The sequence below is a fragment of the Strix aluco genome, chromosome 10, assembly GCF_031877795.1.
Source record: "Strix aluco isolate bStrAlu1 chromosome 10, bStrAlu1.hap1, whole genome shotgun sequence".
Classification (NCBI taxonomy): domain Eukaryota; kingdom Metazoa; phylum Chordata; class Aves; order Strigiformes; family Strigidae; genus Strix; species Strix aluco.
In genome coordinates, this window is record NC_133940.1 from 15201438 (window position 1) to 15723580 (window position 522143).

Sequence of the window (522143 nt, forward strand, 5' to 3'; positions counted from 1 at the left end):
AACGTAAGTGCAGATCTTAAGATGTACTTTCAGCTTTGTGAGCAAATTCTCGTTGCTGCTAGAACTACCAGTTAACTGTTCAAACGCAGAGTTTTACCATAGATGTATGTTGTTTTCTCACGAAGGCAAAAAGTAAAGTCTACTCCTGTCTGAGTGACTGCATATCTCCACAAAAATACCGAAATCAACAGGAGGAGATTTGTAACTTGTTCTACAGTGGTTTTATTCTACTTTCCATCAAAGAATTTGCCTGTAACTATGCTTTGTATATGTGTGGAATTACCACCTCAAATCTCTAGTGTCATGGCTTTGTTCTGTTCTCTGTTACAATTGCTAGTTGTCTTGGCTTTGCTCACCCTTCTGAAGTGTGGGGTTAGGAGAGGGGACCGGAGCAGATAAGGGTTAGAGAAGGGTCTTTTTCAATCAGTGTTCTTGGTTGAAAATACTAAGTAGTCAGTGTTTCAGCTTTCAAGTGTTCCAAGTCAAAACACATTTGCTTTCTTCTGTATCCTGAACACCCTCAAGAATGCAGTGACTAGGCATTGGATCCTATGTGCACTGCATTTACTATCAAGCCCCAAGTCCCTCCAGTTCCAAAGCTGCAGGGAGAGACATTCAGACATCCTTCAACCAGAGAATGATGGATGAAAGCCTTAGTAGGTCTTTTCTGTGGGAAATGCATTCCAGTAACACTAAACCAGTATGATAGTCTCACATTAATTACTGAGATCTTCCAGTGGCTTCAAGTAGCATAACCTCATAAACTTCACATTACACTAGTTGAAGACATGGGTTTATGTTGGATGTTGTTTTTGAAGTTACAGAGTGAGACTTGAAATAATTTCTTCTTTTGTTCCAGGTTAGTTGTGTACATAACAGAGTATCAAAACACCTGTAGGGCATGAGGCAGTGGTAGAAATTTCAATAAAGTGTTTTGTTTGTCATCTGTCAGGTCATGAGGCCACAAAACACCTATAATAGAAGCTAATCGTGAAATCTCTGGAGATGGAGATGTCATTGATTCTGGGCCTTGTTTCTGTAGCTGTTACAAATCAGACTACTCAATGTAAGTAAACCTTTGGAGAGAATCTCTCCTGATCTTAAAAGGATAAGATTACAGGCACATTTCTTGCACACTTTCAAGAATATCTTGCAAAAACCACTTGCCTTAATAATTATTGTTTCCATAGTGAGATAATATTATTATTGGTAATTAGCATTTTGCAACAAGTAATGAACAAAGAATAAAATTAATTTGTCTATTTTCTATTCTGATCAATCCAGGTAAGTCTGAGCCTCAGTTTTTCCATCTTTAAGAATAGTGGCTCATATCTATTTCATGGGGAATAAGGAAAGCTAATAAATAATAGATGTGATTCCTTCACTCTTGCCTACACAAAACCTCTGCTGAAATTCCTAAAGGTTTTGCAAAGAGACAGAAGGGTATTACTCAATGTATGCATACAGCTTTAAAGATGTAAAAAGCAATGGATTCCATGTAAGAAAATGCTGAGGATTTTGATCATGACCCAGCAAAACAGCATTGGTACTTGCAGTTAGCCTAGTCACGCATTTGAAGTCACTTGGAACACTTGCATGCTCAGGACCAAACTCACTTAAGTGCTTTGCTAGATCTGACATTGCTGTTAGGGTAAATTTTTAAAAATTATTTTATTTTTGGGAAAACGAGGAAAACCAAAAGTTCCCTTGCTTTTAAACAGAGGAGAAGGAGTGAATGAAGAAAAAGGAACCACTTCCAATGAAACAGATCTATTGGCACTGAATATTCCTGGCCTAGCAAAAAAAAAAATAAGAGAGGAAGAATCAGCAGGGGGATTACTTATCTGGATTTTTCCCTAAAGCACAAGCCAGTACCTATTAGATGAATAGATAGGCTCCCACTAACTTCCAAGGGTCTTACATTGGCCTATGGGCATGTGGGAGGAGATGATCCTATGACATGCTGATTTCTTAAAATCTCCTTGAGATGAAGATGCTTAATGTCTTCTTGGACCATTCCAGAATGGAGAGACTCCCAACACCTCCTGTGAATACTCTGATCCTTGCAGGCTTGAAATTTGGAAAGTTAGAAAGCCCTAAGCATGCTTCTTAAGCAGGCAGTTAGAATGTGGTATTGTCTATTATATCTATCTATCTATCTATCTATCTATCTATCTATCTATCTATCTATCTATCTATCTATCTGTCTCACAGTGTCCCCCCTATAAAAGGGACAGCACAGACAAATCAAATCAGTTATTTCAGTCAGAGAGGCTGCAATTTAAGTCCACAGAAGCAAAAGGCAGGTAGGTAAAGAAGACATGAGTAGTAGTGATTTTTTGAGCAAGTATTCTGCCATCTGTAAATTATATAGTTTGTGAGGAATTTCACTGCCCTCGTAAGGACTACTCAAAAGTAAGCTGTAAGTTTTTTCAAGACTGGCCCTTTTGTTTTTTCTTAGATAGTATACAGTGAAGAATAAATATGATTTTTAAAATACAAACTTTTTTTTTTTGGCCAAAATTCTTATTCACCCAACCTACTCTGATTGTCCTGTTGACTTCTATGGACTCTCTATGAACTAAAGTTGTGTTCAGCAGGAATGAGGATGACTCCATCTGTCTATATTAATTAGATGTATTATTTTAATACAGACAATTTTTCTATGTAGTTGCTTTCATTTTTCTAAATGTTTTAAGTAATTACTTTTCTATCGGAGATTGATTCAGTACTTGCTTTGAAAACTGTTATTTACAGGCATGTGTGGAACAGAGCTGGGATGGGAGGAAGGGCTGAAAGGAAAGGAACCTTCCTGGGATGTAATATTGAAATACTGTGAGCATCTCTTTAGGGGAGGTATTGAGCATCCTTAATTTCTACTGATCTCAGTGCATGTCAAAGCTCCTCAGCACCTCGGAGGATCAGATACTTTTATATAGCAGATTGTGCCTCTCTTCAGGCAGTTTTCCCTCTTTCTTTTCCTTCTTCACTTTCTTGTTTTATAATTTTTTTTTCTATTCATACAAGGTACAGATTTTTGTTTTAAGGATGCTCAATATATTTTTTTTCTATTGTTCCTCATTGCAATCAAACAGAACCTGTTCCTCATGCTTCATGACTTATTTTTACAGGTTAAATATGATTGAAAAATTGTTTTGTACTCCTCAACTATTATGCATCAGAGACTGATCTGTTGCTGTATTAACTGATTTTGTTACCATGGATCTTTGTATTCCTGCATATTCTGAGAGCTACTACTACAAAGTGAAGCAAGCCTTTCCTTATCATTCCTGTTTTTAAAGCATTGACTCATTGTTTGATCTTTCAGATCTTGTTTCATTTCAGTGTTCTGAGGTTTACAGAGGTTGTTTCTAATACAAAACCTTATTTCCAACCCCCTACTATATATATTTTACTTGAACTTTTCATATGTACTCTAAAACATGAGGAAAATAAGCACAGTATAGGTGGTGGTGAAATATGATACTTTCATCACAATCTCTTTCTGTAGACATGCTGCTTCATTCCAATCTATAGGACTCCTATTAAAAGCAATTATTTGATATCACAAATTTTTTTAACATATCTGAAGTGAAAATACTTCACTGTCAAAGGACATTGCTTTTCATTTGGCTCAGCATTAAAGGTCAAGAAGGAAAAATAAGATGTAGTCAGCTGATCAAAACCAGCGTCCAATAATCGAACCAACATTTAACTGCTAGCAAGAGGATCCTTCAGAGCAATTAGGATCTTTCTTTGTTAAACTGTATGCTTCCCTCTAAGCAGGGAACCTGACAAAAAAAAAAAAACCAACAATGCAAAAAAAGTAGAATTTCTTCTCGGCATAAAACCTCAGTGCCCTCATACCTGTAGAAGTAGATTGCACCGTTTTCCTCATCCATTCGTAAGAGCTGTGCCTTTGGCTGTTGGGAGAGATTTGCTGTGTATTAATTGTATCTACAGGAGGTAACCCCCCAGATCCAGCAGGATGGAGGGAGCTGTAATCAGCAGAACTGTAGGAGACCTGTCCAGGAGACGAGCCATTGATCTGTGCAGCAGCAACCGTGCCGGAAGGTCCTGGGCCGTAAGCGTTCCAGTCCTCCCTCTGTGGGCCATAGGGCGATCCCCAGGTTCCTGCAGGCTGTCCATGGGTGTCCAGAGTTGGCACAGGATGATATCCCATGTAATCTGAATAGGGTGGAGTAGACACAAAGTTTTGCACTGGCAGGTTGTTGCTGCTGCACCTTGCAGATCCTGGATACATGCTGGTTTCTTTATCCAAAAGATAACTCACATACATGATGCTCACAGCCTGGCTTTGTCTTGCTGGGACATCCTGCTCCTCACAGTGTTTGTTTGATCTCTCTTCCCCTCCTCTTTCTTTCTCTCTCTTTTCTAGCCCTGACTGGCTCTATAAATGACTCATGCTAGCCCTGATGTCCCTTTACTACACATGATTAACAATGGTTTTACCAGGTGCTGGTGGTAACAGTTTACTAAGGTCCTGCCTGATGTCACAGATAACTGCCTGCCCCAAAATTACATTTGCATTCAAATGAAGGGCTGACCATGCAGGCAACCCCACCTTGCTGCTAGTTCTAGTGCTTCCTTTCTCACAGATCCTTTATGTATTACCATCCCGGTTCTATACTTTTTGAATGTAGTTTGAAATCTTGTAGTCTTCAAGCAGAGTTGCATACATAGTTAACCAATAACTGTTCAGGCAGTAGAAGTAGTATTTTTCTTGAGCAATACATGTCAGAATCTAACTTCAGGCACTAGGTTATAGTTAAAGCCTGATATCTGCTAGTCCAGTACTTCTTTTGTTAGAATGTGCTATATTATTTTTTTAAAACTGAAAACAAAGGACCGGTTCAGTCTTTAACTGCAGCTCTTACATAGTTTCTCACATGAACACTCTTCTTGACTTCAGCTCTTAGTCCATGTGGGAGAGCACTCAGAAACCACAGTAATGCTGCTATTTTAACATTACAAAGGGTATACAAGAAGTCTCATAGTCATTTTGAGCATTTGTTCATACGAATAGTCTTGTTGATGTTAGCAAGCCTATTCATGAGCTGGCTGCTTGCCACTGATTGAAGTTTCTCTGTTCTAACTTACAATGTTAACAGAAAGAGAATCTGTTATTGAGAGAATGCAAAATTTGTCACTTTCCCTATGCTTATGATATTGAAATGAGTGGTAGTTTTCCCTAAAGGTTTTTCTGTTCTCATTGCTGTGCTTGTTCACGATAAGTAACAACTTTTCTTAGAAATATGGGAACAAATTCTAGCTTTTTAACTAAAAAAAGCAATTTCCTAACTTTCAGGAGCAATCCTATGTTTGTAAGTAACCAACTCCTATGAGATTATCTATAACCAGGAGCTAGCAGAGAAAGTGTTGATTTCTTTTTTTTTTTTTTTTTTTAAATGAGATAGATACCTTAGCATTGTCTCTTAATGAGAATTTACTCTTTTCATTCCTGTTCCTTTAATGATGTGATACTTAATTGCACCTTTATTAATGAACCAACTTGTTAAAAGGATTTTTTTTCTTAAACAGGTGCAAAGTATAATGAGCTTTTTCTTTGTTCAGAGGTGTATTTTTTCCATGAGAGTCTTTTGCACTTTAACACCATTTAGACTTACAGGTTCTTCCTTCTGATTCTCAGGTGGAAAGAGTCACTTTGCACACCTGACAACACCGTTGTTCCCTTTTGTGAGAGAATGGTGTCCTTAGTCTGCATTCACAAGATGGGTTGTGACTGTAGTTGTGGAAAAACTTTTTTTGACTGTTCATTTCAGAGTGAGGTGAAAAAACACAGGCTACCTTCTCTGAGGATTTGTTAAGACGTTTCTACTGTGCACTTGGGTAAAACTTGTCCTTATTTACTCCTTGCTTCTTGTGAGCTTTTGGAGGATGATGTTTTGCTGTCATAGTTGTTGAAAGGTATTTTAAAAATCATTAGTGGGGGGGAAGTTGGCAAACTGTTTCTTCTGCTTGCATATGTGAGCTTATTCAGTTGCAATTTGCACATCTGTGACAGCCAGCAATTCAAAATGGCCAAGTGTACCTGCTGGTATAGACTCCTCAAATCTAGGGAAGTTAATAATCATGTATCTGAACAGCTTAATTCTCCTATATCAGCAAAATAAATCATATTTGTCTAATTACAAATTAGGTGTCTCTAGACTTTTTTTTAACTACAGTGTTTGGGTTTTTTTTTTTAACTACAGTGTTTCACTCCCTTTCTCAATCATTTAGAGCAGTGTGATTGCTTGGTAGCTTTCAAGTTCAGACTGTATTGAAATAGTTACAAATATGGCTTTTTGTTCTAACTTGATTTCAGTTTCCTTTCCTCCTCTTCAAAACTGTTGAAGACTCACGCTTTTAAGCATTTCTATACCTCTCCTGAATGCAGGTGTACCAATAAATCAGTGAGAGGAAGAAGCAGCATTTTCTCATTTACAGTAGCATTAGTTGTAGCCCTCCAGCTGTCTGGAAAATGTTCTAATTACGTTCATTTGACAAAACTTTTCCTGCAGGCCTTAGCTACCTAATATACCAATAGCACAAAACACTGTGGAAGGGCTGGGTCTCACTACATAGTTTGGATCTTGATCTGCCCTTCTTCAGTGTTCAGGAATGTTGGATACACCAGACTATAGTCGTGCATTCATTCTCAATCCTACTGCAGCATGGTTACATGAGAAATATTTTGATCACTTTTGTCATAATGGTATGGTTCATGAGGCTACTGAAAATAGTAAAATAGCGTTTATTCATGTTTATGAGAAAATTTTATGATTATGAGTCATTATGATGTAAAAATACCTTTTGATGCTTTCAACTAATATGTGTATGTATCAACATGGAAGGAGACTGTTTTTCTTGTTCCATACTACTTAAAGAAAGTGCTTTACAATATATGATTGTTAAACTGACAATACTTTACTCCTCTGGCCACATGCTGTGACCACTAAGCAGGAAACTGCTTCCTTTGGATTCCCAAGTACCCTAAGTTGGTCTGATTTCAGCAAGCTGTATTCTGTTTCCAGTTAGTCCAAGTTTTTTTCATTTGTATGATTTGAATCTAACCTATTAGTTGAACCACAGTCTTTAGACTTAAGTGTTTTATAACTGCTGGGAGTATGCGAATAATCACATGCTGATATAGTTCATTTAAAAACTAAATGTTTTCATAGGTCCTCAAACACAAAGTATAAAGGAATTTGGATTTGAATTGCTTTTCATACTTTCTAGCAAGAATATGTATTAGCAACAGGTGTCATCTCAGGGAGATCAGTCTATATGTATACCCAATCCTTTATAAATATGCCATTCTTCAGTCAAAGCTTCTTCTGGAAAAAAAATCCGAAGTTTCTCCAGTCAGTTGTTAAAGTGTTTGTACATAGTACTATATGTGTACAGTATTTGGAGCTACTTATTTTGATGAACAAAGCTTAAAGTCTGTTACAATGTACTAATACAGTGCATTCGTATGTAAAAAAGATCACAATTCACACAGGCATTCAGTAGGTAGCTAGTGGCACATCAGATGCCCAAGATTTTTGTGTGTGTTGATACTACATACAGCAAAGTCCACAATTTGCAACTAAATTGTAGATTTCAAACTGAGAGGAGTTTTGGTTCAGGATTTTAGCCCATTTTAAAGAAAAATGCCAATATATTTTGAATTTTGAACTCTTACTCTTCCTCTTGGTGAAATTTAGAACTCACATTTTACTTCTGGTATTATTTTGCTGCTAATCCTGCACTGACAATTCTGAATTTCATTTTGCTGTTCTGACTAAAGCTCTCTGCAAACATTTTGGTTTAGTGCATTATGCTTTCACGTGCTGGAATAATAGTGGCAGAGCAGGAGATGTCTCTCCAGAGCAGAAGCTTGGAGTAACAAAGCAGGAAACTGTCTCTCTTTCCTGATTATGTTTTCCCTATAACTATAATTTGAAGATTATAGTAATCTCAACCTTTACTACACTTCTCATCTTTGCTTGACCGTAATGTAGCAAAGAAAAAGGGTAGATTCTGATCTAAATAGCTGACTTGAGTGACAACTGCCTGTGTATGACATATTAGCAGGTTCACTGGCTAGAGGGGTGTACTGGAGGCCTGGCACATTAGAAATGCCTTGTCTTTGATTTTGATGAGCAAATATTATAGAGAAGATAATGGGTCTGATTTACAAAGATTGAATAAAAAGCAACAAATAGCATCCAAATTCATAACATAAATTTTATTAAGCATATACAGCCTTTCATCGTTCTTTTGTGAGTAGCAACATAAAGGCTAAAAAAGCAATTAAGGTGGAATTAATTGCCTTGTAAAATATTGTTCTGCCTTCTTAATAGCATCTATTATATGATAATAAATCCCAACCTTTATCAATATGAAACAAGATTTCTCCAAGTTGATTTGTGAAGAGACCAAATCCAAAATCTTGTAGATCTAACAAATATGGTGACAATTCTGTGTTCTGGGCTCACGTTGAGAAGCCAAAAGATGAATGGAAATGAGAAATTCTCCTGAATTCTCAAGAGGGGAAAGAATTTTATGGTTCTGAGATGAGCCTAAAACACCTGCACCCTATGGCCTCTCCGAGATACATTTTTCCAGTTCTAAGTTTGAATAGTTTGTATATTCTGAGGTTAGGAATTAGCATCCACCATAGATACTGATTGGGAAAGCACCTCTTAAGGTGTTTTTATCAGATAGTGCAGAGGATGATGATGATGGCTGTGGTCAGAGACTAGGCAGGGACACAGGAATGTTCCAGTCCACTTTGATTATTCCTATTCTGCTACATGGATGGGTCTCCAGGCCTTTCCTTTGTCATGTAATAAAGCCATAGATCTGCTAAGATTGTATCCTAAGATTTCTATGCTAATCTGATTCAGATTGTAAGCACATCACTGCCCCGGGATGTACGCCTTCTCCTGCACATCCATTTTCTTATCTACAGGCTTACAGAACTGTAGTAGCTCGTTTTAATTTTTCTGAGCTTTCATTCTTTCTTTCCCGTAAGAGCAGCAGCACTCGTTGTTGGAGGCAGGTTTCGTTCCGGTTCCCACGCTGATCCTTTACTCCTGTGAAGCAATGGGGACAGCTAGTGGTCAGATGGCTGAATGGCAAGGAGATGTTTTGGTGAATTTTTCAGTGACCTATGACCTTAGATTTATTCGGTCTGTTCTGTTCTATATGGAAAAGGAGTGTCTTAAGTGACCTGAACGGTATCTGTCACAAGCCCAGATTCAGGAAGCAGTAAAGGTAGTGAGGGAGTCCTGTCTTAGAGTTTTGGTTATGTGGCAGGGATTGTTGCTATGCTGTTTAATTAACTGTAACATCTCTCTTTTGAAACCTGAAGTAATACTATTATGGAATATGCCAGGCTTCTTAACTTTTACAAGTAATTTTCTGCTTAAGAGAGTGCTCAAAGATCTAAAATGTGCTGCAGTATAGAGTTGGGAGTATTGAGCTGCCACATACATCTCGGTGTGAGTGTATACAGGGCTGGTCTCTGTTACACTGGTCTCTGTTACACTGATACGTTGCCTCTCATGTAATTGAATATGGCATCTAGTCAGAACGCTGGTATTTCACACCCGCTTCACACTAGTAGAAATGTCTTATGAGGTGATGACAGTGAAGAACAAAGAGCAGGACTGTGGTATTCTAATCTTGTATTCTTTAAGGAGTAACTGTGTGTCTAATGTATTTTCTTTGTTAATCAGTATATATGCTCTTAAAAGAATGCTACCAACTTCCAGGATGGCACTGCTTAGTGCTTGGTTGTGTAAAGAGCGAACTGGCATATCTGAGTAGATAGCAAGATGTAGAACTGAGGTAGAATGAACACCAAGATAGATGATTCTCAGTGCCACTAGTTTGTACAGTTACCTTGGGCTAACCAGACAATGTGTGTTCTATATTAACCTGTAAAATAGAAGTAACACTCATGACCTCATGTGATATGACAGAATTTAATAAATGCCACAAAAGAGATCCTGTACGAGGAGTGCAAAGCCTGAATTCTTTCTTTCATCACTTGTGAAATGAATTGGCTAACCTATGTTGATATATGTTTAGCCTTTAGGGTGGCTAAAGTAAATGGCTGGTTCCTAAGAAAACTGATAATGTTGCTAGTTCTGAAAAAGAGTATCTCTTTTCCTAACTGTTATTTTCAGGATGCTCTGTGCTTTGAATTTTTGACACCTTGCAATGTGCTGTATCTCCTCGGGCTGTGTGAGTCATGCCATTTACATAATGTGATTGAAAGTGGTGAAATTCTTGCAACCTAACCTGATAATTCACTACCAAACATAGGAAGAAACCAAAGGGGTCTGCTCAATAAGCTTTGCAGAATAAAGTACAAGACAGATCTGAAGTCCCTGTTCGCTGCCTCAGTCTGCTTGCATACTGCCATTGTTTCAGGATCTCAGTTCATCATTTGGCTGCCCACAGGAATAGGAAGGAAAACTTGTTCCATAGACAAGAAGCTCACTTTGGTCAGTGCATATGTGACACAGCAGCAGACCTGATGCATAACAGAAAGTTTTCAGTCCCTGCCAAAACCCCCACAAACTGTGAGATGAATGCTTGGTATGAACTGAGAGGCCAGCTGAGTTAAGTAAAATGTGATCTGGCATTCCAGTACTCTGGTTTTTGTGTGTTTGTGTATATATCTTTAACACTCTTCTGGTGCTGGAAACTCCCATGTCTGCAGCTCTTTGAAATTTAAAAGAAAATTCTGTTATTTTTAAATATATGGCAAAACTAAATTAGGGCTGCTAAATCCTGTCTGGTGAAATTCTTTTATTTCAGATGAGGGCTCTATGAACTCAGGTCTCTAGGAGCACATTCTGTTCTTTGCACCATAGGTACTATTAGGCAGTTAGCTGCTGATCACAGACTGCATGTGGATTATTTTAATATAATGCTTAACTAGCATCAAGGAATTTTAAACTTTTTGGGGGTGTTGCTGCTGAAACTAGTGTGCTTGCTTCCCGCCCCCCCCCCCCCGCCCCCCCCCCCCCATTTTGTAGGGAAAATATCCCTGAGTATGACAGAGTGTCTTGGTATAGATGACTGAGTGATCTACAGCTACATATAGTCACTCATAAATTAAAAATAGTCACAGAAATAGCCTCTCATTAAAATATTTTCCACTAGGTGGCACTTTCAATACATAGCATAGACAAAGTCTACATGGCTGATTAAGTACCCCATTATCTGTTATTCAAGTTTGTAGTTAGTAATTGACTAAGCTAAAAAAGGATCAACATAGTGCTGCCTGCAGCAAGTTTCACAGCTCCTTTTAATACTAACATTGATTAAATTCCCACACCCAACTTGGTGTAAAAGAGAATTAGCTCAGAAATTATGCCCTCTCCAAATCTCTGCATCCAGCCTTCTCCACTGCCCCACCAATTCCCTCCCCACTGCCCCCCACCACCCCTGCAACAAGCCAACTAATCTTTTCTCTCCCTGGAAATTAAATGTAATAGTGTTGTTTAAAAACCCCCAGTTTTATTTTAAGTTGCCAGATACAACCAAAATGAAGTACTGTTGTATTTCCCCACTGCTAATAAACACGAGTAGGCACTACTCACTGTTACCGATCATACTTATTATCTAAATTTTTGCATGTACAGCTGTTTGGTGAGAACAGAAACAATAAAGATATTGAACAACAGCTGAGGAAACAGATTCAGTTTTCAGCTCAGATCACCAAATTCAGTTTTGCTGTTGGCACATTATTTAATCTGTTTAATTTGTGGCAGTACAATGAATCTTGAACTGTTCAGGGGTACAATAATGAAATCCTGTTATTCACCATGAGTTATAAACAGATGAGCTCAAGTCAGAGAACTGAATTGCATCTCTTCCAACAGCTCTTGTTAAGGATGCAAGTACATTCTCAGCTGAGACATGTATGTGTTTTTGAGTATTAAGCTTGCACATGGTCATCTGAGTGGTTTATAGGGTTCAAAATCACTCAGTAAACTCAAAAAGAGGCTTTAAGCTATTTCTGTTGACTGTGCCCTTTTGAGGGAAGCTACTCTAAGTAGTAGGCTTGCAATTAGCGTCATTAAAAACTCGTTATGAATGAGAAGAGATTATTAAAAATAAAGCAAATACTTTTGGTTCACTTATACTGGTTAGCTGAATGTATTCCTGCAAATCCCAGTATAAGCTCATGAGTTGGAAACATCGAGTTTGGTGTTAGAAGCAAAACTTCCAATGTCACCCTGAAAGGAGCTCTGAAGTCTTATGTGGGAGGTTTGTAACTGTACAGCTGTTGCTTAAAGTGTGCAGCATCTGCAACGTTGAAGCAAAAGATGGGTTTAAAAATAGAAATGTGTGGGCACTGAGTCTGTTTATTTGGGAAGCTACCATACCTCTCACTGCCCAGTGAGTGACCTTTTTGATTGTAGCCTTAATGTGCTAAAGGATCCATAGCTGGGAGGCTGTTACTCAGATCCGTACCTCAGAACTTGAGGGGGGTTACGTAAGCAAACATAGTGGCAAATGTTTTCTAAAAGGGAGAATGCATAGATACTCCTCTGTGCATTTCTTCAAAAGATGCTAAGTGGGAGTGGCTCTAGTTTTTATGCAAGGACAAATGGCATGTGCAATTTACTGCTGCAAGATATTTTTCAGAACAAAGACCTTAGAAGGATTTGGATAAAGATGAGATAATTACATGAGTCATAGGAAATATAATGTTTAAAGAATCTCAATCCTTGTGCTTCAAGGTACAAATTGTCAGGGGTAGTTTTCCAGAATTGTGTAGTGTGTGGTTTACTGAAGTTTTCTTTGAAGTATCTGAGTTTAAGTTCTGATTATTTGAAAGACAGTATACTCGAATAAATGCATCATTGCATTTGTTTTGCATAACAATCCTTGTTTCCACTATTACAGCTGTATAATAGCATTTCATACATTTTATAGTGCCTTATTTTCTTGACAAAGTATTTTGCAGATATTTTCTATCTTTATACTTCTAGCAGCCGGATAAGTATTTTTTCTCAAATCTAATCTGTTACACTGTGACTTCTATGGCTGCTAAACTCAGCATGAGATAGTTTGGGCGTAAATGATTATCTGCATAGATACTTCTATGAACTATTTATAAATCACTTGGCATAATTATATGGAGTAAGGACATGTTGAGAATAAAGAGTCATGGCTCATGTCTATTTGCATGTTTGCTGAACTTAATGTGCTACATAGAGTTTTCCTGAATATCTAGTTATTTACATAGTACTACTAGTGGAACATAGAATAATGTCAAAACTGTTAACTAGGTTAACCTCATAATACTACTTGTAGGTACCAAAGTAATATTCACTTTCTATAGATTGAGAAGTGAAGCAGAGAGAATTCATCTGTCAAGAAGCCAACAGTACATCAAGAACTTTAAGTACAACTGGAATATATCTCTTAAAGCACAACCCAATGTCTTATCTACTGTGCCATTCCTTCTTCTCCTTTATACTTATTAAATTATCACTGAACATATGACCTGATGTGTATGATGTGTTGAAGTAGGACAACTCTGATGATGAAGTCAGTGACAATGTCAGAACTGGGAGGAAAAAAAAGGCATGTTGGAACTCTTCTATTGCATCCTGACTTCATTTTGCAAGTAATCCTTTTGAAGACACACACACACAGAGTCCTAATATATGGATTCTGGAAAATAATTAAAGAATACCCTTTAGATAATATTTTTTTTAATTACTCCTTGGATTGCACATTTGGTGAGTCTTCAAGAGATACAGGCAGTAAAATTAGAAGCAAATCTAAAGCAGTATAAATCTTTCTGCAGGCCTGTTCAGGTTTTTCAACACTTAAATGCAGAGCTGTGGAGAGGAAGGCAGTGTTCTATTTGGCTCACTGGACTTGAAAGTTGGTGAGAGAGTCTCAGCTGGCATAATTTACATGTAGAAATGCTAAATGAAGGTGAAAATTACCTCAGTTTATTCTCTTACTTCAATCTCAGTAGCTGTTGACTGACACATGAGTTTAGGTTTTGGAAGATGCTGCATGTGTATTAACAAGATAGCATAAAATAACTTTGTAATAGGTTCTTTCTTTTCTAGTGTGTCTGTCTGAAGTAATTCTTCCCTGCCTCAAAAGGCTTTAAAATGAAATATTACAACTCCAACCAGGCAAGGTCCTGTGCCGAGTAAGGCAGAGATACCTTTCAGTTTTGAAACCAGGACTACAGGGCTGTTGCCAATGTGGCAGGAGATCAAAAGGTACCGTGTGACTAAACACTGCTTGCTGTTGCTATGGCAGACATTTCTCAATAGCCATCAGTCATACAGAGGAAATCTCACAAATACAGAGTAAACAGGATTATTTTACCAGCACCATTAGTTCTACTCAGGCTTTAGGACTGAAAAAGTTATTGGAAGTGCCTGGCTTAGTTCTTTGGTTGTCCGTAACTGAGTCCTCTGAGCAGCGATCCATATATGGGGATCTGTAAAGGGGTGGAATGAAAAATCCTATTGAGGTTGGAGAGGAGGGTTACACTAGGTTTAAAATCGAGGTGATGTTTAAAGGTGATGATCACTACACTAGGAAAGCTTTTCCCAAAACAAGCTTGGAGGCCACAGTGCAGATCTCTGAGTATCCCATTGACTTATTTTCCACTCAGGTGCTTATTGTTCTTGGCTTTTGATGACTGACAGCAAGAGGAAAATGCATGCAGGTAATTGCTGTATGGTTGCTATACAGATACATAGATCCTTTACCATATTTTTGTAGTATAAGGCATCAGTAGTCTGCCTGCCAAAGAATATGTGCTATCTTTGGAGATTAAAGGAACCTTACCGACACAGGTAATAACTATTAACTGATTTAGAGAACTGCTCAGGTAGTGCTGTAAATCCAAGTATCGCTGACCCCTTCATGGATATGTAAAGAGTGATATTTGTCTCCAAAGTGTTAAATACACACTGCTTTGGATCCAAGAGCTTCCAAAGAGCTTTTGAATAAGCATCATAAGTCTAATATGACATAAGCATTTTTCATATGGGAAAATGGGGCATTCAGATTTGCCTGTGGTCACACCATGACTCTGGAACAGAACTGAGAATTTTCCCAGGAGTTTTGACTCTGCTCTGTAGACTGACTATATTTTTTCCTGTATCATTTGCTCTCTGAAATTTTTCAGATTTACGCAATTCTTGAACATTCACCCAACTCCGAGTCATGTCCTAGTTATTCTTCTCTAGAATTTCTGAGGACTCAGCTGTGAATATCACCCAGTAGCCTTGTTTTCTGAAAAATGCAAAACTAGTGTATTGTAGCAAGAATAGTTTTAGTTGAATACAATGTGTCAAAATATCATTCTCATTCCTATAACAGCACTCTGAATCTTCACAGGTAGTCAGACTGGACTAGAGAGCTACTTAGTGCATGTTTGTGACTTAAATAGCCTGGGTAGATTGACCCTGCGACACGGGTCACGCCTACAAAATTCTTTTTCCTTTCAAATGATAAGTAACCATGGAGTTTTTGATCTTTATATCTCATGGTACAGGTAATAAAGAATAGCAGTGTTAGTGTTCTCATGTTCTCATCCTTTCTAAGCAATCTATGTGTTTTCAGTTACTGTAAAGATTTTGAGGGGATGATGCTGATTGTTGAAAAAAAAAATTGTGATTTTTAAACTTTTTTCCTATGGGGACGGGAATTTCTTCTAGTCCCACATAAGCCCTTGCAACATAATGATTGCTCAGAAGAACGTTAGGACAAATGGATAATGGTTGTCCTGGCTTTGTGCTAAAATTCAGCTGGTCTCTTGATTTAAATGTCTTTTTTAATTGGCTAAATTAAAAAAGCTCTTTTATTAACATCAAGGGTTCTGTCTTACAGTCTTAATTCCTATATTCTGATATACTGTGCATTCTTGATTTTTTAAGCTGCAAACCTAATATGACTCCAGCAACTTTTAAACAGTGAGATATTAAGATGCAGTCTGAGCAATTATAAGGCACTGATTTAATTAAATATAATATTGAAGCTCCAATTCATAGAATTCTGTAATAATGTTGACTGTTTCAGTGACAATAATTCTTCTGTCTCTATCTTAGCTATGTGAATATCCCTTCCTAATGTCATGTCATGTCCCCTTTTTGACTTCAAGCTTTGGGACTAGATTGCCCCCTATTTTATATGGGTTCACTCAGCACTTAGCATTTGTGGACTCCTAAGTCTGACCAGGAACTTGGGAAACTATGTAATGTAACTTCCATTCTGAGAAATGGAGATAAATTCTGATAGTTAAGTTCTGCTGAGCCCAGCTGTGGCAGGTAAAATGTAGCCGTAGCTGCCTTCTTCAGCGGCATAGAGGAGGTAGTTAGGAAATTTCTGCCTTAGCTGAATGGAAATGTGGGTGTACTGAAAAGGGACCAAACCAACCCATCCCTCTCAAATGGTATTAGGGAGCAGCAAGTTTATTTTCTTGCCTTTTCAGTTCAAAGTGCCTGAAACAATGGACGGAGTGTGTTGTGGTTGGCCAGAGTGAGATTTTATGACCTAAAGCTGAGAGTGTGTGCTTCATGCTCTGCATGTGTCATGAGTGCATATGGAATGATCTGAAGGTGCAACACCTGCTGGGGTAGTCATGGCAGACTTGTGCAGGGTGGAGGCAGCTAGACTCAACCTCATCTCATCCCTACTGCCCACAGAAAGAAGATATGAGAGTAAAGTGTCCTTAGAGCTGCATTAGGATGCATTTCAGGGTGACCAGATTGGTTCACTCCAAAGGAGCTTGGGTTGAGCTAACATCCATAGAAGGTGGTGTATAATCAGGGTACAAAAACACAGGGTGAAGTAGGAAACTAAAGTAAATATCTGATGCTGTAGATGTACCCTTAAGGCTATCCAAAAGGTCTCTACAGGGCTGGCAGATATGACACACAATCTGCAAAAGACCTACATTCCTCTAGAATGGTAGCTGGAGGCTGAAGAGGGTGCCTCACAGTGTCTGAGATGGTAGCAGAGGCCCATGTTCAGGCAGCTGGGTCTCACTCAGAAAGATGTGAGCAAAACCTCATGATTTCATTTTACTGTCATTATTTTGTCCACTGTCTTGCTGTATAAGGCTAATGTGGAAGTTGATTTGACTATTAAAAGCATGAAAAAATACTACTGAAATAAAAATTAAGGACCCTGTGTGGGAGATTACTGTATAGATGGCTATCTGGAGCAAGTCCACTTATATTTAACAAAGATTCAAAAATTTTTGAACTGATTTAGCGAAAGGACCCTCTGTTCTCTTGCTAAAGACCAACACAATAGAGTCTAGTCTGTGAATGGGGCTCATACATGTTCCTGTCAAAGTGTTTTACTCCAAGTTTACAATATTGAAAGGGGGCTTTATACACAGTAGGTAGGAACTTCCATGAAGAAATACTCATTTATATAATTACAATTATTTCTGTACTATTTATTCCTCAAGTATTCCTCTGACTGTAGCTTCCAAGTGTTTTTTCCTGCCATATTTCCTTTTCTGACTAGAACTATTTCTTTATTTCTCTTCAGGTACAGGAAGGAGTACTTGAGGTCCCAGGCTCAATATGTTCTTTCTTTTTTTCTCAAAGCCTTCCAACAGGATATCCCATTTTCAAAATAAATACAACATTTTGTTTTTGGAAAACAGGAAGGGCAGGCCATGAAATAGATGGCAATAAAGATTGTTGCTGAGATTTCCAAACTTGGATGTCAAATTTTAGCAGAAGGTGTACTGAGCAAAAACATGAACCTTCCCTTTTGAAGGTTTTTAAGGAAAAGAAATCCTAGCAGGAAATGTTAGATGGAATCTGTTTCAGTCTTTTGTCTAAAGATATATCTTATCTGCAAACAATGCCACTTTAAAAAGAGACTAGCTTGTAAACATGAGGAGAATTCTATTGTAAACTAGGTTTAGGTATTAAGTCTGCTGATCAGTGCATGAATAAAAACTAAAAAAAGTTTTTATTATGCAGCAAGCAGCCAATGCATCTTATTCCTATGTTTGCCATGTGGGGTTTTTTGTTTTTTGAGTTTTTTTTCTTATCCAACTACAGTCATGGTGCAAAAATTTAATGAGCCATCTGCTGAAATACAGTTTTGCTCAGTAAATCAACAGGCAAAAATAGAAGCCTCTTCCTCAGAAGAGCTATTCCTTAAACATGTTCAAAGTGATATCTTCTCATTTTAGTGACAACCCTTTTATTTTTCTAATTCCTTTTAGCTTGATAGAACCTGAGAAACAGCTCTTGAACAATCTGTAGGCTTTACAAATGAAACTGTTAAGTATCCTGTTACACAGACAAATTTTGTATTCAGTCATACCTGTGAGAAACTCTGTCAAGATTACGTATCTGGCCAGCTCCCATGCAAAAACAGCCTGTTGCTCTGTAGATTTCTCAGAGGAAGTTTGTGGTAGTGATGGTGCTCAAATGTTAATACTGATTCCGTTTAATGACATTTTAATAAAATCACTTTTCATAATACAGCAACAATTTTAACATTTAAAGCAATTGAAAATATCAGCCTTAGGTTGAGCCCTTGTTTGATTATACGTAATCGGTAGGAGTTTTTCTATGACGGAATACTAGATGTGGCATTACAGGGATATATTTTCAAAGTCTTTTATCAGATTTTAGAAATCCCTCCATTGTCAAATGTTACCAGTCTCATCAAAACAAGTCAGAGGCAAAGGATGACATTTAATAACTGTTAGTTACTTTTTCATTAGCACAGATATATTATGCTTGTGCCATACCTGCAGACTGAGTTGGAAACATGTTTCTCTCATAGTCTGCACAGAAATATATCTCAGTACAGTTACATGGATCTTGATATTTCATCAGTTGCATACATTTAGGTGTTTTCTTGCCTTGCAGTAATGATAGTCTTTATCAGCAGCCTTGTTTCTCAGGAATTTATGATAAGAATATTGCTACTTATCAGAGTGCCTCCATTTGGGTTATCATTTGTAATCCCAAACCTCATCTTGTGAACAAGTCTTGCATGTAAAATTTTTTAAAACTTTATTACAACTAGGATTTTCTCCTATCTCATCCAAAAAGTTTCATTTTATAAAAGCTGGGCATAGATCCTGCTGCTGTTGACTGATCCACTAATAAAAAAACCCAACCAACCAACCCACAAAACCAAACAAACAGGGTCTGGTATAGAAATATCTCTGCAAGCCTGACTGTGCTTGTAATTACCCTTTTTGTCTGGTTGGTTGGTTTTTTTGTTACTTTCAGATATATGTAGTTCTTAAAGTAGGTTTCAGGAAAAACTTGCCAGTTGCTGGACAGAATACAACACAAGTCCAGTATGGTGAGGTCTTCCTTGCTCCAGAAATTGTTGCAAAGGAAACAGTAAAGATGCTTTGATAGGTTTAGGTAGTCCTGAGAAAGACAAATGAAGAACTGAAGCTTCTACTTCTGGATCAGTGTAATGAATATTGCTAATTTTGTTACTAATATTACTATCTGTAAACAGGAAAAGAGTTGCATCTTTCTTCTGTTTGTAACTGCGAACTGATTTATGAACGCATTAACTATAGGACATGTACTTTGGTTTCAGGGCATGTCAAAGTGGTATTCCAGATCCACTGAATGCATCTGATTTTGCCTAATGAACAAGCAACAACAAAAAATGCTCCAGCTGGTGATCAATGCTGCTTCTCCAGCAAATGATCCTGTTGCTATGAGACAACAGGGAATCTCAGCTAGCTGCAGTGGCGTGGTTTGATCCAAACCCAATATAGAAGTTTTGTTCTTGCCAGATGATGCAGTCTAACTGAGTTTCAGTATTTACAGGACCTGCTGAAGACTTGTTAATATAATATTTCTTCTATTGGGATGTCATCAGAAATAGAAAGAACCAGACTTATTTGTGATGTAGATTTACAAAGAATAATGGCAAATTAAGGATTGCCTTTAAAATGAGAAGATTACTGATGGGGGAGGGTCCCTGAGGTTTTGCATATCCTGCATGCCTCATGGATCAAGGAAGAGAAACTTACGCACAAAGACCTGGTGAAACATCAAAGGGAGAGGCTTTTATTTATAAATTATTCTGTAAAACGTCAATATGCAATAGCAAGAGATGAAGGAGATGCTTTCTTTGCCTCCATTCATAGGCATTATACCAGAGAATACTATAAGAGGTCTAGGAGTCTTTGAGTCCAGTGTACTGTTTGAATCTCTGGTTAACACTAAATGCTTCGAAGATAATTATAAAACCAGAATATATATCAAGCCATGATGTCTTTAAATGAGGAAGTCAAGAATGTATTGTAGTTTTGTTAGTGTCAACAGAACTAAAGTATTTCTTCCTGCTATTTCCAGTTCCATCAATTGAAGGTCTAATCAAACACTGTTTTGTGATAGGGTTTCTGAGCTTGTAATATAGAATTGTAGAACTGTTGCATCTTCATTCTAGAATAATCAGCATGAGCTTCTTCATATGCTTCTTTGGCCATGACTTTGTATGATGAAATCATAAAATAATGGTGTATATAAATGTGATGAGGTAGGTCTTCTGCACAAACAGTTACTGGGTAGTATTCATGTCAAATGAAGATGTTTTCTAGCTTTGAAACACAACTTGAACACACAACTCAGAAAATGGCTCCCTTGTGTTTCTCTGTAGTCAAATTAAAATTCAAATATAGAAAATTTAATATAATAATTTTATTATTTTCAGCCTATACATCTATAGATTTTACAATATCAACAGAAATCCTACCATAAATAAGTAAATCTGTGACAAGGAGAGCTTTTTTAAAAGGTGCGAATGTTGTCCTCTCCATAGTATCTCTAGCCAAAACTCAGCTGCACAGTGCGACTGCTCAGAAACAGACTGGAGGGGGAAAAAACTGTTTCAAGATGTTCCTTTGTTATTTCAGCTAATACAAATGCTGCTTAGGGTATATGAGAGAGAAAATGAAACCTTTGCATACTGCTTGTTTCTTCCTTTTTTTTTTTTCCTTTTTTTCTTTCTACTCTGTCTTTTTTTTTTTTTTTTTCTTTTCTTTCAGGGATAGTGTAAACATTAGCAAAGAAAATAAAAGACACAATATTTTGAACTGATCTTCATTTGACATTAATAGAAACATCTTAAGCAAACTCTAATGACCTTTTGGAAAAAAACCCTTCCATTCTGTGTGATTGGAGCTCAACAGTAGGATGAAAAGAGAAGAGAATTGCTTTCCTTGCACATTTGCTATATCATAGAGAAGATGGGAGCTATTTTTGCTTCCTTCTGGTGAGACCATAAAGAAACTAACAGTAGCAGAGTGGCTCTTGCAGGTCCCATATTGCAACACAGTATATAGAAAATACTGCTTCTAGCTCAGAGTTTAGTAATACTTAGAAGGTTTGTCAAGATAACTGTTGTCTACACCAAGCTACCAGTAGCCTACTGGAAATACAGCTTATAAAATAGTTATTTTTTTGGTATATTTTAAACCAGTGCTCAAATAGTTCTGTTGTACTGGCAAAAAAATTATTTGCTATTATATTTCAAGTCATGCTATGTTTGTGTAGGTTATTTTGGAGCATCCTGACAATTAGGTAGTTCAGAAAAATTTAAAGTGTAAATCTAAGTCTCAGAGATTCTTGTTGCAATTTCATTAGACTGCTCTTGAGGTGTGGTCCTGATGGATGTGATGGGAGGGAGGGAGCAAGCTACTTTCACATTCTTGCTTTGCAGTAACAGGGTGGGCAGCAAGAAATATGTACAAGGAGATCTGGTACCTTTCCAGGTCAGAGGAAGGCTTGTTATCTGGTTTCAGTCATGACATCTTCCAAGTCAGCAATGAGGGCTAGAGTTCAGGGCAGAGTCTGGGAAAGCTTGATTTAAAGGAGTAGCCAGCAAAGCCCAAGAAATGGGGTTGAGGGCTGGTATTATCGATAACAAATACTTGCCAAAGCAAGTTTCACTTGAAAATTTTCACATCATGGGAATGGTCCTTTAAAAAACATAATCTGACTGTTCTAAACTCAGCAGGATTTCAACTTCAGCTGAGCTACTTGCTTTTCTCAGCTGAGTCACCTCCACATCCACCCCCTCCTTTTACTGCAACTAGAGGGCAGATGGTTGTTGCTGGAATTAGCCAGGCACTATACCACCTGCTGCAAGTTTCTTTAGGTTCGTTATCTTTGCAGCCATCTTTTCACAAATGAGGGGGAGGAAGGGCTAGAGACTTCTTTCATGCTGTATTGCACTACGTAGTATATCTGAGGAATGGGGTTCCCTCCCCTGAGCTCAGCGGGTACCATGCTTCACCCACTGAAGAGTGCACCTGAAAGCAAGTCACAGTGCAAGAATAGAGGGTCCCGTGCTGGAACGTGTTGGAACAGAATTCCACAATAGCATCAGTTTAGTGAAAAATAAAAGTGCTCCAGACCACCAGGCATTGCTGTGACATGAGATCCCTTTGCAGTGTCCCTTCTGGTACTACCCAGGAGGAACGGACAGTCAAGGTCAGTTTTATGGGACTCATTGCTCCCCTTGTGTGGGAGCATGGTCTCCCATTCTTGTCATTAAGTGTCAAGAGCAGCCAGCAGGAATCCTGCTGATCATCAGAGAGACAGAAGTGATAGTGATGCTTATCTAATATCTGGAAGTTTTATGCTCGGATAACACCATGTCATTTTAATCCTCATCCTATTAGATCCTCCTTTGCTAGGAAATAAGGATACCTGAAGTTGTCCTGATGGGTAAATGAATGCAGCAGTTTCTCCTGGTAGATTTGGGACTATCGCTCTGTTTTGTTCATGTTTACCAACTGTGCCTCCATAACTGAGTAGACTGGGTGGGAGTATGTTCATTTTTAAAGAACTTGTGGCTGTGATGTGATCATTTGACTTGCAGGAGTAGTTTCTGAACACTTGTTTTATAAAGCAAATATGGCCTAATTTTTATGTACTGAGAAGTTATTTGCCACTCCTTACAGCAAGTCAATTTTTCTGATCTTACATGTTCCTTATCAATTAGGTTTTATCCTGTTTTTCAAGTAGTAGAAATTCAGGCACATAAAAGCTAATTGCCTCTTTCAGAATTCAGGAACCTACAATCTTGCAGGCCTGCTCTGAGTCCACAAGATTTCATTGCCTGGTTACACAGCTAGATGGGAACAGTGCTAATTCTAGCTGAGGTTTCTTTGAAAGGAAAGTATTAAAATGTTGCTGTTCCTTGCCTCTCTCATTTCACCTATATGGATGGTATGTGTCTTAGCTGAAGGGGATTGCTATTTTATTAAAACGTAGGGGTCTATATTTGAGCAATTGCCATCATTATTCCAAAAACATATTTGACTTTCAAATTGCAGATTGTTAAGGAATAATGTACAAATCAGGTTGTGACCAGTATCCCCTGCTCCCAATCTCTGGACTGAGCTCAGAAAAATAATAGTTAATGTGTATTATTATCATCATCTTCTGTTCCAATGACTTGTTAGTTTGGGACATGCAAAAAAGAATAAAACTGCCTACCATCTGAATCTCTACCGCAATTTCTTGGTGATAAAATGTCTTACTCTGTACTAATGGTGTGCAGAAAGGCTTAGTAACACCCTTACACTGGCAGACAGCAGGAGACATAGTTTGTATTATATATTATAGCTTTTAATATTTTATCTAGTGCTCTTGTGTAACTGGAACTTTTGCATTTGTGGTTTGTGGCTTTGGAGTTACAAATTATATGGCTTAAACTTGCTGTAGATTGCTGAGAAGCATTTGTAGCTTTTGTTGTATGGAGTAGAAGTTCTGCTAAACATTTATTATGTAATTATGGGGGGAGTTCACTACAGTGATTCAAGTGATGTTTCTCAATTGTACCGTTGTGTTTGTCTCCCTCATCCTTTCCACAGAGGAACCAGCTTCTCTCACTGTGCTTAGCCATTATAGTGAGAGGTTAACAAATTGCACTTACAGCTGAAACAATTGGCAGTTTCAGGTAGGGTCCCCAGTAATTCAGAGGGGTTTTTATAGTATTTGTTTGGTAAAAGTGGAATTCAAAGCTGGGATGAGTTTGGGAATCCCTGCCTTAACATTAATTAATCTTTTACCTTTGATATAGCTATCATAAGCATTTCTTTTTTTTATCTTGGAGTGCTGCTCACTGCACAGGCAGATGGTAACTTTCATTCCTTTTGCTGAAGAGCTTACAGGCTTACAGTCTAATAGATAATACAGCCAAAAAGTGGGAGTAAAAAAAAAAAAAAAAGGAGAGAACATTATTTACTGAGTATCACTTATAAGGATAGCAGTAGATCTGGAACAGAAGCATCAGCTAAGAGTTGGGTGGGAAGGACATCACTAGCTTGAGGGTATACAGAGAATGTGCCAGCCCAGGGCAGAAGTCAGGCCTTCAGAGCTTTCACATTAAATCCTCTTATATCTCCAAAGAAAATCAAAGGAAAAACAATCATTTGTTTAACGTTAAGGATACTCAGTGTTTTCAATAGAAAATCAAATATAACCAGCCTCCCTTTGGAATAAGATGGACTGCTGAGTTTCTGACCTCTTGTGGTCAGTTATGACACTGTGGTATTTTTTCCTATGAGCGGAGCTTGTTATCTTACTTAAATTTGAAGTCCTGGCATAAATTCAACAGTAGATAACATGGGCTTTTATTTACCTATATTCAATCTCAAGAGGTAAAGTTATTCCTAAATGGCTATCCGGTGCTGTGAGCTGTTTTATGTGGCCTCCTTCCTCTGTTGCCTACCTGTGCCGTAAACCTTGTAAAATACTGGTACCACTCCTATAAATGCTTATACCTAACCTGTCTTCAGATTAAAAGGGTTTGTTTTTTTTTACCATGAGATAACAGCTCCACTGAGTTCTATAATTTTCTATGTGGTGAAATGGATCTTCATCAACATGAGGAATACTATGTTTTATTCCCAGATAGTATGGCAGTCATCTTATTTCTAGCAGAATAGATGTGGTCATGAAATATTTTCAGTTTCTAGAAAAACAAATTCTGGTCTTAATATAAGAAATCTTCTGTTTTGCACAATCTTCTGTGCAGTCTGATATGTTCTTCATGTGGTCTGAACTTGGTGAATGTAAGTAAGCACTGATCCCAAAGTGTAATCAGGAGGAATCACTGAATCTGAAAACAGTCTTTAGACTGAGGCTTGCCTACATCAGGCTGTCTTGGAATTCAGGTGAAGAGAAATCAAACTGTAGAAAGGACTGTACCTGAACATTGATTTCAAGTACAAAGTAAGTTTATTTGGAGAGTTTATAAAGATGCAACTAAAACTGAAGATCTGGGTAGGTATTTTTTAATTTTACTTTTTTTTGGATAACATTATAGTTGAGATGATATGTAACAAAGAAACAATGATTAAGCAAAGTCCACTACTTATTCTGAGAAATATCTTCTTTTTCTCTCTGGAGCAAGATGGTTTCTTCTTGCATACTGAAAGAGCTTCCCACTTTGCATCTGTTATTCTTAACACCAGTACTGTTGATATAAAAAATAATGCAAAAATAATCATAACATTAAAAAACATCGCAATTTTCAGACTTGAAATAATTAAAAATTCATGTTTTAAAAAATTTAAATAAGTATTTGATTAAATTGATATAAAGTAATAAATTTTTCATGCAAAACCATTCTGATCAATTCTGAGTGTCAAGACAAAAAGAAAGTTGTGAAGTAGATGCTTCATGTTTGTCACCTTTTGGCACCATTACCCACCAAAGATCCAATGTCATTCCCCAGAATCATCTTCTGTAATACATCTCTTAGAAAGCCTGCAAGGCTCTGCAGAAAGAACAGCAAGAAGTGGTGTAGTATAGCTGTGTGATATCTACTCAGCGTACAGATAGGCTTTGGCTATTCAGTGTAGAGATCTGTTCAGCTGAAATGATGGAGACAAAGAGGATCAGGAAGCATGATTTGCAGGTTGTTTTTTTTTTTTTCCATTTAGGCAAGTGTTTTCTTTGGAGGCAATACCATTTCCCTGCATTGCTCACAGGACTTGTCTCCTATGCAGAACAGCCTCAGTATTCATCTGTTCACAGAGGTGGACAAGGAGTTACATCTTGTGTTGAACTCAGGAATGGGGCTCCAGAACAGGCATTCAGCAGGAGCAGCAGAGGCAAACACTATACCTAGTCTTAAATTAAAGCTTGATTAACTTTATATACAGGATTATATACAGGGGACTGCACTCAGTGAACCAATGATGTCCTTTTCAATCCTGTGTCCCCAAATCATGGAGCATGTGTCACCAGTAATTGCTAAGAGCTTACAGAGGGCACAAAGATGCTTGTAAAAATAAACTTGTGATGGCACACAGATTACATAATGACAATGTCCATGTCAGGGGCTGTAAAGACCTATGTCACTCATGACTCTGCTGCTTCAAAGTCAGATGTCATGTCAGTATAACAGCACTTAAAGAGTCTCTTTAAGAGGGGAGAGAGGAAATGGGAATTGTCAAGAGCATTGTGCCTGAAGAATTCACAGTTTCTATCTTTACACAGTCTGACAAGGCCCAAACTCCCTTTTTGGGGGGTACCCCCAGTGAGTTGCCTTTCTTTTCTGTTGTGTAGTATTGAAAGTGAGGACTCTACTTCCCACAGCCACTTGCCACATTCACAAAGCATTACACTACAAGTCTAGGAAGATGTTTTGAGAGGAGTGAATGGGGAAATTCTGGCTGTGCTGCAGCTACTTGCTGGCAGTGGAGCTGACCTAATGTGGCAGCAAAGCTGCTGAAAGGCTCCCAAGAGGAATACTGTGACTTGAGGAACATCACAGTGGGTGTATGTCAGACTGATATCTTCAGACTGCAGGAGACATGCTGATGGCACATCACACACAGAACAACACATTAGAAATTTTCATACCTGATTTGTTCTCCAGCACTACAGTGGTACGTAGGATCACTGCAATTGGGAACAATCTTGGTGCATCTGTGTTTTACAGTAGATGTCATCTCCCAAGTGCCAGTATACCTCCAAGATATATAAGCCACAAATTCAGTCCCAATAGACTGCTTGATGGAAAAGTTTGGTTCAGACAGTGATGTTTAGTTGATTTTGATACCTGTGAAAGGAAATGGAAGGCACTTAGGAAACAAAGGCAAAGTCCTCCAACAAGGACTGGCCCTTATTGAGTACATATACTGGCCCTTATTGAGTACATATACTTCACAGTGCTAGAGAAGTGCCTTTCCAGGATTGGCATGCTGTATTGCCTCATACTTTCAAAGCAATATGCAAATGCTAAAACTGTTAAAAAACCACTTGACTCACAGCTCCTCCTCCACTTGACATTTAAATTAAAGATCAAGATTAGGAGAAGCAAACAGAATACCTGTATTTAAAATCAGGTGATACTCTACTGATACCACTTACAGATGGGTGCATAACTATCAACTGAATAGAGGAGAAGTCTGACCATCAAAATCTGTTTTCAGCAGAAGTATGCAGAGGGACCTTCATTAAGCATTTACTTACAGTGGTATGCAGAGTGGATCTGTGTGACATTACTATGGGTTATGAATGTTGACTGAGTTCTGTGACAGGATAAAGGCTTTATGTTTGTGAGGAATTCCAATAGCTCTGTGGAAGAAACTTCTTTATTCCTTCCTTGGTAAAAACCCCAACCAACAAAAAAAAAATCAACACAAAAACCACACACACACTACCCACTAACTGCTGGGAACATGAAAGTACATCAGAGTATTTGTAGAGTAAATTTTCTCTATTTTAGCTAGATATTAAGAAACAGGGAGAAAATAAGTTACAGATTTTCAAAATTACATTATTTTGCATTATTCAGCATATGTCTTGCTTCATTTCATCGACATGTATTTGTGGAGGGAGGCGGCAAATTAAAATTTGCAGTTATGTTAGATTCTGTCCTCTGAAGTACATGGACAGCCTGAGACAAGCATACAGGAAGTATCATTGACTTTCTAGTGTTTTGGTTTGAATGCCTGTCAGTGAACAGTGCAGTATTTAAATTACAGTGGAGACTTCTGATATTTTTACTAGTTTTTGGGCTCATTGTTTATCCTTCATAAGATGCATGTCATCTGACAGTTACAGTGTAGACTCCTGCTGTGTTCCCCTCTACCCTGATCATTCAATCCATCTTTCCCACATAGTTTTGTTTCACATAATCTTCCTTTCATGCTTTTCTCTGCAGAACTCCTGAGTCATATTCCTTCTGAAGACTTCTACTTCCATGTAGTGTGCCAAATCTAAGCCATCTTGGCTAACAAGCCTTTGTACTTCTTCCAATCTGTAGCTATGCTGCTGCAGAGACAAGACAGCATACTAGACTTGAGACGTGTTCCTCTCAGGGAAGCTTCTTCATATTCCTTGTTTCAGTGTTTTTCTTGACCATTCAAAAGATAGAGCTGCTCTTCGTGCACAGCCCAGAAAACATTGACCTGCTTGCTTCTGTTCTGTGTTTGGCTTTAGTACATGAGAAGCCCCAGTGATTGATAGTGCAGAAGTCCATGCAGTCCAGTCCTTTGGTAAAACCGTTTATTTCCCTTCTGCTCTTCAAAGTCTTAGTGTGGTAATTCCAGTTACTAAATTGTTTGGGCGTTACAGAGTTCAGACCTCCTTCACAGCCTGAACCATCCTTAAACACACAATTCTAAGGAGGTCCCACTAAAAACAGCCACAACTCTAAAAGTCACAACTAACATCTGAGACAAAAAGAAAGGTGTTTTATTTCAGCATGTTCAATACAGTTTTAAAGCAAACCCAAAACTTCATCTCTATTTTTAGCTGAAAAGCATCAGCACTGCAAAATTTATGCCGTATGTAACACCAGGTACATCTTCATTACAAGACTAAAACAGACAACTTAGATCCGGAGAAGTTTTTCTTATGGTGGCTGACAGGTAGTATTCTTCAGTGAAGTCTGTATCTGCTTGCTTCCCTGAGCTGACTACATCTGGCAGATGGACATAATAATTGTATGAGAAACAGCAGATTTATTGTGGGAAGTACAGGGCAAAAACATTGCTAGATCTATCTGTGCAACACAGCAAAATCATGGAGCTAGTTTATTTTACAGTGTTTACTTATTCCTAGTAAAATGAGTTGCTTAAGTTTATTTTGAACTAGGCCTAGTCAAATGCTGACCCTGCCTGCAAGAAATATTTTTCTCTGTCAGCTACTTGAGCATTTTGAAGCTAATTTTGGTCACCAATTTATGCATTTCAATGCATGATGATATATATATAATGTCTTTTGGAGAAACATTTGTTAAGGCTGACAATAGTAATTGCCAGATATGTTGTAGGTGGAGTTATTTGGAATGTTTGCCATCCTTTCTAGGGAAAATAATTTAGGTACTTCTCCAGACTAAGAGCTTCAGTAATGACCTTCGTTTAGGAACTACATAGCAAGAACAGGAATACAATAGAGAACAGAATTCCCAAAGCACAAATCCTATCCATTGGCCCAGCCAGCAAATCGCCTTAGCAGGATGGGGTTTGCAGAGGTCCAGAACAGTGCTTACTCCTCCCAGTAGATGAGTAAACAAACCCACTAGGCAGTACACTGGATCATTTTGGAGGTGAGAGGACTGAATATTTGCATGACTTTTTTTTTAAATCTTCTTCCTGAGGGTATCTGAGTAAATTCTGTTAAATTCTGACTTCTCCCTCTCTTCCATTCTCAATTCTTACATTTCATTTAACAATGTTGCCACAGTCAAATTTGTGTCCATTGATCTAACGCTCTCCCTTGTCTGCCCCCTATAGAATGCCAACATTTTTTCCATATTAAGAAAATAAACCTTTCCTTTAGAGCAATTTAGAACCTGGTACCTGGATAGTGCTTGTCCATTTATTTGATAACTACTTTTTGTTTGCTTTGCTAGAATGTACAATCCTGGGTAAGTTTTATAAGGTGTCCTGTTTCAGCAGGCACAGGCTCTGCCTTGCCTCTTTTATCAGCTGGCTCCTGGGTGAGGCTAATCAGGCAATACAAGAGCCACCAGGCTGCTCTGATTGAGAGACATGCCAGGAAAACTCTGAATCAAAGATTCCAGGAAACAAGTGATTACCCACAGTTGGCACTGCTGCAAGGCACAGACCTTACAAGACAGTTCAAGAGAAAAGGCTGTTTGTAATGAGGATCACTTGTTTACCTTTTTCTGTGTTTAAGTAAGAAATGAAGCACTAAGGTTAAAGGACTTAAAGTCAGCCTTTCCTGGGACAGAGGTCCTGGCGGCTGTATTCCTATGATGTGAAGACCTGGCCTCAAAACCACTAGCTTATTTTATACAGGCTAAACACCCATCCATACTTTTGATTTAGTCACTACTGGGCTGAGACGGCACTGCTCCAGTGAAACAAGTTGCTGGCCAAACAGCTGCCAAAGACAGTTAGGACTCCTGGATGAGGAAGGAAGAAATAAGGGACTGCAGGCACTTTTAAAACTCCTGTTTCACTCTTCAGCTTGAAATCCTCTATCATTCCTCTGTAGCTGAATGAGGAATGACACTGAACCAGGACAACTGTTTACAAATACAAAATGAAAGATGTGGAGGCAAAGCTTATCTGACTCTCAAACATACCATGTAGGTAAAATGCATCCACATGTGTGACCAAATGACGTTAACTTGAACTAAATAGAGTGCTTCAGGAGCTGACCTGCTGTACTAGTGATGCTGAGCGAACAAAGGAAAAGGTTGTAATATCTGCCAGGGTTATCTAAACTGCTGTGTCTAATTTTGGCCTCCCGAGGTTTCTGGAGGTTGCTGTTAGCAAAAGGCAACAATGCAGTGGTGGGTGGAGCAGTTCCCTTCTTGACAGGTCAGGCAGAGAAGCCTCCTGCAGAGCCCATCATCTCCCACCTCTAGTGCTGCCGTGCAGGCAAGCCAGCCGGGTGCCATGCAGGAGGAAATTCCTGCAACCTTTGCAAGAGAGAATCTTTAAATAACTTTCCCTTTTCCTGTTACGCCTTCAGTGTTGGGATGCAAGGACAAATCCTACTAATCCTGGGGGGTCTTCAGGTGCCATTTGGAAATATCTCAGCAGTCTTAGCCCCAGATGACCTTTAACTTGTACAGTGCTGTGTAGTTGCTGAGTGGTAGGAGAGAAGTGAAGCTTCAACTATTCCAAATCTGGCCCTGCGAGGGAAATGTGAAACACTGAGTCTGCTTAGCCCTAAGAAGTTCATCTCTCTGTTACCTCATTTTCCTCCCTCCTAGTTTGTGGAGGCAGGGAAAATAGGTGGGTGGGAAACAGCAGAATTGTTAGAGTCGAAGAGAGAAGGAGGACATGCCTAAGTAGGTACATACAGGTCTGCATTGACACACTTTGAAGGCTTTATTGTATCCATTGAACTAGTTTGATAGTAAATGTGATTTCAGTCTGTCAACTTCATAACTTTTTAAAATTGTTTCTTACTTCCTAAAGTTTCATCATCCAGATGAACAGATTCTCCCCTATTGTTTTAAAGGGGAAGGCAAGGATGGCTTAGAATTGTCAAATAAGTGGTGATTTATGGTAATTTAAGATCCAAAATAGTTTTAGAAGTTTATAAAACAATTTACTTTTTTTAATGTTAAAACTTTAAAGAACTGTTGCCAATCTTGCCACTTATTACTAAGACTGTCAGAAAGTGAAAGACTACAAAAATAGGAATGACATAAAATAGTCTCCTTTAAAATCGGTTTAGTTTTTATATCATACATTGTGGTCAAAGACACAGGATTTAATATTAAAGTTGTGTTGTTAATAAACAAGATTGTAATGAGTTAGCAGATGTCTTGAGTTTAAACTGATGCAGTTCATTCCATGCATAAATATTTAAAAATACATTTTCTCTTACTTGAGGGAGAGTTGTCTCTTTTAGGAGACTGGAGTTGGAGCAGTAGGAAGGTAAGCACAGAGTTTCTTTGTGTCCCAATAACGAACAAAAATGTATTTCCAAACCTCAGAAGGCATTTGTGAATCAAGTTAACGTTCAAGCAGCTCTAACACATTCCTTTGGTCAGTATTATTTATAAAGTCTCTTATTTTCATGAGGCATCCCTTCATTCCGTTTCAGAATAAACCTTGTACTGGAGTAATCAGTGGGGCCAAACTAGAGTGATTTAAGTCTCTGTTTTGGTAGAAATTACCCCTGTATCCTCTGCTTTAGTATCTCCTAGATCCTTTCTGGGTGTCTGCACTTGAGAAGATTTCTTTTGTCCTTCCATCTCTCTTTATGAGACTTTAATCCAAAACTCATAGAGCACAATTCAGAGACTTGATAAACAATCATCCTTGCTTATCAGCTTAGCAACATGAGGCACAAAGAAAGCACCCCAAAGATGTTTTCATAGCCCAGCATGACTCAGTGCATTGCTAAAGTCTCTACTACGTCAGAGCCTCAAGCTAAGCCATGGAAAACAAACTATATCTTAGAAGGAGGATCATTTCAGAAGCTGATAGAGTCTGGGAGCATTCCAGAGTTGGTTTAGTTTGCCTCTGGGAAGGCTTGAGTACCAGTAGCTAGGGAACAATTCAGTGACAGCAACAGCTTGTTTCTCAAAGATTTAACTCTGTATTTGTGGTGCTTGCAGGGACAAGGAAGTAGCCTCTCCTGATCACTTTGAATAAATGTTTCATGAACACGTTAATAGCTAATGTAAAAGGAATTTACATTTGTTATCCAGAAACAATTCACTCTTACTGAGTCTGAAATAGTAAGCAAAAAGGCAACAAAGCCACTCTGTAGTTACAAATACTGCAAGCAATGATGTGCCTCTGCACAGAAGATACTACATGTCATTGTATTGGCCGAGCACAAACATATATTAACTTTTTGTGCCATGAGCTGGCATTGGCAAATCAAAGTTAAGTTACCTTTTAAAATTACACCATTAACATTAGACTTCTGATTTATTCTCTCCTATTCACATTCTTCAGCCTCAGATAAATGAGCCTCTCATGAATCAGGCCTCTTTCTCTCCAGGATTCAAAGTACCACACCTGCTTAGGCCAGTAACACAGAGGGAACAAACCTAGGATACCCCACTGATAGTCTGTCAGTATATGAAGGCTGAGACCTTCTGAGTAGGCATTTAGGACTTAAACTTAGTAATTGTATAAGCAAGTGAAATAACCCCTGTTGCTTGCTATCTCCAGGAAGGAATTTGATCTGTTATCTGGTACTGCATCTTCTAATGGGGACCTTAAGCATATTCAGTGGAGAAGAGGACCTTTTTTGATTCTTATTAAATTTTACTTTATATGGCAGCATTTGTTTAATTTTGAACTATATGGTAGAGTCAGGACAGGACCCCTTTGCACTTACAAAGGGCAGTCACTACTCTGAAGTGCTGATAAATGAAAGCGTATGTGGACAGAAGGGGACACAAAATCAACAGTACAGCTAAGTGATGCTAGTCGAGTCAATTAAGTATTCTGGGATCATAGGTAGAAATTCATACCCCAAATTTAAGTTTTTCTCCCTATTATGAGACCATTCTTTCTTTGTGGACATAACCAAGAAGAGAACAGTACCTGTACCCAGTATATAATAACTGCTTTTGCACCTTGCTGAATCTGAAGTAAAAACGATCCAAAGAAAGAACTGGTAGGATGTTAAATCTGCTAGTTCATGTAAAATGTACATCTTTTTAACTGGGGAAGTAATTCAGATCATTAATGGGAGTAATAGTAAAAAACCTCCAGATAAATGTTTTACTGAGAAAAGTTGCTTTATCTTGAAGTAGGGAAGCTGTTTGAATTGGATGGATTATATAATTCACAAAGACCTTGTTGAACTCAGTGCCTGGAAACACTGGGGAATTACCCGAGTGACTTATTTTGACTTCACCAGAGGATGCCTAGACAGTCACTTTTGTACAGAAGTTGTCCTGATTAGCAGGCATCACAACAGGAGCAGCTAGAACTACTGCTAAACTTATTGCATACCACTGGAACTTCTTTTTCAATAGCAGCATTTGCATTTAAATTAAGAAGTCAGACACGTTGAAGTACAGCAGCGTTCCAAAGTACAAAGAGAGCATTAATCACTGAAAAGAGAAAACAGCAATCCCTCCCCGATTCTACAGCCACCTCTGGAATATTCACCTGTAAGAGGTATGCCATCTCGTTACTTGAACTGTAATCCACAGGTCCCCAAAATACAACTCAATTTCTATAGAAGAGACCTTGCCTTCCTACTCAAGCAATAAAATTTTAAGATACCCTTCTTAATTTTGTTAATTGTTAAATGACAGGAGGACAGTATCAGACAGAAAAATCTTCAACATCTCAAAACTTACACGAAACTCATTTGGTCAGAGCCACAGAGAGTTTAAGCACAGGCAATCATCCTCCACTTTCAGCAAAAGGCATTGATATAGTCTGAGGTATTTTGATGAAAGAAGTGATTTCTTTTTATTTTCATCACTGCTTTGTTGAAAGAATGTAATTATTCTAATACCAGTTACAAATTTTAGAGAAAAACCAAACCAACAAAAACCATTCAAAATATTTTTGAAGTTACTCAGTACTGAAAGATACAGTGGATGATTTTTTTTTTTTTTTTTTTTTTGCGCTGGCCAATTAGTATAATTGTCACAGCTATGTTGCAATGTTTCATGAACTACCAATGTACCAAAAAATGCTTTGTGGACTGGTTTGTATGCATTTGTAAATACATTCTTCTTTTTACCAAAAGAGATCAGAATCAGTGTTTTCAGATTCCATATAGTAAAGTTCACAAAAATTCTTATTTATCTTAACTATTTGGAGCAAGTCCTAGGAGGGCACAGCATGAAGCAGTGACAAACATGACATCCCAATTAGGGAATGGGTTCAAACACGGCTAGAAAGCAAAATTTTCCCAGTAAAGCAACTTAAAAAAATGATCCAGATTATTTAAAAAAATAAATAAGCCAGTACTAATAAGTGATCAAGTAATCAAACAGTGACCATTTAAACTGCATATACCAGAGCATTTCCAAGTTAAGCATCTGACACATAAGGTCTGCAGAAGCACTAGTGTCTTTCGGTCTGTTTATTCATGTGCCTTAACCACGTGGAGATCACTAGACTTGAAACTGTCAGAAGAGTGTCAGCATCAAAGTACTAAAGCACTGGTGCCACACATGCTATAGTGCCTTTGCGCATACTTAAACCCTTTGACTTCTCCCTTAGGGACAGATGATGTGTAATATAATTGCATACTTAGAGATGAAAGGCTAACCAGTGATTTATTTAACAGTTTAGATAGTACAATGAACCCAACTGTTCTTCTACCTCTGAGAACTTGGCTCAGATGCAACTCCACATCACACTAATATAAAAGTTACTCTAAGGGAATCATGGCAGCTTTTCGAAGTAGATTAAGTATAACTTGACAAGCATTCTCTAGTTTGTGCTCAAGAAAGCTAAATGACAAAGCCAGTGATATTTCCATCTAAAAAGACTGAAGTATTTTTGAGCTCTTGGGGGGGCGGGGGTGGGGTGGGGTGTAGGGGGGCAAAGGGAAGAGGGCTGAGGTGGCACCTGCCCATTTCCCATGACTTAAGATATATGTCTTTAACATGAAGTCCATGTTCTCCAACAGTTTTAAAAACTCTTTTTCTAATGGCTTGTGTTATTTCATATAAATCTTATCTTTGAAGAGCATCAAATCTGGGATCTACTATGGAAGTAGAAGTAGTACACTCAATACTAAAATAGCACCTGCCATCTGGATGCTGCAGGTGTATGCAATGTAAGGTTTGGATGGAAATTACAGTGTTCAGTTCTACACCAAAGTAAAAACTGCTCAACCAGCAGGCAGGCATGTCTGAAGGAGCACAGGCTAAAAACTGTAGAGTTCAAATCTAAACCCAGAGGAAATCAGATAGCATCAGCTTTTGTATATTCAATGGGGCTTCATGCAATTAACTGTTCCAGAAAAGAATGGAAAAAACAGATTGTTTGCAGAAGTAATTTAACACATCTCACACTGCACTGACTTCTCCCAGAGATGAAAAAAATTTCTGCAACTTCAGTAATGAGTCAGTCCAGCAGATAGCTTTAACACTCTGAATGAATGAGGCTACAACACACATTGTCCTCTCTAGAGGGAGGAAGTTAATTTCCAGCCTCTGAGGCCCATTATAGCTCAAAATTCCAGATGGCCTGTATTTATCTCGGTCAACTTCAGTTTCTCTGCTTTGCTCAAAGTCTATTTTAAGTCATTTGATCTTTGAGGAAAAATTTTCTCTGGAGTTTCACAGAGATTAGACCCAATGAACTTCCATTAGAACAAATTCAGAGTCCTAGACAGAGTAGTTTAGAAACTTGAATAAAGCAGCTGATTGTAAACTGTAGAAAGCTGCAGTTTGCACCTGAACTTCAGCCAGTTTAGCAGGTTTTAGGATGTAATTTTCATTATTTTGACTACACTTGTATTAAACTGTATTAGTTTAAGTTTAGAGTGCACTTTTAAATCCTATCCCAGAACATGAAAATAAAATGTTATACATCAGTTTTCTGCAATTCAGAAGGCAATTTTGAAAAAAAAACCCACACACAACCAAACACCAAAACCTAACAAACCCATCAAATTTAAGTCCCCTGTGAATTCAGGACCTCAAAAATTATTTGTCATTTCAGGTAATTTTTGCATTCAGGCCATTTTGGACCTCACAGATTACAATGGTGATGCAGCTCCAACAGCTACGTCATCAACCTGTCATTTCTCTTTGAAGCTGCAGATTTCTTTTAGTTTGACCTAATGTTTTAAAATTAACTAGTAAAATTTATTTCCTCAAGTATTAGATATTGAGGTAGGTCCCAGATTACACTGAACTGGTTTTCATAAAATATAATCACTGTTTCAAGAGTTAGGCATTTTATAATACTTTATTACAAAAAACAAACTTTGAAACATAAAGACCTTCTGAATTAAAAAATTATTTTCCTACAAGCTCAAAACTTTCCTTCCTCTCTACCCTTCTGTAGGAAAGCCCTAGAGGTTAGTTCAGGGATGAGGTTACCTTTTAAAATTTTTTGTCCATAGTAACATATGCACCTGCAATCTCAAAGAAGGACATTTAGCCATAGATAGAATTATTAAAGTTACTCACCTGGGTAGCGCAAGATTTTGTTATACTCGGAACACTACACTCACAGGCTAATTCTGTAAAAGAAAGGCAAACCAACACCCCTGATGCTGGGGAAACCACATTATTGTTTTTTTCTCCTCTTAAAGCCATCTTACTGGAGCATGCTCATGAAGGAAGGGAACTGGACTTTCTAACTGATTCAGCAAAAAATGCCAAAGAAGGTATTTTTAAACCTATAATTTCATTCCTACTTGTTTTCACAAAAGTTTTAAAAGAGACAGGCACAAAGCTTCTTCAACAATTAAATCTCCAGTGTCAATTTGCCTGTACTGTGCAGAACTGTGGGAGGAGCAGGCTATAAAGCCTCTGTACCAGGTGGGTGAAATTTGTGTGAATGAGGGCTAAGGAACAGAAAGGACAGGGCTCCACCCTGGGCTGCTTCAATACAGGCTAAAATTCTTAATTCTACCCTTCTTTCTTTTTTTTTTTTTTTTTAATTTTGTTTTTACTTTTTTCATTCAGAAATAGGTATCTTGAGTAGATCAATACTAGTAAGGGAAGTAGAAATGGATATCCTGTTAGGCTTCTTATCTTTCTCTGATTTCTCAACTTCTTTTTTTTTATTATTTAAAATATTTCTGTCTATCAAGAAGGGCTATCATCTGTCAGCTCTTTCTTTTGAACTGCCAGACACTAATCTCAAGTCTGGATCACACTGACTCATGAAGAGAGATAAAATTATCACCTTTAAATCAGTTGACTGAGCAGTGACCTGGTGGAATAGGAATACAACTTTGAAAGGGTGCTGAAGTACCAGTTGTTAAGAAGACTATATGGGGTGATGCAAACAGCATAAATCAAATCAAACATGCAAAACTAGCCCCAGCATTTGGACAGTAGTCATTCTGATGGGTACGGGACATTTCTGGGTGTTTGTTCAGGCTGAGCAAAGCACCTGGAAGCCTATTATAAAAAATGTTTCTGTGCTTTTCATTTTGCTCTTTTTGGCCCATGTGATGCTCCCATTAACTGTACCAGTTTGCAGTACTCTGCCATCTCAGAATAGCAGAGCGATTCCTGTATCTAAAGATCCATGCTCTGAAGCTCTCCTCCTTTTGTCTTCAAGCCAGAGCTCTGCCAGGGCTGCAGAAATACTTTCACTTCACTAATTTCACCATTAGATGTCTCTGACCGATCATCATTACTCCAGCCAGTCCTGCCTTTGTAATGCAGGCAGCACTGCGCCATACCTGCACCCAGTGCCACGGTGGCAGCTCTGGAGAGCTTCTGGGAGGTTAGATGGGGCTTTGGAGAGGTGACCAGCACAAAGAGGATTGCTGATTTCCTTCCCTGCTGTGCAGGTGGGAAGCAAAGGGAGAGTTCAGGAAAGCAGCAAACTTATTTGCCAGTCCCAAATGTTACCTAAATATTATCTTAGGTGTATAACATTTGGACCTCTGTTTAATAAATGCTTCTTTGCTTAATGCTAATACGTGTTTGTCTATTTAATGCCCTGAACCTAAGAAGTACTAAGTGTGATTATTTTTAAAATAGTACCCAACCACCTTTTGAGTATGCCCGGATTAAATTTACTGCATATAGTGATTGCCCCAAGTGCAGGAAGAAGCAGAACTTGGTCATCAGGGAGAAAAAAAAAAGGCGGGTTCTGGGCAGGATTGCAGATTGCAATTTGCAGAGATTTGCTTTCTTATCTAGAGATGGAAGCTAATGCAGGGCTACTTCTTCCATGCCTCATGCCCCTGGGGGAGACATCACTGTGGTGTTGGGGGACGAGCCCTCTGGTTGTTCTTGCTGTTTGCTAGTTGAAGGCTGCTGGATGCCATTCGGGGTGTCTATACATGCAAAGGACTTTTGAAAAAATGAGATATTCCCTTTAAGCATGTAATCACATGAACATTTACTTCTCACTGTTGAGACTGTGGCTTGTCCAAATTACTTAAGCCCTAACAGAGTACTGTTATTCCAGTGGCATTTTGGAATACAGCTTCATATCCCTGAATTGTGTTCTTACTGAAATAAGTCTGGTTTGTTACTTTATATGGATACTTTATATGTATGTTTTTAATCTGTCTGCTTTTGTTTCTGTAATGATCTATTAGCTGTGTAGTGGTATACATATTAATAACGAGCCATTGGTTACAGGTCAGCATTCATTTCAATAATGATGTCAGTTATTTTCTCGAGTACTAACAGAGCGAGTGACAATTTTAACAAATTTTTATTCTATGAGCAAACATGAGAACAAATTCAAATTCAACTTTCTAAATGAAAGAAAATAGGAGGAAATATCTATTAACATGAGTTAACATAAATGTACGTTCTGAGTGAATGTTGCCCTTATGGTAATGTTGCTGTTTGCCTTTGTAATCAGGACTATTTTTATATAACCCACTTCATTTTTTTTTTCTCTTTGGTTTTTCAAATATTGTTTTCACTGTTTAAATTTATATGTATGAGACCATGTGTATGGCTATATACAGAATAATGTAGACTAAAGTGTAGAAAGATTTACTGTGCAGAAGATAAGAGATTTGCTATTATTCATCTGTTAAAATGAGATGATAAAATAGTCCGAAAGAAGGCAAATTCATTTTATTCCATATGCCTTTGTGCCATTCACCTTGGGGAAAATGAAATAGAATGCTCTTGTGATTGTAAAAATAGCAGAGAAGTGGGATTACTGTGGTAGAACTTAAACTTATGCCACTGTAATTTGAACCTATTATTTTCCTTTTTCATCTAATATTTCTAATTTACCATCCAAGTAGGCTATAAATACTTGGAATTGTTTATCAGTGAAGTCATCACCAGAATAGCCACCTCATGGAATTAGTTCTTAATGAGATTATTAGGCCTGTGTTTATTTTGTGGGCTCTGAATAGCAGACATAAACTTAGGCATTATTATTTTGCTGTCAAGATTGTGTCTGAAGCTCATTTTCTTTTCCAGGACTTTAAATCTAATATAACAGAACTCCCAGAAAGTAACAGGATTTTTTGTGTTGTAGAAATCTTCATTATGCACTGGGGAAAAATGATCTTGACCAAGTTGCCAGCCAACTGCATGCTTTATACTAATCAGACAAATAAAATACAACACAAAAATCAAGAAGAGAAGTGAGTGGGTTTTCTCTTTTTGATGCATTTTCATAGGGCCTTGTTCTAAATGTGCTGATTATACCTAGAAGAATAACTTACTTCACCAGTGAGGTGAAGTCTTCTATGGATGAACAGGGTTATGCAAGAATTGTGCATTATGATGATGAAGTGAAGCACGGTAGTGTTTGAAAAACACTCACAATGACACTATTCAGCAGTTTAGATGAGGAAGTGATGAAAGATTCTGTCTCCATGTAAAATCACAAGGGAGATTCTGCAAAAGCAGTGTATAATTATGCAAGTAGCAATTTTCAGTGCCATTTCTCTTTAATACATTTGACTTGTCTATGGAATTTTTTTAAATGCCATTGATCAGAATGCTATTTAGACCTAATCTGAAAGATTATATACACTCAGCACTCTGTTATATGATGTTGGGACATTACAGGCTAGGTGGAACATAGGAATTGCCATGCTGTATGAGACCTCTGGGTCTCACTTCCATTAAAGTGTCTCTGAGAGATCAAAACTAGATACCTCAGAAAACCACACAAGAAATCCTTTGAACCACAAAACTGTAATTGAATGGAGAGGTTGTTTTATCAAATCAACCACCAACTGTCTGTGATTATGTTCTAGAGATTGAATATTTAGTTATCTTTTATCTTTACCTTTACTGATACAATAGTTCTTGATTCCTAAGAAAGTTTGGCCCTCGATATTGTTGAGAGAGATTGAGTTCTGCGGGCTTCTGTATGAAGCTATTACCTTTTCTCAGAGCTAAATTTACTTTGTGTTGCGCCGCTGAATTGTAGAAGAGCAAGTAAATAATGATACTAGTTTGTTTACATACTTCCTACCCTGTTCCTATCTCATACACCTCCTTAAACCATGCAGTGTACTTTAATAAAATATGCTGGTAAAGAACCATCCTTCAGAATTTGCTGTGTTAATTTTTGAAGCCTGCTGTTTCAGAAGTATTTCAGTTCCTATGAGCACTGTTATGTGCTGGGTCAGAGCAGATGTATGGTATCATCCCTACATCTGGGTTGAGCTTTAACTAGAATTGATTTGGTCCATCAGGTATTAATTTGTAGAGCATTTCCTTAGTCAGATATCTTTGAAGGAGGTTTCACTGTCAGTGCAGGATAAGCAGAGATTTTTTCCTAACCAAAAATTCCCTTGATTATTTTATTCTGTTTTGAGGTGTGAAAGCTCTTTGAACTTGAAATTTTTCTCAGTAGAGCTGAGTTATTGGAGAATCAAATTCATATCAACAAAAAGCCATAGATGACTTTTCTTCCAGTTTTTCCGGGATGTGTTTCACTTACCTAGGCCTTGGGTATACAAAGAGCAAAGTTAAAGGAAGTTCTCAGTATAGTGTGATTGTCGAGTAACTTATTCAAGATGGGATTACATCTCTTTCCAGGTATGGGTTAATGTTCATACTGGTGCAATGCCACATCTTCCAGTGAGGTTTATATTGGTATAAAATGAGCACCTTGTTTTCAAAGGCGTGCTTTTTCTACCACTTGTTGATTGGTTTTGTAACATTTTGTGTTATTGTTTCCTTTAAGAATGAACTTGGGAATAATTATTGCCTTTTAGCATGGAGTTTCCTAGTAGCCTTTATTTTTTTAAAAAGAAGCATTTAGTTTAATTGTTGTGAGACTAATAGGCAAGAAAAGGAGATACAGTAAGAGATAACGTGCTCATATTTGTAAAATCTTTAGATAAGCTTGGGTGACTAATTAACCACAGGAAGACTATATGTGACTGAATAAATTAGCAGAAAAAACCCCAAAATGTAATTGATTAGAATGCCTGAAACCAGGTAATATATTGTTGGCCTTGCAAAAAGTGTTCACATTGGAGAAATGGTCAGGAGAACCCAAAATGATGGTTTGCTTCCTTTTTGCTTGTGTGAGCATACTGTCGAATTACAGTGTGATTTACGGTGATGTAAGAAGAAATCAGGTCTACACTTTTTGCAAACTTAAGGCAGTCCATTAACTCTATTTTAGCTCAGTAAATTTGTTCTATTTAATGGTATTTTAAGTCAGTTTTAGAAATAGAAAAAAACCCAAAACAACAGGGAATCACTTTTTAATGAAGGCAGTATGAGAATTTTTGGAGACCGAATTACCATACTATGTGTGCTATGTTAACAGACCACTATCTGAAAAGCACCCCCATTCCTATTTGTGGTATAGAGATTTGCTGAATGACATTTATTGACCCCTTCCTCAAAATGCTGTGTACAAGACATTATAGATACAGCAATTTCCTTAACAGCTTCTTGTCCCTTGGAAAAAAATTAAAACTTGAAACCCATCAAGAAGATGATTTGTAGTGCAGTTCCTGAGCATCAGTACATTGCAGTTATATCATGCACAATTATGGTAGTTACTGCATCAAGTGTGCCTGGATAGCTGCCAAAATTAATACTCAGCTTCTCAGAAGAACTAACAAAATGGTTACTGTAGTCAAATCTCAAGATACTGCCTTCTTTGCTGGCCTTTGGATGTGGAAAACAACTTTTTCTAGGCAAATCCCTCATGAAGAAGCCCCAGCTTCTTGGAGAGACGTAAATATTGAAAGAGCAGGACTGTCTGTCTGGATTGCCTACTTGTATTTTGAAAGCAAATCTGAATTGTACACTAGAGAAATATTCTTGATTTGGAACCAAGCCCTAGAAATGCCACAGAGTAGATGAGATTGAAATGGCTTTGTGAAGCTGAGTCTTTTACTATCTAGACGAGATTTTCTAATCACAGTGTAGCTCTTCCATTTGTATGCCTGATTTCAACAGAAGGGAAAAAGAAGTGAATCACAGAAACATACTGTCATTGAAGGTGGGATACATATCATCAGGGATGCATATCATCATACCCCGTGCTGTAGTTCTTCCATGATCCAAAAGGTGGCCTCCAGTTTTAAGAACTGTTAGTGAAGTGATTCTGAGGCAGCATGCTTAAGAAATTCTGTATATCTCTGTGGTAACAGGGAAAATGGAGCGCGTAATGCCGGACTTCTGAAAATGCACTTTCAGTGTTACAGATCAGTGGGAATGGGAATGTGTTTGGATTATTATGTTCTTTACAGATACTTCCCAGATACTGTACAGATGGAGCACTCACAGTTGCTTCTGAAAAAGTTATTTCTTTACAATCAGTATCATAGAATAGTTTGGGTTGGAAGGGACCTTAAAGATCATCTAGTTCCCCCCTACCCCTGCCATGGGCAGGGACACCTTCCACCAGACCAGGTTGCTCCAAGCCCCGTCCAACCTGGCCTTGAACACTGCCAGGGAGGGGGCAGCCACAGCTTCTCTGGGCAACCTGTGCCAGTGTCTCACCGCCCTCACAGGAAAGAATTTCTTCCTTACATCTAATCTACATCTGCCCTCTGTCAGTTTAAAACTGTTACCCCTCATCCTATCCCTACACCTCCTGATCAAGAGCCCCTCCCCATCTTTCCTGTAGACCCCTTTAATTATTGGAAGGCTGCTATAAGGTCTCTCCGGAGCCTTCTGTATGTATAGATGAGGAACTCTTAGTTCTCATTTCACAATGTTTTTGGAATCGCTTGTTATATGAGAACACGATGCCATCTCATACCCAGTCACTGCTACATTTAATATCCAGCATTTTGTAGTACCAGAGGTTTCAGAGAAAGGTGCAAAAAGTTGCACCCAGGATGAAAATGTAATAAGCAACTTCTGGGGAAGTTTCCTTCATGTATTCTGACCTTGAATCCCAATGGATTTCTATTTCTTCTCTAACATTGCATTTCTTTGGCCCCTTCTAAATGTGGATGTCTTAATTACCCACACAAATGTTCAGTTCTCTTTTGGCTCATACTGAATTCCTGCAGATCACAGGCTCTGGCTCGTAATTTCATGAGTCATTGCTGAATATGCACAAATGTTGGTAGTTAGGACAGTCTGACCCTTAGCTTCCAGCGCAACAATGTTCCATTCACTCTTTTAAGAGATTACTTCAAAGGAACACTTTCTATTGGATATCCCATGTAGTTTTGTCATTATGTGAAATTATAAATGTATTTACCTTTCAAAAATGGTTTGGTGAGGCAGTGGGTTTACTTTTGGAGCAATGGCAATGCAATCCACAGAACAGACCTCCTCAGTGTCAACAGCAACAAGCAATGCATCTGTATCTCCTGTTGCCCTGCAGGTTTCCTTTCCCCAGAGGACCTCCTATAAAGCTGCAGCTGTAGCTAATGCAGAGTCATTACCTTTCACAGAATCTGTGAACAGGAGGGGTTGTCTTGAAATGACTCTTCAAACATGATCAGACTGTTCTGGAAGACTGTTCTATTCAGGTGCATAATAAAAGTATTAATCTGTATTAGCATTAATGATATTATTAGTGATGGGACAGTAAGAAGCTTATAATGTTATCTGTATCATGCAGGGCTATAGATAGAGGATGTAAACCTTACAGAATGACTAGTTACACTCGTTCATAATTCATAGCTTCCACTAGAAGCTTCTCACTTAATTTCAAAACATTTAAAACAATGATTAAGAGATGATCTTGGTTATTTAGGGACACAGAGTTTTTTTGGACAGGTTTGGATCCTGTGTCCTGGTCAATGGACTGTCTGACCTGTTTAATTTCTCTTTCTTTTGTTTATGACAACCAGTTCCCAAAGGGAAAGCCACTGTTTGTATTATTTTCTGAGTAGTTCTAGGAGAGACATAGCCAAGCTGATATACCAGAAGTAGCTGTATCTGTGTAGTATATTGCTATAAGGTTTCAGTCAAATGGATTCACTTGCTGAGCAGCAATTGAAAGTGTTTCTAACCTGTAATCCTGTAGGTATTAGAAATATGTGGAATAAAGGTGACACTGAATCAGGTGTTGCCCTTCAAGAGTAGTTTCAATTAAGTCTTTGAGAACAATGTATTTTTCCAGTGCTTTTCAGACTGAAGCACTCTTCTCTACAAAATTCCTTATAGAAAAATGGGTAATTTGCCCTGCTCTGGAATGCAGCCTCTTCTAGAGTGCAATGTGTCTTGAATTACTACATGGCAGTTGTTTGAGGAGAGCAGGTGAAGAAAATGGTGTTAGCTAGAAATGCAGGAGGAGGGAAGGCAAAATAACCCCTTGTGATTTAATCCTGCAAGTGTTAAAAGGAAGTTCTTTGAAGTCACTTGAGGCCTAGTTGCTCATTCGTAGATCTACAAGGCCAGGAGGGACCGTTATATCATCTAGACTGACTTGGTGTATTGCAGACCCTAGAAGATGCAGGTGCAGTGATTTGCCTCCTGGAGTTACTTGGACAAGCTGGGCTTCAGACAAGAAATGGCCAGGACCCAAGATTAGTTTGGGTATTTAGGTAAGGAGTGTGCAAAGCAATGGCCCAAGACAGGTCCTGTCACTGTTGTTCCTCAACAGAAGATTTGCTGTGCAAAGCTGAATACCCATCATTTCTTCTTAGTCCCAGTCAGTGACAATGACGTTTGCTGAGAGCACCCTGCAGTCGCTGTGAATCTTGGTAAAAGCAAATGCCACCTGGGTATTGATGGTTTGGTGGGGCTTTTTAATCCCCTCCTGCATTGTGATGGGAATGTAGCTGGGAGTGCTGTTTGAAATTGAGTAGAGAGCTCATTTTACTCTGCATTTTATGAGCTTATAACCTTAACAAATCTGTAGGAGCCATTTACTGTCAGAAAGAGATAAAATTATCATTTGTAGACTTAATATTTCAAAAAAGTGCTTTTTTTTTGGTCCCCGTTGCTACCTTTTTATAGCTCATAAAGAATGATTTGGTTTTCCTCCTTTGTTTCTGTTGTAGTTTATGAACCTGCCAGCTAATAAAATTTTAGGAAAATCTAATTCTATTGAAAAGTTCAATTCAATTTTTTTTTTTAATAGGAATTTTATTTGAACACCCTTGTTTTAACATAGCTGCCAGCAACATGAGCAGTTTTAGGGTTTGCTGGAGAACACATTTCATTTCTCATTCAAAAGATTTGCTGGATTTTAATAATTTCCAAGGGCAGGAGTTGATACTAAAATGGCATACTGCTGTTTCCTGCACAAAAGCCTCTAGGCACCCTAACAAAAGCATTGCCAGCAATAAGATTACAAGCAAGGACATTGCTCTATATGCACACTATACTGTGGAAGAGAAGAAAAATAATGGAATTCCCTTATACCCATTCTTGCACAGTGTACACCAGCCTTCTGAGTTTATGAATAAAAAGTATTTTTCCATTTCACAAAGACCCTTATAAAAACCAGGAATCCCCTGGCACTGTCTCATCTCAACATCTACTGTCATTTTGGGTGTACTGAGAAAGGCCAGAATGCATTGCATGCTTCATGCTAGCCATTCCTGGGGATTATGCTGGCCTCTGTGTTCAGAGTGAAGTTGTAACAGCCCTAAGGCTGCTGGCTCCCAAGTAAATCAGAAGTCGTAGTTTTAGTGAATTGAGGGACAATGCAAAGGTGGATTACAGCTATATTTGCCTTCCCTTTCCCCATTCTAACTGCAATCTTGAACTGATGAGTGCTTTTCGTCAATGTTTGTCAGAGAATACTCAGCTGAACATTTTATAAAAATAGTTTTGGTTTGGTATTTGTGTGCTGTGGGTGGTATCCTAAGACACCTGGCAGAGGACTGCATATTTCAGCAGAAGATCAGAAATGATGACATAATTAACTTAACAAAATACTGCAAGTTTTCACTCAAGTTTATCCTATTTCCAAATGCTTAAAAGAAATTAATAGTTTTAAGATACTTTGCACTTTTAGAATATATATTGTGCCATCTATAGACTCATTAAGGTTTTGTTCGCTCTTTTACCCTAGTACAGTCTACTACCTCTAGTTTCCTCTACACATCCCTCTTGGCTTTCTAGAGTAGACTGACTGGCTAGCCAAGCTGATTGCTATCAAAGCATTAAGCAAAGTTTGCATTTTGCATAACACTTTTTGTTGTTATAGTTGATTGGTAACAGAATTTGTGTTGTCCAGCAGTTGGTGGAAAAATCAACATATACCATGTGCTGATGTCACCAGTGATTTCTACAGCATCAGTGTAAGAAGTTCAGAGAGTACTTTCTTAGTCACTGGGGAGTTGAGATGTGCAGATTCTTTTATGGAAAGGATATGGAAAAGGTTAATCTATTTGGATTAACCTCTGCCTTAGGAATAAAACACAGTCAAATAGTGCTTTTGCTAGTGTCGGGTGAAAAAAGACTCCTTGTCTACAGGCTATCCCCCAGAATCCTGTCTGGTTCTTGTGTCTAGTCTTGTGTGTAAGCTGTGTCTGAGTTGATAGTGAGTGTTGTTTGTCTTCACAGTCACTGTTTATCTGTCTGGTATCATTTGCATTGTTCATTTTGGGGACATGGTACTTCAGACATATATACCCAGCTGGTGTCGTGCGATGTTTTGTACAGTGCCCTATGCACATGAAGTAGGAAATGGAAATTTCTTATTTCTCTTTTTGCATCCTGATCACACTTTTCCACCTCACAGATCGCTGAAACTTTCAACAATCACTTCTGTATTGACTTTTGGCACAATGTCAGTGTGTTCCCACAGTTGGCTGTATTGCTTTTGGGTTTCCTTGGCAGTTGTGCTAGATGCACAGACATCAATTTATGGGGCTTCTTGGAGGGAGAATGAAATGAACCTTAGCATTGACTGGGTTGTATCCTGGAGGATATTGCAGCATCTTAATGCAGAATCAATGATATGTTTCTTCTCAACTGTTTCTGCCAATACTTTCACATATGGGATCAGGGAATTAGCTGTCAGTGAACCACTGAACCTGTGGTATCTGCCAAGGTCCTTGTTCTATGCACTCCCATAATTTGAGGTTGCACTTCCTAGGCTGCAGTGTCCACTCTGCTGTCTTGCAATCTTAAACAGTATTTAATGCCCTTTAAATAAATCACCCCGGAAGCTTTGGATCAGCTCCTTCTTTGTGGTCTGTGTCACTCGTGCGTTGAAGGTTTAAGATCTGAAAGTACATTCTTACTCTTGATATGTCACAGATTACTGGAAGCTCCTTAAATTAAAGCCCTAAACTTTTACAATGCAGTGCATATTTTTGAGCCATATTGCCTGTGTTTGTACAAGAGGGATACAGTGCAACACTGGTGAAACTTCCAGCATCCTGTTTTAATAGTGTGAAAACTAGGAATAATTATTTGTTGGAGGGTAAATTTCTTCTTTGGCTTTTGCACGTTGTAGATAGGGGATAATTTTTGACATGTCCACTTATGGATATTTATGATATTCCATCTCTCCTTATTCTTAAGACAATGACAATGAGAACAATGATATAGTATTTTCTTTTATTCCTCAAATGTGTGTGGGTTTTGTTGTTGTTGTGGGTTTTTTTTCCCCCCAATAATACATTGAGAAACAGCCTGGGCAAATATCCCTGTAGGTGCAGTGGCTTACATAAGTGCACCAAAATAAAACAAGCTGATATAGGATATTTGAATAAAACCCCTTGCCATGGGGTCAGCTGGGAGTAACAGTGCTGTGCCAGTAAACATGCTTCCTCTTCACAGGAGTGTCTCATATTTCTGTTCGATTTTCCATTTGACTAGTGAAGTAGCAGCAATAGATTCAGGCCTTGAAAGGTGTTTAGGTCTGGTTCAATCAAAACAACTGTTGAAATCACGGCTATTTCTCAAAATACCTATTCAGTACACCCTGCTCATGCTATCAGGAAATTCTTGGAGGTGAACAAATTTACACTGAGAACCCAACCTAATGCCAGTTTTCCCTGTTTGTCAACACACCCCGTTGTGGTTCAGCTGCTGAGCCACAGTGTGCTGTAGTCTCATGTTAGTGGTGTTTGTATGTCAGACCTTTATATGTCACACGTAGGGAAGTGACTGAAATCCTGTGCAAAATCTATTGCTCCCTGTGCATAGGAACTAGAAAAATTTATTTGCTTGAGAATAAATTTTTATTGTTTTGCAAAGAAGTTCAGTTTTATTTTGTTTCCTAGTTATGTAAATATTCAACAATCTTTGCCTAAAAGGATAGAAGTAAAAGTTAAAGGGGATGAATGTCCCATGCTACTTCATTATCAGAACAAGTATTACTGGTAAAATGTCTAAAACTGCAGTTACACATAGTTCTTCCCTATAATTAACAGAAAATAATTGTAATCAGGATATTGTGGTGATGATTTAGAGGACTTCTGAAATATTCTTTTACACTATAGTTGGCTCCTGGATTCATCTTTGCCATGGCCTTGTTGCAAAGATCAGTCAGCAATAAGTGTTTATAAATGACCAAAATCTCTTCCAATATTAAAAATTAAGATAATAGATCTGAGGAAAATCTGTTTTAAGGGAGGAACTTCCAGAATGGTGGCATATCCTGGATCAATAACATTATATATAGAGTTGAGTGAGTTTACCCCCATCTGAACTGCCTTCTTTAGTTCCAACTGTAAATCCGGGGAGTAATTGTCAACATATGTAGCAGAAGCTGTGGGGAAGAAGCCTAACACAAGATCACAGGGTTCTTTAATGCCTTAAAATCTTTACATCAACACTCAAATGAGTCTAACAGAAAGGGAATTGTATTTCAGCATTTCTCATAGTTTACATCTCTGTTACTATAATTTCTCAGCTGTTTTAAATGAAGTGGTCCAAGCTATTGTGTGGCAGATTTTTGAGTCTGTCTTGTCAGAAAGCAGATAGTTCAACCGAAGTGTATACAAAGGGACTATCTTTCCCTTTAGATGTGCATTGAAGTGGTTGAGATGAAACCTTACACATATTAAAAAAAAAAAAAAGTCAGTTATTCAATTCTCTTTATGGATTTTCAGTCCTAAAGACTTCAAGATTTTAACGTCTTTTTCTCAGAAAATTCAGCACATATTTATTTGCCTTCTGCAAGTCATTTTTAAAGGACTTTTTCTCTTACAGACATTAACTAACGTGACTAAAAAAATCCTATTCCATCCACAGACTCTTTCATTTAAAAAAAACTACAAAAGTCTTAGCAATTTCATAAATCCATAACCAAAAACTTTTTCAGTAAAGAACTATGGTCATTTTTATATCTTGTGAAGGTGAGTCCCTCATCTTTACAAGTAGTGTCTACTCTAAATTGATCAGACTTGATGTTTTACTAATTTTCATAGTTTCTACACATTTTCTCAGCTCTGTAAGACACACAAACCAGTGATGATAGATTGAAATGATTTTGCAAATGTATACACATTTTTATCTGTGTGGCAAACAAAAACATTGAAGTATGAGGTGTCATTATTACATTTTCAATCTTTCTGTGAGCAAATTATGTTCACCAGTAAATGTAAATATTGAAGCTGTGTTAAAATTTCATTGACTATCTTTGCAATCCCTTTCATCCCCCATTAAAATACAGTCCTAACGAGCATTTCTTTGCAGGCATATGTGACAAACCTCTTTTAGTTGTCTGGGAAATGTTTTTCTTTCAATTTCATACTAGAAATATTTCGTATGATGCTTCATGTCAGTTTTGGGGACTTAAATTTTAAAATAAAAGTACAATACTAAGAAGTTCTTCCTTTTATCAGAGTCATTCTTTATCTGGAATATATCTTATGCTCATTTCCTCATAAGTATATAACCATGCTGGAAAAAGAACACTTTCCTTTATGGCTTTGTCATTCAATGCCAAAAATTCTAGTTTAGAGCTTTTGCTTTCTATATATAAGACTTGGTTTTGCCAACCTGATTTCAATTGTCTTCTTGCAATATCATTTTCATAATTTCATTCTGGTTTGACTTCATAATGACATTTTGATGATGGTGAAAAGAATTAACCAGCTGCAGAAATGCCTAAGACTTTGCTATAAGCTGCTGATAGCCTATTATGGCCTCAAAAAAAAAAAAAAAAAAGGAGGCAGATGGGGACCTGGGTGGGCTCTGCTATGGTTCTTTGTCCTGCTTGTATTGCTTTGGAACAGTAGCACTGCTCAGGTGTGATTTCACCTTCTGTCTCTTCAACTTGGGCTCTTTTAGATTAAAAGTTTTTTTGGTGGTTCATTGCTTTTGTGACAGCCCTCAGGCATTTTAACTTCCTTGCACATCAGAAGTGATAGTATTTTGAAAGCTTGGTTTGCACCTGTTCCAAAAGCCACCTGGGCCATGGATGGACTGTCCTCGGTCTAGGTCTTTCCTAACCTCCCAAACTTTTCTGTGCCTGGTTTTTTTTGGGCATGTGAATACAGATTATGTATTATATATAGTTTACTTGTTTGAAATATCAGCACAGATCAGAAGAGAATGTTTTAACTATTAGTAATAGCCAAAAATATGCCTGATCCCTCCAGAGCAACAGCTGAGACCTAACCCAACCCAAATGGAGTAACTGGGAATCATGAGATGATATCTGAAGTGTGGGAATATAAACACCAGCAAATACACTCATGAAATGCAGCCTATACAGTATTTCTTCCCAGATTTCTGGCTCCCATTGAAGAGTCTTCAAAAACAAAAGGAGGGTCTCGAATCATTCTTGGGATTTATGCTGTTCTTTGCTGGAAATTTTTCACATATTTTGACATAACTTGTATTGTGCTTACAAAATGATTTGCAGCCTTCATCTGCCTTTAAAGCAAATTAAGTATGCTCCCTACATAGTCATTTGGTTTGAATTTCCTAAACCCCCAAATACATGGCAGGGAACTAGAGTAATGAAATGGTCTAATGGTCTGCTTCGTTTTGATGTCTTTAGTCTTCCTCCAGTTGTGATCTTTGCCATATACTTTAGAGAAAGTGCTTACCTCCCCAGACCCAGTAACAACACCAGCAAGAAGATCTAGGAACTGATTTACACACTGGCCTCAGCTTGCATTTTCCATGTTTATGCTGGTGGTTTCAAAGACAAAAATAACTGCAGAGATAGTTTTGTATTCACTTTTTGGAGGTAGAGATCTACTCAATGGGTGCTGATCAGATACTTGCCACCAGGTACTTGGTCTTCCATTGTTTGAATTTACAAAATATAGACAGGCAGAGATGGAGTTTGAGCTGCTTTGTTATAAAGTGCTATGCTACATAACAGGGATACTAGTTACTTTGGGGATAATAGGGTCCATCCTTATTGGAGCTTTATAAATCTCACTTAAACCTTTCTTTGTTGTGTTGTCTTAGTAGTGGCATGCTGTGGTGGTATAATTCAGTTTCTGGGAGAATAATATTCTACAGAACAAACCAAAACTTAGTTATTCATTATCAGGACAAGAATATTTACATGTTATATGTTGGAAAACAGAAAAAATAGTTACTGCCTTGTAAAGGACTGTGTAATCTTCCCCTATATGTCTCTTGTTGCACTCAGTCTGAATTGGCAAATTCCTGAGAACACTGTCAAATGTTTATATGTTGTTTAATAAAATAAACAACAAAATCCTGTGGAAACTTCATACAGTCCATGACAAACTGCAACATATAATGATGCACCAACAAGTGCCCCTTAGTAGGGTTTTTGGCCGACCATCCTTAAGCTTATGGAGATGGGCATGGGAGGACTTGGATTGAGAATGAAACAGGGTCTCTAGAGAAAATTACAAGGCCCTTTATGAACTAATGGGCTTTTTTTCTTGTTTCCTGATGTATGATAAACTAAACAATCTTGTCTTGTTAATGGTGCCTTGATATTGAATACTGTATACTGTTCTGGTTTTGTACAGTGTCCTTAAACCTCTGTTGTGCTATACATTGACATATATGCACAAGTCTACTACAGAATTTTCTGTACATCCCCACAAACTAAAAAGTTTTAGTCACCACTTGCTCATAGTATGTTTGCATGAATGTGTTTTTTGGTTTGGGACTTTTTGTTGTTTATTTGTTTTTGTAGTTTAGTTGCTGGTCTCTTACTTTCCCACAGTCCAACAGGAACATTGCTCTGGTTCTGTTTATGTGTACTCTCTTCTGAACCACTCTTTAAGTACTTTTCACTATCCTTGGCAAGCACTGGGAAACTTCTGCCATCAGTTTAAGTTGAAGGCCCTGCTATTGGAAAAGGAGGACCAAATCAGAAGGGAATACTCAGCTGAGGAAATAGTTGGGGCATGTTTCTGGTTTTCACTTTAGATGACATCCCTTCTTCTGTAGCCTTGTTGCTGAGCACTTTGCATAGAAACAGAAAAGGAGTGAATTTTCTGAAGGACAAATTGGGGACTCTATCTGAGAGAATCAAGTGGTCTGACTATACACTAATCCAGATATCAGTGCAGCTTGGTCTGTTAGGTGTCAGGGGGACTTAACTAAATCCTTGATGCAAACAAAATTTATTAGTGTCACAGTACCAAGATTCTTCTGCCTTTGCATAGATTTTCAAGCTACCATGAGTACTTACTTTCCCTTTGCAGGTCTTTTCCCATTATATCAGATTGGAATGGGGCAGCGTGAACAGGGTTTGCATGCTCTGTTCCATTTCTCTTTTTACTTACAGACTACTCAGTTAGTAGTTAGTATTTAAGCCTATTAAAAATATTGCTCTTTACTGAATGGGGTTAAAACAGAAAAAAAGATGGTCATTAGTCTTGTTTAAATAAAGAACTCCTTGACATCTAAATACTAACTGAAGTCTTAGGAAATAAATTATTGTTAATTGTACCACTTTTGGGATAATGTTAGGAGGGGGAAACTACTTAACATGATTTAGGGCAGTATTACATCAAATTTTTTACTTAAAGAACTGTGATTTGCTCAAGTCTGGGGAAAATTTATTTGAGTAAGTAAAATTTGTTCCTGGATATATCTGGAATCTAGTTTTCTGTCTTCAGCAACTGGGGATATTCTTTCTTTCCTTAACTGAACTGTATGTAGGCTATCAGAGACACAAGAGTAGAGAACTGCAAAATTGGTGCTCCTCTGTGTTTGAGTGGAAGTTAGTTCCCTTAAGGAAGTTTGATGCAGCAGTGCAGGACCTGGCACCAGTAAGAAGTGGGTACTTTACTCACAAAACAGAGAGAAGCAATGCATCATGGCCAGCTCCAAAACTGTCCTTAGCATCATTTGAAAAAGAGCACATATTTTCTTCTCAATTCCTAGCTTTTCCTTTCTGGAAGGAAATAATGGTACAAAAGGAAGGAATAAAGATTAAGACGACTTCAGTTTTTCTTTGCAATCAGTTGGCATGTCCCATTTATTGCAAAATCCTGAAGACATCTGGGATCCCACAGATTCAAAGATTAGCATCAAGGCAAAACAGTGTTTTATCAGCACAGAAAAAATGCCATTCAGCAGTGGAGGGATGCTGAATCAATCGGTGTCAGATCCATTTACGAGTCATCATGAAAATATTAGGAATTAATAATGATTATTAATTATTATCAGGAATATTAGGAATTATTATTATTATGAGGAATTATTGATGTAACCTCGAGTGCAACTCAGAGTTCAGAAACAATCTATCAGATAGAAAATAAGTAATTTCTGATGTTCAGATTTTGATCTAGTTATTTTAGTGCTTGGGGAGATAATACTTTGGCTTATACTTCAGTCCACCATCCTATACTTTCATGAGGTTGTGAAGTCATGTTACACTTCTGTCTTGACATTGTATCATGAGGTGGTTTGTTGCTTGTTTCAGAAGCTTTGGGGAAAGAGAGGAAAGTAATTCTGTACGTCCCAGATGTTATAGTAGACATGATTAAGGAAGCCCATTACCTTGATCCACCACATTCATGATTCTCACCCCCTTCCACCTGCTCTCCTTGCCTTACCCCTGCTTGTCTTTGTAGTTCTGCTCTGTGCTAAGATGGCTTGTGACATTCTAGCTTGAGGCATAAACAGTGGAAGACAGGATTTGAAAAATATACAGGAATAAAAGGTCAAAACTCTCCCAGGAAAGAGTAAATTTATTGTGGTTTTAGGTTTGGGGTTTTTTTAATGCATAGTTATGAAAAGCAAATTAACCTTTGAGTTTTTGAGGAATTTACTGTGACAATGGTCCAGCTTAAAAATAAACAACTGCTACTCCAAGTCCAGAGGTGCCCAGGTTTATTCTGCTGGCCTTGAGGATCACCAAATGTGTAGTCCTGGCTTTAAAAAGTCATGCTAATATTGCTTATCCACAGCAGTCTGGAAGGGCAGAAGGCACAGGCCTACATATGGGAGTTGCTGGGCTATTTTTTTTTAGTTTAGGAAGAGAACAAGGATTTCATTATGCTATTGGTCTCTTTGATCTTACCTGCTGTCAGGTTTTAATTATTCCTTAGCAGTGTTACAGTGGAAGAAAAAAAGATAGAAAAGCTATAAATTACAAAGTTTTCACAGTAACAACTGTGGAAAGAAAAAATTGTGGAAAAAGGAGAAACATCTTATCATACATGACTCAGTTAAAGAACAGTATGTTATTGGCAGATGCATGGTCCTCTTTGCCCCACGCAACCTGGAGGAAATAAAATTCCTGCTTCATTTGTGAAGGAGAAGACAGTCTTCTTAGGTTTTTAAAAACTTTCTATAATGATTTTAGAAATTTGATTTGATTTTGGAGACTTCCCTTCCAGAGGATTATGATAAGAATGTGACCCTGAAAGAAGGTCAGGGAAATAGACAGTTTGCAATTAATATAGTGGACATCATTAGCTAATGACTAGTGTCACTATTTAGGTGTGATAAATGGATAAATTATGGTATGAGAGATCACTGAGTACTATTTGTATCTGACGAGTGGAGTAGCACTAAGAAAAAATAAAATGCAGAAGTGTATATATGAAGCTGTAAGATAAAATTGCCTGTAAGTTTTCTTAGAGTAGCCAACTTATGCTTACATTTACACAAGAAAAATGCCATTTGTTTCACTTCTGTATGTGAGATCAGTGTTGCTACATCTTTTGTTTTGATGCAGAAAAAAGGGTCATTAACTATTGGCAGTTGCCACATTACCTATGATTCCAGAGCTCTGCTGAGGTTCAAGGTGAATCACTAACCTAATCACTAACTAATCAATATTTTGAAAGGCTAGACCTGTGTGGTGTGGAGGTTTTATGCTGGTAATTTGACTGCATAGACAAGCATTACAATGGAACGATGAGTCAGACTTGATTGTAGGATAATTCAGGTTGGAAAGGACCTCTGGAGGTCTGTAGTCAACCGTCCTGCACAGAGCTGAGTCTGGACAACCTGCTTCATTTCTTGATCGTTGTCATGGAGAAAAAAGTTCGTCTGTGTGTCCATATCTGCAGCTCTCTTGTTTCAATTTGTCTCTCATTTCTCTTTCTCCTGCCATGTACCACTGTGAAGATCCTGGCTCCTCTTCTTGACGGCCTCATCATAGGCATGTGGGGGCTGCTTCTAGGTCCCCCTGAAGCTGTCCTTTCTCCAGGTTGGACAAGCCCAGTTCCCTCAGCCTCTACTCACAGAGCAAGTGCTCCAAGTCCTGACCATCTTGGTGACCCTCTGCTGAACTCAGTCCAGTTATCAGTGTCTTGCTTGTGCTGGTGGGGGGTGCAGTATTCTAGATGTGGTCTAATGAGTGCTAAGCGGAGAGATAATCACTTTCCCTGGCCGTGCTCCCATTAATGCAGCCCAGGATGCTGCTGGCCTTCCGTGCTGCCAGGGCACACGGCTGGCTTGTATTCAGTTTATGTCTATGAAGACCCACAGGGGCCTTTCAGCAGAGCTGTTCTCCAGCCAGTCAGTCCCCAGCATGTATTTCTTCAAGGGTTTAGTCCTTCCCAAGTGCAGGTTTTGTCCTTGCTGAATTTCATAGGGTTCCTAATGTCACTCTTAATATTTGAAATAGGGTTTTGTTTGTTTGTTTGGGTCAAAGCCTACTCTGAGTGAAATCACTGAACTGAGTAAACCACTTCTGTAGCTACAGTTTGCCCTAGAACGTATGCAAGTGATAAATTTACTCCTTTAGTATCATTACTATAGATTTAGACAAGGGCACCCAGCAGACATATATTCCTACCCTTTCTAGGACAGGTAGAATCATGCTTTAATCACCTGCCATTAAAGCAAGACAAACAATTGCATTTGCCTACATTGGATTACATGCATTACTTATTTTTCACAATGTATTGTAAGTTCTCATTTCAACTAAAGCTACTTATGTATATGCTCACTGGCCAGTGAAGGGCTGACAGATTAACCACCTCTATCGCCTCTGTGGTCAACCCACACTCTGAAGAAAAATCTCTGGACCTAGAAGGTGCACAGCTTAAACCACAGATGAAATATTTCTTCTTTACTGGGTATTATTTCTTCTCAGTGAAGAACAGGCTAGATTCAGACCTAAGGGATTCTGTGTAGATCATGTATTCAGAGTAAGTACCAGCAGTGACAAATGGATAGGAAGAATATGGGAGGCTCTTCTCATTAATTGCCTTACCTCAACATTTGGCATTTGATATTATGATAGCTTATATTTTGAAACGCCCCTCAGTCCTATTACTTCCTGGGAGCAACAGCCCTATCTTAAAGGTCTTAGAGAACTATGGAATAGGAATATTCAGAAGCCATGTTACTCTGCCCTTGTGGTTTGTGCAGATATGGAGTAAGTATTCACTGACTCTGCAGTGAGGAAAGGAAGAGACAGGTCTCACTTTATGCATCAGTGTGGATGAGGAAAGATGAAGTGAACCACAAGAACTATGATTTCCTAAGTCCCTGTAGAATGAAGTAGTTTAAAGAGACTAGTTTCTCCTCTCTCAATTTTAATGAATACTAACTCATCAGGCTATAATAACAATTGCGACTGATCATAACTGATTTCAGTACTGTTGAAAATAATGGTTATATTTATGGCCCTGGTAGGGCTTCATCTACTCTTTATGCAGAGCAAGTTCATTGCAGTACAGTCAAGTAGGGGATATTCAGTGTGTCACTTCAAACAGGCAATAGCCAGCGATAAAATGTATGCTGAGATCCTATGAAAGTCGTGGGCTACTTCATTGGTTTTGAGACAAAATTATTATCTACTGCTTAAGGGCCTCACTGTGTAGAAAGCATATAAAATTAACAGTATTTTCCACTCTTTCAAAGCCTTTGCACTTTCCAAACCCTTATAAGTTAAGTCTCATTACGGGAGGAAAGAAAAAGGATCTGACTGGAAATCAGTTGTATTTTCTTCTCAGTTTTCTAATGTGACGACCACCAAATCTGTTTATCTCACTCCTAAATCTTTCTCTTGTTAGTCCCTATTTTCTTCTTGTTTTATCACCTCAAACCACCAAGTTACAATACTTTAGACTGAGATTTTTTGGTCTTGCATCTCTATATGCTGCTGCTGTAAAACCAAAAATCTTTTACACCATATATGCCAAACTAAGGGACAGAAAAGTTATGTACCCTGGCTAAGACCTAGGAGAAAAGCTTACATTTCTTGATTCCTAGTGTTATACTTTTTTTCCCAAAATTCTTTCCCAAGGAATGCCATAACAGAGTACCTTCCACAAGTGCAGCTCAAGCTGTATGTGATTAATAATTCACATTTTGTGCTAAAAACAAATCAGAGTTAATTTTGTATATTTTCCTTCCACCATTTAATACATTAGTTTCCCCATAAAGGAGACCCTATATTGCCTAGCATGTAGTGACTCATGTGTTATATAAGTAACTAAAACATTTCATAGTTTGCAGAGAAGAATGTTCTTGCTCATTATGTGGATGAAAGGAGATTGCTACATTTCAAATGACATGTATAATTTAGACATTTATTTCTAGGACTGTTTGGAACAGGGAATGAAGAGAAACTAAAATGTTTGAAGTGACTTGAGTGCTTCATAGTTTTTAATGTGACTAGTGAAATACACAGACCAATAACTTTTAAGACTGTGCTAATGGAAGAATGACTTAAACTCTAACACACTTCTTTTCCAATAGCAGTATTTATTTTAAGACATAAGTAGAAACTAATATTTGTCAGTCTGTAAAAATCTTCAAAGATCTCATATTTTTTCTGCCAGTAGTTACCTGCTGTGCCACCAAAATGGAAAGAGGAATGGGAAATAGTATTTCTGAAAGATTAGCCAGCTGGTAAGGAAAATGGTATGCCTGCTGCACTTGACTATTGTTGGGAGACTTTTTTCCTCAGCCTTCTAAATGTTAGACCTTAACTACAAAATAAGAGCATGGAATATTCTATATTTCAACAGTGCGGAGTTTATTCAAGTGAGAATTCAATAACATCATCGTGGCTGTGTATTGGGAAAGCAGTCTCTCTGTTTCATGGACTGTTCTTGGTGGCAGCTAGATTTGTGTATTTCTTCAGCAAACTGGGCCAACGTTTTCTGAGATCTGTGAATCTTTTAAGCAAATGTAGTGGTTAGATACCTCTAAGCAATGAGAGTGTGGCAGGCTTATGTCCTAAGTTTTGAACACCCTGTAGAAATGAATATGAGATCTATGCCTTGTAAAAATCTCTCAGAACTGTTGCATTATTTATTTATATTCTGCTTCAAGGACAATACTTTTCAAGCCAAGGGATGACACAAAGGAGCCCTGGGCTGTATAAATATAGAATCTTTTTATTTTTTTGGTTAATAGATACAGTACAATTTTCGACTACATAAGAAAGCGTTGTTTTCAGTGCATACATTCTTCAGACAGACAGGAACATGGCAGACAAACATTCCTTAGTGTTTTGAGTATTACATGGCGCTCAGTTTATTTTCTTTAAGTCCCAAGTTACTGGTTTTTCCCAGTTTTCATTAGCTGCTTTGACAACTCAAGGTCTAAAGAAAAATGAATTGAGTAATAAGGATGTGCTGGCTCTTGTGGCACAGGATTATTAGGCAGGACAACAGGACACTGCTCAGTGCATACCACACTAGTCTTCCTGTAACCACAGCCCTTATGGCGTATTTGCCTGAGGTCCCAAATGACCCAGTCCAGCAACTTTTCTATGTTAACGCAATATGAAAACAACATGTGTCAAATAAACAAGTCAGTGCTTGGGCTCAACACTTACATCCTGTACAGTGATTGACTCTTGATAGGGTCAAATCCAGAAGTCCTCCCTGAATTTTACTTGTAAGATGGTGCTGGTGTCATTACTTTGGCAAAATTCTTCCTGTTTTTTTGTGACATAGTATAAAACCAGGAAAATGGATCCCAGGGTTCGGCCAATACTATTTGCAGGGAGGGACAAAAGAATTATTGCTACCTTCTGTATTTTTCTGTTCACTTTATGGTAAGAAAAAAAATATAGACTGATCTCTGAGCATGATACTGATTCTGGCTAACTCCTGTGTTCAGGAAACCCCAGCAATGCTTTATCTTGTTATGTAGCTATTTGCTAGCGATTTTTCCCTGCAAACATTTCCTGATGTTGTCCAGTTGGTGCTGGTGGGAGCTAGAGACCACTGACCCAGGACCACACCCTTACAGCTGGAATAGGGCCAGATCAAATTTTTAAAGCAAGATAGGACATGACAAGGCAGTGCCAACGCTCTGCGTGAAGGATCATTGAGAAGATGTCTTAAATTGTTGACTGGCCAGTTACAAGCTGACATGAGACTAACATTCCTACACTATACAAAGTGTAAATACAAAGAGAGACGTGCCTGGACACTCTAGGTCATCCTAGGAATTTGCCAAGCAGTCTAACTGAAGAGTAGTGTTTGTATTAGTGGGATGTCTTAAGCAGAGCAGTGTATGCCTGCAGGCAGCCCTAAATGTATAGATCTAAATGTATAGCATTCAGTGGGTTCAAATTTCAGTGGTTTTCTTTGAGACTATTACTCAGGCTTTAAGTTTTTATCTGACCTTCCTTGATATCCTGAGTAGATGGTGTGGGCTCAGCATCCTGGTTAGGACCCCCTTCTTGTGAGGATAACTTGAGAGAACCTAAGAGAAACCTCATTGTTTGAGAAAGGACTAGGAGAAGGATAAGATTCATATAGTCACCAACCTTTGTTTTGTTCCAAATACTAATATTGAAAAATCAATAGATTAAAAGGCTTCTCTCATTCAGAGAAGGATTCAGAGAGTCTTCCAGACAAACCAATATAAACTAGTTTCCCATGTCTATATAAAAAAAATTTTAATGTGAGAAAAGCTTGCTTTAGATTATCTAGTTCTGCAAGCGCAGAATATACAGGAAATAGCAGTGAAATGAGTCCTATACCTGATCTCATTCAAAAGGCAGGGAAAAGCAATCCAGAGGGACTATGAAGAACAAATATCAAGAAATAGATGAAAAGTAAAGAGGAGTTAAGAAACCAAACTGTTAAAAACACCAGCCTGAACAATAACATGCAGGTGAAGGCACTTATCCTTGGACACCTATGTGGCAGGTGATTGTTGGAGAGAAGACAACAGATTTCTGTGGTGAGCTCTGAGTTCCTTTGCCCTAATTCTCTGGGCTTACAAGAGGACAAACCCAGTAGGAGTAAGCACCATTAAAGAAAACAAAGGTACATGTTAATACCAGATACCACTGAGCTCAGTCAGATAAAGCAGGTGGCTGACAGGAGTAGAGTAAGAATCCCTGAGAAGTTTAAAAAAATAATAAACATCACATCATTTAAACAATTTGGCCCCTTCTGATCCTCTAGCCAATACACGAGCCTTCAATTAAAACAGAGGCAGTGGAAATTCCTCACCTTTACCATGAGCTGCATGGTGACACTTCCAGGAATGAGATAAACCTGCCAGATTCCTCCAGATTCCTGTTTCCTAACTGAAACTAAATAACGTGGAGAGTAAGTGAGAGCCAGAGATACTCACAGCCAAGAGGAGAACTGCTATGAAATGGCACTAGTAGGGTACTGTAAACTGGAGCCTGGCCTGCAAGCATTAGTGAAATGTTTAGTAACAATACTTAACTCTGTTATGTCTGGGTATCTCTTTCTCTTTTGACTAAAATGTTACAAATTTTACCATATATATGAATCACTATATTTGTGTCTACTGGGTAAACTATATACATCATTGTAAGAAAAGAACAATAATTAAATTAAGGGAGGAGAGAAAAGGACAAACAAAATATTAGTAAATAAAATAGAAGACATGTTCAATAATACTTTTCAGGCAATACTTTTGCTTGTTACATTTACTATAAGCAGAAGAAAATCATCCACTCAGAATAAACATTGGAAACACAGCTGCCCAAGTATCAGTCACTTGCCATTTCCAGAACACTTGAAGGCCATTGTCATGGGTTTGGAGGTTATCTTTGCTCTTTGAAGAAATGGCCATTGATACTGCTGAAGACAGCTGTTGATTTTGCCACTGCAGAGGAGCCCTCAGTTTTCAGGGGGCTGTCAATGCAACCAGTGTTTTAACATGTGTCTTGAGCACTTGAGCCTGCACTCTGTTTTCACATCATCTCATGTGATGCAGAAAGGCTGATAGATGTTACTGGGAGCCAGAGGGGGACCTAGCTACCAGCCCTCCATTCGAGTGTCCGCTTGGGTCCCGCTCAGGAAACATGCTTTATATTCCTCTGGTCTCGGAGAAACCTCTACAGTTCAGCTTTGATAAAGTGGAAAGATGATCTACTTGGCTCAAGCAGACAGTTCACCCAGCAGTGTTTCCCATTCTTTTTCAAAATAGAGAGCATACTTGCAGGTTTTTTTTCCCTATATATACTTACTTTAAAGTTTATAAGCGAAGGTTTTTAAATATCGTTGTTTTCTTACCCTACAGAACAAGGCACAATAACAAACCATCTTACACTGCTGCCATTAACAGTAGAGCCAGACAAACTGTCTGCACCTTTTTTCTCTTTGCAGTGTAAATAAATTATTTGCAAAAGAAGTGATTGATTTTTTTATCAGAGCTCTACATAATTTACTGTTTGATGAAAAACTGATTCCAATGAGCTTTCTGGGGCTCATCAAATGAATTATTTCCCAGTAGTTTCTTCTGTTATATAACCAGCTCTACTTAATACATAGGTACTAAAATACAAAGAAGTGCAAAAATGACCATAAAGCAACTACAGACCACAGCTATCTAGCAGGTCCACTACGAACAAGGGGCTCGTGAGTTACTGCAGGTGATTTCCTTAATACATTGAATCTGAAGTCAAGGAGAGTGAGAAGTGCAGTTCCCAAGAGCCCATACTTCAGATGCTTTAGCATTCACAGTTAACGTGGTGTGGGGTTTGAAGGTTTGTTTCCCCCTTTGATAATACCTGAGGCTTGTTTGTGTTTATGTCAATGTAACCAAATGTAACTGATCATCCAGAAATGTTTCTTTACTGCTGTAAGCGTGTTTAGGCTGTCTTCGCCAAGGTAATATAATTGTTTTGCAAGTATTGGATTTTTTTTTTCCTTTTAGTTAGTAATCATGAAGAAAAATTCTTTTTCTCTGAAGAATTCAAATCAGTGTCAAGTCTAAGAAGAAAAGGAAAGGGTTGTGCAGACCTTGGAAGAAACTGCACAGAGAGTAATTTCCAGATCTAGGTTTATAACTTCGGAGGTTATCGTCTTGACTGTCAATGAGTATCTTTCTCATCCTTACTTTTTCTGCTTGCAACCTAGATACTTTTTCCCTTCCTATATTTCTAAAGTCAACTCTGATTGTTCAATAGCACATTAAATGACAAGCATTATTTGCTTATTTTTGAAGTTGTTGTGAATATGCATGGGATATGCATGGGACCTGGGTATACATATTTGCAGACCAACAGTCCCTGCCACACACAACTTTTGGGTGGAGGGCAATACGCTTGGAATTTCTTAATGTGAGAATTTGTGATCCATTTGGTCCTGCATGATCAGGCTGCAAAAAAACCTTTGAATTACTGTGAACTCATGAACAGTTTAGATGCAGAGGGCATTGCATATCATACCAATATCTACCTTGGCAAGACCGTCAGAGACAAATATGTGCCACATATGCTTACAGTTTAGCATAGCTAGTATACCCAGGATCAAACTGTTGGGCATCTGCCACAGAATCCAAAGGAAATTATTTTTTTCTTTTGTTTTTCTTTGTAGTAAATAGCCTGTGTGCAGAAAGGAAACATAAAAATGCTGCTACCCTGCTGGTGCTTCAAGGATGTATGTGCATTTATGTGTAACTCTTATGTTGTTAATGCATATTTTATGCAGATACACACAAACATGTGCATGTGTGCTGGGAAATTCTGTCTATTTAAGCTTAAGAAGGTTCTTACTTAAGGCAGTGATTTTGCCTTGCAATCACTACAGATGCATCTCCATCAAGGTTCCCTATTGCATGTATTCAGAATAAATGGCTGTTTGAACAAGGAGAAAACACAGGGAAACAGATTTAACCACATCGTATGCCCTGATGTCCCAAAAGACCAGCCTGCCTCTTGATACATGAGTACTATCTGCTTTCTCTGTGCCTTATCATTTTTAGGAGTGTATCATATAGGCAGTGGAAATTATTAAATCACAAATTGTAACCAAAATATTTTGGATTTCAAAATATTTCAGAAATATTTACGGAAGATGAGATCCCAAGTTAAGAATGATGTTTCAGTTTTGGATTTTCTCTAATACCAAAACGTTAGTGTGTATGGCTGTTGTTTTCAACTGATCCCTTACAGCATCATACTAAACAATCCCTGCAGGATGTGTGCAGGACCAGTAGAATGAATCTCATTTTCACAGCTAGCTTGACATGACTCTTGGTGACGTTTATGAAGTAAAATGTGAATGAAGTAATTTGTAAATCTGCAAATGCCAATGAACAGACCCAGCTAGGGGAGGAAAGCATGGAAGTAGTTCTGGGTTATAGCTCCTACCTACAATTCTGATAGAATTTTAATTTACTGCATATGTTGCAATAGGCCTTTCAAGATAGCAAAGAAGATGCTCTTAAAATGTTTCTATTCACATCAAAGATGTGCCAGAAGAAACATATGAACCACTGTCCTGTCAGATTTCCCTTCTATTTTACCCAGCCTCTTTATCCAGACATGAAGGCATGTAAGAATCTAGCATAGTTGAGAGGTGCAAGATGCCCTGTGTCAGGCTAGGCTGATTACACCGGAGGGGCCGAGTAGTGAATGACGGAGTTGTAATCTGGAGGTGGGCTGTGGCATTCCAGGTTTGGATCCATAGGAAGGAGAACAGAGTCTTCCAGTGTAAAGTCCATGGTGTCCTCTTCTACCTGTACTGCTGGCTGGTATTTGACAGACTCACGCTCATGATCAGATAATATGGATTCTTTGCTCTTGCTAACAGCTCTCCGCCTGTTGAGAACAAACAGTATAATGTAGTGACCCTGTCTCCATAAGATTTTGTCTCTATGTGTAATTAATGGTTAAAATTATTAAAAAAAAAATATATATATATATATAAAAAGCATTTCAATTTACCTTTGCAGCATCCTGTAAGACAGTGACATTTTACAGTTTGGATAAGGGAACTGAATTAGGTATTTCAAATAAGTCAGTGTTTTAAAAGTAGATGTAGGGGTAAATCCAGGAGTCCTGCTGCCCTGTCTTTTTAGCTTACCACATTTCAGTGCACTATATATATCTCAGTTATAAATGCACCTATCCTATACATACAATAATATTCCCTCTCATTGTTCTGACACAAGCCAGTAAAAATTTGACTTTTCTGAAAGCAGAATTGAAGGCTATGACTTCTTTAAGTATAATAAAGGATGAAATAATGAATAATCTATGACAGACTAATTTAAAATTATACTTGCAGCATAGGGCAAAATTTCTCTTACATTCTCTGGCCCTTTATAATTACTGAGCGGTATGCTAGTGAAGGGCAGCACTTTTTAATGTTGCAACTGCTGGCCTGTAACTGATGCTATTAAAGAGAGCCAGCTTTCATTTTCTGCTGTCTTTCCTTATTATAGGTGATGAAGGTGGTGAGGGAGAAGCAACTTGCATCACATGGAGCAACCTCAATGTTAAAAGTAGGAGAACCCTGGAGAGGATTTGTACCACAAGGTGACCTTGAGGAACAGCAAGTGGTGTGGAGAAAAAAAAAGGTACTTTCTGTCACAGGCTGCCTTAAAAATAATGTTCTGTTAAGCCTGGTTTCTTCCATCTGAGGAATTCATTGGAAGAGGTCTGGATAATTCAGGGGTGGTTCTCAAAAGGATCCAAATGTGAGAATGGCTTTTGAGCTTCTCCACTTTGCTTAGGGACATTTTAATGTGCATCACTTTGGGATAAGCTTCACTCACTGACTGATTATGGCATTGCTCATGTCTCAATTCAGAATGGCTTATGAATGTGCCTGGGAGAATTTAAAGTCAGGCAGTGCTCAAGCACTTTCTGTGTATATTTCATATGCGTTTAAAGTAGCATAAAGCTATGTTCTAATGACCCTAAACCAAATATGAATAATCAACAGTTCATCAATTAATTGTATAATTCATTACACTTATTGTATTTGTACTGCTGCAGTGCTTACAGTCCCCAGTAGTTGATCATGGATTTAGAGTGGGGTGCTTTCGAAAGAAAGCAAATCCAGTTCCTGCTCCAGGAAACAAAACAATAGCTAAGAGACAGGTACAGTAATTGGAGGAAGAGGAGCAAAAATCATGAAAAGCAGCAGATCCAAGACACCAACTGTGTGCACTGTCATGGTTTTGTGATGCTAACAGCAGAGGGAACCACTGCAGGCTTAAGAGCAGGTTGATGCTTGGCATGACAGAATTGCAATATACAGTAGACCCAGTTTCTTTCAACTATAAAAGGGTAAATATGTCCTGCTAGGTTACACTACTGTGGCTTTAGAAGTTGTGTTATCTTGCCTCTGAATCTGGAACCTGTCAAAAGCTTCAGTTTTCCCACAAGATGCAGATATTCTCAGTCTGGCTGACAGAACTATTGTCAGTATCTTCACTTGAAATTTTTGCTAATTCTGGAAAGGTTATGAGTATGCAGTGCATTGGCTAGAGTGGAACACTGGTTTATGATCTGTGCACAACCACACTGAACAGCCTGTAGGGTCCATCTGTAAATTATCTATCCCTGTACTTCTCTTCTTGGGGGACTGTGTGGAGTAGGTGATACTCTGCATATCATAGTCAGATAAATTCAGACACAACAAACAGCTACAACTCTAATCAGCTGCAGTGGGAGATTGGCTGCTTCTTAACTGGCCTGATTTTAGTGTGCTGTGGTGGCTTTCCACAGCATGTTTGCATCTCCACCTTTGTCTCTAGGAAGTGAACCCAGGACCCCTGACTTGTAAGAGCCAGCGCATCATGTCCTGCATGTCTAGAATAAACCTGGGTTCTATGACTTCTAAAATGCAAAGGCAGAGATTATAGATTAAAGCTAATGTTACTGTGCTTTTAGACCTGCACAAGGCATTGAAACCAAACCTGTTGAGTGACAAAGCAGAAATTCTAAAATAAATAGTAACCCTGAGAACTTCAACAAAAATGTAGCACACTCTGAGTTCACAATCTAAGTTTTTCCTCTTTGTCCAGAGAAAAATGTGAGTGGAAACTTTGTATACTATGCATTTGGCAGCTGTCCCTTTCTATACACACACACTTTCTTTGTAGATAGATTCTTCCCTGGCACGAGCAATGGAGCCACAACTTTGCTTCACTGTTTATTTATGTATTTTTCTTTTTGTTGTTCAGTTCTATTGGCTCGTGTCAGACAATTCCATGGATTCTCTGGCTTCTGATTTGCCAGGTATTAAAGCTCTCAGTGGAGACAAAGGGAAACTTGAAAGTATCTGTTTAACTTGGCCCCCAGCCTGCATACCTCAGAGTGCTGGAGGAAAAGAAATGTTATTAGGGTTTAGTTTGGCCACACAATGGGAAATCTTCAGACCCATGTAGACCCCCAGCAAGTGTTCTTGTTAGGTTTCTGCCCCTGTAGGTCAGGAGCCTGGATATCTGGGAATGACTGCCTATCGTTTAAATCATGCTGGTGTTTGAAGAAGGAGTTTTAAATGCTGACATCTAATACTTGCTCCAAAGACAGAAAGCTGATGAGTTAGGTCAGAAGCAAGTTTTGTCATTAGCTGTCTTACGGCAGACCAAAATGCAATTAAATTTCAGAACTATTCCTTTCATCTAAACGCATTTCCTAAATTAATGCTATCCAAGGCTCTTAGCATTTTTCCCTTTAATGCTCTATATTACTGACATTTCAATCTACTCCATTCATGCTCAGCAACAGGGAACTGTACATGTGCTTGGACTGTATATTGGAAAACAAGACTGCAGCATCCCTTTTCTGTTTGTCCTTGAAATCTCATCTGCTACATAGAAACTGCCACGCTGAATCAGACATCAGTCTTGCCTCCAGCAGTGGACAGTACTTGATGCTTCAGAGGAAAGCAAAAACCCCTTTATGCTCTGAGACAATGGTACTACCCTGTATAAGATAGAAACATTCTCCCTGAGCCCCACCGATAAACATTTCTGACTGAAGCCATTAGATTTGATTGATCACACAATTATGCAGCTACAGAAGTTAATAATGGTTATGTAATTAAATAATTTCATTAAAAGCTAGCCATTACTTGGTTCAGTGTTTCTCCTGGGTTGGCATTACGCTGCCCCAAAAGGTATTTCCTTACTGATTTTGCCTCTGCCTGACTTCTGAGTGCTGCAACTGTAGGAGGCGATAAAAGAGATGTTCAGTTTTGATAAATCTGCTCATAACTGTGAATGTCTCATCCCAGTCCCACTTGACTGTTAGTATTCTCACCACAGCACAATGCTGAAGATTAAGCATGTGAATATCATGACATTCAACTGAAACACATTCGCTCACTGACCCAAGATGGTACATTTTACAGTGACCAACTTAGAAACTTGTTTGTCCTTGAAAGAATGTGTGCCATTTGGGGCAGGATAAGGGGAAAGATGAGAATCTGAACACTGCCACTTCCTGACCTCAAACAGATTTTGTAACGTAAACCTCTTTCATAATGTGCATGTTTCTGTGGAGTGCTGGTTGGGGAAACATGTTTTGCAGAATGTGGTGGGTTGGCATCAGCCTTGTTTCATAGGCTGAGAATAGAGTTGGCCAAGGCATAGCATTGGACTCCTCTCTTTCAGAAAGATACCTACAAGCTAGGGAGGTTTCTGGGGGGGAAGTACGAAAGTGATGAAAGCACTGGAGGAATCAATACTAGAAGATTAGAAGAATGTAAATCTGTAGCCGTAAATCAACTAAGAGTGATATTCATAATTACCAGCAAATCCGGCTACACTTCAGGCTGTATTTCTGTAGTGTCCCTGAGCCTGGTGCCAGTGTTGGGTCTGCTAGATGTGAAACCAAATGAGGTGGAGCAACCTACTTGTGTGGACCCAGTGTTGACAACTGAAAGCCTGCCAGGTCTGTAAATAGGACTGTGTCAGCCAGCCTGATTATCACAGAGCTTGGGCTCTATGCTACTGCATGCAGTGTAGTGTGTCTATGTGTGGCCACAATGCAGTTAGTAGGTCTCATGACCCAGACACAAGCTTGGATGAGTGTTGTACTGTGGGTAGTGAGAGCCATTAACAGTTCCCATTTTTACTGTGTTATGTCAGATTTCCTGGTACAGATGAAGCTGAAAAATCTAGAAATTAAACTAGATGGAGGAAAAGTTAGCCTGGATATTAAGTAATCTTTCACAATCTCTTTTAAGTTTTTTGGAGAGGTGTCAAAGTTGTTTAGAAGATACCACAGAGGATAATCCTGTAATAGCTAGAAGCCCTAAGTGACCTAATGAGACTTTTTCATCCTACTGTATGAACCAGAGATTTTGGTTAGAGGTGGAAAAATACTGAAATCATCAAAGAGCTGGGAAATCATTACTGGAGCTGTTTATTTTATGTGAGAGGGAGCCAGTTTTTATTAGCCTAAATCTCAGGGTCAATGACTTGACGAGGAGCATGGAGAGAGATGACTGTAAGAAAATCACCCTATCCAGTGAGGAACTACAGTATCAAGTACAGCACTTATTCCCAGTGCTGTGAAGCAGCTCTTACTCCTTTGCAATTTGCTGCCCAAGTATCTTGCCCTTAATAGGAAAAACTAATGGACTATTGTGTCCATGTAGAAATCCTGGCCTTGTTCAGAAGCTGTGTTTAGGGAAGGATGAGGAATTGGGCTGAGCGTTGCCAAGTAGAGCTGTTTGTCTAATGACCACATCTCATAATAACATGTAGGAGCTTCAGGGCTTTATAACAGCTTTCATAGGTGTCTAATGAGGCACAGAGTAAGAGTGATTAATTTTTTTTTTAATTTTTCTGCAATGAAAGAAATAAAAGGGTTATTTTTTCTTCTGATAGTTATGATTGATTCACAGTTTGCTTTAATACATCTTAGACAGGGTGCTGTGCAGTAAGAATTTAATCCTGGGTTATTCTCTGGCAGTATCAGTGTGTCAATAGTCTAGGATCAAGAATTCATTGTTTCGAAGCACTTCTAAATACAAAGTACAACTAACATAATGAGTAGCTACTCATTCAAAGTTACCTATATTTTGGAGAGCTCAAGTCAGGTCCTAGAGCAAGGTGCTGCATGACACAACAGTAAGTATATTTGCTAACTCAGTGTGCTCATCATAGAAGAAAAATCTTCTGAAACTAAGTTCTTCTATGGAACAAACATTTCCATGCCTCATTTCTCTGAGATGGTGCAAAATGATTCCAGACCAATCAGCTCGGTTGCATTTTTGTTGGGCACCTTGCATTTGGACATGAGTGCCTGATGCTCATGAGCAAAATCATTTTGTTTCAATATTATTGACTGGCCTTAGGCCCAGTTTGGCTCTGGCAAAGGCAGAGCCCTCAGTGATGTGATTAGGATGCAGCATCTAGAGCCCAGAGCACATCAGCTGAGCCTCAGTCAGCTGATGTCATGGGACTTGGCCAGAACCAGATAAAGTAGTTTCAGAGCAACTGAGGGTAATTGGGGCGCGGAGAGAAGGGAAAAGGATGGAGGGAGGACAACTGAGCAGATGTCAAACTTATTATAATTTTAAACAATGACTTGATTATAGAGTCTCTGAGAAAATTTTAAAGCAGTGCTTGGCAGTAGCCTGTTAATATTATGAGATGAAACTTGACACTAGAGTCATCCCATCATTAAACCCCCTCTATGTTGAATGTGCTTCCTTGAATGGTAACTCCAGTGTCATTATCCCAGTCAATATTTCTGTCTCTTGCTACAGCTACTGTTGTGACTTTGTACTTCAGCAGTATAAGATGCTTAGAGCTCAGAAATGGTTAGTCCAGTCTAACAGTGGTCCCAGGCCCAGAGTATCAGATTCATCTTCAGTAAACTCTTGACACTGACACTCCATGGTGTGTAGTGTTGCCAAATTTTAAGTTTGACAGAGAAATGAATGCAAGATAAATAAACAGCAAGATTTTGGCAAAAAAAATAAATGCAGCCACCCTGGTTTAGAAAACATGCTAAGCCTTTGAACAGTTTTGTTTTAGAAAAGAAAGACTGTTTGAAAAGGATCCAGGGTAAATGTTTTTGATAGAGAGAGATACACAATTAACAAGGGTGACTTTATCTCCCCTATTAAACCAGCACTCTCTTCTGACCTCTCCTAGACTATTCTATATGATTTTGAGGCTTGTTTTTCAAGTTAGCAGTGCAGGAGTGCCAAGGGGTGTCATGTCCTCAAAAGAGAGGGCATTAGGATGCTCTGCAACTATGTTAAAAATGTTATTTGTGCCAATGATAGTCTGCAAGATTAGAAAAAAAAGAAGCTGACAAAACAGCTTTCTCAGCTGGACCTCAAACACTCAATGAAGGATTTGGCCAAGAAAAAACACACCTCTGTCCATTCAATGGTAGCTAGGGTCCTGGGAATAAGGAGACGACAAACACAGCTTGCTGCAGGGTTTGCTTTTATAGCAGACCTCTGTTAAGATGGTCTTTTGCGGTCTGGCTGGCACAGAAAGTATCAGGTATCTTGCGATGAATGGAATCCCTATGGAAGTGTTGACTGTAAATGGGGAGAGCCCCAGATGGTGCGGGTCAGGCAGAGATTCACTGAACCCAGCAGAGCTGTGTTACTTCACATTCACTCCCAGTGGGCCTGATAGCAGTTCAGAAGGTTTTCCTGGAAATCTCGAAAGAACAGGCTGTTATGGATTTTTTGTGTTTCTACATCTGGCTGGATGTTGATTTTTCTGATTTTCAGAAGAAAGCCTGGAAGGGGGAGAGAGAAAACCTTCTGCCAACTGTTTATCCAAACAGGAGAAATGCAGTAGGGGAAACAGCAGTCAGAGGTGATTGACAGAAATCTTTAGAAGGACAAATCCTATCAGGGAGGCTGTTTGTGTGTGGGTATGTGTTAGATTTGTGTCAACACGACATCATGCAGAAAAAAGAGGTAAATCAGTCCAGGTAAAGCATCATAGTAATGCAGTTCCTGACATTTGAGCACCTTTTTTAAGATCTGGTGCCATTTGGTCTTCATAGCAGTGCACTGAGCTGTGCAGAAATCCTCTTAGCATGTGCATAGGATAAAAAACATGGAACCATATCTAGATCTCTCCTAATCCCCCGACAGGTGCAACACCAGGACAGTACTACAGGGGAAATACTGCCCAACAACATTATTCCTGAAGTCACACATCCAGCAGAATCTGTGGCATTTGAATGCTCCCTGTTAGTGCTGCAAGGCTCTCTAGCCTTCCTTTTATAACCTTTTCCCTCTCCCTCTTTCTCCTTCTCTCCTGCCTTCAAACATCTAGGAATTTGTGGTTTTAAGGCCTGAAAAGACAAAGCATCTTGCTTTTGTCTCTGAGTGAGGCAGCTGGCCCCTCTGAAATACTGTTACATTCTGACTATGCACTCTCATGTGAACTCTCCCATATTATGCAGAAATTGCACTGTTTTTTTCTCATCTATCATTTCTCTTTAATGTAGAAAAATGATGACTTGATATAGAACAAGCAATTGCTCTGGTGGAAAAGATCATAGAGTTTAATACAGAGGAAACTAATAGAAATCTCATCAATAGATTTCAGAGAAAACTAGGCAATCCACTAAAAGTCTAATTAGCTTAATTAACTGAATAGACATGGAATTCCTTGCTACAGAATTATTTCTTTTTTGATATTTTGGGTAGCTATTCTTTGAAATTCTATGAGTTGATATTTGAATCAGTAAAATGGGTTACTATTGTTATACTTTTCTAGGAAGGTGGAGAAGACCAATTTCACTACTAGGTCAACTCTGCTTGTGCCTGATTGCTACAGAAATATACAGAACTGTGAGCTAACTGTTAGCTAACGGCTAAATACCTGCTTTTATTCTTCTGTGATTGGATGTACCGTGAATGGGTAAACATACAGCAAACACTGTCGCAGCCTTCATTTGTAAACCAAATATGAACAATATAATTCATAGGATCATGAAGGTGGTAGGATTAAGGGACTTCTCTGTAGGACTGTCTTCATAGCTATGCTCAAGCAAATGTAGAAATCACGGTTCTGGTAGAAGTACGTGCTTTGCAGTGCTTACACTATTCTTTACTATACATGCCTTTTTAACTTTTCTCACATCCCATCAATTGCAAAGGTGCTAGTGCTTCTTTATGTCTGAAGTTAAAGATAGCTTTGTTAGACACTGGTATAATTTTAAGTGTTATTTTCTGGATTAATAAACCAAGTTCTTCAAACTTTGTTCCATCAGTAAATGAGAATACTGGAGAGTCAGTCAAGAAACACCTAACGTAGATATGTATATTCTCAGCTCTTTTGCTCTTGTCATTTCTCATGTACAGAGTATTCTGCCCCAGGAGATAGGATCATGAGCAGGAAACACCAGCTTCACTAGAGAGAACTCTCTTGGTTTTTTTGAATGTGATTCAGAATCACAAGGCAACTTGGCATTTTGGAAGAAGAGTTAAATTGATTGACAAGACATTATGTGCTCAAAGCTGATGAAATGAGTTTTCATTTTTATCACCATTTCAACATTCACCAAATCAACTTTTTTCAGTCATAGGACTGAAATCCGGAGTTGCTTCTCCTTTTAGCTTCTTTAGATAGTCTAACAGTTTTCCTTTTGGAATCAGAAACAAAATTGCAAATTTTGGAAGCATTTTTCTGAATGGGACACTATCTTAAAAAGAAATACCAAAAAGTACTCACGCTAGAGCCATGATCCCATAAGGCCAAGAACGGATTTCCAGCCTCTTCGGGCTTTTTATCTCATCTGAGGTCAACACCATCCCACTGTCCGACTCCTGAGTAGCAAAAGGAATAGAACTATCAGCAAAGTGACAAATGATCATGACAGCACTTTTAACTTAAAATGACTTCCATGGGGAGAGCATGGAGAAGACTCAGACTAAACCACTGTTAAAGTCAGTAGAGAAGGACAGCCAAGGGGCTAGTTAGAATACCAAATTCCGGCTATCTTATTTTGTGATGATATCGCTTTTAGGCATGTTGATAGAATTTCACCTTATAAAACTGTCTCCAGCTACAGAGCAGACAAAGCAAGGGCAGGAGAATGCAACTTCTCCTTCACCGTGGCCTGTAGAGGTTGGGAATCCCTGTCTGTGGTGTTATTAGGGAGAGACTGCCAACAAGGTGGCCATCTATAGGTGTTATATACGGACACGTGTGTACTGGAACTAATGTAGGAGTTACCAGCTATTCTACGTAATCACAAGATTCCAACAAACAACCTGGACGGCAAATGTTTGCATCAAAACTCTCAATTGTGTGCTATTTAGTAAAGTGCTTAACACATAGATATGTCCAGTTGGTGTATGACATTAAGCTAATTCTTCAGAATATTTTGTTATCAGGGCCTATATTATCATTTTTTGTCCAACTGTTCCTGATAATGCTGCTATTTAGCCTGAGAACATTTGCCTTGGTTTTGTGATGATAAAGTTTTTGATATGTATTTTGAAAGAGCACCCTTAAAATGAACATATCAAAAAACAATTTGACATTTTCAAACTTGAAATTGATATTAATCATGACATATGGATACCATCTAGGTAGGATAACTGAGATATAAATAGACAGAAATTCATAAAGAATATATCCAATAATACCGGCTTGGCTCCTCAGAGAAAAAGTACCCTAAATACCTACTGGAAATACACTATTAGAAGCATTGAAATTTTAAGGAAGTGGAAGTTTAGTATCATTTTGGCAAATTCAAGTGCTTTACAAAGATACATAGTCTAAAAGGCTCGTTGTACTTTGTTTATGGATTTTTTAATGAGCTGTCCAACAAAACTGTCTTGATTAGTTTAAAAGTTGAGGTTGTGATTCTGCTGCACTTAAAATTGAGTCTCAAGGTTGCAATTAAGATCAAGCTGTTACTGTGCTAAGTGCTACACAAGTTCACAGACATGCACAGTCCTTGTTTTAAGTAATTTAAAAAATATTTAATGTTTGGGGGGTTCCTTTGCATTTGAAATATTTTGTGATGCTGGAAATTTGCATGTCTGTCTGTCAAAACCAAGAAAGCAAAAGACTTCAACATGAGAAGTGAAACTCTAGTAAGTCTTATTTTACCAGTGAAACTGATTGAAACAGAAAAAATAATCCCAGCAAACAATAAATAAAAAGCAAAAGCCTTTTTATAAATGCTTTGGTAATATCTCAGTTATTAATAAGATCAGTCTAGAAACTGGTTTTCAAAGTATAAAGTAAAATCCTAAATTAATTACGTCTGTCAAAACCTTCGTATAATCCAGCTTTTCTCTGGTTTTTATCTTGACTATTTCCCCTTAAAATGTGTGGTCTAGAAACAATTTATCTGAGTGCTCCTTTGCATTTTGCTTACAGAAGGATTGTTAGAAGAATATCAACAGAGACTACAGATAAGTAGCACAATTGCAGGAAGGTGTGGTAGAGCACTTACAGAATTCCTGGGCAACTATTTGAAATAATGACCTAATCAGTATTAATGTCTTGATATTTAAGATAATTTTAGTAACCCAAGTGCAATTACTTTGTCCAAAAGTAGATCACACCATAATTTTGCTTTAAAAGGTCCTCATTGAAATATCACATTTATTTCTGATCTGTTAATGCATTATTATCCTTTTTTGAAACTTCCCCCTTCATGTAACAACTTACTTCAAAATGCCACAAAGAGGGAGCATTTAGGAAAATAATGCTCATGCTGGCAGCAGTAATCTCTTACTGATAACAGATCTATCTAATAAATGTCTTTGTGTGATTCAGAGGAACAGATTTTTATCCTGCAAGAGGAAAGATGCAGGAGCCAGAGAAAATTCTAAGCCTTCTAATCCCTAAGATGCGCTGATAAAGGCAGAGAAATTACATCTGGCAAAATACTAGGGAATAATGGGCATCAGTTCATACTAGCAAGAGAACAGTTGAGAAATACGCTATATTTGTCAAGGACATGAAATATGTCCAGGACAAGTTGTGGCTAGAGACTTGACCCTTCCCAAGAGAGTTCATCTGAGGAATGGCTCTGTCCAAGAGAGACTCTTAGCTGGAGCATGGGGGACAGTTCCCTGACTAGCAGCGTAGACAGACTGGCTTGTTTCTATAAAAGTGTACACATCTTTCTTTTCTTTTGCTGCTTCTAGCCACCTGATGACTGCCTTGTTCCTCTGTTAGAAGGTTTCCTGAGGTCTTCATGCTTCCTGGCTAAAGTTCGATCTGCCTCAAACATGCACGTGTCACAAAGATCCCTCCTTAGTGGCACAAAATTTGTCATTGAGTCAAGTGGTGTGGACTGCACACGGCACTGCAGCCACTGAGTACCTGAACCACAAAGGAAATTAGTTGGGTTTTTTGTTTTTGTTTTTTAAATAAGGAAGAAAAAATAATAATAAAAAACCCCTCCACCTTTGGAACCTGTAATTTCAGAGTAGGACAACAAGCAGAACCATCATTCTGTTACAAAACAAGCTTTTGTTTTCCACTGGAGTGAAAATGAAACCTTTCAACACTCTCCCTCCCTGCAGTGCCATTTAACTAGCAACAAATATGTTCACTTAGGGTGAGGAAAATCCAGGGTTAAAGCCCTCTGTGTGAATCAAGTAAAGCAGGAACTTGAATCTTGATCTTGTCTATCCAGAACTGAACACCCTCACCACCACCAAGTTACTGGCTGTCTCAGCCAGCCAAAATGTGTTCTGGACACATTTCCTTCAAATGGCTCCATTTCAATGAGCTGCCATTTTCTTATGGTGGAAAAAACATATTGGAATATGTAATATAAAGCCCCTTAGCCTGATCAAAGCCAGGATAATCATGCATGAGCTTCTCTTTAAATTATTTGTTAAGCTAAATGCAGGTCCCTCGTTGTTGTCATACAGACGTATGTGTGAGATGCCAGGGCCAAATCTTCTGCTTGATTTAAAGCTTTTTCTTACCAAACAGATTTCAAAAGCTCTAATAAGTGTTTCTGGTGCTGGTGACAAGTGATCTGTGAACCTGGTGGAGAAGGATTCAATCACCTCACTTACCTCATGCATCACTTTCTCCTTTTCCACTGGCACCTCATCAAATGTCTTCACACTCAGTGGTCGCTTCTTGCTGTTGTTACTGAAAGCAAGAAAGTTGAGGGGTCAGCATAAAACCCAAGCAGATGCTGCACCAGTTGGTAGCTCAATTAACAGCTCAGTTTCCTGGACCAGTTTTCTTTTCTCATCTCTTGTAACTAATAAACAATACCCTGACAAATTTGTCTGTCCAACTCCTTTAAAACAGCCATATTGAGAGAGGACAACAAACAGTGTCCAGCTATATCAAATCTTTCTTCCCCTCCTGCCCCCATAAATATTTTTCTTACCCAGTTTCCACTGCACTCCAGCGATTAACACAGTTGTTCAAGTTTTCTTCCACAGGGCAAGTTTTGGAGTTAGATTCTCCATCAGGACACAAGGTAATGTTCAGTGGAATATAGTCTTTACCATCCTATATAATTAATAACATAAAAGATCATAGAGCAGGTAAAATTCATTAAAGATGTAAAAGGTTATTATATTCTACAGAGTTTTACACTGAGAAAGGACTAGATTTTATTTTATCTTTACTTTATGATGTTTCTTCAGAGTGATTATAATGTTCTTTACAACATGTGGAAGTCAGAATGTATAGCTTTTCCCAACATTTACTGTGTAGGAGGCTTTGTATGTGGAAAATGGTACACTTTGGGCAACCTACAACGTAGAATGGCTGAAAATGGTCTCTAATGTTCCAGACTCATCTGCAGTTAGCATGTTTTCTGTTCCAGGCATCTCAGCCTGAGCTATTGCTTCACTGATCGTTGTAGCAGTTACAAGACTTCTAAACGTCCCTCGCATATGGCACAGCAATGCGACAGTTGTATTGAGGGTGTCAGTATATGTGCATCTGGTTTAAAAGTAGATGGCTTTGCTGACTTTCACAGCAGCATCTTTGATGAGTTTGCAGCAATTTCTTTGTGATCATTACTACTTTCCAGATGAGTGGCTGTTCTGCCTCAGTGAATTTCACTGATCTGCACTTCAGGAAAGCAGTCCTCTATATTGTCATTGCACTGGCCTCTGGGAATTCCAACGGACTAGTCTCAGGGACACCTAAATCCAAGTCTAAGCCATGTGTTTGGGAGAAGGGAGGGAGTAGCTTGAAGTCACAAAGCCCCTGTGGCTGATAAGACTAACAGATTTTTGGAACTGGTAAAGGAATATTGCCTATGTATAGACTTTTTGCTTATGTTCAACATAAGGAGTTGCAGCTTAGGAAGAGTTGGTCCTTAAAATGGTAGCCTTAAAGGATTTTATTTCTTGTCCTTATGAGAAATTGATGCTGCAAGTTTAATGGAATTCAGTACACATCTTAATAAGCTCTGCATTGTCATTACACCCCTGCAGTAATCTTCAGAAATGACTCTTCCTTTAAGTCCTAAAATTATTTGTCCAAATTTCCCTTTGCTTGATTTTTTTTTTTTTTTAATTTTGAGAAGCAGTTAAGTGCCCTATTCCCTTATCATGATTTTTATGTCTCCTTAATTTACTTTGGTTATAGGATAAAACTCACAAGCTCTTCATAATGCAAACTGGGCCCTGTTCAACTTAGCTTCACTAAATTTGTTTACAAACAGGAAGGAGCTGGAAGAGAATGTTTGATTTCTTCTTAAATTAAATTGACAGTTACATAACTGGTCTGGTTGTTTTTACTGACGAAGACAACAATGATTTAACTACTATGAAATTAATAATTATGTAATTGACTTTCTGAGCTTTAAACTGCATCACTAAAGCTCCTAAGAGTACTGATGAACATAAGCTCAGAAAATGAGAAAGTTCAGACCAACTACTGGCAGTTTACTATGTTGGAATCTAATTAAAATTGTTTGTGAGATAAAGCACTATTGTTCCTCTAAGGGACAGCTGAGCATTTTTTTAATTAATGCAAGTTTCTGCTTATTATGGATGGATAAACATCTAGTTTTAAAATATAATCCCCTTTGAATAGTTAACATTTTCTTTTCTCATCCCAGGAGCCATTTTCCTTGTGACCTCTGTTATGAAGTCAAATCTAATATTACTGCTCAACACAGACTTTATCTGTGCACACGCATACACATATCCACATACATAAACACCGATATCTACATTTGTCGAAGAAATGTTTGTATTGCTCTACCTGCTGCACATTGGCTTGAAGAAGATCTCCTAAGCGCTCCACAAGCTCAGTGAAAGTAGGCCTCTCTGTGGGTACTCCATGCCAACAATCCAGCATTGTCTGGTAGCTAGATAAAAACCACAGGTGTTAAGAAAGGAAAAGGATAGGAGCTTTGCTTCCAACTGTTCCATTCAGCTGCTGCTTGTTTTGGTCATTGTTCAGATAGTTTTGGATTAAGACAGATTCAAATCTCCATGTGCTGAAATTCTATTCTAGTTTCCATGTGGGATGCTTTTTCCTTCTATATTCCTGCCTCAACTGAGCTTTTTATTTTCACCTAACTTAACATTTGACTGATAGGCCCCACTGATATTGCTGAAATAAGTCATGGTTATGGATGCCTAGTTTCTAGTCACAGAATTGGAAATCAAGGCAGATGCAGTAGTCTCCTGAACTGAGATTCGTGAACTACAACTGACATGGGGAGATCTGTTAACCTTGTTGGCAAAGGTCAAGCTGACTTGGTCTGTCTTTAGCATTCATCTGTGATATCAGGACACCCAACTACAACATTTACTGAAAACAAAATACAAAATATATAGCTAACATCTGATGAGGTCTCTTTCCTCCTCCACACTTAAATACAAGCTCTTTTGTAATACATAAATGACATGTATCAGCTCTCAGTACAAAACCAGGACCTCTTACACTTCTGGAGTAGAGTACTCTGGAGATCTCATCCGGGTTCCTTCTTTGAGCCGTCGGCAAAAGTCCTCATCTATCTGCACTCCAGGGTATGGTGAGGCACCTGATGGGAGAAATAAGGAGGAGGCTCCAGTATGGCACAATTCATATTTCCCCCACCACCACATATTGGTGATTTCTGCTGAGCATTCAAGATTACCTAGCGTCTGACAGTAAAAGAAGCTAGAGCAAAGAAGGGGTTGCAGTCACTTGCTATCGATGTGGTTTTTTTAGAAAGCTGTTACAGACTCATTCTGTCTCTTTAGAGATTTCAATCATGCTGTCTCCTCCGCATTTGTGATATAACCAGGACCACTCCAAGGTAAAATATGACAGAAGAGAAGTAAATTTTATTAGTTTGAGACTTTAAATGACCTCTTGGTCAGTGGTAGAAAAGTTCCAGCTCATTCAATTTGTTACATACTGTTTTCCAAACTGTCAGTCTGCCAATATCCTGCACTAAGTGAATACCCATGAAATAAATAAGTCCTGCTCATCACTCACTGATTTAGAATCTCTGGCCTCACTGGCCTCAGTAAGTGCAGAGAAATCTGTAGGCATCTGTCTCCTGCAGAAGGCCGTGAGAATCTTGCAGTTCAACCTCAGGTGTGGAATTGTAGTCCTCCTCTCCTGGTTCACCATTTAGTATTGTATATGTATTATGCAGTCCTACAGGTAAAATTTCCTTGAAAAATGACATTCCAAATTTTTAGTCTTGTTTTCTTTTCTGAGCGTCTGTTCAATGCTGCTTATTTTCAGGGCCACTCAATTGTTAGTGTGAAATCTGGGAGGATGGTTCATGGCAACTGTAATTGCTTTTGAGAGGTAGACTTCTGTAAAGGGTCTGGTAGTATTATATTAGCTTGCAAAAAAGTTGGCCTAGCAGTCATCAAAATGGAGGAGTGAGACTTATTTCACTTACCTGTGTAAATGGTTATCTTCAGAGGAATGACTAGAATAAATGTATGTATGCACTGAATGCACTTTTAAACTAACGAGTGAACAGGAGCTTTTCAGAGGTTGTGATCTTTGTTGTATGACAACTGCACTTTATGATGCACCATAAATAAGGGGAACAAATATATAATTTGAGAAAGTGCTCTGGCATCTGAGTTATCCAGACCTCATAGGTAAAATTCAAGAGATGTCTACAGTGAAGTTTGAAAGGTTACTGAACCTACTGTGGATAGACCTAAAAGATCTGTAGGCTTTCGTGCCTTCCTTCTCAGCAAAGGCTTCACATGCAGTGCAACTCTTCTCTTTCACATTTTGGCATCCTAGAGGCTGGATGGTGAATTTGGAAAAAATTTAATCATGTCTTAACATAGTGGATTGAATGGAATCTGGATCTGTATCCAGCCCTTGGGGAATCTGTATGATTTACTGTCTATAACATTCCTGCCTATTTCCTGCATTTTTTTCCTCCATTTTGGAAACACCATCATGTGCTGTGCACTTGGGGGCACAACAAGCACAGTAGAAATCTTTTAGATAAAAGCTGTGAAGAGAGTGCCAAAATTTGGCTGTTTCCAGAATTATTGTACTCTGTGAATCTGACTGCTCAATCTGCAAAACTATGCACTGGGGAGCAAAGATCCTGGCAGCTTCCTAAGAGGGCATCCCAACACAGCAAATAGGCTCCGATGACATTCAAAGCTCAAGGATGCTTAGCCACAGCCCATCTGAATTCCCTTGATGTGCAAGTATCAGATCACAGTGTTAAGAGCGTTTCCTGGAGTTGTGTAGATTGGAAATAGTCAGTAGCATAATTTCTGCTTTATATCTTGATTTTCCTTCCTAATTCTGTCTTTAGCCTGTCATTATGATCATAATAACCTGCTAATTAAATGTTCAGCTCACATGGCATCACCCATTAGCCAAAGATCTCAAAACAGGATTCTATCAACTCACAAGGTCTCTCTGAATAAACTATAGTGTCACTTTCCCACAGTTACACTGTGACTAAACGATAAGGATAGGAACAGGCTCTGGGGGCACTGAGTAGCTTGTCCAAGCTGCTAAAGTGCTGTCCATGTACATCTCCTGAACTCTCTTTAGCTTGTCTTTTCATCTGTACAGGCTTATCTTTACAAACCCTTACAAAGTACTGAGGTTTTGTGAAAACATCTGTGACTTTCCCAGTTGATTCCCTGTCCACTTAACAGTGGCACAGACTCTCAAGAGAAGTGAGCATAAGCCTCGCTTGATCTAGTTAGCCCTAGATTGTCAATGTACTGGGACAACACTGAAAACAACCCCCTCATTAGAGAAGAGAGGGGCTGCATGGTCTTTTTCATTCATTTCTGACTGCATTATGTAATTGTTGTGCCATCATGGCCAACTGATTTCAATTAGGAGGAGCTGAATGGAATGCATTGATGAATGGCCGTTTTACACTGACCATTCTGATGTGCAAAAGAAACCCCTCAGTTTGCTGAGTATCACTGGCTGGATCTGGCTCATGAGCACATCAGAGGTTATAAGAATTAGTCTTTTGGGACTGATTAGTCAATTGGGACTGAGACCTTAAGGGTGACACAGTAGAATTGGGTAAGGAGGGATGGAGAATTCCAATGGATCTCACAATTGGATTTATCTTTCTTTGATTACATCATTGATCATATCAACATCAACTGCAATATGTTAGTGAGAGCAAGTACAGGGAAGGCAAAGAAGAATAATTTTTGATTGCAAGATCTTTTGGTAGTTTATATTTTGACTGGTGCTGGCCTCCTACCAGGTGGAGTCAGCTCAGATCATAAAAGCAAGGAACTCTCCCTTTTCCACCTCCACTTACCCTTGTACCTCATCTGGACTATGTGATAAGCCTAATAACTTGGATTTGGGATGCTGAGACAGCTTGAAAAAATGTAGACTGAAACATATGGTGTAAGGTCTACACATGACATTTTCCTAAGTGGAAATCTCTTCCAAAATGCTCAAAGATGGGGCATGCATTGGATATGGTAGCACTCTTTTGATCTTAGTTTTATTTCAGTAAGATAATAAGATGCTGATGTTATACTACCAAGCACTGCTTGTTTACATAATTATCTTTGATTGCTTTTTGAACAGTGCACATTTAAATTCCAGGACACACCAACATTCTGTAATGTGCCATGTAAGTGATTTCAAGATGTATTAAACACCGCTGGCGCTACCTGACGTGAGGTGTGCTGACCCCATTTAAATAATGCAAAGCTCAATGCAAACTCAGCCCCAAATGAAAATTAACAGCCTCTCAAGTCCTGATTTCCCTGTGGAAAATGAATCCAATCTGCCAGCCTTTCTGGGGGAAGCCTATCGTGCTTCATTCAGCTTCTGACCCTGAAAGGACCCATGTCCAAACTAAACTGTGCATTTTGCTAATCAGTATCTTTTCCTCTTTAGAGGGTGCTAAGTCTGTGGGACCCAGTAAAAAGCAGCAGTTGTAAATGGGAGCCAAAACATACACTGTAGCAACGACAAATAACTTCCATCCCCTGGCTTTCAATGATCTGTAAAACTTTTATATAAGAGAGTTCAATCAGTGACACAAATCCTTAATTAAATATTTATCGTGTGAGCTGCAGATGTGAGTAGTGCCAAACCACAGACATGCCTGGATGATCTGTATGAAAAACCCTCTTAGAGAAAATGACTGCTTTTGAATCTGTGCCATGGATTGAAGAAAGTAGTTTGTGATCGACGTCATAGCGAGGGCAGAGGCTGCTCTATGGATGGCAGCCCTTGGAGTAATTTAGTAGATTCCTCTGAACTCAGAAGAGGACAGTCTATTGTTCCAAGTAAGCACCTTCATTAAGAAAAGAGACTATCTAAAATTAAAAGAAACCAGATAAATTATTTTTAAATAGTTAAAATTAGAATTTCAGTGCCTATATTTTAATTTTTATTAGTCTTCAGTATTAAAAGCCCAATGACGCAAAGTTCACATCTCTTAAACTCTGTCAGGACCTTTGTGAATGATATAAACAGTTTGCCTTCTACAGTGGTCCTTGCCATTCATCAGTATTCAGTTCATTTGGTTCCTTGGAGATACCCAATGGAGAAACTGTCCCCTCTGAGTGTGTCTCTGCATGCTAATGCTAATACATCTTCTTGAATAATCTATTAGAAGTGGGGCATTGCTGGTGCTTCTGGAGCTTTGTCTTTCTGTTGTATTTCAAAACACATGCAGCAGGTGATGCTGTTACAGAGCCGTGGAGGTGTTACACCAAAATAACAAAACTCTAAATAAATGGGACTGAACTCTGGAGAAAGCAGTAACTGCCACTTGTTTTAACCATTTGAGTGTCAACTTTCTGTTTTGCGTGCTGATATGAGCTAGAGAAAAGTCCAAATGAAAGACTCAGACTGAAATCAGGATGTAATCTTTGCAGTCAGCCCTAAATAAAAGATTAGGATAGAAACAGCTCCAGACTTTGCATCCAGATCTTGATTTAGCATCTTGAGCCCAATCATTAATTTCAGCTGATCCATGAACCAAAGGTAGTAGGAGATTACAGAGTTTGCTTTAAAATTCAGCAGTTTAAGTTGACAATGGGTCTTGTTTCCTTTTGTCTGTGAATGCTGATTAAAAACCCAGAGCTCACATTCCTAAATTCCCTCGGGAAAACAAAACTTGCCAGTCTGCAAGGACAATTTGAGAGTGGCAAAGTCCAACTGTCTGTAAGACTGCTTGTCTCAATTTCAGGGCTTTATCTGCTGGACAGTAAGCAGATCTCAGTGAGGCTGAGATTTCTAACAGCATTGTAAGATGAAATCTATAGTACATAAAGAACACCATTACTATTCTTTCAAAAATGTTGTGGCTTACAAATGATATGGCCAGAAGAGTATGCATTCTACCTGTTTGCTGCCAAAATGACTTATGCAGAGTCTAGCACTGGTTCTCGTATCAACCTGATGGCAGCTGCTGCCAATACATTTTTCTTACTTAGAAAATCTTACTTAGATTTTGTGGGGAAGATAATCAAGCTGGGATAAAATGTCATGTGGGCAAACTCCCTTGTGTTCCATGGACTGTCACTAGCAACATGAGACCACTATGTCAACAGCAGTGGAATCCTCTGCAACCTTTGAGCTGTGTGGTTTCCTGAAGCAGGCTGCTTAGCAGAAAATATGGTTTGACAGGAAAACTTCTTCATTGCTCTCAAAGAAGTATTTCACTCCTGAGCAGCAGACGGTTGTATTATCTCTGTGCTCTGTTGGTTACAGTTATTACAAATGTTAGGTCCAGTGTTTTGGGTTTTGGTTTCACTCCCCCCTCCCCAATATTCACTGTTTTCATGTACTTTGCCAGGTGGAGTTCTTACTGACTTCAGTCCAGTGACTTTATTTTACACCTGATCTACACTGTGCACTTGTACTAACTGAAATAGAAACATGACACCATGTTACCACATTTTGTTAAAAGCTTTTCTTAGCAATAGAGCCATAAATTAGGGGGAAAAAGGGTTTTAAACCATTCTTACCTAGAGAAAATATTTCCCATAACAGCACTCCAAAAGACCATACGTCACTCTGCGTTGTGTAAATTTTGTCAAAAATAGCTTCTGGAGCCATCCATTTGAGTGGAAGTCTGGCCTAAGAATGCAGAAGACACAACATGTTGCCAGAACTGGTTTTACTGATCTGCCCAAGCCCTAGTGGAATAAAATCTCAAGATTAGCATTTCAAGTTTCTTTCACTTACATCTCCTTTCCGTACATAGTCAGGATCTTTATAAATATCCCTGGCTAGGCCAAAGTCACAGATCTTAACCACGTTGTTCTCTGAAAGAAGGATGTTCCTTGCTGCCAAATCCCGATGAATGCACTGTGAAGGAATGAGGACAAGCAAGATCAGAGGGTCTGCCTGGACAACGAGCCCCTGCTAGAGTTGAAAGCATGAGACCTTCTTTGGAAATGGAAACATAACTGAACTTTTTATGTGAGCAGGTTAGAGAAGGAAAATATGTGTGGGAATCTGCCACAAATATACTGTCATATGCAAAAGAGAAAACAACTCGGGGAACAAGCCACGTATTGCTGTTAGTTTTCTGATTTTTCTATGTGAAACAACTTTCACAGTTATGACGAGATGAAGGGAGTGCCATTTTCCAGTTAATCGTTCTGCAGGAAATTTGAGAGAGGTCAAAAAGCAGCTGCAGCTTCCCATGAGTGTGTGTGAGACTGGGGTAACTATGCTCCTGATTTCTGTGTGTGCCTCCCTGGTAGCTGTGTGATAAGTGCAAGCTCTCAGTTTTGTGCGTACTTTGGCATGTGTATTACATTCAATTACTTGAAAAGCAAGCGTTCCACAGGCTACAGACATACTTTTTTTGTATCCAAAAGAGTTGCTAGCTCTGCTGATAGTCTCCAACGTTGCTGAGAAGCTAAATAAATAGCTGGATACTCCCTCTTCATTTTTCAGTAGTACTTTTGTTGACCAAACTAGAAGGATCTTTCTCTGTGAGAAGCCTGTTCTGCTTTTATTTATGAGACAGTTCCATGAATTGTCTTACAATCTGTATTCACTCCTTCTATCTAAACTCTCATGTTACAGATGCCAGTCCTTGTAGCCAAGAACATGATGGATATTCCTTTACAACTTCTTCAGTGCTACTTATTGCTTAACCACCAGAGCTAATGTGATCTCCAACACTTTAATATAAGAGCAGATAGCAGATTACTCAGGCTCAAAAGTATATTTAGATTTCAGATACTCATGATTCCGTGAAAAGTTCAGCCCTGACATTTTAATGAGCTCACTTTTCGGGAGGCGAGAAACTCCATGCCTTTTGCCACTTGGAAGCTATAGCAAATCAGATCCTCCAAAGTCAGGGGCCGCTTGTACAGATCCTCAGCATCTAGGAGAGATCACAGACATGGCAAAACACTAGAGCAACAGCTCCGAACTTTTTTGGCAGTGGTGCCCCTTGTATGCTGATGACCCCAGCCCTGTATCTGAGTATTGTTACATGAGTTCTCTAGTAGGATTACAACTCCATCTTAGGAACCACTGGCCTGGCAGGCAGAAGATCAGATGATTAAAAAAGTTCCCTCGAACATTAATCATGTCATTTAGCTATGGGGAAAATAACATCTGGGGATAAAAGCGAGGGAAACTATTTAAGCGAGTGATGAAACAGGGGACAGACTGGCCCCACAAATCTGGTAAAATATTGCTATTACTCCTCTTACACAACAGGAGCAGCTTTTATATGCTTAAATTATTGCAAATCTCTTTTTGTGAGAAAGTTGGGGTAGGGCACAGGCGAGAGAAGGAATTTGCAGCTTCAGGAACAAGTCAAACTGAGTAAGGGCTTGTAAAGTGTGTGATAGTGTGTGTGGCACTAGTAAAGTGACAGAAATCTTTACAATAAAAGATCTGGGATTAGGTAGGTTTCTTTTACCTTCTTCATCATCCTCTGAATCGCTGTAACTCTTATCTTCAATAAATCCTGAGCTGGCAGAGCTTCCTGTGCTGGCTACACTCTCAAGGCGCCTCTTGATCAGTTCGGTCAAATCACTGCTGGACTCATCCAGACTTTTCTCTGCTTGGTCAGAGTTCTCCTGGGACTAGAAATGGTATAAAACTAATTTTTAGCTTTGGATGATGCAATGCCTGGGAATTCAAAATATGTAACAGAATGGCATATGGAGAAAGTGTCCTCTGAAGATGATCTCAAAACATGTTTGAACATGATGTTCCCTGAAGAGCAGAACTAATGAAGCCTGGTTTCCTATTTATTAATATAGTACCTTCCATTTTACTGATAGCAATATTCCACCATAAAAGTTAGCTGGAAGCTGGATGGGTGAGACTGATAGATGAGCAGAGAGATATTGTAATTCTGTACCTCTTGCTTTCTTAGGAAACCATGCTAAAAATCACAGTTCAAGGTATGTGCATGATGTGCATTGCAATGCATCCGTCTCACCCTATACTGGGGAGTGAGACATAACCTGTCCCTGCAATTCATGAAAACAGTGGTCAGAAAAGAAATTCTGAGTGACTATACCAGGAAAATCTCCTTCTCTTACACAAAGTACCTTATGTACTTTTGTGCCTGTACACAATAGCTATAATAATAATAACAACAATAATAATAGAATCACCTGGAAAAATAATCTTGGGGAGGCTCCAGTTTCTGGCAGGGCTTAGATCAGAGAGCCCTTTCAATGCTGTATGTTCAAGTGAGGAGGTAGTCCAATCCTCTCCCCATCACTGACTTCCAGCCTCCTGTGTCTTCCCCCATTTCCTAGCCCAATTTGTGCTAGCACAAATGTTTGTGTGGATCCAGACAACCATTTGGAAACCAAAATAATTTGGTTAGTTTTAACGCAGACCATGTTCATGATTCAGTTTGCTGCATACAGCTCAGACTTTTAGGTTGACACACGGGAAGGGAGAACATAGAAGATGAGAATGAGCAGATGATGGAAGGGTGAGCTGCTTTCAGTAGCTGGGGCGGAGGTGGACCTAGAAACAAAAATCCCCAAACTGGGCTTGTATTTTGGTTGGGTTCACCTTCTAGTTCAGTTAATACCAGTTTTTCACTACTACTTGGTTTCCCCCCTTGTACTGGGTAGTATCTTGCAAGTAATTGCCTCTCTCTCTCAAATGCAGTAGAGTGCTTGGGTATTTGCAACTAATTGTTTAGGTGCTAGAAAAGAAGAGGATGGGAGTGAGATCCTACAGGGGAAAAAGTTTCCTTTTCTTGCTCATACAAATTGAAATGTGGTGAGAAAATAAAATGCCTATATAAATACCAGACTGTCTCAGTGCCAATGCAGAAAAAAATCCAGCTTGTGGTCAGTGGTTGTTAATTCTCTGCCTTGTTGACTATGAGAAGCCTGTCATTTTTTTACCTTGTAGGCAATGAAATCTCCTCGTTTTCCTCTTAGATAGTTGGACAGATTTCCATATTTGCAATATTCTACTATGACCATTAAAGGACCTAAAAAGACAGTGAAAGTCAAATGAGTTTTGAAGCACTACAAAGCACTTAATACTACCTTATCATCACAAATCCTCTTCAGAATAAGTAAATACTGTCATTCCAATTATACAGATGAGGAAATTAGGAAACAGAGAAGTGCCACTCCAGAAGCACACAATCAGTAGTAGATATGGAGAAAAGGTAATACAGTACTGATCTTAGTTTTCCCCGTTAGATGGTAACAGGTGGTATTTATTCCTTATTTATAAACAAAGAAAAATTCAGAATGATAAATAAGAATATACAATCCCACATGCTATTAAGGTAGTTTTATGCTATACATAGATCCATAGCATGGAGCAGTCTTCATTTTCCTCTGCTGCCTTCACAGTTGTTTGTCTTGGGTGGAGCTGATGCCACTAGAGGCAATAAAAGTATGCATGATCATAGACAGATCTAAATTAAAAGTTGCAAAAATATTTAGTCTGAAGTTTTTGAAAGCTTGGGAAGTCCTATCACTTTTTTCCTTTCTTATTTCTGTGCAAACTGCTGTACAGTTCAGTGCAATTGCAGCTTTTATACAATTACGAATATTTTTAAGATCTGCTTGAAAATGCTTTTATGTTTCAGTGTGAGCTATTAGGAAAGGAAAAAGCTACATTCTCTATCTTTAGCATAATCACTGCTTTTTGTGATCATCAAATGTTCATCAAATGTAAGATAAGGTGAAATCATGGGACTAGAATGCATAGAAACTTGTATTATTATCTCTCCTAAGCAACCAGACTTTCATGTCCGGAAACTTTTTTCTTTCTAGGTCTGTAGTTCAGACTTAGGAGTTTGAACTTCAAAGGAAAAGTGCTGAGAGCTGCACTTGGCCATTCAGGAAGGAGGCAGCTTCTCTCTGGCTATATCAGAAATGTGCACACAGACTTGTACTGCAGTCTGTCCCCTTGGTCCAGTCCAACATGTAAAATACTGACTGGAAAGGCTGAGAGCAGGGCTGTCGGGGAGAATGGATGGGTTGAAGACAGAAGAGTGAACCTTAGAGATTCTGATTGCTGCATCCTGTCTGAGACTGGGTGACAAGTACCATTTGGAAGCAGATTGTCTCATTAAAAGGGAGCTGATGAATCCTAGCAATAATAACCAATAGCTTGCTGATAATAACATTGTATATTTCTGCCAGGCTCTTTATTTGTACAAGTCCTGTAGCACTGCTAGATTGAATACACACCTTCAGGCTGTTCAGGTCTTCCAGTTCCTATTGACTACAGCTCCAACATGTTCAGCACCTGAGTACGCTGCACCAGTGATTGCAAAAACACAACTGGACCAAAATCAGAGCCACACAACACTGCTCACTTGGGCTGGAAGGCAGCAGTGGTGGGATCTGGCAGTGCACAAGAGATCTCTGGGGGACGTTGTTCTGAAGAACCTAAAGTTGAATGTCCCTCATGGATGATTTGAGGAAATGCAGATTCCAGTACAGCCTCAAGGCTCCAGTTAGTGACTTATTCATGTTTTTGAAATGCTTCCTAGGCATGGGCTCTCCATATTTTACTTCCTCATTGTAAAGCATATGCTATGTGTTAGTTTGAACTCCTTGATATCAGACACTCAGCCAAGGTGTTAAAACACCGTTAGATGGTGGTATTATTATTATTATTATATGGTTATCAGGAATACCGTTATATGGTTACATAAAAACTAACAAGGAAGGAGAAAGCACTGTATTCTGCAGTGGCATTTTAATAGTAACTCTTATCCCAGTGTCTGTCTTGAGAGCTCAAGGCTATTTTTCTTTAGTCTGCAGCTGCATTGCTCAAAGGTAAACAAACCAGTGCCTCAGTGCCCTGCAAGGCCATGCTGCACCGCTCTGCTCTGTCCATTGCTCCCCAGAGTAGTCAGTGGTTTTCCTAAGCAGCTAGCAGGGAAGAGTGAGGGTTTCTTCTTCACCCAGGATGGAGCAGACTGGAGAATGAGAAACCAACTTTCTGTGCAACTAGAACTTGGGGGCTGAATTAGTGCTTTGGTTAAAAACTATTGACATCTTAGTAATGCTGCCATGTTTTAGGCACCTGTTTGTGTTAAGCCACCTCATTGACTTGACAGGAAAGGAGAATCACCAGCATTCATAATGTTACTTTTCCTGTACTCACAGTTCCAAGCAAAGGCTACTTGCTTATGCATCTGAATCTTAAAATCCTCCAGCTAAAGCTGGCCATCTTCCCATACAAGCTTTTGGGTTCTGTAGTGCTACAATTCCTGCAAGTTCCCTGTTCACAGCTCTCAGATTACAGCAGTATCTGTGATTGCTGATTGCTAACTGCACCTTGAGGAACTGGGAGTATCTTCCTAGAGGGAAGATTTCTTTCCTGGCATCCTACCAAATCTACCTCACCAAAGTTTTCTTTTTTCCCCCATGACTGGACAACTACATGTTCTTTGGGAAAGTGATAGCTTCAGAGTCTCAGATGACAACAAATGTGTGCACCATCTCTCTTGCTCTTTCCCCTTCATTTATTTCACTCAGGTTTTTTTTGTCCTTAGCTCTCCTAAATCCATCCTTTGGGGATTGTTTGAAGGTTCATTGTAAGCAGTAAAGAGGCATCTCTGAGAGTTGTTACCCTGAAGTTAAAGCACAGTATAGTAAACAGACAAGGATGCTTTGTATGGTGGTATGGGAAGGGATGCTTTAGTGACAGAGGTCTAAGATTTATGGGGTCCTTTGTTTAAGTTTGCACTTTGCAACAGATTCTTTGTATGATGTACAGTCAGTTGTGTCAGCTCAGCTCCTTGGAAGTCCATGCTGTCACTCCATTCAGCTTTGGACTGCCTCAGGCTTCCTGTATACTACACAAAACATGCCTGCATTTGCCTGGCAAGAGTGAAGTGCTTGGGAAAGGAGGAGGCCTCAAGTAGCTAAGTGATCAGCCTGGTGCATCCTCCTGATAAGGCAGGGAAGAAGAGGGAGAAGAACCTTTGTGGATCAGTAGTGCCTGTGTGGAGGAGTTTGGCACCTAATTGCAATTAAGGATCCTGCCTCCCTTCCATCCATATTCCCTTTTGTAATCAAGCTTACAAAGGACAGAGAAAAAGAAAATAGGCAAGTGACACCACTGGCTGGGAGAAGATGTTCAGAAACCATTGATGAGATGTGGCCATATTCTGCAGTAGCAGAAGCTCTCCTATGAATAGAGGTAGAAATGTTTTTGCTTGCATTAACTGTGTGTGCATGAGACTTGGACTCCACCACAGATACATTCAAACACCACTGTATCTGAAAAGTGTTTCTTCTTTGCTCCTTATTTACTGAGGAATTCTCACCTCCAGCTTTGGTGCAGGCTCCCAGCAGGTTGACTACATTCAGATGATGTCCTATATGGATGAGGATCTTCAGCTCAGACATTAAAGCCTTACATTCATTAGTAGTTGCACATTCTGCTTAAGATAAACAGGAAAAATATCATCTTTACACAACAGGATATTTTTAACAGGACACAGCAAGATCCTGTTTATACTTGGAAACAAAAACCACCCAGGTTACTTGCAGTATCTTTGCTTTTCAGACTCTTAAACAGATAATAATTCATCCGTTTCATTGTCTGTTGACCTTTATGAAGTGGAATAACACTTTATCTTTTGGGTGACTCTTCCTTTCTCTAGCATGGGTTATGGAAGGTAACTGTCCCGTAGGAGAACCCTCCCCCCAAATCAGATACCAGAGAGCCTTTGCAAGGATTGAATTTTACAAGCTTAGCAAAGGAACAACCAACCACTCCAAGCAATCATAGCACACAGAAGAGCATATTCCTCCATCTATAATGGTGATGTGCACTTTAGGAGTAATTCTTTACAATACCTCAGAATATATTTTTCCACAGTACTGAGTGACTCTCCACTGCAGGTTATGGAGAAATCCAACACATCTTTAAGCTGCGTCCCAAAATGTACTGGAGAATGTACAGCATTACTAAATCTCAGCCCCGTGAGATCTTATCAACCCAAGAAATACATTTTCCAGCAAAGCAGAAGGGGCCATATCTGTGTGTGAACCATGAACTTGACACTTGATAAAGCTCTGGCTAGCCAGTTATACTGTAGTTTCATTCTCTTTTGCTGCCAAAGCTAAGGAAGGCACTCTCAGACCAGAACGTTGTTCAGATGTTGGCTTGTTTCCTCTGCCTTTCCAGAACTTTCGTGATGTATTTTAATAAAAGGGGCCATGCCCTGTTTCCTCTCATTTTGCCTTTGCATCACGTAAGATTTAAATGTGAAGAAACAGTTATATAACAGATCATTTGGTGTGACAAATGTAACCTCTTTATCTGTTCATAGAATTCTCCATAAACAAATCTTTCACCAAATTGTGTCATAAAGGAGGAGCTATTCCAAGCCCAGGATTTCTTCAGTCAACAATGTTTGTAGATGGGTGTGTACATGGGCGATATTACTCCTGATTTACCCTGGCATGAGCTGGAACATGTCTGGCAAAATCTAAACAGAGCAGCCCCAGAAGTGTTTCAGATAATCTTACATATCGAATTTTAGCCTTCAACCCAGAACTGATACCAGCCTGCTTCATGGAAATGACAGATTATGCTAGAATTACAGAAACGCAGACATTTCCAGAGCTTTTTTTTTTTTTTTTTTTTTTTTTTTCCCCCTGAATGGATTGACTCACACTAGAGAATCTGCTTTATTCAGGCAAGTGATGAATTATGGGCTTGTTAGTTGGGGAGGGACAGGTTAGGGCAGGAGGCTGCCACCTCCACTGGGGAAGGAAGGTGTAAAATGATGGAGAAACCATCAAATAGTTTGCTAAATATGTGCAGGCAGGGTAGAGTTGACATGAGGATCAGTTGGGAAGCGCAGTGTGGAAGTGAATGAAAACCCAGAGCTATCCAGGGCAGTAAGTTTTGGATGGAGAAGGGAGTGCGTCTGGATCAGGGGCTTCTAGGATATTTCAGGGATCTGGAGATGGGCATGAAACAGAAGAAAGAGCAGGAGAGAAGATGATCTGAAGATCTACTAATGCAGAGAAGGGAGACCAGATTTGGAGGAGGTCCAGAGAGGTGATAAACTGATGTCTTTGAAACTTCAGAGAGATGAGAAGTAGCAGAGCATCAGGAGAGGCAGCTAGCAACAAAAGCCAAATACCGTGATAGAAGTTCCTGAATCATGGCATTGCAGGGGTTAATACTGTCATGCAGCAGCAATGCAGAGCAATGTGGGCTATGAAAAGCCATCCAGTGAGCATTGATTGTACCTTTGAAAATATCCTAAATGAACAGTTGAAAACCTCCAACCCAATGTACTGGCTGATGCATTTATTCATGAGCTGCCTGCAGAGGCTTTGTATGTAAATATAATATTAAAGAATAGTCTCCAAGTTCCCCCCTTCCCCACCATTGAATGGTAAAAGCTTTCCTTAATTTTAATAATTGCAAGCAAGTTGTCTCTAATTCACTCCCTTGGCATTGCTTTTTTTTCAACCCCTTGAACTGTTCTACATCTGGAAAGGCTGTGATCGAAGGCTTAGATCCAATTTCAGAATATCTAATGTAATTACATTCTGTAATCTGTTTCCCTCCTAACCCCACAGACCTGGAAGCTGCTGTTTCCCTCCTTTAGGAATACAAGACTTAATCAGCAGCACAGCATGGAGCCCGCTTGTCATTTCCTACATGTTAACATCCACTGTATAATGACTAATTGCTCCCACATGACAAACCCACTCCCTTCTGAACACAATGAACTGGGACTGGTTTGGAGCTGAGAACTGGAAACCTCATTGCCCACAGGTTCCCTGAGGAGTCTTGTGAGAATCTCAGAAGGATATGTACCTTTAAGCATTTTTACAGCAACTGTTTTGCAGGTTGAAGATTTATCAATGCCAAAAGCAGACGCCTCCACCACCTTCCCAAAAGCACCATGACCCAGTGTTTTACCTAGAGAAGCAAGAGTCAAGAATGAGCCAAAGGGGACTTACGACAGTCTGCATCAGATAAGAGGGAAACATGCATTCTCAGCTATGCAAGAAATACAAGACTCCAGTGCCCAGGCACAACGTAGATGTAGACCGATAGTCAACAGAAGCCTGTATCACATATTTGCAGTATATGGGTATAAATGGTATGATTTATATCCATATGACTTTAATGCAATACAGTATGTGATAGAACAGAGTAGAATAAATAAATCTGCATTCAGCTGAAGACAAGGCTGAATACATATATATGGCTTAAGGGTAAAAACTTTACATATAGTTGTCCTGAAGCCCAGAAAAGTCAGAGTTTGGGTTAAGCATAGAATTGTGGAACCCTGATGTCTCATGAATCACAGTCATGGAGATAGCCAGCTAAGGCACTCAGGCAGTCAGAACCTTTTAACCCTTCAGTTATTGACATTTATTTAATTTAAAAGCTATACTAAACGGAGTTTAAGATTATAGTCTTTCTTTATTTTCCCTTTCCCTTGAGTTTTCATGCCTCTATTACCTAGTGTGCCCTGAGGGCTCTGACCCACAATGCATCAGAGTGCACTGGGCATTATTGTCTGGCTTTTTTGGTTCTGCTAGTTTGACCCCATGTCCCACCATCATCTCATTTTTTGTTATTTTTGTCTGTCTTCCTCCTTCTTCCATGCCTTCCAGTTAAAGCACCAAGAGCATACACAAATACAGATATATTCCCTACACTCATCATTGCACACAGATGTTACGGTTTCTCTATGCAAACACAACCTGCTTTTAAATTTTCTGACTCCATCATCCAGTGAGCTGAGCTGTTGAATGAAATTTGGTTAATTTTTTCATGATAGCTCTTTACAACTCAATGCTAAGTTCAAATGATTGATAAGGAATTGATTATTTGCTAGTTTTCTTCAAGATAAAATTCAGTGAAAGACTGTCACCTTTCAGATTGACTTCTCTTTCCCTTTTCTATGGGTGTGAAACCATACTTTTGGCAGGGACCATACCTGGAGATACTTTTCTTCCCTGTAAAGAGTTTGGCTTCATTTCTCCAAGAAAGAAAAACAGGTGGTAGCTATTTTGAGAGAGATAACATCTTTGCTTTGCTTACCAAATCCTTTGTTTCACCGCCCATTAAGGATGATCCCGAATTCTGTGACTCGCTGCCAGTTCTCCCCAAGCATGGTAATACACTGGCACTAAATGACAGGCTGCTTCTTAGGTTATACAACACATCCACTGAAACTGAGGAGCATTAGAAATCACCATTCTTTACAGCATTAATACCCAAACCACTCACCCAGCCGCAGTCTGTCTCTTGGGAACTCCCATTTACTGCTGTCATAGGGAAGACGGTCACACTGCTCGTCAAGAGGCATTTCCTCTGGATCCATTATAATTGACAGGTATCCTGTTTTAATATCTGTGGCATCAGGCTGAAAACAGGGTGTGGAGAAATTATTCACAGTATTTACCCTGCAATTCCAATGGGAGAGAGCTGTCGTCTAAAGACTGAGTGCTGGCTGGGGAGTTCCCTGAATTCCAGACTTAGCTCTGAAATTTATTCTGAACCATGAGTACATCACTTCAGCTTCCTGCCTCTCTTTTTTTTATATCTGAGAAATAAATGTTTATGTATGCCTGCCACTCATGGGTGTTGGGAAGAGTCACTGATTAATGTTGGTAAACACTCTGAGGACACAAAATCTATGTGTCTTCTACCTATACCTATTAAAGGAAAACAGTGCTTTTCTATGGGAACTCCACGAGCTGCACTTCCTGGTGCGCTATGGAGCATTTTGGTATTTTCATAGTGTTTTGTTTTGCAGGCTTGATTCTCCAAAGTTATCCACTTCATGGCTATTGCTTATTATAATTTAAAATTAAAGCTGGTGAAAACTGCTACTTCTAATGCTGCTCAGTGAGAAACTGTGATTTGGTGGGTCCTGTGAGCAGACTTGCATGGGTGTAAACTGTAATAGGAAATTCACTGTTGTCCACAACTCTGTTAAACTGAGGTCAAGGAGGAAAACAATAATTACTGTTTTTTCAATAGCAGGGCAAATTTAGGGATCAGCACTGGAACTGTAGTTTGGTGAGCTTCAGAGCAGAGAGCTGTGGTTGCCTTTTTGTTTACTGTTTGCTTTAGGAAAAACAGACCTCAATTCCTTGGAACTTTACTGACACTTTACTTTTTTGAGTCACAAAAAGGAGATGAAAGAATAGCCAGACCTGGAGACAAAATAATCTGTGTGGTTTGAGCTTATTTCTAGAGCAAACATCCTAGGATCTTTCTTAAAACAGGGCCCCCTTTAATACCTGTGTTTCAGAGAAATCGTATTGGACAAGTGCTGAAATCAAGCCGTCATTTTAGGTGATTTAGGATTTTTTTTTTGTTTCCTAATCTTGCAAGCCAGTTTGATTCATAGAGGGAGGCGTTTGATTTTATGGTACCATGGAAGTGGATAGAAAAAGTGCACAAGTGCAAGTGATCTCTTAAGAAGTCAAAGGACTATCAGCAGAAATCTTGGACTGAAATTTTATAGAAATATTTTGCACACTTTTGTACCATCTGTCCCAAACATTCGGGCCCTAAACTCTGATACCACACATAAACTGGGCCCAGACCCTCTGAGCAATATTGAAGCTCTCTTACTTTTCTCAGTTTCCGAATGAATAGGGTCAGAAGAAGCCAGAAGAGGGTAGCGGCTAGACCAGTGCAGACCAAAATGATAACTTCAATGTTGGATTTCTCCTCAAAACCTGTAGATTAAATGTACAACCCAATTTTAAATGTAGCCAAAGTCCGTGACTGAACAATAGTTCTCCTCAGTCCAACACAATATATGCATTTCGCCTTGGCTTGGACCTCACCTTGTATTTTAATGAAGGCTGATGTGCTGTCTTGGCCCATGTCGTTGGATGCTTTGCATTCATAGAGCCCTTCATCATCCTTTTTCACTCGCTCAATGACCAGGGTATTATTCTCCATGGAAATTCCTGTTGTAAGGGATTTTGGTTAATTTTATCACAATAACCTACCTGCCTACAAGTGCTTTTAGGAGACAGAGAACTGAAAGTCAGCTCCCATCCATGCAGGCCTGGTATGCACTGTTGTTAGGAGACAGTTTTTAATACTATGCTCTTCATTGTGGTCTGACAACAACCTTTCCCTGACATTTTTTTCTCCTCAATACTTGTGTAAATTGCTTGGGGATGATTTAACCAACAGCAAATGTGGCTGTTAATTTATTATGAGCAGACAGAGCCTGCGAAAACTTCTATGGAAGTTAGTGAAGTGATGTGAATATATGTTTTCTGATAGCAATAAGATACACTGGGAAAAAAGAGAACTCAGTGAAATTATTGGAGAAAGCTGATGCCTTGGAGGCTGTGGGAAGTGATGGGAGTTCCAACATGTGGAACATGGAAATCAGGTTATGCACATCCCTGGAAAAATCACTGTGTGGAGCAATCCTGGATTCACAGGCAGCTGGGGACTAGAGGTGGAGCAGGAAGGAGGTTGCCTAGATATGATCTATGTGAGGCTTTTCTACATTTAATTTTCCTGATTAATTTTCCAAATTTAATTTTTCCTGATTTGTGGCACAAAACTGAGAGCTCATGTGTTTCACTAAGGATATGTTTGGGGCAGAAATAGGGAAACAGGTCAGGCTTTGAATGCAAAAGGGAAGGACATTCTGAGTTTCTGGGTGTTCTGCCTATGAATCCTGTTGTTAACAAGAGTACTGCACATAACTTGCCATGCACTGTGCTGAAATATTTACCCTGAGGTGTTTTTTCCAAATAGTTTATTTATGTTTCCACTGGTTGGATGATTTACATGCTTGTCCCTCTAGAATTATTTATAAATTTTCAGTAGCTATAAAGAGTTTCTCTCAGAACAGTCTGATCTGAATTATGGATGATCCTAGATTTCCTACCTAGTTCAAGATGCAAAATTAAAGTCACAGGACTAGCTACTGACATGGGATTCTCCGTGATTTATAGGAGATCTCACAACAGAGAGCAGAGAAGGAATTCCAGGCTCAGGTAAGGGAGCTCATGTTCCCTGCCCATGGTAGCACTGTACCTGTACCAGTTGATCTGAGACCACATTCTCATTATTATGTTGTGGGAGATAAAGAAAGAATGTGTAATATGCCATGGCATGCCCTGGACCTGACTGTTAGGTGACTGCCCACAATTTGCTGCAATATATTCTGGTCAGGCCCCAAGGATATCTGACAGTTCAGATGTGTGTTTTCAGACCCACCTGACAAGCAGGTACACTCTCTGTCTCAGTTTTGTACACAAACTCTTGTCTCACACAGATTGAACAGCAGCACTCTGTACTCCTCGATTTACTAATGCTATGCTAATGTATGCAGACTATCTGCTTGACTCTGCAGACACAAACACTGCCACATGTGGAAGGCAAGCTGCATAAGGCATTGCATTGCAACCGGTTGGCAGCTTTGAACTCAGAGTCCAAGCTGGAGACTATTGCAGTGGTGTGATGTATTTGGATTTGTGTGTTTGTTTCCTGCGGTCGTGTATACCATCCTGACTCAGCCATGCTTGCAGTAGCTGTGAAGTTGTATGTCTTACGTTTGTGGTGAACCTGCAAGTCCATTATCCTGTGTTACGTACAATACTGCAGCATGCTCGGGAAGCAAGTACACTCACCTGATGCTGCTGAAATTGGGTAGCCATTCTTCCTCCATGTAATCTGAGGTTCTGGTGTTCCACTGACTTTGCACTCCAGAATGATCTTGCCACTGATGTTAACCTCCAGATCTGTGAGGTTTTGTATCACGTACGGTGCTGCCTTTGCTACAGTCACAAAGGAAAACAGTACACAGTAAGATTTCAGAAGGCACCTCCCTCAGCTCTGCAATCTTCTCTCTTTTGGCCACCTGCATGGCCTCTCTGGGCTGGAAATGGCAAACATTTGGTTGATGAGTGGTAGCAAAAATCCCCCAAAAGATTGTGGGAGGAGCGGGTGAGGTTTTTTGGCTTATTTTCAAACTGACTAAGCTTAGATTCTGCTTCAACTCGAACCTCCCTGAGTTTCTCATCCTCTAAAGAAAACAGAGGACAGTGAGTGGGTAGAGAAAATGCAGAGTGAATACAAAAAAAGAAAGGAGGAAGCAAAGAGGAAACAGTTCTAAGGATTTTGTGTCCTCCATCATGAGTGCAGTTATCTACTTACTACAAAACATGTTAATCTCCACTTTATGTTCATTTATAAAAGGTACAGGAAAGCAACAAATAAAATCACAAGCACAGCATAAAAAATAAATGAAACCCACAATAAGGACTGTAGCTGGTGGGTGTTAGACCTTGTTTGTATAGGGAAAGGAGGGCTGGTTTGGAGGGGCATTGCCATGCATGTTCTCCAGAAGAATTGCCTCTGACCATGCCAGGCCAATAACAGACCCCAGTAATTTTCAGAAGAATGTGATCAAGATTCCTGTTCTCCCATGGATGTATTCCCAGTTTAGCTGTGTTTTTCCCATAGCCATAATGTGTAGGTGTCTGTGTAGGTGGAAATTTGACTAAATGGATAAAAGTATCTGCCAGGGGAGAGAAAAGTGAATTTCCTCAATGTAGAGTGCAGAGAAAGCCCAGTGCCTCCATGTCAGATGATGCTGACAGGTGGCTCTGGTACTGGCTGTGGGGACAAGCCAAACCACTAGCACTCTGTAATACCAGGGTGAGATTCTTTCCCTTCCTCCGCACTTCAGGAAGAGGCAGGTGCTCATGACATTTCTTAAAATAAATCACCTCCCACTCAGGTATCAGAGCTGTGCTAGCCACAGCTGTGGTGTGGGTGAGCATTTTCTTCTTGCGTGTGTGCCTGCATGGAGGGGGAAGGGCCTCTGAGAGTGTGGTTGCCTGCATGGGGTAGGAGACTTAAACAAGGATGAGGCCAGCGCTTCACGGCTTGTTTTTTACCAAAGTGGCAAGTGCTTATGGCAGCATAGCTGTCCCTTCAGTGTCTCATTAGCAATGAATGTAAGTGGAGAAGCCAATCTGAAAATCACTGTCTAATTCGGCTTCTGAAGGACTCTGTCTTCTGCACCCTAACTTGCTGCTGTTTATTGCAATTCTACTCCATTTCTGTGCTTTGGGTTTTTCTTCATGGGCTAATAAATTTGCCCGTTCCAGCAGCACTTTTTCTTCTGAGAAGGCTTAGAGCTGATCACTCACTTTCTTCACTGTGAAGCAGAAGAGACTTCACTAATTTTCAGTGAGTTTCCACTGTCCTGCCCTTTATATTCGCATAGCCAAAGAAACCAGGCTTCTGGATCTGTAGTGTTGCTATTTTTATGAAAATAAAGAGTTGGGGAATTGGGTATAAGTAAGAAAATACTGTTATTACAACAAAGTGCATCCCACTTATCCAGAATAAATGGTACATGTCACTTGATTATACACGTGACCATGTTATGCACTTAATCACTTTTGTGATTACACCTGCTGCGTCCAAATCTATTTAGGTATCTATATCATCCTAGCAGCTGTAAGTGGGCGGAGTTTTCTACCAAAGTCATATAGATCTGGGGTGACAATCCCAAATGATAAGAGTTGTGCTGTTAGTAACATGGTGGGTGGTGCCTTTTCTCCTCAGTCAACACTATATCTGCACCCAGCATGGCGTTAGGAAGATAAAATGCAGCTGAAATCACCTTTATGTGCAAGGCAAATATTTTATACAAAACTAGCAGTGGCTGGATGAGTAATATGTATGGCTAGGTGTCAATCTGCATACAGCAATGCAAAAAAACCCTCAAACCAGAGCACAAAGTCTATATTAGGATGGTCCCTAAGAAATGCTGGGCACCTTCTGCTTTGAAAGACTTCAAAGGGAGCAGCCAGATGCACAGCATTTCTGCTCCAGCAGCAGAACGACAGCATGTCCCACTGCCATTTTCCGTTGGCAGGACCTACCTCTGACAAGGAGCTGAGTGTGCTGTTCTAGTGTGTCGGTGCTGTTGTGCTGGTTCTGGGCTCTGCACTTGTAGAGGCCACTCTGTTCCTTTGTGACATTAGTAATGACCAGTGTCAAAGAAATGGAATAGTTGTCAGTTTTCTTGATCACTGAGTCACTGAGAGCCACCCCTGAGGAGGGGTAATGCCAGGCCAGGTGATTGTAGATGTACTTGGAGGCCCGGCAGGTCAGCTGGACGTCATTCCCCACGATGGTTGTGACTTGTGGCTCTGTTTGCAACCCAAACGGCACATCTAGGAGGAAGAGAAAACATGTCTGCAATTAAGTCACAACTGAGAAGATCTTTGGCTGTCCATCTGCAACTTGATGGTCAAATTTCAAAGACCAGCCATAATGGAATGAGCCAGTTTTAATGAGACCCACATTTGCATGTGTAAACAGGCACTAGTGCTTGTGAATTAAGTAAGTGAATGTACCTCTCATGTCCCAGTACTGGCCTGTGGGAGCCCATCCCTCGGTATTCTAATTCCATTTTCAAGTAATGAACTGAAAGTTTGTTAATAGAAGTAGTTAATGGACTAAGAGTTTAATCAAGAGATATTTCTATTCAGGTAGACAAATGTGTTCGTGAGCACTTATCTTTCTATCTGCAATCAATGGTTGAAAGCATAATTGCATAAGAATAAAGAAACCTATTCCCATTTCTCAGAAGTAACACTGTCTTTCTTCACAACAGAACAATCTTCCTAATTCTCTCTTATTTCAGCTATGCCAATATTTATTTTCATCACATGTGTCTTGGTGGATATTTACTTGATCACTGAATGGATTAACTGATCTAATGATGTGTAAGTCCTTGAGGCCTTTATATTTAGCAGAGAAATACTTTGAGGCGTGAATCCAATCTATCCATAGAAGAGTAAGCTGTTTCTTGCTACATTTCTAGTAACTTTTCACTCCAGAAAAAAAAATCAATTTTCCTGAAGTGGTGAACTGAATCCATTTGAAGACAAGAAAAAATGTTTCTGAGTAGAATACCAGAGTCTGGCCTACAGACACATTCCTATTACTGCATTAGCCGCCAGAGACCTACAATTAAATTGTGTCTGAAAGATATTATTTTCCCTTTTTATTCTGTTAGTTTCAGTGATCTATCCATCCAGCAGACTTGAGTGAAAGTGCACTGATAACCACAGTGACCTGGAATTATTATTCTGTTTGTTAGGTCAGGATTATCAAGCAGCTGAGAGTCACAAGGAACCCCTTATAAATTTTACCAGGTGCAGTATGGGGATGGGACACTTTGGGAGGACTTGCTCTGGATTACCTTCTGAACATGAACAGTGTTTGCAATAAATCTGGTAGATTGTTGCTACAGTACCAAGCTGTTAGTAAGATGCTTTCTCAAGCGAGGATGAAATGGATGGTACTTTGAGAAGGACAGAAGTTAAAGGGGAGCAAGTTTGCATTGCACTTGCAATCTGACAAATTCCACATGGGAGCTGGAATTTGGCCAGGGGCTCATACTGCAAACTCGTGCAAAAAGTTCTGCCGAAGCTATAGTTAGGCATAAATATCGAGGCTATTGAAATAACCAATCTGCCTTATAAGAAACCATATATTATATAAAATAGAGAGCCCTGAAGGAGCTTTCAGATATGATTAAACGTCTCTCTTCTTCACAAGTCATCTGGAATAGAACCAATAAACTTTGTTTCATGGTTTTTAAAGACTGGTATCAATGTTTTACAAAAGAGCCAAAAAGAGAAGAGACCCCTCAGGCCACAACTGTGGAAATTGCTTTTTTTCTTTTCTTTCCTTTTCAAAAAATTTCAGTTTACTTTATGCAGTGTTTTGTTAGGCTCAGTTGTTCTATTTCTTGCTTAGTGCTAGCTGTACACTCAAACTGACTTGTGTAATACATCCATTCTTCACATCTGATGTCCTGTGGTTCCAGCATGTCAGGATGATGTCTATCAAAAAGGGGGGAAAGTCTGAGGCCAGCAGAACTTCTCTAAACAGGAAGAATTAAGGTCCAGTGAAAACACTGGGATGTGGCATAACAACATCTCAGCATCTCTCCTGAAACTGTCAAACCAAAATAGGGAAAAAGTGCCCTCTTAACTTGTGTTTTTCTTAGTTTCTCTTCTAAGCATTTGCTATTTGCTCCAGCAAGAGTTATAGTACTAAGGTAGATGGATCTTCAGTTAGACTCAGTTCTTTAAAATGCTCAAAGGTCTGGGAGACCTCCTGAGATCCCCTCTATCCTGAATTATCCTTTGATCCTAAGTGGTAGGTCTCAGTGAAAGTATAAAGGGATCCCAGGTAAAGTGATGAGCTAGGAGTTTGGTCACATTACCCAGGGTAGAACACAGTGAACCCCTGCAAATCAGCAGGGCAAGCTAAATCTTGGCCTTAAGTGGTTAGGCTGGCAGCCCCATTTACCCTTGCTTCTGCCTCTCAGAAGAATTTCTTCTTACAACTTGCAGCCCCTTTTATTTTGCAGGGTGAGTTTCCCTGAATGGCTGTGGGAGAAAGCCCACCCCAGGGGAAATACTGCATCTCCTGGGATAAGGCACTGGCTTGTGTATGGCAGTGACAGCATGGGCTGGAGCACCCAGAGATCTTAGACATTTTGGTGCAGATTCCCAATGAATTTGATGTGTTAATTTCCAGAGATCTTAGACATTTTGGTGCAGATTCCCAATGAATTTGATGTGTTAATTTCCAAGCCCTTAATTTTGAAGGATGCTTGATAGTTTTGCCTTGCTGCTGGACTTCACCAGTGTTAGGTGAATCTTAATGTTCTGGGAGCTGAGGGCTGGCTTGTTTTTCTTATGGTTTCTTCTACTAACATTTTTTATTTAGCATTTTGAATATTTTTAGCTGGAACCTGTGCTATTCTCTTCTATCTTGTTAGCCTTTCAAGAAGCTCTTTCAGCTCCAATAGAATATTCATTGATTTTCATTACAGTGGAAGGAAAGGGAGAGGGAAAAAAAAAAGTCTTTCTTGCTCTCCTCTCTCTTTTCTCCTCCTACCTGGATTATCTGGGGAGTAACTGCAGCTTTGAGAGCACATTATAAGTCAGTTCATCTCTCAGACTACTTTGCTTACACAATCTTGAACCTGAGCAGTCATTAACTTCCTCTCTCTGAACAGATACACTGTTTTATAAGACTCCTAATAAGTTGGCTAAAAGAATGCACCATGGGGCCTTTTCTCTTTTATCAGCAGTCACCAAACATTTGTCTTTCATATTGTATTACAGTGTAGTAGCCGTGAATTTTACTCTCAACTGTGCAGGATTCCATGGCAAAATAGGGAAATGAGCCATTGGGGGAAGGTAAAAAGTCAGCATAAATCAAAAGAAAGTCTGGCTCCATTTGTATTTACAAGGAATTAATTGGTTTTAATTTCCTGTGCTTTGCACAATAATCTGTGTAATTCAAAACTTCTGCTTTTTCCCAAATTCCATCCCTGTGCCTGTCAGGGTGGGGGGGGATGCCATCAGGCATATGCATGTAGGGAGAGTGAGAGAAAGAAAGGGTGAGCCCTACCATCTGAAACAGCACAGAGCTTTTCATAAATCCTGTAAACATGTCAGGAATAAGCAAATTGAGAGTGGCAAGCAGTTGTAGAAGAGCCCAGTTCATACATTGTTCTAGTATCTGATAGTAGATTTTTATCTCATGTTTGAAATATAATATTTTATTACTGGTAGAAATCTTTAACTTAGTTTTTCTGTGTTTTTGCAATCAGATAAGCCCTTGAAAAAGAGCTTTTGTTATAATTTGTTATTCTTATCATAATTCATTTATATTCCAAGAACATTCAGAGGTTTCATATGGGTGGGATCGCATTTTGTTGTATGTAGTACAATCATACAAAGGCTAGAATTTGATTTACTGTGGACGTACAGTAATATATAGTTGCCCTTTCCAAGGTGCAGAGCAGAGATTAGAAGGTAAATAACACTTGTTCATGGCAGCGAATACCTCCAGGAGACATCAGGTCAGCTTTTCACTGCACTAGGAAGGTTGCAGCCTGCCTTGACCGTCCTTTGGTGCATAACCAGTGGTGGGCAATGACATGAGACAGTTCTGAGCATCTGATGTCCCACCCACATTGCCTCTGTCCATGACAAAATAGTCATCTGACTTAAATGGGAACACAGCTGTCAAAACTGTGGTAGACAAGATAGGCAGGAGACAGATTCTGTTTCTGCAAGAAACAGTAAAAAGGATTTACACCAAATAAAAATACTGGAATAAGAGTTAGGCCAGGGTATGATGGATAACATGGATAACAAATGCTACTGCATTGTTATGGGAGTTTCTGCTGCCATGAACAGATTTAGGAGAGCTTCAGTGGGACATTGACAGTCAGGACATCTGGAGAAAGAGCTCAGAGAGGGCTGTCACTGAATGCTAAGATTTCTCATCACATTGGACCCCTTATATGGTTTGGTTTCAATGTGACCTCCAAACCCTGTTGACCCTTCACTGAAATGAATTCTGCTGGCAAAGAAATGATTTAAAAATAGATACCAGTACTATTTCTAGTGTCTGTGGGAGTTTTTGTGGGGGCTGTGCAGTGGAAGAACAGAATGGCTGTTGACATTATTCCATTGGGATAAATACATTTTTTCTGAAATTAATATGGTGGTGATGAAAACAGCAGACTGAAGTAAGGCATGTCTCCAGAAAGCAGGTGCAGCCCAGACAACACCTGATGAAGTTTCCTGGTAACACTCTGCCATGTTCTGACAAAACATTTCAACCCTAACCTAGTGGAACAGGTTTTTGAGGGAAGAAGAGAGTTTAGCCTCTGTATCATCTTCAGATTTCTTACCAGGGAGAAGTTAATTAAGCTCAATTCAGCCAAAATGTTTGAAAGCAGCTCAGGATCCACCACCTTGTTTGTTGACAGGAGGTAGTGGGAGATCAGGTCTTTAAAATCAACAAATTGCTGAATTGATTGTGGAATCCCACAACTAGCAGCTGTTTTGCAGAGAACAGCGCACTGTGAAGTGCTGTGAATATTTGCTAGATGTCCTAAAGGCCCACATATTGCTTGTGAGCTCTCAGTCTCTAACTCAGCCTTTATCTCAGCTTTTAGTTTCAATCTGCATAAAATTAATCAGTTTAGCAATTGCAAAGTGGCCTGCTTAGAGCCTTATGCTTTTGGACTTCCCCTGTTTGGTACCTCACAAACTGTCCCTGAACGTCCCTCCAACACTGAGACTAGAGGCACCTCCTGGTGACAGTAACCTGGCAGCTGCTTCGCCTCCTCCAAGTGCCCCCAGTAGAAGACAGTGCTTTTTTTTCACCTGTGAAGCAGACCTTCAGCAGCAGCCTGACCACTTGTTGTAGTAATATGCATTACTCAGCAGACGAGTGTCACGTAAAGAAACCCAGCAGCAGGTCACTCTGCTGCTATTTTACCACTGCAACATGACCTACTTTAGGATCAGGATGGCCGCATTTAGAAAGTTTTCGTTTTTTTCTAATCCATAAACACCACTATTTTTAAACAGCACTTATAAAAGTCAGTCATGCTCGTTCAGTATCTGCCTCTTCCCCAGAATGGCACAGACTCACAGTCTTTTCTTCACAGACAAGAATGTAACTGTCTTGCCAAGCCCTATTCACCTCCTGGTCTGTTTTGGTGGAAACATTTCCACCATAACCGCTGTCAGTAATTTTGTCCAGTGATTCATTTCCTTCACAATTGAAATTGCATGATTAAAACATTTGTGTCTCAAAGCATTGCTAGATTGATTGTAAAATTAAAAATCTGAAATATTAGCTCACTGCGGGGGAAAAAACCCAACATAACTTTATTATTAAAATAAAACGTAGTTGTGAAAGGTGCGTGGATTGATTCTAACCCTTTGAGTCTGACCTTCAGCTAGTTGCTTATTTAGTTGCTGCAGTGTTGGTTTTAGTCACCAAGTATTACAAAGTACTGTGAATAGCTTGGGAACATACGGCTTTGAGAAACCCATCCAAACATAATAGCTGGCAGAATTCAGAGCAGAAACAAACCCACATGAAGACTCAACACTTGGAAGTGGTGAAGTGTAAAATCAATAGCTGGTTTTCAGCCTGCCTTGGGCATCTTGAGGACCTCTGATGTCTGAGCTGTATCTCCCAAAAGTGTACCTTGAAGAGCTTTTTCCTAAGTAAATAAAAGGGCTTTGGAAAATATCTTTTGGAGGCTTAAACCCTCTTCTGTCTTGATAAGGCATTGGGGTAGCACAAAGAAGCTGTAAATGGAGGTGGAACCTTTCCCCCCCATACAGCACCAGCTTCATTATCATTGGATGACATTTTTCATATTAGTACTTCTGTGTAAGAAGAATGGTAACAATGTTTAGTGAGCCCTTTCTTGGTTAGCCTGATTTGAAATGTGCTGAATTACTTATGAGCAATAGAGTCAAACAACACAGGATGCAAGAGAAGCAGAGGAGTGCAGAACACTGCCACAAGTGAGCTTTGCCCTCAGAACTTGCTTCATGGGGAAGAAACCAAGTAGTAAGAATCAGACATTTACCTTCCAGGACGCTTCTGAACTCTTTGTTCTAAAAATTGTTATTTTGATGCAAATTCTACCAGCCAACATCCACTCATCCAGAAAGCAAGTACAGAAATGCTTCAGTTTGTTCTAGTTAAGCACTTGAACAAGGCTGTCCCTGGACTCTTCTCTTTTTTCAAACTCCCATCTTTCCTAAAAGCATTATGTAGGTCTTGATCTCACTACTAAAGAATTTCTGTGTTGAAAGGTTAAGCAGATATTTGTTTGGATTTGTGTTCTTTGGAGAAATAGCATGTCCACCTCCTCCCCCGTTAAAGGGCACTGGAAAGGCTAATTGCTCGGGCAGGGATCCAATGTCACAACAACTCCCAGTGATATCAGCCCTGGATTAGGTCTGAATACTGGCCTTGCTCACCTTTGCTATGTCTGCTGACTTAATTGGAGACCAACCATTCTCCTGAGTCAGGGAGAAGCTTCAGACCTTTGGAAGACTACAAAGGACTCAGCTTTTGCTAGAGGTTTCATGAGGACAGCACTCAAATGTCATGAGTGTTACTTTAAGACAGAGGCAGCTAGATTCAGGGCCTGCATCTGCAGCTTGAAGAGGGCAAAAGGGACAGCAGGTCCGGTGCTGGACATGTCAGACTCAGCTGTGCACTGATGCAGGACCCAACTTTGCATGTGGTGAAGAGCCTGGGACTGTGTGATTGGGAGTGCAGGGATTCTCAGAAGTTCTAACAAGCGCTCACCAGCCATATAAAACTTTAAGGTAAATCAGATCATGAGCATCTAGTTTTTGTGTAGTGTCTCTTGTGTTGTTTACCTGAGACGTAGAACTCAATGCTCCTCTCTTCTTTGCTGATCTTGTTTGAAGCCACACAGTAATAGATTCCTGATGCACTGCTGTTTTCCACAGTTAGCGTGCTCACAATCTGCCAAACAAAGAAGTAAAGGCTTTCAGTGTAGTGTAGGCTTAGCAGAGAGGCTTGAGAGTAGTGGGTAAGTATATATTTTATGGTAGAAAAACAGTTGACAAAGGAGCTTCTAGTAAGGAGTGAAGCTCACAAACAGACAAGTGCTTTTGTTAGGGTTTTGGTCTCTTCTCTCCTCATTCCTAAACCTTCCCCTTCCTTTCTTCGTGTCTCCCCCATGAAAAACAGGGTTTCCCTCTGACACACTGCTAAGGTCTTTGTGTGACATCAGCAAAAAGCTAAAGTGAAGGACCTGGAAGATTCATCTAAAACACTGGAAATGAAGCCCCACATCCACCTATTTTCTTTTCTGCTTTTCAGTTATGGTTTCTGTGGGTAACAGGACACCCACATTTGCATGGGAAGCAGGTCATTCATATGGATGTGGTGTAAAGAACATTGCAGGATTTTGCTTTGCTTTGCCTTGCTATAACCCCAGAGAAGGGAGGGAGCGATGTGGCCCCTTTAGGCCCCAGCTCACTCTTACAAATTGTGCTTGGAATCCATAATCCTTCCTCAGAGCCTTACCAGAACTTGTGCAGTGAGTAAGGAAGCTTTGGAGAAGCTGCCTGTTCTAAGAGACTTGGCAAATGCAGAAAGAAAGGGAGGATCATGAAGGAGAAGGAAGAAACAGTTGTCCTGAGCTTCACCACATAGAAAAAGGAAGTGGTTCAGTTACTCATGGGGCTGAACTCAAACACATGCTTAAGAACTTGTGTCCCTAAATCCTAAGCCCCTGCTTCTGTATAGGGCCTTCTTAATGAGGAGCCAGCCATATGGCACTCCCCTGTCCCAGTCAGGATGCAACATCACAGGCTCATGGAGGGCCTTCCACAGGTCATGGCTTTAATTATTTCTAGTGCTTCCTTTGGGTTGCTAGCAAACAGCAGGGTCTAACCCACCAAGACAGAGATGTTCTTGCAAGATTACTTTGCTTCCCCTGCAGCCATTCACCTGAGGAACTCTGAGCCCTCACATTTGGAACAAATATCACTTTCTTTGCCGTCCTCTCTAAGGACTTTGAGAATGAAAACTTGTAACACCCTCTGGCCCTTTGTCCTTATCTCCAGAGAGCACTTTGAAGTGCACAAAAGCATCTCTGGACTTTCTTTTTAATATCCTAAACTAAACTCACACAAGACATTCCTTTACTCCTCATAAAGCTGCACCATGAATGTGTCTGTAGCTGTGCGGGATGTATTGTCAGAGAGTTATTTAAGATTTTCTGAGCTTTGGCACTTTAAATCCTGTAGGGAAATGAGTTTCAAAGGTTTTGATCCCATGTGCATTTTACATTCTGATGGGGAACATTTTCAGCAGGATAAAGGATAAGTGGAAAAGTTTCTACTTTTCATGGGCACCAAACACAGAAATTAACCAAGAGTAAGAACAAACCAAATTTAGGGGTGAAAACAGGAGACCAGTAAAACCCAGCTCCCTCTGGTGTCCACCAAAGAAAGAGCTGTGCAGTTCTGATTTATTTATGATGTGAAAATAGCTCTAACTTGGATTTAAAATCACCCAGAGAAGCAGTCTGCTCCTCCTCCTTTTTCTATTACTGTAGAAGTGGGCCTAATTCCACAGGTTATTAACAAGCACATGTTCAGAGCACTACCCCTGACTTTAAGCAGTAGACACTGCCTTTTGAATTACTGCTGAATCAGGACTAAAATCTTTCTTCTCATGATCTTAGAATTTTATATTTGGGAATAGAAAAAGCCAATACAAATATATGTGCTGAGAACAGAAGGGGATAAATTTGGACAGCTATTTAACAGCTATTAGTCTTGCTAAGTGACAGCTGTAGAAGGGAAGTTGAGGATAACACTGTGCAGCCAGTTAAAATCATAAAGGGGAATGTAATGATCCCTTCTGGAATATGTCCAAAGTGTTAGGGGTGACACTGTAGCTCTTCTAAAAACTGATGCAATGCCTCAAGCTGCATTTGGTGGCCCAGAGGTAAACACACACATATGCTCATGGACACACAGATAATAATGCCTCTAACTTCATAACTCAAGAAAAGTCTGACATGGTAGTGGGGGAAAAAAAAAAGAGCAAATAGCTATACTGAGACCTCATCTTAGCTAATCTCAATTCTGTCTAGATGTGAGGGTGAAAAAGTTGTTAAAATGATGGTGGGATATAATCTGAGGACAAATTCTTGGGAAAAATTTACTGAGGAAAAGAGAGAAAGTAATTTTCTTGTTTGTATGCTCAAAATCACTGTTATGCACTTGGATAACCAGTTTGCTACACACCTGAGCACAAGAGCTAATGCGTTTTACTGTCTTGTCTTAGAACTAGCACCTCCCAGGGTCCTCCAAATTGTGACTTCTAAAGCAACAGCATCCAGCAGAGAAATATATGTGATTTCAAAACTGGAAATGAAGGCTTTTGAGTAATTTTCATGCAATAAAATGAATCCCTTGAAATAATTATGCGTCAGCCTTTCACTCTAGCTGTGTGCTCCCAGGTAAATCCCTGAGACTGGGAGTCCAATTATCTTTCCAGCATCTTAAATAAAGTTCTCAGTTGCCAAACTAACCTAATTCTGGTTTAGTCCTCAACTGAGTGATGCTTTGTAACACTAACATGTTGTACCAAAGGGCATCCAAATCCTCCTTCACTCTATAAGACCACATAGTTTTGTCTTTTACCGAAAAAAACCTGAAAGAAAAATTTAGGTAAGCCAGCAGTGGTATCCACTTTTTGATGTATCTGTAGGCCAAAGATATCCCCTTGAAATCAATCAAGGAACTCCCATTGAAAAGTAAGCCGTATTAACCCAAGTGTTAAACCCCATAGTATTCACAATGCTGATGTGTTGGCAGTTGTTCATCACCTGTCACTGTAGGCAACCCAAGTTGAACAAACTTGAAAATTTGAAAATTTGAAATTTGTCTGTACTAGGTCATAGTGGCAGGTAGGGGTAAAGATTTTGTTCTTCTAAATGCCATTCCTATACTTTCAATGCAGCCATTTCAAGGAAAGTCTGTAAAAAGAAGTTGAATGAGAAAATGGTTTGAACTCAAGTAACCAAACATAGGAATCTTTACCCTTTATTAACAGTGAGAACTGTTAGCAGACTTCTCTCTCTGTCAGTGGAGTGGCACAGTCCCCACATTTGGGGACCTTTGGTATAGAGTGGAAAAATTTCTGAGGGGATAATCTACTTTGTGTGCTTAATCCATGCACCTGACAAAGTATTTTCCATTCCTGGAATCAGAGCCAGGATAGAAAAGTTTGAGATGTTGGCATTTGCTGCATCTAGACTCATGAAATCACAGAAAGACCTGAGGTGCATGGGACCACTGGTGGTCTCCTGTCCAACCTCTTACTCAAAGCAGGGCTCACATCAAAGCTGTTTCTCATGCCTTCTACTCAGAAAACTCTGCTCCCAGACAGAGCACAGCACTTTCTGCGAAGCTGAATGATGCTGATATGAAATCTGCAATTGCCTTGAAACATTGTCTCTCTTCAGTGAAATTACTATTCATGAACTCTTTACAGCCTGGAAATCTGCATCTTTTAGTTTATCCTCCACTCCATATCCTAGTCAAGAGCAGTTCAGACTAAATGACACGTTAACCCTTGCCAAGGTAGTCCAGCCACAAGTGGTAAGCACAAACTATGTGGCTGTTCAGTCCCTAGCTTCTGTGCAGACTATGTTGGAACCAATGGTAATTAATAACAAATTATTGGCATGTAATGTCTAGACATCTTCCTAGTGGGAACTGGACTGAGATCCTGTGAGTTCACTGCATACCAAACACCAAACATCCTTTGGACCGGTTTTGATTGCCTGTGTTAAATTTGGAAGTAAAGGGCTCCATTTCCTATTACTTAACCTAAAGGCCACCCAGTACTGTGAGGCCAAAGAAGGGATTATTAGCTAATAAATAATTACTATAAAAGAATAAACTAAGTTCAAAACTCAATAAGAAAAGAAATAAAATGACTGATCTCTGAAGAACAGCTATGACAAGTAAATAGACATTGCTGCTGGGAAAATTCATAATGGAATAGCTCAATAAAGTCCATATGTCTTGCACTGTAATGTTCCTGAACTGATAAAAACAAGCTATTTTAGAAGCAGCCAAATAACATTCCACAGCCATATACCATGAGTGTTTTGAGACATCTTGTAGTAAGGACAGAGCAGCAAGACCTTTTTTTAAGCTGGAGCCAGCATGAATTAATATATCTTGTTATTCCTTGCTTTCTCTTTTCTTTGTCTAATCCCTCCTTCCAATGGCTTTAGTTAACAATTCTTCTCTCTTTCACTTCGTTAGCTATATGTGGGCGAGGATGAGGAGTAGAAAAAGTGGGTGGAAAACTTCTCAGCTGTCTAACTCTAGCGGAGCCAAGGTGGAGGTGGCTAGAGGGAGATGAAATTATAGGAACTTCACCAGAGACCCCACAAAAAAATTATTCATCTAGCTCCCAATCCATCTACTTGAATGGCACAGAATGACACTTATTTTTATAGCCTGACAATTCTGATCCATGATCTTAGTTCATTCATTCAAAACATGTTAAAGGATGGACTGAGGACAAGTGACAAGAGAAGTCTGTAAGTTGACTGAGAGCTTCTAGGGTTTTCTCTCATCTCTGGCAGTGGGCACTTCTCTCCCTGTAAAATGAGAACAATCATTGCCTTCCTCACAGAGTATGGCAGAGCTGATGGTAGTACCGTGTGATCAGGAAAGGTGCTGGACAGGGCAGGGAACTGGGGAAAACCAGAGGTTTGAGGTGCCTCTGGAGGAACCAGTATACGTTTCTAGTATCTATGGGCTAATCACTCTCTGGCCCTTGGGCAGGTGGGCAGGTGCTTGCTAGTCATAAGCAATTACCACCCTCATGCTTTTTCCTTGCACTCAGTGATTGCAGCTAATGAATTGAAGAGGGCAGGGAAGGCAGAGGGCCATTTCTTATGTCCCTGCTGCTAGCCAGGATCTCTCTCAAAAACCTGTCAAGGACACTGTAGTATTCCATGTGCTTAGGTAGTGCCTGAAACACCTGGGCTAGTCTCCCAGAGAGGGGATATTTTGTTCAGAAACCCAGCTGCCTGACTGTTCATCTTCCCCTGCCAGAGACTGCAGTAACAAAGCTCACTGAAATGGGCACCCACACAGGGTGACAGATGTAAACAGCCCGAGTTGCTCACATACTTTTCATCAGATGCATCCCAGTACTCTAATGTAGTCTTTTTGTTCCTCCAAGAGGTTTAAACCTGGCATTTTGGTGTCAATTTTCTTGAGTGGTTATGAATTTCACTAGTAAAAGAGATGTATGAAACATCTACATGGCCAGGCCACACTCTCACATACACATGAAAGGGAGAAAAGAGATGAAAAGAACCCCCGGTGAGGACTGAATTATGTATGGAACTTGCTGTCCTTTTCTGCTATGTCCTGTTCTCCCAAGCTCAGACCAGTATGTTCAGTTTACTAACAGGAAAGAAAATAAAATAGCAACCTAGCTCCTTGCAACTTGAAGAGGAAATTCAGGCAATTCATGCAATCATGGGTGTTTCACCTGGTGTTAAAAAGCAATCTTGAGATCTACACAGTAGTTTAAATCAGAAAGTGAAAAGTTCAATATTGACTCAAAACCACTGGGAGAATTAAACTAGCACGATGCAATTGCCTCAACCACTGTTTCACCAAAACTTCAGTGAAGTACATCGTAATGTTAATGATAACTACGTGCTTTTTTTAGGAATGAGACTCAGCCTTTAGAAGACAGAAGGGGGTGAAATTCACTTCTCTACCTGTGGAAAAATAATGGAATAATCATTATGATGAAGATGACGAGACCTCAATTTTACATGCCACTTTTGTCAAATAGATGTCTAAAGTTCTTGATGTGATCAAAGATCAAAGATTAAAGATCACATCAAGAATCAGTGGTCTGCTGGAAAAATGCTTGCTTGCTGCCCTGCGAGGTAGCTTTTGAGCAAGATTCTGGACCTGGTAATTTCTGGGAGTTTGTTCTCATATTCTTAGCAGCTCTAAAAAGTTAATGCATTTTTTTCATATGTCACTGAACCAGCATGTATTGTTACAGTTCTTCCAGGGTAAACTCTAGGGATGCTGAGAAATCTTAGAGACTAGGTAAATTCCACCTTCTGCTCTGAGACTCCAGCTATCATTGGACAGGCTCAAATCACACAGGAAAAATAACCAATCTCAGCTAATCCCAGCTTCATAACACAGTCAATAAAAGCTATGCTCAGTCAGACTCCAACATCTTTATTATTTCATCTGGCTAGTCAATGCAGATGAATTACTTGCTAGGACATGGTGGGAATGGATTGGGCTGTTTCCTGTCTATTCCATTTCTGGTGGGAATAACGACTGATAAAAACCAAGGAAAAGTCTGAAGGCTGTGAGTTTTCATCAGTGTCTTTTTTTGAATTATATTCTATTATCTAAAGACTCCACTTAACACAGATAGCCTTGGACTTCAGAAAGGAGGAAGGAGAGGAATTGTCTGCTGATGTAAGAAGGGAGGCAAAGTGCTGAAACCTGAGATTCATAAAATCTAGTTTTATTAATTTGAATAAATCTTAATCAAGACATAAAAATTATTAGGAAACACCTCAGAATGTGTTTTCAACCAGTGGATCAGCAGTAGATGAAAATAATGAATATACTATAAATTGTAAAATTATGTAACGTGTAAAGAAGTACCGTTATGAAACTTTAATAATGAAATATGTAAAAGCTTAAGTTAAAGGGCTGTGGGCTGAGCTTTTGAACACATCTAAAAAATTAACACTTCAGGATGCTTGGGAGTGCAGGGCAGAGTGAGGAGCAGCCTCCGGGCTGTTTGTGGTACTCAAGGTGTGAGCAGCAGCAAAGCTCTTTGGGAAGAAGAGGAGTCCTTCTGAGGACTGCGTGGGGTCCTTGTACTGAGGTTCCCCTATGGTCCTCACTTCCACTAAGCATCTCCCCAGTTATGCCTCCCTTCTCCTAGCACTCTAGTGTCCACTAAGTTCTACAAGCAGGAAACTCAGGCACATGGTGCTGTCAGGACTGACCTCTGGGTAGGTGCTCTGGTGTCCTCTGTGGGCACAGAGCACTATTTCTCCTCTGATTGCTGGACCTGGAGATTGGTGCACCTTTTCTTTCTGGAAAAACTAGGTGATATGGGAAAGCTGAGGTGTCCCTAATCATGCACCAACATAGACTGAGGATGTGTTTGGTGTGCCCCACTGGATCCAGGAGCTCTGTGGCATTTCTAAACCACTTCATTCAGAGACTGCAGCTAAATCCCATCTTAAGTCCACTAGCAGACTTAAATTTCACCCAGATGCATATTTGCCTCAGCAAAGTCGGTAAAAGAAGAAATGGGAGTGATGTACATATGCATAAAACAAAGAAAAATGTTTCTAATTTTGTGTTGTTGAGGTGTCTCACTATCCCAGCATGTGTGACAATTCAGCAACTAAGAGATGTTTTTTGAGTTACAGCAGTTGTGAAAACCTTCACTTTTATATGGGGACTAACATAACTTTAAGACTGATCATCAGATGTAAACTAAGCTCTTGGACAGCAGATCATCTGTTTAGACAGACTGTATATATGGAGAGAACAAATAACCATGAGAGCTGTAAAACTCTTGTCAGTCCATGCAGCAACCAGAAAGTCTTAGAAAAGGAAGAAACTTTGTAGGTACGTGTCACCAACCTCCATTTCTTACAAGTAATTAGCACTTTGTTGGTAGTTGCTTTTACTAAGACCTAAAATTCTTAGAGAATACATTAAAAACAGAGCTTAAGGTGCACTGTATCATCTAAATAAATCCAATTTATAAATATCTTCCAGGAAGGGGAAAACTCAGGAATTAAACGCGAACACTGATTTTCTCCTTCCCAACCTCCATGTTTTCAGAGCTCTGTTTTAGATTATGTTTAGAGCTGGAAAGTCTCCATGAGAAAGAGCAGATGGCTAAGGCACTGATCCTGCCAGATGCTGATTTAGTCTGGACCCAATCCAGAAGAGCACTTTAACTTTGTGCTTAACTTTAAGCATGGGAGTAGCCCAAGAATTACCATATGCTTAAAGGTGTACCAGCATATGAACTACAGCATTCAGCACCTTGCAGGATTAGGCACTAAACTATCTGGAGCATCCACCTTGAAACCTGTAGCTGCAAAACCACTCCTAAAGCCACAAACCTCTACAAGTCCAACAGAGCTAAAACAACTGTCTGAGCCAGACCACAGCATCTTCTCCAAGGCATAGCCAGAAGTCTGTGAAGCTACAGCAGAACAGCTGCAGCAATTTCTCAAGGATTAACATGGATGTGTGTAAACAGTATCACTCAGTATCACCACAGGTACCCGGGAGGCACTGAACAGATAATTCGTGGCTGGGAACTTTGCAGTTCATGCAGGAAGTGTGCTCCCGGTGCTGTTTGGAAGGGAAAGCAGGCAAGGAACTGTAAAAGGAAGGAGGTCTTCCCACCTTCACTGACTTGGTAACATGGTTGGCAACCCAAATGGGTAAAGAAATGTTGATAACTCCAGCCGAAACAGGCAGGTACTTCAGGCTTTTACATACTCTGAAAATCAGGCCAGCTATGTCTGGCCACCATAGGCCTCTTACATTATACAGCTGTTTAACTCCTGCTACTGGGAGAGTATGCAAGGCTGGGCAGTACAAAGTGCTTTCTAAGTGCTAAGCATTTTAATGAACTCAGAGTCCTTATCAGTTGTGTGTGCTTCACAGGACCCCTCTTGCACTGAACCAGTCTTACACTTTCTCAAGACTGAGGGAGATGGACAGGTTTTTGACCCAGAAGTCTTTGGAGAGTTTTAAACAGTGTACGTGACATCATTGCCAGAATCCCGGCATTTATAAACGGCAGAGATCTGAAAATGATCCCAGGGCTGTGGAATTTAAAGCATGCTAACAACCCGTGGCAGCTTGGGAACTGTGGGGAGAGAGCTCCGTGTGAGTGCAGTGTCCCCTCCGTAAAGTCCACTGCTATTCCATGACATCATTGCTCAGATTTTCATCAGACACATACCTTTCTTTTATCCCCATGCTTCATGGTTATGTTTTCAATGCTTCTGATCTTGTTGCCTGTGAACGTATTCTCCTGAACCACAATTTTTTGCCCAGTGGGGTTGCATCTGGAGGTAGAAAAGCAGATAACCCAGGGAGGCATTATTAAAGAGAGATAATGTCACTCTTAGACAATAATCTTAGGTCTTAAAAACTAAAAGCTATTGCTGTTGGAGATTGTTACCTCTTCATGAAACTACTGTATTCCTTCATTGCAACATTTCAAAATTATTTACAAAGCACCTTGACAGAGGTAGACAAAGATCAGTATATGACCAGCAAGGAAACCCCTCAAACTTTCTAAAGATTGAAAATATAAAATACTGGACAACTAATTAAATCGTGTGAGTTTAATCTGGCTAATATGAGTTATACTCCAACTCAATGCAGTTGTGGCTTTTTAAGTGCTCTTTTAGCAATTGCAGTGCATTTCAAAATGCAAAATGCTAGTCATTCAAAACTGTGGAGAGGTGAATGTTGTTGAGCATGTCTGTCTATCTGCTCAGCTCTCCAACCTGAAGTGCAGGCTGACAGAGTAGAGTGGATAAATACTGGGATAACAATAGCAGAAGTCTCCTTTAATATGGCATATTCTCCAGAAGATAACCATATCTCTGTCAGTTATCGACCTTAATTTTTGAATTATGGGCAAAGAGCAGTGTATGTAGCACATAATGCAGAAAGTTATATCTGCACCATCCAAGGTAAAAGACTTTTCTATCTTCTTTAACTACAGTCCTTGGAATAAATGAGCAGGCCTTCTCATTCTTAGGAGAGCAAAGGCTTCAGCAAGGCTGGAGCTCCAGGCATCCTGGCTGTGGGTGCTGCCAGCTGTGCAACTTGAGGAAGTCTTTCATTTTAAAATTGCCAGTTCAGCTCCAGTCCAGCATGGCTGGGTGTTACAAACTGTGAATCTGTGATGGCAAGTTAGTGAAGTCAGTTCAGTTGCACAGCTTGCTGCAATCACACCTTGCACAAGTCATCGCAGCCCATGACAGGAAAGTGTCGGTATTGCCACCTCTACCTCAGCAGAGGCACTGTGCTTCCCATGGCTGGTCCCAGCAGCCTTGGAGCCCACCATAGTAGATTAGGATTATAGGAGGTAAAATGAATATGGACTTCTATAGGTGATGACCAAGGGCTGATGCTGCAGAAAACTAATCCATAAATCAGCCGTACTTTGCCAAATCTGCACAAGATGCATGGGTAACACCCTGGGTCAAGGGAGGGTTTATAGGTCTCAAAAGAGCCTAATTAGAAGATGTCTTGGTGACTTCCTGCAAGGCACAATTCTGACTTGAGGTTGAAGGGAAAAAACTCAAAGGAAGCAAATCACATCACAGCTATAAGGAACAATGATAGTGTTTTGGGATCCAAAGTGCACTAGTGAGGATGGGGGAGAGAAAGAGAGAGAGAGAGGAAGTGAGACAACAGAAGGAAATGGGGTCTGTGTCATTTCCCACAGGAATCCTCCTACAGCTTCTGCTGGAAAAAGATAAGGCTGCCCCGGAGGCCAAAGGAGGTAGACGCCACTCTGCAATTGTATTTAAATTGATAAGATCAGAGAGTCAGAGAGCTGGAACAAGGGTTATATGAGGTCTTTTGCCACCAGGTCACTAGCTCAAATCTGGCTTAATTCGGCATTCATGACCAATTCTCTCTCCCTAGACAGAAAGGTCTGGAAAAGATTTCAGGTCATCTCTGTGGCTTTCCTACAGAATGCATAACCTGTTTCCTTATGGTGTTTCCATTCTGCTCTTGTTGAACAGCAGCTTGTGTGCCTTCTGCTGACCTGCGATGCCAACAGCCCTACCTAAGCCTACAAATCTCTGCCATTTTATTCCTGCAGGAGCAGTGTAACTACCTAAATGAGGTAATGGGCTACTTCCCTTGCGGAGGGACACAAGGTCACTTTTTAGTCCCAACCTGAGACTAGATCTCCCAACAGCACTGCAGCTGCTGCAGCAGAGGACCTGGGAAAGGAGCTTCTCTTTGTGATTTTTCCCTGTCTCATGGCTTGCCATTCACAGCATTTGGAAAAGCATTGGAATGGTGAGAAAATAAGGAACCATCCAGCAACATTATCTCTTGCTTCCTAGACCTGCCTTCATTTTTTTATGGATGGAAAACCTGACTTCAGCCCTCTCATTGCCAGGCAGGGTTGAAGTGCAGGCAGAAATGTTATACGTGGCTCCTGTATGTCCCCCGGGGCTACCAGGGGAAGTATTCAGACCTCAGCCAAGACCTCTATCTATAGACAAGTCTGCTCATATAACAGCAGGAGCAAAGAAAATGTCCACTTCTATAAGGTGAATCTCAAAAGGCATCTTATGTTTTAACTTGCCTCATTCCTCTCTGGCAGTTTTGACTCAGTGACTTGCTTCTGTGTCTTCACACCTCAGGCTGCCTCCTGCAAAGAAGGGCCCTCAGTAAGGCGTGAAGGCTTGGCTACCTTTTCCCGCTTCTGCAACACAGATGCTGCCACAGGAGCCCAGGCTCCATTTGCACTGGTGAAGGCAGCCCCTAGGAAGTGGCATAAATTCCATATGGCAACTAAATGAAGCCAAGCCTTTAGCAGGTTTGTCTGACAACAGCTCTTACAGGGGAAAAAAGCGTGTTACCTCTACACAGAAAGCACCTATCTGTTTTTTCTTTGTCAGGCATTTAGGCTGCATCCAAGAGGTGTAAGAAAAGACTTTGGTAAGTCAGAGGGACATTGCTGGTCAAGTTAAAGAAAATTCAAGCCTGATCTTTAGTCAGTTTAAACTTACTTGACACAACTCTGATAATACAGAAGGTGCTTATAACTCCAAAAAGTCATATACAACTAGATGTCTGCTGAGTTCATAACCCTTGAGATCTTTAAGTGGGGAATCACTGCTTGTGATTTTTTAAACTAAGATAAATAAGATGTACTGGAAGGAAAAACTAACTTGAAACTGCTGAACTATTTTGCAACATGTTCCTCTGTCGGAATGTCCACTTACAGTGTGTCTACGAGGCTGCAGGGCTGCCACTTCCACTCGATCTTTGGGTCAGGATTCCCGCTAGTGGTGCACTGGATTTTGTGTTTGCTTCTTAATTCCACCCGCACAATCTTATCAAAATCAGTTTCCTTTTCATAGATTTTGGGTCTCTCTAAATAAATAAAAAAAAACCAACAACAAAATAAAAGCAAATGAGCAAATTTACATCCATGATCATGGTCCTGTTTTCATCAAAGGTTTTGAAACTTGCAACTCTGATCACTAAGTGATGATTTAGTAAGGCTACTGCAGTTGTAGGGAAATTACTACCAGTACTGAAAGTATACATTCGCAGAAACATGGGTATTAGTTGTGGTGTTTCAGAAAATACCTTGAAATGCTACCACATTCATCCTAATTGCTTTCAAATGTTGTTGTGGACCTGCTATACTTCTGGGAACTTTATGCCATGAAACATCTATTGGTTAGGGACTGCAGGATCAGGCTGTTAGTCTATGTACTATGGGCAAAATAGCATTAGGCTTCTGATGTCACCTCCCGAGAGGAACCTTATCAAACAGCTGCTGCTCCGCAATGTTGTTACCATTGTGCAGGTTCTCCCCAGGGTTTTTGAAAAAAAAAAAGTCTTTTTGATCTGAAAACTTTGCTTTCCGTTTCTGTTTATGTGTAATGTGCACTGGATGAAGGAGCGAAGAAAGCAAGGAAGAAGTGGTAAGGAGAAAACACTTGTAGAGTAATGCCAAGAAATTCTCACCAACAGCAAAACCATTAAAAATGTCACTGCATTATTCACATCTGGTGGGGTTGCAAGATCACACCCTTGGACTGGAAATCTCTCAAGAACAAACTTTTGTGTGACACTTTCAGGGCTGCTTGTTGCCAGCAGGAAAGAAATGCTTTGTCCCATCTACTTCCAGCTCCCACGGGAACATGCGAAAATGAGAAATAATGCTAAAAAATCCCCAAAGTGAACTGAACTTTTCCTAACCTCAGAGAGGGTGGGTTTGAGTTTGGGGTGAAAGCAGAGTCTCTTCCCTTATGCAGACAGCTCTGCCCATCCCTAGCCATATCTCTTTGTCTGCTTCTCATAACAGGAAATCAAACAGATTTATTGGTCGGGGTCCCTCTGTGGAACACCTCTGTGCAGCCAAGTGTGGCTGCTTTACACTGAGAGCTTTTGACAAGTTGGGAAGTTAATGTAGATTAGATTTCTATTTTTCAGGTTAACTTATTTTTTCTGCTGTCAAGGGGGCCCCAGATATGTAAATATGAGCTACTGCCCACCTCATCAATCTTGAGCCCTTTCCCTCTTTTTTTCCCTTCCAGCCCTCTACTTGTATGAGAGGACTGACCAGGCTGATCCCGTGTCTTGGTGGGATCCTCACTTTCCATTTTTCATGGATGCCAGGTCAGACTCTGAAAGGTCTTCTGACCTCATCATTGCCTGAAAATACATCAGCATTTCCTTCTCCACCACATGAAAGGAGTATTGACTGTAGTTGGTTCAGCCATATCCTGACTCCCATGCTATGTAAAAAATTAGCTGCTTTAAAGAACCCTCATTAGGTCCTGATTAACACTTGAAAAAGCCAAATGACAGCTTTTGCTCTTGTGTTCCCTTTTGCTTTTTTGATCCCATTTGCTTGAGTGTTGTTTTCCCATCTGCCTACAGATTAAGTTCTATCAGGCTCAAATAATCCACTCCTTGCTCCTTTGTCCCTTCAGAGAGGGACAGGGATTGTATTTTTGTGGAGGAGAGGATGAAGAAGGGAGCAGATGGGAGAGTACTTCAGACTGTGGTTAGGGTCTCTCAAACTCACATCCTCATCTGTAACATGGACACAGGGTTTCCTGCACCACATCACTCTGGGTTATGCAACGTATCACTGATCAAGTGCTTTGAGATTTGTGAGCAATTCACAGGAGAAATTATTGGGACTTGTGTTGAATTTCCTTGTAACTGGCATCTCATTTCCCATCAGTAAACTATTTCTGATTATAAAAATAATTTTGTAAAACTCCCTGGAGAGAGAAGCACATTTTTCATTATCTTGGACATTTTTCTTTTCAGTCTCAGATCCTGTGTTCAGCATGTCTGGACTGACCTCAAAAGCATGATTTTCACTTGAAGAAAGAGACTCTAAGTTCATTGTGAAAGGTTACTCAAGTGTTGTGTGAAAAGTTACTCAAGTGTTATGTGAAAGGTTACTCAAGTGCTATGTTTTCTGGGATGTAAGAACAAAGCTTTACACACTTGGGGAGGGAGACAGTATGTTTGTGTGGTTTTGTGTGTGTGAAAGAGAATGGGGGGACAAGGTTTGATTAGTGTCTTTTAATAGTAAATTTTTCTATACTCTTGGTGAAATGATGAACATGTTGACTGTCATTTAAATTATCCTTCTAAAAAGAAATAATAATTTTAACTTGATCTAATTCAAATAAGAACATACATGAGTGACGAATGATTTCTTAATTCCACAATTACTTTACTGCATGGCACTATTAAATATTACTTGAAACCTAAAATGAGTCAAAATGATTCATCAATTGAAATAATTATTATTTATGAGTCTTAAGCAATTATTTTCTTAAAACTTGAGGGGCTGGCTAAAAATGCCTCCCCATCATTTCTTTCACAGTGCCTTATAACACAGTTAGTGCGGAGTCGTAGGAAATTATGGGCATGACACTCAGAAATTGAAGCAATTTTATTAAGTTTCTCTCTCTTTTTCCCTGCAAAGGTTGTAATGGTGGTAGGTGTCATTCTGCAAATGACTCTTAACTGCGTTGCTACCACAGCGGGGGCGAGGCCTTTCCACAATTTTGAATGCACCACCTTTGTGCTAGCAAGGGTGTTGGCATTGGCCCCAGTGCACTGCAGGTTTGTAATGTGGAGTGTGGAGTACTCATACAGGGAATATTTCTTGGGCTGAAAACTTTCCAAACCTCTGTATGCTGTCATGGCCATTTTACCTCTTATTGTGCCCCCTGAAGGCAACCGAAGCTTTTCCATTCACTTTGCTGGCTGCTGGGCCAAATCCTATTTACAGAAGTTGCATCTATCAGTGATGGAAACAAGTTATCTGGCTTCTGTGGTGGGAACTGGCCTTTCAGATTTGCTCAGATTATAACTAGATAGTTGGCTCAGTGGGTTGGCATCTGCAGCAGTCTCACCTGCAAAAAAGCTCTCCATATTGGTGTGGTGAGGAGTTTTTAGCCTGAAGCCAGTGATTATCTAAGGTAGACCTAGTAGCATATTTCTCAGATAACTCCCTCTTCCAAACAATGCTTTGCTTTCTCTTTCATGTTTGCTTACTAAGCAGCATGGTGGATTATACACAAACTTATTTACCTTTGCTCATGTTTAGGTGTGAGGTAAGGCTTAGAGTACAAATCCATTTGTAAGCACTGCCAAAATCCAAGAATATTTCTGGTTGCACCTTAAATTATGCATCTAAAGTGTGGATTTCATCAACGCACATACATTTGCATGTGTATTGCTGGTTTTTAAGCATGCAAAAAAACCCCGAACTGTTGGGAATGGAGAGCTTTAGCAGGCATTGGAGTAATGGCAGTACAAAAGTTGAGTAAACAAGCAAGCTGCCTCTGCACAGACCCTGCAGTACACCTTGCCTTCTCCAGCAAGTGCAGTGCAGAGTCCTCCTTCCTCCTTGAAGCTCTTGTGTGGAGAACCTGACCTAGAGCACCCTCTGCTAACCTTGGGCTCACTGAACACCCTCCTGCAGAGCCTTGTCCCCAGCCTGCAGTCCTGCCAGCTACAGTAGTGCTGAACTGCAAGAGATGATCTTTAAATACACTTAATTCCTGACCTGAAGTATCCCTCACTATCCCACTTCTTGCTTCCCACTCCCTCCCACACCAAGATCTGCCTGCTAACTTTCAGCCTCCACCTCCCATTCTTTGGCCATTGCCCTCCCCAGGCTGAGTTTTCTCAAGCAGAAGCCAAACAAACCTTAAAAGCTTTCTCATCTCTGGCTGTGTTTGGAACACGCAATGTTCAGATGGCTTTAAATGTGTCGAAATAAATGGGTTTTCGTCTTCTCTGGCTTAAAGTGTGATTGTATCCCCAACTCGCTTTGCAGAGGTGCAATTGCTGGTGTGAGAGCTGACCTGAATAACTAAAGACTTGGCTGCTGCTGCACTGTGAAATGCAATCAAAAAGCAGTTCTGCTTACTGTAAATTCCAAATTGATCAGAATTATGTAAATCTCACCTTACTTTCTACTGTTGTCCTTAGTCTGTGGCATTAGGAGCAAATAATATGTACAAGAATTAGGACATTAACCCTCTGGCATTACCCTTTCTGCAAGACTCTTCCATCTCTAAATTCATTGCAGATGTTATTATGGGGTTGTACACTTGTCACCCAAAGGAGCATCCAAATATAGAGGACAACACATAGAAAGTTTCCCTGCCTTTTTAAAGAAACTTTACTTTCAGTGACCTCTGACTGAACTGCTGTTTATGTACCTTCCCCACTCCCATTTAAACTGGGTTTCAAAAAATCTTTTCACATTAAGAACATCATCAAACATAGAGTGGTCCAGTGAAGCATTTAGTCTCAACCTTATGTGCTTTGCTGGACATGGGGCTTCATTAAAAATATTGATAGAGTGGCAACTTGTTTTCTATTTATCCTTTCTGTTTCCCAAAAGCAACAATAATTTGCACTTTAGAGTCTTTCATCTGATGTTTGTACAGTACTTAATGGAAATATAAGCTCTGCAAGTTGAGTTAGGTGAATATTCTGTAAAGTATATAGGAAACGCAGTAATGCAAGTTTGCAGTGGTCAAACAGTATGGGAAAAAGAGGATGAAATTTCCCCCAAAGTAAAAACATTTTGTCTGTGTTCGGCTTACAAGTGATCTCTGTGGTTTGGTTGTTCGTTTTTAGGTTTTGTTTGTTTGTTTGTTTTTTTCCTTTTTGTTGAAAGGAAAGAAAGAAAAAATGAGTTAAATGACCTGAAAACAAAACTTTTGTTTCAAGCTGAACAGAACATTGTTTGACCCCAGCTGATTTTGTCTTGTTGGGTTTCTTTGTTTCATTCTGTTTGCTTTTTTGTTTTATTTTGCGCAGCACTACACACAAGGCTGCAGTGAAATGGGTGCATGGCGTTGTCCCCACAGTACTTCTGAGGAAGCAGATGCCAAGACGAAATGAGTGGCCAAAATCTCTCCATGAGTCAATACCATGGCCAGGAATAGAATTAGGGTCACCAATTATAAGTTGCCTGCCTAATCTCTAGCACGCACACCCTGCTGCTCCATTGTAACCTGCTGTTGTGGGCTGGGAATGCCAGCAGGGTGGAAGCAAATGGAAGAGAAACCATGCAGTTGGATACTGTATGAACAGATATTAAGAAAAATGACAGGGCACTTGACCTACCCTACAGGGAATTTTGTTGTTAAATTGGCAGTGCAGCTGGTTTTGTTTTTTCCGACCTTGTACTGTCACTTTTGGATGTATCTATCTTCTCCTTGTAGGAAGAAAGCTGTCTTTTCCAGCCCTGTACCACCTTTCCCAGATCTGTCATTCAACCCCAATGCAGCCAAGCTTTTGGGTAAAAAAAGGGTTTTCTCTTGTCTTTCTCTCTCCATCTTATCTTTTGTGGCTAAACAGAGTTCAAAAGCAAATGAGTAATGATGAGCTTAATTTTTAGCAGAGCAGGCAGTTTTCCAGGGTTTTTGTCTCTGCCCCCTTTGCCTGCTTTTCAAAAGAGACAAACAGTTAATATACCTGCAGGCTTGGCTGAAAGACAGCATGGGAACCACATGCTGCCACTTTCCAACTTCCCCCCACCACTTTGGTTTTTAAGGTCTGTCAGAGAGAGATTGCTGCTGCAAAGACGTGAGTTGAATGCTTCAGATTTTTCTGGCAAACTCCAGCGGGCCCCCACCTTCCTCTTCCTAAAATTGCTTTGGCTACTTCCTACAAAATGAAAATAGCTCATCTGATTTTTTCATTAGGGGCTCTCCTGGGAGCACATAGAGGCTGAGTGGAGACTGGACTGCGGAGCTGCAAGTGAGCAGGGTTTGCATGATGTCAGTGAGAGAATTCTTCATAATTTGCCAATAATTAGTATGCCGGAAAGACCCATTGCAGTCTGTTTGTGTTGCTACATTTTTTCTTTTCTTTCAAATATCTTCCAGAAAAAGTCCGTTGTTTCTCTCTCGCCTGTGTCTGATAAATAAGACTTGAAAGATAGACTGGAGCCCTGTATCTCTTTGCCCTTGCTCTTCTCAGATGAGCATCCCACCCACCCAAAGCATTGGCCACAGCCATTGCTGCTATACCCCAGATAGCAAAGCAATGGGCTTGGGGAGGAACATACTGGATGAGCTGTTGGATGGAGACAGACTGTTTTATTTCGGGGTTTCTAGTTTGCTCGGCTGGCCCAGGAGGTGGAAAATTAGATTTTCTATTTTGAGTTTTCCTGAATGGGTCATCCTTCAAGGAGCTACACAGGAGATGGATATGATACACAAAGGAAAACCAGTCCTGGCAGGATACTGAAGCATGCAGGCAAGGTGAAGGTAGATCAATTTACATAGCCCCACTTCTCATATCTGGCTCAGTCCTTTAGCCTAAACATCAGTTGGGTTGCACTAATAGTCCAAATAAATTAATGTTTCTCACAGTGCAACAGTGTCCAGCTTAGAGATTTCAGTGGCCCTTCCATGCACAACAGACTGTGGGAGTCTCCTCTCTGTCTTCAACTGGCTTTAATTGAGATCCATCACTCTAAGGGCTCTTTTTCTCTGAACTGGCACAGCCCAAATATATCAGCCTCATCCTGAAGGCTCATTTCCCTCTTCAGACTCTTTCTGGGTCTGGTTAAGGTGATGGGGTATTGTTCACATGATCACCACATATTTATTAACTTTTATGGAGATCACTGGGGCCTCCTTCAATGTCAACTCATCCCTTGCAAGCCAAAGTAGGTCAGGCACAGAACTCCCTTTGACTTTGATTTTAAACCAAATATGAAGAGCTGGCCTGACTACAGAGTAGGGCAACATATGCATCGTTAAGTGCTCTGGAGCTAATCCTCCCTAGTAACAAACAGAGGTATAGCCAGTCATCTTGCTGACATAACAAGGAGCACATAGCAATGCACATGTGAATTCTCCATGCACCCCCTTCATTCCAGTCCTTGCCCAGGAGAGAGGGAATTCATAGGGAGCCTGTGAATTACTACTGCTTATGGTAGAGGCTATTTCTAGCACTTAATCCTGCATTTCTAATAGATACAAAACAAGAGCTCGGGGGATCAAGGACTCTATGAGGGAATGTAATTTCAATTGACTAGAGTGGCTGGAACCCAAAGCAATATTTACTGGAAGAGTCTTGAGGGAGCACAGGAGAGAAACTTTGGGACAAATAAGAAAGGCAAAGTGGTGAAGGAGATTATTCATCCCATTTTTGAAGTAATTTATGCTTCAATACAATCTTCACTCACAACGTGGTGGTCAGAGCACGCTGACTGCTCCATAAGGGCTCAGCAAGAACCCTGATACATGATTTGTACAAGGGTGAGAATGAAATGCAGCCTGCTTGCCCATAAATAGATTTGAGGGGTTTTATTTATGTTTTGTTCTGAAACTGCTTTGTACTCCAGCCTGGAATAACTCTTTTCTCCCACATTTCTCCTTCTTGGCTGGCTCAGATGTGCAGCCACCAGCTGTTTGCTAGGATTGTTCCTTCTCCTTGCTCCCTCCCCTCCAAATTCTTCAGGACATTATTTTCTTGAAGCTTTTCTCAATAAGAATTTAATCAAACAAAACAAAAACACAGCAACCCGCCGCTTCTTGGACAGTGTTTGATGTGTAAATATGTAAAGAAGGAGTGTTTTGAAAATGCAATCAGCTACCTCCTGGGGACTTGAGCCCTACCATGAGCCAAGGTGACTCCACAAGGGAGATATGTGCTCCTGCAAGATTAAATTCCAGCTGCAGTGGGAGCACGGGTGACCAGAGGCACAGCTAAGCCACTTCTTAAAGAGATATTTTTTGAATAGCAGCATGATTCTCCTCCAGGCCAGGCAGCATGCTCCTTCCTGCATATTGTCAACCAGGTCCTTGCCTCAGGCCCACATTGCTATCAGTTTCCACCCTGCAGCTCTGGGAGCTATTTGCCCATTTTTCTCCTTCTTGCTTCTGTGGAGCTGAGACAACTGATACCTCTGCACTCTGCAGATACTCATCAGTTTTATGGCCATATCAAGCTTGGGGGGGAAATAGCTAATATTTGACTAACTACCATGGAGTGGAATACCTTGCCCATACAGTGTATATTTTATGTCAGAACTACTGTGATTGCTACCAATTAAGTATACGGGAGGTGACTCTAAGGAAAGCAAGCCTGCAGCAGTGCTGGTCTTCTGGCAGGTCAGGAGATATGCTGCATATAAGCTCCAGTCCTGCAGGGCTCAAGTACGTGAATTCTTATCTTGTTCTCATCCTGCTAAAAGGGTTTTCTTCTTCTGCCATTATTATTGAATAAAATACACTGCAAAAATTAATACAGTGTAATTTGATGAATGAGTCCTGCTGCTATTTATACTTCGTTTGTGAACAACAATTCACAACACTATTAACTTTAAACTTCCTCTACACCTAGTTCAAATTTGCAGTTGATGGGTTTGTCACAGCATGCTGACTGCTAGTTATACTATCTGTGATGCTCAGGAACATTAATGATGTAATATTTTGAAGAGACTCACAGGAGAGGGGGCTGTATGCTTACTTATAATTTTTCAATGCAGTGTCCCCTTGCAGCAAGAGTAAACATATTCAAATGACATTTATCTTCTCATTCAGAAGTCTATTTAAATAATTTTCCATCTTCTGTTTAATAGTGTAGATCAGAACTCACTCACTTTCACAGATGCAGCTCTGAAATTTAAAAGACTGGCCCTGGCTTTTGAGGAGCAATGCTGTTACTCAGAAAGAAATGTTACTGCTCGGTAATAGGGAGCTGGTACATGGTTACATACCCAGCATGAGGCTTATCGGGTACTGAATTGCTGCAGGCTCCACATTTTAGACATGATGCAAAACTGATGCTCCTACCACTGTGTTCACTTGCAAGCCCAAGAGGATTTTTCCATCAAGTCTGCTAATCCCTGTGTTCAAATTCCAGCTTCAGTAATTGCAGACTGCCTATGGTTCTAAGCAAAGACATTAATCACCCCTCCCAGCTCAGAGGTGGTTGTGTTTCAGTGGTGGGCAAGGTAATCCCTGCATAAAATGGCTAGAAAGTGTGTTTTGGTTTCCTTCTCCATGTCTAAGTGTCTGCTGAAACTCCAAGCAATTTAATCTATTCAGGTGCGATACCAGGGTATCAGTCACGATGACTGGAGATAAGGTGTCAGGTTATTTGTTGGGGAGTTAAGGGAAAAATTCACATCTGCATTCAGTTTGGAGCTTCAGAATTTCTTCTGAAAGTAAAGAAAATGATGCCCAGATCTTTAAAAGCAGTCCCTTTACTATAACTAAAAGCACAAGCAAAAAAGGCAGTTTGCTGCTGTTGGATAAGCTTCAAGAGCAAAATTTGCCTTTTTTGGTGTATACCCACATGCATCTCAGCAAAATGACCCTCTCATAGGGCTGAGTGCTTCACTTACAGTATGTCAGGTTAGTCCTGTAGAGAAGAGCCTGGCAAAGGCAAGAGAGATTTCCTAGGTGTTTTGTGTTAGTCCTGTTTACAGTCAAGGCAAACATCCTCATTGTTTGCAGCCTTTAGCTAAAAAACAATGGCAGTCTTTGGCAGATATTTTCTTTTGCTTGCTCTCATTTCTGGGGTGACTTTCTTTTATCAGAAAAGAAACACTTTGCTGTTCATTTTTCCTGTGCTTCACCATGCAACACCTTCTCCAGTCAGTAACATTCCTACAGCTGCTGGACTTTGCAGACTCCTGAGAAATGGTGGTTTTGCAATTAAATAATTATTTCTGATTGAAGTCTTTGTTGGGCTGATCTCTCAGAAAAGCTAACAGTGAGCACCATGCTAGGCATGCACTGTGTGTGAGAGACAGAATACCACATACTTGTATATACAATAAAGATGAAAGGCTTGTACTGTAGTTAAGAGCATGGGATGGTTTAATCCTGAAATAGCATCTTGCTGATACAAACAAGGTCTGTTTGTTTTTTATATGCCTATTTGGGGAATGGCTGCTTTTCAAGTAAACATTCTCTTTTGCATGCGAACACCAATATTTACCTTGACAAGATAGTTTATTATCATTCTTAATTTTCTCTTCCTTTGAATGTTTCTGTTCTTTTAACAAGAGGGCACAGCCATTGTATGGATAAACAATCTCAAGTGAACAAATTACCACAGCTTAACACATTTCTCCTCATCAGCTGAGCTGCAATACCTGACCATAAGCATGTTTTTATCTCTCTCTACTCCTAAATCACACATTAGTTTATGTAATGTTTAAGGTGGTTTAAGCTACCATACCTTATTTAGCCTTTTTAAAAGGCCATATGTGCCTAAGTGACAAGTTGTCCATTTGTTAGGCATTATTCCTTTCTGAAAGGTGAAAGGTGACATGAGAAAAACACAAGTGCTGGATGTTACATGGTGCAACAGTACATAAGTATACAAAACAGGACAACTGAGAATTTTTTTAGGTGTAAAGAGGATAAGGGGAAAAAAATTCACCACAGAAAAGAAAGCAAACCTATTTTAATAATTTTATCTATCTCACTGCCTGAGTGAACCTTGGGAAATACAAAGGGAAGCAGAACTAACTTTTGCTGAACTCCTACTTGGCATCATGATTCAATCTCTGTTGCCAAATTCAATGGATTAAAAGAGGCAATGGATGTGCAAAGAGACAATGTGGCTCTGTCTTCCATTATCCCAGCAAGGGAGATTAATAAATGCGATTCCAATACCTATTTTCCCTCTATATCAAGTGAACCTGCTTCAGTGCACACCACCATTTACTTCCTTTTTCTCCAGATTCCCCTGAAGATGAACCTGTCTCTCAAGTGCTCCCAGCAGATAAATGAGAATACATAAAATACAGACTGATAAAGTACTTTTTAGCAGGATGATGGAGAGACATAAAAGGCAGGGTAGCTTATCTAGTTCCTTCCATCAGCCCTACTGGGACTTTTCCTGTCCCAACAGATGTTCTCCAGTGCTTTGCCCAAGCTAGTTTTTAATCTCAAGGGATAAAACTTCCATCGCTTCTCTTGGGAAACTGTGCCCCTAGCTCTAAGACCTCACTACTAGATACGCTCCCAAACTGCTATTAAAATTTAAGTCCTGTTAAGTTTGTTCACTTTCAAGCCATTTCTGCTTCCCTCTGCGGAGACACTGTCCCGACACAAAGGTGCTGCAGGCTATTTCTGAGGCACAACGTCTCATTGGAAAGTGACTTTAGATGACCTAGTTTCAGACTAACTACTCATACCATCTCTTCATTCTGTTGCTTTGATTTAACATGTGGTGAAATGAGGTGGACCTTCAGTGGTTCCTAAGTAAGGTGGTAGTCTATGTGGAGTGCTGTATCAGCTCTTATCAGCTAAACATGGGGAGATGTCACCCATTCCTGCTGACTAGTAAAGTAGGATCACACAGAGAATGAGAAAGAACCCAGTAGAAGTCATTATAAACATCAAGTCCTTACCTCTCACTACCAGCTGCATGGTGAGGTTCTTATACAGGCCATGTATTTCATTGCTCAAGACGATGGTGTAGTTTCCAGCATGCTTTGGTCTCACATCTCTTATGCCCAGTCTGTACTTCATTGGATCTAGCTCATAGCAAGTGTGGTTATCCTTGATCAGTTTGCCATCTCTGTACCTGTTTTGAAAGTCCCATCAAGGCTCATCATGTGCATGCACGCATGTTAGTCCTCAGAAAACCTAACTGTTACGCAAATTAGGGTGGGTAAAGAGTCACCCTTTGGAAACAGCAAGGGAAACACATTCCTTTTATCCTTCCACACCAAAACTGAGTAGCATCTGCAGTGCTTGGGATGGCTTTATCCAACTAACAAGAAAAAGATATTATAATGGATCTGAATGAACAATGCCTCTCACATGCTCAACTCATGTATATCAGAAATGTACATCTAGATGCCCCCAAAATCATGCTGCATGTGCAATACTAAGTGCAGGAAATCATGGGTTAGCCAAAATGTGTATCAGTTTTAAATTAAGATATTAATTACACAGAATTGTCTTTCAATATGTATATATGACCCTTTACTGTTGCTGAAAAAGTTAAAGTCTGTGACCTGAAGAATTTACAGTCGATAGGAAGGTCAGTGAGGAATTCACAGTCTTGGATCTTCACTAGCTAAAGAGTAGGATTGCAGAGTCTGCATGAGCAGACTCCTCTTCACTGCTAATCTGATATGCAGATTTGGGTTATGATTATGAAATAGGCCAGACTTTGCCACACACAGAGCTTTAGGCTTGGTGGAAGGAGAAGCTGGGTCATGTGTCCTACTGCCTGAGAATGCTGGAAACCTCCTTTACAGTCGTTTAAACAACTGTACTGAGAGACCTCCAACATCAACAGCTGTAGCTTCGAACATGCAGGGAAGGCAGCTCTGGTGGTCCCAGGCAGCTACCAAGCAGCTCCACGCTGAGCCCCGAGAACAAAGCCTTGGCAGAGAAAAGGGGGACGGTCCCCACTTCAATTCACGAAAACATTTCCATCTCCTAAATAGCAGAAACAATTAAAAATACCTCCTGGTAGCACTGATTCCACCAATTTGACTGAATATTACAGAATTTCATGTTATTTCACTGCTAAAAAATGCAGCAAGCCCATTCCTGACCAATACCTTTTGCTGACTGCCAGGCCCCCCTGAGCGGCACTCAGCTGGCCAAGGAGAAGTGCACTGTGCAGGTGCTAATTCACTCAAGCCACCTCCTCTGCCAGGACAGGCAAACCAATGCCAGCTGTTGTACGGGATTTCATACAGTTAAAGATGTATAAGGTGTTGGATGGGGTTGTTAAAGATCCCCTGTAGAATGAAGCATAGAAAAAGTAGCAAGAGAGAGGACAAGAGATGAAAGGGTAAAGAGAGAAATGAACATCTCCAGGAGTTGCTGAATGTTGCCCCTCCTATTAAGCTGATCCATTACAGTTCTGGTGGAGCCTTTAGTTTGCTTGGGAGGATTCACTGCATTGTCTGCAAGGATCTGACATTGCTGGTGGTACAGAATTGGAGAAATTATTTAGAAGTTATGAAGAGAAACAATGTCTCATGTTGAGAATGTGTCCTGCAGCCTTCTATTATGCACTTCCTCTTTGCAGACTGACCACCACTAATGGTCATAAACTGGCAGCCCTTCCCCAATAGCTTTCTACTTGAATCTCCCAAACTGTTCTGTGTCCAGGGTAAGTGAACCCCCCATTTTTTCCTGTAGGGACCTTTTCTGCATGACTAGGAGAGAAAAACAGCATGGAAAAGAGGGATGTTTTGCCCAGCTTTATGGAGCATATGTCAGCAGAGAAAGGAGTCATATCTTCACTGAACTGTGACACCACAGCTATGTGCATTCCCAGATCTCATCTTCTATCTGTGTGGCAAGGAACAGTGAAAAACTATTCTAGGCAGGAGCCCAAAAGAAGGTCGCATATGCCTGATTTTGCTCAAGATGATGGTACTCACCAGGTGACATTTGGATGAGGAAAGGCGTCCACCTTTGCAGCTAGTTTCAGTGACTTGCGTCCTGATGTAACCTCGTAGTAAGGCCCTTTCTTATGTGAAACCTTAATGAAAGGTTTGTCTGGAAAGAGAAATGAACATGAAGACAAGTAATGGCAGATCTGCCACAGTACAGTGCTCACATCTTTGAACTGCGTTGTGTCTACCCTGTTTTTTTTGCAATACAGATCTGCAGAAGCTGCAGACAACCAAATGGAATGACAAGCTGTTACCATAGTTCCCCTGCAAAGCTCAGCCGCAGCCAGGAAGGTCTATCTCCAAATGAAGGACTTTATATTTAAAGCAGAGAATATGCATCTGCATTGCCCCTGGAGCAGTGTGTGAAAATGCCTGGGGTATCGTCCATGTGAATGCCAGCAGGCCAGACTTTCCACGGCATCAGCAACACTTGGCACCAGTATTTCAAAACAGTTCTGCTCCCAGTTAATCCATGTCCTCCAAAATGTCTCAGTCTGGAACTCTCTAAAGTTTCTTTGAAAACATAGTGCTGGGTGCTAACTCTCTCATAGCTGATCAGAGGTCATAGATGATCAATGGTAGTTTTAACTAGTTGGCATTCTTCCTAATGCCATCTGCATATCAACAGATTTAATAATGTGGCATTATCCTTTAGCTTAACAATCTTGTTTCTTGGGTATTCTGGTTTAGCTGCAGAACTTACCATACACTGTAACTGTGACATTGGCCTCCAGCCTTGTTACGTTGAGTGTTTTGCATACATACAGGCCTCCATCCTGCATGGTGACATTTTCAATTCTGAAGCTACTGCCAACTTTATACACCGTATCACTCTGGTCCATTGTTCTTTTAGGATAAGGGTGCTGAAAGTCAGAAAAAAAGGGGTCAAAAAGCAGCATAAACTGGATTATTTTGTTCATCCTTTCAAAGTCTGCCAGTAAACAAAAGCAGTGATTCATATCAAAATTATCATATTTTCCTGTCACTGAAATAAATAATATAAAAGACAAATCAGCAGGAAGAGCTCTTGTGTGAGGTTTCATTATCAAGTCTAATAAGAGAGAGACACAGAGTGGAACTGTGGCACTTCTCTACTGAAATCTGGGCAGCCAGGTAAATAAGGAGATGCATCACAGATCAGCCCTTCTCAGGGACAAAATCCCAGGGATCTCAGGGCAAAACTGCCATTGGCATCTGTAGGATCAGAGTTGTGCTTTGGTTTTTGGTTTGGGTTTTTGTTGTTGTTGTTGGTCACAGTCAGTATTTTTCTGTCTTAAAAAACTCCTACTTTCTAAAAGAAATGTATTATGAAAGAAATACAATATACTATGACAGCCAAGTGCCAATGCAAATTACTGAAGAATTTTAGAAAGCATTATCGCTTCTGATAGGATTTTCGATCCCAGAGATTTGGCCAAGAAATTTTACATTTATAATATTAGAAATCTAAGGAGGGTTCATAGAAAAACAAATATCTTCTGTCATATGGGATTCTAGAAACAAAATTCAGTAACACCATATTGCTTGCACTTCTATAAATTCTATGTTCTATTTTCTGTAGTTTCTTCACTAAAACAAAATTAGACATTCTTTCTTTAAGTAAACAAAATAAGTCAAAAATAATCAATTTTTAGGAATCACATTTTACACTTTTCCAAGAGGCTTAGATGCTTCTTTGAAATGTATATTTTGCTGAACTAAAAAGAAAAAAAAAAGCAATAATTTTAATTCCAAGCGTCAAACAGAACTGTGAGTAGTATCTCAGATAAATGAACTGATTTGGAAAGTACCCCTTCTTCCCTCTGTTTTTCCTTAGGAGAACTGAAAGGTTTTAGTACATCAAAGCAAATGCTCAGTCTCTTACATGTTTCTACTTCAAATTTGGCATTTTTATATTACATTCCACAGAAAGCTCAAGAACCTACACTCAGAATTTAAATTTCATTCTTTGGTGGGGATTTCAACAGATACAATTGGCTTTTGTTTCACTTTTTCCTACTTAACAAATGCCAAGCTGGATGAACAGATTGACAACTTGCAACCTTCATGGCTGCCTTTGAGACTTGCCACTGTGAGCTGGGATCAACAAACAGTCCAGAAGAAATGAGATGGCTATTCTTCCCAACAAGAAACATACACTCCTAACTTTTCTTGCAAACATAGATTTAGCCTGAGATTTCCAGTTTAATTTTCAGGTTCAGTATGGTCAGAGAAGTTTTAGATTCATCCAGACTAAAAATACAGTCAGTTGTAGGCTTACAAATGGTTGGCTATATTTCAGAATAAGTAGCAGCTAGGGTTTACTCAGCCCTGTGAACAGATCTTTCTTTTGGGTAGGAGGAGACTGCATGAAAGCAGAATACTGAATTTTCATCAACTCACTCTCCCATTAGGACATGTCCATATGAGCTCAATGCGCCCGTTGATGAAGGTTTCTGCTGTGCACTTCAAATTGAGAGTTTCTCCAACCAGCAGTTCTTTGGGAGTTGCTGACAGAGACAGGTTCTGTGCTCTGACCTCTGAAATGAAAAAAAGCAAAGGTATAACCACACAGCACTCTCTACATCAATGACATTTAACCACATCCCCATTGCCTCTCCAACATCTGCTCCTTTCACCCTTTCCAAAATAAACAGCTCACCTTCTTCTGTCATTTCTATGTAAATTGTTGGAAATGCCCACACAATGGAAACATTAGGTCAGTTGTATAAACGCCTGAACATCTGATCAAGCTAACTGATCACACGTGGACACAGTAATTTATTAATTGCTTTTCTTGCATTTGCCATGTTTGGCTCCAGCCCCCATTTCTCAACAACACAGCCATTCTCAGAAAAACTTTTCAAAAGTCACTTATCCTTCTGAGTGCCTCAACATTTGCATATCTGCAAGAGGATAATTTCTGTAAAATATGAAACATGTTTCTCCTGCCCTCTGACAACCAGCTACCTTTCCTTTCTGAATGGGATCCCCAAATATTGGTCTTATATATTTGTTGTTGCCCTAAATATATCAACTCTGAAATAAGACTGTATGATGTTTATGGTGTCCCATACCAAACACACATCTGACCACTGTACAGTAACACATTCTAGAGTAAGGTATTGCCTGTGTCCTTTTGGGTTAGAGAGGGATAACCTAATGGATTTTTTACCTTTGCATTCATGATTCTAGTAAAAAATAATTACACCAACAATGAAGAAAGAGAGGGAGAGAGAGAGAGAGATTTACAGGAGTTTTATTTGGCTGCCATACAAATTTACAATCCTGTTGTTTAAAGCTGAGTGCTAATTGTATAGAAGGATGCCATGATCTAATAGGAATGCAGTCACAATAAACTCTCCTCTGTCAAAAATATATAAATAAGGAAAGAAAGAACATACATTGAAAACAAAGGAAAAATAAATTCTAATTGGCTTCATATAAATCCCAGCACTCAAAAATTTAATATTTAGTTGCTTCAAATTCAGATTTTAATTCTGAGCTGAAGCTCAACTGTAAATACAAGGGAAAGGGTATAGTGAATCACCAGGAGAAACTGTATAAAAAAGCAAAGGTTTGAATTAGCAGTTTAATGAGCTTTGTATACCATGATCTTATGTGTTTAATGACCAGAAGCAAAAAGAAAGCTACAGTTTGGTTTATCCTAAACCAGCAGTTGTTTTAATGTAAATATAGCTCAATCTGAGCAAACAAAGCCTTGGGGGGGGTTTGAATAAAATACTCTTATTTTGTACCACCTCAACACTTGGTAATTTTTCAAAACCAGGAGTGGATCAAATCCAGGTTCTATTGAATAGGAAAAAAGGGGAAGAATGAGTTTGCTTTTAGCGTTCCAGCTTGGACTTGCTACAGATACATACCAATTAGATATATCAAATATAATTGAGGCTAACCAAGAAATAATACCCAAGGGCTGAGCTATGAAATAGAAACATTGTGGTCATTCCTTGGCACACAGCAGTCACTCACCCAATCTCTGTGTTAGGTAATAGGAGGTGAACACACTCCCATTGACATTTGCAGTGCATGTGACTACTCCAGAGTAAACAAAAGAATGAGAGGGGATGACAAATCCTCTTCTTGGGTCCCACACCATCCCCTTGTAGTTCACATCTACAGAATGAGGATACTGAAAGAGAACAGACAGATAGGAGGCTTGTGAGACATTCCCTTTCCCCTCAGACCATAGAGGCAACCAGCCAAGGCTGTTCTGCTTTAGAGGCAGGGTAGATATTTGACCTTTCAGAGTGGTTGGTGGTCTCATTCCACACATATCTTAAGCAGCATCAACATAAGCAAATAGAAGAGCCCTCCCTGAGGTATGACTGTCTTTGAAATTCAAAACTTGGACATCATAACTGGAGCTTTTGATTCAGTAGCCCCAGTCCTCTCAGACCTTAGGCAAGATACCATGCTACCCATTGTAGGTCCTATTTCCTCATCTCTTTACTGGAAATAATTATGCCTATCTTATATGAATTTTGTAGGGTAATCTTTTTGAAAGTGTTTAAGAACAAAATTTGCTTCTCCTAATGCTATGTGTAGCTACCACCTGTTTTCCTGAGATCTCACAGTACTTTAAAAATGTGTGAAGTTAGACCCCAAAAAATCAGAATTATTCATGTCAGTAACTCACCTGGTGGCGGTCATCTATAACCTATGGTCTATGGCTGGTCATCAGATTGTCTCTATATCACAGAAAGGGATGAGACACTTTCAAAGCAGCCTATTGATTTCCGCTAAGCACAGAGCAGCCTGGATGACTTAAGATAGTAAATCATAGCATGGCAGAAAAAAGGGGACTTGGTAACACAGACTTGTTTGTCCTAAATTCATAAACACTTGTAATGTTCTGAGATTCTTGAAAAAGCAGTATCTGTAAGTTCTGCTTATGAGGAAGAAGTGAGGATACAAAAGACGAATGTGGAAAATAATCTAGAGCAAAAATTCATTTAATAAGAATGAACCCTCAATATACCCTTGGACAGCACCAATGTCAAGCAGGTTAGCTTTTGGTGGTGGGAATAATTAGTTTATTATTATTATTATTATCACACAGGGAAATCCTCTATTTGCTAGAGACAATACAATTTACTTTCCAATCATTTTGAAAATCCTGGATTATAGTGTAGACAAGAAATACATGAAATTAAATGCAGACAAATAGCTCAGGAGTCTGTAAAAGAGCAGATGACTGAAATTCACCCATTTCAGCCTATTTGCAAGCAGGTGAATGGAGGCACAGGCTGTAGGTCTGACTTTTCCAGCAGGACACGGGAAGGCTCTTTAGGACTGAGGATGTGCTGCAGGAGTGTTGAGATCACTTTTAGCTGAAAAATGAAGGGTTTGGGGAAACCTCACTCTGCCTGCAGTTGCCACATGATAACTAACTTTATTTCCACAGTGCTTCTCCCTCCTTCTTATCAGATACTGGCTTCTCAAACATGAGACAAGTTAATATTTTTCTTTTCAGAGCTACCTTGTTTTAGCTTTTGAAGCTAACCAAGAGAAGAACTGCACTAGGGACTACAAGTGGGAATTTCCCCAGTAGTTTTGCTCTTATTCTTGTTGTTACGCAGCATGCAATTTATTTTTCTGTCTCCAAACAAACTGTACTCTTGTATGGCAGTGTGCTTTAAACAAGATTCAGTTTAAATAATACCCCTGTTCCAAAGAAATATCAGCTTCAGCTGGTGCTCATACCTCTCATATGAATACACAATTGATCAGGTTGGCATTGGTTTAGGTCACTTGTTATTACATTTTCAGCACAGCCCAAAGACAAAGGAATTATGACCATGGAGCAGTGACTGGTGATGTTGCTGTGGGGAAGGAGGCACAGCAAGACAGTTGCTTTCTTTTGGAACAGCAGTTCTCTTCTGACAGTAGTAGGAAACATGGATTTCATGTAAATACTTTCAAAGTAATCAAGCTGTGGCATCTCTGTTCAAAAACATTAGGAAAATTCAGAAAAATTACAGAAAAAGATTTGAGACCTGAGGCTTAATCATGCTTTAACACCCATGAAGGTCAGAGCTGTAAATGGCAAATGCATACTGAACCAGATCAGTGAGTAAACAGATCTGACAAGACTGAAAATGCTTTTTTTGCCCAGAATTAAAATCATGTTAAGCAAAATTAAAAGTTTGAATTGTGTGTCTTAGCATGGGTTTATTAATAACAAAGATGATATGTAGCATTAGCTGGGAGCTGTTTAGTATTAGCAAGAGGTACCTTTCCCCATACATATTTAAAGGCCAGAGAGTGCAATGATTTTAAAGTATAATGGTAACATAAGGAACTTAATTTACAGTGGAAAAAAGTACTTTTTCTACAAGAATAATAAAATGTGATAAAGCTGAACTTCATGGTTTGGCAGCCCTGCTCCCTGATGGCTATGGGAAGGGGAAAGAAAAAATAACCCTACTCAGGAGGCCCTTTTCAACACTGCACACATATTAAACATCTTCATAAAATATTCAAAAATATATGTTTAAACAATCAAACCAAAAGCGTCAATGCTGCTTGAAGGAAATCACAGTGGCTTTCCTCCCTTTGAAGTTCGTTGTCTATTGGAGATTAAATTTGGAAGAAGAGGATGTTCTAAATTTGTCTGATCGCCTTATTCACCTCTCCTCCCCCATCCTTACCTCCACCCCTCTCCCGCCCCGCTTCCTCTTCGCACGGGAAGCCGCCACCTTGGCTCCACAGGGCGCTATGAAATTCCCAGACAGGGCAAAACAAGCGGTGACTTTCCATAGATGGAGCCCAGGGCTGGCAGCTTCCGAAGCCAACACACGCCTCCCAAAGCTACTCCCTTGAGTAGTGATGTCTCTCCAGCTCATGGCCTCAGAAGGGTTCCTTTAGGGAGCCTCATTCAGCATCTACATCCCTGCCCTGCAATCCAGCTGCTCTTTCTTGAAGGGGAAAAATCTTTTTGGGGACAATTTTCTTCATAATTCAAAAGGGAGATTTCAGTGGAGATTTCATTCCACCAGCAGCTTGCAGCAAGGTAAAGGACTTCAGTTTGTGTTTGAAGAAATTACCAGGAGAGAATTTAGCTGGCAAGTAGGGAGAGCAGGGCTGCCTATAAATAAGGGGATAAATGTGGAGGTCTGCTTGGTTGAGGTTCCAAGGCCACATTTAGGCTCATGTGACTGTGCCGAAGTCAGCAGCAGTACTCCAGCAATGAATTTGCTTGAAGTAGGCTAAAATAAGATGGGATGTTTCATTTTTATAGCCAAGGAGGAGAAGGTGATAACACTTATCCAGGCTAAAGTGATTAGCTATGACTGGAGAGGAGCCTTATCCATCCCTCCACCCCCCCCCTTTTTTTTAATCCCTACTGACAAAACTTAAAAATAGAGATCTGCTAAAGCAATAAGGCCAGTGCTGTCCCTCTGCACGTCTACTGGAAATTTGCCATTGGTCTCAGCAGGAGCCGGAGCACTGTCTCAGGCCTCCATGGTTTCAAGTCCTGTCTCCCAGGAGGAAGAGACATCCAACAATTAAGACATCTAACAGCTAAGAGGAGCAGAGGTTCTCAGACCCCTCTACCAGCACAGCATCAGCCTGTCTGCATGTGCTCTGCTATCACACCGTATCCAGCAGAACAATCTCATCTCTCACAGCCTCTCCAGACAGGCTGTGGAAAGGGAGCCGAGTCAGACGATGAGCTCTTGTTCCCATTAGGACAGCTCAAGCAGGCAGCCTAGCAGGGGAATGGAAAGGCACATAACCTATTAGGAAAAAGGCAGGATTGGAGCCAGGAGACCTATGTTCTGTTCCTCACTCCATGATAGGCTTCTTTATAGAGCAATTCTAAAGCCCTTTATAAGAGTGACTAGATCTCCATCAATTGAGGAAGACCCAGACCTTAAATTTCCATTTTTATTATACAAAATGGCCTTGGCCTCCACAGACCGTGCTGTAACCTTGACATTCAGATGTAACTGCTGCCAAAGGGATGCATGCTGTAGCCATTTATTCTCAAGACTGAAACTTGTTTTAAATTTATGAAATCAAGCAAAAGTGGGCAATTGTTTGAAGAGGTTCAAGGTATAAAAGAGAGAAGCTTTCATGAGGATAGCTAATAACCAGGTGTTATACAAAGACTTTTGAAAAAAATACTGCCTTGTCATCTATCTTTGCCAATTTATGGAGGAACATCAAGCCACAAGATGAGAAAAATATGTGATAAACTCAGCCTAATCCCCAAAACACTCTTGTACACAGTTCAGTAGTAATACATGGGAAGAGTAGGACTGTGCTTCTGGATATTCAGTATCTTTGCTTTTTTTTTCTGAAATTTACCTAGCTTCATACATTTTATTTTGTATATTTACTCATTGTGTTGGCAGCCCAGACCTCTGAATTGATTGAGTTTCTCTGAAACAGTCACTTACCTGGGTAAGCTTAGGTTTGATATCTGGCAAGGTAACTCGGCAAGGGATAACAATCGTTCTGTTAGCATCTAAAATGTAGATTATTTCGGGATGTTCCGGGTGAATCTCCACAAATGGATTTCTGTAGTCTGCAGGGAAAATAACATTGATTTGCAAAACTGCTCCTTTACTGATCAATGACCAGAAGGGCACTGTAATCTGAGCAGCTAACTGCCCATAGAAGGCTCACTGTAGCATGTGACAGACATCCAGTCACATCCTGCTTGTTTGCAAATGTCAGTGTCATCTAGGGATTATAACCAATGACCAAGAATCGGAATACCCCATTTCTACCCCTATTTTACCAGTTTGCCGTGTAATCTTATAAAAACTCCTTTTCTTATCCCTTCTCCATCTGTAAAAATGAAGTTAATAAATCAGCTCCACTGGTCTTCATGGCACTGGAGTAAGCTCTTCCCCAGTGCTCTGGATTTCTTTCATAGGTGATATTATACTGCAGCACCCCTGAATTCCACAGCAGTTAAGTGTTACAAAAGGTTTACAGCAGTTAAGGTAAATCTACTGAAAGAAAAAAGCTTCTTTCTGTAAGTGAGGACCTCTAGAACATGCAGAAAGCATGCAAAAAGGGAATGTAGACCCACCATATTCAAATCCAGGCAAGAATAATCTGTTTAACCTAACAGTGAAGTAAGTTGGTCACACTCTTGGGGAACTTTGGGATTTTCTGCAGATCTGCCACAATAAATCAGACAGGATATACATATACAGGAGAAATAAATTTAAAAAATGAGGTAGTTTAAATTAATAAAGCTTCTGAGTCTCACTCACTGATTTTTCATTGTATGAATACAGTGATGGTCATCAGAAAATTAAAATAATGTTTGTGAAGTCCTAAAACCTTCAAGATTTTTCTAAAAAGCATTCTTTGACTTGATATTCTTATGGCATAAAGTTTCAAATACCATTCAGCTGATGCAATACCAACTACACCACACAGTGTAGGCAGTCAGCCACTTCTGGTTTGGATTATACTGTTGACAGGAAAGGATCTGCACCCTGTACAATAGCCTCAACCCACTTATCCTTGGCATGGGATCTGCCTCCACACACTTAATTATATTTTGGAAATGGCTTCACCTAAAGCCTGGGAAATAGCTGACAGGAAAGGTTTGTGAACAATCTAGGTTGCAAAACGGTGCTCTACAGTATTCTGACAGTACTTTAAAAATGGATGTGCTATGAGGAAATTAAAGTCAGTTTTCAATAGAATGCGTAGCTACTCCCGAATGGGTTAAATTGGTAATGAATTCAGTCGGCTGGGGCTGACACATCCATCACTATGGATCTGTAGGAGGCCTTCAACAATGGCCAAACACTTTAGGGCTTTGGAAAAGGGAAACACCTATAGTGTAGGCAACCTGTTCTCCGATGTTGTATAATGAGGAAAAGTGTCCTTCTTGATGAAGAACATTAAAGTACTTCCTGAACTACCCTTGTATCCTCATGCCATGTTTCATCTCTAATTTCTGATGTAATATTAAGGAATTTGTTATAGAGAAAAAAGTAAATTACTTATTGCTGGTGGATCTAACCCCACTGTTCATCCAGAAATTGCCCAGAATGGAACGTCTCTGTGCAAATACATGTAAAACTCCACGCACTACCCAATCAAGACAGCAATGCTACTTCTAGATCTTCGGGAGGCCTCCTGCTCTCCACAGCCGAGGGGCTGGCGGCAGAGCTGGGCGAGGAGAGCAGAGCCGGTGGTGGCCCGCCGAGGAGCTGCCGCTTCAGCCGGGCTGTGCTGGACAGTTCCCCGGCGGGGCCGCGCCCGACCCCCGCCGCTACCGGGCCCGGCGCTGCGCGACGGCTTTGGCGGCGACAGGGCCAGGGGCATCGAGAGCACCCTCAGCAAGTCCGCCGGTGACACCGAGCTGTGTGGTGTGGTCGACACGCTGGAGGGAGGGGATGTGCCATCCAGAGGGACCTGGACAGACCCCCAACATAAGAAGGACATGGACCTGCTCGAGCAGGGCCAGAGGAGGCCACGAAGATGCTCAGGGGGCTGGAGCACCTCCTCTGTGAGGACAGGCTGAGAGAGTTGGGGGTGTTCAGCCTGGAGAAGAGAAGGCTCCGGGGAGACCTTAGAGCGGCCTCCCAGTGCTTAAAGGGGCTACAGGAAAGATGGGGAGGGACTCTTGATCAGGGAGTGTAGGGATAGAATGAGGGGTAACGATTTTACACTGACAGACAGTAGATGTAGATTAGATGTAAGGAAGAAATTCTTTCCTGTGAGGGTGGTGAGACACTGGCACAGGTTGCGCAGAGAAGCTGCGGCTGCCCCCTCCCTGGCAGTGTTCAAGGCCAGGTTGGACGGGGCTTTGAGCAACCTGGTCTAGTGGAAGGTGTCCCTGCCCATGGCAGGGGGGGTGGAACTAGGTGATCTTTAAGGTCCCTTCCAGCCCAAACCATTCTGATTCTATGACCTGTACCTCTGCAGGGGCAAAATACTGTCGCAGCAGTAGCCAGCACTTTTCCTGTCTTACAGCCCCTCTGTTTAGCATGCATTGGTCTGACTGCAGCACAGTGCAAGAGTATCTCCAGTAAAGGCTGCGTATAGCCTCAGCTGTGATCAGGTGCCTCTCAAACACAAAAATCAAAGCCCCAGGCTGTGTTTAAGAGCCTGAATGGTGTGATCATCTTGGTTTAGCACCAGTGTGTCAGGCCAGCTGGCCCCGATCCTTTCACCTAAATGCATGCTCTCATTTTGCATGGGGAGACTGTTGTGGCAGTTGCTCTGTGATTGAAGAAAGCCCCAGCTGAAGTGTGCTGGAGTAACACTATTCATCCCATTAATCCTTGCATTACTGTATCAGACTGCTCTCCCTCCTTCATCTGTTGGCAAAACTGGGAAAGCTCTAAAATCTCCATGAAAAGATGGCAAAACATTTCTCTAACTTCTTTACCTAGTGAGGAAAAGAATCCTGTACATGGAGTTTTAAAATTCCAAGTCTTCCTTTCTGGCTGTTGGCCATTTTGCCTACTCTCAATAAAGAGTCTAAAACTGAAACCCTCCAAAATTTCTTCTTCCCAGTACTCCATTCCTGGCAAACAGTCTTTTGCTTCAAATCAGTGGGGATCCATTTTTCAATTTAAAACAAATGTTCATCCTTTGGACCCTAGCAGGGAGCTGTGTATTCCATGCTGGAGGATCTGTAATTAAACAGTAGGTGAAGTGCTTATTTATGTTGAATTTTTCTGGGTAACAAGTGTATATGTAAGTAAGTGATGTAGCTATGCTTATTGGTGACCTGCAGAATAGTTTGAACATGGAGCGTGAGATTTGGATTTGCTCTTCCACAGCTCCATTGACAAAGGAAAACATGGAGTTGGTTTATCTCACTTGCTTTGTCTTTATTTCCCCATGACTGGTAACTCATATGGGAACAGGTCATTCATCTGGGGATATCAGTGTTCATTTCTTGACTAATGACAATAGTCTTTGCTTCAGGAATGTCATGGAAATACATAAGTGCTGTCACTTGGAATTACTTTTCAAAGAACTAGTGCAGAGCTGGAGTTCCTTTGCTCCACAACCCAAACCAGTTTCACTCACAAAAACATGAAGGGTGAAAGGCAGAGGTTGAGACCATTGCCATTTGTATTTTTGATAGCTTAATTTTAGCTCTGAGAACTGGGAATGGGATTTTTAGCAGAGAAAATGTACCACGTGCTTCATCATGATGAGACCAAATGTTGGTTGGAGCTCCTTGTGTGTATCAGGAAGGTCACATGTGTTATGATGATGTTTTACAAAAGGCACTGGGGTCACTATGCAAGTACAAGAGATGTGTGCTTAATGATCAGTAGCACGGAACATGAGGCAGTAAAACAGAAGATAAAGACCAGAAATCTAGATGGTGTCTATTATTTCTAGTAATGTCTTTTCATGTCAGCTTTTATCCCATGCCACTGATTAATTCTGAGTGGTGTTGTCTACAAAAAAGCATATACTTTGAAGTAAGGGCATTGCAAGAAACATTATGTGAGAGAAAGTAATTGCAATTAAAAAATTAGACCTGTAATCTCCTCACATGTAGGAAGTTTCCATGTACACATCTGAACTTTCTGGTTAGGCAGACACTGGTTCTAATCAAGCCTTGATCTGAGAAACCTGATCTCCGGACCACAACTTTGTAGCTTATTCCAGTCCCTAAAACTAATAGGAAATATTTAGTCAATCCAATGTCCTATGCACTTTCCCAAACAGGTCTTCTAAATTCTTCTATTGAGTCACATTACAAAAATGTGTTAAGTGTTTGTCTCTGAGCATTAGTGCTGCTTAATACCTCTGCTGTCTTGCTCTCCAGCTAAACCAGACTTGGAGGTATCAAATGCGATGACATTTTTATAGCCAATTTTAAAGCTGGTGCAAATGATGAAAGGCCTTTCTACTTAAAAGAAGACCCTGGATTATTAAAAGAAGTTCCTTAGATTAATAAAAGAAGATCCTTGGATTATTTGTTATAGGAAAAAGCAGAGAAAGTAGATTTTTGTGTATTTTCAACAAATACTGGGAGTGCAAAAAAGTGTCAGGGGAAGTGTATTCATATCTATTTCTAGTTCTATGGAGAAAAAGAGAGAACAACTGATGCGCCATGTGACAGGGGGATAGGACAAGAATATAGGGCAAGAGGAAATTTGCTGTGGAAAAAGGAGCTTCTTGATACCAAACTATTCACAAATTTGGATCAAATTTTAACTAATTGTTTTGACTGAAAAGATGGAAGCACTGGATTTAAAAATATTTGTGCCAGTATTTTTAGAGGGAATTTCAGAATAGCACTGTTTGTTTAAAAAGTAACATAAATCAAAAGAAGACAGCTAAGCAAAAGTTAAATAATCCTAAAATGTCAGAAAATATTGAATTATGCAATGATTGAAATATCTTAGTCAAAACAGAATAAAATTTCTCAAAAATATTTCCTGTTCAGGGAGAAAAAACAATTATTTAACCCCATTCTCCTCCATCATCTCTCCCTACCTCTGAGACTGACCTCCTCCAAATTTTCAGATTCACAACAGACCTAAAAATAATCTACTTTTTCAGCTGTAAATAGGACAAATACTCATCATGGTGGTACTAAACTACTGAAGAACACCTAAACGGGAAGCATGAATTTACAGTGTATGTAACAGAAGCTATATTTCATTCCTAATTGATTTTTAATAGCAGCCTGCACCTGAATTGCCATATGTCTAGCCAGTAGCTAGAATTACACTATCCCAGATCATAAACTACAATCTGAACTGGAAGCCAAAATATATAAATCTAGCCTTCTACCATCAGTATCTGAAATCTAGATAGTGTTTTAAAATCGATGTGCAATTAAGAACAGCAAAAGGCAGTTTCTGGGTTATAAAGATTAGGTTGGGAAAGGGGAGGATGGCTTGAGCTGCAATTGATTGTTAATCTCTAGTGGATGTCAGGTCTCATGGGCATTATTCTCACTCTGTTTTGAAAAAAAGAGAAAAAGGGTTTATAATTTATGGGTCCTTCTCTTTCCTACAGTAAGTGAGGTTTCTTAGAGCCCTGTGCAATAAGCAGATGGCTATAATTTGTGTTATCTCAGTGCTTTATCCAGTTTATAGCCTTAGCCTAAAGAGAGTTCTCTGTCTGCCGAAGGCCTCCTTTCCTCCCTATTTCAACCTGCAATACTGGAGCTCCTAAACAGGGTGGGATACCTGTGTGAGTTAGTGGAGCAACTCCTAAAGTGAAGATGCTAATGGGGCAGCTACTTGCAGGGCTAAACTACTACAGTTTTGACATCAGAGCTTAAACATGAGGTGAGGGCTACACTTTGAACATCAAGTGGAGAGTGGCTGGAATGAAAGGAAAAGGCAGTTGCAGGTGAAGGTCAAGCACTTACTAAATAACCCTGGGTATGTCAGTGAGGTCAGGGAGGCTTTTTTGTCTCCCTAACTGTGAAACTCTGTGCAAAAGCAAAAATAGTATCATCAAGCGCTAAAGAGTACCAGGACACAGAGCAATGGAGGAAACCCCTGTGCATCCTGCAGCCTGCTTGTGCCTTAGTCCAGCTGCTCTAAAACCCCATGTAAGCAGGAGCAAGCCCACTTGCACTGGGAAGGAGATGCTCTGAGCAAGAGCACTTTCCAGGCAGCTGGACTGTTCACTTAACAGATAAGCAAATATAAAGTGGCTCAGCTTTGGATCTTAACAAAATGACAAAGAATAAATACTGAATAGGGAACTAATCAACTGCCAGCTGATACCTTTGTTATGGTTTGTGCAGACAAAAAACTGAATCCTTCATGAAACTCCTAAGTAGTTCAGACTGACTGTGGCATGGAAAAATGATCTGCTGGAACATCGGGAGTGTCACTGCCAGCTTTACAAACACGTTCACCACCTTACGTTAATCAGCAATCAGTTAACTCCTTGTAAAAAAGTCTCCCAGAGACATAACTTCTTGAAACAAAAGGGACAGGGTCACTTTTCTTTAAAATTGATAACCTTAGCCTCAAGGAAGATCTCTAATTCCAGATGGTGTAAATCAACTGCACTCAACTGTTGCAATTTGGAGAGCTGAGGCATGGGAAATGCAGGTGCCGTCCTCTCTGCAGTTACCAACACTGAACTCCAAGAGAAAAAATTCTCACAAAGAAACACTTTATGAAAACAGGGTATTTCCCTGTAGCTTGGCACATCTGTTCCTCCTGACTTGGGAAGTTAATATGCCCTATGAATCTTACCCATAAACAGCCATCAATTCCCATAGGATAATTAAAAAGAATAATTTACTGTGGGCTGCAAAGCTCATTATATGTGAAGAAAGACAAGAGCTGTAGCACGTTAGGGACTTATCAGCTGCAGCACCAGCTCCAAGGCGAGGGAAAGGCCCCTTCCCTTCGGTCTCAGACTGGCTGTCTAGCTCTCCAGGTCAGTGGAAGTTTGCAGGAAACTGCAGCCAGGCCAGGGTGTTACTGTTTACCCAGCACGGCTCAAGAGGGAACACAAACAGCAAAGTGAAGGAAGCAGAGGCAGCGGGACAGTGGAGGGGAAGGGGACCGGCTGTCCAGCCACAGGGACAGAGCCAGGCAGAAAAATCAAGTACGCACACAAAAGCAACTCAAAGGTCAAGTGCCTACAAGAACATTGTTTACCTTCAGACAGTGAAGCCCTTCATGTTTAGATTCTCTTTTGTCTAGGTGGAGATTAATTGCTGCTTGAGATGAGTTTAGGGAGGGTCCCTTTTAACTCAGTGGTGTAATAGCAATTGCCTGGGGAATGTGCAGTTCTCTCTTCAAGCCTCCCCAGTGACAGCATGCGAACACAGATATGGGACTCCTTCGCCTCGCGGTGACATCTGTTCTTTTGTTTAGTGTTATCTGTAATGTAGGTGACTATCTACCAGGAAGTGGTGGAGGTCTGTAATTATGTCATGCTCACTTGCCATTTGAATCCCACTCTCCAAAGGCACTCATGGGTCCTGTCTTGCCAGCTGATGAAGCTAAGGGACTTAAAAGCCCTCAGCATTATACCCCAGGAGCTCAGCATGTTGTAGTCTCTGGCTCTCCTACAACTCTTTACTTTTCAGCATTGTATCACCTGCCTGCGTGTTTGAAACATCCTCCTGAGACAGGATTTTGTACAGGATTTTGGGTGCTTTTCATTGCTGCTCATACACTGTGATGGCAATTTGTCTCATGATATTTGTATTATACTAAAGCTGTGGAGATAACATCACCTCTCCCTTCAGATACTATCCATCAGCCCACAGAGATGATAAGCACTAAATGGCCTTTGAGGACAGTCATCCTTGGCTATGTATGTCTGTGAAATTCCTGAACATTCTCATTTTGCTTCTTACTTTGTTCCTTCTAAAGATGATTCTCTCACCCTCACTATTTATTTTCTTCATTCTGTCATACCTTGGCTGGGAAGCCTGAGCAGAGTTTCACGGGTTCTTTAAATTCACATTTTGACATAATCCCCATGAAGTTTGTCTTCATCAAGGTCAAAAACACTGAGAGGAGGTTTATAATCTGTTCTTTATGTTAACAGGATGATTAACAGTTAAGTGACACCTTGGTCAGAGTATTTTGGGAAGCTGTACAAGGCAATTGCCTAGTCTGCTGTATTTCTCCTGGTAACCCATCAAAGTTTCTTCTAGGTACAGGAGTAACTTCTATAAAGTCACTTGTTTAGAAACTGGATCTTTGAAAATAAAGGACTTTTCAGGTTGGCAGGCCAATGAAAAGAACTGGTGGTGGAATGTTTAGATTAAACAGAAAACAGAATATTTTATCTTTAGGCAAAACAAAAGTGACTGCAAAACCCCCAGAAGACATTCTGAGTCAACATGAAGCATTCTGTTTTGGTCAAATGAAATACATTCTTCCCCCAGAGATTACTGTTACAAACACAGGAATATTTGTAGAGAAAATTATTACTTTAAAAAGTGTTACTTCAAAAATTGTGGAACCAGAATGCTTCTCATTGCCAAACAAATAAAAGCCAACATGTAAGGATTTGTTTAAAAAAAAAATGTCTCCATACTTCGGCTGAAATTACGTTTCAAGCATCAGAAGAATTCATAAATTCTGACTCCCACAACACTAGATTTTAGGAAGGCATAGACTTTGTAGAAAATTTTGACCAGCTTTACCTGAAGTCCCATCATTAAGAACAGGTCTCGTACATTAACTGCTGCCAGCCACAGACTTTGAGTGAAGTTCAGCAACTAGCAGTTACTGAATGGATAAGAAATGGGAAGGAAGAAGTGGGGGAAATGTGTGTGTGATTTTGGCTGCCAGACCTTCATTTAGAAGGAAAGGATCATTACCTCTTCCTGCTGGGATGTCAAGTGCTGTCACTGACTTACTGCCAGGAACTTATGCTGCTCGCTCACCATCATATCTTATAAGGCTCCTCCACTTAAAAGTGACGCTTTAGGATATGATTTGAAGATACAGAAGGTCTTGATTCAGAATGGAAAGCATCTTAGTTTTCCTTTGGATCCAGCCCTTAATACTTGAGGAACAAAAGAGAGGGTCCTGCACAGCGACATAGCCTATATTCCCATGTCATGTGGTCCTAAACACTGTTAGCTAGGATATGGTGCCAAACCCTTCCACCAGTCTGTGCGAGACAGCCAGCTTATCTGCATGGCTCCATGCTGAGCAGACAGGACAGCATTTGCCTATCTCAGCTTGCTGAGTGTCTGACAGCAAGTGTAGCTGTCTCGGTGTCTCCAGCATGAAAGAAAGAAGAAATGCAGCTCCAACTCTGTTCTCACTGGTAATATCTTCTGGAAAGCAAGCCAAAGCCCAAGTCAGGGCTGTCACCCTGGCCCTACGTTTCTGCTTCTCACATTTGGATTATCTCTGTGAACTGTCAAGAGAATTTAGGAGGCAGAAATCAGCTTCAAAGAACATCAGAACCAAAATATGATCTCATGTGAGGGGTGCTTTCATGCTCCTTCCATCCTCTTTAGATTTCCCTTGGTGGGGAAGGGATGAAAAAAATGGGGCTTCACATCTCTGGGCTGTACAGTTTGATAAAGAAGAGACAGTGGTTGATGGACACTCTGCCCTGATGCAGTACTTGTACCACCTCTCCTCCTCATTCTTTGCAATAGCAAGGGAGAGCTCATACCTTCCTTGGGGATGCCTTGCTGCTGGAGCTGACAAGCAGTGAGATGCATGCTCTGACAGGGCAAGCTGCTTGGATGCATCCCCCTTTTTCCTTCAGATAAACAGGACTTGTGCTCCCATATAAAAGTCTGTCTTGCTTCAAATTTGATTTCCAGTTCTTGTGCTCTGGAATCCTGGCAGGACTGTACTATGGCTCAAGCCTGCAGTGCTGCCTGAAGTGCTGGTGCTTCATGGTGTCCATATGAACTTTGAAAGGAGCCAGAACTCAAATTCTCTGCAGGGGTATCTTCTGTTACACTGTAAACAAATTACTCCCTCAATCCTGCCATGTTCCTAACACACCGTAACACTGAGATGGTGAAACACCAGCAGCTGAATTGCTCTGTGTGGGAAGACACTTAAAATATCCACCAATCTATGTATTCAGAGAGTGAACCACATGAGGCCCAAACAGGAATTGGTGATTCTACCCCAGTGTACTTGGGCCCTTGTGTGAGAGCCAACACTGATGTATTGGGTTCACATACATCATTTTGTGCCAATTACGGTATTTTGGTCAGAGGAGGTGGGACTCCTGTGTTTCTGAAGTGTTTGAGAACCAGCCCTATTATGGCCATAATTATTTCAAGAAACAGAATAACAGCCCTGCTTTGCATAAAAATTAGTAGAGGATGTCTGTTGCTGGCGTGCTTGCCCCATGTCTGTGATGAGGAGATTGCCTCCTTTAGCTGTACAGTTCTAGCAAAGCAGTACTACTGGTGTGTGTGTACAGGAATCAAAGCACAGCTTGGAAACTTGGATGAACTTTTCTAGACACTGTTTGGCAAGATGTGGCCAGTTCCAGCTACCACAGTAACAATGTCAGACAAGTTGCTGATGGAGGGAAGCAAAACAGAATTGAGCTTATGCTCCTTCCTACTGATGCATTGACTGAGTGGTACAAAAAGGTGTAGCAAATCCCTTACTGCTACATAGAGCTGGGGACTGCAAGGGGAAATCACTGCAAAAGCTGAGGCAGCGTTTTAGCTGATGTAGAGAGCTTTTTCAGCTGATGCCCTGAGGACTATCTTATACTTTGAGACAGTTGCTTTGCTGACAGTAACAGTATTTCAAATAGCTGAGAGCTGCAAGTCCTGACTTCTGTCTAGGCTGGGGCCTGGGATAGCCCTTTGGGAAGGTGGAGCAAATCTTTGCTTGATTTGTCTGTTTTTCCTCCTCCTCTAAGCCGTGTTAAATTTTATATGTGCCCTAGGAAACATTGTAGAGAGGGCTCTCTATATTTTAACACAAAATAGACAGCCTGCCCTTTCCTTTGGCACAGGGATCCCAAAGGTTGAAATAAATGCGTATGTTCCTCACAGGGAAGTACCCATTTGGTTGGGAAGGGTAATTGCAGGAGATAGAAGCAAAAGACACGGGCTAGCTGGCTTTGGCAGCATTTGCAGTGGAAATGCCATCCACATGAGACTTTCTGACCTGGGCCCCTATGTGGGCAGCTAGTTTGCAGTGAAAACTTGTCTTTACTGCTACTGATCGAGAGCTGGCTCAGCAGAGACGGCCTATTCTGACTGAGAGTGGGCTTCCCCCGTTCGCCTTGTTCTCTGACCGCAGCCACGAGAGGCTTGCTTGGCTGCTCTTCCTGTGCAGCACTGCAGCACCGTGTTTGACCAGACGCTGCGTCTCACTGCAGAGATTATCCCTCAGATTTGCAATGATGTTAAACAATGCCATTAAAAAATGTCCAACTATTTTTTGTTGCAGCCCTAAACTACATTGTATTTTCAAGAAGGAGATGGGCAACAGGAGAAGGGGGTTGTCTTGCTTTTTAATTGCAGCTGCAGCGGGAAGTAGAAAAGGCCTCGGGAACAATTATTCAGGATTAAAATCCTGAGTTCTCCCTCCCTCCAGACTGTCAGTGCACAGCTGAGGCATGGTGGCTGACCCTGCTGCCTTCGGGTCCCTTATGATCCGACTGATGTGCAAGGGTCACAGCTCAATTGCACCGGGGCGGGGTGGGGGGGGGAGAGCTGCTGAATGCCAGATTCTGACAGAGCTTAGAAACTCCACCAGGGAGGCTGTAAAAACAGAAGCAAGCACAGGAAATAATAGCCAATAAGCGGGGCTTCCGATACAATCATGTTCTCATTTCGGTGTCAAGCAGCAGGCCAGGAATGAAGGGAAAAAATACCATTCCCCTTCCTTTTTTGGCAATAATGGCTTGTAACCTCAGAGGAATCTCCAGCCTTCAGGGTCTGGCTCAACATTTTCTCACTCCACCTGGCTCAGTCTCATAAACACCCTGCTGAGCACTTGCTCTCTCCACAAAACGTCTAGAGAGATGTCTTTTGGACCTCACCCCTGTCTGGCACTCACAGGGAACTGTGAATTTCTTCACTTGAAGACAACTGATGGGTCTCTCAGTGATGTCCAGACACTGTCAGACCAATTTCCTTAAAAAGACATGTTTAAATATTGAATAAAATTGTAGGTACGTTCTGAATGCCTTACTTAACTCCACAATTTGTAAAGCCCTCACTGAAGAACAGCTTTCTTGTCCCCAAAAGAGCCTGCTGGCTTTCAACAAATATACACAGGAATTGAATGGGAGGAAGAGCATGCCCTGAGGACAGCATCCATGCTGAGGTATAAATAGCTTCATTTCACTGGGGCCAAGCAGCTTCCTCAGACCGGCAGGCCAGATCCCAGCAGGCACTTGCAAGCTTATAGACTGAACTGCTGTGGCAAAGCTCTGCTTTGGGGTGGATGAGCAGCTGGCTCACTAGGACATGGACCGGAGGGATCCCTGCTGACTTGCCTTTCCCACTACTTCACCCACTGAGTGCATAGTACAAGCTGGTTCATTTTCTACCCACTTTTCCTTCAATAACTTTTAAAGCACAGGAGTCTGAGTAAGAGCTTTTAGAGCAGGGAGGGCGTATGACACAATTAAATTGCGTCTGAGAGAGGACAATCTTGTAGGGTGATTTAGATAAAACAGTCATTCGGTGCTGTTTTTCAGGGGAACCTTGGCACAGCAGTCTCAGGCAACCAAAAGGACATCCTGCGATTTTTTTAGATTAGCACTGTTCCAAGTGCATCGCTGGCAAGCATTTAATAACTTGAGATATTTTCTTAAGAAAAATGCTCAGGCAGTCCCAAAAGATCCATAACATTTCCTGCACGTGCTCCCACCATAGAGTAATGAAGGCCTGGGTACCCAGCCAGGGCACTGAATCAGGATAGAGAATTGAGTTTTCAATGCACTATTTCCTGAAGTGTAGGCATTGGGCTGGGTTAACAATATTAGATGAGTGGCATCTGACCAGTGTGTAATGAGAAAAGGAAACAGCTCAGCACAAGAACTAGGGTGGATAAAGCAACCAGGGCTTAGAGTAACAGGGAAAAAATTTTAAAAAAGGAAATAGAAAGGGAGGAAAAAATTACTTCAGGAACTAACAAGTAACACCAGAAAACTACTTTCCAATAAAAGGAAGACTTGCTGGGAAAGCAGGATAAGGATAGAAAGGGACTATTTTCAACAGACATAAAGAGACAGGAAAATGTCATCCACATGAATCAAACAGGTGTGTTCACCTACTAGGGCAAAAGTTGAATTTAGCTGTGTGGGTATATCACAGTGCCCTTTCGGATGGAAGTAACACCTCATGATGGTTTCACCATCATTAGCAATACCATGAGACTATCAGAGCTGTCCAGCAAACACATAGGATTTCTGCAAGTATAAGTTTGCTGAACTATTCAAATAATATCAAACTCATTGCCTCTCTAGCATTTGTTTTAGTAAGAGGATTCAAAGAATCACATTTTAGCATTTATTAGAAAAATTAAATTAATCCATTTTCATGAGTACTTGTGGGGAACTGAATAATAAGACAATTCAGCACCAATGGAGTTCATGTCATCCCCTATTCAAGGCACTAAAAGTCAGCTCTTTTATCTGACTACTCATAATCTCAGCTTGGAAGATCCAAAATGATTCAGTGGTTTAGTAATGCGTTTGTCAAGTAGATTTGAAAAAAATTCAGCATTTTTGGGGAATGTTCTTCTAACAAAAATTGGTTGTTCAGTATGTCATATTCACTTAATCACGGAGGACCATGCTCTTCTGAAGTTTCTGCTTCTATTTATTATTGGATCTGAACTCAATGATTCCGACACATGGGGGAGAAGCAGTTCTAAGAGGACAAAAATGAGCAATGGGCCATTTTTTACAATAAAATCTGTATAATGCAGTCATCCAGCTTTGGATGTCTCACAGATGTGAAGGACAAAGCAGTATACAAATGTGTAGGAGAGAGAGGAATTGCAAAGAATGCTGTCAGGGAGTTTCATGTCTGGGGAGGAAGGGAAAGAGAGAGGACTTGGGTATTCAGGATGAATCTTAGGAAAAACACTGTCATAGCAAAACCCTTTAGGATAAAAGAATTTAGTCTTAAAAGGAAAAGAAAAGAGGTTTAAAGAAATCAGTGTATATGTTATTTGGAACACAAAACTAGATGGGACAATCTAGTTTTCAAGTCCTGGAATTGAACAAGATAGGTAATTTCTGGTTCTCACATCTCTGTCCCTGTGAATTCAGCTGGCATGAAAATCCAAATATATCCAGCTTTTTCAAAATGTCAGAGCTGGTGCTTGCTCCATCGCTTGGGCCAGTGGGGAGGTGGGATGTGTGAAAGCATCTGAATTGGGTTGCTTGTTCTACCTAGGACAGATCCCACAGCTGAAAACAACTTATATTACCAGAAAGCCATAATAACAGAAGTGAAATTCTTACCTTTAACAAACACATAAATCTTGGCCATGAGATCCTCATTAGATGGGGAGTCATCATGAATGCAGGTGAAGTAACCGGTGTCATTAGCTATGACTTTCCTGATGACAAGCATGCTGCAGCTTTGCCTTGTGGTATTGCGACAATTACTTATGAACACCCGGGGATCTTCCTTCTGGTCCGCCCTCAAAAGCCAGCTTACAGAAGTTGCTCCCCTGTCAACACAACACACCAAAAGTAAGATAGAGTCATGACTTCAGACAAAATTTGGGCTTGCCTCTGGCAACTGTTATTGATGTTCCCAGTGTTCCTACTCTATTATTTGGAAATGAAGAATAAAGCTTGCTGGGTGATTATGTTTCCACCCATAAGGAATTAAGGTGGATCACCCCACACGCTTCCCCAGAGCAGGGGAGATTCCTGAAACAGTCTGTGGGAGCTGTAGCAAGCTAGCTTCTGGAGGAAAGTTTAATTTTTATTTTCACAGACTTCCTGAACATGAGTTTGTTTTTATAATACTGTATTTTAGCCACTTCAAACATTAGAAAGTACCAGATAAAATTATATGTTTCTTCCCACCTGAGGACCTTGCATATTTTAACAGCTAAATTAACTTATGTTTTCTTATACTAAGGCTGCATGGAGAGAAGAGAACATTTATGTAACTTCACATCACCTTTCTTGCTTAATCAGCAGTGACTCAATGTTGATTTTTGTGAAGGGTCTGGAACTAATCAGATTAAAAATCTTAGAATATCTGCTCAAGACACATTTTTTTCAATTTGCCTTGTCACGGCAGTCAGAACATAAAGCCAGCAGAGCAGATGATACACCATTTCACCCACCTGGTCCATTCGTTGTCTTATCTATGATCACAGCTAATGTCAAATGCAATTTTACGTAGTTCACCAACAAAAAGCAAGGCCTTTTTATAACCTGTTGCAGGACTCAGAGGGAGCTTTCAACTGATCTAAGTTAGCTCAGTAACAGGCACTGGCTGTGCTAGTCCTATTGTGCTAGAAACATCAGGCCACACCATGGCAGCAGGAGCTCTTGGAGCTCTCTTCTGCTTGGGCTGCACTTTGAGGGCTCTGGTGATGTACTAGTACATACTATACATGCTTGTGAGATGAAGATTATGGTCTTTTTGTAGCAGACTGTTTTTTGATGGTCAGTGTGGAAACTGGTGGGATATGAGGGTAATCGTCTATGGATTTTTCTGGGGAAAAAGTTAGTGTTAGAGAGAGGCAGTTCTGTCTGTGATTGCAGAGAGAAGCCACTCTTCAAAACTCAACCCTTCTCACTCAGTGAATCCCTGTTGACCCAATGACTTTTGCTGAGCTGAGGAAGGAGTAAGAACCTCTGGATTTCCCCAACTGAGTGTCGCCAGGGAGAAATCCGGTCTAGACACATCGACTCAGTATAGAGATGCTAATACTGAATGTATCCAACAGGCAAGCTGTGTGAAGTTTCCAGTTAGCTAATAACTCTAACTACTCTTTCTGTGCCAGTGGCTTTGTAGTGGTGCAGTAGATGCAATAAGGGAATGCGTTTGCCAGCAAATTCAGTGACACTTAAACAAACATCCTCTTGGCCCCCGTTTCTGCCCGTCCTTTTGTTGCCTTCCTGAAGATGATGCGGACATGGGGCTGAACTCTTGAGGTTATTCCCAGCATGTAGCTGAATGAGAGCATTGGGAAAAGTGTGAATATCCTCTCTGCTGAACAGCCTCACCCCCATTTTTGGAAGCACTGGTGACTTAGACCACCCCACCTCATCCGTCATACCAGCTTCCTGTCCTTCAGGGTGCTGACTTATTTTTTGACGCAGAGGTCCCTACCCAGTGCTCTTTCCCTACTTTACTAACGTCATTAAATGACCACTTCTGTCAAGGAATGGGGCTCCTGGCCCAGAATGTGGAACAATGCCACATCAGATTTAGGCACTCAATTCCCAGCATGTCACCATGTCCCTGCCCCTCTACCATCACCTCTGGTGTCCATCAGGGCTGGAAGTCTGCAACAGTGGCTCTGCAGAGCAGGTCAGGGATTTCACACGCTTGCACTTCCTTACATGTGCCCACTTCTTCCTCCTGCATATTTTATCCTGGTGGAAGATGAAGACTTTGGCTATTGTTTTGGGATTTTCACACCTGGCAGAGGGGAGTTGCAGCAGTAGCTTTGGCCAGGCTGCCAAAAATCAGGAAATCCTGGAGAAGAACCTCAAATGAATGGAGTTTAAGGGAGAAGGGATGTTCACACAGTTACCACAGTCTTCAGCAGCTATCTGCTCAGTCTGCTGTCTTGTGCTGTGCTCCACACAGCCCTAATGCCCCCGGAAAGTACGAAGGACTTCAGAGCTCTCTTTGGGCCAGTCTGGAGCTAATCTGTGAGTGTGCAGACACTAGTGTGTCAGAGGAGGCAGGATGGCAGACATCCACAGAGGACCTGATACAGGAATTCTCGCACTCAAAGTGCAGAAATCACACTTCTATCTTCGATTCCCAGCTCCTGTGTGACCTGAGGCAAGAAACTGAAGTGCTCCGGGCCTCTGTTCCCATGCTAGCACAGCAGCATGCTACCATACTTTTCTGTTTCTCAGATCTGTTGTGTGGATTTATTGCTTTGCATCCATAAAGCAATTTGGGACTGAAGTGCTAATAATCCTCTATTTATTCATCTGGTGACAAGAGAAAAATAGGATGTTCCTATAGTTTAAAAAGGCAGTGGATGGAGAACTGCTAAAAAGTATTGATTTAATTGGCCTGGAGCACTACACCGAACTCATGGCCACATAGCGTGTTTTATGAAGCACTACATCTAGATTTTAAAGGACTGTTTAAACTTTATTGCCATCATACTTGCTGCTTGCCAAGCTAAAAATACCACTCTAAGGTTGTTTTGACCTCATAAGCCACATGGCTAGCTGGAGGTATTTGGAAAAAAACTGACTTACACTCCAGAAGACATCACAAATTTACACAGTATGAGTCAATTTACTTTTCACTATAACAATGAATTAAATAGACTAGGGCAAAAATCAGAAGGGACATATGTGTCAGCAGAAGTATGAGTCAATTTACTTTTCACTATAACAATGAATTAAATAGACTAGGGCAAAAATCAGAAGGGACATATGTGTCAGCGTAAACTACAGCTTAGATTCACCTTCCCACTGCTTCTTCTTACTGTTTCTAGTAACTTCTGTTGCCAGAAACCATCCATGTAGTGGCTACAGTCAAGAGGACTTTGCAAGAAGGTGTAAAAATAATGTGTGTGTGTGAGAAACTGTGATAGTCTGTATTACCTTAAGCCTTCTCTCCTACAACGCTCTCAGAAGAAATTAAAAAACAACCTTTCACAGTAGCTTGGCGTATGAATCACACTCAGAACAAGTGACACCTACGTACATCTCAGTCTGAGGCCTTTTGTGTGACAGAGCAAGCTAATATATGTTCTGACACAGCAGAAAGTGCTCTGACTCTTCCTATTTGCTACTTAGTTGTGTGCCAGTCAGCTGTGACCAATGCTATATCCCCCATTTCCAGAGGATCATCTCCCTGTAAACACATTACCAAAATTTTGCTTGTTTCTTGCATGGTGAATTTTTACACATTGTGACAAGAACTGGAGAGCTGCCGTAATTTACAATCGGTAGTCTGGCTTTTTATGAGTCCTGGTTATCTTTGATTTAAAGAATATGATATGTTTAAACAGGTCAGGTCTTGGAAGTTACACATACTAACTTCTGTTTACTAACTGTCACCTTATAGGCTAGATGGTATTTGAGCTTAGGAAGTTTAAGCTCATCCATATATATGTAAAGAGCTAATGACATGCCCTGGTGATCTTGTTTGTCATTTACTTATGGACAGGGAGTGAAAGAGTGATTTTAGCTGCAGAGGAGCTGAATCTGAACCTATTTTCAGATGAGGATTATCCAGTCATGTCCTTAAGCATGGTACATCCCCCTCCCATAAGTTTTCCCATGTGCTGACTCAGGATTTTGCTTGGGCCCCTTTACAACATAAAGAATCTGGCCAAGCTGAATGCTGACCTGAGCCTTTCCTCCCTGCATTATTACAGCCTGTCAAATTCTCCTCCACACAGAAATGCATGTGAGAGTAAACAGCACTGCTTCCCAGCTGGCTGTGCAGCAGTCTTTGCTCTATCCTACCCAGAAGCTGTGCTGTGCCAAGGTAATCAATACAACCAAGGAAATCCAGCATTGCCAGAGCAATCCTTACCTGCATTTTATTTTTAGGGTGTCTCCTGGTAAGATGACAATGTCGTCTTTGGCAATGCTTAGTGTTGGTTTCTCCAGAAATTCTTCCTCAGCAAGACCTGACCCAAATAAAGAAGAAATCATCATTAGGCAGGCTATTCAGTGTGGTTAGAACAGGCACAATACAGTAGAGGCAAGCTTTTTGTTTTGTAAATAGTTCCTAATTTGGGGGCCCACACAGTGCTTGCATTTATACCAATGCAATTCAGTTGAGCGTGGAGTTAGTTGTGAGATCCCCTTAGTTTGTTTTTAGTTTCCTTTATTCATCTCTTCTAACACTGAGCACCTGCATTTCTGCTCATAGTCTTTGTCTCCTTTTATTTAGAGCTAGCTTTATTACTGAATTATTGCAGATTTAGGAGAACTGATTTGTTTAAAAAGGATTTTACACACATAAAAATGGAAGGAGTCAGGTCTTTGTGAAATAATTTGATGTGTGAGCTCATATGTTACATTTTAATCAATGGGAGAAGAGAAACAATAATTCTGGGGAGCAACTCTTTGAATCACAACTGTGAAGCATCTGCTACATTAAAAGCAAATCAAAAACCTGCTGTTTTCCAAAGCACCATTCACAAATACTGCATTTGAAGTAAACAGAGAGCGACTTGCTTTGTGGGCATCATGGCTGTGTACTGGTGTAATGCTTCAAGGCAAATTTGCAGTGGTGTCTGGGACACCATCATCAGTGCTAGTGTGACAAGGTTTGTCAGGTCTCTGATAACAATGATCTTTAATGACAGTAGTGATAAATGTCTCTCTCATCATCATCTCCTGGTTCAGCAAGTATCTTCTAAATGTGAAACTGTCCTCAGTGAGACGCGTATCTGAGTGTACATCTACAACAACAGAGTTTTCAGAAAGTGAAACTGAGAAGAAACAGAAGTGAGGTTGGCCAGGCTGGTTTCCTTGTCCAAATTCAAAGTAACATAATCAAGGAAAGAAGAAAACAGACTTAGATAAGTATCTCAGTTTCCAAAGCTCTGACATTAAAGCCGTATGTTTTCTTTCCCCTCCCACTCTTCAAATCTCTATCTTCTTCTTTGGCTTGAACTTGATAAGCCAGAAATCTTTAGCTGGGCTTATAACAGAGGCATTATTCTTAGCAGAATAGTGGAGATAACATATCTAGCAAAAAGAGAAACATTAGGGTTTAACTTTTCAACTGGATGAAACAGTGATTTTCTTGCCTCCCACCTCCCAACTCTCATCTCTTTTTTGCTGGATTTGCGTAAAATGCTCTTAGCCTGACATATTCTCTCAGTGTGGAGAGTGAATCACTCCTGCTTTGCAGAGCCTGGCTTCTTCCATGAGCCATTCAAACTCCCATCAGTAACTCAGCAGAGACCATCTAATCTCACAGCACCAGAGAATCCTTCCCAAAGGGGATCCTGCCCAGACAGCATGTTTCTGGAGTCCCTTCCAAGGCATACTGACCTTTCTTGTAGACTTTAAACTAGTCCTGGCCATTGCTTCAGCATCAGAGGTATCTCCCCCGCTCCATACCACCCCCGAGTTTTGCATTGCTGATGACACTATAGCTTTATCTCCAAAGTCCGTTGCAGAATAAAAAGTTGGATTCTGGCCAACACAAACTCCCTCCAATGCATCCGTGTGACATTATTTAGCATGGCCCTACCTAAAAACTGCTATTATGTGTAGTGCTGTGGAAGCAAAAGAGCCAGTGGGTTCCAGCACTGCAGTCCCCCTGTTTCTTCTGAGAAGTACCATTATTCCTAAACACATTCAGGATGACATGTGCAGGGTGCAGCATCATGTTTAGCAAAGAATCAAGAGAAAAGGTCCCAAACTCTGCAGGAGGAGACACTATCAGGCTAGCATGCCCTTGCACCTGACTCTGAGTCCCCTCTGGTTTCTAGAAACAACCAGTTCACACTGAGCATGGGCTGAGCTTTGGCATGTGTTATTTCATGCTGCTGAGGTATTTCAGTCTCTTAAGACCATGTGCTGAGCTTTGCAAAAACAATCCAAAAAATGGCCAACAGCTTTGAATATGTTTGTCAAGTGTCATTTAATTTCCTAGCTGGGGATTGTTTGGGTCCTGTGTAGCTCTCCGAGGACACAGCTACTGCCATGATCTGCGCTGGGCTGTGTATGCTGTGACTTCAGCCAGGTGCTGCTTCGACTTTGAAAATCCTGGGGTTTGAAATAATCCTTTATTTCTTTCCTCTTGTGACTTCAAGTTGTTCTTAGGGCTTAGGGGGGTTTAGCTGATGTCTCGAGCTGGCTTTTTAAACAGGCCTGAATTTTACTTCTCATGAGCAAGAGTGACACTGTCAGAGGGGTCTGGAGTGCAGTGCCAGGCAGCTGGTGTTAGAGCTGAGCTGCTATTGTGATCAGACAGCAATGCAGTCCTTGGGCTTTTATGATATTTGAGGCTGTTTTTGCTAAAAGAAAAGAGAAGTGTTTTTCAATTATTCTGTTTATACTTCTGAGCTACTTTTTCCCAAAGTTTATTTTGGCTTTAGTAGCTGAAGAAAAGAATAAGCGAAGTGTAATTTCAGTGCTTTTCCACCCCATGGAGGACAGGAGGAAAAATTCTTCTGCCACACACACATTTGATCGCTGCTGCCAGGTGACAGAGGGTTTATATAAACACAGCGTGTGCCCTTTCTGGCACACCAGAGCCGAAGCTGAGTGGACCTGAAAAAGAAAGTTTGAGGGCAAAACTGAGAGAGTAGTGGGGGAAAAGGTTAGGCTGTGATACATCAGGATGCCTAAATGCCAAAACTGGCAGGATGATGCCTCACAAAATTTTTAACCTCCCATGGTTGCTTTTTTGGAGGCAAAGCTGGGGACAGCCCTGGGGCATGTCAGGTGAGAAGAAAGGGATCTACTCCACTTTCGTATTTTATATATTTGAGGAGACTGATTGCTTTAAGAACGTGTTAGGATGCAGCAGGCAGCTTCCTGCAGAGAGAAGCAGGCACGTAGGCTGCATCATGCTTGGCAGTGCATACCCTTGTTTCCCACAATCTTGCACCCTAGCATTTGTTTAGCTTTGGATTCCCATGTACACTAGTCAGTGGTGCCAGGGAAACTGGGATGGAGGTACAGAGGTAAATACTGTTTAGCTTATACAAAGACTGAGTCTTCTGGAACATGGTGTGCATTACTTGCTGGTAAGCTTTTGACTGCAGGAGTTGTGAAACACAGGCAGGTGTGATCTAGTTCTGGGAAGGGCAAAGTTAACCCAATGTTAGCATCCCACAGAAAAGCATTGTTTAAATATGCCATGTAGCTTAGTTGCTGTACTTTTCCTTCTTCTTAGAATGAATGTGAATGTTCACCATTTTAATGTATTTCGTTTTGGTTTTATGGCTTTAATCAATAAATGTCTCGAACTTATCAAAAAAAGTTTTTCACAGCTACTCTGCACTTTATATAAAAACTCTCAGACTTGAAGAACATCTCTCTGAGGTAGTACTCTGTGGTACGTTATAAAACCAGGACCTACAACCTGCCCAGGGTGGGGTGGGAGACCCATGCTGCTGGACCAAGTCCTGCTGAAGCTAATGTGCTCTGATTGCACAGCTCAAATTACAATGTCCAGGCCTAAAATAACATTCTCCTCTGCTAAATAATTTTGGTCCTGCTCTAGGGCTGCAAGGTTCATAAAATTAAAAACAAGTACTCGCGCCAACCATGTCATTACCATAGCAAAGCTCTGCAGAGGAACAAACAGCTTGGCAGGCTCTGTTCTGCAGAACGATGTATAAAGGCCTAGGGAACAGCATCAGTACCATGGCTGTGCCTGGTGTTTTCTTTGTGAAGCTAACACTGCTGCCTGGTTGGGGTGAGGAACCTGGTGCAGCATCCTTCCTTAGATCCTCTGGCATGGTTTATGATAAGATGCTAGAGTGATAATACCCCAGAATTAGCAGAGAGCCTGTTGCCTTGTGCAGAGCTACAAATAGGTCTTAGCACAACATCCCTCCTGTAAACCAAGGGAGAAAGACGGGCTCCTCCTGGGAAGTGACGCGTTGCATCTGATGTTAGGTTCCTGCCCTCAATTACTTGTTGACAATGCAAGTTGACTACAGCAAGACTCAAGAGCGTAGCATCACCAGGCTAAAGATAGCCCCTAGAAAGAGCTCTGAGTCAGGACAGACCTTCTGTCCAGATCCTCACTGCACCATTTCTAATTCTGAGGGTTCATTCTTACCTTCAGTTTAGACTTTAACATTCTGCTCTTGATGGTGAAAACCCCAAACACAGCACAACAATTTCACACAGAGTGAAATATGAAAGGATGACTGAGACATTATCCAGGGAAGAAAAGTATCTTAAAAACTGTTTTTCCTGGGATAATCTGATTATGCAGTACAGCCAACATTAAACATGGGAGGATCCCCAGGCAGAGGGTAATGTGTGACCTCCCTCACCTCTCTGTCAGATGATTTCTAATTCCATCTCACTTGGCTGAGGGAGTTCCCTCCCATGCTAAGAGAATGCCTGATTGTTTGTGCTAGGACCATCAGTGAGCATGGATAAAAACTATTTTTAATCACTGTTTCTTATTGTAACAGCCTTCCTTCAAGCATTCTCTAGGCACTGTAACTACCCAGTAGCTATCCGCAAAAGAGCACTCACAAATGCTTGTAAGACTGAACGTATCTAAGTATCGTACATAGTGACAGCTACTGTCAATATGATATCCGATTAAGAGATCCACATATCCCTTTTGGGCACTGCAGTGACAGAGGAGGGGAAATCTGAACAAACAGTATCAAAGAGCACCTAACCTCTGCATCAGATGACAAAGAAATAATTGCTAGGCAAACCAGAGAATACTGTGTTGACAGCTAAATGAAGCAGGTTAGACTAAGGCCAGGATTCCACAAGGACCTGGGCACACAAATAGCTTTTTGCACATGGTTGAACTCCAGGGATTATTCATGTGTGTAAAGTCACTCTTGTGCATAGATCTGGGCCCTAGGACACATCAGGTCCCATTAGAAAACTCTGGAAGTCAAGAGTTTTAGGGCTGATTTTAGTGGAGGAAGAGGAGAGGCATATACACAACATTTTAAAACTGTTTTGTTCATTGCTGGCAATAGATTGGGGATACTTTTGTAAGCCATGCTTACCTTAAAGCATTTCTGAGTCAGAGCCTAGATCGGGAGCATAATCTGTGCTCTGGAAACACTCTGGAAACAATGGGGGCTGTACGAGCAGCATGCATGGCCCTGGTCATCAGTAATAAGGTGATCACCAGTAGTATGGATCGTGCAGATGAAGAGCCGTTACCTATGCTGCCTGCCACGGAAAACTGGTGAAGCTGTCTCTCCAAATGACTTTGTGTCTGCAGCAGTAAATGACACGAAGGAGAGAGACAACACACTTTTATCTGAGATGCCAGGGTACCTCATTACAAGCACACAGTGTGAGCATATCTGAAAAATGAACAGGTACCCTTTTTAAAGGGTATTTTCATGACTATATCCCCAAGGAAATCCTATTTTCACAGGAATTAGAAAGCTCAAGGATTCATTGAAAAGCTGTGTGTGTTTAAACCAATGGCTTGTAATCATTTTAGGATTTATTTCAAGGTTACCCCCTATGAAAAGAGAAGACATGACAGTACTGCCAGCATTATTGTATCACAAGCCTTGCAATATTTGATGTGTTTACTGTCTTTAGCTCCTGGAATCAGCTTTCACTTGTTATAATCGAGTAATTTTCTGTTACTTTAAAGGCTTAAAAAGACAGTAGCAAATAACTCAAAAAACCCACCACCCTCCCTTTTTGTTATGAATTTGGGTGGGAGAAGGACATACAATTTTTGATTCTGCTAGCCTCATGCACTGACATAATAAAATGTCTTATGCTCTATTCAAAATCAAAATTTTCTAAATGAAGTATTAATGTTAGCATTGACTTTTCCAGCAAAGAAGAAGGGATGCTCTTGTGGTAAAGATCTTGGCTGTAAGTCAGGAATAAACCTCTCAATTTTCTTCTTTTCTGCTGGCTGGTGAGTTCTGTCAAGCCACCTGACAGGTACCAAGTCAGTACAGAGACCAAAGGCCCCCGTGATGGGCTGCAGATGGGGAATGTGTAGGTCAGAAAAGGTTGTTTGAGAGTAACTTACCCTCTAGACCTAATGGGGTTTGATTGCCACCCTCCCACTTCATTTCTCTTCTGATTTGCTCAAGGAGTTGGTTTTGACCAGGTTATTTGCTCTCTTAAGACTCAATTCTCCATGTGTATATCAAGGATAATAATTTAACTTGTCTGTAAAGATTTAAACCTTTCATCTTTTCCTATGCATCTCTACAGCGCTTAATGTGGGGGGGCTGTGACTTCCTCATCAGGTACTGATGCAGGCCAAACCCCTGTAGGTTACTGGTTTATTCCCAGCTGAACTACTTTTCTTAGAGGAGGAGATGAGTGGGGGTTTAGAGCCTGTCTCAGTCCTAGTCTCACACGAGGTAGGAATGCCACTTTAACAAGTGTTCCATGTGCTGGAGGCTGGTAGCCAGGCTATTCTCCCCATGCCCAGACTGGATATCTCAGTTACATGATACTTCCAAGATAATTGCAAAATCAAGAAAACTTACCCAAAAGCAATGGGCAAACTAAAAATAAGACAGTTCCACCACCTTTGCTGAGGAATACAAACCACAGACCTGTGATAAGTCTTACAATTGGAGGGTGAAACACAAAGAAAGCAGGTGATTAATGGACCCAAGAAGCAGGCTTGACTGTAATGGGAAAATATAATGTCCCTGAAAAGCCTGTCCCTGGAAAGCGCGTGGGAAATGGGCTGCAAATCCACCAGGAAATACAGCTCATGCTCCATATGCAGCTTGCTTCTTCATGTCGCTGCCCAGGGACCAGGATCTCACTGTTACTTGGCCATTGATCAACCCACTCTCTTTCCTGCCAGCTGGGAAACCCACCCATGGGACTGCTGAATAGTGCAAGTGCCCACCCCCCTCGCCCAAGCTCAGAGTCGGGCACGAGCAGAGCACAGGGTTTACCTGGAAACCGCTTCCAGAGTGCTAAAGCACCCAGGAGCTTGCTCGTCTTTGCTGGCTCTTGCAAGCCCAACACATCATCTAGGTGAAAAAATCAAAGAGCAAAGAGCCCACATACAGTGGGCCCCAGGGTCTCTTGAATACCCATCATTATCTTTTGCCAAAATTGTCTCCCTTGCCTACACTGCTGCTGTTCAAGCAGAATTATTTTTAAGGAAACTGGTTCAGCAAATTTCAAAGATTCTCTGTTTTCTTTGTTTGTTTAAGGGGAATGGTTACAAGAAGCATATCTTCCTTTTGTTTTCCACCTAGAAATAACCAGGAATCCCCCAGAGTGGTCCTGCAACAGAAATGCTCTGTGTGGGCACAGAACTAGCAACCTGTAGGCCAGAGCCAGAGCTTCCGTTCCTACAGAAGCTGAAGAAGTTCATCCAAAATTAAATTAGCAGTCACAAACTCATCAGGAGAGATGGCTAAGATTCTTTCAGGATATCTGAATGCTAGTGTTAACCCAAGAGTATCTGCTGGCAAAGCAACAAGCTTCATGTTTTTGTTGATTTTCCAAGCCAGAGAAGCTAGTATTTGTTTAGCTGACTCATGAGAAAGGGGAGTAGTTCACACCCTTTCTCCTTCTCTGCCTGCCACAAATAGAAGTTTTGTGTAGCTCAGCCAGCGACAGGAGTTTGGGTGTAAATGTTCCTGGTGACAACAACGAAAAATTAAATCATTAGTCTCAAGGGGAGGAGACATCAACAACAGCACAGTAAAAACAACTGCTAAGTAGAGCAAGTGTTTAAAGATAAGATAAGACATTGGCCCTGCTCTTGGGATTTGTTCCTACAAGGCTTTTTCTCATCCACAGATGCATCAGCATTTCCTGATGAAGTGGCACAGGGTCACTCTGGCTTCCTTCTGTAATCAGCAGAAACCCTTCAGCAAGGCCACATTATTGCTTTGTATGCTGACTCTTAAAAACCCTGTGTCAATTAACAGGAACCTTTCTCTGGTTTTCTGTAATCAAAACATAACCTTTGGAATCCAACTACACCTGCCCAAAGGCAACTCCCTGAACATACAATGCCATGTGCTTTCTTGGCTGTCCATGATATGGATCGCTGTATCAGTTGCAGATTTATGGAAAGAGGTCACAGGAAGCAACTCTAGGTCAAAATTGTTTGGTCTTTGGTGGCAGCAGCTCATTAATCAGAGCCATTGTTTTCCCTCTGCAGAGTGTAGAGTCCTAAAGAATGACAGAGATATCACCACCCTGTGCTTATGTTGAGTTATGTAGTGAGGGGACATGTCCTTTCTTTGTAACTGGATGACAAGTTGAGAACTTAGATCTACAGTCATAAAATAAACAGAAATCTGGGAAAGGAGGTGGCAACATCTGCAATCATCTGCCATACACTCAAGCACAATTTAAAGTATTTAGGAAATGCAGTAATCTCATGTCGATGGAAAAAAGGCTGGGAATGTTATTTCTCGATCCAAATTATGGCAATTCCTCTGGGAAAGAGAAGACCTGGCACATCTCCATGATTAACAAATATGCAGACCCGGTGGGAACGAGACACACAAAAAAGACACCACGCTATGTGCTAAAGACTTTAGGGGAAAAAAAATTAAAAAATGTGAGGTATGAAATAGTCTTTGCCTCTCCCCCAACGTGGTCTCCTGAGAAAAGCTTTAGGGTTGCAGATGCAAGTGTTTCCAATGATTCCCAGACAGGATTACTTCATAGGCGCTCCAGACATAGCTTTCATTCTTCCTTGACTTGACCATCCTGAGGAGAGGGCACATTCTTCAGACAAGGCTGTGAGTGAGAGGAGGAACAAGGGCACGCAATGGTCTCTAGGATGAACCACCATGGTGACCCGTCCCTGCCAGAGCCTGACATACCTTTCGGCTGGTGGCTTTGGCCCCAAGGTCCACCCTCCACTCTCATTGCTGTCCACCACAGCACATGTTCTGCCTGCCCTTCACCTCCTCCCAGAGGACTCAGCAGATGAGGACTTACTGCTACTCAGTCATCAGACTTTATGTAGCATTTATCTGGAAGTGAATCTAGCCAAGATTTCTCCCCTTTCTCCAGAGTACTGGGTAGGAAAATGGGAAAGTAGAAGGCCATCTAGATCTTCCTCCACTGGGTCCTTTCCAGGCTTCCCTGTGTCCCTGTGTCAACTCAGAATTGTCACCACAGGTGAATTCCTGGGAATGCGTTTGTGTATTTTTGGGTATTTTTACTGCATGTCAGCCCAACAGTTCCTCATAGCTACAGACAGTAAACCACAGATCAAGTTATGATTCCAGCTTGTCAAAACCCTATGTTCAGTTCCTTTTAATCTAATCAGAATTGCTCAATGCAGGATCATTTGTATGCAGTGAGTAGTTACTTAGAAACTTTCAGATGCTAAGGAAGGAATGTTTTAAAACTCTGTTAACTAGATTACTTTATTATTTTGAGTAGCTATCAACAGATTAGCTCATTTATCAAAGGTGACGTGTAAGGCTGAAAAGTCAACAGCAGTAATTCACAGACTTCATGTGTGTCACAGCACAGCACTAAACACTGTGTTCACTCACACATCAATGCGATTGAATTTGGCACCTCTCTAGATTTCTCTCAAACTTATTTGTTTTGTACAGCTGCAAATAATGAAAGCAGTTGTTGTGCTGACTCTATTCCAAGAACTATTCCCCAACCTGCTCATGTGCACAGAAAGAATCGGTCACTATTGAAATCTATCTTGATATAAGCCAGGATCTCTCATGAAAACACAAGTAGTAAATCTCTATTGATGCAAGCAGGGATTTCTCTCTTGTTCCTACCCAGTTTTAACAATTATACTGGACTTTTAACCTGGTATAAAGGGGCTGCCCATACTCACGATAAGAGTAAAGCTCTCAGGCTGGATATTTCATTACAGAGAATGGAGGTTTTTTAAGTTAGAGCAGCAGTAGAAAGTTTTCAATAGGTCTTCTCATCTTTTTCTATTGAAGTGACAATAGCCATCAGATTAAAAAAACCGAAACCAACAATTTTCTTTTCTGTGTGGATATGATATGTTTTGGGTTTTTTTTTTCACTTGTTAATCACAGCATTACTGCATACTTCTTGGCAGACTGAAAATACATACAGTGATTCCTATACTATGGTGGCACTTCCTGTAGAGGGAACACGGTGCACCAAGGCAATATTAAAGCTTCACGCAGGTCAGTCCATTCACAAGTCAGGAGACAGGGAGAATGCAGTGGGGTTTATTTTTCTGAAGGCAAGACACTGCCTTTAGTTCAGTGTTTAGGAGGTAATGCAATTACCCATACATGCATCAGTTTATAATTCATCCCGACTGCCAGTAGAGGTCAGACTTTAAGCTGGGAACATAAAATATTAAAGAGGGATTTCCCTTAGGTTTCCATAAGTTGCTATCAGGAGCGACCATGAGTGGTGAAATGAAAGTTTTGCCAGAATTCAATAAAACAATGCTGGTTTCACACGTGTTGAAAATCTGTTCTGGTATCTGGTTGTACAGGCACCCAGAGTGTACTGCTAGAGCCATAGACCTAATTAGTCCCCATCATCTTTAAAGAAACAACTTTCAGTAATAATTTAGAGCTGTCAGACTTGTTTCTGAAAGACAGCTTCGGTACCATGGGGGCTTGGAAAATAGTACTCACGTAAATTAAAAGGAAACAGATGAAAATGAAAGTTCTTCAAGTTAAAGAGGTTGGTAAATTAAGTTTCACTTGGCCATACCACACAAATTAAAGCACTGGCCAGTATTAACCCAAAATACAATCCCACTTGCCATATATACATATATTTACGTAGCTGTTGAGGGAGGATAACTCTGAAATTCTCCTAGCCTGGCTATTTAAGTTCTTAGCCAGGACATGCATTAATGGAGATTTTTTTCCTGTAACATAAGGTAATATTAACAAGCGACACAGTATTTCAATCTACTGAGTCAATTAAATTATTGTACGGTATGTCAGCTTATTCCTTTGACAATAAACTATGATGATAATTCATCCTAAGTAAAAGACTTTGGAAAAGTACAAGATAGATACCCTAGAGAGACATTAAAATGACCAGAGAAGAATAGAGAGAAGTTACGAAATTCTTGAAACTCTGCTTTAGCAAAAAGTATGTTTCTTTGAAAGCATTGTACGGTCTCTGCCAGCATTCAGCCTCTGCCTGTATGTATCAAATGAGAGGAAGATGCTCACTCACATCCCGCCTCTACCATCTGCAGACAACTACATTGGTGACTGCCAAGTCTTTGTTCTTGTCTCATCAGCCACTTGCACATGAGACTGTTGGGAAAACCCCCAAACTAGCTGTATCATATCCTTAACCACAGTATAGGGTGACCTTTATAAGATCTGAAAAAAAGATGTTTTAAGCCCAACTGATGGGAATTATGAGGATATGCCATGTGGATCCACTCTTGGTCCTGTCATTCCTTCCGGAAATCTTTGTACACGGAAATTATTTGTTTGCAGTGATTTGAGTCATTAGAGACAGATGATGCTTAAGAGGAAGACTAACACAGCCCTTCACTTGTTTTGGTTTGGTGAAAACTGTCTAGATGAGACCAGCACATTCCTAAACACACTATCATGAGCCTTCAATGCACACAAAGTTCAGTAAGGAAACCTGTTTTGTGGCTTGCAAACCAAACAATCATAGCATCATAGAATGGTTTGGGTTGGAAGCGACCTTAAAGATCATCCAGTTCCACCCCCACTGCCACGGGCAGGGACACCTTCCACCAGACCAGGTTGCTCAAAGCCCCGTCCAACCTGGCCTTGAACACTGCCAGGGAGGGGGCAGCCACAGCTTCTCTGGGCAACCTGTGCCAGTGTCTCACCACCCTCACAGGAAAGAATTTCTTCTTTATATCTAATCTAAATCTGCCCTCTGTCAGTTTAAAACCGTTACCCCTCATTCTATCCCTACGCCCCCTGATCAAGAGTCCCTCCCCATCTTTCCTGTAGCCCCTTTAAGCACTGGGAGGCCGCTCTAAGGTCTCTCCGGAGCCTTCTCTTCTCCAGGCTGAACAACCCCAACTCTCTCAGCCTGTCCTCAAAAGGACAGAATATTCTTCCTCATAAGGAAGAATAAGGAAACTTGTCCCTACATTTAAGCTGGTGTCTGAACTCCACTGAAGGCAAAAGTATTTCAGTGCCACAGAGCTGTTTCCTTTTAAGAAAGCGTGAGTTTACTTGCATGTTGCAAGTTATTATTTTAGACTATCATTTCCCCTGTGTTATTTGATATTCAGTCAATAATCAGTAGCCCAAATCTAAGAAAGGGAACAGTTAAGATACTAAATACATGCAACCAGATCTCGAGTTTTGTAGCTTGACTCTGACATCTCAGGTGTCAAAGATGCTTTTATAGACAATTTTGCCTTAATATTGTATGAGTGTTCTGCCAGTTTTCCATCTCTCAAGCAAAGTGTCACTATGGTTTAAACCCACATCTCTTTTGCTGCTAATCTGGTTATTTGCCACATTATTTAACCTTTTGATAGATTTGATACTTGCACAGCACACTGTAATGGGGTCTTTAGATACTATAATAACAAATTTTTTGTAAACTGGAGTGCTTAACAGGAGGGATTGGAATCATGGGAGATCTGATACCAAGGGCAGCTATTTATCTGCTTTTTCTGTTGCAACTGGTAAGAGGCTAGGGAGAGAAAAGAAAATCTTCCCAAGGTTGAGTTGTATCAGCCTGTGTAATTCATCTCCCAGAGGAACCAATGATGCCAGCCCTATCTTTAGGAATATTTAAAATTAGATGAGAGAAAGTGCTAGGAGATGTCCTTCAGAAAACTTTTGCTGGTGACCTACATGAAGTAATCTCTAAGAGCTTCAGCTGCCACATTTAGCAGTATCAGGGCCATGACGTTCTGCTGAGATGGCCTACCAGGGCCTCACCTCGGGTACAGGTCTCTTCCCTTTCCAAACTTTTTTGGTGCTACCTCAGCACTGCTGAGATTCAAAGGCAGAGTTGGCATTCCTCAGCTTTGGACTCAAAAGTGTCCACAAACTAGACCTCAGAAGAGCACTATGGCTGTTTTCTAAGAAATGCAAGAGCTGACAGAGGAATTTGGATGATGTTCTACTGAATGATGAGGGTGGCTTGCAAAACAACCTCTAACCGTGCTCCATAGCTAAATCCTAGTATAGCCATCAAGCAAGATGACTGACCACTGACCACCAAATACTTATGGATTAGCTGCTCAGAGAGACCGCCTCTTTTCTCAGGCCACATGCCCCAAGGTTTCCTACTTAGAGCCTTGCTGGTGTGAATCTAGCAGTCAGCCCTGCTCCCTGGGGGTGCTGGTGTGTCATATAGGCATCATAAAAACTTTGGTAGAAACTGGGAAATACACAGTAGTGAATTCCTACTCCCCATCATATTCCTCATCCCCAGCCCTCTTTTCTAGGAAAAATATCAGCTTGCATGGAAACACTTCTTTGTAAAGAACATCTGTGTCCTCCTGTGTGATGAATCTCTGACCTGCAAAAGGAGCAGGCCAAGGGAAGGCCACAAGGGGGATGGAGTTGAAATCAGAACAGGGAAGGTGTATGGTCAGAGTGAAGCAGAACAAAAGCCCACCCCAGTTAGCATTGTTTTATCATTTTTCCTTGAGCTATAAATCCAGAAGCAAATGAACCACAGCCTCCCAAGATCAACTCAACTGATGCGCCACGCTAAACCGAGACGGATTTAATCAAATTGCAAGGATCGTATGTGTCAGAAATGTGTAACTGCTTAGTGTCAGTAAAATCTCCTTGATGGGTAATTACTTTGTTTTCTCAGTTTCTTAACCCATTAAGAAGAAATGGGCTGAAACTGACTTTGGACTTGATGTTGGAATCTGTTTTCGATCAGCTCTGTGCTCCACTTCTGTCAGCTTTGTCTATGTGCCTGTCTCAAGAGGTTTTCCTTTTTTTTTTATTTGTTTTGAAGGATGGGAGGTTGCTATTTTGGGAGACAAGATAAAAGCTGTTTGCTCGAGATGGGGAGAGAGAATCTAACCATCTCCTTAAAAACCAATCCCAGTTTCAGTTACATTTCCGCAGCCCTAGGCGATGTTATGTTATCTCTTGCCTGCAACCTCCCTGGGTAGTTTGGCCTGACTAGGTCTGGAAGCTGGTTTCCTCACTGGTTTGCATTAAGCTGGAAAGTACCAATCGGACCTAGGGAATTGGCTGCAAATCATTTGTGAAATCCTTCTTAATGACAAACTCCATCAGGCTGTGGAACAGGGCTTCAATCACTTCCTTACAGCCTCCACCGCACTGTTACCCTGACATGACCCCAACTTCTCCCCCGTTTGTTAGGCTTCTCTGCAGCTGTGACATAATGTTTTTGATGACAGGGTTTGGAGGAATTCTGCTTGTGGCAAAGCAGGAATCTGCTTCAAATTAGCACTGCACATATTTATCAAGTCTGCATTGTATGGCTGCCTGTTGACAAAAGTCTCTTCTATCCCCTGCAGGTTTCCAGATTAGCTCACTTGACCTCTGAAGGTTCGGAGGAAGAGCAGTTGCTGGTGTCTGGGCACAGGCTCCCGCAAGCCCAGAGGAGGAGCAGCAGGTGGGTGATATATCAGGTGTGATGCCCAGAGCTAAGCTTACTTCTTTAGTGCCAGATCCAGACTTTTGGGTTGACTTTGAGAGTCGTTGTGGGGGAGTCAGACACTTAAAGGACTCCTCTGCCTTGCTGCCCCAGTGCTGGCTATATCCTCCTTCCTGCTGCAGCCCCTTAGCTAGAGCAATTCCTTGTCTAACAGGTTGGTTAGGTTGCAGTAGATCAGTTCATCATCTGGAAAAACTATGGCATGGGGGAGATGATTGCACAGTGACCTTGGAAACAGCAGATTTGGTTTGTGGAATCTTGCTTTTAAAGGTGTTGCAGTCACTTCCAAGAAAAGAAAACATTGCCAGGTACCCAGGAGCAGACCCGGTTTGCATTAAAGCCACCTACACCGCTTAGCAAAAGCTGGGCAGGAAATTCTTCTCTTCATGTCTAAATATTTAAGATCTATTTATTTATTTTAATTCCTGTTGCGCATAGGGATAAAACACAAATCCTTCAAAGGTTTTTCTTATTATGAAAAGCAGCAACAGAAAAAGACTCATCTAAAAATAGCCAGATATTTAGGGCAGCCCCCGGTAGCAGGAGACACAGATTCAGAGCCTTAATTCCACCAAGGAACGTGGTGTCTCCAGCATCCTACACTGGAGGTCCTACCAAGGTCATGGCATTGTTGAGTTGTGACCGGAAACACCATCCTGGCTGGAGAACCTTTCCTGGAAAACTGCATCTAACCCAGCCACTTTCTACACGGAATTTTGCCACAGTGTAATTTTCTATGAAAAGCCGTTTCGTTATAAAACCCCTAACTGGTTCTGTTTTTACTACTGATTTCAAACAGAGCAGAAACAAATACACCGTGGTGTACTTTTCCTAAAAATCTCACCTCTTCAGCCCAAAAGTTTATTGCAGTTCCTATAGATGGACAAAATGTGCAGTTGCCCTTTGAACAATAAAATCAGTTCTTGTGCTGGATAGTTTACAAAATCAACAAATATGACTCTGAAAGTAATTAAATGAGGAAAGCAGCTCCTGTTTTTGGAGCTCGCTCCTGACTACCTCTTCCTCTTGCAGAGTCTCAGAAGCCCTGGCTAAGAAATACAGAGCTATATGAAAATGAGTAAAAGAAAAGAGAATCATAAAAGTTAAGCGAGCACTGAATGAAAGCAAAGTGAAAACTTGATGTCACCAAGAAAGAAAAATGTCACCATTTGGATTCAGGAGGAGAAAAGTACCAAGGTGGGAGATGAAAGAATAACATAAATGCATGCAGACAATTAATAAGGTTCCTTCCCATCCTAAATCCACACATACAGCCTTGATTTGCTGCACTAAGATTTCAGAGAACTAATCTCAATAATGAAATCCACATCTGAGACACTGCAAAATAAGCAAACAGCTTATCAAGGTAGAGCAAGTATTTGCTGAGGTCCTTACTTGCTTCTTTCAGAGGTCTGGTCCCTCTTGTCTTAATTAGTCAGTACAATTTTAGCACGGCATATGAATTTGGTCTGGCAGATGTGAACTATGTTACTGAGGGATTTCTCCACATGCTGAAGAAAATCAACAGGTTCCTAGCATTTCTTGCTGAGTATGGTGGTATTTGTGCATGATATATATCAGGGGAAGAGGGGGAAGCAACTCCCACTACAGACAAACAGATATGTTGAAAAAGCAAGTATTACACAGTCAAGTAAAGGTGGTTTGTTTTGTTTTTTTTTTTTCCTGGATGTGCCATAAGGTTACGCAGATGCCTGGATCTGCATGACCAAGCCAAGATGAGACCAACCACTAGTCTAGCCAACAACATGCAATACTTTGACCCAAAGAAATTCACTTGTTTTCCAGCTGGAAAGGGAGGCTGACCATTCTGTTGCACTCTTAAGCTATCGAAATGTTTATATCATTTTAAAACAGACTCTTGGGGAGAGTACAAAAACAAAGATGAATTTTCAAGCTGAGACCTCAGATGCCAAACTATAAACCCTTGGCTAAAAGGTCTTAGGGTAGAAACAACTGCACAGCATTAACTGCATAGCAGTGGTTCATACAGGAGCCATAAGAATAAAGACAGTATTTAGGAAAATTGTGAGGCATTTCATTTGGGCTTTAGTGCAAGGTCATGGGATGTAAGCAGCTTTGGGAGAAAAAAAAATATTGTTTGAAAGTAAAAAGAGCTGTATGTCAAGCAGCAATCCTGCAAACTTTATTCACAAGAGCTGTTGTGTTGATATGAACATCTGTCTAGTGGGAATAGTCCTCTGGAGCCCAGGCTGACTCCACCTTGCAGTCCAAAATAAAGAGATCATGACATGGGGTAATGGCACCATAATTAAGGGTTTGTTTCCACTGTGAGGAAACAGAAAATCTCATGTGCTCACATCACCGCTGGGAAGAAGGACAGCAGATCAATTTTGGTATTCTTAATTTATTAGAGCTATTTGATTTTAAAATTACAAGTCCCTAAATCAAGTATTAGATCTGTTTAACTTTTAAAATATCCTTCTAAAGAGTTCCCTCTGTTTATTTTTCAGAGAGTTTTGTTTGTTTGACTTTTTGCCATGAAAATATAGTTCATCTTAAGAGATTTAATGCGATTGTACCAGGATATCAAAAAAGCATGATTCAATAGGCTGTTATGGCCTTTTGATAAAACATGATCCAATTCATACAAATGTAACGGTACTCTCCTGATGTGTGACTGTCATACAGCCCCATATACCCACACAGTAGAAGTGCTGATGTTTAAGTGCAATCCCAGGGCCTTGTTCAGATCAGTTTTACTGCTGCGCACCAACTGATTTTCTCCTGATCTCCTCAAATACACACGAGCAGCAGTGTGGACTGTACAGCTTGGCGTGCTTGTGAGTTAACAATGCAAAGCATGACCTGTTTACTGTTTGAAAATGCGGATGTATGAGTGATTCTCTCTGTATGATTCATTTAGATGTCTTTGTTTTTCCTTAGCCCAGCCATACAGTTATTTCAGAAGATGTGTTATTTTATTGCTGCAATGAACAAGGGAACTTTCTCTTTTCCCCGGTTTTCAGAAAAATGTGGGATGTTAGGAAGGGGTCAAAGAGAAAGAAGGAGAATTTCTCATTTTTCCTTTGAAGTCTCCAGTTCTGAACTTGGTTAGAATCTTCCATGTGTTCTGTATGGACTTAGACCCCCTTGACACAATCTCTTAAGCCGATGAGCTGCAGTAGGGCCTGAATGCAGCTATGACTTCAATCTCTCTAGCCCTTCCTGAGGGTCACTAGTGGAACAAGATCCTTTGCAGCAGATCCAAACTGACTTTTGCACTGGAAGCAGCAGTTCAACCTCTTAGACATTCCCACTTTGCATGAAGTTTACAAGCTGGATTTTACAATTTTAGCATGTGCCTCCTTATACTGACATGAGATCTCATTGTAGTTTAAAGGGAAAATAAATCTGCAGGTGTGTTGTTACATGGTAGAAGGATTACAGAGTTGTAATTCAGATATATGGCAATAAAATAGAAGGCAATAAGAAGGCTCATGTAGGAACCTTCCGTTTGCAAATCTCTCTAATATGCTAATTTATCTGTTCCACTGATGATTCATTAAATGAACATTTATTACTGAAGACCTGAATCCTGAGGATTTGGACAATAGTAACACGCAAATTTTCCCCTTCTCATTAAGCCTTGCTTTAACTGTGAGGTTTAGGATCTGCAGTCTTTGCTGACCCTCCAGGACAGCCACAGGAAGAAGAAGGAAATTAAATAGTTTTGTATTCAGATCCAAATATAAAATCAACTTGATGTTCTTTTCTCCCTCATCAAGTAATTCACATTCCTCCCACCTTCCGACTTCCCCCGACACGGCAAAAACAGTGCACTTTGGTGAGTCCTCACTGCAAAGTCCAATAGAAAAAGTAATCCAAGTACAAAGTTGAATATTTTTCTATTTAAATGCAAACAATAAGATCTGCAGCTTTAGCTCTTCTGTTTTCTTAAAAGAGAAGACTGCTCACCTGAATCCTGTGCGGGATTCAGCAAAAGAGAAAAAGGTGCTGTTGGTTATGAAAGACCTCGACTGTCTGATTCGTGTTCCAAAACATGATGAGGCTCCTCCTGAAGCTCACAGCTATGGTATCCCACCCTTGCCACCTTCTCTGTTCCCATACCAGGCCAGGACGGGCAGTCAGTGTCCCACAGTGTGCAGTGAGAGGCTGTCTGGCTTTGAGAGAAGGCAAGAAACATCAAGAGTCACCCCAAGATAAACCAGTTTCTGCACAAGTTCCATCTATCTCCCTCAGATCTAGGAGGAACACGTAGGGTGCTGACAAGCCCCAAGATTTTGGCTCCCTCTTAAGAGTCAAATCTATTTCACTGTGACATGAGCTATTCTTCCCAAAGCAGAGATCAGCTGGTAGCACCTCTAACCATGGGAAGCTTATGAGGGCAAAGCACTGAGCTGGTGCTTTGGGTGGGGGTGAATTTGCACCCCTCGCCGTCATTCACAGGGGTTCATTGTGCACATGTATCCAGCCTGTCTTTCTTCTCATAATGTGCTTTCATCTCTCTCCATTTTAAAGAAACCAGTGATCACCCCACCCTGTTGTACAACTGTAGGGCTATTTACCACTTTGAAAGGAAATCCCATGTCACAACCCCTAGGAGCACAAGGAATAATGTCCGGAATTCCTTTATCTGTGACTAGGCCTGGCGCACAGTCTCTTTCCCGTCTCTTAAGTATACACAAATATATTCTTTTCTTCTGTCAAGGCAATGGGCCCAGATTTTAATGATAGTTTATTAAAAAAAAAAAAAAAAAAGGCTTTGGCAAGACTCAAGAACAAACGTTCTCTGACTTTAGACCTTTTTGTTCTTCAAGGTGAAAAGTGACTATAAAGAATAAGGAAAAATGAATCACTGGTCTTTGCCCTCCATAGTAAATTTGACCTCCACTGTTTTTACAGTAACTAAAATTGGTGTCCTGGGCTAATCAGGGAAGTAATGTGATAAGTCTCTCTCCATGGCTGCGCTGCATGATGATTTTGTTTAAAGCGATCAAAATGACTCTTTGGGCAATTTTTTTAACCCTCAGCTTCAAGGCTTCTGTTCATGTCTCTGTGCCAAATTTTGCCCAACTAAAGGTCGTACTTACAGCTTGCAGAGCAATGGAGTAAAAGGCAGTAGTGAACACTATCAATTCTGAGGGCAGTGCTCCCCTTGGATGAGAGGATGAGTGAGACACAGCATGTACTTAAGTGCCCCTCATGCATGTGGGTCCAGAGCTCTGGCATTCCCTGCACCTGCCAGGCCTTGCAGCACTGGAATGTGTTCTGCTCCCACTATAAAGAAGATCAAGGCCTCACGTGGCTGTCTGAGACATCTTCCCAGGGCTGGCTGATACAGGGCATCTCTGTGATGCTTGTGCCCTTCCACAGTATGAGCTAGAAGCCTGCAGGGTTATCCGCCAGCATCCCGAGCAGCACTGGGTCCCTCTGCAGAGGCAGCTGAATCGAGCGCTGACATTTGCCTCCTTCCAGGCCAGCAGAACAATGCAGGGTGCAACCTGGACCATCAGCTCCAGGAGAGAGGGGAGCGAAATCTATAGTAGGAAACGGCTGGGAGCAAGGAAGTTGCAACAGAAATATTGGCACCAGCAGTCTGAGGGAGGCGGGGGAGGCAGGCAGGAGAGGGAATCTTTCCAGGAAAAGAACATTTGTATCAGATACTTCCAAAAATAAAATATCATCGTGTTCTAAATATTGGCAGCACTGCTGGCTTGGCCCGCCACTCTTTTCGGCACTCTTGCAAACCATTTTGAAAAAAGTGTTTATGATCCTTCACTTTTGAGTCCTCTCATGCAAAAAGAAGACATGTGCCAACGGGGGACCACAGAGCAGCCCTAAGTGATTCATGGCACCCTCTTCTCACTGGGTGGTGGTATTAGAAAGCTGACAGCCTTGTTGCACTACAAATAACTCACCAGCTGGAGTTTACTGGCTCTTTTATTTATATTTCTACAGCACACAGGCAATGCCAGATGTGCTGTCCCTGATTCACGTATATTGTGTTTGATGTCTCTCATCAGAATCAACCCTGGGCTAAATCCAGAAACTAAACTGTTTTTAGCAGAGATAAATATTTAGGAAAGTCTGTGAGTGACAAGAACCTGTCCCTCCCTTTGCATCCCCTTTAAAACTGAAGTAAAGGTAGCAGCTCAGTGTGTGAGAGCATCAAAGATATTGTCTGCACAGGAAGAACATGGTGTGCTCTCACTGACGGCTGAGCAGCTGCCATTTAAAAAGTCTCCAAAGGAGGGGAGAATTTGGCAAGAGAGGACCTTCCAGGGGCTGAAACCAGAGCATTTACACAGCATGTGTCTATGTGCTGGACCACAGCATCAAATTAGCACCTGCTCTTATCTGTGTACTGTCAGGCTTGCTCCTGTCTCTAGGGCATGACAGACAGTTGTTGATAGTAGATGCTATCATGAACTCTGACAACAGGTGGGGAATAAATTACAGTGCTTGCCCTGCCTTTTGTCGGGTGTGGATGTGTGTGTAATAAGCTGACTTTGGATGCCTGTTAGCTGTAAATCTTGATTTCCTTTTGCCCTCTGTGTTCTGGTCCACAAAGTGTGCATATAACACAAAGGTTTCAGTTGTAGGACAGTGTGTGGACAGGCTGTATACATGGGTTTTTCCTTGCTTGTTGACAAGCTCACTTATTTCTCCACTTACTTACTGAGTTGCCTACACTACATGAATAAATCCAGCAAACCTCTCTGTGCTTCGTTGCAAGGTCTCCCGAGAATGGCCTCTCTTTCCTATGTTGGGATTTTCCACCATTCCCACAGCTCTGGCTTGCCTGTCCTGCCCACATCATGGGGACTGCCTTGACAAGAAGCCTTTTCAGAGCAGGAAGGATGGTCTGGCTGTGCAAGGCTCAAGTGAAGGGACTGAAGGAGAAATTCAGGGTGGCTCTTCTCTTGTTCAAGTCAGCAATTTCATTGTGTCACAGCCCATATGCCAGTTAACCTCTGGTAGCATCCTGCTTACAACAACAGTACATGATACTCTGAACTCCTAAGGGAAACGACTAGCTGTGTGAATTCAATTCATGCAAATCAAAGTAAACTAGTCCCTTCCATTTCCCTGCACTGCCACTTTGCAGTCAGTGACAACGATTTAAGGCCACCTTACTCATGACTGGGCTTTTATTTCACAGCTTTATTTGCTTGACCTTAGTTTTCCAGACTGTCCAATGCAATGAGGAGATGAGCCCATATATTATAAATCATCTAGGCTAATGTTGACTGTAATGGATCACAGATATTCCTACCCCCCATATCAGAAAGACTCCTGACTTCACCAGCATTGTCCCAGAAGGCAAAACCCACTCCTATACAGACATGTTCTCATTATAAAGTTGCTACATCACTCTGTTTCAAAGAGATGAGACTGTTGTGCAACAAAACTAGAAGGCAGTTCTTAGTTTCACCAACCCAGTGTTTCTGACTGCATGCATGTCTGTTCTGAGAAATGCTGGTTTGGGATGCAGGTACTATGAGGAGTACTCAACCTGACAGTCTTGATATCACTTATAAAGGCAGGCAAGCAATCACAAACTTAGCACAAAGTACTCAAAGTCCTGGGTAGGGGGATTCAGGAATACCTCCCTGTTTTGTATCCTACCCGATATCTGCTTTTGATCGAGGTCAGAAGAGATTGTTATTCCCATCAGAGTGTTGCTGTGTTGAAATGTGGAATTTTTCAGGAATTTTTCATTAACGTTGGCTCTGGCAGATAAAATATTGGCCATGCCAAAGACAACATGCTTGGGAATATGTTGCTCTTGAGCACAAAGATACCGTACCCTTAGCACTGCAGTTCACACAGCAAATGGATTGCCCCAGCTGACAAATAGAATAATAGCCATGAAAACTGATAATGCCCAGGTATTTTGTTTTACCTATATATTTTCAACTTAATTAAAATGCCAGGATAGCATATTCCAGTGAAAACTCATTTATGCTGTTCCCTTTTAAGTGAGAGAAACCACTCGGTAAAAGATTAAGCAATTGTAATTCTAGCTTAGCCTGGCAGTAAAGATCAACTTTCTACCTCTTCAATAATTTGATCTGTTTTAGATGGCTTAACTACACGTGAAAAAGAGCCAGATTATTGGTCACTATAACCAAAGCAGTGGCTGAATGAGTGCTAAGTGTTTAGTAGCCTTTCTGGGCAGGCTTCACAAACATACTTTGTTTCAGAGTAAGTGAGGAATTCATGACAACCATCATCCATAAACCTATCCAGTCCTCAGTCTTTAGCCACTGAGAGGTGTCTGTGACAGTCATTCTGTGAGGCAGAGTTCTCCCTCACCAGCTAGGCATGGCCAGCACATCTTGATACCTCCCTCACCCTCCAGAAACCACCACACAGAGCTTCAATGAGACATTTTGGTTCCTGGGGCATCTTTCTGCATTATAGCCAGTCTCTGCTGCCTCCTGCTCATTTCATTGCCAGAGACTTCACAACCCCACTCAGGCAGTGTGCTTCTCTCTCCTAACCTCAATCCTAACTCCAACCCTGACTCTAATCCTAACCCTACACAGTGCCCAGGTCCAACACTGACCCCACCTGGGCTCCTTTTGTCCCGTTGGCTTCTGTCCTACCAAGATGCCCCAGCAGAGATGCCTTTGTACCAGCTGGAGACAGAAATGTGCACTTAAAATAAATACTTGAAGGCCTGCCTGGTCAGCTGCTTGGGAAAAACAAAATGCTTTCCAAAGTTAAATAATGTCTCTTTTTGTCCTTCTTCCCATCCTTCCTCAAGACAAAATCTTAACAAATATTAAAATAAGCCTTAGAGGTTTGGTATCCAGGCATGAGAAGAGAAGATGCACAAAGTAAGTTGTCTTGTCTGTATGTGTGTCCCCCATTCATCTTTTGTTTTCTGCATGGCTATGCCCACCCTCTAAGGGCCTTTGGGGATGAAGATCCTATATATTGCGCCCAAAAATGAGAAAATCTTTTGTGGAAACTGATACTTAAACCTTAGCTGTAGGTTTGGGTAGGTGCAGATGTCATAGCAAAACATCCATGGCTGAGAAAGGACAGTGCCAAAATGGTAGTAATAATAATAATCATAACAGTCTGCATTTCTAAGATCAGTTGTGAGATGGCTTACAAAGGGATTTAACCTTGCAACACATTTGTGAGGTTGGTAAGTAATTGCTATCATAATACTGCTGGAAACTGAAGACAGCTACCTGTCTTACCTAAGGTCATACAGGAAGACTGCAGCAGGCAGGAATTAGAGCTCGAGTAAATTGGGTCCCAGTTCTGTGCTGAGCTGCAGGATCATCCAGGGGAAGGTTCTCTTTGGTTTCCACAGGAGCTGGAAGGAGCTGGCAGTAGTGCATACCTGGCGTGGATGACAGTGCCCTCTCTTCTGAGGGTGCAGTGAGGCAAGCACAAAGGGCAAGGAGGAAATAGGGTGCAACGGTGTATTTGGAATCCTTGCTGCACACTGCTCAACTGCAGCTCTTTCCTCCTCCCCAAAAGTGTGCAAGTTCCAAAACAAGTGAGCTCCTAGCAAGGGGGATTTCTCCTTTTGCTTCTCAACTTTGATAAATCAAATAAACCCTTGCACAGGCTGATACTTATAATAATCACCTTATTTCCACTGGGGTAAAAACAGTAAGAAAACAAATGGGCTATTAGGGTGTGAGGGCTACCTTCCTCCAAGGAGGGGGAGAAACCCCTCCTGAACGTCAGCACCAACACTCAGTCGCACTCCAGACTCATTAACCAGCTCTCCAAGAAGTACCTCCAACACAGATGGGCACAGGGGAGACTAAAACAAACTCTCAATCTGGAATCCTTTAACTGTAACAGACACTCAGCAGGGAAATCCATTAGATGGGAGGTGAAAATTAACTTTGCAAATTTCTCTGTGCCAGAAGACAGAATGAAAACAAAGAGGCTTTTTGGAATATAGTTGCACTTAAAGAGTGACACTTCAGCCATTTGCACCTATGCATGTGTGTGCGTGTGCACCTACATGCACTTCATTATTCCTCCGAGGAAACTAGCAACCTACTGCATATGTGTGGGCCAAGAGGCTGAGGGGAGTCCTGTGTTAAAAAAAAAAAATTAAGAAACTGTAGCCTTGCAAGCCCTGTGCACTGCTGCCATGCACCTGGCGGTACCCAGGATGTGTGAACAGGCTCTGCAAGCCAGCATTAGGAGGGAGTGGGATGTTAGACACACCTTTTGGGTGGGACAGGTGGCATTTCAGAAGCAGACTTCACACTCTTCAGCCTGTGCAAAGGTGTTTACAGAAGGCAGAGTACAAACAACTTAATCTTTTTCATCTGCTTGGCTCTGTTCCCATGCAAAGTGAGTGAGAGCACGACATGTCAGTGCAAAAGAGCAACAGCCAGACCCAAGTTCTATAGGAGTCTGTCTGGAGGACAGGAGAGAGATTCATTTCTGACAGTTCAGGCCAAGACTATCATGGTATCCCAGTCCTAATCCTTACAACCTTAAATGCCTCAATATCTTTGTAGCTTCAAATGGCTTTTTCTCTGGTGATGGAAGTGAAAGATGAAGTAAATCTACTGCAGTTCCTGAGCTGCTTTTTCTCTTCAAAACATGTACCGCCCCATCCCTCCAGGGAGGAAGGGAAGTGCTAATCTTCCTGATTTACAGAAGAGCAGAGGCACAAAAGCAGAGAACATCCCTGTGCTGCAGAGGGGACTGCAATGCCAACATACCTAAAGCACTAGAGGTCTGAGTGGGTACCTACAAACTGAAGAGTGCATGCAGTTCATGCAGCAACTGAGCTGTGGTCCTGAACAAAGTGTCCACGCTAATTAGTGCAGTGAACACAGCTTCAATTGCATGAGCCATTTCCCATAAAGAGGTTCTGGGTGTTCCTGTATCATACCCTGTTGCAGCCACTGTTCTGGAGTTAGTGCTGCCAAAGCCATTGCAGATATGCCCCAAGGGAGCTCCCCTAAGGTGTTTGTCAAAGGACAGGGGAGTGAAGTCGAGTTACTTAAACATCATGGCTTATGTCCAACCCACCTGACATCCTTGTTGGTTTGGAGTGTGGCATCTGGCCAGCATCCCCCACCCAGTCAAGCCGAAAGCCCGCAGACCTCGCCTGGTCTCCTCTGCTCGTGGCCCTCCCACTCACTCCAAAAGCGTCCCTCCACACACCACCATGTCTGCTTGAAGCACTTCCACTTCAGGCCTTTGCTGCAGAGAGGCTGGTTGATGTGTAGTATGTCTAACAAGAGAGCAGTTCAAGGCAGAGGAAGACATCAAACCAAATTATGCCTGAATTCATGTTCCTAAGAATGTAAAGGAAATGCAGCCAAATGAACTATACAACCACAGAAAGTTAATGTATGCTCGTTTGTATATCAGACCATTGTCCAGGGGAACTCTCAGTTTCCTCTCGGGATCTATAATGAATAGACCTATAAGAGAATGTTATGGTGGCAGAGATTTCTCTTTTCCTACTATTTAACTTAGAACAATATAGAATCAAAACAAAAAGGCAGCCTTTCAAAGGCTAGCAGTACAATGCACACTAAAGGACATCACTTTGACCGTTAAATGAAAGAGCACGAGAGAGACACCTTTGCTCTATGTATGCTGAGAATTCCTCTCAATTCCTTTATTGTATACACTGCAAGAAGATCAGTGTATGAGATACCCTCCTTATCCCCACCACGCCCAACTGTCACTACTTTGCTTTCACTACTAGCAGATGTCAAGACCAGAACCAAGATAAGCAGAAAGATTTTAAAACAGGAAAGATGACTAAAGGAATTAGGCTGTTCTGGGCTCTCCTAATGATGCTCTTTAACCCCTTTTACTGTCTCTTTTTAAGTCTGGTTAGCCTAGCTCTGAATTTAAGGAGACTGTGCATGATGACACCAGACAAGACCAAATATATTGTTCAGTCTGGGAATTAAAGAATCAGCAGCCCAAAACAATGGCTCTGCAAAGGATTAGCTACCTGATTCACCAAGGTGAAGTGTTTATCCTGAACCATAATGGTGATGGCTTTAATGATGTCAATATTAACTATCATTGCTGCTCCAAGGATGCAAAAGAAATGCACAGAAAGAGTTTAACCGCTGTATCAGAAATGTCCAGAACCTGGACAACCTGAATCCCAGAGTTGTAGAATAAAGCCTTCAGTATTTCCCTCATACCGATTGTCAAGCACTGGAGTCTGGATTAAAGATTACACTTGGCCTTGTGTTCAGGAAAAGGGCTAGTTCATCGATAAGGTGATTTCCACCTTATCAGTTACAACATGTGGTTGCACTAGGTGCGACCCAGGAAAGAAGCAGCAGGCACCTGAGGAGAAGGTGTAGCAACAGCACTGTTGCCATTTGAATGCATATCCCTCTGCCCCCTCTCTGCACAGGGAGAAAATCTTTAGTGGCTTTTTTTATGCAACAAACCTGTCCCTAAAGACATTCTGCAGTACTGCACAGGCAGTGCGAGCTACCCAGGACACTTGCAGGCCCTGGACCAACTAGTTGTGTTTACAAGTGCTGGTAAGAGATTCATGCTGTCAGCTTTGTGTCTCATATTTCTGGCCAAACTGATTCTACCCAGTCATTTATCTTACAGTGATTATTCCTGCTTTCCCAAGCAATAGCTGCCTGTTTCTGAAAGACGTTTATCTTTTTAATGTAAACTATATTGAAAACAAGATTTTTATATAAAAATTTCAGTTAAATCAGGAAGATGTTGAGACCAAAATTTTTAGGTGAAGTGGTCAGACTGAGGGACATCCCAGGCATAGCTAGACAGAAAGGTAAAATGTCAAAGTTGCATCGCTCAGTGCTAGAAACCAATCCATGTAGTATCTAAAAGTCTACATTAATGTTTTAAAGTACAGTGATACTGTGATATTGCACACTGGAAGAGCAAATGGCCTTGAACGGCAGCTATGCAAACTCTACTCCATGGAAACCAAAACTAGCTCAGATTCAGCTTTTCCACTAATCCCACTTTGAGCCCAGAATTTTCAGCTTTACTGCCCCGATTTTCTCAAAAGTGCAGGACAGGTTTGGTAAATGAGAACTGACATTTATACCCAGACAAAACTGTCTCCTTTTCTCTTCTTTTGTCCTGCCAGAAACTCTCCAAAAAGCTGAAGATACTGTCATGAAGAATGTTAAAACAAATTGTGCACATATTCTTGGGATGGGAAAAGGAGAGCTTTTCTCTTGGGAGCATTAGTCTGCGCTTGTAGACTTGTGGGATGTCATAGTGCCTGTTTGTGGCTGTCTGCCCTAGATGTTATTGTACACCAGCTCTGACATGCTGGATAGTACATTAGGAAAAGAAGGGTAGTAATTTATTTTTAATAACAATATAACAACCATAGTTATGCACAAAATTCAATAGAGATCAACTTCAGTAACCAGAAGGCACACTACTTTTATTAAATTAAATTAATAATGGCATTTCACCCTGTAGGTTTGAACATTACATTTCAAATGCAAAGTAGACAACAATAAAAAAGGCAAAGTACATGGCTAATTTATAACAAATATTTTTATCCTTGATATAAAGATCACAGTCCAATTACTATATTGTGAAACCCCAAATTTCTTTTAGGGGTCTTTCTAGCTCCTCTTTCTAGTCTAACAATGCTCTTCTGATATAAGCCATAGCGTATAAACAACCAACTCTACTGGTCTTTCTTTTTGAAAAGTCTATAGATCAGAATAATCCCATGTCTCCATAATACTAAGAAGAAGAAATCAGCCTTCTATACATCCTTCTTCAAATGTAATGAATTTTCAAATGAAAAATTTTCTGCTGGGGATTACAGTGTACAATACTGTCTGGAGCTGGGTGGGGGGAACCTTTGACATACCCTGCTCAGTAGCCTGCTGTCTTCCTGAATTCACCTTGCCCAGACTGTTCCTTCAACCCAGGAGTTGTGCCATACTGGCTCTTTTGTTTTGACCTGCACTTCTTTTTCATTAGGGCAAGGTGATATTGCCCAAATTGACCCCGAAACTGAAGCTACCCATGTTTATTTGACTTGGTGAGAAAGCTATGAGGAAACAGTCCAAATACAAGCACAGCCTAGAAACCCCGGAGCAATTCCAAACCTATAAATACATCACACTTGGTTTATCTCCTTTCTGGACAAAGTCAGAACCTGATATATTAGTGGATTAAGTAATAAAACTGTTAACGGGATCATTAGCGGCTTCATGGTAACATCTGGGCCTTACTTTCCCAGAGACCCACAGTATCATTATATTTGGAAAAGTCATCACTGAGTGGGATGACGAGCTGTGAGAAACACACAGCTCTTTCAAAGTGAGATGGGCCAACTGCATTGAGATCAGGGCCACAGGAAGCTCTGCCCCAGGGAATCCCTCCCCATTGCATGCTCTGCTTGGTTCATGCTGACATAGGATTCTGGGGATTAATTACTCTCTCTGGTAATTCCTGTTGGGCCAAACCCTGTTCTCTTGCCTTAGCTGTTACTCTGTCCTTACTCAACAGAAAATTTGCCAAGACTGAAGGAAAGTTGTTTTAAGCATGAGAGCCTCCAGGAGGCTTAGCAGAATGGGATCTTTAAAGCCAAAATAAATGTGAAGTGAGAGCATGCGCTGGAGTGTTCAGGAATAGCAGTAGGGGTTGTTGTGCTGCCTCACGCAACTGGATGTTGCAGTGTCTGTGCAGGGGCCACACACTGGCTTTCCTTCATCATAGGAAGGTAAGCAGGTTATTTAGCTTTCTAACAGTGAATTTTCACTTCCAGAACAAATCAGGATTTTCCAGCAAGATCAATAAAATCTCTACCTTTATAAAGCATGCAGTGAGAGAGCAGCTTTCAGTCAGTTCTTTTCTCACTCAGATTCTACCACAAAATGGATAAACAACCGTAATAAAATAAATGTTCTCAGTCACACAAAGGAAAATTCAAAGACAGGCTATTGTCTTCAGCCAAGCTACAGCTTTAAACCTGTGTAACTGAGAGCAAAGCTTGTCCCAAGTGCATGAACATGAAATGAGAATAATCCAGACATCATCCATTTGTAGAGAAAAAAATGTGGCAGGCCAAAAGGTTAGCCGATTCTCTCTGCTTCACACCATGTAATAGCTTAAATTGTGTTTAAAAGGTTCTCAGGGTGACATCATTGTTTAGATTGACTTGAATCATCCTTTAATTGTAACAGTACAAACCCTTTTAACTAGCCAAATTTGCTGTTTATCTCTGTCCTGCTGTGTCATGCAGCAAGAGCTGATACAACTTCTTTGCTTCATATACATCCAGAAAGAGATCTGGGAAAAGCATTTTCCCCACACCTGGGTGTTGCATTATCATTTCTTCTGATATTCCTCATGGGTTAAGGAGCAAAGTAGTGCCTGTGCTTTTAACTAGTGGATGCTCATGAAGTCCCTTCCCTTATCTTTGCAAATTAGCAATGATAGTATTAATTCAGCAGTGAAGCGGCAGTGAATGGAGTGGGTACCCTTCCCTAAGGGGAGGTGGGGGATGTACTTAGCGACCCAGTGCTGGACAACATGGCACCTGGGGGATTTATTTTTCTTCAAGGAAAGACAGAGACCTTGAGGTTTGCAACTGATAATCCACAGTGCTTTACTTCCCTCCTTTCAAACACAGCGTCTTCCTGTTAAGGTTTCTGGGCAATCTCTTCCAACAGCCATTTCCTGTATGAAGGCGTATTGTAATTAGGATTGCCCGCAAGAAGGGTTTTCAGATGCTACTGTGTGGGCATGTGTTACGGTCCCTCGGGGAGCTGACTTCAGGCAGCTGGAAGAACAAGTGAAGAAGCAGAGAGGAAAAAACCATTTTATAACTCCCGGAGGACACACTGTAGTAGGCATCTGCACATTAAAGCTCTGAAACACTGACCCCCTGCACAACCCAACCCAAAAGTTGGGGAAGTCCAGGCTCAGTGTCAGTTTTCAGGGATGATCCCTATGGCTACAAAGGGCCAAAGTGAGCCCTTCTCAGTAGCTGCGAGGGAATCGAGGATTACGACTGGGCTTCTGGGAGGCCCCACCGCACATTGCCCGCTGTAGGTTTCTGGAGACAGGGAGAAAATTGCTCTAACTCCTAAATTATTGTATTCAGCACTGATTTCAGTTAATAAGATATGAGTTAACAGTAAACAGGATGAATGCCTTACAGAATAGCTGCTTCTGTGTATTTGTGTGGAGTATCCCTACAAGGAGTCCCATTTTACTCACTGCTATAGAGGAATAGGCAAAGTAGCCCCATGGTGGTTGATGCTTTTCCTGCAAACTGACCTTAGTGTATCTGTAAGGAAGAATTTAAGGTGTGCAACTTCTGAGCTGCGGGCTCTAAGGAAGCTAACATTTTGGCTGAGGTGTTTTAGATTCATGGCAATTTTGTAAAAAATGGAACAGGTAATGACTAGGTCAAGCTTCCTTGACCCTCAAATCAAGAACAATCCCAACAGGGCTGAAAACTCCCCTCTCTACTTCCTTGGCAATCATGTTCCCACAGTTCAGAAAAACACAGGAAGATCTAAGGAAACCTATGTGGAAATGCAGAAGACAAAGGCAAGTGATCTGAAAATAGAAGGCTGGTCCCTATATTTCCTTTACATTCTGGGCCTCAGTTTAGTTTTTGGCTGAATTTTGAAATCTTGGGGACCATATGCTTTTGCCATTCCCTTCAGGGCACAAAGGAAAACTGGCTTGTTCAGCCTTTCATCATTCAGAGGGTTAGACGAGGTTTGTTTCTTCTTGCTCAGTAATGTCAAGGACTCCTCAGTGCTAAAAGCTTTACTGCTCAGAGCTGCAACAAAAGCCCTGAACGCTGGTTACACACACACCACGAACTAGCTGTGACTCCTGCATTTCTAGATATTGGGTGGGAAGTCTTGCAAAAATTGCTTCTTGTAAAATTCACTACAGCAGGAAGACTTAGTGCATCTGCTTGCAGAAAGCAAGAAATTCAGCTGCAGGTCTCAGGTAATCCCACTTTGTCTTGCCAAAATCTCTGCACCAGGCACAATTTTAAAGACAAAATTTGTTTTGGTACAGGCAGGAGAGACTATGCAGACTCCTGTTATGGAAAGGCTGAGAAATTCCTCTTGGCTTTTTCTAATGTAAAAATTCAAGGAATCCTGAGCCCTGAGGGCAGTTTAGGAGACATCCAGGAAAGAGGGGGGGAGCAGGAGAGGGATGTAGGATGTACTGAGGACAAAAAGTATGTGCTGTAAAGACAGACTAATCCAAGGACTTGGAGATGAGGGAATTGGACTGCCTCAGAAGCAGTCCACAGACTTACTCACTATCCCTCAGAGCGCAAAGCTGTATTACACTGTTAGTTAAAGCCTAATACAAAAGTTAACAACATTTGCACAGGGCAGTAGCTCAGCTGACCTTAGTATGTGAATTCACTGCTTACATTTCCAAAGCCTTTGAAAGCACAGAGCTGAGATAGTCACTTGGGTTTATACAGCATAATGCCAGTGATGGCTGCATGTGCTGCAAGCCCTGTCTCAGCTATGGCAAAGAAAAGCACCATCACACCAGCTTCAGCTCTGTGAAGTGGGGACTGGACTTGATCCAAGAGATTCTTTCCTGTTTTGTATTCTAGTTATTGGCAAATGCAGGAGATATGATCAGCTTGTAAAAGCAGTCACAAGATTTGCCTAGTTCAGTTCTGAATTTATGTTAATACCTGGTTTCAGGTGAGCTGAGGTTCCCCATGCAAGCATGTTCAGCACTTGGGCAGCAAGCAATTTGCACAAAATGGGCAGCCATCAGTTTTGCTCATCACAGCCTCATGAGAGCAGACTCCTTACCTTGTCTGAACCTTCCTCCTTCCCCACTTGAGGAAGCAGCTCATGGACAAGTCTCTAAGGTCACACCTCTCATACAGAAAACCTTGCTTCACATGGTTTGTTCTAATCTTGCCTTGCTTCTGATGATTGCAAGCTCTCTGTTGCTAAAGTTCTGCTCCCTGGGGCAAACTTCAAACATGCACTTATATTAAATGCCATTTCCAGATAATAACCTTGGCTGGTTGATTTTGGCAGCTTCTACTACTTTCTCTGTGGCCTTAAAAAGAAAAATTAAAGAAGTGCCTAACTTGATGAGGAGATTAGTTCTCTATTACACACATTCTATGCCAGTTTATTTAGGTACTCAATTTTTTTTGGTGACTGAGTACAGTTAGATGCTCTGCCCAAAGGTGAGGACTGGAGAAACAGAAATGTCTTGATCAGCACTTAGATGCCTTCATGTCCTGTTGGTCATCTGAGCTGGTTTCTGAAGGAAAACACTAGAGACAGATCTATGTTGTTCCTAGCTGTTGTTTAGATATTCCAAACATATTTTAATTACTTCCACTTGTAATTCCCATTCCAATGACATCAAGCTGGTTTAGAGAAAAAAGGAAAGGTGGAGCCAGGCTGATCAGAGGAAATATCAAACTAAGCATGTGAACTTCGGTAGGGCTAAGCTTCAGTGTCCTTCTCATACTCACTCTGAAAGTCAAACGCTGTCTCCTGGAAATTTCCTGTGTAGTTTTAAAAAATGCAGGTTGCTGTTGCTGCCCCAAAAACTGTTTTGCAATGTAAACTGAAAGCAGCTTCTTTGTTCATCGTGTCCTTTGCTGATGATCAAGTGACTCTTGCTGCATATACTTTGCAAATGTCTTTGGAAGCAAAAGATGTGTTTCATCTCTGAATGTATATGGCATAGGGCAGATTTCCACCCTCCTTCAAACTGCGCTGACAATTTGGAAGACAAAGTTATGAAAAACAGAGATCACCTACCACTGACTGTACGTAAGAAATCTCCTGTTGTAGTTGGAAACCTTTTGTCCTTGTGCATAAACCTACTAGCAACATAAATATTATATATTCAGCCCAACTTGATATAATACTTCAAACTGAAGTAGATTGAGCTATTGCTTTGTACAAATACTTCATCATAAAATGAACAATTCAGAGAATGTATGAAAGGACAGAGATAACTCAAATGTACCTCATTGCTCTTATTTAGATTGATATGTATTAGCAGACCAATGGGGAAATGTGTGCAGATAAATATTTTTTTAAATTTTCAAAGAAAATATTGTAAGTTCTTGTAACAGAAACCTTCAACAAACAATCTGATTTGTATTCTCAGTATTCTTTTGGGTACGATGCTGTTTTTTAGAAGTTCAGGGAGTATTCAGAAATACTTCACATTTTTTTCCTTGCCTTAAATGGATGAATTAGTGTAAAGAGATTTCCAGTTGGTTTTGAATGTGGCAGCTTCAGGCAGGAGGCTCATATATCACAATCTTAAAAAAAGTCTTCTCTGCTTTTTATAACATTTTCCCACAGTAAAGCATGTTTAGGAATAACACCAATTAAAAGACACATTTTTGGTTTACTGGAACTGATCAACAGCCCATATTGCCACCTATCCAATCCTCAACTTTCCAGCACCGACTGCCTCAGAGAAAGGCAAAAGCATACCCTTAATGCTGCTGACTTTGAAACAGTGCACCACTGAGCCTGCAGTCTTCCCAGCTCTACGCTGTGAGCATCCTAGTCGGCAAACCAGGAGGAGTCTGAGCTCCTGAAGCTTTTGACTTAGCTACTGTTACGTGATATAACTGAAATGTATATGTTGGCAAGCTAAATTGCTCATCCTAGTATATTCTATTTTTGGAAGAGGTTGCAAAATGAAACAAAGAAATTTTCAATTTCAAACCTGCTTTAATTTCAAAGGGATCAGGCAGGCCTAATTTTTATTCTTGAATCTTGTTAGTTTTCCAGTATTAAATCACTGAAATTACTGAGTTTGTTCCAATACCTGAAAAGTTATTTGGATTGCTCATATATTAAAAACTTTTTGATGATACTGTCAGGGGTAAAAGATACTAAATTTTTCATGCAAGATATAAGGTGTTGCTAGTGTAAAAAATTCTTTGCAGATTGTTTTTTAGAAGGTTGTTTTTTAACCAACTCACTCCATACCCAAAACGTGCCAGCTTTTGGCATCTGCACAATAATTACTACATCAAAAGTTTTGAGCAGGAAGACCCTAACCAGTACTCTTAAGGAATTGAACATAAGCTGTGTAATAAGCAAAAAGAAATTATACTTATAGAACTGTCTTAGGAAATTTAAAGACGTGTAAAATATTTTGAAGCTGTGTTTTATAATATGGCAGGAAATTACTGGGATGATGTTTGCACGGTCTCTTCCCCCTGCTAAACACCGACAGACTGAAAGCACCAAATAAATTAGGAGTTCTCTAAAGGAGACCATCCTTTGATCTGGATGAATTGAATGGTTAACTTCTGCCCTCTGGCACCCACGGCACACCTAGGCAGCCTTGGCCAGCTGCTGAGGAGCATCAAGAGGTAATGACACAGCAGTTGCAATCAACTACTAGTAGAGAAGGAGAGGGCATTCAGAGTCCTTTGATAAGGTTTGGTATGAGCTGAGAGAGCTTCCTTTCACTTGGGCACCTGGGAAGTCCTGACCTGGGAGGTATCCCCTGGCTGGGAAGCTGCACTGCCCGAACTCAGCACCTCAGGTACTGAATGTCTTCATCTGCATTGCAGAGGAAATTGTTTGGATTTGAATCAGAGTCAGCCTCTTCAGGGCAACTCTGCCTAATTTTGACCATAAAGATCTCAGAGAAGGTTTAACCTACAGCCTACAAAATAGATCTGCACCTCTTGTGCCTTGGAAGGTCAAACAAAGTTCCATTGAATTCAGTGCTGGAGGTGAACTTTGAGGGAAAGGTGGCCGAGGAGTTAATACCTCAATAACATCAGCGCTATCCAGAATCCCCCAACTTCCTGGCCCTGTTTCAGTTTGGCTTCCAGCCTAATTAGGGCACACAGAGACTGTGCTAACACATTATCTTTTCCTAATGATGGACAAAGGTCTGACATCCATAATGCTGCTCCATCATCAGCCTTTGCCTACAGGGACCGTTAGTGACGTGCCTGCCTCCCTTTCTTTGTCACAGGATGCGGACATTGCCTTTTCTCTGCCTTCTTTGTGCCTGGCACTGATGGAAAAGTGAATCTGGACCAAATTCCAAAGTTATTAGGAAAGTAACCTGATAAGTAGGTATCCAAGTCAGCCCTGAAATGTGGCTAGTATCTCTAGCCAGGCCGTTCACCCACCTCCTCAGTAACAATTGTGCTATGCTCTCTGCTTCACCCTGGAGCCCCAGGAACACTTATGGCAAGACATGTTTTCTCCCTCCTACCAAATACTTGTTACTATCTCTCTCTGATCCATGAAAGTCTGTGGTGATTTATGCATTTGTGAAATTCATACTGGATTGCTGTTCACATGCCTTCTATGGGCAACTTTTCCGGACTATTCAGACGTTAAAACTAACGTAGCGTGCAGCTGGCTGCTCGCGCACGTGTCGGCCAGATGCAGCACATTACAGGAATTCTCTGAGGGATGTGTGAGCTTCCCCTGCTGCTCCAGGTGCAGCTCAAGGTGTGGGTGCTTGTGTTCATGTGCTGCGGGACTGCCTTCTCCGGGGTTACCTTGGGCACTGCTACTGCCCATCGCTAGGGTTTCTGTAGCAGAGGGGCTCCTTTTTACCCTTAAGGTTTGCTGCTTCATTTTTTTGGGGAAAAGCTGGACAAGCCCTTTGGAGCAGAGTCTCAGGTTTAGCTATTTATTCTGTAGGTAACTGTGGAGAAGGTGCTGTAGGGGATATGTGAAATTCACTGGGGCTAGTGCTTGCCAGTCAGTTCCTTTCTGCAGAAGGAATACATTAAATCCCTGAATGAATCCAAGAAAATCAAGGACAGCGATGCTTCACAGTGTTTCCAGAAGCTATCCTCTTGATACTAAACTACAAAAAGATTATAATACGATAAAGAAGCCACAGTCTTGTGCTGTGAAATACATTCACCATCACACAAAAAAAATCTTCATTACTGTCAGAAGGAATTCCCCAGTAAATAACAGACCATCTCCCTTACACAATTTGCAGCGTCATGAATAGCATGGTAATCCAGCAAAATCCTTATGCTTAATGAGATAATGAAAAGTCATACGGCAGATGGAAAAGCTCTTCTAAATCTCATTAACCTGCCTCTTGGCTTTTCTGATATCAATGAAAATTTGGAGTAACTCCAGTGGGGAGAGTGCATTTGCAGCAGGGTAAAATGAGTGCTGGAGAACAGGGAACAGAACCTAGCATCTGGGCTGAGGGGGAATGCAGTGGAGAACCACCACGTGAATTAGAACTGAAATATCCAAAAGGAGGTAAGCATTTGCCCACAATGTCTGTACCTACACAGCTCTGACATGAACAATGATCCCTCCCGAAGAAAGCAAGATAGTGCCCTATGCTCCCTGACATGCCACAGCTCCTGCTTTTAAAGCCTTTTTTTCCTCAGGTCTGCTTCAGATGATCAAATGAGGGTTGAAGCACTCCCATGTTGGGGAGAGAGAGGCCCAAAGATGCGAGGGCCCGCTATTTTTAACCAAATGCTGAAGCCTCAAGGGGCTAAAAAAAGAGTCATCATAGACTCATAGAATGGTTTGGGTTGGAAGGTACCTTAAAGACCACCTAGTTCCACCTCCCTGCCATGGGCAGGGACACCTTCCACTAGACCAGGTTGCTCCAAGCTCCATCCAACCTGGCCTTGAACACTGCCAGGGAGGGGGCAGCCACAGCTTCTCTGGGCAACCCGTGCCAGTGTCTCACCACCCTCACAGGGAAGAATTTCTTCCTTGTATCTAATCTAAATCTACCCTCTGTCAGTGTAAAATCGTACCCCTCATTCTATCCCTGCACCCCGTGATCAAGAGTCCCTCCTCACCTTTCCTGTAGCCCCTTTAAGCACTGGGAGGCCGCTCTAAGGTCTCCCCGGAGCCTTCTCTTCTCCAGGCTGAACAACCCCAACTCTCTCAGCCTGTCCTCACAGGGGAGGTGCTCCATGTCCTTTAAATACACCACCACTTCAAGGAGATTCCCCCCCGCCCTTTAATTCCCAATCTCTTTTAATGAAGCCCTGACCCCTCGGAGGTGTAAAACCTGACCTGTCCCGCACTATCGGCGGGTTTGCGGCCAGAGAGGCGGCACCTGCCCGCCGGGCACCCGCGCCAGCGGCGGCCTGAACCCCCCCGGGGACGCCGGGTGCACCCCGGGGGTGCGGGGGGGCCCGGCCGCTGGCCGCGCGCCGCGCTCCCCGCGCCACCTAGCGCCCGCCGCGCGCCCTCGCCTGAGGTACCGCGGGGAGACCCGCCTCGGGAGCCGCCGCGGCGGGACCGGCCCCGGGCCTGAGGCACCGCGGGGAGACCGGCCCCAGGAGCCGCGGGGGGCAGCGCGGCCCGCGGGGGTGGCGCAGGTGGGAGGCCGGCAGGTCCCGCCGCGCTCCCGTTACTCAGCCGCGCGGAGGGAGAAGGAGCAAACCCAGGTGTGAGCGGGTCTTACCGTGTATCAGGAACAGCCCCTGAAGGGCGTAGACGGCCAGAGCGGCGCTCGGCCTGGGGCCCATCGCCGGAGCGGGTGACCGCTATATCCCTTGCGAGGCGCAGGAGGAGAGGTCCGCAAACGGGGACAAGTTTTCTTGCCAGCGATAAGTTTCTGACAGCCCTCGGGCTGGAGCGGGAGGGGAGGGGACGAGCACGGCGTGCAGAAATTCCCACTTGTTGATCCCAGTTAAATTGTTCTTTCCATTCACTGCTTTATCCTTGGGCTGCAGTTTTTGTTTTCCTTTCTTCTCGAGGTGCAAGTTTTTAGGCTTTTTGGGTGTTTTTCCCCCTCTTCACGATAAATTTATTCCTTGTTTCCTCCTACTCTTCTAGTTCATGAGGTGCCTGGGGGGGAGCATTACTCTGCCTGAGCAGAGAAGGCTCCCCAGCCCGTCTGGGTGGTGCAAAGTAACTCAAGGGGTTAAAAAAGCAGAGCAAAGCACCAGAAAAGTTTGGCAAAAAGTTTCGTCCAGTCAGTGAGTTGCTGCTCCGAGTAGTCCTTTGCCTGGAGTTTGGGATAAGGTGGCTGAACTGAAAAGCCTCCTCTTAGATGTATTTATCCAGGGAGGTGCAGGTGCTGCAGAGATCAGGAGGAAGAACAAATCTCTCAACTTCAGTGAGTTTGTGAGGCAGGACGAGAGGGAGCTTCCAGGTACCCCCGCCTGGCTACCTGCTGGGGGGCACCCCGCAGCGCCTGGAGCAGGCAGCTGGCAGGCAGCGGGGCTTGGGCATGGCCAGATCCCGCCTTAGGTGTTTCTCTCCCCCTTTTCCCCCACCCCTCTGGGTTTGGTTTGCTTTCGCTGGGAAGTTTGATGCGAGCCCGAGATTCTTTATAGGGACAGGAAAAAAAAAAAAAAAGGAGGAAGGAGAGACGTCACCAGCCAAGGCAAGGGACTTCACTCTCTCTCTCTCCCTCCCTGTCATTTCACAGAGCTCCTGGATTTCCTGTTGCTGCTGCTGCTGCCTGAGATGGGGCAAAGAAATGAACCGGATTGTCCCCCGCTGCCTCCCAGCATCGGCTGTCCCTGCAAAGCCAAAGCTACATGAGCATCATCAGGTGGCAACATCTTCCCCCAGTCCTGTCCCTGCTTCCCCCAAAGGCAGAGGGTGGCCAGGGTGTCAGCATCTCCCTCCCAGCTCCGGGGCGCTCAGGGTGCCAGGGCACGGGGAGGGGGAGCGCAGAGGGACACCACCTGAGAAACAGACTCTTGTAGCAGCGCTGTCTTTCCCCTCCTTCCCCTGGTTATTTAGCAGTTTGGGTTTTTCTTTATGCCGTTCAGTGTATACTGCTGGAATGCCACCTCCATCCTCCCTGCCCTGCTGCCTCCCTTCTCGCAGCAGCCACCGCTATGTATTCCTTGCTCTTGGGGCACAGAAAAAGTTTCTTGTTTGAATAGGGTATTTCAGGCAACCTAAATGGTGTTATTATTTATATAGCACAGCTGCCTCTCTGATCTCTTGTGGGTTTCTCATAGCAGCTGCTTCTGTGTCACCTGAGCATTATCTCCAGGCTCTTGGGAGTAGACAGATCCACCCACACATCGAGGCTTCCAGCCTGTCTGCATGCCCTTGCTCTTGACATGTCAGGCAGGATTTCAGCAGGGGCAAGCACTCCTAAGATGGTGGGGCACAGCGTGGTTTTGGCAGGGGACACACAGGTAGCTTCCCCTTTCACCTCGGCCCTGGGAGAGCACAGTCTTTTCCTGGTTCAGGGCTGCTCCTTCAGCCACAGGTGCCTCCTGGGCCAGTGCAGCCTCAGCTGCAAGGGTTAGAAACTGTGCTTAGCTAGTGCCAGGCGTCCTGGGAGATGTCCTGGTACACGTAAGGGGCCCTTCTGGAAATGCAGCTGGCACTCAGGTGACGGGGAGGGAGCTATTCTGTGCTATTGCAATGCACATACCAGTTATACGGCTTTTAACATACACAAACCACTACACTATACTGATAATGAGAGAGCGGTGGAAGCTCTACAGCTGCCCACACAGACTGTCATTCCCAATAATGCCACAAATGAGACACTGGGGTTAAATGACCTCTTACAGCCTTACAGTAAAGCGCTGTCAGTCCCCATGGCTGAACGACAGGGTTTGTTTGCATTTTTTTGTTATTCTTGCTCAGTTCGTTTTCAAAAGGAGCAGGTGCATTAGACCTTATATTGTACATATGTCAAGGGTTTTAGTGAAACTGAACTGTGATCAGGGTATTAAGAAGTTTTTCATGACTCTTTTTAGTATGTTTCTAAATTCTTAATGCATGTAACAAGTATGTATGCTACATTAAAGTGCACTAGAGCAAAGTGAGACATAGGTATGGTTCTGTGAGTTACAAATCCATGCAAGGAAAATGGGCACATCAGAAGATCAGAATTGATACCTGGTGTAGAAATGTCCCAAAATTCAAACAATAAATTGAACACAGAATAGCCTCAGATATTTCCAGTTTTATGAACAAGAAGCATCATTTCTCATGCACAATGTTAAATCAGGAACACTTTTCTCAACATCACATGATGTCACCAGGTAATGCTTTTTTTATATTCATATCAATGCCCAGATCATTCTTCAGATGACAAATGCATTTTCTGTGCCTAAAATTAATTTTTAGAACATACAACTTCCCCCAGATCTGTGTTGCAGTAACAGACTTCTGAATAGTTATGAGTAATAGTAAAGACCAATCTTATAGGAAGCTTAACTGAAGAATGAAAATTCTAGTTTAATTGTAGAACTGCAGTTTATTTTTGACTTACAGGCAGGTGTTTTAAGAATTCATTGGAGGTTACTGACCAGCTGCTAGCAAATCATGTTGTGTTTGTGTAATGCCCCAGATAATCTTTTATCTGTTGATAAACTTCATTGATCTTTTAATGGAGATTAAATGCCTATTTTGTGTAGTTTTGCAAGGAATTTAGTGTGAGAACTTGGCCAAATGGTCCTGGGAACTATTTTTAATTCTTTATTTTCTCCCTCAAAATATTCAAAATCAAAAATGTGTTTGTAAGAATGGCACATTTTGTTCCTGAGCATCTTCATATGCCTGTAGCAACCTGTTAGAGCTTTTCCAAAGCATAGCAGACTTCCCTAAGACAACAGCATGTTCTGTTTGGACAGATGGGAAAAGTGGTTTGCTAACTGGACTAGAACCTCTTCATAATTGTACAACTTGTTTTGCCGTGACAGTTCTGAGGAACTCAAAGCACCTTACTAATATTAACAAGTGTCTTAGCCTTACAATACTCCTAGGAATTGAAGTAGGGCTAGAAAAGGTAATTTCACTTTCTAATGAAGTGCAAGGGCACCTGGCAGTTGTATCAGTATGACCATAACTAAATAAAATAATAATAAGGAAGTGAAGATTGCTGTGTCTGGTGGAAATACTAGACAACTGGGATGGAAAACAATAACCTGTAAGAATTTGGCTGGATTATCAGGGCTATGGCCTCGTGCACCATGAAGCGCTGTGTGTTCTGTAGGACCAAGGCAGTGTAGTCTATAAGACCTACGCTAACTAGAGACTGACCCAGGGACTTGTCTGGCCAGCCCTTGTAGTATCTTCCATCCTTTATGACATCAGCCTGACATAGAGGATTACATGAATTTTTCCCTTTTATCCCCTTGGCAGGGGTCAATACCAGAGCTGGGAACTCCTTCGCTTTGTCTTGCTCCTCTCAATGCTTGTCATAAGCAAGCATGTATCTAGGAAGCACAGCAGAGGGAATGGCTGTTGATCAGAGCATGGCCTGGAATTACATCCTCCACTGCATGCTGTGTTTAGCCTTAGTCAAATGTGTCTAACCGAAACACAGCTGTCCGAATGTTAAGTGTCTAATCTGGGCTAGTTATCTAGGCTGCCCTGCTTAGTGACTGCAGAGGTAGACTCTTCTGACTCACCCCATCTCTGCGAACCTCAACAATAGCAGAGGGAAGAGAGAAGTTTAGCTTATAAGCCTAAATCTTAGATGGCTAATTCTGCCCTGTGTCTTCAGGTAGAGGCACTTTGACGCAAAGACAGCCTTTCCTATCAGCTTGAGGGAGACAGTCCTGACCAGAAGCATGTTCTGCAAAATGGATATATTCTCCAAAGCAGCTCTTGCCCTTTCAGTTGGAGAGAGCTGGTATTCACAACTGCTATGCTAGTGAACGCTGGCTTGGGCTTCCAGCACTGAGCTCTGCCTGCAGAAAGAGAAGTAAGCAGAACATGATAATGGATTGAAAGACATTTTTTTGTGTTAGTGATCTTTGGTAGGTGAGGAGAAGGGTATTTTAAGGACAGTGAGTTGTCAGGCCAGTAGATTGTCATTGCAGTGTGCTGTATCAAGTTCTTTATCATTTTCTTAAGAGGACCTAGAGCACTCTTTGGATGGACAGCATTCCATGTCCTGTAAATTCAAGCCCCCAGAAGAGGTGATGGAACAGGCAGGACATTGCAAATGTGCCTTCCAGTTGACTGCATTGTTCTGGGATAAAACAGTGCATGTCCCATGAATTCAGCTGTTATTTATTTGAATGTATAGGGTGCCTTAGAGGCATATGCTGACCTCCAAGACAGGCAAGGTGCTGGCTATATATGGGTCCCAAGCCAGTAAACAAAAGTAAATCCATCACTTCGTAGGATACATAGTCCATCCCCAGTCCCACATCCCCTCGCGCAGATGGTAGCATTGCCAGTGGTAGCTGCCTTAGTCCTGAGCAGAGCTACAAAGCCATAGCTGGGTGTGCCTCTCTCCACAATCTGGTCAGGCTGTCTTTTATGGACACACATCCTCTAGTCTCTTAGGGATCAGAAGACAAGTTAACATTGGCAATCTGTGAGAAAAGAGGGTGGGGAACTTTTTGATGAAAATATTTTTCATTGGAAAATGGCATGTTATCAAAACAGAAAGCTTCTGTGGGAAGTCTCAGTTTGGAATAACTTCTGGTAGGGATGCAGTTTCTAGGGAAAGAAAGCACCATCCCAGCCTTGCCTGCAACTTGGTGATCTGTGTGTACAAGGACTGGTTTCAAGACATTAGCCTGAATTAGGTCCGAAAGCTGTACTTTCACATCTTTCAGGAGTCCTCTGTGCAACAAGTCCATTGGCTGTCCTTTGACTGTTTCATTCAGCTTCTTGCAGATATGTTTGCTTATTTATTCCTTTGTCTTGAAAAAAACAGAAAATAAGGCCTCAAGAAAACGCCATTTGGCTCACACACAGAATGAGAACAAAATGTTACTCTAGCTGGGAAAAACATTTCCTGCACATCTTTGTTCAAATACACAGTAGTACACAGGCGATTAGAAGCCTAACAGCAAGAGATGTGGGGCCAGCAGAGTCATGGGCATGTTTCTGTTGACGTGCTGCTCCTCTGTGGGATGGCAGCTTCGGAGGGAAGGACAGGAAGCACACAGAGTCATTAACAGAGTTTCTGTGCAACTTTCTTCTTTATACAAGAAGGGAAAACAAGACAAAGAAGGGTTTAATGAATCATCCAAAGCCACAGAGCAAAGCTGGAAGAGGCCTGTCAGTCACTTTCAACAACAACAACAAAGCAAAAGTAAAGTAATATACTGCAAGCAATTTTATTTTTGTTTAAAAACTGTCAAAATGAGGAGTTTTTCTCTAGTGTGACCTTCTATCCATCCCTGCTTAGCACCCTGGCAGGCTTTTCCTTCGCCATCCAGTCAAGGCTTGTCGCTGCTTGCATCTGCTGCTGTCTAAGCCCCAGTCCCAACCTGCCCTGCTGCTCTTCCCTCATGCAATCTTTCTTGCACTAGCACTGGTGCAAAGATGTGGGGACCTGCCCAAAAAACTTCTTAAACACATGTGTTCAGACACCAGCGGAAAGTAGAATATTCCATCCTTTTGCTGGAAACATGGAAGATTAAAGGATTGAGATTACTTACCTCCCATTATATGGCACTTTGAACTGTACTCTCTTTTTTTAAACTTTAACATGGGGGAAATATGTGATGTTCCATCTCTCTGTGTTTTCTCTCTGAGGTTGTCTTTGAGCATCTCCTTGTAGCTGTTTGACTCAAATCCTTTATAACTGAGTCTGCCTGGGGAGATCCTTACAGCTTATAAATATAATCTAGGCCTTGGGCCCATATGGCTCTTAGGAAGAATTAACTGGTTTGGAGCAGTAGACAGAATTCTGAGCCAAGAGTACAAAACAAGAGAAATGTTAAGGAAAATAAATAGCCATCAACAAAAGGAGACAGGCACAGGGTTTGATCACTGTTTTTGTTCTGCTAAAGTCTGTGGCAGAAAGACAAAGATATCCACCTAATGAGGAAGAAATTCATGAGCCAGGTTTCATCCATACACAGCATTTGAGTAAGAAAAATATTTTATCCCTTTGAGGTACCTTCATCCAGATCTTCTCTCTGCAGTGACCTTCCTCAGACAGAGGCCAGATTTCATGTGAAAGGTTTTCCTTCGCCAGAATATGAACTTCAAAGTGTGAGAAAAATGGGTTTCATCCAGCTGTACTTCTCAGAGTGAGCGACTAAGAATTCTCATTTTATTTATTTTTCTTTGGATTCTAATTCCCTCTTACTCTTTCTCTCTCTTTGGGGATAAAGCAGGATTTTCTTACCACGAAGACTGAGAATGAGAAACATGGTTCATCTCCATGGTACTCTGCAGACATTCCCTTTACACTGAAGGTTTCTGCTCACATCTCCAAAGCTCCAAAGATTACCAATTAGACCTGTCTGATTCAAATAACTGGAGTGGAGGGAGAGAAGCCTTAGAGGAAGAAAAGGCACAGAGAGGCCTTGACAGTGACAAGACAGAAAAACACTAGTGATTCTAGAGCACTCACATTAATCAAGACACTAGCCACATTGATCACGAAAGTGTTAGGGTTAATTCAACCAATAGTACAAGGCTGGATTCCTATACTGTGAGGTTTTTAACTTGGTACCAGAGGGGCACTGTGCCCCAGTTTATCGTTTAAGACCTACCATGTACTGATGCTTAGTCCAAAGATTTTTAAAAGCTATGTTATAAATGGTACACCCCACTCCAGCCTTCCCTTCCTCATGCTGCCTAGTGCAAACTTCAGTGGGAGTTTTGGATCAGCCTGTACTGGACTATTTTCTCACCCTGTTTGCTACCTCTAGTGATAGCAGTAACCATACAGTAGCATCTGGAGCAAGGTGAGATGTTCCCTTCAGCACTGACCTGGAAGGCCAGTTGGGAGAGGCCAGGACAGCCCTAGATGTCCCACTCTCCAGCAAGCCACCAACAAAGCTACACAATCCAGCCTTCAGAGAGCGTGTGATAATCTTGCAGTGATGTGAGGGTCATTAATTATGACTATTTTTTCTTTTTGTTGAATATGCTACAAGACTATGCTCAGCACTCCTTTCATTGAGCTGCCACCTTTGTGTCAGATTTCACAAGTAAATGCTTCTTGACTCCATAGGATGAGCATTGAGATTATCACTAGCACTCCACTATTACACTTATTACACTAACTCCAAAGTAAACCAGAGCGAGCTACATGACTCAGTGCAGCCAAGCCTCAGAGGCAAAAATAGCAGGCTGGTGTGCTGAGTTGATGGAGAGAATCAAAGAGACACTGTCTACCAAAATTAAAATGTCTGCAAATGAGCTTTCAGCCAATGCAGAGCCAAAAGAAATGTTTCTTCCATGGACTTATTTATTTTTGAAATCTGAAAGGAAGCAGTTGCTGAAGACAAATGGACATTGTGCTGAAGGTTTTAGAAATGAGACATGGTGGCACAAAGGCACTGATAGTGAAACTGCCATCACTGATCTTCATTGTCCAAGCCAAGAAGGACTGAATAAAAGCTTGAGCTAAAGCCAACAGAAGTGAATAGAAGTGAATGGGAAGATTCCCACTGCCTTTAATGAGTTTTGGCTCTGAACCTAGATGAAGAAGCATAACTAGCAATGAATAAACTAGATTTTAAAAATCACCTTTAACAGAACAGAGTGGTATTAGTAAAATAACAAAGAGAATCTGTTTACAGTGCATTTTTTTTCGAAAGGTAGCTATGTCCCACATTAAATAAAAAATCTTAAGCTTCACGTGTTGTCCTTGCATAGGTCAGCAGCATCAGCTGCCAGGCTGGAATCTCAGAGCAGAAAATCCAAACCTGTCCTGGCTCCTCTAGCAGAAAGCCTCTCTTTGCCCAGCCACATGCTAGCAGCTTTGGTGTCCTCTCACCAAGGCCAGCCACTACTACCTGGAAAGGATGAGGTCTCACACTGAAGAGAACAGAGGGCAACTATGAACGCCGTCAATATAAACAGAAAGCGCTTCAGGAGAGTAAGCACCTGCCTCAAGGCTGCAGACAGAAGGACTTGGTGCAGCCATAGGGCACTGCTAAAACAAGACTCATTGGCACAGTTAATTGCGAAATTAAGGAAGGAGGTGCAGAGGGAGCTTATAGGAGGACAGCAGGACAGTTTCATCTATCTGTACAGTTCCTGCTCACCCCAGGGGTGGGTGTTGAAAGGAAAGCAGAAGAAATATTTCATATTTGTTCATCCTCTATGCTTCAACTAGAATCCAATCTTAGGAGACCGTGATGGCTTTTTACAGGCAGGCAGACTTGAATCTAAGAGTCTTTCTCAGCAAGGTCACTGAGTGAGTCAGTGCAAGGCCAGGAATAGCGTTCAGGACCGGCACGTCTGAGCGGCTGTGTGGAGCTGGAGACAACAGGCTTTCCTTTGTCTCTTGGGAGTCACCGCCCCGGCCAGGGAGCCCAGATCAGGCCCTTGTTTCAGCACAGTCCATGCTGTGAATTTCCGAGATAAAGTATACACTTCTTGGATGCTGTTTCCTCTAAAAAAAAAGCTAGCAAGACCTTGCCATTCTCAGCAACTGCACTCTGCAATTTTCCCTGTAAATGAAGTCAGATATGTGCTTCCCATTTGGTGCTCTGCCTTCTCCAAGTTTCTCCATTAGCGGTCTCTTAAGCTCAGTGGGATGTCAGACGTTACATGGGAGGAATGATCTAGTTGTCAGGGCATTAGCCTCTGGTTCAATAGCATCATTCAAACTGCTCCTCCACCAAAGCCCACCTGTATGTTTCTAGAAAAGTCACTAATCTCTCTGTCCTTCCATTCCTTGTCTGTAAAGCTGGGTGAATTATATATCCAAAGACCTGGGGGTCTCATGAATGCTGTGCTCCAGACTCTGCAGTAACACCAGCTATCGAGTACTGTAGTTATCCTGAACAAGGAGTCTCAGCCTGGCAAGATACTAGATTTACTAGCAAGGTGAGAATGTGCTTCAGGGTTAAATGGGAGAAGGATGTCACTACAGCCTCCCATGGTAGCATGGCATGGGGATGAGACTGACTGGACCTGGCAAGCTGAATTGAAACTGCAGCACAGTAAAGCCTGTATCCCATGGCAGGTGAGTTCTGCTTGTTTCTGCCCATAATGTTCAGTAACAAGTGAAGTTCACAAGCGAAAAAGAATTGCTGCTTCTCCTTTTTAAAAAAACTAAAACTTTGTGTTTTCTGGAGGCCATGCACCTGCCATCTCACAGCCTGTTTACTAAAATTTAAAGAACAAAGCAGTTATTTTTTAAAAGCCTTAATATCTCTAACAATGCCACAAGGCTCTTTTATACAGAGGTTCTTCTGGGCATCAGGAAGAATGAAAAATACTGCATGGATTTCATACACTAAATGACAGAGGTGGGAATAGCAAGGGCTTTCAATAGGAAAAAAAAGGATTTAAAAATCAGCAAAGTGGGCTCTGAAGACTGACTTGTGCAGTTCTCATCTCTGCTTCTCTTATCATTTCTTTGTACAAGTATTTGTCTTTTAGTCTCTTGGCTGATGTGTTTAGCAATTAGGATCGAGATCTCTAATCACAGCAACCTTTTTAGTTGTGTGTAAGGTAGTACTTTCTTCAGATGAGGGTTAAACTCACAGTCTGTTTTAAAAATGCAACAAAAGCATGAAACTGCTGCTTAATCTTTTTTCTTTTAGCTTTAAGCTCCTTGAGCCAGACTTGCTCCATTTCTCCGCACAGCGCGGAGTCCACACTGACTGCTGGAGAAATTGTCATCTGCAGCTAACTGCGCATTTGCTCTGAAGCTATGTGTCTCTCATTACCATAGATTTGTGGCAGCAGTTAGTAGGTCGCAGAAAACTTCATCATCTTCTCCGGAGTCCAGGGACATCATCAGATTTATTGCCTGTTGCTAGTGGCTTAATCCAAGATGGGAGTGCTTGGCGTGAAGGCAGGTTGTGCTGCTACGGCAGCAGCAATGCTGCGTGGAGGAGCTCACCTAGGAGGCTTCGGCCATTTTGCAGGAAGGAACCAAAGGAGAGCTCCACTGGGACTGCTTTGGGTTTGCCTCAGTTCAGACTCAGATTTCAAAAAAAGGACCAAATCTCTCAAAATAAGTTGGGAAGGAAGGGAGGAATTGCACTTCTCTCTGTCCACACAGTGTGTCACCCTTACTCCATGCCGTTGTGCACTCATATAACATTCCTACGGGATCATAAATGACTTTTAAAGGAGCAAACTTCACTGACTTATTTGCAGTCCATAAACTGACACTGTGCAGGTGATATGGGGATTTTACTGGTGACATCTTTAGCCTGCAGAAGGATTAAACTAGCAGCTTTTTTTGAAGGAAGAGGCAGCCTTGGGAGATGAGCCATTGAGGTATCCTGACAGCACCAGTGGGTTTGTGGGGGTGTTGCAAGGCCGAGAGCTGCCTCTTCCTTCCCAGCATTATCCCAGAGCACTAAGGAAAGCAGTTGTCCTTTCAGTCTTTCCTTCAGGATTCATAACCAAGCTTCCTATTTCCCCTTGACGAATGCTGCTTGCTGGAGCCAACTGGCATGAACACCAACACTGACAGCGGAGCCTCTTCAGAAAGATTTGACTGTTGCCTTCACATCAGGCAAAAAGACTTTCTAACTCTCATTTCTCCCACAGCTCCCCATGGCCTCATCACATGTTTTCAGATCTTCCCCTCAGTTCTCTTATATCATTCTCCATCCACTTTTGCATGATGAAACCCTTCATGTGCTCCCAGCTCTTTTTGAGTCATACTGCCTCTCACAGTGACCCTTATGCTCCCCTTTTGTCACCAACCTGCGCACCCCCCACCCCACCAGCTCTTCTGCTGCTTTCCTGCTTCAGCATGGTCCTGATCTGTCCTCACAGCCTGTCCTACCCTGTCAGCCTTTCTTGTGGTGTTACCAGTGGTGCTGTACTTTCACCCTCCTTGCTTGTTTGAACAGTTATGCTGCATGTCCATGCCTAGCTACTGTGCTGTCCCTGACACTGCATCCCTGCAGTGCAACTATTGCCCTGTGCTCCTTGGGTTTCATCACAAGCAAGCTACAGCCATTGTATTATTCTGTGTTTGACATGTACTGCAGTACCCTGCTCTAGGGAGTAGCAGGCTTGACCCAGGGCAAACTGGAGGGAACATACTTCTTAATAATACCACTCCCACTTTCCTTGATGATAGTTTGTGTGGAAAGAGGCAAGGTGCAGGATTTGGAAATTGCAACATGTCTCCTTTCCAAGGAGACATGTAATTGTATTGGAGGTGTATCTGTGGGGGTAGGATTCAGCACATCTTTTTATTCCCTAGCTATGTTGGCTTTATTACTCCATTTCAGTGGTTTTTGTTACTCCATTAGAGGTACATTGCAGTGGTCTCAGAAAACCCATCATTTTCAGTGAGACTGTTTCAGGAGTAAGGGACTATTCAAAATGCATAAAGGTAGCAGAATCTGGCAAATGGAAACTGATAAAGAGATGTAACAAAGACTGTTTCATAAGGTATTTTCTGCCAATTTTATGCACTGTATTAAAATTTAATAGGCATGAAACCACCAAGGTTCTGTAGAAATCTAACACTGTTTTATAGAAATTGTTTAAAAATATATAAGCTGCATCTTCTGTTGGTGTATATTGGCAAAATCAATAGAGCTATGCTGCTATACACTGTCTGTCTTTCTGTGACATATAATTGAGTAACAAATGAGTTGTCTGCCATAGATTGTTGGAGTATGGTCACGAATTGTAGACTGAAATTATTAGCCTGTGTTAAAGCGTATGGCATTCTTCTAGAAGAGTTTTTCTTTTAGTCCCATGAACATCAAAATAATGCTACAGCTTGATGGCTGAATAATAGCATCCTTCAAATCCCTTTTCATAGCCCCGGAAACCCAAGCTGAAGTAATGTCATGACATTTTTACAGCTCTGATATTAACTCAATTCTGTGTGATTTGACTGTTCTTTGTCCTCTTCCTTGAGTCAAGAAAGCAATGCCCCTGAATGACAAGGAAAATATTCCAGGGTCAGCTGCTAATACTTGCTTTTTTGCCATCCTGTTTGGCAGTAGCTTATTACATGTGTTGGCCTGGACAGCAGTAGAGATTTTGCAATGGTTTGCAATGTTATGATGATAAAGAGTTATTTACTGCTTCAGTCTCATAGCAATGTTGATCTCACTCCTCCACCACCTCCAAACAAAAAGCAAGATAGGGAAAATGGTTTAGAAGAGGATAAAAAGCATGGATCTCATTTTAATATTGAGTGTCCACTGAAGACTTCCCTTCCCCTGGGTGAGTATCTTGGCTTCCTTCTTTCCATGGGCCACATCCCTCTGGCAACTATGGTAGTTGCTTACACTGAAAATTCATGTTATTCAGTTACAGTCCTACCTTCTTTTAATGCAATTTAGCAGCTGGAAATCAGGAGGAGAGCCAACAGCATGGGAGCAGCCAGCTCCCTGTGTGCCTCCAGCAGCCAGCCCGCACACCATAGTGTGGGGCTGCTGCCATGGCTGCAAAGACTATGCTGCTCTGAGTGCAAAGGCAGCAAATCTTTTCTTTGGCGACTAACATTCCTTCTGTTCTTTGCACAGGAGGGGGAAGAGAGGCAGGTTTAAGACCTGCAGAATGCCTGCCTGCAGATGGTTGCAGAGAGGCAGTGTATATCTAAGGATGTTAGTAAGAAATAAGACTCAGTTGGGAACAGCACAAAGGAATAGGTGAGGGAGAAGCAACTTCCTGTAATGTTCTCCATTTAGGACAAAAACATTTAAGAACATAAGACCATCCATAGTATATCATACCAAAGATTCATCTACTCCATCATCCTGTCTGACAGTGGCTCAAATTGGAGGCATTTAAAAGGCAGCAAGGAAATAGTCTTTTACAGGATTAGTTTCCCAGCCTGCAACCATCTGGGCACATGCTGACTGAGAGGTGGTATCTTTTTGCTTAATAGCTCCTGGTGTCTTTGTCCGCTATGACCTTAACCACTCTCTTCTTGAGGGCATGTGTGCTTTTAGTATCCACAGCAAGGTTTTCCATAGCCTGTCTGCAAGATGCACGCAGAAACATCTTCTTTGGCTTATTTTCAGCATGTCACCTGCTAGTTTCATTTAGTGCTCCCCAAGTTTCTCAGTGCAGCTCTTGTTGCTTCTTCACACTCCTCATGCCACTCCCATGATTTTCTAGACCCACATCATTCCCTCCCTCCCTCCCTCCCCTATTTTCCAGACTGGAAACTCCCAGTTTGCTTAGCCAGTCCTGGCATTGAGGCTGTTCCATATCACCTTAATTTTTTTAACCTTTTCCAATGGAGATCAGTTTCTAACTTGATGCTAATAAAAGAACCAATAACTTCCTCTGCACCTATGGAACAAAAAGCCTCAAGGAGTGCTGGAGCAGGCCAAGCCTGCAGAAGTGGTAGTCAGCTGAGGTGGGGAAGATTTTGTCCCCCTTAAACCCATAATATATTCTAGGACAACTATAGACAGTTTCCCATCAGCCAAGAAAAAAGAGAAGCAAAGCAGAAAGCACTCTTGAAACTATTTAGGAAATGTAGGGAGCCTTTCTGAGACAAATTTCCCGAGTGCGTGAGTGTTTATTTCTGTGCTTAGTTCAGATTTTGTTTTCACCCACGCTCACACTTTGTGCTTGGTTCTCACCAGAATGCTTTAAGAAGCCACCTGTGCATGACACCCCCAAACAAAGACCATTCAGAAACACCGTCTTTGCTAGCCACAGCCCTGCAGAATTTCATTCTCTCTTTCCTTTTCCTTCTTACAACTGACCTGTGTAGCTTTCCCCCATATGGCAGTGATTTTAGGTCCCTCCATGCTCAGAAACTCAACCTGAGGTGCCTTAGACAGGAGTGAATCATAAAGAAGATGTTTATCTCTTTCTCATTCTTTTAAAAGGTCTCAAGATGAGCATGTAAATTCACATGGATTAACTCCCATCACAGACTGGGATGAGCCCACAATCTTGATACAGAAATCACGATGGGCATCTGGTAGTGCATTCGTCTATGCATTCACTCTGATTTATCCTGGACAGGCCACCATTACCAAGGGCTATGTTGTCCTCTATTCTTGTATGATATGATAGTTAAAAGCAATGCTACAGATGATTTGATCATTTCTCTTTTCAGCTGCCTGTGGTCTGTTGCCACGTGTTCTTTCTGATGTGACAGAGGCCCAGAGAGCCATTATATAGGAAACTCCAGGGAAAATGGGAAAGATGCTTATTTTTCTTGGCGTACGAATGATTGTTCTGGCCAAACTGAGTCCAACTTTGTGTGTGTTTATGTCACACTTTATCATTTGCATGGCTAGTCCTGGTATGGGTTTCAGGGACTGGTGGTTTTGTAATTTGTACAACCCTTGGTCTGTCTGCCTTTGCTGTCCTCCACTGTAGTTGTGGCAGTTTCCTTTTTTATTACCACTTCCTCCTGAGGGAGCAGTAATTTATGGTCAGAGGTTAACCTCATTCGCTGAAGCATCCAACTTCTATGCCAGTAGATCTATAAAAATGGAGAATGGGGATGAGAAGATGGGAAATAAATAAAATAGATATTCTTCAAATGACATACACAGCTATTCTTGTTGAGACACAGAAACAAAGGAATTTCTGTAATGGCTGAGATCAATATCAAATCCAGTGTTCTGCCTTTGTTGGTGTATTGTAGCAATACTTTGGAGGAAAAGGACAACTCCATTAAGTAAAAATTGTGAAGTCATCTGCCTGTAATGGGCTTTGCTCTCTAAGCCAATTAGCTTCTGAGCCAAATGCTAATTGGTGGACACCTTACAGCATAACGTTCCCTTATTGCTGTAGGTTTTTACACAGTTCTGTGCAACCATGGGTCCTCCCCTTGTGCATACAGCACTGCTAAGCCCTTGACTTGGATGTCATTTTGTGGTAATGAGTTCTGCAGATTAGCCGGGCATAAAGACAGTTCTTTCCTTTGCATAGCAATGGCAAGTGGCCGCAACTCAAACTTTCACATTGTGCTCTCTAGCTACAGCTTTAGAAGGAGCTGGAAAAAATGCACTTTGTGACAGAAGCTGCTGTGAGGCTTCACACCAGCATGAGAGAAAGGACAGGGTTGGATGTATTTGTCTTATGAGACCTCGAGTATCCTAGATTTGTCTGGGCAACTCACACATGTGTGAGATCTGAAGTTCAGGGGTTAGTGACTCTGGCAACTATAGTGCGTTTCCCTTAAATCCAAGCTCTTGGAATTAAGTGGATGTGCCAGATGCTGATGCCAGGCTTTTGGGTTTTATTCAAGGTAGATTCTAGCCTTTGTATTTATGTGTGTACCTGTATGTCTGTATGGGACTACAGAGTGCAAAACCAGAAGGCAGTCAAGGAGATATGGGCAATGGGATTCCTTTTCCTTCAAAAACATACTAGAACTTTATCACTGACATGGAAAAAGGAAATGGAATAAACACTTAATTCTTCAAGTTGTGATAGCAGCCACAGACTTTCCGACCTTCCTTACAATGAGATTTTGGTCTGTTGTACCAGTACAATACCCCATCTCCTAGTTTCAAGAGAGACCACTTCAAAGTATGGCCTCAGTGCAGCATCTTTATAACTAAAGGTGGACAAAGAGACCCGTTAGTACTGCACCAGCCACAGGATTGGTCCTGCAAAACTACAGCACATCTCTTGAGACCATAGGGTGGTACTTGATCTATTTAGTATTTAGTGTTTATTATTTAGTATTTTTATATATTTCTATATTACGTTTCTATTATATTTCTATAGTACTTCTTTTTTTTCTGTTTGTATGTAGATATGGAACATGTCTGTAATGCTCACTCACACATGATTTCCAAGGCCTATATTGAGCAAAAAATAAGACAGGATTTATTTCCACTTACATGTTCCATCCTCCCCTTCCTGCCCCACAGTTTTTTTTCATGATGTTCCACATTAGTCATAAGCATGCAGTGTTGGTGATCAAGCAATTATCCATTTAATCATCAAGCTCAGTTGCTGGTTCTAGGGCAGGCTCTGTGGTTTGATTGACAGCTGTCAGGAATGATCTGTTCTTAGACATCACTCACATCTCACCCACCAACCCGCTCTGCTGTTTGACCACACGTTAAGATCTGTTTTCTACTGTCCATCCAGCATTGTCCTTTCAGCTGATGTCTTCTGGTCTTTTTCTCCAGTAGCCACCAAGAGCAAATGATCACCATCTCTGTTGTTGGCTATTGCTTATTGATTAGTAGGTCAGTTCCTGGATTAATGGTGACTCAGATGCATTAAACTATTAGAAGGCTGTTCAGACAGTGTAAGCAGAGCAGTAATAATCCAGCTCCTTCACAGAACTGTGGGACTTGTATTTCTCACTGAACCTCCTTCCATTTTCCCATGGGGTGGGGGTTAATAGGACAGACTTTCTGGTTCATAGCCATGGGTGGGCGTCCTGTGTGTCTCAGCCAGCCTCAGGCTTCAGCTCCCCTGGGTGTAATGAAGCTACTTCTGTTTCCTTGGTAGAGCTCTGTCCTAATTTTGGCTTCAGCATAGATGACTCTGTTAGCACTTGCTGGATGGAGCAGCTTATCAACTTTGGCTGATAACTGGCTGGCTCTGCAATATATAAATCAGTTGATATGTTCCTAATTTGGTCCCCCAGAAATGGGCTGAATGTGACAAGGCAATAATTTTAGGTTGCAGGAGTCATGTTTGGCTAAGATGAGTTGGCAGCTTCCCTGAGACTGATAGAAAATATTCTAAATACAATAAAGAGCACTGCAAAGCCTAGCTTTAAATAAATATTAGGCTTTGACACTAACTGGAAGAAGCCAAATTTCCAGCTGCCAATAGGATGCCCAGCTCCCAGGAATGTAATCTGAGATTCTTCGCTCACTTTGTCTCAACAATTTAATAATCATTTGGGCTGAAAAAGTCCATCAAAGTGGTTTTGAACATAAGTTAAAATTGTCCAGGGAATTCCTCTACTCAGCTGCAGTCTGACACAGGGTCTATTACTTGCTGCAGACTCTGCAAATACCCTCATCCAAGCACTGTGGCTATTCTCCATCCTGCTCCAAACATGGCCCTGCCCTGTCTCAAATAGGCTAACCAGAACTTGTAATAGAGAGGTAACACAAGACCATGAACCCCAGCACTGTGCAAATTTCTCATGAAAAACCTATTTTGAGGTTACTCATCCCTGTGGTTATTTTTTGGCAGGTCCTGTTTGGTAAACTGCCCTCTGTTTTGTGTTTACTGATGGGAACAGGGTGGGGATTGCTGTTGCACTGAGTGATTATAAATATACGTTGCATCCTTTCAGCAACGGATAAAGCAACTCCCCTGGTTTGAACCAAATGACTCCAGCTCAACTTTCAGAGCACCTAAACTGCGTGATCCGCAGTCTGCAAGATTCCCTGGTGGCAGACAGAACATCCTGGAAAAAAAAAAAAAGCCAAAGCCTAAACAAAACAGCCTCCTATGAGCTAAATACAGGGATACACAGGAAAAGCTTTTAATCTTGTATAGACAGTCAAAATTGTCCTGTCTTCCTCTCCCCTAAAGAAAAAAGAGAATCCTATAAAACATGTTTTACTACGCAAGACATTGACTGATAAATGAGAATGAGAGAGGGGAAGTGGGAGACGAGGGACCATCTTGTGAAAGAATGGCTTGGATCTAGGACATTAATACAAAACACGCCTCATTCTCACAGAATAAATGGGCACAATTTCTCCAGGAGAGAGGTACATGAGCAGTATCAATGTTGCATTTAATTTTCTTCCCTCTGTTCTGGACAGTTGTTTTCCTGGGGATCAGTGGACACTTTAACTGCTAGAAATCCCACCTCTGGCAGGAGAACAATGAACAGTATTAAAAATGTAAATCCCACTGGACTAAATGCACCTAGAAACATCAGTTTGGCTCTATAGAGGCCAGAGGGTGAAGATTTGGGGCCTGTGTCCATGTGGAAGTTGTACTAAGACTACAGGTTATCTCTGGGACATTCAGAAGAGGAGGTTTGGTCCTTTTGCTTCTCCGTTCAGACCCCATGTTGAGCAGAGTTTGACCAACTCTGAGCCCTGAAGAGAGGTGTCCCGGATCCCACTGCATTCAGTCATACGTCCCCAAATTTGTGTGTCATCCTCATGCACTCAGGCTTGTCTTGAGTCTCTGAGTGTCTCTGGCCACTTGGTTCAAGTTCTTACAAAAATAAGTAAAAATCTCTTTCTCCTGAATCTATCCTTGCTTAAGAAACAAACAGAAGATTTAGTGGGGAGTTTGGAGAGGCTGTGCGGAGAGGGGAGCAGTGAGAAGACAGACCCCAAATAAAACCCTGTTATCATATTACTCTGCTCTGTTACAAAAGAGCGTGAGTGTACTAATGACAGGAGCCCCACACCACATACAGGAAAAGTCAGGGCTGTTGTAGGAACATGTGCAAGGACACATCCTGAGCCTGCTGTGAGGGAGCCTTCTTGGCAGCTGACCCGACCCACTGTGCTGTGTCTGGGGAACTGAAACAACGGGTCAGTGGTTGAGTTTGCCAAGCGGGTTGGTTCGTGCCATATGCAAGGTGTGGTACCAGGGCAGTCAGGTTGAATATTAGGTGTATTCAAAGAGTCAACAAAAAAAGTCCTGTAAACTTTCCTCTGGTTGGCATTCCCCTCCGTGCTGATGGTATGTGTTGGACTCTGAGCTACAAGTCTGACCCGTGTGTCAGAACTGTAGTTGCTATGGGCAATAACTGCACATAGGAACAGCAGATCCCCGCTGATTCTACAGGAACAAACTCCATATCTTAGGACTGGCTTTTTCCCCCTGTGAAATTCTTGCAGAGAAGCTTCACCAAGTCTCTGCGCATTACCTTTCTTTTCAGGGCTTGCAGTAAATATCTGTGTGGCCTCTGATCCTGAATTTCAGGAACTTTATTTGAACACACATGATTTAATTTCATTCTCAGGTTAGAATCTGGCTCTTGGGGTTGCTCCTCTCAGCTTCCTCCAGTTACAAATTCCTACCAATTCTTCCAAGGGCACTCTTTCCTGCACAAAAGGCAATGATCTGGTGTCATACCCAGACCCTGATCTTAGTAGCACTCATGCATCCCTGAGTTAATTTCTAGCGGCAACAGCAATGCCTCATTCTAAGATAAATGGAGGCAGATGTGGCTGAACCTGAAGGAGAACATTAGGTGCCCCTTTTCTCATCATGGCTGTGGTGCCTGCATGACGGATCAGCCGATCCACCCTGTAAAGAAAATGCATGTGAACTCTGCTCTGATGTCCAAAAGCTGACTTACATCCTCTGTGCCTCGAGACTGCTTTTTCGTCACCACTCTTCCCTCTTGAAGTATTAATAGCTTTATGGTGAAATAGTTTCAGTTTTAACAGGAGAAGGAAAAAGAAAAAGTAGAACAAGGACTCGAGCCAGATCCTCACCTGACATAGCCTTGATAAAAGGCACCAAACCTACATGTATCCCGGTGTGCGTGTGTCTGTTTATCACTAAGGCAAAAGCTCTTATCACAATGTTAAAACTTCTATAAGCAAAGAGACAGGCAACTGCTTTTTTGTCAGCTCGATTCCTTCTTCATCCTAAATATGTGTAGCATGTTCAGGACAGTTCTTGCATCCGAATCTGAAGGCAGAGCATTAACCTTTATAAGCTTCAGGAGGGATTTAAGCTTCCCTTGATTTCATATTTTACCTCTCGTTACGTGTTACATAGCAGTGTGACAGGAACAATGCATTGTCCTTTTGAAATGCCTTTTATTTAGTGACTTCAAAATGCTTTGAAACTATTTGCCATTTGAAATAAGAACTGGGTCAGTTCTGCCTTCCTCGTTTTAGAGATGAGGACAAACAGGTAGAGAGGTTAAATGATTTGCCCTGCAAAAAGGAAATGTATGTATAGTGCAGTTCGGAAGAGAACCTAAAACTTTTGGCTCTGTTACCTCTGTACTTACCACAGGAATGAATTTCTTCCTTCTGTGAAAATTACTTCCTCAGTTATCATTGACAGTGAGGCTGCCAGCCAGAAAATTATAATTAAAGAGAATCCAAAGATCAGTGGCCCAAAGCTGAGCTTTCTCTACAACAAACTGGACAGACGATTTAGAGGGTGCCTTTAGAAAAGAATGGGGCTGACTCCTGTGTGTTCAGCTGATGGGTGAAGTAACTGTAAAAAGTCTCAGGGTCTCCCAGACCAGCCTTGTACCTGCTGCTAATAGCCCAGCCCAGCACCCTGTGAATGTGGGGCCGAACTGGAGCAAGGAATCAAATTGCAGGGTATTTGCCCAATCACATACTTCTAGGAAACTGCAGAGCACCAGTGAGTAAACCTGGCTAGCCAACAGATGTAATAAGGATTTCTTCTTTACATTTCTGTTTGCTTTCATTGGTAATCAAACCCTGAATGTGGAATTCACTGGGAAGTACATTGCTCTTGATGATCTCTTTTATTGAAGGGCCTTGTGATAATTTGTGTTTTTCTGGTAGTGAGAGTTTCTGGAGAGATGAGGTTGCATGAGAGTCTCAGTTTTCATTTAACAGTAAAATGAAGTTTCTAGCCATCATAGTTGCAGAGAAAAGCCTAGGTGACAGCTCAAACAATACACAAGCTTGAAATGTTGCATGCCAGGCCATCTACATGAAATCACCCTGAAACAAAATTAACATGGATTTCAGTGTGTTGTTTTATCACCTTGCAGAGGAATTGCAGGCTTAGAAAGCAGAAGCTGTTCTGAAGCATTTTAAATATGTCAGATTTATTCCCAATTTATGTGACAGTACAGTGACAGCAGGTCAAATGAAACTCAATAACATTTCAATAATGTCTCAACAAAGCATCTCAGGAAGCTTAAAAAGAGAAAACCAAATGCATGATTGTGCTACACCATCTTAGAATTACAAAAAGAATAATCTGCATTTGTACCTGCCTCCTATTCAAGGATGATGCAGTCCCACACAAACTGCAATGCACTTTGCTACTCCTATTTTTAGTCACAAAGTACCTGAGGATTTCCTGAGTGGAAAAGTTGCTTACTAAAAACAACTCTACAGGAGTTCCTTCATTCACCTTTGGCTTGAAATCTGCCCGTATTTACTTCCAGTTGTGTCTGTATCACATTTTCTTTTAATAATCAGGTTTTGACTTATGAAGGGAGGTTTCTCCATCTTGTGATTCATGTGGGACCATTTCAGTGCTACGGCAATCAGCATGAAGTGCTTTTGACTGCAATATAAAACGTGCCATATAGGCCTTTGAGGAGAGTCCTCTGACAGCTAAAGTGCTCTTAGACTGAAGATGAGCAAATCCACTTCCCAAATATACTGATTCTCTTTCTGCAGTTTTCCTTCTTGCATATATAAACACTGCCACAGTACCTAGTGTGATGACATGATCTTGTCAAGTGAGTTGTGTAAAGCGAGGGATACAGGAGCAGGAGAAGTTGTTTTAGTCAGCACTGCTGGTCCTGGGGACCCCAAAGTTTCCGTAAATGGTAGCCAAGTTTCATCTTGTTACCAGATGTGACCTACAGCAAGTGGATGTCCCCTGCTCCTATTGTGTCTGTGCATCTTGATGCAGCCCAGCTGGGTTATGTTCACCTGGAGCTCCTCAGAGTGGTACCACTATTTGTTTTGGTAGGAAACATCCGTGTCATTATCTTTGTTCTGTAGCATGGCACAAAAACCTCAACAGATCTGGCTCAAGGGTGTTGTATGAATTTTAAAGTATAGCCCCTACATGAACAAAAACCTGATATCATTATCCTAACAACTTTTCCTTCATTCTTGGTGCATCCTTGGAGAGGAAGGAAGAAGACGAGGTCTCCAAAGACATGACAGGATTTCCAGCAGGAAGGGCAGCATGTTCTTATCTGAGAAACTTACTGGAAGGGGAAGGATGGGAAATGTTGATTCATCAGTAACTGTTGTGGAGCAAATATTTAAAAAATGGCTACATTTTCATGTTGTTTATAAATAATCGTATTTTTAAATGCCATGTCGAGTAAGATTATGCTGGGAATCACTGATGTGATTCTGGACAGTCTGGCAACTTTGTGTGAAAAACCAGCACCTTTTTTTAGTTATCTACAGAAATAAAGAGGGTGTGGGAGTCCCTGGAGCCAAACAGATGAGGGACCAAGGAGTTATTTAGAGAAACAGACTGGAACATTCATGCTTGAACAGGGACCATGAAGTGTACAGGGACTGGAAGAGCCAGCATGACCAGTGGAAAGCAACAACAGCCCCTTCTCATTCACATGAAATATGGCAGGAGCTGATAGCAACTGCAGAAATTATCTTTTTAGACAGAAATTGATTTTCACAAGATTGCCAGTAGAGAAAAAGAGTGCACTGGCATTAGCAGAGCACATACAAATTCCAATGTTTGCTTCCACCCCTCCAAATGAACAAAACATCAAGAATTTTGACAGCGAAGGACCTGACCCTCTGAAAAGTAATTTTCAGTGGACCTGCAGATTCTCCTCCTGCAGGCTGAAGGACAAAAATAAGTATTCTTTCCCACGTGACAGTTTACTGCAGTCTACCTGCCGTTTTGGCCCGTGAGCACAGCATGTCTGAGCTGGCCAGCTTGGACAGCAGATAGATAAGTGCCTGAACAGCAGCTAGGGATGAATACATTTCTCTCTGTGTTCAATCTCTAAATGTCTCCTGCACTGTTCTGTAGCTTAATTTTGTGCCAGACATAAAAAAGGAGATAATGATTATTTAAGGGCAATAACAATGTTTATTTAAAACTATTGCATCTAAAACAGCAGCAAAAAATAGATTATACCTTTATATTCCAATATGCACAATAAAATTGTTGAATTAGCTCAGTATGTGCCAACAGGACATAGCTTGTTGCATCTTCTTCTTCTTTTCCTGTTATCAGCCACACCAATGATGGCAGAGAACATTTTGTCTTTGCTCCTTGAGGCAAGTCCTTACGCAGCATTACTTTTAAGCTGTTGATGATTTTCATGTCAAAAGCAACCAGATTTCAGGAGTCAAGCAGGGCTTGTCAGATGGTTTAGGATACTGGTATTGAGAGACTGAATGCAAAATAATCACTTACTTTGGGGAAGTGGAAGGCAATGGGGAATAAGACAGAGCCCGAAATGATGTATTTCCCTGTTGACATGTGCATCTGAGAGAGCCCTGAAATGTCAAAATCATAAAAAATTGTCCCAAAAGGTTTTAAATGATGGCAAGTATTACAGCCAAGCACCCAGTGATGCTTGAGCACCGCATAAGCCATGAGTGGAGCCAAGCAGGATGCAGCCAGCACCATGGGTCTGTCCTGGAGACAGAGGGGCTTTACAGGGTGGGGCTGATCATTGAATCACGCGCAATTCAGGCTGGAAGGGAGCTCAGGTCTGGAGGTTCAGCCACCACTCAGGGCCAGGCCAGCTCCTTCTGAAATGTAATTTCTCTTCTAGGGAATTTGACGAGTCCTCTTCGAGCAACTAGCTGAAATCTGTTCCACTGCACATCACCTGAGCACTGCCTGGTTGAGGTTTGTTTGTTTGTTTGAAAAATATTTTCTCCCTCCTTCTTGTAAACAAACAAGAAATATTTCCTGCTTCAAAACATGGAGGTGGGTGAGGGGAGAGGAGCATGGAGAGGGGGAGGAAACCAGGAGCACAGAGAGCAGGAAATATTCTCCCCATCTGTGGAGACAGGAGAGAGAAGGTGGGGAAGCCACCAACATACAAGTTATTAACAGGGTTGAGGATGTGTTATTTTACTTGCGATAACCGATGAAACCAGATAATAAAGGAAACCCATAATTTTTAAGGCAGATGAAAGGTAGTCAAGGAAACCCAATATCTTCCTTTCTTTACTGTCTAGCCTCAAGACAAACACATTCTCTGATACCGATGCCATCATGATAAAATCACATTTTAAAAATATCTATACCTGTGCTGCTAGTAGTGCTAGATTATTAAAATGATGAGAACTGTTCCCATTTGTCTGGCAATTCCATCACTGTGCCACTATTAACTAGTGCATCCCCGTTCGCCACCGGGAAGAAATATCTAGGGACAGCCTTCTCTGAGTGAATCACATGCTTAAGGACCATGGACTTCATTTAACAGATGAGGAAATGATTTGAAGTGCCATCAGACATGGGAATAAATGGCAATGTCTGTGCTGCTTTCAGAGGGGGTACCTCAATGTGTGTTGAGGTTCAGCTCCTGTTGTGAGAGAGGAAAGGTAGGGGTAGAAGCAGGAGCCTGGCGTGGGCCTCCTCCAGCTTTGGTGTCCCTCGCTGCTCCTCTCCACAGCAGCGATATGGGCTCCGTCCCGGGTGGACCTGGCATTACACAGTGGGGGATGTGATGGTAGCTAAGCTACAGCCAGCAAAAAACTTCCCATCCCCTCACGCACAGGCTCTGGTTATGAATTTAGGATCTAGCTCATCTTTGTTTCACCAACCAACGTTTTCCCTGCTTCTTCATGGCTGGATAAAGTAACTAGGCAGACGTGCTTTGTTAGTCATGTGCCTTACACTTAATTTTAGCATGTTAGGGAGAGTGCCCCTTTGGGTGGCTGACCAACCCAAAATTGCCTCTGGATTGACTTAGAAAAGGAGAGTGAGGCAGTGCAGTCCCAAGTGGCATGGTGTGGGAACTGACGTCAGGTCACATTTTATAAGAAATATTTACATGTCCGGGTCTGATAAAGCTTCATTGTGAAGCTGCCAGTTTCCTTCCAAGGGCTGCGAGGATGGCTCCATTGTGGCTCTGAAGGAAACAAGGATGGGGTGGAGACTCATCCAAAAAAATGCATGAAATATTTTACAGATGAACTATGGAGAATCAGAGGGAAGCAAGGGCAGGGCAGGGCAGGGTGGGAAGGGGAGTCTGCTGCACGCAGACAGCAGGCTACAGTCTTGGCTGACACTACGGGGCATTTGGCACTCCTAGGGCAGGGTAAATGCAGAGATAACTGGACAGGGATGTGGGTGTATAGCGCTTAGCTCTAAAAGGCTGAGTTTCCTGTGGCCTTTAGCACTTCTGCTATGCAGTTCTTGAGGTCTTAAACAGGAACAGAAAGGTCATCACCGCCTTCCCCCTGACTTGGGACTGCTCTAGATGCTTTGCTGCCTAGGGCTGCCCTAATTCACCCCATGCCTGTGGTGAGCTGCTGTGGTCTGGCAGCATCATCTTCCGAAAGAGCCTCCTCCCACAGCGAGAGCAGTCAAAAGCAGCTAAAGGGCAGAGTGTAAACCCTTATCCCGTGGAAATCCTGAGGGTTACAGGAGTTGCAACGTGGTCATGTTTCCACTGATAATGCACTTAGGTAGAACCAGAGGCTTCAATGCAGTTTTGTGCTTTTTCATCACATTTATTTGATTTTTCTGTGAATTTCTACCCAGATGATGATGATGACAATAATGTGGGAACTTGGAGTAAGATAGCAATAATAAGTAATTATAAGTAATAATCAGTTAGTCACGCTGAGCTCTCTAGACAGAGTGCTTTTCATTCCAAGTGATTCCCATGCACTTGCATGCGCTGGCTGAGATTGTCCCCATTAATTTCCTGCAGAAGCTGGGGCTGTAGCACTGCCAGGCAGTACCAGAATTGATCACGTCACTGTACTTGCATCTTGGTCTTACACAGATATTCTGTGCTATGGAGGACACAGATCATTAGGAAACTGCTTTTAGCTCATCTTTTACTCCTCAGCATCTGCCCTGCTTTCTCCTAACTGATGTTGATAATTGATAGTCCATCATGTTGCCTCAAAAGAGATCCAAACAGTAGGACGTGGTGCATGGATAGCACCGCCTGAGCAGCTGTGAGAACCTGCATGATTAAAGCCTTTTGTGCCTCAGTTTTCTCACCCATGGGGGTGGAACACCATGAAGTACCCTGGCACAGGCAGTGCTGGAGGGAAGCTAAGGTTTGCTGAGCACCAACTAAAAATGCGTTCGCCCATCAGCGGGACACAGCACTCTGGGGCGGAGTTGAGCAGCTGGTGAATAAATCCCAGCACCTTCCTGTGCCGTGTGGTTCCTTCAACCATCTGGTCCCACCTGCGAACCAAGCCTGGCTTGCAAGGTGCAAATCAGACTAGAAATAATTGCTCTCTCTGAGTGAGTAATGTGGAATTGCTGGCCTGTCCCCTAGCATTTCATATTAATGATCTCTCCTGAGGAGCAGAGAGGAGAGGGGGAAGAAAAATTGCAGCACAAAAATGAGTTGCCAGAGGCAGGTCCCTGGCATTCTTCTTTGGTTAATTTTTCCAACTTAAATAAACAGATGTAAAAAATGAGGTAGAGAAAATGGGGTTTCTCCTTTTTTTTTTTTTTAAATTTCAAATACTTATAGCATTAACCAAATCAGGCTTGATCATAAGCCATGTAGCACTGAATGAATGACACAGAAATTATATTCTAGTAATTCCAGGTGGGCAATTTACAGTGAGCATTTTAAATTTAATAGGGATTTTACTGGGGAATGCATGTATATAGACAGATCAACCACAGGACCAGTAGTCCCACCAGTGGCACAAGCAGACACTGTGTTTTTCCAGGGTTTGTGGAAATGCAAACCTGTCTTGGGGGCTTTGAAGCCAGGTTGATATCAATTAATGTAGGAGCAACAGTTTTCCATCCTTCAGTGAATTGGGGTGTTGTTCGTAAGTGTGACACCCCATACAGATGCCCAGAGTGCATCTGATTTGGGTACCAGTCCTTTAGCACATACACCCTGAAGATAAATACATTTTGACAGTATCCATGGACACTGGCAAAAAAGATAAACCATGTTTTTTCTCTGCACTCAATGATTTTTGCAGAGGAGAAATATTTCAGATGCTGTTGCTTGATTGAAAAAAAATAAAGTAAACCAGAAGCTGAGAAACTTTAGGACTGATTTCTGACAACAGTTACAAGAGGCTTAGTGGCTGAACTTTCAGTGTTCCAATAAGATAAAGTGGAATAGAAAATTGACATGATAAAAGAAGAGATTGGTGAAATAGACATTTTTGATGTGCCACCCTGAAATATACTGTATTTCATTAAATAATTCCTTCAGCTGAAGGAATAACATTTAAGTGCAATAAGATTAGGAATTTAAAGGACTTCAAGAGAGCTTCATTTCTCAGAGTGCACATTCAGGGACATTCTGACATTTAATTTCTTAGCAAAATGTAAAGTGAAGCTAGAAAATAGGACACAATTAACATTTACTTAAAACTTGGATACAGTTTTGCATCAGTTCAAACAATGTAATCAGAATGAATGAATAATTTGCTCAGTGACTTTGCCTCTATTTCTGCTTACAAATGTTTTGTGAACAGCTTGCAGTTTTCTCAAATATACCCATTCTTTTCTGGGAGGTACCAGTTATTTGTCAGATAAATTTTATGAGTAATTCCAGTCTTTTCTTGCTCAGTTCTATATTTAGATTTTCTGCTGCGGTGTCTAATATTGAGTGGGGGCTTAGGTCACCCATTACTATTTCTGTTCTCTGACTGAGTGCAAATGCATATGGTTCTGAGCACCATACTTAACTTCAAATGTCCTCTAATTTCTGTTAATATACTTGTCCTCTCCAACACTGGTCAGAAATGAATTTAAAAGGAAAGTGTACAAATATTAATTGACCTCAGCACCATTTTGAGCTGCTGTGGCAGATATTTGATGTACTACTTTCTCAGTTCTAATTTTTAAAACACTGAATACAAAAATCTGCAGCAACATTTAGTAGAGGTGGTTGGAAGTTGCCTCTCAACCTAGGACTTTTCTTTGCCATTGCCCTCTCTAGAGAGCAAGCTTAGATGACCAACCTAGATTGAAAACCTCATTGTTAGATATCCAAATCTACATGAAAATCCTGTTTGAAGTAAATAAATATCCCAAAAATCTCAGAAGCATTTTGTTGAAGTAACAGCTTCCTAGCAGAAAAAAAAAAGTTTTAGCAGACATTTCAGTCACTGTTGTCTATTTTTGTATAATTGCAAATGCATGCTGACCCTCAATATTATATCTGGGCTTAAATCTACAATTTTGCTTAGAATATTTGCTACGATTCCTCCTCTTTAAGCATGGGTCAGACTGATAGGCACAAATATCTGTTTATATCCTGATGAACGCAAATTAGACCCTCAGTGCATCATTGACTTTTTGTGGGCTACTGAAGAGCAACGCTGCTGTATCTCCATGCTGCTACCCCCTACTATTTAAAGCCATTTTTTGCTATAAACTACTAGGGAAGGAACGATCATAATTTGAAATGGAGACATTAGTGCTCAGGAGGTTTCCTCGTATTATTCAGGGCTCCATGTGGAATTTCAGATCCATTCACATCGCCAACTGCTGCAATGGAAATTTCAGGTGCTGTGCACACTTGCTCTATGTCTCCACAGGTGTTTCTCTGAATATAGGCTTTCTGTTACCCAGTTTGGATGCTGAACATTGAAGTCTTAAGTGTTTGATTCAAAATTCAACAAATAATGAACACCAAGGGTACAATTCTACATTCCATTAACAAAGAAAATCTCCTTTGGGAGTGAAAAACAAAGTATTCTACAATTTTACCTTGAATTCTCCACCTGAAGGAGGTTTTCAGAAAAGGAGCTGGCTGGTGTGGTGCTATGGCATGTGCCTAAGTGACAAGAAGGGCTGAGGTCCACTCCTGCTTCTGCTCCATTGTAGGCTGCCCCATGTCACTTTACTGGGGGTGGGTTCAGAAACCCAGACATCACAGACACCATGAAGGAGGTGCATGGGCCAGTGGACGTTGGCTTGAGGCTTGGAGGTCCATGAGAGGAATCATGGCTGTCTTATATGACCTGAGGGTTGTCCTGCTGAGCTGTGTTTCCTCACTTCTAAACCAGAGCTACGTGCCTGACCCTACTTTAGGAGGGTGTAGTGAGGTGGTGTACACTGAAGCAGTGAGGCATTTTGGTACGTGGTGATGTGTGTGAGCAGTGGAGCGAAGACAAACCTACACTGGTTTAATCTAACTAGCTTCAGGGTTGGTAGTTGTTCCTCTGCTGCAACAGGCCGGATTGGTATAGTAATGGTGTAATTCCAGCGGGAATGACTTTCATGACCTGTGGCTATTTTTTCTGCAAGATGGTTGTGAGCAGACATCTTTTTTTAACTGTCCTTGGCAGATGGTTGTTTTACTAAGGTCCAGGTTCCTCTTACCTAAGTTTAGATACTTAACTGAGGCTCTCGAGAGAGATGGGCACCTGCAAAGGGGATTCAGATATTTGATGGATTAAACTTCTGTTTGCTGATGTCCCTCTCTTCACTGACAGTATGGGGGTGTTGACAGTGTGGGGGTGAAGGGCTCCTACATTCATAATTTAGGTGACTGTTTTAGTAGCTTGCAGCATGTATTTTCATGTGGCTTCTGCCAGATTTTTCTACACAACTTAAGAGTTGAGACTCATGGCTATCTGTGTGCTAAGTCAGTGTGCTCAAAATCCCAGCAGAGGTTGTTTCCAGCTCACTGGAGAGCTATTCATCTACACTGTGCTCACTGGCAAGCTGTTAGTCTTTCCTTGTATTTTTTTCCTTTTTCATGGAGTTTCTTCTAGTAGACCAAATCAGAGATTTATGCAAAAACTGTTTAAAAATGACTGCACTGTTCAGTGGCTGTGTTAGAAAAACCTGTGCAGGTGTTCCTGCAAACCAACATTTTTAGCTTGGTGGACTGCCTGACTGCTATGTTCGTCATTGGGTTTTAAGTTGTTCACTGTTTTCAAGGAAGTTTCTTGTTTCCCTACTAGAAAAAGACGTGGAAGTGGAAACAAATATCAGAGCATATCACAAAATCTTTTAGTAATCAGTAGGTTGAACTGGTCTTGACCATCTACTTATAGCATAGTTATATGCTGGAAACTTGCAGAACAGACCATGGTTATATGTTTAAGAATTTTTCTAAGTAATTTCCTTTAGTAAAGACAAGGTGAGGTGAGTTCAAAAAAGAGCTAACAGCTCTGAGATTAATGGGTGGATTTAAAGGATGAGTAGGAGAATTAGTAGTCATGACTCACTGGCCAGGCCTACTGTTCAAGAGTACTTCTAAATCGAAGATGTGCAAGCTCAAGAAACCTGATAACCAGATCTGACCTCTGAACCACGCTGTTAGATATAGAAATGTTAGAATCCCCATGGTGATCGCACGAATGCTCTTGGTCTCAACAGGAGCACTGAACGTTGCTGCTGTTTTCAGGTGCTTCTGCTCAATTCAGATTCAAATCCAGAGCTTGATCCATCTTTGTTTTCCAAGCTTTTTAGAAAAGAACAGTCGATGGTGAAAAAAATGTAGTGGCACAGAACGCAATGCCATTTCAGTGGTGGATCAGAGCAAAGGCCAAAGAGAAGAAAGCGGTTTTCCTTGCTGTGTCTTTCATTAAACAGCAAAGTCAAGAGAGGCTCTGTTGAAATGAGAAAACTGTGATGTTTTGGAGGAAGGGGAATTGCAGCTAGCAATCATAACCTGAAATGACCATTACCATACAACTGTAACCATAGCTACTCCTCTTTGAAAAGAAGTGCAGTGAGATGTATAAAACCATCTTTATTAATGACAAACTGAATGACTGTCATACCCGCTTGGAGCAAAACAAACCATCCTTTAATACAGCTTTTGGTAAAGCTTTATTCCTAGTGTGTTTTGCTGAGAAAATGGAAGAGGGAAGGTGAGGGCATGATAAAAATGAAAAGACCTGCCATGATTCTAAGTTATATTTTAACTTAATCCACGTAAGAGGAACATATTCCAAGAAAATGTGGCCAATACTTAAAAAAAAATTCAATCTGTTGCTACACTAGATAAACTGCAGTGGACTGTGTATAAACACACGTAGGCAGCATGTAACCAAAAAAAAGTCTCTATTAGTAGACGAGATTGCATGACAGGCCACTTAGGTGTTTCTAGAAGAATGCAGCATTACCATTTTAAATCAACCAGTTTCTGCTCATAATTAAAACACCGTGAATCAGAAACAACCTTGCTGACCGCAGCATGGTGATTTCTCTTCACAGGTTTAGCTCAGCACAGAATATCATGCAGGAGTACGAGGGAGCTCAGCTTTTATTCCTGAATAATGTCCAACAGAAATAAAAATTCTGAGAATTTCTTTCAGACAGCAGTGGTTTAAGATTTTCAGATCAGATTTAAGAAATTCTTCCAAATCCAGCCAAAAGACAGCAGACCAGGTGTTTACCAGTCACTTTTGGAAATAAAAGAAAGAAAAATTCATCTGTTTACCAGTCTATGAGTGAGTCTGAAAAAATCCTCATGTCCTGTACTGGAAAACAAAGTGTGCTGAGAGCTCGAGAATTCCCAAGGCAATAGGAGATATATGCTTATAGAAAGGCAGGTATTGCAATAAGATAAGTAAACAATTGTAAATTGCAGATAGATGTGGAAAGAACAAAAAGGATTAGGTAGAAGGAAGGGCTTTTGTTGGGAGTGCAATTAAATATTTGTCTTTTGTGCTATGTCCTTAAGAAACTGTAGGGCAAACTGAACATTTTTCAGAGGATGTGTGTAAAGAGATTTCTTTTCCCCCCTTTTTCTTTTGAGTCCTATATATATTTGCTACAGGAGATTCATTGTTTCAGTGACTGATTTCTATAATCTAGCTGTTATGGTAAGCATCCAAGGATGAAGGAAATAGTTAAGAGTGCTTGCAATTTTCATAGACAGTGGCAGAATTGTGGTGCACATAAGGGCACTGAGGTTTTTAGCAGCATTTGTTTTTTAATACAGTATTGCCCACCACCAGCATTTCCAGACCAGCTGTTTCACTGCTTGCTCCTCTCCAAAAATTATTATATTGGCTTAAAAAGAAAGAGAATGAGATCTCCTCTAACAGGGCAATGAGCTGAAGGGCTCCATGTAGTTGATGGTCAAAGGGAAACTGCCTCAAATGTGTGTAAAGGGCTGGAGACCAAAACCTGGCTCTACATCTATCTCCCTACGAAATGTGTCCCTTGCAGGGACAGCAGAGGATGGCCCCTTGGCTTTTGGGGCTACCGTTCTCTGCTGCAAACAACAGGTAGATGCCCAGGGAGGGCCCAAGAAGACTGTGCTGCATGTTAAGGGACCTACCAGGGATTGCCCTTTGCAGGCTTTGCCATCTGTTTTTATACAACTTCATGCTTCATTTCTTCATGCTTTGGCCCTCAAATTCAGTTGTCCCCAGATCCAGCTTGCTGTGATAAACCCTACTAGCTATTAGATGACCACTGAGGCAGCTTGTGTACCTCTCAGTCCTTCTTTTCATTTTTCGGAAGTCAGTATATCTTTCCTCAGAAACAGTCCAGGGCCAGGCTTCAGGCAATGTTCAGCCTTTCAGTATAGGTCAGAACACCACCTTTTTTCTTTTTGTTTGTTTTCTTTTTCTCCCTGTGGAAGTGATTGAATCTGGGTTAAGGCAGGTAGTTGAGAACCAATCTACACCACCAAATTGAATCTCTTTTCAGTTTTTCTCCTTTGCCGTGTGCACTTTTCAGTACTTACACAAGTGATAAAAACTTTTCACCTGTTGCTCTGAGTTGCTTCCTTGTGTGTGATTTGTCTTGCAATCTATGTGTTCTTCTGTATTAAATTTTAATAAGTTGCTTTAAATTGTAATAAGTTGTAGCAGCCAAAAATAATTCACACATCACAGTGGTGTTCTTTCTTTCTGCAGGGCAGAGGCTGTTTATTTTCTTTAAGTCTCTCTTTTTCTCTTCTTCCATTAATACATACTCATACAATAATACATACTTTTGCTCTCATCCAAGCTCTTACTTCATAATAAACAAATCAGCAGCTAGACAGTCATCAATACTCTTATCCCACAAACAGTTCCATACCACACAGGCAGTCTCAGTGCTGCCATTTTCTTCACCACACTAGCACAGCCTGGTATCTCTCTTCAAAGGCCTGTTTCTCCTCCAAACCTTGCTGCTTCTCCAAGCCAGCGCAGGACAGAGCTCCTGAGCAGAGCTCTCCACCTTCACTGAGCTCCCCAAAGCAGACCAGCTGATGTCAATTTGGCTCTTAAGTATTGAATCTCCCACAGCTGTGCAGGGCTGACAGGCCAATGCCACCTGCCTCTTAATTATTTACCAGTAACACATGATTTGACTCTTAACATATTGAATCCCCCACAGCTGCACAGAGCTGACACTCCCACATTCTTCTATACTTTGGCAGAAACAGTACGGTACAGCTCTCCCTTCAAGGTTCAGAAGGTTTTCTGGATAGCTAGGAAGGATTTGGGCTCCCTACCTTTTCCCCTTCTGTCATCCTTGCTGCAATTAGACATTGCAGCTGGGAATAGTCATCCCCTCTGTGGTGGTCTTCAGGGATCTGGGAAACCTCTTGTGAGTCTTTCAACACAAGGGCACAGAGATGGCTGTCAGGTGGGACCATGCCATCTGGTTTCCCCCAAACCAAAGGTTGACCAGAAGCTGCTGGTGAGGATGTCCTGTGTAAACCCAACCCCCATGCATGGGCTTCATTTGCAGCTTGGCAGATCCCTGCAGTTCCACATGCTCAGAAGCCTCATGGGAGACAACGCATCTGTCCACTTTCAGCTGTGCAGTACCAACACACTTTGCTATTTCCATGGTTCGAGGCATTGGTGACCACAGAGAAAAATATGTCTTTTCAACCACATCCGTAATTCTTTACTTGTGCTGAAAGAAAAGTAAGTAAATTCTTTGTAATGCCTTAACCTTTGTCCTAGTAATATGTATCACTTTCATTGTCACTGATTCTTGAAAAACAGTACTATTAGATTACAAAATTGAGATTCTTTTATTTTCACAATCAAGTGTCTTTTGCTTGTATCATGTTCCACTTATTTTCTCTAGTAGATGCACTGTTATTTTTTATATTTTCTCAGTACTTAAGAGAAGTTATGCTAGAAATACTTTTGTGATCCATGCTGTTTGCTGACTTATGACTGACATGCACTATGAGTAATTGTGGAAATTATTCTGCATCAATGACAGTAAATATTGGTGTCCGTTTTCTTCCACAGAAAATTATTTCTGTGCTTGTTCCAGAAACTGAAATGACTCTTGTTTCTTTGAAAGGAATTATCTTAAATTGCTGATATATTTCCACCACTGTTATTGTCAGGATCCCATTCAAGGACAGGATGTGATTTTTTTTTTTTTTTTTTAAGAATTTAAAAATACTGAATTGCTTGGATTCAACCTGCCATAAAGATTGTGTGAACTGTTCTGCAGTGCACTTGACTACAAATAAGATGACTAGGAGAAGCTAAACAGTCTTCAGCAAGTTTAGTTCACTTTCAGCCACTCATAATCCTTCTCCCAGTCATTCCCAGTTCACTGCTTTACTTTGACTCACAAGTACTGCAGCAGTGAATACTGCAGGTGCTGCTGCACTGTTGGCTGAATGGGGCAGGTTGCTTCAGCTGCTCTGTCAGGAGCCTGGCTATGGGGGCTGCATTGTTCATTTTCCATGTGTCTTGGGACACTCAGTTAAAACATCTCTGAAGGACAGTGATGCAGTGCTCCCATCTCTCTCTGATGGCTGCGATGCTTCCTCCCACACATGGGAGAATAAGCAGGTAAACTACTTGGAAACAACACTCCATACTCCTTGATATTATCATTAGGGCAGACACAGAAGAAACAGAAAAACATGGGGCAAACACAACATTTTGAAGTAGCAAAAGACCAAGTTTCTAGTAGCCTCACCAGATAACTGAGTGTTGCCAGGTTGGAAGGGACCTCTGAAGCTTGTCTCATCTATCCTGCTGTTCAAAACAGGACCAACTTTAGCCATAGATTAGTTTGCTCTGGGACATAAAGCCTCTATGTGTCTTAGTCTCCCCTGCTGACTACTGTTCTGAGTAGATGCAAGCTGGTTGGAAATTTGGCTGTAGGTGGACATGTTGAAGTTGACTTGCATTTTCTGCTTTCATAAAAGCTGCTCTGGCTTGGATTCTTTGAGGAAATGCTTCTTACGGACAGATGTTTTAAAATGACAAAATTAAGGCATCTGCTACTGTTGTGGCTGGTGTTAGTCTGCAGTTTCTATTCTGTGCCTCTGTATTTTGCATTTCACTTACTGTGGTCAATGAAAATAGAGGATTGTTATGTTTTGGTTCAACTTCCTGTTCATATCTGTGTTCTCCATCTGACTCTCTCAATGGCTCCCTGTGAAGTCTGAGACCACAAGCTTTTCCTGCCTGCCTCCATGGGATAGTTCATCTGGTTTTAGTGCTGCCACTAAAAGTGTGTACATTGTTAGTGAAATCTGATGTGCTGCAATGCTCTTTTAAAAGAAAGTTTAGCATCAGTCTTTGGCCAAACTTTAGATATTAACAGCCCATTAATATTAACAGCTCATCTCGTGAAGATCAGATTAAATGAAAGGCCCAAAAATTCCCATTAGGGAGGTCTTTGGTTTGCTGAGGGATGGGCGGACAGGGTGAACCCTACAGTGAGGAGGGAGGGATGTCTATAGGTCTTTAGGTGCCTGTCCTGTGTGTAGCCATACACTACCCACCTCTGCTGAGTACAAAGTGTGGAAAGAAACACATTTCTTCAGTAGTGTGAGCTTCAGCTTATCCCTAAGGGAGCTACAAGGACGCATAGGAACTCTGCACTGCAGGAGAAGATGGAAAGCCAAGTCTCTAAGAAGAAAGTAGTGGGAGCAAAACTCAGCTTCTGGTGTGGAGAGCAGCACAGGTCCTGTACCCAGACCTGCGTGTGCTGGAAATGCTGGAGGAGCGTTTCCCCGCTGCCTGCATGGCTTAATCTTGCCAAAGTCTATACAAACTGCTTGGTGCTCCACAGCAGGGCTGGTCCTAAAGAAAATACCACAAACCATCAGAGTCTGGAGAGCAGAGTGTCTTTGGAGTTGAGAGCCGCATCTTCTAAATGTTAAGGGGCATGTCACAGGAGATGCTTAACAGATGCAAAAGGTCACCACTGCTCAAGCTTTCAGTAAAACAAAGGCCAACTATTTTTAACTTAATTTCAAGTGGGAAGCCTAAAGCTATAAGCTGGCCTGATTGCAGAAGGCCTAGACTTCTGTGATAATCAGAGCTGTATGCATAATGTGAGCCCATGACTGCATATGCTGCAAGCTGTGTCCAAAATCTGTTCTGACCTCTGCTAATGACGTGACGCCCACAGTTGCAGACAGGGCCTGACCTTGTGAAGTCCTGCAAATACTGCACTAAAAATCCATTCCTGTCTTGGAGAGTTACTGTAAGAGACAGCGAGTTCATGGACTAAAGGTGGGGGTTAACAGAGACACACATAAATAATTTGCATTACTTAGTAGTGCCCCCATCTTCAGCTGTCCACTACAAATAAGTGAAAAAGCAAGAGAGTGATTGCCAGGCAAATGGGACAGACACCGTAAGATCCATAGCAAAGGGATCCTGTGTTCTGCTTGGAGAATCCAGGGCTACTTAGATGTGTTCTCTACAGGACACAGAGATTTGACTCCAAGGCTATTTTCAAAAATGAGTATACATGTTTTCTTTTTAAGACAGATCTGCAGAGATCATGTTAATGGCAGGAGTATAAGCATTGACAGGAGAAAGTCTGCATCTCTGTTTTGTATGGCTTTCTTCACCCTGGTGTTAGAGCCAAGAGAAGCCAAGTTCTCGTCCCGGATCATTTCCTGACATTTCTCAGTGCTGCTGTAGAAAGTGGGATTGTGGATGTAGGTCTTTGTTCATATTTGTTTCTGGTATTGAGTAAAAGGTACTTTGACTTCTTGGTGAACTTTATAAATCCAGCAGGATCTGAACATCATCTCAGATGGGTAAGCAGTGCCAGAGTTGCACCACACTTCCTGAAAACTTGTCGTCTTTCTGGTGTGGCAGAGATGTGTCAAGAAGAAAAAAAAAAATGCAAGTTTGGGCCAGCCTTATTCCTCCTGAAATAGTATTTGCAGTAGGCCTTTTCTCAAATTGACAGAGGGCATATGGAATATTTTTCTGATTTCTTAACAGTCTGTCAGTGCAGGCCTAATGCTTAGCAAGGCACACTTTTTCCATTGCAGTGATAGGCATGAGTGCTCAGCTGGTTTTCTGTGCAGTTATGAAACCAGATCACTTTCTGATTATGGCACTCAAGGGGACCTGGGGAATGGGAAGTCTTTTTTCTAAGAATAAGCTTGGAAGGCTTTTAAGTAGAGGAGCCGTTTGTTTCATTGATGGTTGCTAAGAGCTTGGGACAGAGCATAGCTCTGATCCTGGAGTGCCCGAGCACATCGGTTCACTTGGATTGACAGTTTGCAAATGTGTCGTTGGGTGGCTGCCAGGTACGCCATGAGGTCACTGCCTGCAGCAGTGATTTAGGCAAAACTGGAAAGATTTTGTATCCAAATTAATAAATGGAACTCAGCCTGGGCCTGTTCTTTTCACCAGCTCTGGTAGGAAGCAGTCATCAGGCTGACAGCCCCGTCTGCAGCTGACAGACCACTGCAGCTTGTTGTCGTCAGAGCAAATGGTGCCTGTTACCCAAATAGATGACCCCACAGTTAGAAGCACTGTTTGATCCTATGGCTCCCACTCCTCAGCTGCTGATCAGACCGATGTCTTCCTTTGTGCTAGGGCAGGTGATCCTACAGCTCAGCTCCTGAGTCAAACTTTGTATTTCAAAAGGAAATACTGCTATTGCCGTGATGGCTATTTTCAACGAGCAGGTTTTTTCTCCCCTGAGCACAGGCAGGGAGCATGCATGGCTGCTGCTGTTTCTAGATGTTATGATACTGTCAGCCTGTTCCATTTTTTGAAGCGGCACAAAATGGTACTGTGAGAGCCTTGGAGCTGTGCTCAGTATAAAGCCCAGCTACCTCTCTGGTGTTTGTCATCCTGTTGGATCTGATAAGTGACCCAGACCTCCTGAACACCTCCAGCATAGTTCTCTCCTTAGCACTCTGCATTAGTGCCACATGCTTTTGAGGAAACCAGCATGTCTCCAGGTTGTCAAAGTGTATGAGATCACAGATACACATTTTCATCTTATTTGTAGGACTCCTCTGTCCCCCAGCTATCCTAGGTGCTGTGGAGGTCAGTGAGCAGGTATTGCTTACACTTGCCTATAAATTTCCATTGAAAAACAGTGATTCTTTGGGAATCTCAGTACAGGACCAGCTGTTTGGGGATGCCAAACTGGATCATAGTTGAGCTATTGACCTCACTTTTCTATCATGGCACAGAGATGTTACGTGGTTTTTTTAGAAGTCATTATAGATCTCTTAGCATGGGAGGCTCCTGGTCTTACTCTTTCAGTGAGAGGGTTAGATCTGCAGTGAGGTATTTCTGGTAAGACCCTCTCTCAAACTGACGAGAACAAGATCCAGTCAATGATCAGTTTTAATAGTTTCCTAGGCTGAATTACATACTTGTTTTATGTGCGTGCACACACACACACACAAACCCTGATATATTTGATGTTGTACTTGTGGTTGCCTTGGAGGGAAGCCTCAACATTTTCCATATTCAACACAGATTAAATCTTTTTTCATTTTTCTTCAAAATTTTGCAGTGAGAGTGAAATTAATACTTCTTACCTCAACTTCAAAGCAAGCAACCAAACCTCTCAGGGTCCATATCCCAGTGCGTGCAGATCAGCTTAACTGCAGCAATGGCAGTGGAGTTGCAAGAGTGATAGGGCCCTTACTTTTTCCATGAATTCCACAAGAAATGACAGATCAAATACTTCCTCCTCCAGGTTTGCAAGGACTGAGTCCTATAGCCTTGTGTGGAGCCTTTCCCATATTTCACCCTGTCCATCATAAAGCACCACACTAGGAGTTTGTACCTAACAACCTCCCTCTGCTCTTTGGGACAACAGCCTCACAAACCAAAACCGAGTTGCATTTCCATAGCGTCCTGCAGTGCACCCTCACTGGGCACTTTCCAGGGTTGGCCATTACAATTAATTAAGAGCAGTGCAGTGGAGCAAGGGGTTAAATGCCTATCTCAGTTAGTTTCAAAGCTGTTGCAGATTGCACGCTCCAAATCACAGAAGGGAGCTGATGCCACGGGTGAGGAGCAATGGTTAAAAGAGCCCTGGCTGCTTCCCAGAGAGCTGAAGTACTAATTAGGGCCATGGACAGTCAGCTAATTCAGACCTTAATGAGCCCTAAGGGACTGTGAGATAACAAAAGCTCAGATGGGTACACCACTGTGCAGCCTTGAAGCAGTGCTGCTTTATTAATAAGAGCCTTGACAATAGGTGTGGCATCGTACATGCAACTGGGAGGAAACTGTGGAAAAGGAGCCTGTGAAATTTGTACAGTGGAGGCAAGTTCAGCCTTCTCTAATGGCAGCTTTCACCCATTAAAAAGCCTGATGCGCATCAGTAAGATTTGAGGTCTCTGTAGTGAAAGCCCAGAGAGCTGCAAAATGGGTTGTTAGTCCATGGGTTGCAACGAGAAATTAAACCTGTCCAAAGGTGAGACCAAAGCTTCCTCTTGTTTTGAGGACTTTGGGGTGGATCTTTAAATTTCTTCTCTGGTTGCTTTTTGGTTTTATTTTGAAAAAAGCCACGATACCTTTCCTATCCTTCATTTTCTTGGAAGGCATCATTTGTACAGGCATAGCAAGGATCTATCTTTGTGTGTGCACAAGCAGGTCTGTGATCTGCCCTTGTCCCCCATGTGGAAACATTAACATCTAACACAGGACGCTTCCATGCCTCTAGGATATAAACCAGATGTAAGGCAAAAAAGAAAAACAAAAAATCTCACAGCTGTCCTTGCAACCTGCTCCCAGAGAGTCCTGTGTACCTTTTTATCATCTTCAGTTGGCTTTCTCTAATGCACTATGGACCCTTTGTGGTCATGTATGTTGCCCTTTCCAGCAGAGCCTTCCACTCTTGGATATTTGCTCTTTTGAAGCATAACTAAATTATTTTGAACACAAACAAGGAGATTTCCTTTTTGGGGGGTATGCTGGCAAACACGGGGCCACCCATGCACTCCAGCCTGCTCAGCCAAAGCCAATATTCCCATTTGCTCCTCTCTGGCTGCCAAGACTGTGGGGCCCCGAACCCTGCCAGAGGTGTTTGCTCCGAAGCAGAGGCAGTAAGCATTGCTGCTGTCCTGCTCCCGCTGTGCCTGCGTGTGTGCAAAGGCATTTTTACTGGGCAGTGACAGACAGGATCTGGCCTTTAATCACAGGTTTCCACAAGGGCTTCTGCCGGTCTGGCTGTAGCACCAATTATCTCTGCATTTAGCTTATTGAGAAGTTAGGGGTAATTGACACAATTTTGCTTCAGAGCTCATTTTTAATGAATTAAATTTAAATTTAATTAACTATTTCTCACATTTTTATACTTTTTGTCTCCTCAGTAAACTAAAATGCTAATTGTGGAGCAGATAAGCATAATGTTAAGCTAGTTTTCAGAGGGTAATGGAGAGAAGGAAATCTCTGCACATGCGATGGATCCTCCTCACCAAAGGAGCATCTATGTTCCTTTTCCTCCCCATTGGCCCTATTTTCATATACATGTATTACATTATATGTATATGGGAATCCTTTAGGGGATGCAGTTCTTTCTGAAAAAAAAGATGGCCTTTTTTGCAGACTGCTCCAAACTTGATCTTTCTGGGAGCCCAGGAACCCCTTCCCTGACGTGTAACTGTTGCTCCCTCGTCGCTGCAGTGCTGAGTCCATCCCATTAATCACTAATCCTTTCAAAACACTGTATACAACTTTATTTTTATTTTGTATTATGTTTATCAAAGTAGGCCTGTGCTAAACCTTTGAATATCAGGCCCCTGCGAGAGAGAGAGAGAGAAGTTAGGTGTTAGTTCACCTGGAAAGGTCAATATGGCCAATGGTAAGAAAGATTAATTTTGTTTCCCTGCTAAAATAAAGGACGGGGTCTTGCTCTTTACCCTTGTTTACACAGCTCAGGAACAGCTCCTTGCTTTATAAGTCAGGATCACACCCTTCCTCACATTGCCGAAGTGCGTTTCCTGAGAAAGTACAACCTGTCTCCTCCATCTGCCACTGCGATCAAAATAGCTGGGGGGGAGCTCTCCTCCCCCTTCGCCATGCGGGAAGCGTTACTCAAAAAAACAAGCTGCGTGCAGCACCTGCAAACTGGCCCCCGTGCACAGGGCTCGGCACTTCCCAAAGCCGGTCAGGCAGTGCTGCTGGTGGGAATACTTACCTGCTGGGGCATGCAGTTGTAAAGAGCTGGGAGTCTGTGCTACTTGTGTTGTGTTAGATGCTGTGTGGAGGTACCCAGGCAGGAGTCCAAGGCACTCGGCACCGTCCTGCTGTGACCGCAGGTGGTAGTCAACAGGTTCCCCCCGTCTGTACGACAGCCTTCCTATCTTTTGCAACCTGTGTGATAGCTTTGTTTTATTATATCTAGATTTTGCTGTTAATAGCTATCTTTGTAGCTATGTTTGGTCTTTTGCATCATCTCAGTATTAACAGCGTGCGCCCCTTAAATATCCCAGCCAGGCAAATGTGTTGCTTGCTACTACCTTCTCCTCTGCTTCTGTCCTCCTCCTGTGCTGCAAAGGACAATGTGTCTCTCCCACCCACATGTAACCTCTAGTGTTTGTCACATGGGCAGTTTCTTTCTGATGCTCTGGCTTTTCATACTACTGCAAGTAGAAATGTTTGCAGCATGGAGAGGAGAAAAAGTGCTTATTTTTGGCCTACTGAACTTAGTACCACAAAATAATGGGATATGTGGCAAATTGTGACCTTTTCATCATTATTGCTAGCATGAAATCCTGAAGTTCTTTTTCCTAATATTCTAGAGATATGAACATTTGAAATTTCATTCTGCAATCTAAGATCTTAAGAAGAACATAAAATAGTACAAGGTTGTTAAGAGTTGGGGGACCTGCAAGAGAAATGCAGGTGTTTTCCTTGTCATGTAGCGAGTCTATCTCATTTGCAGAGTTTTTGCTTTAAGAAGCATTTTTAGACCAGATATGTGCTTGCTCACTAACTTGTTTGCTACAATAATGTAAGGCTATTTGGTTCTCTTCTTGTAATTTTGAGTGAAACCTGCTATGCCATGCAGATTTTTCAATCAAAATTCCCCAGTGACAGTTCTTCTGAGTCATCATCTTTTAGAAAATAGCTATTGGAAGTCTCTTCTCCCCCGTTCCCAGCTTCCAAACCATTTAAAAGAACTGTAATAGAAACTAGAAGAGTCTTAATCAGAGATGAAGAAATTAAACACCGTTGAACACCACTCTCGCCCCCTTTTTCCGTCCCCACAGCCACCCACACATCTTTCTGCTATACCTCCTACCTCTCCCACATCAGCTCCTGGCTCCTTCTGAGTTTGGCACTCAGCAAAAATGGGAACCTAAAGGTAATGCCTGGATGGAAAAGGGAATTAATACACTTTTATGCCTGTGTATACTCTGATCCTTGACTCTGGGATGGACAAAGGTATTGTGTTACTGGTGTAAGAGTATTATGTGCTTATTCTGGAGGTCTCTGCAGCTGCTTGGCCATTGACTCTTGCAAGTATCTTACTCAATGCCATAGGGAGAATCTATCTGTATGATAGATATGATGTATGTGTCCACTGAAATGGAAATAATATTATGATGTGGTGAAATCCCTCTGGATTCTCTGCATCTTACTTCCAGCTGAAATACAACATTTGTGGATGCTCCACTGAATGAGTTTGATCAGGGTATCTAGGTGGAAAAAACTCTCTTCTAAGCATTGAAATAATTTTTATTTATTTATTTAAAATCATAAATATGGGAAGACAAAAAAAGAAAAACCCAAACTCCAAACCCACATGTCTGTAAGAGTCATGAAGCAATAACCTTCTGTTTAAGTCTGGTTTCCTGGCACCACTGCTCACCCCTAGCAGTGAAATACATGGAGGGAGGCTGTAGAGTCAAATGGAAAGTGAAGGGAAATATGATTCTTCAGATATTTTGCAGCCTTGTCATTAGAAAACCGAGTAGGTGGAAGAGCTGGGTTTGGATTAGGAATTCCTCATCCCTCCCTGTGCTTAGCTCCCTTCTCCCTTTTCATCTCTGACTTACTCAATGTAGAATTCATTAATATGACAATGATATATTAGACAAACACTGGTCAGTTATTTTGCCTCTCTTCCCAAGTCAGTCCTCCTTCCCTCCCTCCTGCTCCTCAGCTGCTTTCTTCAGCACCATCCTTGTTCCTACGCTTTGGGCAATGACAGGGCCCAGAAGGACTTTAGTGTATTGGTTCCCATCTGGAACTTCTTTTCCCTGGGTTTTGCCAAGTGTCTCATACATGTGGTGAATAAGCCCTACTTTGTGTTTTCCCTCCTCACCACTGTTTGATGGCCATTTCCTGGGACAACAGCATAAGAAAAATAATTAGCAAAGCTCACAGCAATAACAAACCATGAAAATCTTTGCTCTCCAATTCAACTGTTTGACATTATCAAGGAGAAGAAATGTGAAATGGTAACACTCTTTAATTCATTAATGTGTTAATTGATTTAATGAAATTTGTTTGCAGCCACTTAAAACAGTCTCTCTTCTCTGCTTTACATTAACTGCAAGTACAAAGCGTGAGTATGGAAGACAAGGCTGCTGCTTGCGCAAATAAATGAAAATACTGTGATATAGCATAAGTTGCCTGAAAGCAAAAATCAAATTCTTTCCTGTTTTGCTGAATTTGGTATGCATCAAAAATACAAACTTTTTGCATTTCCAGTGCTCTGTGAAGAAGAAAAAGGCAATCTTTTTTCTCCATTAATAACAAGCACCTAAGGGGCAATCAGAACAGAATAACAGGGAACAGCCCAATTCAGTGAATTTATTTTTTTTGTCAAAAAAAACCCCTCATCAATCTACTGTCATAGATGAATGCTAGTGAGAGAATTGGGACTTAGAAATGAAATGGAGTTGTTGTCATATAAAGTGTGTCTCCTTTCAAAAACGCTTCCAATGGTATTTATTTTTTGTATTGATTTCAAGAAGCTCTGGCTGCAATACAGATCCTCTTTTGGCATGAATGCTTCTCTTGAGAATATTTTCCAGGTGTTTTTTTGAACACAGATATATAGTTGAGAAATCAAATCAGCAACGCAGCAATGCAGACAAAGGGAATGGCTTCAAAGGTTAACCTATTGTAATGGTTTGGCATTACTTTCTCAGCATCTTTGCCTGGACATCTTAAGCCAAAGATGCTATTGCTTTCAGGAGAGAAGAGCCCTTCTTCCCCCCCTTTCTCTCTAAAAGTCTAACACACATCCAGAATGACACTCCTAGAGAGAGGAAAAAAACAAGGGCGGATTGCTTAATTTGAAAGAAAACAATTTTTTTCTCCCATTTTGTTTTAAGTGGAGATGGACTTTGATAAAAAAGGACTGGGTGGGAAGGGATGTGTCCTCCCTTACTTCTGATGGAAACACGCTGGATGCGCAGGCAGAGCACTGACAAGCAATGGGTGTTTCCCTCACTGAAATAAAATATAAATTGAACTTTCATGGGTGTTCTCCCCGCCGCTTCCCCCCAGGTATTTTTTTGCTGGACAGCTGGGTCAACTAGCTGGCCAGTTTGGGTTATCTCCATGGGAAGCTTTGATTTTGAAAAGCAGTTTGAGGCTGAAATGGGGCTGCATTCAGGGCGTTAAGGCTCTTTCTAACTGAGCACAATGGAAATGGCAACCATGAACCATGGACCAAGGTTGTTTCTTCTGTTGCTTTTCAACATGTGTTTGTCTGAGTGGTGTCAGAGAACAACCTGCATTGATGAAGATGGAAGGACTATGAAGTACTGACACTTGTGATTATTGCTACTGTGAAGCTTCCAACTATTTGGGGTTTAAGAAGAGTTCAGGCATCTGAAAAAGCATTATCTTAACATTTGGCAAGATGAAAATCTGGAGGAGAGAGTATTAAAAATTTGCTTTTCATTAACACAAGCTAATTAAATAATTTAGCTAGCACTTTCAGTACTGAGAGATGCAGCCACATACTATTTTGAGTTTTCTCTTGTTTTTCTGCCAAGTTCTAGTCTCCAGACCAGCTTTATTTTTGAGTGGGAACTAAGGACTTTTGGACAATGTCAAGCAGCATCCACTGGATCTGCTAATTTGTGGCTAGATTGTGCAACTCTTACCCAACTAATTTTAGATGTGCCTCGCAGGGAAAGTGTGGGACAGCTTTGCTTAAGTACAGGCTAGAGGAACAGCCCTGAGCACAAGGATTAATTGTGTAAGAATATAGTACAATCATGAGTAGGGCTCATATGATGTAACCCTTTCCTTTAATTCTTTGTTGGTAATGTGAACTTTGCTGTAGTCTAGAGTTTCCTGAGAATATTAATTTATAATACACTTAGTTCATAAAAACATTTTATTTCTCAGTAGCAGCACCTCACCCCTTCTGTGGTTTCAGCATACAATCTGGGGAAAGGGGCTTTCTCTGTTTTGTTGTGGATTCATCTCTTTGCCATTATCCTTCTCATGTCTTTGTTGGATGTAGACTTTGTTTTCCTTTAATAAAGTTATTTTGAGCTCAATAAAGTACACTTGAGATACCATCCTTCCCAGGCTGCCATGCTGCTGCCTAAGCAACCGTATTCTTTCTGGAGCATTTCATGTAGGGTGTTTTTTCTTCCACCAGTAAGTAGTAAAGCTGCCCTAAAATACATGTGGTGCTTGGACTGGAGTATTCTTTCCCAAGAAAGACTGAAATCCTGCAAGTCAATGGTAAAACCTTGACTGACTCTAGTGAAGTGAGGATGAAGGGAGATTAGTCAGTATATAATCTCAATAAAACTGGGAATATCTGGGTGCATCACATCCAGAAAGAACAAAACCCAGACGCAGCTTCTCACTCAGCAGAGTGCAGAAGCCGATGCACTCACTCCCTGCTCGTCCTCCAGTGAGTGAAGGCTGGGCTGCCTGGAGGTGAGGGTGGATTCAGGCCTCTGTGTCCCCAGAGTGGTTTACCAGGGCTTGCAAGAGGCTTGTGCCTGGGAGAGATTTGGCTAGCAAGACTGAAGAGAGCCTGGTGAAAGGAAAGAGGGAAATCTGCAATGAAATCTGAGAGGAGAGTTCATACTGAGATGATTTGTGCAGAAGAGTCAAAAAATCAAAAGCAGAGTTTATAATGTGGACAAAAGTGCCAAGACTAGATCCCAATGTTTGCTTAATTAATTCAGAGAATTCCCCATAGACTTCACTACGCTTTGAAGGAGGCTCTTCCTGTGCTGATGCTGCTGCTGCCAGATTTGGTTCAGTTCATCTTCAGCAGGGCTTTGCCTGGTGAGACTAAAGCTCCAGCACCTTTCCTGAGGGCAGCGCGAGTGCCCTCAGTTACGGCCAGCAATGCGTACTGTTTCATAGGTGGTATTTCTCTCTGCCTGTAGGACCCTACAGCTGGCTATGAAGTATTGCTAACAAAAACATTTGCATGGAGGAAATGTGGGGGGAATCCATTGCTGCAGCCCAAGGAATGGGGAGAGATGGGCTAGGGACACAGATTTGGTCTTAAAGGTCTTTTCCAACCTAAATGATTCTGTGATTCTATGATTTGTGTCTGGCTTGTTCTCAGCACCCCTTAAGAGGAGGTTTGCTCAGTCTCATCCCTTCCATTAAAACAGTTATCCTAAGGGAGTTCCTACTTGCTATCTAGTTTGAGATACATTTTTTTCCTTCACCACTGTCATTTTGTTGTCATAGCTTCTAACTGATTGCTCAGTGCTGTTCATTTATAGCACCAGAGCTCAGGTTTTATTCCTATGATCAGGAGCTTACAAATACCTTTCGCAAAGTGCCACGTGCATCAGCAGCCATGTCCATCGCTCCTATAAATGGTGCCTTTTCCCACCATCGGCATTAGCAGTTTTAACCTCTATGCCTGGCTCACTGCTAATTTACAGCACTTGTAACACATCTATGCCTGCCTGCGACTGCTTAATGGAAACTCGGCTACAGTGAGAGGCAAAGAAAGAGTGAGAGAAAATGCTCAGGAAGAAAAGCAGGAGAGAGAGCAGCCTCTGTACCATAGCAAGAGCCAGTTTTTCAGGAGGGAGCTTTGCAGATGTTTATGGAAACCTGCCCCAGGTCTGGAAGGACATGCACAGACCAATGCTTGAGAACTGGCTGTGGGCAGGCACCATGGTTCAGTTGGAAATGGAGAACGACAATTACTAATGCAGGATATGAGCTGATAGCTAGCAGGGGGTGGGCTGGAGAGGAGTTTGCAAGTGAAAGCCAAGACCCCTGCAAGCCAAAGGGCCCCTTATCTCGTTGCTTTCTCCAGCGAGAGAAGGTGAAATGAGGAGGCTGTGAAGCAGGGCTGGCACTGCCTGGCCAGGGCAATACGGTGCTCTCTGCACCTGCACTGGCTGCTGGCACAAAAATGAAAAAAATGGAAAGCACAAAGAGAAATTATTAAAACCAACAGAAGTTGAGAAAGGGCTGCTGTGCTCCCACCTTGGCCATTGCTCCCAAGATATTTCAGAGATGTCCCATCTAGCTGGGATCTAGGCTCCATCAGACTAATTTTGAATTTAAAAGAGCTCTAATTATGCCATTTACTGCCCTCTCAATTGCATTTGAATCAATCCATGGGACCCAAGCAACTAAAGTTAGGGGTGTCCTTAACCTGGGCTTCAGGTGCAACCTTAACAGCTTGTACCCTAGCACCTGGGCAGTGGGGTAAGGTGACGAGAGGTATGGGGGGAGATAAGAGGTGACATAAGAAGTTGCAGTGTGCCCCTATGCCGGGCAGTGTCAGGACACCCCTCACGTCTCGTGTGCTGATTTTTCTCATTACTAAAATGAATGGGAAGGGGGTCTGTGTGTGCGCACAGCACCCAAGCACAGTGCTTTCCCTAGCTGTGCTGGGCTTCTAGGCACCATTACACAAAAACCAAGAAATAATGTCACTAGAAGAAATGCTGCTTTTTAAATGACTCGTTCATGGCTTTGTTTCAGCTGTTACAACATTGTAGAACTAATGGCCAATCACTAACATTACAGCAATGTCCTTGTCACAAGTGAATGCACACACTGAGCTTTATTTGTGTAATATCATTGGGCTGGCAGATAATGAGAAAGAAGAATTTTTGCCCATAAACTGCAGCACATGTTAAAAATCACAAGTAGAAAGCAGAGGAGCTTGTGAATCACCTCACTGATCAAGGATTTACAACTCTCAGTGCTGGTCAGAGCAGGGGGAACATAGGGTGATGACAGAAGTCTGCACTTTTGAACAAGCTGTACTAGCAAGATGTGTCTAGGAAGCAAGAAGGCAATTAATTAAATACAAAAAGAAATACAAAATGCGAAGTGGAGAGGAAAGGAAGGAGAGGAAGGAAAACGAGAGAGGGAGGGAGGAAAAGAAAAAAAAAAGAAGGGAAGAAATACATCAATTTGTAAGTCTAAAGCTATGCAGAAGAGTGGGAGCAGGACCCCTCAGAGCCCTGCTGAAGGCTCTGCAGAAACACTGCGGTTGGCAGTAGCTGCAACCAGGGCTCGGTTCAGCTCGGATGGACGTGTGCCAGGTTGGCCAGTCCAGTGCTCCCTTATGGCCTGCCGTGGGAAAAGGGATACAACGTGGGCCTTGGCTGGAACTAGTTAGCCACACTGCTCAGGGTGACCAGCAAGAGGGGAGCAGGTGGATGGGCTACAGAGTGAGGAAGTAAGACAGGAAAGCAGGTGGAGAACATGGCTTCTGGCATCTCCCCAGGCTGCAGGGCCAGGAGGCAAGTGAGCTGGCTGGCCAAGGGATGGGCTGGCCATGGGGGCACCAAGGATGGGCTGGGGACACACGGTGCTGGGCAGCTGCCCCGGGCCTGGGCTGCTCTTTGGGGCCAGCTGCGTGTCAACCTCTCCAGCACCATCTGGCTGGAAACGCTTACTGCTTCTTCAGAGAGGGGCGGCGGAGGTGGTGGTACAAATGTCCAGTGTGGCACTGCAGAGTGGCCCTTAGGAGCGTCCAGCGAGGCGGTAAGAGGCAGGCGTTAACCAGGCATGAAGAGGCTTTCGCCTGTGTGTGCGGGGTCCCCAGGCGGCTGCGATTGCTACAGCAGACACCATGATCTCTGCACCGGATTCCCTTTGATCTGTACTGGCTTTGTTCACTTTGTAAGCCCTCAACCTTTCTGTTCCTTTCAAATACTGCTGAAATTTCTTGCACTGGCATGCTTGAACCAATGTCCCCTAATATACCACCCTCTTCCCACCACCCTACTCTTCCAGTCTAATCATTCACTAGCTTTAGCGCTGAACTCTATTATCAGGAGCCAAATAATAGCCACGCTTCTTCAAGAGCAGCTTTAAGTTGATACGAGCCATAAGTCAAGAGGAACAATTTAAAAAAAAAACCCAATATATTTTGCTTAGACAAGCATTACTGTGTCATTCATTTGCTAAGTCTTTTTACAGTCCACTTAGCCTGCACTCTGCCTGCTGTTTGCTCTGAGCACTCTGCTAGACCGGACAGGGACAGTAACTGTGATCAGCTTTGCTAGCTGGTTTTTTTTATGCTTAGTTTCACTTGAAGGGTCTCCGCCACAATGTTTGGATAGAAACACTGCAGAGACATGATTATTTATTTAAACCATCTGTTTCCATTGGCACAAAGATAGCCCATCACAATATTTCTGTTGGTCTTCAAACTCTTTGCACACCTGACAGTGGCCGTACATCTTAGCAGATCCAAGTGAACAGAGCCTGCTGTTAGGAGCAGTTCATGCTAGTTTGTGCAGGTATAAATAACGTCTGTCACTGAAGGCAATGCCCTTTTCTCTGCTGCCCTCTCTGAATTTCTCATCCTCCAGCCTGGGAATAGCACAGGAATTATAACTAGGTGGGAGTGGAATTCAAACTGGCATTTCTACAGCAGTTTCTATCAGCCTTTCTCTTCCAGCAAAAGCTTTTTGTTTGTGTTTGGTGCAGGATAAGTATGGCCTTTAACCCTCTATATGACTGGGTATTACTAACATGCCTTTCCATGAAAAGCCAAAAGAATTACAGAGACAGGGCAAAAACCAGTGCTGAGCAATCTCCACATCGCTCTCCCCCAGGGTTGTTATCTCTGGCTTTTTAGGGACCTGTTATTCCTTAACCGTAAAAATCCCCATTAGCTCCTGACCCTGCTTCTAGTCTCTAATGCAAAGAGTCTGTCTGGGGAGCATGAACACTTTAACAGTGAATGTGGGCTTTTGTGGGTGCTGCCTGTTGGGTCCATGCTCTGATTTCTTTTTCACCTCCCCAGGAAACAACATGGACACAGTCCCTGCTACCTCAAATTACACCATCCGGTTTCCCATGTATTCGTAAATCAGCGGGGTCAGCATGCCCAAGGTGCAAGAAGTAGATGGGAAAACCCAACCGCCTGTTTCCTTTTGCCAGGTGAGTGTTGTTACCACCCGCTCCACCATAAAACCACATTGTATCTGCACACAACAAACATCTTGCTTCTCCCTGTCCAGAGATGTCCTTAATGGAGTCCCTGGGTAGTGCTAAATTGTATGAAAGGCTGAAACCACTCATCTGTAATCAGGCAACAAAATCAAACTTGTTTAATGGTACATCCAGACAGTAAAAATAAGGCCAATGTAACTGCACTAGCAACACCGATAACAACAGCACGACACATCCTGGAGCAATTTGGCTGCGGCTCACCTCCCCAGCCGGCCGGCAGCATGCGCAGCCGGCACTGCCTGCAGCGGGCAGGCCACATGCTGTCAGTCAGCCCCTTCCCTGCAGCAGACTAAAATTTTGTGGTTTTCTCCATCCGTTTCCTTTTGCCCCCGGCGATCCTGCCCGCACCTGACAACCAGGCTGCCAGTACTGCAGCCGGAATCCAGGCTGGGGCAGGTGCTGCAGGCAGGATACGTACCTTGCATGTCAAAGCCCCTTTAGCATCACCTTTGCAGTCACCTTTACCGTCACCAGCAAACAGCAGATGCCTTCAGGCAGCGATTCGGCAGGACCAAACACGGTGGCTTTGTGGGGAGCCTGCACACTTGCAGTCCTTAGAGAATGGGCACAAACTGTCCTGGGAGCAGAACCAGAGACCACGTCACCCATCTCGGCTCTCACCACAGCTACGAGTATTTATTGTATTTGCTCCTATTTTCTTTTCCTGGTCCAAAGACTCTGGATTTCCTTTGTATAGCGTGAAACCACCGCAGCAGCAGGGCTGGCCAGGGACTCCTCTCTTGCTGCCCTGTATCTGTGGGGGAGTGAAACTTTGAGGAAATCGGTGCGTTGGTCACATATTCCCTCAAAAAACAGCCTGTAGAATAAGGGCTCTGTTAAGGCAGGTGGCAATATGGTTACAGCTCCCATCGACAGGACTAGAGAATAACCCTCCCTGTTCCTGACCCACCTCGTGTGTACGCACAGCACCCACCATGTAATGGGCACCAGTGCTTTTACCTGTTGGAGTAGGGCTCTTGGTGACTGCCACAGGCTTTTGTGTCACTTGGGGGTCCCCTAGGAGTGCAAGGGCCCTCTGCAGCTGGCCATGGACACCAACGCAACAAAGCTTGGCTCCAGCCAAACCGAAAAATAAATTGCGAAATACAGGTGATGTGTTTTAGGTCAGATAAGGCAGCGAGTGACAGAATTTTTTACAATTGCACCATTAGTGCAATTTGCCTGTCTCGTCGTTTGCTGGATTTGGGCCTGTGAGGCTCTGTAAAAAGGGCACACTTTCACGTCAGCTGAGAACTGGATGGGAAGCAGAGTGTGCTGTAAGGTTGCTCATTTCTGGCACAGGAAAAGCACTGGTCTGGCTGCTGGAGAGTTAAAATACATCAAATGGCACTTCTTTGCATTTATCCAGCTTCCAAACAGAAAACAAAGAACAAATGTGATAGCACAAATATGTGGAAAGCAAGTCCACTTTAAGACATGTTAAAATACCTTCAACTCGAAAAAACCCTGTGGCCTGGGCAGCACGGGAGTGACTGATGGTGGAGAAGTTATCAAATGTCCAGGTCAGCCAGCATCGAATTGATATTAAAACAACCTGGGCAACAGTTCAACAAAGCTCTGCTCAGACCATCACCTAGACAGGCCAGCTCTCACCTGGAATGATGACATAGCCTGTGACAAAGGGCTTCCTGGGACAAAGACAATAGTGACTTCCAGTTCTGTAAATGACTTAATTGTTCAAACCCGCTGCTCTCTTCACACTTCTGCAGTGAATGTGATACAGTATCAATCCAGCCTATATAAAACCTGCCTTAAAAATCACTGTCTTTAGGAGGAAGAGGTACTTCCTCTTAAGTGGCTGAGCTAAACTATTTCCAAGCATTTCCAGTCTGGATCAGCCCAGTCACTAACCCCTTGGATCAAGTACTGCTTTCAGTTACACCTGTATTAAGCCTGTGGTAGGTCACTGGGCCAATTTTGTTGTTGTTCGGTTGTTCTGACTGTTCAGAAAACAGTCATGAGTCGGATTTCTTTTTTTTTATAACCTCAGTTACACAATTCTAGGGAAAAATCCCACTGATTCAGAGGAGCCTCTGGATGGCTGTTGTACAGATAAGAGGAGCCCTGGCCCTGCTGGCATGGATGATGGCTGTTACTTGTTTGGCATCACCAGCCAGGGCAAACCGTGCTGTGGGCAAGAGCCACCTATTTTCTGATTTCCTATGAACCTGCAAAGGCTTTAATGCACACATCCACAGCCTCTGAGTATTTGCTTCATGAATAAAAGCTTCACAGCTTTTCTAAGTGAGCTAAAAAGAGAAGCAAATATACCAATATAGTCTTTTACTGCTTCTCCATGTATTAAAAAGAGAATAAAACTTCTCTTCTGAAGTTAACTTCCACTGACTTCCAGGACCAGCCAGGAAGATGCCACGGAGTCTCTTGGAGCCTGAATTCTCAGAGGTTATTTATAAGCCAGTTGAGTACCATGATTTATTCTGAAAAACCTAGATCCTAGCATAAATGTGTGTCTGCTCCCCTCCAGCTATACAGTGGGTATAAAAGCCAGACAGGCTCTAGCTGCGTACGTTATGGCTCTCTGCTATGATAGCAACAGGGCAAGAAAGTGCGTGTGTATGAAGATCTGTGTGTGTACTCATCTCCGTTCAAAATGCGATTACCAACTCTTCTCCCCAGCTGTGAGCCGCAGAGGTAGCCAGTGGTGACACTCACTTGACAAGATGCCCCAGAGCAGAGCACTTTTTCAAGGACTGATGTTTTCTTTATGAGGCAAGTGTTTCTGCAAGGGTTTAACTTTTCTATATATTCTCCTAAATGAAAAATAAAAAACCCGCAGTGCTCCTGTCTTGGAGATTATTTTGTTGCTGCTGTAACCTGTACTGAAAGAAGAGGAAAGTACTCTGTGTCCCTCAGACAATGTGCACGCCACCAGACTGGCTTTGGCTGCTGTGTCAACAGCGAGGTGCTGGAGGGAGGTTTGGAAATGGGCTCTGGGGGGCTCTTGGAACAGGGAAACACTTTTGAGCCATTGCTGCTGCCCAGCCCGGCCTGTAGAAAGGGCTGAGCCCAGAGACCCTGTCAAAACTGCAAGAGGCAACAAATTACTGTGGCTCTGAAATGAGGAGATGCAAATCTTCACCAGGATGCATTTTGCCTGGAAAGAGCTGGAAAAAAAAGGATGTGAACATTAAAAGCATTTAAGAAATACCATGTATCTCTCTTCCATAGCAAAGGTAAGAGATTCAGACAAATAAACACAGTTTTACATTTTGTACCTGCAGTTTTGGGGAGATTATATTTGCAGTTAAACAATTAGTGTCCTTCCTTAGCAGCAAAGGATTGCAAAACCCTCAAGTGGACAGTGCTTAGAAACTCTTGAAAATGCCAGTCATTCCTGCTGCATCCCCAGCAACATGCAATTCCAGTTTGTTCTTTAATAACCCAGCACAGATGGTTCATTACATGCTTTGGAGCGTGCTGACCTGCTATTGTACTTAGTGCAAAACCTGGTGCTGCTTCTTAGCTACAGAATAACAAGAAAATTCATTGTAATCCCAGCACCATCAGTCAGATTGAAAGTCTGATTCCTTAAAAAGCAAAAGGTCAGCTGTAATACCATGGATATATACACACGGATAAAACAGAGATGGCTTTGATGTACAGAGTCATTCATACAACATTCCTGTCATGTCACAAACATATGAGCCTAAAAGCTTTACTCATTCTACTACGGTTCCCAAGCAGAGCCAGGGCCTGACTCTACCCATGGAAGCTGCCAGCTATACACGGTGTCGCCATATTCTGCACAACAACGTGCCCTCAGCCACACAGCTTGGTAACTGTGCAGGGAGGAGAGGGAGCATGACAGACCATCAAAACAGGCAGAATCAATGTAGATGTTAATTTTAAGTCATTTCCCTACTGATTATCATTCATTCTGAGGACTGAATTCTGTACTTTGACGTAGGTAATAAAAACTTTGTTGCAAAATGGCGGACTTAGGCATGCATTTCAGTGAGCTTCTGAATCAAGGTCTCAGAGATCAGCTGGCCGCGTTTGTCCTGGAGTGCCCCTACTGCTACGTCAGAGGGTCAGTTTGGTCTGTTACCCAGAAATACTGCCTAATGAACCTAGCACCCTGCAAGAGAAATTAATTTTAAACTGGGTTTCTTTGGTTTTTGGTTTTATGCAACCAAAGTTCGTAGTAGCTGGCTGAATGCTGGGTAGCTGGAGAATGCTAAAAACAAACTAATACTGTTGCTAGATGAAATATATGACTCTCAACGACAGGCTGCAGTGGCAATCCCAGCCACGGAGTGCTCTTCTCTCTGACCACGCCACGAAAGCAAGCCAGGCCTGGGAGCGTGTTGCAGGGGCATGGAGGTCGTTACTGCTTCTGAGTAAGCTTTGGCAGTGCTCTTGCTCCCAGCACACATGCTGGGTGATTTGGTTTCTTCCCCATTCTCTCTTTGCCAGAGCTTTTTGTGGTACATTACACAGCTTGGGCAATGCACATGGCTCGTGCTCGCCCTGAGAACCCCCCTCTCCTTTCCCACAGCTCACATTTGCAAACTCAGAGGGGAGTGCAAATATTTGTGCAAATTTTGGCCTGCAAAGACCACAGTGTGGGTAGGAGCGGTGTTCTTCAAGGGGAGGTTTTATACCCAACTGCATTTTGGGCCAGTTCTCCCCAGCAGCATACTTGGGAAACTGCACTGTGCCAATGCTGAGTGACTTCAGTTACGCACCACAAGAGGAACAGGATCACTTGGGTCAGGTGAACCCCAGCACGGCACCAACGGCCTCTTCATTGCGAGCAACAATGTAAGCAAGAGATAAAAGCTTGGCTTGGGGTATTGCTGAAGCAGTAGGCAAATGTGAAGCTATGCTTGAGGCCTGGGTGAGCCTGCTCCTGAACCCACTCAAACTCTGGCCCTGCAGCTCACAGCTTTGCCTCTATCCCATCTCTCTCTTTCTCCCAGAGCAGAGCTGCTTGGCTTTTGCATTTTCTCATTCCCTTTGACTGGTTTCCTAATATGTGTGGGCTGAAGATGCAGTCAGTCTGTGTGCCAGCAAAGTGGCCATCACTCACTCAGACAGGCACCCACAGGACAGACAGGAAAGAGCAGAAAGTCAGTGTCATTACTGAAAACGTAGCTCTTCGGCTGCAGTTATTTATAGCAACCTGGTACATGTGCCTGTGTGTTTCTCCATGTGACAACAGGCATTGCTCCCAACCACTACCAGGTCTGGATGCCATGGTGCAATAACCCCAGTTTTCTTGGTTGTAACTGTATTTTTGGGCTATCTAGAAATACACAACTCAACTGTCTTACCTGTGAAATGCCACTGGGTTCCTGGAGAGACCACTTTGCCTTTCAGGGGTAAAGCACCCGGTTCCTTCTCCCTGTGGGCACTTGCTCCCTCCATGCCAAGGGAAAAACCAGGGCAGGAGCCTGCTGATCTCCTCAGGTTCAGCCTTCTGCAGCGGAGCAGCGCGTGGCCAGGCTCCCTCCCCTCGAAAACCCACCCCCTGCTCTACTTCCACATGCTCTGAAATGCTGCTTATGTTGCTCACAAGGTATTTGTGATTAGAGGCTGTTTGGAGAATTCGTCTGTCTTGAAGTTGGGGTTGGAGCTGAGCAAAGGTCAGTAACAGAAAGCATTTTAAAACCATGTTTAGCAGAAGACTTGATCCAAGCTCCACTTAGAGCAACCCCTGCCAGCACTTGCAAGGCGGTATTTTGTCAGCATTAAACCTCCAGCTACTCATTAATCATTTCACTCAGTTCAGATGGAGGACACAAAGCAAGGGGGAAGTGGGATATTTCCAGAACAAACCTATTTTTTGGTTACACACGAATGTCTCAGTGTCTGCTTTGCTGACAAGCTGGAGCCCCACCCCAGCGATTCGTACTCAGCCTTCGGGAAAAGAGTGAGACCGCTCTGAGGAAAATGATTTAAAATGCCTTCAGATGCCTTTTCACTTCTTTTTATTTAATTCCATAAATATTTTCATAAGGCTCAGTGTCTTTACAACACTTTTTTAAACACTTTTTTTGTTTTATACACACAACTTTGACACTTGTTTGACAGGGTCAAACAGTCCAATATAAACAAAATAATAAAACTGGCAAGTGCGGATCAGCTGGGTTACCAAAATCCTTTTTTTTTTTTCTTTTTTTTTTTTTTTTTTTTTTTTGCTCTTACTGTTAAAACCCCAAAAGCACTAAAATATCAGTATTTGGCTTCAAACTAGAATTTTAAAAACCTTTTTTTTTTTTTTTTTTAAATTCTCTGCTACAAGTCCCTGTCGTCATAGTGCCTTTAAACTCCTACAGACTCTTCTTTTCTTCTTAAGGAAAAATAAGCTTGGTGATGCCATGCAGAACTTACAATAGCTACTAAATATACATGTTCCCTGAAATGTAGCTGCAATGAAAAGATGACAGAGCATAAAGAGAACAAAACCAGAAACCCAAAGCACCACAGTGTACTATCAATAACATTGCAATGGACGGCCAGTGACCATCCAGAAACTGAAACAAATTTCAAATATATTTCTCTATGTATTATTTTCTATTTACAACTGTTAGATGCACCTAGGTTGGTTCTTGTTTGATCTTTTTGGAGAGGGTGGGGAGGCGAAAGTCTTGAATTTAGATCCTCTGTTCTAGTGTCTAGGTCAAGGGGTAATGCATGTCATTTACCTAGGGAAGAGGGTATTTTTATTTTTTATATATATATATAGATTCAGCCAGAGATAATACCGTAAACATGTAAGTTTGTTACAACTCTCTTGTTTCTGCATATGGAATGGTAAGTGGGTTCCTCCTGTCTGGCATTGAAATGAAAGTCTGTATCAGTTGCTCAGTCAAAATCACCCCAATCTGATTGCATCTGCGCTGCTTCCAGCGCTTCGGACACGAGGCAGCCCAACCCTGCTCCCTATTGGGAAAGCCACAGTAGGTAGTAAAAGTGGGACCCAGTGCAGGTTCTTCTTTGTGACAATGCTCCATCTCTTGCAGCACCTTGGCAATTTATGGAGGGGAAGAGCTTTCTTGAATGCCATTGCCTGAGAGCCAAGCCCCTCTTCCCTCTGGAACAAACGCCTGCATCTGCTTTGCCTGCCGCCTGGCTTCGGCAAGCACGAGCAATGCTAGTTTGTTTTGGCCTTCCACTTAAGAAAGAAGCTGCGAGTCCAACAAGAGGCCTTGTCAGATCAAGCGAGTCTTGATTTATGATGCAAATAATGGTGTGGCGGTGGTGTTTCTTTTTTCCTAGTGCTGAATATTTAGGAAGCATCTTCTCATAAAAATTATGGATGTCTCATTCTCACTCTCTGAGGCACAAAACAGTAAATGAAGAGGCTTAACTAATGTGCTTGTTACTTTTTTTCCCTAAGCAATTAAAAAGGCAAAGGAATAGTGAAATTTTCATCATGTTGACAACAGTTTGTAATCTCTCTCTTTCTCTCTCTCTCTCTGCATCTCTCCAGCCATTCAGAAACAGTAAAACATTTCAGTTAACTTCTGAGAACCCATTTCATTCACTTCTTTAAATACCCATTCTGTTAAAGAAACAAAATAATATTTGCTACATATTCAATATTAAAATCTGACCATAAAAATGCAAAGATACAAAAGAGCATAAAAATAATTTCTGATATAAAATTGGGTTGCTTCCTATTTGGGATTCCCGGTGTTTCGCTGCTGCCTGTCACAGAGGGGCCACTCTTCCTCTCCAAAACACTAGTCTGGCTTTGCTGTTTACTGATAGTTTCTAGATTACCGAAAAGTGCTGAGATTATTTTTGTACTTAAATAAAAAATATAGCCACTGCCTTGTAATATGCCCTGAAATAAAACAGGCTCCATGGAAATACTGAAATCACACTCTCTGCTCTTCCCATTCATTTGTATTTCTTAGGGGAGAAAAAAAAAATGTATCTCCACATTAGTTGGCCTGGAGTGCTTATGTGGTGTATCAGATTCAAAAGAAAAGGATAAATACCGTGATCAATCACTTCATCCCACATATTCAAAGGAGCTTGCAGAATAACTCTGCAAGTTTTTAAGTTCTAAATCTGGTTTAACAGTCTCATTTGCCCTAGGAAAAAAAAAAAAATCATCCTAGTGCACAATGGTCTGTTTTACAAGCTTAAACATAAGCTTTTCACTTGCAAACAAATGTACTTAAGGCTGAAATTGTACGTTTGAAAATAGGGCTATGAATCTCCAGAGGGAGAAAAAGAGAGAGAAAAGAGACCTGGAGAGTTTAGCTAATCACTCCAGAGCCCACTGACACTGATACACCTCTGCTGAACCATTGATGTTGTTTAGGCTAAACTGATCACTTTTTTAGATTAGGTCACGTAATCATGGTCATATGGCTAAACTTCTCAGGTCACATCCCTATCTTTCCTGAAAGGCAGTGCTCAACTCCTCTGCAGCTTGGGTCCATTAAATATCAGGTAAATACTTCCAATTACTTAGGCAGTGATCCTTCTGCTAATGGGTCGCTACCAGCAGATCGTGTTTCGCTTGGGAGGTCAGTGCCCAAGTGAAGCAGGGATCTTTTATGGAATAGAGTAGAGCAGGCAGTGCGTGCAGTCATGGTCCTCACTTTTGGGATCATTGCTCCTGTAATGGCAATTAGTGGTTCATTAACGCAGGCGTGTGTGTGGCCAACAGGATGGGACCTTAGTTCCTGAAGAAAGAAAACTGGCCATTTGTTGGAGCCTAATAGCCAATTTTCCTCTAGCTGGAATGGAGGGCATGAAGCCATCAGTTTTTAAGCTTTTATCTTTGCATGGAAAACAAAGATAGGAGTGGGCTTTTCAGAGTCGTGTCTCAGCTTAAAAAGAAAACAAATCAAAGATAACCCCACAGAAATAAAACTAAATGCAAAAGAAATAAAAGCCCCTGATATTCTTTTCTCAGTCTTACTCCAAGTGTGAACAAATCACACTGAACTGAGAAAAAGACAGTGCTTAAAAAAAATGCAAAAAATTAACCAAGGAAAACCCATCTCTCGCTTCCTAAATAGCTGATACCCCTTCTGCTTCTTTTCACCTGCCCACAACAAAACAGTTAAAGCCAGAGAAATACTGCACAGCAGAGCATGGTGCACAAGGGAGCACATCCAGACAGGCACGAGTCAGACCAGAGAATGCAGGATGGGGACGGGGAAAGGGTCGATGTTCTTCATTGAAATGGTAACTCCGGGGACAGCCAAGGAAGGGACGGAGAGGGAGGGAGAGGGAGCAGAGACCTCCCGGCACTCCAAAAAACAAACAACCCCCCCCATAAATAAAATCAAATAAAATATACACCAATGTAGTCCATGAGGAACTTCAATGACGAATTCACACAAGCGAGAAAGCATTCTGGGATGCCAGTGACGACTTGAATGAAAATGAAGAAGAAAAGAAATTAAAAAAAAAAGATGTCCAACCAATGGAATAAAATAAAATAGGTCACATGGTTAGAAATCATTGGTGCTTCCTAGTATCTAGTAGCAGATTGCTTCCCAAAAACAACAAAAAAAGTTTTTGGTCCTTCTATATATATACATATATGTATATATATTATTATTTTTAAAATGTGTGTGTGTATATATATATATGTATATATACTTAGTTGCAACAGTGCTTCTCCGAAAAAAGGTCCATCTATAAATATAATTTTATTTATTTTTATTTTTAAATTTTAGTTCTTTTAAGTTAAAATTCTCCATCTCTCTAGGTATTATTTTTTGAATGGTGTTAACCTGCTGAAGTTTTGCCAGAATGGTGCCTGGCTGCGTCTGGGTTCGGTGAACTCGAAGACCTGGGACTGGGATATGCCATCTGTCACCATGTATTGTCCCTGATTTAATGGATCCTGGGGTGGTGGGTAGGCTGGAGGAACCGACTTGGAGTAGCTCACACCTGCATCGATGATTGGGGGGAAAAAGAAACAGATCAGTCAAAGTGCAATTGGGTCAGTAGTCTTTCTTCGTCATGCTATCGCTTCTTATCACTTAATAACCAGGGTCCCAAATAACAGGGAGATGTGCTAGAGACGGCAAATCTATGGAGGAATGCAGCAGCTGCCTAAACTCTCATCTCAGAGGCTACCTATACTAGACCACGAGTTGAAGATTTGGAAAATATTCATTACTTTTTGTACTGGCCAAGTTTTGCCTGCCCTCATGGAAAAGTCCTGCGTGACCTAACGAGGCACAAACGTGGCCAGGCCATAGGAGTTATCAGTCTGGTCAGACGAAGGCAGACAACCACATCATTCACCTGCTCACAAATTTAACACTTGCTGTTTCCAAGCTTGTTTTAACCCTCCCTCCCAGCTACGCCCGGAAAGCGGTTTAGCCCCAATATGCCCCGGTGACCAGCCCCGAGCAGCGTGACCCCGAGGACCACTTGGCACCGGTTCCTGCACCACAACGGAGCAGCGCTGCTTTGGAGGACGCACTACGCTGCAGGGACCCGCACCGCTTCAGCACTGTTCTGCCTATACAAAGGGCAACTCATTATTTTCTTTTGGAAAGTTTGTAGGACTTTTCCATAGGGTTCGTTTTAAATTTACCAGTCTGGTTTCAGCCAAAAATGGCTGCACGCAATGCAGAAAAGGCTGATTCTGCTCAATCCAAACTGGTACCAATGGATGGCCTGGCAAGGCTACACTTTCAGGTTCTAGAGGCGTAATTTCCACATTCATGAACCACAGCTCCTGCGCAGGAACGGGGTGAGGGGATGCTGCCCTTACAGCTTTCCCACGGAAAGGGGGAGGTTCATCAAGCTGGGACCTATGCAACCTGTTGTAAAGGATGGTGTAGAAAGGGCGGCTCTGGGTGAACGAAAGTGGAACAGGAGGGAGGCACGTTGCCACCAAAGTGCAGACTACAGGGAACAGTACTATAGCTACTTCTGTATTTCCTTCCCCACAACACCACTGGTGAGGGATAACCCCTCCTTCAGCCTCAGGGTAGCGTGATCAGCTGGAAACCACAACTCCAGAGAAGGGCAGGAAGGAGAGAGGAGCAGGGCTCTGAAGCAGGTTGCTGTAAGCTCTGGCCATCTCTGGATCCCCTCTGCTGCATGCAGAACTGCTCTTCCTTCTGCGGGGAGGGCAGCCCCGGCCGCGTGACGGGTGGCAGGCTTCGCAAGGGCCATCTCGAGGCCATCGCCTCCCCTGGTTTTAACCGCAGGAGCGAGGCGACTCTACCCAAGCAGATCAGTGTCCTCATCTGGAAAGCGGGATAGCATCACCCACCTACCTCACACGAGGGTTGTGAAGCTAAATTAATTAATGTTTGTAAAACACTTTGAGATCCTCGGCTGGGAAGGTGCTAGAGAAGGCAAAATACGGTGATTAGCACCCAGGTACCACAGCAACGTGTGTCAAAGAAATGCGACTCTTTCCATTCAGTTAGCGGTTCCTACCCACACACAAACACATGCTTTGCGGGACCAGCGCTGGCCGGCCTGGGCACAGGAAGGCTGCACACAGTCGGGTACTTACAGACAAAGGAAAAAGCCTCACAAAATGCACTCACAGAGCTCATCAGACAACTTTTGTACGTTGCCGCATTATTAATTCAGACCTCTTTTAAATACAAAGCTAAAGCTTTAGTATGGCTTTAGGAAAGAGAATTAATTCGCTTCCCCTTGCTATAGAATTTACCAATCAAGGGTTGTTAAAATCCTCAAAAGGTTCAGACCAAATGGAGATGTCATCTGGACTATCTCTACTGATTGCTCCTTCTTTACAGCAAATACCATTAAATCATGCACGGTCCACTGTAGGGAGTAACCAAGACCCTTCCTTACGGTGGACAAAAACCACTCCGTGATTCATACCTTTAACAAATTCATCACAGTTAATATTTCAAACTTATTTGAAAAGAACAACCCGGAGATGTTCTGCATTTCTGTCTGCATGCTAGAATAGAGTACTCATCAACAAGTTTTCTACTCTTTCCCAAGCTCCTCTCTCCTACAGAAAGCCTGCAGAGCCCTTGCTGTCCTGGGGTCAAACCTGGACAGGGTCAGTTCTATGATACCTGAGACAACTTCTGTACCGTCCTTGTTGTCAGGCCCCAACCTGCAAAATTCAACCTGAATTTACTACACTATGTGATTTAAGTCAATGATGCCCCATAAGGACGGAGTATGGGCTTGAGCTCATCTCTGCCCTACCTCTTCCATCCCTTCTTGTGCCACCGTCCTGCTCCGAGCTGCCTTGGTGAAAGGCAGTCAGCATGTGGGCAGTGCAGCCAACTGCAGCATTTGCTCTGGAGGGCAAACTCTAGCCTTGAACCCATATAAGAGCGTAGACGTTCTCCCGGAGGCCACCACCCTTTAGTGCCTTGGCCACTTTTCCCAGCAGAGACTGGCGAGGAATTTTAGGATCTGTGGGAAGGTTAGGACCTGGTACAGGTCCTTTACATGGCTAGAGTTGCGGAATATATCTTCTTCTGTCTGGTAAGTGGTTTGGATCTTTGACTGACCCAATTGACCAGGAATTACTTCAAAGGCAAATAGTCCTCATGCCACCAAGATTATTAACTAATGTTCTACAACACAACAGAGCTGTGAATCTAAAGCTGCTACTAAGGGACACCGGGCAGTTGTTTGTAGCTGTGGAAGACCTTAAAACCACACTGCTTTAATGACGTGGCCCAATGGCTTTTGCACCCTGTGGCTGCAGAGTAGCAGTCAGCCTTGTGATGAGCTGGGCTGAGCTCTTAATATTGTCTCTAAACCAGTTTGTGGAGGGTGAACTAATGTATTTCAATCATGATACAGAAATGCTAAGAAAACTCCTGGATCAGCAGAATGTTATGCACTTGGAAGGCTGAAGAAGTAGAGAAAGGACAGTCTGGCTGAAGTCCACTGACATTGATGGAGATACACTGCAAGGAATGTAATACATAGTCTGTCTTCTCCAAAAGAGAAAAAGGCAGACTCCCCTGGCCAGATCACTTGCAAACCCCATTCAGTTCTTTCTCAAAATAGCCTTTTTGGTCCAAACTCCTGAAAAATATCTATCCTTGCTTGAAACATACCCATGCACACACTGCCACTTGCCTCAATAAAGCAGCTCAGACCCAATATTCTCAAAGTTGTATGCGTGGCCCTGCTTGAGGATCTAGGCTATTGGCATTAACATCTAAGCTGGATGAACGTCAAAAGCTCCTGGCTGGTTCTACTTGTACAAGCAGCTGAAGGTTTGCATATTTATCATATTTATCAAATAGCTTCCATGGCCTAAACGATCAAAACTGCAGATCTCAATGGCATGCATAATTACCATGTGTTTGTGGACATGCAAATAAAAACATTTGTGCTCCGGCAAGTCAGGCTGATAATTCCATAAGAATACCTTTTCTTGTGAAATTGTGATATGGCACTTTGCAATAGCTTGAGGTGCCCCAAGAATGGCTTTTTTTTTTGGACATACCCACATTCTTGACAAGGTGGAACACAGAAATTGTGGGGGTTAGGGAGATTCACCTAATCTGCACATCTTCAAATCCTGGTAAAGAGCAATTCAGGAAAAAGTATGACAGGTTGGTATTTTTCTATTCTGCTCTGAAGTGATTTGCTCCCTCATCAAAACTCAGGGCCATTGTGCGAAATTGTCTCTTGAGGGATTTTTTTTTTTTTATATGCAAAGCCATAACTCCACTGCAATTCAACAGAAAGAAATGAGCAAAGCTCTTTTCCAATGCAATTTTGGGCTGCTTGGTGAACAGAATTCAAAGCGCAAAGGGAAAGAATCGATAGGTAAGTAATGATTTCTAGACACAGCTGCTGCTCTGCCTTTCCAAGGCGTAAGAAATCAGCTATACACCAATGACCAGACTTGGAGCTCCTTCTGCTGGTTCATGCATAATTCTGCACTGTAGCAGAATATAAAGGCTGCAGCTGCATAGCAAGATCGTTCGGCAGGGTGGGGGTTGTGGAAATCTGTTCAGAATGAGAAAAAGAAAACTCCAGGGTTTACAATTTGGCTAGACAAAACTGGTAAAGAGAGATGCTGCGCTGTCAGCTGAAATAATGTCTTTTTTTAGTACTAGGCAACGTCACTTGAATCTTTCGGATTTCTCAGTTCAGAAGAAAACAATTAAAAAGATTTAAAACACTCTTTTTCCTCCTAGTCCTTGTTTTCAAAGTGTCTCTTCTATTTGAGGTTACAACACGACTTCAGTAGCACGTGAAGATTTCAAAGCATGCTATTAACTCACAGGCAATCCACATGGACACGTGCAGACAGACCCAGTTATAATATAGCAGGACAGCTACATTAGCACTGCACCTTTCCAGAGTTAATACAAAACGTACACAGGATACACTCAGATTCGCCTGTACATAACCATGACACTTGCCTTACGAGCTGTTTATTCCATCCTCAACCTTTAAGATGTTAGCTTATACTTTGATCAGGAGCTGTGTCATAGGCTTTTCTTCTACCTAGCTGTTTAGATATCACACTGTTCATTAGCCAGAGTTGAGTGGGAGACAATAAAATATCAACACCTGCTTTCTCTACTGGCCGAGCGGCAGCTGCTGGCAGGACAGGAAGCAGTGCTGCGCTGAGGAACCTTTCATCTACCTGTGATCTCCACAGCAACAGAGTTAACTTGCATCCTTCAGGAGCCATGCTCAAAAATCCCATAAATTCAGTTTCCTTCTGAATGTTGTAACCCAACGTGGGGTAGCCAGGAACATACCTCAAGAACACTAATTGTTGTACAGTTAATTACACCTGCAATAGCGACAAGTTTAATTTAAAGAAATAAGAAGCAGTAATGGCTGAATGGGTACGGCCCTTTGCCTTTCTTCAGCACATTTCAACAGAGGATCTCAAAGCACTTCATCACTATTCACTTGGTTGCTGTTAGGTTTAGAGTTGGCAAACTATGCTGTGTCTGACATTATTTCTGCTCCCTGACTGCATACCTTATTTTTACAGCAAGGGTGCAAACAGCAGCTGCAAACAGGAAACTTCTGCCTCCAAAGGCAGTCCTGAGCGGCTGTGCACTTCATTGGCTTACACTTCCATGCTAAACTACCCGACTGAAATTCTGTCATACTCGCCCAACGCCAGAGGAATTTAAGCAGTGCGTTAGCCATGGCTCTTTACACAGCCGGGGATTTTACTCAATGGCCTGGCAGAGGTAGATACTACCAGGGATGGTACCGGTGAGGAGAATATGCCTTGGCTCCCTTTTCTAATCACTAGCCTAACTTCTCTGTTTTGGAGGAAGAGGGGGAGAAAAGGGCTAACCGCAGCTTGAGAAACACAACAGAGGAAAACAGTAATCTTGTGTCCTGGCCATTCCACAGCCAACCACAGTAGATACCAATACTGAAGGAACTTGACCTTCCTGAGTCTATTTAGCAAGTTTCTGCAACCTGATGTCATTAGGCTAGACATTAAGGTAATGATCCCTCATGTGATATGCAAAAGCTAAGCGAGGCAAGATGGAATAAATGATACTAGGGGTTTATCAATCAAATCCAGGTGAAAACCAAATTATCCCATCTTGTATTTATACAGTCTCCCTCTCCTCCAGCATTCTGTACACTGATAGCAAAGATCACTCTGTCGGTTTCATTGATAAGAAGAGATCAGTTCGTCCATCACTGCTCTGAAATGCAGCCTCTTCTGGGTAGCAACGCTGTCCCTTACCTAAAATACCTCACCAAACTGAAAGTGCAGGAGTACCTGGGCTGACAAACTCATTTCACTTGGAATCTCAACACGACACTGATGCCAACATCTTGGCTCTTCAAACGAGGGCCAAGGGAAAACCCAAGAGGCCTGTTTCACATTTCACAAAAAAACTCCCCTGGAGAATTTGCTCAGAAGCACGTGCCCACTGCCGAGTCACCGGTACCATCCTTAGAGGTCTCCCAGCCACGAATTTGTTCATGATTTGCCTTAACTTGTATATCTGACTGGATCTCTGATGACCCTACTGACTCCAGCTGGGTTACTAATGCCTTGAGTGAGGAGCCGTCTGTCCACGCTGTCATCAGTGAGACTAATGCTTGTGGACCCAAAGCACGGAGTGCTGGGGCGAGCCGCAGATGGGCACTGCGTAACGCCTGCGTCTCAGAGGGTGAGGGTAGGGTCTGTATTTTACAAGCAATGGGATAAGTTCTGTGATTTCCCTGAATCTGTGAGGAAGTACCACCAAGAACATGATTAGCTCCATTCTTTCACCTTCGCTGTAGGAAGCCCTGTGAAAAAAGGCAAGTGACCCTGATTATCTGAAAATGCAAATGCCCCTCTGCTTTAAAGTGGCTGGTCTATGTGTTGCTGAGTCTCTTTCAATCCCCTTGAGGCTATGCCTACATGTGTGAATAGGATGAGGAAACATGTCGGGGCCACGTCAATCTTGTTAGCAACGAAGCAATAAAATAGGCTTAAAAGCTCGGGAGAACCGCAGGAGGTACCTACAGACTCTGTTGCCTGGTAAGACCTGGCTCGCCAGCTGGATGAAGCCAGCACAAGTATGCTATCATGAAGTCATCTCGTTTTGCTATACAGACTTGCTGGGGAAGAGCTTGAAGTGCGGAAATGTGAGAAGTCAGAGCAAAGCTGTTGGGTGTTTGGGTCAGGGTTTTCATGACGCAGTTCACTGTAAGCTCAAGTGATCAGAAAGGAAGAAATTAGCAGGACAATTCAGTGATTGAGAGGGTGTTTTACTGCAGACCAAAGCAGTTCACATGCTGGCTGATGATTTAACCCCTGCTGGGTTTGCATAGCTGAGTATTTATGGGCAGATTTAATGACAGCATCCTTCTAAGCTCAGGGCTAAGGGTGATGGCGATTAAATATATGTTTCCCTCCTTCTTCAAGTCCCAGACTACCAGAATAAAGACTTGTCTAGGCTGAGGGCATCTGCTTTGGTGAAGTTGTGGCACAGTGCAGAGGAGAACACACAGGACAGAGAAGGAGCTGGCTTGCAGCACGGGTCTGAAGAGCTTTCCTGGGGTGGGAAACCCTCCCACTGAGCACTAAGGTCACTTCTTTAAATTTGAACAAATACTTCATTTTCCAAAATGGAAACATTGGTGGGAAACAGTGCTTTAAGAATGGGGTCTCCTTCCGGGGTACTGGAACTTCTAATCCCCCTGACACCCCTGGCTGACAGCTTCTAGGAACAAAAATCCTTTATGTGTACAGACTGTCCTGCATGAGGACAGACGTGGACAAAGCTGGGGATCAAAAAAGTAACTGAACGTTTCTGAAAGCTGCAAACACTAATCATTGGAGGGGAGATTAGAAGTGGCCAGCAGAACAGAAGCTCTCGATGGATAAAGACACTAAAGGAGCCTTCTGTTTTCAAACGTTTAGAAATGGAAAGAGTACCCTGGGTAATCCTGTGTCTATGTTAAGGATGGACTGGAGATCCACAAGGGATCCATTTTCAAGGGACTTTTAGTCTTACTGCTTTAGTCAGTAACGAGCACAGTTCTGGAAGCACAACTCGATGTATCTTAATGCTGCAGTGTCGGTGCAGGCTGTGAAACTCCTCAGTGGTACCTGGACTTATCTGCAGAAAAGTTGCACACTCGACTGGCTGTAGCTTAAAAAGGGCTGTGGGGTTTTTTGTTGTTTTTGTGAGTCAAGACAAATAAATTTCTCTGTTGCTTTACTATTTCTAGGAGACACCACACTGAATTCTATTCCCAGTTACCACACTGACATCGAAACAAGCTAAAGGGCAGTAACTGAGAGGCAAAAATCTTGAACAATCAATGCAAAAAGAAAAAAAAAACAACAAACAGCCCTTTTCTCTATCTCTTGGTAAGGTGCAGAGCCAACACTACCCATTTACTTTACGTCTAATGGACTTAAAGAAGGCCAAAAATTGGTTTAATGCTGTCTTAAGGCATCTGGTCTAATATCATTATGTTTTGCCAATCCAATAAGTAGTGCAAATCCTAGTATATTGCTGAAATCTGGCCTTGCGCATCATTAAATCAATTTGGAAAGAAGCCTGGCACTGCATGTGTGCACCCATTTCTGCGCAGACGTGAGTGTTAGGAGGGCGTTCCTTCCAGAGGGGTCTGACTTGTGCCCCACAGAGGGCCCTCATTTTGGGATGAAAAATCTTCTCAAAACACTGAGAGTTGTGTTCTCTCCTAATCGCCTGGATCAAGTTTCCATTAGTTTAAAAAGCACAGTTTTAAGGTTTCTTCTCCCGCTATCAGCTGATGTCTCAGCACCTCTCCCTCACCTGCTACAGCTGAGTAGTAGTTTAAATGCTGCCTTTCCAAACGCACTCCAGCCAGCTCCAGAGTAATACTTCTAGGAGGTGTGGTACAACAGTGCATGAAATAAGCAGCAGTTTATACTATTTGAAAAATGTTTTTCTGCTTCACCTCTAACAAAGTTGATTGCATTTTCCATTTCACCTCCTTCACAGCTTTTCTCTCTTCCTTAAGTATTCTGTGACAGGGAAATTACTATGGTTTCCCATTTAAGAGGTGGAGGGAACAACTGAGATAATCTAGAAGCAAGTCTGTAATAGGCATCCACTGACATGGAAGCAGAGCTCTCAACACGTCAGGTTGGGCTATGGAGTCATCAAGCCCCGCTGTAGCCACTGAGACCTGTCCTGCAAAGTCCGTAAATTTGAATGAGTAAACAGTTCAGTTGAATGCAGTGGAAGTATTCCTACTCCTAAAGGGCTTCCCTGCCTTCCAGGTATAACTGATGCTCCAAAATCAACTTGAAGCCCTGGGGGAAGCTGCACCAGGAGGGCAGAGGCAGCACACGATGCCTGCAGGCAGCAGCCTTCTGGCATAGGCACACCTGTCTGCCCACTCCCAGCCCGGAGAGCTGCCTCAGCAACACAGTCCCAGGTGCCTGCCAAGGTCTTTGGCCAAAAAACTGTTGGCCATATATGTAAAACGCATATGGCAAGATTCAAAAAATCAGTCACTAAAAGCCAACTCTCAGGAATTTCCTCCTACCTCCCTCTTCTGAGCAATGCCACCAGCTCCCTGCTCTGGCAGCCTCGTGCCTCTCTTTGGGTCATGGGCACAAGACAAACCACAGAGTAAGAAAACTAAGAGTTTTCAGCAAAACGTTCAGTGCCGGTACTTAATTTAATTAATCTGAGACTGGGCTATGATTACCACAGTGTAGGACAAAAGAAACAGAGCTACTAATTTAATGACCCTATTTGTTGTTTTCAGATTTCATGTCTTAAGTAAAACAACCAGGCTTCGCTTAGTTTGATGCTTGGGGTCTGACTGCATTTCTGTCTGACTCGAGGATGTCATCTCATAAAAAGAACTGCCAGTGTTATGGCATAAGCTTGTTCTTCATAAAAGAAATGCTGACTAGTGTTTTAGGAGCTAATTAATTTTACAGTCAGAGAAGTCTAAGATAATAGCCCCTCCTTTTTCATCTCAGAGAGAAAGAGAGAGAAAGAGAAAGAGAGAAAACAAGAGAGCAATTGCTGTACAAGAAATAAGTATGGTTAGGCATATTATATTTGTCAGGATGTGAGTCCAGTGATTTAAGTGGGAATACTGGTAGGCATGCTCAGGCACCTTTGAACTGTGTCACTTAATGACTGAACAGTACAATTATTAATTAATACCTTAATTAATAATATAATTAACTGAACACCAAATTCATAATTTAAAGTGGTTTTGTCATGGCCATCATGCAAGTCAGTTTCTCCAGTTTTCCAGCTGCCATAATCTCCATGGTTGCTTGTGTGCTGAGGGACAAGCATGCAAGTGGTGAGGGGGGAATCTGCAAAACCGAGCTCATGACAGCATCCGCTGCTGCCTCAACTACACATACACTGTGTAAGATACACGTCCCTGGGCCCGTTTTTGGGTGTGCACATACTTTGAGCTTAGAATATCTGGCCAGGAGAGTTTTTAGAGAACATCTCAGAAGACAACAAAGGAAGTTTGTAGAGAGAAGACTAATGACAATGGAGAGACACAGCAAACCAAGGTGTTTACAGTTGGCCTAGCGAACCACTACTGGACCAGCAAAGCCAGTAGACAACAAACAGGTGAGGCAGAAAGCAAAGAGCTCCTTCAACTTTTGCAGAAAACAACCCAATGCCTGTGCAAAGCAGGGATGAATCTGCCTGGAACTGACTATAGCCAAGAAGTGATGAGTTCTCTCAAACCCCATTTTTATAGGTCTAGTCGTGCCACGGTACTTTGGTAACGAATCAGTATGTCTACAACTTTGTGAAGCTTTGGGAAACTTGAAAAATGACCTCTCTGACCTTCTCTCCATATTTACTATTTCAAAACCTGTAGCTGCAAGAGTTACTGCGAGAGATAATTAACACTGGCTGTTTTGCCAGTTGAGACTCTGTTTAATATCTAGCATGGCATTTACTAGTTGGCTGTAGCCTGCCTGGGTGGGGAAATGAATGTGACATCAGAGAGATATAATGTCTTTACTAAGATACTTTATTTCCTAGAGCTGATGCTACTGTGTTGTCCTTAAAAAGTTACAGGCAGCCCCAGGAAACATGAGTTTCCCCTTTCCAAAAGGAGGAAAGGAGTAGATCCCTCACCATCTCCAGTATTTTAGCCATCTTTTTCTTTCTTTCTTTGCTAATGGGAGACTTTGGGAATTAGCAAATCCCTACGTATCTCCGCACTCACTCCCGTTTCAGCCTGAGATAAACAACTGAGAGAGATTTCTGCCCCCAGGGACAGCTTCTGGACATCAGACTGGAGACACGAGACCAAATTAATCTCTGGTGAAATTCCACTGGCTTCAACCACATTAGACCAGAGATTAATTTGGCCCACAGATACATTAAGAAAGGATACAAAGCACAAACGGTATTTTATAAAAAAAAGAGAAAGGGGAGGGGAAAATTCAAGGGGGATGCTGGATCCTAACCCAGCAGGATTCAGCCCAGCCCACTCCACCCTCACATCACCAGGCACAGTGCATGTTGCCGGTTACCTTTTTGCTTACTGACTTTCTTTACTGTCATTGCCGCTTGTCGCTTTTGATTTTCAGAAATTTCAAAGCCTGAAAAAGGGAACACGGCAAACACAATTCAGAAGATTGCTTACAAAGCCTCTTTTTCTTTTGGGGAGGGGGGAATGTTCTGCACTGTTTGGCAAACACGAAACATCCTAGGTGGCAAAGCATCACTCAGTGAGCTGTGTGTATGGGCAAGTATTTTACTGAAAAGCAAATCTTCCTTGAAAGGACAGGCCTTTTTATAATCTCACTTGTGCAGGGGCTGTATGAAAAGTAAGATTAGACCCATTATTATTTATACAGTATCATAAATATGCCCAGTGCTTTACAGCTGAGCAACACAAACTGAGCCTGAACTGACATTGGTTACAGTCAATTTATGGGCTGATGCTGAGGGAAGGGCACGGCTGGTAAGTCACTGACTTTGCCACCCTCCTACCCTGCATGAGACATGCTTAAGCAGAGCAGAACTGATGCAGCCAGGAGACTCTGAAGTCAGATGGCCAAAGACTTCCTTCTCCCACAACACCCACGGAGGTCCAGGCTTGAAGCTATGGGCAGAATTTGTTTATTGAGGGCCAAAAATAACAGTAATTGAATTGGAAAGACCTATTTATGACTATGAAAGCAACCAAGGACAGCTGAACAAGGTTGAACTGTAATTCTACTACAAAAAAAATGTGGGCTTCTCCAACAGTTGGGGCTAAATTAGGCATTACCAAAAATCTCCTTTCAGATTCATTTCATATTCCTCACCTATCTTTTCATCTTCTTTTACCATCTTCCTTTCTTCTCTGAAAGCTCTAAGCCATCGTAACTTCTCCTCCAGTTTCTTGGCAAAGAATAAGTGCATTTCCTCAGTCTCCTTGTTATGAAGTTTGAAGGCATTCTTCATGCTGACATTGAAGTCATCATCTCTCCCGTCTTCTATATCCACCACTTCATATTTATCCATGTCTATGCGACCTTTGTAATACAGAATATCTCTTCGTATCAGATCCTACAGAGAGAAAGGGAGAGGTGGATTTATCATAAGATACTTACAGAGCCTGAACTCAGGAGGGAATTCATGGGAGGGCTGAAGAGAAGAAAGAAGCAATGGTGAAACCTGGTTGGATTCTTTAAGCCTCATCTGCAGTGGATACAATTGTTGCTAGCAAAATAAATAGGGTAGATCACAGGCATAAAAGAACAAAATGCAAATCCTCATGCTGCAAGATTTTGCTTGTAGGCATGAAGAAATGCCTTTGAGTAGGTAACATACATCCATCATTTTCCATGATGGGAAGTTCTGTTCCACAGCACGAGAAACTGAAAATACAGGCCACAGGCCTGACGGGATTCCTGTGCTGCAAAGAAGGCCCCGTAGTAGCATAAATCTTGTGAAATCAGCTCGGGCATGTTTGACAGTGCAGATCTTGGTTTTCCAAACATGTTCTGAGAGTCAAGGGAGATGGGTCTCTGCCCCTTCTCCACTTCCCATTCGTACACAACTCATTGGTGAGAAAATCACCCTGATTCTCAGTTCAAAGAACTCCTAACCTATCTCTGTCCCGTTACGCTCTGGTTTTAACCTCTTGATCCAGCTTAATTTTTTTCTTTTTCCCTCCTTGATATTATAACCTTTACAACCAAACCTGTTCATCCTCATCTCCTTTCTAAGTTGATTATTCCCACCCCTTGTTTTATAGCAACAGCTCATTTCTCTGCGTTGGGAAGGGAAAAGTAAAATAGCTTCATTTTGAATTTTTCAGAACTCATAAGAGAACACACACAGCTCTGTGGCTGTTTGATATGCCCAGTGCAACCTCCGCTCCACGCCAGCGGCAGCCGTGCCGCAGTGCTGTGTATCAGCTACCATGATTCTCCTGCCAAAGAGCGGAGGGCGTGTGTTCACGGCAGCTGGGCGGCAATGGTAGATGGAGGTGGCACTAAAAACAAGTGTTTTAATATCTGTTGTGTCAACTGCTCAATCACAGATGTGAAATTGTGGATGCTGATAAACCATAGTAAAATATAGATAATTTCCTGTTTTCCTCCTTACCCTCGTCATACGTATTTTGGCTTTGCCCACCAAATTTGTACTGCCTTTACTAGAACTCTTCCTGATTTATACTGGTGTAAGAGGAGCTTTGGCCCCACAATCTCGATGTCTTTACAGGAATAGATAACAAAAAAGATCATCAGAAAACAGAATGTTAATTATATAGTCATGACTATGTAAGGTGATTCAAGTTACAAGTCATACATATTTAAAAAGCCAAAATTAGCAACACACAATCAAGATTTCCTTCCTCTACCCACTCACAAAAGCCAATATTTAGGTGTATGAAGTTAATTTAACTTAAATACTTTTTGATTTTTGAGAGTGCCCCAAAGACAAATGTTACATCAAAGGATTCATTTAAGAGGAAAAATAAAATCAATGTACAGCATTTATTTACTCAAATAAGATTTAGTAGTGAGATTTTTTTAAAGATAAGCAGTAGGTATTATTTTAAACAAATCATTAATCTTGAAAAATAAATTGTACGCTCTAATTTTTTTAGCAAACTTGCTCATAGATCTTCAGACAGTATTAACTATGATGAGACAGGGCACTGTCCAGAAGCTCAGAGCCTTTAAAACCTGGCTTCTTCCTCTGGAATGCTCAGGGGGGCAGGAAATTCCATTGACAAATGCATTATACAAGTATCTTCCTCTAGTATGCAGGCTTTGAGTAGTGATGCTGTCCCAAAACATAAGAAAAGGATATTTCAGGCTGAATATGCAATAGCAAATCTTTTCTGTTTTGTCCTAACTTGGACAATTGCTTCTTTCCTCTCCCTCTGTGCCAAGTGAAGTGCTGAGAAAAGGCTGTAAACATCACACTAAACTTGCTCAATTAAATCAATACTGTGCACTGTGTTTAAATTTGAGTCTTGGACTAGTTCTTAGAAATAGAATTTATCTTTACCACATTCTCAAAAAAACTTGATAACAAATCTCATTGGAAAAAAGATGTGCTCCTTAAATTAGCTATACTAGCAACCATTCTTCTTCTCACTGCTGATGAAAACTTCCAAAACACAACCCTAAACAGACTGTGCTTGTGAGATGGGTGAAGTGGGATCAAACATACTTTTCTATGTAATATTCATGATTATGAAGAGATTTGTTCATAAAAGGTATTACAAGAATAATCACAAACCTCTTTCTCACCTGGCTCTGAAAATACAAGGCTCTGTGCATTAGCTTTTTTCTTGCACATACTCAGTACATTTTTTTCCCTCTCATCTCTCCAATTTTGACTTAGAAAACATTATGAGCTGTTTTTAATAGCTAATGCTAAGTGAATGTTTTAACAGCTTTTTGCTGTCATTATACTTCCAGAGGACAACACGTCGGGTTTGGACATGTCTGACTGAACTGCTCCATACGTTTCCCCTCCAAGGCTGCAGTAGGAACAATCGCTGCCTCCTGTGAGTGTGTTTTAGAGGCTCCCGCGTTTGCAGGTGTTGCCGAGTATTGGATGTGAAGATAATGGTGTTGCCTAGGAGTTACTGAAGGAGCAATGAGGAGATAATGGAATCATACTAGTGCTTTTGGAAATAAAATGGCCCCGCAGAATATATTATTGTTGGCGAGAATGCAATAGTGGCAAAGAGAAGCTCAGCTATCAAGACTGTTTGCAGAAAACACAAGAAGAAACACCATGTTTTTGTCCTCGAGCGTTGAGCAAGCACAGGGGCAAATGAGGGAAAGACAATAAGCGCAAAGCTCCTGCCTGCCACTTTTTACTTTCATTCTGAGAAGAAACTTCAATAATGAATCTAGAAGAAATGAATCATCTTTTCTCCCATTGCCCTCCCCAGAGCTCTCAGTCTCCACTTGGTAGGAACTTTCTGGTGGAGAAACAGCCCTGGGGTGGGGGGAGGAGAGAAAGGTGCTGACACGGGGGAAGATGAAACCATTCAAAGAGGTACAGAAAAGCGAAAGAGCTCAGAGCAAGTCCATGCCGGATGTTTCCCGAATGCGGGTCACTGCCCTGTGCCAACAATGCGCTTCCTTCATACTCCCATAAAAGAAGGACCATTCCCCACTCATTGACCATAAACTCCAGCACTGGCAGCCTGAGTTTTTAAGAGACCCTTTGTTTTTCACAGAGTGGTAGAGCACATAAACATCTCGGTGAATAGCACATGTCTGCACATGGAAGACACTTTGTACACACCTGGTTTCGAGAAAGTTCAGTCCATATAGCAGGTTAATAACTGTAACTGAATAATGTCATTTTTAATGGGCTAGGCATTTCCTACTACCACTTCTCCTTTCTTCCCCTCTTCTTGCCAACACTCAATAAATAGATACTATTTCCCAAATGACTAAATTTTAACACCCATAGTATGGGAAGCATGACAATTATTTGATCCATGGATATTTTATCACATATGTTCCTACAGCTCTTAAATAACATACATTACTTAGGTCCTTAGTGAAGCATGGGCATCTTCAAATGCACTTAGGTTACACTGTAATTGATTTCAAGAAAATTTAGGAATTCATCTGGGCTACATGAAAGACGAACAGCAAACAAGACCAAACCCCTGTTTTAAGAAGCTTTTTAGGCATGTGGACAAGAGAATAGAACTTGAAGAACCATGCAGGCAAGGAAAGCAATGCTGCTTTGTGTGGTTTCTGCCAGATGCAGACAGAAAGCCTGTAGCAGTATTGAGAAATGAACCTTGTGTTCTGTACACCATTTTTGTCGAGCGCAGGACTATCTTTCCTTTCTTTGAGCACGTAAGCTGAATCAAAGCACGTACAAGATAAAGGAAAGCAGATGTGTGGCTGAGGATGAAAATGGATTGTTTAAACAGACTGGTGTAAGTACTACATGTCAGAAGCACAAAGCAAATACATATACACAAAGTGGAGATTTATCAGCTATATAAGTAGCCACACTGTCAAAAGGAGCTCAGGCTTAGGGGAGGGCAGAAGTGGCAGCTGGGACAGGCTGCTACTGTCACTCCTGATTATCCCAGGGATAACATACGAGAGAATTAGGAAGAAATTATGAAGCTATAGAATTTACCTTCATTTATATGCTGGCTATATTAGTATAGTATTATATATTATCCTGTCCATGGTTAAGCCAGGATGACGACTAGCTGGTTTATGCTGTCCAATTTTGAGAGTCATACAAAATGATTTTTTGTAGTTAAATCGGGTAAGAGCAAGAAAATATAAAAAGACAAAAAAAGACTCTCAAAACCTGATTAATGGGGAAAGGGCAAAGAAATGGAGTTGTTTAATCTAGAAAGGACATAAATAAAAAGGAATGTACTACTGGTATTCCAGTATGTGAAAGCTGCTTCTCTTCTAAGGAGGCTGGTGATCAATTGTTCTCCATTTCGACTGAGGCTTGGCTTAATTCATCACAAGGGAGAATGGGATTAGATACTTGGGAAAAAAATCTTTCTAGTTCTAAGAGTAGTTAAACACTAGAACAGACAAAATAGGTAAGTCTTGGGACAGCATTCCATGGAGATTTTCAAAAATAAGGTTAGACAAACATCCATCAGAGATGATCTGAGTATACTTAATCCTGCGAAGGGAATAGCTAATCTCCTGGGATCCTTCCCAGCTCTACATTTTGATGAGGTCTAAGAGGAAGGTGACAGATGGAGGAGAAAATGGGATGAGAGCAGGTAGGATTAGTATGGACTTCGGGGGCGGTGTGGGAGAAGCCCCAAGGCACAGACCGGGACAACAAGCACGGGGAGCAGTGACACAAACCTGCAGTCTCTGCAGACAGCATCCAGATCACATTGCATAGCTCTTAAGAAAATTGATGCATCTAGGTCATTTGCACTTATTTGTCTAAATATGATCTTTTTTTACCCTACAGCTTCTATGATTTCCTTTTCTTTCCCTAGCTGAGGTTAATTAAGCTCTTCGCTCTGCAGTCTGTTCACATAACATGTACTAAGGATTCACAAGGAAAAGATGAAGCCAAAAAAAGTAATATTTGATGGGAGCACAAAACAAAGTTTTGACGTGTTACATAAACCTACCACAATTCTGCTCTCTGCATTCGCTCTGTCAGAGGTTTACAGCTGAAGTGCTTGTGCCTGAGGTAGCAGTTGCGCTCAAGGGGATGTACCTGTCTGTGTGACCTGCTTGGGCCATTTTCTCGGGCTCTCACTTTGACTTAAATATCCCCATTTCACCATCCCCTCCCTGAAGGGGGGTGGTGACTTTCTCTAGCTGTGCTTGAAAGAAAAAAATCTCATTTGTGACCATCATAAGGAAACCAAGGCTGAACTTATTTTGGAAAACCTGAAGATCTGAAGTTGGGATGTCGCTTCCACAATGAATTATGCATCTACCCCCAAATTATTGCAGTGGATATAGATATCTGTAGAAAGGATTGCACCTGTAAATCAGACTGTTCAATAACTGTTACTATTAAATTGACTTCTACTTGTCTTTAGTACTGTTGTCTAGTTTTAGTCAATCACTTTTCTTCTGCCATGAGTACCCCAGGCAATAGCTACATGTGCCAGGCACTGCCTTTGTACACTGTGGTTGTGCAAGACCCTGTAAGAGTCAAACCCTCCTGTGATGCAGAGGAAATATTAATCACATGGAGGGCAATCTCCCTGTGCAGTCGGTTGCTAGTGCAAAATTGCATTATTAAAAGCTGTTCAATGGCTTAAGCAGCACATAGCACGTAAGGAGGAAATTTTCCTCTCCACTGGAGGACACAGGTAAGCACTTGAGAGGACCTGGCCTGGTATGTGTCCCAGGTAATTTGTGCAGCCATCTTCATGCATTTCAGAAACTTCTATTTATTTCTGGGTGGTGTGCAAGGATAGATGGGGAGGTCTTAAGAAAGGGTTATGATTTTAGGATGGCACATTTTTTTCAAGTGCTACGGTTTACTCTATGCTAGGTCACACTCTACTTCTCATGTGTAAAACAAATCATCTGTAAAACACAAGTGGAGAAAGAGCCATTTCCAGCCATGAGTCATTAGATCCCTCTTATGAGCTGACAGTATAAAAGGTGCCAACCACAGAATAATCTGTTTTAAGTTTCTCATTGCATATATAGGTTATTGATCCTCCTGGTTATCAAAATCCTGCACATTCCAATGGAAAAGTAGTTTTGAAATGACTTGGGGAGGAATTATGCACCCTGAGTACATGGATGCAATCAAGTCTTCCGAGCACAGCTCCCGAGGCTGGCAGGGACTGGCTGCAGGCCTTTGGGTGAAATGCAATTTCTCCCTCAGTCCTTCTCCATCTCTGTAATGGGATAATGATATTTGCTTATTTTACAGGGCAACTGGGAGCTGTAAATAAGTAATCAGTGAAAGACACGTTGAAAGCCTTTGATGGTGGATCTTTAACAGCTCAAAGCCTTGTAAGAACAGCTTAGTGTTACCCATGCTTCGGGATGCAGAGTTGGCAGACCGAAGGGAGACAGAGAGGAGGCTCTGCCAGTGACAGATGTGACAGAGGCAGCGTGGCCTCTGCCCTCCTGAGGGGCAAAGGGTGGCCTGAGTAACACACAACAGGGTAGCTCTTCCACTGGGGATCGTCACTCCGTCCCCACCACAGCTTTACAGGAGATCATCCCAGTAGAGGTCTTCTGAGATACCTTCCTCTTGCACTGAGCATGGGGCACAGTGAAAGTCCCATGAGGGGTCTCTCCCCTCACTCTTCCCTACCCAAGATCATGGCTTGAAGCGAGGAGTGCCACTGGTGAAGCAACAGTACTTGCAAGCACTCGTGGGGCTGGAAGGCCAAGAGTATTACACTGCGTACACACAGATAAAGCAAAGTTGAAATGAGTAATAACTGAAACGTAACACAGACAGGGCTGCAAGGTAGCAGCGTGCTCAGTGTAAAAAGCAGCAATCCATGTGGACTATTTTTGCCCAGATGATGTGTTCTTCAGGTATCAAAGGAGAGTGGGGATCCAAGGATGAGGCTGAAGAGGGACCCACCTACAGGCAAGCTCTACCCCTTAGTGAACAGTTGGATGTTGAAACAGTTGATGAATAGTGAACAGCTGATGCTGAAATCAGGAAAAGACTAAACCAGGGTCCATAATAACTGCACCCAAATGCCAATGCACAATTTGGAAAAGGCAGAGGGTTGGAAAGGCTGAGCTGTGTTTTGCACTAAGCTGTGGGTCACAAACACCTCCCTGATGATTTCTTGTTGACCTGGGCAGTGACTGCAGAGCAGAATGGAAGAACCAGAGGGAACGAGCAGGGTTTTTCAATTTACTCCTGAAATTTGTCCTGATTTTCCTGCCTGCCAGCTCTCTATCTTCACTCTGCCCAGCCTGCCGTGAGCAATGAGAGCATGGCATGCTGCCACTTTGCCATGTCTTTGGGTATCTTTAGTCATAAGGGCTTTCAACGTTCTTTAGCTTTTTAAAAAAAGATTCAGAGCCTACATTTTTAAAATCTAATTTACCTTAAAGCGACCCTTTGAAGAAAGCAGCCCAGCCTGCTTTTCATGAACACTGAGGACACAGTTTTTCATAGCATTTGTTCATTTAACTTAACCCTACTGTGGGCTGATTTTTAAGATGGGACAGTTACGCACTGTTCTCATTGACCTCCCTGGAGCCCGAGTGCATTGCAAAACTGTGCCTCTCTTCTGTCCAAATGAAACCCTAAAACTCAATGAACTTTTCTTAATATTTCTGTCCTAAATATTCTTGACACCAGAAAATAAATCTAAGCCCTGCTAAGTGGTTGGATGCCAGTGACTGTGAGCTGTGCCATCGCCCTGTTGGACACAGCAGATTGGGCTGAGCCAGCCTTTAGGAGCCAGGAAATGGGGTCTGCACAGCGCAACTCGAAAATATGATGAGGGATGGATCTTACTAGAAACAGGGGGATGTAACACCACCTCCCCAACACAACCTCGGCCACTCGCTTCCTACCACAAACTTCCTAGGATGGGCCAAATTGTTTGTTACAAGTTTCCCCAGGGGCCACGATGGGAAGAGGGGAGCTGAAATCTCTGCGATATCAGTTTACGTAACTCCTTGCACAAGGACAGCTGTGCTGGGGAGGTCGGCAGATTCCTGCCAAATTATTCAGCAGTGTCTGTCTCCTGAGTTTGGAAAGAGACATTTGATTCATCCTTGCCAGCTCCATGAAGCTGCAGTGTGGGATCCGAGTGGGGGAGGACTGGAGTTGAAAGCATTTATGTGGAAATGCTATTTTCGTTCAATGTATTTGGTGGAACATCAGTGGCATTTTGATGCCTTGTTCCACCTCAAGCCCCGTCACATTGACTGTGAAGCAGTGAGGAAAGGGCGAGTGCATTTCCAAAGAACTAATAACAGGAAGAGACGGGAAACCCTTCTGCAGACACGTCACTCAGCTTTTCTGGTCTCTCCAGTTTGTTCCCAGGGGCTTAAAATTGTGCTGCTGAAAAGCCACAGCAGGAGGAGGGTTTGATTTTCAGTTCTTGAGGTTTCGCTTGTGGACCAAATTTACACCCACTGCAATCACAGGAGTGATAAATTAGGAACAGAGTATATTGTATAGCATCTTGCATATCTGTATGGCTATATGAGTAGGCTAAACCTGTTTCCTGTCCAGAACAGAAAACAGACTGTGAAGGACTCTAAATTCAGCCCTTTCTGGATTTTACCATTCAATTAGCAACTAGCAACCTAAAGCCTTCTCCCGCCCTCCTCCAGCTGGCTCCTCTGGCTGACCCTGAGGTTTTTTTCCCCTGCACCTCCTGCATCCCACCCCTCGAGTCCACCCTCCCCTCTCTTCTCTTGCACACTGAGCAGCAGAAGGGCAGCAGGTTGCTGCAGGTTGCTGCCTCCAGTCAGAGCAGCCCCTTAGCACGAGTCCTGCAAAACTGCGCTCAGGGCACATAACTGGCAACATCCCTGCAAAAGGATCACCGAGCAAATGCATTCAGGGCTATTTTGACTATATAAAGGAATGTTTTCTTTTCTTGAATATGCCATATCTGAAAGCTATAAAGTACCTTTTCATAACTGTTTTTAATATATATCCTGTCAATTGCTAGAATTCATCCTTCATGTTCAACTATCTGCTAGCCAAGGAGACTGACAGGAGGATCAAACTTCCTTGCCATGCTCTATGGTCTGGACCCACAGAAACCTCTTGTCTGCAGACAGCACCAACTGATCATCTGGGCATGAATGTGAGGCTACATCAGTGGGGCTGTGGAAACATTATTCTCCAAAAACTTCATTTTAGACTTTGCTTTGGGGCTGTGACCAAGCCAGTGTATTTCCTTTGGTCATCTTCATGCTCATCTAATCTCATCTCATCTCACCAGCTCAAATAGCAGCATGCCTTGCCTGTCAGTGCAGCACACCACCAAGCCTCTACCAAGCTGCTGTTTGAAAACACTGAAACACAGCCTGACCCATTTTCCCACCCTGCTGCAAGCTGGACACAGGCTGGACCCAAAACATGGCATTTCATGGAGATCTGCGCTACTAGGGGGAAAAGAGAAGGGGTGGGAAGTGCTGCAACAGTCAAACACTGTTCCTTGCAGGGCAAAAAGCCACTTAAAGTAATAAGAATTGTCCCAGTGCTGCTCTGTGTTTGCAAACAAGATTTTCGGCTAGCCCTGTGAGACCTATTCAGCCTGTAATAATAGCAGGGCCGTTGTTTTGGTGAAAAGATTACCTCAATGTTTTTAACAGAAGTGATATAGGAACTCTTAGACCTTCTTACACTAAAAGGGCTCAGAAATGTCTCTTTTATCTTCTCATTTGGAAACCTGAACTGCAGTGGAGTTTGACAGCATTATTTTATTTACTCTATCTCCTATAGCACAGCTATTTCTGGCTGTCTGGCTACTGCTATTAAACTGGTCTCGCTTTGCTTCTCATCCAACCTGCTTTGCTCTGAGAGCTCAAGGGAAGACAGCAATAGCAATAAACCACAAGCTGGAGTTCGCATTGCCTCTTGATTACAAGAGACGCAAAAAAAGTGCAAACGAAAACTAAATGTGTTTCATGCAGTCACTGATCTTTCGCGCTGTCAGAAAACACTAAACACGGAGCCCCATCAAGGACTGTTCGACCACTGGTGAAAGCAAAGCATAATTTGGTGCAGAAAATTGGTTAACCCTTCAGACTTTATACTGTCATTTCCAGCCTAATACCACAGCGCTCTCGAGCCCGTTGGGGAAATCCAAACTATTACCAAGCACAGAAAAAAGGAGATCCTCATCTATTACATGATAAGCACCTTGAGCATCCCCCAACATAACAAGCTATGATCATAATTAATACTGCGTGTCAGAGTCCTGCATAGTAAGTACTACGATTTGCAAATTTAAAGCATCTCTGTGTCACACTCTCTCTATTTCAGGGTGATAAGAAAAACAGACCTTGTGCCTTTAAGACAACATCTTTTAATACTACCATCATCAAGGATTGACTTAATTTTTTGGTAATTACAGTTAGCATACTGGAATGTATTCTTCCTTCCTGATAACAGACATATGGTAAGGCAAACTGAGGCCAGTGCTTGCTTCCTACACAGTTTATTCCCTTCTTCCTTTCCCAAAAGCATTTTTGCATTACGGTAACCAACCGACAGTCTCTTCTGAAGAAAGCACCACTTTGTACTCATGCACACTGCAATGTTGCAACATCTGGTTCAGGAAACCCAGGCAGAAAATTCATTAGGGGAGTTCAACATTAACCCAATAGCTGAAAGTTACCCAGCCTTGCTAAGAAAATCTAAATCAGGAGTTGTCCCAGTGGCTGTTTATCAGGAACTAACTCAGTGCTCCTCTTTGTAACAGGTTCTGGATATGTTCTGCAGTACCTACCTACATTCCCTGGTATTTCAGCATTCAGTTTATTAACACTGAAATGGTTGACATGGCCATTTCTTCTGATTAAACTTCTCCTTTCCTAGCACCAGAAAATAATTCAGCGGTGATATTAAGAAAGTGACCAGTGCTGCCTCTGATGGGAAAATCTAAGCCAAATGTATATGTAAAGCTCAGAAACCATTTTTATTTGTGAAAATTTTCCCACACAAGTTGCTTTGCAAGGTGTTTGCCAGAAATGAAAGCCGGCTGCCATTGTGTCAGCTTCTCCACCTGCTCCTACTGCTCTTATTCATGCAGCCCTCGTAAATCTTAGTGCAAGCTTCCTGCTTGGAAGAAAGACTTAAATATACCCATACTGGTGGAGATAACATCTGTCAAGCACATTTGAATGCAGCCCTTTATAATTACTCATTTTCACAAACTAGGTCTCTGAAGTCCAGTCAGTTCTCCAAGACATGGTGGCCATGGAAATGCATTCGGGATTTCTCAGTCTGAGGAGGTGGAACTTACACTGACAACCAGGGAAGGGTCGGAGCTTTGCCACTGGATCTGACCAGTGCCATCACTCCTTTCCTGACAGATGCACTATATTAAAGATCAGTTCATTATAGTCATATTAATATAGTCATACAGTTCAATATAGTCATATTAATGACTATACTAGTACCTGGTTCTTTGCATGCAAACAAACCATCAACCAGGTAATCACCCAGCTGTCCATATGCCCATTGGCAGACAGACCCTTGGCTCAGCTCACATTGCAAAAGCCCTTGGAAAAATCCTAGGGGATGGAGCCAGTGGGAAGATAACAAGGATGTTCATGTTCAAGGAGCTGCTCCCACCGGCAGCTCTCAGTCCATCCTACCTATCTGCTGAGCAGCAGATCACCTTTGTAAGACGAGTGAGCAATAGGATACAAGGGGGTAATTCCAACCTGAAGAGATCGGTGGACACCTGCAATTTCAAAAGGCCAGGCAGATGCTGTACCTTGCTTGAAATATTTGGGAATAACTAATAAATACAGTGAATGTTGATCAGTGAGCTCCTGTCTGTCAGACGGCTGGCCTGGCATTACTGATGATCTTCTGCAGGCGTATCAAGCAGGGGAACAACTAGGTGATAATCTCAAGAAGAATCACCCTGAGAGTTATCCTCCCTCACAGAAACGTCTTGTCCAGATGTCCAACAAATAAAGGCCCCGTAACCTTGAAACGTTTTCAGACATCAACAGAAAGAGATGGCAAAGCTTCTGGAAAGTAGGCCATCTTCAAAGCAGACAAGGGTTTATTTGGAAATATGTTAAGTGCTGCTGAAAGCAGATAGCTGGATACTAGAAATACCACCATAGACAACAGACCTTACTCCTTAGGCAAAGGCATCACTCGGTGGATCAGCAGGAAAAAGAAACATGGGAATTCTTGGTAGTACATGACAGGAGTCCTGCTGAAGCCTTCCTAGGCCATCTGCCTGAAAAGCTGATGGACCACACCTGATCCAACAGATGAATGGTAGAAACAAAGATGGTTTTAGAGTATGTGGACTGTGCCTTGTCTTTAGAGGCACACAAAGGACACAGAGCAGTTGAACTGGAGCAGTCCTAATTGTTTACTGGCTGATAGCAAACTGCTATGAAGAAACCCAAACTTACACAGGGGTGGGACGACATGTTACTTTGCACACAGCACTCACCTTAAATAATGGGTACAAAATGAGTTGTTACTTTGGCTATAAATAGAATTTTTTTAATACTCTGCCTGGGTTCAGCAGCAATACAGCCTGCCCAAAAGATCAGCAGCTTGCAATACAGACAGAAACAGGGGTTGAGGGCCTGTATTTAGCAGTGTGCTCTCTTGGGACTGATATATCCAGCACATTGGTTGGCTAGAAGCAGAATGGTGCTGAAATTTTTGTAGCAAAAGAAAAACTGCCTTTCACCAGCACTTTTCCAGATACTGGAAGAATTCATATACCATCTTCCTGGACCTAACATGCATCTACTGGTATCAGCAAATGTCACTAACACCTCACCTTAGCCTATTGGCATGAAGCTGATTCCAGACAGTTTTGCCACATAGAAATTATTTCATCTTCCATCACACGAACCAGTGAGCAGGAATCTGACAGTCTTTGCAATGTCAGCCCACTGTGTAACAAGTTTTGCTGACAATGGAGTTCAAAGGGAATGACAGAGAATACCAACATCCAAAACTGTCACAGAGCTTATGATATCGAACTGTATCTGTTCCATCAGAAACTCATGTATCAGTATCTGTCAAACCACAGAACCCATATACATTACTAGGGGATTCAAAAGCATAGAGGTGTTGCAGCTGTAAACATCTACCAGGCAGACAACAGGTAACGAAGGTGAGGATGATGTGCAGATAACCGCAATGAAGATCTGGAGGAGTGGGAGATCTTGTTTGAAATATATGCTTGTCTTCTAGAGCCTCTCAGGATATCTGGCTCGCCAGATACTGATATTGGACTCACCAGATGGGTTACCACCCTCTGCCTTGTCACCCTAAAGCTCAGTGGGCACACAGTCCCACAAGACCTCGGCTAGCGGCAGAAGAGCTTGCCAGATCCTGACATGGAGGCAATCTCTGCCAGGAAGACCCAGAGCACTGTGCTGTCTCCAAGACAGCTGAAATCCACAGGGCATTTTCCTGTGAAGGCATCCCTTGTGCAGCACTGCCACACTCACACACCACAAAATGCCTTTTGAATACACAAGGGAAGAGGACAGTGTCACACTAACACTGTTTGCATACTGATACAACCTTTCAAGCCCCCAACAGACTGCTGTGAATTGCTGAACGCTCTCCACTCATACTGATGACCATGGAAATCCCAGCTCTGATTTTCCTGGGAGTTAAGGGAATGCTTGATACCTCTCTGGATCAGACCCAGAGCAAACCAAACTGGATGCTGCCTAACGAATCAGAAATTCAGGGTCACAATCAAAGTGTAGGAGGTCAAGATTAAAAATTAAACTCAGCTGTGTACTTCCAGATTCATTTTGACAGTTCTCTGAACATCTGACTTTGTTATTGTTGCTCTGTGGTTATTTTTTTTTACAGAGCTGGGAAAGAAGTAAAAGGCACAGCACCGAGGAGGGGAAAAATAAGCACATGCATTCCAGAAGGCAAAATTTCAGTCAACCATGACTCAGGAGAAGAAACTGCCACCCACTGAACTGCACAGGCCGCAGCTCTGCATACCGCAGCAGCGGGCAGTGATGCCGTGGTGAGTCAGGAGCCACCCACGCCCCCACCCACGTCGCTTCCTATGGCAGGCAGGGCACTCCTCGGAGGGTTGCCACATGGCGTGGGTCTTGCTCAACCTTTCCTTAGCATATGAGATGTGACAGGAACACAGCCCTGGTGTGCTAGGCCAGAGATGTCTGCAGCTCGCCCTCGCTCCCACTTGAAGCTGGTCCAGGAGACTCCCTCTGCACAGTTATCTGTGTAGCTGCAGTGCAAATGTCAATGAATCCCACTCTCAGAAGACAGAAGCACCCAGGACTTATAAGCTCTGTCACCTCACTTCAAACAGTTGTGATGTTAATGAGCTGGGATCACTTTAGCAGGACTACAGCAATACAGCTATGATACTGCTGCTTAACACAGTTGCTCTGAAACGCAGTTCACCTGCTGCTATTAATACTACAACGCATTAGCATCAGTATTCTTCGCTACCTTTCTCTACTTGCATGATGGGTTTCATGGCAGAGATATGCCCTACAAAATCCAGCGCAGCAGCTACATGAGGATGAGGTTTAAAATGCATTTCACCAAGTGACAGCACATACACCCTGCTACAGACCAGGCTGCTGCCTGATATATCTTTGAGAGGCAACAATCATCATTTTAATGCAATAATTGAGTTGTTTGCCCAAGCGCCAGGCTTCATAGTTCATATAGAAATTCTAGGGCTATCTAATCCCAGATCACATGCTGCAGCCAAAACCCAAAAGTAGAAGAGAGGCAACAAGCCAAACAAGGGGCACATGAGAAAAAGGCATGAAATGAACAAGCGGAGGCTGGATTTGTTACGAGCATAAAAATCCCTCTATCACAGTATACTCACCATCCTGTAATTCAGTATTTCTAGCACGTGGATTGCCCTTCCTCAGTGCTATCCATGTCCTCTTCTGCACGTGTAGCAAACAGCCACCTTGCCCTAAAAACCACTTTGGACTGGAAAGCCTGTCCACAGCATGTCCTTAGCCATGCTGCTTTCTCCCTGGATGTCCTTACCTTCTTGCAGAGAACCATCTGGTGATCAAAGAGGAAGAAAACACGCTGCTGGTTCCGTCCATAAGGCTGGTAAATCCAGGACATCTCTCCCGTGTAGATCAACTCTGAGCTGCGGTCCAAGATATCATCTCCCTAGAGGGCACAGAGAACGAGGCCGAGTGAACCACCACTCCCAGCCAGGGCAGTGGATACGCTTCTCTTTGCAGGATGGGGAGAAGCAACAACCAAATAAGATTTTGGCCCTTCTGCAGCTCTCAAAGCCACCCCATCTGACTTCAGTCCAGAAACTGGAGATAGGGGATCATTCTGAAGGAAGGGAAGTAAATGAAGTAAGTGTGGACACTCAAAGCACAGTCATTACAGTTCCCATTGCAATGAGGAAAGAGCTGCTCCAGACACTGTCCCCATTCCCTGCTCTCCAGGTACCCCCAGACCCTGGATCTTGCTACAGGTGCTGGTGGCATCCTGAGAGCAAAGGCCCTTCCTCCTGCCCATGACAGAGCCACTTCGTATTCAGGGTAATAAATCCCCTGGCACCCCCTCACTTTAAAACAGCATCCCAAAGCACATCCCCTCCTGAAATCTCAGGCCAGCTACCAAAGTCATCTACACTGGGATATCAATTTCCCCACCTGTGAGGCTGCCAAAACTCACCCCTCCAGATAGTCTCCTCTCTTCCCACTCATTCAGGCAATTAGTCCCTTCTCCCATAGCTCATTAGAGCTCCCCATCTCCAGAAACCGTCAGGACCACCCTGGCTTCACTGGCAGCCTCCAGCCCCCCCGGCTGGCAAGGCCTCCCTGGCCGGCTGCCAGAATGCCCTCACCCTTTCTCTGCCTCCGGCTAATGCTTATTTTCCTCTCCAATTTTTTTTAAGGACTCATGAGCAGATGGTCTTGAAAACACAGTGCTTGCTCTCCCACTCTCTGAGAGAACAAATGGAGTCACCCTCCACTAATTGGGATGAGCTGGACTTTCTAAAAAGTTAATTAAAATCTATTTATTAAAAATGGGTGAATTCACCACCACCTGCCCTGTGGGCATCTCAGTATATCTCTCACTCTGAAACACCACAGAAGGAATCAGGATGACTTCAGCTAAAATGTAAGGAGCAAGATTCAGAAGCAAGTGAAAGATTTTTTTTTTTTTTTTGGCTCTGAAACTAGTGCAGTCTGGCTTTGAGGCCAAACTAGAACCAATTTCTGGGACAAGACCATCCCGAAACCTCAGCAAACCGCTTGTAAAGGTTCATCCATCTATAGGGGACATCTAGATAGACACACTTTTCTGGTACTGCTTACACTTGTAGGTGCCAAAGCAACCAAGAGTCACCCCCCACTCCTAATTTCTTGGTGAGGATTTCAGACTGCTGTTCAGGTAAATGTGTAATTAACCTCTCAGCATTGATTGGAAGCAACTGCCTGAGTCCCTGGGCCCTGTGACAACAGCAACTTCATTAAGTCACTGCATCACCATGCTGCAGCATAGACTTTCAAATCGCCTTAAGAGAGGTATTTATCCACCTCTCTATCTCACTTCTGTGGCTGTGGTATCTGAAGACCTAATTAGGGATAACTTCCCAGGAACACAGAGGGTCATTCCCAGAAGGATGGGCCGTGCATCATGCAATGTTTCAAGAGTGTGGTGTCAGGGTCCTATTTCAGCTGTGGTACCTCCTGGCCAGAAACCAGGGACTCATGTGCTGCTGCGATGGCTCAGGTATAAGCAAGCCCTTGAATGAGAAGCCTCTGAAGAAAACACACCAGCTCCGGAAATTGTGGGCCTTCCTGGCTAAACATGAGCTTATATGAAGAAGATTCACACAAGCCTATGGATGGGAGCTTTTATGAGAGGGGGCGAGCCTAGAAGAGGCTGGCTGCTAAAAATAGAAAGCCAGTTCTGTCTTTTACTCCTCTGGTAGCATCTCAAGCCTGAGGACACACCGAGGACTCTGTAAACACTTCTACTTGATTAGCTGAATCCAGACTGTATAGTCCCTGCAAGCAATATAAAACAAAAAAATTCAGATCTGAAATGATAGGATTTGTATTGCATTTTTTATGTTGGGAAAATAATTTTTATATACAGTCTATAGGCTAGAAATAGATTCTTTCCAATGCTGGGTTAGCAAATTTGGAAATATATATTGCAAATAGTTTTGGCCTAGCACACGGCTGGCCAGCCTTCAGCCCCCAAGAGCAGCATCTCCATGGCCCTGCCCGTTCCTCAAACCCTCAGCTGCTACAGTAATACACCAGTGTGGCTGTGTTGCAAGAGCCTCCTAGAACAGATGCAATGAACCTTGAAAGGCATTTTTTTTCCTGACATAGTTATACCAACTCTTTGAACAGCATGACCCATCTTCTGCTAGTGCAGCGTCCCTACCCAGGGGGCTCACGGGGTCAGTTGCAGGGTGGCAGGCAAGGAGGGAAGCGTTTGCTTTTCTGCTCCACTGCTAACATGACTACCCCAGCATGCCTTGATACTTGGTCCCGACTTGAGGCAGGCTTTCCGCAATGCCTCTCCCAGTCCTCCTCTAAAGACAGTCCTAGGCTTGGATCCCTTCAATCCTATACAATACTAGGAAAACATTTTCTTTTCCTTTTCCATTTTTTTCCAAGCAACTCCTAAAAAGGCTGGATCATCTATATCCTTCTGTAAGTTAAGAGAAATACTGCTAAAAAAGGAAGAGGCTGAACTTTTAGTTACTCTGAACTGTCACATGTCCTACTGACTTCAGCAGAGCACAGCAGCAAAATGGCCAAGAGAAGACTAGATGACCTCCTGAGGTATTTTCCAACCTGAGGTATCCTGTAAGACTATAATAAAAAACCTCAGCCCTCCCCAGCCTGCATCAAGGGTTTTCACTGTGCATCCTGCTACATACGAAGGACAGCAAAAAAGAAAGCTGACTCCTATGTTCTTCATGCAGTCACAGGCAGAGTACAACTACTTAGTGTGCAGTAATGGCAGGAGAAGGTCACCCAGATCTAGGCTGGACATGTGCTTCATGCTCCCTTAAGCTTGCCAGCACTAGAAAGACATATAAAGTCCTAGGGCTAATCCTGACTGTTGCAGCAGAGGGTCAGCTCTTCTGCTGCTGCTGCTACGGAAAGATGTCGATCATCAGCCCCTCCAATTATCCTATAGGTGACCATCACTTTCTGTAACAAGGAACTGGGAGGAACCAAAGGGTTTTTACTAGTGTCATGAAAGAAATGCTGTTTGGAGCACCAACATAACAAGGAATGGCACTGCGAGCTGCAGCACGTTACATCTCCCAGTCTGCCCTGCTCCTTCTTCCCATGAGCAATCCCTGAGCAGATGCTGTCCCAGGCTCAGAAATGCTCAACAGCCTGTCAGACCTGCTCCCCTGCACCCCAGCCCACCTCCTGACATGGCTCTTTGCTGTCACTGCTGGGCACAAAATCCCCTTTACTAGTTAACATTCAGCGAGCAGGGCTCTCTTCTGCCTGACACTGCTGTTCTTTAATTAGAGATTGACAGGCTGATTAGCACTCTGGGCTACAGAAAGATCAGAAAAAGGAAAGCGAGAGAAATGTTGTCCTTTTCATCAGGCTCACTTTTTGATACCTTCTGTTGCTGGGGGGTGGGGAAGAAGAAGAAAAAAAAGAAGGATCTGTTTCAGTCCCTGATGCAATTTTTTTCCCAGGAGGATTTCTCATCAGGCTGTCCTCACTTTGAAAACAGTACGTTGGTTGCATGCATGGTTTTTTTTCATGTCATTCTTGGATTCAGTAACATAATATTAAGCTGAGGCCAACTACTATATATTACATAATTAAGGGCACCAAGTCTTGATTTAAAGGACCTGTAAATAACAAGAATGGGAAGCAATTTTAAAAGACAGTGTCTATTATACTGCTCAATTATATATATTTTTCCCTTCATGTAAATTTAATACTCTTGAAACCTGCCAAAGTGGCAACCCATGGGAATCTTTGGTAGAAATATATAGATATCTACATAAACCAAAGTAATCTGTTTAAATAGCAAGTTAAAACTAATCCAGGCTGATGAGCAAGGCTCTCCCTGTGCCAAACATCCTGCCACTGGCTCGGGGACCTCCACAGATCCCCTCCCAGGAAATGGGTGCCACATCGCCTCCCTCCTCTGAGAAAAACCTGGGCTAAAAGGGAGAAAAGCATTGATGGCAGCTGCCACGAGGGCTGGAGAGGGAGCCTGAAATGCTGAGGGGGTCACTGCTTCATTTTGTTTTAATGTGGTTCAAGATCTGTATGAAAAGGCATAAAACACAGCAATTCTGAGGTGCGTGAAAGTGCAGATCTGTTTTCCATCTCCACATAATCTGCAATGGGCACTCAGCAAGGGTGTGACTGCACTCAAGGCTGCAGTGGGCACCACAGTCATGCCCAAGCAAATGGCAAGCTTGCAAATCCTGTCCAGAAGCAGCACCGCAGCGAGCTGGGCACTGCAGCATGCTCACCAGCGTGCCTCCATGGGCTTGCAGGAGCGTGGTGAACACGCCCCCCCAGTGGCTGTCCAGCAAAGGCTGCACAGGAGCAGACATAGAGAGGAAGGCTAGGATGTACCGCTCTTTCACTCCTACTGCCTCATTTGTGTTCCCATAAATACAGCACTGCCAAAATTGGGGCTTGAAGGACTTAGAAATGATGACAGGCTTTGTGGAAATAATCTCTTTATAGTACTGTTGTGTGTGCACATATATCTAGATATTACCCACTAACCTTTGAGATCTGTAATTCTCCCTCTGAGGGCAAAAGCACAAGAAGGGACTGAGCATGTAAAGGCTGCCCAGGATGGGCTCAGTCTGGCCTGTTTGAAGTCTGATCCAGAGAAGACTTTGCAGGCTGTTCTGAACCCACTCCAGCTAACTTTGTGTGCCGGTTTTGCCTGCCTGCTCTTAAATGTCACTGTTTTGATCTGAGGGTATTTAACTACAAGCAAGGGGATGATGCTGAGGGAAGGGAAATAGAGGTTGAACATCAGGAAACACTTCATAACAACGAGAGCTCTCAGACATTGAAAGGTCTCAGCAGGAGGTGGTGGAAGCCCTACATTCTGTGACGTTAACAACTGAAAGGACAAAAGGCACTAGAGAATTTGGTGTGGGCAGGGGCAGCACCTCTCTGGGTCTGTTTATATACTGGAAATTCAGGTTACAAAATAAAGAAGTGAGTCATACATGGCAACAGTCCAATTCAGGCTTTTTGGTCAAGATCACGTTCCTACAAATTATAGAGGAACACAGTTCAAAGTGATTGGGATTATTTCTAATTTACAGCAGTCAGTGAGATCAAAATCTTCCCTTAAGATTCTGCTCAGTCATTACTTGTATAAAGCTGCCAAAGCTGCCAATAATTCCTTAAGACTTCACGCCCTGGCTGCCACAGCACACTTATCAGCTGCCACTAGAGTCAGGCCAGCCTTTCTTGGTCCCATTCGTAATTTAAACCATCAGACCCTGCTTATGTGACTTCTTGGAAAAAAAATCTGGCCTTGGTTACCTCAAGGATATTTGCGTTTTTCAAATGCTCACCCTGAAATTCACCTTCATGGGGCCATGTAGAAAATCTTGAGGCATAAAAATGATTTCTGAAACGCACAGGCACAACTCCGTGAGATTTAGTAAAATCACTTCTGTTTATATTAGCTAGGACATGCCCCCTACTCTTTCTATTTGTTTTAGCATCAGCAATATGTATAAAATCTCAATAACACACTCTCCTTGCAAGAAAATGCATACACACACTTTGTATACAAGAACATTTCAAATATTCACTCACTAAATATTTTTTTGTTTGGTTTGGATATTTTCTTCTTCTTTAAAAATCTTTTTCCAACATCTCATTGCAAAACACGGGTAAATTTAGAAATGAAAATGCAATTTCAAATTAGAGAGTCAACATCGTTAGTCTAGAGATGCTGAGGAAAAACAGACATTTCTCCAAATGAAAGATTTCAATGTGCTTAAACATTTAGCCTTGGTTGCTGCTGAAATAATTCACCAAGTGCAACATACAGTGGAAATTGGGGATTATCTCTATCTTGTGCCCTGGCTGGACTTCTGGTGAAAAAGAGTCTGAACTGATAATTATTTCTCCTACTTCCTGCATAGTTCCTTCTCATACTTAGTGCTTTTTCCAGACTGTCTCGAGGAAGACTGTGCTGTATGCCCTGGGTCCATGCTGCTATTGCTCGTTTGCACTGCTGTGCCGGCTGGAGAGATCAGGAAGCCATTGTGACACACAGAGGGACAGAAAGGTAGCACTTTTGGGTACAGATTCTAATTAGAGCAGGAATAGGGCCTCAGAAAGATGGGAGAGTAGTGCTGTGGGGTCCTCTCTCTGTTTCAGTGAACATTTAATATAAACTGGATAAGCATTTGTAGAAGCACAAAGTTGACTGCAGGTCACTCTCAGCTGAGTCTCAAGATGAACTGAGAGTCATTGTATTCTACTCTCTGACCCAGATAATAGATGCATGTTCCCCACAGACTGGAAGAGGCTAGGGAGACATACCAGGAGAACCCTCTTCTACTCCGTAACTGCCTCTGCGTAGAAGATAAGAGCCTGAACCCTTACAGGCTGGGTAAGAAATCAACCCATGATGGTCTATGTCCTGAGAGACATGTCCTATAGGTAGACATCAGCTGAGGGGGGTTTTTGGAGGTTAGCAGCTTGGGTTTGCAATGCCTAAAGAGAGTATCTGCACAGATCTAAACACCTGGCACTGCTTTTGATTTCTCCCGCTCACCTTCTGCATTATACTATAGTTAACAGAAGTTTTGTGCATCCTTCTGGCCATTACATGGACATCTGTGAAGTGGCGGCTGGATCTGATGATTCAGAAGTTACTTTAGAGGAAAGAATCAAGGAGTGAAGTCCTCTGCTGGATCTAGCTCTCATTCTCTAGTGTTCTCTCACAACTCTATGACTTTTCTTGATCCAAAACACAGAATAAACATGGCAAAAAGGATGTTTTCCTTTGAATGGGGGCAATAGCTGTATTCCTTGGATCTCTGAGCGGTAGCAACAGCAGGTTTTGCTATATTATAAGAAGCTGAAGAATGTTGCTGCAATATTGTGCTTAAAATTTGGAATAGTTGAAAAAAGCCTGGAAGAATGATTTGGCAAGTTCCTGAGGATAGAATGGACATAAAGAATAGGTACTGCTAAGCAGGAATGAATTAGAAAGGAAACGGCTAAAGCTAAGCAGGAATGAATTATCAAGGATATGGCTAAATAAAAATGAATTATCAACTGAGCTAATGGAAGAGAAAAAGAAACTGCTATTCCATAGATCCTATGTGGAGGTCACCTTGGCTTTCCACTCACACATGAATATTCACTGACTTGAAATTGATCCATCCTTAATCTAGATTTATTTACAATGAGGGTCTCGGCATTTCTTACAAATGACACACATTAGCTCATCACATGGAATATACTGAAGGCTGAAGATATATCTGATGATCCTGTGCCTCCTTGAGAGCAGTTTTCTAATTCTGAAAATGAGTCTGCATGTCAGTAAGAGAGAGGTTTCTTCACAGTAAACAACAATAAAACAATCAAGCAAATCATCTGCATTCTCTGCTCTCACAGTCAGTCATAATTTAAGAACCAGCTATGATTGCTGCATTTATATGTTTTATCAAGAGATCCAGGGTTGAATCCAACCTTCATTATAGCAATGAAACTAATTCAGTCAAAGAGGATACACAATCAGAAGGTGATGCACCTGTACTTCTCTCCCTATCTCCTCCCAGCATTCCTAGATCTTTTCCAGAAAAAAAATAATTAAATGATTAATGCATCTTTCCCATATACTAATTTACATAGTATGATCCCATTGACTTGAATGTGGAGTTATTCCAGATCTTCATGACTGTGAGGAAGAAGAAAGGCTGTTCCATCACTCTAGTATCTACTTGCTAAACACATGGATCGATGACAACAAAGAGAGGGATTTACAAACACATTTGTCCTCGGTCTGCTTCAAAAACCCTATTTACAGATTACATTTATACAATGATTTTTTTAAAAATCAGGGACAAAAAGAAAAGAACATCATTTTAGTATGGCTTTTTTTTTTCAAACATGTGGTCAAAACGTAGGAGACTGAAGGCCTGCTAGTGAGGAATCCCTCTTCTGACTTTGCCTTGCCTGTGTTTCTCAGCTCCTTAATTATATGATCACTACACATAGGGTTGGTTCAGAAATATCTTTAAGTGGGTACTCATTTTAAATGTGCAAATAGCATCTCTAACTTCAGCTTAATGTTTTGGCTTCTAATCATACAGCAACCACTAGAAGAGTTTTCTCTATTTTCTTAACCTGCCACAATTTCTAGGGCTTTTTACTACGTTTTCCCCTACTTCTTCCCCAAAGACAAAGCACAGAGCCAGAATGCACATAGAGATTGATCCAAATCTCACTTACTGCCAGGACAACAGCATTGCAATTGCAAAAGTTATTCCAGACTTCTATGGATGAAATTGGAACTGGACCCTAGATTTTCTTCAGAGTACCATTAATGTTTTAAATGTCAATTACCATCTCTAAAGTCTGTAAATATGTCTTCTCTGTCCCAAGCTTAATCCCAAGACTAGGTTGTGTGAAATGAACTATTTGGTCTTGGATAATTCAACAACTGCACGGAATGTACTTTTTCCAGGTTTATAGCACCTAAATCAGGGCCGAGCATTTACTGTACCTCCCAGTCCAGAACGGAGGCCTGCCACTGAGCTATCTTGTCAATGTTCTCCAACCTCCGCTTCCGCTCGTTGATCTGTAGAGTCACATTCCTCATGACGGCAAGAGCAGCAGCCACATACCTGTAGTCACTGTCGAACACAAAAGAAAAGTCCATGAAAACAGCCCAATGTACTGTGGAAATGCACAGGAGTCTATCAGCAGCAGCATAACCTCATCACCCTTTTAGAAAGAAATGCAGGTAGGATTTACCATATTTTTTTCCACCAGCAATGTCTTCCTGGATCATCACAAAAGAGCAGCTTGCTTAAAACTGAAATTGCGTGTGTATGAGAGAGAAGCCAGCCAGCTCCTCATCTGGTTTGCATCAGTGCAACCTCTACCAACCCAATGTACAACAGTTGTGAATATTGCTCTTTAAAGTCTTAAGGTGCTCAGCTAAAGCCTGTGTCTTTGGGACTGGATTTTTCCATCGTTAAACTGAACATTAGAAAGTATTTTTCAATTAGACACAAGGCCAGAGCACCTTCCAAGCCATAAGGTGACTCCAAGAGTGCTACAGAGCATTCATCCCATGCCATTCACTCTTATTGCAGGCTTCAGGTGAGCAAATCAACTTTTTTTTTTTTTTTCCCCCTGGATGGGCCTGTGAGTGTAATAACAAAGAGTGAAAACAGCCTCCCGTCAGGGCCAGCAAAGATGATGATCAGTCTTTTCAAAAAGTGATGCTGAAATCAATGCTATTGATTTCCGCCCTGTGCCTTCTTTTCCATTCCAAGAAACCTTAATGTGCGTTTCAATCGGAAAGACAGACAAGGCCAGCTGCCATAATGCCACCATAATATATTATTAACTTAAGGGTTGATATTGATTGCTGACTAATGAGAAAAACTGTGATCTTGGGCAGCTGCAGGGGGAATGGCTTTATTGATTATTGCTAAGAATTGCACTGGAGACAGCTAAAATAGGGGTGAATGCTGTGAATTAGATCCATTTCCCCATGTGATCCAGACAGGGTAAATATTGAGAAACAATCACTATACAATATACTACAGATATTATTTGCTATTTTGCCATCTTTTCTTGGATGAAATCTTGAGGTGCATTTTCAATTTTTATTCAAATACTATGTCAAATTCTAGCTGAGGTTAAAACAAAATCCTACACATTCCAGAACATCAGACTGGTCCTTCAACAAAATAAAGGAGAACAGAGGATGGGCTGTCTGACATATCCGTCATGATACACAATGAAGAATTTCTTCTGCCTTCCCTTGTGGGACATCTGTATGAAGTGAGCGCCTGGTTGTGCTAGGGAGAAATGGAGCTGTGCCAGAGAGACATTAGTCTGGTCTCCAAAATGTCCGTGAGTTCTTGTAGGGAAATGGGTAAGTCACTATATCCAGAAAGGATCAGAGGTAGGGAGAGGTGTAGGGTTTAGAGACAGTTACTAATAATCTCCTAGCAATTATGCTCATGCAAAGAAAGGAGGCTAATGTCGGTCCACCCATTAGCAGAGTCTCCTCTTTCTCATGTAATGTGTTCATACACTCTTTACTCCAGCTCAGTTCTGCAGCAGGAATGCTCAGGACACCAGCAAGCTGCACTTACGACCTTCATATATTTAATTCATATTAAGCTGGAGTAAATTTCTAAGAGGTGAACAGATGTGGCTTTGTAAAAAATTCAAATGAACCAGTCTCAAAACAATAAGCACTTGAAGAGAGTCAGGCTCTGAAAACACCCTCGTGCCTGCCTCCATGCGGAGTGGGCCAGTGCCAGTCAAGCTGGGTTTTATCTTGGTAATGCTAATTCACTAATTCTAATGTTCTGCTTCAAGAGAAAACCCCGTGCACATTTTTCTTTCACTCAGTAATGAAGAAAGAGTCATGACTGAACTTTTTGGGCTCCTAGCCCATGCCTGTGGCAGAGCTGGCAAAAACTTATAAGAAAAAAATAACAGAAGCATTTGGCCAGTGAAATAATAACAGGATAGCATTAACTATGAAATTAATTGTTTGTCAATTATATTGGGGCTGCAATGACCTCTTTCCAGTGTTCAAGCAGAATGCAAGTCTAGACTCTTGCCAAATATCACATGCTAACTTGGGGGACAGTGGTCAGGTTTCTGGTTTCAGCTCTGTTGTCCTGACCTGGTACAGGGAAGAGGCATAGCTCTACAAGTATGGTATTAGTGAAGAGAAAGAAAAAAACCCCAACAATATAGTGTCCCACTGTTAGATGAAGCTAACATATTTGCTTTCGTTCGGACTCCTGGTCCTTTCTGAGTTTTGCCTTGGTCCATAAATGGTTCAATGGATTTAAACAGTATTTTCTACGTATTAAATTCTTATCAGAGTGCCTAAAAGACTCCTAATCCAGCCAACGATGAGCCTGATTTCATTGTATTAGTCCACTGCATAATCTTCTAGCTTCTGTTTCAGACTTGCAATCTAATTGCAAGCACTGTCAACCTGCAAGTGCATGAGGACAACTCACCATCTGATTAACAGGCCCAGCTGAAGCTCCTCAGTTGGCATCAGACCCTGATGTTACCTCAACCTGCAGGTATCTGGCTTTTCCCTGTGTCTGATATTGTCACCAACATGACATTCCCCAAAGACTATTTGCTTTTCTGATCTCAGGCTTTGCTCATCTCATCCCTGATCCCAAAGCCAGGATCACACAAGCAGAAAATATCTGTATGTCAAGCAAGCAACCATGGCAGCCCAGGTTTTCTGCACAGCCCCAGTGCAGAATCATCTGGTGGTGAGTAAAACACACTCCCCGTGCCTCACTTTTGCCATTCGTGGTATTAAGTTTGTCTGGGATGTGAGCTGGGTTGCCTGGAGGATTGGTCCCTCCCAAGCTCTTTTAGGCTTGAATTGGAGGAACTAGACCACAGGGAAGTGTGGTATAACCCAGCCCATTTCTGCGTTATAACAGCATTCCTCCACGAGTCACTGTACCCTCCAGGGCGTGCCCACACTAACGGAAGTAAACCATACTCCAGGGCTGAGGTAAGGCACAGGTCTTTTGCTGGCTCTCTCTGCAGGCATGAGTTTCACATACACACTGTGTTACAGCTTCAGGGGGTTTACTCTTTACTAATGCAAGGGAAGCAAACATAATCCCGCTTTCCTTTTCCAGAAAATGAAGAAACAAGAGAAATGAAGTGTCCATGGCTGTGTCGTATCACCGACACAATCCAGTAAAAAAAGACGTCTTGGTTTGAATCAACTAATTATTGCTTAACCATAAGAAAGGTCTGCATCTCCTCAGAGTATGACTATATCTGATTACTTAACTACATGTTGATTTTAAAACATCCCAAAGGAAGAAGGAATGTACTGCCAAAATAACTCAACCCTTGTGTAATCACACTGTCCACATCCCCTTTGGTATTGCTACCAAATAACTCAGAGAAGATCACTTTAAACACAGACCTCTTCTCTCTGAAGCTGCTTATGTCTTCCCATTGTAAAGCCACATCTGAATTCACACTCTAAGTACTGTGGGGACATCACATGGCTGGTAAGGAAAAAAAGCCACAACATTTGGGATCCTTGAGCTGCTTTCCAATACCCTAATGTTCCCATGAGTCCACTCCAAGTTTGATTTGGTCTCGTTATGAAGGGAAAACCAGAAATTGGATCTGGAGCCAAATGCATGTCCAAACTGGTGATTTTGAACTGGACATTCAGCTAGTATGAATCAGTCAAACTCACAAATAGGGTCAAAGCAAACCAATGCATCTCTTTGCTCATATCATGTCTCTCTGCACTTCTAGAGCTTGGTTTGGGGAAAAACAAAAAAAATCAAACACTTGCAGAACTTTCTGAAACATCTGTGGTCTTTTTTGGTCTCTGAAGCACTCCTTTTAAATGGGTTTTGGAAAAAGAAAGAAAATTGGCAAGGCAGGACAAAATCGACTTGGGGACCTGATTCTTCTTTCACCTTATTTTTGTAGCAGTATATCACAAGTGGTATCATAAGTACTATTGTTGATTTACACTAAGTCAGGGAGTCAGGTTGATTGCTCTCATCATCGACAGAAGAGAATCTGGAAATTTTGGGAAGCAATCAAACTGCTGGGTGCTCCTCTGAACCTAAACCTAATGGCAAAATCAGAGATGGAATCAGGCTAAAAAGCAGAGCAGGTTCTGAATTCTCCCCAAATCTGAGCATATTCAGGTTTGAGTTGTGGATCCGGGCCCTCTACTTGCTACATGCTGAGGTCCTCTTCAGGATAAAGGAATGAGCCTTTCTGACCACTGAATGCTAATTAGGTAATTTTTCTACTGTAACTGGTAGCATCAGAAAGTACATCCAAGGGTAATTAGTTCACATGTCTGATTATAACAGAGATGAGTTTGGCTCCACTGAGAATCAGTGCTTTGAGAAGCTTTCTAACTGTCTGCTGAACCTTTGCCCTGCTTCAATTTATACGAGATGTCATGAAGAGAAGAGCTGGACAGAAAAACCGAACCCCTGTGTGTGTAGAGGCCGTGTAAAGAAGCAGTCAGCATAATCCTTCCATGTAATAAGAGACTGGCATACCTGTGATCCTGCGCGGTGTACTTCAGTAGCTCTGCAAGCTGCAGGGGGTATTTGCAGATCTTCTGCACTGGTGTCAGAAGGAAACCATCTATGGCAATATCAATCATCTGCTGCAATAGACGACACGCTTCAAAGAAATGCTGGTACCTGCTATCTTTCATCAGCTTGGAAAGCTCCATGCATGCATCCAAATGATTGTTACAGTACTCTGAGTAGATCCAGAAGCCATCTTGCTGTGAGAGGCAAGAGAAAAGGGATGCACACAGAGGAGTACATGTCAGACAAGTGCTGCGAGCAGCCAACCACCCGACTTGCCAACAAGAACACATTACAACTAAAGAAAGAATATCCCAACCAGGAGGAGGAAGGGCTGGTCCTAGAGTACTTTTCCTGCTTGGAGGAAGTGCTGCATGGTTGCTCTGGGGGAAAAGAGAGGCAGAGAGGGACCTGCACACTGACACATCACTGAGCTCTTGGTAGGTACAGGGTGCGTTAAAGGGAACCCCTGCACAGCGTTGTGGATGTTCTCAGTTTCAAATTGTGCAGTGGAGTTTTCTTTATAAAAGGTAAAGGTAGAACCAAGCAGAGCTCTGGTCTTTGGTAATACAAGAAGACAACCCTGTTACTTCGGAAGCTCTTTCCCTGAAAGATCATGAAGCACCTGGCAAGTGTTTTAGGAGCTGAGTGTATTTGAAATTCCCTTTACCCAACTGGGAACCCAAGGCACCAACCACTGTGGGGATTTCCCCAGCACCTAAGAGCCAGAAAACACCAAAGACTAGAAAAACAAATAAAAAAAACCCCAAACATTTACACATGTGCCACCCACCCTCTGCACTGGTCTAACAAATCTTTTTGTGCCAGTTTTGTTGGAATCTCCTTTTTCTGCCTTCACGGACCACAGATGGGGCCATGGCAGTTCGTCACCCTTAACTCAGGCTTGATTCATCTGGGCCACACAGACAAGGCAGACAAAAGGTCAAAGAAAGACTATGCTGGAAGAGAGGGACAGACACAAAGACTGACTGTCCAGTATGACATATTAAGTCTGCAGTTGAGACAGCCCACATATAAGCCCAGGTGTTGTAGCTCAACAGTCTGAGATGCTACATCAGGTTGTGGCCAGTGTATTACATAATATTACAAACTATAGAAAAGACAGATTATTTTTTTTTTAAATACACTTGACCAGCAATTCTTATTTCTGAATCCCATAAAGGCCCAAATAACCTGCCTTTCTGAGAATAGGGGAGCCCAGTTTCCTTCCCAAGAGCCAAGTGCTGACACCTCTCTCTTCCTGAAGCAGATGTGGAAGAAGATGCTTTGCACATCCACATAACAGGATCTTAATGTTGTCATCCCTCAGTTTCCTTAAATGGCTAAACAGGGATAATTTATCAGGAGTTTATCAGCCCGCTTTCAGCCCCTATCTGATGGCAGATAAGTGTCAGATATTCCTCTGAATAACAGTAGTAATTCTTACTATTGTCACAATAAATGAATTGACAGCACAGCCTCAAGACATGAAGTTTTAGCTACTGATTCTCACCAAGATTTCTTACATCTTTTTAGCACAGTGGTGGAATATGATGCTGCTCTGGAAACAAGCAGCAAAGACTGCAGGCTCTGATAAAAATAAGCAACGTTAACGTCATCATGCAACTTCTCAAAAAGAATCCTGCTTTTCAATTAGAAGACCAATGATGCTTAAGAGACGCTGTGAACCTTTTTAGGGATGCCCTGCTGAAGTTTCATGAACGTCTATCAGAAATCTCTCTAATAAGAAGTGAACTGTTGCCAGCTCAGCCCTGACTGTAAGTAACGAGGTAACACAGTACAGGATCTGCATCCCAAGTGGAGCACCTCATATGTAAGCTCTGATACAGCACTTCATTCTCCCTAAAGGAAAGCCTAGAACTGCAGGACTGTAATTTTCTTGACATTTCCTGACATATTTACAACACTGGCCAATTTATCAGCTCCTGTAGTGCATGGCTTATGTAACAGTATGATGGGCTGGGCAAAAGCCTCCAGGTCTATATCATCAGCTAAAATGTCCTGTTCGGTGTGCACTTAGCATGAGCAAGTATCTGCTGCCCTGCTGCCACCCGGGCAGCAAGAAGTATGAGCTGGCACCTCCCCACCCAGCCCAACAGCTCCGCAGGGGAAGGCAACTGAAGCTGCGTGGGTTTTTTACCCCTTGCAAATGCATCTCGGTGCCACAGTGAACAGCCCGGGCATTTGCTCTCGTCTACTTCTTTTGTGTAACGCACAAGTGAGACCTCTTTTTACTTCTCTGGACTCTTGTATCTTCCAACCTTCTGGTCATCCATGACCTGGTCTGGATGCCAAATAAGGTGTGGAATAGGTGAGGGACATCATACCTACATAATGCGAGTAAGGGTGGATGTGAAGAGGTGTTGGGATTCAAATATACTGGGGAAGTTATCCAACTACATGCTTCACTTTGAATTCTCCCTGCACCTATAACTCAGGAAGTAAAAGGAAGGCCATGGAGTATTCTGTGATATGTAACTAGAACAGTACTGATGCACAGAAGTTATTCTGGGTCGTTCCTGACTCCTGACTTTCTCTGCTATTCCCCTCCCATTCCCCTGCCAACAACCACCCCAAAACTCCCAAACAAAAATGCCAAATGAACTTACGTGTTCAAGGAAACATGGTCCAATTTCACTGAGATGGGGGTCCTCATTGTTGTACTGTTTCTCCAAGTCCCGGACAAAACCCATCTGAAATCTGTAGATATCTTCGATGTTACCAAAGATGATCTTTAGCTGTTCATCACTGAACATATCCCTCCTCTTCCGGCACTGCTTTAAGTAACCCTGTAAGGTGTAAGGCAGAACAATCTATAGAATAACCCAAACACTTACACTGAGGCTGCTCCCAGACTTTTCTTGAGGAAGAAGCAAGTAAAAATAAAATCAGAAAATGGCTCTGAAAACAAAATCCACATTACAGTCTCCAACAACCCCTGTCTATGAGTAAGCATGCCATACACAGAACATGCCTTGAAATGCTACATGTCCTTTTTTGATGGACATCATCTCATTTGCAACTGTTGTTCCCACTACAATCCACAGCAGATGCACAGCACTACTGTTGCTCAGGACACACCAGACCCAGGATGCACAGGGCTTCACAGCCGGTGTCAGGAGATGCTGGAGACAGCGTGTGTACGGTGCACTGGGAGGACAGTGCTGGGTTCTGACTCAATGTCCTTTAGCATTTTGCATGAATCAGTTTTGCAAAGGAAAGGTTCCCCAGAGATCTCAACCAGCACAGCCTGAAACAGTCCCTACCTGTGCTGCAGAGAACTGCAAAATTTGGCTGACAGCTCCAAAGAGGTGTGTAACAGTATTGCATGCCCATTCCTTCAAAAATCACTGCCTCACAATACCCAATATCCTGGGTAGCTCCTACAAACACTGCTGTTTCTGTGTCCTCTTCAGTGGCACATGGCATTACAGAGAAAGCTGCAAGGGGCTGTTTGATCATCTGCCCACTCTGATTTCTCCTTTTAGCCACAGTAATCAGGACAAGGAAGCTGATAATCATGCTGAGGAATACTCTGTTAATGTGTGCTTGCATGCCCTTGGTCTAGGAAGAGGGTATGGAGGGTGTAACCATCCTAGTTGTTTCAGCACCAAGTGAAATGCTGAGGGAAAACACTCTTCCAGCATTCCCTGACTTGGGACCAACATGCTTCATCCCCCCCATTATTCGTCTTCCTGAGTCTGAAACAAAAGCAGGGGGCTGTTGTCCTGTGAGTGTCACAGTGGGGAACCCCAGAGGTGATGCAGTAGGTTGGGTAGGTGTTTCAGCTTGCCTGAGCAAGGAAGCCACAGTGGGAGCAAACCAAGCTGCTGATCAATGCCATCTAGAGGAAAGCAGCAATATTTTAATTTTGTTTTCTATACCCTCCATTCCATTAGCACAAATACGCTATTCCAAACACTATAAAATGACGAAGAATTTTTCTCCTGTTTTCTCAACTATCATCTTTCCTTGGTTTTCTTCCTTTTTTTAAGTGGGACCAGAGGAAAAGTCTTTGTACCCTTCTCTGTACAAACATCAGGCTCCCTTACTGAGTCTATAGACATTAAAGTCAAATGGAGAAAGAGAGGAAGACCTAGGATGTAAAATTTTAAGGAAATTTTCCAAAACCACAGTATGCATCTGCAGTAGATTTGGAAACAATTCAAATCTCCTGCATCTTGGTCCAGTGCAATAATAAAAAGACCCTCCTTGCTTATTATTCATCTGCCCCTGATACCCATTGGTACTGAGCTTGAGTTTAGCTGGACATCATACAAATGCAAATTGGTAGGCTGGCGCTGCTCTGAAGATCTCCTGACCGAAAAAGACCAAGTGGATCAATATTCTGGCAAAAAGCACAACACACCAAGTTCTGTCTGCCTCCCTGTTTTGCTGACCCTGCCTTATCCATGACCTCATCATCCTGGTTTCAGCTGAATCATGAGGACTTCTCCAAATATGCTTGCCTGCAGCACATGGGGTTCAGGGGATGAGGTGACACATGGAGGTTCTGGCTGCCTGGGCTGAATTTTAGGCTCTGCCACTGACCTGTGTGACATTGAGCAAATCATTTCACCCCCTCTGTGTTTCGCCTGTCTGGACAATTTACACTAGAAACTTTGCAAGGCCAAATCTCAGATGCTATGCTGGCCTGGTCTGGACTGCGGCCTCTTGACTGAAAAGAAATCACATGGGGGTCATCATGAGATGACTTTGCCTGCCTTTATTATATAGGAAGAGAAAAAAATGAAGGGAAAAAAATGCCAACAGCTCCAGTTGAATGGCTATATTTGGGAACTCTAGATGCTTAGTCACACAGACGAACCGCCAGCTGGTGACATGCAGCTGCTGGTCCACAATGCAAACCATTGGAACGCTATAATAAACTGTCCTTCAGCCTCACCATGTGGTTCCTGGGAGGGAGAACTTCAAACAGATGAATGATAAAAGCAGCTTTGGCCAACCTGGCAAAGAACCAACTTTTGCAATGTCCAGCTTAGCCAGAAAAATGCCGCTACTCTGAATTTGTTGGCTTTTTGAGCTGGGAAGCTTGGGCTATGGAATACTTTCTGCATTTACTAAATCTAGATCTCTCTTCTTCCAGGAGCTCCTTGATGACTCATTTCCCTGGGTTTCCCTCTCTCATTTTTCAAGGCCAGGAGGAATGGGAGCAGGCTGGTTCCCATGTTGCAGGACAGTTGCAGGGCAAATAAAAATTCAAACTAGAAAGGAATAATGCAGAATATTTTTCCATGCTGCTTTTCACATTTACCTGCTTATCTCAGAACAGTCTTCAAAAAAAAAAGAAAAAGAAGAAGATGTGCAGTTGCCCATGAGGTCAAGCTCTTTTTGACACCGGCTTCAGTGCCAGCAGCACTGAATGACTGCCGCAAGCCGTTTGTGTTAGGACCTTTGCCCTGCTACACGCTGCAGGCTGCCTGCAAGCCAGCCTCCCCACTCGCACACTGTTGTGTGAAATCAGTCACTGGATGATTTATGTGAACATCTTTCAGCCCTGGGGTTGCTATTGGCTGCAACTATCGTCTTGAATATTCCCCATCCTCCCTGTGCTGGTTCATCACTTTGCCTGAGTCACGTGTTTCAGAGAAGCTGAAGCAGCACATTTCTGTACAGGCACCTATAAAACCACGAGGAAAATAAAAGAACGCATGGAGTTCCCATGCCTTATTCTCTATCCAGTCTGTGCATTTGGATGGTTGGTTTCCAGCACAAGCCAGCAAAGGGGAGACTGAAGATTTATATATAACATGCAGCAGGAGCCAGCTAGAAGGCTGCTGCACAGTTTTTCCAGTAAATTTACTTCTGTTACATAAAACAATGTCATATTCCTTCTGCTCATCCCATCAGGTTTTCTCAGAGAAGGGATAGCTGACTGATGAGCAGATGTTGGAGAGTGTTTTGCTCAATGAATACCTAAAAATAGCTGTCAAACCGTCTCTCTTAAAAGTACTTTTCCATGTAGTCCCTAAAGTATATGCCAAAGTTGGAAAGTATTTGCAGGAGGTTAAGTGCTAAGTTTTCTCCACCCCAGAGTGTGTTTAGAGACAGTCAGGAGAGGTGGCCAATCCATCCATCCTTCTTGTCCAGCTGAGAGCAAGTTGAAGGAGAGAATGAGGAGATGATAGCCACTGCAGGCTGTAACTTCAAAGGCAGCTGTGATGATATTCCAGTTTATTTCCATCTCTGAGCCTGTCTGGGGGCTGTCGACACCGTCCCGCAGCTTGTATACACTTCCTTCAGTTTGTACCAGAACCTTTGGGCTATAAAAATACTGTTCTCTAAAGCAGTGCTCACAGCATTCAGGTGAGCATTGTGCTGATATGTACATGTTAAGAATAAGCACAAGAACAAAGTTGAGACTGTTTGAATTGAAAAGGCAAACTAGAGCCATGTCTGGTCCCAGTCAGTCAGGACTCTAAAGCATTTATTCAAATACCAGTCTACAGCAAGTACTGAATGTCAGGCACTGTGACTGCACTGGGACCCACCACAAATATAAAATGAAGTCCTGCAGGAACACAAGCCTGTTCCTCAAAAGGGCAAGAAGCAGACAGCTCCAAAACAGAAAAACAAGGTGTGCACAAGCAAGCTGTGAAAGACAGCTACAAATTGCACACTGGGGAATACATACATATAGTGTATATATATATCCCCATTGATCCAAAGAGCTTTCTGCAGAGATGCCCCCCAGTCTGGTATCCGTGGATGAGAAACTGGTCATACAAAGGGGCCAGCAGCTCCTCAGATGTGGTACTCTGAAGGAGGGTCACATTACTGCCAAGAAGGTTTTATGCTGCTTTGCTCTGAGGCAGCACCAAAAAAAAAGTGATTTTTCTCCATCTCTGAGAATGAATCAGGCTAATGCCAACCAGACCTCGTGAAAACTTGTCCCATCAGCTCTGCACAACAGACTCAGCTTGACATGCTAAGATGCAATGAGGATGTTTTCCACACAGCATTCAGAGCTGTCCTGGCACCAAAGTGAAGCTTAGGTGGAATCCAGTCAACATTATTAAAAAATAAATTCAAAGTGAAATTACTTGGAGAAGAGGAAAATGCAGCACTGGAAGTTGGCTGGCCTTTCTAACCTCCCACCTCCGAATTACTCATAATATGCAGGTTTCCTTTGATCTCACAATTGCCTCACAGTTCCCATCCAAGCTCTCTCTCTTCTCCCTCTTAACACCTCCTTAAATTTAGCCTTGTCTTCCTAATCCATATGCTGGTCCAAATCCTGCTCATTTCTCAAAAGCACAGCACCCTGCTCTTTGTAGCCCTCCTGCATCTTGTTCTTCCACCTGCACTCCCCACTGTAGGCTACAACTCAAACCACCTTCTAGGCCTGCTGCTCTCATTGTGGTACCTGCTCTGACCGAGCTCTGCCAGTGTCACCGGTGCCATGTCACAGACAGACCCTGTGCCCTTCTGCATCCTCCCAGGATCAAACCCCAGGAGCAGGGGGATATCCTTCCAAGCCTGGAGACAGCCATGCATATATGTGGTGCTTTACGGGACAGTGAGTGAGCAGTACTGCCTGCCAGTAAGGCTGGCTATTGCTACCCATTATAAAAACCTATTATTCAGCAGCTTATTATTTTTCTAAACTCTAACCGTTAAAACCTGAAATTCCTATTGCTGGATATTTCCTTAAGGCTAGATTATTTTTCCTTTCTTTTCCCTTTGCTGATATCTCAAATAATGATCCATCCTGATAAGGCAGTTCAGGGACAACTCCACATTTTACTCCTAATAAATATCTTCACAAAACTGTTTTACCAAGCAGCAGTCAGTCCTTCATACTCTAGGCAAGGGCACAGCAGCAACAGTCGTCAGGGCAGTATGGCTTTGCTGTGATGGGGAATTCCCCTCCAAGCCAGCTGCTTCACGCAGGTCTTGGCTTACACAGGTAATTTTCATTCTGGTGCTGGCTAGCCTGTGAGCTCCTGACTTGGCAGGACCAGTGCCATGGGTATTACGAATAATAACATGGTGTATAATAATATAGCAGCATGTAGTGAAAATACATCCTGAAGCAGAAAAGAGCAATCAGAGGGCTCTTAATCACTTAGCAGGGGCTACGGTCCTCCGATAACAACCACACATCTTACAGTTATCACTGTTATTAGGATTTGTTATTCATTATAGCTGAGCAACAAGAGTATAACTATACACTGCTAAACTCAGTACTAAATCAGGTTCAACCTTTGCCACCCAGCCAGAACTCCTCTTTCATCCCCTCCAATATGTCATATCGCTGCTTTTTGTCCTGACACCTTCAAATAAAGAGCAAAGGGAAGAGGAGAATTTGCCACGGTCAACAGTACTTCTGCATCTCATCTGTGGTTGTCTGGTGTCTACTCATTCTTTGGCATAAATAACACCTCTGTACAAATCCATCCAGTAGCACTGGGAGGAGCTCAAGCTGGCCGGCGTCTCTCCATCTCCAGCCCCCCTCCTCTTATGCACAAACAGAAACAGTCACGTCATGCTATGCTGAAATGCCTGGGATGACTGAGCTGTCTCCGAGCCTTCTCAAGGCAAACGGATTGCTCTGATTAAACTGAGCACAATGAGGCTCTCTTCAGCAAGGGACAGCCCATCATTTTGCAGATGAGAATGCCCATTTCAGTCCTCCTCCTTCTTTAAGAGAGACAGCTGAATCATTTCCTGGTGCTCTACCTGGAGGTAAGATTTATCCCCTCAATATCATTTTGCATCATACAAAGCAAAGAAAGAGCCTTAGAGATCTCTTTCATATCTGGGACATATCATTAGGTGCTGTAAATCAGTGCTACCCCACACATGTCACTGAAGCTACACCTATCTGTACCTCCTGAGAATCTGATTTGGCAAAAGCATGGTGACAAGGCTGGGAAATGCAAGTTAAGGTTTGTTTAGTCTTTCAATAGAAAAGTGCAAATGCAGTAAAAGAAACTATGTGGAAAAGTTCCTGCAGTTCTTCCCTTCTTCAAGGCAAAGCCCTCTGACTGAAATAGCACAGTGAAATTAAGCTCATTTGTTTCCAGATTGAAATCCCAAGACTCTTCCATATTTGAAAAGCGTCATAGATGCTTTTTGCATGGCTGCTTTGCTTTGTCAATAGAAAAGCAGCAAGTATGAAGGGAGGAAGACATCTTTCTAACCAGAATTCACAAGGGGCTTCACCACAGTAACTCTGCAAAGACTGGGCACAGGCTTCCTAAATCCTAAACATTCAGAGGGATGAGCTGAAAGCTATGGACTTTAGTTTTAGTGCTAACGAACTTCTGCCTCTTAGCAATAAGTATATACTCTACACATAATGCCCAAGCTGTCCTGCAACACTCCTCTTCCTAAACACCCAGCACCACACGCACTGCACTTTGGGCTTAGCTCATAGCACTAACTCTGTACGCTGCAGGACAGTAAGGGGTTGTAGGGGTTTACTGTAACATAATGAAAAACCACACTGAGGACGAATGGGGTCAGCCACCAGAGTTCATTTGCTTGCTGGTTGCCTCACACTGGATACATGTAAGGTATCTCATTTCTCATGGTGAAAATATTTTGCTCTCAGCCTCACGGTAAGAAAAGACAAATGGGGGCCATCCTGAGCCAGGGGAAATTGTGAACCCAATATGAAAGACAGATGAAACAGGGAACTGATTGGTTTAATTACAACCTAATTTTCTCAATCACAAGTTCAAAAGTAGATGGCATTGGGTTTTAATTAAGAGGACTGCTTGAAGGATCTCAACCTCATCATATTTTAGTCAGAGAGGTATGGAAAAAAGGTCAGAAAATTGTACTTTCAGTTAATTATCAGATCCAGCAGAAAATTCTCAGAAGTATCAATACTTATTGACAGATGCTGCTCCTCTATTAGACACAGTACTCAAACACACTGCATCTTTTTCTTCCATCATCCAAGGACAAACCCAGTCCTCAGCTCCCAGCTGCCCATCCCATGTCCTGCTGCAGTACCCCAGCATCACAACCCCCATGTACCTCGCAAATGTCCTTGAGGTGCTTGATGTAGTGGCGCTCTGTGCTCATGATTTCATTGATGACATTGGCTCTCATCTGGTCTCGGTTCTGAACGGTCCTGCCGAGACAGAGACAGTCTGCGCTTGGATCCAAATGGCCATTCTGCACATCGCTGGTTCCCTCCTCCACTCCATCTTCTTGGTTTACCCACAGCTGTGAGGAGAAGAGGGGAGAGCAACAGGCTTATTCACAAAAGCATCAGGAAGCCAAGGAGCAAAAGCAGGCTGGGTCTTGGGTTGCATGACTCTGGGAGATACCAAATCAACTCCCTCCTCACAGCAAAGGCAACGCTCTTGCCAGCAATGCGCCGTGGTGTCCACAACAGGTTACAGCCCAGACAGTCCATTTTTATACTGGTGCAAGCAAGCCCTGCACATTGCCAAGTTCCTCTTGTAAGCACAAGGATTTCAAGTGTTGACAGTTTTGACCCCAAAAATAAAATAATCATATGAAAGGGTAACTGGACTGTTGGATGCTGTCAAGTGCTCTGAACTAAGATGTACATATGTAAACCAGACCAACCTAAAGAAAACTGCAGTTACTAGCACAAGGCACTGCCTGTCCCAGTTCCCACACACCATCAGTTGGGGTCTGTCCGAACACGAAGAAACCTCTGGAAGGAGGGATAAGCCCTTTACAGGTGACTGATTTAAGAAGGTCAAGATATGTTTGTTTAGAAATCTGAATGAATATGAATGTCAGCCCAGGCTAAGCGGGTTGTGGTACTGAGTTTTCTGTAAACTTCCCAGGCCAGGATTTGTGAATGAGCATTGATTTCCATTTCACAGCAGCTTTCCTCATCGTTTCACATGAAGAGCCCTTCTCACTCAGGCAAACACCCTGCCTCAGCATCCTGAGATTGTGATCCCTAAACCACACTGAGATCAGACTGGCTGATTAAGTCTCCTAAAACCGGGGGGGACCGAGGGCAGCTTTGAACAGGGTGCCAAGCACCCCCGGGCACTGAATACTCTAAATTGGAACAAATTGCAAAAAGCAATGAAAAAGGATCACTGCATTTTCAGCACACTGAATTTTCTGTCCATCCTCAAATAAAAACCATACATTGAACCTGTAAACTAGAAGATAACATTGCCTTGTAGCCTCTGTCTTTGAATGAGACTGTGCTTTCACACATGTGGATCAAGTGCCTCCTTTTGCGCCTCCTCCAAATAAAACCTGCTTAAAATAACTCTGATCAACTCAAACTGGGCTCAGTTTGTAAACAAACATTAAATAAAGCTTAAAACAGACAGAAATCCTGCTATCTTACACAGATCACCTAAGTTGTTATGTAAATGACGCAACTTTTCTCCTCAGCACTTAAAGACCCAAATACTGGAGACTTTCAAACAAAAAATACATCTACCTATAAACAGTGAAACTGTCCACACAAACAGAGCTGCATAAGGAAAACAAACTGCATCATTAACATGATCTTTCAGTCTCCTTTTCAATACTAATAGTTTTCAATATTTTCCCATTATTCAGCTTAAATCTGGTTTTAAACATATTGTAAAGGGCTGTGTTCCTGTAAATTAGTAAAGTAAAAAAAATTAAACCTGCCCATGATCCTTTTCTGCTTTCCTAACCAATATCATCTTTTGCTAAACCACTTCTTACAGCTCCCACGTTTTGTCATCCTACAGTGAGTTATAAAGGCCAAGAAGCCAAGATGTTTGAAGAAACGCCATCTCTTCTCTAGCAAAATGTTAATACATCCCACAAACTTAGGGGATAAAAAACCCCAAAGCAATAAAAAGCTGGACTTTTCATCCTGCTCAAGACTGCGCCCTGTGTCCAGGAGCTATCAGGGACTTTACATGAGGGTGTGTAGGGCAGCAGTGCCTGTTTAAATGACAAGATGTCCTCTTTGCCAGCAGTGGGGCAGGACCTGCTGGGGGCATCAACCCCACACTGAGAAACCCAGTGCAGGCCATTTGTCTGAACGAGCGAGTGGCAGAGCCTGCTCTGCCCACGCGATATCCTACCTGTACTCCACCCTGCACTGCCAACACAGGACCTCCTTTTGCACATCAGGAGACCAGAGGGATACACCGAAGCCTGCCAAGGAAGTGAAATAACCCCTCTGGCCAGCCCAACACTGCTCCCATTGCATGAAGGAGCCATCCAAAGCCTTCATACCTTTCCCCAAGACAGTGCAGCTGAGAGTCAATTAAATATCTTGTGTGACAGAGCAGAAGCAAAACTCAGCAAATACGGTTGTCAGCTCTCGTTTCTTATGTCCTGATGCACCCCGGGAGGAAGGGGTGAGTCCAGGCACCGAATGGCCATGCAGTCCTGTGGCACTGGCAGCACCCAGTAGTGGCTCGGCTGCAGTCAAAGCAGGGCTGGTCCTAAGGGCAAGCAGCCCTGGGTGCTGCAGAAGGGCGTTTCAGTGACCCCAGACAGGTCCAGTTATGCCAGTTTGGACACAGGGAAACCCCTGGGAGATGCAGCATTCCTGGGAGCAGCTCTGCACGCCTTTCCCCAGGTCCTTTGCACAGAAAGAAGTTCTCCATTGTGGCACCTGTTGCAAAGATGCACTAGGTCATGTTGTCTCCCAGTTGTGGCACTGCACATGGATTTTTGAAAGGCTTTTTTGTAGGATTTCCATCAGCACTGGGAGGCCTGGTTGAGCCCTGGATCACTGCGAGGGAAGGCAGTGAGCTAATGATCTAGTCACACGCAACAATATGGGAATTCAGCATGCAAAACCTCTCCTGGCACACTGAAACAAATTTCAGAAGACTGTCACTTGTTCAGAAAAACAACCCAAAAGCCAGTTAGAAAGCATGCCTCTTCCCAGCAAACCCCACTCTCTGCTCTGGAAGAGGTTTCAGTTACACTGAAATAGAGCAACACTTCACGTACATGAACAGTGTTTCATGCTGAAAAATAAACGTCCAAGTGCTGCTTCTGAGTAACTGCCATGCTGGCATAAGACTGCCAAAGCGACCTTGGGGGCCAATTTACTTACATCAGTGACACTGATTTTAGTGGAGGCTCTGCTGTGAAAACCTGTGGGCCATCCTCAGAAGAGAAAATCAGCTAGACCTGGGAAGGATAGAATTGAACGGAGAGTCCTTTGAGGAATATATCCTCATGACAGCTTTACTAGTATTCCAAACCAAATAATGTTGATAATCAAGCAGGATCAATGTAGGTATTAAACCCTGTTAGCTGAAGTTTAAAATAACTTCCCATCCTACCTTCCTGCTACTATGAAAAGGTATTTTGCAGCTCTCCCAAACCCAACTTGAACAGCTTGTTACCAAGTTTTATGACGCTTCTGCCAGTTTGGCAACAGAGGATATTTTTAAAGCTCTACCTCCTGGAGTCAAGTGATCATGAGAAAAATTTCAATTTTCATTTAAAAAATAAAGCAGGAATGATCTAATCATAAGGGGGGTGGGGGGGAAGCTTGAAAGCATGAATCCTAAAGGCTTTGAAACTCTAAGGCAAATACCAAGCTTGCAAACTTTCATGATTTCTGAAAACCTCAGAATTTGGTCTGCCTTTTGTACACTGGAGGAACACTCCCCGCTTCCACATCTGGGAATCTCAGGAGTCCTGCTTTCTTCCTTAATGAAATTTTTGCTCCTTCCTGCTAGGATTCATGTTCCCACAAGGAAAAAATTACAGTTCTAGTCTAGATGACTTCTGCTTTAGATTAAAAACAAATGCAACAATTTTATCGGTAACAGAGGAAGCCAAATGTGCCTTCCACGCCGTGCTCTCCAGCCTCAGCTGCTGAAAGGATTAATCCCACTGTGCTGTTCAAACACTCCTGCTTTCTGTCTTAACCTCTGAAGTTCTCTGTAATTCAAGCAAGGATCATTCTTCCAGGGCATCTTTTGAAGTTTGGACCATTACTCACAAAAGGTGAGGTACATTGGCAGCTCTACTGCTGACCTTGGGCCAATCACCTAAACTGGGGGAGGCTTTCCCCATCTATAAATGGGGGTAATCTACCTTACCAATGGCATTTTTCATTAATATTTTTGAGGTTGACAGACTTTACATTGAAGCTTATGTCTACTTTGAAATACAGACTTAAATGCATCACTGTGGGCTTGCCACACTCTTGTACTCATCCATGAGCAACAATTTGGCTAGACGGACCTTTGGTCTGACACAGTATGGCTGGTTTTGCAACTGCAGCTCTCACATTCTCTTGTGCCTGTGCTGAGAAGGAGCTGAGCTGCGTTGGGGAAAGGGAAGGCTGCACTTGAAGTGTTAATTGTGTCCTCTGACCCAACACCACCACCCAAGCCAGATCCTCTCTGCTTCACCGACCTGCTCATTCAAAACCACAATGATGGCGTGCTGCAGACGACAGTAAGGTCTAAGAGGCAAACTGGGGGTGACACTGTTTTTTCCCAGTAATTTATTAAATGTCATATTTAGTTGATTTAGACAATGCTGCAAAGGTTCCTATTTTATTCTAGTCCACATTCACCTGTAAGGAGGGTGGTTGTTACATTTTGACACACGTGTCTCTCCCCAGAACCCTCTCCTGTCTGAAATGCTTGACCTCCATTGCTGTGGATAACAGCTGAGATACCACTAATGGAAAAAGGGCTCTCTCTTCCTCAGCTCTTCCAACGTACACTGGACACAAATGCACAGATGTACCTCCCTCCCAGTGCAAATATCTCTTTTTTTAGAAAAGAAACTGCAAAACTCCAGTTTTCTCCCAGTTTCACTTCATCTCTCCAGTCTTCCCTGCTCAGGATGGGTGGCTGCCACCCCGCGAAGCTCCTGTGGGGCTTTCCACAGAGCAGAGATGGGACTTCAGTTCCCTGGCAGCTTGTCAACTCTGCCGCTCGCTTGGATTTCAAGAAGTCTCTCTTGGCTCCTGTCCTGTCCTCCTCAGCAATTAGGGGCTGTGGCTTGGCACAGATGAGGGTTTGGGATACCAGACTAAAATACTGCATCCAATGCCACCTTTTTTTTTTAATAATAAATAATAACAGCTGTTCAGCAATCATCAACAATGATTACAATAATAAATCAGCCTTCAGTGCCTTTTTAAACAGCTCTGCAATGCAAAAAATCATGGGCTCTGAAGTACTATGGCACTGTGTGGATCTCCCCCACACCATTAAAAAGGTCCAGAATGCCAAACAATGAAGCTAGCCCTGAGAACCAATTCAAATGCTTTGTATTAAGAATTAATTAAAAGAAACCAATAAAAACTACAGAGAGAAAAAATTCAAGTTGCATAATGCTAGTCCTAAGTGATGTTTCACACTGAAAGACCACCCTACATGTGGAGAACAGGCTTATAATGAGGTTCACAGTCCTATTTCAAAATTCAACCCTAATTAGGAAGTCATGACCAGCTCCTGCATAACATAATAATTTGGAGAGGCAGATAAAAGTAAAATAGTCAAATAAAAAAGCCCCTTTTGCTTAAGGACCCAGTTCTGGGAGCCACAGAGAGCTGATCATTTCATTGTGCTAGTTAATATTATATGTGATTTATATAAAATCTGTAGAAATGTGATTTATCAATTTGCAGCTATATCCAAATGGTGCATAAAATCATCAAATGGCACTGTTCCAACATTAGCTGACCGGTAATTACTATATATTTAGACTGCTGAATGCATACACTGTATATAGAGGACATTTTACTTGAATAGGCACTGAGGGCTGATAGCCTCATAATAATCAGAAAGCATGATAAAACAAACATTTTACCAGCCATCTGGATTATTAATCTCCTTCCATTGGATATTCACAAGGACAAAACTAGCAGATAATGTGCCATCCTGGATTTTAGCTCACAGTTAAATAATGTGGCAGATTAATGATACAGGCAGATCCTTCCAGAGAGCTGTTACCATTCCACTGAATCTCTGCTCACCAGTGACTTTATAACAAATACCAGTGTGAGCAGCCCAACCTTCACCAAAACCTGGTACCAAATAGTGGCATTCAGAGTGTCATTAGCCCTGCAACAACTGCAAGGGAGTGTAGGAGACTCCAATAACCCTACAGAAATAAGCTGCAGCACAGCCTCAGGACTATTGTACCCATCTAGCCACAGTGCCCTGCTCAGCAGAGCTGCTCCGTGAGCTGCAGGGTTTGCCCCCTCTCCCTTCTTCCATAAACTGGTGGTTAGCTAGTGCTGTGCCCTTGTTTTCAGCCACACGCCCTGTATTATATGCATGCTCTGTTGGACTCTACTGGATTAAAAAGATCACTTGCTTATTTGCAATCAAGTAGGGCTCATGGTGCAGAGCTTTGCATAAGTAAAACATCATCAGTCTCCACATGTCACTCCAGTGATCTGGGCACAGCCTTTCTCTGCCCTCAGGAGGAAGCACAGACTGTCCTGGGCTCTGTAAATGCCCAGGGGCAGATGCTTCTCCCTTCTCTGTCTTCAGAGAGGAGGTGAGGACGTGGCAGGTGGCAAGAGGCACAGGGATACTGCCTGTCCTCTCAGCAGCTGCCCCAGCCAGCCTCAGCCTCACTGCCCTTCTGTGGGCAGGCTGCAGGCATAGGGAAAGTGTGGGATTGGGATGGTTGGGATGCCGTTTGCTGGGAAACACAGACCATCTTCTCCCTGTATTCTCTTCCAGGATGAGGAATAGGACATTTGACAGTAGAAGGAAAGGCAGTTGAAGCAAGTTGTTTTCCCCTCCTGTGGTCCTACCACTATTTTCTCCCACAGTCTGAACTTTCCCCTCCATAATCTGGCTCCAGCCTCACCGTCCTTCACTTCCCTCCAGTTCATAGGCTCTTTCCTTCATGCCTTCTCTTTCCCGCTTGCAACTCCCCAGCTTCAGCAAGCCCACTTCCAGCTCTTTCTCTCCACTCTAAAACTCTCCATTCCCAGAAGTTCCCTTTACCCAAGGTAAGAAATACCCTTCACTTGTTTCTGGAAAAGGAGAAAGAGGGGACTCTATAGGGACAGCTTCAGACTCTGTATCCATGAAAGGTTAACAAAAAGGGCTCCAGAGAACTTGTCCTCTGCTTACTCCCTCTGTTTCCTGCAGTCTACATGCACAGACTCCCATGGGCTGGAGCTCCACCAGGTAGCAAAAGCTGCTTGAACGCTTCAATAAACTGGATGTGCTACACTATATCCACCAAAATACCCTGAGTGAGGGCTCAGCTCCCCCGTTTCCTAAAAACCAAAAGCCCCCGCTGTTTGATGCTACATGTTTTGCACAACAGGGAAGAGTGAAAGCTCAGCTGCTTCAGCATCTCTTTGGAGAAACCTTGCCAGGCCGAGGAAGCCACTGCTTCATTCAGGGGAAGGATCTTTCTTCAGGACCAGTTTGGCAGATGACAGGGAAGGGGCTGCAAAGATTTGTGCCTAGTTTGCCTGATTCAAAGAATGGCCTCAAAACACTGGGTTTGCACCTGCAAGCCAGGTTGTACGGATGGGGAAGGGCCCAAGTGCTGGCATTTGAACCTTTGGGGATCTGACAGATGTTAAGCTGAGTGGCATGAGTTGTTATGATAATGGCAGCTGCAATTAGCACAGGCAGCGTTTGGATGCTAAAATGCTGCTTGACTTTAAAAAAAAAAAAAAACAAACCACAATTTGTCTGCAGTGCATCCTGTCGCTGTGGAGTGCTGCTCGCGCTGTGTGTGATACCTCTACCAGAAGCTATTTTTATGCTGAATTTGCCACGGGAGAATAAAATCTCCTTTACAAGGCACTGACTGCAGCAGACACTGCAGCACATACCATTTTGTTTGTCCAACAGGTGAATGCTACTTCAGTGCCATCCTCTTTTCTCTGGAAAATCTCACCTTGATGTCACTGACATTGGCGCTAAGTAAATGCTAATGCAATGACTGCAGTGGATGGAAAAGCAGGTGAGTGATGTGCTGTTGTATCAAGATCCCGACACATACAATGAGATTTTAAAGGCAAAAAAAAGCAGATGGGGCAGCAAGATGTGGCTGGCTCTTGGAACTACGCCTGCAATACAGAGCAGTCACAACTCCTACGAATAAAAGCTAAACCCATCTACCCAATAAAGTGTATGAGCTGCTAGGCACTAAGACAAGACTGGGTTTAGAGTCTCCTTCTAAACAGTGCCTTAGAAGCTTACACCAATTTATCTAGCACCTCTCCTTTAGCAGGAGAAAATAAAGTGGGTCAAAGGCAGCTTTTCAGAAGGAAAATCAGTCTAAAATTACAACACTCGGGGAAACCTAGGCAATGAGAGAGAACAAGGAGCATTGCTGCACTGATCCACCCCTGCATTTTCTCCTATCTAAGAGGTACAGACCACAAAGAATTTATACACCATCTTGCTCAAGCCTTCGGAGGACTGTTACCCTTCATTTCTGCACAACTCCCCAACAGTCACTGGGCACTACAAGAAGTTGTAGTAAAACCTCAACCCCAGATTTGGTCTTTAGATTAGCTTAGTAAGTATAAGGAAGGAAGAGTCACCACTGTTGAGGTGAGAAGAAATGTATTCTGGAAACCCAGTCTGCCTCTTTGGTATCCAAAGAGATTGAGGAGAGTTTTATAACAAAATAAATCCCCTTCTCTGCCCAGGATGGGTACATTCTGCCATGTCTCTATGGAAAGATTTCACAGCACTAAACATCCATAAGCTTTCATTTTTTTATTTCTTTTTCAGTGGAAATATGTCAGAGCCCAAACACGATGCCATTTGATTTCCTGTGTTTGGAGTGTTTGAATCTCACCCGGGCCATTTTGGAGACTTGATGCTCTGCAGTCAAAACTTTGTTTTGAGACTTACTGTATTTTCTAAAGGAGACCTTGAGGTACAACAATTGATCCATTTGCAGTACTGGACTATTATTCTGTGCTGTAAATTCCACCCTACAAACACTAAGTCTGTTTTTCTAGCGGATGTTGGATGCTGGATGTGATGGTATGCATCCATTTGTACTACATCATGTAAAACAGGCCAAGGCTATGCCATCCACAAAGGAGAGAAGAGCAACAAATAGCATCACCACTACAGGAACACAAAATCCTGTTTAAAATTCCTGCTGTTTTTTTCCAATTGTACGCCCCACCCTCTCAGACCCCTAAAAGTTGACAGGACATTCAAAGACACTGTGCAGCTAATCACAAGATTGATGGTTGCACCCTTTGGTTGTCCAGCATGCTCACTTGATAACATGCGCTAAAATGCAACATGGATACCTTCACCTGTCCCAAACTCAACTCATTATTCTGCCTTAAATCTAGTTTTGGAGTTCTAATCCACCTCTCTAATGACTTAGGGTTTTTTCCTAACTTTCTTCCAGAGTGCAGCAGCTTCCTGCAGGAAACCATTCACCATTGCTTACTAACTCCAAGTTTTACTTCTCCTATATTATGCTTCTGCTCTTCCCCAAAAAGCATCGCTTTATCACACAGTTTCTCCTTGAAAGTTCCTGTGCTCCCCCTTTCTTCTAACCAAGTCTCAAACTACTAAGAGGGTGACTGCAGGTGTTATGCATGGAGACAATTTCTGTACGTGCAGGCAATTCAAGTGCATTTTTTTGTTTGCAACTCCCCACAACTATGAGTGTAAAAGAGGCCAAGGGAATCAGCAGGTTACTGTTTTCCTCTGCACTTGCAAATGTGAATTTTTCCTGCTATGAGATTTTGTGAGTGCCAAATGCTTTGCCAAAGATTTTCATATGATCTGGCTGGAGAGCAAGAAGCGTCAGACGTCTCACTGCAAACTAGGTTTCCAGCCCAGTTTTGTCCTCAGTAGTGATCCAAATGACTTTTAGAGGAATATGACTTTGCAGTGATCTGCTGCTGCACCTCATGTTAGTACCTATGAGAGACCTGCAGTCTAAAATATCCTGAAATGAATACTATTTGGTTTCATATCTGTCTGCTCTGTCCTGTCATCCCTTACTTGAACTGCTTTTCACCCTCTGCTATGCAACATGTTGTTCCTTTTTTCTCCTGTACTTGCATAAGAGAAATATAGATAAAAAGGAAAGCAATTATTTTGCAAGTAAAACTAGAACCACCCAGGCTAAATCAGGCAGTTTTCTGGCATCATCTTAAAAAAGCAGGGCTCAAAGTACAACAGAGAAAAAACCCAGCCTCCTCATTATGAAAGAGTGATCAGCTGAATAAGAAATACAAGAAAAAAAGTGGAGAGAAGAGCAAAGTGAAAGGGGTTCAGGTTAAACAGTCCTTGACAGGACCCTGAAGGAGCATAAACCAGCCAGAATGGTTCTGCAAGCAAAAGAGGGACTACAGGCACCTTCCCTAAAGGCCCCAAAGGCTCTGCAGGCATCTGGTTCAAATCACTTACCAAGAAAGACAGAGAGAGTGAAGGGGGGAAGGGGTTGGGGATGGGCAATATGCAAGAATAGAAATGAAGAGGCAACCAAGCGACCTCAGCCAACAGAGGAAAGGAGAACATGACAGCCCAAATGGCAGTTGTTTTCTCAGCACAGGACACCCAGCGAGTGGGCTGCCTCGTGGCAGTACACCGAGAAGAGCTGCACGGAGAAGGCAGCTCTGCTTTGTAAACCCGAGTGGCAAATTTTCCCCTCCAGCCTCCCTTGCAGAGCTGTGGACAAACTGTGCCAGAACTCCACTTGCATATTTTTTTAAATGCCTGGTACTTATTTTTAAATATTAATTATCATTCATGGGAGCAAAACCATGCGGTTTCTCCCTTTGGGAGCACATCAGTCAGTCCCAGGAAAGGTGTCTGCTCCCAGCCCACACTGAACCAGTGTCTCTCAGATGGAAATAACCACACCAGCCTCTTGCAGAGCTGATGGAAGGATTGATTTTGTTGGAGTAAAGTCAAACTGTGGGGTTGTGACATTAGACAGAATGGGCAAGAAACTTGCCTGGTAAGGCCATCATGATTCTAAGCAACCAAGGTTCGTTCCAGGATGTTGTTCAGACATTTGTGTACAACAGTCTGAGATTGATTGATTCCTCTCCTTTGTTTTTCCCAGTTTCTAAAACCATCCTCTCAGCCTTTGAAAAGTGTAGGGAGAGATGGGAAGTTCAGTCAAGCCAAATGATCCATGGTTTTGGGCCGTAGAGCAAATAGGCTTGTTTGTTGTTTGGTGTGTTTTTTTAGAAAACAGGATAGTGCAAAACAAGACTGTTATTAAACCTACCATGAACAGTACGTTTATGACATCACACAAAAAAGGATATTAAATCGTTTCCCCAGAATCACAAAGAAAACAGCACTGGTCAATGCACTCAAAAGTTAAACTGGCCCAGAATATTTCAGTCTCGAAATCAAGCAAAAATAATGAGGTAGTTAGATTTTTCAAATTCAGCCTTTTCAGTGAGCAACACAGATGAGATGTGCTAGTGGCACAGGTGAGAGTATTTTCTGCAGTAAGCTTATCATCTTGATCACACCTGATACAAATCCATTTTCCAAACTTGTTATCTCCACTGGCTGCTGGGTCAGACTCACAGTGTCTTATTCAACAAAATACCAAACACTATTTGTTATTCTGAGACAGAATAACAGCATAAACATTTTCATGCAGGCAGCCCAGGCTCCAGTCCCAGTCACTGATCTCTCACTCTTAGCACTGGCCAGACCTAGGAGAGACACAAGTACTATATCATGAGTACCACAAGGGAAACAAAAACTGTGCACTGGGAAGGCAGAAGTGAGCAAAGGTCTGGGTTCCCCTGTTGGTGGTCATTGTACAGCACTAGGAAACACCAGGTCGTACATTTTAACCAAATTTTCCTAATCCTTATGGCTATTTCCCAAATGAAGTGATTTAATCAAAAAGGGATGCTGATGATGCAGGGTTGCCCAAAAGAGGGAGGGCTCAGAGGGAGGGTAAGACAGGTGAAGAACCAAAGCAAACATGGCATCTCCTTGGGATGTGGCATGGTCTTCAGTGTGTGTTTCAGAGAGAACAGTCTTTCCCTTTGACGCTACAGAGCTTGTCAAACTGCCTGGAAGGCTCAGAGGAAAGAGTCATCTTTCACACAATTTGACAAGGCAAAAGAAATATTCATTTTTTGAACCATATCCCCTAAGCTTCTAAAGGAATTAAATCTCTGATCCCACCTATCGAACTCTGTGCAGAAGGGAGAGGAGAAGGAAGTGCACAAGGTCAAAGTCAACATCTTGACTCTCTGAGGAAGGCTTGAGAGCACCCAAATAATGTGGCAGGAGCTGATGACAGCAGAAAAGGCATCTTCTTGTCCCTTTGCTTTTTTAACACATACTGAGTCAAAAAATTTAACTGCTCAAATCCTTCTTTTTTGTGAAAGGCTGGATTGTCACTGGAGGTGGCTGGGTACAGCAAAACCTGCTTCAGTGGAAAAACAGAGACAAGTGAAATGGTTCCTTGTCTCCTTAAAAAAATAACCAGAGCTCATCACAGACTAATTAGTGAAGTAATTTTACATCCAAAACTGCTGAAGAGTCAAAACACAGAACTGCTTTTGGAAAGGGGAGGGCTGACACCTCCCTGTGCTACATGCAGACCAGAGAGCTCTTCCAAATGCAGGTCACCTGTAGCTGGTGTGAACTTTTAGGTCCCACCAAATCATCTACTCATAGCCTGCAGAATATTTAACTGGTTTTCCAAAGATGAACTGCTTAAGGAGAAAGGCTACAACAGACACACAGCAAAGGGCCACTCCATATCCCAGGAGCATAAAAAGCAGAGCCAGTATCTATTCTAGTCTCTCTCTACCCCACTCTCGTTTCTTTTGAAACCTTTGCTCCCCATTTTTTGGACAGAAAACAGACACACTGGAAATAAGCATTAATAACAACAAACACAGTAACCAGTTCAGTTCATTGAGCAGTGTCAGCAGTGATTCATTGTAGTAACAAAAAGAAGAAAGTCACTCACCCTCACGAAGCTGGCGGGAAACCATCCTTCTTCATCATCGATCTGACCCCACCACCAGTCCTTGTTGGAAGCATCCAGGACCTTGATAACGTCTCCTGCTTTAAACGCCAACTCCCGGTTGGCCATGGTGACGTGATCCCATACTGCCTCAGCACTTACAATAGAACCACCACTGATCAGCTTTGAAAACAGAAAACCAGAAGTCAATAAAAGCTCAGTTTCCTGACGCAAGCACATGCATAGCAGCAACACAGAAAAAAGCGCTCAGCCAAAGTAAACCAATCTTCCCCCATTCCAATCCATAACAACTTCGCCCTCACATGATGTAATCCAGTCTGTGAACATTTCTACAGACTGCCGTTCTGCTCCTAACCATGCCACGCAAGCAAACACCACATGCGGATGTTCAGTGTCTCTCAGGTCCTGGCCCTACATGTGGGAAAAGCAACACCTCCCCTTTCACCACCACACCGTATTTATGAGCATGCACATCTATCACAGTACATGGCTTTCAGGTACAATTCATTAGCAAAATGTACAGCTGGGAGTTCCCAAAAATGGCAAACCAAGAGATGTTGTCCTGCAAAGGAATTTTCGTTTCAGAGCATGTTTGCTCAGTTAAAGGATCAAATGTCAGCTCGAGGCTCAGAAGGCTTTCCATGCAAATCCAAGCAACATTTGCAAACATATTTAGAGAATGCTTTTTTTAAAACTGGAAGTTCCGTATTTGTTTAGTGTTGGTGATGTACTGATATCCCTTGCTTTTGAAATCTTCAAGCTACACAGCAGATAAGTAGGGCACCATGGCACCCTGCTGACCTGTTTCAGACTTGATCCAGAGCACAGCCCAGCTCCACAGCACATTAAAACCCTGCTCCGCCCACAAGAAACCTGACAGCACTGGTTGTCATGACAGTCTTCAAGGTGCAGATACCTGCCCACTAGAAACTGGACTGAGGCCAGACTTGTGTCTGACAGGACCTACTGAACACCTCTCCACACGGAGCGTATAGTCACCTTACAGCTGGGCCAGCACCATGGCAAGGACCTAACCAGTTCTCATTTTCATTGTGAGCCACCTAGTTTTGTATATATAAAATTCCTGTTTAATGCCTGCAGGAAGGACTCATCCAAACACTGATGCTTGTGCACCCACAAGACAAATCCATCCATGCCTGGCACACCCACTGCTCCTCAGAATGGTAGTAATGTATTTTTTAACAGAATAATAAATTGTGTTTATGTTTCGTCCACTGCAGGAATTCTGCACTGAACAGTTAAGACTGCCCTAGCAAATAGAGACTTTACCCATATGCTTATTAGCTTGTCAGAGCCATCCTGAACCTTGTTCATTAATTCTGCTGTCTGAGACACACTGAATATGTACTTGGGCTTGCCTCCAAATCAGAATTTCAGCTCACAAAGAAAGAGCTCAGTGTTGCAACCATTCCACATGGCAAGACTTTAACAGCCACAGATATCCTTCCAATTTAAGCGAGCAATACAAAGCATAAAGACAATAACCAGTTGCAGCAGTTATGCAAGTGTAGAAGCACTGGGAATGGTTAGAGAGCTCTTAATGGCTCTTTTATAAATTTGGCTTACCAAAATGCCTGTTAATAACTACCTGCGTAGTCAGAACTTGCAGGAGACCTTCTAGCACTGCTGCAGGGTTCCCAGCATAAACATACAAGAGCATTCAAGTCCCTACAGGCAATTCAGTCAACAGATTAAAGGACCTGATTTACCCTTTTCCTTGAACTGACTTTCCTTTAAGAAATCAACCTCCTCAGGTTTGTGACAATTATAGTTGCAGTTTCAGCTCTTCGATTATTAGAGTCTGTTGTACATAAAGCAGCAAGATCTAAGAGAGCCTAACTTGAGACTTAGTGCCTTTCATCCTCAAAGCCAAGATGCATCTAGTCAGCGGATCTCTCTTGTTCCTGCACTAGATAAGGTAAAACAATGTCCTTCCCACTTCTGTTTGACAAATTGTCCTTTCTAATTCAAAATCAGTTGTAAAAGAAACATGGCTTCTTTGTATATCATATAGGGGACTTTTACACACAAGTCTCACAAGATCACCAGATAGCAGACAGGAAACAAAGGCACGGGTTAATAGCAAGCTCTCATTGAAGAGTCAAGCAATGGACCTATTCAATGTGCTGAACTTGTGGCAGAGGGCATCTACTGTATTAGTGTGAGTTTATCTCATGTCTGGGCTTTTGATATAGAGCTGAAAGGAGCTGGGCACCAGAGGACCAAAGTAATGGCAGCTGAAGTCAGATGGGGTAGGACCATCAGTTCACCCCAGCTCTGAGCCCTCACTTAGCAAAGTAGGGTAGCTACAGCTGGAAAGATAACAATTATAAAGATTGATTTCTGATTCCAGTGCAACAACTCAGGTAGTGATATGTTTCAGTGCTTCCTCACAACACCTTGCATCACTCTAAATCAAGGTTTCTAGATGTCTTCATAAATATGAATAAGTTTAAACCACAAAGAACCCCAAGACAGATCTGGAAGGAATGAAGATTTCACAGCTGAAGAAAACCCCCTCAATATATTCAAGACCAGTAAACAGCCATCTGTTCTGCCAGGACGGATCTTCTCCTTCACTAGTGTTTCCCCTTTGCCATATTTATGGACACTGTCCAGCCTGTGGTTTCCCAGGTTAACCAAGCTCTGCTCTTTCAGCCTTGTCTCAGCAGACAGCTCTTTCTTCGCCTGAGCATTTCACCAGTCCTTTTAGACATCTAGATACTTTGCCTGCACTTTTCTTGAACATAGATGACCAGAACTGTAAATACTATTCCCAAAGAGACCTTACCAGAGATCTGTGAAACAGCATGAAATATTTATTACAGTGTCACAGAAATCTTGCAGTAATACATAACATCTCCCCCTTTTTCCCATGGCTACCTCCCACCAGTGGCTCACTGTGATCTTGCATTTAGCTTATCTAAATAAATGAGGTAGAATACATTCTCTTTGTCTAGAAAATCAGTTTTCTTGTAAAAAATAAATCAGGTTGGCCTGACACTCATTCCTTTTGTTAATGCCATTGGGTATTTTTGTCCATTTTTCACTGATGATGAACCAGAAACAGAGCTACTACACAGAAGCCATGTTTCTGCTTTTTCTGCTTCAGCTGACATAGACTTTGCTGTCACTTCACACACAGGCAGTTCTGGGCACGAACTGCCACAGAAACATCACTGAAACCAAACTTCAGAGGGATTGTGTTTTAGAGCCTCCTAGCCTACTTTGCAAAAGTGCATTTCCGAGCCTGAGGCACAAAATCCCAGCTCTGAGGAGCACAGCTTGGCCAGCAGCAAGGGCTGGAAGGGACTTGCAGAGGGCCAGAAAAGCAGATCTCTGTTAACGCAGACATCTGTAAGATGCTTTCAGTGGAAGTCAGGAGCTGAGGTGGCTTTTCAAGGTGCTTCTTGATACTCAAGAATAAAGGCTGTAAGTTCTTGGTTTTCACTGTCTAGTGCCAGCAGATAGAAGAAAGGCCCCTTTAACTAATCCTTTCTAGTCCCTGGTCCATATCGTTAGCCCAAGAAACGGATCCCCATGCCAGAAAGCCTGCAGGCAAGCCTTGGCCTTCCAAAATACAAGTACAGTTCAGCCTGTGAAAAAAGCACAGCAGCGGGATGGCAGAATTCGAGTTCCACCCATCGCATGTGCTGGGTCCATTGAGAGAACATCAGAGCCTAAAATTCAAAGATCCAGTTTAATTTATTTTGCAAGATATCTTGCTGCATCTGTGGAGCCATCTGACTCTTTCAGGGCAGGGTTACAGAGACAGAACCTGACATCTGCAGCAGCAAGAGATGATGAACTAGAGAAAGGTCAGGATAAAATATTATTTTCTGAGAGAATTCAACACAGTAGCTCTTCACTCCAGAAAGTTCACATCTCTTGGTTTCAAATATGGGTCTTAGCACTGTAGTCAGACATACTCAGCCAAAGACCTTGAAAGGGACTTATCGCCCAAAATTTTAGATGTCTACCACACAGCATCTGAGACAGTCATCTGGACTCCTTTATAATCAGTGAAGAAAAAGAGACACATCTGGAGTGTGATTCATCTCGGCTATTTCAGTTGTCTACTTTCAAGTGAGGTGAATCATGCCCTAGAAATTACTATTTCTCTGTGTTTAATTGGGTGATGCAGAAGTTTACATTTCCAACATCTTACATTCATCCCATCTACAATTTGGCCATCACTAAAAAGGGGTAACAAAGAACTGTATGTAACAATAATAATTACAATAGGAATAGTCAAATATTAAATCACACTCTCCCAGACACAGCAGTTTCTCAGTATGCGAAGGTTGTTGTAAATAAAATTATGTTCTTCATGCCCACCAAAAGAATTCACAAAATCTCAGCCTTGAAAATTTACAATAATGAGTACTTAGATATTTGGGAAAAGTGTCCTACTCGTAAGAAGAGGCAGGCAGATAGAAGAAATGCAATAGGTGATAATGTACATTTGGTTTTGACATACCCTGAATACTGCTTGTCTTCCAGGTGAAAGACCTAGTTTCCATTAAAATCAATTATTCTTGTCAGTTGTTTGTTCGAATTAAAGAGCCCAAAGAGAAGAGTTCCTTGATGCTTTCACCACGCAACATCAGTGCAGGAGAAATGCCCAAGAGCATTTCTTAACAACAGACCTGAGAATAATTTTTACTGTTTTATGGGAGACTTCAGAGCACTGCCAAGCACTTTCTGTATGGGGCGAAGAAAAAACTTTCTCAGTGTGTGGAAGACCAGATTAATTACTGGGATGTTGCACACAGTCTAGGGACCAGAGTCACTGTTCATCATGGATCTTCTTCACCTCCTTGCAAACACCTGGTCATGGCCAAAGATAAGTACCAGGACAGACAGATGAGGGGCCACTTCCATGTCCCAGCGCCACAAATAAATTGACATAATTAGGAAAAGAAAAAGGGAAAAAGGACAATGCTCTCTCTAATTATATGCACAACTGACACATTTCTGGAACACACACTAAGAACATGGGGTATTATCACTGTATTGCCAGGATCATACGTGTCAGCCTTTCCAGGGATTTTCACTACAGGTTTCCAAAGTGCTCTGTAAAACTCCAGTAATTCAGTCACAAACCCTCACTCTAAAGATACTTAAAGAAACTCCTAACGCTCATGTACAGCAGGTGAATGCTTTCACAATAGCAAGTAAAGCAAGTGGAAAGGAATTAAATTCATTCCTACTTAAGGTCCACGTGGACTTTCCTTTCTCTTCTAGTCTGGTGTTATTTCCAGGATGGAACGTGGCCACTGGAAATACTGAATTACATTAGAGGCCCTGCCAAAATAAAATGACAACAACAACAAACAGTAAAAAAGGGTTTCAGAGGACTCTGCAAGTCACGACCTCCGGGATGCAGTGCTGTCAGTGTGCCAGCCGAGAGCTCCTGACCCTGTCACACCACAGCATGGTAGGGATGCTGAAGGCTGTACCACAGCAAACATGTTGTGGTACATCATTGCAAAACCTCTGCTGAGCTCACCTAGGTGTGATCATCCTCACCAGTGTTGGGAAAGCTCAGAAATGTCCATCTGGCAAATGATCCTGACTGTCTCCTTCCCTTGCACTTTCCAAAGACCTCAGTCAAAGGGGAGGGATTGTCATTAATGCCATGGGGGGAGCTTCCAAGGGAATATAAGAGAGGAGCTCAGAAGTGGTAGTTCGACTCTGGAATTTGCCAATTTTTTTTCTGGTCATGCCTTTGTGGCACTGCTATCAAGATAAAATAACTCTCCCCATCAAAGTAAGCAGGAAAATAAAAACCGAAGGAATAACAGGAACAACACCTTGTTATATGACATGGTGGAATCCCTCTGTCTAACCCCTAGAGCAGGCCTGGAGCAAACCCATATGACCCAAAGGAGAGGAGGGAAAAGGGGATGCCATGAAAGACCCTCCCTGCAGCAGCAGGTCCCACAAACCTTATCACCTCCTACCTCGCAGTCTAGATCTATAGCACACCCTGATCAAAAAAGCTCAGGATCACCACCTAGGATATTTTTCTAAAGTATGTTTCAGAAAGTGACCTCTAAACTAAAGTTTACAGCTTCTTCCAGGCTACTGCAGGGTTTAAATCTACCAGCCATGAACCACCTGTGTCACTGCAAAAGGACTTTGCTCCAGCTCTACAAGATGGGGCCTCTTGGAAGAAGAGGGGAATGGGTGAGCCTCTGCCTCCAATGCATCTGGTGCATTTTCCCTGATTTTGCTCACTTCCAATGCCACGATGCACAGTTGGAGGCTAACATCTGCTCCTTCTCAGCAACTGCCTGCGGTGAGGCAGCCGAGTATGAAACACGTTTTAGTGAAATCAGCCACTATCACAAAATTTGGTAAGTATTCCCAACTAATCAACATTTACTGGCTTCTTATGGGCCAGCTTGAAAAAGAAATCAGGGACTTACTGGTCCCTGGAGACTGAAATGGGCACAAAATAGCAGAAATCTTTTCAGCAGGATGATTTGATTTGAGGCTAGGCCACACAAACCACTATTACTTATCCCTACCTCTTCCAGGGATAAATAATCATTGTTAGCCCACAAGATTCTGCACTGAGTTTCTAGCACAGTTTTCCTCACTAGTCCAAAATTCACTTAATGAAGAGCCACCTTTCCAAAAAACCCCCAAAGAAATCTACCATAGATCACCATCTCCTCAGAAAATTCTAAGCACCAACAAAGTTTCTAGGACCACAGCCTCTGGGTAATATGAATAATCTTTAGGCGGGGAAATATCATTATTATTATTAATGCATCAATAAAGTTATAATAGTAAAATAGAAATTTGGGTAGTTCTCATTCACATCAGCATTACAGAAACTATATACTCCTTCACAGGAGCAGGGCAGCCAGGAACAGAAGCAGGCTGTGAAGGGGAGGCGGAAAAATGTGGTGAGACTGCGCCATTTGTTCAAATTGTTCTTGAACAGACACGTTCTTTATTCAGACAACATAAAAGCACTGTAAAATAACAATAGAATTTCCCATTGTATTCAACAGGCCCTTCCATAATGGCAGCAGCCAAAACATCTTCAAACAAGAATATACAGAGAGCTGGCATTCAGAGTAAAGAAATCAATGCTCAAAGTAACCCCAGCAGAACAGGAGACACAAACGATCTGCAAACCTCCAGCCAAATGACAACACTACTTTGTTTCCCCTGTTCCCAGAAGAAAGGCACCTCACACTGCTTTACCCTCTGTGTTTTAATTGCATTGCTCCCTCACGAGCAGTAACGCTTACAGCACAGATTGATAGGGCTGTTAATCATGGGGCCATTTATTGCAACAGCAATGCCGTCATCTTAAAGATTTCCCAAGGAGGGCATTCACAGCTCTGCTGAGATCCACTCATATGTCTCCCCATGAAAACCATGTATACAGTGTGAGCACAGGAGCAGTCTGATGGGGTGCTCACCTGAGCTGCACAGACAACAGAAACATGCAGCCCGTGTTTCCGTCCAACATTTCGCTGGTTTTCACAACTAGGGCAGGTTCATTCACTTGACAGAGCAGACAAAAATGAAGTGTACAAGAAAATATCACCCAATCCCAGCATGTTGTACTTTTGCTCTTGTATAATCTCCCAATAGTCCCTTTGATTGTGTATTTATTTTTAAACCTCTCGTCAGAAATTATACAAACTGAATAATGCCAAATCATAGTGAATTCGCCGCACGGCTCATTCACAAAACAAATGGGAGGGCATTTCCACTTGATTTGCTTATTCTCTGAAGAGGTGCAATCACACAAAGGTTAAGCACGAGGCAAAGAATTTCCCTTTCTGCTTTCAAGCCCTTTGATGAATTTGACTAATGGCTGGATTTCAGCTGAAAGAGGCTGATTGGAGTGACAGAGCCTCTGATATCCCCATATTCTGGAAAGACTGTCACACTTGGTTGGAAGCTTTATATATATATATCTAAAGGTGGAGAATCAGTACAGACTTAAAGGTTCATTAGGACTGGGTTATTGTATTTTTCATTGATTTAAATTTTCTTGAAAAGATACCGCCTGGCACACATGAAATCACCCGGCCTCATACAGTAGCAGACTCCAGGGTATGGTATTAGTTTGATTCTCCACCTTATTATGGTTATTGTCCATGTCATTCCTATTAATAACAATAGCTGCAACACAGAGCTGCATACAGTAACTGGAGAGTTGGAGTGACTATAAAACCAAGGCAGCAATGAGGAAAAGGACTAGTAACAAGACAGAGTCACCCAGTAAAGCACTGCCCATGTGGTTTTTAATTGGCTCTGGAGCACCAGTGAGCCCTCCGCTTTGATGGTGCATATGTCACTGTAATTGCTTTCCAAACCCTTTTGCATACCGGACACATTAAGCCTTTCCTTGCCTGATGACATATCTTTCATGCACAGTAATTACAAATAACCACTAACCATAATCTTTTAACTCAGATCAATTATGAGATTGGTTCTGGGACTCAAAAGTTTAAACTGCTCTGGAGAAAACAGCACCTTTTGTCAAACACAGCCAGGGCAGCTCATGGTGCCTTACTGACTCGGGGCCAACACAGGCTGTTAGCATGAATCCCTCATTACAGCACACGGAAAACAAATGTCTTAAATACTCTTCAAGATCTAAACCTGAAATACATGCGCAAATCCCAGTCTTCTGACCCCAGAAGGGCCTCCTCACATTCCTAAACGAAGGCCATAACTGCCTCAAGGACCAAGAGTTGTACTGGAAATCGTTCCTGTGATCAGAGGACCAAAGCTCTGCTTTGACTTATGCCCAGTTTAACCTTACTGGGCTGAGCCTGCAAGATGCTGTATGGGTGGGGAAGCAGTCAGGGTTACCAAACAACATTTCCACTGTTAATAAAGCATCAGCCCAGCCCCACTGCTTGCTGCTGCAGCAAACATCGTGTCAGATAACATCAAAGCATTGTGTACAGACCGCTGCAGGACTTGGGAAAAGATTGATACAGTTATCTCTCAATTACCCAAGGTGCAGAATAACACAGATAAGCAAAACGGATATTACAAAATATATATAAATTAGGCTCTGGGAATGTACAGTGAGGAGCAAGGGGCTGCTGTGGAGCACTGAGCTCTGAGCTAAAGGACCCAGCAAGGAAATACAGCACAGAGCACTCAGCTGTATGGAAATCATCCCGAGCATCCCTATGCCCATGGTGTAGCTGATCCACAACCTCGAAATCCATTCATGGATAACCAAGACTTGTCTGGAAATGTCAAGAATGCCAAATCTAGGCTTATTTTACCCAAGAAGCCTGTCTTTATTGAAACTGGAGCTTGTCTCCCATGGAGTAGACTGGCTGACTGTAGGCAAACTGAGTTCATCTGAGCAACTGAAAAGTTTTTGCAGGGAGGGAAGATAAAATTGTAATTGCTCTGAGGAAGACAAGAGGAATTGATGGTTTAGAGATCATTTATTTTAAAATGTATATCACCTGTTACTCTGGGGCATGGGAGTTTCCAAAGCAAAAAGGAATTCAGGAGCAAATTACACAAATTACTCCCAGTGGACTGCATTATTCAACATAGCACAGCTACTCACGAACGTAACAGCACACAAATCTGCTCATCCCAGACATAGGGTCTTTACTGCTGAAGCTGCAGGAGAACTGCCACCAGGCACTGCAAAGCTGGTGACATACAGCTCTACTTAGCAGGGGACAATGGCACACAGACACACAGCTCCAACACACATGCACATACACCAGGACTACTGAGTGTAGCAACATCACTTATCTAGAATCAGGCATTCACAGTGAAATTAATAAAGTGACAGGACCAGAATTAATGAAAGCGTAAGTAGATACTCTGTCCTATAAAAGCTGACACAGTTGGCCAGGGTCTAAAAATCATGGAAGGAAATTAATTCAAATGTAGGGCTGTTAATACAAAACAGAAACATTATTTCTGGATGGCCAAATACAGGGAACAAGCAGCAAGAGCCCCTTCATGGTATCAATCACTGCAATGTGTTTTAAAACACCTTTTAAAAATGAAGCAGATGCCTGGATTATGTCATGTTAGACCACAATGTATTAAGACACATCTTCAGTAAAAGACTTAATAATGCATAATTCCCATATATCGGTATTGTAGTATGAGACCAAAGTGATAACATTTAAAAAGGGAGATTTTTAGGAAGTGATGAGAACTTGGAACTTAAAAAGTGGTGGCTATTATTAGTGCAAATCAGTGCCCAGGCTGGATTAAAGTCCAGGTGAGTGTATGACACTGATTACACTCACTGCTCAGACTCCTTATTTGCTGTTCTGATCTCTTGATTTCTTAGTGTTAAGTCACTGCTGCTCATGTCTAATACAATCAAGGAGTGGTTTGTTGGCAGATGAGCACAAAGAGGGGAATGCCATCTACAAATCACTTTGCAGACCCTGAGCTTACAGAAGAGTTTAAATAAATGCAAGCACAAAGTGAGCAACGGCTGGAGAAACAACACATGACCCCCAGAAACCACCCCTGACTTCATGTCACTTTGCAGGGGCAGTAACAGCCCTGGCTCAGCTGGCTGACTGCCAGCCAAGCCAGTGAAAAGTGGAGCCTGTCCAACTGCTCTTGTGCAAACCAAGAGCCATCCAGTGAAAATCCCATTGCTTCTGTCTCAGGCAGCAAGAGGAAAAACCAGGATGAGCACCAAGAATAACACATGTCCAGACAAAGCTTCTGGTCCCTAAATTATGATCTTCAAGAGAATTATTCCAGAAAAAATGTGAGTCTTCCTCCCATCTTTCAGTATTACAGCACCTGAACCAAAAAGCAGTGAGAGGCGTCCTGAGCTCAAAGGAAACACCCAGGCAATGAGCCTCTGCTAGCCACCACCCCATGCATGCAATCAATAACACAACAGAACAAACCCAGCAAGACAGAGCTCAAGTCGTTATAGCAACCACATCTTGCATTTACATCTCACCTTCCAACCATGTCAACTCCCGAGAGGGCAAACAGGCAGGACTTAAAAGTAAGTGAGGTAAAGCAGCTTCTCCCTTTGAGATGCTTGTCGAGCCAAACCCTGTAGTGTCCTCTGGCTCTCCAAGCCCTGAGCTTGTGGCCCGTGGTGCCCGGGGTCAGCACAGCACCTTGGCTTGGCCTCACCTCTGCAGCACAAGAATGTCTTGCTATATGCATTGTATCACTAAAAGTATTTAACATACTTGGTGCAAACCTAGCTGTGACCACTGCTTTTGGAGAAGTAGCACACAGGGCAATGGAAGGAAGAGGGGTGGCACAGCGGGATGTATATCACAGCACATACCTTTGCTCCCTTGGTTTCAGCTGCGAAATACCTGGTATCTGACATGATATTCTTATTCCCACCTAACTGACCTTGCATTACCACAGTTTTTTCCTACTAAAAGCTGGATGTAAAAGGCTGTCTCATCAGTAAGGTAACAAATTGATGCTAGTTAAATGTACATAACTCTCCTGCAGATTGTCATCAGACTCTGTAAGCCTATTACATGGATTGGCCAGATCAGTAAGGGGATATGCAGCCTTCCACCTCAAAGCTGCTTTTCTCAATTCAGGTTAGGAATGAACAAAAGTCACTTGTCTGATGCCTTTTCAGATTTTATGGAAAATTGCCACAGCCAAAATGTTCTCCTTAACAGGAATAATTCAAAGCAGACACTTGTCACAACCCTCTTCCTTAACAGGACTGAAGCTTGAATCTACACTTCTCAGCCTCTAATTAAAACAGGGTGAAAAGACCACAATATTAGGCCTTCTTTCAAGTCATCAACACCCATTCTGAAACATGAGTTATCACCACAGCCTCCTGGGCTGCTCAGGGAGACAGCAGCTATCTCAGTGGCACAGTGAGAGAGCAGCCACGAGCATCAGCATGCTCCTGTGCTCCTTCGCCACTCACCTCCCATTCCTGCAGCTGACTTGCAGCCAGGCAAGCTCAAAGCACCCCACACTGCACCCAAACCCCTGTGCAGCTCAGGGTCATGGCAGGAGCTACAAAAGGCCCAGAGCAGGTAACATCAGCTTTGCCCAAGCACCTGTTAAGAGTGAGTCAAGCCATTGTCATGTTGTTTCTTATTTTAATTTGTGCAAAACGCTGCTGCCAAAGCGCAGCAGAGAGCAAGGTGTGATGCATGGTTGGCTCCATCACGCCAAACCGGTGTCACCTCATTTGTTGTATAACCAGTCCCTTCCCCTCTCTCCAGGTCATGCTGCACAAGACACGTGCAAGTCCCATCTCTCTGTGCTCCACCTATCCTACTCATAAGGCCACATTTGCTGTCTAGTGTAACAAAATTATCACCTGGATGGTGCTGAAGAAAACTGTTACGTACCAAGATAATTCTATTCAAAGTCTAGAGGGCAAAGTTGTCACAGATGAAATATCATTGTCTATTATCTGTTGGCAAACACAGTACATAATGGCAGCCACTCAACTTAATGGCTTACATTCCAGCTCCTTCAAATGAGTCCATCACCGCTGTATGTAATCACAGTATATATTTAAAAGTATAATTTCCATCCAAAAAGACCATAGCTGGAGCAATATGACTCATACAGCTCCCTGTGCATCAGAAAGCATGTCATGAAGACTGGGAATTTGTGAGCCAGTTACCATCTGTGTACAAATTAGGCCGTGGACATGATTCTTCAGACTCGTCGACGCCAAACTCCCTCTGACATAAATGGCAGTTTTGAGGCTGCTGAGACCCGAAAGTCAGGCCCTTTGCCTCTGCACCCAAGAGAACAGAAATGTTTTCTGAAGCTGTATGTGAAGTAAAGGGATACAAATATTAAAGAGAAATGCAGTGGAATTAAAAGGCATCTCTCCCCATATACCTATTCCAGCACTTCATAGCTGCATAGTTATAGCTGCAAACTCGGTTTCATTTCTGCCATAACAAAATCATCTCCACAGCATATTAGTGTCTTCCTGTTAAAATGGGTCCAAATTCATGGAAAGAGGCATCCAAATATGATTTGATTTTCAAGACAACGTGATGTTTTCCCTGGTTAATATATTCAATTCATTAAGGAACAACAAAAGCCAAGCAAACTATTTGCAGTGAGTGTTTGCTGATTTTAGCAGCCTTTCCTCCTTGGTGAATTATCCATGAACAGACTGGTTTTCACGTTATTATTTTTCACCTGCTATGATTTGATAACATTTTTAGTCTAACTTGGCTATGCATTGCTTACAAACTATCTGTTCTGTAACTACCGCTTAAAATAGTGATTATTCCTAATTTCCTTAATGGATCAATTAAGTCACCTGGCACTACTCTGTTCCTGGACTGGATGACTATCACATTCACACACAGTTTTCAAGGTGGCTGGATTGAACATTCATGTGAGCAGATATTTGCACTAGGATTTGCAACACTATCTTAAGACAAACATCTGAGTTGTCTGAAGGGGTTTTGAATGAATAATTTTCTGCATTATTCACCTACCTCTAGAAATAATGCTCCATCTGTTCATGGAACAGTTCCTTTTTCTTATTTAGGTAAAATGAAGGTCACGCAAGAGAAAGAAAAATTTGCACATCCCAACGCCCTGCAAACATACACATCTACACAAACGCATGCATACCTGGTCAAGGTCATTAACCAGTCAAAGAAAGAAATACAGCTGTCAGGTTAAGGGTAGTGAGTAATCACCTAGTGCATCATTGCTGCGACAAGCACCCCAGGACACAGGCTGGAGTCAGAACATGTCCTTTGCAATTAATCATTAATCAGGACGTGTTACGACAAAGAAGTCAAATGGCAACTCTTAAGGTGAACCAAAATGTTACTTCTAAAACACCTACGCTTTAAAAAAAAAAAAAAAGTCAACTCTCAAATCTGAGGGGAAAGGCAAATGGAGTGTATATTAAATCCACACCAGCCTCTGGGTGGAAAACATCCAACTCATACCAGGACATGATTCACCCCAGAAGAACTGGCAGCAGTACAGCTCATGTGAAGCTAATGCCTGGCTGTGTGGGCTTTGCTGGTACGAAAAGATCTTTCCTTTCCCTGGCCTGTCCCATGTCATTGACAGAGGCCTGTAGCAAGCCCTTGTTGCTCTGTATGAAAATAGCAGGGCAATGCTTGTGCTGGTCCTCCCTGGTTCCCCGCACAGAGCTCCTGCTTAGGCTGGACTCTCCATCCCCTGCATGCTTGGGATAACCATTAGAAAGAGAGTCATTTATAGTAGTCAGATAACCCTCAATGCATGCACTTATGGTCATGGGTAGTACTTGAAGGAGCATATTAAATGCAAGTCCTGCTCTGGCTTCAGAGTTCAGAAATGGTATTCAAGAGCACTGGAGGATCACGGACACCTAGGCTCATACTCTGAAGAAAAGCAAACAACTTCTCAGTGCAGATCTTCAAAGCAATCTAACCTTTTCCTATTTCCCTGTAATACTATTCTGCCTAATTGTGTGTTGAGCACAGCCAGCTCGTTTGTACTGTAAGGCTCTGTCCTTACCCAAGTGAATAGTGACACCAAAGTCAATGGGAACATCTGCAAGCCTCATCAAATGCATTGGGTTCTTCCTTCAAGGAATATATAACCCTAGTGTCTGATGTCTCAGCCAATTTCAATGTGTCTTCCATTATCTAGAGGAAAATTTTTAGAGCAAAACTAGTGTAAAATACAAATGACAGTCCAGGGAGGTTGATACACACAGGTGCAGACAGATCTGGGGGTGTACAATGACAGCCCAACTTGGATTTGGATTGAAACTTGCCCAAATTGAACTGTCATGGTTGAGCTTGTTAGAGTCCATTAGCCTAGATGCATTTTCATCTCATCTCAGGCTCAGCTTCAGCTATACTATATATTGTTTGCCTGGTAAGCAATCTACACTCAATTATATCCAGTATATAATTATTATTCATTTCAGAAATAGATTTTCCTGACTCAGAATGCTTAAAGGATGCCTTAAAGGATTGTTACTTCTAGAATAGAAATTTTCAGAAAAGAGACCATATAATGAAGGTGGGAGATTCTGACCTAATGGAAAATCCCCAATCCTTTTCACAGTGATTTTTTTTCAGTTGAAGAAACAGAACTCAAGTGTGTACACTTCCCCGAGACATACTGTGTGGTGGGCAGCTCAAGTCAATTGAATCACAGATCAGGCAAGCATGGCAAAGTGATAATGGTGATGGGTAACAATGAGTACAGATAGGAAAGATGTGTTGTCTAAACCTATGCCAACTGCAATGACACTGCCCCTAGAAAGGTGGTGAGCAAATAAAGGCAAATGTAGATGCACAGGCATTGGCTACAGGGGCTCTGGGATCCAGCCAGGGAATTCACAGGGTTTTTGCAATGAACAGTGCCACATGAGATAACATTAATTGACAGTGAAATATGCTCAAATCTCTGAAATAAAAAACTTTAGCTAGAGCTATTTTGACTAATGGCTGAAAACAAGAGCATGTACCCTGCTCTGCAGCCCATTTAAGTTCTCCTTCCATCATCACTGTAGCAACTTCCAAATATTCCCAAGGCTTTAACAGATGCTATCTCAAGCCCTGTCCACACTATCTAATCTAGCATCATTAAGAATTGATACTATTTTTTGAAGGCATACAAGATGTTCTCTTTGGGAAGGTACTTGGTGAGCACCCTCTTGAAGACATCTGGTAAGGAATTTTTACTACTGGCCTAGATATGTCCTCTACCTAGAAGAATTAAGTGGCTCTAAGGAGCTTTAAGTCTAAGTAAATCCTCATTTAAACAAACCCTATGAAAATGGACAGGAGCTCCACTTGCTTGATGTGGTTTTGGTTTATGATTCACTTGGAGAAAAAGAAACAGGAAGGATGTAAAGTGATCTGTCTCTCACAGGTTTCCATTGCTACTGCATACCTAATCTCATTGCTTTTCCCTTCTATAGCACTGGCATGGAAAATACTCTCATAAATTTTCACACTGTTTTTATGGTCAGTGTTGCCTTCCTTATGGTAGCTACCTTCATTCAGAACTGCACAGCTGGAACAGCCAGGAAGTGTATCCAAAGGGAAGAAGTATGGGAAAGAGTTGATGCAGCAGAAAAATTTGACCATGGTGGCAATCTGAGGGACACGGAGTGCGATGTCCAACAGTGCAAGTGGCACAGCAGTCAAGGACGATGGGAAAAAAACCCTTCTCCCTGCTATCTCCTCCATAATAGGTAGAATCAGGGAGAACCTGGACACCTCAAAACCATGCAGAGATTTCTCCTTGGATTTATGTTTGGACAAGGAGAGACTTAGAAACAAAGTTCAGCTCCAGCTCAGAGGAGTCTGGCTTTGAGGCTGTGGTTCAGCTGAAGACAGAGGTCCTCTCTCATCAGCTCCTAGTCAAGGGACTTTGCCATTTCCTTGCCTGTGAAGCACCTTGGCTGGTGGGAGCCCAAACAGTAACAGTACCAACGTAGGACATAAATTCCAGTTGAGAGACTTACAAATGGGCAGGAGGTGGCTGGTTCAAATCCAACTCTAGAGAAGGTCAGAAATCTCAAAGGTATGCTGGATGATTTCAAAGCTCAAGTCCTGTTTTTTTCAGACCTCAGACTTGACAGAAGAGGCTGTCCAAAGTCTGCTACCGCCTCATAGGAGAGTGTCATTTCTACAGTAACATGATGGAAAAAAGATAATTTCCCATCCAGTTGAGTTGCAGTCTTTGATAACCTGGATCACAGATTGAGTTTGCTGTCACAAAGGCTTAGGGATCCTGCAATGTAGCGCAAAGCAAGAAGAAACAAGTGCAAGAAACTAGAAACGGGACCCAACATTCATTGCAGTCTTTGATACCTTTACATCTTCATTGCAATGTGGAAGAGCTGATATTATTCACTAATATTCTCTGATGATATCAAACAGGAAAACATTGTGAATTTATCTGAGAACTGAGAAATAAAGCTAATAAACAGGAGGCAAACTCATTGCAAACCCATATTCAATGGGAGAGATGCTCACAGGGCAAGGAATCACGGGAGCAACAGTGGCAGGAAATCAGAGAGGAGTTTGAAATGCACTGAAATGAGAGCAAGATCTGTAAGATGCGGTAACAGTCCCTCCTCCCATGGCTGGTTCTGCATGAAGCAACTCATTTCAGACAGATATTGACAGCGTGGGAGGGATTCAGAGAAAAGCAACAAATTTTATCAGAGCTTCTGGAAGAATTAATACCCAGAAAGAGATTTAACCTATTAAAAGCTCAGCTAAACTACCATTTCAGAGACTGTGCTAATACAGTTTAAATAGTTCCAGGAGAGGTATTATTTATGTATAACGGGGAGAGCTAGGAGTCTGAAATGGAGAAAGGCTCCATTTTAACAATCTAAAATGAAAATACCAACAAAGGATTAAAACAAAGGATCTGCAAGGTGAGGAAGCCTTTGAACAGAAGACAAATTAAACAACTTTACCCAAAAGGAGGAAGCAGCATAAGAGTTGTAGCAGCCCAGGAAAGGCAGGAGAGCAGCACAGAAGCACAAGCTCAGTAGTGCAAACGTGCAGTTGTAGCCAAAGAGCCTGGTAGGATAGAAGAAAGCTTCTCTTTGCTGTTGCCTACAGCAGGTAGGAGACCTGAACCTCTCCAAACCATGAAGAGCTTTGAGTGTGGATATCTAACTATCTAGAAAATATTTCTCAAATGCAAGATTCACAGAAGGAGACTGTGGATGTAGCCTGACAGTTCCAGCAGCTATGCCCAGGTGAGAGCTATTGCACGATGGGCTGAGTAGATTAACAGGCTCTTTTGTAACACTGCAGTCCAAGGACAGACCACTGAAAATCTCCTCGGTGATGTAAGGCAAGGACAAAAACCATCCTTGATGTTTGCAGTGGGTTCCATGATGGCCTAAATAATACACTGATACAGTTGGTAGTCTCTATTGCACAGGCGTTGTCATTAACTGGCCTGTGACAGTAAGAAGATAGTGTTATGACAGCACAACAGCAGCACTGTCAGAACAGTAATATTTGTTCACATATTTCAAATAAGAAAACAGTCTCAGAGTGCCTAGTTCTCCAGATCCGCTCTCAAATATGCCTCATTTTGGAGAACCCAAATGTCCTTCCCTTCTAAACTGCAGCACTCAAAGCGAGGCAGGGGGTCTCAAGCCTCCCAGTACATGCTGATCCCAGTACATGCCACTGACTCCCCAGGGCAAGGTCTGCCTTGCAGCAGCAGTGGAGATGCCACCATCCCAGAGACCCGCACCTCTGCCACAGCAGCCCCAGCCTCCTTGCTGGAAGTAACTGAAAGCTCAAGGTAATGCCACAGTAACTCCCTCAAATTCTCCCACCTTCCTACGCTGAAGGGCCTGTGGCTTTTTGGGTGTGCAGCCTCACCTTTCCCACCCTTCTGAGAACTTACTTGTCCTAAAAGTTACATAAGTACTTGGACACATTCTCTTTCTCTTCTTAAAAAGGCAAAAATAATCCCATCTCCATTATTATTTATACTCTTTGGAAATGCAGCTCCTCAAGCAACTTTTAACAACTCAAGTCAGCAGTCAATTAAGTCCAGAGGAGATTTGCGAAGGTTTCGAAGCAGTTCATTTCAGGGCCCAAAACACCCTTAATTAAATAAGAATATATATAAATACTACAGAATACCTCAATAAAGGTGTCTGCAATATCACTAGTGGCAACCCACAGCGTTTACACTGTATAAAGCCCCCCAAGCCCTTCCTCCTTGGGTCACTTGGCATTAGAGGGAGAACTGTGAATATTTTTTGCACTTAAATTGAGCTGGGGGAATTAAAACACAGATCGTGTGCTGGTATCAGGTTTTGGCATGTTTGTTTTTAGACAGCAGTAGCTATCCAGGGGGAAAGGAAGGTGTTCTTTGATGCAACATGCCTGTTTCACAGGGGCAATCATGTAAAGAGAAAACAAATGCGCTTACTTTTCTGTGAGCTTTGGACACTGGGAATACATTTCCAAGAAGCTCATGTGTCCATGCAAAGCTGTTGGCACAGCTGTGCACAGGCTTGGGGGACCCATGGGTACCAAATGGAGACCTGTGCACGTTGTCACCTGTACAAAGGTATGTAAGGACAGTTTTCCCAGGGGAGAGCAGCTTTGTCACCAAGAAAGGCAAGCCTTGCAGTGCCCAGGCACTGCCAGAGATCAGGAGAGGCTGAAATCTCATGAGAGAATCTCTTTCAATCTCTCACCCTGTCTGCCTGTCTGCAAAATGAGGGGAAAGGCGAATGCCTTGGGGCTGCTCGGGATGGCAGGATCCCACCACACCCCAGCTTCTGCCCCTGCTCAGTCCCCTGCTCTCCAGCCAGGGGTATGCACCACAGCAGCCAAAGCCACAATTACCCCCACACTGCACCTGTCGATAACCCCAGCAGCTGAGCGATACCCCAAGTGCTCCTGCCGATAGCCCCCGCTGTGCTGGCTCCAGTGAGAAAACTGCTCTGTTCTGAAGACGTGTGCTCCGCACAACCCTGGGTGCTGCTGGCCACAGGGAAAAAAATCCCTCGGTCGTCAGCTGTTTAAAACTCCCAAGCAGCAGCAGTCAGAGACCCCAGGACCTCTCAGTGATGAAGGCAGCAGAGCGTTTGGATGGGTCTGGCCAGAGGACAAGCCCAGCAGTACCACACAGCAGCCAAATCCTCCAGACCTTGCACCCATTTCCATCCCAGAGCTGCTCCCAAGCAGCCATGGAGACCAAGAGCAGCAAGACTGCGCAGCCTTCCACCTCTCTGCTCCCTTCTCCACCAACATAGACACAACGGCAGCTTTTAAGTGCTCCCCTAGCCCTGCAGGACCCCGGGAGGTGCAATCCAGCCAACTCAAGACCCTGCCAGTTTGCAGGCTCTGGCCAGAGGTACAGTGGATTCACAGGGTGCTTGCTAGCAGTTTTGCAAAGAGCCGGTTAACAGCATGGTGCCCTCACTTCTGGAAGTGAAATCTCATTAAACAGCAGCTAAAATACACTCATTATTTCCCCAACACTACTTTTCCATGTAAGTAACTGCTGCAGTCGCCACAGGATGGGAGGTAGTCACAAGATTGCTAGTAGGATGACAAGTCTCTACTAAACTCCCTATTAGGTTGTGGTCCACGCAACACAGAAGTTCGTGAGCCACAGCTCTACCTAATTAAAACTGCAGGAGGGGAGGATTCAGGAAGGCTGAGTACAATTATCCAAGTAAGAATTTCACCAGGACACTGTGACTTAACCCACTGCCTTGTGCACTAAGTGCTAAAGGAGTTTAATTGTCACCACTGATGGGAATCTACATTTGTGACTCATCTCCAACACACAGCAGAAAGTTGCTGTTTTTCTCACTCCTGATTTACTTTTGCTAATGTGCTTCCAAGGCCACCGCTTCAGTGGTCAGGGCCATGCTGTGAAGTTGCATTTGGTTCTCTTTTGAATTTCAAAACAACAGGCTCAACCTACAGTTTCATTTGGGCCCATCTCTTAACAGCTACTGCCGATTTCCCTCGTGCGCTGCTGGAGGAATTAGAGCAAGAAAGCGCAGAGTGGGTTGAAATTTGGGAGGAGTCATGAGGAATTGGTCTTTTTTCTGACATAAAATGATGTATTTTTTAAATGTGAATTTTCTGATTCTTTCATGCATTTCACTTCTTACATTCACTGAGTTTTTATTTAATCTTAAACACCAAAAAATTAGTTAAAATGTCTTACCAAAAAAAAGCAACAAAAAAGCATGACCGTTTGAGTCATGCTCTTAAGACATCTTTCAGGATAATTGTTTTTCTTTTAAAATGAAAACTCTTTCCAAATTGTAAGAAAGATTTCAGTTTGAATGCTGCAAGGTCAGAAAAACATAGCCATATTTTTCTTTTTCCCAGTTATTCTCCTTATAAGCAATGAACGTGCTCACATCCCCGCTATACACCTTCGGAGTGTCTATTCAGAACTCTTCTTACCATAACAATCTTGTCAAATTAATTCATCATTAAGGACAGATTTTTTTTTTTTCCTCACTACTGTGCGTTAATTAGTGAAAGGGTTGCCATGGAAACCCAGCAACACGAGTTAACACCACATAATTTACCATGTTGGTAAAACGTGGACTAGAGCCCTGCAACAGGTGCAACAACAAGCACCAATGCCTGAGGTATTGGTTGAAGCCAGATTTGCTCCCTTGATGGAGGCTTTGACATCTCTTTAGTTGATAAAAGTTGGAAAAACTTCTAAAGACTTGGACATTAGAACTAGTCATTCTGTGTATGAGTCTGAGGGCAGGCTCCCGTTTTCCTGATGTTTTAGCAAATACAATTTTAGGCCACTGGTAGGAACCAAACTGAAGCAAAAGAGGTTGAGCTGAGCATGTATGAAAAAAGTTGAGGCATGTAATCAGACCCAGACACTAATTTTCAGTAATTATCAGTAAGGCATGACCGGCTTAAAGCCTGTGGCCACTAACTGCTCACAACAGCTGTGTGCCCTGTGGAGGTTCCACTGGAGAGGTCCCAAACACATCCCACTCTGCTGTGACTATACTGGGAGGGATATTGGCTCTTAAGCCTCTGTCCTTCTGGGTTCTTCCCCATGTGACACCCTAAGGGACGCTGCTCCACCACCGCATTCCTGCCCGATGATCAGAAACTGCCTTCCAACTAAGAGCCTATATTTTGCTGTGATCATCCAATACCTACTCATTTTTTCATCTTAAGCAGTTCTTCTGCTCAGCCAGTCTTCATCCTCAGAGCGTTTGTAGAGAGCAACTATGCTCCTGCTCAGCCACCACTTTGCCAGGCTAGACAAGGCACTCTGCAGCTTACCCTTTGCAGACAGATCCTCCATTCCCCCGATTGTCCTTGTCTCTGTTCCAGTTCAAGTACATTTTTTTGTTGAATATTGGCAAACAGTCTACTCTAGCCCAAGTGAGGTTGCACCACTGTCTGGTACAGCAGCATTAATCTCTACTGGAAATTCATCTTCTAATACATCCTTGGATCATACCTTGCTTTTTTATGGCCATATCACACTGTCAGCTCATCGTCAGTCTTTGATCACCCTGATACAGCTCAGTCTTCTTCCTGCATGCATGACAGAAGGCTGCAGCAGGCACTGCTCTCCCTGTGAGCCACATAACACTCTGCTGCTGTGTGCTGGTAGTAACCTCCAATCTGCTGTCTGGTTATTTGGTTACCCTGGTAATATTCCATATCCTTCTTCGCTAATATAAGAAGCAGAAAAATTCAAGGCTTAAACCACCTCTTTAAATAGTCAGTTTTCACTATCTGGGTAAAATTAGACCCAAATCTCAGCACCAGACTAATGAAGGTATTTCAGAAGCAGAACGAAATCAGCTTCCCCCAGCAAACAAAGCCTCAAATAAAAGCAGGGATTTGTTCGCACCTTGCTGAGCCAGCTCCTGAGGAATGCAAGACCAGGTGCTTACCAGCAGGTGACCTCAAGTGTGTCAAACCAAGGCAAATTCCTCCCTCCCACACTTACTGAAGAGAAACAATTTTGGCTATTCCAACTTGTGAAACAGCAGAGACCACAGGCAGAGCCCAACCACTCAGAGCCACCACAACGAATGTACCGTGCTGAGTGCAGCCACCTTCCCACTGTACATACAAATGCTTCACTAGGAAGGAGGTAGCCAGAAATTACTTTTTTTAACCCTTTTCACCTTCTTTCACTCCAGAGGGATGGACATGGCTCATGTCAAAGCTGCCTGAACAGGGAACAGTACCTGAACCTGCTTCTGCAGAAAGTCCTCTTGCTTTACACAGAAGCAGTAAGAGGTGTACCAGAGCAGTGGTTTCCCACTAACGATGCATAATAATCCCACCTCAAAACACCTCTTCCTACTCCAGGACAGGATTTCTTCCCACACCAGCAGACCCTCCTCATACCTCAGCTTCAGCCACTGCTACAGCTCAGCGCATCTGTGTAATGAGTACTAACCCACAACAACTCTGTATTTTAAGAAAAAGAAAGGAATGTTCAAGTTCACAAGAGCAGGATAAGTGTTCAGCCTCTCCGTGAGTACCCACATTAAGAAAACTGAATTTGACAAAACTGTTGAAGAAATGAAGCTGAAAAAGATACCCACTGCCAAGTTTCTCCATCCCTCCACATCATTCTATCTAGCAATCCACCCGCAGAATTTTTTTCTCATCTTGAATAAATAGTTATTTTTGCACTTAAGAAAAGACAGAAACATTTTCCATACTTTCAAACTTTCTCTGGCATCCCCATCAAGCTCAAATCCCTCCTCAAAATACCCTTCAAACTCCAGGGAAAAACATTTGTGGCTTGTGCTAAAAGCTCCAGAAACTTTCTTTCATAGGCTGATGTTTCTTCAGCAACTTGATTTCCTGTTAAATAATTCAAGGGCCCAAAAAAGGCATAAACAGCAAGGAACAGAAATGCTAAACCAAGGTTGGTCTCCAAAGCCCAAGTGAATGGACAACCTGAAACAAGAGACACAGCTTCTGGAAAGACAATCTTTTGTCAGAAGAGACAGTCAACAGGATCCCCCAAGCCCCAGTGCCAGTTGGTCTACCTTAGGTCAAAAGAACAGGAAGCTTTCATGATGCATAGTCAAAGCGGAGAGAGCTTTTCTCAAACCAAGAGTAGTAAACTGGTTTTGTATTAACAAAGGCTTAAGGTCAATACATCCCCATCAAGCCCAAATTGCTGTTTCCTGAATTAATAGTTCTCAGTCCAGTTTCAAGTAGACAGGAATCCAGAAACCACCAGCAGAGTTGGAAAATCAATGTCAATATGCTAGATTTCCCAATTTCCAATAGATCTTTTTGTTTTATATAAGTGTGAATAAGATCAGGATTGGGTCTTCTTGTCCCAGGGTATGATTGGGTTACCTACTCCTGCAAGACTTCTGGTAAAGGGAAGAATATTAGGGGGAGACCAAGAATCAAGGGAAACGAAGAAGGTAGACAGGTCATCCAAATTTGAGAAAATGTATGATTATACTTGGATAATTCCTAGACATTTCTGTGAGTATCCAAGCCAAATTTGATTCTCCCCTTACCAATAATAAAAGAATAAAAGCCATGTGCAGCATTCTACACTGAAAAAAAAAGCAATAAATAATAAACATGCACACACATCAAGGTCCACATACATGCACTACAAATCCTATACACTCCCATGCAAACATACAGGTACACACACACCGGAATACACACAGACACACTTATGCAATCAGCTGTATCCAGACCATATAATCTCATTATACAAAGTGGTGCTTATGGACTTTCTAATACAATACATCTTTTGTACAGAGAGTACCAACAAACTTATAAAATTGTGTAGTGGTTCATGCAGGGGTGTGGTTCTGCCTCTCAGAGCCAACACTGGATTAACCCAGGGGCTGACAGCATCCACCAGCAAAACTTTGCTCTAGACATAGTCCACTGTCATCTTTGGAGCCAGTTCTTTGTCTCATCCACAGAGCAGTTACCGTAGATTTAACTGCTGCGACTGAGGCCAGGACCCAGCCCAAATGAAGGGACAGGGAAAGACAGGCAAAGGTTAAAGCAGAGAAACAAAATGTGAAGAGGAAAGCAGAAGCTAGAGAGGCCTTTAATTGCAATTCAACAGTCATTCAGATCAAGTGACCTGACACAACACAGCTGTTTTGGTTTCACAGTTGGGATCTGAGGATCTGCATCCAGAGAGAAATCCTCTTCCCTTCTGTAACCCACTGAAAAGCTGGTTAGTTGATGAGTACTTCTGTTTTCAGAACAGCTTGGGCTACTGCAGCTCTGGAACACATTTAAATGGGGGAAAGACCTATGGCCTGGCACTCTCTTCTAGAGGAGTGATTTTTGTTCATGTGTCTAACTTGAAAACATTAAATATCACCAAAACTAACCAGCCCTAGGAGACAAAGAACATGCTTAGGGAGAGAGCACAAAAACATAGGTGAAGGCAATGCAGCACGTCAAGACCAGCCATATGCCCCAAATAACTTCCCTTCAGTCCTCCTCAGCACCACCTTAACAATTACTTCTGCTTCTGTGTCTTTTTTAGAGTTATTATGTGTGTCTATCAACCTCCAGGTGCCTCTACTGCAAACCTCCTGGATAAGAGATGAAAAACCCTCCTGATCCTTTCCTCCAGGATTTAATCCCCCTTTATTTTGGCCCGATTGGATGCTCTACCAGTTCATTCTCCTGCAAAGCCCCCAGTCTTGGCCATGTACAGGCAGAGCGCAGCCGTGATACCACCCAAGCTCGGAGCTGCAGATCAGCTGCGTGCTGACAGCTCTGCAGCTCAGACACTCTCCTTATCTCCCCTCTCTGCTTAGCGCTCTTCCTACAAGTCTTTTCTCTAGCAGCTTTAATTTAAGCATTGCCTTGCACTAGGAGATGCAGTACTCTTATTGACAGAGCTTTACTGGGAAATGCAAGTTTATACTTATGCATGCAAATGATTCAAGCATGCAGAAACTTGCTTCAGACATAGCTGGGAGTTTGCTTTGCAAGGCTGCTCTGAAAATGTCATTGTAGAGGATCTAAACTGGCTAACTCCACCAGCTCCTTGCTCCCTAACACTACCAAGGTTTGTGCAATGCTACTTTCACCTTGATGAAAACACTCACACAATAGCACATCCATCCCAAAGATCTTCCAGTCTCATGGTAAACACCCCAGCCCTAAACCAGGAGTTAGCAGCACCCTGGGACAGCTCAGAGCAGGGCTGCAAAGTATCACTCAGTATCACTTGTCTGGTCTCCCCCCCCAAAACCCCAAATTTCTCTGTGGTGCCTAAAGGATGATGCAGGTCTCAGACATATGAACTGCTACCAACCTTATATTTTAAGCTTCTAAGCACTTTACAGCATCTCATAAGCTTCTAAGCACTTTACAGCATCTCATCCCCAACTCCTTGCTTCAACCAGAACAGAAACTCCTTTTCTCTAACAGCATGGATTTTTAATAGAAATTAAGCTCAACACAATATAACCTCCTCCCCACACCCCCTAGCTTGCTTTTTTCACACTGCAAATACAATACAGCAGGGCTTACAAGCACAGGACGATCCTAAGAATACTAAGGAAAAATAAAGGAACTGAAGGAAAACTAAAGAAGCTAAAGAAAAAAGAAAATGAAAACTGGATTCCCCCAGCTGGACAATGAGGAAAGCACCTGCTGTCCGTGGGGAAAACTGCTATGCACATGCAATTCCCTCCACTGCAGCACCCGAGGCAGTAACAGGAGTTTTTAAATTACTGTTATCTCAAGCATCCTCTTTTTATTTGTGCCTTGTAGAAGGCAGATTTCTTTCTATTATTTTTAAACTCTGCTGCTCAATACCTTAAAGATTACAACCTTTGCAAACAAGCTGGCAGACCTATCAGCTCCCCACGTGCTGGATGCTGCTCACTGGGAAGGCACAGGAGCTGTGCCAGGCTGCTGGTTCTCCTGCGGCAGAGCGCAACGGCTCCTGCTGAAAAGGTGCCTTATTTGCTGCATCTCCGCTTCTCATCGTCAGTGCTGGAAATAATTCCAGACTGAGAGAGACCCAAGGGATATTTTGCAGAGAAAACCGTGGGCAGCTGATACATCAGGGTAATTCTTGAACTGAAACCTGGAGGGACTTCCCTTCTTCTTTGCTTTTTTGAGTGTTTTTTTTTTAAGTGTCCTGCATGAAATTCTTTCTTTCAGTGGTGTTTCTGGAAAATTAGCAACAGAGCTTTGCTCTGAGCTTTTAAGCTTCTGTTGATTTCATCAATTTGCAAATACTAAGATTTTTTTTGCGTATGTGTGCACACGGGCACGAGTGTGTGTGCCTTTCTGAAAGACCGCAAGGGGGATGAAGGTACCATGCCAGTAATTACTCAGCCATCACCCATTCATATTTCAGAGTGTTACACAGAATATAACTAAGGCCCCAAAGAAACGCCACGCACACCTCCAAAACCTCTCTGCCATCAAGATCAAGCATCTCAGTTGCCTGCTTTCGCTGTGTTAATGACAGAGAAAGGCAATCACCTTTTTTCTGCAGCAACTGCAGATATTAGCCACAAGCCTGGGGAGTGGGGACTAGTGCAGCCTAGCAGGAGGATTAGCATATTAATGAACCCAAAGCAAACCAAGCTCAAACTGGGCTGGGGGAGGAGGAAGGACAAGAAGGCAGTTAGGGTGGACAGTCGGCTTGGTTGCCTGCCAAAAATGTTAGTGTTGCAGTGGCTCTGGCGAGTGACATGTCAGTGTGCAAGCACACATGCTCTGTGTGAGGGGAACAGAAAGCATCTTGATTAGGGCTACCTGCAGTTTAAGACTGATCTTTCCCATTGTCTATCACCCACAAGATCTCAGTGTCGTTTGCTACACTCTGACGATAAGAGCAACTCTCCTGGCTGCTCAGTCCCCTTTAGCCCCCAAACAACCTGGCCAGTAGATTTTGCTTGGTTGTTTGAGTTTCTTAAAAAGATCATTTAATCCCTGCTTTCAAACGTCATGCAGGAGCACAGCTGACTCCAGAGCACGTGGATAAATCCCATGGCCAGTGCAGACAAGTTAACCTATTGGTAAGGAAACACACTGGGGTTTGCAACAGTGCCAGCATCCCTCCTAGCCTGACAGATCCTTTTCTCTCAGGAAAGCACTTCTGCCCTAAACAAGCTTCAGACCAAGCCACTTCTTTTGACGCTATCTTTCAAATACCTTGACATGAAGGATCATGGATGTCAGGAGAGGATGTTATCTTAACTTACAGGTAATGTGAGCAATGCCACTGCATTTCCTACCTATGTCCTTCTGCGGGTGGCCTCACGGCGTTACTGAGAATACCACTACCCATCCAAGCAGCTGCGGCTTCAAGATAACCACATGCCAGACCTGAGGTGGAAATCACTCTCCCTTCTTACGTATATCAAAATACCTCTTGAATTTCTTTGGTTTAAACATGCACCAGTCCTCATTACTAGAGGTTGAAGGCTGCCCACTCTCTGGCTTTGCAAGGGACCAGCCTCAGGGAGGGGGGGTTTGGAGAAAGAAAGTATTATAGCAATTATTTCTCAGTTCAGACTCATCAGTAAGGCAATATTAAAAAGAGGGAGGTGCTATGGGACCCCTAAAGAAACTCACCGTTCTGCACTGAACAGCAAAAGAATTATTCGTCAATTAAAGAAAGGTTAAAAGACTGAAAACTCCCATAGCACACTGTTCTCCAGACTCTCTAAAAGCTCACTTGAGCTTCTTGCAGGAGAAAAGCAGCCACATTCTTATTTCACCTTAGGAAATACTATGTGTTAAAGAAATGCAGTAACATTTATTCTGGCTGCTCTTCCAAAATGGCACTGACATACGTACGTATAAGGACTGATGCTCATCCTGCAAACACAGAGCTTTAGCAGCAAAATTCACAAAACAGGAAAGAGTGCAGGAAACAGAGTATTCCACTTGCAGATGCCATAGTACCAGCATCCTCTGCCTGGTGCAGCAAACTGGGCAACTTTAATTTAGAAACACAGAGAGAGCAAGATAAAAGACAAACCTGGCATCCCAGAGGAGGAAAATCACAGTGCCACAGAATTCTGATGCACACCATTACTTATCTTAAACAAATTGGTTCTTCTGATTTTCAGAGACGTAGCATTCAAAATTCCAGCTATAGAAAAACATCCCTTTTGCTGGATTTCAGGTTTGCAGCTGACCTGCTCTGGACCTGGGTCTTCACTTTAGGGCTGGTGCAAACACACTGCTACCCCCAAGATGTCAAGTAACATCAGCTGGCAAACAACTGGTATGTTTCCTCTTTATCCACAGGGTTTTGTATTGCCTGAAACTCCCAAATAACAGTATATTTTGTTATACTGGCCAAAAATAACCTTGAAAATATGCAAAGACTGACAATTTCTGACCTTCTTCAAAATACTGTAGTTATGAAATTTTCACTTTGCTATTCCAGCCATGGACAAATGGTTCTGATAAAAACTAGCCCCTTATGCCCAGACCACAACAATCTCTTTTTTAGCAACTAAAAGGTTCCGTTAGACCATTATGAACTTAACTCTAGCCAGAAAAGAAATGGAAGAGCTGGAGCACCAAGGTAGCAGCTATTCTTGTTAAATTGGTCTCAATTTTTCAAGTATCCTGTTGAACATTATAGAGGTCATACCCCTACACTGCTATGAAAAGGTAAGAAGTCTCTAAAACCCATAGAGTTTAATAAGGAATGCTATATTCCCAAATCACCTCAAATGTTTTACAGGGTGTATTATGACTTTCAGTTTTATAGGTCCAAAACACTAACCAAATAAAAAGTCTATTTCTTCCAGATTTTCAAGCTTCATTTTTTAAAAGGCCAGAAGCACAAACACAGTTCCTGTGAACCAGGGAAGCCTCAGCCATTAACTTTTATCAAAGATCCAGCCATCTCCCCCAGCTGTCAGGTTTTGTACTTTCTATGCGCAAGAGTTCACCGTTTCCTGTATTAACTTGGTGCCATTTACCTTTTTCTGCTTTCCTAATGTTCTAAGCTCTTTGCATTCCTGAGATAAAAATTCTTCTGAAAAGCTAAAACAACCCCTCATGGGACCCTTCAGACTTATCAGCATCAGATGATAAACCTTAGTGTCACGCATGAGCATGATGCCCACTTTACCTTGTCTTTACATTTTCTGTAGATCTCCTACATGAATGCAGGTTCATATTTCCTGTAAAGCGTGCTCTGAATTGATCAAAGTGGTTCATCCTTTCCTTTTTCTCCCTCTTCCTGCCCTTGTGGACACGCTGTTGTTTCGCTGACAGATTGAAGTTCTGCAATACACACACAACATATCGTAGCCACAGCAGCCCAAGGCTGCACCACACCAATTCACTGATAAAGAGGCAATCTCTCGGGCTCAAGGCAGTTCAGTCTTTGGCCTTGACAACTGTATAAATTATGGTAATGGTGGTGGTGGTATCTGTCCAGTTGGACTGAAGCTGCAACATTACTTGGGATCAAACAGTAATGCTTTCCAGACAGTACCAGCCAGGGCTGGATTTACACTTTTTTCATCTATCGCATGTTAGGGTTGTAAAATTTCATCTTTCTTTCCATGCTGCCCTTCCCTTTCAGATTAATTTTATTAACAGCTCTTTTTACGGGCACTATAAAACACTGTTCCACATCTGGGCCCCTTTTAAGAGGACAAATTTCTACATAGATCTTCTGTTATCTGAGGGTGACTCTTCAAGCACACTCCTTATTTCCCTTGGTTCTTCTCACTGGGTGTGCATCCTCTCTTTATCCCCTTCAAAGGAGGTCAAACCAATGACACAACTAGTCAAGTATTGAAATATCACAGCTGGTTTCTCTGAGGTGCATATATTGCACATTATTACTCCCAAAATGTAAGCAAGGACGCTGAGGACCCGCGGCCTTCAGGCCACTTGGGTTAGTTCAAAACATCTGCTGGAAAACCTAAGCGAATGCTGCTTTTTGTGTTTTATACTTTAGTTTCCCCACTCATGTTTCACAAATAAAAACCAATGTCTTGTTTTCCACTGAATGACAGCACTGCAGTTCAGCAAATTAATAAAATCTCTCACCAGCTCTGTGTGTTGATTACTCCCTCTCTTTTATTATGAAAGAAAATGTCAAATCCTCAGACCTTTAATTTGAATCTTTCAGAAGCATTTGAGCAGTTTAGGAGCAGTTTCTCACCTCTGAAACAACCGGCTCACATGGGCTGCTCCATGCACAACCCCAGATCTAATTTCTGATTTCATCATAGCTGCAAACCAAATCCTACCAGGCTGATTCCCAGCACAGCCCGGTTTCAAGCAGCGAGGACAAATCTCCACTGTCTGGGACTGAAATTGCTGGAGAACATGCTATCAGATACAGATACTTTAGGCTTGATTTTCATCTTGATGCTAAACCTCAAACATCAGCCTTAGCTGAGCCTGAGCACCGAGCCCTCAGCTTGCACAGTGCTATCTAGCAGCCATCCAGCTAAGGTGTTTAGGAGGTATCAATCACTGAAGTGCTTAGGCATCAAATACTGTGGGTAAGATTAACATGTCAACACAGGTCAACCCTAAGCCCCAGCACCACTACCTGTGCTCTCCTCTGCAGCTATTTCTCCACTCATAGTAAAGGCACTATACATTTTTTTTGCTCTCTTTGATCATCTGGTCCATTATGTTCCTCTCCCTGGTGTTTGCTAGCAGGCTGTATGCAGCTATGTGTCTCTAACTGAACATATTAATGAACTTTTGATGGAGTGCTTAAATCCTGCCAATTCAAAGAGGATGCTTTACAGAAAGCAAGTGAGACCACGCTGGTGGCTAGGGGCTGTGCAACACAGTCCTGGTGCACAGCCCTGCCGCTCAGCAGCGGTGCCAAGAAATCAGAGCCAGCAGCACAGTCATGACAACACTGCTGCCTCGATCCACCCTGTGCCACAGCTCCTCCCAGAGAAGCCCATCCTTTAGTGATAATTTTATATGAATAAAATGCTTCTTTTCTTGCTTTCCAAGCACTCTCTTTCGCTAAGGCGTTGCACATTTTCTCCAAACCGCATACACGCACACTGCTAAATATTTAGCGTCTCGCTCCCTCCTCCTCTCCCTCTCCCTCTGAATTTTTCCTACCTTGTTTTAGCCAATCATAAAGGGGAAAATTCTAGCCTGAGCCTCATTAGTATAAGATATAAAAATAGAAGTACATTATCTTTTGTAGTTCTCTCTGTTGATTCATCAGCAACATGAAGGTAAAATAATTAAATGTTTGTCTAGTAAAAAAAACCAACCCACAAGAGAAACTGGTTCTGTGCTTTTCTTGAACCCGAGCATGGAGATTTAGGGTCTCTTGTGATACACAGACTTTGCCCTCCCCACTCTCCATAGCTATAAAAATGCCTGATGATGATACCTCCCTCCTTCCCTCCTCCTCAGTTCAAAAATAAATACATGATGGAGACTTCAATTCAGGAGAAGCTGGCAAAATGTCTCTGCTGCAAAGCACAAACCTCCAGCAAATCCCCCTCAAAACTTTTACTCAAATCTCCCCAAATCCTGCCTGGCAATTCTCCCAGCACCTCCAAAAGCTCTCGCAGAGACAAGAGAGTCAGAGGGGCAGGTGTGTGTCTGCACAGACCAAGGTCAACACAGATGATGTTCAAAAAACATTAGTAAGTTGACTTGATCCTTCATCAAAATACTTTTTGCTCTTCCTTCCTAACACTTCGCTGCCCACGACATGGCAGGCTGAGCCGATGTGACAAACTGTCGAAACACCTTTTTTTTTTTAACAGAAAAAATTAAACCTAGACTTTAAAGGTAAAACTGGCCCCTTTGAGTCCCTCTATCATATGTGACATTCCTGCTGGAAAAATCAAAGGGTCTGAGAGCAACTTGCTGGGAAAAGGCTCCAATGAACTGGTTAGAGCTCCAGCCTGCAGTGACAGGACTAGCTGCAGTGATCTCCTGGGTTTCACCTTGACTTTTAAGCTCACATTAGTTAATTAAAGTAACCACAGAGGCACAAAAGCACCTGAGCATTTGTCAATCCCCAGACACAAACCTATGATAAGATGCTGTTCATTGATTCCATAAAGTAACAAGCAAATATTACCTCAATCATTCTGCTGGCACTAGAAATAGTATCTGCTACCAAAGAAAAAGGACCACAAACACCATCATTTCTAACTCTCTAAATTCATACATTGTGGTTTATTACTGCTATTGTATTAGTAATGACCTATTTACCAGAAGGCTACTGAGGGTGTCAAATGCAAAATGTCTTTGCGTTCCCTGCTGGAGTCTGAGATTGCTATTGATGAGCTTCGTGACTTGATGTAAAGGAAATGAGTTGAGTTTAAGGCTATTGGCGCTCTTTTTGGATAAATGCCAGGGAATTTTTAGAGAGAGTCTTCAAAGCAACAGTAAAGTATCATGGATCTGAGTCAGAGTGGGCAGGCTTCTCTGTGTAAATCCATGAACAGCAGAGGTCTGTCTCTGTACATGCAATAACCGTACACATAAGAAACTACGTAAGAATCCCATGTGTCCAAACTTGTATCCGGTAATGTGTATATATTTATATATTTGGTTCTGTGAAGCTGCACACAACTCAAGATTTCTTGCATGCACAGAGGGTCACCTTGAAACTGCTCTGTAGAGACGTGATTACACACCCACATGCCCACAACACCTGTGCAGGTGTGTGCAGGTAATTTCTGATGTGTGTAGCTGCAGATAAGTGTCTTGTTGCACACTATGTGTGTTTGTGAGCATGCAACAGCCAATAACCATCTCATATTCTTTGCTTTTAATTACATCAGGTAGTCAAAAATACCTTTTCCTGGGGTTGGATGGATAGTGAGTATGTGTAGAAAGTACTTTACAAATGCCCTGGGAATAGGCAAATGCCTGGTCATATTCATTAATACAAAATCCAAAGAGACTAAACCCTTTACGTTTTTCTCCAGAAACTGGTTGCATATTTACTACTATTTCAAAACGATTCTCCTGAAACTGGAGTGAATAGGTTTAAATTATTGATATTTTATTTCAATACACAATAGTCCAAGATGAAAAATAAACATCTGATGCCTATAAGAACCTTGTGACTTCCTAACAAATTAGGAAAGCTCAGAAGCCTTAGGTGACCAACAATCTGGTTCACAGGTTCAAAAGTTGTGAGCTCATTTCCAGACTCCCAGAATCCCTCCCCAGTGTTCTCCCCCATTAGGTCCATCAGGATTAGCAAGAACCCTGGAGTTTCAGCTCACAGTTTTAAAATGGCTGGTGCTAATGCAGGTAAAGAAAATGGGGGAAAGTCTGTTCTGTATTTATGCATCAGCATAAAGTAGGGAGAGTTTATGAATAAGTAGCACAGGATGGGACAGAGTTATTTAAGAATTAAAGCTTTTTTGTGTTAGAAGAAGAACACGATGCTCTTGGTAATGAATAGAGAAGCCTTTTTAAAAATAAGATGTTGAAGCTGCTGGACACAGATAAGACTCCATAGCCTTGTCTCTCTAGCACCCCGGCTGACCAAATACTGCCTGTGCTTTCTAAGGTCATCCATAAATCCAAGGGACTTCTGACTACACTACAGAGATCAGGAAGGTTTGGAATAGGCTATTGAACTGCCAAGATAAATCCTTTTCTTACAGACAAATCCACCTCTATCAATCTTTTAAAAGCGCTAATCAAAACACTGATTCCAGCATATGAAGTATCTCACTTACATGTTTCTTCTTCTTTAGGACCGATGCCAAAACCAAGACTTGTTTGCAGCATAAGCTCCTAGGACCTACAACCACAGTTTACACCAGTTCACCACAGCATCACCACCAAACCAAACTTTGACCTTTTACTTAACCAGTCTTTTCAGGTGGACACAGGTCCCTGTAGCCAGTGATGGATGGGCTTGCAAGTCTCCAACACCCAGCTTTCTAGCACAAACTGGCAAATCCTACTATCTGTTTAAAGCTTGAATCCACTCCAGGTAATAATAATAAAATATTCCCTTCCTCTCTGCTCCAGTGTTACCAACAGCCCATTTCCAGAGCCCTTCTACTCGTGAATCCATCTGTCCTTGGGAGGACTGTTGCTCCTCTCTGCAGTTATCATTAGAATAAACTGCATTCTGTGCAAATCCTGCTGGTGATGCCCCTTCATAAAGCTGAGCTGCCCAGAGGTGCCTGCATGCAAGGAAATATAGTGCTCCTTGCAATTCAGAGGGCTCTGTACTCGAAAAAACATATCTGAATCACCTGTACCGCTCAAAGCCAAAAGGAAGACTGTCCCCTTGAGTACCTGTTCTAGTATTTTCTCCATTCTCATGAGAACTGTCCCATGTGATGGTACTTCCATTATTTTCCAGAAACACAAATCCATGGCCTAGTGGATTACATTTACTGCATATTCTAATCTGTCTTGATCTCCAGCCCCAGTTTTCCCTTTATAACACCACTCCTCTATACTTAGTTTTACCTCCTGCATCGTATCCTTCTCCCTCTTTCACCTGCACTCTCTTGATTTGGAAAAGTCTGTATCTCTCCTTTCCTCACCTCCTTCCCAGACTACAGATGCTTCTTCCGCAAAGCAATCTCTTCGGATTCATCCCAACTTGGTAAACCTACTGCAAACTCCTTCCATTTCTCTGTGTTGCTCTAAGCCAGTAATTTAAACGTGAATGCATTTAATACCCTGTCAGCAGAAACAAGGACTAGAGACTGCATCTATACTAATGTGGAAAGACAAATCTGTCAAACCACACTGCTGTCCCACAAGGGAAATTTCCTCCTTGCGCAAGCAGGGAGGTCAGCGTAGCTCCCGCTAAGTAACAGCATGTAGCACCATCATTCCCCAGATAGGACGAAGCAGTAAGAAATATATTTCCGCTGGGCATGTAAAGACAGTCTGCGAGAGACAAGGTGAGGGGGACACACTTGAAGTGAGGAGGGAGGTCAGAGGAGGAGATCTTCAACATCTGGAGTCAATTGCTTATGTTTTCAGCCATTTTGCCACGAAATCTTTCTAAGTGTCTGGCTGTCAGGAAAGTCTCCCATTTCCTTGGAGTCCTGTCTCAAACCTTCACCTGTCTGCAACCCTGATTTCCAAACAGATGTCTGATCTTTGACGAGCCTGGTTTGCCTTGCGGGTTTCTTGTTTCTTGACCTGTTGCTTGAGTCCAGCTCCCAGGACTTCACCCCAGGCAGTACAAAAGGCAGGAGGAGACCAAGTCTAAAGGGACATTCTGGAAGCAGCCAGTGAGTGGTTAGCTCCTTGGGTCCCCGATGCACGATGCAGAGGCACTTAGTCAGCAATCTACGCAAACCAAAGCCAAATTATAAGCTTGGGTAAGCAACAGCTCATAGAAGCCCATGACAGGCAGAGCCTACCTCCCAGGAGGAAAGGGATGCTTGTCCCATGCGACATGGTGGCTTGGCAGCAGAGCCGGACACATTGCTGCCTTAGTCTCTGCATGGTGCTTGCCAAGAACCAGATTCAATGCAAATCACTGTCAGCAGCTCTGAATGCTCAAGATGGACAAGAAACAAGGTAAAACCTCCTTCACAAATGTCGCCAAATACAAGATAAATGTCAGGTACACCACGCTGGCCTTTCAGTAGACTGCTGGGAATGACACCGGTGACATCTGTTAGATTCAGGACTTAATTCTGCCAACACAAACATACCATACCCTGCCAGGTATCAGAAGCCTTTAACATTGATGGACTGGGCACTCTTCAAAAAGGAAGTCTTAATGGCTCAGTAGCAGGCGGTCCCCAGGTGCTGTAAGAGAAGCCGGCGACAGAGAAGACCACCCTGGCTAAACAGGGAGCTTTGGCTGCAACTCAGGGATAAAAGGAGAGTTTACAGCTTTTGGAAGAAGGGGCTAGACACTCACAATGATTACAAAGATGCTGTGAGGCTATGCAGGGCAGAAATCAGGAGGTCTAAAGCCCAGCTGGAAATTAATCTGGCTTCAGCAATCAAGGACAACAAGAAATGTTTCTATAAGTATGTGAGCAGCAAAAGAAAGACCAGGGAGAGCCTCCATCCCCTGCTAGACGCAGGAGGAAACATGGTAACAACTGATGAGGAAAAGGGTGAGGTGCTTAATGCCTTCTTTGCCTCAGTCTTTAATAGCAAGACTAGTTGTACTGAGGGAATCCAGCCTCCTCAGCCAGAAGACAGAGACTGGGAGAACGACCCCCCCGCATTCCAGGAGGAGATAGTCAGTGACCTACTGCATCACATAGACACACACAAGTCTATGGGACCGGATGGGATACACCCAAGGGTGCTGAAGGAGCTGGCTGGGGTGCTCGCCAAGCCGCTTTTCATCATTTACCAGCAGTCCTGGCTGACTGGGGACATCCCAACACATTGGAAATTGGCCAGTGTGACACCCATATATAAGAAAGGTCGAAAGGATGATCCGGGAAACTACAGGCCTGTCAGCTTGACTTTGGTGCCCGGGAAGCTGATGGAGCAGCTCATCCTGAGTACCATCACACAACACATGCAGGACAACCAGATGATCAGGCCCAGTCAGCATGGGTTTATGAAAGGCAGGTCCTGCTTGACAAACCTGGTCTCCTTCTACGACAGGGCGACCTGCTTATTGGATGAGGGAAAGGCTGTGGATGTTGTTTACCATGACTTTAGTAAGGCCTTTGACACCGTTTCCCACAGCATTCTCCTGGTGAAACTGGCTGCTCACGGCTTGGATGGGCACACACTTTGCTGGGTAAAAAACTGGCTGGATGGCCGGGCCCAAAGAGTGGTGGTGAATAGAGTTAAATCCAGTTGGCGGCTGGTCATGAGTGGTGTCCCCCAGGACTCAGTTTTGGGGCCACTCCTGTTTAACATCTTTATTGATGATCTGGACGAGGAGATTGAGTGCACCCTCAGTAAGTTTGCAGATGACACCAAGTTGGGTGGGAGTGTTGATCGGCTTGAGGGTAGGGAGGCTCTGCAGAGAGATCTGGACAGGCTGGAGCGATGGGCTAAGGCCAACTGCATGAGCTTCAGTAAGGCCAAACGCTGGGTTCTGCACTTTGGCCACAACAACCCCCAGCAGCGCTACAGGCTTGGGGAGGAGTAGCTGGAGAGTTGCCAGTCAGACAGGGACCTGGGGGTGTTGATTGACAGCCGGCTGAACAGGAGCCAGCAGTGTGCCCAGGTGGCCAAGAAGGCCAATGGCATCCTGGCTTGTATCAGAAATAGTGTGGCCAGCAGGGACAGGGAAGTGATCTTACCCCCGTACTTGGCACTGGTGAGGCTGCACCTCGATTACTGTGTTCAGTTTTGGGCCCCTCACTACAAAAAGGACATTGAATTACTCGAGAGTGTCCAAAGAAGGGCAACGAAGCTGGTGAAGGGTCTGGAGCACATGTTGTACGAGGAGCGGCTGAGGGAACTGGGGTTGTTTAGTGTGGAGAAGAGGAGGCTGAGGGGAGACCTCATCGCCCTCTACAGCTACCTGAAAGGAGGTTGCAGAGAACTGGGGATCAGTCTCTTTAACCAAGTAATAAGCGATAGGACAAGAGGTAATGGCCTCAAGTTGTGCCAGGGAAGGTTTAGACTGGATATTAGGAAGCATTTCTTTACCGAATGGGTTGTTAGGTGTTGGAATGGGCTGCCCAGGGCAGTGGTGGAGTCCCCATCCCTGGAGGTGTTTAAGAGTAGGGTCGACATAGCGCTGAGGGATCTGGTGTAGTTGGGAACTGTTAATGTTGGGTTGATGGTTGGACTGGATGATCTTCAAGGTCTTTTCCAACCTAGACGATTCTGTGATTCAACCAGTCTCTTAAGCAGGCTGAGAATATATATCATGAAAAAATAAATACCAGATGATTAGGCAGCTATAATGCCTATGTTGCATGATCTGATCTAATGTATTTAAAAGAGGTGATCAGAGTAAATAGCATAGTATGGCCCAAGCTCTACCACTCACACAGAATTATTGTCTAGAGAAAACAGGAGCTCCCTGTGCGTGGGCGACAATCCATCCTGACCACCTCAGTCTAGCCTGGAAGATGTAGTGTGGCCCTCTCCAAAGCAGGGTTATTCTATAGAAACCCTAGGGCTTCCACCTTCCAAACCCCCTGTGCTCACCAGTACAACCACCTCATGGTGTTTCTCAAGAGATGAGAAGAGGGGAAGTTCTGAGCAGAAAGCCCCAGGACACTCCACTTACTGCCCCACCTGCAACACAATCATGGGGGGAGCCACTGCAAGGAAGAAGGGATTCAAATAAACCGTGGAAGGAAGCTGAAAATAACAATCCAGAAAGCTGCAAACATCTGGAAGACCAATGCTTTGCTCTACAATTCTGAATTGATTCCTTGCCTCAAATAGATTTCTAGATGGATTGCAATTAAAATGAGTTATACAATGCTGTAAAAATGTTACTCATTTCCGTTTCAGATTTTATTTTTGCAGCTTTGCTTTCTAGATCCTTTTGCATTTCAACAGCCACTCCTTGGATTTTAACTGTCTTTTTCTTTCCACTCTTTTTCTGGCCAAATCGCTCTGCATCCGTTTTTATGTTTTATTACTACAAGGATTATGCTGTTGGTGGCTTACACAACCTTGTAACATTTCCCTATGAATAGCTGGTCAGCGGTGAAAATACCCACTGTGAGCATTGACTACAGCTGCTGAGAAAACTCATGGAAACCTCTGAGCATTTATCAGAGGCAACTGTTTTGTGAGCCACCCTGAACCCTCAGGATACCCTTGTTGCATGCCTCCAGGACATAAATTCCCATCTATGGTCCTGATTCCTGCTCATAAGTCACAGAGAGGGAAGAAAACAGTGAGAAAGGATGGACTACGGGAAAATAGCTTTGCTTTTCTGAAAAGCTTGTAAAGCAAGTCCAGCTACCACTGAAAAGGGCAATGCTATCATTAGCCGCACTCCAGCCATTTGCTGGCCATTGTTGCACAGGGATGGACATGAAAACAAGATGATAAAACATGGGACTTCCAGCCAGGGCAGCAGTAGGCATGTCAGACACCAAGCCCAGCCCTCAACAGCATCAGGGCTGAGTTTTACAGATGCAACAGCATAACAGTTTCTGCACATATCCTATACCACCTTAGGCTTGAGCTCCTGTGAATAATACAGAAAACTGCTAGTAGTCCCAAGCCTTTGATCTTCATTTGACTTTTGAGAGTTTTCAGGCACATGTTTCCATTTTTAAATAGAAAAAGTACTCGAGTATTTATATAGCACAAAGGCTTTTAAGTAACCCAAGTTCAGAAAATATTTTTAAGATGCTGGAATGAAGAATATCAAGTATGATGATGACGATGATGATTATTATTATTGCTTGAATTTCAATGTGAGTTGGAAAAAAAAATGCAAAGGTAAAACTGTCTGCAGTAGAAACCGAAAGGAGAAAAGGGGCAATAAAAGAAACCTACAACCACTGCTAGTGATGGTGAGATGTTTTCAGCTGTAGGAAAACTCTTCAAAGGAACGAGTGGAAGTCTTTCATGACCATCTGAGACTAACCACTACAGACGTTTCCTGCCAGGTTTGACAAAACAGGAGGGAACGTGCCCCAGGGAACAACCTTCCTTTTGGGGAGAGGATGGCCAAACACAGACACTCTAAAAGGAAAGATCTGGGAAGTAAGATGTGAGCTTATGTCACTCAGGCAGAGACAGCGTGTCTCTAGGAGACAGCACTTCCAGGGGGATCCCACCATCCAGAGCAGGGCTGGGCTGCCTTGGATGGCTTTTGTGCCATTCCTTTGTGCACTGTGAGCCTCTCCTGTATCTTATTACTGGCTATGAGGCGAGGATTATTGGTTACCCTGAATGGTTCTGCCCTGGAGCTTATGCCATGAAAGACTGAAAAGCTACTACTCCAATGCTACTATTTTTACTTAGGTTTTTCTACTTAATGCAGATTAATTTCTTAACTGCACAGAAATACCACAAATGGTTTAGAGAAACAAAAAAGCCTAATTTTGATCAATTAATAACAGAAAGCAACTGTATTATTAATGAGTAACAATTGAAGGCTCTAAAGAGGTACAGAAACCTTATTTAGCTGGATACTGCTTAAAACAGTGCATGTAATAAGGATGCAATCTGATGTTGCATAAGCGAAATATTTGAGGCCAAATTAATCTTTGGTGGAATCCTGCTGACATCATTTGGCATCTCGCCTCTGTTGGGATCTCAGGTGGAATTCAAGACCTTGCTTTTAACTAACGGAGGAAGCAGCCTAGGTGGGAGCTCTGGTCTGCCAGAGGCCCCCTGCAAAAACTATGTCCCACTCTCCCTTTTGCCTGCGAAGGGCAGAGTGGCATTTTTCAGCAATGCTCGGTCTGCTATAATCCCATCTGCCTTGAATACGATACTTTTCATCCTCAGCTGTCAAGCCATTTAAGAGGAAAGGGCAATTTCCTTCTGCACATCTTACAGAAAGAAAATCAAAGATATAGAAAGATGAAATGGCCTCTGCAGCATCACCCATGGGGCTGAAGAGAGGCTGGAAATGGAGGCAGTTCCCCCAAACCCCAGCCCCAGGAGTGCCCTATCATTCCCCAGCTGCTCCCAACACTGGGCAGATGCACACAGCTCAACCTGGGCTTTTGAATAAAGTGCAGAGAGCCCTGATGGATGGTGGACTGAAGAGCACATCCCCTCTGCTGAGCTCATGAGAATTTCCTGGTTATAGCAGAGATTTTTGTGGTTTTAAAAATACAGAAGATTTAAATTCTCTTGTCTCCAAGCATCAGAAACTCACGAGCTAATGGGGGTGAAGACAGAGTGCTCTGGATAAACAGGTTATTCCGTCACCATCAATTACTGTGTCTCTCTCAATTTTCTCTACAGCATGTGTCTCAGACACTGTCCCAGACAGGGCACGGAGCTACTTGCACTCCTGGTTTCAGCCAGCATGGCAATTTACTGCCTCCTTGGGAAGGCTTTGATATTTTAAAACCACAACAGAGCTTTCTCTTTGCTTGAAAGGCAACCACTAGCTTAGCCACAGCGGAAGTATTTGCAGTGCCCCAGGAGATGAAAGCAGTTCAAACCCTTTCATTTTTATTGGGAAAATTAAAAATAAACAAACAGGACCTTTTCTTTATTACCTTTAATTCTGATAGTGCCCATTTCCCTCCTGGGCTTTCGAAGCATCCTTCAGAAATGCAGGGATTTGTCTGAACAGTCTAGAATTAAGCCTGGCATTAGAGATGGAGAAACTGAGATACAGCACTGTTGAGAGGATAAGAGCACCCAACCACCGCGCTCTGCTTGGTGCCCCACTGCTTCCTGTCCCCCCACGTGTGCCACGACTCACAACACCTGTTGTAGCCTAGGATGTAGGATTCAAACCCCTGATGTTACTGCTGTCTTAACCTGAGCCAGATTCATCTTACTTTTTTTTTGTTTGTGCTCCTCTGTCTCTCTGTAATTCATGATGCTCCCCACTCCCTGTGATAATTAGCGAACAAGAAGCAAACTGCATGTCCTCTCTCGTCCCCTTATGTTAAGGCATATGATAGTACAACTGCTGATGGAACCAGACAAGTGCTCTTATGGCTGCAGAAGCCATTAAAATGGTGTTCAACCCCCTCCGAATTTCACCCTCTGCATGTATGGCAGGCACAGCCACTGCACTCCGCAAGGCGTTGGAAATGAGCTCGCAGGGAGAGCCGTGCAAGAGCAGGAGATGAGGGCTAAAAGTGGATTTTGACTTCACTCTCCCATTTGGGTGTAGGCGGTGGAGGTGGGTGGCCGTGAGCAGAGGGGAGGTGGAGGGGGCAACATTTATTTCCAGCTGCACTCATGTGTGATTTCTCTCAGCGCTGAGATTTTATAGAAAACAGCAGGAGGTGGGGAGTGGGGGGAACCAAAAAGGAAAATCGCAGTGTCTTTGCAGGAAAACACGTTTAGGAAAAGGAGAAAAGTCGTTATCATCATCACAGCCATAAGACTCTGCTATTGTTACTCTGGGGTTTAAAAATATAACAAAACCCAAGGCTACTGGGCCTACATTTCTGCATCGGACACAACTGTGTATGATGGAAATAAGGCCACCTGACCAAGAGGCACACACCAATGTGTGGTAACAAAATGATGTTAAAAAATGCTGCTCACAGAAAGCCTGCCTCCTAATAAATTGCAAGGTTTTCTTCACTCCCAGAGATTATGTAATATGTTCTTGCCTGCTGCTGACTCATATTTTTCAAAATATATTTGGGAAGGAAAACATACGCACACGTGTTTTAATCTACATGTTTCCCTGTATATGTAAAAAGAACTAGATACAAAGGTGCACAAATGCCTGCACACGCATGCACACATATGCACGTTGCTGTGTGTGAGGAAGAGAGAGAGGGACAGCTTGGCATCTGTTCTAAAAACACATGCTGGAGATAGATTAAACCATCACCATTTTCTGGGGCAAAACACAGCAACTGTTTAACACAGGGAGTGTAGGAGGAGAACAAGAAACCGGGAAGCTATGGGGGGAGATGTCAAAATAAGAAGCACTGGGAATGCGCTGCCTACAACTTTCAGCCAAACCTGGGCTCTGTGACTAGACACAGTCTCATACTGAGCTTAAAATCGAGCTGGAAAAATGACTTTTGTGACATTTGGAGCCACTGTGACAATCTGCAATCCTGTTTTGGGGCGGCTGGCACCAGCACCTGGCTCTTCAGCACCCACTCGTGCAGCAGGGTGCTGGGTGCAGGGGGGGGAGTGAGGACAGTGCTTCCTAAATTCCAGAAATCTAGGGTCTCAATCCTATTAACGCCTGTGAATACACTTCCCAGGCTCCAGGTATGCACCGAAGAAGTCAGGCTCTTTCTGGTTGAAGACTTATAATTACAAGGCAGCCAGTTAGTCTTAAGCATAGTTGCTCCCAGCCTGCAGGTTTGTGAGGTTTAGTTTCTTTGCTTTGTGCATGTGTGTACTTTTAATTCTTTTGGAAAGACTTTTAGACACTTCTGCAAAACCCTCGGTGTCCAGGAGATGGGATCGATCTGCTGCTGGGCATCGGATGAGAGATTCATCTACCCTGGACCAGAGGAGATTGAAAATCTATCCAGATGTCAACTCCTTCTGTGATTCTGTAATCAAGGCAGATGCTCTCCACTGATGACAGCTGAGTTTCCTTGCCACCCCAGCACGGGTGCCCCTGGCTTGCAGCGCCTGGCAGGGGTGAGAACTGCCCACAACAGCACCACAGCCCTGGTGAGCCCCCTCCTCGCCGCCTGTGAGATGGCTGCACCAAACAGGCACAACCATCATTGCTGCACTGTCTCCTCCTCTTGCCCATGCATTTTGGCAAAAGTAGGAGGTGGCTCCCCAGTACAGCAGCCTGTGACCCCACAGCCCTTCTCCACAGCGTTAAGGCAGAGATACGTGAAGTTGCCCCCGATCCTCCCTACCTTATACATACCTATGGAGAAGGAACAGTCCCTCTCCTTCATCCCTGTATCAGATAGGTACACACATATACGCATTCCTATATATGGGCACCATTAGTATTCTCTGTTTTATGCATCCAGCTTTGCAAATATGCAACACTAGAGTTACACAATTCTAATTTAACACCTAAAACTACATCACAGTCAACCACCATTTAAAGGATGCTCTTTCTCATTTTACAGAAACTTTAAAATGTTTCATCTGGATTCAAAACCTGTTCTACAATTGTTACTTTTTAACTTAATTCTCATAGAACGTCACAAAAGACCAAACATCCAGCATGCCTAAAAGCCTTTGGAATAAACCTTAAAACAAACATTAAAGACCAAGCGCACTTTTCCAAGATTACACTAAAACCGACTGAAGCTCAACTAGAGAAGGAAAGAGAGTTGCATAAAATTAATCAGCACCTTATCAAGCCAGGAAGAAAGAATTTTAGATAACAAGCCTTCCCTAAATTTGGTATCGAAACAGAAACTTCAGTGCACAACCTATTAAGAAAACCTTGTCAGATATACTGAATACGATACAGGAGAGTGGAAGCATCAGAAATAGCATGGGGAATGTGGTCCACAGAAATCCTTTGAAAAAAACTGTTTTCTGATAATGCCAGCAAGAGCCTGATGCTTTTTCTCAAATAGAACAATTTTACTTTACAAAACTTTTCTACAGATATGCCCAGCAAATTAGCCCACTACTTGTCAGGGTAAAAGATTGATCCTTAGGGTATTTCTCTAAATTTATATTTGTGTAGCTGAGGCCATATTGCATTTTTTCAATTATAAGAAACACCCCCTACACAGTTAGGATCTCTGTTGCTTTCAAAATCCTCATAGTTTGGCTGATTCCTCTCCCGGCATCTTTCCAGTGTGAGCCGCAACTGCTCTCACAGACAGAGCTCTGATCTCCCTTCTAGCAGCTTAAAGACCCAAGAACTGGCACCTGGAGAAGCTTAACCTTTTAGAAACAGACACTCTCGAGGCAAACGTCCTGAGTATCAAGAGGGAACTGATGCGAACAAACCCTATCAGCAACATCCAGGGATTTTTACTTGATGCCTGGTGAGGCCAAGTCGGCTCTCTGGTGGCACTAGGCACAACCAGGATGCTCAGGTACACCCCTGCCCATGTTGCAAACGTGATGACAATTATCCTCATCATTCCAGGCAGGACATGTTTCACAAAGGTTATCACAGGAGGCAGGCGGAGGAGCAGAGCTGGGGACAGAGGCCACAGTCTTCAAAGGCAATAGGATAGTCAGGCACATATGCTGCTTTCCCCACTAGAAACAAAGTGGGAAGGACCACTCATCTACAGTCCTCCACACGCCCCACGGCAAAACCGCAGACCCTGGGACATGCTGTGGCACGGCAGCAACACAGCGTGGCAGCTTAGCTTGAGAAGAGAAAGGATGTCAGAGCACACGGCTGCCCGTGCTTGTGGTGGGGCAGTAAAATAATCTAATAACAATAAATGACCTAGAAATTAACTTTGGGTTTTGTCCAAAAATAGATTAAAAAAAAAAGGGACAGGCTGCCAGGTTGGGCTGCCTTACCCCATGCTGTGGCAATTGGATGATGCCACTTATTGAGACTGTTTTACCTCCATGGCCGTAGCACCGCCACGGCAGGGCTGCCTGCTCTCACCTGAGCACCCATCGGGGCTACGGCTGTCTGCCTTGCAAGTCTGGGTCAGGTCCTAGAGAAAAGCACCAGGGCTAGAGAAACAGTTCATCCCTCAGAGACTTAAACAAGATCGCAGAGCAAAGCGGCTTGCAGCGTAGCCCCTGCTTTACTTAGCCGGAGATGCTGCCTAAAATAGAAACACAATCATTGCCAGCAGTCTATACGTTATGTTATATATGTCTCAGCTGATGTGAAAGAAGGGGCAGGCACTAAACCACATGGGACCTTCCACATGGGCACAGACAGACTTCTCTGCTCCTGGAGTCTGCTACGCTGGAAGCTCCAAAATCCCCTAAAAGAGATCCTCCACCAGACTGCAAGCAGCTCACTCCACAGCTCCCCAGCACAAGCCCATCCCTCTGACACTTCCAAATGGCAAGGGTCAGATAAAAACGTATGAGCCAGAAACCAAGCGGCATGCCTGCCCGCTCTGCTTCACAGAGGATTAAGATAACACAGCCAAGTGGGCAGAGCGACCGATGGGGCCCCCGAGCTTTGCTCCTGCTCCCAGCCCTGCTACTAACTCCCACTCCACCACACGCTGCCCTCCAACCACCACGTGCCTCAGCTTCCCTGGCTCTGTGATGGGAACAGGGGTAGCTCCCCAAAGTAGCACAGTCCTATGAAATTTTCTGTATGAATAAACCAGAGTCAGTTGAAATCCAGACCTCATTCTTTAAACACCTTCATGCAGGTGCTCCTTCACCCACTAAGGCCCTCTAATTCGGGTGGTAAAGCTTTCAGGCCTGCCCAACATTCATCAACAGGAGAGCTCTGAGCGCTTCTTGCCCTGAGCTCAGATGTCCTAGTGAACATGCCATCCGTGTGGTGTTTCTGACAATGCAAGAGTAATACTCTACAAAAACTGGAAATAAGCAGTCAAGGCTGCATGGTTCTTTGCTGGTGAGGAGGACAGCAGGGTTAGACACAACCTGGCCATCTGTGGGCTCTTTCAGATTAAGACTCATTTCCACTCAGGAAAGAAATGCAAACGTAACAAATAAAATAAAAAAATAAAACATGGTTCCTCCAGAAGATCTTCCTCCAGAAGCATCTATTTTTAGTGAGAAGCATAAATCACTACAGCTTGCCATCTACAACAGTTCCAACAGGCAAAATCCAGCTACGCACAGTTGGGCCAACATGGGCACACACACATCGTCCACCCAGACCATCATACCCTGGCCGCCTGACCAGAACAACAACACTTTGCAGCTACAGGATACTGCAGAAAGGGAAGAAATAGGAGTCGATTGGCCTTGGCTATGCCTTGGTAATGGGTGGTGTTCCTCTTCTACAACTGGGAAAGAGGAGTCACAAAGATGTGAAGGAACATGCCCAAGGCCATACGGTAAATCAGTGGCAAAACCAGGATGCAGCAGAACTATCCTCTGCCACCTCTGTAACCCCTGAGTAAACATCCTCTTTGCAACAGGACAATTATTACACAGTTATTAACATTAGGGACTTTTCCTTAAGCTTCCTAACTTCTGGTCACTGGAGATTCCACATACAATAGACAAATCCCCACATTTTATCAAAATAGCTCTCATAACATTTCACTGGGAGATACACATTGAACACGATTATCACACCTAGTTGAGAAAGATACACACTGTGAATGGAAAATATAGAAACCCCCCCTCCTCACCAACACAGGTGCATTATTAACAACATATAGCACACACAGATACAACACAGGCATAATACATACATACATGCAAGCAAGCAAGCACTGTACACACAGAGCACTGGATCTCCCATCACAACCAGCATTCATTAAATACAGAAATCAAAGAATGACAACAAAATGAAATGAACAATACAGAAGAGGGGTTCTATTCACAAATTAAAACCAACAAAAAAAAAAACTTACATGGATTTTTGTCAATTTTCCTTCAGACATTATACACAGCAGTTGGGCTGTGTACTGAATACCTGATCCAAAAAGAAATATAACCACATTATGCAAACAGATGGGGGCAGGAGTCAGGTGAACATGCAGCTCTTAACAACGTTCATCTACGGGATGAGAAAGCACCGCTGCATTCCCACAGAAGGGCTCGAATCTGGGCAGATCTTCATTCACTACAAAGCATAAGCAAGTGCTGTGCCGCTGCCATCCTGGGGGAAAATCCAAATGGCAGGACAGAAAAGAGCCATCACGTCAGAGACCTCTGAGCTGTCCCGTCCCCCTTTTAACTTGTCATGTGAGGTTTAAAACAGAGGTGGGAAATATTCAGGGTGGGGGAGGAAGCCTTTAAAAAAACAAAAGGAAACCCTCTTATTAGCCTTAAAGAAAGAGCATTAAAATCACAGTGAACACAGGACTGGAAGGGATCATCCTGACACACACGCTTTTTCTGAAGCATCCAAAGAAGGCCAAATGCACCCTTTCCCCATGGCACGAAGGGTGCCTGAATCTTTAAGTCGGCGGATTGCTGCTCAAGGGGAATGGACTTTTTATGGACTGTGTGAAACAGGGTTGCTATGATACAGTCAGAGGCATTTTCATGAATCCTGTGGCAAATAACATTGAATCCTGCTTAAGCAGACAAACAGCAAGGCAGATCTCCCATCACCCAGCCTTAGCAAATACACAGGAGCAATCACTGAAAGAGATTTTATGCATTATAAATATGCTATTTGCATACAAATGAATATTTTTTCTTTGGGGCTGTATTTTCCAGAGGGTCAGTGCTTTGATTTATTTAAAGGAACAATCCCTCTTCCCCGTCCCTGGGCTTGAGCATCCCCACAAACATGAAGAACTGAACATCCACAAACAAGAGGGAGTTATGGGGCCAAACTACCCCCACAAACCCCACTGCGACCAGCCACACACATGAACCGAATCATCACACGGAGCTTAGGGAGAAGGAAAGCTCCACTACACGTAGATATTTTACAGCATGCAAATTACACCTCGAATTTTGCAAGCCCAGTCACTTACGAGTGCAGGGGGTCTACTGCAAGCAATTAGGAACGCTGTTGCCCCAAAAAGCTGCTAATGCAGACTGTCATGGATTGAGCCACTCCTGAAAAGTATGGCAAGACTGAGTTGTTTAACTAGCTAATTGCTCCTGCAAACCAGGCAGTTTGAGGTTCCACTGCAGGCTTGGAAAATGCAAAATTGCAGGTTCAAAACTACACAAATGGGGTTGGGGTAAGTGGCTCAAGGCCTGTTTGAAAAGGTGGCCACTGAGAACTGGGCGTGGGAAACAGGTATCAAACTAAACAAGCAGAAACTCAGCCCTTGCTCATTTTTTAGGCTTATTTCCTCTCTTTCCCCTGAAAGTCCAATGGGAAGCCTGATATAACAGGAACAGCGTTGCTACAATAACAAAGTTTTCTACTCCCAACTCTCACACTCATATTGCTCTGCATAAACCTGCTTTCTTCGACTCCACCAGCCTTTAGGAGAATAACAGGCGAAAAAGTTGTAATAAAATTACATTCATTCTCTCAAGCATGTTCCATGATGGAAAAAAAATAAGCTCCCAGCGATCACTCCCCCAGTAGCTGAGCGTGCACAACACCCTCATCCTCCCCATGCGCACCCCACCAGTCAGAGATCCCCCAGCAACACACAACTCCACCGATGGAACCTGAAAGGGCTCGCAGGAATTAGCAGTCAGACACGGCAGCTCCCAACACATGCGATAACATACACCATCATGTACACGCACGCCTCCCAAATACCACCCAAGATGTACAAGCTCCGGATCAAGGAATGCACTTTGCACGCACGGGAAAACCATGTTAGGTACCAAGCATTCCTCGTAGAAATCTTATTGAAAGGTAAACCTTCATGCCAGAGAGCTAACCTTGAGGAAAATAAACATTCAGACACAGTTGCATTCCATTTTAAACTCGCGGTTTTGTTTTGAGCTTTTTTTCTCATTTTTCCACCCTTACTCCTCCAAATCACTATGTCGCTTAATACTGTTTCACTGAAAGGATTATTTTGGCTGCTGTTTGATTGATTCCCTTTCCATGGTGATCTTTGCTCATTTATTATATTTTCAGGAGATTCTGCAACCTATAAAACTAATGACATATGATAGCTAACAGGAAAATAAAGCAAATTTGAGCTGTTTAACAACCCAAACCATCTTCAGCGTCAATTTTTTTTTTTTTTTAATAAAAAGATTTACTCGTTCTCTTACAAAGCGAAGCCGATACCTCTTGCACAGATAGCTACAAGTGAAGAGGGAGAAACACAGCCAGCAGACACTGGAGCATCTTCGCTGGGCTTGTATCACCAGGTCTTGGCTTTTCTACCCATTAAAATGGGCTACTGCCACTAAACACTTCTTGTCAGCTTTGGGGGCTGACTGTTACCACACCAGGACTCAGGGAAATTTTTTTTTCTCTTTTATTTACAGCTAAAGCCACTTTGAAAGTGCCAGATTTGCAGCATTTAACTGAATTTCCAACCATGCCACCAGCCAAAAAGAAACCAGCTCCTAAGCCCGGCTATGCATTTAACTTGCAGCAGACAACTCTCACATGGAAATAACTATACATCTCCATCTATAAGCTCCAGCTACGTCTTTATGAATCAGTTACATGATTTTTATTTTTTCTTCCCCAATTAGTAGAGGACATCAGATAAATAACAGACAGCTGGAATTAGCATGAACTAGTTAAATTATCAAGGCAATATAATTCCAGTGAACATTAGCAAGAGATGTAAACATATTCAAACTCTGATTTTTTTTGTTTTGAGCAATTCTGATTTTTCCAGAGAAGAAAATAATATATAAAATCCTTAAGATTTCTAACAGAAACACAGTACAGACACATATTTTCAAGAGGAAAAGACATTACTCTTTTCAGACATTCCCTTCATATTCTCTCTAAACTTCATGCACTAAGACTCGAACCCCTCAGTCAGTTCTGCTTCCAAGCTGTAAACATTGCAATTTTGGTCTAGACATCTTTCAACAGAAGGACCTCTAACTAGTGGACACCTTTTCAGCAAGCCTATAAAACAGAACTTCACACTTCATTTTCAAGAAAATCAATGTAAATAAAGTCAAGCAAAACAACCCATCTCAACATGTTGTTATCCTTGAGGTGGGCAAAGGTTTTTCCTATATACATTACCAAAAATTATATATATATACACACACACATGAAAGAAAAGAAAGCCAAAATAAGATTTCTAGAGAAATCAAAGCAGAACCCAACCCCTCCGTATCTGTTGCTTTAGCAAAGAAAAACAAAGCATGCATTCCCCTTTTTCTCTTTGATCCCTCCTTCCCAATTTGCAGACATATAAACCACATACAAACAGGAAAAAAAAAAAAACAGCAGGTTATGTTTCAGTTCCTCTCATATCTTTAAAGAAAGGAGCTAGGCTACATCAGTGTGGACGTAGAATTTGGAGGCTTTTGGGCTGAATATTGAGAAATCAAGTCAGATCATCAAGGCAACACAGATAAATAAAGTAAGTAGAATTTCTCTCCCTTTTTTGTGGCTGAATGTTATTTTAGCAAAGATTTAATCCTTTAATAGGATTTCTCATCCCCCCTTAAACATGTTCAGAGCTCAATTCAACTGCACACACCACCACCTCTCACCTGGCAGCTACATGGTTACTCTCACAGACATTGCACATTAACTGCTTGCTAGAAATTTCACACAAAATGACTTATTATTAACTTGAGTCTCTATTTTAAAGGAAGCAAAATAACACAGCCAGTGCTTACCACAGAAAGATATTTTCACTCTGCTTCTAACTAAATATGTATAGCTCTATCTTGCTAGCACAGAACGATATATGAATGGATTACTACTATTTATCACATTTAAAACCCAGGCAAAAGCAGCTACACTTACAGGCATACTTAAAAGACAAGACATGACAAAAGATTTAGGGAGAGATAATATACCAACGTCATACATATCACAGCGAGGCCATGTTGAAGCTCAACGCGTTTCCCCCCTCAGTAAGAAATCTCTCTCTCTCTCTTTCTCTCTCTCTCTCTCGCCTTTCTCTCTCTCTCTCTCTCGCTCTTGCTCTCTTGTTGAATTGCTAGTGGTAGTAGTAGCCCCCAACAGCTCAGGAGAAAAAATCCATTTAACGAGTGCCCAGGAAGAACATGAGTATGACATTCACAAGCAATAGCACCACAATCACTGCAAAAACGACCACCGTTTGAACATCCAAGGTCATGGTGCAATGCAGAACACTGTAGTGTTCAAGATGTGGGGCTGGTAGATTTGGAGAAGTCAACCTCTGCTCTGTAAGACTGTCCATACATCCACCATGCTAGAATAGAGGAGAAAACTGTTCCTGGTTTTGGTTTTGTTCGTAATGCTTTGTGGTCTGCTTTTAGTTTATCCCCCTATCTGCTGTCTCTAGCTCATTCTGGAGCCTGCTAAGTGAAGCATCATCACAACCAGTGAGCACTTAAGATGCAAAATCCTTCCTTTAGGAAAAGAAAGCGAGCGCTGTCTGCAAGCTTCTCTCTCTCTCTCTTCCCCCCTCTCTCCCGGTCTCTCTCTTGCTGGCTGGCTTGCTTTTTAATTCGTCAAGCCAGTGCAGATAAGAAGCCTGTGTGAGTGTGACAGCTCTGCAAGCTGCTGCGGCTGCATCTCTCGGTGCGAGGCGGACCCTTTCGCATACTAATCAGCTCCAGTGACCAGGCAGTGAAGGGATCCTGGCTGTCAGTCAAACGCAGAAGGAAGCGCTGGCTCCATAAATACGCGAGTCTTCCGCCCGCCGTGACAGCGAGCGCCATGCAGGCATGTTTTTCCCCTCTACTTTTGCGGCAGTTCAGAAAACAGAGCTGTGCGGGGGGCCAGGAAGCCGGCGTCGCAGTCGGATGCCAACGCTGAGCTCCAGGAAGGCGTCTCCAGGCTTTCTGTGCAACGCAGATCCCGTTCCTCACTGCCTTTGTATGGTGGGGACACGTCTGCCCCGTCTGTACCGCCTGCGCTAAGCTTCGGATGGAAAATATTAAACGCCAGCAAAAAGAGCCAGTGCTGCTAGGAACCTGCTCAGACCAGGTAGGGGAGCAGGAGAAAGAGCAGGGAAGAAAAGCAGCCAAAATAACAAAAAGGCAACCCTTGGTAAATTGGAAATTCATTGTGAGCCTGTAACGTGGGAATTTTGTAGGGGGAATCACTTTTTAGCTCTATACAATGCTATACACATCATGCCATCATAAATCTATTGCATAGCCTCTCTCCTCAGCACTCCACTGGATTTCTCCATGCTAATAGTTCAATTGAATTCTGATTCTACAGATAGAGATGTATAAAAGGGGGGTGGGGGGGAGGATAGGATGAGGGATCTTTATTCCTTCTACAGCAGCCAGAAAAGCTCATTCCTACATTAAATTCACATACACATTCAGGGTTTATGGTCCAGGTGCTAGTTGCTATCCCAGACATCATTCTTAGATCTCAGAACCAGCAGTTACCTTAGAGAGGCATCACACACATGCACAAAAAGATGTTCTCAGCTGGAAAAAACAAATGATTTTACAAAGACAAATATAGAAAGGTTGCCAATGCATATGCATTACGCACTAAGATGTGCATATGGGGGCTGATCATGAGCACCTTCCAGGAAATGTGCTCCTTCAAACATACCCAGGACATTTGCACACAGGCACAAGGCCAACATGCACCAAACAAGCACTTATTTTGTTCTCTGGTAGCAAACAACAGGAGTTCAGGAGGACTTTAATGTTTAAACCTGAACTGACAGGGCCTAGAGTAGGCTCGTGCCAAGAAAAGGCAGCCCTTCTTCCCATCGCAGCATCCTTCCAGGGCAGATATTTTTTGTCACCAGCATTTGGGGAAGGGACAGGTGGGATTATGCTCCTACCTCACCTTACCATTCAAACCAATACTACACCCAGCTGTTTATTGCAAGGCTTATTTTATTTTTCTTCCTTTGCTACTTGGGTAGCAGGCTTTTTCTACACCTGCCCCCAAACACCATCAAAGGAGAGACTGCGTCTGGTGGGCAAGGACCAGGTCTCCACAGTGCCCTCCCTCCTCGGCCTCCACTGACAACCAGTGGTTTGTGCAAGACCAATGCTTTTCCAACACACCATTCTCCTCATTTACAACCAGCTTTGTAGCATGCATGGGCCCTGATGTGGGTTGTGTTGAGCAGCATTAGAAGTAAGAATGGTTTGGATTAATCAGGTGGCTTCTTTTCCTCTCTTTTTTCTTTTGTGTGGTAACTAAAAGCCAGAGGCTGTCTCCAGCAACTGAGATCCCCTGCTCTGTCCAAGCAGAGAATTCCTCATTCAGGAGGACAATGAAAGGTGATTTTTCACCTGCATATTTACAAGAAGCTGCTTTATACCTGCCCCAGGCAGGCAGCTGGGCTGTCCCATTACCAACATGTGCCAGGCAGTGCCCAGGTGATGGATCTGCCTTATCACCAGCTTCCAGACCTGCATCTCCTATCAAGTATGCATTTTTAGGACAGTTGGTCAGTCTGATGTAATTTTAGACTAATTAGAAGAGCAAACATATAATAGATGTGGAGTATTTATTACTGTTACCATCCTTTCCCAAATTAATATAGGCAATTTTCCAAAACCCAAGCCTAGATTCCCACAGATGTCCAGGAAATTCCAATTCCAGTCTCAATAATAATAGTGACATCTCTAAAACATACAACAAGCCCAAATTTAGAGGCATCTTTACAGCCAGTTAATCTTTTCCTCTAAACTAGAATGAGCACAGGTGTAGACCCTAGCCTCAGATTCACCCTTAATTTTACAGGAAGCACAGCAGAGATGTTCTACCTGTCCACAGCAGCCCCAAAGGCCTGCAGACACCTCTGCAGACACAGCCCATCCCTCGCCTTGTCCTGCGCTGTTTGTGCCCTCTCAACGCCAAGAACGGGAAGTGACCAGCAGGGTTTCAAGGCAGACTCTTCTGTGCCTTTGCATATAGACAGAGGGAGCAAAAATTGGGCAGGTAAAAGCAGCAGAGGCCTAAGAAATATCCAGAAAAAAGGTGCAGTAACTATCACACATGCTCAGTAGCTACTTCCGTAGCTGAAAAAGAGGATTTCATTACCAGCAATTGCCTGGCAGCTCTCAGGCAGTCATTCTGGAAGAGCTGAGCCAGTCACAGCACAGGGGAGGGTAGAGTTTATAAATAGAGACAATGAAGCCAGCCCCCTGCCTGTAACTGCCTGCCAGCTGCAGGCAGGAGGTCCCCCACTATCCCGCTCACCACATACAGCTTGTGCGTCACAAGCAGCTGCAGACTGCTGGGCGATAGCAGTAGAGACCCCACTGCTGTCCTCCCCGGCTGCAGGGGCTGGGAGAGAGGCGTGCAGTGCTGCTGGAGCCTGGGAGGCCCTGGCCACACCATCTGTCTTCCCCAGGTCACGCTCCAGAGCAAATGCCCCAAAAGATCAGGCAGGAAAGCACCGGGTGCCTCACCACATGCAGATGCAAATATTGGGCTCCAGTGAAAGTTGTGTGTGTAACAGCTACCAAGAGGGATCAGCACAAATAGATTTACTGCATAGAAGCTTCTTTTTAAATTATATTCACAGTATTCCCCATAGTAGTTGCTGCTTTATATAATTTCTCATGCCTTCTGCATGTACTAAATGTTAATTTTACAACAAAAATGGATGATCTTTCTCTTAGAAGCCTTACTGGAAAAGGAACACCTACACATCAGGGGTTTATATAAAACCACTGCAAAGTTTAACTTCATGTAATGCTTTCTGAAAAGTTTAGTCTAACCTTCTGTATAGAGCTAAACTGAAAAACAAGAAGAAAAGAATTGTAACAGTTATATAAAATGCCACCTCCCCTTACAGCCCTGACACTACAGTAGCGTTCAGGAGCACAATTTGTAATGCAAGATCAGCAATGGCTTCTTCTGTATGAGGAAGCAGTTCTGAACTTCACCACCTCTCCACCAGGCATATCAAGCAAGGAACCACTAATATATCACATACATACATATGCATACATAAACCTGTATCCACACATATACAGAGAGAGCTAGTGTATTCTGGACTCCCACATAACAAACCAACCAGAAGAGCCCCTACAATAACGTTAATTACAATATGGTAATTTTGAGGCAAGCCTCTGAGGCAGACGATGCCAAGTCTTTATTCCTTATGTGCGTAATACATTGGGCTCAGCCATGTGACCACGACTCCCTCCAATGGATGTCTCTAGCAATTAGCACAACCCACTACTTCCAGCTAAACAAACACAGCTCTAACTCAGGAGAGAGGATTTATAATTTGAATGCTTAAAGGTCCCATATTCCACTCCCACTGACAGGTATGCTGTCTCTGCATGAGCTGGCAGGATAGCCCAGGGCTGTGTGGCTGTACAGGGTTTCAGCTCCAATTCCCTGTTCTGTTGTAGATACCCTGTGCAGATTAACAATGTCCACTGCAGTAATCTCTTGGACATGCAGAGGCATCTATGTTTTCCTAACATAGCTAACATCAGCTCCCTCTTCCATTAACCACAAAAATGAAGCAAACTCATAACCCAGTGAATTCTGTTAATGCTGCCGTAGGAAGCAGTGTGGCTGAGCTCTGGGATTTGGCATGAGGACGCCAACTCTGCCAGGTCAGGAAAACCTGCTCATCAGTCGGCCAAAGGAGATAAATCTTTTGGTTAATTTGGGAAAATTTCAAACAAATCCTGAGTAGCTTGTGATTCTGAATGCAAATAAAACTGTGGTCTTTTTTGGTCTGGATTGGATTAAACCCATGGCCTGGGGGAAAATGGCTGTCGACAATCACTGCTTCAGTTCTCCTGTATTCCCTCTTTGAGCAGAAGCCCCATCTCAGACCTATATGGCACCATGACAGAAGTATAAACTTTTCAGTTGAATTAATACTACCCCCAAAGAGGAACAAACAGCAATTGTACTCAGGGACATGTGGGCAGGAGACGGGCAACTGCTCTTCCATTCCCACTCTCCTCTGCTGGGCACTGCCTGCAATGTCACACACTGATGTGGGGTTTGAGTCGTGGACTCCATTAGAGATTATGGGAAGACCATCAGATTATTTTTTTCTAAATCTAGCCAGGAATTAGGCTCAGGGTTTCAGAGATTAAAGGCCAGTGGGATTATGATTTGCTATGCTTCCAAAAAGGAGGATTTTCTTAAAGTCTTCTCCCATCCTTTGGCCAGATGGGAGATGCCAGTCTACAAGCTGCAGAACTGCTGCAAAGGGCAGTTTTTTCCTCAAGAATCTCCATAATCTTGTACATTTATGGACTGGCTTCACAGGAAGCTTTGAAAATCCCCAAATGCCTAGAATTCCTTACCTGAACTGAGGAGCACGCAAAATGGAGGAATATCTGTGAAGATTCAGACTCGGGGGTCTGATTTTGGCTGTTAAAAATTATCTTTCAGTCACCCACTGTTCCTTGCCTGTCCACACCATCCTTCAACTGCAAAGCTTCCTCACTGTCCACATGAATTTGGGACTTTTTTCCGGTAACTTCCTCTACTTCTTTCTTTTGTCCTTCTTCCTTTTCCTTGGTCTAGACATCTCCCTTAGAAGCTTTTATTTCACCATACCCTCTGCCCCAGCCCTCCCTCCCATGGCAGCTCAAGTGCCCTCTACCAGAAAGACAAACAAGAAAATAAAGCAGTGGGGTGGCAGGAACAAGTGCAGCTTCCTCCAGCATCTTCCACGTTAACTGTAAAACACATTTTAGCAAATTCACAGCACAGCTAGATGAGCAAATGATTCATTTACAGAACTAATATAAAATACAATTACAGAAAGACAAAGGGGAGAGGAGAGGTGGGCAAGGATAAGATTACAATCTCAAAACCTAGTGAGGCATAAATAGACTTCAGAGGAAGAACTGCATAAGAAAAGGTAGAGTTCAGAGCCTGCAAAACAGTGAAATGGCAGAGAAGGTGGATAGGAAAGAGAGCAGAGCAAGACCTCATGAAGCTGCTCTTGTAGCAAGGCCAAGAGTGCTGGAAAAGAAAGTAAATCAAGTTTTCAAGCCCACTTTTGCAATGTTTAGAGAACACAGGGCATTGCCAGAGGTTGAGTTTGCTGTGCTGCTTAACCTGCATGACCAACTGGCCCAGAGCACTGTAAAAAGCTCAGAGGCTATGAGGCCAGACCGAAGCATCTCTGGGACGCTTGCTCTAAGTATTCCATGAAAAAGAAAAATGTGACTTTCACCAAAAGATGGGAAGCATCACATTGACCTCCACAGCTTGACCCTTGGTAGACATACTATATACAAAGACATACAGAGCCTGGGCAAGCTGTAGTACATGAACTCTTTACCTTTTTTCACCAGTTCTAATTTCCTCTCAGAAAACAAGTACACAACAGAATTATGTCCCCAGTGTTGAGATTGATTTATTTATAACCATTACTTTTAATACTAACACCCAGACAACAATCAAAGGTAGGCCAGGGAGGGTGCAATATACTTGTGCACCAGCCCTGGTTAATCATCCATGTTCCAGATGAACAGGTCTTAACCACTTAAGTGAAGGGCAGTAGTGACATGTCAGATACTAACCAAGGCTGGCCTTGGACCACATCTGGAGACCTCAATTAATCTTGGTTCCTTCTACAAACAGAGCCAGCATCTCAGCAGATGGTGCTCTTTCCTCTGTCAAAGAATTAAAGCACTTGCATGATGCTGTGAGGGGGGAAGTAAAGCCAAATTCTTGTAACTGTTTTCTTATAAAGGTGCCCAAATGCTTCTTCTAGAGCACCCTGACCAGGTGTCATCTGCATCCTAGCATGGCTTAGTGCATCCCTGCTAACATCCTGCCCTCAGCTGCTGTGCTGTGCCACACACACGCAACTGCAAGGCTCTATCCCAGCACTGGCTGTGCTACGACAAGGCATGATGTACTGATATAATCAGTTTTCATAGCTTTTGTAACACTGTACAAATCATGATGAAATGGCATGGAGAACAAGCCTGTCTGGGGGGTTGATTCCATCGTGATTGTCTGGATTGTAGTGAGAACAACAAAACTTCCATTTTTAAGTTTATTTGAACTAAAATCTCATGGCCCTGGTAATCGTGTTTCAAGTGCCTTCCCTCCTCCTTGCATTTGCTCTACACCCCAGCCTGTACTCTAAAAGCATGCTCAGACTCCCAGTTTTGAAAAAGAAAAGAAAAAACACCCTCAAATTCAGCAGAAATCAGGTGTGGTAACACTAATTACCCTGGTCCCAGAGAAATACTTCAGGGACCGAGGAAATTCAGTTTAAAAGGACCCATCAAATTCAGATCTTCATTTTAACCTTACATAAGCTCTCTCTTGTCTGAAAAAAAACTGGCCTAAAAGAATACATGGACATTTACTTCTTAATTTTACTTCTCAGGCTTCTGGGCTTGCAGTTGAGCCTGGAAACAAGGTTAAAAAAGCAAAGCCCAAACTGCAGAAAAATCCAAGACAAGTCCCTTCCTTCCACTGCTCCCTCCAGGCACTCTTAGAGGAACTCCAGTGCTTCTGATCTCATTTCTGGCACTAAATTGCAAAGATCTTCACATCAACACATGCCGGCACAAGGTGGTAAGTGAAAAAAAAATGATCACCCACCAGAAACTACCTTACTAAATCCAGGGTCAGTGTCCCCACTGTGGTCCCTGAGAAATACAGCTGCACAGACACAGAGAAGAGAAAGCTCTTTGCCATGAAGATCAAAGGGTGTAGTTCAGCTTTGTCACAACACGGGAAGGTCCTTTGAAATCCAATGCATCGCATTTCCTATGCAGTTAAAAAGCACATCTAATAGAGTATTTTCATCTGCTTAAGCCTGCAGAGGTCCAGCAATTAGCAGTGCAAGAGTGAGATGCCAGGCAGAATGGAAACAGCATGATCCATGATGCACATACTAAACAGCTATGTCAGAAACTACACAGAGTAAAAAGCAGAAAAGAAGAAAAAGTTTCTGGTTCTACTTTGTGCCTTTATTGACTGACCTTGCAGAAAGCGTGGGCTTAATGAACAGCCCTCCTGCACAAGGACTCTCCCCTCTCCACCGAACAGATTATAATCAGCTCTGTTTACGGGCATGGCCAAATCAGGCCCTGCGCCAGTGCACCATGAGAAATACAAAGGCTTATGAATTTGAAAATCCTGATGCAGTGCACTCCTCGGGGCTTGTTATTCAACTTTTTACTGCTGCTCTGTCAGCCTGAGCTTACTCTGAGGGAAACATGAAATTATCCACCATGTATTTATTAGGAAAGCTGAGCCCAGGCACAGTCCCATGACTTACTGAGAGTCATGACACAATGCTGTGGCAGATGGGAGCAGAAGCCACAGCCCTGCTTCATGCAAGAGGATGAGGATGGGAAGAAATCGCTTTCAGCTCCTTGCAGCCTTCTTCATACCCCTTCTGTGACACTGTTGGCTTTGGCTTCCCTGGATTTCTCCTTGGCAAGATATGTGTAAAGAAAAAACCATCTTATTAAGAAGCTGACCCATGGGTCTCATGTTCTTCACACAAATTAACCTAGAGAATTAGATGTAATTCATATAAATCATTTTCTCCCTCTCTCTCTGCCTCCCAAAAAAAGAAGAGGGAACAGCCTATTGAATCTGGCACTCTTTTAATGAAGAAAATGATGCGAGACAACCTAATGAAGTAGGAATTCCAGATGGATATCAGTAGATGTATGAATAGAACATAAAACACTCCATTTTATCAGCAATAATATCAGCATTAAAAAGGAAGAAGTAGTTTATAGCTTTTCTTTCTCCAAATGAGGCAAATGAATGCCAGTAGGCTTTCATTTCCTATTCCATCCCGACTCAGTGGGATCGCTTGCAGTAAGAGCTAGCACAGGCTGCGGTCTCCATCTGATGCTATACAACAGCCTTCCAGGAACGACCAGCGCTGCCCTCCTGCTGACTGCTCGTGACAATGTGCGACTGCGGTGAGCCAAAGGGACACTCGCTGTGCGGGATCACACAGATAAACCTGCCTGCTGGAGGACACGGGTTAAACACAACGGGCACAGGAAAGAACCTGGTGTTGCACTGGCTTCTTCAAGAAGCACAAATTGCACTTCTGCATCATTAATCAGCAATGCCAACATAGAAATTCAATGGGATAGAGCCGAGGTTTGCTGTGCTATCCAGAACATGGCATTTCAGGAGTTCTGAGCACTTCAGCCTGCAACTTTCAGGTTTGTGTTCAACAACTATGTCAGAGACGGTACAGTGTAATTTACTGCAAGTCGAACATTATCTTGGGTTAAATCCAAGGAATTCTGTAGCATGGCAGAGCTGGGGAGACAGAAGTTGAGATACCCTCTGAACAGAGCACTTCTGCACATGAATACATCCCTCTGGGTTCAGTGAGAGTTCACCACAGCTCCGGACCAGCAACTGGACTTTACTTCTCACCCACACCCTCCTACTAGACCAAGTTAAGAGATTTCACAGCCTGAAATTGGCTCCCAGATACGACACTCCTGCCATTCTCTAACAATACTTGTCTTTCCTTTCCCTGCCCACATTACATAATAGGCAACTTTATTTATTTTTTCATAAGACGTCTTTTCATAACAATAGAAACTATTGGAGACTGAGATAACTTGATGAATTTTTCCTATTATCTAAGAGCTTAGTCACTCAGGGAATTAGCCATGTTCAAAATAACAGCCAGGCTCAAAGAGATTCAGAACAACTGTTCTGGAGCAGAAGCAGCTAATGTCATAAATACATTAAGATGTTAGCTTGAAGCATTTCAGAGATTTTTCACAAAGTGTTTAAAAAAAAGAAAAACGCTTTGACTAGATACAAGGAAATCAGGTTCTCAGCAGTTAAAAAAACACTGCAGTTTACAAAGCCTGCTGTGCTCAAAACATCAAAACCCTGAACACGGGAGGGACAGATGGGACTTTGTGACCACACAGCACATGTGGTTTCCCAGCGAGTGCATCCTGCTCAATGCTATACATAATATTGCTCCACATTTCTATGGCACCCTCCAAGCAACAGTCTCAAAGGGTTTTCCAGACATCCTTGATGAATCATTGGGGCATAACTCAGGAGACAGAGAAATTACCAGCATGTCCATTATCCAGCAGGTAAGAACTGGAGCACAGAACCATGGTTTGCACAGGGGACTAGAGCCAGGCCTCCCCCTAGCCACTCTTGGGATTGGCACAAGGGCGATCATCAGCTATTTATGCAAATATTTTTATTTACTGTAGTATCAACTCTTTCTTAACCTGGACCTGCTCTGAACAGATGGGGTGTGTACTCTTATAGCAATGCTAGTAGGAGGCTATAATTGGGAGATTAAAGAAGCCCCAAACTGCGAGTGAAATGAAAAATAGAGCAGAAACTATGTGGGTGAGAAAAATCCCACAAATAAATACATTTGGTAGGACTGACTTAAGGCTTTGGGAGCATTACAGCACTGCAGCAAACACAAAATTCTCCAGTGCACGCAGATCTCATTCAACCCAAGTATCAACTTCCAGTGACAAAAGGTCCCAGGATGAACACGAACAAACTTGCAATAAGCCACTTGAGGCTGCAGGGTGCGGAGATGGCAGACCAAACAGCACCCTCTGCGGGACACCCAAACTGTTCAGCAGCTCACTGCGGCTTCCCTGGGTACTTCATTGCTACGTGCTCGATCAGCAGTGAGCTGAGTGCTCTCTGTTCCCTTTGATCTCTGCGGGAGTTCAGGGTGCTCTGTGCCTCTTAACATCCCATTTTTCTCTAATGCCTGGATACTGCAAGATCCTTTTCCCATCCCATCCTGGCCTGGCTTCTCTCCACCAACTGCATTTGCTTATCCAAACTTTCAAAAACAAAAATCAGACCAGAACTGCTTTCTTCCGCTTCTTTTTTCCCAACTTCACATTGAGCTTTTTCGGATTATGGAGTGCAAAGAGTCTTTGTATTTTGCAGCCCATGATTCGCAGCCTGACAAGTGGAGAAGAATCAGTAAGGAAAAATGTAAGAAAGTTTCTGGCTGGCGAACTGCCCTGCTCATGAACTTCTCCACCACTTGCAGTATTTGGCCCTTTTATTCACTGAATTCCTTTTCAACATATTTAAACTTGTGATAATTTACAATAGTTTACTTTTTGTTTAGACAGAAATGTAAAATATCAACAGACTGATTTTAAATACTTGAACATGCACTGTAAAAATATGGCTATATATGCCTGTTAAAAAAAAAAAAAAAAAAAAGCTTTGGACTCCATCTATTGAAGCTAATGGCTGCACTCACTTTGATTTTCACAGGCACAACATTAAGCCCAGAATTAGACCCTATGTGAGGAAATACCAAGGACGATGCATGCTTGTCTTTCCTGTAATACAGCCAAAGGCTTGGGGAAAAACTCTGCCCTTGTCAGATAAAAAACTATTCCGGAAAAGGCTGTATTATGGCATGATTTAAACCAACTCATTTAATTATCATGCCAGATCAATATTCTCTGTGAAGAATGCCTAACCAAATAATCATCGTACTTCCAATGCCGATCAGATGCGTAGATTTATTCTCATCACTACCAATGACAATTAGTTTCATCTTTCTGGGTTAGAAACAGATACTAGCAGAGTTTAGCAACTTAGTACCAATGAAGCATGTAAAATACCCTCATGGGATGCTAACATAATTGGCAAAAGATTAATTGTTTAAAAAACAAAAAGCAGCACATGCAAAGGAGAAAAAAAAGAAGCCCTGACAGCTTAATGTTATGGAATAATAGCTAGGTTTAAGGAGCTGATTTAGAAATGGAGCCACCTGCCATAAGAACAAAAGGTAGTATCATTTGTAAAATATTAGTGACATGCTTCTTAGAGATGACTAACTCTGAAAGGGAACGGGTCTTATTCTGTAGCCCAACCCAGTGCTGAAAACGACAGAAAACAGCACTTTCAATAAATCAGAGTTGTTCAGAACTTCTGAGAAATCAGTCTAAAATCCAAGTTTAGACCAATGTGCCTGAGCAGAACAAAGTCCAAGGATGCTATCCAAAATAAATTTCTGTTGCTGTTCTTTAGTAGATACACAGAAAATAATATCAGACTAAAAAAAGACAGCTGAAAATCCATAACAGAGGCTCAGTGCTCATGAAAATTGGTCCAGTGTTGCTCTAGATGAAAGGCTAAGGTTCTTCACCATATGGTAGGCAGCTTAATGTGTGTGAATGGATCAGCCAACCTTCACTTAGGAGTAAACTGAGCCATTTTACATTTCCGTAGAACATTTTAGCCAGTAGACCAAGATGATAATATTCAGACTAACTTGCTGAAAAGCAGCTAGTCCTGATGTGGAATAACTCATTTGTTTAGCAGAGTAAACCAATATGATACAACATTTTAAGTACTAAAAATTAAAGTAACTTACTAATGGGAACAGCAGGCAAAATCTGCATTAGACGTAATATAGCTATCTGCATTGGCATTTGGCCAGGACATCTGGACCAATATGCCTTGTCTTGCAAAAAAAGAGCAGAATTTGTACGGACCTTGGCTTCGCAGTGCAGCCCTAAGAGCGCTCCCAGCAGCCCAGGCCTCCATGCACAGGAGCACTGTTCACCCGTCGAATCCCTCAGACCACAGCCACCCATCCCCAGTGAAGTGGGCTCCTTGCTTGCAAGCAACTGCAAAGACCTCTGCTGGATTAATCTTATTTGGTTCCGTTTTGCTTTGTTGTTTTGTTATAATCTTTTACCATATTTTCAGATGATCTAGAGATACATCGAGTACTTTCAAATACTGCTGAAGTTGTTAAACGCTGTATAAAATACAGAAACCACAGTCCTCTCATTAATTTTTCCCTTATTAGAAGAAGTAATACTGGGAAATTCCAGGGTAGAACCTGCTTCAAATCAATCACTCAAGTTTCACTTCCCCCCAAAAATATTTTAAATTACAGGCTATTCAGCAACCACTATAATTTCTCTCCAAGAAAAGGCAAAGATTAGACTAATCAGAACAAAATAACAAAGTCTCCCTTATTGTCAGCAGCAAGAAAGGAAACTGGAAAGATAAGAGGGTGAGAAAGTGTCAAGTCTTGTGCTATGTCAATTAGAAAAGCAGTTTGCCCTGCACCACATCCCCTCCCCTCCCCACCAGAGCTCAGCAGTCACCCCAGAGGAAAGAAAAAAGAATAAAAGAGCTGCATCCAGCTTTCCATCACCACTTTTCTTTCAGCATAGTAATCTCTGAAAATGTAAATTGGCAAATGGGTGAAAGGCGATTTGTGTTGCTTAGACACCGGCGGAGAGGGGAAAAGTGCTATGCTGGCGTGCATGCAGGGAGGTGCGGGGACAAGGTGGCAGAGGGGAAGGAAAAGCCTGGATGCTCAGAGAGCGGGAGGAGGCAGCAAACCCCCCCAAACTGTTGCTGGGTGGTAGACAAGCCTTAAACAGGACCCTAAACAAATTTGCTATCCACTGCAGGCTGCTGTCTACACCCCCACATTACATTTCCAGCACCAGCTTCAGAGTCTTTCAGAAGCACAAACCATTAAACCTGTTTGTGTAAGTATCTTAGAGGGGATGGAGGGCAGGAGCAAGCTGCACAGGGCGTCACAGAGCTGGCAGCCAGGCATCAGGAGAGAATCAGCAGTGATTTCTGCACTGGCTCCAAAATCATCCCCGCTGCCAGTAACATCTGCTGGGTGCCCCCAATGGAGCTGAAACGCAGGGGCTGAGCCAGGTGACGCCAGCAGCCCACGGCCCGAGGCTGCCAGCCACCCTGAGCGGGTCCATGCCATGGGACCAGCCCGTAGGGATGCCCCGAGGCTCCCCGCAGGATGGAAAATGCCCAGGGAAGGGCAAAACGAAAAAGACCCTGCAAAACCCAGCCCAGTGCAGAGAGGAAAGCAGAGGGAAATGCCATTGCAAAGCAAAGCTGTACAAGGAGGGAGAGCTGGGGAGGAGGAGGAGTATCTCGGTAACAACCGCATCTTTTCACGGGGAAGTTTCTGAATGAGAAACAGGGAACCTCGCTGCGATGGGGGAATTTCCCCGCTTTCGCTCCTGGCAGATAACAGTCCCTCAGAGCTGTACTCCAGGCACAGTGAGGGCATCTGCAAATTGGCAGTATTTTTTTTTTATTAAGCAGAGCTGTCACTGTTTAAACTGCTTTCCTGAAGCCTCTACACTTCAGAGGAGTGTTTTACAGTCTGATGCAAGCAAAGGCAGGGACAGTCCAGCTCAGCAGCAAATTCAGGCTCCCCCCGCACCGCAACTCATCATCCACGGAAGGGGCAGATCTGACAGGTCCCAGCAGCGGTAACGCTGCCGACAGCCAGCATCCCCGTTTCAGTACTCCTCTCCTTCCAGTCCTCTCCCCCAGCTGTTACACCACACACCCCACATGAGAGCACCTGGAAAATCTTTTGCTTTCCCCCACAAACCCACCAGTTCACCTCAGCGAAACCCACCTCCCCAGCCCCTGCCAAGCACCGCTCTCCCCCTCCCACGATCCAACACATGCACACCCTCCTTCCTTTCTTTTAATTTCTTCTTTTGCTCAGCAGTTTGGGAATGCAGAGTCCATAAAATGGCTACAGAGTGATCAATGGTTTCAAGGACAGGGAGTAAAGGAGGAGTCAGGAGATAGGACGGAGGCTTATTTCCCCATCAAAGTACTGCAATAAGAGGAAAAGAGAAAGACATAGCTACCTGAACTCACCATTCCTGATCCATCCCTTAGCCACTGCATCTTGCTTCTGATGATGTCCTTATTATCAGGGAGGGGAAAAAAAAAAAAATCCCTACTGCCTGGCGAGAGCTGGCAGGAAAAAAAAAGAAGCCCCCCACCCCCACCCTAGCCTGGAGCTTTCAGTCAGACATCCCTCAGCCCGGCAATCCCGTGCCTGTCAAGAGCACGTTATTAGCAGCCTCCTCACTACCTGGGATTGTAGTTATTTATTTCAGTCACAGATCGAGGGATTTGAGGGGAGGGGGGTGTCCTTTTTTTTTTCCCCTTGCCATGCTTTGAAACTCTGCAGCAGGGAAGTGGAAGGGAGGGAGGGGGGACCTACGAGAACTTGGGGAGGGTCCCTGCAGGTGCTCAGCACCCCTGCCCTCCTGCCAATGGCCAGTCACTCGGCCCCCGGCACTACGGGACTCCTAGATCTGCAGAGCCAGCACATGCCTCTGCACTCTGCAAGGGGCTAGGGATTTTGCTGACATTTGAAGGGCAGTAAGTTCTCGCTCTGCTCCCCGCATGCAGGATAATTCCCCTTCCCATCAAAACAAAACGTCCCAGCCTGGAAAAGTGCTGCAGCTACCCAGGGTTATCTTCCCCCGGGCACCACGCTCTGCTCCCCACTAAAGGTTTTAAGCCCCCTGCTCACTCCCCTTGTTTTTTCCTGTCAGAGCAAGGAAACGACAGACCCCCACACAGTTAGAAAAGACAAGACACTCATTAAGCGTTCATCATCAATACGGCCACGCACCATGCTGGGGTAGATGAGATCAGTCTGTCTGGCGCTGGTTAGGAGGGGTGGCGAGAGCATATGGGATGCGCACAGCCAACTGGAAACAGGATCGAATCCTCCCGATTCTTCCAGCTGGGACACGTATGTCGACATGGTTCTTCCCATTTCATGGAGAAGACGTGCAGATTGAAAGAGTTGGCCAAGACCATTCAGAGAGGCTGCTGCACTGTTGCCACAGCTCTCTGCCCACCCTCCTGAAGCTGACTGCCCGCAGGAAGGGGCAGCCCGTCACAAGGACTGACTCACACCTGAATACAGTCAAAATATCCCACCAATATTCCCGATATCTCCTCTTTGGCAGCTAATGAAGTCTGCAGCTAGCTTCAGAGGCAGGAGAGGGCAGATACAAATTGTGTAGACAATGTGGGAAATTGCTGACATCCTGCTCTAGGTACGGAAGCCCACAGCCAGGATATACGTACACTGGGTACACTGGATATACTGGTTCCATTACAAGATATAGTGCTAAAACTGTAGAGAACTTGCATTCTCCTGCTACATTTGCAGAGGATTTAGGGTTGTGTTTGAATGGGGTTTTTTCCATGCTCTCCTGCCCCAAGGGCAGAAGGGCATTTGAATCTCCTGCTCCTGACCTCCAGAGCAGTCAACATTTTTCCTGCAGCTGGAGATTCTGAGTCAGGAAACAACACGCAGCTCCTCATGACTGCCACGTTCTGCTAGTCCTGTGCCATTCAGCAGGATGCGCGAGGGATCAGAGCCTGGGTGTCTTCGCTTAGGACAGATGTACAGGCAAGAATGAAGGGACGCTGCCCAGTATCTCTGCATTGCTTGGGCCCCACGTAGCCTGCTCTAGTTACATCAAGCCATATTCCATCACCTTTCATACAGGCACTGACAGCTATCATTATTTCCAGAGATGACTGACAAAAGAAAGTCAGGAGGCAAACACTTATAGATGTCCAAACTCTGGAATTCTGCCTAAGTTTCCTATGCTGAGTGATAGAAACCTCAGGTAAGTTATTTACATCCAAAGGGGGACTTGCATCTGAAAATCCCATCTCTGAAAACCATTCTGGAACCTATGTGTTGTCAGTCTGGGTCTGCTCCTCACCTTCCTCTCTGGGGGGAGCCCAATCTCCTACTGCATGTGGTGGCCACATCTTTGTGCAGCCCTAGTTTTCACAGAACTCATAGGTACATCTTCTGTTTGGGACGTCAGTCGGATCCAGTGCAACTTCACCAACTGATTCAAAAGCTGTAGGGGTTGGGGAGACATGGGACAGAAGAACTGACAGACAGACAGACATCCTGAATGCATGGGCATTGTTTCCTTCAAAGAATTGGACTAAAAATAAAGGCTATGATCAGGTTATCTGTAATTGAAGCGTAAATGTTTTTTCTACAAGGTAATATTAAATGAGAGATCTGCATTATCGTCAAGCACACACACAAATAATACAAGAAAAACCCTCTTAGGCACAGGATCATCTTTAAAACACACACTGCATCATCCCAGTAACTCCACTAACTTCAAACTTACACCCATCTTAACCTTGGCAGTGCAAATGGAGGGAGAAGTTGTCTGGCACATCCCACCCTGTTGCTCTAATTGGTAAAGTGGATCTGGAGGAGGAGGACAATTGTTGTGAGGCCTGTTACACACAAGCAGAAATTATACCAGTTTCTCTCCTCCTGCTGTCAGCTGTTGATTAGGCCTGTCAATAAGGCTAATATTCCACTTTTTCACTACCTATCCCTTGTTTATGTTAAGCTGGTTTGAGAAGTAAACCAAAGGTTGCCAGGTTAATTCTTGCTCCCTTCAAAGGTGACAAAAGCCAACAAGGACCAGAGATTAGCCAAATCCCTGAATCAGCATCAGTCTGCACACAAATCCAATCTTGCCCAGATCAAGGGGGCAGCGATTTTCTCTGGCACATGCAATCTCAGAAAGAATCCAGCTGCATTTCCGCTGCCAAGAAAATGCACCTCTTTTGCCTCACTCTCTATGCAAAGCATTTTGCAGCCAGCTAGAGGACAGGGGACCAAACCCAGAGCCCCTGCCAGAGCAGAGGGTACAATAGGAAGAGCTGCCTGCGAGTTTCTCCACTGGAGCAATCCCACAACAGAGGAAAGTCCCTGCCTTTCAGGAAGGGGCACTGTGTCTTGGCTGCTCTGCCAGGCGTTTGAATGGGGACGTTGCAACCGAGCGCACATGAATGCACAGTGGGTAGCCCTACCAGCACACACCAGACACGTAGTATTTCAAACAAGGCACCGGAGCTGTGAGTCACACGCAGCAGCATGGAGTAGCGCTATGGGCACTGCAAGTAAAATCCATATTGCCTAAGGGGAAACAGAGGCAACTTTAAGTGTGTGGTATTTGGGCGCAGAGTTTGCACTGCAGGCTCCTGCCCTGTGATTTAGCTTACAAAAAAGGTGATTTCTACTACCAAGGATAGTGAATAATTCAATTTCGCTTAGAATAATTTGAGGAAATGCCTCTATTTGTAGAAAGGCACTGAAGATATAGGCAAGAGAAGAAGGTCCTTTTAGCTATCCCTTCCCCACCACTCCATTGACCACAGGAGGTGGGGATGCATCACAGCTGCACTGTCAGCACATTCAGTGTACTTCTGCAGAGGTTCACATCAGCTGGAGGTCTGCCAGTGCTGCCGCAAAGTCCCCAGGGGTAACTCGCACACCTGAGACAACACAAAGCAGCACCAAAACCCACTGGGGAGACAGAGAATAGATTTTCCTTAGGTGAGCAGAGTGGGTCCTTGGTCCATCTGGGGATCACTCCAGAGTAAGTCCCTTGTAAGAACTCATATATTTCTCGTCGATAACACAACGTCCCATTCATTCTCAGCAGAGCTGTGGTCTGGTTACATTTTACCTGTCACACACTCTAAAAGTCTCTTTCCCTACAGAATAAGGACCAAAACTAGCTGGCACGTTTCAGCCTCAGATAGCTGCTTCTGGATCCCTGTTGTCTGCACAATTCCTTTTACCACACTCTTGGGTCTGGATCAACCAATTTTTGGGATAATCCAGCCACTTGGTCTAAATCTGTACAGACTAATAAAACTTCTTGCAGCATGGAGCATCCTTCCAACTCCCCCGTGGGCTGAGAGGAAACTGCTCCCAGCCCACTGCTGGTTCAGGCTTTCACACTCAGCCCTGAAAGTCTCCACAGCCAAACCCTTGACCTGCATTTGTACTGCAGCAGCAGGCAGAGTGCAGCCCCACACCGCACGCCCTGTGCCTCCAGCCTAAGTGGACCACCCCATGCATCTTCCTATACAGTAGCAGGCTACACACAAGGTAATGCCAAATCACAGATACATCTTCCCTTTGACAGTCCAGTCCAGTTTGGGGTCTACTGCTGACTGTCAAGTGACTGATATTCATAATGTGTAATAATCTCACAGGTGAGTAGAGATGTGAAGGCAGGGAAGGAAGGGACAAGGTCTACCTGGAAACCGTTCTGTAGTAGCAGTTGTGACTAAGGACTATAATTATTAGATTAATGCCACTTTTCCATGTGTAACTTTTTTCTCCTAATTACTTGCAGCTGGAGAATGATTCAAAAGCAGAGCAAATAGGTATGAGCAGAGGACATTTACTATCACATTGCACTGCTGAAAAAGCAATCTCCATCCTTGTACCTTATCCAATACATTTGGAGTCATGTAAGTAACACACATGAGACTAACAACATTCCCACTGCAATCTGCTGTCTGATCCAATATATGCAGACACCCACCCTGCTGATCCACCACTATTTACTATTATGCTGCAGTATCACAGGGCAGCTTTTGGGTGCAGATCTGTAATTTGAGACAGATCCAAAATACAATACTGGGATGCCAAACTTGATAGCTAGTTTTCTTGCAACCTGCGAGAGCAGTGAAGGAAGCACAGCACCATTACAGGATTTTACCTGCCTCTAATCTCTTTTCTTCACTGTATTATATTACCACATCACCACTGAAATCTCCTTCAGATCTTCAAGACCTCCAATCTTTAACCCCACCATAAGAATAATGCTATAAACCACTATCTGGATGTGGAAACCTTTTCTACGATGCTGCTTCTCCTCCCCTGCCACTGCCTTCACAAGGGGATTTCCCTTCCTTTACTTTTCACCCACTCTCACTTTCCTCCCCAACTACAATGTTGACTGCAGGCCTTAGAGAACATGCCCTAGCAAATGCCTCCCCATCAAAATTCCAGCCCTGAATTGCCTCATTCAAGCAGGAGACTGACAGTGCTCTTTGGAGAGCCCTGTCACATAATGATTATTTCACTGCTGCAGAAGGCAGATGTTCTTCATTACATATTAGAGAGCACAAATATGTTCTTGCAGCCATTGTCTCTATTGAACTGAAAAGGCACCAAATCCTACAGGTTAATTAATGAGAAAGGAGGGAAACTTGTCTAACCTCTACTAGGAATTATCCAGCCTGCCTTTATAAACCAATCAGCCATGCTACACAGCTATGAAATACGTATCTTCCTTCAGGAAAAAACCCCAAACCCCATGGAATACTTTCATAACGGCCCAGTGACTCTCAGATTAGCACAGCAATAACGCAGTGCTTCGGGCTCTTGCAAAGTATTATTATTATTTATGGTACATTACAAGATACTTTGTTTGTTCTTTAATAGAAGATGACATATTCAGAAGCCCCAGATACAAGTGTCCTCCTGAACTAACTCTGACACAAAGACAGTTTTAGTCATAAATTATAGGACTTGAACAAGTGCATAAAAATCATTTGCTCTGATGTAAGCGATCAGGATCTTGCTGTTTACCACAGAAAGAGAAAAAGATTATTATCTCCCTCTTGCAGCTGCCAACCAGAGGTATAAGGTCTTCCCATGACTTGCCCAGGGTTACACATCAAAACTGTAGCAGGGACAAGACAGGGGAGCCCAAACTTGTCTCTCTCTGTTCCAAACCACTTCTCCAGTCCAGGTCAGCTACAGGTACATACACTCTATATGCTGGCACAAACTAGTTATTTCTAATTTAATTACGTATACTTGGCATTACTAATTATGCGGTATATTTATATTTAGCAGTCACAGTGCAAACAGACCTCAGTCTGCTCCAGGCAGAGGTGAGTATCATATACAGCCTGCTCCCATGGTAAAGTAGGTAAATGACAGAATGGGCCACAGCCACGCTGTCCACAGACTCTCCCCAAAGCTTACTGACTTGTTTGAGCTTACTAACAAAACAACAGCTTCAATTTTTGAGAGGATGAAAACAAACTAACTTTCATGAAAGCCCTAGTGGAAAACCAGAGTTTGAAAACCTGTTTGTAAAAAGCAATTTTTTCTTAAGTAAATTATTCAGTTCACAGCACACAACCTCCCAGACACACCAACATTCCTTCTACCCTTCTCCACGCTATCCTGCGGGACAGCTGAGGCAAGCCACAGCCCGGCCCCTGGAAAGGCAGCAAAACATGCAAGTCCCGTACTCGCCTCCCTTCCAGAACTGCTCCTTTGCCAAGTTGCCTCCACAGTTTGCATCTTGTTTACTATTCCTTCTTCCTTGTCACCCCCATCTGACTGACAAGACGACTCATGCCTCAGCCCATTTGATTTGCTAATATCTTTCAACTTTTTCCAACAGTGGCATTTTTAAAACTCCCACACCTGCTTTAATTAAACCATGGCAGTCTGTTGCCAAGGAACGCGCTCTGTTGCTAAGACCTCTGCTTCGGAGGCAAAAATTAATAACCTGCAGTCAAATTAAACTCTTAGGGTGATGAGGAAAGCACCCCAGTTCAGCTCCCCATGCCATTAAAATTTTGTCTCTCCAGCATCCAAGTCTTCTTTATGTCCATCTGTTACTAGCACTGCCCTAGTTCTGCTTATTCAGGGAAAATCCTATGGAGATTAAAAAAAGGAATAAAACTAAATTTGGAAAAGAAAGGGCTTTACAATAGCACAATGCTCATATATAAATTCACTTCATTTGTGTACTTAGAGATCCGCAGCCAAAAAAGAGGTTTTTTTAAAGAAAACTAGAGCTTAATATTACTATTCACTAGAAGATCTACAGGGAAACAATAGATGCTCCCCAGGTCAGGCATTTTAAGGTCAGAAGGGAGTGGCAAAGCCATATATCCTGCAGTCATGTTCCTCCCTCTTGCCTGGAGAGCTGTTCCCTTGCAGGACCCAGGGACAGAGCCTCCGGGGCCCACAGCACTGTCATGCCTCATGGCCTAGGGGGTCTTACAGTCCATCCCTATCACAACATTATAAGCTAGATTCACCCAAGCTCCTGTCTGTCCCCTCTCCCCCACCCCAATGCAGAGGGAATCTCACTGAAGCTGGATGCCTTCAGACATCCCGACCTGGGCCTACACCCACAAATATATACTAATCCCTGGAACAGAAATGTTTTTCCTTCCATCCAGATATCTGCACCGGCAGAAACCACAGCGGTGAGATGGCATGGTGTGATCCAGCCAAGGCAGAGCTCTCGCTGAAGTCCATGGCATTACTCCTTGAATAACAATTTTACATCCTGGCTCTCAATAAACAAAGCTATCGTACAGAAGGCAAGTAGATTGGTCTCCCAAGACCTTGCATCTCCATCAGGCAGGTGAAGGCTTAACGAGCAGGTCATATTTATAAGGTTATGGCCACAGTTCATCAAAATGCACAGAGTGATGTGAAGAAGTCTTTCATATTCACTTGTCACTCTTCTAGCTCCATTATTTAATTCAAGCTGTGACCTGTGGCCCTGGATGCTGAGCTTAAGCAACTCAATTCACGGCCATGTTTTCATGGCTTCAGTTAGTCTGAGTTACAAGTGTGTGGTAAGAGACCCTTAGCCAAGCAAGCTGCACAGAGAGGAGTGCACCCTGGAGCAGGGAGGGCTCCCGGAGCAGCTGAACCTCAGCCCTACAAGTATGGCATATCCAATGATGGACACCCAGGATAACAGAGTATTTTGGCCGTATTGTCTAGAATGATGTACATTTAGTCCTTACAGGCGTATTTTTCTCATGTGGCTAGGTCAGGTCAATCTCAAGGTGTCTAGTGCCTTCCTGCACACTTCCCTCTCTACTTTCTCATGCCTGGGCATGTGAAATAAGCATGAAAAGGAGCAGCTGGGATCAGTCCCAACCTCACTAGGAGAACTTTTTGTGCTGGAGCATCATCTGCCACTTTAATCAGCGTAAGGAAACCTCTCTGCCAAGCCCCTCTATTAACTGTAACTATTGACTTTAAGTCAGGAAAACTACCCAGAGAGATGCTCCCCTTCAACACTTCAGGCTGCTAAAGCATCTTGAGGTTGCCCTTCTGAGAGAACACTGCCTTGAGTCACCCACTGGAGTCAGAAGAAAGACAGAGAGACTCTCTCTTCCCCACCCACCATCCACAGAGGGATGTAAATTCACTGAAGACCAAAGGTTGCAGCTCTTCAAACCAACTGAGCATGCTGCTGTCATCCCAGGCTAATTTTCAAGATCCCTCCAAGTCCCACAGGCCCCTCATCAGACCTTCGTTGACACAACCAGTTCACAGGTCTTCCCCACTGAGCTCAATCTGCAAAGCAAGGTTTCAATCTTGTTTCATTTTCAAAAGTATACAAAATTCACTTTCTGATACCACCTTTCTTAAAACTTCCATCCCTGTTCCCCTCCCTAAACCTACACCTCCTTGTTGGTGTCCTTTGAAATTGTTAAAACTCATCTGCCTGCAATAATTACTAACTCAATGGTTTAATTCTAAATGAAGTGAGATCCCTCTTGGGCTTGTTTTATTATTGCAGAGGAAACAGGCCATTGGCTCAAAGAGTCTCTGGCTTACCAGGAAGAAAGCAGCAGGAAGGGGTATTGCTCTCCCACTGTTCCCATGTCTTTCATTTCTGCATTGCCACACTGTATGTTACACCGTACCAGTGCAGCGAGGTGTGCAGTAACATGAGGAGACAGGCAGATCCAGGAGGAGACAAAGGTTTCCCCATGGAAGCCATTTCACAGCAGGGATGCTCGACAGCAAATACAGGGTGTAAAACATGGACAAGGATCATCTAACATCTTCCAGAGCATTTACAATTTTAGGTCATAAACCAACAGAAGTCTACAGAGGTCAAATCTCAGGAACAGTTATGAGACTGTGGTCAAATAAATAAGGGGGTTAAAACCAGCTGAAGTACTGCCTGGAAAGCCTTTCTGTAGAAAAGCAATTCCTTTATTAAACACAAATCCTCACATGCATACAAAGCCATAAATATGTAGCATTCTCTCCCTCTAGTGGCTGGAGGCTTTGAAATTAAGAGGATGGAAAATGACCCTGCAATTCCTGGAAATTAGTGGAGTTGTCCCACTCTGCTGGCTCCCTGAGGGTTTTGGGGGACAGACAATCACCCCAACAGGTACTAAGCCCAAATAAGGTATTACATGCTTTGCAGTAGTCACTCCCCATCAGCACTACGCAGAATAGGATGCAACGAGCTGGTATCTAAAATTCAGCCGGGTTTCACTAGATGCCTACCGGTTACTGTGCCAGAGTCACTTACGTACATGCTTCGCTTGCATGTATTTGTTTTCTTCTCCACAATGTTCCACTTTATGAGACTAGTACTTGTTAATGCACCATTGCCAAGAACATACAAGAGCCACTCCATACTTATTCTCACCACATCATCTAACACCAGTCAGTCTGCCAGGTCTGCTCACACCTTAAAATGTCAGCATGCCTGTAGTAAAGCACGAGGCATAAAAAAAGAAAAATTACCCTGAGATGGTCTGACTGCACAAAGAGAGCCCTAGTGAGACAAACCAAGTGTGTAACTTGAAATGACACAATACGAAAAGCTCCACAATAAACTGTTTCTGAATATACTTATCTTAGTGTTAGTACTGCTCAAGGGTTTTAAAGATCACTAATTACCGAGCTCTGCACCACAGTTTAGGTTCCCAAATTTGGTTACATGGCTTCTCTATTTATAGGAGTACTGGGTCTTTTCACATAAGCCTTCTGCCACTCAACCCATCCTCTAAGGATAACTATCACGGTATATGACCTTCATTTTAAACAAATGTAGCATTGTTTAGAAGGACAGCATTCTTGGAAGGAAGACAACATAGCAATACCATTTCAAGACAGCTCCTTTCCACTAACTGCAATACAACTCTACCATTTCATTTATTTTAGCTAAAAGAAAAAACATCAGACTCAGTAACAGGCATCATTACATCAGCACAAAATATATGTGTGTGGGTATGAATGCTGGATGAATATTCTCAACAGCAGAAAAAATATTCTTATAAAAGGCCAGGGAAAAAGGAAGAAAGAGGTGAGGGATGCTATCCAAGTGAGTTGGTGGTTTTGATTCAAAGATAACACTTGCAAATATTCTTTGCAGTTTTTCCAGGTTTGCATGCCAGTCAGAAGCATATCTGAGTCTTTTCAACAGCCCTGGGAAAAGAGGGTGAGTTCAAAGTGGGAAGGTCTCAAGCTTTGCACAGATTTGCACAACTAAGAAAATAACATCCAGAAGGTTAACCTGTTTTGAACTGGCCTGGGAAAGGTTAATAGAGCTCCCCACAACCCCTCTGGCTCTCTGGCCATTATCTTAGCCACTTCTCTCCCATCATCTCTAAGGAGATGTACTGTGACAAGGCTGGCAGAGACTTTTGTGAGATCAGTCTCATTGTATGACCATAATCATTTAAGTGTTGATTTTTGAAGAAGTGGATGCAAACCAGAATACATTCACCCAAGCAGATGTCTGTAAGAACCAGTGAGGGAGGCAGATGTTAAAAACCACATTTATGCCAAAATCCCATTAAACCATATTGAATTCAGAACCCATTAAACCGTCCCAGCATTTTTGTGCATCTAGTTCCCAGCTACTCATGATTCATGAGTCAGGTCCACCCTTTGCCTTCCAAAACTGTCCTTTGCCATTTGGTACTTTGAATGGTAGTGAAGCTTATAATTAGGTCTTAAATGTGCCACAACATCACTGCTGAGTACAAGGGATTATACAGAGGTAAAGACTTTAAAAGCCCATGTGATGTGAAGTCAGAACACCACCTATCGCCTTCTGGAATGCTAAATATGCCCATATTTTACTATATACTTGTCGACTTAGCTATCTCAAGAGCAGTCTGTATCAGTCCCTAAAGAAGGTAGTTTGCTATTTATATATATAATGTGCTTAGCAAATTTTGTCACTGAAGTTGCATAGTTATATTCTACATGGGGCTTTTCATCCTTTTAAACTTCAACATGGGGAAAATCTACGCTACAAACTAATCTTCACAGGTTCTTAGACAGGGATGTCATCAGGCAGGATGAGTGTCCTAATGCCTCCAAGACTGTAATTCCTGTAAACTGACAATTTTTAACAATGTTTAGAATATGGCATGAGAAATAAGTTACACGTTGAATATTTTCCTGTATTCCATCTACAAGAATGGTAGATTTTTGTGGTTTACTCCAGATTTTCACAAAAGAAAGGTGTACATAGAGTCCCTCAAGAAAGAAATATGCAAGGTTACGCATAAACCACGTAAGACTGCAAGATCATTTTTTAAAATTTCTCCCCAAATCTAAAGCTTCTGAAAACACAAGTAGACACATTGACTCACATGGCTAAAGACAATCACTAAGACTCCTTAAAATCTCAACTGTGAAAAACCAAGATAGAATCAAAGGCACAGTGCTAAAATAAATTCTGGGTGAATGTCCCTTGCTTGCTTAAACTCTGTCAGACGGGACCTATAATGGCATTCAAAATACATGAAATGCACAACACAGTTCAACCAAGCTGCACCAGAGGCTATAAATGCAGCCAGAAAACTCCTCTTGAGTGTGCTGAACCAAGCAGTCTGCTTGCCATTTACCACCTGGATCTTGCTGGGATATTTTTTTTTTGAAGGGGGTGGGTTTGAAATGTACATGATTGCTTATAAAATACAACTTTTCTTAATTAATCCATGCTGTGAAAATATAAAAATAGTCTTTTGGGGACAGCAGACTAACTATAGAGGCATCACAAAAATATTCCTGGGTGAAATGAAAAGGTGTGAAATACATATTCTTAAAAAGAAATGGGTGACTTATGTTTTACTCCGCTTCTACTATGCAGCCATATGTTGGCTGCTGTGTTCTATTAATAAACTCAGTGCTTTGCCATTATCCCACTTCGTGTCTGCATAAGCTCAACTGGTACATAATTTTGGGTACATAAATACTTAATGTAGATACCTTCAGTGGATAGTAATGCTCAGGTGTCAGTCTGCCATAAAGAGAATCTGATTAAGTCTCCTGCAAACCGCTCTATTAAGAACTATACTGATCCTACACAATTCACAAATATAAAGGGAGGGGCTTCCTCTGTGTCTCTAAATGACACTAATCTCTCACTGATATATGGGCCTTTTCATTATAAAGACACATAAAAACCATACAGAATTTCCTCCAGCTTTGAATCGCAGCCACATCTCGGGTAGAACGTCCCAGCTCACAGTTGGCACAAAGCAACACGAATATGGAAAGTAACAGCATCCCTGAGATGCATCTCATCAGCAAACAGCAGCTAATGGACACACATACTAGGCACTGCATAATAACTTAAGCAATTTCTTCTTTCAAGGTAAAATATCCATGTTACACAGTAGCTCTCTGCTGAAGTTTCTGGCACACAGCAGCTTTCACTACAGCTGCACAACCTTAGTTAGTTTGGTCATACATCAAAACTGTCAGCCAGTGGATCAATATTACACATGAACTCACTAGGCAAATAGGTTTTGCAAAATTTTTGTATCTTCTTTGGGACTAACCGTATTTCAAAGATGTCTTCACAGCACTCTGTGACATACCCAGGCTAGTTATAAACTTAACAAATGGGAAGTGGAAATGCATCAGCAAGGAGCTCTTTGCTGCCTGCTCGCAGATGTGAAGTGGACTGACCACAGTGGTTTAAAGCTAGTTTGAGCGCATGCTACAGTCCTGGCAAATGTATTCTCCCAGGGATGGCAAAACCTTGTGTCACTGGGGGTAGCATTATCTACTTACCCAAAGTCTGGGGCTGTGACCTAGTTTTACCTAAATATATATATACACTCTTTACAAGTAGATAGATAAAAGGCATATTGTTTGAAGTCATTGCAGGATGATATAAATTGTTAGTTACTGGTTGATAACTTTTCCTTGGTTGTAAAACAATCAGCCTCTTCATGTTCAGTCACTACACGTGTTGGAGAGAATATGACTTATTACAAAAGGTAGGAAATTTAACAGAGATATTGATATGCCATGAGAGCCCTGTGTGCACGCTTGGTGTCCGGGGAGCACAAGAGATGTTTGATCCTTTCTTGGATGAAGTATACTGAATAACTTTGATTTCCCTCCTGTTCTCTCTGAAAATGACAACACATTTGTCCCAACCAAGGGACAGAACGCTGTCACATTTGTCCCAAGCAAGGTCAGAATGCTGTCATAACATCCTTTTAATCCCATTTCTCATGACCAAGCGACGTGACTTTGTCCTAGACTAGAAACAAAATAGTTCTCTTCTACAAGGAGAAAAATTTTGTTTAATCCAAAGAGGAAAGAGTGAGTTAATTTTTCAAATTCAAAATAAAGCAGATAGTTCTCCAGCCATGTTCTGATTACATCAGCAACTCTAACTGATGCTCAGGTTTAATTGGTTGGATTTCCTCCAAAACATTTCCCAAGTTTTTTGAGTTCGCAAAACTTTACTGGAAACCAAAGAAAATTTGGATTTTGGCAAAGATTCCCAGAATCGCTGCTCATTAGAAAACGTTTTTATTAAATGATTTGCTTTGATACCTACAGTTCCAGTTGGAAAACAGAAAACCATTTTGCTGAGTACTTCAGGAACAGGAAGGATGCATCTTCAGGAGGGACCTAGCACAGAATGATTATTCATCAGGAACCTTATTTTTTCTCCAAAGTCTCCAGCAGTAATCTAGACACTCCCGTCTGACTTAGAGGTTTTAAAAGAAAAACAATGTGAAACCTCTTTCCAAAATCAATTAACTCCACAAAAAAACACCAACAAGAAATGGAATAAGCACTTCTTGCTCTGTATGCATCACATTCAGAATAGCAAGTCTGGATTTGACATATTTAGGTACCACAGTATATCTGCTCAATCTTTCTGGTCTGCCAGTTGTTGTTCCATTCATAGCTCACACTCCTTTATTTCTTACATGAGCTCAGGCTCTATTTTCTGATGATACATAAACCTCGTAGTATCATTTTGGCCCTGGTGGCTATGAAAACTGCATGCAGAGAAAATGGCTCATTATGATCTCTCCCCCCCACCTGAGTTTTTTTCTTTCTCTTTTCTCCCCCCACCTCCACCCATTCTTCTTGCATTTCAATGTTATTTTTAACACTTAATAACAGCTCTGGTCCCCCATCCCAGATGGGGCCAACTCCTGTGATACCCCAGGCATTTTCTGCTCCCATTGACTTTGAGCCTACATAAACCAAACTTGAACAACAGGGCTGAGCTCTAGTGGCTCTTAAGTATTCCCTTTTTTTGTAATATTCTTAATGCTGAATCTTGTAAGACCCCAATTCATTTTACACTCATTTACAGGAATTATACACAATATTCACTTTCTCTTTCACTGAAATGGAGCTAGTTGTTGAAGGCAGCCATTATTTGACAGCCCACAGAAATACCATACAATAGATTAAGCCCCAAAGTAAAGAACACTCAAACACACATTGTACTGTAGCCATCAAGGAGCTGATCAGAAAATTGAGGCTTCTGCACAAAACGCTCACAGATATTAAAACAGGCTTAGGTTGTGGAAGGTTTATGTTTCTTGTTTGTGGTGTGGTTTTTGTTTTCTTTTTTTTTTTTTTTTAAACAAGCTTTCTGAAGAAAATTTTCAGTTTCTCCTAAAACCTAAATGTGTTGACAGAGACACCTGATTACAGTTCAGAGCCTTAAAACTTTCTGGTCCTTTTCATTTGAGCCTTCACCCTCAAAAAGAAGGGAAAAACTTCCAGGCAGCAGAACAAACAAAAGTTGAGTGTTAATCTAGTTTTCTGACCCAAAACCACAATCTCAGTGGAAAATATTCAAGCAGCACTTAACGGAACTGTTCAGCATAAGACCAAGTGCACGCTGGTCAATCATTGCTGTGTTAGTCATGATTAATAAAGAGAAGAAAAGACGAAAATGTCTTACTGGACACTGCAGTCCTACTGGCTCCAACAGGAGTTTTACATTTCGATTTATTGCAAAACCCCAAAATGTTATATTGCTGTTGTGCTCATTAAGTGGCTCTTGGTTAACGATACAGGATGGGCCAGCAGGGACACCTCCCAGGAGAATACGCATGAGCAGGACTCAAAAATCTCTGGCAATCTTGCACAGCTCTGCACTTAACATGCAGGAGCTTCAGGATCATCCCATTTCTCTTGGAGGTCTCAAGTAACTCGACCAAGCCTAGGTGCACCACAGGAATGCAAGGGAAACTGGAAACTAGTCCCTTCTCAACCATCCTGGATAGTATGAGCAATCCTGGTCTGTTCCTGTCTACTGCCCCGCCAGGGACAAGGCAGTGCCCCGCAGCGCTGCCACCAGGGAGCTGTATTCGCTGCAAACACCCTTAGTTTCAAAACCTTTCCTCAAGCATGAGGATGAGAGCACACCAGGCTGAGAAACAACAAAGTGCAGCAAGCTTTGGCAGCCCTGCAGTTTCCTCACCAGGAAGCAGCTCCTGCAAGCTTTCCCTATGAAACATAAAGGTTTTAGTAATACCCTCAAATATCCACAGAACTCATTGACAAGGAGCTATCCTTGGTGATCACAGGAGGACTGTGGGTCTGACCTGCCTGGGGAAGCCAAGGTACACTGCAAAAGCTCCATAAGAAACAGTTAATGTTGTATGACTAGAGCTGTTTGTGAGCATGTTGGTAGGAACAACAGGGCAATTTATCCTTGATGAAATTACTTTTTTGTAGTTGTCGTTGTCCACTTGCTTTATTTGTTCCCTCAAGGAGATTAGTGCTTTTTTGAGTTTAGAAAGACTACTGAACCTTGAAAAATCAGTGTACGTGAAGCTTGCTGGAAAACTACCTCTGGTATGTTCATACAGTACACTACATTGATTATGTTGCATACACAGTCTTTCAGCACATTAAATTGCTTCTCCCTGAAAGCTCTTCTCCCACTGAGTCTGCTAATTGTTTCTGCTTTTAAAAGTTATTAGTGAATTTAGAGTTGGGTATAGATGCTGATTTAATAACCCCCAAGACTCCAAAAAAGATATGGGATAAGCACTAGCAACAAAAGCCTCGCTGCACCATTCATTAAATATGACTTCGAAAGACCACCCCCCCAAAAAAAGGAAAGCATCAGTCCATTCCTCATCCTCCCATGACACTGCCGTAATAAGGCCAACTTCTGCCCCAAGGTAGGGCCTCATCCAGCTCCTCCTGAGAGCAAACCAGCTCCTCACTGACACAAGGACACCATGTGCAATGCTCCTGGACAGGGAGATATACACGTCTGTGCCCTCAAAGCACTTTCAGTTACCATCTGTGCACGTATATTGGTACCTGGGCAACTGGACAGGAGGTACTAACGCTCCCCATCACAGAGCTGCCGCCAATAAGGCTCAGTTCCCTGTTGGCTTTCTCTCCTCATCAGCAAGTTGGGCAGGCCAGACAGTAATTTAGAATGAACCCATTTCTCAGCACAAGCCCCCTGAGCCATCTGACACCCGTGCCATCCCCACTTATCATTTCCAAGAATAAATCACCATTTCTTTACTGTTTTAGAAGCACATTCTTCTTTAGCAGCGTGGTGATAAACACACCCCATTCCCCACCTGCCCAAGGTGCAGCAATCCTGTGACACCAAGCTGGAAACTGCTGCTTCCTTTTCTTTATAGTGTATAGCGGGAAGACCTGACCTTGATTTCTGATCTAGACCCCTTGCTTTCTCTCTAAAGCCATTCAGAAAAATCCGAACACTTAGTGTCAAGCTTCAGTGTTACAGAAGCGCTTTCAGGCTGAAAACGTGTCCCACAATATCACCTCCAGACTCTGAGCCAAGCTTTGGGAATCCCAAATCATCCCTAGGTTCTCGCTGCTTTCCCACTCTTATCTGTCTTTTCAAGCTGCTCTTTCAGAGATGAGAGATGTGCTCCCTTTAACAAGGCACATTCTAACAAATCAACAAATACTTTTCCTTCAACAAGGCTCTTGCTCTTATTCCCAGATGTGCGTGCGTGTACATCTCCTGCCTGCTTTGGAAATCCCATTTGAAACTGCACACCAGAACATTTTTAAGACTCATGAATTGATATGGTGGGAGGGAGAGAAGAAAAAAGAAAGCTGCCTGAATATCTCTGAGATGATGAAACAGCAGGACAAATACTCCCAAATGTAAAAAATTCTCCAGTTCAAACAATAATTGAAAAACAGTTCCTTTGTGTCTGGTCTAAAATAAGTGCCCTGGGAAGGCATCCTCTCTAAAAAGTTAACACCATGTGAATCTGAATGCAGCCTCTATACCATGGACCATGCCAACTGCTACTGGGCACCAGAGTGGGCTGGCCCCACACAGTGAGTCAGAGGAGTGGTTCTCAGTTGGGTTAGCTGAGAAACCTCAGGCAGGTGAACAAAGAGGTGCTCCAACTATCCAGGCCTCCAGAGATCCAGCAGCAAGATCAGGAGTCGGAGAAGGGGATATTATCTCTCACACTTCTTCTATGCTAACCTTCAGCTCTTCTGCGTGAGGGTGTAAGCTAATGTGAAAATCATTTCATGCCACATAGGCCTCCCTGTAAGCACCTGGCACAGGGCACTGTCAGCAAAAGAGCACTGGGGAAAGCTGGCTGTGGTCTGCCTGTTTTGCTCGCAGAGTAGATGACAGCATTTCTGAAAAGGAAGACTAACTTTTAAAACCAGCCTCCACTTTTTATAGAAGTAATTTCATTTAAATACAGCCACAGTGTCCTCCCATTCCAGAAAGACAATGTAGGCCAAGCTCAGCCTGAAATGCCATGTCAACATGATGAAAACCTACGCAAGTTTAAAGCAGCAACAGCCTGTGGTTTAAATATCGGGTGAGCATCAGGGGGACGGGAAAGGCTATCCACCAGTTTTCTGCTGAGTACAAAGCTTAGACACCTCTTGAATGAGAATCCCACATTGCAAAGAAAATACCTTAATTTCAAAGGGGCTCTGAAACACGTCAGATCTTTCACTTCAAATTGTTTTTCCAGACATCAGTGATTTCTAAAGATCCGCACTGTTAAAGAGTGAAATCATTTCATTTTTAACCCTGAAACTGGAGCACTGGCTACCCACATGCTGTGTCCCTCCAAGCAGTGCCTCAGGACAAGGCGCAGGCACCCTCTCGCAGTGCTGAGCGCTCAAAGCAATGGCAGCAAACAGCAGGTTTCTTGGCAAGACCAGGTGCATGCCAGAGAAAGGAGTCTCCAACCAGCATTGATTTTGACCTGTGTCTCACCAAAAAAGTCACCAGCTAAAGGCTTTTTTTAACTGGTAATGTTAAAATACAGAAGGAGCACACTTGTCTGCCAGGTCCCAGATGGAGTTGCAGAGTGGCAGTTAAAAGGATCATCCTTTCCCTATAATTGGAGCAACATTGCTATGGATGTTACTCAGGGAATAAACATGAACCTCTGCAATCCATTTTTACACTCGCTTCCCTGTCTCTAATCTAGCCTTAAGCATCCTGAATACAATGGGATGCAAAGCGTTAGGACAAGACACACTGTCAAATCCCGGATAAATATCCTGCCAAAATTCTGACTTTTAGAATCGAGCCTCTGCTGAAACCATCTCAGGATCTGCTTTTTTACAGCAAAATGAAGCAAGCATGTTCAATGACTATCCATATCATGCCCGGGAAGGCATGGAAAGTAACTCCCAAACAGTCTGTCACTAAGATTAAATACATTGCTAAATACTTTTAATCCCTCTCATGCTGTCACTTCCATAATCACCTATTTCAATGCCTCCCCACACCAAGGGCTGGTGATACAAGACTTCAACAGGATTTTCAGAGCCAACTGTACAGACCAGTCATCAGTTCACCTGGAAACAAGGACATTCGATTGGATTTTTGTTTTCCCAGCTTCTAAGAAAGACAGGGGGAGCTAATATTAGCTCTTCCAGGAATAGTTAGGTGGCTAAAAAGAGAACAAAGGTGATAAAACAGACTGTCTGCAGCAGCTGCAGATGTTTTATTCCTCCAGCCTGTCTGTTTTTATCCCCAACAGCCTCTGACTTTTGTTGTCACTTGATGGAAGACCTGGATAAAACCCTTGGGTCAGCTCTGCGACACCCAGCCATCAAAGGGGGATAAGAATAAATGCACATCAGCTAAAACTGAGCATGCTGGTGGGTTTGGGCCTTCTGCAAATACATGTCAGTTGATAAGGAAAGAACCCCCGGCCAGCTCAAGTGGCTCTTCCTATCCGCTTTATTAAAGACCATACATCACTGCACACCCAGGTGGTGAATGATAACATGAAACACTTTGCATTCCCCTCAAAGTACTCACTATAAAACCCCAAGGGGCTTTAGAGAACTGAACATGTAGTTTGAAGATTTCCTACTGGGAAGATGCTACCCAAACAGACAAAGGTGGTTTTGACCCAAATCACAGCAGCCCACACACAGCTGGAGTGGGACCCTGAGCTCCAGTGTCATCTCTGTGCAACCAGGCTGTTTATTACACATTCATGCTCCTGCCATCCCTTTTTCCTCATATCTGATCTCACCACACAGTATTGAGCATGGGATCCCTGGGATCAAATGAATGCTACCCTTTCTGTGCATCAATATTCTGAATCTCTTTCAAATAAAACTTTTTAAATGATAAATCACCTGATGGTTCAATGGTCACTCTTTGTTCACCCTGGCCAGGAGAGAGCAAGACCCTACTCCACAACAAATGGAAATGAAGTGGGTTAACTCCTGTCTTGCAAAAGCCCTGCTACAACTAAGTTAGAGCATCAAAAGCCATGAGTTAAAATTCCCTCTGGATGTTTCACTTTCAATGAGTTGGGTAACAGTGGGGAACTGCATAATTTGTTTCCATTTTTGTGACAGCATTCTGCCTTTTTGGGCCACCACCAGGCCTGGCTTTAATGGCTTGCAAATTACACACAGAAACAGTCATAAACTGTACTGAAGTACTAAAGGACTTTTCTTCCCCCTTCTCAGAAACAAAGGCTTGACATGTAGCTACCTTATTAAGCCTATCATGAATGTGCCTGCTTGGATGACTATAATTACAGGAATTTAATAGGGTCTTTTGTTTTGTTTTATAAGCTAAAAAAAATAGGGAGCTGGAGGAAATGGAAAATAAAAGATCACTGGACACAAAAAAGTTTTCCAGGAACCACATGAGAGAGTGTGAAGAATTGCTGTTTGTGGAAACACATGTTCTCGATGGCGTTAACAGTGCTGGACAGTCATTAAGCAAAGAACATCCAACAAGCAGCAGGGCTACAAGGGAGATGCATGGGAACCACATTATATTTCGTCACCTCTCCAATGGTGTAACTTGCTTTGAGCTCAAGGAAAGGTAAGGTACCGACAGTTCCCAGAAACAGACCCAGACCACCCCTGTCCTGGGCTCCAACACACCTAGAGCATGATTCTCCCCACAGTGCCCCCCAGAGTCATCTTTGACTCCCATCAAGTAACATCCTTCCAGTGCCCTGTGAACCAAGAACAAACCTACCAAACCCATGCTGGTTGAAGGAGGCGGGTGAATTGAATTTTGCCTTTAGAAGCACTCCACTGACTGCTGTGCAAATCTCAGCTTGGAGGCGTGCTCTGAGGGCCATCCACTTGTTTGCAGAGGTGGTAACTCAGCCCAGCAGTGCATATATCCTACATATGTGCTCACATGGGCTACCATGAGGTCTCCAATACTGTGAACAAGTTGGACTTACTCCATAGCATAGACTGAATTTCTGAAGGTCCTCAACAAGAGACCTCAATGCTGTGTCCCTCATTCCCCCAAAAGCAACCAAGGAAAGCAACACTCCAGAGCAGAACACAGATACCACCTTCCAAAAAACATACCAAAAATCACAGCAGCAGCTTCCAATGCCTCGTTAATTTATCTAGCGTAACCAGAACATCACTATGTGACGCAGTCCTGACGTCAGCCATAAGAACAGCAGAGAGGCTATGGCAGACAGTCCTGACATTTGGGGAAAGGCAGATTTGTTACATGAACAGAAGTTTAGTTTCACTCATTTTTGTATTCCTGCAAACTGCACAATTCTGCAATGGAAGGACACATTTTCCCAGACAAGCCCCAAAACTCAAAAGTCAGCTCCTGCCCCAATTTCTGCATAATCATCACATGCAGACAAGGAATGTCTGCCTGCACAGGTATAAAACCTAATAGCTATTACAGAATAAAACAGCTCCTTGAGTTGTATCTTTCCCTTGCCAATTGGACAGCTGAGAGCAAATAACGGCTTGTCACTGCTGTATTTTCCCTGCAATGGGAACAGGCCTGGGAATCCCACAAGAAATATGTGGATCTGATCCTGTGATGAATATCTGTTTTGGATCAGTAACCAACAATGTGCCTTGGTGCCCTGTGTGCACATTGCTCCTCCAGACAACCCTCTGCATCTATCGGCAGCATCTGCTCTTAATAAACAAAGAGAAGCCAAGCTACCAGCTTGCTGCTATTTTTGCATTACAATCCTGTTTTGAAAGCAAAGGATATTTTCAGCTTTCACAAAGGCCTTTAACCTTCTTTATGTGGGAAACTACCTGCTGTATATTCCTACCAGGCATATACTCACATACAAATTCTTTAAATTACCTGAAATGCTATTAGCTTAATTTCCAAGTCAGAAGCTAAAGCATGCTGCCAGAAGACAAAAGAGGTTATAAATTAACATTAGCCACAAGTGTAACATAAACCCAACTCTATGCTGCTGAGCCCATGACAGACAGATGAGCCATCCGCGGTTCATACAGAAGAGCACTGAGCAGTGAAGGAAGATCCCTTTTCCCATACCACTGGAGGCTCTTGGAGCTAAGCCACACACTCCTGGGATCTGGGCAAGGAGCACTCACACAGTCCATGCCATGAGAGTCCTGTGGAAGCAATAAGCTCAGAAAAGCAGCAGTGCTAAAGGTCAAAAAATCTGACAGCTTAGGTCTTTACAGACAGATTTGCAAGAAAACAGTGAGTTCTATTTCCACTGCAAGGTATCACATAGCATAAGCACTTCTGTCGGAATCCTCAGGGTCAAAAAAAAAAGTTATTGCAGATTTAAATTGAAGGAAGGCACTGGGACTATTCCTGTGATTAATACAGCACCTTGTCTTGTACTGCAACTAGCTCAGACACTTTTCTCTAACTAATCTGTGTAATACATATAAATGGGCCCCAAGCAAAATCACAGATCCTTAGTAACTCTTTGCTTCAAAATTGAGATCTCAGTTTGGTTACTCAAGTCTTTTATTAGCACTGGATGTTCCCAGCAGAATTCTGCCAGCACTCAAATCTCTGCATGTGGATCTCAAGATATGAAGGGTTTTGAAGCCTGGCTCAAGTCACAGATCACTTAAAAGTCATAGATTCATCAAACACTAGTTTTTAATTCCTTTGTATCAAGTGCCAGCAGTCTGCATGTGCCCAATGTAAGCAAAACTGGAGGCAGAGAAGCACAGGACTGAGACACATGAGCCAAACAACAAAAAAGGTCCAGCTCAAAGTCCAGTTTAAAGAAAGAACCCAAAACTAACATGTTCCTTTTATTTCTATTTGAAACAAAGATGCAATTTTTCCCAGTGTTATAATTTGGGGGTAGGTGGTGAGGACTGACTCAGGACTTGTGAATGCTTCGGGCTGGAAGTGCCGCAGGGATAAGGGAAACCACCATTAAATGTCCTTTCTTCTCAACCCTGGAGAAAATTATTGCAACCAGAGAATCAAAGGGCTGCAATAGCAGCAAGAGACCAACCTAGAGGGCTTCCCAGTGACATTTTGCTGCTTCCCCTCACACACACAAGTCCAAATGCTCCTGCCTGCTCCAATGCCCTCCCTTGCCCTCCCTCCCTCCCTCCTCCTCGTGTCTTTGCTGCACTGTGTACAATCTGGAGCCCTGAATATTCACCCTATTCCAAAACTATCCGGGCTCTGATTAGGGAACGAAACATGCGTCACTGTATCTGCACATCAAAGACCTCACAGCCACAGCATCGGCAGGGATGGGAAAGGGAAGGAGCAGAACAGAGGTGACAGTAGGGACTGATTTTGCGTAGGGGGAGCTCACCATTGAGATTTTTGTCAGAGTGTATTTAAAGATCTGGGAGCCTGCAGTTCCTCTGAGCTTTCATAATTCCTGTTCAGCACAACCCCAGCTTCACCAACCCTCCTCCCTCCCCGTGCAAGCCTTCTCAGTATCCAAACAAAGTGTCAGCTAGAGACTGATATCAGACTGAAATCTGCTGGCAAAAAGTTGTTGTTTTTGCATTTTTGTTTTTCCACTTAAGTCTGCATTATCCACAGCAACTTGAATATTCAGATAGCTCAAATAACAGAAACCAATGTCTCCAGTATGTGCTGAAAGAAGACTGTCAGAAAAGAGAAGCCAGTCTCTTTCAAATGCCCCGAGATGCTCAAATCTTTTTTGCTTTTCCTGAACAGTCAAGTCTCTTTTCCCCCCCCCTTCCCTCCTCTTTGAAATAATTACCAAAAAAAAGAATACCGGTCTTCAGATACTAATTTCACCACCAGACCCTCTCAGTCTGAACACATCCTTGCAGTCACTTAAGCACTTTATGCACCACCCCCAGAAAAGGTGCTGGACTTGTCTCTTTCCTGGTCCTGGTGAAAATCTTCTCAAAGCTCAACAATGCCAGAGGAGCGCAGCTGTTAGTTTAATTTTGTCCAGATCTTCACAGCTGATGGACTGCTCCATAATGGCCACGCCTGAACAGTCAGCTCAATTATAGGTGCCTAACCTTGCAGTATCCCGCTGAATTGGCTTGTAGAGCACTAACAGATTTTCAGGGAGAGAAGCATAGGGCAATAGATAACTCAAAGATGAATTGAAGCTGCCTGTTACGTAGACTTGCTTTTCTTGCTTATTGTTTAGCAATCCCTTCAAAGCAGCACATGGAGCACAGCTCAGAAACCACTGCTTCAACTAATACACTTGAGACACCAGTTGTTGGAGCTTGGCAAGTTTCCACAGCCTGAGGGCTGCCCAGCAATCCACAAATTCACTAGAGAAGGAGAATGCCTGAGTGACAGAGAAGGATAAAATTTTAGGCTCTGACCTCTCTTTGAGATGATACTCTCATTCTCAAATCGGTTATCTAGTAGTGCTCCAAACACATAAGCGAAGAATTCACTTACTTCAGATGTACGTGAAGAAGCCCATCTTCCTTCTGTGCAAACCAGTACAGAATTTGCAAATACTGAGATGCTGCAACTCTGCGGTGAACAACCAATCTCACCTTCTTTATACTTCCACAGAAAACTTTCAACCACTCCTCTCAGTGAATCTGATGGCACACAGATTTCTGCAGAAGCAGTACTGAAGGTAGGGTGTAGATGGGACTACCACTACTCTGCCCAAGCAGCCAGCAGCGTACCTCCAGCCTCCTAACTCCATGACAAGGCCTTCAGACCATGTCACAAGAGTGTGCTCTCTAATTAGATGACCTGCATGACTAACCATCACAGTGTGAATTGTACATGTTAGCTAGTGTGGTCTAAACCACGGTTCAGATTTCCCTCTGGGAGAATCCTCTTGCTTTAAAAATTGGTATTTATTTTTTAATGAACACTCAACTACAGGTATTCATGTGAATACAGGAACAGACCAGAAAAAAAGCGTGCACACACCTTAATCATCACTTCAATCTGGTTTCTAATAATTTTTAGGTTTTTCCTATCCTTTTCACAGCTCTAACAAAGAATAACCCATTAGCTGAACTCAAAAATAAACCCCAACAGCTTCAAGCTATAAATAACCAAGTCAGATATGCAGGATTCTGTAAACTCCTGTTTTCACCACACAAGGGCAAGAAAACAGGAAAGACAAGGAGAAAGGGTGGAGTTAGAGTTGGGTTTTTTTCCCAGCATATTGCTGTAACAACAGATAATGCTTATATACAAATGCTGTGCAGATTGCAGAGCCAAAGAGACATGTGCGTGAGCTGCAGAACCACGAAACAACACACGGGGCGAATCTATAAAAACATCTCTGACCAGCCCACAGCCATGGGATAGAGAAAGGTATGAACTCAAGGCTTACAACAGGAAAGCCACAGCACATGTAGAGCTGTGTGATAGGAAGCTTGACCCTGTCCACTCCTTTCTTGCATTAAAAAGGCCTGATTTCCCCCAAACATCTTTTTCAGGACTTGAAGAGGGTTGTGAAAGTGCAAAATGCTGTGACTGGAGCAATGGCAAAGAAGGGAGGAAAAAGAGGAAACTTGAAAAGAAAATCCATGCACTGCAACACCGACATGATCACCTGTCTCCAAAAACCCCAGAATCATGTGCCCCACTAAGTTTGCCAAGTCTGCAAAAATAGATTACTTCCTGACTACCTAAACTCTAAATTTCTAATAGGCTTGCAAACAGCATAAGCCAGTGACTGCAGCCACCACACAGCCATACCACTCCATCCCCTTGGAAAGAGGTCATGGAAGCCCCTTCAGGATGCTTAGGTGTCCCCCTCACAAGAGAACATCTCTGTGACCAATCTGGATGGACCCATTTGGATGGGTGGAATTTGGTCAACCTCACCACCACTGAGGCATCTAGATGAAGCGAGTTGCTAGATGCTGAGGATGCCCCAGAGGTCAGTGATGCTCAGCACCTCTCTTCGGCCAAGGGGGCTACAGTCTTTCTGTCCTGGCATCTTAGCAGTAGTTCTCTGTGCTATATTACCCTGTAGGATACCTTTAAAAACTCAGTACCTTTCTCACAATTCACTCCTATCCCTGTTTCTTCACAAGAGCTTGCAAACCCCACTTTTAAAATTATGGTTCTCATCATATTCAGGCATAATTATTTTTGTTTAGGAATGGAGCAAAGAAATGGTATAAATTATGCTTAAGAAAACCCTTTGGCATTGGAAAGAACCAATTTCAGAACAGTGTCTTATAATGGATGTCTCCATGGATACCTCTTTGTCAGCACCTCATTAGATAAGAGCTAAAATGTGTAAGAGTATCTTCTCCTGCATTTCAGAAGGTACCTCAAAAACACTAATTATGCAAATCTCCATCCTCTAACTGATGGATACTTGTAAGTTCAGGTGGCAAAATGGATAAGCTGAGCTGTGCTAGGAAAAGAAGGCAAAATATTTCATTTAGACTCTCTCCTTAAGATTGCTGACACGTCACAATTACCACAGACTGGGGAACCCTTCTAGGCCACAAAACTGCTTTCCCCCCCCCGCTCTTCTTTTTAACAGCATGAAAATAGAAAGGAAGAGACAAATGGAGAGGTAGAATTCAGAGAGCAGCACCTGGGACACCTGTGGTACTGTCATGTTTGAAAGAAAGCAGAAGAGTCTGAATGGCAGAACCATCACCAGGACTAGCCAGGACCTGGTAGCTGGAGACACAGCCCAGAGGAGTTAAGACAAGCACTCTTTCTAGATAGTCCACAGATTAGTGACTAATTAGTCTCCACAAGGACAAATACTTCAATTAAAACAAAAATCCAGCTCTGGTAGAAACACGTGAACCCCAAAGCTAGCTTGACTTTTAGAACAGTATCAATGGCACCAGAAAGACAAAGACAGCATTGAGAGACCCATGTTATCTGTAAGCTAGACATAGTTAACAAAAGCCTCAGAAACAAGGTGAATTGTGGGAGATGGGTCCCATCGGGACCTCCAATTTGAGCACAGCAGAGGTTATAAATGCTGCAATCTCCTCCCTGAAGCAGCTGGGAGCCCACTCAGATCCTAGAGTGGCTTAGAGCCGCTGCAGGGAAGGGTTTTTCTCTATCCCTGAGCAGTCACTGTAAGTCAGTCTAATTCACAGGAGAAACCTTTTAGACCGCTCTCAATTATGCTGATGTGCAACAGCCCCACGGGACTATCTACCCACTGGGGACTGCTGGCATGCTGCTTCTTGGCTGCACTGCCTTCCTTGCTTCCCAGGTGGGAGCAGAGAAACTGGGAGCTACGTAACAGGAGAAAATCTCCCACCACCAGCCAGCTGGGTGTTTGATCCCCTTCCCGTGCCACCATGACAAGGCTCAGGACTGAACCTGCAGGGATGACCTCCAAGTAGAACAAAATCTTACTGAATCCTTAGGGGAATAATCCAAGATGAGAGTTGCCTATTGGAAGTAATTTTTACTTGAGACCTTCCCGTGTTGTGCTTCTATTTCAGGCATGCTACTTTGAAAGCTCAGGAACAAAGTGGAGCCCTGCCAGGTTTCTCACATCCAGAACAAAGATAGCTCACCTGAGAAGCTGCCACTGCAATGCTTTAAACAGAAATCAGGGTTCAGTCTCAGGACTGGGAAGTTTGGCTAAGGCAGAAAGTTGGATCTGCACATCAAGTTTGTACAGGTAAAGTCAGAGACCGCTGCTGAGTCCCCAGCACAGTGCCAACCTGAGTCAGACCCAGCATAAAACTGGGTTCAGACTAAGAGAGGTGGATAGGAACATTGAGGACTGTCCAGGAAGTACAAAACACTGTCTGCAATTAAAGCTGAGGGATATGCAGAGATACGGTTTATTGGGAAGGGTTGCTGAGTTAGAAATAGTTACCCTCCAAGCAGCATCTTGCTGTCAACTCACACTCAGACAAATGGCTCGCTCACACCCTTCTCCAAAGTTCATACAAAGTCCAGCTTATGTGTCTCAACTTAAAAATTAAAGGTCAATTCTGAGTGTCCCCATTATCCATGTCTATGATGAGGATACCAGCACTTCACCATTCCCACAGGAAAGGTGTGGCAGCCTGTATCAGGCAGACACAACACCAGGAGACACTGCATACATGTTACATCACCAACTTATTAAGCTTTGTTCCTCAATGGCTGTTTCATCAAGATTGCTTTGCTGCTCATCTGCAAAAAGCTTCTTCAATCCCTGGGAAATTCAGTGTTGATGGGAGAGATGTACCAAAGCAGGTCAGTCTCCCTGTTTTCTCTAATAAGTCAACATCAGTGCTCTCCACCACCAAGATCACTGCCGTCACCTGATCCACAGCCCTGCCACCTTCCACACCTGGATGAAGCCATCTTCAGCTCCCACTGCACCATCCTTCCTCCCTAAAGCATGCCAACACTGGGCACAGTAATTGCAAACTCTTCTTTCTCTTTCTGCCACATGATTTTTGACTGAGCAGTGACTGCACCCCCACTGAGCAGACCAAGTATTAGTTTCATCTGTCAGACTAACACCAGTGGATTTAATTATGCAAGAATTGGCTCCCTTGAGGCCCATCTTCATTATTAGTCCTTTACCTGAGGCTGTGTGAGCAGAAATATTTTGAGTTTTTCTAATGACAATTACTTGTGTTTATATACTGTCATCCCATGCCCATCATGGCCCCAGCACTGTAAAAGCAGGGAAGCACTTTACTTATCCCTGAACCGTAACTACCTCAACAGTGCAACACGGCAGCTCTTTGACGTACACAGTGATCTGGGCACGAAAGGAGAAAAGTTTCCCCAACCTATGACAAGAAGGCAAAAGAAGAAACTACACAGCGAGTTTCTCAGCACTGAGACCTTTAGCACGGTCCTACCAAATCAGTCAGTCCCTTCACAGGCGTGGCTTTTCAGATGCATGAAGAGTACAGAAGCTTTTGTGTTATGATCGTGTTGAAAACGGATTTTTTTGGTTAGACCTACAGGCTGGAGACAGTGCTGCGAGACACAGATAATGCCATTGAGTCAGGTCCCCTAAAGTAAACATCGACATCCTGCAGCTTGTGGAGAGCTCAGAGGAGGTTCAGGCACTTCTCAAACACAGGAAGGAAACCGTGCAATTTACAGAGAGCACAAGAGCACTTCAGAGTCTCAAATGCCACTAATTTTTTAAAGGGCAGACTTAGACAAACCTGAATCTCGAGCTTTTTTTCTCCCAGCTGTTTTCTCTAGGAATCCCTCTCATAGAACAAAGCCTTGTTGTGCCTAAGAAAGAAGATATATCTGTCCCAGACAAAAACCTTCCTTACGTAAGGAAAATTCACTAAAAGATTCCTAGCTCCCACCTCTGCTCCACTCTCCCAAGAGTGGAGAGACAGGGCTTCCAGCTACCAACTAAGTATCATTAAACTGTGATTTCCTGAAGATTTGATCTGAACAATTATTATGCTCATGATAAGCGTGGTAGCAATTTTCATCTAAACATCTCCTTTACAGCAGATGTGAAGAAAGTGAATGGCTAAAGTTAACCAAAGGTAGGTTCTTGATATTGAATACGACACTAGGAAGTTCGGCAGCTGAATAAAAAGGACTGTCATATATACAGAGGTCAAGGAGTCAAGAGCAGTTAATTCATTTCTACCACAGCTGTCCTCCATGACCCGGAGGAAATCATATGGCTTTTCTGAGTTTCATTTGCCTATTCAGCCGCACATGAACGATAGCTCAGAGTCACTGGGGTGATTGGAGGAAAACTCTCTGATAGCAGACGTGCCAACTACCCTCCACGTATACTTCTGTGATATGACATCCTTTTTGTGAGAGGACTTCTTTTTATTCTTCATTAATTTCCTCAATAACTACAGCTTTCAGAATACATTTTAAGACAAAGACATGCTTGAATATTAGTGCTATCAAAAAATAATGGGAGTTTAAAGTATGTCCTTGATCACGTCTAGACAGAACCATATATAATGGATTTCTACTATCTAGGTAGTAGATATAAATAGATTAATATTACTCAAAGACCTGGAACATCTCTATGCATTACCCAGAAAGGAGTGATCCTATAGCGTAAGCCCTTACTGAATATCTATTGTCTAATGAAGAGTGCACCATCTGGCACCTGAATCACTATCTGCAAAGTACCTAGAGGAAAATGGTCAAGGGGTGCTGGGGTGTTGCTCAGAGTCCACTTGCCAACCTCTTCTCTTCTAGTAAAGGGAGTGACAAACACCATCAGAACTGACAAAACTGAAGCTCAGTAAACTTTAAAGATCAGGAAATTGCATCCAAAGACTGCAGGCAAAGTGCCCTACCAACCGCTGAGTCCAGACAGGAATGTCAGCATTCATGTCAAACAACTGGCCAAGAAAACATGAACAGCAGATGTGAGGTCAAACCCAGGTCTGAACTCCATGACTGTGCTTCAGAACCCTCAAAGACAGCAGATTAATTCCCAACTCTGAGTTCCTAAGAAATTCTTACTCCCATCCTGTTACAGCCAGCAGCTCAGAAAAGGCACGCACCGAATTCCTCCAGCATCTTAGACAGTCATAGTGGAGGCTGTTGTGATCAGGTGCCCAGGCCCCTCTGACTGTTCGACACAGGTCCATTGATAGCACAGTGCCAAAGAGGGATCTGGCCCCAGGTGCATCAAAATGAGTAAGGACAGAGACAGCATCAAAACTTTTTCTGATCGCTTTTTCTTGCACTCTTTTGTAGACAGGAATATTTTTGATTGCAAGACTCGTACAGCACTGTGTGACTGTAATGCTATCCCTGAAGACTATCCCTACTTCTTCCTTTTGGAAGGGACAACGTGACTCTCATGAACGTGCCCCAAATTTCTCCTGCATCCACTCCTCACCAGCAGTTAGCTGTGATCCTTGGCAGCCTTGCATCAATCTCACTATGCTAAGCTTCCAATTTCTTCTTTCACTGAGAAAAAGCCACCATCAGGAACTGGCAGACTTTTCTGGGGAGTCTTAGCTGGCTTTGAGCCCTGAGCCAAAGCAGCATTTGCTCTCCACCATGGGCTGAGTCTTGGTACTGTTGAGTATCCCAAATGTTAACATCTGCACTAGCAAACAGGGAATCTCACACAGACCTAGCTGTTGAGGAGCAAAAACATGCAGGAGTCCAGGATCCCTGCCTGTGTTTCAAACTCTATTCCCATTGCTTATGTCCACAAATTTGTTTCCAAGGGTAGCACAGAAATGCTTATTTGGACCCAGAGCTGGTTTGGTAAAAGCAGCAGAGTGTTGGCATAAGATGCATTCACACTTAGCCAGGAGTTCAGCAACATGAAGACCTTTTTCAAGCAAGGGGAAGAAATGAGAAGAGAATACAAAAAAAAAAAAAGAGCGAGCAGGAGTGGGTTTATCTATGAGTTAAGGCTGTTTTAGGTGTAAGCCTGGGGGAATTAACTTTAACACTCCATTTCAGCTTCTTTTTCCCTTTCTCTTCTGCATAAACTTGCATCTCTCTCCTGTCAGACTTTGATGGCTTTATGTAACTGTTTAAAAATTGAACAAGCTTCTTAACTTAGGTTTAGCAGAACACACTTTTTTGCCTCTCTCTCTCGAATGCACATTAAGAATAAAGATTTCCGGAGAAAACAAGACCTTTTCCATCCTCTGACATCAGCCACTGTAGTACACAAAGCCACGTCCTTGAGGACTGTATTTTTTGTACATTCTGTTCCAGCACAAGCCAACGCATCTGCAGCCCCAGTGGGCTTTACAACTGGTAGCTGGAAAGAAAGACTCATCCCAGAGAAAATACACAGGTTAACCACTGCAAAAGCACCCACAATGAAACACTTCAACTGGGGGGAGAATCCTAGAAAGCAGTAATGAGGAAAGAAACACAGAAAGCTTGTCAATAAGGTATGGCAGCAAAAGCCCCAAGTGGCAGGCAGGGCTTTGCCCCATATTACAGGCTGAGAAACAGTCTGTGACCTGCCGCTATCATGAGAATAACTTTTCCTCTTTTTTTTTTTTTTAAATACAAGCTGAAAAAGTTTCTGCTGTGTGACTAGATGAAACAGCTTGAGAAGAGACTCCCTCAAGGCTCAAAAAACAGAGGCAAATAACCCCAGCCCTTTTCTGTGTGTTTGTATTTCTTAATTACATCAGTTTCTAAGCCAGAATCATATTTGTTGATGCTTCAGGTTGGCATTGCTGGTGGAAGAGGCTTTTGGGAAACCAAGTAAAAATATTCAACATCAAGATTTGTAATTAAAACCCTTCTCTTAAAGTGTGTGTCTGTGTTTGCATTGTGGGCTCTTTAGGGCAAACATTGCTTCTTACTGTTTGCACAAGCTCAGAACAACAGACTCAGTCCCGACTGGGGGCCACAAGCCACATTCAACAACAAATACACAGTATGGGCATCTCTCGCTCAAGCTGTTTTCCTCCCAGCTTGGAGCTAAACCACAAGGCTTGCAGCAGCAGGCGAGGCCTGCGAAAGGCACCAGCTGCAGACTTTGCCCTGCTCCAGTTTTGGGAGACAATGAGCAAAGCGCACCCAGTTCTGCTCTTGGTCCTCACCACACCACCCTGGGGCACGGCTGCCATCTGACCCACGGTCTTCATCCTCCCCTCCCAGGCGCTAGGCAACACCACAGGCTATCCTGCAGCACACTCTTTCTGCTCACTAACTCACTAACTGCAGCCCTGAACACGGTGATCCTGGCCATAAATCCAGAGTTCGTGCTACACACCAACACTACTGGCCTTCCCCCAAGACAATGGTGCCGTACTTCTCCCAAGTCGCAAAAAAACGCCAAGGCACACAGCTGCATTGAGCACTGCAATCCCAGCAGCATAAAACCAAATTAAACATTTTGATACCCAACGTCTCTGCACCCCAAAGAAGGGGACGTGACAATCTCACAACGCTGCTGCACAGAGGCCAGCACTATGCTGCCCCTTCTAGGGATGGGGATGCCAAAGCACAGCAAAGCTATGAGTTTTCCAGTATCCCACACTGAGTTAGGAAGATAATATTAAAGAATAGGACAATTTACTGTGATTATCTGTTCATCACATGTCTGTATGGAAGAGTTAACCCCCTCCTGCCCACACCACACTGGCAGCACATGGGGTGGGCTGTTAAAGACCCCAAATGAGCTATTAAAAAGACCAGCACTTAGAGCACTGTGGTTTTTTCTCCTCTACTGCTTTTGCCTGCCACATCCTCACACCATGTTTTACTTGTCCCCAGCTGACGCTGTCCCTGGAGAAGGTACCCTCAACACCCACGTAACCCCATATGCTGCTGGTTTTGGGGGTGTCGTATCCATGCATCCCAAGTCAGTCCTTGGTGCATGTGGCAGTCATGCTGGTGTGTCAGCGTCCCACAGTGGGCAGGAACCTGCTTCAGGGGTGCAGCCCAGCCCACAGGCCTTATGTAGGACAGGTTGCTTTAGGAACTGTCTAGGCACAGAACAGAAAGAAAGTCCAAAGTACACACACAAGGTTTGCACTGCAAGTGGGCCCTTAGAGTCTAAAAGCTGGTTGGAGGAGCCACCAGACTAAGGGGCCAAAAGCCAGAGCAGTGTCCCAAAGAAAATCAGCACAATTTTTGAGCCCTGACCAAAAGACCACAGCTTCACAACGTTTTTGAATGTGGCCTGCTTTGGCATCTTCACTCTGTATCCAGAGTTCAGCATAAAAGGCCTGTGGATCTAACCAGACAGCAGAAGCATCATCAGTGAAAGAATGCCTAATGCTGATCTGCAGAACAGTGCCACAGCTGCAACCACATCAGGCAAAAAGCAAATAATGAAATAATAATAGGAAGAAGATCCTGAACCTTCCTCAAAGGCTGCACAGGCATTGCTGCCAGCACAAGAGCCATGGCTCTACAGCACAAGCGGAGGGGCTGACAGTGTGTGAAGGAAGCACACATTCCCCCCATGGCCTAGGGCTCATCCTTGCAAGGACGCTGCTCCCCAGCACATCGCAGGTGGCTGCAAAACGGAGCACGACGCCTCCCTTCCTGACTAGAGCTTAAAATTGCACAAAGCCTGCCCCCAAACCAGGCTGAACTGCTCGCAACCACCCCCATTTCCTTACCCATTCTATACAAAGACACCAGGGATCACCACCCGCCCTTGCAACTCCCGCAAAGGCGGCTGCACCATGCTCCACACCACGGAGGCGACCTGGACCTGAACCAGCCTATATGTGGCACATTATATAAGCTATATGGGAGGCAACTCCTTTCACACCACCACCAATTACCTGGTTAACCCCAAAATCGCAGCAGACCCATGGCTGCCTACAAACAGTGCCACTCAGCTCAACTGTTCAGTGTCAAGCAAGAGTTATCCACCGCCAAACTTCTGACCTACTTCTGGTGTTGTGTTTCTCCCCCTCCCTGCTCCTGCCCTCAGTCCCCAATTAAATCTGTGTGAGATTTCCTCAATTATCCTCTTCCTGCTAATAGATGTGGAAAGAGGATGCCATAACAACGTATTCCCCTGGCAATCGTTCAAAATAAATCTCAGAATTAATGTTGAAGAGTGCAGAATGGAGGAATATTTTAATTAAACATAAATGTATAGAAACGAGCGGTTACATTTAAGAAAGCTGATCTTTTTCTGTCACCACAATACTTAACCTCTCAGCCATGCAGTGAGAATCCTACTGCTCTTATTTAATTGACAGGCCAATAAATCAGCACTAATCTCCCCTTTCTCTGTAGCTGTGCACACTGATGTTCAGCTGAGGTCAGCTATTTCAGAAAATAAGCAATACTCAACTGGCACAACCTAAACAGCAACATGCATGGGAATCCCGTCTTGAAAAGTCTCCAAGAGGCAAAGCATCCTAATACTTGAAACAGACACATACCTGTAACAAAACTTCAAGGGGGAACCTAAACAATAAAAACCTGTGTTTGGAAATTTTTGCAGGAGAATATGCCTTTAGAAAGAGGAGGAGCAAGAATAGAGAACTCCTATTTGAATGCATTATGTGAGATATTCTGATAGGCACTTGCCATTCTGGATGAATAGAGATAATTTGAACAAGATTTCTAATTGAGACAAAAAACATCTGTGAGCAATAGGTAATGAACAGTGCCTGGAAATCGCTTTGCCCATTGCAGAAGACAGCAAGCCTTTGTTCAACTTTATAGGCCCCTTTCGACTCATCTCAGAAAAGTATTGTGAGATAAGAAATTGCAAGTCTTTATAAAAAGGAGGCTTTAATCCAATGGAAACTACATCTGCACACCTACATGCTGCATTTTCCATACCTGAGTTCCCACTTTATCTCCTCTGTTTATCCAAAACTGTATCTTGGGCCAGAACCGCTATACGATCTCCTAACAGCTAGATAACAAACCTCAATTAAACACATCACTGTGAAGGAAGCTCAGTGTAGCAATATTACAGAAGGAAGTAAAAAGTTTATTTTAAGCCTGGTGGAGAGTAACATGCAGCATATTAAAGGAAGCCAGACCAGATCCCTGCTGCAAATACCCAGTAAACTTAACACACAGCATGTCCATAGGCACACAGCAAATAGCTAGTAGAGTGATCTCAAAATTATTTAGGGCACTGCAGTGCTGGATGAGGCTAAATGAAAACAGATGATACTTAAGCCAAGGTAGCAATGAGATGTGAAACCATATCCCACAGCAAGGAACCAACGGGCTGAGAGAGAATCACACAAGACCACAGAAACGAACAGGCTTTCACTGTGCTAGAGATGGACTGAAAGAGGTAGAAAAGGAAATAAAACATTTTTAACTATCCCCCAGTATTTCTTCATGCTCTGTGAGGGACCTGGATGTTAAAAATTAACACCCCTGGGAACAGAGTGCCATCTCTCAAAACCCTAGTCCCCTTTTTGTATAAGAAAGGCAGTGACTCCTATCCCACTACAGCAATACTCTGCTCTTCTCTGGAAAACACACTTTCTCTAAATATCTCCTGAGAGGCTCTAAATAAAAAAGCTGCAGCTTCCCCTCTCGCCTCCCTCCCATTGGTGTTTGCTGTATGTACACCAGAGGCCTTCGTTTCCACCTTAATGCACATGTACTGAAGCTATTTTTGGCCAAGAGTGACGTGGCTTTGTTTGCATAACTGGGTTCTCACCTCATGATCTGCCACTCTAATAGTTTGCAAATATAATAGCTGGAAAATGTCCGATTCCCAAAGAAGTGCCTGTAAAGTTCAGCTTCTCTTTGTCTTAAGGCCAAAAAGAAAAAAAAAAAAAAAAGGAGGAAAAAAGTCTTTCTGCAGAAGCACTTATAAAGGGCTTCAGCAAGATGTAAACGAAATTATTTAGTGATGACCAGCTGGGACACAGGGGTTTAATTCTGCTCTGGTTTGGGTGAAAGAGTATCAAACAGAAAAGACAAAACAAAACTCACACAGGAAGATAGCCATTTTACACAGAGGAGTTTGAAACACTACAGCCAGATCCACTACAGACCTTATTTCTAACAACTCACGTCAACCCAAAATATCATCCATAGGAAACGCAAACATCACTGATGGCTAAAAACAAAAGCAGAGCTCAAAATAGCAGCATTTCAGATGAAGTGAATGTGTCAGCTGGACTATTCTCAACTGTCAAAACTGAGCTGTAATCACAGATCTCTCCTGAGGAATATTTGATATTTGTCCAGTGTTAAAAATAAAACTGGGATATCTTAGAAGAGAAAGAGATGGCCCTAATAAAGAATGTAGGGAAATAAGTCATGTATACAGTAAGATCCAACCACTGGTTCTTCTTGTACAGTCCCCAACTACTGGCAAAAGACGGGACAAAATCCATTTCTGTAACAATTTTGTCACTGCAAAATGCTGCACAGCTGACTGAGCCAGGAAAATTGACCATTTTTGTGACATCTTTGTTTGAAAAGTACCAGTGCTTCGAGTTCTTACTTCACACCTAGCCAAAGCTTTGCCTCCCAGGATGGTGTTGCCTGAGCAAGAACTTTACATTTGGGCAAGATTATTGCTCAGTTTATACTGGAGACATCTCCCTTCACTGTCTGCCTTCCTCATCCATCAGCTTTATCTACCCTGCACCCAACATTAAAAGGTCCCGAGGCATTCCACTTTACATAGTATTGTCTCCAGTGATGTCTCCAGTGAAGTCACACAGATAAATGTGTAACACAAGACCACTGAGCAGCTCAATTCCCTACAAACTCTGGCTGCAGGGAAGAGAAGGGACAGAGACTGTGGTGGGGAATACCTCTCCCTCCTCATATCTAGGAAGAAATTTCTCACCTGCACAAATCACTAAGCTGCCAGAGATGGGAAGAGAGTCTAGAAACATCTTTCTTACCCTGCACTGAAACAACACATCCTGGGAGCTTCACTCACGGTGTTGGCTGGCCGATTGTGCTGTGTTATATTTCAGCAGGGGAATTACACAGCAAGCACCTCACAGTGCAATTACAGGGAAAACACCTGACAGTACACTGTACAGCAGGCTTGATGGAGACAAAATAACATACCTATTTGCAAAAGACTGAATTAGCTCCTTAACCATTTCATGGACTCGATGTGGAGCTGAAAGCCTCACAGTGCAGTGTCCAGGTCTGTCATTCTTCAAAGACAATGGAAATCTCCCAGAGGTGCTCAAGCCAACAGTGGCATACACAGCTGAACACCTGGGAATCAAGACAAAGGCAATCCCACACGACAGCTTCTGTGAGCAATGCCGCCCTGTGCACTTCCAGGAACACAGGCATCACTGCCAAGACTCCTGAGTGCATCACAGCTATGGTAAAGTCCTGAAAAGCTTTAATTTACCTTTTTCTGATTTCCTACTTTCTAGACAATATCACCTGACTGCAGCCCATTTAAGTGCCCAAAAAACAACTGCAACACAGCAGCCTGTCACTGCATGGCAACACACTGCTCACTATTCAGCTCAGGCCCTTCCCCAGCATTATGCTGACGCTGATTTGACATATCCACTTCCACATCTAAATATCTCAGAGACACCAAGTACCCCTACAGCATAGCAAGTCCCCTTTAAAAGACAGTCACAAATCATTGTCTGGCTGCAGTGGGACCTGCTTTTTTCTCCAGGCAAGGCTAAACTCACCTAAAAAATTGGAAGCATGTCACAAGACAGAGAGCTAAGGAGCACCTGTCATACAAGGGGGAGTGGTGGAGTTATTTCTGCTTTTAGATATGTAAGTTCTTGTATGAGGAGGAATGTAAAGGGGAATCATTCAGTACTGACTCATGTCTCTTGGAAGAATCTTTATCTTGGGCATCCCACTCCAGCTGAGGTTTACAGCAGGCCTTTTCTGGCTTGCAGCAATTATTTTGCTTTGCTTTCTCTCACTTACCAAATTGTATATAGCACCACTAGGGATAAACCCTATATCTGACACCACCACAGAAAGCAATGGCAGACAAGCAGAATTGCAAAAAGCAACACTTTGTTAGCATGTAGATTTGCAGGAAAATACATCTTGACCTGGGAAGCAACCAGTGCCCAAGCAGCAATCCTCATTCAACGTAAGTTAAATCCATGGCTGAGGGCAAGCGTGGTTCAAGGCCAGTGGCCAAAGACCCCTCTGAAGGTGGTCCCCAATGGCCACAGGCTCTGTGCTGAGTCCCTGACAAGGGGATGGTTTCTCTGATGCTGGCTCATGGTGGTTCTTCAAAGTGGGCTCTTCAAAGGATGCTGCAATGCATCCTGCTGATGCAGAGTCTGTCTTGGTATTGCGATGGCAAACGGTATTTCATACTGGTAACAGCAGTACTGCAACCAGCTATTATTCCATCTATTTTTTTAGTTGCTCAAGAGTACAACTGCTGACCCTATCACACCAGACAGAGCTAACATGAAATGTCTATTCTTGTTCAGATAAGACTGATCTCTCAAGGTTTTTGGACAACAGAATAATATATTTCCCTAGATATTAGAGACTGAAAGAGATTTATTAAGGGAATTATTCTCTATATTCTGTGCAGTCCATTAAGAGATGAGGTTTTCCCTGATTCATCAAGGAGCTCATTGCAGGCCATGTGATTTCACTAATGTAATACTCAAGTTCCCTTTGCAGCTTCTCATCCTGTTAATTTTATACTTCTCATTCTCCAACTACAAGCACAGTGTTGGGTTAATGTCCCAAGTTTAATTCAGGTATGAAAACTACTAAAATTCCATAGGACAAAACCAGGAACAAAATTAGACCCTTTATTCCTACCTATGGTACTAGGTATCAGCAGCTTGTTACCCAAACCCTACTTCAGGCTTCTTGATTTCAAAACGCAGAGCAAAATCCAGCCAAAGCAACTGCACCTTCGCCGCAAGCCCCAGATTTTCACATGCCATTCAAAGTATCACAGCAGTGTGGCTAGGTGCACTGGTTTTTTTTTTAAATTAATCTATCCCCTCCACATTATGAGTATCATCAGATTAGAACAGGTGGGGGAAAGGAACAGAGGGGACGGTCCCAGATCTTCCTTCCAGGGCATCAACAGAAACAAATCAAGAGCTCTGGACACAGCATGGTATTGCACGTAGCTCACAACACCACAGAGGTAGAAGAACAGCCCTCCCACCTCCACACTGCAGCTCTCCATCACAGGAGCCAAAGGGAAATTGCCCTTGGCCATGTCAGTCTGATGATGCAGTGGAACACTTCAGACCTCATCTCAGAGTACAGGGAGGCACAAACATGGTAACTGCTTCCCCTTCATCCCTTGATGAGTTTCTGGATGTATTCACCCAGCCAGCAACCACTGGTTTCAAGCATTTTTGTATGGAAGAAGCATCTCAGAATCATATCTCAGCAGCTACAGGAGAGATTTTGAAGCTATGACCTGTGCTTTTGCCTTTCCCTCCCAAATTTAGCTCCTTTCCAGCTAAATACTGGTGACACTGCAGTGGCCTTGAATCACAAATGCAGCCAGAGCTCAGGAAGCACTACAAAAGCATTTGTTCCAATATTTATTCAGAGGTTTTTCATGCTACACCTACCACGGACTTTAGTTTACTGAGAACATAGTGCACTGGGGAAGGGCAAACCACACAGTATATACTGCTGCCAAGCAAAATGTCATTAAGGTTTTAGCAATGCAACAGAAATTGAGTTTACATTAAAGCTTCTTTTGTATAAACCATATCACAGAGTGAAACACAGTGACAGAGCTGAGTAATGAGCTGAAGCAGAGCAATCAAGGTGGAACTACTGAGCAATAGGGAAAAGGATCCATTTCAAGCTGATATTTAAGATGAGGATAGAGCTTAATTTGAACTACAGAAGAGGTGATACAGTCACCATTATACGTGCATTTAATACTATGTAGGATGCAGTACCTACCACGTGCAGTTGCACAGAAAACACCCCAAGGTCCAATTGCACTATAAAGACCATCACAAACTGGAAGCTGAAGTTGTTCTTAATATAGGCTTACATGTAACCTCTAAATAGCTGAGAACCTCTTCTAATTCTGGAACTTCAAGTATCTCTCTTGTGTTACCCAGAACAGAAACTTACAATTCAAAGTTTACCATTTTGTCATTTCAAGCTTCTCCTCCCTGTAAGGATTCATGCCTACTGAAGCCCTGTCTGTCCCCAGGTGTGGTGGAGAAACACCCATGCTATGGCACACTGTTGGTCTAACACCGAAGTGATCAAGGCTTATGTCCCCCCAGCACTGCTCTGGACAGAAACACAGCACTCTTACATGTTATTTCTAAGCAAGACAAAATAACCAGAGCATGGTAAGTTTTAAGTACTGCTCACTTTTGCTACTACAAACCCTAAAGTGTATTTTGCACTAATATTCATCATAGTCACTGGGGAGCAAGTTCAAAGCATGGTCCGTTCATGCGAAATGGATGCAAATGGTTTTAGGGATGACCTAGAGTTCACTGGAGACTATATGCATTCATTCAGTGTTCTCCGTGCTCTGACCAGTTCATAAACTAAAGCGGATTAGACACATCAGTCCTCAGGTGCTTAAAAGGCTGCCCACTGCTGTAAACCCCACCACTTCAGAGATCCTTGCTGAGCACTCTTCACACAGACAGATGGGGACCATATAACACCATTAGAGAGTTATGAGGCTCTGAGACAGGGGCATCAGGATCTCTTAGCCTGGACTGAATTGCTGTTTCCTCCTTGAATGAGCAATTTTTATTTCTTTTTTTTAACAATACTGCACAGACAGAATTTTTCAGAACTTGCAAAAAGCATTTATAAATGCCTAAGAGTGGCTTCGTGGAGGAAAGCAATGGAAAAACTATATAAAGATTTCAAAGCACTGCTAAGTAGAGCAGCGTAATAGGTTTATCAAGATATAAAACAACCCCCCCAAAAATATAGAGATCAGACATACCCTGCCAATAGAAGTACTGAATGTTTAAAGTGAGGGAAGAGAGATTCAAAGAGGATGTATTTTTCTGGCAGTCCTCCATACATGCATATAAACCTCTCGTAACCAGCACACTGATATTTAAACTAATTAGCACCAGGAAAGCCACAGGACTATGCTTTTCTATCAGCCTATTCACATTGACAGAAGGACTAAAAAATGACTATGATTACATACAGCTCACGTATCAGAATGCAGCAGTCCACGATCCCTGCCACACCCCCTTCCTTCCCTAAGTAGCAAGGCAAGAGAAACATGGTGCAGGACACATTTCAAATAGAAAAAAAAAAATAACCCCACTAAACAAAATGCTCACTCAGCATTATGCTAGAAGATAAAAATAGAAAGCAGGAGAGCTGGTACTGAATATCAAGCAGCATTCCCTATTCATTGCAGCACAGTGTGAGCAAGAGAGAACCCCAATCAACTTTCCCTTCACTCTGTGCTCTTGGAGGCTGCACATTGTTTGAATTTCCTATTCCTCATAAACATGCCAGTGGGGAATTAGCTTTGGGGAGCTGTGGACTCACACATCGACCATCATTGCAATGGCAACCCCCCCACCAGCCTCTGAAAAAAGCTCATGACTTCAAGAGGAGAAAGGACAGGCTGGCTTGGTGGTTTTTCTGTGAATATTGAACACCTTTGCACAGCAGGCCTGCCTAGTATTGGTATAGGGGATGTCAAAGAAGCTGGCTCTCATACAAAGTTTCCATTCTAACTAATTAGACAGTGGCTTCCTTCAGCATATAAATTTGGGCTTTAGTCCCTTGTACAGGAGTACACAGGACAGGAAGGGGGAAAAGGAGCAGAAAACAGCAATGTCTGCAGTCATCTTTGCTAAGTTAAAGGCTAACAATTAAATCTCTAGTGACAGGTGAGACAGAGAGAACCAACACACACATGCCTCCACACACTGAGAGGATGGTTCAATTTTAGGATGGGCTGATCTCCTTCTGCAGAACGTCCTCACAGCATCTGTCTATAGAAAGAGCTGAAATGAGTTACAGCTAACTAGAAGCAACAAGTCCTTTCACAAATAGCAGCAGAGGCCATCGATTTGGGTGAGAACAAAGCCAGTCCAGGATGGGACTGTCATCCAGACCATAAAACATCTCTCAGAATTAGTCTGGGGCTGGAGAAAGTATCTCATTTCTCCCCTTGTCCATTGTCCCCAGGGATCAGCCATGACACAGCTGGCAGGACATGCCCAAGGGTAAATCACAGAGGCATGACAGATGCCGAGGGCCCCATCAGAGCTAGGGCAGTCTTTCAGGCATTTCAGCTGTCTGCTGCAGCACAGCCTGCAGTTTTGGGCACCATGAGGTCCCATGCAAGTTGGTCTTGATTGTGCCAAACTGCTCCCATAAAAGCAAAGGCTCTAAGTGACCTAAGTGCTAAAAGAAAATGCTTTGCACATAAACTGTTTCTATTCAGAGTTTTTACTGAAAGCTTCTAAAAGTCAACTCAGTTTGACCCTACCTACTTTTTTCCTGCTTCTTGAAATTAGGAGAGAAATCAAAAAAATACTGCATGGCTCTATATGTACCACCCTCTAGTGCTTCAGTTTTCTTACTCACACCTACAAAGTGGAAACAATAACCCTTACCTACTCTACGGAAAATTTCCAAAGCTTGTGCCCAGACTTACAGACACTCACTTGCTAGGACAGCTTAGGTATGACTGACAGGAGAAGAGAACCATAAGCAGTAAGAAAAACCACAGGTTTGTGCACGCACACGTGCACTCCTGGGATGAAGATGAGATGGAGTACAGGATTAGACGCTTGACCTTCTCTCCTTTCCTGCTACCACCACTTACATCTGCAACTGCATTTCACCATGTCTGCTGTCTGGACAGATGGATTAAGAAGCAGCCAGCTGCAAAATGATGGACAATGTTACCAGATGTGACAAACAACAGTGACAAACAGTGGTCTTGACAACGGGGATTCCTCCCTGGGCTTAGTATCAGCTTCTCAGCCCAGACTTCTGGGTTAGCAGGTAGTTAAGAGATGCCATTTGCAAGTCACACATACAACTCTACCACCCCCACCACCCCCTGCCCCCCAAAAAAAGAAAAAGAAAAAAAAAGGAAGGGAATGGGAGGGTAATGTTTTTCAGAAAATGTGCACATTATGCAGAGCAAAGAATAAGCAGCCTCCAAGGGCTCACAAGGCAGCTGCTCATCAGCAGATCCATATTTTTGCATGACATGTAGCAATACCAATGCTCTTTTTGCACAACCACCCACATCTCTCCAAGAGATGGTACCAATGGTACCAATGCTGCTAAGACAAGCCCAATGCTTTGTCAGTCTCCTCTTGCTCTCTGTCCACCTCACACATTCCCATTCAAGATGGAAATCAGGCATAGTTTCTGCAGAAGCCTGGTTTGGAAGTATAAATCACTCCTTTCTGTGTTAGCTCTGCCACCTGACTGGTTGTCAGCTGTCAATGAATGCACCTGACAAGAAATACCCAAGGCCACAAATCTTGCCTCAAATTTATAAATCTTGCCAAAGAAGAAATTTCTTTCTGGCAAAGAGGTGATTTACAGACCTGTAGATCTTCACTCAGCTTGGGGCAGAGGCGACAGATGAATTTTCCAGCACTGGTATTACAAGCCACATTTATATATCCTACTTTTGCAGCAGTTAACACAGTACCTCTGATTTATAAACCCCAGCACAGGTTTCACACCTGCCTGTTCACCGTAATTCAGGCTGAGCAACAAGCTGCCTAATGGCAGCACTGAACAAGTCTCTGAGGGCATCTTGATCCGCACCCAAAACCAATTCTCTGTCCCAGTGATGCACGGGTCTTTGGCACGCCCGTGTCCGAGCCGAACATCACACACATCACACACAGGTCTCTGTTCTCATGAAAAGCTCATTTCCCTTTCCAGTTCCTCATCCTTCCTATATATCACCACTGGAGAAGCAAAGTTTCTTAACTAACCCTTCCCAACCTTCAGCAGTATTTTTGGTTTGCTGAAGTTTCAATTTTCTGCTGCCGTGGTAAGAGGTGCTCTGATGTCAGGCTCTACTTGCAATCAGAAGCAGGTCTGGTTTTATTGAGACGACTCAGGACACAGACCATCTTGTTCCTCATGCATTCAGTAGCAATACTGTGTCAAGACAGAGTAGGATCTTGGTTTCCAAGCAGGACCTGAAGGACAGCTATGAAGGCTGCAAAACATATGGGTCCTCTTAAGAGATTAAGAAAGCGTTTGATTAATTAAGGTAGAACAAACATATCAATGCACTGGTCAGCACCAGATTCTGAACATGGAAATAGTTTATATGAATAACACACCTGACGATACTCTGAGGTAAGGCTTGCATACTGTACAACAGGATATTTCATTGCTGTAACAACAACTCTGCAGTTGCCTGCCTTTATTCTGGCCCCAAGAACAAACAGCTCTATTGGATTATTTTATCTTCCAGGAGCTAGACGTTCAGCACGCCTATAATCAAAACAGCCTTCCTGAGTTGAATGAAGCAGTTTATGTCTGGGAAGCAAGGTAGGACCTAAAGGGAAGGGAGAGAAAAGGAAGGGCTGAACTCCTTGCCTAACTATCCTCTGGCTTGTAACTCAGCCCACAAAAAATCAGGAGAAAAAACAAGTGTGATGCAAGATGGCATTCCAGAAAGTCACAAGTGACTGAAATACCAGTGGTCCATCCTTGTGTGTGTTCCCTGGAAGCCAACACCCAACGCAGCAGGCTGGAGAAGTCAGTCTCTCTTACTGCCAACTTACTGCTTCTATGATGGAAAAATAGACACAGAGGCCAGGTTCTCTCTGGAAATCACATTTCAGGAAGGCAGTTCATCAGATCAAAGGGAAAATGAATACAGTAAAGGACTGGTAAGGAAGGACAGTAACAAGGAGGGAAAGAGCCACAGAGACACAATTGCAGAAGGTCAGTTCCACCTCTTGATTCCAGCAGGGAAGTTCCTGGCTCCCAGATCATCCTTTGTTTGTCTGCTCTAGAGGAACAAGGGCTAAACCTCTTCTGCCCTATTCACTAGAAAACGCTCCTTGCATCACGTTAGTTGCCAGCTAGCAAATTCATCAGGTTTTGGACAACCCAGAGTCTTATATGCTGGGTACCAGTGAAATCAGACTTGCAAATAATACAAATCCTAAACAAGACCATGGAATAACCAAGGTCTCCGACTTCAAACGCATGGCACAGCATAGATGAAAAACAACCCCCCACCCAAGCAAGGAAACGTATCAGAAAAATGGTACAATTTTTGCCATCTTTTCTGAATTTTTCCCAGAGAAAGACAGGGACATTCCCAGGCCCACAACAGCTTTTCCTTTCCCCACTAGAAGCATCATTCACAAAAAAAACCCAAAGTGGACTGTGCCTATATTTGCAAAACACTTTGGGAAAGAATCAGTAACATGAATTTGTCACCGACACGGTGCTGGTAGCAGTACCAAACCCAAAGGACATACGGTTAAAAAGAGAAGGGGAAAAAAAAAAAAATCATCAAAATCACAGAGCAAATCTATAGGCGATCTGAAACATCACAGTTCCCTCCACTTGCAAGGAACACTCAGCCAAAGAAATGGGAGGCCCAGTGTCTCCGTCAGACCATAAAGCCTCCGATATACATTGAAGGGAAACTAATCCAGGGAGAAAGGATAATGCACCTATTCTTTTACTGCTACAAAATAACTCTAATAACAAAAAAATCCCCATCTGTAGCTGAAGGAACCACAGACTCAGGAAGCTGTTAGTAAAGCATATTGTTAGTTTCCAAGGCTAAACATACGGCAGGTAAATACTACCCCTGAAGCAGGCAGAGGCATATTTCAAACAGCACCTTACCCTACTGATTTGCAGCTTCTCAGCTCCAGGCTTGAAGAGGTTCCATCGACGTCCACCGTTCCTGCAGTTCCCGCGCACCTTCAGAGTCTTTGAAGCCTGTTCGTTCTCAGCTGCCAGGATAAAATCCACAGGAAAAAAAAGGAATGACAAAAGATAAATGCTGTGCTTTAGCTCAGGCTGGGGGCGGAGGCTGTTCTTTTAAATGAAAGAAACAAAATTGTTTGCAAGAGACTCATTCAACCTCTTCTTTAGAAAAAGAGAGCAGAGAGTATATTTAGGTGCTTTATTCAGTGCTCTTGGGATACAAGAAAAATAGTGCAGCTTGGATACTACAAAAACGCAGGCACAAACTAAGAGCCGAGAGCCAAATTCAGAGGTGGTGTAAGCAGGTGGGGTTAGACAGGCTGGGTGTGAAGACAGAATGCTCTCCCAGGAGCATCAAGCAGCACAAGAGCCTCATCTGCATGCCCCAGTATTAAAAGTGCAATAGCTCCTTGGGTCATAACTGCTAACAGCACCTCTGCAGTTCGGACCTGCAGAAATCCCAGCTTTATAGTCGCTGTGGTCCATATGATGCAATGCCTTGAAAAAGAAACAGCTCCTCAATTTGATGCAGAAAACAAAAATGGAAAAGTCCATAAAAGCTGTTTTTCAAAGAAACTGGGCTACTTCTCACCCCAAGCATTTCAGGCCAATCCCTCACAGAAGCAATTCTGATCTTGCTTTAAGCGAGCTATACCATTTACACCAAATCTCAGCCTGGCCTTACAGATGGTACATACCCAAGCACAAAACAGCTTGTAAATAAGAGGCAAATTGTGGAGGAGGGCTAGCAACTCACCTTTAAAATTAAGCTCTCATTTTCTAATCAACCCAAATTTTCAGCTCCCCATCCTACCCCTCTCTTTTTTGGGGTAAAGCTGCCATTCTGTGAGAGACGGGAGTTTTTTATTCCCACATTTGGCAAGGTTAGATTTTAATACCTTCCTCCATCAGACTCTTCACGTCCCCTACCCTGGAGTGACAGCCACTGGGAGGAAGGAAGCAGAGCAGAGGACCACTCATGCCCCACAGCAGCTGCCAGCACAGGCTCCTGTCAGCGGGTGCATGTGGTCTGGGCAGCACACATATATGTGCCTGTGTATGTATACATACACCCACGGGGATTCCCATCCCCTGGAGGCTTGTCATCCCGTTCATGGAGAAAGGCATCTACAGAAAACAGCCAAATTCTGAAATTCTTCTCTGAAGGATGCACAATGCTAACTTTATTTTGCCTGATGCACCCCTAACCCAGGCAGAGGTTTCAGACTGTGTCAGTCTTGAGCAGTTTGAAACCAGATAACAAAGAGGAAATGGTCCCAGGATTTGAGAGAGTGGCAATCCACACCCCCAACTCCTGGGATTCAGGTGACCTTTACCTTACAGGGGCAAAACACACACACACTACATGCTCCCTGCCCCCAAATCAAATAGGTGGGGACTCTGCTCTGCCCAGGACAGCAGCACAGAGCACAGCAGAGCTGGGACCCTGCTGCAGCCCTGGCATGGCTCGGTGGGCAACAATCCTGATTTTCTTCCAGCGTTGCTGGGAGAGAGATTGCACTGAGACCTATTTCCTAAATGCGATGCTGACGCAGGCAGCCTGCTGTTATTTTTAGCAACACGCGTTTCACTTTCTAGACTCGCAGAACATCAAGCTGCAGTGCGAGTACTGATTATAGCAAGAGGCTGCTACCAGGCTCCAGAGGCAATGTGCCGATATAGTAGCACTCAGGAGCAACGTGCAAACACTGTAATGCTCACATTGCGAGATGCGTGTGTTACTCCCCGTGCGCTAGAAACATGTGCACCCTGACAGAAGAGCCATCAGTTAAAGAGGCAGCCACTTTGTCTTTTCCTTCCTAGTTCTTCTTAACCCTCATGTGCTGTCACCATCCATTAATTGCTCGGATCCCCCATGCGCTCCCGAGCTATGCAAGCACAGTCTGGCAGCACTCCCGTACTTGCTCATTGCTAAACCACAGGATTCTTGGTGTCAGCAGTATCCCTTCAGGAAATAATTTCCTTACTCTAATTATCAATCTTTTTAATTAGAGGTTCAAAAAATTACATCACCTATTCAACCATCAGCCTATTTACCTGCCAACAGAAGACCCTTCCAGCAAATACATTCTGTAGTGCTTTCGCTAGAGTCATTTTGAGCAAGACAAAGGCAGAAGATAGTTCATCATAGTCTTTGGCTCCTGAGATTCTCCTCCTTATAGGAAGAGTACCCAAGCATAGGAGAAAAAAACCCCTCACTTCTTGCTGTGTTTTCAAACAAACATCAGCCTTGAGTTGTGATCTCAGTATCCATCACCGCTTGCCACCTCTAAATGGCAAGCACTCACAACAGAGGCTGGTAAGAGGACAGAAAGCCAAGAGGAAACTATCAAATGAAAACTCACACAGAAGTTGCTGAACAGCTTTTACACCTTATGTGCCTATCTGTTCATCTTCTCGTAACCAAATTATAGTGACTATGTTCAGACTGTATACAAAAAGATCGCATTAGCTAGCAAGAAACTCCTTAGCATGTGGCTACCAGAGCTCCCTCACCTGGCTCCAGGATTGTAACAAGCATGGATGCAAGCCACATTTCTGACTTTTCAACCCATACTGCCTTTGGCTTGCTCCGCAGGATGGGCAAGACCAAAAAACAAACCCGGGAGAAAAACTACTCACCACGTCTTCTGAGCAAGTGCTGCATGCGCCCTCCCACCTGGTCCAGCCCCATCGGGGTGCTCTGGGAGAGGGGTTCAGAGCGGCATCTCTCCACAAGGACTTTGAAGGGGGGTGCTTGTGGGGATGGTTGAGAAGGATGAGACATCGGCTGGCAAGGAAAGGGTCAGAGAAGAAATCAGTATGTGTCAAACCTCAGACAAAGCAGTCAAAGAAAATACCTCAAATTTTCAAGTCAGTGCAACACACATTAGACTTTCTCACCGCAATGTGCACCCACTTCATTTTTTTTGACTGCAAGATTAAGACTTGCTGGCTCATACCTTGAACACAGCTCATGGTGTTTAAGTCCAACAACTTCCAGGAGCACTTAGCCTCCGAGGCACTGAGAGTCACATGTGATAAAGATGTCTGCTTTCTGTACAGCATTTTGTCTACTCTCACATTACTGAGTCCCAGCAGGAGCACATACAGGGAGTGAATTAGCTGGTGCCAAGGACCCAGTATGAGCTAAAATATTTCAGTTGGCTTCACAATGTGCAGCAAGGGCTGGCTGCTTTCTAAGGGACAGCAAGCCAGCAGCCAAAGAGATAACGTGGTTGGCAGGATGGGGCCTCACCCATCAGCCCCATGCTACAGTGCCCAAGCAAGGGACCAGGCCAGGTCTGGAGATGGTGGCCAGGGTCAGCTAGACTTCAGATCATTAGGCACATTGACGGTGATGAAGCAGGTCCAAGGTAAAGCAGCTGAGTCAGTTTACAGATCAGAGTCAGGCCCAGTGAGGGTAATCAGGGTCAGACAAAGCCCCATAATCCTTGGGCAGGTCCATGGTGGTGAGGCAGCTCCAGGGTGAAGCCAGGAAATCAGGCCTCAAGTTGGTGTCTAGCCCAGCAGGGCCCAGGGCCAAGCAAGGGCACAGCTGTGACTGATCTGGAGACTAGCACTCCTCCCACATTGCTCAAGGAAAGACTGAGCAGCCAGGGCAGAGCTTAAATAGGCTGCCAGGCCCATGGGTATGGTGTGGAGGCCCCAGGTGAGACTGCTTGAGGTCATTAAGAGCAATTAGTGCATTCAAAGCACAGTGAGGGTGGACAACTGGGAGGTCTGCTTCAATAGGCACTCCTGAACTGAACTAGGACATGCATCCTTTGGTGGGCTACAGGAAGAAGACTGTTAATTTCTGGATTTTTTTGCCAGCTATCAGTCATCACTAGTCTCCATGTACAGCCACACTCAAGAGACATGTGAGTAGGAAGTGGAAAACGGAACAAGAGGATTCTTCAGAAAGATCTCCAGTGCTTGAAAGACATAACCATGGAGCAGAGCAACGAGGTTGCAATGGTGAGGTTTAGGAGAACAGTCTGTTTATGTGTGTGCTCATCCAACAGTGTAGCAATAAGATCTGCCCATACTATTATAAAAATAGATGTTAAAAGTTCTTAGAATAAACATGGGATACCCATCAAGAACAATTCCTGCAAAACTCAACAGTCTTCCTGATAATAAGATCCATGTAAAAGTGAATTAAATTAGTAACAGGATGTCATTTTCCTCATTCCCAAAAATCTTAACAAAACACTCCCTTCCAGGTATTTCCAGAGGTCATATAAGGTCTTTTCCAATTCCATAAACAGAAGTCTACAGATGGTCTACGAAAAGGACAGGAGGTGAAAAAACATAACAGCATTGTTATTATTGCTCTGCTGCTGGAGTCGTTGGGAGGGTACAGAGAGCCTTCTGCGGAGAGAAAGGACTCTTCACGTGTAGATGGACTTGAATCGCTTTGGTGGAATACATAACTGCAAAAGAACATATCAGACCCACGGACTATCCTCCTTCAAAAGCTGAGTCTTACATCACTTAACTGCTAACAAAAGTCTAATACAAACACACCAACCCTCCTGCAACCCAGTATCTGTAACATCAAGTCTCTTTATAAGCACAGCTGCTTTTCCTTCAAGATACTTCCTACCCACCCTACATCTTCTCCTGGTGGGTTCTGGTGTGACTGGGGAGATGTATCTAGGTGCTTGCAGGTGGCCTGGCCTTGCTCCATACCAAATCCACCACGGACCATCGGCTTCAGACCATGCTTCAGCCCTTTGTGTTACCCTTATGAATTTTTTTAGGTCTCTTCCCAAAAATACCTTAATAAATAGCTTATTGTAGGATATGAAACACAGGTAACACTGCAAATCAAAACAGGTCCAAAGTCCTGCTGCAGTTGCTAACAGGTTAGCTCGTAATCATATTGCCCAGCATTTCTAATGCTTGCTCTTTATAGCATCACCATTTGGACCAGAACAGGGTCCCGAAGCACCCAGTACATACACACCCAGCCAGGCACAATGCACTGACCAGGGTTGTCTGCACCTTCCTCCTGACATCTGTTACAGGGGGCCACTGACAACACACCTCTCTAATATATGTAGCACCTACCACCACAGTTCAGGGTTTTTTTCAGTTATTATAACATGCCTCATCTCCAGGAAGAACACAAGTTACAGCCCTTGCCAGGTTTCAGATGGTCCAAATGCAAGAATGGGGCAGACCACAGCACTTAAAAGCAAGCTGGGACCTTGTTCTCTGAAAATGCCCAGGTTCGTCTTTAGCAAAACTAGAACAATTACTTTTCCTGAATGGTTCACAGAAGAAGGCAGAAAGTATCACAATAGTTCCTCTGGAAGCTGACTGATAACAACTGCTAACAAGACACATCCTCTGTATCAATAGTCTACAAAATATTACTTGCAACAGTAAGACACATGCAATTGATTGAAGCACCCGTAAAGTGGTCAAATACCCCAGTTATATCTTAACGTTTGGTAACATTAATCCAAAGAATTAATTAGGATTTATAGCTAACTGGAGAAAAACATTGGAGTTTCCCTCACTTCTGGATGACTCCAACTTTTATTATTCAGGAGGAAAAGATCCTGAAAGAGACAACTTGTAGAGTGATATGTTGCAGAATGGAATTTTCTTTTTTAAAAAAATCACAATTCAAACTCCTACTTCTTATTTTATTTTCTGTGACATGTGACATCATGGAAATCTCATGTATAATCTTAGAGTCAAGAAATTAGCAGAAAGATCAGTTTACAAAGGCCAGGAGAAGAAGACAGAAGATGCTCCTCACCAGGAGGCTTCTAGCCTCAACGAGAGACAGATTTGTCATACTTTCACAGCCCTGCTAGTATCTGGGTGCCTCATATGGTTTAGCATATCTGTCCTCAAGACTCCAGCAGCCCATTTTCACTGATGTGCTATGATCTTTATTTATAGGTGAAGAACAAAGTGGACAGGCTATACTTACCCCAAAGGCACAGTGGGAGTCTGTGGATTAATTAAGGCTTGATCTCCCATTCCCTGCTCCCAGCACCAGCACTGTGTCCAGTGACCCAGTATGCTTCTCTTGACTGAGTAACAGCTGGGAAGAGGTAAAAGCCAAAGAAAACCTTCCACCCAGACTATCTTTGGACACATAGTCCCTTCACCATATAGGCCAGCAATGCCCAGAGGTCCCCATTCATATCACTACTCTCATGGCACCAAGGATGGCAGGAGGTGGCCTGTTGTAACTTTGAGGCTGGGAACTAGATGAAGGCAAGACCCAACAAGTATTTTAAGAAAACATGTGGAAATCTGAATTACCCATGTGTTCAGTGCCTGGTTATATATACATGTAAAGCCTATCAGCTTTGCAAACTCAACCTGCCTTTCCCTGACAATGCTAAAAATATGTTTCCCAAAAAAACCCTACCCTACTACAGATAGCACTAAATATAGGCTTTAATTCAAGATTTTGCTAGCACCTCATGGTTATTAAAAATACAAAAATCTGAACAGCTTGGAGATAGGCTCTAGAGGTTTTGTCTCCTCTAAAAATAAGATGATTGTCAGACATAGCCATATTAAAAGCCGTAAATACCAGGATCTTCATTCTGCAACTAAATCATACCTTGCTACAGACAGGAGTATAGTGCTCTTTTGGCAACAGCAGAATTTAGAAAGTAATGTACTATTTCTTAATTTGGAAGGACTATGAATTCTTTTGTAAGCACAACTACCAGCAGTAGGCTGACACACAACCCAGAGCTCTGAAGATCAACTCTCCGTAATACCCATTTCCTGGTTAGTGTCATCCAGCAGAATGGGGAATGAAAAGACAAATCAACCCAGCAGTCTCATGTCTGCAGCTGCTCCCAAAATGTTCTGTAGCAGAGAGACAATAAAACAATCTCAAGCTAAAGGTCACTATGAGAACTTGTTGCACATCACTTGCAATTTCTCATCAAATATAGAAAAAGAAAGTTGCTGTTATCTTCCTCTTGTGAAAAGGCACTTGAAGCTGCTGCACTAAAGTAAAACTTCAAACCTGTGGGAGGATCTGAGATATGCCCCAGCTATCAGATAGCAAATCTGCAAATGCATCCTCTGGCATGAGCACACTCAGGCAAATCAGTAATCCTGTGCTTCCAGTTAGACCCACCACACAGGGAGAGTCTCTGATTTTCCCACACAGAGCAACACAGCGTGCATTGCGCAGAAATCACAAAACCCAGTAACACCATGAAAGCACCAGTCCTGTGCCATCAGCACAGGCCACTCACAGAGTTACCACACTCCACAACAGGGAGCGCCTTTATGGCACCTGGATAGGTTGGCTCCTAAGCACGGCGCTCAGAGGAACAAACTCGACAGCTGCTCAAGAGAAGCATCTGCAAGAATCTGCTGGACACCAAGAAGTGAGTTTGATCAGAGAGTCTCTTACAGGGCTCTGAAACCAAACTGGCTGGGAAACCTGGTGCATCCTGGGTCGGCCTGGCACTCCATCCTATGGGACGGACACCTTTTGCCCAGGTTGACAAGTTTGTAGAAAGCTCATTTACACACTTCTGGCAATCATAATTCCCCCAGAAAATGGCATCACAAAACCAACTGGTGCCTATGTGGCAACCACAACAGCCAGCAGCAAGCTGCAGACTGTAAACCTTTCAGAGATAAAATTCAAAACCCTAAGGAAAAAGATAAGGTTTCCCATTCCGTGAAAATAAACTCTTATTTCACAAATAAGCCAGCAGAGGGCACAGAAAGACTGCAGGGAAAACCCTCTGCTCCTTCACTGCAAGAGACACAAGCCAAAATGCTCTGCAGTGCCCAGTCCCTGTGCCTGCTCATGAGATGAGCAGGGAGGATCTCTCTGCCAGCAACAAGCCTGATCAAGGTTCTGGGTCCTAAAATCTCTAAACTGATGCCTGAAATAGAATCAGATGCATATTTTGCAACCTTTCCTCATGTCATTCCCAAAGGAGGTATCAAATCCCCCACAAACCCTGTCCAAGGACACATCGAGTGGTTTGAAACCCTCAATGGAAAAGTCGGAATCACAAAATAATCAATGTGGTATCAAAGCTTCCTTCCATCTAAGCATCACCTCAAGCACTGGAAGTGGTCAAATACAACTTCTGGGGCTATGCCTGACTCCCTGCAGCAGCATTCTCCCTGTTGGGATGCTGTTGTGTTTTTAGAGGTGGGATGAGGATAATTCCCTTCAGCGGGGACATGGAAAATGGAAATTTTTATAGTTTGCAACTGTCCAAAACCTAGTAAAACTTCCATGTCATCTTTCAGTTCATTTCTCGTACCTATCTCTCAAAATAAGGAAGGTACTTTCACTCCAGGGTTGCAGCTGTGTGAATGGCAAAATCAGTAATTCATTTCCCATTGACAATCTATTTTGACCTTTACTGTTCTTTCAATTCTTCAAAATGTTTTTATCTCCACTGTTTCACAAGTTCCTGGAACAAATGAGAATTTGGAATGGGGTCTGAAAACAACTAGGCAGGGGGACAGTTTGAGAAGTGATTTTCTACCTTTCTACAGCTGCTCTTATTAAATGCTGCTGCAATGCTATTTCCTTTACAGCATAAAGTTCAAATCCTACTGACCTGTTACTTGCCTATACCATCACTCAGCTCCTGCCCAAAGACATTAAAATTTTAAAAGGCAAGACTAGGAAAGCAAGAAACAGGGACATTAATTGCAGAAGAGTACAGCTAAACGGATTTGCTGGACTGTTAGGACCAACACGCAGGTCCTCTAAATCCCACTCCAGCATCCTTCGTGCTACACCAGCCTCAGCCTCTTACACCACCTCCTAACGGGTTCAGGCAGGGAGCCTCAGTGAGAACCAGTGCTTTTGTGTGTTTTGTGGGACAATGGGTAGGTTGTTTTGAAAATATTTGCTTGAGCTATTTCTGCTCTACACTGCTAGCACACTTTAAAACTGCTGGAGCACTTGCTTACAGCAGCTGACCAAGCCAAGCCACCCTGTCCTGGCAGCACCTTTTCCCTGCTTGTGGTTGAGCATTTGACTTGAAATACAAATCCTTCAGTTAATGCAGAGCAGCCCAGAGTGGAGGCAGGAGGGCCAACAACTGTCCTGGGGAACAGGTGTCAGCAAAGAGCTGGATTTAGCCCTAAAACAATAAAAGGCTGGCGTCTGCTGCTAACCATCACAATCAGACTGAAGCTATTCCTCTTGCATGTTTATTTTTGGTAAAACGTTTCCAAGAGCCACTCCCTGATGAGAGATAGGTGAGCAAATCCCTCAGGTATTTCAGGACATTTGTTACTGGAGCTGCTGGTGGACTCTCTAGGTCCATTCCTACCCAAGAGTACCCCTCCTCTAGCCTCACTCTTGACTGCTCTGGGTTTGATGCTGCTGCCAGATGACTGTGCATTTCTAAATCTCTAGTCCAAGTTTCTGGGATGCAGAAGGTGTTTACAAACCAGGGCAAGCTGTACGCTTTCCCTTCCATCCCACTGCTGCTTCTGCCTAGCGAGGCAGCAGGCCTTCCATGAAGCCAGAAGCCACGGCAGTCTGGAGGTCATACTGCTATCGCCACACTCAACGGGAACTCGGGGGAGGTTTCCTGTCCGGTTATCTCAAGCACCATATTTAAGTTTCTTGGTAATGTTTGTAAGCTGTAACAGCTGAACTGGGGCTTACCGCATCTCCCGTTCACACAGCTGATCTGGGAAATTGCTCAGATTTTGCCCTAAGAGGTCTGTAATTAGGCATGCAGCCTTGCCCTCAGCGAGCAGAGATGTGGCTGCTCTGGGAAAAGAGTGCCAGTATTTCCCTCTGCTCCACTCAATCCTTTCATGCCTCTCTTATCTTGCTCCTGCTCAGAATACTTTCAGCTTGGTCCCTGTGAAGGGATATCAAACCACAGCCCCCTCATTCAAGCTCCTCCTAAAATCATTTCTTCCAGACACCACAAGAAGTGACTAACCACTGTTCACCCTGCTTCATAAGTGCCTGGAATTACACAGTGAGCTGTCTTTACTTTTTTGTATTACACAAAATGGAGCAGAAAAACAAATCCAGGAATAACTAACAATGGTACTGCCCATTTTAGCTGGGAGTCAGAAGTTCAGATTTTTCTCCCCCGGCATTTCTAATCTGCTGCCAATTTTCAAACACTTCCCCTCTTGGCTCAGAAGTTACAGTGACCCCTTTTCCAACAGGGAACAATATCATCACCTCTGTAACATCTCTGGTCTCTCCAAGCCCAAAAGGAAAGGAGAAAGTTTCTTCACAAATTGACCCAATTTCCCTACCTGGCATCATAAAAAAAAAAAAAAAAATCATCATTTCAGCTTCAGCTGATCAGCACAGATCCAAAAGAAAACAGCTGGGCTTCACACTGGGTCTACCATGGATTTGTCCACAAACCTGTGCCAATTCCACAACTGGCACAGAGCGACATGAGCCTGGCACAGCTGATACAACTGCTACCGCTCACAGATTTCTGCTCCACACAGAGATGCATGTGCAGGTGCTACAGCAATGGGCTGAGAGTTAATGGGGGAGTCTATCAGCTTCAGGAGGCCTTTTCTCATCCTCTATGCATGACTCCTTTATCCATGGGACTTCTGAGGTTTCCTAGTGTTAAGCTGGACAAGACAGATTTGTAATACCCAGAACCTAGTCCAAAATGCAATGTCCAGTTAAACGTTTTGACAATTTTAAGAGCTTTGAAAGACTTGTTTATAACAAACAGGAATGCACTGCCATAATTAGAGCCACCACCATGGCCCACCTTTCCCTTAAGAGTGGGTATCTAACATCCCAAAAGGCTATGTCATTCTGTGTAGAGACTGATGCAAGGCAGCTCAGCTCTGACCAGGCACCCATTCAACATGTGGTCACATTAGGAAGGCATTTTGCTCACATTATGCACCCAGCCCCTTATCAAGGCTTTCTAACATAGGCTCAGCACCAAACTATTGAAGCCACACAACTTCTGACAGGTTTAGAGCAGGGAGAGAATTCACTGAGATCTGACAGAGAAACGATCTGATGAGCTCTACAAGACATGGGCCTTCTCTTTTTTTTTTTTCCGTTCTTGCACTGTGTTCCAGGACTCTGACTGGTATTCTAGATGCTGTGTTGTAACCAGCACCACCTAATAAAAATCAACTACCACCACCCCTACTACTTTTTTAGGTGAGAAGACACAAGGGTCATAGTGCAATTGCTAAATAACATCTGTCCACAGCACACTTTAAAACTCTAAATCTGTCAAAAGCACTCTTCTTACAAATTTCTACTTCAAATAAACTAAATACAGAAAAAAAACAAAGGTAGTGCCTAGAAATACATAAACTTCTGCTACAGCCCTCTTCTAGAGGCACTGATACAAACAAATGGCCAAAGGAAGAGCAGCTCTGGAGGTTTACACTAATACTTCAGGGATATGCCAGTTAACTGACTTCTCTCGGGCTGATATAAAAGCTGTGTCTACTGCCATCATCCATATGACAGAGTACTTAACTGAAAATCCCAATGAGGGATATATAAAAATGCTTTCAAGTGCAAACCAACTTCATAAGATGTGTAACAGTATGGTCTTATTGAAAATATTACAGTAAAAGTTACTCATACCTTTCCATTTTTGAGCCGTCCAGAGGAGACAATTCTAGAGACGTGCACTTGGAACGGACGGCACTCGTTGTTACAGTTAAACTGTTCCCCTCTGCCCGTTATCTCTACAGCGTTTTGTTCTACAAATGAAGTGGTTCCATGCTTTATAATACGGCAACCAGTCTGCTCTAAAACCTGTCCTTTAACTGTTGCACATTTTAAAAAAGTCACTACAGAAAAGTCAACATCAGCAACTGGAGAACAGCCCAGGTCTGTAGTATCCAGATTATTCACAGGAAGATCTTGAGAACGCAGCAGGTCCCTGCCTATGACCTGTGTCTTCTCCAGAGTACTGCCAGTGTCTTGAATCTCTTTAGTCTGGGTTGTCTGTGGAAGGTAGATCAGAGCCTCAGTCACTGCAGAAAAGTCACTGCTGGCAGCTAAGGAATGGGCCAAGTCCACAGTATCCAGATTATTCACAGGAAGACCTTGAGAATGGAGCAGGTCCCTGCCCACGACCTGTGTCTTCTCCAGAGTACTGTCTGAGTCCTGAATCCCCAGCTCACCTCTAGACAAGTCTTGCAAAAGCAACCCAGGATTTCTCAAGTCCTGCATATCCAGTTCTGTCTTTGAAAGCTCCTGAGTCACTGTTAGAGACAGATCCGTGTCTTTAGCAACCACTGGGGCACAAGCCATGTCCTCAGTACCAAGTTTAGTCAGGGTTGTCTGTGGAAGGTGGATCAGAGCCTCAGTCACTGCAGAAAAGGCACCATCAACAACTGGAGAACAGCCCAGGTCCGCAGCACCCAGATTATTCACAGAAAGACCTTGAGAAGGTGGCAGGTCCCCGCCCACAACCTGTGTCTTCTCCAGAGTACTGTCAGTGTCTTGAATCCCCAGCTCACCTCTAGACAACTCTTGCAAAGGCAGCTCAGGATTTCTCAAGTCCTGCATATCCAGTTCTGTTTTTGAAAGCTCCTGAGCCACTGTTGGAGATGGATCCATATCTTTAGCAACCACTGGAGAAGCAATGTCCTCAGTATCAAGTTTAGTCAGAGACATCTGTGGAAGGTGGATCAGAGCCTCAGTCACTGCAGAAAAGTCACCATCTGCAGCTGAAGGACAGCCCAGGTCCACAGTATCCAGATTATTCACAGGAAGATCTTCAGAATGTGGCAGGTCTCTGACCACGACCTGTGTCTTCTCTGCAGCACTGCCCAAGTCCTCAATCTGTTTAGTCAGAGTTGTCAGATCCTCAGAGGGGTCTCTAGTATTTAGCTCAGTGAAAGAGTCATCTGCGAGCTCTGGCAGGTGGGAGATGGATGGTTCTGGCCCAAAGGGAAAAAGTGATGTTTCATTAAATCTATCATTCTCACTGTCCAGAGCAGAGGAACCAATATCTTGCGACGCTTCTGTGGTTTTGCAGTGCTGCATGGGCTCCTTCCCCACTAAGCTCTCGAAGCTCAGATTGTCCCATGTGCCCGAATCTGGGGACTGCAGACACGCTCCCACTGTGCAGAAGGCCCTTGCACTCTCGTTCTCAATAACCAAACCCTCTTTGTGGGAGGTATCATCCTGCCTCCAGCTTCGGAAACTCCGCTGAGGCCTTTTCTCATCAGGTGAAAATGCCCTTGAGGAGCCTCGCAGCCTCCGAGCTGCCTCAGCCACACTGGTGAAGAACCTCACAACACCCCCAAAGTGAGTGGCTTTGGTTGCACTGTTTGATTTTTTCCGCTGGCTGAGATTCTCCTCACATCTCGTATCAAAGTCAAAATAAGAAGTAGAATGATCAGTTATATTTTCTAAGTTCTGGAAATTGGTTTCAGCCCTTTGATCTGCAAGCTTTGAATTATCTTTGCTAGTTAATGAAATTCCTTTCAGATAGCTCCAGACATCAGAGCTTCTTCCTCTTCGGCTCTCCTGTGGGAGCACAGCACACCTCCTTTGATTGTCCCCTTCTGCAATTGCAGGACTCTTAAAGTTTTCAAAATTCAAAGACCCACTCTTTCTAGCTGGTATTCTATGGCAGTTACTATCATTATCTTCACTGTGTAATCTGACACTAATATCCCTGAGACATTTACTTTCATTGGCATCAATTTCAGGAATGCTGATATTCAGCTCTATGTCTTCAAAAGAAGAATCCAAATCATCAATGTACCCCGCATATGAGTGGCGGGAGGGCCTCCGACTGTCACCCAGTTTCTTAACCCTGTAGACAGCTCTTTGCCCACTGGCATGATGGTCCTCCTCAGGGTCACAAGCAACCTGGTCTCTGGATGTTCTCAAATCCACATTCTTAGGCATCCTGGAGGTCTTTCCCTTTTTTGATGGCCTTACCCTGTCCATGAAGGATGATTTTTTTAATTCTGAGACCTCAGAGGTAACTCCCAGTAGGATCATGGACTGGGGTCTTCCTTTATTCGTAGCAAGTCCTTTCCTTCGTCTTACAAAATTCCAGATCCGGTTGCCCTTGGTCATCTTCTTATACCTGGGTGTTTCCTCCCGTTCATTTGCAACTGCATCGCTGGAGGTGCAGTGTTCACCACTACAAACCTCCAACTCGTCAGTACTCCCTTCCTCCATGTTTGCTTGGAAAATCCTGTTTGCATATCCATTTGGAGCCATCACGGGACCAATATGCTGGGGGCCCTCTATAACTTCCATCGCCCCAACTTGCAAGCTGGTATCAGGGTTCACAGATGCATTGTCTTCAGATTGTTTTCTTCACAAGACTTAAGGAAAAAAGAACAAACAAATAAAATTAGGAGCAGATAGTTTTTATAAGACACATCTGTAAAGTATCGCAGGTCAAATCTTATCCCAGTGGCAGTGGTGGTTTTGCCACTGATTTCACTGAGGCTGAAATTTTGCTCCCAAACTGTATAAATTTTAAAGCAACTTAAATTTAATTTAAAGGACTGAAGATTTAGGGACGGCAAATAAACTTCCCGCATTAATAAAGTTACCACAAAGTATATGCAGAATACCATAAATCACATTTTCGTTTTGCAAATTGCTAGGACTCTAAATACATCAGAGTACATGACAGAGTGGAAAAGAGGAAATTACATTAAAGCATCCCTGCACATGTCACTGGCCCCATGTGCCAGGAACCAGCAATGCACTCCCAATGAGTTCAGTCTTTTCAGGCAGGCATTCAAAGAAAAGTCAGGATGAGTCTTTTCCTGGAACCCATGAAATTCTGAATTAGTACAATATCAGAAAACTCATGGAATATCCAAGCTAGGTTTTTCCTACTATAGCTATGGCACCAGCATGGGAATTCCTCACTGGAACTGGACTGCTAAATGAAAGCTGCTTGGCCACCACTCAATGCTACACAAAACACACATGTTCCCTTCAAGTGAGTTCCACCCTAAGTGAACAGAATTAAAACTACAAGTAGCCCCTGTGCAACAGCAATGGAAACCACTCCAAACACTTTGTGGGAATACATTTGAACTCTTGCTCATCCAGATCCTAAAGCTTTCCTTCCACTGGTGTATCTCTGCCCTGTCTCGCTGCTACAGCTTCATAAGGTAGTCCTGGTTTTGCTGTCTACCTTTGCAACATGCAGAACTACATGTCAGGCACTAAACGGGGTTAAATTCCCTCAATTCCCAATCCTACTCTCAGGACAAAGAAGGAAGCAAGAGTAGGAACAAGAAGGAGTACAGCCCCAGAGACATGGGTTTGACAATGGGAAAACTTTCCATTTTCCCCCAAATGGAGGGAGAACAGGCAGTCACACTGCAGTGCTCTGACACAGAGGCATGAAGGTCACTCCCACTCTCATCCATTTTACTTTTACTGCTCTATGTACAGTCCCCATAAAAAAAAATTACACTCACTATTTCTATTAAAACTAAGGTTATTAATGCAGCAGCTATTGCCCTAGACAAGAACAAGAAAAGGCTCCCCCTTGCATTCAGTCAAATAAGCCCTGCCACCACATTTATCTTTAATAAGTGATAATCCATGAGACCTCCACAGATGGCAGAGGCACCAAGGAACCAGAGCACAGCCAAGTGAGGTCAAAAACCTTAACAGAAACAACTACTATCCTGCTTTTTTATTAAGAAGTCATCTGGCTTTTGCTACAGCCATGACCTAGAGGTTGTGCCAAGCATTTTTGGCACCAATGGTACTTAGGGCAGCAAAAATGAATGTTTGCTACTGTGGTGGGTTGACCATGGCCAGCTGCCAGATGTTCACCCCACTGCACTATCTCTCTCCCTCACCAAACAGGACGGGGAAAAAAATAAGATGAAAAAGCTCATGGGTTGATATAAAGATATGGAGATCCCTTACCAATTACTGTCACAGGCAAAACAGACTTGGGGAAAATTAATTTGATTTATTGCCAATTAAAATTGATTTGGATAATGAGAAACAAAGATAAAACTAACACACGACACCTTACCCCCACCCACCCCCATCTTCCCATGGCTCAACTTCCCTCCTTCACTCCTGATGGCTCTACCTCCCGCAAGGGGCGCAGGGGGATGGGGAACTGGGACAGAGATGGTCAGGATGTAGCAGTCCTCTCTGTCACTCCCTCCTCCTCATGCTTTTCCCGTGCTCCTGCTTGGGGCCTCCACAGGCCGCCATTCCTGTCGTGCTCCTGCATGGGGCCTCCACAGGCCGCCATTCCTGTCAGGGAACACCCCTGCTTCAGCACCCCTTCCCCGCCACCTTCACCAACCTCAGGGTTCCCAGCGCTGTTTCCCACAATCCTCCCTCACTCCTCTCTGGCATTTTCACCCTTTCTTAAACATATTTCCAGACAGGCGCTGCCAGCACTGCCAAGAGGCTCCATTCTGGGCTGTGGTGCAGCCACTGTGGAACCACAGCCCTGCCTCCTGTCACAATGCCCCCTGTGTTAGCGGGGTAACACCACCTTGCCCTACACACCCCATACAGTTACACAACCTAACTGTATAGCAATTATCTTCCATGAACATCGCCTTGCTCTGCTTTGGCCATCTATTTACTCAGCCCACTGCCTTTTGTACTTGCCACAATGAAGATTTTAAAAGAGAACCTCCTTCTGCAGGCAAAGGCCTGTTTTGGGCCCTCAGCATTGCCTGTCACCATTTAAACCCTGTAGCACAAATTCACACAGGGTTGTGTGTTGCCCTGGGTCTGTACAGAGACCACAGAAAGCTTTTGTTCCCAAAAAACCAAGGGTTTAGTGGGACTGTTTCTCCATCTGGTGCTTGAGGAGGAGACCAGCTCCTCATTCCCCGGGCTGTCACTCTGGGTCTGCGAGTTACTCACAGACATCCCTGCTGCAATTTAAAGAGTAACACATTTGAATGGATTTGAAGGAGTGAAAAAAAAAATGAGCATTTGAGTAGTTTCAAGTTGTGCAGCCAGCTGGCAACAAAAGTCACAAAAGGTCCCTATTTTTTTGTTTTCTCTTTCCAGTTTTATGTTTTATTGTTTTTGGCTGGGTGGATCCTACATGAGGAAAGACGATTCAAAGGGAAGAGGCTTGTCTGTGAAGTCTTTGGACGGATGCTAGCACAGAGGAGAGAAAGGCTGTTTCTCATGTGTCAAGCAAAAGAGAGCCTGTAACAGGAGACAGATCCTGTGCAGCCCTCCCCAGAGAAGCAACACAACCCAGAAATGCAGGGCTCAAGGGTAGCTTTAAAATTAAATATATATATATATTTTTTTTTAAGTAGCTTTAAACTAGACGTAAATTGGAGCCACCACCACGAAGCCATGTGGCTCCTCTCCACCTCCCCTTTCACCCCAGCCTCACCTGAACCTCTCCTAATCTTTGAAACCATCATCACTGCTTTGACAAAGCTCTCCTTGAGGGATAAATGGAATAGCAGGACACAGGCATGGTGCTCAAAAGGCCTTTAGACCAGCTGCTAGCAAATATTCAGTGTGAGAAAAGCACCTTCTTGTTGTCATGTAATTCACACCAATTAAGCCTGTAGGACTGCACACATCAAAATCACTGGCTAACCTTGGCAGGAGCCAACTCACAGCGGCACAGCTGCGTTAGCGCCTGCAGTCCCATCACTGTCACCTGAACCAGATTCATTGCCTCACCCAGAGCAAAGCCTCCCAGCACCAAGGCAAATTCTCTGCATTTGAACAAATTTTAGCCAGCTTCACTCAGTCTTCCCTGACCAGGTTCCAAAATCTGCTACGCTCCATCAACTGATACAGCCACCACAATTAGTGTCCACCACTGTGCAAAGACACAGCAGAATGCTTGTGGGAAACCTATGCTTTAAATAAGCCACAGAAAAGGTGGCCTCATCAACCAAACCACCCGGGCTCAGAGGCATTACGGCCCATAATAACAAAATAAAATTCAAGAATGGAGAAGAACGTCTGCAAGAGTATCTGATGAACCATTACTCATCTTTCTGGGGCGCAGGATGAGGTTTTGAAGAAACACTTTGAACATATTTTTGAGAATACCTATTAACTACAACAGTTAGTCAACCACCTTTTTATTCTTCTCCTCCTTGAGCTGCAGGCACAGCTGCAGATGTCAAGTTGTAGCAAGTTACCACCTAGCAGCTAAGCTGCGACTACCATCTCTGTGTGTGGGACCTTAACCAGAGAAAACATGAGGTAATGCTATTACCTTACACCTCTTCCACTACCCTCTGAATTACCTCGAGCCCAAAGAAGGTGGCTCAGCCAGGTGGCTGTGGCTGGTCTGTTTGATCTACAAAACACACAACATCTCGCCTGGTGAGGAAAATGGTTTCGTAAAACCACAGCTATCAATCAAGCACTGAAAACTGCTCTAACTTACAGGAGCTACATAGGTCCCTACGCTGCACCTCTGCACAAGGCCCTGTTACTGTTGCTGCACAAGGAGTAGCCTTTCATTCTGAAAATTCACCTTCCTTTTCCAGGTCGCTGAGGCAAACAAGTAAGTTAGGATTGCACAAAATCCCAAGCAAAAGGCATCAGGTGTGTTACACAAACATCTATATCTATAGCCATGATTCCCCTTCCAAGTTCTTTCATATTTTTTTGCATTATCCAAATCTTTAAGAAAGAACTAGGTACTTCGTATCTCATTCATGATTGCATAACATTTCCTTGGCAACAAGGCTTTTCTGCTTGATACCGGTGGGAGTAATCGCAATTTTGCTCCTTTTAAGTGTGATTTAGCAGACAGATACAAGAGCATAGGCCCAGGTAACACCCACTGAAGTTAACAGTTCTCATAGACTTAAAGGTCACCAAATCAGGCCCGTCACAAGGCACAATTCAGGGATTGACACTTTTCTTGGGCAATCTTGTTCTGCACTGGCCCTTAGTAAATTTACAGGAGTTATGCACAACCATAGCAAAATAAGGGTGTCCACATGTCTACCAAAGGCAACAGGCTAGAGAGACCAGCTAGCCAGGAAACATCAACCAGGAAAGGTCTGATCCAGGCTGAAATGAGTTTTTTCAAGAGATCCCAATGAAAGAAAGAAACTGCTCATTTAACACTGCACAGTTCAGGCTGTTTGCAAGGCTGGCAGCACACAATTCCTAAAATCTACTTCAGATCACTACAGCTTTTGGGCAACTAGCAGAATTTTGGTTTGTTGGGTTTTTTTAATATTTAGTGCTGTAAAGCTGTCCCCTACCTAGAAAAAACACCAAAAACGCTGGACAGTTGGGACCTCTGTCAGGAAAGGTGATCTACAACGGGGTTTCAGGCTTTAATATTTTGGAAGACTCTCTCAGCCATGAAAACATTAGAACTCAACTGAACCATATCCCCTCAGAGGAAAACGTAAGGGAATACAGCAGATGTTTTGGGAAACATCTTTGCAGAGGATTAATTTCACCTGCACTCAGACTCGGCACATGACTGTAAATCCAAGCTTGCATTGCACTGCCTCAGCATCAGACCTCTGAGCAGGAGGCAATTTCATTTAGCAGAGCAGACTGACAAGGGAGTGCTCGAGCCTCCATCCAGGCAGCCAGTGAGATTGGGGAGATGTCATGTCCCAACCCAGCACAGCTCCCCGCTGCCACCAGCTGCTCCTGTCACTATAGCTGGAGGTTTGCTCGCCTGTCCTTGCACCAAGGGGAGCATTTATGGGTGTGAGCAGAGCTAGAATGGGAAACAACAAAACAGAATTATCAAATCATAGAAAGGTCTGGGTTGGAAGGGATCTTAAAAATCATCTATTTCCAACCCCCCTGCCATGGGCAGGGACACCTTCCACTAGACCAGGCTGCTCAAAGCCCTGTCCAACCTGGCCTTGAACACTTCCAGGGAGGGGTCATTCACCACTTCTCTGGGCAACCACTCACCACCCTCACAGTAAAGACTTTCTTCCTTATATCTAATCTAAATCTACATCTACCCTCTTTCAGTTTAAAACCGTTACCCCTTGTCCTATCCCTACACACGCTGATCAAGAGTCCCTCCCCATCTTTCCTGTAGCCCCTTTAAGCACTGGAAGGCCGCTCTAAGGTCTCCCCAGAGCCTTCTCTTCTCCAGGCTGAACACCCCCAACTCTCTCAGCCTGTCCTCATAAGGGAGGTGCTCCAGCTCCCTGATCATCTTCATGGCCTCCTCTGGACCCACTCAAGCACATCCATGTCCTTCCCATGTTGGGGGACCCAGAGTTGAACACAGAACTCCAGGTGGGGTCTCACGAGAGCCAAGAAGAGGGGGAGGATCCCCTCCCTTGAGCTGCTGGCCACGCTTCTCTTGATGCAGCCCAGGGCACGGTTGGCTTTCTGGGCTGCGAGCGCACATTGCTGGCTCATAGTCAGTTTTCTACCCACCAACACCCCCAGGTCCTTCTCCTCAGGGCTGCTCTCAATCCACTCATTGCCCAGCCTGGATTTGTGCTTGGGATTGCCCCAACCCACGCACAGGACCTTGCACTTGGCCTTGTTGAACTTCATGAGGTTCGCATGGCCCCCCTCTCAAGCCTGTCCAGATCCCTCTGGATGGCACATCCCTTCCCTCCAGCATGTTGACCACGCCACACAGCTTGGTATCATCAGAGGGTGCCTCGATCCCACTGTCCACATCGCCAACAAAGATGTTAAACAGCGCCAGTCCCAACGCCAACCCCTGAGGAACGGCACTTGGACATCGAGCTGTTGACCACAACTCTTTGAATGCGACCATCCAGTCAATTCCTTACGCACTGAGTGGTCCACCTGTCAAATCCATGTCTCTCCAATTTAGAGACAAGAAAGTCATGCAGGACAGTGCCAAATGCTTTGCACGAGTCCAGGTAGATGACATCAGTTGCTCTTCCCTTATCCACCAGTGCTGTAACCCCATCGTAGAAGGCCAACAAATTTGTCAGGCATGATTTGCCCTTAGAGAACCCATGTTGGGTGTCTCAAATCACCTCCTTATTTTCCATGTGCCCTAGCATGGTTTCCAGGAGGATCTGCTCCATAATCTTGCCAGGCACAGTAGTGAGACTGACTGTCCTGTACTTCCCTGGCTCTTCTTTTTTCCTTTTTAAAAATGGGGGTTATATTTCCCCTTTTCCAGTCAGCGGGAACTTCACTGGACTGCCACAACTTCTCCCCATCCCACTTCTGCCCTGCCTCCCCCATCTCACTGGGGGCTGGGGCAGGCAGGGCAGTGAACAAGAGGCTGTGTGGTGCTTAGCAGACTACCAATGTTAACCCACAACCTTTCCAGCACCCACCTGGGGGTTCAAGGGATTCAAGATAATAACAGATGTGATTGGTGTGTGCTAGATTAAACTTCCAGATGCTATATCTGTTATTTGATTGGCTGCTGTGGATCATAACACTGGCATATTTACTTTGGTAGCTGACATATACATTTCCTCACACATTGTAGTGCTGTACAGTTTTTTGCTGTACAATACACTCCAAGAATTGTTAATGACCATTTTTAATTTTTACTGTTTGCTGTGTTGTCTATCACTTTGTTTTGCTTTGCCTGGGAGAGCTATGATAAAAGCACTGGCCCTGAGCCTAACCTAGTATTTGGGTTCTACCTTGCTGCTGTCCCAGTACTCTGAGAACCATCTCATGGAGAAAATAAGCAATTACCTTCTTTTCTCCTGAGACAAACTTTGTGGAGAGAGGAAAGAATGGCACCTACCCCTTCCTCTGCTCCAGGACAGGTCTTTATAGCCTTATTGCAATGACCTTTCAGTTCCTTGCATATCCTTGTGTAATCGGATCGTTTGTACCGGTGCATGTTGTGAGCCTGATTTTGATTATTGTTTGTAAGATTAAACAACTAGCTGGGAATGCCACCTGGGAACATGCTCCAATGCGTTTGATCTCTGGGTGGCTGGGTGTACATCCCAGTAGATACGCTCAACAAGAGAACACCCATGTCCCCACCAGCCAACAAAAGAAAACCCATACATCCCTAGGCTGTTGTGGGATTCTGGAGAATACATATTACAGGTTACAGTCAACTTGCAAATCCCCTCTACCAAGTGACCCGAAAGAAGTACTCTGACTGGGGCCCCGAGGAACAACAAGCCTTTGAAGAGATCAAAGAGGAAACTTGTGGTGCGGTAGCCCTTGGGGCAGTCCAGACAGGATCACGTGTGAGAAATGTGCTCTCCACCACACAACCTCTGGCAGAAAGCACCTGGAGAGACCCGAGGTGGACCTCTACAGTTTTAGAGCCAGGGGTATAGAGGGTCTGAGGCTCACTACACCCCAACTGCAAAGGAGATACTAGCAGCACATGAGTGGGTTCAAGCCACATCAGAAATAGATGGTACAAAAGCCCAGCTACTCTTGGCACCGTGACTACCTGTGCTGTGCTGAATGTTCAGTGGACAGGACCTGCCCTTGCTGCAGAGCAAAGACTGGAGACACCCCTCTGATGCTCTCCATCCCCTTCTCTCACCTTTCAACAGCCCTAAATTTGCTTCAAAACCAACTGGCTGCCCCCAATATCGCACAGCACTGGCAATTTGCACTAAAGGACTGGGGACGGCACAGCAAAGGTGCCGGCAGACTTGCAAGGCAGCAGCCAGAGCTGGAATGCACCAAGGGCCCCCTGGGACACGATCTTCCACTCAGCTCTTCCTCTGCAGGATCCAAAATAACAAACAAGAAGGAGCCTTTGGCCATTGTTTTTCAGGGAAGGGGGGTGACGGGGAGAGGGCACGCGGCGCAGCCTGCCAGAAGGCATGGCTGAGCTAAGGAAGTCCTGCCTGGGCTTCGGTGTATCCGCTCCTCTCCAGGAGAGGCGGGGGGAGGCAGGAAGGAGAGAAAATAGAGAACAAATGATCATATAACCCTTGAGAGAAACCTGTCTGCTCTCAGAAAGTGTATTTAGCCCAAGCATGCAGCGCCTCTTGCTATACAAAAGAAAAAGAGGAAAGAAAACCCCGCCAGTTCTTCCGTTACCATGTTCTACCACTGAAAAAAAATGGGAGGAAACAGATGTTAAGCTCTCCAGCATCAGGAAATTATCTCTTTCATGAGGGTACAGTTACTTCAGTGCATTTAGGTCAAATAAATAGGGAGAGAATCATGGCTTCAGCCCCTTTCTCTTCATGTCTCTGTAGACGTTTCAGCCTCTCTTGGTGTCACTTCGAAGGACCAACCACAAAGCCACATTCATGCTTTTGCAGCGCACTCCCAGATGATGCAGGCAGAAGTCAGCCACACTTGAGCCTCTGCCTGCCCAGCAGATCCCAAGCTCACAGCCACTGCACCACAAACTGCTACAGCCCCTACAAAAATTCAGCATCTTCTGTTTACAGGGCAAGAAGGACAGTTTCCTGCTGGGCTTCAGCCAGGCATGGCAGTACTGCATCTTGCATATTAATTTTTAAATAGAGGTGGAAGGAGCATGGAGAAGAGACTTGGGTGAAACATCTGCAAAAGGGATCTCTAGGCCATTAGCAAGCACAGCTACAGCTTTCCGGTGCTGGGCTCCCTGAGGAGCACTCAGCAAGTGCCCATAGGAAATGACCATAGAATTTAACCAGCATTTTACATGCTCTGCAAAATACGTTACAAAGGAAGTTAAACCCCCTCATTAGGAGCAGGAGGCAGACGGGTGAGCAGTTTGAATCCCTTTCCTCAGGAATGGAGAGACCTTACCAAAACACTGAGTTTTCAGTGGCAGAAGGGAATCTGCAGCAATGGTCTCACTTCATCACTGAGGACAACCAACCAGAAAAATTAACACCAGGCAAACACGTCACTTTCCCTGTGGCAGCATGCATCTGGCCCACACAGTTTTCACTGGTTTAAGCCAAAGCTTTTACAGTACTGGATCTGTGTTTGTGTTTCTGTTAAGTCAATATTCACCAGGCAGACGGATGGATGCACAGACAGATAGCTCCATCCCTGTATTCATAACGACGGAACTCAAAACTTCAGTTTGAGTAAATCAGTTCACTCATGTATAATTTAAACATTACTTCCTTCCCATTTCGGGGAGTTTTAGTTTGTGCGATGGCTAAACACAATGAAATTAGAGCAGGAGACTCATTTCGCCTGCAGCTGAGGGAGAGACAGAGTTGCTCAACTGCATCCGTCAGATAAACCGGACTTGTGCTGGTGTTGCCAGGGAGGGACCAGCTCACCACAAACACGAGCGGCTCCACACTCCGGGCTTGGTGGGCCTGATGAAATGGTGTGATCGTGCAGAGAGGTACCAGGCAGCTCACCCAGGTCCCAGCACTTGGGTCTGCATCATGCTGAGCTCCAAAACCTTCCACGAAGCCAGCAACAGCTTTATATATGCAGTGTCTGCACAGAATACGGGAGACAGGCATCATCTAGCTCCTCATGCAAAGCTGAGCAGGAGAAACTCGAGAAGAAAACACAGAGGTATAAAGCCCATGTTAACTGAAATCAGAAGATGAAGATTTTCAACGGGTTAGTTCCTGCTGAAGCTGAATTTCAGAGCAAGGCTCTGCACAGAGCCCAGAAGGCTTTGGCATTGTACCTGTTGCTAAATATTTCTGCAGACTCGCACAGCTGACCCATGAATTGCAGATTATAATATACCCCTTCGCCATTTAACCATCCCTCGCACACTCCTTCGCATTTTCGTAAACCCATTCTTGCAATTCTAAATTCTTTTGCTATACAGAAAATAAAACTGAGTACCAAACAGATCCAAAAGGATACTTTGTCTATTGACACCCAGGATGCACAGGGATCCCCAACAAAATGAGGGAGCCTGAAAAAGTAGTTATCTTCCAGAACAAGGTTACGTTTTGATGCACGATAGTTGTTTCCCCAGTTTCAGGTATTTGGCACTGACTGTCGGCAGTATAATACAGAAATATCTGCTGTTACATGTAGATTATTTAAGATGTTCTGTAGTCAGTTGAAAGTAGTTAATTATATGTAAGAACATTTAATTACTATCCAGTAGCAGATGGAGGTACTCTAATAACACAGTGATGAGCTAAAATGCAACAGTACAGGCAGATTCAGGGGTCTACACCCATACACGCCCCATTAATGTTAGTTGAACAACATCAAGCCGCTGGCTGCCATCCTTCCTGAGGATGCTGGGAGGCAACCACTTCATGATGCTTGTGACATTACTCTGCATTCCCAATTAGTCAATTTAGTAGAGATGCCTCAAGAACTATATAGCTGTGACATTTCCCTGCAATAAACCCCTTAAAAAACCTTTCCTTCTCCAAAAATCCTTAAGTAAAAAAGCATGGCTGCCCATAGTCTGAACATAAGAACAGAAATCAGGAGCCAGCGTTTAATTGTTTATATCTTGAGACAAAGATAGTGTCTAAATAATTGTCTATTGTATCCCAGAGACAGTACAGGAAAGCTCTTCCCCTAGCAGGGAGCCTACAGGTCACACATGCTTCTGCCATAACATTTGCTATAAATAATCTTCAGTTGAGCAAAGGTTTGTGCTAGTTACAAAGCAGAATAAGGCAGGCACTGGGCTCCTATCGGTTTCAGCCATTAGCTCTCCCCAGAGAGTGCATATCCTACCCTATTGTTCCTGCTCAAATGTTTGAAAGAATTATTTTTTCCTTGCTTCTTTTGTTTGGGGAGTTTATTTATATTTCCTCTTTGACATGGAATTACTACTAGAAAAAATAAGTGCCATCTTATAAGGCAGCTCACTGATGCCAATATTGAAATTAGGTGCAGAGGGTCACATTTGTAGATACATTGCCATAGTTACAGACCTTGCAATCTGTGTTTCTGTGTTAATGTATGTTCAGCACATTCAGCTCAGGATCAGAAACAAAGCGCTGAGTGCCAACAACGGCCCCAAATTCACATGCAAAGACTGGGAGCACATGAAGCAACCAGTTCTGTTCACACATTTCCAAGAATTATTTCAGCATATTACTCAGCAACTCCTTTACATTGCCCTGGTGATGTCAAAGGGCATCTCACACGTACTTAACTGCCTCCCTCTAAGCCCTATTTCTATCTTTGGACAGGTATCGAGTGACCTATTCTTTTTAGGCAGCTACAGGGGGTGGGATCTCCCCTGTACTTCTTTCCCTCATGTCCTTTTTCCTTACAGCAGTTTGAACAGGTACCATCGCTTCTTTCAGGTTTCTCCACCAAACAGGCCAAACACATCCCTGTGTCAAAAGGAGGGACATGGAAAGGCAACGACGCAGACTGGAGCGCTGCTCCCAGCTTTCATAAACAGGCTCCTAGGAACAAATCTGCCACACAGCCTTGCTTTATGGCACAGAAAACCGCAACGACCAACGCCTCCTTTAAACACAACACAACAGCATAGCACTGAGCAGTTGGTTGCTGGTTTGCTCTCAATTCTCCAAGCACCATGTTATAGAAAACCTAATCCATCAAGCAAAGCCTTTTGACTAAAAGGTGAGTTATAGCCTTACCGTGCTCGGAAATTGGTGGCAAGTCTCAGATTGGAGCCCAACATACCAGGTGTACAAGTGCCTTTGCCTTCAACAGCAAACAACTGCTTTAGATGTCTTCTGCACTGCTTTTGAGTAAAATCAACCCAATTTCTGGGTATTTGGAGGTCTGATGTTCCAAAGAGGCCAGTGACACCTGCTGTGCATTAGGCCACTGCTGCGTTCTAGGATATCCAACTTGTGAAGGCAGGTGGCCTGGCACAAAATTCCTTTTAGGCATATGAAAAACCTAATCTTGTGTTTCTAGAAAAGCATCATGACTGCTGGGTGCCTGGCCTGCTCTCTAGCTGGGGCTTTTCACTCCAGAGGCACAGAGTTTTTAGGTGTCTGACACCCACCTGCACCTTATTTTTCCCTCACAAGGTAGGTGTATCATCAAATCCAGGCATGCCCACCCCACATCCAGAACCCTCAAAAGTCACAAGGTGCCCCCTAGACATGCAGACACCTTTCTCCTGCCATCCCCCCTCAACAGCAACAATGAAAAATAATCCTTATTTGCATCCAGAGCCATTACACACTGGCCATGACCACACGGTTAGCCCAGGCTGGTGCACACAGTGGTTGCTTTTCAGGAACTGTCAGTGGGTGGGTGATGTTTGGAGCCAAGTTTTGGTGGCAATGCTGCCGTTGCTGGAGGTGTTATCCTGCAATTGTGCAGCCCATCTCAGCCAGAGCTGGTCCTCACATGCACATCTTACAAACCAAGACTTCAAAACCTTAGTTTGTCGATGCAAGCCTGCCCTGCCGACCCCATACAGATACTAAACCAAACAAGCAGCTTTTAAGCAGGCATTGTGAGTGCATCCCCTGTCTGGACTGCTGCACAGTCTCACCAACGCGGCTTTTCCCTGCAAAAGGGGCTGTCAGCTTGCATTCTTCACGCACCGGGGCCCCGCTCGAGCCAGCCACACTCCACTGGGTGATGGCAGCAGCAGCCGTCTCTGAACATAGGGAAGTAACATCAGATTCAATTAGCATCATTACCAATGAGCTTTTTCATCTTCTGGCTGTGCCCCCACCATGCACCCTGGCCGCCGGGATGGGGCTGTGCACACACAGGTGGCCACATGGTCATGTCCCCTCTGCCTTCCCACCCTGCCCTCCTCAAGGATACTTACCCCTTTTTTAGGGTTGAAAACCCAGCTGAGCAGGAGCAGCTAAAGGCTCCCTTTATCACCATTTATGGAATAAAGCCTGAATCTTTTTTAAAAGGAGCTAGGGATTTTGTTCCAAGTATTAGGCATCTTTTAATTTCACCCTTTTCTCTATTCTGTTAAGTCTCTCCAATAACTCCTTTTCAACAGCAAGTGAATTTATTGCTATGGATGGCAAGGAACTAAACAAAAACCATAAGCAGGAAAGGACAGTACCTGAAAGCGCCCGCTGCATCCCCTCTGAAGGTGCACCTCCCCATCTCCAAGGATAAGCCCAGCACATTTACATCTTCACCCGTGCTTTAAAAGCACAAACGGTTTGGGAACACATGCAGGCAACATCTACCTTTTGCAGGAAACTGCACAGCATGGACATACGAACATTGCTATCGTGCAAAAAACCAACACAGTGATTTGCCAGCTCACATCACACAAACCTAAATTCTTTATATGTTGCAGCATTTAGCTAAGACCAAGCAGCAGTACTACCCTTGCCACAGCTCTGGAAAGCCCTGGACCTTCACAGCACGCAGGCCACAGCAAGCTGGACATCACATTGCAAATACAGTAGCACACCTCAGAAAAGACAAGCATATACATTTCTGCAAGGACATGCACCCTGTTGGAGGTACAGGACCACTCCACAGCAAGTCATGGCACACTAGCTCATGTTTTCTCAGTGATTAGGTTCAAACCCTGCTCAGCTGGTGCAAGAGCTCCAGAAACTCCCACGCTGGCACTCGACCTGCCTGCACAGGCAGGGCAGGGCCAGCCCTGGCTCCAGCTCACCAGCGCTGCCAGGGTTTGCAAAATCTGCTGAGTTTTCTGGATGTTATTCCAGCTCTGTGTCTTTTATTTGGCTGGAGCTAGCACTCAGTACTGAGGCAAAATCACCTTGGCTTACAGGCCATATGCTGGATCTTTGCTACGTGCTGACACATTTCCTTCCTGTAGTAAAATGAGAGGGCTCTCCCATACATAGGCTATATTACTCCCTTGAAATAAAAATTCTTATCGAGTCAATCCTTCCTATCTATCCCACTTGAGAAACATCAAAAGAGCTCTCTGAACCGTGGTCATACCCAGCCATTTGGCACACAGGCTGCAAAACACCTGAGGACATCGGGATGAAGATGGCAAATACTTTGACAAGTTGCTGGTCACAGTAACAGCACGTTCCCACAACAGCTGTGATTCATCATTCACGTCAGCAGTGTGGAAAAAGTGACCCCTCTTCCTTCAGAGACAAAAGAAGTGCCTAAGAAAAAGTGTTTAAGAATATAGGCTTGTCCGGCAGAAAACTTGAGCAAAACTCAATTCCCACAGAAGCCAGAGGGATCTTCCATTGACTTTAATCACTCTTGGGCTTTTTCTTGTCTGTCTTTAAAAACATGCTCCCTCCTCCCCATAGCAGTGTGCAAACGAGAGCGAGGGCCCCAGCGGATGCCATCACTGGCATTAGCAGAACAGCCGCTATTTCACAACTACTCGCAGCAAGAAAATCGAGAAACCCGACACAGTCAGCATGCCAAAAATAATCTCCCTGAAAGATGTGGCAGTTGGGAAGGGTTGCAAAGAGTACCCCCAGCACATGGGCAGGCGGATGCTTCGGTCCTGACAGCACTGGCTGAGAGTGTGGATACAGAAATGCATGTCAGGCAGCGACTGCTCTGCCCCACGGCCCTCAGTAGGTGAAGAAAACAGGTCCAGAGAAGTCAGGAATGAGGCAGCAAGGGAAGCACCCGTGTACCCAATTAACTCAAATCTTTTTGATCCTCACGTCAAAGGCATACGCCCATGTTCAGTTTGTTTTCAACCCTGTAGACTGCACTGAACTTTCCTCCTGAGCCGCACCTCCTCTGACTCGCTGTTTCCCTGGCCTCAGTGGCAGTTGGATGCAATAGCAGAGAAGAGGCAAATGAAGAGATAAATGAATTAAGCATCTCATCTGGCAGCTGGGTTATATGCTGAATGTGAAGTTCTGACCCATCGCTTCAGCAACGCAGCCCCATAGCCTCCAGGCCAAATCTGGCTGTCGTTTATCCAGTTCAAAACATGGTCTCCACATACCCTCATAGCTAGAAATTACAATTTAAGCCGCATGGGGCTGAACCTCAGCTTGTTATCACCTGCGGAAAGAAACAGCATATTAACACAGGGCTCTGAAGGGTACTTTGTTGGACCTGTTGCAGAAGATCTTGTCCTAGAAAACCTCCTGCACGCTCAGGAAAGGCTCACAGCCCATCCATCTCACAGACCACAACTCCTACCCAGCCATGTCCTGACTGCCATGGAGCAGAGCTGCACCTTCAGCGTAAAATTCAGCTTTCCCACTTACATGCTCAAACACGTATTTAGGTACCCAAACTAAACTCAAATTAGGGATCTCAATATCCATTCTTGCAATGTATTTACTGTCATGCAGCAGAGGGTATATAAAGAACCAGGGAAATGCAGCATGGAGGGTTTTCTCCTAACACCACCACTCAGACAGACCTGCTCTCCAAAGACAACTTTATACCTAAACCCATGGCTCCTTCCTGCTCTCAACAAAACTTGCACCTCCTTTTTTGAGTGTGTTTGAAAGAAGACAGGCAATGCTTTTGCTTTTCTGAACAGTTCCCCAAGGAGTATCCAGCAATCGGGTCCATGTCCCCTGGCTATAGCACTGCATAGATTCATGGAGTTGTCCCACAGCATCCTGCTGTAAAACTCTTCCCCAAAAATACTTTTTCAACTCTCAGAGTTTTCAACTCTGTCTTATTAAATGCGTTTACACTGTAGCTGTAAATAAAGGTGAAACTTTCCAGGAACCAAAGCACAGTGCCTAGAAAGATTATAGAGTAATTATCACTCAGAAAGTTCAAGCCTGAAACCATATGAATAGACTCCCTATATTTATTGTAGAAAGTTTATGTGACATTGCTGTAATTCTTTATGGGTGCAAAACCCACTGATTACACCGGAGGAGCATTAAGGAGTACAAACACACCAGGCCTGGATCACCCAGGGCTTCCATATAACCCACTGCCTTCTCCTATGCTCTGGACAAGGCCAAAAGCTTCAGAGGAAGGAGGCAAGAACTTCATTAATGACCAATCTGTGCCTTGGAGAAAATTGCTTCTAGCTGTGTCAAACATGGGTTGGCTTATGCCCTGAAATGCATTTATTTACTTCCCTTTTATATAAGTATTTCTACCTAATTTCTACCTAAACTCCTTATCTTCATAGAAGTTTATTAAGGTGCTTGGCTTTAACTTATTATGGCAAGAAGTGAGAAAACATCACCCACTGAAGAGTCAGAAGCAAACATCTGGCTACTGCTCCAGCAGATCCCTTCTGCAGGATCCCTGTTTGCAAGCACCAACTTATTTTATGTAGTTCACAGCATCAGACCTGGGCAGAATGTCCCACTGAGCAGCCTAGCTGAGGAATTCAGCTCCCTTCCTGCTTGCAAAACAACTTTTGCATGCTCAGATGTTTGCTCATTTACATCGGGCTTTTGTGCCCCCCTTTTCTCTTGCCTCCCCAATGTGCTGCCTTTGCTGCCAGCAGTGGAAAGGGCTCTGCATGATCTGTGTACCACCAGGCATGAAGCATTGCTCAAGTCAGAAGTTGTGGCTAGGCTAATGAGGCAATGGGAAGAGCAGGAGACTGGTAACAACGTGGTAGTGCACCATAATTAGACAACAAAGCCACTCTGCAGCCAAACACATCTTATGCAAGCCCTAAATGCAGGGCAGTTTGAGCACCACCTTTTTGCTCTCCTCACAGCCACATCGTGGGGTAACTGCGCCAGAGATGCTGTTCCAGGCACGCATCCACCCTAAACCTTGCTCTCCACAGGTTTATTCAGAAGGGCAGCACCTCACTCTAACGACTGTCTTTTTTCCTGGTTTTCCTTCCTCTCAGCAGCCTACTCTTAGGAATGGGAGTGGAGCCTATTCAATTCAGTCAAATTGTTAAGCGGTGGCAAAAGCCCTCCCAGCTCCAGCGCTGTGTTTGCAATTGGGAAACCTGAAATGATTCCTCTATCGTATGCAATTGGAGCTGATCTGGCACTGCCTGCCACGGGCCCACGCTAGAACCCAGCACACCTTCTTGTGCCTTTGCTTTAGGTTCCGTTTGTTGACTCAGAAGGAATTAAAAAACCAAGCAGAAGGGGGTTTAAGATCTATCTTCATCCCCATTAGAATATTTAAGGCTTGGCCTTAAGAATTTTCCTTTGCAGGAGTGGAAACCCACATGCAGCAGCATTTCTTTAGCAAGGGTGTTTCCTTGCTGTGAAGCTGAGAAACCTTTCCATGCAAATCACTCCCCCAGCCTGTAGAGCTTTCCAGCTATTGGAACTCCGTGCCATTTTCCTAATTCTGCCAGAATTAGGTGGGAAAAGGAAGGTACTTTACTTTCCAGGGAGCATGAGGTATCCACACAGCCCTCTGGTCAGAAGTAAAACCTACCACTGTCATCGCAGCATGCAGCAGCCCTGAGAGCTGGACACCACTGGATCCCATCCAGTGTCAGAAAACAAAATGGTGTGGCAACCCGAAACATCACCTGAAGCCACCAGGTCTGAGCTGGGGAAGTGATGAGACTTGTGGTGCTCTCCCAGCTCCAGCCCAGGTCCAAGCAAAGCCCCACGTTGTCTCAGCTTTCACTTCAATATACTTTAACACAAGCCTTGTCTTCAAGGCCAAGGTCTTTGCCATCCGTAACTACCTCCTTGGGCAACTGAAGAGGTAATTCATGGGAAATATCGCCTAAAATGAATCTGATCCATTTGGTTGTGGAAAGACCCTTCACAGACTATACTCAGATGTTCCGTTTATTGTTTAACTAAACATAACTTTGAAATTTAGCTAAAGGACTGAGGAAGAGTTGCCCTGGGAACTGCTGCTCAGAACTCCCGGCTCAGAGCAGGAGAGCCCCTGGGAGAAACCAGCTCCCTGCAAAAGGTTCTTATCGCTCCACTAAGACCGGAGGCGCAATAACAGGAAGAAATTGTTTTGGCAGGACTTACACTATATAAAGTAAACTCACCAGCTGCTGTTGTATAAAATTCCACTGGAAAACACACGCAGCCATCATCCCCCGTGGCTGGGGACAGCATCCCCTGGGCTGCAGTGGGCTACCTTGACTCCACCCCAGCTGCACTCAGCTTGCCAGCATTGCCCGCCCCACAGATCACACACGGTGTGGTGTGAAAATGCTTAGAGGCCACCACCTTCATCCCTGCTGCTTCCTCTGGCTTTCCCTGTTATCTACAAGCAGATGTTCCAAGACTGATCACAGAGGGTCACTGAGGGACACCGTGTGGGTTGCTCACCTGCTCTCGCTGCTGCCAGTGTCTTTTTCAGCTCCGGTCTACAGTGTGGAAACCAGAGCGTGGAGCAGAAGTTTAGGATGTGCTCTGCACCCAGGAACGCTGTCAAACTCCCTACAGCAGAAGGGAGGGATGGGAAGATGGTAATGAGCTCTGGGGCTGGTGGCTTCCAGCGCAAACCCAACTTCTTGTGCTGCTCAGAAACCCAGTGGATGCTCTATTCTTCCTCCTCCTCGCTCACCGCTGCGCTGCCTGAGCTCAGGCAGGACCCTGGTGTCACCCTCCAGCCACCCAGCCAACAGCATCCTCTACACCAGCACGGGTGGAGGAGGCCAGGCACTGCCACAATGCTGCAGTGAAGCCCAACACCAACTGCTTGGCCAAAGCTGGGAGTCCAGAGGCTCCATGACAACACTGCTCTGGCTAGACGTGTGACTTCATACCACTTCAGCTAAACAATTCCAGCACTGAGGGCAGATGCTCACATCGGTGGCATTGTTTTTACATACAATAGGCATTTTTTATACCCACAAGTGAAACAGAGCAGTTTTAAACTGATTAATGGTTCTCTCAAACAAGTCCCTGAGTGTATGGGAGGCCTCTGGCAGACAATGTCAACCCAGTTTCAGTGGGACGGCATCAGCTGTTACCCCGCGTCAGCCTGGCGCAAGAGGAGCAGCAAGAGCAAATGGGCTACAACTGCTCCCAGCGTGGCTTGTTCAGATGAGGGACATAGGACCACCGCCGCCAGGCTCCCCATCCCTCTGCCAGGCACGTGCTTTGCTCCGCTCATCACCATAGCATCAGAGAAGCCTTTTGGTTTATCATGCCAGTGCACAGCGGCGTCAGCCACCCTGTTCGCACAAATCCAGCAGAGCCCTCGAATTGAAATGGGCGTCTATTGAAGTGATGATACCAGCAGTTTGCTGCAGCAGCGAAGGAGCTGGGTGCGAACACCCTCACTGGGCAGTGCTAGATCCAAGGGGGCTCGCCTCCTCACCCACACACACTGAAGTGCAGCACCTGGACCAAGAAAAGCCTCCAGCAGCAAATTCAGACCCAGCGCAGAGCAGGTTGCTGGCAGCTCTGTGCAGCATCGTGCGTGGAGGGGCTGGCTGGCTGCGCAGGCTCTCTGGGGCTTTACTGGGGCAGCAAAAGCTCATCTCCCAGGACACAAGAGTTTGCAAAAGCCCTGGGAACTTCCACGCTTAATTCTGACCTGGCATGGGGCAGCATCAGAACATCACACATGCGGCTTCACTCTTTACACCTGCCCCAGTTTGGTGTTCTCCCTCTTTTGGGATGGCAGCCAAAAGCGAACAAAAAAACAGCGAGGGGGAGCTGAGAGCCTGGGCAGGCAACCCAAGGGGTGAGCAACTGTCCGCACAGCGAGGTGGAGCACAATTCGGACAGCAAAGCTTTCAAATCCTCTTGCTTCTGCCGGGGGGCAAGTTGTAGCCAAAACATTACACATAGCCCTGCGCGAGAGGACCTGCGGTTCGCACAGGCGAGGAACAGTGTTTTGCAACTTGGATAGCACAGCCTGGGAAATACAGCTATCGCTGCCAACCATCTAAGCCACAAAGATTAGTTAAGGGAAAAAAACCAAAGTGAAAGCAAACACAGGCAGCACAGCGTTTGCTCTGGTGCTGAGATAAGAAACTGAGGCACGGACAGGTTAACAGGCGTCCTCGGTTGCGCCACGAGACTGCGGCAGATGAAAACAGAGCCTGCCACGTGCTGTACCTGCCAATTTACACCCGTACAATCCAGGCCATGTTTTCTGGCATCTCAAAAGCAGCGTTTTGATGGGTTTCTGTATCCCCCGCACACCCACATACACTGATTTTGCATCACTCAATGCATCTGCTACACATCACCCACAAGCAGGAGCGGGATAAGCAGCAAGAAGCTGCAAAATGTGATGAGGGACCATGCCCTGACTCTGGTTTCACTCCAAGTTTTCCTTTATCCTGAGGATTCCCATGACAAACCTGAGCAGCAACTTTGAGCAGAAACACAGGGATCTGGGCTAAGTGTGAACTCTGCACAAAACCAGCTTTGAGCTTTGCCACTCTGCCAGCAGCCCTGGATACTCTGCAACATCCTTTTAACGCAATGAGACATTTTAGGATGTGAGCAAGACCAAATCCTGCTCTTGCCCCAAACAATAGGCTCTGCAATAACGGTGCAACCAGAATTTCCTGTGCAGCGGCGCACGCCAGCTCCCGGAAGAAAATACCATGGGAAAGCGCTGCCACGAGAAAAGCTGCTTTGCAGTGCATCAGGGCAACTCCTTGAGGCTCACGGAGACACTGTTTTTGCAAAAAGCAAAGCACCACAACTAAGTCCAGGCCAGGAAGCAGGCAAAACCGCACCAGCAGCTCGAAACAGAAGCCGTCCAGCCTGGGAATAGCTGTGGATAATTCATTATTGCACCGAGCCTTTTGCAACATCTGGACGTGGCTTTCTCTCACGGATATTTCACTACCCTGCAGTCCTTGTGAAAACATTACATTGGAGTGGGCTATGATTTGGAAAGCTTCAGTCCCAGCTCAGCTGGGGTGAACCTGAACAACATTGCTACTCTCGCGGTGTGGGAAACTCAGGAGTGGGGCTGGCCCAGTGCATCCCTCACAATAAGGCAACCAGTCCACAGATGGTGCAGGTCCCGGCAAGAAAAGTGCAACCATTGGCACTGCATCAGACACTGAGAGGTAGCAATTGCATTTTAAATGCTCTGGTGTTGACCTGTTGGAGCTTCCTCCAAGAATGAGGGATCAAAACGGATTTCAATCCCAAACACAAAGCAAACAAAAAAATCCTACAGCAAAACAGGAACTGGGTATTGCACAGCTCTGCTGGGCTCAAGGATTTGAGGAGAGATGGGGAGAATTATTAGTGAAACAGGAAAGGACTAAACCAGCACGCTCAACACAGATACAACCAGCGCCCTGCTCCAAGCTCAAACGCTTTTTGTCTTTCCACCTGACAACACGACGCAAGAGCTACAGGCTTGAAGGTGCAAACGTCATGTGCCTGGGCTCTGCTGCCATCCCCTCCCCCGTTCAGGGACCTCTGACCCTTCTCAGCCTCAGGAGATGCAATGAAACACAGGGTGGAGGACCACCCTTCACACACTCAACATATTTCTAACATCTCATTGTTACCATCTCTCTAGCTCTACTTGTAACACTTGTCATCAAACGTTGGTGTCATTCATTTTTCTATAATCTTTTTTGAAAAGGGGCAGAACCATTTCTATGAGGTTTTTTGACCCTAAAGTTACTTACCTGCCTAAAAGTATTGTATCAGGTTTGCATGGCAAGGTTTTGGTAGCCGGGGGCTGCAGGGGTGTCTCTGTGAGAAGCTGCCAGAAGCTTCCCCCGTGTCCGACGGACCCGCCGCTGGCCAAGGCCGAGCCCATCAGCGACAGTGGTAGCAACTCTGGAACAACGTATTTAAGAAGGGGGAAAACCAGCTGTGGAACAGCAGCTGGGAGAGAGGAGTGACAATATGTGAGAGAAACAGCCCTGCAGAGCCCAAGGTGAGTGAAGGAGGGGAGGAGGTGCTCCAGGCGCCGGAGCAGAGGTTCCCCTGCAGCCCGTGGTGCAGCCCGTGGTGAGGCAGCTGTGCCCTGCACCCAGGGAGCTCCACGGGGGAGCAGGCACCCACCTGCAGCCCCGGGGGGGACACCATGGCGGAGCAAGAGGATGTGCCCGAAGGGGGCTGTGACCCCGTGGAGAGCCCACACTGGAGCAGGCTCCTGGCAGGACCTGTGGCCCTGTGGAGAGAGGAGCCCAGGCTGGAGCAGGTTTGCTGGCAGCACTTGTGACCCCGTGGGGGACCCACGCTGGATCAGTTTGTGAAGAGCTGCAGCCCATGGGAAGGACTCATGTGGGAGAAGTTCACGGAGGACTCTCTCCTGTGGGAGGGAACCCACAGTGGAGCGGGGGGAGAGTGTGAGGAGTCCTCCCCCTGAGGAGGAAGGAGCAGCAGAAACAAGTGTGATGGACTGACCACAACCCCCATTCCCCATACCCCTGTGCCACTGCAGGGGAGGAGGGAGAGAATTTGGTAATGAAGTTGAGCCTGGGAAGAAGGGAGGGGTGGGGGAAACGTGTTTTAAGATTCAGTTTTTTTATTTTGTCATTATCCCACTCTGATCTGATTGGTAATAAATGAAACTAATTTGCCCAAGTCCATTTTGTCCGTGACCATAATAGCTGAGTGATCTTTCCCTGTCTTTATCTTGATCCAGTAGCCTTTTATTATATTTTCTCTCCCCTGTCCAGCTGAGGAGGGGAGTAAGGGCAGCTGGGTGGGCACCTGGTGTCCAGTCAAGGTCAACTCACCATAAGTATCCATAGTAAAATACAGAAAATACAAGCATCACCTTTTACATCCAGCAGCACCTGCCCTTACACTGCACAGCCGTCCCTTCCCCAGCAGCCCAGGAAGCTCCTCACCATAGATGGGCAGAAAGCTCACCATTTATTTCAAGAGGAAAAAGTCAGAAAACAGGTGATGGCACCTGAGCCTGGCTTAGCAGCTATCCCAAACAATTCAGGATGCTTCAGGACCTTAAATGAGACCTCTTGGAACTAACACAACTAGCCAAATTTAGTCCCTTTTTGCTGGATTTACCACATACGAAGCACAAATTGTTGCAAAGCACATTGGTACGGACTGTTTAGAGAGACGGTGCTTGGGGCCTTTGCTCCAGTGGTACATTGCTACACAACAAAACGCCAGGTTTTGAGGAGAAACTGTACACCCAGCAGTTGGCATGCTGAATAGGTGACCGATAAAACAGAAACAAGAGGTTTTCATCCCCTTTCTTTCGTCAGCTCACCTAACTTGTTTCTGCCTTGTTCTCCCCAGCTATGAAGAGGGGATGAGAGGTGTCACACCCCCACACAGCAGCTCCCACCAGCTGAGGCTGATCACCCCAAAGGGCAGGACTGTCCCCCACCAGCACAGGGGGACAAACTCTCACCAGCCGCTTAAACTAGTCAGCTGCACCTACAGCAGACAAATGTTTAAAGACAAAGAAAACAAAGTCTCGATCAAGGAGGGCCTCTGGGTTTGGGATGGGGACAGAAGAGATGAGGGCAGAGACAGTGTGGCTGGAGAGCGCATGCTGGCTGGGACCCCAAATCCAACACACACCCCACACAAGAAAATCAACCCCCAGAGCCCCAGCAAAGCTCCTTGGCATTTCCACAGTGAAGGACTGGCTTTACTGGCCATGTGCATCTGGCTTGGGTCAGGACAAGCAATGAGCAGCTCGGCAACACATTCAAACAAAGGGAGATGCAGAGCTGTGGGTTCCAGATGGGGTGATGCCCTCTTTCCAGAGAGGAAAAGTTAAAAAAAAAACCACATGCAAGAACATCAGAGCAGCACGAAGCTCTCAGAGCTCAACCTACAGCAAAAAAGCCATTTACTGGGAGATAGTTGGAAAATGCATTTTTAAGTGGTTTCATTAAAAAAAAAAATAATCAAACGCTACTTCATGATTTCTTATTTTAACAACCACTCGGTTGCCCTGCATGCCACAGTGAGACAAGTAACTGGTCTCCCTGTGAATGTAACGCCCCAAAATTCATTCACTAGTGTGTAGGTGCATGGTAATTTTATTATACCATTTAGGCACCACGAAACTCTTCCCTAAGAGGCTGTAGTTTCCAGACGTGCATCGCTACCTGCTTAATTATCAAGCTGAGCTCACCGGGCCCATCTCCCACGCTGCTGAAATCCTTTACAATGTTTGCAAAATGCCCCCTTCTGGCAAATTATAACTCAGGTTTTCGGGTCACATTGTGTAGATGAAGAAAACTCCAATAAATCTGTCATTTAACGGAAAATTAATGCTGCGTCCTAATGTCAGCACCAAACGCAGAAATAACCTCTTTTCCACAGACAGCTATTGCATGTTTGACATAAGAAGGCCAAATACAACAAACCTTAAATTAAAAAAAGCCCCACAAAAATCAAAGTTGGTGATGCTTATGCCCTGAAACATGGCTGGCAAGGGGCTACTGGGCAAGACACGTGGTCAGATCCCTGGCTCGCGGTGCTGGCAGGCACCTGGCCCACGGAAGAGGCCACAGTGGGAGCAGCGGTCACATAGGTGGCTCAGCAGCGGCCGCACTCCTTTTGTATATGGTTTGCTCCTTCTATTTCTCTTTTTTTACCCATGTTATTTACAGGAAGCTTGCTTTTTTTTTTTTAAGCAAGGCAGAGTAGTTTTATTAAATCAACTAATATTATTGCAAAAATTGGGCAAATAAACAGCCAGGTAAACAAAGGCAGAAATAACTGCTCCGAGCGTAACCAGGTTGCAGTAATTAGCTGGGTGGTTTTCAGCTCCCAGCCTCAGATCCTCAGGGTTCCCAAGACTATTTCTGAGAGTTCTTAGAAAGGTAAGTCCAAAAGCAAACCCATTCCCACACTTCACCTGGAAGTTTCACAGGAGCCTGCAAGCTGAAAAGAATAAAAAAAAAAAAACCACTGAACAGGATGGTTGAGAGTAATTAGCACTCAGAAAAATGAGCAGTAACAGCAGCAGGAGAGGGCAAGATACTCCAGTGCTTGGGGAACCAGGATGGAAAGAAACAACGCTTGCAACAGGTATGGGACGAACCAAAAATGAAGCCAAAGGCCAGAAAATCAACCTGTTGCACCCATCATGTTAATACCCAGGATCAAGAACTGTAGTTTCCAGACTCATCACCTCGAGACAGACCTTTCCCCAGTGCTTCCAGCTTAACTCATCAGGAGGCTCCCCCAAAGGAGATGATGTGTTTTCCCTTCCCTTGCTTGCACATGTATGTGCGATGCCCCTGCTTCTTCTTCCTCCCACAAGCAGCTTCTCCCCTCGGACCACTGCCTCTTCCTGCCAAAGGGCTCATGTCCCACCTGCATGATGGCCACCACCCAAAGTTCCAGTTTGAGAGCCCCACGAGCAGCCAGCGGAGCTCCTGGGCTCTGGGATGGGTCGTCTTCTGCAGGAGAAGGACATGGCAGCGAGCTCACTGCAACCTCTCTGAAAGATGGAGCCCATCCTGAGGTGGCACAGCTGCCCGTCCTGCCCCGCATCCCCACCACAGCGGGCACCTCAGCCACAGGTGACACAGGAGGACAGCAGGTTTTGCTCTGAGCAGCTCTCGTTGCACAACCTCCCTGGGCAACACGGATGCCAGGCAGCGCAGCACAGCACAGCACACCCCTCTCCCACCCTGACACGACCACCCGGTTGGTTCTCCTTACAGGAATGCGTAAAAATCAAATTAATTAATTCCAGCTGTGTGCAAGGGTGTGAACAGCATTCACACCACAGCGGGGAAACGAGATGGCACAGCAGAAATTCAGCGCTCCCCGTCCCTGTCTGGTCACTTGTTCAATCAGGGACTGAATGCCGCTGGCGTGAGCCGTCCTGCCAGCACTGGGCACCCACAGCACACGAGCAGGGCAGCCCAAATGCCTCTGTGCAGGGACTCCAGCAGAGCATCCACCTGGACCGGGACAAGTTAACTTACTTCAATAGACGTAAACTCAGCACTTTTCTTTTCCCCAAGGCCAATCAGTGAAGGTATGGTGGAGGGAGTGAACAGCATTCCATAGATACTTGATTTAAACAGTTACAGTACGTTTAGATCCAGCTTGCTGCATCACAAACTGAGGTTTTAATAACCTGTAACCAACAAGCCGCTAAGCCCCGTGCAACATGACTTCTGCACCACAGCCCGGCCTGATTTAAAAACGGAGCTGGTGCTGGCTTTGCCGCGAGCTGTCGCCACTTGGGGAAAAGTGTTGTGCCTCATCTTATAATAAAACGCAAGGGAGGAGCAGGGAGGTTATATCAGCTATTAATCCCTGTATTTTGAAATAGCTCATCTAATAAATGTTAAGGTGTAAAACAAAACCAGAGGTGGAGATCTGAACATGGCATCTAACAGGAACCCTCCAGCCAGGCTCTGTAAACACATGAGTAAGACTTTCTCACCGAGGTTGCCCCATCAGCTTCCCTAGGACTACTAAAACCAGTAAGGACTGAACCCTCCCAACCAAAAACATTCACTACAGCCAACAGAAATACTCTCCTGGACTCAAACATACTTTGAATCAGCCTGGGTGAGTAATGACCCAGTTCTTAGGTAGTTCACACGAGTGTAAACCGGGCATAAACTATTGAAATCTGACACATACAGTGGAAAATAAAACCAGGCTGCAACCAGAATTGGGCCCAGCTCAACTTCAAGTTAGTACTTCCTCAGTAGCTCAAAAAACCCGAAAAAAACCACCAACAAAAGAAATATTTCCATTTTATGTTCTACAGAGTTTTGGTTTCAAAACCAATCTGAACTTCGCGGCTTTGTGCTCCTACTGGGGGGTCGGGAGGGGTCTGTCCTACAGGTACCTGCGCAGGGGGGTGACACGTATTTATCAGATCAGAATACAAAGAAAACGGATGCGACCCTCTACCCTGAGAGTCCCGGCCCCGAGGGGACTCTCAGTCGGTCCCAGTCCCGCTCTTACCTCACCGCATGGCCTCGGCGCCGCACGCTAACACGGTCCCGGGAAATAACCACAACTCTCCGCTGGCGTCTTGAAGTTGAAATGTAAAAAAAAATAATAATAATAATAAAAAATTAAAAAGCGACTAAAGGTGCGAGCTCCTCCGAGAAAAATGAAAAATTAAAAAAAAAAAAAAAAGCTGGAAAAGGGGGTGCCCGTGCCATGCACGGCCCCGTCCGCCGGGCCGCCCCGGGACCTGCCTCCCGCCGCCGTCCCGGCTCTGCCCGGGGAGCGCTCCCCGCCGGCCCCGGGACCGGCCCGGGACCCGCGGCCCCGGCCCCGGCACGGCGCCGGCAGAGCGCTCAGCGGGCGGCGGCGAGGACCGCCCCGGGCCGGGCGAGGGCTGCCCCGGGGGCCGGCGGCCGCCCGCGGGCAGCGGGGCGCGGGGGGCGCCCGCCGAGGCCCGGCGCGGGCCGCGCTGCTCCGCCGCCGCCGCGCATCCCCCGCAGCCCCGTCCCGTCGGGGCCCGCCCGGCGCCGGCCGGTGCTCGCCGCGCCCGGGCGCTGCCCGAAAATCACAGTAATAATAAAGAGAAAAATTCAGATTTTTTTTTTCTTTTCTAAAAGAAGGTCCCGGGCCTGAATGCCAGCGGGAGCCCGGAGGGAAACTTTCTGCAGCCGGTGCGGCACGGAGCCGGTCCCTGTTTCCCCCCCTCCCGCCGGCAGCCTGCGCGGCGCCGCCCGCCGCTGCGCTCCGCGGGCGCGGAGGAAGCGCGGGGGAGGCTCCGCGCCCGCTGGCAGCGCCCCGGGGTGACGGGGGCTGCGTCCGGGGGGCGATGCCCAGAGGGGCAATTTGGGGAGGGGGGAAGATGCTTTTTGGGTAAACGGTGACCCCGCTCACCGCAGCCCAGGGGGTTGTCGTTTCCCCCGCGCGATATGAACAATCGGAGGAAGTGCGGCCACGTCTGCTCCTGCCACCGGTGTGGAGGGGCGACCGGGGTGACAGCCCCAGCCCGCCCCACAGCAGCCCTCACACACGGAGAAACTGAGGCACAGGAACTTGGCATTGAGGGCCTGGCCCCGCTCCTGGCCACGGCACTGCCCTAGGAAAGGTGCCCGGCCACCTCTGGCCTCTCCTGCAGGGGCTGAAGGGGCCCACATGGGCCAACACCCCCCTTTGCAGGTGCAGAAAGACCCTTTGCCTCAGGGCCAAGTCAGACCACCAAACACCAGGTTTCACCACAGCTTCTCCACCTCTATTGAACTGCCCGTATGGTGAGATTTAAAAAACCACCTCAGTTTTATTCAGGCTCCTTACTTCTGAATGGGGTTGCCATCACAGGCTGAGTCCACTGTTAACTTCTTTCCAGCTTCTTTTTTCTCCCTCTCTGGGACAAAGACCACTTCTTTCTCCACCTTTCTCCTCCTCCCACACAGAGAGGAGACCTTTTACACTGCCGCAAGCCCACCTGGGCAAAATCAGATCATTTGGTTTTGGCCAGGTGCTTCAAACTACTCATTTGACAACCCACAGACACCTGGTGAAGCAGCACTCAGCTTTACCAGCCTGATCCCCAACCCTGACGGGACACAAGTAGAAGTTTGGGTTCCTATTTCTACCCCAGAAAAACACCGCTGGAGAAAATTAACTTCCAAGCAGCACTGCCTGAAAGCTTGTAACGACAAGGCAGGGCTCTCCTGCCCCAGCCACACATCCCCACCAGCTCTCTGTAGAGCCCCTGCAAACCCAACAGTGCTTTCCATCAGCGCCTGGCCTGGAGGTGTTCCTGTGTAAAAAGGATAAAAAGGAGACCACACAAATAAAAGAACTGCTTTTAAGAAACAGCCTTTATAACATTAAAAATATTGGAGAGGAATGAAATCATTATTTAGGCAAGGCTTAACGGATTTAATTGCTGCTTTTCCATTGCATGTAATTGGTGTTTTAAGTTATATTAGTAGTGTTTCCCATGGAGAAGCAGGTGTGTGCTGCAGAAAGAAGGTGTTATTAATAGGATAACCACAATTAAGTGTAATTGGGATCATCATCATATCAATCACTCCATGGAGCAGCACAAGCTCAGAGTTTTCCACCTGGTTTTCGGATTGTTTCAGTGATGCGTGGAATTGCAAATGCTTTCTTTGGTTTTGGGCACAGACAGCAAAAAGCCCCTTAACTTTTTCTGTCAGTGTCTCATTCATGGAGAGTTAACCCAAGGGCCAAATATCCACCCCAGTTGTTCCAGTGCTTCTCCAAACATTCAAATCCAACCCTACCTAGCTTGGGGTAGAGCTGAGATGCCTTCATGCCACAGAACTCATGCAGTCTGGTGTTTTATTTTATTCTTTACTGCAGAAATTCATCAATATACCCAAGAGCAGGATGGATCTGCCAGGAAGAAAACTCAGTAGGCAAAATTGTTGCTGCCCTGGTAGTCTCAGAGGAGTGCAGAATTACACCTTTTCCATAGGAAGAGTGAGATTTTGAGTGTTCATTAAGCTACAGTGGAGGACAAGAGATGGGGAACTCTTGATGGCTTGGGAAGATGCAGCAGTGGGTATGATAGGCAATACCTTGCAGCAGTCATCCTAGCACCCTTCAGTCCTGATCTGCAAAGTCACACCAATACTGCAACAAGGAGCAATGCCCTTGTGCCAAGCCGTCCCCACAGGCTGTCCATCGCTGCGTTACTTCCATCCCCCTTTCCTCGGTATCACCAGCAGTGTCCCTGCCACACACCAAAATGGGCCAGGCCTGGCTAGCACACAGTCCTTTCACACTGGTAGTCCCATCAGGGGGATTTAAACTCACACTTAAGTGTGTGGTGTAACCCAGAGCCACTGCAGCTGTCAGTATTTGGCTGCATCACCGACAGCTTACGCTGCTGGCAGCACCAGCTTCCAGAGTGTCACCACACTGGACCATGTTGCCTTTCTGCTCCGAGAAGGAAATGGGTCATCCCCGATGTTTGACGGAGCAAACAGCATCATGGCATGGCAGCGTTTGAGGCTGTTTTCATCTTGCTGGTGGCTGATGCTTCTCCCAAGAAAGAGTTCAGCCCTGCTGGTGCCACAGACAGGGGTCACATCCAGCCCCCTCCCCATCCTGTAAACACCCAGGACAAAGGCAAACACCCATGGGCAGCTCCGGCGTGTGCAGCACCACTTGTCTTGGGTGGTCAGAGACATGGGACTAGGGGGGTCAGCTGTGAAAATGAGGGCTCTTCTCCAGATTGCATTTTCCTTTCGCACTTGGAGCACTAAGCTGTGACATCTGTTCTCCTACTTGCAGGAAGCAGCTAGAAGCTCACTTTTCTAGAAAAGAAAGGTGCAAGTCTGAGCAAATCATACAACTTCATAAGCTGGGCTTGAAGAAAACCTTCAGATACATTAAGAAAAAAAAAAAAAAATCACAACAACCGCAAAATCCAGGGGCAACAAAGCTCACATAACTGTATGTGCATCTCCCAGGGAAGAGGGTAACACCCTGCAACTCTCAGCCCTTTTTCCCCAAAACCCCACCTTTTACAATGTATTAGCCCTTAAATCTTAACAAACAGCTCACCAGACAGGGTGAGGTTTTTTCCCCTCTGCTAAATCAACACCTGCCAACAGCCACCTTAGCTAGCCAAAGGTGCACTGCATGAAGTAATGAGTTTCCCCCTCCTTCCCCTCCCTCCCAACAATATTATTTCCATTTTCTTCAGCTAAAGCTGCTTGTGGACTAAAAATCACTGAGTACTGGAGTGGGCCCTGAATTTGTGACTGATTAGAAACACCTCATGCACTTACCTGCTGTATAGCAAACCCTCCACCTCCTCGGCTGCTTCTGTAGAGATGACCGTGCTGCAAGAAAACCAGTAAACCATGAATTATTAAATGACTCATAGAGAACATGGGGCCACTTCTACTTTCCCTAAAGGTACCAGGCTTTTTTTTTTTTTTTTTCTATGAACTAGAATGAAATCTAGCCCAGGGTCACCCATCACCAGCTAACCAACAGTGCCATGCTAAGACAGCATAGTTCAGTCCCATATATAGTTCTGGCCCTTTCTGGCCTACTGACTTTTGAAACTGGAGTTTGGTGTTTGATAGTCAGGGGTGTCATCACAGAGCCCTGAGCAGTGATAGTCCCAGGAGGTTGGTTGTATGCCCATGAGAGAAGAAACCTATAGCTATCTGGACACAGCAGCTGTTTCATCACCCATCCTTCCACAGACATCCTCAGCTTCAGCATCCCAGCATCTCTCTACCTTGCCTGAGGGTGAGGAGGCCAAGCCACACCATTTCTCCAGCCCCACAGGACCATCATCCTAACATTTCTAGGCTCCCCTTTACAAAGATCCTCCAAAAAAAACTCCTCTTACCCAGCACAGGAGCACCACCATTGCTTGTCCCCAGGTCAGAGCTGCCATCCTTCACCTCCCTCTGGGCCTCATTAATATCCCTTCTCCTAAGGACCAGGCACAGGAGTAGCCCAGCAGCAATCTCTTCTGGCTCAGGTGCAGGAGGAAACAGACCTTCATCACCCCTGTTAACTAAGGGGAATAGCACCGATTCACATATCTGAGTGAGGTTTGTAGGATCAGACCTTATGAGCACATGCTCCCTCGAGGAGCACCCTGTGCATTGCCACAGTGCTACTTCTTTTTTTACATGAACCGCAGTCACTGAGCTCCAGGCAGCCCTTGGCTGTGCTCCTGGGCTTTGCTCGGAGGCAGAAAGAGCAGAACCATAACTGGGTTCGTTTGAGTAGAAACTGAAAACCAGCAGAAAACACTGGCAATACTAAAATCAGCAGAAAGATGTTAAATCCTGCTTATGCCGGGGAAATTCCCGGGTGCTTACTTCCAATGCTCTGCAGAGAACTAAATGACCAAATTTGCAGGCAGGCTCATGGTGAAGATGGACAATTCTTGTCTCAAATAGGAGGTGATGGACCCCAGGTGAGAAATAAATGACAGGAGTGAATGGACTTTCCTTTGAATATTACCTTAGGCCCATCAACAGATTAACAAACTTAAGGGATCACAAGGATGAATGAAGGTGAAGGCAAGCCCAGAAAATCCTGAACTGGCCTGTTGATTTATTTTTCTGGATCTAGCAAAAATTGGCAGCTTAAGGCGGCTCAGCTGGGGCCATCAGCAATGTGGTGGCCTCCCCAGTCACCATCCTTCCCTTCCTCCTCACCTCTCCCCCAGCAGATGCCTCACTTCAAATACCATTGAGGACATAACTGCCCTGGGGCTGCCTAAACATGGCTCCTTCCATATCCATGAAGTGAGAAAAAACCAAAACAAAAGTCATAAGGAATTAACAGCTTCTTGGAAACCCAAACAAAGTTTCTGTAGCAATGCAGGCAGGCGTCAGGTCAGAAATCGTGCTTCTATAATTAAGACAGCCCAACTGCTTCCTGCTGGGATGCCTATAGGGAGCTCAGCCTTATAGCAATGCAAAAGCCGCTCAGGAACTGCTGCAGCTGCCTTGTAAGGGAGACCTCAAGCATCTGCAGGTGTTCAGATTCACAGCTGGGTCTTGTGGACTGGGTTGAGTCCAGAGTGGGTTGCAAAAGCCCCCATTTGAAAAGAAATGGGTCATATCAGCAGTGTCCTCTAGTGGATGCCCAGTGGAAGGATACCCAGTCACTGCGGTGTTACCCCATCCCATAACCTGAAGTCCTTCCCGCTCTCTATAGACAACCCACTATCCCATGTCTCACGCCTCTTCATATGTGATGTGTGCACTGAAATCAATGACAGCTCAAGATTGTAGAATCATAGCTCCTCATTTTTTCATTCAGACACCTTGACAAGGTGTTACAGGTTCCTTCCCCTCTCCCAGAAGGGTTAAGTGCTTTCATACTCCTAATTTATTCCTTATCTTTTATCTTTATCCAGCAGCATCTGGTTCATTGTTTCCCTTCGTTTTCTACAGCATTTAGTTCAAATAGTTTCAGCTGAGATAGGACACCTGGCCCCATCATCCTTCCACCAAAGCTGCTGCATCAAATTAGACTACTCACAGGCAGGGGATGGGTTGCAGTTTTGCCTGGATAGCACCTTGTGCCATGTGCTGACCCAGGACAGGGAATCTCAGGCACTGCCCCACTACCCAAAACACACCCCAAGCCCCCCACCCTGGCACACGGGGCTGCTCAGCTGCACTAGCTTCTCCTCCACTCTCTTTTTTCCTAGTCCCCTGTACTGCAGCTGGATATACCCACCTGTTTGTCTGGGGGGAGAAACACCCAACCACCCCACACTTGGGAGTCAAATCCAAATACAGAGCCTCCTAAAACCAGGCAATTTCCCAATCCTGCCATTTTTCTGGTGCTCCCTCTGGCTTCCAGGTTAGACCTGGCATGGGATCAGGCAAACACCTGTAACAAGGCAGGAGGAGGATTAAACTCACAGGATCTTGGTTTGCAGTCTCAAAGGAGACAGGCACTGGGTAGCTTAGTCCAACATCCAATTTTATAGCCTACAATTAGTTAAGTGACCCATAGACCAGGTGAGACGGCCCTGATGAGGTCAGGGGCATGGATGGGGACAGCTTCCACTTAGCCACCAAAAACATGATGCTGAGTTAAGGACAGTGGGCTGGAAGATACAGCCTTGTGCCAATCAGCAGCATTTATTCTACATTTTAAATAAAGCACAGCCCTGCGGCTTCGGCCACTCCAGAGTGCCCTGCAGGAGCAGGAAGTGACCCCTGTGCCCTGCCAGGCAGGGGGTGAATGCCCTCACCCTGGAGTTAGCACCCCATAGACCGAGGGTTTGGTTTTCTTTCAGGTTCCAGCTGCACATCCAAGATAAGAGTCCACCTAGAGTAGGAGATCAGAGACTTTCTTTTTTTTTCCCCAGTTAAAGTGTTAATGGCTGGAGCATGGGACAGAAAAATATTCTGCTCTTGAGCACATCACCAAAGCACACTCATTAACTCCTGATTTGTGCTATAATGAGCGTTCATTTGTGCTCCTTGTTCCCCTTTCACCAACCCAGGCAATGTGCTGGGTTTATTCACGGGTGACTCCTATTCTTGCCCTGGGCCTTTATTCCTTGTCTGCAAGTGTAATTTTTTTAGGGAGGGGAACAAGCCTAGGAGTATGTTCCTGGACCAACACAGGAACCCTCACGGCATCACCCACACTCACAGAGCCTGGGGGTGGCAAACTGCAGCAAGAAACAAATTAAGGATGGGAAACCTGGAAGAAAGGATGAAATGTCCAAGGCGAGAGCTGAGCACGGGGCACATCACCGGAGTGGCTCTGCTTCCACAGGAGCTCAGATGGTTTTCGCAAATTCTTCCCTGCTGCAAACCCCGGCTGATTCTCCGTAACTCAGCAGTTTGCAAGATGTATTTCTCGCTGTCTCCACTCCACTGGCCGGTGCTTCACAGGGAAGGTCTCAGTGTCTTGCAACACAGCTGATTTGCTGCTCTGTTTGTAGAAGTCTGTATATAAGGTGCTTGCTCAAGCATCTGCCGTATGGGTTTCCTTGCACCCCCGTTTCTGCCCCCCCCCAGAGCATGGCATAGACTTCAGCTCCAGATGTTATGGCTCTGCCCTGCAGCAGGCTCAGCTCCACCCAGGAACATGTAAAGGAGGATCTTGTCTTAACAAGAAACCAACTGGCAGAGGAGAAAACAACAACAAGAGTTAACACATACCCCAGCCACCACTGCTCAGCACCCCAAATCCACCCCACGGAGACAGCACCGTTTCTCTTGGCCTCTCGTGAAGACAGGCGGGCACTTTTAACAGCAGCATGGGATGTGCACCGTGGCAGGGTTTGGGATTTGCAGGCGAAGCTGCTCTTTGCTGAGCTGAAGCCTTGAGCTCAGGGTCAGAGCCGAGGCTCCTGCCTCAAGCACCTGGGGAAACATCCCCACCAGCAGCCTTCCTGTCTAGCAGTGGCCACAAGGCCACCTGGAGAATGGCAGGATTGCTCCGCAATAATACAGACGAGGTGGGAAAGGGAGGCTGGGGGTTTTTTGCAGTTACACCCGAGGACCACACATGCCCGAAGTGGGCAGAGCAGTGCAGAGCCCGTGCACTGCCGGCCCTCGGCCCTCAGCAGCTGCAGGAAGGGACTTGCCAGCAGAGCCACAGCGTGGGCTGAGTCACGCTGTGTCACCCCGGCCCCACAGAGCCCATCCTCTGTGCCTGAGCTGGTGCGCAGTCTCCAGCTACCACAGAGCTCTCAAACGGGACTGGCAAGTAACAACACTGCCCCAAAATCCGCAAGTAAAGGTGCCCTTTTTCCCCTTCACCCTCAAAGAACAGCCCCCAAAGCCCTCTCCCTCTTTCTAAGCAGCTCAGACATGCCTTAATAGTCCTTTGCTCTCTTGCCATCCCCAGAACGACTATTCTTCAACACTTTTCCCCCAAACTGGGCTCTCCCAGAGCTATCCTCCAGCCCCTGAACCCAGCTGCAGCCTGGAATGGGCAAGAGGGGCAGGGAGCAACAGGCAGGCCCCCAAGCACCAAGTGGGAAAACAAGGAAACATTTCCACATATTAACTTCATTTCCTTCATTTCCTCCAGCCCAGCAGCCTCACTGGTGGGTTATTAATAGCATGTTACAGACAAGTGCCATGGCTGGGGCTGACCCTGGCTCCAGCCTCCCAGCACCCGCCCTGACAGCCACCACCCCAAGCACCCCTTCGTGCCTGGGAAGGGACAATGCTGAGGGGATCCTCTCACTAAACACCCAGAAAAACCACTGCAAATACCTTGCAGGAAAGTATCATTGAGGAAAGATCTAGGAAACACCCAAGCTTTCACTGCTTCCCCAACTTGGGACACTGGAAACCACGTTTTTAACATCAAACCTCCTGCAGCCTCATTGTTTTCTATTTGTGGAGGAAGAAACCATGGTCTCCTGCATTTGCAAAGCAAGTGCTGCTGGATCTAATGCAGCAGAAGTAGCAGAGGGGAGGCAGCCAAAGGCAACAATGCTGCCCAAGCCTGGAGTGTGTCCCAGCAGCACCCACCAAAGCAGAAACCCTGATAGGTCCATCACTCACAGTACAAAAGCACATTACTGTCTTTTAACTCGAGAGGCAGCCTTTTGAGTGAGCAGCTGACAAGGAAGAACAAAGCTGGATGCTTGCAAGTAGGCAGGGAGTTTTGGATCCCATCTGATGGGTGCTTCACCCCAGCAGTACCTTTGAGATTGATCTGCTTTGATGTGCTGCTCAGGAGACTTTGGCAAGGGGAGGAGGCACCCCTCTGGGACCCCTTGGCCACATGGCTGGGACAGAAAGCCCCATTGTTTTGTTCACCTTATTGTCCATCCTTTGTTGTTCCCATGCGATGGCCTATGAGGAGACATTTCTTCAGCAACATCCTCCTCCCACTCCCAATGTTCAGCCCACAGCCACATGCCTCTAGTGAGGGGGAAGCCATTGGTGAGACCACCGCCCTCATCTGTGCTGGGGATTAGAGCTGAAACCAGGAGGGAGAGCCGAAGCAGGCAGGGAGGAGGTGGGCAGGAGCCTCTGCATCTCTCCCTGGGGAGAGGGGTGATGCTTTTGCCCCAGCCCAGCTCCCCCCATCAAGGGGATGCCAAGTCATTAACCCAGTTAAGGAGCTCTGTTTGAACCAGTCCAAACGTGCACGCTGGAGATGGGCATGATCTCCAAATGCAGAAGCCAGAAACAGCCCCAGGGAGATTTCTGCATCATGACTCACACTCACCCAGCCCGCTTGGGGACCTGGGCAAAGCCACCTGCAGCCCAGGGGGGCTGGAGCCCCACAGAGCTGCCAGCCAGCCCTCGCTGCTGGGAGGGCTCCTGCTCATCAGTAGTCACACTTGGTGGGCTTGGAACAAGGGCACAGCCAAACTTCAGTGAAGCTGCAGAAGAGGTGGAAAATGGAGGAGTCCTGACAGAGACCCTTTTCATCTCTGGATCCTCCAGAAATAACCTGCAAGGACCTGTCTCCTTGGTAGGATCTGCAGTATTGCTGCTTCAGTAGGGACAAGTGAACAAGCACAAGTGGATGAGAATGCAGAGCACCAGCACCAGGACAAAATATTGCAGCTAATTTTAAGCCTGGAAGAAGTATTTTTATTTATCCAGCCTACTCCGAGTCCCCTGGGCCATGGAGTTTCACCTACTGACGGCTGTTGACCTGGAGATGCTGCTGGAGGGAAAACCCACATTGGAGAAAACATCTAATTTGAAACAAAAGCCTTCAGAGCAATGACGAGTTTCCCACCTGCCTTGCAAAGTTTCCCCCAGGTGCCAAATATCCTCTGAAAACCCTGGACCTCATGTCTTGCGGGAGGTTACTGACCTGCAGCTTCCAGCCCCGTCTCTCCCCAGAGCATGCTTTGGAATGTGGGACAATCCTAAACCCAACCATTCTGAGCCCAGCACCGACTCCACCACCTTGTCTACGTTGTGTATGGTGCTGGCCTCCTCTGACACTGCGTCCCCACTCATTTCTACAAACCAGCATTGAATGGTTGAATACAACCACAATGGCAGCACGACCCCCACCTTGGATGGGTCTCAGAAGGGTTTTTCTGGAGACCTGCCAGCTACTCCTGGGATGTGAAGATGGAGCCGGCGTTGCCCAGGGAAGGCTTGTTAAGGAAAGGAACTGCAGAATTGCTGTCTGGGACCATCCAGGATGGATGGAGGAGATGGACAGGAGCTCCTTCACCCAGCACTGCCAGCCAAATGCTGACACAGCATCACGGTGGGATAGTTTCTGCCATCCCATCCCTCCAGCTCCTTTCTCAAACCCCAGCCAGAGCCGATATCCAACACCTCCAGTGCCGAGCTTCAGTGACTAATGTACTCCGGCCACTGTGGCACAAATAACACCCTTGGAAACACTGGCTTCATGATTCACCATTTTGGTGTAGAGCAATTTCTAATAATAAATAGGGAGGAGGAATGTGCAGGACAGATCAATACAGGATTGAAATGACAGGCAGCGCAGAAGTATGGGGGTGGTCTGCTGCCTAGCGTAGCTCAGTGAGTGAAAAAAATATATTATTTTGGCTTATGTCTTGTTATTTATATGTATTTGTCCAGTCTGTAAGTAAACCCCAGTGCTCCCCACCTGCATCTCCTGGGGTGTATTTTGATCCGATTCAAAGCTCTTATTCCTGACTGTTTTTAACAGAGCTTGCAATATCGAAGCTGATCAGCCTTTTCAAATGCCTTGCTCTGGTGCTCACCCAGCTGTACCTTATCCCGGCAGCCTTTCAAAGACACCGCTGCTATCCCTTGCTGTTCAGACCGATGTTTGGTTTTGCCCTGGCTTCAGGCACCTGAGCAAAACCACCACCAACAATAATGTAAAAGCAAGTGTGCCTGAATGCATTTTGCACCAACAAAAGGGAAAAAAAATGTTTTTTACCCTTGCCATAGGAGGTGCAGACAGGGTTGATCCCCGTGGGCTGTTTGCAGCGCTTGCGAGCAGCTCCCACAGGCGCTGTGCTCCTGGATGGGATGGCACAAGCAGGGAGATGATATTATGCATCATTAGTGGCACCATTGCCCTCCTGATCACCCGTCAGGAAAAGATTTCGGAAGAGAGGGGCTGGAGAAAGTCAAGGTGTGGAGAACCAGCCTTGCAATGAGAGAAAGGTAGGAAGAGCTGCGTAGTTGTCCCGGTAAAGGCTAAGACATACCTTGGTTGCGGGCAAGTATTTATGCAGGGAGAGTAGCCAACAAAGGATCCTGCAGGGAAAGTGCTCCAGGGCTGTTAATCCTTGTCCTGGAAAAACAGGACTTGAATTTGGTCTCAGGACCGTCAGTAGAATGGCATTACAGCCCCCAGGGCTGGCTTGGGGGTAGCGCTCTGCCCTCCTCCCAGTCATCCAGAGACCTTCGCAGCCCAAAACCAGCCGGTTGTTGACTCTGAAAAGCTACATATGTAACCAGGCAAGTCATATGCAATGATATCAGTCTCACTTCAAATGAACATTCTGAGGCCAAAAGCTGGTGATTTATTGTCAGGCTGTGTTAATTTACCTGTCTCACCACAGAAGCACTCAGGCAGCTCCGTTTCCTTCAGGTTCCTGCTCAGGTGCCAAATCCATTGCCTCTGATAAAATCACTATTATTTGCTTTTTAAAAAAATTTAAACAATCCTTCCATACACCTGATTGCACCAGAAATTGGATCATGCTCTGTTCTGGGGGAGGTCAGGTGATGCCCAGAGCTGTGCTGCAGGCCAGCATCCCTGCAGAAAGTTGGCTCGGCCCTGCGTGAGAAATGGCTCTGCAAAACCACAAGCAGCTTTGGTGATTTCAACCAGAAAAAATTCCCTGCTGATTCCTCCGTGGGGAAAAAGCAACAGCTTTGCACAAGCCCCCCTGGGGTGGGCTGCCAACACTGTGGCTATGGTACAGATGTCAAGGTCACTTTATCTCAGGTTTAAAGCCAGTCTCCAAAAATGCCAGTTTTGCCTCTGTTACATGGTGCCTTGGTCACCACAGCTCTCCTACTTTGAGGAGCTAAGCGTCTCTCCTAGATGCAGATGCCAGCATCTCTCCTAGATGCTGGAAAATTGTAGGACTGGGTTTGTTCTGTTTAATGGAAAAACAGAAGTGAACCTCCCCCAGGTGAGTCTGAGCTAACAAATCTACTGGATCCTCTCATTTTGGGGGTCTCATCACATCACCCTTTCCTCCTTGGCACAGGGCTCTCATTAGCCTCAAAACCCCCAAATCAAGGAGCTGAGGATACTGTGTGGCAACCAAAAACATCATCGGGGGGGGTGGGTGGTGTCACCCACCCATGTGGGGGGGTAGTGGTGTCAATGTTATAAGAGGGTTCAAGAGGAGAAAAAAGGCCTTAAATAAGGGCTGACAGTTGATGTGTTGCAATAAAACACCAAGTGCAGAGTGCCCAAACTCACCCTGCTCCCTAATGCCTCGTTACTCATCGCTTGTCATCAAAGGGAGATTGCCTGCAGACCAGCGGCTTGCTCCAGCATCAAGAAGCACCTGAGCTCACGCTGCTTTGGGTCGATATTGTGGGATTTTCTAAAACAGAACACAGCAAAATGGAACAACCATGTCCCCAAAGGGGACCTCCGAGCTGGTGGAAACCTGGAGAAGCCATGCTGTTCCATCCTCCCCAAGGCACCTGAACAAGCAGCCACCAAGCAAAAATAACATGTCGCAAGGCCAGGAGAGACATTTCAGGTGTAGAATAGGAGCAGGGAGTTTTCTTTTTTAGACTGGTTCATGGGATCTTTTGGAAGAAACAACAGCAGAAAACAGCACTCCTCCCTCCCTGGCTCTGGCTCAGTTCCAGATTTCACTTTTTTTCCCCCCTAGTTTCACACCAAGAGGCACTTTGTTATTGCAAACAAATTATTTATCCAAAAAGGAATAGAAGCCAGTAGAAGGTAACAGCACATCCTTGGCATGATGTTAACATGCACATGGAATTCGACTTCCCCACATTGCAAAAAAGCACAGGGGAAAATGTAGCAGAGCACAGCAGGGAGGCAGGAGATCAGATCAAACAGATCAGATCAAACAGAGCAAACCTCCCGATCAAAGCCAACGCAACTTCACGTGTCGCCATTCAACAGCAACGACCCAGGGTGGAGGAGGAAGGTCCTCAGACATGCTGGAAATGCATGCGGGCACCAACACGCGAGTTCCTGCCTTCTCTCACTGGGCCTTGTGCGAGAAAGCGCCATTTCTTCCCACTGCTGAGCCCTCTGCACGGACACGCAGGCAGGGTTTGCCCCAGGAGGAAGGCAGGGCTCAGGGCCTGGGGGGCTGGAGAGGCATCTACCAAGGCTGGAAGGAAGAGGTGTTGTTACAAAGTCCCATTGTGCTGGGTGGGGTATTCCCGAGGAAAAAAAATTAGGGTGGAGTCAAGCACGTGAAAACTGAATGAAGGAGAAATTGCCCAGGGCACAGAGGCAAGCAGGCATAGAGAAACTCCAAATCCCCACCTCTTGCATTGCTGTAAGGGGATTAACCAACAAGCAAGCAGAAAAGAGAGCACAAACCACAGCGCCCTGAGCTGGAGGCTGCCTGGGCTGCTTTACATGGAAGGCAGCACGCAACCTGGACAGTCAAGGTGGAGCTGAGCTCACCACCACCACTCCAGCAGCATGAGAAACCTTCGCTGCAGGTCTGGTTGAAGCAGCACAGCCTCCCTCCCCCATCTGTGCCCACCCTCTGGAGATGCTAAGTAATGCCCTGAAAACCTTCCCATGCATTTCCGACACGTGGGGAAGAGAAGGGAGTCTTCCTCAGCCAGCTCTTGGCACGAGAACAAACACAGCCAGCCTCGTGTAGCTTTATAAAGGATTGGTTTATTTATATGTTGGCGGGTCTCTGGCATCCTGCCCTTCTGACATCCCTTCTCCAAACATGTCAGCTCTTGCCTGGCCCCAGAGCACCCTTTAGGGACATCTGAGGTCAGCAGTGATGACACCAACTGTGCTGGCCAAGGGCCAGGAGCGATAAGCCAGCTGGCAAGGGCCCCACTGCACCTGATAAAGGTGAGCAGGACAAAGATGGTGGCCAAGGCCAGTCAAGGCACATTCATGGTGATGAAGCAGCTCCATGGTCAGGCTGGGAAGTCAACCCATGCATCAGGGTCTGGATCAATGGGGTCTATGGCCAGGGATGGGGAGGGACTGAGCTGGAGCCCTGCAAGACAGCCCAGGGAAGGCTGGGGAGTCAAAGCTGAGCTTAAATGGGCTCCTGGGCCCATGGGTGTGGGTCCCAGGTGAGGCTGCTCAGGGCCATTAAGGACTATTAGTGCCCTCAGGGCCCTGACAGCCTGACAGGAAAGCAGGAAGAGAGAGATGCCATGGCCAAAAAGGATGAGTTGATGCAACAGGAGTTGGGACTCAGGGAGAGCCCAGCCACCGTTGGGACCCTCATGGCTCTCAGCAGCCCCTATGGGGACGATACAAGGGGAGCAGAAGCCATCACCACCTTTGCTCTGCCCTGTTGGGCTGAATCCGTGCATGGCATCCACGGAGCTGCAAGCACAGCAAGAAACAAAAGATCTGACCCAAAAGGTCTGAATGTGTCCCATCCAACGTGAACACAAATCATGGAGAAATCCTCCCTGGATCCTAGGCTGGGAGAAGCTGAACTACTGGAAACAGAGTGTTTCAGTCCCCAACTACATAGTTTTCAGCAGGCTCTGTTCACTGCAACAAATAGAAAAAGCACATACAAAACCCCCACAAAATTCATGAACACCATCTGTGAGGTCTGAGCTGTGTCAGACAGACTCGGGCTCTGTGGCTTTCGTTTATCAAGCCATTTCACCATGCTTAGTGTGCAGTGAAATCCCTCTATTTATCTTAGAGGATTTCTTTCCTCGAGTCCTATTTTTCAGTCAGCCGTAATCACTTTTTAATCATACTTGAGTCTTCTTTGCCTTTGGCATTCCTTAATATTGGAGATGCTTCCCATAAAACAATTGTGCCTGTCATCCCTCCCAGGGCTCCCACACAGAGGCTACCGGTCTCATTCAAACGAAGGTGTCCCTCATGTTAGCAGCTTCTCCAGCCCCAGAAAGCAAGGGGAAAAGTTCATCACTGCCTCCAGCTCTGGTACCATTACTCAAAAGCCAGAGCAGCCAGCTGAGGAGTCTTGCCTGGCACAAAACACAGCTTAACTTCTCTTGCCCAACTGACTTGTCTCCCATGGTGGTTGTAGCTGATGCAGTTTCTTGAGGAACTCAGATCCACATTTACTGGTGTGGAGTTTTTTGGCAAGCCTCTGCTTAAAACTCTCCCTCATTAACTGCAGGCAATACACGGGCATCTAATCATTATTCTTCAGTTATTCTGCCATCTATAAGAGCTGCCTTTGGCTAATAAACCATAACTACTATTTCTCATGTGCCATCAAGTAGCTGTGTCACAACAGTTTCACAGTTCTTTGGCTTTTGCTGTCCCACTGTCCCATCCCTGTAGTGAGCCAACCAGCTGTGTGCTGTTGTCCTACCATGAAACCCGCACAGGCATACGGTGACATTCAGCTATCGCAATCACATTTGTGGTCATTTATCTACCTGGGACCTGAGGACAGGAGCAGCCCCAAGCCTGGTTGGCAGTGAAGGCTGGTGGCAGCTGGGGCTGGACCCAGCAGAGCCCAGCACTGCCCTTTGCAGTCGCTGGCAGTAGCTATGTGGGAAAAGTGATGCTATCTAGATGCAAATCTTGTTGGCTTTGTAGAAGGTCCAACTCAGATCTAGAGGGGCAACCGATATCCCAGATTAGAGAGAAAACCCTCAAAAAGCTCAAGAGTCTTAGTCAATGGTAGCTGGCAGCTAAGGACATCTTTTGCCCTCTGAAAGTCTTCCCCTGTGGTTTTGGGATGCAGATGGTTGTGGCAGCTGAGGCACGGACTCTCCACTGAAGTGCAGAAGGGAAGTCCTTTATTATTACAATGGTACATACTTATGCTCTCGCTACCTCAGCTCTTACTTCACGATAAGCAAATCAGCAGCTAGACAGTCATCAGCCCTCTATTCTACCAACAGTTCCATTCACCTTAGCACCGCCTCGCAGTCTCTTATCTCTCATCCAAGGTCTGTTTCTCCTCCAAACCTTGCTGCTTCTCTGGGCCTGTGCAGAGCAGAGCTGACGCTTCTCCAAGCCAGCGCAGGACAGAGCTCCTGCCTGGCTCACCAAGCAGAGCTCTCTTGAGCAGAGCTCTCCACCTTTGCCGCCTTCCTGAATTGAGCTCTCTGGCTGAGCTGACCAGCCGATGTCCATTTGGCTCTTAAGTATTGAATCTCCCACAGCTGCGCAGGGCTGACAGGCCAATGCCGACTTGCCTCTTAATCATTGACCAGTAACACACTGAATCTCCCACAGCTGTGCAGGGCAGACACTCCCACATCTCCTCCTTCTTTGTTTTACAACGGCACCTGCAAAGGCTTTATCAGTTGAGGTTTAGACAAAGTTCAGAAAACGCAATATACTTCACTGATACACACAAAATGAGATTCAGCGCACATCTTCACCACACCGGCCGTCTCATTGAGGGCCGCCATTTTATTCACCACACCAGGCAGTGTCATTGAGGGCCGCCATTTTCTTCACGACACCAGCCATCTCATTGAGGGCCACCATTTTCTTCACCACACAGGGTGTCTCATTGAGGGCCGCCATTTTCTCCACCACACCGGCCATCTCAGTGAGGGCCGCCATTTTCTTCACCACACAGGGTGTCTCATTGAGGGCCGCCATTTTCTTCACCACACAGGGTGTCTCATTGAGGGCCGCCATTTTCTTCACCACACCAGGCAGTGTCATTGAGGGCCACCATTTTCTTCACCACACAGGGTGTCTCATTGAGGGCCGCCATTTTCTTCACCACACCGGCCGTCTCATTGAGAGCCACCATTTTCTTCACCACACAGGGTGTCTCACTGAGGGCCGCCATTTTCTTCACGACACAGGGTGTCTCATTGAGAGCCGCCATTTTCTTCACCATACAGGGTGTCTCATTGAGGGCCGCCATTTTCTTCACGACACAGGGTGTCTCATTGAGAGCCGCCATTTTCTCCACCACACCGGCGTCTCATTGAGGGCCGCCATTTTCTCCACCACACCGGCCGTCTCAGTGAGGGCCGCCATTTTCTTCACCACACAGGGTGTTTCATTGAGGGCCGCCATTTTCTTCACCACACCAGGCAGTCTCATTGAGAGCCGCCATTTTCTTCACGACACAGGGTGTCTCATTGAGAGCTTCCATTTTCTTCACCACACCAGCCGTCTCATTGAGGGCCACCATTTTCTTCACCTCACAGGCCTTAAACTTAACAAATACTCCAATCTACACTATTTTTAACTTGACAAGTACTACAATCTGCATTATCTTATTATTTTTCTTAAGCTTAACAAATACTTCAGTGTACATTATTTCTAACAAATACTACAATCTACATTATTTCCTTAAGCTTAACAAATACTACAATCTACATTTTATTACTTTCCTTAAACTTATCAAATATTACAATCTACATTATTTTTAACTTAACTTAACAAATACTACAATCTGCATTTACACAATGCCATTGCTTGTTGACCATGTGGTGTATCCTAGAGATGGCAAAAATGAACTCATGTTTACTTCTTCACATGTGCTCATGGCAAGGTCTGATTATGGATGTTTGAGGTGCAGGAGCTCCTCGTAACATATGCTGAGGGTGCCTACACATTCACACTGGGCATCCCTAGCTTGTTGGCATCTGTAGATAACCTTACACTTAAGTGTCCTTTGAGCTCAGCTGGAGAGCAGAGCCACACTCAGGGATCTTCTCTCCTTACTCGTAAGGGGACAACGAAGGGGCAATTTGGTCTTCTCTATCTCCTTGAGATCCCACTGAGGAGGGGACATGGTGCCATCACAGAGGATGGAGACATCCCAGCCCCCAAGCACTTCCCCCTCTGTGTCCCAGCCCTCCCTGCTTCAGAAGATACACCTTTTTTTATTTTTGGCAACAGGAAAACAGGAAGAAATACATGAAAAGCTAATGCCTGGGAGATGGCAACCTCTGTCCTTCTTCCGCTCCACTCGCCAGCGCCGTTTTCCTCCAGCTCCTGTGGGAGAGGAGTCCCAGCCACACAGCATCTCCCGCTCCCTGGGCTACCCAGGTGTAGCCAGAGAAACCAAACACTCCCGGGTGAAAGTCGTTTTATGTCCACACCCCAGTTACGAGCTGGTGGGACTGGCAGGAGGGAAGTGGGATTCAGCGAGGCTGCAGACAGTCCCCCAGGGCTGTGACAGGGCTTGGGCTCATCAGTCCCTTGGCCAAAAACACCTCCTAGAAATGAGAAAGGATGTGGGGAGGGAGGAAATCCAGTTTCTTGGCACTGGCAGCTCCCAGCAAGTGAAACGAGGTGATAATTGGATTTATAATATAACACGATCCTTCAGGCTTCAGCGTATGGTCTCCAGGAAGCCCTTATTACTACCTACCCTCTGCAAGCACGGCTGGGGAGGCAGTTTGCAGGGCGGTGCCCTGCACGTACCCGGACCAGAGGGTCGGTGCCAAGGGGACAGGATCCTGCGTCCTCAGACCCCGTACTCATGGGTGGGCGATGTGAGCAGCTCCGCCGAATGCAGCGCATAGGAGGTCCTCTGCTTCTAACCTTTGCAAAACTCGAAGGAAAAAAATAATAAACCAACTGTTATACGGGACAGAAAGCTAAAATAATAATAGTGTGTACGTCTTGCTGACATGCAGCTGGCTTTTAAAAGCAGGACATGTTTTCAGACTCTTGGAACAAAGGGGGTGACCAAAAGCTGCCACCTGCCCAGTCCCTGGGGCAGAGCCCACTGGTCTCACTGGTGGTGCTGGGTTGAGTGGGTCCCTGATGCCCTCTGGTGCTCGAGAATGCTGCAGCGGTGGCTTTGATCGCCTGGGTCCCACTCAGCTGCAAAGCCACAAAGATTTGGCACCCAGGGCCCCCCACACCATGCACAGGAGCTGAGGGTGGTGCAAACCTTCTGCTGCTCCCAGTGCCTGTAGCCCCCTCGCACACAGACGTCCTGTGAATTTGGGTGGCACTAAAGCCACCGAACCCCTCTGCAGTTCCTGGTCCCCTCCCCAGCCCTCCTTCAAAGACATAAACACCCAAGAAGATCCCAGGGGCCTTGGGTTTTTTTCCTCCTCTTGTTTTGTAGCTTTGATGAGGGACAGTGAAAATGCCAATGTGTGTGGCTTTGGGATGACAACGGCTTTTCAGCAGCAGCGCATGGCACTGGCATGCTCACCCCATGCATGTGGCGCATGGCCACTGCCACATTCCCACCAGAGCAGCGCTCCTGATCTAAACCAGACATCTCAGTGGCCAAAACCCCTCCCTGCTCTCTTGTTTGTTCACTCGGTGGAAAAATAGGGGGGAAAAAAAATGGGGAAAAATCCATAAGGAAGCCCAGGTGGGGTGGAGCAGACCCACACAGAGGTGGGCATCTAGCCAACAGCGCTGCAAAGCCCACAGGTTTGTGTTCCTCCAGGGCGATGGACCCTGTCTGTAGTATTTTACAGGGCACCACGTACCTCACCATGGTGACTCTGAGCTGCTGATGCTGAAGGCTCGGGGGACCGAGGGAGGCCGGACCTGTGGAACCATGAAGCAGAGCCCTCTCCAGCTCGTCTCCACGTTTCCCCCCACTGTGTCCTCAGAAAGCACTCCAAGCCCCCAGGCTGCCTTTGCAGCTTTCGGGAGGACTTTGTGGGGAGACCCAGCTCAGCATCGTTCCAGCCCAATAACTGCAATAACTGAGCTCTCCCTTAGAGGTCAGCCCAGCATCAAAACTGGTCTAAAAATCTGCACAGATGGATTCCTGAAAAGAGCGGGAATTTTGTTAAAAAGGCCGTTCAGGGGAGAGTGGCCAACACCTGCAGCTCCTCACCTTGCTGTTGCTGAAGAGTGCTGCCAAAAGCTGAGCTGTCCTGCCCGCTCTCTGGCTCCTTCCCAGGCACTGGCTGCTCCCAAACCCATGTCTACCCCTGGTCAGGGGAGCCCCCTGCTAGGGGAAAGCCTGGCCAGCTCCACCGGGTGGTTTTTGGGGAACAGGAAGACCAGAGGCTGGTCTTGATGCTGCTGAGATATTTTCCATACCCAATGTGGCTGGGGCACCCGCTTGGCAGCCTTTCCTTTTGGCTTAATTTCCCTTCCATTCCTCTCCTTTCTAACGACAATACTCAACAAAATTACCCTCCCCCCCGCCCAAAAAATAGCCTTCAGTGGACAGCTCATATGTCTGAAAGAAAACAACTTTCTTTTTTTTTCTTTCCCCAAACCCCTCTAGCATAAAACAGATTTCAGAACTGTACTAAAAATAGAAAGATTAAAATAATCTCTGGCATGGAGACCCAACCAGCAAGTGGCACCCAGGACCAGTGGCCACCCTGGAGATAGCAGCAGGACCTTGGAGCTGAGCCATGGGGGACCCAGAGCTCCGGGGTGATGCCAAAAGCTCCCAAACCTGGTTACTGCAGGGATGCTGGGGCATCACTCTGTACCCAGGACAGGTACCCAGGGACTGTCCCTGGCTGTGTTGACCCAGTGGGGGCTGGGAACTGCTGGCTCATGGCCCCATAACATCAGGCAGGATGGGGTGGGATATGATAAACTCTGAGCTGGATGCCATGGGCATAGGGAAGAAATTAAATCAGCTGTCCCAGGGATGATAGCAAACCACTTGCAGGACCTTAGATGGAGCAGAAGATGGAGACGGGTGCTGCAACCAAGCTGCAGGTGACACAAAGGCCACCTCACCACTCCCCTTCGGACCAAAGGGATATGTAGCATCACTGTGTCACTCGTGGGCTGCTGCAAGGAGCTGCCTCAGGCTTTCTGGGGGCATCCGCAGCCCCTTGCCAGCGAAGGAGGTGGCAGTCCCTCAACATGGCCATTCTGCCCATGGCAAACCAGTGCCGTGTACCTCCAGCCCATCCACAGCTTGCCGCGCCCCCCCCCCCCCCCCCCCCGCCCTTTTTCTTACTTACCAAAGTTCAAGTAAAGCCTGAAAATGCAAAATGAGAGTAACCTAAAAGAGGCACCAATAGAAAGTAAATAAAAACAACCCCACTTTTTCCTTCATTTAACCCAACAAAATGCGCAGAGCACTGGTGGATTTGAGGGTTTGGTGGCTCATTTTCAGATCCCTCATTTGGCAGCGCCCATTGCCAGGGAAGGAAAGGGGATTTAAAAAGAAAGCAAATGTGTTGCTGCTGCTGCTGCCCGCTGCTCAGCCCAGGCAGGAGTTAAGGACCTGGATTAGCCTGGCGGGATGCTGGAGGAGCAGCTGGGGGGAAGCAGATGCTCATCCTGTGTGTAGGAGAGGAACCACAGAAATTGCTAAAGCTCGGCCTTACTATCTCTGGAGGGACGTAAGAGACAGTTGGAGACCCAGGACCTTTCCCCAGCCTTCAGATCCAGGCTCAGGTCAGCAGGTCTGCCCTACACCTTTACAAACTGGGGCAGTTTCAGGAACAAAAGCCCAGTCGAAGAAAGTGATGCACAGAGCAGCTCTACACCACGCCTAGCGATGCTCAGGGGTGTGATTCAGCCCTCTGTGATAAGATGGCAATTAAACAGCAACCACTCATTCCCTGCAATGAGCCTGAAATGTCCCAAAGCACCCAGCCCCACTTCTCTTCAGTGTTGCCTGTTTCCAAGGCGAAACGTTATTTTCCATTATTTTTTTCCATCTCTGCAGACATCAGGGGGGGCACAGAGGGTTTTGCCTGCCTGAAATATTTTCTCCCATGATAGTAATCACTTTAAGTAGGTCCTGCCTGAGCTGTGGATCACTCCTCTGCCTGACCCCATCAGCTTTGTATGCCTTTGAAAAGGGATTTACCTCAACCAGTACTTGTCTGTCCTTTTACACCCCCAAGAGTAGAGAGTTCTGCTTAAAGTGAGGATTTAGAGAGATAAAGATAAAATTAAATATACAGCAAAGCTTGCTGGACTGAGTTGTGCAGCTGAAGCATCATCAGAAGAGCTTCATGGCCACAAATCCCCAACAATCGGCTTGATTAATGGGCTGGCTGCTAATTATCACACCCAGCTTAAGAAACAGGGCCAGGCTGTGCTTTGCCTGGCAGCCTGGTCCTAGCTGGCATCTCAGTGACATCCAGGGATGCCAGAGCCCAGGGACCTCTTCAGTGCTGCTGTCTCCCCACAGGTCCCCCCATCACCCATATTATTGCTGAGCTGCATCCCCAAGCTCAAAGCCCTGGAGCCTCACAGCTGCCCTACCTATCCCACCCCTTCTTCCACTAAGGTAAAGTTCACAATCTCTTTGTTGTTTGGGTTTTTTTAATTAGTATCCTCAGCTGAGACTACATTAGAGCCATGTTCAGCCCCAGAAAGACCCATTTTGCTCCAGCCTCTGGGAAATGAGAGTCGAGAAGAAGCCTGCAAGTATTACATATGCCCGTGTCTTCCTTCACCGAGTGATGTTGTTGTGTCAGGGCTTTTTAAATTACTTTGGAGAAAAAAGGGAAAAAAAAAGAAACACTTCAAAGTGTGAAATACATTTGCATGATGACAACTGACTTCCAGTGTGTTTTCTTCAGTAGTGCCTTGTTTGCAGTGAATGAGTCGATTTGTATTTACTAGTAGGCAATTAAAGCTGAAGGTTTGAAGCATCCCTGGTGGGATGGACCAACCCAAGAGCAGATCACACCACCCTCACCAGCAACACTCTGATACCACAGTCAAAGGCTTCTCCTGCTACGTGTGCAGCAGGAAAGCAGTGAGAGAAAGAGAAAGCAACACAGGAACAAGGTGAAATCCATCTCCCGCAGCATCCCTCTGCCAATCTGTGCCCCGGTGACTTCTAGCATCCCCTCCAGTACCCAGTCGCCTGTATCCATTGCTCTGCCAGTGAGCTGTTGTTTGCTGTGGGTGAAGCCAAGGGGAATATGCCCTAGGCACTTCTGACAATGTGGTTTTAAACTCCTGCAGTCATGAGCATTGCCAGCAGTCCCCCAGATAACTCCAGTCCCTGCCGGGGACCCCCAGCTGGCACAGCAGGCTTTGCCATCACACTCGGGAGAAAATGCTGCTGCAGCTTTAGCAGTCTTAGACCTCAAAAATGGGATCTGGAAAGGCAACCTGAGTGCTTTGGGGAATGTATTTTAAGCCAAGAAGCATGTAGGATGCGGGAAGGATGCTTGGAATAACAGCTGGGTGGACTGCGAAGAGGATAGACAAGATCATGACTCCAGAGGGAGAATTTGAAAACTGAGATGAGATTTGAGCTCATGACCCAGGAACCATCAAGTACCACCAGGCACACAACCCTCACCCCTGCCCATCCTTCCAACAGCCTTTTTTTCTCCTTTCTGGATGAGGTTCCCACCCTCGGCAGGGGAGAGCCTTTTGCAATACTGACCTGGCTCCATGTTTCATTTTTCCCAGCTGGTTAACTTTCAGACCTCTGCCCGTGTTTAAAATTAAGGAAAATAATTGGAGCTCATCAATCAGTGGCAGTCACCACCTGCCCTCTGCCCTTTCCCCTGCCTGTGTATTTTTTTTCCCCTCCTTAAATTCAATTAGGGATGATCAGGAGCTTCCTCCCCCCAGAGAAGCATTGGGCTGGTGGCCTCTCCCTCGTGGTGGTCCCTCTCTGCTTGTTGTCAGAGGTGGCCTCAGCTGCTGCCTCTGTCCCTCACCATCCCCATGATGGGGAGGTCACACGAGCACACGATCCCATGGGACGGCTGTCAAGGACAGAGCAGGGATGGAGCTGCCTGAACGCCTGGCTCAAACCCCGCTTCACCTTCTCCCCCAGCTCCTATTTCTGGCAAAACCCCCTGAAGCTACAACTGACATCAACCTTCCCTGGTGACATGGTCAAACCTCCTCCCTGGGGCAAAGCAACAAAAACACCCTTGTTTAAACCCAAAATTGCCTCATATGCTGCACCATGGCTTCAGGCACTGCCAGAGGCTGCAACTATCTCCATCCAACCTGGGGAAAGCCTTTCCCTGCGGGCTGGAAGGTATTCCAAGCTGAAAGGCAGCAGCTAGCCAGAAAATAAGGCTATGGGTGGTCCTCCCCTGCCCCCAGATCTCTGCAACAGCCCCCAGCATCTCCTCCAAGGCTGACAGCAAACAGTCCTTGAGCGCATATTTCCCTTTTTCCATCAGGCTTGGGGGAAAAAAAAGCTTCAAGTAAGAAAAACGTATTAATTCAGTTAAAATATGCCCTTTGCTATGGACTGCATGCAGTGTAGATGTGTTCACAACACAAGGGGGAACACAGCTGTGGGGCAGCCCTGAACCATCACTGCTGTGCCCAAAGGGAGATATTTGCTCTTATCTGTTGAGAAAGCTCTTTAGATATCTGAGCTCTAGCTACCTACTCAAGACCCTCTTCACCACCTTTTCTACACTTTTGTTACAGTAGAGTGGTTTTTAACACCTACCCATCCCACCACTAGTTCCCAGCTGCCTCCCATTAGAGGCATCAAGAATAAATAGGTGTGACCTGTGCAAAGCTGTGCATGGTCTGTTGGTGAAGTGCCTGAACCTTTTCATCACCTACAGGCATCTATGGCAGGGTGAGACAGTGGATAGTGGCTGTGCCAAGCCTGGCACAGGGCAGTTTCCCCAATAACCGATGTTCAGCCCCAGCTGGTGGTCCACGAGCAAAATCAGTGGCCATGATACAGCCTGTTTTCATCTAAAAGTAAAATACTGAAAGATTCAGGCTTGACACAGGCATGTCCTCCGAGTCACAACATTGGGGAAGGCACGGGCAGCAGAGAGGAAGCTTTGAGTGGAGTGTTATAAGAAAAGTCACAGTTTTCAGAGAGGATGCTCCCATCTAAGGAGGTTTGGGGCAGCAAAAGATCAGTGCAAGGAGGAGGAGAGGCAATAGGCACCCCCAGTTGCTCACAAACCCCGAACCCCACAGCAGAGGTTTGCCCTTCCCTCCAGCATGATAGATGGCTGGGAATCTCCCAGGGATATAGTCAGAAAGGACAAAGCCTCCCCAGGGCATCTGCCTTGCAGCTGGGTCCCATTCCATGGCCACTCTGAACTCATTAATGTAGCCGCTCATCAGGCACTACAGATAATTACAGCTTTTTACAAATTCAGTTTTTGCCCAAGGAAGGGGGAAGGGAAATCAGGACTCTTCTGGGCCTTTCAATACATTTCGAAACCTTGGGAGGTACCCAAGGAACACATAAAGCACCATCCGAGCTACTGTGGGGATCAAAGGTGAGCTCTCCAGTGGAGCTCGGAGCAGGCTGGGGGAAAGGATGCTCCTGGCACCTGCAGCAGCCTTACAGAGATACTCCCAGCACTGCCCTGGCAGTGCTGCAGCAGCGCCCCGGGCAAACACATGGAAAATGGAGAGAGTGCCATCATAAATAAAAGTCTTTGGCCAGGGCAAAACCCAGTCTTCCCCAGCTGTCTCACTGAAGCAGCTCCAACAGCAGCTGAGCCCCAATCCAGTGTCTGACGCCACTGCCTGCCCCTCACCCTGCCTCTGGTCTGCACCCCAGGCTTTGCAGATTTTCAGAGAAAAGCCGATCTGTGGTGTGTGGTGTTTGCTGTCAGCCTCTCCACTGCCTCATGAACAGCAGGAGAGGTCCCATACCCCCATACAAACATGGGGTGCCACATCCCCATCGCTCCTGGGTCATCATTTCTATTCACTCAGAGTATTGCTTGGAGTTCTAGCAAATCTTATTTCAGCTTTCCTTCTGAAATCCAGCAATGAAATCAGCCAGGCCAGGTGCTAAAGAGCAAGAAGAGGAGGGTGAAGCAGGAGTAATGAAGAAAGATGAGTTTCTTTTAAACAGCTGCTGGAGCACAAGGAAGAGCAGGTGCCTCGGCTCGCCTCCCACCCTGCCCCATCCCTCACTTGGCCACACGCTTCCTTGCCCCAGCTACACGCTTTTGAGCACCTCATCACCCAAAGCAATGCTGGAGAGGCCATTAATTAAAACCGATTGGAGGGATAAGCTATTTATCAGCTATTAGCTGGGGGAAGATGCAGTTCTCAGCAGTGCTCATGAGCATGTGCCTTTGCCCAGGGGTACTCCCAAAGCCCTGGGGGAGCAGCATACACAGCTGCAGCAGAGACACAGCCCGGAGAAACTAATAGATCAGGAAACTATGCTACTAAATAATAATGCTGATAAATTCCCTTAGAAGTGCTTATTGAACAATAAATACCCAAATTAAAGCCATGCCTTCAACCCCTTCTCTTCCATACCAAGGAACCTACCAGTCAGGCCAGCCAGGTAGCACGGGGCAGGGGAGGAGGCAAAGCCATGACTGGTTTTCCAGCTCCCATGGATGCCACCAAAATTCCTGTTATAATAAAATTTGCTGAAAAGGAAGGAGCCTGGTGAGCTCAGCCTGACTCACTGACGTGTACCAGCTCACCTGTGGCCGCTGGCACCTTGCGAGGACAGACCCTGCCAACGATGATGCTTCACTAACTCGGAGCCACGCGATCTCTGCTCCCCATCACCCACATCAGCCCTGGCCACCGCTCGAGCCCAGCGACAGCAGAGGACGAGAAATGAAGAGGGAAGGTTTGAGGGGCTGGTGCCTTAAATGATGGATATTTCGCGGGGTTCATTTAACGGCATGGGGTTTGGCTGAGGAGTGTGTTACGGACCAGCGGTGTGCTGTGCTCTCTAAAGCATCTCTTCTGTTCCCTTCTCCCAGTGAAAAAGCCACTTCACTTGCAAATAATCAAGAGATAGGAGGGGAGGGAAAAGAAAAAGATTAAATCAAGCATAAAACAAGCAGGAAAAAACCAAACCACAAGTGAAATCCAATGTTCTCTAAAAATCTGAAGTTTATTCATTAGAATTCAGTGAAAGGAACATTCATTTTAAAACACAATCAATACATTAAAAAGTTTAAAGGACTAGTAGCAATGAGACCAGAAAGAAAATGAAAAAAAAAAAAACCAAAATTCAGACAAGTCGGTCACTTGGGAGGAGCCACCTCTGCTCCCAGGGCACCTGCAGACCAGCTCTGCAGCCTGCCCACAGCGGGATGGCAGAGGGGAAGCACAGGGCCACCTGTGAAAAGGGCTAATTATTTTTTTTTCTTTAGAACTGAGAGGCTTTTCTAGATTTTAAGTTATCACTTCACCCAAGTGTATCTTCTAGGATGACTCAATGCCAGCAGGTAGAGCAGGTAGCCCAGCTGGAGAGGAAGGAGACACAAAATTAAGGGGCAGAGGGAATGTGAAATGTGGCGCGGGCCCAAGCGCCCCAGGAATGTTTGTGGAGCAACCTGCCCATCCAGTCCCCATGCTGGGAATGGGGGCAAACCCATTTAAGAAAAATTTTAAAAAGCACCATTAGGTGAAGAGCTATTTAATTAAAAGACACAAAAATCTATGCAGAGCCAAATGTCTCAGTGGCAATTGCCATCCCTGCTGGCGTTGGCGGTGGGGGGAAAGAAGGGGAAAAAATTTGCTTTTGGCTGTAATGTTTTAGCTTTTCAGCATTTAATTTTCTTTTTGCACATCACTGTTTGACATTGTTCTTGTCTGCTCCATTAATCACCGTGGCCTTCTGCAGAGAAGTTATTTCAGCCCTTACACCCCACACAGGGTTGCAAACTCTGCAGGGGCACAACTCCTACAGAGTCAAGCAAACAAAGCAGCATATTCATTCAACTAAATAAAAAACAAAAGCAAGAAGAGCCACATTAACAAGTGTTGGTTCTTAGCTTACCAGAAGCTCTCCTTGCATTTCTGATCCCAAAATTCAAGGCAGTATTATTCCAGGAGGATGCTTTTACTGATGCTGGCAATGCAGGCGGCATGGGGAGCTCCAGCCTAGCGTGACAGGAGGGGAGAAGGCAAAAAACCCCGGTAATCCCAGGCCGACCCCAGGATTATTTAAATACTCCCAGCCTGGCCAGGGAACACCAAAGGGAGAGGAAATTCGTCACCTGTTTCAAGAGCATCGCCACGCACCAACCAACAGCGTCTCCTGCACGGGGATTTAAGAAAAGCCCCAATTTTGGATAAAATAATTTAAGCACACAGAAGGGAAAAGCCCAGCTGAAATCTGCAGTTTTCTAGTTTAAAGACAGTCAACAACATTTTCGGGGAGAAATCACCAAAGTCCACAAATTCAGATGAAAAACAAAACTTAAAAAAAGAAATAACAGTTGATGAGCGTGACAAAGCAGTATTAAAACAAAGACGTGTCAGCGGTGTGTGCAAAGAGCAAGCGTGTGTATTGGTAACGGACCGGCTGCTGGGTTTCAGAGCTGGCCCTGGATATAAAGTGGAACAGCACGTTACAGGAGGGTACGAGGAGCAAGGTGGTTTCCTTGCATTGCACGGGCAGTGGCAGCAGCAGCAATAATTGCCTTTTCTCCATCGGAACAGTAAACCACACCACTTTAAGAGACAATGCACACGAGTAAAAGAACAGTCCATAAAATTTCCCTGTGAATATAAAATGCAAAACTATACAAAAATAGATAAAATCGACCATTTTCTTATGTGTATAAAAGCAAACAAAAAAAACCCAAAGTCCCCAAAATGCAATACAGAATTACTTGGTAGACTGACCCGAACGTCGGTGGTTTCATCGCAAGTTAACAGCCACAATTCATCGCTTTGAGGCAAAGACCTTCCCTGGAAGGGACGTATTCAGGCAAGTTCCTCCAGGGAAGTTTTTCCTTAATATCTTGGCAAGACAATCTACTATTCCTGATTTTTATGACTTATTTTTGGTTCGGAAGCCCTTTTTCATAAAAAGCCTCAATTACCACTCTCAAATTTGAGTTCCTTGGGTAAGGCAGTATTTGACTAACAGCTTGATCCACATCAAGACCAGAAGATCTGTTTCTATTTATCCCGGGGCAGACGGTATTTTAGGAAGAACAATACATTAGGCAGTGAAATCCAATCTCTCTATGGCAGCGATAATTTACAGGCTGGATTAGCTCATTGAAAATTCTTATTTCTTTGGGTTAATAGGGCGGAATACACCAATAATCCAGCAAATTAGCTCCAAAGATGCTTTTAGAAAACTCATTTTAAATCAATAGATATTTGCTTCATTTAGTTCACATTAAATTAAGAGGAGAAACCTTTGGTATAAAGTCAGATTATCAAGTCTTGGCTGTATTGCTTTCACACATTCGAGTCTAGAAGCTGTTTTCACTAAGCCTTTCCATTACGTACCTACAACCAAAAGAATTATTCCTAGAGACATGCACTGAACATTCATTTTAGCACCGAGACACTTTCATACCTCACCAAGACTTTGGCAAAGGCTGCACCATGTCTAAACAGAACACTACGCAAAAACCCCCTTAACCCGCAAGATGCCTTTGGTGACACGCTAAAATAAAATAGTAATTAAAAAAACAGTCAGGGGCTGCTGCTCAGGCCAAGCAATTACTGCGAATGCCTGTCTGCGTGACGACGTCTCCAGTGTCGCCAGCAGTACTTGCTTGTGGTTTTTATTTTGTGAGTGGCAGTGAGATGTGCAGTGACGAGACCTGACCCTGTCCTTACTCTGAGCAAGAGGGGAGCCAGTTCCAATTAGGCAATATTCATTAGCAGACGCTCACACGCTGTGCTAACAAGGGGAGACTGCACTCACACCTCAGAGGTGGGGGGACCCTTCACTGGTCTATCATGTTCTCCTCTCCAGGTTGGGGATGTGGAGCAGAAGCAGCATCAAGGGCCAGGTTTGTCCCACAAAATCCTCTCTGGTTGCACAAAGGGACAGGAGAAATAAACGTGGCATGGCAGGTTCCTGCAATAACTCCCTGCAGGAATACTGGTAGGAAATACTGAAAAATTAAGGTTTAAGCCCATGGATACACAGATGGGTCTACTCTAGCCTCAGCAGTCTGTTTAGGAAAGAAAAAAAAAACACGTTAAATTGGACCGCAGGCAAGCAAAGCCTGGCTTTGCCTTTCCCTGCTCCTTCACAGATATATATATAAGGACAGGGTAGTACGGAGTCCCTTCTCAAAAAAGAAGTATCGGGACCTCATTTTGCTTGGGCGAGGTGGGGAAAACAAACCCAAACCAGCTGCTTGTGCCTGTAAATACAGGGATGCAGGGAGTTGCTGACGTTTCCAATGGGAGCCACATCCGTGTGGGGCTGCTGGTCCAGACAGCAGCAGGGGGGTTCCCCGCCGTGGGCAGGAGTCAGCAGGAAAAGCAAGTTAGGGCTGGGCAGAGCTGCCCCTTGCCCCACACTGCTCCGGAGATGGGAGAAAACTCTGATATTTCCAGTTCATGATTTTTTTTTTTTAATGCTACAAACTGCTGAAAAAAAAAAGCAGAAAAGGGGCAACTTGGGGTGAGGGGAACAAAAATCATCCTCAGTAACTGAATTAAAATCAGAATACAGAGCTTGGACAGAAGAAGGAAGAAGCTTTGTAAGTCACAGACAGGGAGGTTTGGTTTAGAGACAAGCGTGTTTGAGATCACGGAGGACATGGGAGACGCCTCAAGGACCAATGGCCTGAAATAGATGTTTCCAGGAGCTCGCACAACCTCCTCTGACAAAGTCTGTCTCCTTAGCTCATGTCCCTCCTCCACGCTCCTTCGAAGAGGAAAAAGAAATCCAAAACCTGCAGCAACCTCCAGCTTTTTTGTTCCCTCCAGTTAGGAGGAAGAAGTTGTGAAGCCTAATTTAGGCTGCGTTACATCCTGTATTCCAATTAACAGAATACTTTCCTTGTATGAGTCTATGCAAAGAAAACAATTGTAAAATAATTTAAAAAAAAAAACAAAAACAACAACCCACAAAACTTCCTTTTGAAGAAAGTAAGAGCATCGGCAACTTCACAGCTACCAGCACGATGCAAATTTAGCTTATTTCAAAGACCTCATCCGTGTGCCCATGGCCTGGGAGAGGCAAGGAGCGTGGGACAAAGCACAGGAAAGGTTGTTTCAATCAGCAATTACACACTGTGAAGACAGACCACGACAAAGAAGGGACCAACACTTTGTTCTTAAAACGGACACCATCAACAGCACATCTCTCCTAGCACAGTATCTCTGAGCAAATTAAAACTAGACCTGGAAAACATCATCAGCACGCACACAAAAGCTCCTGCTTTCCTTTGGGGCAAAGGAAAAAAATAATAAATAAAAATATTACTGCAAAGTTCCCCTTTCAGCTGACTTGCCTCCTGTCCTTGCTCTGGAAATAACCAGCATCCTTCCTCCCAGCCTTCCCAAATCAAGACTGAGATAGAAGACATTCAAAGTGAGCCTGAACCAAAACATTTCACAGAGAAGAGGAAGAAGAAACTCAATTTCTCTCACAAGTTTCCCCAAGGCTTGGTCCCCCAGCTCCAATCCTGCAGAAAAAACCCAAACCTGCCACGTTAGCAACGGGTCCGCGCCCAGCGTGTATTCTAGCAGCAACGCGAGCGCATGCCAGGTGCTGCTACTGCACTTGGCATTCAAGAGCGTGGCAGCTCGCACTGGAAAACAAGTGCCTCAGCGTTAACGTATGAAGCCCGGAGGCAACTCTGAACCCCGCCAGAGCATCCGCAGCGGCCAGACCATGCGCCATGGCTGTGGGAGAGGAGCTCATCCTTATCAGTCCAGGTCTAAATTCAAGTCACTCACAAATTGCTCGTTAATGTTTACTTTCTCCCTCCCTGCCCTTTGCAACCTTTTTCACACCCTCCCCGGAGCAGCTATTCAGCTTCGGTGACGCTCACAGCAGTGCTCCGGCAGCCGGCAGGCAGCGCGTGGCCAGGGGAAGCTCTGCCTTTCAGGGGCTCTCCACAGCACTCCGGGCTCTTTACCGTGTCGGTGCTGCCATTGGGATGCTGAGGCACGCCCTGGGCGATGCCGACGGGTTTGCACTTGGCGCGTTTCTCCGGGGAGCAAGAGAAACTACAGCTCGGGGGCAGCTCGGGCTCTGTTTCTCCCAAGGGTAACAAGCGGGCCAGCTTTTTGGCAGCGACTTCTCCCTGGTACCTGTAGGGACTGGCTGTCTCCCGGAATCGCCTCGTGTCGGTCTGCAGAGGTAAATTGGAGGGCCTGAGCGGGTGCCTGTTCAGCTCCAGCTCTTGGGGCCGCCTGTCTGGAGTGTCTCCAGCGACATTCTGGGAAAGAGACAGGAAAGGGGACACGGTGCCTGGCTGCTCTGATGGCTCCCAGGCACTCTCCATCGCAGCAGCCGTAGCGAAACCCCAGTGCTTCACCCCACCAGCAGCCGTGTCGGTGTCATGCTGGATGGGCTGCAAGCCCAGCCAGCTCAGCCCACCATCAGGAGCCACCAGCTCGCCCTCCTCCTTGCTCCTGCTCCTCCTTGCTCCACCCAAATCCTTTTTGCCACCCTCCCACTTCGACCAGAGCTGGCTCGGCTGAAGGCCGCTCTTGGCAACCTGCGAGTCGGCAAGCTCAAACTCCAGGCTCTCCGTGTCAAGTGACCGGCTCCTCCGGGCGACAGAGAGTGGTGCTGGCATGGAGGGGCTCAGCCCGTGGAGGCGGAGGTGGCGGGGCAGGCTGGCAACACCCCAGTTGCAGCTCTGGAAGGAGCCCGGGGAGTACCCCGGGGACATTCTCTCGTCACATTCAGCCAACGACTCTTTCCGTCCGTAGCCATCATCAAAGGCCTCAGCAATGTCCTCGCCAGCATTCATCTCGGGATGCTGCTCGCACTCCCCTTCTCCTTCCTGCTCCACATCAACAACGTCAAAGGTGACCATGGTGGGGAGGGCAGGAAGGTTCTGGGTGAAGGAAGAGCCGGAGGCAGAGCTCCCCAGACTTTCGGAGAGGCTGGAGAAGAGGGTCCCACTGCTGGCGAACTCCACCAGTGCTTGCGAGAAGCTCACAGCATGCTCAGGCTCACGCTCGCTGCCCACCTGGGGCTTGCCAGTGGTGATCTCCACTCCACTGCCACGCTCATGCTCTGGGAGTCCATAGCTAGGGAACATCCCTGCTTTGGCTGGGGCTACGCCACTGTGGATGGAGCCCCCAAACAACCCACAATCCAGGTCCGAATCGAACCCTGAGTTCTTTTTTGTGAGCTGAATAAGGCAACTTCCTTGGGCTTTTTGGCTGTTGTAACAGTTTTCTGGACACAGAGTCCCTGGAAAATCCCTCCACTCTGGATTTTCAGCTCTAGCCACCAAAACCCCACTATTCACACCCCTGTTTAGGGCATGTGAGGCCATCTGCTCACTACCAAGGCCACTCTGATTCTTGCCAATTGAGCTGGCTGCTCTAGTTTTACATTCAACGCACTGCTTTTCCCGGGGACACTTCTCCTTGCTGGGAACATCAAGTCGTTTCAGTAGCGGTTCCCTCTGCAGCTCCCAGTACAGCAGCTCTTTCTGAATGGCTGCTAGCCGCTCTTCTTCTGTTTCCATCACCCCTCTTTTCTGATCCATCATCTGGATCAGGCTCTTCTCGGCAGGGAGGCAGAAGTCCAAGAAGTAGCTGAAGATCCCTGGGCGTGAGACTTTGCTCTCAAACAGGGACTCCTCCCCGTGAGAGGGACTCATGAGAGCATCAAATTCATAAAGTGCATCACCGCTGTAACTGTCTCTGGGAAGACGGTCCTTCTTGATCTCACCGAGCCCATCTCCGGCTTCATCCTCTGGCCCTGGCGTGGTGGAGTCGTAATAACCCTCATCACTATTAGGGGCAGACTCTTGCTGGTCACTCTGTGGTGTCAGGAGGTCAACACCATCCATCGCGTCCCCCACGTAGGGGTGGGCTTCTGCCTCGTGCAAGGCATGGGTCTCCAAACTGCTACTCGACACCTGGGCTCCGTAGTTCCTGTCCCCTGCCGCGTTGCTGTTCCATATCTGGTGGAGGTACTCCTCTGCCTCCTCAGGTATGGCCATCTCCTCCCCACCGCCCTGGTAGGTGACCAGGCAGGAGCTCCGTTTAGTAGCATCTCTGCTGCGCTCCACAGAGATGGTGCTCTCAGCGATGTCAGGCTCAGCAATGTCATCTCCACACCCCGTCAGGGAATCGAAGCTCTTCAGGGAAGTGACATCTCCTAACATGATGCTTAGCAGGTCCCCAGAGTGTAGGCAGGGAGGGTCGTTGTCCATGAAGTCTGGATGAAAGGCCAGCAGCAGATTGCCATGGTCAAACTCTGTGCAGTCAACAGCATCAGCCTCTGATTTCGTATCCAGAAGGTCCCTCTTCCCCGGCATTGCCACCACGTCGCCCTTGGAGCTGCCTTCATCAGCCGCGAGACAGCCGGTCTCGGCACCCTCGCCACAGTTGGCGGCTGTGCCTACCGAGTGGTCATCCTCTGAGCTCCCCAGGCAGGCCACGGCAAGAGGGACAGGCCCCAGTCCCCTTCCCTCCGCAGCCCCTCGGCTCTCCACTCCCACCCCAGGAGTTTTGCTGGTCTCCTCTGAATCCCCAGTCCACTCGGGGAGCTCTGCCTTCTCACACTCGGCAACCTTGCTCTTCCGGTGACGCCGGATGCTGTTAAAAAATCCTTTCAGGCCTTTTTTGGGTCTGGGAAAGGAGGACTTATCTCCGTTGGGCTTTTTCTCACAGCCCTCGATACTCCCAGGTGGAGAGCTGTCCTGCTGACTGAAATCAAACTTGGTGCTGGTGTCTATGGCCAAGTGAGCGCTTTGGGAGCTCGGCAAAGGGCAAGGATGTGTGTCCCTGCTCCCCTCTGAAGGGCTTTCCAGCTGCACCCCACTGCCCTTGTCATATGCAGCACCGCTGAGCCCATCATGGGTCTTGCATTTAATGAGGCCCTTTTTAGAGGCTACTTTCCCCTGGCCTTTGCTTCTGCCTCCAAAGAAACTGGGCAGTGTACAGATGCTCCTCTTCCCTCCGAACAGTTTGAAAGCCGTTTTCTTCAGCTTGCCAGGGGGTGGCTGAGGCTGCTGTGGCTCTGCAGCCGCGACAGAGGCATTGCCTGGCTCAGGCAGCCGGTCCCCACTCTCCTCCCACCGCTGGTCACTTCCCTCCTGCTGCCCACAGACCACCGACTGAGACCTGGTCCGGGCAGGCTCCTCCGTGCAGCCCGTTTCCATGGCAGCTGGTCGGTTCGGGTGCATCTAGCTGGAAACGATGACTTTGGTAGCAGAGTCCTCTTCTGGGCGCAGAGATCGAAGCACAACAGCTGACCTAGAGCAAAGAGAAAGGGGAGAGAGGTGAGGAGATGGCAGCAGACGGTGCAACGCCAGAGGCACAGAGGTGTCACGAGGCAAAGAGCTTTGTTGCCAGCTGGAACTGGAGCCACAAAAGCCTCTGACAGCCACTCAGCTCCCTCCGCTCCTTAAAGCCAGGTACGAAAACAACATAATGCTTAAATATACCAGTTTGCAAGTGCAGGAAAACCACGTGTCTCCATTCAGTAGCATCCCAGTTGCACAGGGACAGGCAGGTCTGACCCCTGAGCCACCTCACTCTAACCCCTTTGGCTTCCTGGCCTTTTTGCCACCGGGGCAACTGGGTTCAGTTACCAGCTGCCTTTCAGTGGGGAAACAGGCTGCTCCAGCAAGGAGAGGGACTGACACCCGCCAAACCCACTTCCAGCTCTCCCAGACCTAGCATCAGGTTTTGAGCATTTTGACAAAGATCCAGATCAGGATGCAGCCCTTACCCTAAACACGTATCCAGGAAGAAAGCTGTTTACTATACTTTTTTTTTTTCCCCAAGGAAATTTCAGTTGTTTTTAAAATCACCTGCCCAGCAAGAAAGAATTGCGTTAAAAACATCCACCATGAACCACCCTGACCAGATTATCTCAGAAGCAGAAAGGTAGGTTTTAAATTTGATCCTAGACTGATGTCAGAAACAAAAGAACTAAAATAAAGTTTTTTGCAGAGGTGAGGTTGGAGAAAGTAAATGCAGTAAAAATTGTAACATGTTGCTAAGCTGTAAAGCCTGAGGCTTAGGTCTTACTAGTGTGAGGCTGGTGAAGCTTTCCGTAGTGTTTAGCCAGAGGTCCCAAACTAAAAATGATGGCCTCTAGCTCCTGCAACCCAACAGCAAACCTGAAATCTAAATTTTTTTTTTTTTTTGATTAAGTGTGGGGAAGAATGCAGTGATGCTTTGCCTCTATAACTAATGATAACCCCTGGCGTTCACCTGGCAGGCAAACCCCCCTTTGCACCGACAAACTGGGCTTTTCCAGGTCAGCCCAAGAGCCTTTCTGGAGTCCTAGATGCCCCCAAAGACTCTCTGGAGCACTGCTGGGTTTTCTCTGGAGCCTTTCTGCAGGGATCAGGTTAGATAGGCCTGAAAGAAAATCATACACGTGCATCTGTAGACGCAGACTGCTTAAAAAGTAGAGGGGGGGTTTGAAATGAAACGGGAACAAGATTTCCAAAATTCAATTTGAAAATTATTTCGCTCTGGCTCCGCATCAGCGCTGGCATCAAGAGACACAGCTGTTTATAGATGCCAGAAAAATAAAGTCACCGAGGGCAAACACCACTGCCAATAAAATATGAAAACAGGGTTTTAAAAAACAAAAAAAGCCCAACACAATAAGGAAAGGCAGCGCTTCACCCACGCTCGGCTTCCCGGGGCGGCCAAGGGCAGACCTGGGGATGCTGGGGGAAGCGGCCGGTCCCGCCGCCGGCCCTCGGGATGGGAACGAGGAGGGCACGTCCAGAGGGGAGCTGCTGGCCCTGGAAGGGGACCCCATGGCCCGGGCCCCTCGCCCCGGCCAGAGGAAAGGCGGCAGAGGCCACGGCTCTTCCCCTCCTCGGTGCTCGCCTTTCGCTCAGCCGGGCTCGCCAAAGTTTGGCGAGCATCCACGAAACCGCGCGGCCACCTCAGCGCTACGGGAGGCGACCGGAGAGGGACGGGCCCAGCCCCGCGGCCGAACGCCTCGGGAGAGCCTCGCCCGACCGCCCGCCGCGCCGGCTGGCGGCACCGCCGGGGCCGGGGCCCGCTCGCCAGCCGCAGGGCAGCCGCGCACCACCGGCCCCCCCGCCCCCGCCCCCCGGCACTTACCGGCTGCGCGGGGCGGCTGCGGCCCAAGGGGGGGGGGGGGGGGGGGGGGAGAAGGGCGGGGGGCGCGGGCCGGGCCAGCCCAGGCCGCCGGCAACTGGCCGCCGGGGCAGCGGGTCCGCCCGGCGCGGCGAGGGGGGCGTGGTCTCCGTGACGGAAGGGGGCGTGGCCGAGGCGGGGGCTGTCCGGCGGAAGGGGGCGTGGTCCCCGCGGGGGGGGGCGCGGCCGCTGTGACGTCGCTCCAGGGTGTGGCGGGGGCGGGAGGCAGTGCGCGCTGCTGCCGCTGCGCCCCGCGGGGGGGGGGGCGTGGCAGCGCGCGTGACGTGCTGACACCCGCGGGGGGGCGGGGGGGCAGTGACGCGAGGCGCGTGGCGCCGTCGCGCCGCGGGTGTCTGGGACGTGCGCGCCGCCGCGTGACAGCGCGAGCGCGCGCGTGTGCCGGGGTAGCGCGTGTCACTGTTCCTGCGTGTCACCCACCGCCCCGGCTTGGGGAGCCCAGATCCCGAGGGCCCCACGGGTCCCCACGGCCACGCCCTCGGCCTGGGGAAACCCACACCAGCCGCGTGGAAACGGAGCCCCTGCAAGACCAAAATTAAAGGGAACACCTTAAAAAACGGGGGAAACGACAGAGGAGCAGCTGGCTGGAGCCACTTCTTTAGGATCATTCCTCCCAAAATGTGGTTGTTTTGATCCCTTCCCGGGCAGGGTGGCCCCATCCCCATCACCGCCACTCTGAGGCAGGGGGCGACAGGTCAGAGGGATTATTTTGGGTGATGGCAGCCCAAATCAGAGCACAAACCAACCTCAGATCCTTTGGAGGAAGACCTTGTGCTGCTCTAGCAGACTAGATACCGTCTGCATTTGTCATCACTTTATAAAGGCCCCATAAAATTAAGCTTCCCAGCATGCTGGAGCATTTCCAGCTGAAATCATCGGGTTTCTAGCAGCAGCTTAGTGCCCCTACACAGTTATACCCAGCACTCCCCAGCAGAAGACAGCTACAGAGCTGCTGCCATGGAGGTCAAGGGCATCCACCCTCCTGCTGCCCTGATTCCTTGTGCCTTTAATCCACCTCCCCCCAGAGAAGAGGCTGCTTTGAGGGGGGCTAGAGAAGAGCAAGACCCGTTAGATCCACCAGCCCCTTTTCCCAGCCCCTGCACCATTCCTCACAGAGTGATTCCCAACGCTTTGTCCCGGCTAATTCAAAGCCCTAATGCTCCCCTCGGGAGATGCCCCACAGCCTAATTAATAGACGCTGATTAATAGATTCTACAACATTTGAAACAAGCCTATAAATAATGCAAAAACACTCCTGTGTTTTGCAAAGGGCAATCCTAGAAGCTCCTGAAGGCCATGTGCCTCTGCCTCAACAGCACTTGTGTTTGAGATGCGATTCGGGTAGGGGGGGACTAAACCGTAGGGGATGTATTCTGCTGCATCCCAAAAGCGGTCCAGAGCGTCACTGGCAGGTGTGTGCTGAGCTGCCGAGGAGCAGCGTGGTTTATCCGATGGCTCCTCCAGCCACCACTGGTGGGGGTGATGTCTAAGGCTCATCCACGTTGTCCCCGTCGCTGGTCACGAGAGCTGGAGAGACCTGGCGAAGGCAGGAGCGGCTGGAGGGCGGCACTGCTCCAGGCTCAGTCCGAAATTCCCCAGCTGCAGCATTTCCCAGCATCCCTTCCAAACAATGCCAGCTGGGCTGCCAGGCTCTTCTGATTAAAGGATATTTCACCAAACAGGTCACAATAGTTTAATAAGAATAGTAGCAACATTTTTAATTAAAAAACCCCAAACCTGGCAAATCACAAAAGAGCCCTCGGCCATAACATGAACTGCTTCTGAGGTAAGATGTCTAAAGACAGAGCTGGGGCAGGGAGACAAGAGTCAGGGAGTGTGGAGACTCTGGATACTTACCCCAGCCCCTGCCTGTTCCATCACCTGGGAGCACCGGGCTTTGCACCAACGTGCCCTCAGGGTCAGGAGCACGCAAAGGAGGCACTTGGAAACCTCTCTGGGAAAGGGGGTTTGAAGGCAGCTGAGGCCACGCTGCGGGGAAAACCCACAGGTATGAAGCCTGGTTGTGCCTCCCTCCTTCTCACTCTTACCCAGGAGAGGAGGAGGTAAAAGCAGCCTTTGCTCCTCTCCCTCTGCCCTCCACACATTTTCCCAGCTCCTTCTCCAACCAGTATCAATTAAAGGTGTAAAGTCCTTCAGTAAAGAAAGTTTAAAGCCAAACACAGCCAAATCAGATCCTGCTCTACCATCACGCCAATGTGAAGCAGGAGCTGAGGTCTCTGTTTTCTCCCCCCCTTCCCTTACCACCTTTTTGCACGGGCGCTGCTTTTTGGAGACATAAACAAAAATTACTTTGCAACCACAAATCCACATCGGTTTCACCCTGAGCAGCTATCAGAGCGTCTTTTAATTTGGGTGCTCGACACATCTACGGGGAAGGTAGGGTGGGCTGTGCATCACGGCTGGTGTTGGAGGTAGTTTGCCAGGACCGCCGGGATCTCCAGCTCGCCGAGGGTGGGCGGGCGGCCAGCCTGTTTCAGGAGGCGTCTCATCGCCAGCCTGGACTGAGACATCAAGGACTTGGGATGAGCTGCGTAAGGAGAGGGAGGAAAATGAGATGGTCACCTTCAAGACACACAACCCTGCTCCCCTCCAAACCGGGCATTATCCTAAGCCAAGGGACATCGATAGACCAAAATGAAATGTCTTTGCTAGGGCTGGTGACGCTGCATATTCAGCCACAAGCTTCATAGCATGTGCTTCACTGGAGCTGGGCATACAGAGATGAAATCTTCCACTGTCATACGGAAATAAATGCAGTTTTTCTGGACATAGTACAGGAGAGCCAAAGTTGAGCAGCAGAAAGGAGAGGAATGTCAAAAAGCAGCCTTTAACCCAACAGACTGATATTAAGTGGAAAAAACAGGCTGTGGAAATCCCTGTGTGCTCCAGACCAGCACTGACCATGCCAAGGATCCTCACTGAAAGCAGTTTAGCAAGTGTCTAGAAATATTCATGAAAAGCAGATGCTGTGGTGAGTCCAAGAGGGAAGATAACCATGTAAATGTACATGGTGGCTGCACCGCGTCACGCCCCAGATCCTAAACAAGGTAACTCACCTCCCGTCACAGCCAGCAGTAGAAATTGAGGATATTTGGTGGATATTAATTGGAATCAAGCCCTCCTGTGACAGTCTCCTCCAAGTCCCAGCAATTTGTTTCAGGAATTTCCTGTGGTAGCCTATATATCTAAGCCATCAGATTTAACCACTGGTGGTGGACCTATTCTCCATAAACTTGTGATGTCCTTCTCCTGCTGTGTTCAGTATTGGAGACTTGGGGTTTTTGGCTTGAACACAGCAATTGTTGGGGGAGAGGGAGGAATAAGAGTTCAGAGTAAAACAGTGGTAATACTCAGAAGTTTAAGACTAGAGAGACCCATGCAGTAAAGTGATGCTGCAAAGGGAGTTGAACCTTGTAGGAAAGCCTGGGTAAGGCTATTGGAAAGCAGAGGTAAAGGGGAGGGGAATCTGAAGCCACTTGCACCCAAATGAGCAAAATTAATGCTCATTTCCAGCCCCGGGGCCACACACAGAGATTACCTCTCGCCTGCAGCAGCAGATCCAGGCCCTCACTGTGGGGTGCCATCTCATATACTGTGTCATTGGGCAAGTACACGTTGGCTCCAAAGTCAATGAGCAGCTTGATGAAATTGCTCCTGCAGCCGTGCCTCAGGCAGGTTTCCAGCAGAGTCTTGGGCTCCTTGATCTGGGCAATCACCCTCTCCTCAGTGCAGTTATAGTCAGGATCGGCACCGTAAAGCAACAGCATCTTAAAGCACTCCAGGTGCCCATACACGGCAGCGAGGTAGAGGGGACCGGAACAAGCCACCGAGTTAGCAGCCCACTCGGGCAGCCTTGCTTGAACGTTGGTTTCTGCGCCGTGGTCCAGGAGCTGCCGCAGGATGTCCACATTCCCATCCCTCGCGGCGATGAGCAGTGGCGAGCAATTGTTGTAGATGCTGCCAACGGGGCTGGCCCCCGCATCCAGGAGGACCTTCACGCATTCCCGGTGGCCATTGCTGACTGCCATGAAGAGAGGGGTTTGAGCCTTCACATCCAGGCTGTCTACCTCCGCCCCATGGGCCAAGAGGACCTTCACACTCCTGAGACAGCCCCAGGTGGCAGCCAGGCGCAGGGGGGTGCTGGGTACACCCCAGCCACTCCTGCGGTTGATGAACCTCTTGTACTTGTCTTGGGATAAGAGGTTATCTAGGGTTTCATAATCATCCTCAGATACTGCTCGGTTCAGCTCCTCGCTTTCTCCATTGTCTTCTTCATCTTCTCTAGGCTGGAGCATGGAGAACATTTTAGTGATATCCATTAGGCTCATTGTTTTTGGTCTGTCTCCCGTGTACCACTTTCATCATAAAACGTAAAGCCAAAGACCTACGGGACAACAAAACCAGCACCACCACTGGGTTAGAACCAGCCTCCTGACACCAACACCATCTTTTATTATTATTTTTATACACAATTTAAGGAAGATTCTCAAAAAAAACCCCAACATTGGATTATGATGCTGCCAACATGCTTATCACCCTGCCACCACAGGTGAGGAAATCCACACTGGTGAAGGGCTAAGGCAAGGATGGAGGTCACCGCTGTAGCATGTACGTGGGTCACCTCCACTTAAAATGTTGTGATCAAGAACCTGCTGAGATAATTGAATCTGGTGTTGGAGTTCAAACGCTGCTCACTGGAGTTCAAATGGAGCTCACAGGCTTTTACTTTATTTTTTGAAATTATTTAATGCTGTACTGCTAGACCCTGAGGCAGTAAAAGGTATGAGACTACTCATGGGATACTCAGACCTTGAGCTCAGTAAGGCTCTTGAGTGGCCACTGGCTCTTGCAAGGACTCTACACCCCACTGGTGGATGAAGCCACCCATTTTCCTAAAACCCTCAGAAGTCACCCCATCCAGCTGTTCTTTGGGGAAGCCACTGCGTGAAGAGCACATTGGAAAAGAGCAGGAATCAGCTCTGCTTTGTATCAGCCAAGGCTTCTGCTGGACGCCTGACCAGCAACTGCACTTCCAAGTATGTTGGTACCCACAGAAAACTCAGGTGTTTTAATTTACAAGCCAGCAGCATTGCAAGGTTTTTATACCCTGCCACTGTTTTTAAAGGGATTGGATTTCAAAATAGGAGATGAAGTGAATGGGGAGGTGGCTGGTTTGATTAAGGACTCTCAGCATCACCCTTCCTGAAACAATGTTGATATTTGAATTCAGCAAACCCTCTCCCCTCTCCTGCCTACTCAAGCCCGAGGAGCGCGGCTGCAAGAAGGGTCTTGGCTTTTTATAGCGGGTAGCACAGGGTGGTGGCAGGAAGGCAAGGGGATGCTGAACTGATCACAGCAGAGCCAGGGCTGAACCCCGACACGTTTACCAGGCATTTAGTGCAGGGTCTGCCTCGCCATGGCCGAGCGACAGCGTCGGGGAGGAATGCGATGCAGGTTGGCACCTGAGCAGCTGGGAAACGCCACCCGCCGGGAAGGGCAGAGGAATTTCTCGCCATGTCGCAACCCCATCGCATCTCAGATTTCCTTGGGGAGAGGTAGCAGTGGCAGAGCTCCATCTCCCCAAGCAGCTCCTCCCTGGGAGGAGGCAAGGAGCTGTGCTGAGCAATTAGCCTCTTTCTGCAAAGAAGCTGGGCAGTAATGAGGCAGTCACAGGAGGCTCGTCCCACATCTGCCTGCGGTGGCAAGACGTGCAAGCTCGGAGGAAGCCCCCGTGCAAAGCCACCTTCGCATCTTGGTTAAGTAGAGCAAGGTTGATGGCAGTGAGCGACAGCAAAGCTCTGCTGTGCTTCCACCTGTTTACATTAACGCGGATGATTTAAATAGAAATATGTGAAATAATAACATTACTGTTCTTCATTAGACATGCTGATAAGCTCTAGACCTTTGGAAACACCCCTCGCCCCCCCACCCATAGCTAATGGGGTAGGGGGTTTATTGCAGATTTGATTCAAAAAGAAGGCCCAGTTATATTCCTAAGGGAAATGGTCTGGAAAAGTAAAAAAAACAACTGTAGCATTTCCTGAACACACAAATAAGCCTCTCCAAAGGGACCTTAATTT

At 43.6% G+C, this 522143-nt stretch overlaps 6 protein-coding genes and 1 long non-coding RNA gene across 19 annotated transcripts in view; 1 reads left to right on the forward strand and 6 right to left on the reverse strand.

The window, feature by feature from the left end:
• Positions 1-4300, reverse strand: part of LOC141927737 (homeobox protein CDX-1-like) — a 14495-nt gene extending 10195 nt beyond the window's left edge. The window contains exon 1 of the mRNA XM_074834989.1: positions 3868-4300. Within this exon, the coding sequence (XP_074691090.1) occupies positions 3868-4300 (433 nt within the window). The remainder of the gene's footprint in view (positions 1-3867) is intronic.
• Positions 4301-59687: 55387 nt separating this feature from the next.
• Positions 59688-201810, reverse strand: LOC141927937 (vascular endothelial growth factor receptor kdr-like). Its single transcript, XM_074835385.1, has 30 exons — positions 200803-201810; positions 162674-162770; positions 158431-158642; positions 143958-144085; positions 139522-139681; positions 137932-138068; positions 136253-136412; positions 135535-135652; positions 133534-133709; positions 121865-122015; positions 118840-118945; positions 109650-109758; positions 102288-102581; positions 100020-100166; positions 98205-98330; positions 97987-98093; positions 96631-96766; positions 95203-95307; positions 92684-92797; positions 89283-89371; positions 87824-87989; positions 87180-87277; positions 86122-86244; positions 85902-86013; positions 80392-80491; positions 79705-79810; positions 77867-77991; positions 77541-77619; positions 74218-74312; positions 59688-65356 (listed from the first exon to the last, which is right to left on the reverse strand). Exons 1-30 carry the CDS (start codon positions 200864-200866, stop codon positions 65146-65148), a joined length of 3951 nt encoding a protein of 1316 aa, XP_074691486.1. The 5' UTR covers positions 200867-201810; the 3' UTR covers positions 59688-65145.
• LOC141927939 (uncharacterized) lies at positions 200517-276111 on the forward strand. Of its 3 annotated transcripts, none has more exons than XR_012624635.1 (5): positions 200517-200785; positions 201775-201900; positions 224566-224642; positions 251322-251458; positions 275889-276111. It is a non-coding gene; the product is annotated as an uncharacterized LOC141927939 (long non-coding RNA). The 3 variants fall into 3 exon arrangements; XR_012624634.1 differs by lacking the exon at positions 275889-276111 and adding an exon at positions 261258-261390; XR_012624636.1 differs by lacking the exon at positions 275889-276111 and adding an exon at positions 254189-254704.
• On the reverse strand, positions 257489-478875 carry ARHGEF9 (Cdc42 guanine nucleotide exchange factor 9). 9 transcript variants are annotated; one of them, XM_074835376.1, is made up of 14 exons: positions 478585-478874; positions 448712-451425; positions 439759-439906; positions 437032-437141; positions 324842-325021; positions 311978-312169; positions 304576-304755; positions 301910-302142; positions 297352-297481; positions 288634-288765; positions 273273-273516; positions 272493-272561; positions 261283-261442; positions 257489-258854 (listed from the first exon to the last, which is right to left on the reverse strand). In XM_074835376.1, the coding sequence occupies exons 2-14, from the start codon at positions 451355-451357 to the stop codon at positions 258848-258850; spliced, it is 4431 nt and encodes a 1476-aa protein (XP_074691477.1). In that variant the 5' UTR covers positions 451358-451425; positions 478585-478874; the 3' UTR covers positions 257489-258847. The 9 variants fall into 9 exon arrangements, with proteins under 9 accessions (XP_074691477.1, XP_074691476.1, XP_074691480.1 ...); XM_074835375.1 differs by having other exon boundaries at positions 257489-261442; positions 478585-478875; XM_074835379.1 differs by lacking the exons at positions 437032-437141; positions 439759-439906; positions 448712-451425; positions 478585-478874 and adding exons at positions 372345-372406; positions 391124-391186 and having other exon boundaries at positions 257489-261442.
• On the reverse strand, positions 376557-376736 carry LOC141927938 (uncharacterized). The gene has a single exon (XM_074835386.1). The coding sequence runs from the start codon at positions 376734-376736 to the stop codon at positions 376557-376559; it is 180 nt and encodes a 59-aa protein (XP_074691487.1).
• Positions 478876-505860: 26985 nt separating the features above from the next.
• AMER1 (APC membrane recruitment protein 1) lies at positions 505861-516012 on the reverse strand. Of its 3 annotated transcripts, none has more exons than XM_074835389.1 (3): positions 515989-516012; positions 511425-514149; positions 505861-511142 (listed from the first exon to the last, which is right to left on the reverse strand). In XM_074835389.1, the coding sequence occupies exons 2-3, from the start codon at positions 514077-514079 to the stop codon at positions 510729-510731; spliced, it is 3069 nt and encodes a 1022-aa protein (XP_074691490.1). In that variant the 5' UTR covers positions 514080-514149; positions 515989-516012; the 3' UTR covers positions 505861-510728. The 3 variants fall into 3 exon arrangements, with proteins under 3 accessions (XP_074691490.1, XP_074691489.1, XP_074691491.1); XM_074835390.1 differs by having other exon boundaries at positions 510792-511142; positions 511304-514149; XM_074835388.1 differs by having other exon boundaries at positions 505861-514149.
• A 2360-nt stretch (positions 516013-518372) lies between these two features.
• Positions 518373-520442, reverse strand: ASB12 (ankyrin repeat and SOCS box containing 12). The gene is given in 3 exon segments (XM_074835393.1): positions 518373-518590; positions 519602-520391; positions 520393-520442. Coding segments are annotated over 3 exon segments (960 nt in total). The 5' UTR covers positions 520429-520442; the 3' UTR covers positions 518373-518456.
• Positions 520443-522143: the final 1701 nt, after the last annotated feature.

Bases quoted from the DNA above. Each gene is read 5' to 3' on its own strand.
- LOC141927937 (XM_074835385.1), bottom strand. From the start codon at position 200,866: ATGGGCCCCAGGCCGAGCGCCGCTCTGGCCGTCTACGCCCTTCAGGGG. The intron at 133,710-135,534 runs GTGAGTACCATC...CTTTCAAAACAG, and splicing joins CCTCATCCAAATGTCACCTG to GTACAGAGATGGCAAACTGA. The intron at 65,357-74,217 runs GTGAGTACTTTT...TGTTCTCAACAG, and splicing joins TATGGGATCATGGCTCTAGC to GCGGAGAGCTGTTAGCAAGA.
- LOC141927938 (XM_074835386.1), bottom strand. From the start codon at position 376,736: ATGGACAGTCTTACAGAGCAGAGGTTGACTTCTCCAAATCTACCAGCC.
- ARHGEF9 (XM_074835375.1), bottom strand. From the start codon at position 451,357: ATGGAAGTTATAGAGGGCCCCCAGCATATTGGTCCCGTGATGGCTCCA. The intron at 439,907-448,711 runs GTATGAGTAACT...TTTCCTTGCCAG, and splicing joins GACGGCTCAAAAATGGAAAG to CCGATGTCTCATCCTTCTCA. The intron at 288,766-297,351 runs GTACAGTAAATG...TGTGCCCTCTAG, and splicing joins CCTCCGTTCTGGACTGGGAG to GGAGATGATATCTTGGACCG.
- AMER1 (XM_074835388.1), bottom strand. From the start codon at position 514,079: ATGCACCCGAACCGACCAGCTGCCATGGAAACGGGCTGCACGGAGGAG.